The 576,716-nt window shown below is 39.6% G+C and overlaps 1 protein-coding gene across 1 annotated transcript; it reads left to right on the forward strand.

Moving 5' to 3' along the window:
* Positions 1-82,865: 82,865 nt before the first annotated feature.
* NXPH1 (neurexophilin 1) lies at positions 82,866-466,574 on the forward strand. The gene is made up of 6 exons (XM_069587574.1): positions 82,866-83,114; positions 97,809-97,890; positions 102,218-102,291; positions 108,711-110,481; positions 111,295-111,458; positions 464,613-466,574. Exons 5-6 carry the CDS (start codon positions 111,405-111,407, stop codon positions 465,372-465,374), a joined length of 816 nt encoding a protein of 271 aa, XP_069443675.1. The 5' UTR covers positions 82,866-83,114; positions 97,809-97,890; positions 102,218-102,291; positions 108,711-110,481; positions 111,295-111,404; the 3' UTR covers positions 465,375-466,574.
* The last annotated feature ends 110,142 nt before the right edge of the window (positions 466,575-576,716 follow it).

Genomic DNA, 576,716 nt, shown 5'->3' on the forward strand with positions numbered 1-576,716 from the left:
TTGCTAAGTACCTACTGTGTACCAGGAGTTGGAGGTTCAGCAGTGGACAAAATGGACCAAAAAGTTCCTTACCTTCAGAAGCTCTCTTTGTAATGGAAGGTCAATAAAACACTGAACATTAAATGTGTACTATGTCAGAGAGTGATAAGTGTTATATAAAGAAGAATCACACAAGAAAGGGGGACAATTTCACTTCTGATCTGACACCAAATTCTGATGGTTTTCCTTTCAAAATATATTCAGAATTCAATCACTTCTGCCATTTCCACTACTCAGCCCAACCACCAATAGATCCAGGGCAGAATAATGCAGTGGATTCCAGATTGGCCATCCTGCTTTACAATTTATGCTTTTTTATTTTCCAGTTTATTCTTAATACATGCCCCAGAGTCGTCCTGCTAAAAAGAAGTTAGATAATTTCAGTTGTCTGCTCTAAACTCTGCAGTGGTTACTCAGAGTAAAGCTCATGTCTTTATAGTAGCCTCAAGACCCTGTATTATCTGGCCTTTGTTTGCTCATTGTGTTCATCTCTTATTACTCTTCTCTCTGCTCCAGCCCTGCTGGCCTGCTTGTTCTTCCTTGAACACTGAGCATCTCCTGCCTCAGGGCCTTTGCTCTTGCCCTTCCTTTGCCTAGGAATCGTCTCTTTTATTCCTTTTTTCCTTTGGGTGTCACCTGCTCTCAAATTACCTCTGGCATCTGCCTAGGACTTTGCTGATGGTTATTCCACAAAGCAGAATAAGCAAGCAGGGAGTGTGACCCCAATTATCAACTTTCGCCTGTTTTGCTTCCCACACGAGACCTGTGCCACATTGAAAGGGTGATAGCAGAGGTTACATCTTGTCTTGTTTTGTTCATCACTCTCATCCAGTTACCCGACTGCCCATTTTCTCATTTCTCCCTTACCTTGTTCATTGGACCCATGCTCTTATCTTTCTGGATTATGCCCTTGTCCATCTGCACTAGGACCCTGCCTGTTTGTCCTGGTGATGTACATTTGAACTGTGCCTTGGAGATGCACCTTCCTTTTGACTCAGATCCAGGGAACATTTCTAGCTGAGGGCTGTCACCAAGCTTACCTGTGCCGCCTCATAGCAAGCAGAATTTGGACATCATGAGCTTAAGAAGGCAACTTCCACCTTACTGTTAGTAATAAATAGAAAAGTGGTGTCCAACAAAATTTTACCTTTGAGCTGATAATGGCCTTTAGGGTGGAGTGGATGTTATTTAGGCAACTCTATTGAAGAGGAGGGAATGTTATTTTTATTGGCTATTTAGATTATTAATCACACCATCAACTGGTTGGGTTATTAATAGGTGTGCTCTCTGCAGAGGTCTGTAATTTTCTTGTCTGTCTCTTGCTCCACGTTGCAGCACTGATAACTTCTTTTATCTTTCATTCTTTTTGGTCCTTTCATGCTGCTGCTTGTCTTTTGGTGGTAAGATTAAAGATTCAGATATGGGCCTGGAGGGGAGATGAGAACATGATCCAATTAGCTTTCCAGAGTTTTCTGCTAATAGCAGAATATATACATATATTTAAATATATATGTAAATATTTAAATGAGACTGTAGAGTCTATTATATATGTATGTAATTATATATATGTATTATATCAGTTCAGTCACTCAGTTGTGTCTGACTCTTTGCAACCCCATGAACCACAGCATGCCAGGCCTCCCTATCCATCACCAACTCCCAGAGTCCACCCAAAACCATGTCCATTCAGTCGGTGATGCCATCCAGCCATCTCATCCTCTGTCATCCCCTTCTCCTCCTGCCCTCAATCTTTCCCAGCATCAGGGTCTTTTCAAATGAGTCTGCTCTTCGCATCAGGTGGCCAAAGTATTGGAGTTTCTGCTTCAACACCAGTCCTTCCAATGAACACCCAGGATTGATCTCCTTTAGGACGGACTGGTTGGATCTCCTTGCAGTCCAAAGGACTCTCAAGAGTCTTCTCCAACACCGCAGTTCAAAAGCATAATTCTTCAGCACTCAGCTTTCTTTATAGTCCAACTCTCACATCCATACATGACCACTGGAAAAACCATAGCCTTGACTATATGTATGTAATTATATATATGTATTATATATATATGTGTATATAGAAAAGAAAGATTGAGGACAAAAGGAGAAGGGGGATGAAAAAGCATGAGATGGTTGGATGGCATCAAAGACTCAATGGACGTGAGTTTTAGCAAACTCCAGGAGATGGTGAATGACAGGGAAGACATGTGCTACAGTTCATGGGGTCGCAAAGAGTTGGATATGACTTAGTGACTGAATAACAACTATATATATATATATATATATATATGTGTGTGTGTGTGTATGTATATATATATATGTATGTATATATATATATATATAGACTCTGGTTGAGGCAATTTGATTATCCCTAGTTTACCATAATTTATAGCAAAACATCTCAATTCTTTTTTTCCCCCCCTAACAGTCAGTATTCCAGTTATCTAGTGCTGTGTAAAAAACCTTCTAAAATCTTAGTGGCATAAAACTAAAACCATTTTTTTACATACATGAAATTTGTTGTTAAGAGTTTGCATAGCACACAAGGGCAATGGCTTGTCTCTGAGACCCCAGCTGGGAAGAAGTGAGTGGCTCGGGATGACTGAATGGCTGAGGGCCAAGAATCTTCTGGAGGTTTCTACCTCCACGTTTGGTACCTGGACTAGAAGGGTCTGAAAGCTGGACTCAGCTGGGACACTGTGAACTGGTGTTTCTGTGTGTGTCCTTTCCACGTGGCTTGGTCTGCCAACAATGTGATATTCATTACACATTAAAATGAGCTGTCAAGTGATGATGAAAGTAGCTATCACAGATTTCATGTTCCAAAATCTCTTAGGTCCTTATTCAGGAAATTGTTTCTCTTATTTCACAATTCCAGTAGGGCTGCACCTCATGTAACTTGGCCTATAGAGGATTACGAGCAGTCAATTACACAGTCAAGGCTGATTTCCTGAGGCAGGTGAATGGATAGGGCCATGACTCTCAGGTTTGTATTGTATTGGGATGCAGATTAATTTTCAGTCCTATAGAGGAGGTATGCAAATCATCACTGCAATCCAGAAAAAGCAACCTTGGGGACCATTGAGTGTAAGAATCACTCTATCAATGTGAGTCACTAGCCCTTTAAGACAACATAGTGTGGGGAGGAACTAGTTTCATGTACTAGTTAAGGACAGGTTTTGCAACAAAGCATTCAGGCTCACATTTCTAGTTCTCTCACTTAACAGATGTGTAGCCTTGGTTCTATAAAATGTACTTATCAGATTATCTCATAGGTTTTTTTGGAGGAAAGGGGAGCTTGGGGGTAGTGTCTTTAAAGCAGAGTGTGGATGGAAAAAGCTAATAAACAATGGTACCATCTTTGTGAGTCCCACTGATGACCCTGAATTATTAAGAGAAGGGCACAGTATAATGGGTGCTCATTTACTTGAAACTAGGAATATGCCATAAAGATTAAAATAGAAAGATCATAAAGTAAGCCATCTGTACTAGACAATGTTCTGAAAGGAAAGAACCCATTCAATTTGGATAATTTGAAGAGAGTTTTGCAGATATGTGAGCAGGGTGTAGAACCACTGGGTACAGCGCAGGAGAGGACAGAGTAGAAAAATATCACCACTCTGAGGTCTCAGGGGGAGGGCCTGGGGTTACTTGGACCTAGACACAGTGAGGCTGTGAGAGGAGGGTTGTTAAAACCCTCAGTGGAAGGATGCTGCTCACCTCTGGGAACTCCTTCGGGACGGAGGTGGAAGAATAACATCCTGACCTCACTCTTCCTCTTAATCTGCCAGGAAGGCAGTCTGCTCACAAGGCCCCTGCAGGTTGGCCTTCTGGGGCTGGGAACAAAGTGAATCAACAATAAATAGCCTTTTTTAATCTCCTAGACAAGGGAAAGATGAAGAGATCAACCATGTGCATGTTATAGAACTTAGAACTTCAGCAAAGGAGATTAATGGAGCTTCCCTCTCTCCTTCCACCTGCTTTGATATTCTGCAGGTGAGGCACAGGGTGATTTAAGGTGCATTTAGCATTTAGCAGTGTTCCAGCAGGCAGTTTGATGCAGACAGTCTTGTTCCAACACTGCCATCCTCACTCAACAGGCCTATTAGGTGATGAGAAATATGTTAGAAGCTGTGGGGAAATTAAGGCCAAGGGTGAAGCTTAATCCTTATCTCGTAAGAGCCATAGTTAGGGAGAGAGGACAAACCCCTGATAACCAGCAATTCAAGATGATATATGACTATACGTGTCTGAGGAGTTTGAAGAGGGCTGTCATTGAGGACTTGGAAGGATGCTTGGCGGGGGGACATGAAGGGGCGCTGTACTTTGGAGGTGGGTGAGATAGAAAGGGGAGAAGGGCCTGGCAACCCACTCCAGTATTCTTGCCTGGAGAATCCCATGGACAGAGGAGCCTGGTGGGTTACAGTCCACATAGTTGCAAAGAGTTGGACATGACTGAAGCGACTTAGCACACATGCATGAGGTAGAAAGGATTCTATGTGATCAGAGTAAGCAAAGGAGTGATATTTGGGCTCCAGTAGAACCAGCGACTTTAGCAGCAGCAGCAGAACAAGTTTTACCCAGTAAGCAAGGTGAACTAGTCTGAGAGTTTGTTGTTTAGTCTCTCAGTCGTGTATGACTCTGTGACCCCATGGACTGTAGCCCTCCAGGCTCCTCTGTCTATGGAATTTTCCAGGCAAGAATACTGGAGTGAGTTGTCATTTCCTTCTCCAGGGGATCTTCCTGACCCAGGGATCGAACCCCTGTCTCCAGCTTTGGCAGGCAGATTCTTTACTGTTGAGCCTTGAGGGAAGCCCAAATTGGGGGTTAGAGGATCTCAAATCTGGTTTAGGGGAAAATGTAGAGTATTAAGTCACTGGGGAATGAGATAGGTTTACTTTTTTTGCCTGTAGCCCTGATAAATCTGGAAGGAACATCATGGAAGAAAAAAGAACAATTCCTAATGTTGAATTTGATTAGCATAGAGTCTTTAAATGTGACCAGGTGAATCCAGTAATTTTTGTCAATTTTTCTAACTGCTGAATTGCAAGAAAGTACTGATTTAGAATCCTGAAATAATGAGGTTGTTAAATTTACGTGAATTACTCTGGTTGTAGGAGTTTAACTGATTCATACAACTTCCTGAGACTGAATAGTTAATTAACTGACAACTAAAATAACTTTATAGATTTATGCATGAAGAACACATTCCTAAATACTATAATGCTTATTTATTTATCACACTTTCGAGCTTCATGTATATGAAATCATGTAGTACATACTCTTACGTGTCTGTTTTCTTTCAGCAGTATGTTTTTGAGATTCATCCATGTTGATGTGTACTGTGGTTCGTAAATTATCACTGCAGTACAATAGGCCATAATCTTTTCTGCTGTTGATGGGCATTTTAAAAAATTTTGTAACTGTTATAAATACTGATGTCATAAACATTCTCACACATGTACATTTTGTTGGGTTTACATCTAGGAGTTTAACACTAGGTCATAGGATATTTATATCCTGAACTTTACCAATAATGGTAAATTATTTTCCACTTATACTAATTTATACTATCATCAGCAGTGTTTGACAGTTTTTTGTTGGTCAGGATCCTCATAAACAATTGATATTATCAGATTTAAAAAACATTTAGACATTTCAGTGGCAGCTCACTCATATTGTAGATTTAATTTACATTTCCAAGGATACATAATGAGGTAGGTTTCTTTGCCTTTAGTTTTATTCATTTGGATTTTCTCTTCTGTAAAGTGCCTAAGTCTTTTGTGCATTTTTAAATTGGTTGTCTTTTTCTTCAATTCAGTTCAGTTCAGTCGCTCAGTTGTGTCCAACTCTTTGTGACCCCATGAATCGCAGCACGCCAGGCCTCCCTGTCCATCACCATCTCCCGGAGCTCACTCAGACTCATGTCCATTGAGTCCGTGATGCCATCCAGCCATCTCATCCTGGGTCGTCCCCTTCTCCTCCTGCCCCCAATCTCTCCCAGCATCAGAGTCTTTTCCAATGAGTCAACTCTTCGCATGAGGTGTCCAAAGTACTGGAGCTTCAGCTTTAGCATCATTCCTTCCAAAGAAATCCCAGGGTTGATCTCCTTCAGAATGGACCGGTTGGATCTCCTTGCAGTCTAAGGGACCCTCAAGAGTCTTCTCCAACACCACAGTTCAAACACATCAATTCTTCAGTGCTCAGCCTTCTTCACAGTCCAACTCTCACATCCATACATGACCACTGGAAAAACCATAGCCTTGACTAGACGGACCTTAGTTGGCAAAGTAATGTCTCTGCTTTTGAAAAACTATCTAGGTTGGTCATAACTTTTCTTCCAAGGAGTAAGCGTCTTTTAATTTCATGGCTGCAGTCACCACCTGCAGTGATTTTGGAGCCCCCAAAAATAAAGTCTGACACTGTTTCCACTGTTTCCCCATCTATTTCCCATGAAGTGATGGGACCAGATGCCATGATCTTTGTTTTCTGAATATTGAGCTTTAAGCCAACTTTTTTGCTCTCCTCTTTCCCTTTCTTTTTTTTTTATATAGTTTTTTATTTTTTAAATTTTAAAATCTTTAATTCTTACATGCGTTCCCAAACATGAACCCCCCTCCCACCTCCCTCCCCACAACATCTCTCTGGGTCATCCCCATGCACCAGCCCCAAGCATGCTGCACCCTGCGTCAGACATAGACTGGCGATTCAATTCTTACATGATAGTATACATGTTAGAATGTCGTTCTCCCAAATCATCCCACCCTCTCCCTCTCCCTCTGAGTCCAAAAGTCCGTTATACACATCTGTGTCTTTTTTCCTGTCTTGCACACAGGGTCGTCATTGCCATCTTCCTAAATTCCATATATATGTGTTAGTATACTGTATTGGTGTTTTTCTTTCTGGCTTACTTCACTCTGTATAATTGGCTCCAGTTTCATCCATCTCATCAGAACTGATTCAAATGAATTCTTTTTAATGGCTGAGTAATACTCCATTGTGTATATGTACCACAGCTTTCTTATCCATTCATCTGCTGATGGACATCTAGGTTGTTTCCATGTCCATAAACAGTGCTGCGATGAACATTGGGGTACATGTGTCTCTTTCAGTTCTGGTTTCCTCGGTGTGTATGCCCAGCAGTGGGATTGCTGGGTCATAAGGTAGTTCTATTTGCAGTTTTTTAAGGAATCTCCACACTGTTCTCCATAGTGGCTGTACTAGTTTGCATTCCCACCAACAGTATAGGAGGGTTCCCTTTTCTCCACACCCTCTCCAGCATTTATTGCTTGCAGATTAAGCTCCTCTTCACTTTCTGCCATAAGTGTGGTGTCATCTGCATATCTGAGGTTATTGACATTTCTCCCGGCAATCTTGATTCCAGCTTGTGTTTCTTCCAGTCCAGCGTTTCTCATGATGTACTCTGCATATAAGTTAAATAAGCAGGGTGACAATATACAGCCTTGACGTACTCCTTTTCCTATTTGGAACCAGTCTGTTGTTCCATGTCCAGTTCTAACTGTTGCTTCCTGACCTGCATACAGATTTCTCAAGAGGCAGGTCAGGTGGTCTGGTATTCCCATCTCTTTCAGAATTTTCCACAGTTTCTTGTGATCCACACAGTCAAAGGCTTTGGCATAGTCAATAAAGCAGAAATAGATGTTTTTCTGGAACTCTCTTGCTTTTTCCATGATCCAGCAGATGTTGGCAATTTGATCTCTGGTTCCTCTGCCTTTTCTAAAACCAGCTTGAACATCAGGAAGTTCACGGTTCACGTATTGCTGAAGCCTGGCTTGGAGAATTTTGAGCATTACTTTACCAGCATGTGAGATGAGTGCAATTGTGTGGTAGTTTGAGCATTCTTTTGCATTGCCTTTCTTTGGAACTGGAATGAAAACTGACCTTTTCCAGTCCTGTGGCCACTGCTGAGTTTTCCAAACTTGCTGGCATATTGAGTACAGCACTTTCACAGCATCATCTTTCAGGATTTGAAACAGCTCAACTGGAATTCCATCACCTCCACTAGCTTTGTTCGTAGTGATGCTTTCTAAGGCCCACTTGACTTCACATTCCAAGATGTCTGGCTCTAGATTAGTGATCACATCATCATGATTATCTGGGTCATGAAGATCTTTTTTGTACAGTTCTTCCGTGTATTCTTTTTCCTTATTGAATTGTAAAAGTTTTTGTTTTTCTTTTTTTAAAATAATATGAGTCCTACATTGATTGATCATAGGTATTACAGTTAGTGTTTTCTTCACTACGTGGATTGCCTGTCACTCGTTTAATGGTGTTTTTAGGTGAGCTGAAGTTCAGTTTTACTAACAACTGAAGTAAATTCAATTCAGACTAATTTCCTAAGATGTTTGGTGGCTTCTCTCTTCTTTCTTTCTTTTGTTTCCATTTGTTTAATAAATCATTTTCTAGCTCAAAATCATGAAGATATTCTATATTATCGTCCAAATGCTGTATTATTTTGCCTTTTGCAGTAAGGTCTATGATAGGTTTGAAACTGACTCTTTGTTTGGTGTGAAATGGTTTCCAGTTTTGTTTTTTCCCATATGTTTGCCCAGTTGTCCATGCGCCATTTATTAAAAAAAATGTGGCCATTCTCACTGCTCTGCAATGTCATTTTTGTCATGAAGTGTTTTTATGTGCACAAGTCTATTTCTGTTCTTTCTGATCTGTTTCCTCAGTTGTTTTGAATAATCTTTCACCAGAATCACAATCCTTTCATTATCTTAGTTTTATATTAAGTGTTGATACCCAGCGGAGGAAAATCCTCCCACCTTGTTCTTTGCTTTCAGAATGTCTAGAATAGAGACAATTCTTAGGCCTTGGCCTTTCCATATAAATCTCAGAATCAGTTTGTCAAATTACACACACACACACACACACACACACTCACACACAACACACACGACCTGTTGATTCTTTGATTAAGATTGTGCTGAGCCTATACATCATTTTGAGGAGAATTAAGTCCTTATAACATTGATTCTTTTAACGTCTGAATATGATGGATATCCCTATTTCTTTACGTCTTCTTTTATTTTGTTCAACAAAGTTTAAGGGATTTATATATCTTTTATTAGTTTTATTCCTTAGATATTTAATATTTTTGTTATTTTCAACCATATTTAAAGAATTGTTTAAAATAAATTTTTAGTGAAGTATGACACTCAAACAGAAAAATGCAGAGAACACAAATATTACAGCTGAATGAATTATCACTAAAACATACCCTGGCTATTACTACTTAAATAAAAAAGCAGAATATTGCCCATGACCCAGAAGTCATCCTCATGCCCTTCCCAGCTAGGATATCATCTCTCTTCACCAAACATGTCCTTTAATCTGATTTCTAACACTACAGATAAATTTGCATCTTTGAATTTGATTTAATTTTTTAACATGGCTTTGCCTCAGCAATATATATCGGAGAAGGCAATGGCAGCCCACTCCAGGACTCTTGCCTGGAAAATCCCATGGATGGAGGAGCCTGGTAGGCTGCAGTCCGTGGCGTCGCTATGAGTCAGACATGACTGAGCGACTTCCCTTTCACTTTTCACTTTTCATGCACTTTCATGAAGGAAATGGCAACCCACTCCAGTGTTCTTGCTTGGAGAATCCCAGGGAAGGGTGAGCCTGGTGGGCTGCTATCTATGGGGTCACACAGAGTCAGACACGACTGAAGTGACTTAGCAGCAGCAGCAGCAGCAATACATATAGATACATAATTTATTTTTATTGAAGGATAATTGCTTTACAATATTGTGTTGGCTTCTGCCATACATCAACAAGAATCAGCCATAGGTATACATATGTCCCCTCCCTCTTGCACCCCCCTCCCATCTTCTACCCCATCCCACCCCTCAACAATATATTTTTGATACTCATCCATGTTCTTGCATGTAGCAATAGTTTATTCATTTTCATTGTAGTTCTGATTTACCCTACCTAATACTCAGTTAACAACTCTTCATTATAATGGATTTTGAAAATTTATTCCACTTTTTTGAAATGACTTCTTTTTATTCAGTAAAATGACTTTTTCAACCCTAAAGCATACTAAATGAATATGCTATAGGAAGTGATATTTTAACATTTGATTTCAGGCAGACACATTCACTGAAATTCTTGAACAGTTGTTCCTAGTCAGAGAATGTCATATGGGATGGATTCTAAACTTCTGTCATATTTGCATGAAACCAAAATGTGTTTGTTTTGAATGGACATGAAGGGAAGGCAGAAGTGATATCTCCCATGACTCTTTAGATGGCTGTGTTTCTATTTGCTTCCAAGAAATCTCATTTTAGCCTTTATTTTATTCTCTATTTTGTTTTATTATGCTTAATTTATGTTACTTTGCTTAATTATAAACGCAGTCTGAGTGCAAAAACCATAACCACCAAAATGTTGAAAGGTTGCTATAAAAAATGATTCAGAATACCATGTTATAGGGCTTCCCTGGTGACTCAGATGGTCAAGAATCTGCCTGCAGTGCCGAAGACCTGGGTTCGATCCCTGGGTCAGGAAGATCTCCTGGAGAAGGGTATCGCTACCCACTCCAGTATTCTTGCCTGGAAAATTCCATGCACAGAGGAGGCTGGTGGGCTACAGTCCATGGAGCCGCGAAGAGTTGGATACGACTGATCAACTAGCACATACACACCATGACATCACTTATAAGTGGAATCCAAAATGTGTGTGCCAAGTTGCTCGGTTGTGTCCAACTCTTTGTGATCCCACGGACTGTAGCCAACCAGGCTCCTCTGTCCATGGGGTTTCTCCAGCAAGAATACTGGAGTGGGTTGCCGTGCCTCTTCCTCCAGGGGATCTTCCCAGCCCAGGGATCGAACCCAGGTCTCCCACACTATGGGCAGATTCTTTACTGTCTGAGCTACCAGGGAAGCCCAGAATCTAAAATATAATACAGATAAACTTATTTATACAACAGAAACAGAATCCAGACATAGAAAACCAACTTTGTGGTAACTGCTATATATAAAATTAACAACAAGGTTCTACTATATACCACAGGGAACTATATTCAATATCTATATTCAATAAGATATTCAATCTTATAATAAACCATAATGGAAAAGAATATGAAAAATAATATATATATATATACACACAAATATATTTCAAAATCACTTTGCTGTACACCAGAAGCTAACACAATATTGTAAATCAACTATACTTCAATAAGCAAATTGGTGTAGAAAAAGAAAAAAGAAAGAATACAATAAATCTTATATCACACTATATTTTATATGCAAACTACTTTTTAACTATGTTTTTTCACTTATATAAACTTGTTTTCATTGTTTGTTTGATACATCTTTTATCTGTGAATATTATTTGAGCCTATATAATTGGAATAAAATGCATTAGTTTTTTCTGTTAACACCAGTGGAAATATTTTTTATTGAATGTTCTTGCTTTAGTAGCTGTAGTATTGTGATTTATAACAAGAAATATACATTTGGTCTTCTTTCACTGCTCCTGGCACATAGCTCTTAAAATTGTGGGAACTTCCTAAATTGAGAGTTTTAAACGTGTTTTTTATAATGTTAATGATGTGACTTTTGGATCTCACCTAAGGATGAGGCCTGGTTGTCAGGAGAACCAACCATGTGATTGGAGAATTGGAATGTTCCAATCCATTGAGAAGGGGATAAGGGCCAGAGGTTGAATAGATTGCCAGGGGTCAATGATCTAATCACTCATGCCTGTGTAATGAAGTCTAGTCAGTCAGTTCAGTTCAGTTGCTCAGTGGTGTCTGACTCTTTGCGACTCCATGGACTGTACCATGTCAGGCCTCCCTGTCCTTCACCAACTCCTGGAGTTTACCCAAATTCATGTCCATTGAGTCAGTGATGCCATCCAACCATCTTATCCTCTGTTGTCCCCTTCTCTTCCTGCCTTCAATCTTTCCCAGCATCAGGGGCTTTTCAAATGAGTCAGCTCTTGGCATCAGGTGGCCAAAGTATTGGAGTTTCAGCTTCAACACCAGTCCTTCCAATGAACACCCAGGACTGATCTCCTTTAGGATGGACTGGTTGGATCTCCTTGCAGTCTAAGGGTCTTCCTCAAGGGTTGTGGTCAAGAGTCTTCTCCAACGCCACAGTTCAAAAGCATCAATTCTTTGGCGCTCAGCCTTCTTTATAGTCCAACTCTCAAGTCCATACATGACTACTGGAAAACCATAGCCTTGACTAGACAGACCTTTGTCGGCAAAGTAATGTCTCTGCTTCTTAATATGCTGTCTATGTTGTTCATAACTTTCCTTCCAAGGAGTAAGCGTCTTTTAATTTCACTCACTATCTACAGTAATTTTGGAGCCCCTCAAAATAAGGTCAGGCACTGTTTCCACTGTTTTCCCATCTGTTTGCCATGAAGTGATGGGACTGGATACCGTGATCTTAGTTTTCTGAATGTTGAGCTTTAAGCCAACTTTTTCACTCTCCTCTTTCACTTTCATCAAGAGGCTTTTTAGTTCATCTTCACTTTCTGCCATAAGGGTGGTATCATCTGCATATCTGGGGTTATTGACACTTCTTGCAGGAATCTTGATTCCAGCTTGTGCTTCATCCACCCAGTGTTTCTCATGATGTACTCTGCATATGAGTTAAATAAGCAGGGTGACAATATACAGCCTTGACGTACTCCTTTTCCTATTTGGAACCAGCCTATTGTTCCATGTCCAGTTCTAACTGTTGCTTCCGGACCTGCAGATTTCTCAAGAGGCAGGTCAAGTGGTCTGGTATTCCCATCTCTTTCAGAATTTTCCACAGTTTATGTTATCCACAGTCAAAGGCTTTGACATAGTCAATAAAGCAGAAATAGATGTTTTTCTGGCACTCTCTTGCTTTTTCCATGATCCAGCAGATGTTGGCAATTTGATCTCTGGTTCCTCTGCCTTTTCTAAAACCAGCTTGAACATCTGGAAGTTCACGGTTCATAGATTGCTGAAGCCTAGCTTGAATTTTGAGCATTACTTTACTAGTGTGTGAGATGAGTGCAATTGTGCAGTAGTTTGAGCATTCTTTGGCATTGCCTTTCTTTGGGATTGGAATGAAAACTGACTTTTTCCAGTCCTGTGGCCACTGCTGAGTTTTCCAAACTTGCTGGCATATTGAGTGCAACACTTTCACTGTACCGTCTTTTAGGATTTGAAATAGCTCAACTGGAATTCCATCACCTCCACTAGCTGTGTTCATAGTGATGCTTCCTAAAGCCCACTTGACTTTGCATTCCAGGACGTCTGGCTCTAGGTGAATGATCACACCATCGTGATTATCTGGGTCATGAAGATCTGTTTTGTATAGCTCTTCTGTGTATTCTTGCCACCTCTTCTTAATATCTTCTTCTTCTCTTAGGTCCATACCATTTCTGTTCTTTATTGAGCCCATCTTTGCATGAAATGTTCCCTTGGTATCTCTAATTTTCTTGAAGAGATCTCTAGTCTTTTCCATTCTATTGTTTTCCTCTATTTCTTTGCAGTGATCACTGAGGAAGGCTTTTTTTTGTTTGTTTTTATCCATCCTTGCTATTCTTTGTTTTTTTTTTTTTCTTTGTATTATTTTTTTTTAATTATTATTTTTTATTTTTTTTTCCTTTTATTTATTTATTTATTTATTTATTTAAATTTTAAAATCTTTAATTCTTACATGCATTCTCAAACATGAACCCCCCTCCCACCTCCCTCCCCATAACATCTTTCTGGGTCATCCCCATGCACCAGCCCCAAGCATGCTGCATCCTGCGTCAGACATAGACTGGCGATTCAATTCACATGATAGTATACATGTTAGAATGTCATTCTCCCAAATCATCCCACCCTCTCCCTCTCCCTCTGAGTCCAAAAGTCCGTTATACACATCTGTGTCTCTTTCCCTGTCTTGCATACAGGGTCGTCATTGCCATCTTCCTAAATTCCATATATATGTGTTAGTATACTGTATTGGTGTTTTTCTTTCTGGCTTACTTCACTCTGTATAATCGGCTCCAGTTTCATCCATCTCAACAGAACTGATTCAAATGAATTCTTTTTAACGGCTGAGTAATACTCCATTGTGTATATGTACCACAGCTTTCTTATCCATTCATCTGCTGATGGACATCTAGGTTGTTTCCATGTCCTGGCTATTATAAACAGTGCTGCGATGAACATTGGGGTACATGTGTCTCTTTCAATTCTGGTTTCCTCGGTGTGTATGCCCAGCAGTGGGATTGCTGGGTCATAAGGTAGTTCTATTTGCAATTTTTTAAGGAATCTCCACACTGTTCTCCATAGTGGCTGTACTAGTTTGCATTCCCACCAACAGTGTAGGAGGGTTCCCTTTTCTCCACACCCTCTCCAGCATTTATTGCTTGCAGATTTTTGGATCGCAGCCATTCTGACTGGTGTGAAGTGGTACCTCATTGTGGTTTTGATTTGCATTTCTCTAATAATGAGTGATGTTGAGCATCTTTTCATGTGTTTGTTAGCCATCCGTATGTCTTCTTTGGAGAAATGTCTATTTAGTTCTTTGGCCCATTTTTTGATTGGGTCGTTTATTTTTCTGGAGTTGAGCTTCATAAGTTGCTTGTATATTTTTGAGATTAGTTGTTTGTCAGTTGCTTCATTTGCTATTATTTTCTCCCATTCAGAGGGCTGTCTTTTCACCTTGCTTATAGTTTCCTTTGTTGTGCAGAAGCTTTTAATTTTAATTAGATCCCATTTGTTTATTTTTGCTTTTATTTCCAGCATTCTGGGAGGTGGATCATAGAGGATCCTGCTGTGATTTATGTCTGAGAGTGTTTTGCCTATGTTCTCCTCTAGGAGTTTTATAGTTTCTGATCTTACATTTAGATCTTTAATCCATTTTGAGTTTATTTTTGTGTGCGGTGTTAGAAAGTGATCTAGTTTCATTCTTTTACAAGTGGTTGACCAGTTTTCCCAGCACCACTTGTTAAAGAGATTGTCTTTACTCCATTGTATATTCTTGCCTCCTTTGTCAAAGATAAGGTGTCCATATGTATGTGGATTTATCTCTGGGCTTTCTATTTTGTTCCATTGATCTATATGTCTGTCTTTGTGCCAGTACCATACTGTCTTGATGACTGTGGCTTTGTAGTAGAGCCTGAAGTCAGGCAAGTTGATTCCTCCAGTTCCATTCTTCTTTCTCAAGATTGCTTTGGCTATTCGAGGTTTTTTGTATTTCCATACAAATCTTGAAATTATTTGTTCTAGTTCTGTGAAAAATGTGGCTGGTAACTTGATAGGGATTGCATTGAATTTGTAAATTGCTTTGGGTAGTATACTCATTTTCACTATATTGATTCTTCCAATCCATGAACATGGTATATTTCTCCATCTATTAGTGTCCTCTTTGATTTCTTTCATCAGTGTTTTATAGTTTTCCATATATAGGTCTTTAGTTTCTTTAGGAAGATATATTCCTAAGTATTTTATTCTTTTCGTTGCAATGGTGAATGGAATTGTTTCCTTAATTTCTTTTTCTACTTTCTCATTATTAGTGTATAGGAATGCAAGGGATTTCTGTGTGTTGATTTTATATCCTGCAACTTTACTATATTCATTGATGAGCTCTAGTAATTTTCTGGTGGAGTCTTTAGGGTTTTCCATGTAGAGGATCATGTCATCTGCAAACAGTGAGAGTTTTACTTCTTCTTTTCCAATTTGGATTCCTTTTATTTCTTTTTCTGCTCTGATTGCTGTGGCCAAAACTTCCAGAACTATGTTGAATAGTAGCGGTGAAAGTGGACACCCTTGTCTTGTTCCTGACTTTAGGGGAAATGCTTTCAATTTTTCACCATTGAGGATAATGTTTGCTGTGGGTTTGTCATAGATAGCTTTTATTATGTTGAGGTATGTTCCTTCTATTCCTGCTTTCTGGAGAGTTTTTATCATAAATGGATGTTGAATTTTGTCAAAGGCCTTCTCTGCATCTATTGAGATAATCATATGGTTTTTATTTTTCAATTTGTTAATGTGGTGAATTACATTGATTGATTTGCGGATATTGAAGAATCCTTGCATCCCTGGGATAAAGCCCACTTGGTCATGGTGTATGATCTTTTTAATGTGTTGTTGGATTCTGATTGCTAGAATTTTGTTGAGGATTTTTGCATCTATGTTCATCAGAGATATTGGCCTGTAGTTTTCTTTTTTTGTGACATCTTTGTCAGGTTTTGGTATTAGGGTGATGGTGGCCTCATAGAATGAGTTTGGAAGTTTACCTTCCTCTGCAATTTTCTGGAAGAGTTTGAGGAGGATAGGTGTTAGCTCTTCTCGAAATTTTTGGTAGAATTCAGCTGTGAAGCCGTCTGGACCTGGGCTTTTGTTTGCTGGAAGATTTCTGATTACAGTATCAATTTCCGTGCTTGTGATGGGTCTGTTAAGATGTTCTATTTCTTCCTGGTTCAGTTTTGGAAAATTGTACTTTTCTAAGAATTTGTCCATTTCTTCCACGTTGTCCATTTTATTGGCATACAACTGCTGATAGTAGTCTCTTATGATCCTTTGTATTTCTGTGTTGTCTGTTGTGATCTCTCCATTTTCATTTCTAATTTTATTGATTTGATTTTTCTCTCTTTGCTTCTTGATGAGTCTGGCTAATGGTTTGTCAATTTTATTTATCCTTTCAAAGAACCAGCTTTTGGCTTTGTTGATTTTTGCTATGGTCTCTTTTGTTTCTTTTGCATTTATTTCTGCCCTAATTTTTAAGATTTCTTTCCTTCTACTAACTCTGGGGTTCTCCAACTCTTCCTTTTCTAGTTGCTTTAGTTGTAGAGTTAGGTTATTTATTTGACTTTTTTCTTGTTTCTTGAGGTATGCCTGTATTGCTATGAACTTTCCTCTTAGCACTGCTTTTATAGTGTCCCACAGGTTTTGGGTTGTTGTGTTTTCATTTTCATTAGTTTCTATGCATATTTTGATTTCTTTTTTGATTTCTTCTGTGATTTGTTGGTTATTCAGAAGTGTGTTGTTCAACCTCCATATGTTGGAATTTTTAATAGTTTTTCTCCTGTAATTGAGATCTAATCTTAATGCATTGTGGTCAGAAAAGATGCTTGGAATGATTTCGATTTTTTTGAATTTATCAAGTTTAGATTTATGGCCCAGGATGTGATCTATCCTGGAGAAGGTTCCATGAGCACTTGAAAAAAAGGTGAAATTCGTTGTTTTGGGGTGAAATGTCCTATAGATATCAATTAGGTCTAACTGATCTAATGTATCATTTAAAGTTTGCGTTTCTTTGTTAATTTTCTGTTTAGTTGATCTGTCCATAGGTGTGAGTGGGGTATTAAAGTCTCCCACTATTATTGTGTTATTGTTGATTTCCCCTTTCATACTTGTTAGCATTTGTCTTACATATTGCGGTGCGCCTATATTGGGTGCATATATATTTATAATTGTTATATCTTCTTCTTGGATTGTTCCTTTGATCATTATGTAGTGGCCTTCTTTGTCTCTTTTCACAGCCTTTGTTTTAAAGTCTATTTTATCGGATATGAGTATTGCCACTCCTGCTTTCTTTTGGTCTCTATTCGCGTGGTATATCTTTTTCCATCCCTTCACTTTCAGTCTGTATGTGTCCCTTGTTTTGAGGTGGGTCTCTTGTAAGCAGCATATAGACGGGTCTTGTTTTTGTATCCATTCTGCCAGTCTTTGTCTTTTGGTTGGGGCGTTCAACCCATTTACGTTTAAGGTAATTATTGATAAGTATGATCCCGTTGCCATTTACTTTATTGTTTTGGGTTCGGGTTTATACACCCTTTTCGTGTTTCCTGTCTAGAGGATATCCTTTAGAATTTGTTGGAGAGCTGGTTTAGTGGTGCTGAATTCTCTCAGCTTTTGCTTGTCTGTAAAGCTTTTGATTTCTCCTTCGTATTTGAATGAGATCCTTGCTGGGTACAGTAATCTGGGCTGTAGGTTATTGTCTTTCATCACTTTTAGTATGTCTTGCCATTCCCTCCTGGCCTGAAGAGTTTCTATTGACAGATCAGCTGTTATCCTTATGGGAATCCCCTTGTGTGTTATTTGTTGTTTTTCCCTTGCTGCTTTTAATATTTGTTCTTTGTGTTTGATCTTTGTTAATTTGATTAATATGTGTCTTGGGGTGTTTCGCCTTGGGTTTATCCTATTTGGGACTCTCTGTGTTTCTTGGACTTGGGTGATTATTTCCTTTCCCATTTTAGGGAAGTTTTCAACTATTATCTCCTCAAGGATTTTCTCATGATCTTTCTTTCTGTCTTCTTCTTCTGGGACTCCTATAATTCGAATGTTGGAGCGTTTCATATTGTCCTGGAGGTCTCTGAGATTGTCCTCGTTTCTTTTAATTCGTTTTTCTTGTTTCCTCTCTGATTCATTTATTTCTACCATTCTATCTTCTATTTCACTAATCCTATCTTCTGCCTCCGTTATTCTACTATTTGTTGCCTCCAGAGTGTTTCTGATCTCATTTATTGTGTTATTCATTATATTTTGACTCTTTTTTATTTCTTCTAGGTCCTTGTTAAACCTTTCTTGCATCTTCTCCATCCTTGTCTCTAGGCTATTTATCTGTGTTTCCATTTTGATTTCAAGATTTTGGATCATTTTCACTATCAATATTCGGAATTCCTTCTCCGGTAGATTCCCTACTTCTTCCTCTTTTGTTTGGTTTGGTGGGCAACTCTCCTGTTCCTTTACCTGCTGAGTATTCCTCTGTCTCTTCATCTTGGTTATATTGCTGCGTTTGGGGTGGCCTTTTTATATTCTGATAATTTGTGGAGTTCTCTTTATTATGGAGCTTCCTCACTTTGGGTGGGGTTCTATCAGTGGCTTGTCAAGGTTTCCTGGTTAGGGAGGTTTGTGTTGGAGTTTTGGTGGGTGGAGCTGGGTTTCTTCTCTCTGGAGTGCAGTGGAGTGACCCGTAATGGGTTATGAGACATCAAAGGTTTTGGGATAATTTTGAGCTGCCTGTATATTGAGGCTCAGGGGAGTGTTCCTGTGTTGCTGGAGAATTTGGGTGGTATGTCTTGTTTTGGAACTTGTTGGCCCTTGGGTGGAGCTTGGTTTCGGTGTAGGTATGAAGGCATTTGATGAGCTCCTATTGCTTAATGTTCCCTGAATTCAAGAGTTCTCTAATGTTTTCAGGCTTTGGATTTAAGCTTCCTGCTTCTGGTTTTCAGTTTTATTTTTACAGTAGCCTCTAGACTTCTCCATCTATACAGCACTGATGATAAAACATCTAGGTTAAAGATGAAAAGTTTCTCCACATTGAGGGACACTCAGAGAGGTTCACTGAGTTACAAGGAGAAGAGAAGATGGAGGGGGTAGTTAGAGGTAACTGGAATGAGATGCGGTGAGATCAAGAGAGGAGAGAGCAAGCTAGCCAGTAGTCACTTCCTTATGTGCGCTCTATAGTCTGGACCGCTCAGAGGTATTTACAGAGTTATACGGGGAAGAGGAGAGGGAGGAAGTAGACAGAGGTGACCAGGAGGATAAGAGAGAGGAATGAGTAGGAGAGAGACAAATCCTGCCAGTAACCAGTTCCTTAGGTGTTCTCTACCGTCTGGAACACACAGAGATTCACAGAGTTGGATAGAGAAGAGATGGGGGAGAAAAGAGACAGAGGCCACCTTGTGGAGAAAAAGGAGAGGCCAGAGGAGGAGAGAGTGGTCAAGCCAGTAATCTCGCTCTCAGGTAAACTTGGGTAGTGAAGTTTGGGTTTTTAAATGTACAAAATTGACAGCAAAAACCTAAGAGCAAAGATTAAAAATCTGTTTTTGAAGACAATGGTCTGCTTTTCTGGTTGCCTGATGTCCTCTGCCAGCCTACAGAAGTTGTTTTGTGGAGTTTGCTCGGCGTTGAAATGTTCTTTTGAGGAATTTGTGAGGGAGAACGTGATCTTCCCGTCCTATTCCTCCGCCATCTTTCCCTCCCCTCCCATCCTTGCTATTCTTTGGAACTCTGCATTCAAATGGGTATATCTTTCCTTTTCTCCTTTGCTTTTTGCTTCACTTCTTTTCACAGCTATTTGTAAGACCTCCTCAGACAGCCATTTTTCTTTTTTGCATTTCTTTTTCTTGGGGATGATCTTGATCCCTGTCTCCTGTACAATGTCACAAACCTCCGTCCATAGTTCATCAGGGCCTCTGTCTGTCAGAGCTAGTCCCTTAAATCTATTTCTCACTTTCTGTGTATAATTGTAAAGGATTTGACTTTGGTCATATCTGAATGGTCTAGTGGTTTTCCCTACTTTCTTAAATTTAAGTCTGAATTTGGTAATAAGGAGTTCATGATCTGAGCCACAGTCAGCTCCTGGTCTTGTTTTTGCTGATTGTATAGAGCTTCTCCATCTTTGGTTGCAAAGAATATAATCAATCTGATTTTGGTATTGACCATCTGGTGATGTCCATGTGTAGAGTCTTCTCTTGTGTTGTTGGAAGAGGGTATTTGCTATGACCAGTGCATTCACTTGGCAAAACTATCTCAGCCTTTGCCCTGCTTCATTCTGTACTCCAGGGCCAAATTTGCCTGTTACTTGAGGTGTTTCTTGACTTCCTACTTTTGCATTCCAGTCCCCTATAATGAAAAGGATATCTTTTTTGGGTGTTAGTTCTAAAAGGTCTTGTAGGTCTTCATAGCAGTGTTCAACTTCAGCTTCTTCAGCATTACTGGTTGGGGAATAGACTTGGATTACTGTGATATTGAATGGTTTGCCTTGGAAACAAACCGAGATAATTCTGCTGTTTTTGAGATTGCATCCAAGTACTGCATTTCGGACTCTTTTGTTGACCATGATGGCTACTCCATTTCTTCTAAGGGATTCTTGCCCATCAGTTCAGTTCAGTTCAGTTGCTCAGTCATGTCTGACTCTTTGTGACCCCATGAACTGCAGCACACCAGGCCTCCCTGTCCATCACCAACTCCCGGAGTTCACCCTAACATTCTTGCCCAAGGTAGTAGATATAATGGTCATCTGAGTTAAGTTCACCCATTCCAGTCCATTTTAGTTTGCTGATTCCTAAAATGTCAACATGCACTTTTGGCATCTCCTGTTTGACCACTTCCGATTTGCCTTGATTCATGGACCTAACATTCCAGGTTCCTATGCAATATTGCTCTTTCTCCATAAAACCCCTAAAGAACAGGATTGGGAGAGTTGCTGGGTTGGTGAACATGTGGAGACTGGGCCAGAGCAGCACTCTGAGAGGGCATGGAAGCACTGTCCCATTTCCCCCCACTTTGTCGTATGCAGTTTTTCCATTTGACTATTCTTGAGTTATACACTCTGATAATAAACTATTAATCTGGTAAATAAAATGTTTCTCTCAGTTCTGTAAGCCACTCTAATAAGGTAACTGAACCTAACGAAGGCATTCCTGAAACCTTCCTTCAGTCTACAGCTAGTCGGAAGTGCAGGTGATAATGGAAACCAGGGAGTGGTGCAGTCTCACAGGACAGAGTCCTTGACCTGTGAGACATGGTGCTGTTCCTGGGTTAGCAGTGTCAGAACTGAGTCAAATTGCAAAACACCCAGGTGGTCTCAGAATTGCTCGGTGATGTGGGAAAACCCCCTCACACACTGGAATTAGTGATGAGTCATCAGTGGCAGTGTTTGCAGGAATGAATTAAAATGATTCAACAAAGGATAGATATAGTTCATTGTATAACTGTACCATTTGTCCATTCTATTGTTGATGGATTTTTTTAAAACTATTTTCCTATTTCTGATAATTAAGAATGTTTCCATAAATATCCTATACAAGTTTTTTTGGTATCCACGTGCTCAGATTTCTGTTGGGTATACACTTAGGAGTGGTTTTTCTGGGTCACATGTATATGTCCAACTTTATTAGATAATGTCAAAGAGTTTTCAAAACTACTTATGTCAGATAACATTTCTACAGCCAATGTATGAAAGTTATGGTTGCTCTCATTTTTGTAAGCACTTGGTATTGTCAGTTTTTTAGTCTTTTGAATATTGTCCATTCTGTCGGGTGTGTATTGATATGCCATTGTGGTTTTAACTTGTATTTCCCTGATTATTAAAAAGTTGAGCATATTTTCATAGGTCTACTGGCCATTTGGGTATTCTCCTAAGTGTCTTTTCAAGTCATCTGTCCATCTGATAGTGTATTGACTTACAGGCATTCCTTATGCTTCTGGGTACCAGCCCTTTGTCTGTAACTGGTGTTTCAAGTGTGTTCTCTTATGTGTCTTGTCTTTTGGTAAGCAGAAATAGTTAATTTTATTGAAGTCCAGTGTATCAATCTTCCCTTTATGGTTAGTGTTGTTAAATAAATCTTCACCTACCTCAAGGTCACAAAGTTGTTTTCCTATGTTATCTTTGAGATGCTTGATAGTTTCACCATTCACATTTAGATCTACAATCCACCTGAAATTGATTTTTTTTTTGGTATGCTGTGAAGTGAGGGTCAAGTTTCATTGTTTTTCATATGGATATCCAATTGACTCAGCACCGTCTTTTGAAAATATGACCGTTTCCTACTGCCTTACAGTGCCACATTTGTCATAAATGTAAGTTTTTTTTTTCCTGGACTCTCTACCCCTCCATTGATCTATGTGTCTATTATTGTATCCATAGCACACTGGCTTAACTCCTAGAGCTTTCTAATAAGCCCTGATAATTGGTGGAGTAAATCCCTCAGTTTTGTCTTCTTTATGCTTATCTTATTTGTTTTTGGTCTGTTGAATTTTATAAAAACTTGAGTGTCAGTCATCACACACAAGTGCACACACACTGCTATAATTTTGTTTGGAGTTGCATTGAAAATAGATATGGTACATCCTTTTATTAGATTCTTAATTTCTTTCAATAATATTTTTTTTTCTGTGTAGAAGTCTTATGTGTGTCTTTTGAAACAATTGTTTCTAAGTGTTTGACCTGTAGATCCTATTGTAGATTATGTTGTTTCAAAAACTTCATTTTGCAGTGTTTCACACCAGCACGAGTTTGGGTGAACTCTGGGAGTTGGTGATGGACAGGGAGGCCTGGCGTGCTGCAATTCATGGGGTCGCAAAGAGTCGGACACAACTGAGCAACTGAACTGAACTGAACACCAACACGGAGAAATACAACTGATTTTGGTCTGGTAACCAGTGACTTGATTAATTTCACTTATTAATTCTAATAACTTATTTGTAGATTCTTAATTCTCTACATTCTCAATTATATTGTCTGTGAATGATGACATTTTTATTTCTTTGGGATTCCCCTATTTCCTAAGGGTGGAGACATTTGAGGTCCCAGCCTAAAGTAGAGTGTGGTTTACCAAGTTTCCTAACCTTAATGGGTCTTGGACTCTTACTATTGCCTGCCTGGCCCTCTAACTGTGGGGACTGTTGCCAGTTGTGCAACTCAGCATCCCAGTTGTCCCTTCCAGGTAGAGATATGTTAACAGGAAAAAGCAGCCTACCAATTCTCCATCTCTCCCCTTTTGCCCGGGTATTTCTCACTCTCTTGTTAGCTCTTTGGCGCTTTTAAGAAGCTGTTTTTGCTCAACATCACTCATTATTAGAGAAATGCAAATCAAAACCACAATGAGGTACCACTTCACACCAGTCAGAATGTCTGCGATCCAAAAATCTGCAAGCAATAAATGCTGGAGAGGGTGTGGAGAAAAGGGAACCCTCCTACACTGTTGGTGGGAATGCAAACTAGTATAGCCACTTTGGAGAACAGTGTGGAGATTCCTTGAAAAATTGCAAATAGAACTACCTTATGACCCAGCAGTCCCACTGCTGGGCATACACACCGAGGAAACCAGAGTTGAAAGAGACACATGTACCCCAATGTTCATCGCAGCACTGTTTATAATAGCCAGGACATGGAAACAACCTAGATGTCCATCAGCAGATGAATGGATAAGAAAGCTGTGGTACATATACACAATGGAGTGTTACTCAGCCGTTAAAAAGAATACATTTGAATCAGTTCTGATGAGATGGATGAAACTGGAGCCAATTATACAGAGTGAAGTAAGCCAGAAAGAAAAACACCAATACAGTATACTAACACATATATATGGAATTTAGAAAGATGGCAATGATGACCCTGTATGCAAGACAACAAAAAAGACACAGATGTGTATAGCAGACTTTTGGACTCAGAGGGAGAGGGAGAGGGTGGGATGATTTGGGAGAATGGCATTGAAACATGTATACTATCATGTAAGAATCGAATCGCCAGTCTATGTCCGACGCAGGATACAGCATGCTTGGGGCTGGTGCACGGTGATGACCCAGAGAGATGTTATGGGGAGGGGAGTGGGAGGGGGGTTCATGTTTGGGAACGCATGTACACCCGTGATGGATTCAAGTCAATGTATGGCAAAACCAATACAGTATTGTAAAGTAAAATAAAGTAAAAAAAAAAAAAAAGAAGAAGCTGTTTTAAAATTATTTCATCCAGCATTTTCCAATTTGTCTTCAGTGAAAAGATTGGTATTGATTACCAAATCTGCTATTATCCAAAACAAAGGTTAATTAGATGTTTTTTTCCAAGTCAACCTTGGGAGAGAAAGGGTACTGAGCCTGAGGACTAAATTCTGGTGTCTGGCAGAAAAGTGATGAATCATGAGTGAAGAGAGCTGACAGAGCCAGGTCAGAATGACCTGCTGGCTTTGGCTGTACTCTGGGGTTGGAATGAGCATGCATAAAGCCAAAATTTTAGAACTCTGTGTAACGGGATGGGAGTGAAGAGTACGTCTGGGTGCACATGGAAACTTCTTTCTTATCTATGCTAAACACAGTGATTGAAGTTTACACAAAGCTATTTCTCTCTCAAGCATCCATTTTCGTTTTTAATTCCAAAGACTATAATGGCATACGGGAATCAGTTCACAGAAGTAAAACTGAGTTCTAAATTGTATAGTTCAGATAAGTAGGTATGTAGGTATGATAGAGAAGGCCTTTTATGTGTTCAGGGACCAAGGATACCATTTTTTGAGTATGTTTATTTTAGAACATTGGCCAAGTCAGATCCACAAATTGTTGGTATGCAGAAATAATTCTGTTTTATAGAAAACCTTATTGAAATGATATTCATTATAGCAGATCATAATTGTAGAAGTTCTCGGTTGGGATCTCAGATGTAACAGGCATTCCTATGAGATTCCACCTGAAACCTGATATAAAACTTTGTACTGAGTAGCTTGTCCTAGCCTTCATCAAAAGTCTACAAACAGTAAATGCTGGAGAGAGTATAGAGAAAAGGGAAAGCGCTATTTACAATAGCCAGGACACGTAAGCAACTTAAATGTCTGATGACAGATGAATAAATAAAGAAGACATGGTATATAATGAAATATTACTCAGCCATAAAGATGGATAAAATAATGCCAGATGCAACCACATGAATGGACTTAGAGATTATCATATTAAATGAAGTAAGCCAGACAAAGAAAGATAAATAGCATATGATATGACTTATATGTGGAATCTAAAATAAAAAGTGAAGTTTTATATATATAACTGAATTGCTGTGTTGAACACCTGAAACTAACATTGTAAATCACCTATGCTGCTGCTGCTGCTGCTAAGTCGCATCAGTTGTGTTCAACTTTGTGCAACCCCATAGACGGCAGCCCACCAAGCGCTTCTGTCCCTGGGAAAGAAAAAAAAAATAGCAGCCTGCCCTAGCAGAGGGCTGAACCAGGATGTATACCATGTCCGAGCCTTCTTGAAACATTCTTCTCCTTTCCTTTCACTTTGTCCCTGAAAATAGAGTATTCGAAAAATACTTTATTTCATTAGGAAGTATTATCTCTTTAAATTTTTTCCTACCAAAAAAAAAAAAGGGTAAAAAGAAAGATAAAATCCTTCACTGCTGATAGCGCTGAAGGATCAGCAATCAATTTAAATTTTCACATGAAAATGGCTGAAGGCCTCTGGGAATCTCCAGTTCCAACATTCATCCAGTTTCAGTTGATTCAGGGACACCTGAACACTGGAATCAGCTTTTCCCTTTCTTTGCTCTTTAAGAGTCTGGGGCTTTGTACATTCTTCATTAACTGTTATGAAAACTTCGTTTTTAACTATATAAGCATTTTCCACAAAGTAGTGTTTTACAGCCTTATTAGAGGCAACATTTTAAAGCTAAGGAATATTTTCAATAAAAGTTAACGTGCTATAAAGTTAGAAACAGTCTGGCTTAGGTTATTACTAATCCCACGTGACTAAAACATCTGGATGAACTGTCATAGCTAATATTTTTCAAGTGAGATCCAAGCTAAAGATTGTCCATCCTATTAGTACTCTTTTGATTAGAACCCACCCTTTGTAACCAAACATTGTAAATGAATCTTTAATCACCAGTTATCAATACAACATAAAGTAATATATCAGAATGCAGAAAAATCAGGGTAAAGAGAAAGTTTAATAAAATTATAATAAGAGGGATAAAAATATAATAGGGCTTCCCTGGTGGCTCAGTGGTAAACAACCCACCTCTCAATACAGGAGACTCCAGAAAAATCCCTGGGTTGGGAAGCTCCTCTGGAGAAGGAAAGGGCAACCCGTTCCAGTATTCTTAGCTGAAAAATTGCATGGACGGAGGAGCCTGGTGGGCTCAGTCCAGGGGATCACAAAGAGTTAGACCCAACTTAGCAACTAAACAACAACAACAACCAAAAATATAAGAAGAAGGACTACCTAACAACAACAGCAACAACCACAAATACCTCACACAATCACATCACTTATGCACATACTTGTGAAAGTATTCCCTTCCCTGTCCCACCCCCAGAAATTAATTTAATTAAACGGGCAAAATCTCAAATATAATTGATCTTATATACTGCACTCTACTGCCCAAGAAAGCCCCGTCTATTTTTTAAATTAATTAATTTATTTTAATTGGAGGCTAATTACTTTACAATATTGTAGTGGTTTTTGCCAAACACTGACATGGATCAGGCATGGGTGCACATGTGTTCCCCATCCTGAACCCGCCCCCCCACCTCCCTCCCCATCCCATTCCTCAGGGTATTCCCAGTGCACCAGCCCTGAGCACCCTGTCTCATGCATCAAACCTGGACTGGCAATTTGCTTCACATATGATAATATACATGTTTCAATGCTACCCTCTCAAATCATCCCACCCTTGCCTTCTCCCACAGAGTCCAAAAGACTGTTCTTTACATCTGTGTCTCTTTTGCTGTCTCACATACAGGGTCATCATTGCAATCTTTCTAAATTCCATATATATGCATTAGTATGCTGTATTGGTGTTTTTCTTTCTGACTTACTTCACTCTGTATAATAGGCTCCAGTTTCATCCACCTCATTAGAACTGATTCAAATGCATTCTATTTAATGGCTGAGTAATACTCCATTGTGTATATGTACCACAGCTTTCTTATCCATTCGTCTACCAATGGACATCTAGGTTGCTTCCATGTCCTGGCTTTTATAAACAGTGCTGCAGTGAAAATTGGGGTACATGTGTCTCTTTCAGTTCTGGTTTCCTTGGTGTGTATGCCCAGCAGTGGGATTGCTGGGTCATATGGCAGTTCTATTTCCAGTTTTTAAAGGACTCTCCACACTGTTCTCCATAGTGGCTGTACTAGTTTGCATTCCCACCAACAGTGTAAGAGGGTTCCCTTTTCTCCACACCCTCTCCAGCATTTATTGTTTGTAGACTTTTTGATAGCAGCCATTCTGACTGGTGTGAGATGGTACCTCATTGTGGTTTTGATTTACATTTCTCTGATAATGAGTGATGATGAGCATCTTTTCATGTGTTTGTTAGCCATCTGTATGTCTTTTTTGGAGAAATGTCTGTTTAGTTCTTTGGCCCATTTTTTGCTTGGGTCGTTTATTTTTCTGGAATTGAGCTGCAGGAGCTGCTTATATATTTTTGAGATTAATTCTCTGTCAGTTGCTTCATTTGCTATTATTTTCTCCCATTCTGAAGGCTGTCCTTTCACCTTGCTTATGGTTTCCTTCATTGTGCAAAAGCTTTTAAGTTTAATTAGGTCCATTTGCTTATTTTTGCTTTTGTTTCCATTACTCTGGGAGGTGGGTCATAGAGGATCCTACTGTGATTTATGTCAGAGGGTGTTTTGCCTATGTTTTCCTCTAGGAGTTTTACAGTTTCTGGTCTTATGTTTAGATTTTTAATCCATTTTGAGTTTATCTTTGTGTATGGTGTTAGAAAGTGTTCTAGTTTCATTCTTTTACAAGTGTTTGACCAGTTTTCCCAGCACCACTTGTTAAAGAGATTGTCTTTTGTCCATTGTATATTCTTGCCTCCTTTCTCAAAGATAAGGTGTCCACAGGTGCGTGGACTTCTCTCTGGAAGAAAGCCCCTTTGTTTTATGTGGTGGTGGTGAATGCAAATAATAAGGGAGGTCAAAGGAACACAGAGTCCATTTACTTTTCTAGTTGGTTTAAAAGGTTTACAAATTTTGTGGCTTTGAAAAATAGTGACTATTCTACAGCCACATTTTATGCTATTGACTTGATATTTTGATATAAATTGAATAAACCCTGGGTGTAGTTTTTGTGTCCCATTAATTCTTGTAGAATATTCCCCAGTAAAGTTTCTCAATGGGAAAGACTAAACTGATGTCATGAATGAATGATTCTCAGATGAAAGTGCCTTAATGGCAGTGAAAACAGTAAAAAGAATTGGCATAGCACCTTGGGAGCCAAACTTCGGAGAAATGTGAATAAGGCACAAAGAAGTGGTTAAAAAAATTCCAAATTATAGTTTCTTTAGAATAACACCTTGTGTGGTGTCAGCATATGACAGGTATTGCTGTTGTGCTATATTGAAATACCTTGAGGCAAAATATTGGGACTACATTCATTTTGATGGAAACAAGATTTCTAAGGCTGATAGCCCCTGTAACATATGGAGACATACTTCAGCTACACACGATTAAATAGGCTCCATTTGGAAGCAAGGAAAGGGAGGATGGCAAAGATTGGAAACTCAGGCATTCACTAAAGAAAATAGGAAAGTAACAATTCTAAGACTCATGTAAGTGACTAACACTTTTTTGAATTATAAACAACTACTTGAGACACTTGGACAACTAACTATAATTTCCATTACTTTACACTGTTTTCTAACTATTTCTTGACTAGCGCTGGGCAGAGTAAAATTTAGACAGCCCAGTGGGCTTTCTTCCATCACCATGAAATCCTCACAAACTTGCTTGAAGGCTGCCTTAATATGTGTTACCAGAAGAGATGACAGCTACGCAGCAGTTGCTGGGGACACTGAGGTGACCAAAGCGTAGGTGTTTCCTTCAAAATTACCATGGCTTGTTGGCAAATAATTGCAAAACACACTGGACACTCAGTGCAAAAGAGGTTTGTACAAAGCAGAGATTCAGGGAAGCAGGGAGGGGGTAAGGTGGAGGCAGCTGTAGGGAAGGCATAGGAGCAAGCCCAGAAAGAGGTGCCCTTGAGCTAAATACCTATAGAGGAGCAGGAGCTCACCCGAGAGGGAGGAAAGGAAAGGCATTTGAGAGGCAGGTGAGTTCACAGACCTGGAGGTGTTTAACCGATCAGCAATGCACAAAGAGCAGGGGAGGAGACTGGGAATTGCTGGTGAGAGGGTGCCGAAATGCTCACTGAGGATGACAGGTTGCAGATTCGGATGTTGTCCGGTGGGCCGGCAGGGCGCATGCGAACATTCTGCACAGAAGTGTACAATTATTCCATTCACTTTTTGGAAAGACCATTCTGTCTGTCCTGTTGAGAGCAATTGGAGGAAGCAAGTCCAGAGAAAGAAAGGTGAATTGGGAGGCCATTGCTAGAAAAGAGGATTTGAATCAGAACAGAGCTGTAGTACATAAGGATGTGACGATAACAACGAAATTTCAGACTAGGGTTATGGTGGTTTAACTTACTAGGACAGGGTATACAGGTTTAGGAAAGAAGGTAATTAGTTGAGCTTTGAGCTTCCTGTGTTTGTCATCCTAGGTGATATCTTGGTTGATTAATGATAGGATAGAAGACAGGTAGAGGGTGGAATGGCTTGGCATTGACCTCCAATGCAGATGAATGTGCAGCCAGGAAGGCTGGCAGAGTACCTCTCTGGAAGGCATTCATCACCTGTATCTGATGTTTAGGAGAAGCAGCAGCTTCCTCCTTCCACCCTGTGGCGTTGCCAATCCCATCTCCTAGCATTGCAGTGAATGTGGCTTTTAAAAGAAAAATGTCCCTTGGAAGTTTAATGGGCTGCCAGTCACTTTCAATTTCATGGAAAATAGAACTTCCATATGTATAAGCTGGATTTAGAAAGGGCAAAGGAACTAGAGATCTAATTACCAACATCAGTAGGATCATAGAAAAAGCAAGGAAATTTAAAAAAATCTGCTTCATTGACTACACTAAAGCTGAGTGGATCACAACAAACTGGAAAATTCGTAAAGAGAAGGGAATACCAGACCATCTTACTTGCCTCCTGAGAAATCTGTTTGCGGGACAAGAAGCAGCAGTTAGAATTGGACGCAGAACCATGGCCTAGTTCAAAACTGGGAAATGAGCACGTCAAGGCTGTGTATTGTCACCCTGCTTATTTAACTTATATGCAGAGTACATCATGGGAAATGTCAGGCTGGAAGACTCACAAGCTGGAATCAAGATTTCCAGGAGAAATATCAGCAACCTCAGATATGCTCTCCTGGTGGCTTCCTTTGGGCTTCCCTGGTGGCTCAGATGGTAAAAAATTCACCTGCAGTGTGGGAGACCCGAGTTCAGTCCTTGGGTTGGGAAGATCCCCTGGAGAAGAGCATGGCAACCCATTCCAGTATTCTTTCCTGAAGAATTCCCATGGACAGAAGAGCCTGGTGGGCTACAGTCCATGGGGTCTCAAAGAGTTGGACACAACTGAGTGACTAACACATACACAAAGTGGGAACAGTGATAGTTACTCTTTTCTTGGGCTCCAAAATCACTGTTGATGGTGACTGCAGCCGGGAAATTAAAAGACGCTTGCTCCTTGGAAGAAAAGCTATGACAAAGCTAGACGGTGCATTAAAAAGCAGAGATACCACTTTGCCCACAAAGATCCATATAGACAAAGCTATGTTTGGTTTTTCCAGTAGTCATGTACAGATGTGAGAGTTGGACCATAAAGAAAGCTGAGTGTTGAAGAATTGATGCTTTCGAATTGTGGCGGTTGCTAGAGAAGACTCTTGAGAGTCCCTTGGACTGCAAGGAGATCAAACCAGTCAATGCTAAAGGAAATCGACCCTGAATATTCACTGGAAGGACTGATGCTAAAGCTCCAGTACTTTGGTGACCTGATATGAAGAGGTGATTTATTGGAAAAGACCCTGATGCTGGGAAAGATTGAGGGCAAGAAGAGAAGTGGGTGACAGAGGATGCCATGGCTGGATGGCATCACTCAATGGACATGAGTTTGAACAAACTCTGGGAGATAGTTAAGGACAGAGAAGCCGCCTGCTGCTGCTGCTGCCGCTAACTCGCTTCAGTCGTGTCCGACTCTGTGCGACCCCATAGACGGCAGCCCACCAGGCTCCCCTATCCCTGGGATTCTCCAGGCAAGAACACTGGAGTGGGTTGCCATTTCTGTGCTGCAATTCATGGGGTCACAGAGTCAGACGTGACTGAGAGACTGAACAACAATAATTAGCTGAGCTGATCTTAGATTTGGAGGGAATGGAAGGAACTAGTTAGGGAATATGAGGGGAACTGGAATTACCGGATGGTGGCAACTAGGCAGCTGGGGGTGCATAATGTCACCCAAATTAGGGGATTAGGGTAAATAAAAGCTAAGTTTCAGAAGGAACAAGTCTAGATAAGGAGGTTGGAGAGCCCAATTACAGCACTTGGGAATTTTTTAAAAGATGTTCCTGTTTGCTTTAATGTTCCTAATCTTCAACAATTGGAGTACAGTTGAAAGAACCTGACATTTATGTCCTAAGTGCTTTTATAAACAAAGATTTAATTAAATTAATTTATTTACTTAACTGTGCTGGGCCTTTGTTGCTGCATGAGGGCTTTCTTTAATCTGTGGTGAGCATGGGCCGCTCCGCTCTAGTTGCAGTGTGCAGGCTTCTCATTGTGGTGGAGTCTCTGGTTGTGGCGCGTGCGCTTTACGTATGTGGGCTTGCGTAGCTGTGGCTCTCGGACGCCAGAGCACAAGCTCAGTGGTTGTGGCACATCGGCTTTGTTGCTGTGCAGCATGTGGGATCCTCCAGGACCAGGGACTGAACCGTGTTCCCCGCATTGGCAGGGAGACTCTCAACCCCTGGACCACCAGGGAAGCCCCATCCTACTTGCCTTTAATTTAAGGTAGATACGATCATATCTGTGAGTCCATATTACAGATGAAAAGCTGGAGAGGCTTGGAGAGTTGAATAACTGGCTAAGTGGCAGAGCTGGGTATCTTTGCCCAAAAATCCACAGTACTCTTGCTACTCTCTCATATTGGATTCTGAGATGAGAGAGGAAAAGAAAATTAATGGGATGAACATAGATATTAAAGGGAAAGAGTAGGCTATATTACTCAAACATATTTGATGGTTATAAGTCTTTGGAAAAGATGATCTCATAACTTCTGTTTCAGTCCCTATTCAAGCCTCTTCCTAGATCCTCAGATCTCAGACCAGTGTTCTCAGAGTTGAATTTAAAATAAGCCAAGTCTGAAAATCATTATTTTACTTTGTTAAGATGTCGATCAATCATTGATTATAAGCTATCCATCCAGTTGCTTTGCTTCCCAAATTATCTAACATAGTGGGAACATATTGACCGCACTATGTTTTAAGTGTATTTAGATTAGAGGGTTTATAATTTTAAATGTACTTAAATTTCATGATCTCATTCAGTCTTCAACATCACCCTACAAAGTGATAGTGGTTTTTGTTGTCGCTGTGGTTTGTAAATTTCAGAGTTGAAATGGAAGATCAGAGAGGTTAAGTGACTTCCTTAGCCCCACACAGCAAAGTAGAGTTGGTGCCGGTACTAGAAAAAGCAGTTTCCCAACTGGCTCAATGGTAATGAATCTGCCTGCCAGTGCAGGAGAAGCAAGAGACGTGGGTTCAGCCCCTGGGTCAGGAAGATCCCCTGGAGGAGGAAATGACAACCCACTTCAGTATTCTTGCCTGGAGAATCCCCATGGACAGAGGAGCCTGGTGGGACTGAGCACGTGTGTGTGGGCGCGCGTGCACACACACACACACACACACACACAAAAGTATGTCTTTGGCTTATTAGCAATATTCTTACTATCATACCACATAGATGTAGTGATGTGTGTTCATAGATTTAGAGAGAGAGATGGAAAGGGAAGGAGAATATTTATAACAGAGAAAAGGAAAGCAATGCAAGATCCAATAAAAACCCAGGGAACTGAGCTTCTTTTCTTTCAAATGCATCGCTTATGTCTTTCAGACATTCATTCTTTTCTTTTGTCCAACTTTTTTTCAAAGATCCTTAGGGTCTCAAGATTTCAGTGAAGTTCCATGGATGTAGCCACACAGGCTGTCTTTGAAGGGTTCTGGAGGCTGGGGAGTTAACGGAGCTCAGAAGTTCACTGCACTGCAGTCACCACAGTGGAGTTACAGTTTTCTCAGTGGTAATGAGCTGAGTTTGCTCCATTGTCTAAAAGAGACCCACTATATGTATGAGGCTGCTGCTTCTGCTAAGTCACTTTAGTCATGTCTGATTCTTTGTGACCCTATGGACTGGGTCACCCCACCAGGCTCCTCTGTCCATGGGATTCTCCAGGCAAGAATACTGGAGTGGGTTGCCATTTCCTTTTCCAGGGGATCTTCCCAACCCAGGGGTCGAACCTGAGTCTCCTGCTTTGCAGGCAGATAGTTTATCCTCTGAGCCACCAGGGAAGCCCCAATATATGGTGCTACTTAATGTAAATGACAGCAACTGTGAATGGCATACCAGTGAGGCTGACTCTAGGGGGCAAAACTCCTAATATCCCTTGGATTAAATACTATTAGCTTTAGTGGGTACCAGTCCAAGTGCCTGCGTTTTCAAAGTGCAGTGGCTTAGTCTTTACCAAGTAATTCAGCCATCAGACCCTTCCAGGGTTTTCCTTCAGCACTTCCACGCTTCTTAGGAAATACTGATTTCTGTTGATTGATCATTGTTGACCAAGGATTAAGTGGTTGCTATTCTATCTTTGGAGAGGAGAAAAGGTGGCATCCAGGCATACCTACACAGCTCAGTGACACCTTTCCCCTGGTTGTCTTGCTACCACTGCTGCTGTTGAAGGCAGGCTAATTAGTTAGTTCCTTCCAAAAATATCCATTTAAATATGCATGTGCCAAGTTAAAATATCTTCATAATACAGCTTTTAAAGTACAGAGAGAAAACTGATCCAAGTGTCTCTTTTCCATTGAATGCCATGGTTTTAAAAATAAAAAAAACCTGTTTCAGTCAAATTAAAAAAATCTGTCAAAGTATTACCTGCATAAATAATAGTGAAATGGTTAAAACTACACCTACAGCTGACTCAGGGTCATTACTTTTCCTTTTTAAGAGGCATAGCTAATATAAGTAAGTAGACCAAAGAGGATATTTAAAATATATCCATATATTGCCTTTTGTTAATATCTTTAACCCTGGAAAATCATGTCCATAATCATAGCTCATTATCTTAATTAGATCTGCCCTACATTATCTCACAATTTATTCTCATTACTTCCTAGATGATCAGCCTTCCAAAAAGAATGTGAGCAGAATTTTCTGGTTTTTATTGTGATAGTGTCTGTCTTCTCTTTCAAACTCTATTTAGATCTTTGGGGTGTTATAATAGTGATGCTATATTTAATTAAAAATTACATTAGAAAGATATTAATATTCATTCTGATGACTGAACACAGGATTAACTCAAGAATTAAAATCTCTATAATGGCTAATGAGGTGAACTCTGCTGGGATGCCCATAAAAACAGAGATGAATCATAAAAATGGCTAAAAATTGATGCATTCCTGTCTGCTGTTCTGCTCTGTATATAGGCAGCAGGCCTCTTCAGTAACAAATCATTTTCATGTGTGCTTGCCTAGGAGTGTGACAGCACCCGATGTACTTGACCCATAACCCTGCCCTCAGTCTCGCATCTCTTAAGGGATCTTGACTCCATTGCCAGAAAGCTATACTTTCTCTCTTCCACTGTCCCCCTCATTTATCCGGGATGAGTTGTGTTTCTAATTGCTTGTCCGTTAAAATGAATTTATAATTTTTTGAGGTAGGAAATATGTATTGCACTTTCAACATTGTGGCTTGTAATACAGATTCTGGAGAAAAACCACAGTTGAGGGAGGCAAAATTATAACTACTTATGCAAAATGGGAAGAAAAAAATTGCTAAGTTAAGGTTAGCAACTGTTTGTGAGGTTAGTTCTAAGAGCATTAAGGGCATAAAATATTGAGGCAAATATAGACACTGTTGGGCCAATTCTGGGTTCCTCTGTGGCAGGTTGGTTCTGTAGGAAGGGAAAGTCATGTGACAGGGCAGATAATTCAGATCCTGGAAGTTCACCGTGGGATGAGGCTTGGGCAGTGGATTCACAGGCAGAGCGCAAGTCCCAGCAGAGCAGGACACCGCCTCAGGGAGAGGACCTTGGCTGACGGATCCAAAGTCTTTGCTGGCTACTGTTGGTTCTCTTCCAGACAACTGTTTCATGGCAAATGTGGTGGGGAAACAAATGAAGAACAAAACCAAATTTTGTCATATCTTAAAGGTCTTCTTGGAAGAGAGGATAGTACAGTGTGGTACAGAGAGCCCTGAGCTGAATCAGAAGTAATTTCTATTCCTTCTTAGCTTATGAGAAATTAACCAAATTGCATAACCTCTTTGGACCTCGTATTTCTCCTCTCTGAAATTAGGAGGTTGCAGTGAACAATAATCACTAAAACCCTTCCAGCTGTAGAGTCCTGAGAAACTGATGGCGAGTCTAAGTTTCTCCCATACATACAGTATCATGATAAACGCCATACTGGATTGATTGTAAAAATGGTGTCAGTCATTTCCCTGTCAGCAGCTGCCACCTCGCAATTGACTTGGCAGATTTTCCCATCAAGAGGTGGCATCTGTACCCTCACCCCTTAATATGACCTGACCTTGTGATTTGCCTTGATTTACAATATTGGGTGACTTCCCAGGTGGCTCAGTGGTAAAGAATCTGCCTGCCTATGCAGGAAACACAGGATGCGCTGGTTCGATCCCTGTATCTGGAAGATCCCCTGGAGGAGGAAATAGCAACCTACTCCAGTATTCTTGCCTGGACAATCTCAAGGACAGAGGAGCCCAGCAGGCTACCTTCCATGGGATCACAAAGAGTTGGACGTGAATGAGCACGCATGCATGCACATGAGTGGAACTGATACTGCTCCAGGTCCAAGCCTAGGCCTCAAGAAGTTCTGTGCTCTTTTGCGTGCTCTCTCTCTCTCTCGCTCTCACATCCTACCTTCATTATGAGGACAAGCCCGGGTGAATTGGGTGAATTCACTGGAGTTGTGTGAGAAACATGTGGAGGAAAGCTGAATCATTTCAGCCACAGCCACTTGGTTCAGCACGTCCCCACGGACCTGTTTGTTGACCACAGACACATCAGTGAGCCCAGATGAGATAAACCAAGCTTAACCCAGGTCACCAGAGCTGTGACTCCTAGACTCGTGAGAAATAATAAATGGTTCTTGTATTATGCCAATAAATTTGGGATGTCTTTATACAATAAAAAACTACCTTGTGCATGAGATTTCTCTGGCTCTACCCCCGACTCATTCACCCAAGAATTCAGTTGCTGGTAAAGTCCTCTCTTCCTGACCCCAGCTATTTCTTAGGGCCTTTAGGCAGTGTTTCATAAGTGCTCTTGAAAAGTCTGGTGATAGTCCAGCCAAATAGTCAGCCAAATAGCCCCCACTGGGACCTACCATCAGCTCTGCTGGACACTGCTGTTCCAGCTGGAGTGTGGATACCGCACTGGTGGCAGGCATTGCTCCTTCCTGCTACTACTAGTTGGTACTGTGGCCCCAATCAACAAGTGCTTTGGGGTGCCAAAGCTCTGTTGAGGGAAGAGAGGCCAAGTTACAGAAATGCTTTGTTCTATTCTCTGTTACATGGTTATCAAGTCTGTAATGTCTTAAGCTTTGTCTTACCAAAGACCTAATGTGTTAAAAGAAGTTTAAATTAAATAAATTTTAGGTTTTATTTATTGTCCCTTGTCTTCCTAGGGCTTAGAGACTGGATCAGAGAAAGGCATGAGCGAAGGTGACATGTAACACCCAGAACACCTTTCCCTGGCAATGATTAAGGTTTTGGTGAACATTGTCATGCCCAACCGTTTCCTTCCTAAGGATGAGTGCTTTCCTGGGAGCCTCCTTTGTACTCCCAGTAAATACACTTCGGGAAGTTTGCCATGCCATCATATGAGGGTCACACAGATGGGCTCACATTCTGGCCCAGGACGAAGTTAGGATATCCTGATTGTGATTGTTTTGAAATCTGCTGCTTGTATCCAGAGAGAGTAACATTGGGAGCCAAGAGGTGGTTACTTAAGTGTCACTTAGGTATCAGCTGCTTCTCACTGCAATGTGCATTTTTGTTTGCACATAATGTCTTAATATTTCAATTCACTTTAACCCAAACACTGACAGAACCTTCAAACCCATTCTTCTCCATTCATTCACACCAAAAATCTTAGTCATCAGCATAGGTCCTGCTAAAAACTTTGTGAAGAGAATGAAGATAAGGTTTATATTATATAATATATTAATTGATTTAATCTAAGTTCTGCTGTGATAATATATAAACCCTTGAATCCTAGTGACTCTACACAAATAATACACTTTTCTCCCTCAGACAGAATCTGGTGTCCTCCTCCATTTTTTCCGGCTTCATGGAGATATAACTTGACATACGACATTGTGTAAGTTTAAAGTATATGCTTCAATTTGATATACTTATTTATTGGAAAATGATTACTACCACCATATTAGCTAACACCTTCATCATATATCACTACCATTTCCTTTTTGTAGTGAGAGCATTTGATATTTACTCTTCTAGCTAACTTTAAAGTATGTAAGATAATATTATTAACTATCATCACTATACCCCTTCTCCATCTTGTAGCTGCACCGTCTGGATCACATAGCCTCCAAAGTCATCAGAGCAGGAAAAAGGAAAGAACAGGAGAACGTTTAGGAAGGAAGCTACGTAATCCATTTGGTTTACTTTCCACTGGCGTGATCTGGTTGCATGATCCCACTTAGGTGTGTGGGGCTTGGAAATGTAGAGAAACACATTAATATTAGGTAGGCTCTTTTAGTCGCTCCACTGTCTGCCTTGCTAGTCATCAAATTTCCAACTACTCCTTTTTCACACATATACAACATCTCAACCCAGTCTTAGGAGAGACAACCCAAAGTCCAATCCAGTCACTACGTCAAGTTCTATGGAGTACATGGGTCTCTTCGTGAGGTCTGTGTGAAGGTCTTTGGGATCAGATGACCTGTGAACTAAAAGGAAAATTACAGCCTTCCCACCTCTGTTGGATATACATTGGTGGAAAGGGGCAGGATAGTCATGGCACACATGGAAAGGGGAAGACTTATTTGGAAAGAGGAAGATGGAGGACACGCAGCAACGATGAAGCCCCCCTTCTCTCTCCTGTGGTGGGTGTTCCTGGATGAGGCCTTAGTGCTGAGCCTTGAGAGCACTTGTACTCCAGCTGTACTCCATGGCTGCAAGCTCTTCCCTCTGAGATGTTCCTTCTTTGCCATCACCCTCTTTAGCACCTCTGAAGTGGGTAGAGGGAAACATGGGCTCCTTGCGAGCTGCACAGTTTTTTTCAGCAACCTTCTTTCTCATGGAGCACTGGGGACCCAATATTTGCAAAGCTCAAAATGCCAGTAGTTTTTTAAATGCAGACTCATGGTTTATTTGGCAACATCGTTCCCTCACAGGGAGTAGGCTTCTGATGTATTTGCTTCCAACAAGCTCCATGTGCCAGTAATCGCACCAGAAGTTCTTTTCTAGGCAGAGTTCTACAGTCTGCTTTTGGTTCATTGCTTCACACTCCCATGCGTTTGTCTGTCAACTTTATAGTGGCTACCTTGAAGATGTCTGAATAATAGGTGAGAAATTCACACACCTAATCCGATCCTTGTCCCGAATCATTTCATCCAACAGGAAAGACTCACTGTGATTTTCTTGCAAAGTCTTTGGAGATCCCTCCTTTTAACGATCGAGCTCTAGAAGTAGTCAGTTTTTTGACTTGCAAGTCCTTAAATTTCTGAACTGTTTCCATTCCTTTCATTTCTCTTTGAGCTTATTTTATCCTTGTAATGTTTGTCAAATATAGCCAAAATTTGCTTTCAATGTTCTTCCCCTAAACCATGTGCTCAGAAGCATATGGTCTGCTTCCCAAATTATCACAGGAAATAATTTTATCAAATGCTTTCCCCCACTACATAAAATGGATCTAACTTTGGATACCTCACTGCTTTCTGTCTAATTGCTAAGCCATTGCTGCACATTTTAGGTTTCTTTATTAGGGCCTCTTATCACTGGTACAATTTCTGATTTAGTTATGATAGGCTAGAATATACTGTGAAAACAGATATTTTCATCCCAACCTAGTTTTTAAACAGAATGAAGTCTTCTTTCTTCTTCACGCAAAATCTCTAGGGTCCTGTCTTATTTTACTGTGGTTATAAGCTGCCATCAGATCATAAGGGTATAAATTGTGGGGATAATAAAAAAGGAAGTTCAGAGTGACATCCTGTTTAGCAAAGTTCTATTATACGTCAGGATTATTGCTAGGTATATTTTTTGTGTGTTTACTTAATGTAATTAAGAAAGCTTATAGTGCTTGAATCATTGGTTTCTCTCCCTTGAGAGAGCAGTGGATAAGAATAGGGAGAGGGAAGTATTTTATTACACTTACCAGAATGAAAATTAGCAGGACATTTGTGCTAATGGACATATAAAATGAAATCTCTAAGTTATAATCATATTTAAATTTTTTGCATTGGTAACTAAATAACTGTTGCACTTTCTTTTGGTGGCTTACTGGTGAAAACAAACACAGATGCTTTTATTTGTTTTATAGTTTATAGCTTTCAGCAGCCTTGAGAGGTAGGCATGGCATATGTGTTTAATTGCTTCAGTCACGTCCTACTCTTTGCGACCCCATGGACCATAGCCCACCAAGCTCCTCTGTCCACGGGGTTTTCCTGGCAAGGATACTAGAGTGGGTTGCCATTTCCTTCCTCAGGGGATCTTCCCAAACCCAGGGTTGGAACCTGCATTTCCTGCATTGCAGGCAGATTTTTTACCTCTAAGTCACCAGGGCATGGCATAGCTGGTATATTTATTATGTCCATTAAATGATGTGGAAACAGAGTCACCTGCCACAGTTCTTGGCACATTAAGGGTCTTAAAAAGATATTCTTGAATGAATGAATAAGTGAACACAATGCTGAATGAGTAAATGAGGCAGGTTAAATGACTAGTTCTAGATTGGTTAGTACTTAACACAATCTAACCAAGTTTCCCAGCGTTCCATTAACGCTGCCTCAAAGCAGCTTCAGAGTCCAGGCTTACACTTTTGCTCTAAATATTTTCTTTGGAGTTTTGCTGATGAATTGAAGTTTCATAACAAAAAGAAAGCAGATGGCTTTTGGGAGGGACTTCTACTTGCTCTTTGAACTGTGTTTCTGTTTTGCTTGTTTATGCAGAGTGTGCACGAAGGTTTCCAGAACCTTAATTTCAAACTGCATCATTTAATAAAACACAATAAGGAGAATTAAGAAGAAAGGCTGCAGGGGAACATCCTGCTTATTATCTCTGAAATGAGAGAGCTATTTTTTCTTCCATCAGTTGCCGATGATGGGGTTTTTGTTTCCTTTCGTCCGGGCGCAGTTGTGATATTCAATGAGAAGAGTGTGGAGTGCCACTTTAAAGCCAAACATTCAATTCCTCCTAATTCACACGGGAAAGAAGGATCAAGTTGTGCAGCTGGGAGGTGATGTTTCTTCCCAGCAGCTGTCATTGAAGAGACACGTGCAGACCACAGAAGTCATTTGTCACAGAATCCATCCAGAATTTGCTGTGTGCGTCTCTCTTGCTAACGTGACATGAAATAGTGAAGCTTTCAAAATCAAGCACGGAGACTTCGTTGTATTGACGTGGGCAAAATGAAATGGAGAGCCAAGGCAATTATGCGGATAAATCAGGCCAAAAATATCCGACCATTGAGAGTAAAGTTCCTTTAGCTCAAATTATTCAGAGTGACTGTCCACGTTCATCAATTTATCAGGATAATGAATTTTATCCTATACTTTGTCACTACAGATATATCTTTGGTCTATGAATTTGAATGACTTGGTGATATTTTATTTCACTGGAAATTATAATAGGAGCTGAACGAGCAAGCACTATGTTAAAAGATTACTTCTGCAGCTATGATAATAGTCCAAGAAAATTTAAACTTCATTATTCAATAGCTAGCAGATATGGCTATTGGAAGGGGAGTAGGGAGGGTGGTGTGAAATCTATTGAGACTCAAATGCTTATAACTAATCTGTCTCTCCCATTTAGCAGTCCATTATCCTTAAATGTCTCGGTCTATAGCTCCTGGCTGCTTTTCTGGTCACTTGACAACTGGTTAAATGAGCCTGAAAATTTCATCAGGTTTCATATAAATAATAATATATTATTATGTTGTACACACAAGTGTATCCCTTTGTGTGTTTTTAATACCCCCCTTGTTTGTATACAAAGAGATAATATTTCAAATCCATGAAGGATAAGCAAGGTTAGTTCTCATATTTGCCCACGCATTAGCTTTGAGCATTCTGCCTGGGATCCTCAGTATGCTGAGCTCTTTAGCCATCTCTCTTGTTTCTTCATGCTTCCAGAGCCACCAGAATCATGCTTGAGGGGCTTGGAGTCTCCTAGGGGACAGTGAGAAACCTTTGAGCGCTTAGCTACTATTTTGGGTATTCTGGTCCTTGCCCGAGTCTCCTATATATCAGGAACAGCTTGCACTCAGAAGATACAAACAAATGCCTAATATTGACCAGCTTTAAAATTTGTACCATAAAATTATAGTGTGAGGAAAAAAATCTAGAAGGATGAGCTTATTGCTTCCAGTCACAATAGTATTATAAAATTTTGTTTTGAAAAATAGAAATATGTGTATGCTTTCTGGTTGAAAACAGGAAAGTAAAATTCACCTAGAATTTAATATCCAGCAATAACCACTTGTTATGAGTTGAGTATTTGTAACTCCCACCCCTCAATTTCATGGGTTGAAACCCTAACTCCAGTGTGATAGTATTTAGTATTGGGGTCTTTAGGGGCGCAACAGAGGTAATAAAGCTCTATGTGGGGACACAGTGAGAGGCCGTTAGCAAGACAGGAAGATAGCTCTTGTTAGAAAACAACCCTGCAGCTTGGACTTCTAGCCACTAGAACTGTAAGAATAAATAAATTTCAGTTGCTTAAACAACTAACCAGTCTATAGTATTTTGTTGTGGCAGCCCAAGCCTACTAATACAGACTAATGTTTTTAATCTTTTTATACTTTAATATTCTTCTAGGACCAAAGAAATATGTACATACACAGTCTCCCAAGGCAATAGAAGTAAAAGCAAAAATAAACAAATGGGACCTAGTCAAAGTTAGAAGCATTTGCACCACAAAGGAAACCGTAAACCAAAAGAAAAGACAACAAATGGACTGGGAAGAAATATTTGCAAATGATGTGACTGAAAAGGGCTTAATTTCCAAAATAAACGAACAGCTCATACAACTCAATAACAAGAGCCAAAAAAACCTGACATCCCAATCAAAAAGTGCAGAAGACATAAACAGATACTTCTTTAAGGAAGACATGCAGGTGGCTAACAGGCACACGAAAAGAAATCTCAGTTGGTAAAGAATCCGCCTGCAATGCAGGAGATCCCCGTTCATTTCCTGGGTGGGGAAGATCCCCTGGAGAAGGGATAGGCTACCCACTCCAGTATTCTTGGGCTTCCCTTGTGGCTCAGTTGGTAAAGAATCCGCTTGCAATGTGGGAGACCTGGGTTCGATCCATGGGTGGGGAAGATCCCCTGGAGAAGGGAGAGGCTACCCACTCCAGCATTCTGGCCTAGAGAATTCCATGGACTGTATGGTCCATTTGGTCACAAAAAATCAGACACGACTGAGTGACTTTCACTTTTACATCTCTAATTTTTAGAGAAATGCAAATCTTAAATATAGTGAGGTACCATCTCACCCTGGTCAAAATGGCCATCACTAAAATGTCTACAAATAACAAATATTGGAGGGGGTGTGGAGAAAAGGGAACCCTCCTACATTGTTGGTGTGAATGTAAACTGGTGCAGCCACTGTGGAAAACAGTATGGACATTCTTCATAAAACTAAAATATAAAGTTGCCATATGATCTAGCAATCCCATTTTTGGACATATATTCAGAAAAAAACAACTGTAATTCTAAGAGATACAGGCACCTCTCTGTTCACTGCAGCACCGTTTACCACCATAGCCAAGACATAGAAACAACCTAAAAATCAACAGATGAATGAATAAAGACAAGTGGAATATATATATATATATTATATATACTCACTCATACACATACAATGGGGTACTACTCAGCCATAAAAAGAACGGAATAGTGTCATTTGCATCAACATGGATGGACCTAGAGATTATCATATGAAGTGAAGCAAGTCAGAAAAAGAAAGGCATGTGCCATATGATATCACTTATATGTGGAATCTAATATATGACACAAATGAGCTTATTTATTCACAGATATAGAGAACAGATTTGTAGTTGCCAAGGGTGTGGGAGGGTCGGGGAGGGATGAACTGGGAGTCTGGGATTAGCAGATGCAAGCTATTATATGTTGAATGGAAAAACACCAAGGTCCTACTGTATAGGACAGACAACTATATTTAATATCCTATAATAAAGCATGATGGGAAAAATGAACAAGACTATATATATATATAAATCACTTTGCCATACAGCAGAAATTAAACCAACATTATAAATCACTGTACTTCAATAAAATAAAAACTCTGTACTACATATACATACAAATACATTCAGATATAGTGTTAAAAGGTTAAGATCAGTGATGTCCAACCGAAATATATTGTGAATCACATACATAATTAAACTATTTTAGTGACTACATTTAAGCCCAAAAAGAAGGTGAGTTTAGCAATAAACCTCACAAAATTTTGAAGTTAATCCACTGTATCTAGAATATTATTTCCAACCTATGATGGGTTTAAAAATTGCTCTTGAGATAATTTACATTCTTTTTGCATCCTGTCTTTCAGATCTGATGTATACTTTATTCACACATCTTGTTTCAGTTTCAGCTGGCCACATTTCAAGTGTCACGGCTACCACCTTGAACAGAGCAGGTTTAAATCCAGGGCTTTCAGTCCTGGGTTTGGGTTAGGTCTCTGTGCTTTACCAAAAGACCTTGAGTAATTTAATTAATCCTTTAAATCCTGAGTTCCCTATGTTTAAAATGGAAGTTATAGAAGTATGTAGATCACAGGGTTGTCATGGTGCCTAAATAATATTTTATGGAAGGCATGGACAATGCATGGTGAATAGCATTCAATAGATGTAGGCAAAAATTATTTTTGTAGTCATAGACTATGAATTCATATTTTGTAATAAATGCTGATTTTTGTATTTAAAACCATTTTCCTACCTAATATCTTTCCATAAATTCTAAATTTATAGACACATGATAGAAAGTGAAATGTTACAAAAAAGTATCATGTCATCTCATTGCAATACAATGTGAGTATGTGTGTGTGTGTGTGTGTTTCTTTCTATACTTTGGGAAAAATACACAGGTAAGAACATGCCACCTGAAAAATCTTCCAGGTCTGAGAGACAGTTTTACTGAATTCTAAAGTATAATGAGTTGCCTTATGTTGAGCACTCAGGAAAGTAGTTGTCGTGGTAGTGAATGATAAAGCATCTTTTAATTTCTTACTTGTCATGCATTACATTACTCCAGCCACTGCTGGATTAAATAGCCATTTCATTTATTGACAATCTCAGCAAAAAGGCCAGGAAAATCAATTCTGAACATGAATTATGACATTTCCTTGAATATCAACCACTTCTGTTGTTTCTAAAATTTGCACTATGGTATCCTCTGATTCTGAGTGGTAGGTTATTAATGAATTCTGGTTGCACCTTTTCCCATGCTTGTTATAATTTTTGTCAGAAAGATAATAGCAGTTCCCAGAACAGTAACCTTTCCAACAATCTGTAACTTGATTTGCTGACAGTTCCTGTCCTCAGTTCTTGTAACTAGAGGTAGAGAGGTGAAGTAGAAGTGTCGATCGAGGGACAGAGATTATTTTTTAAAAAGCTTAAATAAATCATTAAAATGCTGATATCTTCCCATATGGCAAAGATATTAACAAGAACAGAAAATAGTATTATATGAAAGCATTTTTCATGAAATGAATGTAATAAGATTGGAGAAAAGGGAATTATGTCGACAAACTGACATTCATTACAGTCTGAATCCTGGCCTTTGGCACTTCTCATGTGTCCTGGTTCCTATCTTCATTCTCTGTCAAGAACAGCAGATCAATATTGTGTTTTGGTGAGAACCTGAACTGGCCTTAAAACTATGTTCTTTTAAAAATTAAGCTGTTAAATTTATCATTTTAAGCATATGCAGTGGTAATTAACACCATAGTGATTCCTGCCACCACCCATTAAAAATGACTAGAACAGACTCTGTGAGTCAGCCATCTTAGGTTGCTCTTTTATCTCTCTTCCCCCACAGAGCTTCATCCTAATGAAATGCACATATTTTGACAATTTTTATTGATCACTCTATCATATTTCTTTGCTACCAAAATATGCTTATAAATTGGAATTAACTTTTTTCATAATTTTGTAGTTTTTTTTTCGCTGCTGGAAGAATCTTGGATTTTTTTCTTTTTTAAATTAGGGTATAGTTGCTTTATAGTGTTGTGTTATTTCTGCTGTATAATGAAGTGAATTGGCTCTATGCATAAATAGATTTCCCTCTCTCTTGAGCCTCCCTTCCACTACCCCATCCCACTCATCTGGCTCCCACAGAGCATCTAGCTCCCACAGAGTATCTAGTTCCCACAGAGCAAATTCCCTGTGCTCCACAACAGGTTCCCATGAACCATCTATTTTGCACATGGCAGGGTACGTATGTCAGTCCTGAGCTCCCGCTTTGTCCCACACTCCCCTTACCCTCCTGTGTCCACGTGTCTGCTCTCCCCATCTGTGCCTCTATTCCTTCCCTGGAAATAGGTTCACCTGTGCCGTTTTTCTAGATTCCACACACACACACACACACACACACACACACACACACACACATACACACATATAAATATCCAATATATGTTTTTCTCTTTCTGACTTGCTTCACTCTGTGTGACAGTCTCTAGGTCCATCCATGTCTCTTACAAATGACACAATGTAAAGTTTGAGTTAAACTGTTCTCTTCTATTGAGTTAAAACATTTTTATTAACTAATAATTTATAAAACCCAAATAAACATTACATTTTTGGTAATTAGTATTACAAAACATAAAAGATACTGAAAGCTTATTTCCTCAGGAGAAGAATTTTGTCCCTGTGTGTGTCTCATGGGAAGGGGAACTTGGGGCGTCTCAATGAGCAAATACTTCTTAGAGAGCAGCACTTCAGATTATCCTGTGAGACAGTACACCGTAAGGAGACGAGCCTCTGTAAAATGGGAAAAGCACAACTCTGAAAAGAACACTCAGGAGATGAACCTGCAGGTGTGTTCTCCTGCAGATCAATTTTAGAAACGAACATACTGCATGTGGAAACTGAGAATCTGATAGGGAAATTGGAGTCCTTAAGATTTCTGAGCCCTTTGGAATAACCTAGAACCCCCAGGGGTCAGCAGTCCCTCTTGGAAAGCTTGGGTTACAACTTTCTCATAATTTTTGGTAGAATATTGATGAATGGAAAGAGTTTGCAAAAAAAAAAAAGCACACACAAAAAACCAAACCACTCTCAAGCTCTCCATCATACTCTAGGTGCAGGAGCTGTGTTAGACAAAGAGCAAGCTCAGTCAGGGCAGGTGCTGGAAAGATCCTGGGTTTGAAGGGCTGGGTTTGATTTGTTGTTTTGTTACTCATTAAAAACTAAGCGACCAGTTTTGTCATTATTGACTGGAATATCTATAAATAGGTGTGATACAGCTACTGTAATGATTCAGTGAAATAGCATAGTTAAAACACGTGGTTCATAAATCATATAGTAAGTGTTTAAAAAAATAAAATATGTATATTTTATTATTTTAATATGCATATTAAATATGTATATTCATGCTTGGTATTTACATTCAGAAGAATTTATTAAATTCTTCGGAGGTAGGATGGGCTAAAAAATGTCCCAAGACTGGTCTCAGATATACTCACAGGAGTAACCAGGTGTTTGTCTGCCAGCTCAGGGGTAATGTCATTTGTCATTATTCAAGAAAATAAGAATGAAACAAATTACTACTCTCCCAAACTCAACTTGGAAAATGGTAGGAATTTTCTCAGCCATCTGTGAGCACACGATGATATATGCAAAAGCCACTCAGAGAGAAGGCCTCTTATTCCAGACACTTATCAGCTGAATACAATGCCCAACAAACAGCTAGAAATTTTCATTTCACCAGAGAAGGGCTCCTGCTTTGAAAGGGTTTTTCAAAGTTTCCATGACAAAATATTCTTTCACAGTCTCTGCATCAGTGAGCTGCTTTGTATTTTGAGCGCAGCTAAGCAATTAAAAGAAGATGAATAGATGTATTCCTGCATGTGTGATGACAAATGGCGTACTTGAGGTGACAAGGTTTTCTGTGTTAACTGGCTTTGCAGTTACTTGCAAGTTTTTGAAAAATACTCCCTTTTATCGGGAGTTTTTTTCCAGCTTAATCTTGGCTTAAAGGCTATTTTTTTCTCAAAGAAAATTGGAGGAGGACTTTTCAAGTCATCTTTGATGGGACAAAAATATATGTACATATTCCCTCTGTGCAGAGAAGCTGCTGCTTTTTTTATGATGCCGCAAGTTGACTAAAGTTTCAAGCATCAGGCTGTTCACCATTACAAAAGATGCTCTTGGCAACAAATGATGAGACTTCTGCAGGAAACTGAGGTGGTCCATCTAAATTACCTCTCTATAGTAACACTTTTTTGTAAGGTCAGTGCAAACTAGGGAGTCTCTCCATGGATCTTGGACTCAGGATATTTTTGGGTCTAGATTATTCCCAGGAGCAAGAAGTATGGGAATTTAGATATCATTTTGTTGCAAATTGATGAAAAGAGAAGCAGATGGCATTAAAGTCCATTCAATTTAATCTTTAGTCCTCATCTAGTCTCTTTTATTTTCTCTTGCTTTTGGAAAATTCACCTACACTGGACTTCAGTTAGGATCTCTCTTGTTATATGAAGTTATGTTGATTAAATCTGATAATTTTATTAAATCATAGGGCATACTAACCTCTTGCTCCTTTGCAGCTTCAGGAAATAGGCAATGTGGTGTAAGGTAATATACACCAACTTGGAGGAAGATGAAGCTGGATTCAGGTTCTGATTCTGATACTTCTTGTCTCTGTGACCTTGGGAAAGTTACTTGACCTTGTTTAGCTACAAGTTGCAAATGTGAAGGGCTTCCCAGGTGTCACTGGTGGCAAAGAACCTGCCTGCCAACTCAGGTAGGCATGAGACGTGTGTTCTATTCCTGGGTTGGGAAGATCCCTGGAGGAGGAAATGGCAACCCTCTCCAGTATTCTTGCCTGGAGAATCCCATAGAAGAGGAGCCTAATGGGCTACAGTCCATAGGGTCACAATGAGTCAGACACAGCTGAAGCAACTTAGCACACATGCAAATGTGAAATGAGACCCTGGGATTGATGATCACTTTCTCTAAGGGTAGTAATATGGCTTTGTAGTTAAGAAAATTTCATTTAATCTTCTAAAGCTTGCGTATTTCCTTACTTAAAAAATAATTTAAATGTTAAAATAATAGTAACAACCTTGTAGGGTTGCTATGGGGATTAAAAGTAATAATAATGTACATGCTTGATAAAGAGTAGTTCGTATTAGCTGAGAACTCTTTAAAAGAGCTATGTGTCATTGTAAGGTTCTTAATAAAGACTCAAATCAGGAAACATTGAAATGGGACTCAGAGTATAATCTAAATTTCTCCTTTTATAGATGGGAAAAAGCCCAAACAAAAGCCAAGTGGAGATTGCGATGTATTCCAGATCCCATGCCAATACCCCACACCTGACTCCAGTCCTCCCATGACACTAAATACAGATGAGATATTCAACAGATAAATAGGCTGTTCACTCCAAGAAATTCCCGATAGAATATTTTACCCCCAGATCAGTGAACTTACCAAGAACAACTTCTTCTTGGGGGAAAAAAGAAACATTTATAATCACTATATTCTCTTTCCTACCTAAAACAGCAAAATTTTTCATGCATAAATAAAGAGATGGACAAATAAGATGGAGGGTTCAAACTTTAGCAGAAGAGTTCGGACATTTATCAAGACAGAGTCCTTTGTTTAGTGAGAATCCATCTGGGTCTTTCAGTAAATGAAAAAAGGTATCTGCAGACCTCGCAGAAGAGTTGTTAGGAAATTTTTACATTGACTGTAAATCTTGTATTCCAGTTCTCATCCTCTCTATAGAAGACATTTCCAACCTTCTCCAACCGCAATTCCTTCAAGAATTATTTTTATTGTACTTTCACAGAAACACTTTGTTCCTTAGTTTCGTTTTAGACACTCCACTTCATTCAGCTGAAACTAACTAGGGTTCCCAATGGAGAAACGGGAAAATGTGAAAATTCAACCATAAAACAAATACGTATTTTATGACCTACACTTTGTGAAGTTACCTTGCTGTGCGTCCTGGCTAAATGGTGCCTGTAGACATAATGAATCTTACTGTCTGACAGACTGTTTGAAGAGGTTAGAGCACTTCCCAGCTATTTAAAATGTTCAAGTGGAAATGTTAAATGACAGAATGCCGTGCACTGTTGTTATGGCCTGCATGGCAAACACATCTTTTCACTATTTCACAGTTCTGTGCGTGGTGTCTTTTAAAGATATTCCTTTCACTGTTCCCCTCACTCCCTACTCTTTTCTTCTATAGTGGAAAAGAACCTTATGCAAAGGCATAAGAGAACAAAAACAGTACAGGATTTATCTACAAAACATGTTGAGACTGGAGCTGTAATGTTTACCCATAGTCTCCAATCTCCATCTGAATAAATAGAGTGGCATCATGGGATAGGCTGCTCTACAGATAACGAATTTCAGACTCATTCATCCTGAGAAATTTCAACTGATATAGTTTGCCTATCAAATGGATTTAAAGTTGTATTGTCACTGTGCTGCTTTCCACAATGACTGCTTCTGCTCTGTGGTTCCATGCCTCAGTAGGCGGTTTGATTGTGTATATATATGGCTTTGTTCATATTATTCAGTTTGTAATGGTCTGTAATGTACAACCCTGCTATCCAGTAATAAAGCAGAGCCTAACCACTTCCGTGATTTTAACTAAGGAGTTTATTTGCTTCTAGTGCTATTTTCTGAGAGTAAATAAGGAAATCTTTTTACCGATGACTCATTTCATTATTTTTTTTTTCTTCTTTCTCTCACTTCTTCCCTCCTTCCCCTGCCCCCACTCCTTTCTTCCTTTCTTCCTTTGATCCATGTATCCTTTCACAGTTAGGGTTTGATGAATATTTGTGCTGGATTTTTGTGAAGAGAAGATAAGTTATCAATGCATTTTCTTCTTGTTAATGGCTTCAGTGGCCTATCATTTATTATCTGAGTGCTGTATGCCTTGAATAGACAGTGGAGTAAATGAAGCAGGCTTTCACTGGGTGATCTGCCCCCAGCTGTCAGGGAATATCTTGGATCTTTGATCGAAATCAAGGACTGTCATTTGCCTCATACTTTGCTGGTTTCAGGAAGGAGGCCAGGATTATTTTCCCTTGGAAAGAGAATCAGCTATATTTCCTTCAGATGCCTAGATTTCACTCTCAGGCTCAATTATCTATAAAAAGAGCTTTTATAGCAAAGAGACTTCACCACAGAGAAATGATGTTAAGTCAAATGGAATATAAAGGAAACCATATTCCAAATTCTCTCTGATAAGTAATTTAATATTAACTGAAGTCTGAAGTTGCAGAATATAAAAAAGAAATAAAAAATAACTCTGCTGCTTTCTCAAGGGAAAGATTACTCAGCTGCCTCGCCAAAGTTGGCCCCTGTGTCCTTTCCACAAAATCACCCTCTTAAGCACTCTCTCTACTTAAACCCTTAAAACATCAATATAGGCATTACAGTTTTATTAAATTTGATGCTGACTCAAAATGACTAGGTGTAGAACACCACTGAATTTCAAACTGACCTTGGCACGTGGAATAACTGGGCAGCTATAAACAGGTTAACATGGTCTAGATACAAGGTGAAGAAGAAAAACTGTATGGATAGAAACCAGGGGGACAGATCTGTGGGTGCGAAAACAGAGCAGAAAACAGGCCAGGAGACACATATGAGTCACTTAATTCCAGACTCCTTAAATATTACCTCCTCAGAGCAAACTTCTCTGACCATCTAATAAAATATAGAACATTTTGTCACACTCCACCCCTAACTCAACTTTATTTTCCATCATGGAAATGTTATTGTATATATTAAATATATATTATGATATTTTAAAGATATATTGAATAGATACTAGATATATATATATATATATATATGTATATTTTAAAATGTGGTTATCTGAATTTCCCAGTAGAGCCCACTACTATAGACTCAGCACCTAGATTAGTATCTGGCACTAAATATATATTTATTGAAACAAAAAATTAATGTTAAAATGTAGCTGGAAGTTCTAATTAGAAGTGTTGATTGCTAGTAATATTCCCAGTCACTCAGCATTTTTTAGGCTTTGTATGAGAACCATCTTCTGTTTGGGACACAATGGTGATAATATCACCAACAATATTAATAAAAACTTGTCACCAGATCTTGAAAAGAGATGAAAAATGCATGTAGCTCAGCCTTTGCAAGAATTTCCTGTGGAGACAATTACGTTTGGAAATGTCAACTTCTATTATCTCTCTTTGGGAGGGAAAATGTTACAGGAGTATGAGATTTAATAGTACTTATTGAATATACATAAAAATATTTCATATTGAATGAAAAATAGTAGCTAGCATTTCTATAGTGCCAGGCAATGTTTTGAGTACTTTACCTTTATTAGCTCTTTTAATTCTTCAAAAAAAAAGACTCTGAGGTAGATTTTGTCATTGTTGTTCAGTCACTCAGTCATGTCCGACTCTTTGCGACTCCATGGAGTGCAGCACGCCGGGGTTTCCTGTCCTCTACCATCTCCCTGAGCTTGCTCAAACTCAGTGTCCATTGAGTCAGTGATGCCATCGCATCTTAAAACCATCTCATCCTCGGTCGCCCCCTTCTCCTCCTGCCTTCAATCTTTCCCAGCATCAGGGTCTTTTCTAATGATTTTTTCTTTGCATCAGGTGACCAAAGTATTGATGCTTCAGCTTCAGTCCTTCCAATGAATATTTAGGGATGATTTCCTTTAGCATTGGCTGGTTTGATCTCCTTGTAGTCCAAACTTCTCCAAGACATACAGTTCAAAAGCATCAATTCTTTGGCGCTCAGCCTTCCTTATGTTCCAACTCTCACATCCATACATGACTACTTAAAAAATCATAGCTTTGACTATTAATTTGGTAAATTAATGTTTCTGCTTTTTCATACACTGTCTAGGTTTGTCATAGCTTTTCTTTCAAGGAGCAGGTGTCTTTTAATTTCATGGTTTCAGTCACACTCTGCAGTGATTTTGGAGCCCTAGGAAATAAAGTCTCTTACTGCTTCCCAGTCTATTTGCCATGAAGTGATAGGACCAGATGCCATGATCTTCGTTTTTTGAATGTTGAATCTTAAGCCAGCTTTTTCACTCTCCTCTTTCACGTTCATCAGAGGCTCTTTAGTTCCTCTTCACTTTCTGCCATAAGAGTGCTGTCATCTGCATATGTGAGGTTATTGATATTTCTCCCCAAAATCTTGAATCCAGCTTGTGCTTCACCAGTCCGGCAATTTGCATGATGTTCCCTACATATAATTAGATAAGCAGAGTGACAATATACAGCCTTGATGTATTCCATTCCCAATTTTGAACCAGTTTGTTGTTCCATGTCCAGTTCTAACTATTGCTTCTTGATCTGCATACAGGTTTTGCAGGAGGCAGGTAAGGTGGTTTGGTAGTCCCATCTCTTAAAGAATTTTGCACAGCTTGTTGTGATATACACAGTCAATGGCTTTAGCGTAGTCAGTGAAGCTGAAGTAAATTTTTTTTCCTGGAATTCTCTTGCTTTTTCTATGATCCAATAGATGTTGGCAATTGAATATCTGATTCCTTTGCCTTTCTAAATCCAGATGGAACATCTGGAAGTTCTCGGTTCATGTATTGCTGAAGCCTTTAACTTGGAGAATTTTGAGCATTATTTTGCTATCATATGAAATGAATGCAGTTGGGCGGTAGTTTGATCATTCTTTGGTACTTCCCTTCTTTGGGATTGGAATGAAAACTGACCTTTTCCAGTCCTGTGGTCACTGCTGAGTTTTCCAAATTTGTTGGCATATTGAGTGCAGCACTTTCACAGCATCATCTCTTAGGATTTGAAATAGCTCAACTGGAATTCCATCACCTCCAGTAGCTTTGTTCATAGTGATACTTCCTAAGGCCCACTTGACTTCACACTCCAAGATGTCTGGCTGTAGGTGAGTGATCACACCATTGTGGTTATCTGGGTCATTAAGATATTTTTTGTACAGTTCTTCTGTGTATTCTTGCTACCTCTTAATATCTTCTTCTTCTGTTAAGTCCATACCATTTCTGTCCTTTATTGTGCCCATCTTTGCATGAAATGTTCCCTTGGTATTTCTAATTTTCTTGAAGAGATCTCTAGTCTTTCTGTGTGTTGTTTTACTGTATTTCTTTGCATTGATAGCTGAGGAAGACTTTCTTATCTCTCCTTGCTATTCTTTGGAACTCTGGATTCAGATGGGTATATCTTTCCTTTTCTCCTTTGTCTTTCACTTCTCTTCTTTTCTCAGCTATTTGTAAGGCCTCCCCAGACAGCCATTTTGCTTTTTTGCATTTCTTTTTCTTGGGGATGGTCTTGATCACTGCATCCTGTACAGTGTTGTGAACCTCTGTTCATACTTCTTCAGGCCCTCTCTCTATCAGATTTAACCCCTTGAATCCATTTGTCACTTCCCCTGTATAATCATAAAGGATTTGATTTAGGTCATGCCTGAGTGGTCTAGTGGTTTTCCCTACTTTCTTCAATTTAAGTCTGTATTTTGCAATAAGGAGTTCATGATCTGAGCCTCAGTCAGCTCCCAGTCTAGTTTTGCTGGCTGTATAGAGGTTTTCCATAGATAAGCTCAATGGGTCCTTAGATAGTTTCAGGATGGGGACTGACTATGCTGGAAAGACCAACCATGTGATTAGAGGGTTAGGTCTTTGAGCCAAGCAATATAAGCTCAAACTCCTGGGCAGGGCAGGGGGCCTTGGAGTTGAGTTCCATCATGTGGCCAGTGATTCAATCAATCAAGTCTATGTAATGAAACCCTAATGAAAACTCTGAACACTGAAGATTGAGTGAGTCCAGGGATGTGTCTTGATTCAAGAGGGAAACTTTGCATTTGGAACCCTCCCAGACCATGCCTTCTGTATTTCTGTTAGGGGAAACATACTGACTGAAACTGCACACCCTGGTCAGGCACTGTAGTAACCATTTGCCTGAGTTACTTTATGACAGGAGTTCTTGGTCAGGAACACGGAACTAACAAGCCACCGCCAACTAGAAGAGTTTGCGAAAGGTTAAAAGGAGATGCCACGTGTCCTACCTTCTCCCAGAATCCTTCTCACTGGTATCCACCTTGGCTGAGCAATGCATGCTCCATCAAGAAAGACTCTGAGTCAGAATGACTGGCCAAAGGCAACCCCAAAACTGATCTCATCACTGTAGAATCCAAGATTGTGAGGCACGCGACAGAGCAGTTCTCCTGGGTTCCCTTACCCTCCTGCTCTATGCCTGGGTGCCCTTTTCCAATAAAAGCTCTTGCGTTGTCAACTCATGTGTCTCCTCAGACAGTTCATTTCCAAGTGTTATGCAAGAGCCCACTCTTGGGCCCTGGAAGGGGTCCCCTTTCCTGCCACGTTTCTTCTTTTCACTGGTTATGAGTTGTATTCTTTTGCTACAATACAACTGGAAGAGTATATCACTTCCCTGAGTTATTAAACCTAATAATGGGAACTCCCAAATTTGTAGCCAATTGATCAAAAGTGTAGCTGGCTTGGGAAGCCTTGCACTTAATGTTTATTGTTTGAAGTGAGAGCTGTACTGTGGAGGCCTAAGCCATTAACCTGTGAAATTTCACCTAACTCCAAGTTGTTTTGGTTCACTCACTCAGTTGTGCCCGCCTCTTTGTGACCCCATGGACTGCAGCACGTTCCACTTTACAGATGGATAAAGGAGGGCATGCAGATTTGTCTAGTCTCATAGCTAGGAAGTGGCAGCATCAGGAATTAAACCTAGACTATCTGCAGAAAATGTCTGCTCTTAATCATTATGTTATTGTTTCTGTTAATCAAAGAGCTCTTTTCAGCTTTCAATCTAAGTAAGATTGGAATGAATCCTTTAGGATTTGTTACTGTGTCTACAGTTTGATTTCAAACTTCTGGCATTCGCAACTGTGAGAGAACATGTTTCTGTTGTGTTAAGCCCCTCAGTTTGTGGTTATTTGTTGTAACAGCGCTAGGAAACTAATACAGAACTTCATATGACCAAAACAGAGCTCTTGATCTGCCCCCGCCCAAAACCTACTTCCCTTCAGTCTTGCTTTTGCAGCAGATGGCATCCTTACCCATCTAGTTGTCAAAACCAAAACTTGAGGAGTCATCCTCAATTCTTCTTTTCCTTTCCTCCCACCTTTAATCCTTTAGCAAGAGTTAAATACCTACCTGTTGCCTTTTTCCTACCGTTTTCTGTCTCCATTTGTCTGCAGCTCTGTTGTTACTACGCTGGTCAGAACTGCCATCGTCTCTGGCCTGGATTATTGTGCCACTATCTTCACCTGGTTCCCTCCTCACATTTTTGCCATGTCACACCTGAAATCCAAAGTTCCTACTGTGTTTTACCAAACCCTGCCTGATGTGGCCCATGCCTACCCATCTGAATTCATCTTGCTTGACTTCTACTCACTATGCATAGCCATGTAGATGTCCTATGTTTCTCAAAGAGACCAACTCAGCTTATCTTAGGTTTTTGCATTAATTGTTTCCTCTGTTTGGAATGTACTTGCCCTTATTCTGGGCTTCCCTGGTGGCTCAGACAGTAAAGAGTCTGCCTGCAGTGTGGGAGACCTGGGTTTGATCCCTGGGTTAGGAAGGTCCCCTGTGGCCTGGAGAATTCCATGGACAGAGGAGCCTGGCAGGCTATATAGTCCATGGGCTTGCAAAGAGTTGAACATGACTGAGTAACTTTTATTTCTTTTCACTTTCCCCCTGTTCTTGATGCAAGAAGTTTCTTCTTATAAATTGAATCCCAACTTCAGTATCACCTGCTCTAAACGGTTTTAACTGACTTGGTTTAAATAGCTTTCCTGGTATTTATTCTTTGTCACATTAGTTTATTTTAAAATTCTTTGCAATGCACCTATCATTATCTAGCATTTTTCTTCTTTATCTATTTTCCTTCACTAGACTATAAGCTCTATGAGACTAGAGCTTGACTGGCTGATTGCTGCTTTGTGAAGGCCAGAGCAGTCTTTGGCAGGTAAAAAACACTCAGCAAATATTTGTTAAATGAGTAACTACCATTCTCCCAACCCTTTACTATAAAAAATACTGACACAAGTTCAAAGTATAGAACCTTGAAGATCTGGGCAAATCTATAAGACAGGGGTGAACAATCATTTCACACGTTTCTTTTTCCTTTGTAAGAGTTCTTCATACTCTGTAGTTCCATTACTGGGTTTGTATAGTTCTTCCTAAATTTTACATATATTGGGGGTAGTTACATGTCAAGGGAAAAAGTACATTTTTATTTTTCAAAATATAGTGCAGAAGCTCTAAAGTTGTTAATATAAGAGGGATCATTGTATAAAGTAAATGAATAAATGTGCTGTTAAGAGTTACCTATAAGCCATTAAGACCTATTGAGGCATGCCTAATTTAATCACTTTAAATCACATGCCATGAAAACAATTTTTACAGTTCATTGACAGTTTTAGAAATTTTTATTATTATTGGAAAACCATGAAAAACAAATCTTTAAATTTCTGAAAAAGGCTTGCCTTTTAAAATGCACTTATGATTATCTTTACTGGTTTTAAAATGTGAATTTTAATTCCATATCTGTTTAATTCTGTTTTCAGAAGTTGAATTTTAGGTTGATGTAAAAATGCTTGACAAATTCATGTAATATCTTAGCACAGGTAATACCTTAATAAGTAATATGCTGATACAAAATGCCCAATTTTATATGGTATCTTAGCACAGGTAATACCTTAATAAGTAATATGCTGATACAAAATGCCCAATTTTATATGGTCTTGGCCCAGAGAAAGTTTTAAATGTTTGAAACAAGAATCAAACATTTACATATTTTGAGACATGAAAATTATGCGAAATTCAGTGTCCATAAACATAGCCAGGCTCATTCATTTATGTATGGTCTCTGGCTGTTTCCCCATTATAGTGACAGCACTGAGGAGTTGACAGAGACCATATGGCTTGCAAAGCCTAGCTGTTTATTACCTAGCCTTTTACAGTAGAAGCTTGCTGATCCCTGATCTAACATATAGATATATGTGAAAAATAGTTTCACCTCTATGTTCATCCTAACCATCTAGTTAGACAACAATGCAACATGTTTTAAACTGAAATCAGTGTGTTCTTGTATCTAAGAACTGTTTCTTTACAGTATAGGGACAGCAACATAAACAGCTATAAGAATATAGACCTACCCATATCAACTATAATAGCATATATCTCTAGAACCTGTTAGTCAGAACATTCTTCTGTACACTATATAGGAGCAGGAGTCTGTCTTTGTTGAAGCATCTATTTACTTTCAGGTATACCTGAGTTTCCCAGGTGGTATAGTGGTAAAGAATCTGCCTGCCAACAGGAGACCCAAGAAACGTGGGTTCGACCCCTGGGTTGGGAAGATCCCCTGGAGCAGGAAATGGCCACCCACTCCAATATTCTTGCCTGGAATATTCCAGAGGAGCCTAGTTGGCTACAGTCCATGGGGTCACAAAGGGTCGGACCCAACTGAGCGAGCAGCACATCATTTCATCAAACTTGTATTTAAAGACCTTGGTGCTGTGACACCGAGATGAATGAGGAAGTCCCTGCTCTTTAGGAGTTCCTGACTTAGCTGGAAGTGCACACTTCATTCTCCAAGCAAGCAATTTAATGAGATTCTTATTGTTGCTATTTTAGAGGTGAGGTTGCAGAACTGCAGGCAGAGATCAGGCAATTTGTATTATTCACCCTGAAACAGGAAATTCCCGTGATTTTTTTTTTCTGGATTCAAGTTAACATAGTGATGAAAGATACACACACACACACACACACACACACACACACACATACACTTTTTAAATAGCACAAAGCTGAGCAGGTACATAGGGCAAAAGAAGATCCTAGAGACAATCTATGCTCAGCAGGGGAAATCTGTTGTCAGGGAAGTCCATGCCGGAATGAATTCCCTGCCCATGTTATTTCTTTCAGCATCCAACAGATTCCTGTATATGTTTCAAGTTTAACATGGTTGAGGGTCAAGCACAGGGAACGTTGGGAGTGGGAGGGCATAAGACTGGAGTTTGTCTTTTAGCGAATATATTTCAGTGGATCACAGACACCATACCAGTTCCACATTAAAAAGAAATCTCAAAATAGACTTGGTGGAGCCCTGTAAAGTGCAATGATATAGGAAAGAGCAGCTTGGCTGCTGAGAGATGCTCTGAAGTCTGACCTTTCTCAGATGTGGATGTGATGACCCACTTTCATTCCAGTTGGAGAATGAATTCAGGTAAAGATACATGCTGCTATCCCATGGAGCCCACATGTGGCCTCACAAATGAGAGTGCTGCCAGAGCTCAGAGCAACCAGGTTTCTACCTGCACTCAGTCATTTCCCTGGCTCCAGCTGGAGAGGCAGTTCAAAAGGATAAAGGTCTAGACTTTAGACTTTGCCATTGTTGGGGTCCTCCCTCTGGTCTCAACAATGTTATGTGAAATTATATGTGTACATGAAATACACACATATATATTACATACACACACACTTTTCTTTTCTTTTCCTGAACAATTTGAAAGTCGGTTGCAGTCTTCCAGGATTCATGTCACTTCTTTCAGTCTGTATCTTCTAAGAAATGTTCATAACCAAACATAATCCCATTCAAGACATCTAACATTAACATAACGCTGAGATCTGCTGACATACTGTCCATATTCAAAATTTCCAATTGTCCCAATAAGTCTTTCATAGGCTTAATTTTTTTTTCAAAATTTATAAATCCACAATCTAGTCGAGGATCTTGCATTTCATTTACTTGTCATACTTCTTTAGGGTCTTTCTAGGATAGTTCCAAGCCATTTGGGGGGCATATTGAAGATTTCAAGTTTAGTTATTTTGCAGACCATCTTTTATTTGGTATTTTTATGGCTGTCTTATTATGATGAAGGTTAAACATTTTTCCAGAAATATTACAAAGATTATGTGCTCTTCTCACTACATCTAATTGTGAGGCACATTAGGTCACTTTGTCCTATAATTGGTGACGTTAAATTTGATCGTTTAATTAAGGTGGAGTCCACCAGATTTTCCCACAATCAAACATACTTTTTCTCTTCGAAATTAATAACTAATCAGTAGAGTCTTATTTTCAGACTATGTGAATATCTTCTTCAACAGTCTTTCACCTATGTTTTGTCATCTACTATTGAGCCTTACCTAAATCAGTTACTACTACGGCGGTTTGCCATTGGTGATTTTCTAATTCTGTTACCCTTCTACATTTATTAGCAAGAACTGTTCTGTGAAGAAGAGTTTTTCCTTCTCTATTCCACTTAAAAACACTATTTATTTATGATTGGAAAGCATATACATGTACATAAGCACATTCATATGATACATTGTATATGTATAGGAACTGATGAATTAAAAAATCATATGTGTTATAATTGGTTTCTGCCATTCTTTATTATAATGCTCAAATTATAATCAGTTTAATTTAGATCCACATTACCTTAGTACTGCTGCTTGGAATCTGAGATCTATGTCCCTGTGACTCTAACCTGGACCAAAGCTCTCCTGGGAAGTGGAAGACTATGGCCCATAAGAGTTGGGAGAGACATTGAGCATTCCTTGCTCATGAGCAGTAGGAGTTTTCTGTATAATGTTTTGTGTTCATCTGTGGGAAGTGGCCATCCTCTTTGCCTTCTTCTCCCCACGCAAGATGCCCTCATATATCTGATTCATCACACATCTGCCATCTGGTGGTAGGTTACAGAGTCTATAAAAAGAGATCAAGCAGAGAAAACCCTTAGGTACACGGAGACCAAAGCAGGACCTGTGCTGTCCAATACTATCCATAGTTCAAATGAAAATGCCTAAGTAGCAGGTTATTTATTTGTAGAAAAGAGTCTTTCGTTTTAAATACTTGTGAGTTTTTTCAGGAAGAAAGAGGATATGAAATATGTACTGATTTCTGTTCTCCAACTTGTCACAAATAGTAAGTTAAACCTTAAGAAGCTGTGCAAGGTAGACTCTGTTTTCCTAATTTTATAAATCAGGAAAGGAAAGTTAAATATTCTGTCAAAATCTTGCAGCCTGTGAATGGTGGGGCAAAAATCTAAAGCAGAGTTAGCTAACTTTGAAACCTGTGTTCTTGCCACTCCTTACACTGACTTTAAAATGTGTTCATCTGTGTGTGTGTGTGTGTGTGTGTATATAAAAGCATGTGCTGTTTACATTGTAAATCACTGGAGGCCTCCCCAAATCTCAGACTGAAATTAATTGGGTTATATACTATTAAGATATGTTAAAACATAATATTATATACATTTTTAAAATGAGTGCTCTTCACTGTTATCAGATTTCCTTATTTTCACAATAATAAAGAAGACAGTAGGTTTGAGAATTTAACAGACCCTGGATTTAGTAATCAGATCTGATTTTGTTCAAATTTGTCACTGCTACTTAAATGTGTAAATATGGACAAGTTAGTAGATGTCCCTAAGCTTTAGTATCTCATACATATAGTGGTAGTATGTATGTAATATTTGGTTTATGGAATTGTAATCATTGAGTTAGATAATATACGTCAAGTACTTGATTCAGGGCCTAACAGAATTGTGCTCCATAACTAATGAAAATTGCTGTTTTTAATTATGAAGGAGTGAATGGCAGTCTTTTTAGGTCAGTAAATATCCCTGAGATCTGAAGACTGTCTTGATGCATCTTCTTAGAGCTAATGAATTACTCTTGCTTTTTCTCCAACTTAACATTTAAATAGTGTTTCTTAGCCAAACAGTTCCTGCTTAGCCAAACAGAGCCTGCTGTTGCTGCTGCTAAATCGCTTCAGCCGTGTCTGACTCTGTGTGACCCCAGAGATGGCAGCCCACCAGGCTCTCGGTCCCTGGGATTCTCCAGGCAAGAACACTGGAGTGGGTTGCCATTTCCTTCTCCAATGCATGAAAGTGAAAAGTGAAAGTGAAGTTGCTCAGTTGTGTCCAACTCTTCGCGACCCCATGGACTGCAGCCTACCAGGCTCCTCCATCCATGGGATTTTCCAGGCAAGAGCACTGGAGTGGGGTGCCATTGCCTTCTCCATCCAGAGCCTGAATACCTGTTAATTATACAGTCATATGTGAGTGATATGTGGAGACTCTAAACTTCTTCCTTTTTCTACTCGTTACTGACCAGAGTCCTTAGAGACCACCTGACTTGGGAAGAACAATTGTGTGAGGTCATCAGGGCTTAACTGGTGACAGTTTTAGATCATTGGAGGATAAATATAACTTAAATGACATTTGTAAGGCAGATTTTGATATTTATGCCAATGGTTCTGAGACAAAATGGAGCATTAACTTTTATTATTTCTAAATATTCTTAGTGTGACCATTTTTTGTTATGACCATGTGCATGTCTCCCTTTACTTACGGCTTATGAGTAGAAATATATGACATTTAATTGATAATTTATTTTCTTTTAAAATATATTGAAAAATATTTTCAAATAATAAAAAATATTTTGAAATATGTGTTAGCTACATTTCATCATTTTGTAAAATACTTTGACATGGATTCACTTAAAAATATTCACTGAGTATTTATTATATGCTAGGCAGTATGTCACTTTAAAACGTAGAGTATAGGAAAAAAATTAGGAAATATACGTGTCAAGCACTATGCCTGATACAGGTACTATAAAAATTAATGTAAAATTGTTAAGATATGTTTTTTCCTCAGTGAACTTAAAGCCTGTTTTATCATCACAATTTAATATTATTCAGTTCAGTCACTCAGTCATGTCCAACTCTTTGCAGCCCCATGGACTGCAGCATGCCAGGCTTCTTTGTCCATCACCAACTCCCAGACTTTACTCAAACTCATGTCCGTCGTATCAGTGATGCCATCCAACCACCTCATCCTCTGTCATCCTCTTCTCTTCCTTCCTTCAATCTTTCCCAGCATCAGGGTCTTTTCCAGTGAGTCAGTTCTTCGTATCAGGTGGCCAAAGTATTGGAGCTTCAGCTTCAGCATCAGTCCTTCCAATGAATATTCAGGAACTGATCTCCTTTAGGATGGACTATTGGATCTCCTTGCAGTCCAAGGGACTCTCAAGAGTCATCTCCAATACCACAGTTCAAAAGCATCTATTCTTTGGCACTCAGCTTTCTTTAATATTATTAAATACATTTAATAGGAGATGTGGACGCTAAAGTTAAAAAGAAGTTGGAATAACTTGCATAAGGTCACACAGAAAGTGAGTTTTAAGTTACAATTTGGGTTAATCAAATAGTTTTATAATATTATTTTATTTCCCACATATATCATTTTTTTTGAAATTTATCTCATTTTTCAAAGACATTGATCTGGGATAAAGATACACATTTATAACTTATAGTCTACTTAGAATCAACATTATACAGCTTCCTATATAATATAATCATCATACTTCCCTTTTCCCTCTTCTAGTCTTTGGACTATTTGTGTCACACATTTTATTCATACATATGTTATAAATCCCATGATAGATTGCTATTAGTTTTGTTTAAATAGCAAATTTTCTTTTAAATTGATCTAAATATAGGAATGAAATCTTATATATTTATCCATGTTGCCAACATTTTCTGGTATTCTATATTCCTTTGTATAGAACTATATTTCTATTTCATATTTTTTTTCATTCTGCCTGAAATACTTCCTTTAACATTTCTTGTAGTGCATGTCTTCTGGTGATAAATTCTTTCAGCCTTTGCATGACTCAAAAAGACTTTATTTTGCCTTTATCTTTGCAAAAGAGTTTTGCTAAGTATAGAATTCTAGGTTGACAGATATTTTTGTCTTTGAGTACTTTAAAGATGTTGCTCCAGTATTCTTGCTTGCTTTGTTTTGGATGATAACTTTGCTTTTTTTCTCTCTCTATATATAATGCATTATATATTATGTATATATGACATATATTTGTATAACATGTTCTCCCTTTCCCTCCCCTTGCCCCCTCTCCCCAGTATACTCTTAAGATTTTCCTTATCACTAATGTTACCAATTTGATTATGATGTATCTTCACAGTTTAGTTTATATTTCTTGTTCTTGGGGTTTGTTGAGCTTCTTGGATCTCTAAGTTTATGGTTTTCATCAATTTAGGAAAATTTTAGCCATCATTTCTCCAAGCATTTTCTGGGTCCCTCCCTTTCTTCTCTTTCAGCAACTTACATCGCATGAATATTAGGTCACTTAAGTTGGCCTACACCTTACTGATGATGCTCTGTTCATTTTTGTAAATACTTTCTCTGTGTTTCATTCTGGATAATTTCTGTTGTTACTTTTTCCAGGTTACTGTTCTTCTCTTTGAAATACTGAATCCCTTGTTATTCCTTCTTATTTATTTATTTTTCTAAATTTTGGTATCACCCACCAGAGCTGCCTTGGAGGGAATCTCTGTGTCTCAGTGGCCGCCTACTGCTGGTGGTAATCTCGTGATACTCTGCACTTTCAGCCATCGACGCCCTTATTATTCTTATCCAGTGTAGTTTTCATCCCAGTCATTATAGTTTTCAAATCTTAAAATTTGATTACTCCAAATTTCTGACTTTGGAGAATCACCCTTTTAAAAAATATTTTTTGTTTCAAGTTAATATTTGGAACATAATTATTTTGATGTTCTTATTTGTTAATTCTAACATTGGTCTCAGTTTGGATCGGTTTCAATTGATTGATTTTTCCTCCTCTTCATGGGTTGTATATTCTGGCCTTTTTGTATTCCTGGTTAATTTTAATTAGACACCAGAATTTTGAATTTTATCCTGTTGAGTGCTGAATATTTTTGCATTTCTATAAATATTCTTGTGCTTTTTCTAGGGTGCAGTTAAGTTACTTGGAAGCAGTTTGAAACTTCTGAGTCTTGCTAGGATAATTCAGTGAGTCTGACCAGAGCATCTTGTAGTCTAGGGATAATTGTTCTCCACATCTAATGCAATACTCTTCTGCATACTCTACCCAATGCTTCCTGAATAATGTGGCTTTCCAGTCTGACTGGTGGTAATAGACACCAGTCTTTGTCCTGTGTGATCATTCAGTGCTCTTCCCTCTGATTCCCTAGGCTTCAGGTAGTTTCCATTGAAGACTTAAAGAGGACTCTCTGGAGATTTCCAGTCTGCTTTCTTCCAGGCTTTTCTCTTCTCTCTTGCCTTCCAGGCAAGTCTCTCCTTTTTGGTTCTCTCCTGCAAACTCCATCTACTTTGTTTTCCTTGGACTCTAACTTCATCTCCTCAACTCAGAAATTCTGATGAGTTCTGCTTGATTTCTCCCTCCATGAGTGGTGGCCTGGAAACTCTTAAATCAGGAAGCTGGGATAATCACAGATAATCCTGTCTCTCAGGGATAACTGTCCTTTGTTGACTGATGTCCAGTGTTTTATATGTTTTATTTTTTTTCTGTTGTCTTATTTTAGGTTAAAATAGCCTAAATAAAATTTATCAATTTATTATTTATCATGAAATCTAATAAAAGGTAAATCTGTTACTCAATTGTATCTGACTCTTTGCAACCCTTTGGAACCTGTAGCCCACCAGTTTCCTTTGTCCATAAGATTTTTCAGGCAAGAGCACTGGAGTGGGTTGCTATTTCCTCCTTCAGGAGATGTTCCCAACCCAGGGATCGAACCTGCATCTCCTGTGTCTCCTGCATTGCAGGCAGATTTTTTTTTTTTTTTTTTTACCTGCTGAGCCATCAGGGAAGCCCTATTTATCACTAACATCTATTAATTAATTTAATTTATAAGTCAAAAGTTATTAATGTAGAGTAAGAGTTTATTCTATCTTTGTTGGAAGCAGAAATTCCCCCCTTTTAAAAATAAGCCCTTTAAAGATGCTGTCTCTTTGTTTCTAATGAGAAGTCTGAGTTGCTCTATATTGTTCCTCCATATATAATAATTTTTCTGCTTTGGCTGCTGTTAAAATATTTCTTTACTTTTGGTGTTTTATTTTTGACTATCATGTGCCCAAGTATGGTCTTTTTCTATATTTGTATTGTTTTTGTTTTACTCAGCTTTATGTATTTGTGGGTTGATGTTTTTCATCAAATTTGGGGGAATTTCAACTATTATTTCTTTGATTATTTTTATGCCTCAATATCTCTGAGGCATAAATTCTAATTATGTCTGTTAAACATGGGAAATGCTACCCACTCCAGTGTTCTGGCCTAGAGAATTCCGTGGACTGTATCCATGGGGTTGCAAACAGTCAGGAATGACTGAGTGACATGACTTTCACTTTCACTTTTAAACATCTTTTTACTGTCCCTTTTGCTGTTCATTTGAAAAAATGTTTAATTTCTATTCTTTAGTTTGGGTGGTTTCTACTGACCTATCTTCAATCTTACTAATCTTTTTTTCCGCCCATTGTCTAATTTTCTTTTAAGCTCACTTAGTGATTTTAATTTCATATACATTTTTTTAGCTGTTGAATTTCTATTTGATTCTTTTCATGGTTCTCATTACTCTACTGATATTCTCTATCTATCCAATCATTCTGCCCATCATTGCCTTTAAGTTCTTGAGCATATTTATAACAGCTTTTTAAGAGTACTTCTCTGTTAATTTCAAACTGTGATCATCCTGGGGGCTTGCTTCCATTGGCTATTTTTCTCTTTTGACTATAGGTCATATTTTCTGCTTATTTGCATGTATAGTTTTTAAAAAACACACGCTGGACATTGTGAACAAGATATGATTTGTGGATTATGATGTTTTCTTTAAAGAAAGTTGAGATTTTTCTCTGGCTGGCAGTTGATTTGTGGTGATCAGTTGGATCTTATAGAGTGGTGGTTCTTAAGCAGGGGTAATTTTACTCTCCCCACCCAAAGAGATATTTGACAGTGTATGGATATTTTTGGTTGTCACAACTTGGGGTGACAGTGACATACAGTGTGTACATATCAGGAACATCCCAATTGGTGAACATCCCACAATTCACTGGAAAAGCACCCCACAACAACTAATTATCTGATTCAGTGTTTCAGTGCTGAGGTTGAGAAACCCTACTGTATTATTGGAGAGGGTTTATTTCAGTACCCCATCACCTCCAGTCCTAGAGCATGTACCTGATTCTAGAGTATACCTTATTTCTAGCATTTTGCCTTTCTGGGGTCTTAACTAAGTGCCTGAAGTACTAAATGAAGCTTCTTTATTCCGCTGTGACTGGGCCAGACCTCCAGCACATTACAACCTGTGGTATCTGTATTCAGGACTTACCTCTCAGCAATCGGTTAGTCTTACTGAGTCTCGCCCTCTCTAAGTATAGTCCAGTGCTTGGCCAGAGTCCTGAAGGGCATCTCTGTGTAGAACTCTGGGCATCTCCACCATCTCAAGGAACTTTACCTATAAACTCTAGCCTCCTGAAAGTGAAAGTGAAAGTGAAAGTGAGGTCACTCAGTCGTGTCCGACTCTGTGACCCCGTGGACTGCAGCCCACCAGGCTCCTCTGTCCATTGGATTCTCCAGGCAAGAATACTGGAGTGGATTGCCATTTCCTTCTCCAGGGGATCTTCCAGACCCAGGAATCAAACCCAGGTCTCTCGCATTGCGGGCAGACACAGGCAGACGCTTTAACCTCTGAGCCACCAGGAAGCCCCTAAGCAACCCTAAGTTTCAGACTCTGGGTCCTGTTCCTAATAAGACTGTCACTTTCTGTAGGTCAGTCAGTCAGTCAGTTCAATTGCTCAGTCACGGCCAACTCTTTGTGACGCTATGGACTGCATCATGCCAGGCTTTCCTGTCCATCACCAACTCCCGGAGCTTGCTCAGTGCTCATGACCGTCAAGTTGGTGATGGCTTCCAGCCATCTCATCCTATGCCATTCCCTTCTCCTGCCTTCAATCTTTCCCAGCATCAGGGTCTTTTCCAATGAGTCAGTTCTTCACATCACGTGGCCAAAGTATTGGAGCTTCAGCTTCAGCATCAGTCCTCCCAATGAATATTCAGGACTGATTTCCTTTAGGACCGACTGGTTTGATCTTCCTGTAGTCCAAGGGACTCTCAAGTCTTCTCCAACACCACACCAACACCATCAATTTTTTGGCACTCAGCTATTTTTATGGTCCCACTCTTACATCCATACATGACTACTGGAAAAACCATAGCTTTGACTAGACAGACCTTTGTCAGCAAAGTAATGTCTCTGCTTTTTAATACTCTATCTAGGTTTGTCATAGCTTTTCTTCCAAGGAGCAAGCGTCTTTTAATTTCATGGCTGCAGTCACCATCTGCTGTGATTTTGGAGCCCAAGAAAATAAAGTCTGTCACTGTTCCATTGTTTCCCCATCTATTTGCCATGAAGTGATGGGACCAGATGCCATGATCTTAGTTTTTTGAACACTGAGTTTTAAGCCAGCTTTTTCACTCTATTCTTTCACTTTCATCAAGAGGTTCTTTAGTTCCTCTTTACTCTCTGCCATAAGGGTGCTGTCATCTGCATATCTGAGGTTACTGATATTTCTCCCGGCAATCTTGATTCCAGCTTGTGCTTCATCCAGTCTGGCATTTCACATTAATTACTCTGCATATAAGTTAAATAAGCACTATTTATACAGCTTTACACAATATATATCCTTGATGTTCTCCTTTCCCAATGTTGAACCAGTTTGTTGTCCATGTCCAGTTCTAACTGTTGCTTCTTGACCCGCATACAGATTTCTCAATAGGCCAGTAAGGTGGTCTGGTATTCCCATCTCTTTAAGAATTTTCCACAGTTTGTTGTGATCCACACGGTCAATGGCTTTAGGGTAGTCAATAAAGCAGAAATAGATGTTTCCTGGAATTTTCTTGCTTTTTCTATGATCCAGTGGATGTTGGCAATTTGATCTCTGATTCCTCTGCCTCTTCTCAATCTACCTTGAACATCTGGAAATTCTCGATTCACGTACTGTTGAAGCCTAGACCTTTTCAAGTCCAGTTACTTTCTGTACTTTGCTTCAAAAAGTACTCTTGATTGTAATGTGGGTCAACATGAAACTCACCTTCCACATTTTCCTTCTGTCAAAGTTCATAACCCTATGCATTTTGTTTTCTCATGCCTGACAACAACAATTGTTTCCTGTATTTTGTAGTTTCATAGTTTGCCTTAGGAGTGTAATTCCCCTAGCTGTTATTCCATCATGGCCAAATGTAGATATCCCAGAGATGGAACTTGAAATCTTGGGTTTCTCTACTATTCTTTGAGAGTAACAAAATATCCTTAATCATAAAGAAATATTTGCTAATAGTGAAGATAAAGTTGCAGTCTCCTTCTCTAGAAAATATTGAGAACATTTCTGCTGTGTCTGCCTTTTTATTCCATTCTCTAAGACCATTTCTATGCTGGCTAATAAGGCCATACAAATGATGCCTTCTCTCTAAAAAAGATAATAGTCGCTGTCTTCTGTTGTATGCTTTCTACTGCTAGGTAATGTGCCAATAGATTTACATTTATTGTATTTCACTTAATCCTCACAGCAGCCCTGTTTTCCCTGGTTTACTTTTAAGAACACTGAGGCTCCAAGGAGTCAAGTAACTTGTAAGTGTTCAGAGGTAGTGAAATGACAGAGCTGAAACAGACTTTGGTCTGTCTTAATGTGGGACTACCAACTAGCTAGTCCCTACTACACCACATTATGTCAAATTGTCCCCTAAGTTCCTCTTTGGGAAGCATTTATACACTTTGCTCTATATTCAGCTTTTCTAGGCTGGGGACCTGGTTTGCTGTCATAGATAAATCTCTATGCAAGTGGAAGTTAACAGAAATCATATCCTGAGAGGATATGAACTAAAGTCCATGTATCACGTTGTCCATCATAGGGCCAATAATTTTTACTATCAGCATCCCCCATTTTTAGCAATATGTTTTTGATCGTTTTGGCCTTTTAATCTACAGGCATTATCTGCATTATTTTAATTAAGACACTGCACTTCCTCTCCCATCACTCTCACCTATCTTGCCCTTGGACCTGGGCTACCATGGTATCAGTGCTTTGTTTTCTTGGCCTTTACCTTGCCTGGGTATCAGGCTTTCAGAATGGTGTCTTCCAGTGAAATCTCTGAGTCTATAAACACAAAATGAGTGTCAAGAACTTTCTAACTGCCCTGAACAATATCAGTGCTAAGTTAATAGTCAAAAAGTAATCACAAATATGGGGGAGGCACTTCCAAAAAGGGCCAGGGTAGAGTCCTTTGTGAAATGGTAATGACCTGGGAGAGCAACAGTTAACTGAAAAAGAGGCAAATCCGAAGAGCACTTAGTCAACTTGCTTTGCTCAGCTCACCTGGGTCTTTCTTTTGATCTGAGTACATCTCTCCCATCTGTTTGGTTGGAGTGTCTATACAAATTCTCTGGATTTCATTCCAACCACACCTGCCCTATTCCAGGACCCCCTTTTCCTTCCTTCTGGCAACACATCCAGATTTCCGCTGTCTTTAGTGTCTTCCTTCTTAATTCATTCTAAAAAGATGGTAATTATCTCTGAAAGTGCAGTACACATTATGTTATTCTTGCTTAGAAATTTTCAGTGGCATGCTGTGTCCAGTTTCTTCCCTCACCTACACTCTGATCCAGCCAGCCTGGTTCCCTTTGTGTTCCCAGAACTTATTCCATGCAATCTCATATCCATCCGCCCACCCCAACCATGTAACCCACGTACCTGGGTACCCTTGCATTCTCATCTCTGCTCCTCAAAATCCTACCCAGTTTTCAGGACACAAGTAAAATTTTATCTCTTCTGTGAAGTCTGCACCCACGTTTCTGATTAAATAAATCCCTCTTCTGCTTGTATTTGTGCAGCCCTGTGTACTAGTCACTGTGTGCTTTGTGTCCCATCTTCCCTGGCAGATCATAATCTTCTGGGGAATAGGTATCTTGTGAACCTTTTTGTCCATCTCCTACAGTGCTAAGCTGTGCTTCAGGGAAGATTAGAAATGCTTATTGGGCAGAATTAGAAACAGGATGTGACATCAGCTATACAAAGACCTTTTCGTTGAATTAACCTGATAACTAATAACAGGCTACCTCAGAGTGATTTGATAATATTCTTGAGATAAATTATTTATGTACAACATAATAGTACATTTAAACTCTTTCAAGTAAAGAGCAATCTGTCAAACAGTTTATGAAATTTATAGATGTTTAAATACATCTATAGAGCCTTTTAATAGTCTATATTTTCTATATAATATTATGTAGGAAGAAAAGTTGGAATTATTTCTATAAGATGTACTGTAATTTCCAAAAAGTAGTGATAGGTATTGAGTGTGCCCAGGATGGTACCACTGCAGGGGGCCTCTTTAGCATTGTCCTGGGCACAGTTTTGCATCTAGATTGAGTTTGCCCGAAGCAGCACAACTTTTGTTGGAAAGCACAAGCACTGGTGCAGTGGGGCAATTGGAAAGGGTTGCACTGGAGAGAGATCCTTCAGACTTCATCAAAATTCTAAATGCGTTGAAACTGTCATTCAAAGAGTTAACATCTGTGAAGAATAAAAAATGCAATGGAGAGGTTTCAGGCAAAGCATGGGGAGCCTGATAAAATTATCAGTGAATTAAATTCAGACAGATGGCTTTGGAAAGGAATGAAGTCCACAAACCTTCCGTGGAGTATAATGACTCTCATTCTGACAGGGGCTTTGTCAACAGGGTAAGCCTTTAAAAAAAAAATCTGGATTTTAAAGCAATTGGAAGTCAAATTCTTCTCCTTTTCTGAAGGTGTTGTTTAGAACTTAAAGCAACACAATGACAAAAGAGTCTGGACAGCGTCAGACTCTAAAATGCTAGGTGTGAGTGCCCAGCTGGGTGGGAGGCACATGGTAGGCTCCCTGGGTGCCGTCCCTGTCCTCAGACTCACTGCCCACATCAATGGGTCCTTGGCAGTTAAAGTATTTTTACAGAACAGAGGCCGATCATTAGCCCTGTTTACTCTAGTGGGTTGACAAGAGAAGCTTTCAGCCATTAAACACACGCGGGTGCACACAGAATAAAGAGAAATCAACCGATTTTTGTTCCTTGAAATTTCAATTTTTATCATTTGTTGATTGCATTTAAAAATAGAGCTCATAGAAAAAGTCTCTTAGTTGATACTATCCTTCTCTATTTAGAAAAGAATGATGAGAAAATAGTGTTGAGTCTCCCTCAGGGTTTCTTTTCCTTATGGTTTCCATTTTATCATCTCTTACTTGGCTCTAGGGACCCCCTCTTTCAGGTGATGGGCCCTGGCATATTCATGCTCAGACGAGGATGGCCAGGCAGCTTCTAAGCAAAGGACGGTGCCTTTGTTCCAGACCAGATGTTCTGTTTCTCCCTGGTTACAGTTTGCATTGTGGTACCTTATTATCCAGCATTCTCTGGAACTGGTGCCAGGGTAGCCTCACAATCCGCCAAGAGCAGTGCCGAATCAATGAGACAGCTGGCAGCCTCCCTGGGGAGGGAACATTTTTACCTTTTTGATTCATGCAGTCTCCGCTAGTTCGGATCCAGGATGCCATAAATGATTTTTCTTAGCGACAGGTGAGAACAAAAAAGCTTTGTAAGCCTAATTCAATAGAAGCTGCAAACTCAGTGTGCTATTGATTAAAAGGAGAAGACGATGAAGAGGAAGTGTACACACAGTCCAGTTGCATTTTCTCCGTAATTGACGTCTATGCTTCTGCCTGTATTGGAGTTGTCAGATTTGCCGGGAGGAGAAGCTTGAGAATCAAGAGTATTGTGTTTATTGAGCAAGGATTAGGATTTTAATCACGCCTCTGAGACTGCATGTTATCTACAAAAACAAGAAGATTACTCTTTTTTTTTCATTTTTTAGCTATAAAATTCACTGATCTATTGCTAACTTGGCTAAAAATTCAAGGTTACTTTAATGGATTTGTTCACTTCATTCAAGTTTTAATGTTTGGAATGCATTTATTTACCAGGGCTATGAATTTGGGTAAAAATCATCCATGTTTACACTCTAGCCAAGGATGACAGCTCAGTTTAGGGCCTCACCCGAGGTCATACACATGTGAGCACATTTTGGGGATCAACAGGAACACTAGTGCTGAATACCCCGTCCTCCCAGTGCTCCATGAGAGCAGGCCAGTTCTGAAGCCATTGTAGTCGGGAGGCGATTAGGAGATGAGATAGCACAGTACCTGGGAGCTCCAGTTCTGGTGTGGCCGAGAGGCAGAATGTGGCAGTAGAGGAATTCAGAGACCCTGCAGTGTCTCATCCCTATCAGTCATGGCAGAGGTATTGGCAGCATGATGGATGCCACCCAACCACTGACCTTGGTGGGCTAGCATTTGCCACATAAGTGTCAGAATAAGTCAAAGCAGTGGGTCTACCCACCATCAAATAAGAGCAATAAGCTGTGACAGCAGCAGAGGGAAAATGAACATGAGTGTCACATATTGTCCATATTTCCGAGGAGCAGTAATCTTGTTGTTCAACCATTGAATGGGATGGGATATTTCAGGAAGAGGGAAAATCAATCATCTATGCATGCTTGTGGCAATATGAGTTTTCTTCTCTCAACTAGGGTATAACTTAGAGAATAGTGGGTTTATAAACTAGCTGGCCTCACAGGGTGAAAACTATTGTAACACAGATTATTTTAAATCTGAGAAAATTTTAGTCAAACCAGTGAGCAAATCATGTACAAACCAAAGTTTCAATTCCATTTATAAGACATTGGCTCATCTACTTGCAGTTCAGCATTCAGTTGGTGACAAATGGCTCGGCTTGGGAATAGAAATAATTCAATCTGGGATTCCTGGTGATTTTCCCATGATGGTCTTAGAATGTGTCTCTCAAGCATTCTCCCAAAGCTTCACACATATGTATGACCTACCCCAAGTCTATTTCCTGAGTTTACATTTTATTTGATCAGTCATACAAAGTAAGGAGAAATTTGCAATAAGATATCTCAGTATGAAGCAGGACATGGTGAAAGGCTTAATGGATACAGAGGATAAAGGATGCAGAGAAAAGATTATGATCAACTTGCTTTTCATTGACAAGTGAGGTTAGAACAGACTAAAGCAAAACCTGACCATTTATTTTCCAGATGACTTTATGCCATGTGGTAAGGATTCTGCCAGCTTCATGGGTGGAGAGAGTTAGTTGCCATAACCATACCCCCGAGCCAAGAGAATCAGTGAAAATACTGTATCACGTATTTTGGAATCAATATTTAAAAAGCGAGAGACTCAGATATCATATGATTGTCTTTCCTTCCAAGCCAAAAATATTCAGGTTGGCATCCTGAGGCACCTGGTCAAGGGGAGTAGATCAGATGTTGCATAAACAGTTAAGGGCCAGACCCTGCATCATTCAAATCCAGCCAATTTGAGTTGCTATGCACTCCCCCAACCCTGCACCCCCCAGGTACCAGTTAAGTTCTGTGTGCTTCCCATTGTGCCAGCCATCAGTAATGAGGCTCTTTCAAGGCAAGCAAAGGAGACACTATTTATCATAGCAGGCTTTTATAACTTTTGCAACTTTAGGAGATGAATCCAAGCTGAAAATAAATATAGAGTCTCGGAAGATTTAGGAGGGAAAAAGGAGCAATATTATATGCATACCAGCTTCATTAAGGAAAGCAAATCCAGGAGCGTTTTGGAGTCAACCTTCCCTCTTTTAAGAACGATGTCAGGAAGATGAAGATATCCTCTCATGGATGACCTGATAAAAAACGTTTGTCTGATCCGCTAGACATTTCTTATATTCTCTAGTTCTTGATGTGGGTGTAGACACTGAGAAGTCAGAGCATCTGGTTGCACTGTGTTTGGCTGTGTGGACTACTGTATATAAAGAGAAGGTAAAGTGTAAGCCCTGATGGTATTCTGAGGGCATTTCTCTCCTTTCTGGATGAATGCCTGAGATGCTGGTAGACTGAAAACTGACTTAGGTCTCATGGTAATCTTTCCCATTCTTCTCAACTGCAAGATTTATAAAACATTGCTCTTTGGGTCTAGGTATCATTTTGGGATCACATCATGATAACTCTATGCGTGTGTGCTTGGAGGGCAGAGTTACAAAGCGATTTCTCAGCAGTGCTGGGAAAGAAGCAATTACTGGAACACATTTTAGCCCTGCTTGTCAGACTGAGTTTCACTTGGGTACAAGGGAAGCATTTAACTTGGGCAGCATCCCTTTTTGAAGGTTTAATTCAGTTTTTTCTTCCCTTTAATTGTGTGATTCCAGTATTTTAGCTATAATCCCTAGGCTGTAAGAACCTTTAAACAGCTCTTGATTATGAAGCAGGGCATGGGTTTTCAAGAATAAACAGGGAGCTGCATAATTTACAGGAAAACTGCATGATGGGCTTCTTCTTCACAAAGAACATTGGGGTTACACTGGCACAAGCCAAATACCTTTTAAATGAATAGTCAGTAATCAGCAGCCGCTACAGTAAGTGCTTGAATTTTTTTTTTCTTTTATGTGCTATGAGTCCATAAATTAAGCCTCTGATTCTGATTGCTGTCATGAATGCATACACCTATTGCTACCCACCCCCACTGCTTAGATCTCCTGCATCAGCTCATGCTCAGTTTAGAGAGTTATGGAAAGTAGAAGGTAAGTCTCTTTTAAAATATTCAATTTCCATTCATTTAAAAATACCATAGTGGGGAAAGGGTGTTGAGTCCAAGTGTTAGCTTTTGACTAGTTTTGGCTCCAGGCCAAGTCACAAAATCTATTTAATCCAAAGTATGAGTTAAGTGCAAATATTTAAAATTAAAAAGTTGCTTCAGAAAATATTGCAATATTGACAACAAAATAAATTATTAGTGCTTTACATATCACAGCACTGTTTTGAGTCATTTTCAAGTTATTAATTCACTTTTCTTAATATTCCTGTATGATGAGCACTATGATTTTGGTCATTTTACAGAGAAGGAAACTGAGGCACAAAAAGATTTAAGCAACTTCTCATGTTTGCATAGCTAATATGTGATAGAGCTGAAATTTGAGTTGAGTTTAACACAAACTCCTATGATTTGAACTGTAGTATTAATTGCATTTAATTTTTAAAAAATAATTGTGGTTGTGAGGTATGGAGAAAAGCAAACTTAGTAAAATATATTCAGAAGAAAACTTTGGGATACTCTTCTCTTAAAAGTTGGCAAAGATTATTCTATCGAAGTCTAGGCAGGTGCTGTTTTTTTATCAAGCTTTAAAGAAAGCAAAAGAAAGCAAGTTAAAAATATTTATGTGAACTTGGTAAGAACTCAAAACACAGAAATAAAAGGGAATTAAAGAGAAATTAAGAGAAATAGAAAAACTTTAAAAAAGTAAACAATAAGCATGAAAGAGAAAAACATGGAATTGTAACTTATAACCAAGTTCCCTTAAAAATGATCCAAGTGTGTTAGTTGCTCAGTCGTGTCTGGCTCTTTGTACCCCATGTATTGTAGTCTGCCAGGCTCCTGTGTCCTTGGAATTCTCCAGGCAAGAATACTGGAGTCGGTAGCTATTCCCTTCTCCAGAGGGTCTTTCTGACCCAGGGATTGAACGCAGGTCTCCTGCATTGCAGGCAGATTCTTTACCAACTGAGCCACCAGGGAAAGTAAAAGTGAAAGTCGCTCAGTTGTATCCGACTCTTTGCGACCCCATAGACTACACAGTCCATGGGATGTGAAAAAGCTAAACCTTGCCATGGGAGAATCACCTTCCTGATCAAGATGCTTACTTATTCAGCTAAGTTTCTTACTGCATCTCAAGTTGTGATCTGAACATCGTATTCACCTGATTAGTACTGCTGAATAAATGTTATACAGCCTTTGAAACCTTAACTTGTATAAAAATGCAGTGATTTTTTAGTTTAAGCCTGAAAAGCATCTGTTGTGTCATCCTATGAGCTGAGGACAGTGATCTTTGCTGCTTCCTTTTGTATTTCACTGCTGCTTGACTGAGGAGGAAGCAACACTGAATAGAGGAAACCCAAGAGAAGATTTACGAAGGGTGTAAACACTGTAGAGAATTGACGTGTTTGGCTTTGCATTAGGTAAGCAAAATTTCAGCAAGTCAAAATCAGCAAATTTGTGCGATGTTCTGGTAAGCCACTTCCCTCCTGCAGTCCACTCATTAATTTTCGGAAGCCTGACAGAACGGCTAAAAGGATGATCAATTTCAGGCGTCACTCCTGGTGTGTTTTTAGCCTATGTAAAAGGAGTTCCTGACAAGTAACCCTGTTAGTGCCCTCAAAATGTCTTCTATTATTAAATATCAGGAATAAGCTGAAATAATGAAACTAGCTTTTTTGCCACCTGAATGGTTGGTTTAGAAGATGATGAGACTGTTGTCTATTACTGACTTATATATAGGTGGGCTTAAGCACTCAAGTGAGCAAAACCTTGAGAGAAATGAACATATTTCAGGAGAACTACTTTTCCTTAATGGGTCTGTATGGAACAAATGGGATATCTCTACTCATTTTCCAAATAATTGCATGACCTTGTTATCTAGTAGATAAAAACCTAACTCCTCTTCTACCTCCTCCGTATCCATTTTTGTTCTAATGTGTTGCTTCAATTTTGGGCTGACTGGTGTCACTGGGACCCTTGAGCTGTCCTGAAGGAGCTGGCACTATAGGTGTTTCTCTACCAGAAGGACAGGATGGAGTGTCTTTCCCTCCTAGAGTTTGCTTGTCCTCTCTTTTTCCTTCTCACTCACTCATTTCTTTTCTTCTTTCCTACATGTCATCTTTTCCTCCTCTTCCTTTTGATAAAACCTTCTACCATCAAATCTTGAGCCCCAGTCATAGGCAATGTGTAGATATTTTGATGTCTATTGGCACCCAAGCATTGTTGCTATTGGTCTTTATTCTTTTTATATCCTAATATTTGGTGAATAAATATTTCCCCCAGCATGCCTGATGAGAAAAGGGAAAAGAGTTGTTGTACAATCCAGATATAAAATCTCTACTGCATATATGTGGACAATTCTAAGAAAGATATAGCCTTCAGATCAGACATACATTGCAAGGCCTTGTATGTGTATAAATAGCAGCAAATGTGAAAAGTACACACAAGGGCCTGACAGTTAAAGCAAGAAAATGGCACATGCCTAGTAAGGATGGAAAAGAAGGGGAGAGCAGCTGGTCTATTCAAAGGGGCAGCTGCTACTCAGCTCCAGTGCTGCTGCCATTCAGAATATGAGATCTGCATGAACTTACTTGGTTTGATGCCAAGGAATCCTATATAATATGATATAATATAACATAACATAACATAACATAACATAACATAACATAACATAACATAACATAACATAATATTAAGGGGCTTCCCTGGTGGCTCAGGTGGTGAATCTACCTGCAATGCAGGAAACCCAGGTTTGATCCCTGGATTGGGAAGATCTCCTGGAGGAGAGAATGGCAACCCACTCCAGTAGTCTTGCCTGGAGAATCCTATGGACAGAGGAGCCTGGCGGACTACAGCCATAGGGTCACCAAGAATCGGACATGACTGAGCTACTAACATTTTCACTTTTCATTATATGTTATCCTGGGAAGAAAAAAAGAAAGAAACTGAAGTGAAAAGAAAATAAAGGAACATAAATAATTAAAGAAAAGACAAAGTGCCTGCATGCCTGGAGTACTACAAGCACCTTGTTTGTAGCTCCTACCATAAATACTATAAATTCTGGAGATAGAATATTGTAATTTTGTTGCACCTGGGAATTTTAATATACCACAGTGTTCTTGACAGAAGCTTGAACACAAACAGTTTTCTAGATGAATGTTCATCCATTCAATTAAAACTCTGTAACTCATCAGAACGTGAAATTCCGAACTAAGACGGGAAACAATAAACTGACTAATTAAACAACATCACCTACTGTTAAGATACAAAGAGCTATTAATTTATAAAGCTAATTGGATTGGAAGGCAGCTAAACTCAAACCAGAGTTACATTCTAATTGCTCTTTTACTCTAGAAAATATCAAAGACCATGAGGTGATATTTTTATAGTGATAGTTCTTAACAAGCCCTGCAGGTCTTCAGTAGAAACCTTTGTTAGAGTGCTGATATTTGAAAGAATTAAAGTGTAACAGGCCAGCTTTATGGAATTGACTCAGGCCACATTAGAAGAGAAAGGATTTGTAAGGGGCTAAAAAATACAGCCTTCATTCCATATAACACTGATACCTAATGGCCTCATAATGTGGTTTTAAAAGATTTTGTTTTCTAGAATGCTGTCTGAAATATATTATTTAACAGACTGAGTTGCTCTCAGAACTTTGACCCAGTCAAAAATTGTTTCTTTTTTCTTGATAGAGCTGTCAGGCTGTTTCTAATCATGTTGGCTTTGATGTCTGTCAAGAACAGACACACAAAGGGAAGGGTGGAGACCTGTTGGCCCGTGGCACTACCCCAGAGATGCCGAGTAACCAAGTGAAAGAGCATGGAGGGATGGTGTGACATGGAGTGCAGGACACGGGGTCTTCTAGTCTGAATCCCCACTGAGGTTTCAAACTTGTACTGTGAACACTTCTGTTCAGATATGTATCTCAGACCTAAGGTGCTCTTCACTCAGTCATGTATGACTCTTTGTGACCCCATGGACTGTAGCCTGCCAGGCTCCTCTGTCCATGAGATTCTCCAGGCAAGAACACTGGAGTGGGTTGCCATGCCCTTCTCCAGGGGATCTTCCCAACCCAGGGATCGAACCTATGTCTCCTGCTTCACAGGCAGATACTTTTACCATCTGAGCCACCAGGGAAGCCCCTTCCTTTCTTAATTCGTTAAATAACCTCAAACAGACCTGGTAGTTACTTCAGTTTTTCTCATCAGCGAGCGTCCTCTAGCATTTACCCAGAGCCATGAACTTGGCGGGCCTTTGGGGCTTTCCTGGGAGTCCCAAGAGCACCTAAGTGCCTGGATTCCTTACAGCCCCCTTAGGAAGGGTCCTGCTCAGTCACTCAGTTGTGTCAGACGCTTGGCAAGCCTATGGACTCTAGCCCGAAAAGCTCTTCAATGCATGGGATTCTCCAGGTAAGAATACTGGACTGGGTTGCCATTTCCACCTCCAGGGAATCTTCATGACCCAGGGATCCAACCTGTGTCTCCTGCATTGCAGGGGAATTCTTTACTCCTGAGCCACACAGGAAGCCCTAGGAAGGTGTCAATCACACCTTAATCCTTGACACCCACGTTATCAGAACGCTGTTCCCCACACTGACGCTGCGGCTCTCAGTAACAGCGAGCAACACCCAGAAGCGGCGCTGGGTGGGCGGAGTCCTTAAACAGGACCCCGGTGGCCTGTAGGCATCGGGTTGGTCCTACCGGCAGCCGCCTGCCTGTATGTGCACATGGGAACCCTGAGTCTGGCCTGTGGCCGCCGCTCGTTGCGGGAGCAGGGCTGTGCCCGCATCTCCACGCTGCCAGCACCCTGCTGCTGCGGGCCGGCAGCACAGGCCTCTGGGCAGCAGCTTTTACCTCCTTGGGCTTGTCAATCCTGCATCCCCTCCACTGACCTTTCTTTCCTTCCTGTCTGTTTACTGGGCGCCCGTTTCCAGTGCAAACAGCCGCTCATCCTCAGTTCCCCCTGTGTCTTTTCCAGCCTCCAGTCAGGCTGCAGCCCATCAGCTACCTGCCATGCGCATTTTGGAACCAGTGCTCCTGCGCCTTGCTCCCCGCACGCATCTCCTCTCCCTCTCTGCCAGTTCAGGGCGCTCAGGGCACTCTCCTGGCGCCAAGGCAGGCAGGGTTAGAAGGATCCAACTTGGTCACCTATCCGAGATGGTGTCTCTATGAATTGAAGCAATTTCAACTAGGCTTCTAGATTTTCCCAACAACCCTCCCACCCTGTTTCTCACTTACCCACATAGGTGCAAGTGAGAACTGTGGTAAATACGAAGCGGGATTTTAATCTGACAACTTTAGAAGGGGAGGGTGTGTGTGTGGGTGCGTGGGTGGGGGAATGGATAGTTACGCAATGAATGTGAAGGAGAAAAGGATGGCATTGAAACTGCCGCTAATACACCTCCTGCAGGGGAAGCGATAAAGAAACAATGGACTTGGAAGAAACATTCAGAAGGTTCCTGTAAGACTTTGCACAAGAGAAGAAATCATCTAGCTTGTCTTAGAAAGAGGCACATTGCTTCTAGGGCCGAATGGTATTGCCATTTAACTACACTTTCTTCTCTTCAGATCTTTCCTCTTTCTCTCCCTCTCCTTCTGTCTGTCTCTCTCTCTCTTTCTCCCATACTGGCCGTAGTAAAACGGGTTTCCCTGGTGGCTCAGATGGTAAAGAATCTGCCTGTGAAGCAGGTGACATAGCTTCTATCCCTGGGTTGGGAAGATCTCCCGGAGAAGGGCATGGCAACCTACTCCAATATTCTTGCCTGGAGAGTCTCATGGACAGAGGAACCTGGTGAGCTACAGTCTGTGGGGTCACAAAGTGTCAGACACGACTGAAGCGACTAACACGCACACAGGTGTGTTAAAAAGTACTTTCTATCTTCATGGCGCTAAAATCACACTTCCTTGATAGTAAAAAAGCCATGCAACCCCAAAATGTGTGTGATGTGCGTGTATTTCATCCCTGGACTTGTCTTTCTGTGAGCAGAGTTTGAACACACACACAACCCCATTACAATCTTGTTGTTGTATCTGCCTATATAGATAATGTCGTATGTAAATAGTCTCTAATTAATTTTTATGACCTTGGCAGCCTTTTGCAATTCTTTTTCTTTAGCACCATTGTGTATAGAGTTACCATAAGATTAAAATTTTTCTAACAAATTGTATCTCTTAATCTGCTAAACCCTTTCCAATCTGTGGCACCTTAAAAATCTTTGTTTTCTTTTGAAATCTTTTCTTCCTTAAACAGGGAAATTTTATAAGTAGGTGGCATGATAACATCAATAAAATTTCTCAAGATTTAACCTGTTATAAGCTGTCTCTAGATAGCGATTTGCAAGGTGCCTGAAAATGCATAGTCTGAGAATTTATGTTTGGACTTCACCTTTTAAAATAATTAAAATAGTAGTTCATGGGTGGACAGAGAGTATAAAATTCTGCAATAATTCCAGTTTATTCATATTTTCATTCTTGCTGCCATCATCTCCTTTATATTCTGACTGCATTTCTTAAGTATTCCCTAAAAGCTGTAGGAGAACTTAACCTTCTCTCTTCCAGAGGACAAGAGAAGGCTGACACAGGATGCTCTAAAGGGGGCTTATCTGTATCTTTCCGTTTTCCAATTGAGCAATCCATTTTTTGGCTATTTCAGTTTTATGATTAACACAGAGCAGAAACACAATTTCATCCATATCACCTTAGTCAGATATGTAAGCCAACAGGTGTTGCTTTATACAATGAGAGGATTCCCACTACTGATCACAGAGAACTTCTTTTTATTATAATCTGGAAGCCCAGCATTTCTCTGGTTTTGTGTGTGGGTAGCCAGAAGAGGTCTCCTAAAGTCAGAAGTCATGTCTTCCCTTTGCTTCTTATGGGTAAATTGTAGAGGTTTCTTGCTACAGATTGTGCACTTGGCATCATCTTTACAAGCACAGCAGACCTTTCCACCTAGTTGCAGGATGTGTTTCCAAAGACAAATTAAATCTTTTCCACTGAGAGCAGAGAAATCTTTTTCTTCCTAGCCAGAAAAGATCTAGTTAGCTTATGTTATGCACAGACTCCCCCATATTATGGCATAACTTTCTTATCGTGCATCTTCTGAAATGCCACACACGTGATTGGGTATAGTCAGGAAATGGGTGGTACAGCCAAATAACCCTGTACTATGAGCATCTGAACTGAACTGAACTGATGTTGGAGGCAGCCTGGAACCAGGAACTTGAGAAATCAGGTGTAACAGTGCTTCACATTTCTCTTCTCCTTTGAAGACTAGGGCAAATTTCTCAGTAAATGCTGGTGTTGTTGCAATATCCTCCTCAAAAAAATCCCCCACTTCCCCTTCAGTCAAGGAGCTCTTCATCTGTGAGGGTGATTTCCAATACCTGTGCTCAGGTTAGGCTCTTATTTACCAGCCTGGAGACCTGCTGGTTATACACACCGGGAAGCGCTTTGGTGCTCTGTTGGTGTATTTTGGTGCTATGAACTTCACAGTCAGTGTTCTCTGCCAAAGAGCCCTGCAAGACACCACTCCAGTGTTTACCCTGGCTCTCCTTCCTGTTTCTGGCAGCAGTTCTCATCCTGTGTGTGGCAGGTTAGTGGCACCAGGGTATCGGTCATCGCCGGATCCGCCTATCCTCTTGGAAGTCAGGGAGCCCATTGTACTGCGGCATCTCTCACCAGTGTCCTGGTCTTAGGCAAAAGCACTTAAGTGCTTTTCAGACATGCTGGCCCTCTTCTCACACTGTATTTCTCAAGGGCGAATGAAGTGTCAGATCCCCTTGGGGACGGAGTTAGAGGGCAGGTGGCCGATGAATTACCTGTGATTAATCCATTCCAATATTATTTCATGAGCTCTTGTGTATCTTCCAATTTAAGAGTGCTTTTTTTTTTTTTTCTAAATGGCATCTCAACTTCATTTTGTGTTGTCTACTGCTATGTCTAGGTTTCAGGAAAATCATCCAAACACCAATTAAAGCCACTTGTAGCAGCTTGAATTTGTTTATCCTATCCAGGATCTCTGGTGAATATACTCATGCTGTGTACACTTGTTTGAGCATCTTTAGAATTCATTCCACACATATTTCTAACATTTTTGTAGATTCTAGCAATTCCATTGGTGTATAATCTCCAAAAGTGATTGATGTTGTCATTGTATGCCCAAGACATTCTGGGATCTGACTCTAGTTATAAGACTAGTGGTGTAGAGGAGTGAAGGATAAAGAGAATTGGTTTTTCCTTGCAAAGAAAGTTCTTCATATGTGGTTACTGAAGTATCTTCAGGTGGTAGGGGCAGCTTCATCAGACAAGGGTGGCAGCTGAAGGTTTAAAGTACATAAAAATTCTCCATTTCTTCCTGTATGTTTTACTCAGCTTGGGCTGACAAAACAAAATACTATTAAGTGAGTGGCTTACACAGGAATTTATTTCTCATAGTCCTGGAGGTTTGGGAGTCCAAATAAAAGTGGTGACAGTTAACGCAATTTTCAGGTGAGGGCTTTCTTTCTGGATTATAGACAGCTGCCTTCTCACTCTGTCCTTACATGGTGGGGCGAGAGAGAGCAGTTTCTCTCTGAGGACCCTAATACCAACATGAAGGTCCCATCTGCATGACCTCATCTAAACTTAATTACTGCAAAAAGGCCCCGTCTCCAAATACCATCACATTGGGGTTTGGAGCTTCAACACAGGACTTTCAGAGGGACACAGTTCAGTTCATAGCATCATAAATCCTCAGTATAATCCTCAAAGTCCATTGACTTCCCAGTGACTGTCCTAATTTTCACATATGACACATAGTGAACATGTGAGTTCAAATGATGTTGTGATTCAGTAATTTACAGGATAAACATCCTCAATTGTTGTTAGTTTCTGATTGCCCCTGGTTGTTTGCATCCCTCTCTCAATATTTGAAACTCCAAGTGTAAGTATTTGATTGGTTGAGCCTGTGTGGCCATCACGTGCCTTGGTTGTCTTCCATAATGGGAATCAGGGCACTAAATTCTTTACCTATTGGGATCTAACCTTACTAAATCAGGAAGATGTTCAGATGCTGGGTAGCGAAAAATCCCGATTGTTTCCTCTAATGATGTTCAGTTATTTTTCTTTGATTTTCTTGCCATTTTCAATGGCGTTGATAAATAGTAAGGCTTCCACTTATTTTGTAAGATAGAGTCTCAGAAGTAAAGTTTTGATGTCAAAGGTTTTATACAAAATTTTAGGATATGTGATATATCTGTCAAGTTGCTTTTCTAGAATTTCTGTACCAATTTATTCTCATTTCAGCAATGTTTGAATGATCCCATTTCACTGTGTCCTTACTCCCAATGACCTAAGATGTTTCCTTCTGTCAACAGTCTTTTATTCTTTCTTGAAAACATCAACGTTTTATCTTTTAAAGAAAACTTGGCATTTCCCTCATTCCTGTTTTTATTTCTCTGCTTTCTTCTTAAGAATATATATAGTGAAAAACGCACACACTCTCACTTCTGTTGTATTCCTGCCCCTTAGTCTGATTATGAGAGAATGTCAAACCCAGTCTAGATATTCTGCAAGAGAACTGGCCTTCAGAAGTGCCAACATTGTTCAAAAAACAAGGACTTGGACTGTTCCAGACTAGAGGAGACTAAGGAGACAGGGCAACTAAATGCAAAGTGTGGTCCTAAAGGGGGTCCTGGGTCAGAAAAAAAGGCTATTTTGGGAACACCAGTGAGATCTGAATAAGGTCTCTAGATTAGCTAATAATGTAATATCGATGTTCATGAGAATTGTACTGTGCTTATATAAGATGGCCACATTAGGGGAAGCTGGGTAAAGGGTGTATGGTACCTTTCTGTACTATTATTCTGGCTTTTATATAAGTCTAAACATTTAAAATAAAAGTTAAGTATTTCAATATATAAATTTTTTGTTTATAGAATATGCTGTATGTATAATGTCATGGAAGACACAGCAGTGGATGGAGATACTGTCTGGACTCAGTAGCAGGAAGGCTTTTCACTTCTAGATTTTCTCATAACTCTATTTTACTCAAAATCTTTGTTCATCACTGTGTGGTAGACGACTTGGCCGTTTCTCTTAAACCTACGTGGGAGGCTTAACTCTCAGAGGCTTTATAAAAATCCATCAGTGAGATTCCACAGGCTGAAATACTCGCTTCTGTCTGCAGCCTTGCTCTAGTCTGCTTCCGCTTATTCATTATCTTCTTCTCCAGAACATCTCTACCTGCCAGTCCCTCCCTCCTTAGGACGGCTCCTTAGTGTTTCCGAGAAAATGAATCCAAGTACTTTGTGAAGCATATTTGATTTGCGGTTGTTGTTGCTGTTGACTATTGACCTTTTCTTTGAAGAACACTCCCTTTGTGAGGGACTTTCAAGCAGTGTCCAACCTGTCCATTTGTTTCGGCAGTGCCTTGGGGACTGTGCCGGCTTCCTCGTCCCTGCCTTCTGGCGTGAATGCAGACAGCAGCCCGAGATCACAGTGCTAAGCGGCCCCTCCTGCCTCGGGAGAAAACCGCTCACTGAAGAACATTCTTAATGCTTCTTGTATGCCCTTGGACATCATTATCTCTGTAAGATGGTCAGGATAGGGGTTGCGGTCTGCAGTTCACACAGTAGCTTTTCCACAGTGTGGCCTGTGGATCACCTGAATCAAAAGTTCCAGGAGGGCTTAGAGAAGTGCCCATTCATTTCACTCCTGTCAGACCCGTTGTGTCAGAATCACTGACATCACCAAGAAATCTTTGTTGTGTCAGAACCATCTTCATTCTTCTCTTATTCCTTTTTTATGTTTTTAAAAAAATTATTCATTTTTGGCTCTGCTGGATCTGTGCTGCTGCTCAGGCTTTTCTCTGGTTACGTCAAGCAGAGGCTGCTCTCTAGCTGCAGTGCCAGGCTTCTCATTGTGGTGGCTTCCCCTATTGCAGAGCACAGACTCTAGGGCACAGGCTTCAGCAGTGGTGGTTTCCAGGCTCTAGGGCTCAGTAGTTGTGGCCCATGGGCTTAGTTGCTCTGCAGCATGTGGGGTCTTCCCTGATCAGGAACTGAACACGTTGGGAGGTGGGTTCAATACATTGACAGTGGCTTGTCTCCTGCATTAGCAGGTGGATTCTTTACCATTGAGCCAACAGGGCAGTCCTCTTCTCTTATTCTTGATTGACAGTTTTTTTTTTCCCTGAAAATGTAACTGAAAACTGAAAATAATGCTAATGTTTACTCAGAATTTGAAGAAAATATTTGATGACAAGAATTTTCCTGGAAGACTTGTTTCTTTCTAAATCTGGAACTGTAACTGGAGAGATAGCCAGAAAGTTTGAGTCAGAATCTCTTGGTATGAAAGCAAAGAATCTGTATTTTTAAATAAGGATTTCATACCTTTGTTATGTTTTGTTTTGACTTTAGCCACAGATACTTCATTCTGTATTTGACTTTTCTGGGCTTTATTTTCACACCTCTGCTTCATGGGAAGAATAGTTAATTTATTCTCTGAGAATACAAAGAAAAGCCAAGGTCCCTTCTTTCAAGCAATTGTCACAGACAAGTAAATAGTCAATTGCACACTACGTGGGGAGGGCTGCGGTGGAGGAGACACACAGGGAGGCGCCGGCTCAGCCCAGGGCCACTGGGCAGGGCTTCCTGCAGGAACTGACACCTGGGCAGGCAGGGCTTGAGGGCGGCAAGCGTGTCTGTGGTTTCTGCTCTGTGTCTGTGTGCACAGGCATGCCTCTTACTCTCTCTGTTAGATTTACGTCATCCGTTTCTTCGCTGCTATTTTTGGTTCTACTAGTTAAAATCTCATAAAATCCCATTTGTTTCTTACATCCCACCTCATTTCACCCTCCTTCTTTATTTCTTTAACTAAACCTTTCTGAGAAACCAAACGTTTCATCTCCATTGGCTTTGATCTAGCAGATTTCTCCACCACTTACTCCTTCTGTTCCAATTTCTTCCTCTGCTCCCTTGTTCCGTTGGACTTTGAATGAGTCTGTGGGTATTTTCCTTCAGATCTTTGCACTCCCACACCCTGGACAATGGGCCCCATCAGTGACTAAAAGGGTTTGTCTCTAACACTGAATGGCAATCAGTGAGGAGGTATTATTGCCCCAAAACATGCACAGTGACTTCTATCCACTTCCTATTGGGAATCAGGAGCAGATGATTTGCCACAACCCTCTTCTACCACAGCTCTGCCCAAAGTCAAGTTCTCACAGTCTGCCTGCTGCCTTGTTGAGATGAGTGAATGTTGCCATATTGCCAACCCTCCAAAAATATCTAAAGACTTGTTCATAAAGTATCTGTCATATTCAGAGATCTCTGGATTGAATCTCTTAAGGAATTTAAGGTGACGGTTATTTTGGGGTCAGTTGCTACCTTCTTTAGGGTATTCCCAGCCCATTGGCAAATTACCTTCTGCTTGGGCCTCTCCATGCCTTCTTTCTCCTTTTGGAACCATACACATCTCAATTTCCTTTTTATTCTCTCCCTTGAGGTTGGTTTTGAGGTAGGGCAAATGTCAGGTCATGAACCATTAAATATTGTGAAGGGGTTGAACTAAGGGGAGATTTAAAATGTGGTCAGGAAAGGGGCCTCAAGTTTTTGCCCATTTGTTAATTCAAAAGGCTTCCCTGGTGGTTCAGATGGTAAAGAATCTGCCTGCAATGTGGGAGATCCCTGGATTGGGAAGATCCCTGGAGAAGAAAATGGCAACCCATTACAGTATTCTTGCCTGGAGCATTCCATGGACAAAGGACCCTGGCAGGCTATAGTCCATGTGGTTGCAAAGAGGCTGACACTACTGAGCAACTAACACTAGTCAATTCAAATGGCCAACATGTAATTGAATTAACAGAGTCAGTCCTTGCAACTGAAACTTTCAACTAAACCAAAGTTATTTTCTGCCAAAAAAATTAGACATTCTTTTTTTAAAATTCAGATCATTGTGTGAACACATCCTTGTGATAGTCTTCTTAATTCTGAATTAAAAATTTTAGGTTGCAAGTTTATAGGAGTAATGAGGTAAGCAGCGGGGAGAGGAAGAGACGAGCCAGACAGAGATAGGAGAGAGAGATTGGCTAGGGGTTAAAAAGGTTTTGTTGTTGTTATTCAGTTGCTAAGTCATATCCTACTCTTTGTGACCCCATGGACTGCAGAATGCCAGGCTTCTCTGTCCTCTGCTATCTTCCGGAGTTTGCTCAAATTCATGTCCATTGAATGGTGATGCTATGTAACCATCTCATTCTCTGCCGCCCTCTTCTCTTTTTGTCTTCAATCTTTTTCAGCATCAGGGTCTTTCCTAAGGAGTTGGCTGTTTGCATCAGGTGCCAAAGTATTGGAGCTTTAGCCTCAGTCCTTTCAATGAATATTCAGGATTGATTTCCTTTAAGATTGGTTGGTTAGATTTCCTTGCAGTCCAAGGGACTCCCAAGAGCCTTCTCCAACATTGCAATTTGAAAGCATCAATTCTTTGGTGCTCAGCCTTCATTATGGTCTAACTCTCACATCCATAAATGACTATCGGAAATACCATAGCTTTGACCAGGTGAAACTTTGTTGGCAAAGTGATCTGTCTGTTTTTTAATACACTAAGTTTGTCATAGCTTTCTTTCTAAGAAGCAAGCATCTTTTAATTTCATGGCTGCAATCACCATCTGCAGTGATTTTTGGAGTCCAAGAAAATAAAATTTTTAAATAAATTTAAAAAAAAAGGAAAATAAAATTTGTTACTATTTCTAACTTTCCCCCTTCTATTTGCCATGAAGTGATGAGACCAGATGTGATGATCTTAGCTTTTTGAATGTTGAGTTTTAAGCCAACTTTTTCACACTCCTCTTTCACCCTCATCAGGAGGCTTTTTATTTCCTCTTTACTTTCTACCATTAGAGTCACATGTCTGCATATCTGAGGTTGTTGATATTTCTCCCAGAAATCTTGATTCCAGCTTGTGAGTCATCCAGCCTGGCATTTCACATGATGTACTCTGGATATACATAGATTAAGCAGGATTACAATATATAGCCTTGTCGTACTCCTTTTCCAGTTTGAACCAGTTGATTGTTTCATGATTCAGACTTAAAGTGAAGAAAGTAGGGAAAACCACTAGACCATTCAGGCATGACCTAAATCAGATTCCTTACGATTACACAATGGAAGTGAGAAATAGATTCAAGGGATAAGATCTGATAGACAGAGTGCCTAATGAAAAGTGGACGGAGGTTTGTGAGATTGTATAGAAGACAGGTTTCAAGACCATCCCCAAGAAAAGGAAATTCAAAAAAGCAAAATGGCTGTCTGAGGAGGCCTTAAAAATAGCTGTGAAAAGAAGGAGCAAAAAGCAAAGGAGAAAAAAAAAAGCTACACCCATTTGAATGCAGAGTTCCAAAGAATAGCAAGGAGAGATAAGAAAGCCTTCCTCAGTGATCAGTGCAAAGAAATAGAGGAAAACAATGGAAAGGGAAGGACTAGAGATCTCTTCAAGAAAATTAGAGATATCAAGGGAACATTTCATGTAGAGATGGGCTCAATAAAGGACAGAAATGCTTTGGACCTAACAGAAGCAGAAGATATTAAGAAGAGGTGGCGAGAATACATGGAAGAACTGTACAAAAAAGATCTTCACAACCCAAATAATCATGATGGTATGATCACTCACCTAGAGCCAGACATCCTGGAATGCAAAGTCAAGTGGGCCTTAGGAAGCATCACTATGAACAGAGCTAGTGGAGGTGATAGAATTCCAGGTGAGCTATTTCAAATCCTAAAAGACAATGCTGTGAAAGTGCTGCACTCAATATGCCAGCAAATTTGGAAAACTCATCAGTTTCCACAGGACTGGAAAAGGTCAGTTTTCATTCCAATCCCAAAGAAAGGCAATGCCAAAGAATGCTCAAACTACCACAAAATTGCACTCATCTCACACAAGCCAGCCTTCAACAATACGTGAACCATGAACTTCCAGGTGTTTAAGCAGGATTTAGAAAAGGCAGAGGAACCAGAGATCAAATTGCCAACATCCGCTGGATCATGGAAAAAGCAAGAGAGTTCCGGAAAAACATCTATTCCTGCTTTAATGACTATGCCAAAGCCTTTGACTGTGTGGATCACAACAAACTGTGGAAAATTCTTCAAGAGATGGGAATACCAGACCACCTGACCTGCCTTTTGAGAAATCTGTATGCAGGTCAGAAAGCAACAAATTAGAACTTGACATGGAACAACAAACTGGTTCCAAACAGGGAAAGGAATACATCAAGGATGTATATTGTCACCCTGCTTATCTAACTTATATGCAGAGTACATCATGAGACATGCTGGGCTGGATGAAGCACAAGTTGGAATCAGGATTGCTGGGAGAAATATTAATAACCTCAGATATCCAGATGACACCACCCTTATGGCAGATAGCAAAGAAGAATTAAAGAGCCTCTTAATGAAAGTGAAAGAGGAGAGTGAAAAATTTGGCTTAAAGCTCAACATTCAGAAGACTAAGATCATGGCATCTGGTCCCATCACTTCATGACAAATAGATGGGAAAACAGTGGAAAGAGTGATGGACTTTATTTTGGGGGGCTCCAAAATCACTGCAGATGGTGAGTGCAGCCATGAAATTAAAAGACCCTTACTCCTTGTAAGGTCTATGACCTTCTACTCTATGACCAACCTAGACAGCATATTAAAAAGCAGAGACATGACTTTGCCAACAAAGGTCCACAGTCAAAGCTATGGTTTTTCCAATAGTCATGCATGGATGTGAGAGTTGGACTATAAAGAAGGCTGAGCATCAAAGAATTGATGCTTTTGAATTGTGATGTTGGAGAAGACTGTCAAGAGTCCCTTGGACTGCAAGGAGACCAAACCAGTCCATCCTAAAGGAGATCAGTCCTGAATGTTCATTGGAGGGATTTATGCTGAAGCTGAAACTCCAATACTTTGGGCACCTGATGTGAAAACTGGCTCATTTGAAAAGACCCTGATGCTGGGAAATATTGAATGTGGGAGAAGGATATAACAGAGGATGAGATGGTTGGATGGCATCACTAACTCAGTGGACATGAGTTTGAGTGAACTCCGGGAGTTGGTGATGGATAGAGAAGCCTGGCATGCTGCATTCCATGGTGTCGCAAAGAGTCGGACATGACTGAGCGACTGAAGTGAACTGAACTGATTGTTCATGTCCAGTTCTAACTGTTGCTTACTGACCTGCATACAAGTTTCTCAGGAGACATGTCAGGTGATCTGGTATTCCCATCTCTTGAAGAATTTTCCACAGTTTGTTGTGATCTGCACAGTCAAAGGCTTTAGGATAGTCAATGAAGCAGAAGTGGATGTTTTCCTGGAATTCCCTTGCTTTCTCTGTGATTCAACGAATGTTGGCAATTTGATCTCTGGTTCCTCTGCCTTTTCTAAGCATTGTGTATCTGGAAGTTCTTGGTTCATGTACTGCTGAAGTCTGGCTTGAAGGATTTTGAGCATAACCTTACTAGCAAGTGAAATGAGCACAATTGTATGGTAATTTGAACATTCCTTGGTATTGCCCCTCTTTGGAATTAGAATGAAAACTGATCTTTTCCTGTCCTGCGGCCACTGATGAGTTTTCCAAATTTGCTGATGTATCGAGTACAGCACTTTAACAGCATCATCTTTTAGCATTTGAAATAGCTCAGCTGGAATTCCATCACCTCCACTAGCTTTTTTTGTAGTAATGCTTCCTAAGGTCCACTTGACTTCACCTTCTAGGATGTCTGGTTTTAGGTGTGTTACCACACCATCACGGTTATCTAAGTCATTAAGACCTTTTTTGTATAGTTTTCCTGTGTATTCTTGCCACCTCTTCTGCTTCCATTAGGTCCTTTATCATTTACCATTTCTGTCCTTTATCATGTGCATCCTTGCATGAGATATTCTCTTGATATTTCCAGTTTTCTTGGCGATATCTCTAGTCTTTCCCCATTCTGTTGTTTTCCTCTATTTCTTTGCATTGTTCACTTAAGAAGGCTCTCTTATCTCTCCTTGCTATTTTCTGGAACTCTGCATTCAGCCGGGTATACCTTTCCCTTTCTCCTTTGTCTTTCGCTTCTCTTCTTTCCTCAGCTGTTCATGAAGCCTCCCCAGACAGCCGCTTTGCTTTCTTGCATTTCTTTTTGTTTGCGGTGGTTTTGATCACCGCCTCCTGTACAATGTTATGAATCTCCGTCAGTAGTTCTTCAGGCACTCTGTCTACCAGATATAATCCCTTGAATCTATTCATCACCTCCTCTGTATAATCATAAGGGATTTGATTTAGGTCATACTTGAATGGCCTACTGGTTTTCCCTACTTTCTTCAATTTAAGCCTGAATTTTACAATAAGGAGCTCATGATCTGAACGCCAGGCTTGTTTTTGCTGACTGTATAGAGCTTTTCCATCTTTAGCTGCAAAGAATATAATAAATCTGATTTTGGTATTGACCATCTGGTGATGTTCATGTGTAGAGTCATCTGTTGTGTTGTCAAAAGAGGGTGTTTGCTATGACCAGTGCATTTTCTTGGCAAAACTCTGTTTGCTTTTGCCCTGCTTTTTTTTGTACTCCAGGGCTAAAGTTGCCTGTTACTCCAGGTATCTCTTGACTTCCTATTTTTGCATTCCAATCCCCTGTTGTGAAAGGACGTATTATCTTGGTGTTAGTTCTAGAAGGTGTTGTAGATCTTCATAGAACCATTCAATTTCAGCTTCTTGAGCATCAGTGGTTGGGGCATAGATTTGGATTGCTGTGATGTTGAATGGTTTGCCTTTGAAACAAATTCCAGAGATCTGACTTCTCCTGGATTCTCTGTGTCTGGTCAGGAGAACTGGGTGACTAATAGATGAATCCACAGTACTAAGATAATTGAAGGGTTAGATAAAAACTGTGGGCTTGTGAGATCTTTCGAATCAGAGCAAGGACACTCATGAGCATCTAGTTAAAGCTTTGAAGCACACGTTCTAGGGGGAAAAAAAAAGCGACATATATACACACCCACAATACTGTGCACACATTTTTAGGGTGTTTACTGGTCTGCCTCTAGCATTTAATATTAAGGACTGATTGCTTTCCTATCTAAATCAGAGCAGTGGCTATAAAGTGAGAATTTGAGGTTCAGCAAGAAGGGGTGATGTCACTTTACTGAGTGAGTGGGGAGATACGTAAGCACACATGACCCTTACCGCATCTTTTAAGTCACATGGAGCAAGTCACCTGCAGAAAAGGATTATGTTAGCCTGGATGTATCTCCTATTGTCCTGACATAAAACGAAATATTACTCATCATTTTTCAAAACATAAATGTATTAATTTTATAAAATATTATAAAATTTCCTGGATACAAAGCAAATGTGCCTTGTGAAATATTTTTTTTAAGTTGCATTCAAGGTGATGTTACATCTTTCCTTGAGCATCAAATGCCTTTGTTATATTTCTGTTCCCACTTATATTTTGTGAGTGAAGAAGCTGAAGTAGTTTTACAGGGAACCTAGATTCTTCTCAGTTCATTGACTTGACTGAAAATGGGGAAAAAAACGGTCATTCAGGCTGAAATGATGAGCTTTCTCCTTTGTTACCTGACCAGAGTTTCACAGAAATGTTGGCTTATCTATATGCTGACTAAGCTAGTTTATTAGCCTGGCATGTATCTGGATTTGAAAGATCCAGACTGCAATTCTGTTTCCTAAGACAATAGGAAATAGGTATTTTATCTGACTCAGTCCTAGCTCTTCTTATCTAGAAGCAAAGACATTTTTTCTGGTTGTTGGATTACTTCGATAAAGAGATTTGAGAAAGAGAAAACCAGAACAAGAATAATGGGATATTTTCTCAAGGCACATATAAACACCATCTGATTTTCATGTAATTTCAAGTAGAATAAGGTTTTCCACGCCCCCCTCCTTTAGTTGGAGTTATTCTGTGATATACTTAACATATTTGACACTTCGAATGGATCAATTTTTAAACATCACCTTTTTTAAACGTAAGACAAAAATATTTTAAGTAATAGTCATGACATAAAATTAGAGATCTGTAGCTTTAATACATAAGGGTAGTGCCTAAAACATTACATCCAAGTGGTCTTGTGTCCAGCTATTGGTTTAAGATGATTCCTGGGTGCTTGATGCTAATCATAATACAATACAATTCTGCTTCAAGGATGTTGCCACACCTGTGAATCTTTCACACAAGGTAGTTGTTTGAGCAATAAAAAGAATAGATCTGGGACTTTGTTACACGTATAGAATAGGTTGTATGAATAGTTTTGTATTTGCTTGCTGCCGACTATTTATTTAACAAATGTCTATTTGTGTGGCATAATTTGACCTCAGAAACGGCTATAGTATAATTTGGTAGCAAGATTGTGCGAGAGTAGTTATCACCCACCATAACCTGCTCCCGTGACCACGATTTCTAATAACAAGAACCTGAGAGTGTTCGCAACAAATTTTGTTATTTCATGAAAATTGTGTATTCAATGGTTATCGTTTTTTTCTCCCATATTTCCTTGGCTGTTTCTATAAACACAGCACTTATATGAGTAGATCTTCCACTTTGAAATGCTAAAATGAATCAGTTATTAAGTCACTCACCATCTGTCAAAAACAGGGTCAATCTTATAATTGCCTTGGTTTGCTAGGAAGCAATGCTGAGTAGGATAGAGGTTTATCTATTGAAATGAACCCCAAAGGAGAGAAAGACTTTGAATTCAACAAAAATGACAAGAGCCGTTCAGCAATTTAAAAGTCCTAACAGACAAGAATGACAATACCTAGATTATAAGATTGCAAAATCAAGCTATGAAGTCTTCCTGTTTCCTTTTATTTGGGATGTGTAATTCCTTTGTAAGAAACTGGTTTGGTAAGGATACAGCAATATGTGGGAAACACGAGGTGGCGCTAGAGCACCATGATAATTGACCGCAATTAGCGCCCTTTACAGCTCACACCATTGTCAGAACCAAGAGGAGTGCGAGATTTTACATGAAAGATGATGCAAATGGTCAGATTTCTTTCTCTCCTGACTATGGCTTAGCTCACTAAAAATCCAAGTGCAGTTTTGTCATGAGTGAAATAGAGTGTATGAAGTGCTTACTGGGCATTAACTTTTCAAAACCTGCATTGTAGAAACAATGTTCCTTTGTTTGCATGCTTCCATTTTCAAATTTTGTTGATCCTCAAAGTCATGGTCTTAGTTTGGCTACCAGTCACCAACTCATTGCAAACCATTCACATGAAAATTCCACTTGATTGTCACCTTTCTGATGACTGACAGCTTCCTTTCCTTATTTTGTGCAGTTTTTTTTTTTTTTTCTAATTTAAAGGGTCACTGTAAATCTTGGAGCACAGCAGAGCATATAATGAAAGGTGAAGGCTGTTCCTTCATCCTCCATTTGCCCATGTTATTAAAAAAAAAAAGAATGAAAAACGTCTGCTGCATAAGCTGATCTTCATGTTTCATCTTGACTCTTCAACAGGAAAATCTATTTCATAATCATTTCATTGAGAGTTATTATGTCTATTTTCATTGAAAGGTATCCACTTTCTGGAAGTCAATTAAGATTTGGCAAAAGAAAAAAATAGTACACAGAGTTAATCGTCATTACATTTCTCTTCTTCTTTTGAAAATGATAAAAGAAAACTTATACATAGTTTTCCAGTCAGTTTATTTGTCTTCTGCAGCATTTTGAAAAGTTGTGTCTTATTAATGAATTCTGAAACCTAAGATACAGGTAGAAATAGTAAACATGAGATTTAAAATACAAAAGTACATAGTCTAAAGATGAAATAATGTTAGTATCTTAGTCAAATAGAATACCAGTTTCACAAAATCAACATATATCTAATACACTTCATCTTATCTTGAATTGTAGAAGCTAAAATCCAATATCTCTACATTTCAGATTCACAGTTTACCACAATATAACATGAGAAAAATAATTACTAATATATAGTTAAATTTAAGTTAAATTGTTCCAATTTTATATTTCTTTATCAAAAATAATTTTAAAATTAAAAATTCAGTCTTGGATTTTATTAAAAGTTAGCACTTGTTAAGAAATACTATATGGTATTCTTTGTATGTGGAATGAGCTTATGTACAAAGCAGAAACAGACTCAAAGACTTTGAGAATGAGCTTATGGTTTCTGGTGGGGAGGAAACGGGAGAAAGGGACAGTTAGGGAGTTTGGGATGGACATGTACAGAGCACTATATTTAAAATGGATAACCAAGGACCTGTTGTATAGCACATGGAACTCTGCCCATTGTTATGTGGCAAGCTGGATGAGAGGGGAGTCTGGGGGAGAATGGATATGTGTATATTTATGGCTGAGTCCCTTCGCTATTCACCTGAAACTCACAACGTTGTCTGTTAATTGGCTATACCCCAATGCAAAATAAAAAAATTAAAAAAAAATTAGCATTCCTTAGAAGATCTCAATGTAACTTCAAGTTTTGGGACAGATGATGATTTTAGGATATAAACTACAGAGTGAGGGCCACCTGGGTAGACACTTGGGATGCTGAGTGAGCTCCTTAACTGCCTTAGCAAGCTGATCCATCTCATTAGAGAATATATTTCCATTACAGCATCATATGTTAACTTTCCCTTCTTATTTTTTTTTCCTTAGAGCCCATGACCAAAGGTAAAGTGAATAAGATTGCCAGACTTTTGTTGCTAACCTTGAAGGTTCAATAATATTGGGATAGTTGTTAGTAATTATTCACTCAGATCTCTAATGGAGCCTCAGTGACCTCAGAGGGTTAAGAAAGCTTTCAAAATTCCTAAGAGTTCCCATACTTGGGAAGTAAACAGAACATTTAAAAAATATATTTGAGGTACACAGTTCATATCAGGCTCAGAAAGCACTTGCCTAATAAACTAATCTTTGATTGTTCCCTTAAGATTAGAAATCTGAGAGGAAGGTCTTGTGGCAAAAAGAAGTCCACTCCAAAGAGGAAATGTATTCCCAGAGAACATTTTAATCCTGAGTTTCAGAAACTCAGACTTGTAAATCATTACTGTTTGAGTCAATGGTAGTTTGATAAGCTTTCAAGATGGAAAAGATCAAAAGCAGGAAGTTGTTAAAGAACTGTTTTGTGGATATTTTGTTAAGTTAAATGATCAAACCAATTGTAAGACTAGTGGTTCATATGTTATTAAAGAAGAAAAAATAGAATTAAAGAATTGTAATTTCCCTGAAAGACATTCAGCAAAACATCTTCGATTCTAAATGAAAAACCTTGGAAAACAACTTTGAATTGTTTCAGGAGGCTTTATATTTTTATTCAGGAATCTACATGGTGGAAAGAGGGAAGGACTGGATTCTAAAGTCAGAGCTTCAGTTTCCATGTCTTGGAATATCCTTGGGCAGGTCAGTCTCTTTAAGATTACTGAATCATAGTCTTATAAAATATTTATTACCCACATCCTATGGGTCTTGAAAGCTTAAAGAAGATAAGATATGATATATAAGATAGCTGCAGTGTAAAGTCTTTTTCATCCATCCTTCCATCCATTGGTTTTTTCTTTTCATCCATTGTTTACCTACTCATTCTACCATATATTAATCCTTCATAAAGTGTCTTCTTGTGTGACTCTATTTTGTTTCTCATTGATCCTGAAAGTGCCATTTAATCAATAGCATAAACAATGCTAAGTTTAGTCTTAAGATATTTTTTTAAGTGGCAGGTATATAAAAATAGAATTTTTGAATCCAGTAGTTCAAGATACATCATGATGTTGAGGTACAGATGATAAGCCTAAAATCTGGTATAACTATATATTAAAGCAAAGCATGCCAAAAGCTCAGATTAGGGTTCTTTCTTGTTTTTTTTCAGAGGAGAAAAGCCCTTGGGATGGAGCAGGAATTTCCAGACAAGGGTAATATTATAGCTAAACTGGTCTGTAAAAATAATTCCTTTTTTTAGGATATGGTCAATAAACTGAAATAGACTGAAACAGAGGATACTATAAGAAAATGCTAAAAGATACATGTGGGTAGAAACATTTCATGAAGGTCTGGAAAGGACAAAATGAGGAGTAGAAATTGGACCTACAGTCTTCTTAAAATTATTATCAGGCAGAAGAGCTGGAAAAGAAGGCAGAGAATGCCATTAGGGAGATACTTATTTAGTTCATCATGTATTTTCTAATACTGTAGGCACAGAATTGTGCAAAGTTCTGAGGGGGGCGGTGTTGTAGTTGTAAAAGGAGATATTGATTCTCTCCACTAAGAACTTCCAAATCAGAGAGAATGAAGACATAAACACAGGGAGGAGTTACGTATCTTTGAGGGTGAGACATGATAAATATGCCAAAATGAGCAGGCTGGTAGTAGCTGGTAGAGACTCAGGAAGAAGGAAACTCAGAGGGATGAAAGAGTATCTTGCAAGAGTGAGCCCTACTCCCTAGGTACACTCCTTCGCTTTACATTTCTTTGTTGAATCTACTCCATTCAGCCTTCCCCTCACCCACCCACTGAAACTGCTCTCATCAAGGTCACCAGAGATTTCCATATTTCTAAATTCAATGGCCATTTCTAATCTTCCTGATGTAACAAAGCACTTGATTGAGTCGCCTATTTCTCTTTCTGGACTCCCTCCTACATCACTGAGTGCTCCCTCTCAGCCTCCTTCCCTGGAGCCCTCCCTGCCCCCAGTCCTGACCCCTTAACAACAAATGCTCAAGGGCTCTTTTCCTCCTCATCTACACAGATTCTACATTCATCTACATGATGATCTCATGTCTTCAAGTATGTTTTATATGCTGGTAACATCTAAATAATATCTAAATTTATATTTCAGCCCAAGCCATTTCCCCTGAATTCTGGATTCCTAATACTCAATATATCCACATGGATGTCTAATATATAGCTTAAACACCACGTTAGTGTTAGTCACTCAGTTGTGCCCGACTTTTTGTGATCCCATGGACTGCAACCCATCAGGCTTCTCTGTCCATGAGATTTTCCAGGCAAGGATACTGGAGTGGGTTGCCATTTCCTTCTCCAATAACATGTTAACATGTCTCAAATGCAACGATCAATTTTTCTTCTCCTTCTCCCTTGCTTTGTTCTCTCACTGTCTCCTTCATATTAATCAGGATACTCAGGGTAAAAACCTTCCCTAACTGTTCTTCCCCATTCTGCTCTTTCTCCTATTAAAGGTGTTTTTGACATGGTCTAGAATAATCTTGTTAAAAGGTGAGTCAGACGTGTCACTCCTTTGCTCAGTGTAAGAGCCTCCTGTAAGGACTTATGAAGTCAGATTCCTCCAGTGCCCTTCAGACGCTGCGCAAGTCTGTCACCTCTGACCTCGTCTCTTTGCCATCTCTTCCTGGCTCACTCTTCCCCAGACACACTGGCATTCTTGCTGTTCCTTTAATATATGAGGTTGTACTTCTTTCTCAGCTTTTTCACTTGCCTTTCCTTATGCCCAGGAAGCTTTTACTTCAAATGTCTTCATGGCTTACTCCTTCACCGCCTTTAATCTTTACTCAATTGTCATTGTTTCATGAGGCTTTGACAGCCCTTAATTGCTCCCACAAGAGGTTCAGATGTCATCCTGTGTGATAGGATTTTTAAATTCCAATCTATTACCGTATAGAGTAAGGTTTCTCAAAGTGTATTCTTTTGACAGTGTTCATCAGGATTTCCTGGATGCTGTTAAAATGCATCGTTTTCAGGGTCAAAGCCCAGACCAATAAATTGTAATTGAAAATGAGGCCTGTGAAGCAGATTTTAATAACCTTTCCCAGGTGAACATTAAACAAACTAAGGTTTGGAAACTACTGTCTTAGGGTATCCTGGACAGTCTCTAGCTCTAGGATTGCTGAAGAGTCTTTAGGTACTTAGACACTTGCTATGTGTCTAAGTGAGGATTCTCTTGGAAAAAAAAAAAAAGTTTATTGGAAAAAAAGTAAATGGATACATCAAATAGCCCTCTATAGATACAGGAAAGTAAAAGAAGCTTTATTTATTTTTGGTGTGCAATGAAGTAACAGAGCAAATGTGTTATTTAAGAAATAACCGGGAGGTGGTATAATAAATTTAATCTATGCATCAGGCAAATATTTATTAAGTATCTATTAGGTGTTCAGCACCATATTAGGTGCTAGAAGTACAGAGGCGAATAAGACATAGTTCCTACCATTATGGTTCTCACAGCAGTGAGATTAATGGGAGTTGGGAAAGACTATATAGCCAGGGAAAGTATTTTATAAGGTAGCTGTCTGGATATGACATGATGAAGACCTGATCTAGAGTAGTCATAAGGAGGTGGATGAAAGAGATGTTCCAAAGGGAGATATGATGGGATAATGTGACTAATCTAGGAGATATACAGCAGAAACAGTGAGAGCTAATTCTGAGGTTTAAAGGCTGTGTGAAAGGCAAATTTTCGTGCTACTAAGGAAATTAGGGTAACTGTAAATAGGACTTTGTGTGTGTGTGCTGGGAGGGTGTTGGGAGTATTGGTCAGTTTACTCTTGTGTTAATACACTGAGTGCCAGATAACAGTAGGACATTTGAGTGACAATACCCTCTGGTAGCCAAAGATCTTAGGCTGTAGTTTAGGTTCAAAGGGGAAGAGGGCTTGAAACAGAAAATTGATAGTTTTTAGAGAGTTAGAGGAACCAGTGTAGGAGACAAAAGGAACAGTCCCAGAGGCTGGAAAGAAACCTGGAAAGGATGGTTTTGTCATTTAGATATTGTCATTCAAATGCGCTACTGTGGTCCGCCACTCTCTATGTAAGAGTAATCTTATCAATACTCCCAATGCCCTCCCAGCATATTCACAAAATCCTATTCACAGCTACTCTAATTTCATTAGTAGCACCCAAGTTTTCTTTGCACACAGCCTTCAAACCTCATACAATTTTGTAAAGAACTGATGATATAAAAATTGAGGAAGGCTATTGAATTCACTTAAATGTAGGCTACAGGTTACTTTAGAGTCCTATCAATGGAGGGATGACAATATGATTCAAGTACTTAATGAGACCTCAGAGATCATAAACCAGGAACCACAGATGTCTATGGTATTGGGAATGTAACTGTGATAAGAAAAGGTGTTAGTGTTTTGTTTTTTTTTCCTTGACCATGGGCCACACAGTTCTCCTTTCTACCGAAAATATTCATTCAGAAGCACAGAATCATAAAGGCTAGAGTCCTGTTATTGTTAATGGGTCTAAATCCCATTCACCAGATCCAGAGTTGGTGGTAGTTATGATCATGGTGTTCACGTTCCTTTCTTGAGCTCCCCTCTCTCTATCACCTTCCCTCTTTTACCTGGTGCTGAAGGTGGAAGGATAAGGCAGGGCCTGATGGCACTAGAATGTAATACAGGATTTGCAGTGCACTTATGCAGGATGAAACTAGAATTTAGGGACATCTGGGGGCTTTTTGGTACCATGTCCTTCTTGGCCCTGGAAATGAGAAGAGTTAATGAACATGAAGGGTCAGTCATAGAGTAATCCATTCAGGCTAAATTTCTCATTAGCCCCTAATTCTGAGAAGAATATTTGAGGGTGTTTGAGGGTAAGGGAGCTTCTTCTGACCGAAGCCTCCCACCCTGGTTCTGTTCTGTTTACTCATTTCACCAGGCTGAGATTTACCTGAAACCTTTTCTAATTATACACTATTTGAGCACTTCATAGATGAAGAGTTGCTACTGCAGAGCCTCTGATGTGCTTTCTTGCAGGAGGGACACTTGGCTGTTTTCTAGATACTGTGCTTTCCAAATGTGGCTGAAAGTTCAACTCAATCCAGTTCAAGGTAAGGCAAGGAGTACAAAAGTGAATGACAGGGTCCAGGAGAGAAGATTTAAACAGCATGGTATAAATGATTAGTAATCAGTTTTGTGCATGGATCTCTGAGAAGGGTGGAGCAGATGAAAGGTAATCTCTGAGCAGAGGTATGTAGGGCGATTAAGAGTTCACCTAGAGGTTGAATGGCTTGCTTAGTTGCTTCAGTTGTGTCCGACTCTTTATGACCCTATGGACCATAGCCCACCAGGCTCCTCTGTCCATGGGATTCTCCAGGCAAGAATACTGGATGGGGTTGCTGTTTCCTCCTTCAGGGGATATTCCCAACCCAAGGACTGAACCTGCGTCTCTTTATGTCTCCTGCACTGGCAGGCAGGTTCTTTACCACTAGCATCACCTGGGTTGAACTGAGAGAATTCAAAGCAAAGGGAAGAAGGTGCAGAGGCCCCAGGTTGAGACTTACGCTTGTGTATCTGGAAGCTCTAAGGATCCTGTAACTAATGAATGTAAAGTATATAGTCAAGCAGGGACCAGGCAGGAGCTGAAGACAGATGAGTGTACAGGGGCCAGCTTAAAAGCAGACTTTTGTGCTGAGCTGAGGAGTCTGACTTGGTTCTGTAAGCAGTGGGAAGCTGTGAGGTTTAAATGGATCTGTAATGTGAACACATTTTTGCTGTAGCTTTGTAGTTCAGGTGGCATGGAGGAGGGCATCTGTATAGAGGCAGAAGCTCAAAAGAATGAGATCAATTAGAAGGCCACTGCCATAGACCAGGTGACTGATGATAGGAAACGGAGTCAGTAGTAGAAGCAGAAACGGAGGAGGAGAGACACAAGAAATAATTAGGTGAAAAATTGAGAGGTGCTGGTCATTTTATTTTTGATGTGTAAGAAACAAAAAGATGGCAAAAGACATCTAGTTCTTAGGTTTTGCAGTAAAGCAGTGGTGTCACCAAATAGCTTTGGCCATGACAATTCTGTACAACAAATAATCCCCAAATACTGATGATTCAGCAGCAAACATTTATTTCTTACTTTTGGATCTTCAAGAGGCTGTTGCAATCAGCTTTGGTGGCTGTGATCCAGATCATAAATCAGGGTCTGGTCTGCTTCATGTGTTTATTCATTTCAGGACCCATCCTTCAGGACTGAAGGGTCCAGCTTTTACCTGGTATCCACTGTTCTGATAGCTAGAGGATGAGGTAGGAACATGCTATACCTCCTCAAGGGTCTGATTAGGATTAAAAGGAATCCTAAGGAAGGATTTCCCAGGAAGTAGGGGAAAAAGAAAGAAACGGAAGAGAGAGAGAGAAAAAAAAAACAAACTTGCACATATGGAGAAGTATATTCCTCCATTCCACTGTGAGGTCACTTGGCAAAGGGCATGTATCTTAACTGTATTTAATCATAGTATTAGTAGAGAACTCCAAAATCTATCCCACAACTAACAGGATACTCAGGTAACATAGTGATGTAATGCGTTCGGTTTAGGCATGTAATTCTAAGCATCTCTAGTACATCTAAATGGACATATAGACAATTGAATAGTTGGGTCAAGAAAACTATCAGAGCTGGATTTATGAACCTGTTGGTCATTGAGTGTCAAGTAATAAATGAAACTGTGGAAATAGGAAGAATTTTCTAATCAGAGTGAAAAGAGAAAAAGAGTTACGGATGGAGCCCTGAGATGAACTGCATGTAGATAATCTGAGAAGAAGCTTCCCTGATGGCTTAGTTGGTAGAGTGTGCCTGCAATGTGGGAGACCTAGGTTCACTCCCTGGGTGGGGAAGATCCCCTGGAGAAGGAAATGGCCACCCACTCCAGAATTCTTGCCTGGAGAATTCTGTGGACAGAGGAGCCTGGCGGGCTGCAGTCCGTGGGGTCACGGAGTCAGACACAACTGACTGACTAACACTTTCACTTTTAATCTGAGAAGGAATGGTTAGAGGATTAGTTGAACAATTTGGAGAGAGAGTGGTGGTATTGAGGAGAGAAGAGACTTACAGGATGGAGGGAATGGGAATAAATGGTCCAAGGATGCTGAGATTTAAGTTGGCCTCCACAGAGAACTGATGTGAACACTGAGATCTTATCTAATCTGAGAGGTTTCCTTTTAAAACTAAATTGCAGATTGATGCTCACAGAATCACTAGGGAAGCAATGGATAATGTAAATAAAAGCCAGGGTATGGTCCCTAGCACTCAGTAAATGGCAAGCATTATAATCCTATTGAAACTATGGAGCTTGTTGCTGCCAGTTTAATACAGAATTTGATATTAGACCATTTTGCTTTGAATTTTATCCAAAAGCATTTTATTATTAGACCCAAGAGAAGCAGAAAAATGTAACATGATGTGACTTTAATGGCATCACCTTGAAGTTAATTATGGTGAAATTCTGGTGTAGTTGTTTTCATTAATTTGATGTTATAAGGGAAACTGAGAGTTTTTGCATCCCTGAGACATCTCTTATTTAAAAGCTGTCTCATCCAAGGCATTCTTATCATTTTGATCTTAGGGCTGAAGGAACCATTTGTTCCCTGCCTGTATGAATCACCTTATTTTTAAGTTCTGTCCTTATATTGCCAAATCAGAAAGAAAGCTGAAAAAAACATATGTTTCAAAATATACATGTACTTTAGATTATGAGATGAAATAGGCACTTTTCAGAACGGCTTCTGATTTTCAGGTAACCACAGGGCTTGCAGTTTTTTTCCTCATAATTTCTTCCATCTCTATGTGGTTCAGAGTCCTACTGTTCTTCCTGGCTGAAAACATATGCTGTATTTCACTTTATTAACAGAACATTGGCTATCAAGTTCTTTATCTTTACTGATTCAGCTTTAGGGAACTGGCAATTAATAATCTCTGGAGGGCCCACCATGAAGAGTTTCTGTAATTATAACGCAAAGGTTTGCTTAGTCACAGTATTTTTAAAAATTTTAATTATGATTTTTGGGCGATGACCCCAATCTTCCCATCTTTTACAACCAACTGCCTTTTTAATGCTGATTTTCTTTAGTTTCTCTTATTGTGTTTATTCTCTTTTTAAAGTCTGTGAGTATAATTAAAACTGTCCTACCTTTGAGAACTTCGTGTCCTCACCTAGCAGAATAAATGAAATATGGATACAAAGACTGAGCATATAAATTACCTCTAAAAAAGAAAATGCCTTCTACTTAAAGCTTTTTGATTCCCTTTATTTTTTTTTTGAAATTCTAGAGCTTGATGGCTATTTTCTCTTTAGTTCAGTGATCTTGTTATTAAAGCATCCTTATAAAGGTAATTTAGCAACACATGCCTCATAGTTATTAGGCAAATTCTACTACATTCAAATATCAAATCACTTTGCAAATGATACTTCCTTCCATTAGCAAAATAGCTTGGGGTGTGGAGGGGCCTGAGGGTGTTTAATTGTTCTGAGTGACATTCAGGAATTTTGCAAATGTAGTGGAAATGACTTGGCGTCTTTTAAACAAATATTCATATGTATAATAAAGGTGCCATTCTCAGTATAGAGTCTCATAAATCAATGACATCAAAAACATGTGCAGAACAATTTATATGAAAAAATTGTGTAATTAATGCAATAGAGCTGACCTTTGACCTGGAAGAAAGGGTATGAGGATGAGGCAGAGAAGGAACACCCCAAAAGGGCTCACAAACACACTAGACTTAAAATCTTTGAAATGCACTGAACAGAGTATATTCTTTTAAATTATTAATATCTTTGAAAATCATAATACATTATAAAATTATTTGTGAAGTAAATTTTTTAAACCTGAGATGGTTTCACATTTTATGATACGGAAACAGAATAAAGTTATTTTAGAACCGGAAGGCACTTCAGACATCATCTAACCCTACTTACTCATTATGTAGGGGAGGGTTCTGAGGCCAGGCTTCCCGGGTGAGGGTGGTGCAGGGGTAAAGAATCTGCCTACAATGCAGGAGACGCTGGTTCAATCACTGGATTGGAAAGATCCCCGAAGAAGGGAATGGCAACCTACTCGAGTATTCTTGCCTGTAGAATTACATGGATAGAGGAGCCTGGTGGGCTACAGCCTATGGGGTCACAAAGAGCGGAGCATGACAAGCAACTAACACTTTCACTTTCACTACTTTGAGGCCAGGGGAATCTTCAAGTACTTTCCCCAGGTCGTGCCACAGGTGAATACCAGGTCAAGACAGATGGTCAATGTACGCTTTTTAAGTTTTTAGCACTATTAGGGGGAAAATAGGTACACTGGACTTACTATGTACAAGTGATATAATTTGGCCTGAAGCTTAAGCAGGACTATAGTTGGGTGATTCATGACAGCATATTTACTTGGATTTGGGTAAAAGATGATGGTATTCATGCATTTTTAAGACAGGTTCATTTTAGAGCAGAGTTTTTATTGAACTAAAAGTTAATCTCTTTCTCTCCTCTCCCCAGCCCCAAGATAATTCAAACTTTCAACTCCTGTCTTCCTTCTCTCCCTCAGAAAAAGAGAATCATACAAATGAACCAAAGCAAATCAACCAAAACAGCTAATTACAGTTAACAGGATTATCAGTTTATTTCAGATGAATTCTAATTTTAATTTGTTCTGGTTTTAATTATCAGGAAAATTGTTTAATATCACTGTTTCCTTTTTAAGGTCAGCCATTTGGGGGCTTCTAAAAGTTCTTCTAAAAATATATTTCTTGGACATAAATATATATTATTGCTTTATAATATTTATTTCAGATTGGATCAGATAGACTTGGGAAAAAGCCAAGGGCAGGGGACTGTGTTTTACTGTGGCTATATTTCAATCTGTTTGTATGTATATTAGGTTGCATCACACAAAATTTAGAGAATGATTTCTGAAAGGATTCTCAACATGACTAAAGTCTGAAAAAAAAAAAAGGGCATGAATACTATATTCCTTAAGGATAAGCATACTTTTGTTCCATCTTTGTAAGGCTGATTGTGGATGAATTCTAAGAGTGCATTTTAGTATAGGATATGACTTTCAACAGAAGAATGTACACGAATCATGTTTTTAGTTCTTCTTAAAGCAAGTGGTAGGAAAGCAGGGTGAACCAGCCACCATGTCTCCCCTACCCTCACCCCCACCAATGTTATCTTATTAAAACTGGAGAGGTTTAACAGAAACAATAATACGTTTTCCAGAGTTCCTTAGCTTAGGGTCCTTTCCTGGTTGAGTACTATAGGAAACGGACTCCTACAAAGACCCAAAAAATGACAAACCACTGTTGTTTCATATCCCAGGCCAGGAGTCTTATAGGATCCATGAGAGTTGAATGTCAGGGCAGAAGGTCTCAGATCATTACCATAAAAAGCTCTTTGGCACCCTGTGTCATAGCACAAAGTGTCAGGCCAGTTCCCATTACTAGGTGCCTGTGGTGCTTTTCTTAAATAATCAGTCCCATTCAGAAAGAGATTTTTAAGGTCCTTGATCGTCAGTCTTTCTATTTCACAAGCAGTAATTTTTTAAGGCTAAATGGCCTGGGAGGCAGAATGTTTTTGAAGTAATGTTTAGAAAAAGAACTTATATCCCAACGCTGACCTGATTCTTTCTCGTTTTTCCCAAAGGTCAGATGCAAGCTCAGTACTAAAGGCACTGAACTTGAGCTTGTGGACAGAAGCAGGGGGCATTCACTCCAGCTCCACTTTCCAGCAGGGGAGGGCCTAGGAGCTAATAAACAAGTGAGAGTCAATTTTAGGATGGCTGCCTAATCCCAAAGGGGAAATCAGGCAAAGCCTCCTTTGCCCTACTCTGACCCTACAGCCTCAAATATGGATGCTTATTTTTCTTCTTTAAACTTTTTAAGAGCATGAAAAACCTAGTAAGTGAAGATAGCCAAGATAACATTGCAACCATGCTATATATAAATGTGTATCTTTTTCAAAAGTGCATTTTCAGAGTCCCAATTAGAAAATGTGCTTCACCACTTTACTCTGCATATGCCCCAATGAATTCCAAGAGGTCACAGAGGCAGTGTGCAACTTCCCAGAGTAGAAGAGCTTGCTCTTTAAAGAGCTATTTTTAGCTTGGAAGGGGGGAGTGTAGGCCAGGAAGTGCCTGGCAGGTATGACCTAAAGCAGAGATCTAAACTAGAGGCCTGATCTAAGCCTGGTTTGCTCTAGGAAAGGGTAGTTCTGCTGATTGTCACTGCTATTTTGAGGGGTGAGGGGTTACCAGCTTTCCCCAGGGGAACTCAACCTGTAGTCCTCGGAGACCTCTTGTGTAGAGAGCACACTGTATCTGGGCCCTGACTGACCTGAGCGGGAACACTAGAGCCCGAGGCATGCAAGAGGCACGCTCCAGGAAATGACAATCCGAGACTCGTTAAAAATCACGATTCCATTTTGATGGTCAATAACTAGGGTTCCCAAGGTAAATCTCAAACCAACACTTATATCGAATTGTTATCCTTCAGAGTGCACCTTTCCAGGCCGGGCACCAGTGACGGGGAGGCTTGCAGAGGCAGCAGGCGAGGCAGGAGGAAGAAAAATGTCCCTGGCCGCGCTTGGACTAGCGGACGGAGTCTGGACCCCTTGAGGACTTGCTGGCGGCCCCGCTGGCAAGAGAGCGCCTGGTCCTAGGATGTCACCGGACGTGGTCGAAGCTGGCCTGAAGGAGTGTGATGGACAGGGTGAAGGGGAGAAGATGAGGACGAGGTTTGAGAGGGAATGGCGAGGGTGAGGTAGAGACACGTATACAGAAGAGGAGAGTGAGAAATCCTGAGAGAGACCCAGCAAGGGGTAGAAAGAGGCCGAGGGACAGGCACAGAGTACAAGAAAAGCAGAGACATCGTGAGAGTAGAGACAGCAAGGGAGGGAGATATGACGAAAAACAGTGCCAGTGGGAGTCAGAGCAGAGTCTGAGCCTGGGAAATACTGCTTGAGGAAGAGGTATTAGCAGCGAGGGAAGTGGCAAACGCTCCAAGCTTCCTCCATCACCCCACCTCCCCTCCCAGACCGCCCCCCACCCCTTCCTCTCGCTTGCCCAGCCCGCGGCGAGGAGTGGAGCGCAAGGTCGGGGAGTCCTCTCGGCGGCGGCGCGCTGAATGGCTGGCGGCCCGCAGCGCCCGGGTCCCGGGGCTCCCAGCTACAGGTCCGCGGCGCCCCGCTTAGCGCTCAGGGTGGGCCGGGCAGACCTGCACCCTCCTGCGCCCATCCCCGCCCTCCGCGCCGCCCCACGACGCTTCCCGCCACTCCTCCGGCGGTCGCAGTCCTCCTCAAGCCCCCCAGGGGGAAGGGGGCACTGCAGCCACCAGGGACACCGCAAGAGCCGCTTCTCCCAGCGGGCCCGGCCCGCCGAGAGCCTGGGAGCGGGATCTGTGTGCACGGGGTCCTAGTTGGTCTCTGAGCAGTCGTTCACCCACGTGCCGAAGTCATTGCCTGAGTCAGGAAGGCAGGCGAGCCGAGCGGCGAACCTGCGGAGAAAGCACCGCGGCAGCGGCGCCAAGAAGCCCCGCGCGCTCCAGAGCGTCCCCCAGTGGTCGGGCAGGACCGCGGCCAGAGCCCGCGACTCCGCTCCGGAGTGGCTTTTCGGGCTTCTCCGCGTCGCGGCGAGAGGTGCAGCCCCGGATGACCCGGGATCCTACAGGCTCTGACCGCCCCACCCCTTCCTCAGAAACTCCGACTGCTTGCGCCTGCTGTGTGGCTTTTTTTTTTTTTTTCTTCTGAAAGGCCAGCGTCTTATCTCTCAGGTTCAAGTCCTGAGGACTTGCCCAGCCTCTTCCCCTGAAGTCACTTCTACCATCCTTCTGCAGCCTCGGGAGCAGGGCGCCTTGGACTGCTCGTCCCAGAGCCAGCGCGGGCAGTCCCGTCCTTCCTCCGGTGCCTGCCGGAGCCCGGTGCATTCGCTTCGCACCCTCCCTCTCTTTCTCCCTCCCTTTCTCCTTTCCTCTCTTTCCTCCTCTACTTCCCCCTCCCTCTCTCGCCTCTTAAGTTTCCTGCACCGTGAATCCAACTGTGCCAAGCCTAGGCTCCCGCGGAACCAATCCTGAGGGCGACCCGGGCACTGGGACGCCGACTCCGCCGAGGGGACGAGGCAGCTGGACCGGTCCGCGCCCGAGCATGGAGATGAAGCGCCAGGGAGGGCATGTCCGGGGCGCCGGAGACGCCAGGCCCGAGTAGCTAGCTCCTCCATGGAGCCTTCCCAGAGCGGTCCCTGCTCGCTGTATTCGCCCCCAGTCCTGTGCGGTACGTACCCTTCGCTTTCACAGTCCAGATATGGGGGATATCTTGGGGTAAGGTGGTGGGGAGAGTGCGCCTGGCGGTGACCCTTACAGACCCGGGCAGCCTTCCGCTCTAGAAGTTAGCAACTGGCTGTGCCCCTTGCCTCGAAAAAAGTAGTACGTGTGTATGCGCGTGTTATCTCTGTGTGTACCCGGCTCTCGAATGGGTAAACTGAGCCTGGCTTTCCTGTATGCAAAATTGCATTCCCTTTTCCCACCCCCACCGCACCAAACGCGGGGAGATACCCAGCACCTAATCCTGGTCAGCTCTACCTACCCCGTCTTCTCCCCACGCCCCCCTCGCTCAGTCTCGCTCGCTCGCTCTCCCTCTCTTTCTCTCTCCGTCTCTCTCTGCTGGTGTGGATGTGTGTGAGCACTGCCAGGGCTGGCGAGGAACCAGCCGCCTCCTTTAGTCCGAGCCGCCTGGCCATCAAACGCGGGCAGGTCTCGCTGACAGAGAGGCTTGGGCTCTGAACCAGCCTGCACGCGGCTCTGTGTGCCCCGTCACCTCCCGGCTCCACCGCCCGGGAGCTCGCACCCGAGGAGCGTAGGGCGCAAGGAACCCCTCCACCTCCAACCTTCCTGCCCGCCTGCCTGCGGACGACGGCGCGCTCTCGTGTTTCAGGCGCTGGATTTACTTGCTTTTGCATTTTTCCTGCCTCCCCCACCTCCGGGTTTTTTGGTCCACCCCTCGCGCCACGACCCCCTTTCCCTGCTTGGTCGCCAAGCCTAACCTTGCCCGCGTGGTCATGGGATGTCTAATTTCATTTGTATCTAGGCTGCTGAGAGCGCTCCTGGCTCTGTAAAGTGGATGTCAGGTGGATCTATGTTTGTGAAGGAACAAAGACTCAGCGAAGGCACCGCCGAGGAAGTTTGAGACGCGGGAGGATGCAGGCGGCGTGCTGGTACGTGCTTCTCCTCCTGCAGCCCACCGTCTACTTGGTAAGTCGCTGCCAATCCCGCGCCCCCTCGATCCCACCCTGGTCGCGAGGCCAGGCAACTGGGGGCGCGCGGGAGGAGGGTGAGACCGTCAGTTCAGCGGGAGCGGCGTTCCTAGCGACGGTGTTGGGACAACTTTGTTAAGCTGGTCTCCGGATCCCCGTGGGATTTTCTGGGGTTTCCTGCTCCGGTACACCCTCTCCTGTGCCTGATTCTAAATCGCGTCCAGGGCGCCTTAGACACCCAGAAACCGAGGAGATAGCTGGACGGGATGCTTTATGGGGAGAGATGGCAAAGAGAAGGGGTGGAAGACAGGGAACTCTCAGTAGTTCATCCAGAGGCTTTGAAGGTAAATCCATCCGCCTAAGCCGCAGCTTGGAGATATGTGGCATGTAAAGAAGTGCGGGCAACTTTGTTGGGCTTGCGGGGTTCAGACGGGGCAAGTATAGCTGTCAGATAGGAAGACCACAAGCCTTCGGACAGAGTTAGGTCCGAGATGCTCCAGCAAACATATAAAGGCACCCCCTTCTTCTCCTCCCAGTCTGTCCTTTCCACTAGTACCCCAGTTCCAGTGCTGAGCCCCGTATTAGGGACTGGCAGACCTTGTCACCAGGGAGCAAATACTGCCTAGTCTTCCCGGAGCCGAGTTTTCTGGGCTCTGGACTTTGCACACTGTTGGAACTGGGGTTGTCATGGGGTGGGGGCTTAGAGGGAAGCACTCTGCCGTGGTGGTGGTGGATGGGTAGTTTGGTAGCTGTGGGCACCGCCTGGAGCCGAGACCCAGAGCGCAGTTTCTTGGGTCTGGCTTCAGGGAGGGCCAGGAGCAATCTTATCCTGCTGGTGAAGTTGTGTGCCCAGGGCACGGAACTCCATAACCCACCTCCGGGCCGCAGGAGCGCACGGAGGGCTCTGTGTGCTCTGACTGGGGGCAAGAAGCACTGGGGAGGCTCGATGGGTTGCGTAGTGGGGTGAATATTGCCATTCCTTAATTCCAAGGGCTTCAGAACCCACAATCCTGGGTGCAAAAGGGTTGCTATCCCTGCAATAGAGAGCGTTTCCCAGCTGTTGTCTTGGTGCCTGTGACTTCAGGGCTGCTAGTCGCGTGAACTCTCTGTATGCTAATGAGTGTGTAAGTATACGTGTGTGAATATGAATGTGAGGGTGTTTCAGCTTGAATCCAAGAACCCTGTGTATGTCTTTGCACCTTTATCGCCTGACCGTGGCAGCCGCGGACGCCAGAGGGCGCTGCGCGTCAGTGTCCTCGCCTACAGGACACCTTGGGGTAAACAGGTGAAAGCTGGGGCAGCCAATCCTAAAGAACGGCCTTTCTGACTCCGTCACCGAAGTCTGTGACTTCCCCGGCTGGAACGCAGACAGAATGCAAAAAGTGTCCTTCCCATTTCTCATCTTCAGTCCACCTTGCCCCCACCTGTGTCCAGTAAACCCTCTGACATTGAGGGCTTAGAGATGCAGGGCAGAAAGTTTGGCCTAAGGAAACCCAGAAATTGTTTATTGAAAGAAAGGGGAGGGACCGCCAAGTGAAAGCGACCGAGGGGGAATATGAAGGATTCCCTCGACCATGGAAACCCTCCTGACCCTCTCCTTTACGCAAGACCTGAACCTCCGGACTGTTCCTCCGTCCTTGAACTGTGCTCACGAACGCACGGCAAAAGCTCGCGGCTGTGGTGCAGTTTATTGCTTGGAGCAAGTATTTCGATAGTCTGGAAAATAATCTATCAAAAGCAGAAGTGAAATCAATACGTTGTGTTAAATTTTAAATGTGTTTGTTGGCAGTTAAACCGTTTTCCACTCATTACAACAACAGTGCTGGATTTATTCTAATGCTCTGCGTTCTCAACAACAAGCGCATTAATTCTCCTTTAATTGTAAACTGGGAGCATTTGAAAACCATTCAGTGTGCAAATTATGCTGATTCAATTACCGTTTAGTTACAGACTTCATTACCTGAATGCCTTTTGGCAACACAGAGAAAGGAGACAATTTTTCCAGTTTCACTCAAAACCATACAAAATGTGAGCAATAAAATAAAGAAGGCGATTTAGAAGTCCATTCTTTTTCTCTTGGATCTAAAGTTGTTTTGTGTGTCGGGGATTAGAAATCAGACACACCACGAAAAACAAAAGGCTGGTGGCTGTGACCCAAGGCAGTGTTTCCAGGGATTGTAGTCCCATGGCTATTTGTCGGCAAAATCCTGAGCTGTTTCCCTAGAGGAGCAAGAAGCTGATTTTTCCCATGAAAATGAATTTAGAAGGGTGAATTGGGCAGTTAGAACAGGATGGCTTTAGGCAAGTAAATAAGTGGAAACCCTTGATTAAACCTCTAGGGCAATGAGGTGGACCAAGAAGTGGTCAAAGCTTCTCTCTCCATCTATTTTATTAAATAGCAGGTACAGTAACTGAATTTATCATTTGTTGGTAGTCACACCCCACAACAGCCCAGACGTCTGTAAGAAACTGCAATAGATGCCTGCAGGTTGTTGGGAAATGCTTCAAGTTACTCTCCAAAAAGTCAGGGGTGGCATAAACATAATTTTATTTTTCCCCTTGAATTGACACAATCCAGGGAAGAGTTTAATGAATAATTTTTTATGTGTCTTTATGGACTCACACAAGTTAAGTGACAGGGGCACTGTTTGTACCTTGTCTCATAGCTGATATTACAGTGCACCTTTCTCTTTAAGACCCTCAAAACCCAGTTATATTTCCCAAGAAATAATCACACATTATGTTTGAGTAGTAGGATTTGTTTAGGTACCTCCTGTACAACAATATTTAGGCGTCTGCTTATATAGAGAGATATGCCTTAAATACTCCCAAATTTGGGGAGATTTATTGAAAATGAAAAACAGTTCTCTAACCAGCAGCTCAGTGTTCTGTATTTAAGCCATGGTTCCCTGCTTGTATTTAGGTGAATGTTCTCAGAATATGTTTCTTGGCCCAGGGTTCTTTGAATGCCTGTTTTAGGTTGAATATTTTGAGTCTTTTTGTGTTTTGAGAGATCAGTCTGTCCTGTTTCAAATGAGAAGCTTTTTTTTTTAGTACTATTTTAGTTAATTAGAAATGTATCTGCAAAGTTACCTTCTGAAGCATACTAGCTAAGATACTCAAAAGTCACCACAGGGTTAACTCCAGCCAAAAATACAGGGAAGTGGGATTTTTTTTTTTTTAATAGAGGCAAGGAAGTCTTCTGTTTACTGAATGTTATTGAATTGCAGATTTAAAAATCTGAAGTCAGCAGGAGAAGAACCTATCGTGTAACAATACTTGTTAAAAATTTAAAAAGTCCTGTAATCTTTATTCTCCTGTCAGTTCTGGACTGATTCCAGAATATTTTCAGTATGATATAATGGGGTAACAGACAATAGCATTTTAACAGAATTGAAGCACATTCTGAATAATCTAGGGAAATGTGGTTTCTGACTGTGAAGAATGGGGGTGGATCCTACATTGAGTTGTGAGCTGAAGGACAGGTGTGGGCACATAGAGAGGGCACCTCCTAGCAAAAGTCAGAGGGGTCCTGCTTGGGGGTCACCTGTGACAATTTTCAGAGTCAAGAATTAAGTCTAATGAGCAGTCCCAGGGCATGTTACCAAAAAATTTACTCGGAAACTGAATCCCTAGATTCTGACCAGAGGTTGAATGATGTTACTGTGATCAAGTCAAATATTCAGTCTATTCTAAGAAGAGTTCCCTTGTCCTTCCAATATACTTTCCACCATTTCTTCTAGGATATAACTTTGCTAATGATCTAGTTGTTTTTTTTAACCAAGAAGGGCAAAAAATGAAAAGTTCTTTCTAAAACTTGTGCTTAAAAAACCATTCTGATTCGTCTATTCCCTCGAATTTAGGATATCTTTAAAATATGAATTCCATGCCAGTTGTTTAACAGAGGTTAAAGTGTGGTTAATATGTTTCTGGAATGCTACCTCTACACTGTTAAAAGCCAGACTGTTTGGGTGAATTCCACTCTTTATGAAGATGGCTGTTGAGAAATGTGGAAACTAAGGGAAAATTAGCAGGAAAGAGACCACCAATGCTTATCCTTTGGACTAGATATATGTATCTCCCATCCTTTGAAAATTAAGCCAGCTGCCCCCTGAACATTTTAATTAATTTCAGTTTATTCCTGAAAAGAGAAGCCCATGAACCACTAGCAGCAGCTGTTCAGTGTTCTCTGTTAAGGTCAGTTCTTGGAGGTAGTACTGTAAGTTACCCAGTTCCACTGAATTTCCTGACTCTTCTGCCCTAGCTGAACCTTCCCTATACAGGATTAAACCTAGCTTTGTGAAGGAGCCTATGCCCCAGCAGCACAAAATGAGAATTCATCAGTCTCAAGACCTGTTCCGGGGCTCTGTAAGAGGAGAAGGTGTTACTATTCCAGGTATTTCCCTGAAATATTCAACTTTCCACTGATCAGCAAAACAGCTCCCTGGGTGTGTGGAAAGCGCTTGGCTGGTCGCACTTCTGCTCACTTCCAGGAGGATGAGAGTGGTCTGGGGCCTTCCAGTGACAGCTTTGGGAAAACTGCTTTCAGCATTAGAAGGAGAGAACTAGAATTGCTCCAACTTCCTCAGCAATATTTTCCCAGAAAGCCATTAAGTTCGTGGCTCCTCTTTGTGTGAAGTTGATTTCCATTTGACTTCAAATTGTTGGCGGCTATTTCCTCCTTAATGAAAGTGTTGTCTGGGTGAAAAATATATAGGGTGGCAGGGAAATTGGCTGATTTTCTTTTTCTTTTCTTTCTTTTTTTTTTTTTTTAGATAGGTGCCCACTGTCTTACTTTTCTATCCGAGGGAAGATTTCCTGTAGACTACAGAAATTGACAGTATTGTTCCGGTAATAACCACTGGGGACAATATTTTCAAGAGGGCATTTGAGTGATGAAAGCATTTGGATATTGCCTTTTCAAATAAGCAATTTTCTGGGCTTCTTTGATTTTTACAAGGGGTGGGGAGAAGGGGCCAGGCATTGGCAGAGGGATGCCTTCTTGGTTTCACCTAGTTCTGAAATACCCAGGTACTTGCCAGCCTTGTTTGGGATTCCAGGGTCTGAAAAGCTCTCAGTGAGTCTGACTGTCCTGGCGGTGATATTAAGGGAATCCTTAGTATCAAAAGGGAGTCCTCTTCCTTGCAGTCTTCTGGCCCTAAAGAAAGCTGATGGAAGCTGTGAAAGTTTGCCTGCTCTCAAGTGACTCATTAGAAAGTGCACCTTCTTTCAGATTTTGTGTTTTTTTAAAAGACAATGTCTAGGTCTGATTCGATTCAGGAAAGTTCCCTTAAAGCAACTCTGTGCTTTAGGAGCTTCAGATCTCATTCCAAGACTTTAACGAGTCCTCACCATTTAAATTAATAGGGAGAGGTAGGCGAGTCAGGCCGTCCGGTCAGCGATTTCCAGGAGCCGCTGGGTGGCCAGTCGGGTCTGTTCCCTCGCCATCCCCTACATTCTTCTAGCCAGTCCTGCCGACTGTTTGCAGGAAGTTGCGATCTTGATTTATCCGCTGCTTAAGCTTGCGACCAGCTTTTTCTCTAAGTCAGCACTAACCCCTCCCGGAGCTTGGTAAACACGGCGCGCGCGCATTTTTCTGCTGCCGATTGGCATGTTGACGACTCCGCTTGAAGGAATGTGACAATAAAGTGGGAACCAAAGCTTGGCAAGCACTTAATCAAGGATAAAAAGGTTCCGCTGTAAGGATGTCACTCAATTTATTGTGAAAGTCGAATGAATTACGTTTAATGAAAGTGCTCCCCAGATGAATATTACTGGCAATTTCCTGAGTTGGCTCTGTCAGCTCAAGATGAGAAAATGCCAACCCAGATCAGGAAAGAGCGCCCGTCTCAATTACTATGCAAGCTTTCCAAGAGTGGCTTTTTATTGAGATGATATATACCGGCGGCTTCTTCAAGCTCCTAGGCGAGGCCAGGAGCGCGTGTGCGCATTTTCCAAGTTTGCTGTCTTACCCTGGCGGGTTGCTGGCTGTTGTTTAAACTTCTAATGAGCTCGCCGCGATTCAGCTGCGGGCTGAAAACCTAATTACTTCCTCTGTAAACAGTTTTCCCTAGTATATTTTGTTTACTACCGAGGTGGGGGCTGGCAGGGGGTGGGTGGGGGTGGGGTGGAGAAACTTCCCTTTCTCGAGATCCCTTTGTCATAGAAAGATCCTTGGCGTCTGGTCGGGGGCTCGGGGTATTGGAAGGCAAGGCAGCACCCGGAGTGGGGGCGTTGGTGTGTGCCTGCTGTAGGGTCTCGGGAACAGCCAGGGTGCAGCAAGTGCCTCTCCCGCCGCGGCTAGCCAAACACCTTCTCTGGTTCCTACTTCCTTTAAATTAATGAGGGCTTTTTACTTGCGCAAGCCGGAAATACGATGGGGAGAGGGATAGGCAGGCCGCAGCCTCAGCTCACCGCTTCATCTGCATGAGAATAGGAAACCGTGAGGCTTTTCATGTACCATTTCTATCTCCTACAATAAGACAAATCGCTGCTTATAAAAACCTAGTGTTTCCTTAGAAACTGGCTCCTGGGGGCTCGGCTCGTCCCTGCGGAACCTGACTCTGGCCAGGTCTCCCCCATCATCCCCGCCACCGTAATGGATTCTGACGGGAAGGATCCGAATCAGCGGCTCGAGGGCCGCGAAGAGAGGCTGGGCGCCTTCGCCCCACCGGAGGGAGCGGGCGTCCTCCAGACACATTCCGCCCTACGTCTCAGACCCCCTTCCCACCCACTGATTTTCAAGGCGATTTCAAGTAGTCTTCTACAGTTAGAAGCGAGAAACTTTCTTCGACGTAGGCCTCATACCCTCTTCTCGGAAACTCAGTCTTCCGACCGAAGCCTTGGAGTGTTCACGCCGGGGAAGATGTCCAATTGGAATCCTCGCCTTCACAGCTGCGAGCTCTGTTGTTTGCTTCAGGTGACCTCCAGCAGTCCCAAACGGTTTATGAAAACGCAGGTGCAGCCCTCTCGTATCTGGACCCCAAGCCCTCACACCAAAGCGTGGCATCTGGGGAGCTCTTCGTCGACGCAGTCGAGCTTTGGTGCTCCTGGGGTAGCAGGCAGAACTGCAGCGATTCTCCGAAGGGAGGCCGCAGAGCGAAGAGTGAATGGAGCCGTGGCTGGCGGCCTGCGGCTGGGCAGGCGCGGCCCGCAGAGCGATTCTTCAGGACCGCGGACAGCGCCACAGGCTCCGCCCCGCCGGGGGCCAGTAGCCTGGCCTCACTCGCAGCCTCCTCGCAGGCTCGGCCCCAGCAAGCAGAGCGTCTCTTTCCGCGGACTCCTTGCTACCGCCCAGTCGCGACCTTAACGACCCGCCTCCCCCTCCCAGTCTTTGGGGAGCACTAAGCTGAACTGAACTGAAATGAACTGAAGCTCCGATCGCTAGGTCCCCGAGGTTTCTTGCGGTCCTCTCATTAGCACCCCTTCTCGCGCACCCTCCCTGGTTGCGGCGTCACGTGTTTGCCACAGAATTTGTCCCCAAGAAGACGAATCCTTCTTTTCCTCCACTTTCTCCTCCCCTGCCCCTCTTCCCTCAAACAGTTTGTTAAATCTACCCCTCCTCCCAAACAGAAAAGCGAATCCAGTGAGGTAAGAGCTGTAAGTGTCTTTAACAATGTAAAAGCCTCTTTTGACAGACAAGGAAACTGAGAAAGGAGGAGGGGAACCAACTGTCTCGAAAGAGTAAAACCAAGTGGGGAAAAGTGATTCCCGCCCTATCTCCCACCTGCGGGGAGCACTGCTGAGGCCCCCAAGTCTCCCTGCAGGATGTGCGCCTTTAAAAAGCAGCGCGGGTTGGGGTGGGGCTAGGGGTCCTAATTATTATGAATTTCCAAAGGAGCAGTAATTATTCACGGAGAGCAGGAGAAACCACGGGCCGAGCAAGGGAATCGATATATTTGCTATCGAAAGTGCCTGGCTCGCCTTTAATGCAGACGAATGGGGATGTAGCCTCATTATTTTCCGTGGTTAGGCTCCCCGGCGTGGGGCCTGAAGCAGCGTGGAATCTATCATCATTAGATCCAGGATGGGGAGAGGGGTAATTTCTTCTTATTTATTTAGCAAAACAAACATCCCACCAACCCTAGCTCCTCAAACACGGATATACAGCCGTCGTCCCTCTTCTTCTTCCCCTCCCCTCGCCCCCTTGCTGTTGCACACTCCCCCGGGGCCTTCCACAGCGCTCCAAAGCCGGACACCACGGTCACTTAAAGTGCGCGCAGTTCCTCCTCGGCGGCGGTCATACGTTGATTTGGTCCAGAAATAAGCCGGAGAGTACCGAGCGTTGGCGCTAGGGGTTCTCTGTGTCAAAGGCGAAGGTTGGCGGGGAAGTTCCGTCCTTTGCTCTCGCCCCTTGCGTCAGAGTCAATCCTTTCTGGACGCCCGATTCTGCAAATCCCCGCAGTATTAAAGGAGCAGCGGTCTGGCAGGTAGTGCTCCATCAACCCGTGTGAGAAGCCAGCTTGGAAAAAAATGGAAGCCCGTGAGAGGAGAACGATTCTGGAGGCGAAGAGAGAAAGGAAATTGAATAGAAAGGGAAGAGAAGGTTTAAGCATAACGCCTCCAGGGTATTCTCGAGGGCCCAGTGAGAACGGCCTCTTCTTGCTCCAGGTGAGATGCTGGCCTTTTGCCTGCAGGCCAGCGAGGTGCAGTTTTCCAGGAGTGGGAGTGGGCCTCACATGCGCTCACTAAAGTCGCTGAACTCTTGAGGGTCCTGCCTAGTAGACTGCGTAGCGCTTCCCCATTGCTCCTCCTTTGTGGAGCCCTCACTCCATGGCACAGTCTTTCTCACTCTCAGGAGTTACCTGACATTTCTGGCAGACCCTTGCTGGGATAGAACTTGTGTTTCTGTACAAGTGTCTTCACTCTTCTTTAAAGTGAGGGGTGTGTGTGTGTGTGTGTGTCTGTGTGTCTGTGTGTCTGTGTTTGAGTGCTTGGTCTTCATCTGACCGCCCTTCCCTTATTTTAGCACATCAGTGCTGCAGAGAAGATAGGGAGTGGCCCTTAAAAGAAACCTCTAACTCCACCTCCTTAATTGAAGTAAAACTATGATAATTATAATGACATTTATAATAACATTGACAAGAATAAAATTTAAAATTGTAGACTTCCTTCCAGTCACTGAATAATAATAATATCCTTCTCCTCTGGGATTTTCTTTTCTTCTGAGCCCAGCTTTTCATGGTATATTGTGACTACTCAGGGTCTTTGTTTCCTTGCAGGCAGAGACAGCCAGCCAACACAATACCAGGACTATATGATTTATTGGCATCTTTTCCCCCACCATCTTCATTTTCAGAGGCTTTATAATTAAACTCTGTGAGATGTATGTAACATAAATCCAGTGGAGGACCTTTTTATTTATATAGCCTGCTGAGAAAGGAAAATTAAGGAAGTGCTTATATTGAGGTAATAAGCCTGCTTTGATATTAACAGAAATATCCCTTTAATTTACTTTTCTCAAGTCTGGTAAAAGACTGTCTTTATGAAACCAGACCCTATCCCATAGTCATGCCTATTTAAGGAGAGATCCCAATCAAGTGAAAAATACCTTTATTAGCTTGTGCTAACTTAGTGGAAAGAAAAGGCCAGGCTAACCACTCGCTGGAAATACATACTAGGCTAAACATGGCAAAGTTGTAGCATGATGTGGGGAGCTGAACAGCTAGCTGGACACAGCTACAAGGCCCTGCATTTTTTGGCTTCTTGCTGCCTCTGACCCATAACACTGCACATTTACAAACAGAGTAATAGGGCCTTCCAGAGCCAGAATAGAGACATCATGCTGTACATCAACAGAACTATTAACAAAACCGTCAGTCTTAGGCTAAAAGGAAGGAGGCACAGATTTCATTCTCTAAGATAAGTTATTTCCAGAAAGATTATGATAGAAAGTCTTGTGAAAAGGTCCTGGCTTAGAAGAGCCTTTTCTATGCACAGGTTAAATATACTTACACATGTAGGAACAAGACTGGGTATACATCTATACATCTACTCTTTGAAGGAGTCCGTGGAAAATTATAATGGGGGAATTCTTTTCTTTTTGTAAGTTGTTGTACTTGAAATTCCAACTTGATTCTGACAGTACCATTTCCTTGATAGGGATCTAGTACCTGATACTCCACTGTTGTTCTGTTTATGTCAGTATTTTCAGCTGTAGAATGAACACAGCTCGGGTGAGGAAGAGCTATTGGCATGATAGCTGGAATTTTAGTGAAGTATATTTATGCCAACCTCTCCAACAGAACTTTGGAAAATGACACTTCTCCTTGTAACCTTGTAGCTGAATGCTATTAGAGGCCCACAGGTATATAAAACAGCTTATATAAAATTAATGGACTGCTTTACATTCACAAGCTCTAACTTGTGAAGCCCTTGTAAAAAATCACATCTATTTAAAACAGGAAGAATATAAAGTCAGGTTTGGTGTGCAATCAGTAGTTGTAAATGGTTCGGTGAAATATTTGTTTTGAGTGAGTTTGACGATGCGATGGAAATTTATTGTTCACCTTTGTTCACTGATGTGCTAGTCCTAAGGCTGCTTCTTCTTTTATGTACTTGGACAGTTTTGAAACTGATTATAAGGTTCGAAGGCAACATCAAAGTACATAATCGAAATTTTAGGAAAGATGCATTTATTGACTTAGTAGATTGCAAAGAGATCCATGAGTTACCATGAAGTTACACACACACACACACGATACCCTCCAACATTGCCTTTTTGTTTTGTTTAAAATGATCAACAATATACTTATTGGCGTTGGATAACTAGATATTCTATATGCATTTTTGAATAAGAAAATGGAATCTAGTGCTTGATACTGCACTGCTCTATGCAGTATGTTTTAAGTTAGCATCAAACTTCATAAAAATAGACTTTCTGAATACAATGAAATTATTAAAATAAATCTCTTCTTGTTTTTCATTCATGTGGGCAAAATTTAGAAAAACAAGAAATCCTCATTCTTTTTTCCCTCCAAACATATATTAAAGATGACATTTTTCTTTAATCTGTTATTTGGTTTATGATCTCAAAGACAAACCATAAGCCCCACTATGGATATTTTTTTCCTTACTGTGCATTTCATTTGGGAAATGAAACCATTTTTTTCCCTCCTACTTTATTGAACTGAGAATTTAATTATACACAGCGTGAAAGCATAGCGACATGTTCAAAATCTTCTTCCTCCTTCCCCCCACTTCACTTGGAGTTTACTGGGTAAACTTCTAGAATAGTCATACTTCGTTTTTTCTCCTTGTAAAAATGGCCACTAGACTACTGTGTTAACATCTCCTCTAAATGAGAAACAGTTCTCTAGTTTACCAGTCATCTACATGCATTACTAATGCTGCTCAATATTTGATGGAATACTCTTTAAAACATGTGTTGGATTACATGAGATTCATTATACTTTTGTTTGAGAAGTTTTCAATGAAAATGCCACAATTAATTCCAGGTTTGATTCTAAGACTGAATTGTTGAATGATGAGTTGTGATTTGTTGTTGGAGCAGCTAGGGTGTTGGTAATAGGACCGACTACATGGCCTCTGAAATTGGAAATATAAAATACCTTCACGCACATATTTTTTCCAATTAATTTGTGAATAGTTTTTTGTACCAGGGCACCATCATTTACTGTCTTACAGAATTAAATGCAGAGAAAGATGCAAACCACTGCATGTGAAAAGACGTTATTCATGTGTAGTTAGTGTAGTATTTCTCTGGTCTTGATGTGAAATTTAATTGCTATTGATGTTGAGATTTTGCAGAACATGGCAGAGTTTTTGCCTCTTTCACAAGAAATATGTAATTGAATGATGAGTGCCTTGTGTTATATTTTCAACCTTACTTCTTTGCATTTAACAAGGCAGAGTTATGAATAGCTGTACCAGAGGCAGCCACCATCTCTAGCCATTATCAAACTAAAGCAGATCTGGCAGCAGCACATGTGAGCTGAGCACCGTTTCCGGATCTGCAGCTCTGCCATCAGGCTGAAAGGCTCTGGAGTGTGGAAGCATGAAAAGTAACTGCTTTGGCCTGAGATGTTTAATCCTACCTTGCATTCTTGACTGAAATCCTTCACAATTAGAACGGCTCTAATTAATGTGTGACCAGATGGATTTGCATATTTCTCAGATTGATGGTTTCCCCCCCTTGGCCCCCCAGACAAACGCTGAAAAAAATGAGAAGTTTTAACAGAAAATCGATGTACCCAGAGATGGCTGATATGCTCCCAGAGACCACTACTGCAAGCTAGGTGGGTGATATCCTGGCACCTGTGTGGTGTCAACACTGAATTCATGGTAGGAATGGAAGAGTTACGATGAGAAAGTAGGGGGCTTCCTGGTCCAGTAAAGACTTGGCCACAGGAGAGAGAAAATAGGCCCTGTTCAGTCAATTCGAATCTCTCTTCTTCCTTTCTTTCCCCTCTCTTACCTCTCACTTCAATGCTTAAGGGAAAAGATATTGGTAAAACACTTATTAGGAGAAAGTGAAAAAGTTAGAGTGTTAGTCACTCTGTGGTGTCCAACTCTTTGTGACCCCATGGACTGTAGCCCACCAGGTTCCTTTGTCCATGGAGTTTCCTAGGCAAGAATACTGGAGTGGGTTGCCATTCTCTTCTCCAGGGAATCTTCCCAACCCAGGGAGTGAACCTGAGTCTCCTGCATTGCAGGCAGATTCTTTATCATCTGAGCCATCAGGAAAGCCTCATTAGAAGAAAAGAGAATGACAAGGTATTTTCTAAACTCTATGACCTTGGGCAAACTTTTTAACCTCTCAAATCTTAATTACCTAACCTGTAAAATGAGGCTAACACTACCTCCTACTCTACAGAGTTGTTATTGAGTATTAACCTCAATAATATGCTTCAGAGAGCTTAGAAAGGTGGCTGGCACATAGCAGTGGCAAATCAATAGTAAAGGATAAAGGAGGAGGGAAAGGTTTATGAACCAGGTTCCCATGCTCCCAGCACAGCTGTTCCAGGGATGACATACATCTCGACCCTAAGACCGAGCCCATCTTTTGTTGCCTTCTTGTAGCTGGTTGACTGCTATATAGTTTGTCCAGGGCTGCCCAGTAAGCCTTATGAATTTAATGGGAATAGTAACCATTGTGATTAAAACAAAAGAAAATGGCCTACATTTCCACAACAATCATCCAAGTGCTTACAGATATGAAGAGATGATTCAGTGGCAGGCCCAATGAACAGATTGCCCAATTGAAATGAGAATTCTTGTGATGTTTTAATTTTAGGTGGCAAGCACTATGGACAGTTATTAAGATCTAATTTTAAGTATTGATTAATTTTTGGACACTATTTGCTTTTATTTACTTTTAACACTTGACATTCTTTTAAAATTTGCATACAAGGTAATGCAAATGTACAGCCCACTGGGTTTTAAAGTCCAAGGACATCTGGACAGGGGATACAAGCTGCTTTTCTGCTCTGAAGTTCATTCTAGCTGCACGCTTGGATGTAGTAGCACATTAACCCCCCCAGAAGTACTAGATGAAATAGTTTAGCGGGATGAGAGACAGCACCCGTCCCATATGCTGCTCAAAATATCTCCTGTAGGCTGCCATATGCTTTCTTCCAAGGCATTGTTCTGGGTACTCAGGAAGGGTTCCTACAAAGAGACAGTATTTTGTGTCTTGGATTTGACTTGAGAGTGGGGAAGGTGTGGAGATGACTGCAAAAGATAAAATCTCCTTTCTTGTTTATAACCTGAGCCAAATACTGTGCCTGGTTTTTGCATTGCTTTTTAAAACATTTAGTTCTCTGGCTACCATTAATATCAATGAGTTACCGTTAATATCACTGGGCTTCCTCAGTGGCTCAGTGATAAAGAATCCACTTGCAGTGTAGGAGACAATGTCAGAGATGTGGGTTTGATCCCTGGGTCGGGAAGATCCTCTGGAGGAGGACATGGCAACCCACTCTAGTACTCTTGCCTGGAGAATCCCGTGGATAGAGCAGCTTGGAGGATTACAGTCCATAGAGTCCCAAAGAGTCAGACAAGACTGAAGCAACTTAGCACACACAAGCATGCAACCACATGTATTAATGAGGCATATACTCTAGTTTTTCTAATGGCATTTATCTTTGAGAGTCTTATTTTTCTGACAGCTGGTCAGGTACAACAGAGGATGCAAACCTATATTATTTCCCATATTATTTTATAAGCAAAATCTTTGCACATTAATGCAAACTAAGAAAGTTTTAAAAATCGGTCTAGCTTAATACTGTATAGTCAAGATAGCCCCAAACCTTTAACTAGCTTAGCATAGGCATTTTTACTGTGGGTTGGATATGTGATTTAAAAGTAAAATAGAAAAATGCTCACAAAATATTTTACAGAATTACTCAGTGTGTGTTGAATTTAAGATTTTTTCTATTTCTGAAGAATAAAAGTAGATCCAAGATATTCCTGCCCAAAGTGGAAGCCCTATGGCATGAGATGAGGGTAGAGAGTCTGGCTTCATTTCAGTCTTGTACTACATTTGACCTTGGGAGAGCTCAGTTATGCCTTGGGGCAAAAAAATTAAATGTTCCATTTTGCAGCAGTATCATCCTTCACCTTTATGTGGATTTAAAAATGTAAATAAAATTGCTTTCTGTAAATGGTATACATGAAGGTCATATTCATATTCTCTGCAAGGATTCAAAATGCCATTTGACCCATCATTGGCTCAATAGATAATAATGTATTCTATTAGTTTCTAGTAATCTACTTTTTAAGCATTTTATGACCCAATATTTTTACACTTAGTTCCTAGTTTGTGAAATAAGAAATCAGAAATAAACCTTTTAGCACTTCATTGTAGATTTATTTATAGAATGTGGGCTTTCAACTTTGAACTTTTAAAAATGCCAGATCTTCCCAGAATACAGTCAGGCTGAAAAATCTGCAATGAGAGAAGAATGTGCTTTTGAAAAATTTTGAGGGCTCAAGCTTATTCTAATTATTATCACTGTTCCTTTCCTTGTAGGTCAGTCAGGAAATGAGGTTTGAGAACCCTCATAACAGGGTGCAACCAATGAACTTAGAAAGTAAAGTAACTGCTCTTTTGAGAGAGATGGTGTTTGAATTCTTTTCATTGAAATGTGGATAATAAGACTCTGATAGATCCTTGTATTTAATTGTCATGGTTTTGATCGTTAATGACTTTTGATTGCTTCTTCTGGAGGCACCTGTCAGCCGTTTCCGAAGCACAGATGGCTTTATCAGCAGCAGTAGGAGTTCCTTTTTCTTACTAACCTTGAGCTGAACAAATTATTTTTGGTAAGATGAGCAGACCAATGTCATCACAAGTTTTCTTGTCTTTGGGAGATTATCTTGCTTTTTGAATAATGAATTGAGATCTCTCTGTTTCAAAAACTTCCAACTGTTTTTTAAATTGTAGAGTGTATTAGTCATGAGTATTCTCTGAGTAGATATATTATGAATATTCAATGATCAAGGCCATAAGACAAAGATGATAATATACCCATTTGCTTGAGGCAGTCTTGTTTTATGCCTATCATCTATATCAAAAATACCTTCTCACTACTTTCAAAAGTGTTGTGGTATAGATAATAAATTATATGGCCATCTTATATACAACTTGATCTTCAGTGGCTGAGAAAGGTTGATTACCAGTCTTTATGAAAGGCTTATGATTAGAAAATTGTTGAATAGACAAGAAAACCATTCCCATCTTTTATGCTCTGTTTCTTATGGGACATTCAGGGTCTTCATGAACTTGGGTAGACAGAGTTCACTACCATAATGTGCTCATAGAATGTATCCCATACTCTTTATTTAAAAATTTGGTGACATTTAAAATATTTGTACTACACAGTCATGGAAAAAGCAGATAGAAAAGGACTGGATTATTAGCCACTCACAGGTCCTGCAGGGTGGTACCTGCGTGGAGAATTGCTTTGGTCCAGGGCCCAGAGACTGAACATTACCAGTGTTAACTCTAAGAAATAGACTCGCTGTAACAAGAAGATCAAGTTGATAATGTGCTTTTTTTAAAATTTTTTTTAAATTAAAAAAAATTTTTTTTTTAAATTTTAAAATCTTTAATTCTTACATGTGTTCCCAAACATGAACCCCCCTCCCACCTCCCTCCCCATAACATCTCTCTGGGTCATCCCCGTGCACCAGCCCCAAGCATGCTGTATCCTGCATCAGACATAGACTGGCAATTCGATTCTTACATGATAGTATACATGTTAGAATGCCATTCTCCCAAATCATCCCACCCTCTCCCTCTCCCTCTGAGTCCAAAAGTCCGTTATACACATCTGTGTCTTTTTTGCTGTCTTGCATACAGGGTTGTCGATAATGTGCTTTTGCTGTGAGGAGAATATCTGAAACATTATTCAGACCATTTTCCTTTCATTATGGTAACTCTGGAGAACCCAACTGGTAACCAAAACTTTATACACACATATTCTGAAGCTGTATAATCAAAGCTATGACTTTTCCAGTAGTCATGTATGGATGTGAGAGTTGGACCATAAAGAAGGCTGAGTACTGAAGAATTGATATCTTCGAACTGTGGTGTTGGAGAAGACTCTTGAGAGTCCCTTGGATGGTAAAGAGATCAAACCAGTCAATCCCAGAGGAAATCAATCCTGAATATTCATTGGAAGGACTGATGCTAAAGCTGAAGCTCCAGTACTTTGGCCACCCGATGAGCTGACTCATTGCAAAAGACTGAAGGCCAGAGGAGAAGGCGACAACAGAGGAGAAGATGGTTGGATGCATCACTGACTCGATGGACATGAGTTTGAGCAAACTCTGGGAGATGGTGAAGGACAGGGAAGCCCAGTGTGCTGCAGTCCATCAGGTTGCAAAGAGTCAGACATGACTGAGCGACTGAACAACAACAAAACTTCATATACATATATACATATATGTGTATATACATATGTATATAAGCCATATATACATATGGTTTCCCTGGTAACTCAGCAATAAAGAATCCACCTGCTAATGTAGGAGATGTCGGTTAAATCCCTGGTCCAGGAAGATTCCCTGGAAAAGGAAATGGCAACCCACTCCAGTATTCTCTTTTGGGAAATCTTGTGGACAGAGGAGCCTGGCCAGCTACAGTCCCTGTGGTTGCAAAAGAGTTGGATGCAACTTAGTGACTAAACAACTATATACATATATGTATGTATGTATACATATATGTGTATGTATTTGACTTTGGAGTTACTTCATAAGAGGCATAGTAGAACCCAGAGTAGTCAAAGGTTCCCTTTTCCTGTCTTGAGTCTTCCTATCCGTGGGAGTGAGCATGCATCATCTTGTTTGCCTCTCCGAATCCTTGGTTTCTATGCTGACAAACCCATTCGGTCTTTTTGATACGTTTTTCTCTAGATGTTTTACTATCCCCGATGAAAGTTCAAACAGCTGCTCCTGTGGACCTATTAAATATTCTTCCGATTCGATTTTTTATTTTCTTACATCTTCCAAAGGCAGTAATTTCTTCCTTAATGTCTTGGTTCTTGATGGGCTAGAACCTAATTGACACCCTTGATCCTTCATCATGGTTTACATCTTTTTTTTTAGGGCTCTGCATGGCCTTGAGACTAGGAATGTGAATACATGATGTTGATTTAATAGGTTTTTTTTTTTCCGCACCTCTACTCAGGGGCTATTCATAATGGATAACTCAAGCAATTAGGCAAAGTCATATAGTGTGTAGTGGATGAGGGCAGAAGATAGTATTTTCCATGCCTCTGTGCAAATGCTTGGTCTGTTTTTATAGTACACATCCTGTAGGCATGTCTTGGTTTTTCCAGTTGTCATGGGGTGATAGAAGTTGGTGCCTGATAAAGCATTAAAAAAAAGTGGGGTATAGGGTGAGGTGGCTGTGGGGATTGATACCGGAAGCACTTCACACATTCTCTTGTGTTTTGCAAATGTACGGACGGAAGTTAAGTGGACCCTCCTAGGTAAGAGGCGTCAATGCAGATCGCTCCATCTGACGGTGCAGGACATGAGTGTGCTTCTTACTTTGTTTTTCTGGGAACATTTCATGAGGTATTGTTCCCTGGGAATTTAATTTGTGCCAGTTTCTGGCAGGGACAGTTAAAATTTTGTAAAAATTTCATTTTTATTTTTCATTGTGGTAAAATATATATAACATAAAACTTACTATATTAGTTTTGCGATACTTTTGAGTGTACAGTTCAGTGTTGTTAAGTATCTTCACATTGTTGAGCAACCAATTTCCAGAGCTCTTTTCATCTTGCAAAACTGAAGCTCTGTCTATATCCATTAAACAACTCTCTATTTCTCCCTCCCTCCAGGCCCTGGCAAATACCATTATGCTTTCTGTCTCTTTGAATTTGACTACTCTAAGTATCTCGTATAAGTAGAGTCTTATAATATTTGTCCTTTGGTGATGGCACTTATTTCTCTTAGCATAAAGCCCTCTAGATTCATCCATGTTCTAGTATGTATCAAAATTTCCTTCTTTCATAATAAATTTACTTAATCAGACCATATTTATCAACTTTTTAAATTATTTCTTGATTTTGAGTCATATAAAACTTCAGTCTACACCCAGATAATATAATAATTATCCATATTTTCTTCTTGCACATATTTGGTTTTACTTTTTTACATTTAGAACCCTGATCCATTTTACATTTATGTCTTACGTATGGTGTTGTATCAGTCCAATTTTATTTTTCAAATGGCTAACCAGACATTCTGGCAACATTTGTTTAAAATTCTACATTTGCTTTGGTGATTTCAGATGGTGGCTTTTTCATATACTGAATATCCTTGCATCTGTTTCTCACCCATTGGTCTGTTTGCCTCTGTATGCACCAGTACCACACTGTGTTAATTTAAAAGGCTGTCTTCTTCTTGTTGTTCAGTCACTCAGTCATGTCTGACTCTTTGTGACCCCATGGACTGCAACACTGCAACTTCCCTGTCCTTCACCATCTCCCAGAGTTTGCTCAAACTCATGTCTGTTGAGTTGGTGATGCCATCCAACCATCTTGTCCTCTATTGTCCCCTTCTCCTCTGGCCTTCAACTTTCCCCTGTATCAGAGTCTTTTCTAATAAGTCAGCTCTTTGCATCAGGTGGCCAAAGTATTAGAGCTTCAGCTTCAGCATCAGTCCTTCCAATGAATATTCAGGATTGATTTCCTTTAGGATTGACTGATGTGATCTCTTTACAGTCCTAGGGATTCTCAAAAGTCTTCTCTAACACCGCAGTTCAAAATAATCCCTTCTTTGGCACTCAGCCATCTTTATGGTCCAATTCTCACATCCATACATGACCACTGGAAAAACCATAGCTTTGACTAGATGGACCTTTGTTGCCAAAGTAATGTCTCTGCTTTTTAATATGCTGTCTAAATTGGTCATAACTGTTCTTCCAAGGAGCAAGCATCTTTTAATTTCATGGCTGCAATCACCATCTGCTTTTGGAGCCCCCCAAAATAAAGTCTGACACTGTTTCCACTGTTTCCCCATCTATTTGCCGTGAAGTGATGGGACCGGATGCCACGATCTTCGTTTTCTGAATGTTGAGTTTTAAACCAACTTTTTCACTCTCTTCTTTCACTTTCATCAAGAGGCTCTTTAGTTCCTCTTCATTTCTGCCATAAGTGTGGTGTCATCTGCATATCTGAGGTTATTGATATGTCTCCCGGCAATATTGATTCCAGCTTATGCTTCTTCCAGTCCAGCGTTTCTCATGATGTACTCTGCATATGAGTTAAACAAGCAGAGTGACAATATACAGCCTTGACATCCTCCTTTCCCAATTTGGAACTAGTCTGTTTTTCCTTGTCTAGTTCTAACTGTTTGTTGCTTCTTGACCTGCATACAGATTTTGCAGGAGGCAGGTAAGGTGGTCTGATATTCCCATCTCTTGCAGAATTTTCCACAGTTTGTTGTGATCCACATAGTCCAAGGCTTTAACATAGTCAATAAAGCTGAAGTAGATGTTTTTATGGAATTCTCTTTCTTTTCCTATGATCCAGCAGAGGTTGGCAAGTTGCTCTCTGGTTTCTTTAACTTTATCTTATGTCTATTGGAGCTGGTTCTCTCTCATAGTCTTTTTTTCCCTCAGCTTTATTGAGACATAATTGACATATAACATTGTATACATTTAAAGATAGAATGTAGAATATGATGATTTTGGTGGCGCTAGTGGTAAAGAACCCACCTGCCAATGCAGAAGACATAAGAGATGTAGGTTCGATCCCTGGGATGGGAAGGTCCCCTGGAGGAGGACATGGCAACCCCCTCCAGTATTCTTGCCTGAAGAATCCAATGGACAAAGGAGCCTGCCAGGCTAGAGTCCATAAGGTCGCAAAGAGTCAGACATGACTGAAGTGCTTAGTGCACGCGCGCGCGCGCGCACACACACACACACACACACATACATACATATATAGGGAAATATTTACCACCATATGGTTTGTTAATATATCCCTCACCTCATATAATTACCATTTCATTGTTGTTCTTGTTGTTTTAGTAAGAATATTATCGCTCTACTCTCACAGCAACTTTCTAGTTTATAATATAGTATTGTTAATTATGGTCACCTTCAGTTCAGTTCAGTTCAGTTGCTCAGTCGTGTCCGACTCTTTGCGACCCCATGAATCGCAGCATGCCAGGCCTCCCTGTCCATCACCAACTCCTGGAGTTCACTCAGACTCACGTCCATCGGGTCGGTGATGCCATCCAGCCATCTCATCCTCTGTCGTCCCCTTCTCCTCCTGCCCCCAATCCCTCCCAGCATCAGAGTCTTTTCCAATGAGTCAACTCTTTGCATGAGATGGCTGAAGTACTGGAGTTTCAGCTTTAGCATCATTCCTTCCAAAGAAATCCCAGGGCTGATCTCCTTCAGAATGGACTGGTTGGGTCTCCTTGCAGTCCAAGGGACTCTCAAGAGTCTTCAACACCACAGTTCAAAAGCATCAATTCTTCATCACTCAGCTTTCTTCACAGTCCAACTCTCACATCCGTACATGACCACTGGAAAAACCATAGCCTTGACTGGACGGACCTTAGTCAGCAAAGTAATGTCTCTGCTTTTGACATTAAAAACTTCCTTGGTAGCTCAGATGGTAAAGCATCTGCCTACAACGTGGGAGACCCAGGTTCAATCCCTGCATCGGGAAGATTCCCCTGGAGAAGGAAATGGCAACCCACTCCAGTACTCTTGCCTGGAAAATCCCATGGCGGGAGGAGCGTGGTAGGCTACAGTCCACGGGTTGCAAAGAGTCGGGCACGACTGAGCGACTTCACGTTAGTGTACATTGGACTTCCCAGGTGGTGCTAATGGTAAAGAACCCACCTGCCAATGCAGGAGACATGAGACACAGCTTCCATCCCTAGGTAAGGAAGATCCCCTGGAGGAGGGCATGGCAACCCACTCCAGTATTCTTGCCTGGGGAAGCCCATGAATAGAGGAGACTGGCAGGCTACAGCCTGTGTCTCCAAGAGTCAGATTCAACTGAAGTGACTGAGCACAGAGTGTACATTAGATCCATCCCTGCAACTTGTAACTGAGCGTTTGTACCCTTTGACCAACCTCTCCCCATTTTCCCACCCCTCAGCCCCAGCAACTACCATTCTACTCATTGTTTTGATGAGTTTGATGTTTTTAGATTCCACATATCAGTAAGATCATCTGTCTTTCTCTATATGACTTATTTCACTTAGCATAATGCCCTCGAAGTCCATGTTGTCACAAAGGCAGGATCTTCTTTTTTATTTGCTGAATAATTGTCCCATTGTGTATGTGTGTGTGTGTGTGTATCGATATCTCACCTGTTTGTGTCCATGCATCTGACAGCAGACACTGAGGTTGTTTCCATGTCTTGGCTCTTGTGACTAGTGCTTCAGGGGACATTGGAGTGTGCATATCTCTTTGAGATTGTGATATCATAGTTTTTCACTATATTCCCAGAAGTGGGATTGCTAGATCATGTGGTAATTCTATGTTTAATTTTTGAAAAGTCTCCATATTTTTTCCTGAGTGGTTGTACTGATTTGCATTCCCATTGATGGTATGCTGAGGTTCCCTTTTTTCCCCCAACATCCTCACTGGCATTTATATCTGTATTTTTTGATAATAGCCATTCTAACAGGTGTGAGTTTATATCTCATTCTGATTTTGGTTTACATTTCACTGATGACTAGTGATGTGGAACACTTTTTATGTATGTGTTGGTCTTTTGCATGTCTTTGGGAAAAATGTCCATTCAAGCCCTCTGCCCATTTTAAAGTCAGATTGTCATTTTGTTATTGAGTTGTATGAGTTCCTTGTAGAGTGTATTTTGAATAGTAATCCCTTTATCAGATATATAGTTTGCAAATTAGGTTGCCTCGTCATTTTGTTGATTGCTATTTTTGTTGTGCAGAAGCTTTTAAATCCAGTATAGTCCCACTTGTTGATTTTTGCTTCTGTTGCTTGTGCTTTTACTGGTTTAGTGTCATATCTGAAGAAATCATTGCCAAGTCCAATGTGAAAGAACGAGGAAAGAAATAGTGTGATGGGCCAAACATTTCACTCCAGTCTGGAAACTAAAAGGGACTGAAAGATAGAAATCATCATGTTTCTTTTCAAAGATGCTTTTTTCTTTCCATTGAATTGGAAGGAGAGAGGGTGAGGGAGAGGAAGGAGAGGGAGAGAAAATATTCAGTATTTGCATCTATTCTATATTTAGAAACTATCATCACAAAAATATTACCCTCTTCAATATGCTGAACAGTTGGCATGATCGTCTGCTTTCTTAGTTACTCAACATGTGAAAATGACTCTAAATATTTTAATCAGCAGAAAAGAGACCAAAAGGGAAAAAAACACAACCAACCAACCAACCAAACAGGAGTCATGAATAACCACTGAAAAAAAAAGTATGGAGATGTCTCAGTTTCTAAGATGTCTGTATATCCCTAACAGGGCATTTTGTGGTGGGAGTGTTTTCCTAAATATTGTAAATGTACAAATATGCTCTTAATCCAGAGCATGTAAAGAACCATTTGCATTAAGAAAATTCAATGTTTTATTTATTAAACTTCCTCAGCTTAGGGATTACTGAGTTGTGTGGGATCTAATCGATTTGAAGACTATCATGATATTGGTACTGATAAATTCCAAAAGTGAATGATGTTTCTAATGTATGCTCTGTACATTTTGAAAGAAAAATATAGAGGACTGCCTTTGTGGCTTGGCAGATTGCGAGTGAACAACGAAATAATGGACAATTTTCTGTGTCTTCGGTGTTTGGAGTTTAAAGGGGATGGTCAGTTTTAACCACTACAGGGTCGAGAACAAAGCCCATCTCCTCTTCATTGTGCACTTTGCTTCCCTGGCTATGCAATTCCTCATCTTTTCTAAGCCTTTAGTTCTTTTCCATGTTAAGCGGCTAATGACTGAAGAAGCGGTAGTATTAGGACAATTCATGGAGAAGGATGCAGAAGATTCTCTGATGATATGTTTTAGCCACCAAGTCTTCTTTCCATTTTCTACTGTGTCTCTCATCCCTCAGTCTATGATATACTCAAAATTAAGAATGACTACAAAAGGGCCCTTTAAAAAGGAGCACAGAAATTTGCTTGCTTATAGGAAAGGCAGGAAGGATGAGGCAGCTTTTCTAGCAATCAGTGTTCACTGGAGTCTCAGTGATGAAACCAGATTTAACATCCCCACTGGGCGATGTAACATTTTTTTTGTAAATCATGTATTTCTCTATTCATGGGGATTACCATGCTAGATATTCACCCTTAGGAGCCACTGCCTTGTATTTATGTGCTTGTGGTAAATTGTGTTTCAGAGATGGGAAATGGATATGGAAAAACATTGTGTAGAAATCTTTTTTCTTTGGTAAATGCAAAAGACAAGGATACTTTTTAAAAAATGGAGTCGAGAAGTCTAACTTTTACTACTGATTTCATCATTTGAGTCGCTATGTACTGTGGAGTGAATTGTGGACAGATGGGCTGAATATCTTTGTCTCAAATTATCAAGAGTAAACTTGTAATGGTATGCTGTGCCATGCTTTCTGTACAATCCCAAATGAGTACTGAATTATTCTATGAATTATGTTATTATTCTATGTATAAATTCATCAAAAGGGGTACTCTCCTTTTGCAAGCTGTGTTTGCAAAACTGTAGTATAGGGCTGAAGGGAAAATGAATTGGCTTAAACTAAAGATCAACTTGTGACCACTTTAAAAGACTTGATTCCAAGACTTTAATCAGCTGACGTAATATTCCATAAGGGGAGAAAATGGACATACTGAATATTGTGTCTTGATGAGTAACCTCTGGTCCTATTTTCCTTTGTGGTGCCATTGAAAAAGGAAAGGAGTGGATCTTTTAATGGAAATGAAGGCTGTTAACAGCTTTAGCGGAAGGGTGAAAGGTAAAGCTTTATTTCCAAACCAGGGCATTTCAGCTCACAATGAGAATAGACTTCCCTCTTTCTGTATACTGTCTGCAGAGTCTTGTGGCCCGAGTTACATTCATTGTCCAGATAGAATGACACTTCTCAGAGAGGGCCAGAATTTGAGTAGTGTTCAGCCCAGAATTTTAACATTCACGAGTCATTTGTGAGCACAAGTTGAGAGGAAATTGCCAGATATTTATCAGCGTCTACTTTTTGTCACTTCTTCCAAAAGTGTTTGGGCCAATATTAAATATCAGATGCTATTGGAAGCCACTAACCTATAAAATAAAAAGTGGCTTGATACAATACACATTGGTGTGCTTGTCATTCGTTCAAACCAAATATGAGATGTGGAGTTTTCTTTCCATGTGTCCTAAGGGCTGTTTCCTTGCCAATCATTTATTTGCTGATTCTTACAGAAAAGAACAGTTCTTTGGAAAGGTACCTACCATTCTTGTAAAGTCATCAGGTACTTTTCTAGATAGAGCCTCTGCTCTGAAATGGGAAGGAAGGAAAGCTAGGTGCTGGTAATTTATTTTGTAAGTGGTGATGCTGAGGCACAGGATAGTTAAATGTCTTACCTCAGTCACACATGTTGGAGACAGAACTCAAGTCTGCTAACTTTCACCTTGCCAGGAAGAGAAATTAAGAAACACAGGATTTCACTATTCTGCCACTCCCTGTCTGCATAAGGGTGGAAACCTAATATACTGACTTGGAGGGATCTTACCTAAAAGCATAACATTTGTAAAAGGAGATAAAGAATTCTGGTTCATCCTGGTGATAACTGATTAACTCATTAATTATTCCCCAGTCAGGAGTAATATAAATAATTTTGTGATTGTTCACCATTATTACTTGATTTCAAGGTTTCTGTAGTTTGAGCAATTTTATACAGTAATCTGCCCATCTCTTTAGAATTCAGAGGCAGTGGGACCTTGAGTCTGGTCCAAGTGGCTGTGTGTGCTCAGCATGTGACAAAAATGATGAATGAAGATGCAGGTTCAAGGAAACAGAGGTCTTATTGGAATGACATCTGCTTCTCTTCCAGGCCAGACATGACATAGCAGGGATCAGTGAATCATGGTGGAAAAGGAATTCGACAGGCTTGAAAACATCACTATTTTTCTGGCTTATTTGATTTTGAGCAGAAAAACGAACTAAAACAAAAATGTTTGATTTTCTATTTCTCATACTCGGTGTATTTGAATTCATAAAGCTATATTAAATTAACTATAAAAGGAAACAAAATTTTGGCTTTATGAGACTTATAATTTAAGCCATGGTTGCCCTCTTATATCTATTCATTTATTAAAGTCCAGCTTGCTGAAAACAAAGATTTGCTTTTGATTTATATTTTCAATTTACTTCCTTGCCAATGATTTCTAACTCTCTATTTGCACCACTGCCCCCCACCACTGTCTAAATAAACTCTTCAACTCAAACTATATTAAATTGTCAGAATAGTAGCAGATTACCATAGGTATACTTCCGAACAGTGTACCTCATGTGTCGAATAGAGGATCTCTTATATCCATAAAGCTCAATTGAATATTGATGCTCAGCAGATGGACCTCTAAAAACATTTTGTAGGAGCTATGGGTTCTGTGCATTCAAAAATGGCTTTTAAGAGGTATTTTTGAACTCTTTCATTATGGAAGAGTCATTACTTCTTGGCCTTTTCACTTAACTTCTTGTAGCTTTAAAGAAATATCCTTTGTGTTATAGCCATTTACAACCATTGGCAACAGATGCAAATGAAACAAATCTCTGCTTCTCTGGTCTGAGTAGTTTAATTTTCTCACGCAGTTCCAGAGCTTCTTCCTAAATGGGGGAAAGAAACAATCTGTAGATACTGCCTGTGACTAGTATATGCTGGGTCAGAATTGGTACTCTGACAGAGAAAACATTTATCAAGCTACGTAGTTAAGAATCATGGTGCCTGTGACAGCTCGGCCTGGAGGCCCAAATCCTTGACATAGTTGAGAAACTGAGGGTCTAGTCACACACCATATTTTTCATTGGTAGGATGCTTTTCATTGCCCTAATTCTTGGCGAATTTTTTTTTCTCCAAAAACATCTGAAAGAAGCCTCAGAAAGCAGGCAAACCAATTTCATTGGTCCATTAGGTCTCATAGCTACTGGCACTCTCCCTCATTGTTCATGCTTAGATTTTCTTGGCATTCTTTTTGGACCGAGTGCTCAGTGAGGATCCACGTAAAATACTTGCATATCTACCCTTGCTTCGCAGTCTTCTGGCAAAGACTGCGTGCATGCGTGCTGAGTTGCTTGTTTCAGTCGTGTCTGACTCTATGCTACCCTATGGATTGCAGCCTGTCAGGCTCCTCTGTCCATAGGATTCTCCAGGCAAGAATACTGGAGTGGGTTGCTGTGTCCTCCTCCAGGGGATCTTCCTGACCCAGGGGTCGAACCTGTGTCTCTTAAGTCTACCTGCATTGGCAGACAGGTTCTTTACCACTAATGCCACCTGGGAAGCCCTTGGCAAAGACTAGGTGCAGGCTATTTTTATCTGTGTGTGTGTATGTGTGTTTCTTTGAAGACTAAGGCAAGCATTTCTATAATCTTCGTTGCCATTGATTGAAACAATTAAAATTTTCAGAACTATAAACAAATTTAGGAATTATTCAGACCAGTTCCAGTTCACTTACTTGTTTAAGGTTGGGCCAGGTTCCTGGAGCAGCTCTTAATAATGTCATACTAAATGTTTTTATTTCCTTCTTTGAGCTTTGTTTTAACTGAATTGATACATTTTTTAAATGTTATGAAGGTAATTGCTGGCCCACAAAAATAATATCAGGGTCTGAATGAATTAATGTCTAATGAAATTTCACATATTTTGCCCTTTTTCCTTCATAGTCTGTTGGATTGTTTTGATGGGAGACGATGAACAAAGATGTTCCAAAGAGGCAGGGAGGATCTTTGACTTTCAGGTTTGTTGACTTAAGCAGTGGATAGAGGACTGGATGAGTAATTGAAGACCTGTATCCTAATTCTCCCCAGTGTTTCAGTGAGTCAAGAATCTGCCTGCAATGCAGGAGACACAGGAAACGTGGGTTCAATCCCTGGGTTGGGAAGATCCCCTGGAGAATGACCTGACAACCTGCTCCAGTCCAGTATCCTTGCCTGAAAAATCCCATGGACAGAGGAGCCTTGTGGGGTACAGTCCAAAGGCTCGCAAAGAGTCAGACATGACTGAGTGGCTAAGCGCATGCGCTCACATGCACACACGTGCATGCATCCTAATTCCTGGACTTCCTTGGTCGCACAGTGGTAAAGAATCCACCTGCTAATGTAGGAGACTAAGGAGAGGGGGTTTAATTCCTGGGTCAGAAAGATCCCGTGGAAGAGGAAATGGCAACCCACTCCAGTATTCTTCCCTGGAGAATCCCATGGGCAGAGGAGTCTGGCAGGCTACAGTCCATAGTGTTGCAGAGTCAGACATGACTGAGAGCACATATGCACACACACACACACGCATACACACACACACTTCCACACACACACACACATGCTTCCTAATATTCTCTCAGTGTTGGACAAGGCTTATAATTTAGAGCTGAAATGTACTTTACAGTTGATTTATACTAAGTTTCATCTTATTGCTAAAGAAAATGAGCTGAAAAATGAAGAGCTGTCAAATCCAGGAGCACCTAGCTCACTGCAGGGGGAGTAAGGAATAGAATCTGGGACCCCTGACTTCAAATTCTTCAGTATTTTTCCTACCCTAAACTCCTCTCAAAGTCATTCAGCAGTCCAAGTCTCAATTTTCTCATGTTAACTGACACGGACAGGGAGGCCTGGGGTGCTGCAATTCAAGGGGTCGCCAAGAGTCGGACACAACTGAGCGACTGAACTGAACTGAACTGACGACTGTGGTATTTGCTTAACTATTTAATAGGGGTGTTGAAAAGAGTAATCTGCAATCCGTTAGAGATGGGGGGGAGGAATGAGAGGGAGGGAGACAGAAGGAGGGGCAGAGTGGGGAAGGAAAGTAATGTTACAGTGATATAGCAGAGTGAGAATTTTGGGTAAAACAGTACATTTCCGGGTTGAAATTATCTTGATGGAAACCACCACATTACACAACTTTTTGAAGAGATGCTTTTTGGCATGGAAATGGGATTTTAGGGTAAGGTTAAGAAGGAGCAAATTACACCCTCTTTTTCTTAAACTAAATTTATAAACTGATTATTGTCCTGGGCATTCTTAGCCATCAACTTACAATTACATAAAACAACCCCCTTAGCCTCTTTACCGTATAGTAGTGTTTTGATGCTGATCTACTAATGATTTTTCTCTGATTTCTTTTTTTTTCCCAAGCAGGAGTCAACTTAACAAACATTTTGAATTGTCTCTGTGGTCTAATTTAATGTTTCTCTAAGAATGTTAGTATTTTGCAACAAAATGGTTAATGAGAACATAAAATTATTCATTTTTAACCTGAATTTTAGATGAAATGATATGAGAGAAGGATGATTAATTTTATCATGTAGAGACTTTACTGGGTTTTACAAATTAAAGCCAGATACCCTTCATGAAAATTCTTGGAGATGTGACAGACTGATTTATATTCCATTAATTTAATTCTATTTAGGCAGAATCATGAACTTTTGTAATAAAACACAAAATTAATTAAATTGCCCAATAGTATAATTATATCAACAGTGAAAACAACTTTGAGTGCCAGAGTTTTGAGATGTTCAACTGCATTTTCAGTTTAATTTGGGAAAATGTGTAATTGTGTGTGCTATGCTGCTCTCTCCATCTTGCTGGAAATATTTATGCACAAGCACACACTATTTTCCCCTACTAATGACTTCAACTTTGATTCCAGCCTATTAAACTTGTCCACTGTGAGTCCTCAAGGCTGGAAGAAACTGTGAGGTTGGGAAGACAAATATACTGAATGAAATGAAGTGGAAAAGATAAAGGAAATTTAAGGGGGAAAAATTATGGTTGAGTAATAGGAGTAAATCCCATTATGAAATCTGTGTATCTGTGAGGAAAATGATAGAAAACAAAAAGAGCTGAGTAGGCAATAAATATTTGTTACATGAATGAATTCATGAATGAATGATATAGGGTTGGAGACCCTTTGAAAATGAAAACAGCCACGAGGCATATAAAATATGAATGCTTAGCCAAACTGAGCTGTGCCATGCTGACCCACAAAGTTTAATGAAGTAAGTGGCTTTTCTTAGGATTACAGTTTGTTATGTGACATTTCTTGTTTTTCTAGGTCCCTTGTTAGTTTTGTTCAGATAAGTAAAAACTTCTCTGCATATAAAAGGAACTTAATAAATGTTTTATTTACAAATTTAGCACAGGGAACTACATTTAATGCCTTGTGTGTGCTCGGTCACTAGTTGTGTTTGACTCTTTGTGGCCCAATGGACTGTAGCCCTCCAGGCTCCTCTGTCCATGGGATTTTCCAGGTGAGAATACTGGAGTGGGTAGCCATTTCCTTCTCCGGGGGATCTTCCCGACTCAGGGATCAAACCTGTGTTTCCTGCTTGGCAGGTGGATTCTTTACCACTGTGCTACCTGGGAAGCCCCATTAATACCTTGTATTAACTGATAATGGAAACGTTTTTGTAAAGAACATCAGCCAGTCAGTTCAGTCACTCAGTCGTGTCCGACTCTTTGCGACCCCATGAACTGCAGCACGCCAGGCCTCCTTGTCCATCACCAACTCCCAGAGTTCACTCAGACTCACGTCCGTCGAGTCGGTGATGCCATCCAGCCATCTCATCCTCTGTCGTCCCCTTCTCCTTATAGATATATTAATAGATATTTTAACCTATATCTCTATGTATATCTGAGTCACTTTGCTGTACACCAGAAACTAACACAACACTGTAAATCAACTATGCTTCAATAAAAGAAGAGTGACAATCTATTATGTTTGTGTGTGTGTGTGTGTGTTAGTTGCTTAGTCGTGTCTGACTCTTTGTGACCCCATGGACTATATATAGCCCGCCAGGCTCCTCTGTCCATGGGATTCTCCAGGCAAGAATACTGGAGTGGATTGCCATAACCTTCTCCAGAGGATCTTTCCAACCCAGAGATTGAACCCTGGTCTCCTGCACTGCAGGCAAATTCTTTGCCATTTGAGCTACAGGGATGTCCTATTAATAGTTTACTAATTTTATCTTAAATTTGTCATATGCCAATTTTACACCTCTATTCTTTTTCATTCATTCTTCCTAAGGGCCCCAGACTTATTGTTCCAAAGGAAGATGAGGGTAAAAAGGGGCTTTCTTTATATCTTTTCTTGTCACTCTGGTGGTTTTGGATTAGATTCCACTAAGGATAAATTTTTAAAAAGTCAAACAGTGTGCATAACTAGGTGTTTAAGCCTTGATAGCAAAATTGATTCCCCTTTGCATGATACTTGGCTTAAGAGTTTCCTGAGGCAAGTCTGTTTCGAGTAAGTCTGTTTTGTTAGTAAGAGAATGGAATCAGTGGGAAGGTTTTCAGTGGGAAGGTTTTCAGTAAGAAGACCAGCTTTCAAATGTTGCTTGGACCATTGGATGTGCCTAGCTCTGATTTTTTCAGAAAAGGTGTAGGTTAAGTGCAATGAATCTGCAAGGTTTTTACTTCTTGTATTCAAGAGTTTTTGTTTCCTTGCATAATGAGAAGTAGAAAGTGAAACACCATGAGCTGTGGGCCAGACATACTTGAACTTGAATCTCAGCACTCCCAATCACTGGTTGCCTATTTTTGGCAAAATTACTTAACAATAGCCAAGACTCTGTTGCTGTATCTGTAAGTAGGGAGATTTTAGTTACCATCTCCCAAGACTGTGTGAGAAATAAATGAAATCATATAGGCGAAAGTTTCTGGACCTCATTACATTTCCCCATCTTTCATTTTCTTTCCTTTTGGCTCTTTATATTTGGAAATTTTTGATATTAGATATTAAACAGGACTAGCTTACACTGCTGACGGAGTACTGTATTTATTAAAAACGTGGTAGCCCTTACCTGTTCTGAGAGTTGGGAAAACACACAAGGATCTGAGGACTGTTTGGGGGTGATCTCGGCACTGAGGTGCAGAGGAAAACATTTGGAGAGTGGACCCTGTCCCTCAGCATTTGCTGTCTGAATGTTTTTAATTGTTTATTTTCCCTTTCTCATGTCACATGATTGGGAAAAGATTCTAATTGGCACAAATCCATTTCTAACTCTCCGGTTCTCTCTCTCTTTCTTTGTTTAAAACATCAGTTGAACAAAGAATAACTTCAGCTACTACCAGGTTCTAAGGAAGAAGAAAAGAGAAAGAGAGAAGGCAAATGAATAGAAGAGAAGAGCCTAGAAGGCAAAGGAAGTCCTTGTAGAGACTCTGGAAAAAGTGAAAGTGAAGTCACTCAGTTGTGTCCGAGTCTTTGAGACCCCATGCACTGTAGCCTACCAGGCTCCTCCATCTGTCCATGGGCTTTTCCAGGCAAGAATACTGGAGTGGGTTGCCATTTCCTACTCCAGCAGACACTCTAAAGGGCCTTAAAGTTCGCCTAATTAGTTTAGAGTTTGGACTTTGATTTCTTTTTGTTTTGCTTTTTTGAGTAAGGAAGAGTCTAAAGCAAAGTGTACTCTAGGAAATTAATCTAGCAATATCACACAGGTTAGATGTAAGAGAAAATTTGGAGACCAATTAAGAGATGGATGTAGATACTAGAACTGGGGAATAGGGGGACAGGGGAAAGAAGTGCTAAGTAGGAATGTTGGTGCTTATAATAAAAAGGACAACAGGATAAGCTATAGCATAGGAGGTCTTCCCAATCTCTAAAAATGCTTTCAGTTGCGCGAGGAGTTCTTGCTTTGATGGAAAAGCAAGAGTGAAATCCAGTTAAAACATCCAGGGGATTATCATGGCATTTCACAGAAACACTTCATTTCCCTTTAGAATCTCTGATATAGCCCCTTTTCAGTGTGATCTACATAAAGAATTTAGAGTAGTTGAATTTGCTACGTTTTCCTCTATGCTCAGGTGACATTGGGGATTGCACCTCCTGGAGAATTAATTACCATAAAATGCCTGTCACCCCTGAAAAGCTTCCTTTTAGGTCGTGGTCTGGCTCAACCCAGGTCGAGCTGCGAAGGCTTGTACGTGGAGTGCCTGCAGCGCCTCTGACAAGTAGATAGATGAGCTCTTGTTTCCCATATTGTGCTATTAGACTCCAGAGCCAGTGTAGCTCAGGATACTGGGAAAGTATTGCAAAGCAGGGGGCATTGTCACAGTCCCTTTCCAGCTGTTGGCTGTTAGCAACAACATCCATTCTGCGGCTGACACCCTGCTCTCCCCCGCGGCTCTTCTGCTTAGAAATTATTTAAGCCACTTAAAGACAGTAGAATATTTAAAAGTCAAAATGCCTGCTTTCTAATTATTCCCTAAACCTCACTTAGCGATAGCTGGCTTCATGTCATACAATGTGACTGTTGTGGGGATTTCAGCAGCCCCCTGAGCAGAAGTGACAGCGTTGACATGTGAGTAACAACACTGAAGTCTGCTGTGCCCACAGCCTTGACGAGGGAGGGGAGAGGCCCCTCCCCCTTCTCATCCACCCCAAAGTCTCTGACCTGGAGGACAGGGTGATTTCAATGGGTTGTTCTTAGGTGTTTCGGGGGAATTTTGAGGCTATTCCTTGACTTGCATCAGTTCATTCAGGTCATTCCTAATGAAATGATCTGTGAAAAATGGGAAGCAGTGAAAAAGGAATTTGGTACTATTGGCCTGTCTTGACCCTCTCTGACTTTCCTGAGCATTTTGAAAAGTGGTGACAAAATATAAAAGAAGTAATGAGTTAAAGGAAATCAAGACCAGGACCATCATATTGTCAGGAAGTTTGTTGAATAGGCTTTTGAATTTGCTTTGTTACATCTCGAAATGGCATTAAGCAGCTAATGGAGTTGATATATTAAACACCACCCTCATCCATACACAAAATGGACCCTAGCTAATCAGTGATTTGGTGCATCAATTGATATGAGAAATATGAGCTCTTTTTATTAGGTCAGCGAAACCAGTGATGTATGGAGGCACTAAAATGAGATTAGGCTGCTCTTTGCAATTTTAATTACAAATTTTTATGAACAAAAAAATAAAATGTAGACATCTTTGGGAGAATAAAGGTGTCTGCCACATTTGCTGGAGTTCTGAGCTATTGATGTTCCATTTTTCTTTAGCCTCACATCTAGATAAAGATTGGAAGGAACATTATGAATTTACATATTCTCAAGTTTCAATATGTTAGTAAGGGAGATGAATTGGAAAAAATTCCTTTTATCTGATTTCCTGTGATATTACTCATGAAAAAGTGAAAGTGTTGTGGCTCAGTCATGTCTGACTCTTTGTTACCCCACGGACTGTCGCCCACCAGGGTCCTCTGTCCGTGGAATTCTCCAGGGAAGAATACCAGTGTGTAGCCATCCCCTTCTCCAGGGGATCCTCCTGACTGAGGGACTGAACCTGGGTCTCCTGCATTGCATGCAGATTCTTTACCATCTGAGCCACCATTATTCATATTACCCATTAAAAGATGAAAAGAAACAGAAAGATGAAAAGACCCCCAAAACATAGGAAATGCCAATTCCTCCTCTTTTTCCCCTTAGTCCTGGAAATTTCCTTTTTTTTTCATTTGTTTCCCCCATTTGTGTGAGTGGGAGGTGATGTAGAGTAGTGGTAATGAGCCCAGGATCTGAAGTTATTAGGGTTGATGCAAATACAGACTTTGCATCTGCTAATTAGTTAACTCCCTTAATCTTCCTAGACCTTGGTAGTTCCTATGTCGGTACAGTGAAGATAATGCCTCCCCTAAGGCCATTTTGAGACTGAATAATACAAATGAGAGAAATATGAAACACTTAGAACACTGCCTGGCACTTAAAGTTGAGTGAATTTGTTTTATTATTTGAGTGTGAGTCCTGCAAAGTCCTCCTATTGTAGAGTACATTTTACTATATGGAATTTTGTGACCACTTTGGACTTCTCCTAATATGGCCAAGTTTAACTGGAATCGAGTTTGAAAAGTCAGTCATTTATAGGTCTGTGAAAGGATGTTAGTATCTAAATATAGCTAATGAGAAACCATAGAAGCATTGGGTGATAAGGCCACTTCTAGAATCTCCCTAAAGCCAGAGCATACATATTTGCATATAGTTAGCATATGATTTATAGATGCTTCCTGTCTGTTCTATGTTCAGCCTAGGCTTTTATTATGTCTCTTTTTAGAATACAAATTTCCTAAATTTCCTGAACCTTCTTGCAGACTTTCTTGTATCTTACACTGTTTGTTGTTAGTTTTCTAAAAGCAGAAGCCTGAAACAGCATATAACTAGCTAAGTGAGACGTAGGGTAGGGGGCTGGCAGAAACCTTTGTGAGGGCATTTTAGCCTATGGATGAAAGTGTTGAATTCTCAGTCTGGCATCTTTAGATCTTGCTAGAGCATCTAGGAGCCTGGTGGGCTGCAGTCCATGGGGTCGCTAGGAGTCGGACACAACTGAGCAAATTCACTTTCACTTTTCACTTTCATGCATTGGAGAAGGAAATGGCAACCCACTCCAGTGTTCTTGCCTGGAGAATCCCAGGGACGGGGGAGCCTGGTGGGCTGCTGTCTATGGGGTCACACAGAGTCGGACACGACTGAAGTGACTTAGCAGCAGCAGCAGCAGCAGCAGCAGCAGCAGCAGCAGCAGCAGCAGCAGCAGCAGCAAAGCATCTTGGTGGTTCACAGGCATCAAGTTGTAATTAGAACCAGTTGGTTAAATGGTGATCAGTAACAAGATAGCAATTGTTTTCAATTTAAAGCTTTTTGATTTAAAGTGAATAATCATGAATAGATATTTCTTTGGAAGAAAGGAGTTACTGGGTAGTTTGCCTATTTTCTGCTACAAATTTATTACTAAGCACTGCTATTTATTTTGAGGCCAATTCCAAGTTTTTCGGGCATCTTGTGCTATCACTGTTATTGATTGCACTCTGTAGGGATGCCTGTAATTTGTATGCAGTTAATTAATAAAGTTTATTGAGCATTTCATTGTGAAATAAATTGCACAAAAATAAAAAAGAGGAAAGAAATTGTGATCCATCCATACTCCATGTAAATGAAGTGGAAAAAATAAGTAAGGAAAGTGTTTTGTGCCATGTTTTAATATACTTCCACCAAAATTTCTAAAGCAAATATATCAGATCATAGAATAAATGATAAACATAAATCCTTCCAGAATATAACATATAGGATGCTTTATGAAATCAAATCTAGAAATTGGTTAGAGCATTAAAAGTAAAGTCAGATAAATGTTTTAGCAAATGGCCATGTAAGAGTAATCTTACCTTAGAATTTCTTCTAAAATGGGTAGGCAGATGAGTTTACAGAAACTGAAGAAGATTTAAAACCATTTCAAAAATTTAAAGCATATTTGCATTTTATCTTTGAAAGCCTCTTCTCTGAAATTGCTGACCATTAGATAAAAGGCATGCTTGCCGTAGTCGATATTTATTTTCACGTATCTCATTCTACCAGTGAGATTTAGTCCTTGAATAGAAAATCTTGGTTATTGGTTTTGAACTTGTGTTGTGTAACCTAACATGTGTCCCTGGCCTGCTACTCTATTTTTTCACCCTCACTAACCATAAATCAGGAACTATGGCCTAGAATGCTTCTCCATACCTGAGCTCTGAGATAATCTTGGCCTTAGGTAGAAGGTTCAAAGCTTTGACTTAACTTTTTATGTTGCTTGCAGTTGATCTGTTGAAGATACTTTTTCTTTCTTTATAAGTTTCTCCCTAGTAGCTATTATATCAAGATCATTTCAGTTCTTGGATTAGAATTATAATTCTAATTGTATTGTTTGTGTTTTAGTCGCTCAGTCATGTCCAACTGTTTGCAACCCCATGGGTGGTAGCCCTCCAGGCTCCTCTGTCCATGGAATTCTCCAGGCCAGAATACTGGAGTGGATTGCCACACCCCACTCCAGTGGATCTTTCCAACCCAAGGATCGAACCCAGGTATCCCTCATTGTGGGCAGATTCTTTACCAGCTGAACCACAAGGGAAGTCAAGAATACTGGAGTGGGTAGCCTATCCCTTCTCCAGCAGATCATCCTGATCCAGGAATCCAACTGGGGTCTCCTGCATTGCAGGCAGATTCTTTACCAACTCAGCTCTCATATGGTGCAGAGGGACAAATATATCTTTGTGCTCCCAACTATTTCTTTTCTGAGTCTTGTTTCTCCAGTAATGGTTCCTTCTCCCCTTATTCTTTCATGAGACTACTAATGTTTTATCTTTCTTTTTCAAAATATTGTCTCAGGAGACAATGAGGGTCAGATAATAAGATAACTTATTTCTTATCTTGAGTAACTTCATGATGAATCAGTAGAATAATTTCACTATGAAGCCTCCCAGAAATCTTTACACTTTTGGATGTGGATTGAAACATACTATATTGAGGATAAAATACATACTATTACTATTATTGCTAGCTATAGAAGTCTACCATATGTATCAGTTCAGTCGCTCAGTCATGTCCGAATCTTTGCAACTCCATGGACTGCAGCACTCCAGGCTTCTCTGTCCACTGCTAACTCCTGGAGCTTGCTCAAACTCATGTCCATTGAGTCAGTGATGCATCCAACCATCTCATCCTCTGTCATGCCCTTCTCCTCCTACCTTCACTCTTTCCCAGCATCAGGGTCTTTTCCAATGAGTCAGTTCTTTACATCAGGTGGCCCAAGTATTGGAGCTTTAGCTTCAGCATCAGTCCTTCCAGTTAATATTCCGGACTGATTTCCTTTAGGATTGACTGGTTTGATCTCCTTGCAGTCCAAGGTACTCTTAAGAGTCTACACCAACACCACAGTTCAAAAGCATCAATTCTTAGGTGCTCAGCTTTCTTTATGGTACAACTCTCACATCCATACATGACTACTAGAAAAACCACAGCTTTGACTAGATGGACCTTTGTTGGCAAATTAATGTCTTGCTTTTTAATATGCTGTCTAGATTGGTCGTAAATTTTCTTCCAAGGAGTAAGCGTCTTTTAATTTCATGGCTGTAGTCACCATCTGCAGTGATTTTGGAGTCCAAGAAAATAGTCTGTCACTGTTTCCAGTTTCCCCATCTACTTGCCATGAAGTGATGGGACTGGATGCCATGATCTTCGTTTTTTGAATGTTGAGTTTTAAGCCAGGTTTTTCACTCTCTGTTTTCACTTTCATCAGGAGGCTCTTCAGTTCCTCTTTGCTGTCTGCCATAAGAGTGGTGTCATCTGCATATCTGAGGTTATTGATATTTCTCCCTGCAATCTTGATCCCAGCTTGTGCTTCATCCAGCCTGGCATTTTGTGTGATGTACTCTGCATATAAGTTAGATAAGCAGGGTGACAATATACAACCTTGACATACTCCTTTCCCAATTAGAACCAGTCCATTGTTCCATGTCCAGTTCTAACTGTTGCTTCTCGACCTACTTACAGGTTTCTCAGGAGGCAGATCAGGTGGTCTGGTATTCCCATCTCTTGAAGAATTTTCTGCAGTTTGTCATGATCCACACAGTCAAAGGTTTTGGCATAGTTAATAAAGCAGAAGTAGATGTTTTTTTGGAACTCTCTTTCTTTTTCAATGATTCAACAGATGTTGACAATTTGATCTCTGGTTCCTCTGCCTTTTCTAAATCCAGCTTGAATGTCTGGATGTTCTTGGTTCACGTACTGTTGAAGCCTTGCTTGGAGAATTTTGAGTATTACTTTGCTAGCATGTGAGGTGAGTGCAATTGTGTGGTAGTTTCAACATTCTTTGGCATTGCCTTTCTTTGGGATTGGGATGAAAACTGGCCTTTTCCAGTCCTGTGGCCACTGATGAGTTTTCCAAATTTGCTGGCATATTCCTGATAGCTCAGTTTGTAAAGAATCTGCCTATAACGGAGGAGACCCTGGTATGATTCCTGGGTCGGGAGGATCTGCTGGAGAAGGGATAGACTACCCACTCCAGTATTCTTGGGCTTCCCTTGTTGCTCAGCTGATAAAAAAATCTGCCTGCAATGCGGGAGATCTTGGTTTAATCCCTGGCTTAGGAAGATCCCCTAGAAAGGGAAAGGCTACCCACTGCAATATTCTGGCCTGGAGAATTCTACGGACTGTTTAGTCCATGGGGTCACAGAGAGTTAGACACTACTGAATGGGTTTCACCATATGTGTAGCATCTATCATAGGCTAGACATTATGGTGAATATTTTATATATATTATCTCTAGTCCATGCACCTATTTTTGTAAGATGTCATTATCATTACTCCAGTTTTACACTAAGAAGCTGTACTTCAGTGATGTTGGGCTTGCTCATATCCATGTAGCCTGTAATTGGAAGAGCTGAGATTCTATGTGCTTTTTGATTGCTTCTGAAGTCAGTTCCCCTTTCACTCTATTTGGCCTCTGAATGTATCTTAATGTTGGAAATATCAGAGAATGTGGATTGTATGTCTTGTCTAAATAATTAATGTACATGTGCTATAGAAATCCACCTCAAGCACACTCAAAGTGATTGAAAGTACTTTTGGGCTGAGTTGACCATGGCTCCACCTTATAGAAAGACTCTAGTATTTGCCATTTATGATGTACTCGTAAATTGCTAGATGGATCATGCAGGGACCTACAATGACCACTAAAATGGTGGAAATATAGATTCCAATAGTTGCTGCATGTATAAATGCTGTTAGTATACCTCATCTAAGAATGAGATGGATTTAAGGAGCTAAAGCTTTTGATATGTGGTCAAGAGTAACAGACTAACATTCCTGATAAATCTTGAATCAGGAAATAGTTTTCCCACAAGGGTATCCAAAAATCTCAGAAAATTTACACTTTATTTAAAGCTGAACTGCTTTTGAATTTTAGACCATTCCAGCCAACTTGAGCTTTGTAGTGAAAAATACAGAGTATGAATAGAGATAGGTCTCAGGGAGGGAGACCTGGTGACTTGCTGGGCCTGTGGGGAAGGGGAAGACCTGTACTGAAGCTCGATGAGGTGTGTGTGCTCAGTTGCTAAGTTGTGTCTGACTTCCCAGGTGACACAGTGGTAAAGAATTCCCCTGCCAAGCAGGAGATGAGGATTTGATCCTTTGTCTGGAAAGATCCTCTGGAGAAGGAAATGGTAAGCCACTCCAGTATTCTTACCTGGGAAATCCCAGGGACAGAGGAGCCTGGCTACAGTCCACAGGTCACATTGGAAGCTTGATGAGGAAGTGAATATAAACAAAGCACCCACATTTAGAATTCTCCATTATGCATTTCACAGTTTTATTTTCATGTGGATTTTATAATGGCTCTTTATCAATTATTTCAAATGCCTTGTAATCTTAAAAACCTTATTTGTAAGATTTTCTTGTATAATGTTCTCAGTGCCAATGATTGTGAACTCTGCTCCTCCCTACCAGCTGTGCCTCTGGGATCATGAAAAATGACCCTTTTAGTACAAAGAAGTGGCAAGATAGCATGGACATGAGGATGAGATATCCAATTCTGTGTTTCAGAGAGATAACTGGAGGTTAGGGCAAGAGCAGGAAAAGGAGTAACTGCTGGAACTTCTTGGGTTTCCTTTCTGGGCAGTTAGGTAGTGTGCAGAAGTAAAATGATGGCATTTGGGTTTCCAGTGGATTTATATATGAAAAGCAGAGCTACTTCAGGAGGCTTGGATTTATCCAAATTGGGTCTGATTGGCTTATATGAAATTGGAAAGTTTAGAATCGCAGAGTTAAAGAGAACAAACAATAGGACATGCCATCTTTGAATTTCACTCTTTAAGATGAATTAGGCCAATGAGTGAGCACTCTACAAAAACGATTGCATTTAAGGGAAGTTATAAATAGGATGAGCCCTCAATTTGAGAGGAAGGATTTGTGAGGAGTGAAAACTCTGGGTCACAGACATATCATTAACATAAAAGATAAATTCTCATAAGACTGACCTTTTCTTCAGAAGATAGATGAAAGGGTGAATATTAAAAGTCACAGTATCTCAGTTTTGTAATCAGGGTAGGAATTGCTGAGTCAGTGATTGCTTTGGCAATAGATTGTAAATACAGTAGAAGTGACTTCTCTCGGGATTTCAATTTCTAACTTATCACAGAACAAATCTTGACTTAACATGGAAAATGGATTTGTCCATAGTCTTCAACTAACTGAAGAAACCACTTTTACAATTCTTAAGCTATCTGTATGTATTCTTTTATTTCCTGGAGAATAGATCAAGAACTTTATGGAGTTATCCTTTTCTCATGGAACCAACTACTCTTTCATAGTTTTCATCATTAACTCGTTTCATCCATGTCACTTTGCTGAAAGATATAGAATGGCATTTTTAATTCTTCTTGTTCAAAACAGCAGATTATAAAACAATATGTAGAGTATAATCTCATGGTAAATGGTGTTAACCTTAATGTTAACACTGATATTTTTCTGGAGAGAGAGATTATGGATACTTTTTCATTTATTTTTTTTACTCTCCTAGACTATGGCTATAACAACTGAAAATGTAAAAAGTATTATTTTATCATGTTTACAGTGTAATAACAGTAAACCATTCATCATTTATTCCAAACTTGGTGGCCTCCCTGATTATCTCATTTTATTTCTGTAGGCAGTGTGTCTCTTTTTGTGCTAAGAAAGAGAAATACATCATGAATATATTTGCAGTCACACTGGAATTGTATTAATTTGTAATAATTGTGTTCTGATTTGTGTAGAAGCTCTGCTTCTGCTCGACCTTGCTTAAGACATTTAAGCACTTGGGGACTGTTTCCTCATCTGTATAATAAGGGACAGCACTAAATTAAATGGTCTCTAAAGTCCTTCTAAAATTCTCCAATTTTATGAGTGAACATTTTTGGAAGTATTTTCATACTCGTGATTTTATTTGATTTCCTGAATGCCAAGCAAGGAAGTAAGATCACTGCTGTTTTACACATGAGGGGCTGGGCCACAGAGGGTAGGCTGGCGTGTCCACAGTCACCCTGAATCTGCGTCAGAGCCTGTGTGAGGCTGTGGCCGTCCTTCTCTGGGCCCCTGTCTCTGCTACTTGGCTGCTTGCTGCAGTGCCTCCAGTGCCCTAGAGGCTCTGGTGTCAGGGATGCTGTGAATGCCCTGCTCTTGGGTGGGCCCATTGGCCTGGAGGGAAAGAAACTCTGGCAGGAACCTCGCATCCCAAGACTGCCTCCCTGGTGGAGAGCAGGTGGAATAATTCACCAGGCCAAAGCAGGGGAGCTGCTGACTGCAAATCATCCTTCTCAGCCTAATATAGAGTAGAACTAGGATGTGGAGGGAGCCAGCCCTTCAGCCACAATGTGTGTGCGTGTGTGCGTGTGTGCGTGTGTGCGTGTGTGTGCGTGTGTGTGCGTGTGTGTGTGCGTGTGTGCATGTGTGTGTGTGCGCACGCATGCATACTCAGTTGTGTCTGACTCTTATGACCCAATCGACTGTAGTCCTGCAGACTCCTGTGTCCATGGAATTTTCCAGTCAAGAATACTGGAGTGGGTTTCCATTTTTTATTCCAGGGGATCTTCCCGACCCAGGGATTGAATCTGGGTCTCCGCTGTTGCAGGTGAACTCTACCGTCTGAGCCACAGGGGAAGCCCCTCAGCCACAATAGATTCCCATTTCCTAGTGGAGACAGAAGGCTTGCCTACAAGGATCTGGATTAAAAGACGGAAATGTGCTCGGTTTTACTTTGGCCTGGCCACAAGCTTCTAGAAGCCATTACAGTTCTGATACTCCAGTTTCTCCATAGTTTAACAACAGAGCCAGACTACTTCCTCAATGAAACCTCACCTTGTGGATCTCATGTTAAAAGGGTAGAAGACTACTCGTGTTATTTGCTACCCTCCAATCCTAGAAGTGGTGTTCACATATGGCATAACCGGTGGTCCTTTCCACTCTTTCTTAATTTTTTGATCTGGAGTTTTCAGGGAATGCACTTGGATTAGTTCTCTGATGTAGGGGAGTAGCTGCTGACAAGTGCCTAGAACAGTAAATGCTTTAGCAGTGCAGCTATTCCCAAACAAGGCTTGAGAATCATTGACCAAAGCAGCCTGCGTCATCTAAGTTAGTTGTTTCAGTGCATTACACCCAGGCTGTGTTATCCATCATAAATGTACAAGAAAGCCTTTTTCCCACTGCTATTGATTTTTGCATGGTGACTATTTGTCTGCACTCTTGACAGGATGACAGTTGGCTGACATTGCTAGCCTTGAGTGTCCTTTTATACCTCCTGCAGTCTAAAACTGGCATGTGGGTGGGAAGATTCAGATTAAAACTCACTTAAATAATTGCTCCCTTGTTGGATTTTTTTTCCATCTCACTTACTGTACTGTACTATCAGTTCTAACGTCTCTCTCCACCAAATTTTAGTCCTATTTTTTCAGTATTCCTTCTCCTTATGCTGTTTTCTAAACAAATAAACTTGTATTCTCATTTACTAGATCCTAAAGTCATTGTTAGTCAGTAGACAGTTACCTGGGGCAGATACTAATATTCTATGTCTTCTGGAAGAGGAGGCAAGTTGCCAAACCCCAGGAATGACAGTCTTTCCATTTAGTTAACTTCTCAGACCTATTTGACTAGTCTGTGTCTATCTACCCCCCAAAAGCAGAGGTTTTTAGCTTGGGCAGGATGTCATTTTCCCTTTATTGGCTACTCAGATTTCATTTTCACATGAACTGTTGCAGGTATCTTGAGCTTCCTTCAAATTACCCAGGGGCTTGATGAATAGCTGGACTCGCCTGTGAGTGGACAGCTCATTAGCCAATCTACAAGGGCCTGCTGTGACTATTTTTAATCAAAAAGCCAGGTTTTTTAATGGTGGATAGCCAATTAACAGCAAAATGTACCCTCATGAATTTTAACTGTTGCTTTGTCAGAAGTCTTGAATTTGATGTTCCCTTTTATGATGTTTATTTTCCTTACTGTAATTGGGAACGTGGGAGGACCTGGTTGGAATTAAGAGTCAGGTGTGAACACAATTTTTGGGACTGTGGTGATTTTTATGCATGCCTTGTGTTATTTTTTTCTTTCTCTTCAACAAATACAAGCAGTTCTGAGCACGAGTTTCCATCAGTTGGGTCCTGGGAAAAAGGATACAAAAAAAGTGGTAGCAAAGCTTTCTTTGTTTCTATTTATTATTATATGTTTTATAAAATTGAAAAATATAAAAAAGCATATATGGAAAAAATGTGGAAATATAAAGAAGAAAATCACCCATTATTCCATCACACAAAATAAACTTAGGCTAGAATTTTTGGGGGTACATTTTCCTGTCTGTGTGACCTTTGTCTCTACTCATCTCTTTCACACACACATCTAATAGAATAGATATACAACTATACTAACCTCTATGTGTTTAGTTGTTGTTTTAGTCATTAAGTTGTGTCCGACTCTTTTGCAACCCCATGGACTGTAGTCCGCCAGGCTCCTCTGTCCATGAGATTTCTCAGGCGAGAATACTGGAGTGGGTTGCCATTTTCTTCTCCACTATCTGTTTAGACATATTTACAAAATAAGTAGATTCTGCAAACTATTTTTAACCTGTTCTTATGGTTGATCATTACATTGTGAACATCTCCCTGCAATCATTCCATATGTTAGAAAACATGATTTCAACAGTTTCATAGTTGTTCACAGGTTCTAGTCAACCCAGCCATAAGCTTTTGCTTCTTTCTTCTAGATTGCTTCATCTATGCCCATGCTTTTTCACTTCTCCATTCTCACTGTCATGTACTTTCCTTTATCTTTGGTACATTATCCACCTTCCACTGGCTTTTCCTTCCCTCTCAGCAGGACTTCATGATGAAAACCTCATGAACTCAGGCCTACACTGTTTCTTCCATGAACCTTCTCCCAAGGTGATCAGAGTAAGTGTAACTGAGACCTGAGTGTAAGGATGGAGGCAGGTGTAAGCGCAGGCGTGCCGCTGGCAAAGTCTTGGTTCTGGGCATCACCTCTGCTGGTGTGAGGTTGTCCTTGTTGGGCAGAGGCACTCTGATCTGGAAGGTGACAAGTGTGGTTTTCCTGAACTGTGTTCTGCCCTTTGCTTTTTTCCAGTTTCTTAGACTCCTTCTTCAGAAGTCCCTAAACTTCAGTCATTTGAATCCCAGGTAGATAGCTGTAGGACGTGGAGCCTAATTCCTGTTCTGACCTGTCCCCCATTTAAGAGCTCCATGTAAGCTCTTCTGCTTGGGCTCCTCAGAGGGAATCTCAGGGACTTGATGCTTTCTTTAATGTCTCCCTTTAATATGAGCCTTCCTGTTCCATAACCAAGCTGTAAAGTTCTACCATGCAGTTTTGGTCAGAAAGCAATAGATTGTTTGGGAAGGTCTGGGGGTAGGTATATAAAGGCAAATTTGGATGTAATTTACAGTTATAGCATAAAGAAACCCATGGAATGGAGAGTCTTTCAAAGAAATGGCACTAGCCAAACTGAAAAGTCAACTGGACAAAAGAATAACCCTCTGTGAATTACATGAAGCTGGCTACCTTCAAATGCCCTCCTGCTCTGTTGCCCAGAGCATGATAATCAGTACAGAACAGAAGGAGAAATCTCGTGTGCAAAGTGTTTCTTCTTTGGTGGGAATATCTTTTGACTTCTTCCACCCCTTCTTTCCTTTCCTCTACCCCCTGCCCGTTAAAATGAGGAGAATCTGACATCACAAACCTAATTGTGGGTTAGGGACTGCTGATCAATTCAACTGAAGTAAAACTTAGTCACAGTGAAATGTTATCTCAAAGAGGTGTCTGGATTCTGTGACCTCTATCTCTAATTGTTTTTATTCCAGATAATAGCCATGTCCTCCATCCCTGCCCAACCTCTCCGAGTTCCGTTCGCTTTGTGAACAATGAATATTTTGTTTATGTGTTTTGGGGATAATGAAAGTAAGGGTGAGTCTGAAACAATACTAACGTTATTCTTTCCGTTCGGAAAGCAGTTCTTCTATGGCAGGATTTTTAACATTTTGGGGGGGATGTTCTTTTTGTGAAAATGAAAATATTCATGGTTTCTCTATTGTAAATATTTTGTATTTCTTGTCCCTTTATGGATGTTTTTAAGGGAAATTTCAATTTCCATTAATGTGAAAAAAGGAATCCTTGACTATGGCATGTATTCTTAGCAACACTCTGAGTGGTATCAGAAAGTGTGAGAAAACCCTGGTTCCTTCTCTATCAACTGATCACCTTCTCCCCTGAATATCTGACCTACTTTTTAAGTCTTTTTTCTATTATTTCAGACCTGGTCATGTGTCTCCATGTCCCTATCTCAGAGAGGCCCTTTGTCTCTCCCTACAGAACCTCTTACCCTAAGTCATTTCTTATCTTAGAAATGACTAAATTAATTTTTTCCTTTTCTAACATTGCTCTTACCTTCGCTTGTGTTTTTTCTTCTCAAGAATTTCTAGATTCATATTTGACATTGTTTGATACATATGGTGTTATTTTAGTTAGTTTTTAATGATATGTTTTTATATTAAACTTCCGATCTGACATCCTGAAAGGTAATTCTACACGTTGTGTTTTCAACCTTAGCTATGAAGTATGTCAACAAAAGGCAGGCTTTCTGTTAATACATTTATGAACGTGCTTTTTATTAATAAATATAGTAAATCTATCACTGCATTTAAAATCTAAAAACAGTGCAGAGCTATTCCCAGAGCTGATTTTTGGAACAGATTACAAATGTATTTCATTTTTTTTTTTTTAATTTTTAGTTTTTTATTTTTTAAATTTTAAAATCTTTAATTCTTACATGCATTCCCAAACATGAACCCCCCTCCCACCTCCCTCCCCAGAACATCTTTCTGGGTCATCCCCATGCACCAGCCCCAAGCATGCTGCATCCTGCGTCAGACATAGACTGGCGATTCAATTCACATGATAGTATACATGTTAGAATGTCATTCTCCCAAATCATCCCACCCTCTCCCTCTCCCTCTGAGTCCAAAAGTCCATTATACACATCTGTGTCTCTTTCCCTGTCTTGCATACAGGGTCATCATTGCCATCTTCCTAAATTCCATATATATGTGTTAGTATACTGTATTGGTGTTTTTCTTTCTGGCTTACTTCACTCTGTATAATCGGCTCCAGTTTCATCCATCTCATCAGAACTGATTCAAATGAATTCTTTTTAACGGCTGAGTAATACTCCATTGTGTATATGTACCACAGCTTTCTTATCCATTCATCTGCTGATGGACATCTAGGTTGTTTCCATGTCCTGGCTATTATAAACAGTGCTGCGATGAACATTGGGGTACATGTGTCTCTTTCAATTCTGGTTTCCTCGGTGTGTATGCCCAGAAGTGGGATTGCTGGGTCATAAGGTAGTTCTATTTGCAATTTTTTAAGGAATCTCCACACTGTTCTCCATAGTGGCTGTACTAGTTTGCATTCCCACCAACAGTGTAGGAGGGTTCCCTTTTGTCCACACCCTCTCCAGCATTTATTGCTTGCAGATTTTTGGATCGCAGCCATTCTGACTGGTGTGAAGTGGTACCTCATTGTGGTTTTGATTTGCATTTCTCTAATAATGAGTGATGTTGAGCATCTTTTCATGTGTTTGTTAGCCATCCGTATGTCTTCTTTGGAGAAATGTCTATTTAGTTCTTTGGCCCATTTTTTGATTGGGTCGTTTATTTTTCTGGAGTTGAGCTGCAGAAGTTGCTTGTATATTTTTGAGATTAGTTGTTTGTCAGTTGCTTCATTTGCTATTATTTTCTCCCATTCAGATGGCTGTCTTTTCACCTTGCTTATATTTTCCTTTGTTGTGCAGAAGCTTTTAATTTTAATTAGATCCCATTTGTTTATTTTTGCTTTTATTTCCAGAATTCTGGGAGGTGGATCATAGAGGATCCTGCTGTGATTTATGTCTGAGAGTGTTTTGCCTATGTTCTCCTCTAGGAGTTTTATAGTTTCTGATCTTACATTTAGATCTTTAATCCATTTTGAGTTTATTTTTGTGTGCGGTGTTAGAAAGTGATCTAGTTTCATTCTTTTACAAGTGGTTGACCAGTTTTCCCAGCACCACTTGTTAAAGAGATTGTCTTTACTCCATTGTATATTCTTGCCTCCTTTGTCAAAGATAAGGTGTCCATATGTGTGTGGATTTATCTCTGGGCTTTCTATTTTGTTCCATTGATCTATATGTCTGTCTTTGTGCCAGTACCATACTGTCTTGATGACTGTGGCTTTGTAGTAGAGCCTGAAGTCAGGCAAGTTGATTCCTCCAGCTCCATTCTTCTTTCTCAAGATTGCTTTGGCTATTCGAGGTTTTTTGTATTTCCATACAAAGCTTGAAATTATTTGTTCTAGTTCTGTGAAAAATGTGGCTGGTAGCTTGATAGGGATTGCATTGAATTTGTAAATTGCTTTGGGTAGTATACTCATTTTCACTATATTGATTCTTCCAATCCATGAACATGGTATATTTCTCCATCTATCACAAGCACGGAAATTGATACTGTAATCAGAAATCTTCCAGCAAACAAAAGCCCAGGTCCAGATGGCTTCACAGCTGAATTCTACCAAAAATTTCGAGAAGAGCTAACACCTATCCTACTCAAACTCTTCCAGAAAATTGCAGAGGAAGGTAAACTTCCAAACTCATTCTATGAGGCCACTATCACCCTAATACCAAAACCTGACAAAGATGTCACAAAAAAAGAAAACTACAGGCCAATATCTCTGATGAACATAGATGCAAAAATCCTCAACAAAATTCTAGCAATCAGAATCCAACAACACATTAAAAAGATCATACATCATGACCAAGTGGGCTTTATCCCAGGGATGCAAGGATTCTTCAATATCCGCAAATCAATCAATGTAATTCACCACATTAACAAATTGAAAAATAAAAACCATATGATTATCTCAATAGATGCAGAGAAGGCCTTTGACAAAATTCAACATCCATTTATGATAAAAACTCTCCAGAAAGCAGGAATAGAAGGAACATATCTCAACATAATAAAAGCTATCTATGACAAACCCACAGCAAACATTATCCTCAATGGTGAAAAATTGAAAGCATTTCCCCTAAAGTCAGGAACAAGACAAGGGTGTCCACTTTCACCGCTACTATTCAACATAGTTCTGGAAGTTTTGGCCACAGCAATCAGAGCAGAAAAAGAAATAAAAGGAATCCAAATTGGAAAAGAAGAAGTAAAACTCTCACTGTTTGCAGATGACATGATCCTCTACATGGAAAACCCTAAAGACTCCACCAGAAAATTACTAGAGCTCATCAATGAATATAGTAAAGTTGCAGGATATAAAATCAACACACAGAAATCCCTTGCATTCCTATACACGAATAATGAGAAAGTAGAAAAAGAAATTAAGGAAACAATTCCATTCACCATTGCAACGAAAAGAATAAAATACTTAGGAATATATCTACCTAAAGAAACAAATGTATTTCAAATTGAAGATCGCTGGGGATTTCAGCTAAAGCAAGGTGAGTCTTGGGGTTTGTCCATATCAAATAATATCCCCAGAACATTGCATCTGCAAAGTTGAGAGAGTGAGCAGGTGAAGAATTCCTCCTCTCCTTCTTGGTTCTAAAAGGGAGACAATAGTCTGAGGTACAGCTCTAAAAAGAAAAGGCACTTCCCTGGGAGATGAGCTGGGACAGCAAGCTTCCACACTTCCCATGAGTGATTAAAAAAAAAAAAGAGAGAGAGAGAGAGAGAAAGCCCTGGTTTGCCCAAAGACTGGTATATTACTCCACATTGTGCTTACTTACCCTTTTTTATTTCTTTATAATTATGTTGCTTTACTGTAGGTGACTGATGGCTATAGGCTATCACTAGCTGAATAAATAAATATCTCCTTGGGGTAAAGAAGATGATGGGGAAACAGTAGTATTTCTCTTTCCTTTCTAGATTTTCTGCTTAGAAGCATATATTAATGTAATATAGGACAGAATGAACTGCATAATTAAAAAAAGGAATATGCCAATGTACCTAATTTTAACACAAGTCTTTAGTGGGCATTTTAATATAATTCTGTGTTTAGTGCTTGAGTTAGTCTAATAGTTCTTGTCTTTTTTTTTTTAAGTTTAAGGTGTAGGGCATGATGGTTTGATTTACATATATTGTGAAATGATTACTACAATAGATTTCGTTAACATCCATTATCTCATATGGATACCATTAAAAGAAGAGAAAAAAATTCTCTTTATTATGAGAGATTTTAGGATCTACTATCTAACAACTTTCTTATATATCAGAGTGATGTTAACTATAGTAACTTTGTTGTACATTATGTCCCTAGTACTTACCTCTCTATGATATATAGAGATAATAACTGACAGTTTGTACCTCTTAATCACTTTCCTCCAGTTCCACCTACCCTTGCCTCCCACCTCTGGTAACCACAAATCTGATCTCTTTTTCTATGAGTTCAGTGCTTTTTGCTTTTTTTTTTTTTAAAAAAAAATTAGATTTCACATGTAAGTGAAATTATACAGTATTTGTCTTTCTTCATCTAACTTACTTCACTTAGCATTATATTCTTAAGGTCCAGCTCTGTTTTTGCAAGTGGTAGGGTTTCTTCCCTTTTTAGGGGCTGTATGATATTTCTGTGTATATTCACAACTTCTTCATCCGTTCATCTATTGAATGGATTTTTACATTGTTTCCATGTCTTGGCTAATGTTAATAATGCTGCTTTGAAGATGGAGATGCAGATATCTTTTTGAATTACTGTTTTTATTTCCTTTGGATATATTCTCAGGAATAGAATTACTGGATTGTGTGGTAGTTCTATTTGTAATTTTTTGAGGAACCCCCATACTGCTTTCTGTAGTGGCTACACCAATTTACAATCCCACCAACAGTAAAAAAGGGTTCCTTTTTCTCTACGTCAGCACACATCTTTTTGATGAAAGCCATTGTAACAGGCATGAAGTGATATCCCATTTGGTTTTAATTTGCATTTCCTTGATGACTTGTGATGCTGAGCAGCTTTTCATGAATTATTGGCTATTCATGTATCTTCCTTTGGAAGATGTCTATTCAGGTTCTTTGTCAATTTTTAAATTGGATTATTTGTTTTTGTTATTGACTTGTATGAGCCCTTAATATGTTTTGGATGTTAATTCGTTTTCAGATAGATGGACCATTGATTCTTATAGGAGTCACCTCTTGCTGCCGGAGTGGTGGTGGGGAGGATGGCTGTATCAGAATCATGTGGAGAACTATTTGATATGCTGCCTTAAGGAAACATGTTTTCTGAGCTGAAAATTCATCACTGTCTAGTTAGCCTATTGCCTATCGCTATTCTATGTCTCATCAATATTACGGTAGAAGAAGATTGAGGACTGAACCACAGAGGCAGATTGTCTTCAAGGACTTCACTATAATTGCTTGTTTGATTTTCTGACTCCTCCATTCGGTTGTACATCTGTAATGGCTTAGACCATGTCTGTCTCATTAGTCATTCATTGTATTAATCATCAATTATCTTATTAATACCTTGATCCTTATTACATCAGGAGCACCTGACGAGTTGGTGCTCGTCAGACACTTGTTGAATGAATAGAAGAATGAATGCATGTTGAATAGGGAGACAGTGCAGATGGAAATTTCTCTGCGGTTTAAGTTGAATCCTTTCCTTGGGCATTAGCTTGTGTGGGCACTTGAAGAAATTTACTGCTGCTTCTTCTGCTGCCGATGCTGCTGCTAAGTCACTTCAGTTGTGTCCGATTCTGTGCGACCCCATAGATGGCAGCCCACCAGGCTCTCTGTCCCTGGGATTCCTTATTCTCTCCAAAATGCCACCAGAAAAACATAGTTAAAAAATTGTATTATTTAAAAATTAGCTAAAACATTAGAGAATGGTTCAGTAAATGGATCAATCAAAGCAAAATTAAAAGAGTACTTAGAACTGAGGGAATGTAACTCAGGAAATAGTCAGAAATAAATGAAAAGTCAGCTCAGAAATAAAGACTAAACTAGAATAAGCAAAAATAAATCAGCACAACAGATATTGCCTTAAAAGAAATATGAGGTGAAACGGAGGAACATTTTAAAGTTCATGAAGAAATGAAAAAGGAAGGGAAAATGTTTTGAATGAAAGAAGATCCAGTGTCAATGTAATACGAATCCCTGAAGAAGTAAACAAAGAGAATAAGACAGAATAAACAATAAAAACACCATTATTCAAAAAAATTTTTTAAAGTTAAAAAAAGTTTGAAACTATTTATTCAAAAATGTAGTTGATAATATCAATCCTGAAAAAATAATACCAAGACATACTCCAGTCAGATTTGTTTAATAAAATCATTTGGGCCTCTTGACAAAACTGAAAGTGACTTATATGGGAAAGAACATTAGATTATCATCACACTGTTTTTTAGACAGCAATGCTTTATGGTAGAAGAAAATGGACTAACATATTTTAAGAACGTTATAGGAAAAAATGTGAACCAAAGAGTTTTATAGCAAGAAAAACTGATTTTCAAGAATAAAGAGCATGGTCTGTTGTTAAAATACAATATTAATTATGTAGTTAATAATAATTTATTTCCTATCAGGGTTTTCTGAGAAATCTACTAGAGAATGAACATACAATGAAAATCATTAGAGAGAAAGACATTGCCGCAAGGACTAGTGATGAACATTAAACATACAGTAATTAAATAGAACTAAGACTAAATGAAAGCTAAAAGGAAGGAAGAATTTATAAAATAGCTATAAAATAGTATGCTATAAAATGGAAATAAAGACTAGTCATGTATGGATGTGAGAGTTGGACCATAAAGAAGGCTGAGCACTGAAGAATCGATGCTTTTAAATTGTGGTGCTGGAGAAGACTCTTGAGAGTCCCTTGGCCAGTAAGGAGATCAAACTAGTCAATCTTAAAGGAAATCAACCGTGAATATTCATTGGAAGGACTGTTGCTGAAGCTTCAATACTTTGGCCACCTGATACGAAGATCCGACTCACTGGAAAAGACTCTGATGTTGAGAAAGATTGAAGACAAAAGGAGAAGAAGGTGGCAGAAGATGAGATGATTAAATAGCATCACTGACTCAATGGACATGAATTTGAGCAAACTCCAGAAGGGAGTGGAGGACCGAGAATCCTGCTGTCCATGGGGTTTTAAAGAGTTGGACATGACTTAGTGAATGAATAACAACAACAAATAAAAATATATGTGCAAAGGGCACACCCAGTGTTCAGATTGTGGTGGCTTTAAAATAATCAGTTCAGTTCAGTTCAGTCGCTGAGTTGTGTCCAACTCTTTGTGACCCTATGGACTGCAGCACGCCAGGCTTCCCTGTCCATCACCAACACCTGGAGTTTACTCAAACTCATGTCCATCGAGTTGGTAATGCCATCCAACCGTCTCATCCTCTCCTCGCCTTCTCCTCCCGCCCTCAATCTTTCCCAGCATCAGGCTCTTTTCAAATGAGTCAGCTCTTTGCATCAGGTTACCACAGTATTGGAGTTTCAGGTTCAGCATCAGTTCTTCCAATGAATATTTAGGACTGATTTCCTTTATGATGGACTGGTTGGATCTCCTTGCAGTCCAAGGGACTCTCAAGAGTCTTCTCCAACACCACAGTTCAAAAGCATCAGTTCTTCTGTGCTCAGCTTTCTTTATGGTCCAACTCTCACATCCATACATGACTACTGGAAAAATCATAGCTTTGACTAGATGGACCTTTGTTGGCAAAGTAATGTCTTGCTTTTTAATATGCTGTCTATGTGGTCATAACTTTTCTTCCAAGGGGCAAGCATCTTTTAATTTCATGGCTGCAGTCACCATCTGCTGTGATTTTGGAGCCCCCCAAATAAAGTCTGTCACTGTTTCCATTGCTTCCCCATCTATTTGCCATGAAGTGATGGGACCAGATGCCATGATCTTAGTTTTCTCAATGTGGAGTTTTAACCTAACTTTTTCACTCTCCTCTTTTACTTTCATCAGGAGGCTGTTTAGTTCATCTTCGCTTTCTGCCATAAGGGTGGTGTCATCGGCATATTTGAGGTTATTGATATTTCTCCTGGCAATCTTGATTCCATCTTGTGCTTCATCTAGTCCAGCATTTCTCATGAAGTACTCTACATGTAAGTTAAATAAGCAGGGTGACAATATACAGTCTTGATGTACTCCTTTTCCAATTTGGAACCAGTCTGTTTTTCCATGTCCAGTTCTAACTGTGGCTTCCTGACCTGCATAGAGATTTCTCAGGAGGCAGGTCAGGTGGTCTTGTATTCCCGTCTCTTGAAGAATTTAAAATAATATTCCCCATTAAAAGAAACTGAAAGTTGGAGAATCGGTTAATTTTAGGCCTAGGGCAGGAAATACACAACATTAATCTGGAACATCTTATTATATCATGAAGTTAGGAAGCCATCAAAAACTAATGGGGTTTGTCAAAAGAACTCAGGAACCAACTTTAAGATCTTCCCATTGGGACAATTTAAGCTTCAAAAGAGATAATTGTAATGGAATAAAACATATAAATTATGTTTAAATCTATTGATACATAATTTTGTTTAAAAAAACAGCCACTTTCAGAAGAGTCTAAGGAACCAATTCATTTTCTTGAAAATGGGTAAGTAGCAGGAAAGAATCAAACATTATTCTGCCTTTCCAATATGAGCCATGTGAAAACCAAATAGTAGATGATGAGAAGCATTTATATACAAATTTTTTTAAACTAGTAAATGAAAGAAAAGGATAAAATGTAACTGTCACTATTTTACAAACCCCAAATGAATTACTAGATTTAGGCATTAAGCCTCAAGAGCTACTAATGGAGAAAGAGAAATAACTAGACATTAAATGCTTTTTTGATGAAAGGCCACACTAATTAGAGTCTTTGCAAAGGGATGGAAGCCATACCTAGTCAAGGTTCCTACCAATTTGCAGGAAATACACTGGGCAGAGGAATGTGCTGAACTGTACCATATTCATCAACGATGTCTGGACTGTGAAAATCTCTACAGGTCAAATGCTCCAGATACTAGAACAAAAAATTGTAAGGCAAAGAAAGGGATGATTGAGAAACTTGTAGATTAAAAGAGACTTAAAATATGTATCAGATTTAATAAAATGGGCAACACTAAAATATGATGTCTAGGAATGTGTATTTATGTGGTAAAACTTACATGATAGAAAAAAATGATTATTATAGAAATTGGGATAGTGCCTGCTTTTAGGAGGAGGGTGGTGTTTGAGATACAGATGGTACACGTGGATGGGGTATCTTAGGTGGCTGGCAAAGGTCTATATCTTGACTTAGGTGTGGTTGCAGGATGTCTGCCTATAATAGCTCATTAAGCTACACATGTTTTGTGTGGTTTCTTTTCACAATTAAAAAGTTAAAAATCAACAAGAGAGAAATGAGGTTGGACAGGGCTTTTATTTCCTTTCCCAAGTAAATTCTATGATTCTTGCTCTGCCTATATATGTGGTCTGAGACCTTATTAATGCCTAAAGTTCAAAGACTTCTAAAGTAGGGGGCAAATTCATCTTTACATGACTGTATGTCCAATGTGCTAGAGACTTGACATGGTTCAAAACAGTCATAACTTTCTTTGAGAATTCAGCATTTTTCTGCGTTTTATTTGTCTCTAGGGAAAATAATGTGACTTTATAGGTTCGCTATAATCAGTGAGAATTTCTAACACCGGGGTGCCAGGGAGCTGGGCAGTAAATCTCAGTGGACTCACCCACTGTCCTAAGTGGCTTACTCATGCCATACCACTCCTTGAATAGCTGCTAACAATGACTGCAAGCTGTACTTTGCAGAAGCTAGAGTTGATCTTTATTTAATCTATCCATCCACTGTGTGAACTTGGCCACCTGGGAGTTTTATGAAGAAAAATGAGTCACCAAGACTTGTAGATAGTGGGAAACAAACTCTCCCTCCTCTGAAGCAGTCCTAGAAATTAAATCTTTTTTTTTCCCTTAGTGATTCACTAAGTGTTTGCAGTCTTGGTCCACACGTTTAGTCGTTGTCAAGACGGATGTTTCTCAAGGAATTATATTTTCATTTCATGGTGAGATTCTTTTTATCTTCCAGACACTTCAATTACTAACAGAAACTGGACGGGAGAGGCTCAAGTAGTAAGGCATCATGTGTACATCAGTGCTCAGGGATGAGGGTCCCACGTGGACTGTGTTGTGTCCACATCTGATGAGCCATAGCATACTCATCAGCCTTTTCTGATGAGCCTTTTCTGACTCCAGCCTTTTCTGTGGATGATGATAGAAATTTCTGAACTTCCATCCTGGGCCCACCTTTTCACTTAATATCTAAAAAAAAAAAAAAAAAAAGAAAAGAAAGAAATAACCAGTGATGATCACCACAGTCAACATTTTTTTCTTCTTTGCAGAACTCATATAGAATAAATCAATTTTGCTTCATAAATAAGGCTAAAGTGACTATAGAGGGCTTAAGGCAAATTCTTTGCATTAGACCATGGAACTTGCATCAGAGAGGCAGTAACAAAGGTGCAATTCATCCAACTGCAGAGGTGATCAGATGTGTATAGAAATATCTTAAGAGAGAGACAGAGGAAAAAAAACAACAAAACTTCCATAACATTTCTGAGTGCTTGGGGGGATTTTTTAATTTGAGGGTTTGGGAGTATTGGGGAATGGAATAAATATTATGAAATGAAATCCAGAAGTCAGAAGTGAAAGAGTGAATTCATTTGCTTTTAGATTTGATTACAATTTAGAGTCATTTCACTGTGAAGAAGGAATGTGATTTCTAAAGTTGAAATAATAAAACCATTTATAAAATGCTTTATCTTGTTCTAATAATTAGTCTTAAGAATGAATCCCAATGACTTTAGTTCCTCTGAAGTTGTTGCATAGACTAGACTCAGTGCTGCGGACTAGGCTGAGCAGAAGCTGATGTCCCCTTTGGACTACTTCCTGTTGCCTGCCCCTAACGCACATGGAGTCCTGTGGACTTGCTACTGAGTTCCCCATAAGACTGGCTCGGGAGGCCCTGAGCATCTGGCCAATGTAGCAGAATCCATGGGCTGGGACTCTGCAGAAGCTTTGGCCCAACAGAGTGAAACTGCTGAAGTTCAGCTTTTTCACTAGTTTGCTTCACATTAAAGAGCAGCCTCAGCTTGAACAGCTGGGGCTAAATTGCAGGGGAAAGTGTTTCCTGAGCTTCGTTGGCTTTCCCAAATGAGCTTGTGGAATCTGGCCACTGTCAGCAATGCCCAAACACGCCATCTGATTGTGCCTCAGTGAAATGAGGGCAGTTTCATTTTCCTTTTGAAAGTCCATTTCCCATACAATCAAATCTCCTCTAGTCAGGCCCACTTACTTCTGTTTTTAGCAGCGAGCTGCTTAGGTGAGGCAGAGAAGACAATGGCACCCCACTCCAGTGTTCTTGCCTGGAAAATCCCATGGATGGAGGAACCTGGTAGGCTGCAGTCTATGGGGTCCCTGAGAGTCGGACATGACTGAGCGACTTCACTTTCACTTTTCACTTTCATGCGTTGGAGAAGGAAATGGCAACCCACTCCAGTGTTCTTGCCTGGAGAATCCCAGGGACGGGGGAGCCTGGTGGGCTGCCGTCTATGGGGTCGCACAGAGTCGGACACGAGTGAAGTGACTTGGCAGCAGCTTAGGTGAGGGAAATATTTGGAGGCACTTCTTGTTTATATGACTTCAGGGGACTTTAGGGCTTCCCTAGCTCAGATGGTAAAGAATCCTCCTGCAGTGCAGGAGACCTCAGTTTGATCCTGAGGTTGGGAAGATCCTCTGGAGAAGGGAATGGCAATCCACTCCAGTATTCTTGCCTGGAGACTCCCATTGACTGAGGAGCCTGTTGGGTCTACGGTCCATGGGATCCCATAGAGTCGGACACTTAGGTCTCTTTCTGAGCTTCCCTAGCCTACACTGACAGATAATGTGCCTTAAGGTGAAAGTTAGCTCAGGATTGAGGTCTTCATATGTAGACTTTTGCTTTCTTCTGAACTTGTCATTTTGAATCAAGAATGGGATGCCTCAACACACATGCCTGCCTTTTTTCCTTTCTGTGCCAGTGGCATCCCTTATGAACACTGATGCCTTTCTCCTAAATTTGTGTTCAAATTCAGAATACTTATTAACATGGCTTATCAATGAAACAGTCTGTGTGTTGAATTCTATTTCCTATCCTTGATAAGAGATGCTTCAGTGACAGTGGAGTAGAGTGGCCCAAGAGACTGATAAGCCGGCTTCCCCTCCATATTGTAATGGATGAAGCCTTGGATAGAATGGTTAGAAGGACTGTGTTCTTGTCTCACCTCTGTCCCTTGTCAGTTAACTAAAACTGCATTTGATCTCTTTGAGACCTAGGTTTCCTCATCAGAATAAATGATATACCCATTCTGAATATCTTACAGTTTGTTGTAAATGTATAGAAATAAATAAGCTTGTGTGGATGCCTTTGCAAACTGCCTGGTATGACACAGATAAAAGATGTTCACAACAGAATGTATTGCAGATTTCTGCTCCCTTCTTTCCTAGACTTAGAGGAACTATTAGGTGCTGGGTACTTTAAGTAAGTACCAAAAACTCCCAGAACTAATAGTGCTATACTAGAAAAAGTACTAGCTTGGGATTCAGCATATCTGGGGTTTTGTTTATATCCTATAACAAATTACTTACAACATCTTGGGTGTCTGGGCTCTACATCTATATTTGTAAAACTGGAAGGTTGAATTAGAGGAGTGAATGTTAAGCATTGTTTTTAGCACTCGAAACCATATTGCTAATAATAAAATCTTATAAAATCCTGGTTTATAAATAAAATATATATGCAAGGAGCTATGCTAAATCATGTGAAAGTGGGATGTCCAGAGACCTGCCTGATTGACCTCTTCTGCAAGTGTCCCAGAGGCACCTTTGTGGCATTTTAGGGTCCCCTGGAACACAATTTTAAAAGATCAGACATTCTGCAAGATCCATTCAGACTAACATTCTGTGATCCCAACTCAGCAAAGATTAATTTCTCAATACTTTGATAATTTTTTTTCTAATAGAAACAACTAGAAATTTATAGTCTTGGGTGTGCAAGCTAGACCAAATGACACACCTACTTTTTTTGTTTTCTTTTGATAAGTGACCTGTAAAAGACCTCAGAAATGTCTATTGCACTCCACAGAGCCGTCTTATCTATGTAGATATTCATGAAACCACGAATCCTTCATCCTCTTTCCTTGTAACAAACTCAGGTCCGCAGAAATGTGTTTCCTGTTGTCCACATTGCCAGACATGATGCTGCCTTCATGCTAAGCTTACAACGGGCACAATCACACACACTGCTTTAAAGACGTCACACAGTCACAGTAGTTTTCAAACTGTGCCCAGCAAATTACAACTTTATGTATTAGGCATTGCATATCAGGACTGTGTTAGTTTTTAAGTGATGGCGCAATGCAGTAGTTTGATTTTGTGCCTGAAATATTTGGTCTGCTTTTTCTGCTGTAGCTTGTCTAGGTTTCCACCATCAAGCAGGATGATGGCAATGCTTGCAGCTCAGGATTCAGTGATGGCAGCTCTCAAGAAATAGATTCTGGCCTCTTTTGTGAGTTCCACAAAGCATTTGGACTGTCTTTTATTAAAAAAAAAAAAAGAAAAAAAAAGATTTAATAAATACATGTGAAGGATATTTTAGAAATTAAAGCAATAATGAATGTACAGAATGTATTAACCCTCTCCTTTTTGGATTATAAATTGCTTTTGGATTATTTATTCTGAACTTGGTTAAGTGTCACAGAACTGAACTTCTCCAAAAATGATGAAAACATCTTCAACAAGCTGTCACTTTTGGGAGTAAGAAAAGGAAAATGGACATACATATGTGAGTTTAATTTTTTCTTCCCCTTCAATAAAAATAATGGTCTTTTCTCATCCAGGAAAAATATTGTATCATTCAGAAATGGATTTTTTCACCATTCAGACTGCATTCCAAACGTAGTCAAATTTGAAGAATGACATTTAACCTTTGTCATAGTCCATGCTGTACTTAGATAGGGTGAGCATCACCTCAGCAACTTGCACAATTTATGTAGCTTCTGACCAAAGTACACTTATTAAGACAGTAGACCCACAGCTAGTCTATCTGCTCATCCTGTAGCGTGTCCTCTTCTTAGAGATCTTAGAAGTTTCTGTGAGGGAAATTTTGATTTCTCATCACTTCCTCTTGCTCTGCAGAAGGATGACACAGAGAACTATCTTATTCTCCAGAAAGGCGATTCCTTTATGCCTGAGAATGTAATGAGATGGAGGTGGGCTAGGAGAGAGAGGTTAACTGGGGAAGGGGGCTCAAATGGCAACTTCCCACTTGGTAGTTTTTTTGTATGTTTTAAGTACAGTATTAAAAAAAAAAGGAGACCTATTCTTCCAATTTCAGGCTAGTACATTTTAAGAAATACATTGGAGCTAGAAGACAAGAGGCAATAACTATAAATTATTTTCCTGAAGGGAACATTTTGGATTCAGGTATTGATTAGGATTCTCTGTGAAAATGAGAGGAGCAAAGGTTGATAAGCTCAAATCAATGTCATAAAAACAAAAATAGTAGCTGCTAGGACCATTTGTGGATTAAACATTATTGGTGTTTATCTTGTATTGATGCTGGCTATAAAGATCAGTTTCAGCATACCTAGTTTTTCCTTTCCAAACTGAATAGCTAGGATAAAATACTTAGAAAAAGAGTGTCTCCCTAGATTTTAAAATTGCAGATATATTATGGGTATATTACGGGATCTAAGATACGTCCATAAGTATCATTTCCCCTCTGAGTTTGAACAAGTCAAGAGATGTCAGGAGTTTAAAATATCATCTTTGTTTCAGGTAAAACGGATTTTGGAGAGTGTGTTTTTTATCTGCTTGTGAGTAAACTCCCTTTCTGAAGGCAAAACTGGCAGAATTCACATCAGCCACAGATAGCAAAATGGCATCCTGAGACTCCTCATATAAGATAGGGAGGGGCAGAGCAGAGTGTGTGCTTCTTTAAGGAGGAGAAAGAGAAGAAGCAGAGCCTAGCCTCTGAGCACCCCATTCACCTTCCAAACTCCTTTACTTGCTCCTTCTCCTCATCTGTAAGATGGCCATTGGAAAAGACCCCGATGCTGGGAAAGACTGAGGGCAGGAGGAGAAGGGGGCAGCAGAGGATGGGATGGTTGGATGGCATCATCAACTCAACGGACATGAGTCTGAGCAAACTCTGGGAGACAGTGAAGGAAAGGAAAGCCTGGCGTGCGGCAGTTCATGAGGTCTCAAAGGGTCGGCACAACTGAGCAACTAACAGCAGCAGCAAGCTGGACATAATAAAGACCTGCGTCCATCACTTAATTGATTGAGATAATACATTCTTGACAAGCTGGATCTGACCCCTGCCTACCTCTCCAAGCTTGTTCTGCCTTTATTCTCAACATTCTGGCTGTGCAGTCTTTCAGTTCCTGCACACATCATGTCCTTGTCTCAGAATTTTTGGTTTGCAGTTATCGCTACCTGGACAGCCCTTACTATTTTTCTGGATATGGTTAATCCATATGTATTCTTCAGTTCTTTGCTTAAGTGTAATTTCCTTAGTTTTTTTTTTCCTGACCCTACTCATTGTCTAAACTACCTGCCCTTTTATATTTCTCACTCATAGCCTTTATATGTCAGACTTCATATTTACTCAAATAATTGTTTGTTCAGTGTCTATTTTCTCTGACCACAGATTATGCATATAAGAACAGGGACTGTGTTTATTTTGTTTACCATTATACACTAGAGCCTTGCAGAGAACCTGACCTATAACAGTTACTTAATAAATATTTGTTTAATGAATATGTTAAATGCCTAGCACACAGTGTGCGTTTCATTGATATTAGTTTCCTTCTCTTTCCATCAGCTCACTGGTTTATATGATGGTAAATGCATCTTAGGTTAGCCTCTCTCTTGTTCTTCCATTCTATAACTCTAGTCCATAAGTGGGGCACTACTTGTGAATTAGTACCATGTCTCTTTAATCACTGGGGAAAAATTTTAAGCTTCTTCAAATACAGTTTTTTAAAAAATTTAACTTTACTTATCAGCTTGCCCTGAAATAAATAGAGCTACCCTCAAATGGAAAATCATAGAGAACATAGCTAATCTTCTCATAGAAATCAAAATGACTGAACCCAGGTCTTACATCTTTTATGTTCTTTCTTCCAACTGTGTTCACTTAAGAGAAACTACACGACAACTCCATTTTGTGTATTTGTTCTAATTTGGATCACTTTGTTCTTCAGAAAGGTAATAGAGGACTTATGTCTTTCACATATCTTTCTGTGTCAGGATCTCTGAGTAGGTTTGCCACCTACTGGGTGTGTGACCTGGTGTAAATTACTTAACCGCTTCTAGACTGAGCTTCCTCCTCTGTTAAATGGGCATGATGGTAGGCCTCATCTCAAAGGTTTGTTGTTATTGTTCATTCACTCAGCCATGTCTGACTCTTTGCGACCCCATGGACTGCAGCATACCAGGCTATAGTCCTTTACTCTCTCCCAGAGTTTGCTCAAACTCATGTCCATTGAGTCGGAGATGCCATCCAACCATCTCATCCTCTGTAGTCCTCTTCTCCTCCTACCCTCACCCTTTCCCAGAAGCAGGGTCTTTTCCCATGAGTATGCTCTTTGCATCAGATGGCCAAAGTGTTGGACCTTCAACTTCAGCATCAGACCTTCCAATGAATATTCAGGGTTGATTTCCTTTGGAACTGACTGGTTTGATCTCCTTGCCATCCAAGGGACTCTTAAGAGTTTTCTCCAGCACCAGAGTTCAGAAGCATCAATTCTTCATTATGAAGGTGAAATGAGATAATTTGTGCTTTGCATGGTATATAGTTTCTGGCAGGTGGTAAGAGTTCAGTAAATGATAGCTAATGCTCTTGTTTCTGTTGCTCAGTTGTCTATCAGCTCTATCTTTTAGCAGTGTACTGAACATCAATAACTGTTTTGAATTCTGTAGTAAGTCTTCCTCAACTCTCAGTATTGATTCTGATGTAGGGTATTTGGACTCAAGCCTTTCAGAGGCATTTCCTGGAGTTCCTTGAATTTGTGAATCATAACACATGGAGTTCTGAAGGAGGGAACATGGATATAGAATATCTGCATAAGAACTTCATGTAATTGGCAGCTTCATTATGCAGGGCTGAGATTTGAAGGTAAAATCATAGTTACTTCTGCCTCCCCGTATGTTAGTGCAGATTTGGCCTGTTTGCAGGATGTCCCTTTCTTTCCTCAGTGCTCCATATGGGACCTTCTGGAAAGTGGGTGATGTTTTCAGATAGAAGAAACTCTATTATTCAAAGATATCTGAGTTTTTCTGATGTCGGTCTGTTCCAGTTCCAGAAAATTCTGGTGCCATAGTCCAGGGCATTAAACCACTAACCGACATAATGAGAGAGGAAAAAGGAACTAAAATTTATTGACTGTGAATGATGTTCCAGGTACTGCACTTGGGTACTTTCAGAGCCATTTGCACAATTAGTGGCTATAACACCCCTGGAGGTCTAAGTGGGGCTAATGGTTGAGTGGGTGGTGCTGTTACTATATGTGAATGATTGATTCATTCATGAGCCTGTGGGCTGTATAGAGAGAACTTCCTGTTACCTACTAGTGGTCCCTCCCAAAATAGATGTCTGTCAAGTATCCCAAGGTAATCCCAATTTAGGAAGAAAAGCTCAAGATTTTTGCTTTCCGATTCTGGTCTGTAAAACTACTTAGGATTAGTGTTTTGAGTGGTTGTCAAAAGGACTGGCCACAGCATTCCCCCAGTTCCCTAGGTGGATACTCAATCTCTGTCTGCTCTAGGTTCAGAGACCAGTTTAATGGCTGAAATCAGAAAAACTTCTCTGCATCTCAGTAACTCAGAACAGTTATTGAGGTTCAATATGCTGTTAAAAGAGCTGATGGACAATGGGTCCTATTTTGACTTGATTTCTGGTTTAAAGTGATTGGGTTCTTGATTTAATTTAGCCACATTCCACCTTATTCTCTGAGCCTGTACCTTGATTCCTCTGGCTCTCAAATCCTACTGCATCCTCACTGGTAAAATCAGAAACTTATGACCCTGAGACCCAGTCTTGAGAGGGATTTCTTCTCAGTTACCTACTAATCTTGCTCTCTGGAACATCTCTCTCAAGGTAAACTCTTGATTTGGGCATTCAGATTCCATAACTCTCCAAACTATATACTCAACCTCTTTTCTGTTAATAAAAAATACTTCATAATGCCTAGAGAGAAGTTAACACCAAATAATTCTTCAGATTAAGACTAAATGAAAAAAAAAAAGTCACGACAAACTGAGTCCAGTTAGCACAGAAATCGCTGATCTAGTTTCAATTCACCTTTTTCCAGTATTTTAGCAGGAGGTGGGGGAGGGGAAGAAACGATTTGTCCTGGGATATATGCAGGCTGTTTTTTCCAACATATTTAACTCACCAATTGCAATTTTGTAACCAAACTTTCTACTTGGTACTTCATAAAAAGAGCCCTATTTTTCATTTATGTTCAACCTTGGGAGTGGAGCAACACGGAAGTGATGACTCATTTTATGTGACTCCACTTACACTTGGGAGAGCTTGGCTTTCTGTGAAGTACGTCAGCTCCAGCATTTGTGGAAGCATTTGGACAACCACTGTTTACTAGCAAAAAACCTGTGTTAAAACATGTGAGAATCACTGCTTTCTATGTAAGATGTCAATAGTTTCACAATGGCAATAAATATTTGAGAGAAAGGAGGCACAGGGTTTAACTTATTCTAAAGCTTGACATCCCAAGCGATATAATTTAATCACAACAGCCCCACCCTCCAGTTCTTTAATATTTTACCAAATACATTTCATGAATAAATATTAGTCAAGTACTTCTGGTACTTTGTGATTAAATATTAACAGGGTTATTTTTACAAAATGCACAGGAACATTTCACAGGATTGTGTCTATGAATGTAAATAGGTCTACAGATGTTTTAATAGGAACTTGTGGTTTCTTTTAGTGACATGTGCTTTTGAGTATGATTTATTATTAGAAAAACAATTATTCTGCTTCTTCCTCATCTGTGTGACTTATGGTTTATCATCATCTGAAAGTGTGATTTTTTTTTTTTACCAGGGCAACAAAGGATAAAAAATTTTGTAATTTATCCTAATAAGCTTGAATGGGAATCCACTTGTTTTGGACATTTCCAGCCAGGCATAATTTATCCCCATCCTTGGCGGTGAAACAGTGTGGATCTTCTTAACTGAGTCCCTGACAGATGGTTTCAGTGTTTTCAGGACTTCATTTCCAATCATTTTGCCCATATTGCAAAATTGGCCTCGAAAAAGGGTAAAGAGTTGTTATGCTGCATTAACATCCCTTCAGAATTGCTTGCTGTGAAGGGCATGAAGAAATGAAGGCAATCAAGAGAGAAATGCTCGAAAAAATCTGCTTCTGGAAATTAGAAATTTAGCAACATACTGATGGTCCCAGGTTACATCACAATCTCCATTTAATTTTGATAGTAAATCCCAAAGACACGTTAAATGCAATAATAAAAACACAAATATCCAGTTAATGTGGCTCATAAGCCATTCTGATGGCATCCATAATGTGGAAAGTTAGAAAGGGCTGTAGTGTAGGCCGGCTTCCTGTCGTCTTAAATCCTGCTGCTAGGTACCACCACTGACTATTAGGGGAACAGAGATGCTCACAGTACCGTTCAAGTCTTGCTACTGGCTCATAATGAAAGCACTCAAATATCTACATTCATTTTCCAAGAAACATGAATTGATCACATTCAGCATGCCAAATTTCCATTTTCTCTTGCAGCTTCAGCTGACTGACTTCTTCATCTAAAGTGCTGTTCTTTTCTTTTTGTCGCCTTTTAGTTTATGATCAAAATCAATGAGGACTGAAGCTTTCCACAGCCATCTATAAAATGCAATTACTGTATACAACACACAGTAAAACTCCCGTGGTGTATATGTTGAGACATAATTTATGCCACTTACCTCCAGAGAGGTATCGATCTTTTTCTGTGAATGTTTTACAAAAAGGTCTCTTGAGTACAAGTGCAAGAAAATATGTGGCTATTGGGGCTGATCTATAATTTGATTAATAATGACCAATCTCTTGAACGTGACTCCTCACTGCACTTTTATTGTGATCTGAACTTAGAATTTTAGCTTTGCTTTTTTCTTTTGTCACTCTTTTCAGAGGCACAGTTATTGCTGCATTTTGATGTGCTAATCTTGTTACTTGCCTTATACATGCTACAGCTCTCATCAAGTTTGGCAGCACTGTAGGGGATGAACACTAAATCTGGAATCAGAATACTTCAGAGCATCTTCTGGCTCAGGCACTAAATAGTGTATACTTCGAGTACTCTGCTTGCTTCCCTGAATCTTAGTTATAGTCTCTGTTAAATGGAACCAGGAATCCATGTCCAGCGACATTATTTTTGGATGATTAAATGAGGTGTTTAGTTTATTTATTCGAGGAAAATTTATCTCCAAGCAGTTTGACAGGCACCAGGCATTTGACAAGCTTTGGAGGACAGGATGCTAACTAAGACAGACATGATTCCTGCCTTCATGGAGCTTACATACTCCACAGGTATATGCATAAACTCCATATACTTGAAAAATTGTACATATGGAAGGTGGCTTCATCATCATTATTGTTATATTGTCGTTGTTGTTGTCATGCCTGAGAGTGGAAAGCAGAATCGTGCTGATGCTGTTTCTGATAGTCCCATTGGTGGAGGGAGTAGTTAGAGCTAATAACATGGAAATCGTTCTGACACTGCACAATGAAGCTTCTTAATACTCCAAAGCTTAGCATTTACTCGTTTATCCCTTTAAGTTTGGCTGGAAGCTCTATTTATTGATTATTTCCCTTGTAGCCAGAGTGTTCTAAGTGAGAGAGACAGAAAAAGAAGGAAAGGGCTTTCCTTTATTCTCTTCTAAAATGTAATCTATCAAGAGTCAATGAGCATGGGAAGTTCATTTTCAAAGAATAAACCTTCCTGTTTCATCCATGAGCCTTCAGGATGATATCCTGGGTCATCATGTGATGGATAATCCACCATCTCAACTGTCTCTGTGAGGCAGGACAAATCTGTGATTAAGGGGTGTGCCCTTTGAACTAGAAGATTTGAGCTGTCACCAGGGTTATGTTGTGGGATTTGATATCTTCTAAATAATGTGGGGATGATGGTAAGCTTACTTGGAAGAATATCTCCTTGTGAGCCTTCTGTAACAGCCATGGAAGGAAGTGTGTTTTAAGTTGCTTGCAGTTTTAACCCAATAGCCATAGCTCTTTCAGTGCTGCTGAATGAAAGGTAGAGTTCAAACAGTACTTCACTGATGTAAAAATGGCACCAGGTCAGTAAGTGATAAATGATCATAGTGTCTTGTGCTTTGACTTTGCTTACTGCTTTTCCCAATACCTTATATTCTCCTGGAATATTTGTCTGTACAGTGTGATGAAAGAACATTTTTGTCCTGATGGAATGAAGGATCAACTCAGGCTAAATTTACCTTGAGCAGGAATCTGAAGAGTAGTATAGACTTCGTGGTTATATGACTACAATATATTTTCCCACCTTGACCTGGGGTTAGTGTCCTATTTTGTGCTCAGAGGAAAATTAATTGCCTATTTTCAGCTCACTGAGGTCAGCAACATAATCAAATGCTCATATATATGCAATCAGAAAGATGATATAGTCCAGGAAACTTCCCAGTAAGTTCAAGGTCCACTTTTTGGCTTGAGAAGATTCTGGAAGAAGCCACTTTATTCAGACAAGATATTCATATGTACAAGAAAGTGGACTCTTTCTCTCTTGTATGCTGAGAGAATTTTCTGCTTGTTTGTGGCCACAGGAATAACATGTGGGATAACATCAATAAGATAGGGCGTTTAATGCTGATTTTATTGGTTTAAATAAGAGTGAGTATCCAAAAGTTAAGTGAGGAAACCATAGGGAATAGTTGGCTGATCTTAAAAGCATTTTTCTGTTAGGAAGGGCCATACCTATGCACCCTAGATTTTTTACTGTCTCTAGTATCGGAGGCCCTAGTATCCAAAGGCCTAGAATCAAGTGGTCAGCAAGCTCACAGGAGGTATGTATTGGCTCAACTTTGTTTTCTGTTTCCTTCCTACATTTTTTTAGCAGAATAAAATGTTTAGGCAGATAAGTATAATTATTTTTGCAAAGAGGGGGAAAAACTAATATTTCTTGAATATGTAGACTGTGCTAAACTCTGTGATAAACACTTTCACAGGTATTGTTCAGTTTTCCTCTCTTTGTATCAAATTGTGAGTAGGAATTAGTTTTTGTTTTACTGCCCAGGGAGCTAAGACTTAAACTTATTTGCTCTGCAACTTTATTTAATGTCTGTGAACCTCAGTTTTTTATTTATTAAATGAGTTAATAATATGTTCTTCATAGATGTTTGGCAATACAGGGTGTATGAAGATCACACATAGTAAAGATTCCAGAAAATGACTGCATTGAATTTTTTTTTTTTTTACTATTGTTACAAGTATATTTCCTCTCCAAATACCTTGACAAGGCAAATCAAATGCAATCAGTCATCTGAATGGTTGATCTTTGTGAAGTGCCAACCAGTTGATTCAGTCAAGTTGACAGAATTATCTTGAGCTTAAATAACAGAATTCACTGTTTTTGTTCTAGGCATACATAATTTCATGGGTGAATCCACATATGAGAGGCAACTGATTTAGTGGTTCAGCTTTTACGGGCATGTGGTAATACTTTGTAGTAGTGAGACAATATGATATTTAGAGTCAGAGAGACCTATTCAAATCCCAGGGCTGCATGCTGACAATACCTTCACTGAAAGCTGTCTCCTTTATTGAGTTTGCACTTTTATTTCCTCTTGTGTAAAATGGGGATAGTATAGATTCTTGTGAGGTTTTAAAAAGGGATGTTAAAATAGAAGTCTCAAGGAGACATCATGCATTTTTTAATGTTCAGAGAAACACAACCAGCAAAATATCTATCTATCTATCTATCTATCTTGAGATTGACTTGCAGACATTTTTAAGGAATTGGCCCATGTGGTTGCAGGGGCTGGCAAGTCTGAAGCTTGCCTGGTAGGCCATCAGGCTAGAAATTCATGCAAGGATGACGTTGCAGTCTTGAATCAGAGGCAGTCTGGAGGCAGAATTCCTTCCTTCTCTGGAAACCTTAGTTTTCCTCTTAAGACTTTTGACTGATTATTAATAGATGAGGCCCACCCACATTGTGAGGGTGGTCTTCTTTATTCCAAGTCTACTGAAAGAAATGTCAGTCATATCCAGAAAGTATCTCCACTGATGTTTGACTAAACAATTGGACCTTATAGTCTAGCTAAATGGACACATAACATAAACCATTACACACCATGATATAATGGATAAAAAACGCTGAAGGTGGTTTTTCCTAGGTTGAATTCATAGAAGCAATAACCAAAAGCCAATTCCACATTTTTCTAGCCTTTTTCATATTTTGAAAATGTGAAAGAGCCCAGGGAGAAGGAACAGGAGTCAAGGTTTGTGAAGAGATGCAATCGCAGAGGGGTATAGTGTATCAGTCCTTCACTGGAAGTCCTTCACTGATGCTGAAGCTGAAGCTCCAATACTTTGGCCACCTGATATGAAGAGCTGACTCATTGGAAAAGACCCTGATGCCGGGAAAGATTGAGGGCAGGAGGAGAAGGGGACAACAGAGGATGAGATGGTTGGATGGTATCACTGACTTGATGGACATGAGTTTGAGCAAGCTCCGGGAGATGGTGAAGGACAGGGAAGCCTAGCGTGCTGCAGTCCATGGGGTCGCAAAGAGTTGGACAGACTGAGCAACTGAACAATAGTGAATTGTGAATCTGTATCCTCCCTTGCCCCAGGGGTGTAAGGTGGGCATTATCTCCTTTGCCTCAAGCTTTGTGAGAGAGACGTCCATAGGTCTACTTGGAAAACCTGAAGTACAATCCTTGCAGTTGGGATAAGTCTTGGAGGACCAAGGCTTACACATGCATGAGTATGGTAGCGTGGCCGTGGCTGCCATGGGATTGGTGTGTATTGCTGGACTTTGTTGGGCAAGGTATGTGGTGTTGTTACTGGCGAACCACGTGAGAGAGAGCTAATGTGGGTGAACACGGGGCTCTCCAGTAAGGCCTCCTGAAGGGACCAAGGGTTCTTGAGAATCTAGAGGGTCAACACTAGATTTCTAGAGGCTGAGCAAGGAGTAAGTGGAAGTTGGTTAGAATAGAAATAGATCAGATAACCTGCAGCCCTGAGATTCTCCAAATAGTCTCTCCCACTAAAGCCCCCTCTATAGAGCCCCCACTATAGAGTTAGCTTCAAACTCTGACCAAGAGCATGGGAGGTTGTCACAGCAGCACCAGTTCACGTAAGGTCTTTTTCTTCACCCTCTATCTCTTTTTTTTTCTGCCTCCACGAAATGCCCTCCACTAACCACAGAGGGACTTCCCTGGTGGCTCAGACGGTAAAACGTCTGTCTACAATGAGGGAGACCTGGGTTCGATCCCTGAGTCAGCAAGATCCCCTGGAGAAGGAAATAGCAATCCACTCTAGTACCATTGCCTGGAAAATCTCATGGACAGAGGAGCCTGGTAGGCTACAGTCCATGGGGTAGCAAAGAGTCGGACACGACTGAGCGACTTCACTTTCACTTTCAACCACAGAGGAGCTGGTACATAGGGGTGGGGGGAGCTCAGGGCAGGGAAATCCTCAAGCCAGCCACACCCCTCTTTCCTACTTTGCAGTCTGTCTTCCAGCCTGAGAGTGCCTGAAGAGGGAGATGTTTTAATATTAAGTTCAGTGTTTTGATTAATATCATAAACAGCACATTCTACTTTCTGAATTAAAGTTGTTTGTAATTTAGAGCAATTGTATTTGCAGTTCAAAAGAACCCAACAGGGAGCAGAAAAGCCTTTTGACTTGTTCATGTTTCCATCTGGGGTCAGTGGGAGACAAAGGAGAATGGTCTTGAATGCCTGACAGGTGGTTCTCAAAGTGTGGTTCCCTAGACCCTCCACACCAGTGTTGCCTGAGAACATGTTAGAAATGTGACCCTCCCGAACCCCAGCCTACTGACTCAGAAACTCCGGGCAGTGGGGTTCAGCAACCTCAAGCCCTTCAGGTGATTACGACGCAGGCTAAGTCTTGAGAACACGTCGTAGAACAATGTCTGACAGTAGCATATGGAAAACATAGTGCTCTCCTACCATGCTCAGCTAAATCTATTTAATGACCAACGCCTCTCTCAATATATGGAACGGAGACATGTAAATAACAGAAGATTTAACCTGTTTCCTTACAGCAGTCATATTACAACTGAGGTTTCCTCTTCTACAGGAGATAATCAGTCCTGCTCTTCTTATTTTGTGAAAATATTGCATCAAATGAGCTAATGTATTTGAAAATGCTTTTTAAGCCATGAAGCACTGTACCGATGCAAGTTATTATTACAAGTGCCTTATTTACATGGACATCAGTTTCATTTTGAAAGGGATATCCTTGGGGCTTGCTGATCATTTAGCTTTCATTATCACACCTGTCAAGCAGCTCCTGCCACTAACCAATAAGGTATCAAGAAAAAGAACCAAATCAGGGGGGGGGGAAATTGGGCAAATTATGGCCACATGCTTTAATTTGGGTAAGAGAAAAATAGAATTGATGGATTTTGTCAAGGCTGAGATTGGGTATTTTGAATAGTTAATGACCACTGGCTAATCAGTATCCCTGCTTCCCCTAACTCCCACTTTCAAAAATGTTTCTCCCTATCATTTAGACCCAACCTTGGGTGAAGTTAATAACACTTGCAAACCAGAAGCAATTTAAAGATGATATTGACTGTTTTTGAAATTTCCATTTGTGGAAAATCCCTTCCAAGTTGAAAATAATCTCTTTTTACTTGTTCGTATTGGAACACATTCTTTTTCAGTTCTTTTTGGGAATTAGAGTGCAATGAAATTTTTGCCTTTTTAGACACTGATAATTTTGTGTCATGAATTTCGGTGTTGGTAACCGTCAATAATCATACTATTCTGAGGAGCTGTTATGTGCAAAGTCCTTTTTTTGTTTGTTTTCTGCTTGTTTAGTCGATAAGACATGTTCAGCTCTTTTGCAGCCCCATAGACTGTAGCCCACCAGACTCCTCGGTTCCTGGGATTTCCCGGGCAAGAGTACTGGAATGGGTTTCCATTTCCTTCTCCAGGGGAACTTCCTGACCTAGGGATCAAACCCACGTCTTCTGCATTGGCAGGCGAATTCTTTACCACTGAGCCACCTGGGAAGCCCACAAAGCCCTGGGACGGATATCAAATGTGATACTTGTTCCAGGTCTTTCTCAGAACTCAGTTAGATAGAATAATAAGATGTAGACCCAGGAAAGGGAAACATGTTATTCTGTCAAAAGAGTTGTAGTAGTTGTTGTTGTTGTTGTTATTCAATCACCAAGTCATGTCCGTCTCATTGTGACCCCTTGGACTGCAGCACGTACCCCAGGCTTCCCTGTCTCTCACTAGCTCCTGGAGTTTGCCCAAGTCCATGTCCATTGAGCTGGGGATGCCATCCAACCGTCTCACCCTCTGTTGTCCTCCTCTCCTCCAGCCTTCAATCTTTCCCAGCATCAGGGTCTTTTCCAGTGAGTCAGTCCTTTGTATCGGGTGGCCAAAGTATTGGAGCTTCAGCTTCAACATCAGTATGAACTCTATTTAGAGTCCAGGTTAGGGTCAGGTAGATAATGCATGTGTGTGGGTGACTTCCTGGAGAATTTGGAATTTTTTTCTCTAATCAGATGGTATCTGTTTTTATTTAACATGAAAGTATAAAGTTTGGCAGTTGGCATTTCAGAGTTTGGATTTAGGAATATTTAGCCTGAAGTAAATAGATTTTATATAGTGTAAACCTCATATCAAACAAGATGAGATGAGGCAGTAATGCTAATAGAAACCCCCACTCCAGGGGCGGGGGTGATGATTAATGGTGTGAGACAGGAAGTATCTCTGACTGTGCCAGTGGAAGATTCTTTTTCAGTTCCTATATCATTTAGGAAAAGGCCATTTGTATGAAAGGGACTTAAAAACCAAGTTGTTTTAGCATAAGAATTTTCCTTCTTTCTGAGACCACTCAGACAGAAGGCCCAGGGAACCCCCAGGCTCGACAATCTTCTGCAGTCACACCTGAGGTTCACAGTGACCAGTCAGTGCTCCAAAACTGTGTACTTTCAGCAGGTGCTCAGGCAACGACCAAGACTTAGTAATAAGGGTCTGATGCAAACACTAGAGATCTCCGCTGAATTTTACCAGCCTGCAAAGGCCACTCCATTGTTGAAGATTAATAAGAATGAGACTTAGATTTGGGTTAAGTTACTTACCCTTTGGTTTACTGTTGAGCTATGAAAGAAGCAGTGTAAAAATATGGGTGTGAATGAGTAAGTGGGTATAGCACTTTCCCGGTGCCTCTTAGGTCTGCACCGAGTTAGAGGCCCCCAAGTTCTGTAAATGACACTAAGACCTCATGGGAAGCTAGGCCAGAATAGCCAAAGCTGGATGCCTTATGCTGCTGGGCTGGGGCAAGGCCCAACTAGCCCTCAGAGGTTTGTCTGTTTTGGGAATCTTTCCTCTTCAAGCCATAGTTGCACACTTGTGAGTGTGGGCCCGTGCAGCTGGCCTAGGCCTAGCTTCCTCACCACCCTGGGCTTCACAGTAGAGGGAAGGGCTGGAGCAGCAAAGAGACTCCCGCGGCAGCTTCCTTAGCTACAGGTGGCCTCTGCTTCCCTCATGAGGAAGAACCACAGACAGGCAGAGAACTCTGTTCACATCCTTTACCATTTGTTTTGTATGAAGTCACTGAACTGTCAAGTAAAAGGAATATTTTTTTTTGCTCAATATAATAGAATGTGGGTTCCAATATTCTGAACAAACCTTTTTGTTATTTTTGTATATTTGTGAGTTAAAATACTATATCCAGGCATTGTTACGTGCAGACTTACACTGGCAGAATTTTCCTGACCATAAGGGTCAAGATTCTGCAACTCAGATGGGGCAAGACAGGGCGAGGCTTTTTGTGGTGTCTGGGGCTGCATGGGCTTAACTTAAAAACATGGCAGAAGGCTCAGATGACAGAAAGCTCTGTGTTCTGGAAGTGTAAAGTTAAGTAGTGGTCATTTTGGCATCTTAAAACTCAGTTGCCCTTCAACAGCCTAAAATCCCATCTGTCAAATAGCCCCTAATGGTAGACAGCATTGAATCAGGCATTTGAATTTCTTTATTTATGGTTTCTCTTGAAAATTGATGACTCATTGATTCATAGAAACAGTTCCTGATTGGAAAGTTTTGAAGTTTGTTGAACTGGGAAGACGCAGGATGTTACACACAGACTTTAGGATCTGACTGCTTGTGTTTGAATCCCAGCCTGGCATTTCCTAATTGGTGATTGTAAGGATTAAATGAATTGCTGGGTTTTGAAGTTTATAATGGTGCCTGACATGTAAGTGTTTGAAAGTGAAAGTGAAAGTCATTCAGTCGTGTCTGACTCTTATATAGTCCATGGAATTCTCCAGGCCAGAATACTGGAGTGGGTGGCCTTTCTCTTCTCCAGGGTATCTTCCCAACCCAGGGATCGAACCCAGGTCTCCCACATTGCAGGCAGATTCTTTACCAGTTGAGCCACAAGGGAAGCCCAAGAAGACCGGAGTGGGTAGCCAGATCTTCCCAACCCAGGAATTGAACCAGGGTCTCCTCCATTGCAGGTGGATTTTTTTTACCAACTGAGCTCTCAGGGAAGCCCTCATGTAAGTGTTCGCTATTACTCTATTTCCAAACACAAGCCTCCCCTTTTGTGAAGGGCACAGTATTGTCTAGACTGCTCAGTTGTCTGCTGCTATAACATAGAATTTTTGAAAGTAACTTGTTTCTTAACTAGAATGGTGGTAACTCTGCCCATAACCATTGAAACCAGCTGGTGCATTATATGTAATCTTTAAAAAAATTTTTTAATCTATTTATTTTTGGCTGTGCTGGGTCTTTGTTGCTGCATGAGCTTTTTTCTAGATGTGGAGAGCAGGGGCTTCTCGTTGCAGTGGCTTCATCTGTTGTGGAGTACGGCTTCTTGGCATGCGGGCTTTAGTACTTGCGGCTCCTGGGCTCAGCAGTTGCGGCTCCTGGGCTCAGCAGTTGCGGCGCCTGGGCTCTAGAACACAGCCTCAATAAGTGTGTTGCATGGGCTTAGCTGCCCCGAGGCATGTGAGATCTTCCTGGGTCAGGGATCGAACCTAAATTGGCAGGAGGATTCTTTACCACTGAGCCTCCAGGGAAGCCACCTGTAATCTTAATAGCAAAATACAAACCTTTCACAGAATCATCACATTTTAATGCAGGCTTTCTCCGCTTTGACCTCTTCACTTTTCAAGGGTTAAACAAGTAGGTGATTGTCCCCTAGCCTGTAGTTACAGAGTCTGACTTTGATTACTAGTCTTTATACTCTCAGCTCTAAGAAGTCTCCAACAAAACATAATGTTCAAAGATAAATGCCACAGATGAGGACTCTGTAACCCTAATCTTGAAAGATCTGGTCTGTGATCTTGGAAGCTGTATTATTAAATCCTTTAATGATACTTGTTTTTGAGTTGTGATCTTCAGCATGATTTTGGTTTTGGCTTTTAGAACTTTGAAAAAATTCTGTCAGCTGTCACAAATATGATTTCTGTCTTCTGGCTCTTTCAAGCACTAAGGATCTGTCATTTCTAAATTTCATAATATAATGTGGCCATCAGTTCTCACCATTAAACTGAAGTTGGACTTTTCATGTGCACAATGCCAAAATGAGAAACTGTGATTTGTTATCAAGTAGTGAAATGGCAAATGACCAGTTCCTGGAAGCTTTTAGGAGTTGTGCTGTATAACATATGACTGTGAAACGAGGAGCCCAGGTGCCTAGGAGCAGTGGCGCTGACACCTAGCCACGCAGTCCCTCGCACCCAGGACCTTCTAGAACCTAGATTTCTGGGCCTATTTAGACCTTTGGAAATAGGATGTCTAGCAGATGCAATTATTGTTAAAAAGAATTATACAGTGATTCCCAAATGACACATTAAAACAGTCTTGAAAGTCTGGATTTATATTTCAAATATTAGAATCAAAGCAGTTAGGCACTGGTAAGAAATTTAATGTAACATCCAGTTCAATTGTAAATTTTATGGATGAAGAAAATAAGATTGTGAGTGGCTTAGTAGTTTTAGGATCATCGAGGTTTAGAGGAGTAAGAAAACTCATAGATGATCAGATACACCATTAACATTTTAAAGATGAAGAAACTGAGAACCAGAAGGGCTGTGTGGCTGGCCTAGGTCACAGTCAGAGCAGCAAGTTGAGATCTTTCAAAGCTCCAATCACAGAGATAATGGAGCTCTAAAGGGATGTATACAAGGTCTTTTCAAGGTTGTGGACACCAGTAGTGGAGACAGGAATGATAGGAATTGGAAGGTAAGGCCCAAGGCCTATTATACCCATCAAGTTGGCCTCCAACTTGTCTTGCAATGTTTCACATTTACAGAAACGATTGATTCAAGATGTCATTTGAGAGTGTATCTGTCTTGATCTTTGTTGTTGGGGGTTAATATGTTGGAGGGAAAAAAAAAAAAAGTTTGGTTGAGAACTGGTGGATCTATATCCGTCACTAATTGTACCACAGGATCATAGGCAAGTCATTTGACCTCTTCCAGTTCAGTTTTCCTATCTCAGAAATTGTAGGCTAATATCTTCCCTAAATGCTCTATGGAATCATTCTGAATGTAAATTTTTAAAAATATGCAGGAAAACACATTCAAAACATACAGCATATTGGACATTTTGATCTTGTTATATGGGAAACCATTTAAATAGAAATGAATTTTATGATATACAGGGATGTTCATAAACTTAACTTATCATCCAGTGTTAACATTGCCTACTAGTTAAAAACACTATAATATATATGCTTTCACTGTATATTTGTTTTTAATATCACTTAATTAATATAAATGCCTGGTCTTTACCTAGTATGACAGGCAATGGGTTTTATTGTATAAACATATTTAGTGGCAAAAGCTGTAGGTGAAAAAGAAGGAAAACAAATAGTTTTTCTTTTCCCAAGGTTACCAGGTCATAGGGTACATTTATGCGATGCTAGAGCTAAAACGTATTCCTTTCTTTTCTGGCCCTCATATTAGAAGATTAATGTAACAAACATTTAAAAAGTGCTTATTATGTAAAAGGCACTGTTTTACACTTAACAAATAGGGTTTTATTAATCCTACTATATCAGTCAGGGTTCAACCAGAAGACAGAAGTCACACAGTGATTTGAGTAGTGAAAGTAAAATATAAAACATTAATGAGCATAACACGGGATTGAAGTAATGAGCGATGGGCTAGTATGAAGTAAGTGAAGTGAAAGCTGCTCAGTTGTGTCGGACTCTTTGCGACCCCATGACTGTACAGTCCATGGAATTCTCCAGGCCAAAATACTGGAGTGGGTAGCTTTTCCTTTCTCCAGGGTATCTTCCCAACCCAGGGATCGAACCTAGGTCTCTCACATTGCAGGCGGACTCTTTACCAGCTGAGCCACAAGGGAAGCCCAGTATGAAGTAAAGAGAACTCTAAAAAAAGTATAGGCTTAGCAAATGCAGGAGGTGCCACTATCCCCAGGCTAAGAGAGCTCCCAAGATAGAAATAAACCGGAAAGTGGGTCTCCCCACCCAAGATCTAGACCTCTGGTGTGGGCATGGCATGCTGAGTGGCAGACAAGATACCAGCATGCTCCACTGGCGGGACCTGCTCAGAATTCATCTTCTGGGGCTACTGGTGTTGCTGGCTGCTACACACTGCAGAAGCTGGGTGTTGGAAAACAGAATTCATTCTCTACAAAAGCCGGCTACTGGAAAGACCACAAGCAGGGAGCCTGATGAATGAGACAAGCTGGAAGTGGGAGGAAAACCCCTTCCTTTTCCAGCAACTCTCTTTTTCCCTCTAATGATGGTGCTTAGCATCAGGCTCACTGGCAAAGGAGAAATATTTAAAGGGCCATCTCCATTTGTGCAGAGCAGGCAACAAAGGTTGAATTTGAAGCTTTGAGGGAATAGATTGATAATTGGAACACCTTTCAATAGTTCTGTGAGACAGGAACTACTGTTATTTTAGTACCCATTTTACAGATGTAGAAACTGAGACGCAGAAAGGTAAAACAGCTTGTCACATGGACATTGAGTAAAGCCAAGATCTGAATCCTTGTATTTTTGGCTCTGGCATTTTACTCTAAATTACTCCCCTATGAAGCCTCTGTGTTACTTTCCCTCCTGTAATGCATATTCAGCATTATCTCATGGCGTCACTATACTCCAATTTGATGACATAATGTCATTATATAAAATCCTTAAACTTTAACACAGAGTTGTGGCTCTTCTCCTGCTGGTTTTCCATGTTTCTTCAGTTTTTTCCTAATTCTATATATCCAAACCAAACCTCAAGTCTCTTCCCTTTTAACATTTCCTGTTGTGTATGAGGGCTTCCCTGGTGGCTCAGACGGTAAAGAATCTGACTGCATGTTCGATCCCTAGGTCAGGAAGATCCCCTGGAGATGGAAATGGCAACCCCCTCCAGGATCTTTGCCTGGAGAATTCCATGGATAAGAGGAGCGTGGTGGGCTACATGGGGTTGCAAAGAGTTAGGCATGACTGAGCAATTAAAACTTCACTTTAGTTGTGTTTGAGGGAGAAAAGGTGAAGGAGCAGTCTGTGGTCTCTATACCTATACATTTCTATTGTCTGTTTTCTGCTTTCTGTCTCACTACCCCGGTGCAGGCCCATCCAACCTATTACTTGACTGTGAACATGGCCAGCCTGCCAGTACGTCTATCACCAATCAGGGCCAGTTCACTTTGAACACCATCACCATGTTAGCTTTCATGAAGAGCAGCTTTGGTCGTATCACCACCCTCCTCTGTCATCTCCAGTGGTTCCTCAGGCTCTACCCTATTAAAGCACATTCCCTCAGTTCAGCCTGCAAGGCCCTCTGTGCTCTAATCCCGACCAAACAACTCGTCAGGCCTAAACCTCCTGTCTTCTTGTAGCACTGGTTCTCATAGCTGAAGGGGCTATTACGTGTTCCTCTGACTTTGAGTCCTGCCTTCATCCTTTGTCTCTGCTATACATTTTGCTGGAAGCTTTTTTGCCCAGTGGCATGAGTCCAATCCCACCGCATCTCAGAATCATCTCAGAAGCTACTCCTCCAAAAAAGCCTTTCCTATTTTCAAATAATCTTTTTCTCCTTTTAAGCTCAAGAGTACTATATTCTTCTCATATCATACCTTTTTAGGATAGCAATATTGTTCTTGATCTCTACCCTACTATTAGGTAACAAGGTCCTTGAAGGCAGGGGCAAATTTCACTAATTTTCTTTCTTGTATCTGTGTATCTATGTATTTATCTATCTACCCATCATTTACCTATCATTCATCCAGCTATCTATGTATCTCTGTATGTATCTATCTAACTGATTGTATTTCTTTTGTTAAAAAAAGTATTGATTTCTTTATTTTTTGTTGTGTTCGGTTTTTGTTGTTGCACGGTTTTCGTCTGGTTGTAGCGAGCAGGGGCTACTGTTCATTGTGATGCTTTCTCTTCTCATTGCAGTGGCTTCTCTTGTTGTGGAGCACAGGTTCTAGGCATGAGGGCTTCAGTAGTTGTGGCCCCCAGACTTTAGAGCATAGGCTCAATAGTTGTGGCTCACGGGCTGAAGTTGCCCTGTGGCATGTGGAATCTTCTAGGACCAGGGATTGAACTCATGTTTCCTGCATTGGCAAGTGTATTCTTTACCACTGAGCCACTGCTGCTGCTGCGGCTAAGTCGCTTCAGTTGTGTCCAACTCTGTGCGACCCCATAGACTGCAGCCCATCAGGCTCCCCTGTCTGTGGGATTCTCCAGGCAAGAACCCTGGAGTGGGTTGCCATTTCCTTCTCCAATGCATGAAAGTGAAAAGTGAAAGTGAAGTCACTCAGTCCTGTCCAACTCTAGGGAAGCCTTGATTGTATTTCTTGAAACCAAGAAATACAGTCTGGTTATGGGGTCGCAAAGAGTCGGACACAACTGAGCGACTGAACTGAACTGAACTAGCTTCATGAGACTCAGTTAGACTTGGCATCAGATTTACTTTAGGAGGATGTAGAAAGGAGACACAAGTATGTCCAGCAGCAGCATCACAGAAGCTGCAGCCATTCAGATGCAATTTCTGTTTCCTAGTCATTGATGAGCCATTTCTATCTCAAGATTAATAGTAAATGAATGGAGAGCAAGGTGTATCAGGGAAATCACTTGTTCTGGGGTTCACCTGCTTAGCCCCTATTTAGCTCCAGAAGGATCAAAGACATTCTGTAGTATGGTATCCTGAACATAGTAAGAAATTAAAAACTTTAACTTTTAATTTTATGTCATTTTGGATTAGATTTTTGGTTTTGCTCTGCATTTGTAAATAAATTTTCCTGCTTAGCAGCAGAATGCTGGTCCTCTGAGCCTCTGCTGCCTGTGTTTCTGTCTATATATTCCCTTACTTACCTGTTTTTAATTCCTAACCTCATTTAGGAACCTTCAAATAGATCTTCAAAACTTTCCTACTGACCTGGGATCATTTTCATTGCTAACAATCTGCTTGATCCTTGAAGGCTTGTCTTAGCCTCCTCTTCAGCTCTAGGTCCTTATTGTTTGTTGTAATTAGCCCCAGAGTCACCTGAGTGGCCAAAACAGTCATTTATGAGCAATACAGCACTGGAATACCTGCATCTAGGAAGAAATAACAGAGCTCAACATTGCAAATTGGATTCCTAACCACTCAGCAGAAGTTTCTGGTGGAAGTCAGATACATAAGAAAAAGTAGTTTTAAAATCACATTTTTCATAGTAACAAACTCTAGAGATATATTATTCTGCAGAATAATATATTGTTAGATAATTTTCATAAAACTTTGTAAAACGTGCACTTTTAGTGTCCACTGGGTTTCCCATGGGACTCTTCAATGATTTCAGTTTACACTGAAGTTTTGCATACACTAAACATTCAACAGCTGTTAGGTGAATATTGTGTAAGATACATAGTATCTTTGTTCTCAATTATTAGAAATCTCATTGTTTGCTAGAAAACTAAGTTTGAAGAGCAGGCAAATATCTCTGTATGATAGCTTATGGTTAACGGAGTCGGATTCGTGATCTCCAAAGAAGAGAATTTAGCTTCAGGACAAGAGACAAGGCTTGATCACTCAGAGCTTTTGTGTAGCAAGAGTTTTATTAAAGTATAGCAAGGGACAGAGAAAGCTTCTGACATCGACATCAGAAGGGGACAGAGAGAGCCCCAGTCTTAATCAGTCTCTCAGTTGGTTGCTTGCAATAGAAAGGTCTTACCAGACCCACTCCTACAACATAACAAGATAACAAGATTAGTCAGGTTTCTGTTAAGAAGGAGAAACATGTCCTCGGGCAAGATACATTGTTGTTATATACTCATTAGTATATATTAGTATGTTTAGCTTAAGCAAAAACATACCCTTGAGCAAGATGAGTTGTTTTGTTGTGTAATTATTAGTTCAGTTCAGTCGCTCAGTCGTGTCCCACTCTTTGCCACCCCATGAATCGCAGCATGCCAGGCCTCCCTGTCCATCACCATCTCCCAGAATTCACTCAAACTCACGTCTATCGAGTCAGTGATGCCATCCAGCCATCTCATCCTCTCTCGTCCCCTTTTCCACTTGCCCTCAATCCCTCCCAGCATCAGAGTCTTTTCCAATGAGTCTTTTCCTTTTCGCATGAGGTGGCCAAAGTACTGGAGTACTGGAGCTTTAGCATCATTCCCTCCAAAGAACACCCGGGGCTGATCTCCTTCAGAATGGACTGGTTGGATCTCCTTGCAGTCCAAGGGACTCTCAAGAGTCTTCTCCAACACCACAGTTCAAAAGCATCAATTCTTCAGCGCTCAGCTTTCTTCACAGTCCAACTCTCACATCCACACGTGACCACTGGAAAAACCATAGCCTTTACTAGACAGACCGTTGTTGGCAAAGTAATGTCTCTGCTTTTCAATATGCTATCTAGGTTGGTCATAACTTTTCTTCCAAGGAGTAAGTGTAATCATTAGCTCTGTGCTTAAAGAAGGTTGGACTTCTCTGGTGGCTCAGATGGTAAAGCATCTGCCCGCAATGCGGGAGACCCTGGTTCAATCTCTAGGTCAGGAAGATCTCCTAGAGAAGGAAATGGCAACCCACTCAGAAAGAAATGGCAACTCATCCAGTATTCTTGCCTGTAAAATCCCATGGACAGAGGAGCCTGGTAGGCTACAGTCCATGGGATTTTACAGGCAAGAATACTGGATGGGTTGCCATTTCCTTCTCCAGGGGATCTTAAAGAAAGTTAGTCTTATAATAAATAGATTCTTATGGTAACAACTCAGAGCTTGAGGAAAAAACATCTTATGTGACTAAGATGAAGGAAAGTAGAAAAAAAAAATGTGCCTTTCTCCTCCTTGAGGGCCCTGGACTGCTTATCAACCTACCTAAGAAGGAGAAGGGGACAGCAGAGGATGAGATGGCTGGATGGCATCACTGACTCAATGGACGTGAGTTTGAGTGAACTCCAGGAGTTGGTGATGGACAGGGAGGCCTGGCGTGCTGCAATTCATGGGGTGGCAAAGAGTGGGACACGACTGAGCCACTGAACTGAACTGAACTGAAGAATTACCTCTCATATGTATAAGGTCTTAACAAGGTGATTAGCCTTCTCCTTGAGGACACGTGCCTTTTTCAAGCAGTCCTGGTGCACAGAGAGCACTGTTTCTCAGCCTCAATGTGTGTACAGACGACTTCCCACACACATTAAAAATGTAGCTTTCTGGGATCTCATCCCCAACTGTTTTGGATTCAGTTCTGGAAATGGACCCAGGTAGCTGCACTTTTATAGCATCCAATGCAATTCCACGCATGTAGTGTGAGGCACTTTAAGAATACTAAAGTCGCCTCTAGAGTTGATGATCAAGTATTTTAACAGTTTTTGAGGTGCTTTCTGGGTTGACTTCCAAAACATCACTTAGGAGTTGTGATTTTCAGAAACAGTCTTCTCAAAGTGCAATTTACACGGCATCAGCTTCATCTAATCGTAGTGGACAAGCCTATATTTTAGCACATTTGCTGAGTTGTGCAACTATTATGATGATTGTTATCTCTTTGCCTTTGCTTGGGTTGATCTAACACTCAGTGTATCATGCCAGTTGATGACAATGTATACAATACAGTTTCTTGTTTGGAAGTCAGCTAAGTGCTTTGGGATGATCATAAAGTCAAAAGATCCAAGTCTGAGCTGTGTTTCCATCACCCAGTTGCCCTAAGCTCTAGGGCAAGGGACATGGCCTTTCTGGGTCTTAATCACCTCATTTATAAAAATGGAGATAATGTTACTTAATCTCTCTTCCTTACGGCTCTTGTGAAAATTAAATGTGAGAAGGTATTTGGAGTGTAATTTGTAAGTAAAATATTTAATCAATGAGTGCCTGCCTTTGGTTGCTTAATTACTGATCCAGGAAGTGAAGAGACATTAATGAGTAAGACAAACAATCTCCCTGAACAGATAGTAAGGAAAATGAGTATAGTTCTATGAGGGAATATAATAAAAAACATTTTGACTTGAGTGGGCGGTGAGGAGTCTGTGCAAGGAAGGCAGGAAAGTTTTACCCAGGAAGGTAATGTGTGAGATGAAAGCTGACAGATGAATTAGCACTCACTCAGCAAGGGAATGATGGTACTCGCATTCTGGGTGGAAGAAATGGGGCACATTGTGGCAGAAGGTACACTGTACATTTGAAGGATGTGAACAAATGCTGTGGCAGCTGGAGGGAGAAGGTGGTGCCCGGGAGCAGGCCGCAGACCCCGCTGTGCTCTGCAGGGCATGTAAAGGTGCAGGACCTGGTCCTTGAAGGATGTTAAGTGCAATAGCAGTTGTGTTTGTGATGTAACCAGATTCGCATTTCTAGCACCTGCTCTGGTAGGATTAATGGGGAGTGGAGGGAGGGCAGAGGATGCCAGAAGGCCAATTTGGAAGCTATTGCAACAGTTTAGATGAGAGACATGGGCTAAAGTCTAGGTCTGTGGCAGACCTAGAGAGATGCTGGTATATTAGAAATACATTTAGGGTATGAGATAGATTGGATATGGCTACAGATTATATTTGGAAGGGGCTTCCCTGTGGCTCAGATGGTAGAGAGTCTGTCTGCATTGCAGGAGGCCTGGGTTTGATCCCTCGGTTGGGAAGATCCCCTGGAGAAGGAAATGGCAGCCCACTCCAGTATTCTTGCCTGGAGCCTGAATAGAGGAGCCTGGAGGGCTATAGTCCATGGGGTTGCGATGAGTTGGACATGACTGAGTGACTAATACTAAATAACTAACTATATTTGGGAGATATGTAGAGGGTAGTGTGCCTGGATGACACTTAGATTTCTGACTTGCATAATCAAATAGTGGTGGTTCATCAGTAGGATATGAAACATTACAAAGACAAAGTGTTTGAAGGTGAACGGGAATCTCTTGAGTGTACGTAAAGCACTCAGTACTGTGTCTGATGGTCAGTGAATGGTAGCCGCAGTGAGGATCGTGATGATGTTAAGATGCCTTCAAGGCATCTTAGTGAATATCTTGAGCAGTAATGAGCTATACAAATGTTGGTTATTACTATTATTTTGGTCATAAAACATGGCAAGCACTATATTAATTCATGTTTTAATTTCTTTAACTTATACTTCAAAATTACTTATAATTTTGATTATAAGTTGATCAAAGCCCCAAAGATATAAAGGTTGGATTTTACTGTATTAAATAGGAGCCATGTTTCATAATCTTCCAAGTTTATTGATTGAAACTGAAAGCTTCAACTAGATCATTCCTCAGAGCTCCTCTAGGGAGTGTTACATTAGAAAGATAACAGCAGGCTTGTAAATTAGTACAGTTTACCAACCCACAAGCATTTGTCACTTCTCCCCTCCTCATGAGAGAACAGAAGGGAAATAAGCAGTCTTTCCTCAGAGTGCCTCCTGCCTCATGATTTGTTTGGCATAAATTGCTACCTGCCTTGTGGCTGGGAAGTTAGCTAATTTAAAGGCTGAATGAGAAAGCTCTGAAAACAGCCAGAGTGTTCTATTGAAGTCGATGGCCAGTCAATAGGGAAAAAGGAGAATAAGCTGATTAATGATGAAATCAGGAACACCCTTTAAAAAGAATCCTTAGGCTTTGCCAAGCTGATTTAAGTGGATCTCGTATCACTAGTAACCTGGTGCCCATCCAAAGTTTCTGATTTCAACTTTAGACAGTTCTCAGTATCTCATTATTATTAAATCAGGACTAACATTTTTTCAGTGGAACAATACTCAGATAATTGTGATGCATTTTTTTGATTGCAAATTTAGTTGTCTCTCTACCTGTGAAGCAAAATTATAATTAGATGAATACTTGCTTATTTACAGGTGTATTTCGACTCAGGAGAAAATTTAGATGTGTTCAGCTAACAAACCCAGATTGCAGAGGGCACCTGGAGTTAGTGGTTCCTTGGTGTCTGATCTAGGTTAGCATTTTGATTGCTTCATTCATTGTGTGGCATTGCCATGTTGAGTTCCATAAGCTTTGCTATTCTCATCAGTGAAATGGAAACGATGATAATATTTCCTCTCTCAAAGGAAAATTTCCAGAATTAAATGAAGCAAATATCTACATAATGCTCTGAATGGTGCCTGACACTTGAAAGAGTCCTAACTCCATTTGGGCTGCTGTAACAAAATGCCACAGACTGTCATATAAACAACAGGAATTTGTGTCTGTAGTTCTGGAGGCTGGGGAAGTCCAAGATCAGAGCTCTGGCATGTTTAGTGTGTGATCAGGACCCACTTTCTGACTCATAGATGGCCGTCTTCTGCGTCCTCACATGGTGGATGGTGCGAGGGAGCTCTGGGGTCTCTTAAATAAGGACACCAATCCCATTCATGGGGGCTTTACCTTTAAGACCTAATCAGCTCCCAAAGGCCCCACCTCCAAATCCTCTCACATTGTGGACTAGGTTTCAACATATGAATTTTGAAGGAACACAAACATTCAGTCTGTTTCAGTAAGCCTTCATTCACAGAGGGCTATGCTTACGAGTCTCTATCTAGATTAATATGGTGAGAGAGAATGTCAGTATATTTCTCCACCAGTGGGTGAGCACAGTGACTGGTCTGAGCTGCACAAAAAGAAGTTGTTCTTCACTTGTGAGACCTCATATTGGCTCAACATTTGTCTTCTAAACATCTAATGTCTAGTGTGAATCCTGCAGGCAGAGGCTCCCTATCTCTCTCTAACCCCAGTGTCTGACCCCATGTGCCATGTAGGGTCAATCAATGTACATTGTGTAAATAAATAATAGTACAGTGATTTGTAGGCTTTTCATTGGTTCTCAAGTCTCTGTGGAAGGGAGAAGGCAGGGTCTTCTAAAAGGAAAGGAATCAATCTGAGGTTGTTAGTAACATTCCCATTGTCATTTGAGGAGGTGGGGGATATACAGAAGCAATGGCACTGGATCTGTGGCAAAAGAGAAAACTAATTCTATAAAACAATGTCTTATAACACAAACACAATCCCAACAAGTGAGGTCTGAAAAAAACAGTTCCATTTTGGGGGATATTTCCTTGTTTTAGAACCAGAATCACCTGAAATAGCATAAAGCACCATGAAACAGTCCAAAGGGTTGCAAAGCATCAGACACAACTGAGCAATTAAGCTCACATGCACGCACCATGAGACAAAAATTCCAACACTGCATAATTTTGATATCTTCGTTAAATTGTATTATCCATTAGTGCGTGGCTGCTGAGTCCACTGTTGACCAGCCTGATATGAACTACAAAACTTACATATACTATTTAAAAATTAAAATGTAGATTCCACAGGGTTATTGAAAAATCTGTCATGGTGATTTAATATTGCAAGATGAAGTTAATTTTAGAAGGCATTCTGTATAATTTGAGTAGCTTAATTCCCCATTAATAAAAATGCTTTTGTGTCTAGGATAAACCCTTTGCTTTGGAGAAACATGTTTATTTTCCAAAGATGGTGTCAACTTGTGCCCTTTTGTAGACAGTGCATCATACATGGAGTGTCTTTTTCTCTCTTCTTTTCTCTTTTCTGTCTCTGAGGGCAAACATCTTTGTTTGCTGAGGGTCTGCAGTAATTAGAGTTACACTTAGGAAACTGGTGGAGGACCTGATTCTCCCCATTATATTCTCTCTCCATTTCCTGCCTGTGGGGTTTGTAAGGGAACTTGTAAGGGTCTGCTGTGGGTAGAAGCTTGTGTTTTATTTAAGGAGAAGAGATTTAGTGAAACAGAACCAGGAAAGCTGGGCATGAAATGTCTCCTTGGTGTGACCTGAGTTTCTTTCATTGTTTGTAACCATGAGCTTCACTGATACCAGTGGAGTAGTTAACACATGTTCCAACAAAAGCGAAACCAATCTCATCAATGCCTTTGTGTGTTGACGAACAGGAAGAATGGGGGACGGCGTTTTATCATGTAGCAGAGAATTAGCAATGATTATTTCTTCTGAAAGCATCTGCTTAATGATAGCTCTTCCAAACTCCATCAGAAAGGAGTTAGAGAAAAATCTGTAGTTATAAATCTTGCACTGAAGGGTTCCATATAGATGCTTACTATTTCTGAATCACCAGCTCTGAGCTGTGTTCAAACTTTAGGGTGCTTATCACAGACTCTGACAGTTGGACCATGTGTCAAGCACTGCTCTTTGCAGTGTTCCTGCATAGGCTGGGCTGGGAAAGCATTTATAAACAAAAAGCCCAGTGGAGGGCGGGGTGGGGCCGAAATCCAGGTGTGACCCAAGGGTAGTCTAGTGAGGCCAGAACCATAAACTTGACATTTTGCCTCCTGCCCTTGAAACAACTATTTATAAGTCAGTGATGAATAGAATCATAATCTTTTTAGTAATTCCTAGTGTTTTTTAATATAGAAAAATAATAAGGAGGATATTTTCATAAGCATTATTTCATATAATTATTACAATTACTCTATTGAGGTAATCATCATTCTCATCTCACAGGTGACAAAACCAAGGTTCAGAGAGGTTGAGACATTTGTCTATAGTAGAATCTGGACTTAAATCCAGGTGTTATTTTTTCCTCATATTTTGCACGTACAATTCCAGCATTAGCCCCACTAAAATATAGGATTAGAGGGAAATGCATAGTACTTTGAAAGTTTTTGAAGTTTGACGATTGAAGAAATATTAAAATTTGGTTGTAGGTAGGGTGAGAAGTACGGGAACAAAAGCATGGAAAACCTGCTCCTTTTCTGGTAATTATTCCTGGGTCAGGAATATCCACTGGGATTTATGTGGGGCCCACGTGATTTCCCCGTGGGGCCCACGTGATTTCCCCTGGGGGCCCACGTGAGTTCCCCGTGCGGCCCACGTGATTTCCCCGTGGGGCCCACGTGATTTCCCCTGGGGGCCCACGTGATTTCCCCTGGGGGCCCACGTGATTTCACGTGGGGACAGGCTACCCACTCCAGTATTCTTGGGCTTCCCTGGTGGCTCAGCTGGTAAAGAATCCGCCTGCAATGGGAGACCTGAGTTTGATCCCTGGGTTGGGAAGATCCCCTGGAGAAGGGAAAGGCTGCCCAGCCCAGGATTCTGGCCTGGAGAATTCCACGGACTATTCCATGGGGTTGCAAAGAGCAGGACATGACTGAGCGACTTTCACATACTCATAAAATATAGGGGTATGTAACTTTAAAAGATGCCTGTATATGCATATATTCATATATGTAGGTATTTATATTATACCCACTATTAATATTTATTTTAAATATTCTGTTACAAGGTCAAGCTGAGAGACTAGCATAAATGTAAGATACTTGCTACTTTTAGCTGGAGCTATGCTGCTGCTGCCTCGCTTCAGTCGTGTCCGACTCTGTGCGACCCCATAGACGGCAGCCCACCAGGCACCCCGTCCCTGGGATTCTCCAGGCAAGAGCACTGGTGTGGGTTGCCATTTCCTTCTCCAATGCATGAAAGTGAAAAGTGAAAGTGAAGTCGCTCAGTCGTGTCCGACTCTTAGTGACCCCGTGGACTGCAGCCTGCCAGGTTCCTACGTCCATGGGATTTTCCAGGCAAGAGTACTGGAGTGGGGTGCCATCGCCTATAGTCTCTCAATAAACACTTGCCTTCTGGCTTCAATTCATTTCAGTTTGAACTTCTGAACCCTTTCATTGGAAGGTTCCATTTATTTTGTCATGGGATCTTAGGAATGAATACCTGTAGTTTGCTGGTACTGGTTTGATCTTTGACTCCTTGACCTTGGATCAATAAAGGAGAGGGTGCAATAGATGTTCTTAACTGTGCAAACAAACCTTATTTTAAGTAGAGCAACTTTGGTTGTAACTGGGATCTAAAAAAGAAATCAGACTCGATTTATAATTACAGATAAATCCTCTGAAGAATACATTGTGTACAGCATTAAACAATCGTTCCAAACCTTAGATAACAGATGAAAATGGGGCATTATGAATACCTCATTTATGGGTCTTTGCTATTTTATCAGGCTTTGTGTTGGTGACTTGCTGAGTTAATTCCTATAGAGTTTATCTCCTTTTCTGTAGAGCCTATTACTCTTATGTCAGAGTCTGCCAACCACAGTTTTGTATTTCCTTCTTAAGTGTAGAAACTGCCCTGCCTGTGCATATTGTTCTGGCCTTTGATTTCAGGTTTTTGCTGTGAGTGGCCTTGGGTCTAATGGCCTCTGGCACCCTGCCCCTTCTCTCAGATGTGAAGCTATTGTGTGCAGAGTAGGCTGATCACTCATTCAATCAGAGACCTTGAAATGTCTCCTTCATTTTATAAGGATTGGAGAGGAACAGACTAATGGGCACAGGGGTTGCGGGGGAAGGAACAACTCTGAACACTGTACCCACAGGGTTTGAGGAAGACCCTTCCATCTCTACCTGACTCTCTTGGCCCCAGAGAACTGGTGGGCTATATGCCACTTTCACCAACATAACACAACTAATAACATTTATTTCTGTTTTGGTGCTGAATTAGATGCTTAGCTTCAAAGCCTCACGCAGCAGGTTTGGAGACCCTGCTGAAGATTCTGGCACCATTTCAGTCTAGCGCAGGCAGCTTCAATAAGACATGGGCCAGGGGACTGATTTAAAGGCACATTTCCTTGTATCAAGGTTGACTGAAAGAAAGTAGCCACCAGGAGGTTCTGACAGCCCAGGAATTGGTGACCCTGCCTTGGCAGCTCTGGCCTTTGGAGCCCAGCCAGGGCAGGCGTTGGAGATGAGTCTCACCAACAGCTGCAGATGCCACGGCTCAGGATGCATAATCCAAAGCTTGACAGCTGCCAAACTAGCCCCCCGAGTGCCTGAATGTGTTGGCTCTTCTGAAGGAGATGACAGGAAGGAACCAGAGGGACTGCCGTGGCTCCTTTCCAAATACAGCATTAAAGGGAAGCCAGGGGAACATTACAATTTCCTCTGTATTTTAAGAAGCACAGGAATCATATAATAATCTTAACCCAATGTATTGCTATCATACCTAGAGGAGGATGTGAGCTAAATCCTGTATGTTTTTGTGACCTTTTTCAGTTTTTAGAGCATTCATTGATTCCATCAGTTGACAATCCTTTATTAAATGCTTACTCCATGGTCAGCAGCAAGAATACAGAGGTTGAATAAAAGTATAGTAACTTACTTTCAGGTGGTGTTTCTCAGACTTTATAACTCAGCCTACTTAGGAGGGGCTGGAGATTCTGTGGCTCGCCAATTCCAGCCTCTTCCTCCTTTCAGAGGTAGAAAATTTCAGAGGGTGATTATGATGAATTGACTTTAGGATTCCTAAAATACACAGGCTAATATTTGAATCATAACATCTAGTCTAGTAATGTAGAAATTACCTTATTTTGTGTGTCAGTTTCTCAAGGCTGCCATAGCAAAGTACTACATCCTGAGTGGCTTAAACAGCAGAAGTAATTGTCTCATCGTTCTGGAGGCTAGAAGTCTAAAATCAAGATGTCAGTAGAGTTGGTCCCATCTTAGAGTTGGGAGGAAGGAGCTATTCACGGACTCTCTCTTTGGTTTAAATGACCATCTTTGCTCTGTGTCTCTTCACATTGTCTTCCTTCTGTGTGTTTTCTGTGTCCAAATTTCCCCCTAAGGATACCAGTCATATTAGATCAGGACCCAGCCTAGTGATTTCATCTTAAAATTACATCTGTAAAGACCCTGTCTCCAAATAAAGTCACATTCAGCTCTATGGGGGAGAGGAATTTCCCAGGCAAGAATACTGGAGTGGGTTGCCATGCCAGCCTCCAGGGGATCTTCCCGGCCCAGGTCTGTTGTGTCTCCTGCGTTGACAGGTGGGATCTTTACCACTACCCCACATGGGAAGCCCATGGATTTGGAGTGTACACAATTAAACCTAAAACCCTTCACATCTTGCCTGTTCTCAGTTCCTTCTGTTTCTTATATTACTTATTGTTGTTCAGTCACTCAGTTGTGTCTGACTCTTAGCGACTCCATGGATGGCAGCACACCAGGTTTCTCTGTCCATCACCATCTCCCAGAGTTTGCTCAAACTCATGTCCATTGAGTCAGTGATGCCATCTTATATTACTAGACTGAAGATATGTGTTGCTTCTCCCCCTTAGGTCCTCTTCCTCTCCAGATAATTACTGACTTTAGTATTGACAAAACTTGTGTATTAATTATTATCATTCTCATTTCTGAGGATGACTCACAGAGGTCCAGTAGCATCTCAAAGGCTACACAATAAATATCAGGCTTGGAGTTCAGTCTTAAGCTTTGGAATCTTATCTGCTCTGCTGGAAAATGGTTAAAGGAAATAGAGGAATCCATCCCTAGATACCACCTCAAGATGGTAAATAAAACCTCACTTTCCCTTTTTGCTGCTCACGTGATTGTGGATTTTCAAAGGTTATAGGGTATATGGGTCAGCTGGGTAGGACCGGCCATCTCTTTGGTGTTTTACCCTGTCAGCTGTGATCCAGACAAACATGCTGCAAGGCAGCACGTCAAGAACTCCAGTTCCATGCTGCTCTGTTTCCCCTCAGGGGAACGTCCACCTTGGTCCACCTCCTCCCCATCTGCTCCTCTCCCCTGGCTACAAGTCACTGGTTCAGTTGAGATGACATAAAACAGATTACACACTCTAAGGGAAATTTACATTACTGTCTTATTTTCCCAATGTTTTACAGTCAGTTTAATTCATATGGCCCATATGTCCTCTGTCCCACACAGAAGCAGCTGCATACATAGCACCTCCTGTCTCTTTCCAGGAACATCAGGATACACAGAACGCTGCAGAAAGTGATGTGTATACACACATACCACAATAGATAGTGAGAGCAAGAGGGAGACAGAAAGAGAGAGAGATGCTTTACAGTTTTCAAAATGCTTCCCAGACAAAATGACCTTTTCCTAGTTTCTGATCTAGCTCTCGGCTGCAAATGTTTCCCATAAGGGACCAATTTTGAGTGAGGCAAAAAAGTCTGCATTTCTGGGCAGATGTTTGTCTAGGTGGGAGGTGGGGTAAATAAGAGAACAGTTCTGCAGAACTCCCACTAGTCTGTGTGATTCTGCTTCATCATCATCAATTAATATTTATTGAGTCATAGATCATGGGGCACATGGCACTGTATGCTGTTCCGAAGGGTAATATTTTATTTCCTGCCATGGGATCCTGGAGAGTTGCTACATTTCACAGCTAAATGGTAGATATTTTTGAACAGTTGGTTAAAGGGACTCATTTATATATTCATTTATAAAATTACCTTGCAGTCTTGGGAATCAAGAGAAACCTTTTATGAATATGTATCATTTTTAGCTGATTATCACAGAGAGGAAATAAAATGTATATATTACAGTAAAAGCTAGCTTTTCTTTTTTTTCTGCTAAAAGTATAGAAAAAAAAAAACAAAACAGCTTATTAGCTCCATATTACTCTTTGCCCAGGTGTTCTAAAGTGGTTTAGGTAAGACCTGATACATGTTTGGAATCATTGCTGAAGTGTGTTTATTGCAGGTGAATAGCATCTCTTCCCTTTCAACAGTAGGGAAAACTGAGACATGAAGCACTTTAATGATGTCCATAAACTCACATATGGAACATGGATCTCATCACATAGACCCTCCAAGTCAGGGCAAGTTGAATAAAATATAAAATTTCCTTTGTTGTGGCCCAGGAGTTGCTTGTTAACTCTATAGTTTTATCTCCCTGTAAATCCTCCCCTCTTCCATTCTTACTCCAGCCTTTCTGCCCCCTCACCCACTCAGCCACTCACACGCTCGTACACATGGGCCCTTGCCAAGCTGGACTATTCACTACCTTCTGGTGTAGTCATATATTGTCCTGCCACCAAAGCTTTGCTTTTATTGTTTTCTCATCTGTAACTCCAAGCTCTTGGTTAAATCTTGGGCATCTCTCAGTTCAGTTCAGTTGCTCCGATGTGTCCAACTCTTTGTGACCCCATGGTCTGCAGCACACCTGGCTTCCCTGTCCATCACCAACTTCTGTAACTTGCTCAAACTCATGTCTATTGAGTCGATGATGTCATCCAACCATCTCATTCTCTGTCATCTCCTTCTCCTTCTGCCTTCAATCTTTCCCAGCGTCAGGGTCTTTTCTAAGGAGTCAGTTCTTTGCATCAGGTAGCCAAAGTATTGGAGTTTCAGCTTCAGCATTAGTCCTTCCAATGAATATTCAGGACTGATTTCCTTTAGGACTGACTGGTTTGATCACCTTGCAGTCCAAGGGACTGTCAAGAGTTTTCTCCAACACCACAGTTCAAAAGCATCAATTCTTCAGCACTCAGCTTTCTTTATGGTCCAACTCTCACATCCATACATGACTACTGGAAAAACCATAGCCTTGACTAGACAGACCGTTGTCGGCAAAGTAATATCTCTGCTTGTTCAAAATTCTCCAAGCCAGACTTCAGCAATACATGAACCGTGACCTTCCAGATGCTCAAGCTAGTTTTAGAAAATGCAGAGGAACCAGAGATCAAATTGCCAACATCTGCTGGATCATGGAAAAAGCAAGAAAGTTCCAGAAAAACATCTATTTCTGCTTTATTGACTATGCCAAAGCCTATGACTGTGTGGATCACAGTAAACTGTGGAAAATTCTGAAAAAGATGGGAATACCAGACAACCTGACCTGCTCTTGAGAAACCTAGATGCAGGTCAGGAAGCAACCATTAGAACTGGACCTGGAACAACAGACTGGTTCCAAATAGGAAAAGGAGTACGTCAAGGCTGTATATTGTCACCCTGCTTATTTAGCTTATATGCAGAGTACGTCATGAGAAACACTGGGCTGGAGGAAGCACAAGCTGGAATCAAGATTACCAGGAGAAATATCTATAACCTCAGATATCCAGATGACACCACCATTATGGCAGAAAGTGAAGAGGAACTAAAAAGCCTCTTGATGAAAGTGAAAGAGGAGAGTGAAAAAGTTGGCTTAAAACTCAACATTCAGAAAACTAAAATTATCACATCTGGTCCCATCACTTCATGGGAAATAGATGGGGAAACAGTGGGAACAGTGTCAGTCATTATTTTTGGGGGCTCCAATATCACTGCAGATGGTGATTGCAGCCATGAAATCAAAAGATGCTTACTCCTTGGAAGGAAAGTTATGACCAGCATAGACAGCATATTAAAAAGCAGAAACATTGCTTTGCCAACAAAGCTCTGTCTAGTCAAGTCTATGGTGTTTCCTGTGGTCATGTATGAATGTGAGACTTGGACTGTGAAGAAGGCTGAGCACCGAAGAATTGATGCTTTTGAATGTGGTGTTGGAGAAGACTCTTGAGAGTCCCTTGGACTGCAAGGAGATCCAACCAGTCCATTCTGAAGGAGATCAGTCCTGGGTGTTCATTGAAAGGACTGATGCTAAAGCTGAAACTCCAGTACTTTGGCCACCTCATGCGAAGAGTTGACTCATTGGAAAAGACCCTGATGCTGGGAGGGATTGGGGCCAGGAGGAGAAGGGAACCACAGAGGATGAGATGGCTGGATGGTATCACTGACTGGATTGACATGAGTTAGAGTGAACTTCGGGAGTTGGTGATGGACAGGGAGGCCTGGTGTGCTGCGATTCATGGGGGGTTGCATAGAGCTGGAGACGACTGAGTGACTGAACTGATCTGAACTGAGGTTTGTCATAGCTTTTCTTCCAAGAAGCAAGTGTCTTTTAATTTCATGGCTGCAGTCACCATCTGCAGTGATTTTGGAGCCTCCCAAATTAAAGTTTCCATGTTTTCCATGGTTCCACTCTTTCCATGGTTTCCCCATCTATTTGCCATGAAGTGATGGGGCCAGGTGTCATGATCTCAGTTTTTTGAATGTTGTGTTTTAAGCCAACTTTTTCACTCTTCTCTTTCACTTTGGGCATCTTCAGAGCACCACTCAAATCCCACGGGTTCTCAAGGCCTGTTTCATACCCCTTTCTTCCATTGTTAGTAAGCTCTCTTTTTTTTCCCTCTTCCACCATTACAGGGCTTTTAGATAATCTATTATAATTCTTTCCCCTCCCTCCATTTCTCATGTTGTAGCTACTTGGGATTTGCTTATCAGTTGCTGAGTATCTCATGCCATTGGCTAAGTGCTCTCTGGGACTTCAAGGCATTGGTGTGATCAATCAATAAACCAATCAATCAATCAATCAATGAATTAAGACAATTTGCTCAGTTGTCCACTCTGAAGTAACAAAACAAAGATCAAAGAGCATTATAGTGAGCCTTAAAGAATTGTCTGATACTGTTTTTGCTGAGTAGAAAATCAATTATTTTGTATGAAGTATTTTTTGAAACTCTTCAGATATTATCTGATGCTCAGAAGTCTTGATCCTGTTGAGATTTTCAGTATGTTGATCAATAAAAATAATATTTTTTTTTCTTAAGGAAGGTTTTTCAACACCTTTACTTTATCCAAGTTATTCTTGCCCTTCATGGCTAGTTGCCAAGAGGAAGTAGAACTCTAGAATTTTTGAGTTTAGAACTTTTGTGAGAAGTAAGAGAGAAAGCGAGTGAATCTCTTGTCATTGGTCTTCATTCAAATTGGTTTATAAAGCTCTTTATCAAACAAAACCAGAAATAACTGCAAAGGGGTCCAGTACCAGGTTATAGAAGCACAGATGGAAAAGAAAGATGGCAGTTATTTTCCTATGATGATCCTCTGTTTGGTCACCTTAGGGGTTTTGTTTGTCTGTTTTGTCCTTTAGGGTTAAATCTGATTGGATTTATCATTTAATATTTAATAAACCATGCATAAATTAATAAATTATAAATAGACATTAATGATGGATTAATTCAGTCCACAAATATCACTGACTGCCTACTTTGTGCAGGTGTAAAAGAGGCACCAGGAATACACAGAGAAGGTGGTGGAGGCAGGGTTTGCCCTCACTGAGCTTGTAGACTAGTGTGCATGAGAGCAATTCAACAGGGGGCAGCAGTGGCATATGATCAGGGCATTACTGGGGAAGAGCAGGGTACTGCAGGGGCACCCAGATATGGGCACTCAGAAGAAGGCTTATCTATACACGTGGAACTGAAGGTTATGTAGGAATTCATTGGTCAGAATGAGAAGAGATAAAAGCAAAGCGAAGGGCATGAACGAAGTTCTGGGATGAAAGAGACCATGGAGAGTATGAAGGTCCACGTGGCTGCAGGACAGAAGCCAGGGGACACAGTTCAGTGCTGCCCAGATGTGAGACTTGTTTCTGTGGGATCCCACCTCCTGACTGTATCGATGTGAGAGTTGCACCATGAAGAACGCTGAGCACCAAAGAACTGAGGCTTTCAAACTGTGTGGTGCTGGAGAAGACTCTTGAGAGTCCCGTGCACAGCAAGGAGATCAAACCAGTCAATCCTAAAGGAAATCACCCCGAATACTCATTGGAAGGACTGATGCTGAAGCTCTAGTACTTTGGCCACCTGATGCAAAGAGCCAACTCGTTGGAAAAGACTCTGATGCTGGGGAAGATTGAAGGCAGAAGGAGAAGAGGGTGGCAGAGGATGAGATGGTTGGATGGCATCACTGATTCAATGGACATGAACTTTGGTGAACACTGGGAGATGGTGAGGTACAGGGAGGCCTGGTGTGCTGCGGTCCATGGGGTGGCAAACAGTTGGATACAACTTGGCAACTGAACAACAACAACCTCTTGGCTGGGAAAGAGAGAAGTGGAATCTGGAGTGGTCCTAGAGTAAGGACCACTTCCTTTCATATGTCTTACATATGTGTCTTGTGATCTGACTCTGAGCTTCAAGCAGACAGATACTCACACAGGCTAAAGAGGTGCTCTGATTGCTTCTCTTTAAAAGGAACATATGGTGCTGGAATACGGTATCTTCCCAGGAGAGATCTCCACCCACATTTGTGCCTGGGCTTCTGTTTATAGGAAGAATGAAACAGGGCTTGGGGAGCAGGGAAAGAAATAACATTTATTTTCTTATGCTCTACAAGGGACATTTACGCAGAGGCAGTTCCTGGCAAGTCTTTGAGATAATGTAAAACACGTGCTGTGGAGAGAGCTGCAGAGATGATCTTTGACATCTCTGAAGAACGGCTAAGCAGGGACTGAGCTGCCTGGAACTGTGTTTTAGAAAACAGAATTGTATTCGAAATGGAAAGTTTCACATGTTTGGTGCCCTGAAGCAGCTTCTTTCCACCATTACAGTATTTGTCAAACATGCAGATAAAAGGTGGGCAGAAATAGCAGTGCTTAGGTGCTGAAGTTTACCAGTTGTGTTTGTCGTACTTTCTAAGCCTGAGCTGTGCTGAGTGTGATGTGGCACTTTGTGTGTCACGCGTGTGCCAAAATACTATTGGATTGAAGTTGAATTTTGAATATATCACTGAAGACTGCAGGTCAAAATACAGTTCAAGGAAAACCCCGGATTTATTTCTTCCACATGAAGGACAATTTATTTAGCTCTTTGGATTTATCCCTGGTACTGAGCCGGGAAGGAGTGTAGCCCTACTTAAGAGGAGCGTAAAGAAATACAGTGTCAGTAACACAGTTGTTGTGATGTCTCACTTCTTCCAAGGTATTTTTGTATGCACCTGTCCTAAGTCATACTTTTAAAAAAGAGGAAATATTGATAGTATGAACAGAGAAGAATTTGTAAAGTAGACATTTATTTTCTAGCTCCCCATAGCTCTTTCTAATCAGCGGATTGTGGAGACATATAAGTTTGTGTTTAAACCTAGTTCCCCTGGGAAGAATGTAAAACAAGCTCTTAAATTCTTTGTCTTTCCTTCCCCAGGGCCTCTTGCCTCACGACTGCTTTTTCTTTCAAAATGGAGATAGTAGCAATGTTATAGGATGTCTGTGATGACACAATGAATATGTATTTTTATGTAAACCATGTGGCAGAGGGCCTGCTCAGAGAAGTTAATTGATACCTATGTGTCTTCTTCCCATCATCCTCTCCTTTGCTCCAAAGATCTAAAGAAATAAAGACCTATATATAGAAAACTATAAAACACTGATGAAAGAAATCAAAGAGGACACTAATAGATGGAGAAATATACCATGTTCATGGATCGGAAGAATCAATATAGTGAAAATGAGTATACTACCCAAAGCAATTTACAAATTCAATGCAATCCCTATCAAGCTACCAGCCATATTTTTCACAGAACTTGAACAAATAATTTCAAGATTTGTATGGAAATACAAAAAGCCTCGAATAGCCAAAGCAATCTTGAAAAAGAAGAATGGAACTGGAAGAATCAACTTGCCTGACTTCAGGCTCTACTACAAAGCCACAGTCATCAAGACAGTATGGTACTGGCACCAAGACAGACATATAGATCAATGGAACAAAATAGAAAGCCCAGAGATAAATCCACACACATATGGACACCTTATCTTTGACAAAGGAGGCAAGAATATACAATGGAGTAAAGACAATCTCTTTAACAAGTGGTGCTGGGAAAACTGGTCAACCTAGATCACTTTCTAACACCGCACACAAAAATAAACTCAAAATGGATTAAAGATCTAAATGTAAGACCAGAAACTATAAAACTCCTAGAGGAGAACGTAGGCAAAACACTCTCCGACATAAATCACAGCAGGATCCTCTATGATCTACCTCCCAGAATTCTGGAAATAAAAGCAAAAATAAACAAATGGGATCTAATTAAAATTAAAAGCTTCTGCACAACAAAGGAAAATATAAGCAAGGTTAAAAGACAGCCTTCTGAATGGGAGAAAATAATAGTAAATGAAGCAACTGACAAACAACTAATCTCAAAAATACACAAACAACTTATGCAGCTCAATTCCAGAAAAATAAACGACCCAATCAAAAGATGGGCCAAAGAACTAAATAGACGTTTCTCCAAAGAAGACATATGGATGGCTAACAAACACATGAAAAGATGCTCTATATCACTCATTATTAGAGAAATGCAAATCAAAACCACAATGAGGTACCACTTCACACCATTCAGAATGTCTGCGATCCAAAAATCTGCAAGCAATAAATGCTGGAGAGGGTGTGGAGAAAAGGGAACCCTCCTACACTGTTGGTGGGAATGCAAACTAGTACAGCCACTATGGAGAACAGTGTGGAGATTCCTTTAAAAATTGCAAATAGAACTCCCTTATGACCCAGCAATCCCACTTCTGGGCATACACACCAAGGAAACCAGAATTGAAGGAGACACATGTACCCCAAAGTTCATCGCAGCACTGTTTATAATAGCCAGGACATGGAAACAACCTAGATGTCCATCAGCAGATGAATGAATAAGAAAGCTGTGGTACATATACACAATGGAGTATTACTCAGCCGTTAAAAAGAATTCATTTGAATCAGTTCTGATGAGATGGATGAAACTGGAGCCGATTATACAGAGTGAAGTAAGCCAGAAAGAAAAACACCAATACAGTATACTAACACATATATATGGAATTTAGAAAGATGGCAATGATGACCCTGTATGCAAGACAGCAAAAAAGACACAGATGTGTATAACGGACTTTTGGACTCAGAGGGAGAGGGAGAGGGTGGGATGATTTGGGAGAATGGCATTGTAACAGGTATACTATCATGTAAGAATCGAATTGCCAGTCTATGTCTGACGCAGGATACAGCATGCTTGGGGCTGGTGCACGGTGATGATCCAGAGAGATGTTATGGGGAGGGAGATGGGAGGGGGGTACATGTTTGAGAATGCATGTATACCCGTGGTGGATTCATGTCAATGTATGGCAAAACCAATACAGTATTGTAAAGTAAAATAAAGTAAAAATAAAAATTAAAAAAAAAGATAAAAAAAAAGATCCAAGCTTTAGTGCAAAAAAGCTCAGCCTCATCAGTATTATCTACTTACTCTGTATTTATTAGTTTGTTAGGAATAGATAGAGCCTTGCTTTGTATACTCATTAAGAAAGAAAGTGTTAGTCACTCAGTCATGTCCAACTCTGTGACCTCATGGACTGTAGTCTGCCAGGCTTCTCCATCTATGGGATTCTTCAGGCAGGAATACTGGAGCGTGTTGCCATTTATTTCTCCAGGAGATCTTCCCAACCCAGGGATCAAACCTGCGTCTCCCACATTGCAGGCAGAGTCTTTACTATCTGAGCCACCAGGGAAGGGAAGTTTCTTTAAAAAAAAAAAAAAGAAAGAAAAAAAAAAACTGTGTCAAGAAAATTATAGGAAATGAGTTGAAAACACTTAGAAAGCATACTTTTTTAAAATGTGAAGTGGCACTGACATTAGTCAGAGTTGCCCTGTTGTGCAGAGATAGTTCCAAAGTGAGTTGATTAAGGATCACATATTCTCTCATTTATGGTTCAAATTCCGAATGACTTGGCCATGGTGTTTGCTTTAATGGTTACCTTTCCCAGAATTACAGATATTGTTGTTTTGTTTGTTTGTTTTACCAACAAACACATTTAAACTGAAAACACAGTTGAACTAGGGAATTTCAAGGGGAGAAAACAAACAGGCTACACAAAGAAAGAGAATATGGAACAAGAACATTTGCTGCTTTTTTTTTGGCATGAAATTGAATGTAAATACTCCTATCTTGATAAATTGCAAAACAGCATTCCTTTTCCTCTGATTTCTTCTCTTTTTTATCCCTCTGTCTTTTTACTGTTCCATATTTGTGTGCATTAGTTGAAAGCCAGGTATGGGCTGAAGGAGGCTGTAGTAGAAAAATAAGAAAAAGGCAAACAAAAGCTTATCAATTTTCACTGTTTGTTAACATGAAAGAGTATATATCAGCAGGCCTGTACTTGCATGTGAATTAAGATGTAAGTTGACATGGAAAAGTACATGGGAAAATATCTAAAACTCAGTGCCACATTATCAAGTAGTTTTAGATAAATGTGCTAGTGTTATTCCCCAACTCTCTTTGTGATAATACTCCTTAAGTATTAGTTATAAAGGTATGTAGATAACACATTCTTTATTGTGTAAAAAAGAATGGGTATATAGACCCCAAATTTAAAGTTGAGAAGTTGAGACTGAAAAGCAGCTTGACCATGATGTCATGAGGCTCTGGAATAGTCTTTCTATCTCTCATGCTGACCTGGGTGAGGAACTCAGCAAATCCACCACCGTGATCCATCCTCTCTTGCCAGTAGGGAGACAACCTAAAGAAAGGTTTTTTTTGCAAGTCATCGTCTGACTTTTCCAGACAATTCAACAATTTCTTTTTAAGGAAAGAAAAAAGAAAAGCAGCAGCATTTGTTTTCCTTCAAAGCATTTTTGTCCTATGATTGAGATGACATGGCTTTTGGACTGCTCCCTGCAGGAGGAGAAGCCAGACGGAAGACAGCTTTCTCTCAGCTCTGGCAATTATAACAAAGTCATAAAACCCCAGGTAAACGGGAGCTCTTTAAACATTTGCAGATATAAATCCGACACAGTAGGAAAGTGACCCAAAGGGAAGTGCTTACTGATCCATTTTCCCCCAAAGCTGTCAGTGACGAATGAACATCATCTAATTTAATAGGAACAGCTCCAAGCCTGCAACCTTGTAGGTATTCTCCCTGGCTTTGCTTGGGTGGCTGTTTGACTATGACCAAGAAACTTAACCTTTTCAGGTATCACTTTCCCCATCTGTTAATGGGGATAACAGCATCTCAGCTCTGAGTCTTGCCCTGGAAGGCAGTTCAGGGGCAAAATGCTATTTTGCTGTATTGTATCATAAACATATTTCTTGCCAGGTTTTGTCAGTTCATTTTCTCCTCAATAGGGTCTTGTCCATCACTGTTGATTTCCTTTCATCCTAGAGTTCAGAGCAGTGAAGGGAGAGATGCAGAGCTGTAGCATTCGCGTGTAGTCAATTGAGATAGCCACAAGAAATTCTGACATCCCAGTCACATTCATTTGTCTTGTAAGCTGCACTTTTTCATCAGCGAGAAAATGGGGCAAAGAGCTATGGGAAGAGACATAACTTGATCAGATATGATGTTTTCCCTGTCAGTCTTCAGATTAAATCCATCAATAAACACTTTTGAGGCAATTCTATTATATAAGAGGCTCAATTCCATGAACTTTGGCAGAATTCCAGTGATGTGTATGATGAGTGCCTAGAGAGCTCAAACAAGCCGGCTCACTACCAAATGACCAAAGCCCAGTTTAACTTCAGTTAGCATTACCGATGTCCTAGTTTATTTGGGAGACATGATGTGTTTCACTGTGCTGGAGAATACTAAGGCTCACCCATATCCAGGTCTGTATTCATTTGGAACATATGGAAATACTACACTTTTCAGCTTCCTTGTTGGTATGTAGGCTGTATAACCAGCCGGTCCTGTTGGAGAGCATGGTGTGTGTCTCTTTGGGGCTGGGGCGTTGAAGAGCTGAGAAAGCTACCTCCTTGCCCTCTCTTCCCTCGCCATGGTATCTTTGATGGTCAGATGTTGAGATGGCAGTCCCCAAGATGGAGAGAGCTTGGATCTCTGAGTCCTTGAATGGTGAAGAGACCCTAACATTCCTCATTTATGTGAATGAAAATAAACTTTAAAAGGTTACACCGTTAAGATATAGGGTTTCTTTTTTATACACCACAGCAGAGTCTGGCCTCTTCTGCCTAATGGAATGTTGAATGAAATAATGAGAATTAAATGACAACATAAGACAACGACAAAGTAATTGTCACCAGGAAGTATAAGTATATTTACCAAGTGAGAAGTAAAGCCACTGAGTTTCCTTAGCACAAGGAGGATGAGATCAGTAGGCATGGAAGTGATCTGCAGATGTGGAAGCTTTGAATGGGAAGAGGAAGGGGACAGGAGGAAGATGTTCCAAGAAGGCATTAGTGCAGTGTTGTGAGCCATGATTTGTGTGGCTTTGTGGGAGAGCCTCCATGGAGGACATGGCCCTGCTGCCTTGGATAGGGGGAAGTGAATGGAAGCAGGAGGCCTTATAATTCAATATTAAAGTTAGAAACCTAGACACACAAAGTAATTATTGTTTTTAATTAAGAGACAGTGTTGTAGAATTTTGGGTCACAGTGTATTACTAACACATTCAGGGGAGAGAAGACAAGTCATAAGTGCTGACAAGTCAGCAGACAAGTCATAACTGAACAAAGATAATAAGGACCTGTGGGCGATAGGCCATTCTTGTGACATCCCTGATGTCAGCTCTGTCCCTTGGTCCCACTCTCTGCTGGACTAGCTTTTTGGAGGTGTGTAGTTTCCATAGCACCAATGTACTTTCATTGCACCATGTTTGGGCCTGTAAATAAGTTTGTTCATACAATTGAATGTGATGACTAATTATTCCACAACATTGCTAGAAAATAGATCTAATTTGTTTTTATGTGGTTAATATTTTTATTGAGTATGCATTATTGATTTTATAGAGCACACAGTTTTTCGAGAGATATGTTCATGAATTTGTATCAACTTCAGCACCATTCTTTTAAAGCCCAGGTGATGCTGGTTAGGGACTTCAAAATTCAAGTCTGAACTTTGTGACTGTTAATTTTATTCTGTTGTCATTTAGATTAATTTCCTCTTCAGGTTATGGGAAACTAATTTTCCTGTTTCAAGGCTGAATTGCAGCTCCAGCTTGGCTTCCTCAGCCTGTATCTTCCAGTGAACTGGATTCGCTGCTGCTTCCCACCTTCATGTTCAGGCTCTGTGCGTACCAGGCTCAGAGCCCATTACAGAGGCTCTGAAGTGTCTGCTGTGGCCCTGCGGGACTTCCCCTTGGAGACGGTCACAGTGTGACACAGTGTGACAATGGCTTTGGAGGCAGATGGACCTGGATTTCGATCTCAACTCAGACAGAGCTTCAATCTCAGTCCCATATTCACTGTGTGACTTTAGGCAAATCAGGTTACCTCTACTTGCTTGAGTGTCCTCATCTGTAAAATGGGAATAATGCAGGAATTGTAAGAGATGATGTGTTTCATGTTTGAAGACCACAGACATTCAACAGGATCACTGCATGAATGAACCCAACCTACAGTGCTGGCAGAGTGCTAGGATGTTCTGTGGTTGCTGGGCCCTATCCATCTTGAGCCTACATCTTCTAGAGTTAAGGCAGGGAGCCAAATGCTGCCTCTCACACATGGTGCCTTATTGCAGGCACACTCAGAATTCCCTAATATTGGAAGATGTTGTTTATTTGATCTCTGTGCTATCTGCATCTTGAGGCCAGGGTCCTCCCAACTCCCGTATATGAAAATTCTTGTGTGCTTTTTTTAAAAAAAATCTTACGGTTGTATAAAATGACTGAAAGAGTTGATATATTTAACTGTACGCTTGCTCTTTTATGAGAATTAAGTGCAATTTTCTTTATAACAGTATTTCTAAAACCTTGTCTCAGGGAATACTAATTCTCTGAGATGGTCAAAATGTTCTTAGGAGGAAAACAGTAGTCTTCTAAGGATTAATTACATTTGGGGAACACTGAGTTAAATAATCATTTTTCTTAGTTCAGTATTAATCAGAGATTTTGTATTCTAATTTGTACTATGGATCTGTAAGAAACCTAATACAGAGTAGGCATGCAGCAAATATTTGTTCCATGAATGAATAAATAAAGGAACAGCAGAGTTAAACTTCGATTGCTCTTTCTGGACTCAGTTTTGGAGCTCATCAGTTTCCCTTTGCTCTCTTTTCACCTTCACCCCTTCCTTACATGGGTCTGAACACAATTTGTTCTCTTTTTCTACTAATCATATATATTTATAGACCTGCATGCCACTGTCCAAATTTTCAGGTTGTGAGAACACCAGTGTTTTTGGTATGTCAGTGATTCCGGAATGTTATGTCCATGTTTCGTGAGTCCTTATGGCACAGATAGAATGACCCAGATAATTCTCCATCAGTGTCTTCTTGAGGCCCTGCTCTCTCCCCCAGGGATCAGTTCAGTTCAGTCGCTCAGTCGTCCCGTGGGCTGCAGCACTCCAGGCTTCCCTGTCCATCACCAACTCTCCTGGGGATACTAAGCTCTCAAAAAGAGCGCCCAGGGAGACCTGCTGGTTAGTCTTCAAGGTCTGCTGCAGAAGCTCGCCTGCCCTCTCCTTCTCCTCCATACTTACGTAGACTTGGCAACTGCCCCTTGGAAGCCACATAGTGGCTTGTTGGTTTATTCCCTTTCTTTGCCCAAATAAGAAACTGGGCACTGTTTTTTCTTTAGAGAGACAATGGAGAGGTGTCTCAGCTGAGCTAAATGTATGATTCTGCTTGGATGACATGGGCTATCACAGCTTTTCATTCCTGTTCTTCTAATGCCAGCCAGGACCACAATGATGATAATACCTTATCAGGAATTCCCCTCTAGTCATTTCCCAATAGCACTTTTAAAAGAAAGTGCATAGAATTTTTCTGCTTCCTGAAATTCACCTAAACCAGACCTAACAACCTAACATTCTTTCAAGAATAGCTGCAGAAATAACGGCCATTGGGTTGTGAAAGTGAAAGTCACTCAGTCATGTCCGACTCTTTGAGACCCCATGGACTATACAGTCCATGGAATTCTCCAGGCCAGAATACTGGAGTGGGTAGCCTATTCCTTGGGTTGTAGAAGGTGAGCCATTTTGAGTGGCAGAGATTCTGGTTGGGGTCCTTGTTGCCAGGCCCCTATGTTGACTTATCGCCTCACCTCACATGCAGAGCACATGGAATCAAAATCCTGATTCTTGTACGTTGACTAGGCAGTAAACAAGGAAGGAGCAGGCAACAGACTCAGAGACAATCTAAATCAGGGCAGCTCAGACGGCCTCCGAGTTGCCTTCAGGAGTTGCCTTCTTATCTTCAGTGCACACAGCTGGTATTCCTCAGTTAGTTAGTCAGGTAGGTTGCTCAGTCATATCTGACTCTTTGTGACCCCATGAATTGCAGCATGTCAGGCCTCCCTGTCCATCACCAACCCTTGGACTTCACCCAAACCCATGTCCATAGAGTCGGTGATGCCATCCATCCATCTCATCCTCTGTCGTCCCCTTCTCCTCCTGCCCCCAATCCCTTCCAGCATCAAAGTCTTTTCCAATGAGTCAGCTCTTCACATGAGGTGGCCAAAGTACTGCAGTTTAAGCTTTAGCATCAGTCCTTTCAATGAACACCCAGCACTGATCTCCTTCAGAATGGACTGGTTGGATCTCCTTGCAGTCCAAGGGACTCTCAAGAGTCTTCTCCAACACCACAGTTCAAAAGTATCAATTCTTTGGTGCTCAGCCTTCTTCACAGTCCAACTCTCACATCCATACATGACCACTGGAAAAACCATAGCCTTGACTAGATGGACCTTTGTTGGCAAAGTAATGTCTCTGCTTTTTAATATGCTGTCTAGGTTGGTCATAACTTTTCTTCCAAGGAGTAAGCATCTTTTAATTTCATGGCTGCAGTCACCATTTGCAGTGGTTTTGGAGCCCCCCAAAATAAAGTCTGACACTGTTTCCCCATCTAATTCCCATGAAGTGATGGGACCAGATGCCATGATCTTCGTTTTCTGAATGTTGAGCTTTAGGCCAACTTTTTCACTCTCCTCTTTCACTTTCATCAAGAGGCTCTTTAATTCTTCTTCACTTTCTCTCATAAGGGTGGTGTCATCTGCATATCTGAGGTTCTTGATATTTCTCCTGGCAATCTTGATTCCAGCTTGTGCTTCTTCCAGCCCAGTGTTTCTCAAGATGTACTCTGCATAGAAGTTAAATAAGCAGGGTGACAATATACAGCCTTGACGTACTCCTTTTCCTATTTGGAACCAGTCTGTTGTTCCATGTCCAGTTCTAATGGTTGCTTCCTGACCTGCAAATAGGTTTCTCAAGAGGCAGGTCAGGTGGTCTGGTATTCCCATCTCTTTCAGAATTTTCCACAGTTTATTGTGAATTCCTACTTTTTTTCACTGGTATTCCTACTTCAGTCTTATTTATGATGAAGTAGAAGTCTGCTCATTAAAAATGATAAAAAGTGTGGTTTTGGCAACTCAGTAGAGAAGACGAGCCAGATCCACAAAAGCAGAAGGGGTTGACCTGGGTCATTAGCTGAAACAAAGACTTAATTAGTTTTCAGTTTGGCAGGGATCAGCACAGGTGGGCCACACTTTTGAATGAGACTTCGTTATGAGTCCCCAATGGATATATTTTCATGGATCCAAACTCTAGGAAGGGAGAGAAATGAACTTGTTGGATTAGCCCAATCTTTTTTTTTTTTTTTTTAGCCCAATCTTTGACAGTGTCCTCCAAATAGCTTATTCATCCAGGATCCAGTCTGAAATTGTTGTACACACGTTTGTCCCTCCTTAAGAGGCCTCACCATAATGTTTTAACATGGCAAAGAGATAAATGTAACTCGATGTGCTATTTTAGTGGGAGAGTTCAGGAGAAAAAGGAACATGGGAAATGGGAAATGACTGGATGTGTTTTGATCCACTATTCATGGCCTAGGCCATGCTAGCTAGTTGGCAAAAAGATTCCTGGGTTAAAAGCTTCCCTCTGTAGACTATTCTTTGTTTGTTTGTTTCAGTCTTCACTTTGTATCGGACAGAACTGGAAAGGGTGGCCCTTTGACCCAGCTCCCAAAGCGCAATAACTGATGTACTGAGAGAGAAGCTGTGGTGTGAAGGAACCGTTTCATTTATGGAAAACAGAGCATAGAGGAGGGGAGAAACAAAGCTGCTCTTGCAAAGGCCCTTCCTCCCCTGAAGAGCGAGTTTGGAGGCCTGTGGCGGCGCCCACCGCCAGCGACACAGAGGGTGCCCTTCCCCACCATGCCTGGGATGCCTGCTGGTTGACAGCTCTGTGGGGAGCTGGGGTGGGTGGGAGTGCCCACGCAGCCTGGGGCTACAGGCTGGACATGTTTCAGGACGATGTGGTGCAATTTAGACACGACTTTGGATGGTAGAGAAGCTTTTGTTTTTTCAACAGATTGCATCCCATGCATAAACAACAAGCACAGACACACGATCCATTTTGACACGAAATCTGCACAGATGAAGTCCAAGGCATGAGCCATATTGAATTGTCTTTGTTTTAAGACTCTTTGTCTGGAATGATGCCTCATTTCCATATGAAAAATATGTTCCTTTTTGCAGTGGTCTCTTCCCCCTCGTTTTCCTTTCAAGGAACAGCTTGAAGAGTAAAGGGAGTGGCTTAGTGCTGTAAGGAGAGATGTCAGAGAAATTGCACGTGCTTGTTTAATATTTGAAGTTCTAGTTTAAAGTTGAGATGCCTGCTTGTCCTATCCCAGGTGGACCTTGAAAGAGGAGTTGAAGCTTATTAGACCAAAGGCAGTGTATTAGTTTCCATTTGTTGCTGTAACAAATCACCACAAAATTAGCAGTTTCAACCACACCCATTTATTATCTTACAGTTTCTGTAGGTCAGAAGTTCAGCAGGGTGTGGCTGGATTCTTTGGTTGGGGTCTCACCATGCTAAAATCAAGGTATCAGCTAGGGCTGTAGTTCTTCCCCGGAATTCAAGGTTCTCTTCTGTGTTCACCGGTTATTGGCAGAATTCAGCTCCTTGCAGTGGTAGGACCGGTCCTTCTTTCTTTGACAGGTGGCTCCTTCATCATCAGATGTTGAATGGTGTATTGAAACGTCTCGTGTTTCAAATCTCTGATTTCCGCCCTTAGTCGAGAAAAAGTTCTGCTTCGAAGAGTTGATGTAATCACACTAGACTCACCCAAATAATTTGTATCTCCTCCCTATTTTAAGGTCACTTATTAGTAGCATTAATTATATATGCAACATCCCTTTGGCAACATAAAGAAACATATTCATAAGTGTGGCGCTGGAGAGCCAAGATTCTGCCTGCCAGAGGGAAGGAGGAGGAGATTCAAAGCAGAGAAGTTAGCACAAGAAAGGTGTGGGCATGGAATATGAGGGAAGGTAAAGGGAGATATGATTGGCATTTTTAGTATTTTTACAATCATTAGCATGAGTTTAAGCAAACTCCAGGAGATAGTGAAGGACAGGGAAGCCTGGGGTGCTGCAATCCATGCAGTTGCAAAGAGCTGGACACGACGAGGCTACTGAACAACAGAAGAATGATTGTATTTTAGAAACAGTACTGGAGAGAAGGCGGCTAGTTTGGAGTTATGATGGGGGTCTACACTTGCTGTGACTCATTTTTCACGCTGGCAAGAAGAGGCTTCACTACTAGTCCTAGTAAAGTGGAGAAGGCTTAGACAGACTATGCTGTTCAAGTCTTGGCCTTGCCATTTATTAATTTACTCCTTTGGTCAAAATTTTTTCCCCATTCCCTTTTTGGTCAAATTTTACTTTATTCTGCTAAGCCTGAAAGTTTTTCAGGTGTATAATGAAGATAATAGTAATATCTACCCTATAATAGGTTGTGAATATAAATGAGCTAGGGAATATGTTGTCAGTGGTAAATAAATGTTTGCAAATTTTAGTTTTGCTTCCTCCTTTTCCTGGTTCAGAGTAATTCATATTCAGCTGAAAATATTTTGAATTTACTTTCTCTTCTGTCTTGTCTACTCACTAGCTGTGTGACCATCCCTTCTTTGTGTCACAGTTTTGTCCCTTTTAAAATGAAGATAATGTAAAAAGTAAGTTGTTGATATTAGATCCCTGGTTATTTATGAGAAGGATATGATTATGTAGAGGAAAACAGTCTTGATTTCTTTTAGCTCATTCTTTATCAGAGTCACCCTGCAAATGATGGGAGAAGTCCAGGAAATTTCCTGTGGGCCCATCGTTCAATAAGACATAGAGAAATCTAGTCATCATGAAGAACTTGTTAGAAATTAACTTACCCCATGGATGGGTGGAGTAAGCTGGCTGGCCAAGAGATGTTAGTTGAGAAATGTCAAAAAGTCAAACTCCCCTTCAGATATCTTCTATCAATGTGTAGTGAGTACCCCCAAATACAAATATTAGAAAATTTGTACTTTTACAATATTAAGTCCTACAAAGCAAAGTGGTAGAGTACAAAGAATAAATGACTCTGCCCCCAAGTGGGCTTTAGGACTAACTAGCCATAAAGTCCTGAAGTCTTCTGGGTCACATTTGTGAACGATGCAGGTTGGTGTAGGATGATCTCTGTGGTTCTTTCTTCCTTTAAGATCTTGTGAATTAGGCTGCTGAGAGAGAATGGATTCCTAAAACCTTTGATGTTCATCTGTAAGAGTTGGCCAACCATTCTGATGAGCAACACATGCTCCAGGAGGATTACTCTGAAGGGTATGGACAGAAGAGAGGGTTGTTTTAGAGATTCTGCTGGCAACAGTGGAGACTGGCTGGCTGGGGCTGGAGCTGCAGAAGAATGAGAAATGAAGTGTGTCAGTGAGGGAGACGGGCTTGCTGCGTGTGGTGAGAGGGAAGGCTGCTGTGCTGACTTACCCACTTTCTTCACCCTGCTGACCAGCTCTGATTAGAAACCAATCATTCAGACATCTGGTTTGTACTGTAAAGTTCCTAGCCTGTTTCTTGGACTGATTGAATTCTTTTGGTGAAGTCTTCATCTACAAATGAGGTTTAATGCTAATTTACTTGTCTGAAGGAGGGGATAAAAACTCTATAGCTTTTTGAAGTTCATTTAGCAATGAGGTGTATTTATTCTGGGAGGCACGTTATCTCATTTGCCTTAAAAGCAGGCAAAAAATTTAACCTAAAGTTTTGTGTATTTTAGTTGTAAGAAAACTAGAATGGGGATCAGCAAACTTGGTTTTATTCTGAGCTCTGGCACTTAGAGATATGATCCTGGGCCTCAGTAACCCTTCAGGGTCTCACCCCTTGCTGGAGATGTGGTGATAGCATCTGACTTTGCCAGTCAGTAAAGCCGTGTGAAGTGCTCTGCACAGTGCTGTGCGTCTAGTAAGTGCTCCATGACAAAGGGCTATTACTTTTTCAATCCTGGTACAGTACCTGGAAATTCGAAATAGTAAAGAAAACATAGTTATTGAATGAATGAACAGCAGCAGCAAAAGGGTGTGGTGAAGTTCAAAATAAGTCAATGTGCGAAGTGCCACATCAGAGTTAAGTATACTCTGTTCATTGAATGAAGCAACAGTTCCACACATTGAGCAGTGTTGTGGAAAAGTTCCCGCACCTGAAACAGCTCTTCCTATCTAAGTGAGGCGGGTGGTATGATTTCTAGTGTGTTACCTACATTAGAGATATCTCCCCTTGCAACCCTATCTAAACTAGTGTGTGTGTGTGTGTGTGTGTGTGTGTGCACTCTCAGTCATGTTGAATTCTTTGCGACCCCACTCGCCAGGCTTCTCTGGTCATGGGATTTCCCCAGCAAGAGTACTGGAGTGGGTTGCCATCTCTTCCTTTAGGGGGTCTTCCTGACCCAAGGATCAAACCTGCGTCTCCTGCATTGTATGTTTTTTTACTGCTGAGCCACTGGGGATGCCCATCTAAACTAGAATTCCCTCTAATTGCTCTTTACCCTTTATCTGGCCTTCCTCTCCATCTTACCACCTGGCAAGTTTATTTGTATTAATTAATATTATCTAACTCTTCTCCCTCCCCCCTTTTTAATGTAAGACCTATGAAAGTGGGCCCTTTTGCCTGTTTTTGACTTTTCTCACTACTACAAATGGCATTTATAGAATGATACATGCACATTATAAGCACATGCACACACGAAGATATGAATTAATATCTCCTGTGCATGCTTCATCTGTGATAACAACTTTTCTTAAATGATCAAGCCCTTTTTACCCTATCCACCATTACTTAAAGCCTACAATGGGACTTCCCTAGGGATGCAATGTTTAAGACTCAGCTTCTACTGCAAAGGGCACAGCTTCCATGCCTGGTCAGGGAACTAAGATCCTGCCTGCCGTATGGCACAGCCCCTATGAAAAGTCAAAACTATATCACATCTAGTTTTAAAGCAATAGCAATAAAATTTCTTGGTAACTCACTGGAGGTATCACTGTGTATAGATGGATCTTATGAGCAGGACCTGGAAGCTGTTAGTCTGTGATCATGTGTGCCTTTAAGGATGGTCAAGAGCACTGCTTCCTAGATGGAGGTGCCCTCAGTCCTGATAGCTCCAGAGGTGTCTAAATCAGAAGCAACACCAGTAATTCTGCTCTGTGCTCCATAAAAAATTAATAGCCATAAAAGTCAAATTGGCTTCCTCACTAGCAAATGAACTTTACTACCTTCCTTAGCTTACAGACTCATAGTAACCAGTATGTAAAAAATACCAACCAGGGAAAGATATTTTCCAGCTTTATAAGCTTTAAAAAAAACCCATTTAATTCAATCTGGCACCCAGGCTGAATGTAAAATAGCTGCAAAGCAGTATTGATGGGACAACACATGATATAATTAAATATTTGTATCAGTTCATCAAGTGTAAGATAAAAATCATATAAAAAATCATGTAAGATAAAAATTATGCTCAGTAGCATCTGACTCTTTGTAACCCCATGGAGTGTAGCCTGCTAGGCTCCTCTGTTTATGGAATTGTCCAGGCAAGAATATTGGAGTGGATTGTCATTTCCTACTCCAGGGGATCTTCCTGACCCAGGAATCGAACCCAGGTCTCTTGTTTGGAAGGTGGATTATTTACCACTGAGGTCACCTGCGAAGCCCAAGATAAAAATCAGTCAGACACCTTTAAGCGGGAATAAAGGCAGATGTTTGTTGTAGCCCTGCTCCTACATTGTACGTGGTTGCTCTCTTTTCGGAGCATTATCTCATCTGCTGCAAGATTATCCTTTGATATTTTCTGAGGGCCTGCTCTCTGCAGGGCTCTGAATAATATTTAACAATTTTTGAGCCAGAATCTGGGGCCTAAAACTCACCTGGGGAACTTGTTAAACCTGTAGGTTCTTGGGCCTCATTACAGGTATTCTCATTATACTGATGGTGGTCCCGATGCCATACTCAGAAAAGTAGTGTGTCATTTACAACCACAAGCCCTGGGTAAAAATCCAGGCTTCATCACTTACAAACTCTATGGCCTTGGGCAAGATAATGAATCTTTTCCTAAACCTCAATTTTCTCATTTGTAATTCAAGCTTTTAGATGATAAAGTGCTCTGGATACATTATCATTTAATCCTACTTTCTAGGATAGTGTAGGAGTAAATGAGGCAATGTATGTAAAACATTTAGCTCAGAGTCTGATAAATATTGTACTATTACTGCTGCCAGAAGCTAAGATGTACTGACTGCTTACTCTCTGAGGCACACTGTTCTAAGTGCTTTACGTGTATTCACTGTTTTAAATCTCAGATAGATACTGTTTTATGCCTGTTTTATACAGCTGAGCAAACTGAGGTGCAGAGAAATCAAGTCACACAGCCATGAGCAAAGACAAGAATCCAGGTTTGGGTGATGTCAGACTCCACATACTTTGTCTGCTCTTGTTACTTCTTTTCTCCTTGAGCCCATCTATCTTCCTTCTAGCTTTACATTTGGTCCTTCTCAGCCCCACACTGGCTAAGCTGCTGTTTTCCTCTGTGTCCTGGCACCTGTACATTTGTTGCTGAAGGGGAACTCTGGACATTGTTGCGCTTGTTGAGCTTAGTCTCTCAGTCATGTCCGACTCTCTGCTGCCTTATGGGCTGGAGCCCGCTAGGCTCCTCTGTCCATGGGACTTTTCAGGCAAGAATGCCGGAGCAGCTTGCCGTTTCCTACTCCAGGGGCTCTTCCTGACCCAGGGATTGAACTGAGGTCTCTTGTGTCTCCTGCATTGGCAGGAGGATTCTTTACCACCTCGTGGGAAACCCACATTTATTGGTGAAGGGGAACTCAACATACATTCTAAAATAAGAACCTACCTCAGAATTTAAGAACTGCAAATATTCTGCTATTCCCCACCCTTCCCCTCAAATATAGATATAAAAGCAACATTAGTTGACAAATCTGAAAAATCAACATAACTTTTCATTTTCGCTCAGAGCAGTATATGTACATCAAAACAAATCAGAAAGGAAACATTCAAAAACTAAACTGAAAATTTCATGTTCTTTATGGCTAGCTAAGGCTAGTGGCATTGTAGGTAATTACATTTTTTAGACTTTCTACCTCTTCTGAATTTTGTACCACATTGAACTTATATTACTTTGTAATCAGAAAAAAATCCCTTTCTTCAAAAGAAAGCAAATTAATTGCAAATACATCGTCACAACATTTTTCTTGTATTTCTTCAGGCTGCTGCTCACTCTTAGGCACGCCTCCTGGTCACCTCCGTAGGACGCAGAGAGAAGCTGATCAATATTTTAGTGCCAAGGGGAGGAAGGAGGGACTGGTGAGAGAGAGAATATTTTAAAACTGTGTGAGCTCTGATAGAGTTATGCCTCAGTTCACTGACCTTGAAAATTAACCTAGGGTAACCAGAGGACTAAGCCCCAGAATAAACAAATAAGCAAGAAAATTCATTTCCAATTTTGTGCAAATGTTAACAACATGTTGTGTTTCCGCAATGCCAAAACTTATTAATTTAAATGAAAAACAACATCAGTCAAGTCATTGGAAACACACAAAAATCAATATGGATGTTACTTTATAGATCAAGCTATCACTTTATAGATGGAATTTCTTTACTGTTCCTGTGTTTATTTAGTTACCACTTGAAATAGTTAGAGGTCATACTGGATTCCACACAGACACTGGTGCTTCAGAGAGAAAAATTATGAAAATACCACTCTGCAAAAGGAAGTGTGATGAAAAAGGCTCTAGTACCTTTCAGGGCCATAAAAGAACCATCAGAAACATCCCGTTTTCTAATAAAGTGGTTGCTAATTTTTTTTTTTTTCCTCTTTGATAGCACAGTGCGATCCATTTACTACTAGGTTGGAAACCTTTGGGTATAAAGAAATTGTAGACTATATGGAACAATGCTCCCCACCAATAATAATCTTCCAACCACATTGATGCGTTAAGCTACTTATAATAGGAGTTGCTTGGTAGCTAATGGGAAAGAAGGTTCTGGAACTAAGGTCTTTCATAATCTTTTGTATAAAAGCAGAGTTTCTGAAATGAGGGAAGATGCTATTGTGAGCACTTGAGAATGTGGAGAGAAAAAGCCTATTATAATGTGTAAGCCAAAGAAGAGATATCATACAATGATGGTACTTTACATTTATAAATTATAATACTCTCAAATATTTGATGTGTTTTCAGATCTATTCTACCACTCTGTTTCTGTCACAGCTGTGTATCTGCTGGGCATTTCCACCCCAGGTTGATGAAAATACTAAGGCATGGTTAAATCATTTGCCAAATATACTGGTAGCGTAAAAATTACAGTTGTGGGCCAGCATACTTTACTAAGTTGGAGCTTACTTATACTCTGGTTTTTTGTCTTTCTTCTCAGGGCATAAGAATATCTGCATGAAAAGTAAAAGCAAACAAACAAAGAGATAAAAGAAAAAACAGTGCAACACCCAGTTTGCTTTGTCCGCATCAACTTTAATATCCAGAAATGCTCAAGTCAATAACTGTGATGTGCAGTATTCCAAAAATTTTGGGTTATTGACTGCTGTTTTTCTTTGTATACAGATTCTTTGACATTGTTTATGCCCAGCTGAAGTTAAGATGTAGGTAGACAGATGCACAGCACAGATTATCTGGCTCAAATTATGCATTTTTATAGGAGTTGTGATGCGGTTTTCAATACAGTTTAGATGTTTGTTACTTTCAGGTTTGTGCCAAAGAGGCAGGCCATGTAAAGGTAAGGACAAATTTAGAGATGCAGAGTAGACTCTCATGCTTCACTTGGGATTTTTGGAAAAATTCATTGGAAGGATTTTTCAGTTTAAGCCTATGATGATGGGCCTTTCCCTGCTTTCTCTGCCCCCCTCCCTTTCTCCCCTCCCTCTCTACTTTTTAACAGAAAAAAGAGATTGAAATCAGTGAAGTTCCTATCATTACGGGCCTGATGAGAATATGCACTGACTCTGTTGGTGACTGAGACTGACTAAGGCACAGCACAGAGAAAACTCAGATGATCCCTTTTTCAGACAAGCATTGTCTTTTCAGTTCTCCCTAAATACTTCATCCTTCCACTTTTGTAATTACACTTGTAATTATGTTTCATAGCAGCCTATCCCACTTGATTGAATTACCAGAGTGCTAAGACCAGGCCTCTCTGCTCACATTTGCATTTTCTCCCTTCTGTTCCTATACATGTGGAGACTTAAGGTAAGAAAATAAGAGCCTGTCTTCTATTTGGAGGACTGGACTCCCATGTTTAAACGCATACAGTGTTTGAAGTTCACCTATAATTGTCTAGTAAAGATGAGTGACAGCAGCAAAGATAGGTGATAGTAAGTGGATTCTAGGGTGATAAGAAAATGATATTAGAATATTTCTGTTTTTGTACTATGAAGATTTAATGCACAATGTGCTTTTCTGCTACTTTTGTCTGCTCTTCTAAAAAGCCGTGTTGTAGAACATATTCTGTTACTGAAGTCACGAATGGCTCCTTTTTGTTGTAGGTTGCACTTTAGGGATGCTAGTTTAGGGATGTTGTGCCTCCTTGGGTTTACCTGTGAAAGTACATAACAAGCTCAGCTATGGAAAGGAGGCTATTATAACCACTGGTAGGCTTAAGAAAGGGAGTGACATCACCTGGTTCACCTGCTTTTGAAGACATCCTGCTTGCTACATAGGAAATGTATTGTGCTGGACCAGACTGAAAGAAGAAAAGCTGTATTAATAGCCTGGGCAAGGCAATAGGGTGGCTTAGACTACAGTTGTGGACATGGACAAGAAGAGAAGTGGGTATGTCTGAGATGTATCTTGGAAATAGGATTAAGAGGATTTATATTGTGGATTGGATACAGGATGTAAAGGAGCTGAAAGTGCCTGATGATTTTTGCCATGAGTTCTGACTGAATCACCTTCCCTGGTGGCTCACATGGTAAAGACTTGGCCTGTAATGTAGGAGATCTGCGTTTGACCCCTGGTTCGGGAAGATCCCCCAGAGAACGGAATGGCAACTCACTCCAGTGTTCTTGCCTGGAGAATCCCATGAACAGAGGAGCCTGGCGGGCTACAGTCTGTGGGGTCACAAAGAGTTGGACACGACTGAGCGACTCCCACTTTCCCTATACAACTGACTGTACAGTGCTGTCATTTACTGAGATGGCGACTCTTGGAGGGTGGATGGGGTAAACTGAGAGTTCCATTATGAATTTTAAAAATTCTAGATGCCAAATTATATATCCAACTCTTGTTTTTGGATTAGATTTGCAAATTATTATTTTAAATTTATAATAAATTATAAATTTATTATTATGTTTAAAATAATATATTAATCTACTGTTGTTTTTAATTGTAAACTCCTTCTAAGGATGGAATGCTTTGGTGCTCACTTTCATACTGCTTGTATTTCTGGGCCTCTTAATTAGTTGAAAGATGAACAGATGGTGGTAGGGACTTCCACACTGTTTTCCCATCCCTTCCTTTCTCTTCCCTTCCCTTCTGTCCTCTTCCTTCCCTTCTCTTTGCTTCCCTTCTTCCCTCCCTCTCTTCTTTCCTTTTTCTCAGTGCCATCTCCCTGCTTTCTTCAATGTAAGAAAAAGTACTAACCTGGGAATCATCACATTTGGGTACTAGTCTTCACTAGCTGTGTGACTTTCAAAGTTCTAATGAATTTTCATTTTATTTTATTTTTTTCAAGTTTTTATTTAATTATCTGACTGCACTGGGTCTTAGCTGTGGCATGTGGGATCAAGTTCCCTGACCAGGGATCAATCCCAGGGCCCCTGCATTGGGAGCACGGAGTCTTAGCCACTGGACCACCAGGGAAGTCCCATCTAATGAATATTTTTTGAACCTCAGTTTCTTCAATTGAAAAGTGAGGCAGGTAGAGGTGATCTGTAAAATTTCTCCTAGTTCTAAAATTCTGTAATTAGTATTTTTTCTCCCCAAAGTGTGCAAATCCAATGTGTACTTGTAGGTTTACCTTCTAACTGTTTCAAGGGAAGGTATTTTTAGCAAGAGACAATTTAGAGGTAATCAATTAATCTCACTCATGTGAAGGGTGAGGGAAGTAGAATCTTGAGGTATGCTTCCTCACTTATAAAATGAGACTTAAAATGATAATAATGGCAATAATAATAACAGTAATAATACTGACATCAAAAAACTCTCATGAGACTAAAATGAGATAAAACATGCGAGAGTGCCTAGCTAGAAATAAATGTTCAATACATGTTGGCTCTCACAGTGATTATTGTTGTTGGATGTCATCTTGTTTGCCTGAGGATATCCGATCAGCTGGTGGCAGACCTGGGGCTAAATTGTTTCCTTATGAGGCAGAAGCCTTCAATTTCTCTTCTAGGTCCTTCCTGTCTTCTCCAACAACCAGAGCTGAAAACGCTGGTACACTGTGGAGACAGTACTCAAAAATGGCTATGACATACCTTAGGGGTGAAGTAAAACCTGGATTTGAAACCAGGTTTTTCCCTGTGTGACACTGGATAAGTATCAAATGTTCCTGAATCTCAGTCTCCTCATTTGTAAAATGGCTTAATAATAATAGGTACCAATCTCAAAGAGATGTAGTGAGGATAGATGATGTAATGTAATCTGGTACTTGACCGTGTCCATGGCATGAATAAAGTCAATAAACCGTACTTGACTAATTATCTTCCTTCGACCACACTTGCTAAATGCAGAAAATTCTCCTTATTGCCTACCTAGAGTTATTAGTGAAAGTCGCTCAGTCATGTCTGACTCTTTGCAACCCCATGAGCTGTATAATCCATGGAATTCTCCAGCCTAGAATACTGGAGTGGGTTGCCATTGCCTTCTCCAGGGGATCTTCCTGACCCAGGGTTCAAACCTGGGTCTCCCACTCTACAAGCAGACTCTTTACTGTCTGAGCCACCAGAGAAGCCCTAGAAGTTATTATATATAGTTTAAAAAAATTGTTTCCATCCATTTACAGATTCTTTTACTAAAGTTGATTACTTTTAATTTAATTTAACTATTTATTTTTGACTGCTTTGGGTCTTCATTGCTACGTGCCCCCTGCTGAGCAGGGAGGAGCTAACCTTCGTTGTGGTGGCTTCTCTTGTTGTGGAGCACGGGCTTTAGGCATGGGCTCAGTAGCTGTGGTACATGGGCTTAGCTGTCCCATGCTATGTGCAAATCTTCCCAGACCAGGGGTAGAACCTGTGTCCCCTGCGTTGGTAGGCAGATTCTCAACCACTGGACCCCCAGGGAAGTCCTGCATGTACTTTTTGAAGGAAGGTCTGGCTTTGCAATCTGGCAGACAAAGATATCAGAATCAGACTGATTCCTTACCAGCTGAGCCACCATGGACACCCAAAGGGAGAGTGAAGTCACTCAGTTGTGTCCGACTCTTTGCAACCCCATGAACTGTAGCCTGCCAGACTTCTATCCATGGGATTTCCCCAGGCAAGAATACTGAAGTGGGTAGCCATTTCCTTCTCCAGGGGATCTTCCCGACCCAGGGATCAAACCCAGGTCTCCTGCACTGCAGGTGCATTCTCTACCATCTGAGCTACCAGGGAAGCCCACCAGGTTTGAAAGAAGATGACAATAGTGCTTTAAGTCTGGGCAGCAATCAGTATGACCTAAACAGGAGGGTGGAGGGCACAGAAGGGAGGTCTCTAGGAAAGAAAGAAAATCGTTTGGTTAACCAACATGTTTGAACATGAAAAATATTATTGGTGTTTGAAAGGTCCTTAACAACATTTAGAAAATCTTAGCTATTGTTCATGTAAATCTAAATAAATGAGACAAGAATCTTTAAGAAAATGTAGATAGTAAGGGAAATATCATCATTGTACATCATTTGGCTTGATCATCAGTATTACACAGTCAGAGTTATTTGAACTCTGATTTTCCATGTAGCCCCCAATAGTAATTTAGTTCTACTAAAAAGATGGGTGAATGGAAAAAAGGGATGAAGGTAGTGTGGAAAAAGAGCTAAATTCTCATCTAAAAAGCCAAGAAATCAAATAATAGTGTCTAAGCTTAATACTGGCACCCCACTCCAGTACTCTGGCCTGGAAAATCCCATCGATGGAGGAGCCTGGAAGGCTGCAGTCCATGGGGTCGCTAAGAGTTGGACACGACTGAGCGACTTCAGTTTCACTTTTCACTTTCATGCATTGCAGAAGGAAATGGCAACCCACTCCAATGTTCTTGCCTGGAGAATCCCAGGGATGGGGGAGCCTGGTGGGCTGCCATCTATGAGGTCGCATAGAATCGGACACTACTGAAGTGACTTAGCAGCAGCAAGCTTAACAAATAAAAAAAAGCAATATTTATAGTTAGAAACATTAGGGCAATTATAAGGAAAAAAAAAAAGCAAAAGTGTTGAAAGTGCTTCCTGCTGGGGAATAGAACTGGGGATTGGGAAGCGGTGGGAAGGAGGCTACTGTGTTTCCTTGTGTGCCTTATATACTGTTTGAATTAAAATGATGATTGATAGAAAAGTAGAAAAAAGATGATCTACACCTGTCTTTACTTTCTGTATCTTTCCTAAATGAGATAAATATGAGCTATCTGTGAAATATGTATAAAGCTTTTTTTATTGGAGCATAGCTGCTTTACACTGCCGTGTCAGTTTCTGCTACAGCAAAGTGAGTCAGCCATAGGTATGCATATATCCCCTCTTTTTTGAATTTCCTTTCCATTTAGGTCACTGCAGAGTAGAGTTCCCTGTGTTATACAGTAGGGGCTCATTAACTAATTTTATATATTTTAGCGTATACCAGTTCACCCCACCTACCCCTCTTCACCCCTTTGGTATCCAAATGTTTGTTCTTTGCATCTGTGTCTCTATCTCTGCTTTGAAGACAAGATCATCTCTACCATTTTTCTAGATTCCACATGTATGTGTTAATATATGATATTTGTTTTTCTCTTTCTGACTTACTTCACTCTGTATGATAGTCTCTAGGTCTAGCCACCTCTCTGCAAAGGACACAGTTTAGTTCCTCTTGGTGACTGAGTCATAGTGTACAGTACATATGTACCACGTCGTCTTTATCCATGCCTCTGTCGATGGACATTTAGGTTGCTTTCATGTCCTGGCTATTGTGAATGTGCTGCAAAGAAAAAAAAATGCACTCTAGGCTCTCACTGTGTTTTCAGGACTACAGTTCCCCCAGATGATGTATAAGCATGCCTATAAAATGCAGTATTGGGCAATAGAATTTTCGTGAAATTTAGATATACTTAAGGTGTTATTTGGGAGAAGGCAATGGCACCCCACTCCAGTACTGTTGCCTGGAGAATCCCATGGACAGAGGAGCCTGGTGGGCTGCAGTCCATGGGGTTGCGAAGAGTTGGACATGACTGAGCGACTTCCCTTTCACTTTTCACTTTCATGCGTTGGAGGAGGAAATGGCAACCCACTCCAGTGTTCTTGCCTGGAGAATCCCAGGGACGGGGGAGCCTGGTGGGCTGCCGTCTATGGGGTCACACAGAGTTGGACACGACTGAAGTGATTTAGCAGCAGCAAGGTGTTATTTAGGCTACCCACTCCCGTATTCTGGCCTGGAGAATTCCATGGAAAGTCCATGGGGTCGCAAAGAATCGGACACAACTGAGCGACTTTCACTTCACTTCACAAGGTGTTATTAGTGTTGGAAGTAAAGTTTGTATTGATTATATCATCAGTAGGCTTGTGTTAATAATATTATAAAATATATGCCTTGAAACAATGCAGATCATAAGCATTTTGTATAAGTACATGTGATAGTAGCACTTGTTATTTTTTCATTGTACTTTTACCTCATGAAGTATAGGAACTCAGTCTTTCCTTCTTTGATGACTCTTAGAATGCAGTATGGAATATATACAATTTTTTTTTGGAACTGAACTCAGAGCAAAGAGCATCTACTCCCACTCCTTCATTCTATTTATTTTTTAACTTAATTTTATTTTAAAAAATTTATTGGAGTTGATAGTTGACTTACAATGTTGTGTCAGTTTCAGGTTTACAGCAAAGTAAATCAGTTGTGTGTGTATATAGGTATATATATATGTGTGTGTGTGTGTGTGTATATATACATATATCCATTCTTTTTTAGATTCTTTTTCCATACAGTTCATTACAGAGTGTTGTATAGAGTTTCCTGTGCTATTCCGCAAGTCTTTATTAGTTATTTATTATATACACAGTAGTGTGTACATGGCAATCCCAGTCTCCCAGTGTTTGGCGCCCCCTTTCCCCATTGGTAACCATAAGTTTGTTTTCTACATCTGTGACTCTATTTCTACTTTGTAAATAAGTTTCTTTGTTCGATTTTTGTTTTAGATTCCACATATAAATGATATCATATGATATTTGTCTTTTGCTGTTTGATTTACTTCATTCAGTATGACAGTATCTAGGTTACTGGTAATTCTTATTTGGGAACAAAGGTGAATGATGTCACAGACTCATAGAATCACATGGGAGGTAATTTAAAAATATAACTTATTTCCCACCTTGGATGGTCAAGCTATACCTCCAATGCCATGGGGAACTCAGATAGTGGTTCTTATAAAAATGTGAGGAAAATGGTATTTTAAAATATTCCATTAAGACCTTACTGAAAACTACATTATAAACTTAATTTACTATTTCCATGGGCTTCCCTGATGGCTCAGTGGTAAAGATTCTGCCTGCCATCACAGCAGACTCAGGTTCCATCCTTGGATTGGGAAGACTCCCTGGAGGATAAAATGGCAACCTACTCCAGTATTCTTGCCTGGAAATCCTATGGACAGAGGAGCCTGGAAGGCTATAGTCCATGGGTTTGCAAAAGAGTCAAACATGACTTGGGGACTAAACAACAACAATTATTTCCATAATTACAGTAAGAGCTGATATTCCCATATAAGGTTTAAAAATAATATTAATGGCATTGAGTCAATATGCTTAATTTTTAAGCATGGTAATATATTGAAATAATCTGCTTGAACTGGCCTTCTGTTTCCAGTGAAAATGAAGTAATGGGGGTTGAATTTGTACTTCTACTGAGAACTACCAAAGATGGACAAAATCTGTGAAACAAGTTTGAAGACATTGGACATTGTATTCTAAGCCATAAAACTGTTTCAGTAAATTAAAAGGATTCGTCACGAAAATAATCATAATGGAATTAAATTAAAAATCAATAAAGTAGTCCATTTAACAAATTAGCAAATGAAATTATTTATATTATACAACTATTTAAGTGAAATATCCTTGGATTTTTTCTTTGCGGGGGCTGGGGAATCTCTTAGTTCCCACCTCCCAAGAGAAAAAAAATATGTTAAAGTGTATGTAAATGGCCAGTGTAGAAATGTCATTTTATATTGGAGTTTACACTGGCAAAATAATAGGGGTACTAGAGGGAAATAAGACTTATTTGGCAAATAAGCACAATGCTTTCAAGAAATAAAATGAATTAGGAGACTTTGAGATCTAGAAGTTTTAATGTATGGAGTAATTTTGTTTTCTTCTTGAATTGCATATGTGGCCTAAAAATCAGTGAAACACATTTTAATCAGACAACACGTAAACAGGATTTAAACATCTTTGAATTAATTTTTTTTTTCCAGGATGGTTTTCCTTTGGGGAGATAGACATTTTCAAGTTGATTCTCCCATACATATATACAACTAACTCACTTTATCTATTATTTCTGTTTAATACGAGTATTGCTGTCATGAGACTCTTCATTGACCCCCAAGTACATCTCATCCACTCCCACAGCTGGGCCTTTGCTCATGTTGAATCTCCACATGAATATCTTTCTTGGCTCTTTCCAAACCCCATCTATTTATACTTCCATCTTATGAGCTAGGGACTTCACTTCAAATATTCTGACCTGCTGTTAATGCTACTTTCTCTGGTACACTTAATAGGAACATTTAATGTTCCTACAGATGTTCATATATAACCAAGACTAAAGAAGTATAATATAATGCAGATTCTCTTATTCATTGTTCTGTGGGTTTTAAACCATAGTGAGTGGTTTTAACCAAGTGAGGATACATACCCACTTGAAAGTGGTTGTAATAATGCAAGTTTTTCCCCAGTCCTTGGAAACCCCAACCCATGAGGACTAAAGAATCAGGAATTTGTATTTTACCAAAGATTCTGGAATATCCTGATGTGATGGTCTGCATATTCACTGTAAGCAAAAACCCCATATCTTTAATGGATTTCAATAATTCAGTGTAATTTACTCATAGTTTCTAGTCCTTCTTTTATAGCTTTATATCAACAAATTGAGTGCTAAGCCTATAATGGATTCCCAATAAATGCTCACAAATTAATTGAAGCAGTGCAGTTACACGTATGTTTAATGTATGTACTTTTTAGATATTTTTGTTTTTAATGATTGTATAGTCAGATATCTAATTAAATTTTTTCCAAACTTGTGATTTGGCTTCTCGTTTGAATAATAGAATTTTAGTGCTGGAAGGGATTTCTGGAATTAACTTGATTGTCTTAGTTTTCAATGGAACAGTTGAGGGCATGAGAGGTTAAGTGACTTGCCCAAGTTCACGCAGCTAATTAGTGAGAGTTGCGTCTACAGAATTCAAGTCTCCAACCTCCCAAACCTTGTGTTCTTGCTGTTGCCCGTGTTGCCTCTTACTAAGAAATCTGCCCCGTAACCCTAGGTAGTGACACAAGTGATAAGATTTAAGCACACATTTCTCAGTGAGTTAGAAAGTGGAAGTGAAGTCCCTCAGTTGTGTCTGACTCTTTGTGACCCCATGGACTGTAACCTATCAGGCTCCTCTGTCCATGGGATTTTCCAGGCAATAGCACTGGAGTGGATTGCCATTTCCTTCTCCAGCGGATCTTCCTGACCCAGGGATCGAACCCAGGTCTCGCGCGTTGTAGACAGACACTTTACCGTCTGAGCCATAGTGACTAAAAACTTCATGTCATTTGAAAGAACTCACAGCAGCTATTACTTTAGCTTATTTGGTCAGGATTATTTTGGGTCAGATAATTCATTTTTTGTGCTTCTGTCCCGTGTGGTAGAAATTGTAGCAGAATCCCTGGCCTCTAATAATTGGTTGCCAATAGCGCCCTTTACCCCAGTGCCAATAAAAAAATGTCTCTAGACAGTGCCAAATGTCCCCTAGGAAACAAAACCACTCCCAGTTGAAAACCTTTGCTTTAAACAGACAAGCACATAAATGCTTGGATTATTGGATTCTTAAATTCTTGGAAAGACTCATAAAGGGTCTTTCAAGATCCTTACTAGACAGAGGTTTTCACTGGAGGATGCTCAGCATTTGAAGTAATCTCTATGTGGAGGTACCATACACATATGCTGTAAACTGAAGGCTAGAGAAGTTGAGTGCAGTGCAATATTATAAAGTAGAATTACTAAGCCGTATGATCTTGCGATTTAGATGGATTTCTATGGCTTTTTTTATTTACATGAATTTTTGTTATGTTTCTTTTTGTTTTATTCTTAAGTCTACTATGCCTATTATTTCTTTAAGTGGAACATCATGTTATGATAATGGTTTTCATCATCTGTAATCCAATGTATATAGATTCTAGACGTGAAACATTTATCTTGTGGATTTTTCAAAAGTCAAGAAAAACTATGTATATATACCCTTTGGAAAATGTAAATATATATAACGTTTTATCATATGCAATGAGTCTTTTTCTCCACCCCCTCCCTCCGCCCCCCGCAATCCCTTTCCTTGAATGTAGAAGCTTAGGAAAGCCTATTTGACCACTTTAGTCAAGCTTGACATTAACAGTAGCATGTCTTAATGGATATATGCTTATCTTTGCTACTGTGCTGAAGGAAACAGCACTTTCTGCTTTCACAGGATAGGAATTACTAACTGAAGTTTAATGGATGAGCAACATATTATCAGAGAGAATACATCTCTTTAGTGTAAGTCTGAAATAAAGGGAGAGAAGTATTATTTAAGGAGAACTTTATCCCATAGAGCAGCTTGTGAAATAGAAACATTAAGCGGGGAGTGGAAGGTTGAGTTCTAGTGCTGCTTATGTCCCAAGGACACTCTCTGATTTGGGCATATTTTTTACTTATCCATTAATAATGATGTTAGGCTAGATGAATTTGTACATGCGTATATTGCATATCTGCAGTAAAAACTCAATTATTTATATTGCTCAGAATAAATTTTTTTAGTAGAAAGAAGAAAAAAATAGCACTAGAGAAATGCCCCAAGTAATAAGGTGAACTTCATCAAGAAAAACTGTCCTCTTCTAGATTTGAACATGGAATTTTACTTAGAGGACATATAAACATAGAAACCTTGTATACAATGGTTCTAATGAAATTAAAACAAAATACTAGCTTCCAAATGATTTTCTTCTCCTCTAGCTAGAACAAAATACTGTATTTTCTCCTAGTAATATTCTGCTCAATTAGGTCAATTAGTGGTTTAATATTCAAAGGAAATAATATTCAGTGATTATAATATTGATGATTTTCATAATTAAAATATGGAAATGATAAATATCAACTGCTTAGACTCCAATTAGCTTATTAACATGCAGCAGAGAATACACACCTACACTACTGATAGCATTTTTCTTATTTAGTTCTTGGCAACTAAGCACTGTCAGCCCTTAATATGATTATGTCAAGCTCTCCTACAAGTTAGCTCCTGGCCAAAGTCTGACACACACAGTCTGTATCTGGGTTTAATTATGTTGATGAACAAAAAAGTCACCTTTTTTGTGTGTAGGCTAACTGCTCACTATGTGTAGGGAGACAAGCTCTTGTTCTTTTGATTTACCCTAAAGATTGGAACGAAAGGTCAGGGATCTTTTGATACAAGCTAATTAAAATATCAATGATTATACACACCTTGTAAGCTTGTTTTTGGATCATTGTATAATGCAGAAATTTCGTTTTCATATATATTATGACTATAAGTGCCAAGAAGATCAACATATTAACTTTGGAAAGAATACTTGAACATACCTGGGGTTGCTTTTTATTTCTTTACAAAATTAAGTACATTAATGTGTATTTCTCCCACTCATGCCAGAGGGCAATTGAGTTTGGGAAGAAAATTGCAAACGTGGAGAAAACTAGGTCCAGTCAGATCATTAATGAAAACAGATGGGCATATTCGTCACTGGTGGTTATTAGGCCTCTGGTCATGTAACTGTGGATATTCCAGCTCAATTAATTGGATTAGCTTTCTTAGAAAATTTGTCTCTTTAGATCAAAGTGTGATCTATGGACTACCTCCTTTAGAATCACCTGAATTTCTTAAAATGTGTACTCCCTGACCTCACAACTAAACATTTTATTTCCTTAGGACTGGAATAGAGCTTTGGAATAAACACTGCCAAACAAAAAATTCCAGGTGATTCTGATACTCTTTAAAAATTCTCAACCCACTAACTTAGATAGCAGCAGCCAGAATTTTGTCAGAACAAATACTTTATCATTTGCTTGCTTACTTTTCCTGGTGATCCTCTCATCCCTCTTCTATCTCCAGGCCAGAATAATAGAGTGGGTAGCTGTTCCCTTCTCCAGGGGATCTTCCCAATCCAGGGTTTGAACCCAGGTCTCCTGAATTGCAGGCAGATTTTTTTACCAGCTGAGCCACCAGGGAAGCCCAAGAATACTGGAGTGGATAGCCTATCCCTTCTCCAGTGGATCTTCCTGACCCAGCAATTGAAACCAGGTCTCTTGCATTGTAGGTGGACTCTTTACCAGCAGAGCTACCAGGAAAGCCCCTTCCATCCCCTACCGTTAGTTTATCTAGATTTCAGTGAACTGCCAACGAATGCCTGCTAATGAGAGCTTAAAGCATTAGACCTTTTGGGGGGCATTTTTACTTTAATAACAGTAGTAGTAGTGTTGGTGTTAGTAGTAATAATATCTGGTTCTATACATTTCACACCTTGTGTCTCTTTACCCACACAATTCTGGTGTCAGAGGCTGCAGGGCATTTTCATATTGTGAAATGACCTTGGCCCTGGACTTTTGTGCAATTACGCTAGATGAGTAGGTGCATTGGGAGGGAGGAGAATTCTTGGAAATACTCCTAAACTGAGATGGTTCACAAGAATTTAGGTCTATGTGGAGGTGATGGTAAGTCACATAAATGTATTCTATTAAAATGCAGCTAAATATAATTATTCACAACTCAGTTTCCTGTAGGTGGATGCCAGTAATCTATGCAATCATTCTGAAGTCACAGTGCATAGGAGAGGAAGGAAAAGAGAGGGGAAATTCAAGGAGAGAGAGACAGTGGTCTTAACTGTTTGTAGTTAAAGTATCTTCTTTTGCAAATTTTCGAAAGATGTATGATGGTGAAAACACATTGTGGTCCCTCACTGAAGGGGCAAGAGAGGGGCCCTCAAACTCAAGCTTCACTAGCTTTTCAATAAATTTACCTAGGTCAGTGACAGACACCTGGCCGCTGTACACAATAGATACATAGGAGATGGATGAGTGAATAGAAGAGGGATAACTCTTATTCTCCCAACATTTTAGATGAGGAATTTAGCAACATTTCTAAAGTCACATAACAATAAAATGAGATTCATATTAAAAAGCAAATTTGCTCTTTGTGGACTTTGCTAGAAGCCTCAAACATCCATACTTCTAGTATAATCCATTCTTGCTGGAGTACATTGCTTAGCATCATGGCCTTGGGTTCAGGGAGCAATTAATTGTGCAGTGATAATCTCTCTTCAAGAAAATTTCCATCTGCAGTAAGGTCCATTCTTTGTTAAAAAGAATCCAGAAGAAGATAATGGCTAAAAATCAGGTTATTTTTTCTGGATATCAAAATGCTCTGACCTAGTTAACTTGCAAACTCATAAGAATGCTATTAGGTGGTTGTATAAATGCTGTTGGGGAGAGAGGGATACAGTTGGCCCTCACTGCCTGCAGGTTCCACATCCCTGTATTCAACCAACTGCAGAGCAGATGGGAGGCCAACTGTACCATGGCATTTATAAGGGACTTGGGTATCCTACAATTTTGCTGTTCACTGGAGGTCCTGGAACCAATCTCCTACAGATACTGAGGGATGACTGTATTCATATTTTCTGATGGTTCTGCAATCAGACTGCATAGTATCTGTGTGATGTGGCCTTTGACATGAGAACTTTCAGGTCAGTTCATAGTCAGTACTGTATAAGATTGAGAGTGTGATTTCTGGAATTGGAGTTCCTTAGTACAGTCTGCTGAGTGTGACCTTTAGCCAGTCACTGAGTCCTGTTGTGCCTTTATATTTTATCACCTGTTAAATGTGACTGTTTCGAGGGTTGAATGAGTTAACATTTTGATTCATTAAGTGCTCAGTAAATACTAATAATTACTGTCATTATTCTTGGTCTTGTCTTTTGACACTAACCAGCTCTTGACACTGGCAAGCACATTATATTTGTGGGTCTCAGTTTCCTCATCAGTAAATATAATAGTTAAATGATAGTTAAGATTCATAAACTTTTATGATAGGAATAGTCCCAGATAACCATATGTCATACTCAGAAAAAAATTATTTTAAGTCAAAGCTGTTGTAGAACTCCTTTGTTTAGTAAATTGAAAGACAAAAGCCCACTCATTATCTAGTATCTTGAAAAATAAATGAAAAAAAAATCCCACAAATTGGTCTTTTATTTTCTCTTCGAAACAAGTATATTGAAGAGCCAGCCTTGTTGCCTAATGAACCAAGAATCCAAACCTTGGATTTCATTACTGTTATGATTCCAGATCCCACCAGAGTCTCTTATCAAATGTGGCCTCATTAAGTGCAAAGGCAATGTACTTCTCCATTAAATTGTGCTGAGCTAACTTGTGGGTGATGTGAGCCCAAATGAAATATACTTATTTTAAATCTGTTCCTATTGATTGTAGTTGTATATCACAGACAGATATAAACACATGTAAAAACACTTGGGAATCCTCATTTATCTAGACTCTATTCTGAGGAAGTATACTGGATACAGACCTATTTAATGAGGCTCTGTCAATATAAAAACTAAATATAAAACCACTCCAGTGTGTTATTCTGTGTTGAGTAAGTTACCTCTAGGACTAGCCCAATAGATTGGATTCTTTTTTTCCTTCACAGAAGATGGAACAGTTTATGAACAGACCCTCCAATATGTAATCTTTACTTTTTAGTAGCCAGGAATTTTGTTAACATATTTATAACCTTGAAAGAAAGAAGACACGTTAAAAATTGTTTATTTATTTATATTAATTGGAGGATAATTACTTTACAATATTGTGATGGCTTCTGCCATACATCAACATGAATCAGCCATAGGCATACATTTTTATTTGGGGCCAGTCTCAGCCAATATTGTGTCTGGCCTGGCTCTTCTGGTTCTTACTATGATGCAAGTTGCTCTCAGCAATAACTGTCAGAGAAACTTTAAAAAAGTTTATTGTTTGCAAGTACTGAAAATTATTAATATATGGCATACCTGGGGCCACACTGTGAGGTTGGAGAGAGACAGAGACAGAGATCCTGGGGACCCAGGGTTCTGCTTTTACTGGGGATCAAGGGGTAGGGACCTAGAATTTCAAGGACGTACTCTTTCTCAGCAGATTTGAAACATAAAAGCAGGAATTTTAAATTGCAGAATAAGGGGAGACAAAGCTGTCCAATGGTTACTTATCAGAAATTAACCAAGATCTCTAAAACAAGGGAGCCTTCAGGGGAGGATGAGGCAGGAGGCATTTGGCTGTTTACCTATTAATAGTCCTATGGCTAGAAATGTGTTCATTTGAGATAGCCATCTTTGAAGTGGATACTGCTTTGGAGGGGATGCCTCAGCAATCAAAACTTAAATCAAGCACCTGCATTCGTAAAAGAAAAGCCACTGTCAGGACTTGGACTGCAGCTTTATAATAATACTTGCTAACATTTGTTTTATACCAGAAATGGTTTAAGTGCTATATATGTGTTCACTCATTTAATCTGTTTCTACAGAGAAGGAAATAGAAGCAGTTTACCAAGACCGTATAGCTAGTGAATGACAGCTGGATTCACGTCTAGGAGGTCCAGTTGGAATATATGGTTATAGCCACTAAACTACTACTGTCTCTTGAATTCCTTCGAAATTATGTCAGTTACCTTAAGGCAGAGAGACGTACTGGAAGCTGAACAGTGAGAACTGAAACCACAGAATGCAAGTTTGTATCTGGTTATCTTTATGTCTTATTTTGTCTCTCAAGGAGGAAGAATATTATATAATATGCAGCCCAATTTTGAAATAGGTGGTAACAAAACTTGCCTGAGGTGACCTGGAGATGTTAGTGAAAGCAGGAATAGGTATAAGCTTCTGACTGACACTGTTTTTCGGCTGAAGCCACTAGAGAATGCCTTCCCAGTGACAGCCATCAGTGGCTGTAGGGGACAGAAACAAGTAGGAGACAATTAGTGACTCCAGAGGGAAGAGACAGAACACGGAATGCTTGGGGGTGAAAGGAGGCTGTAGGGATCTGGCTGATGGTAATAACTTCACTGGCAACCTCAAGTTAAAGCAAAATTAATGAAATATTTTTAAATGCCATTCTAAAAGTATCTTGCTATTCAACAACTTGTGCACCAAACATCCACATTATAGTTAGCTCACATTTTTCATCCCTGAAGTCTTTTTTCAGAGATAAAGACACATGGGCAAAGTCTACCCAAGATTTTTTGGGGAACTATAATACTTATGTATTTTGTAGATTTTGAAAGTATAGTAATAATTATTAGTTAGTAATAACTATAGTTATTACTATTACTAATAGTTATACTATTAGTTATTATACTATTATAGTAATTAGTATAATTATACTAATTATAATTACTATACTAATTATACTATACTAATTACAAATTATACTAATTATATAATTATACTAATTATACTAGTATACTGATAGTTATACTATTAGTTATTATACTATTAGTTATACTAATAGTCATTACTAACTAATAGTTAGAAAGTATAGTAAGATCTGAAACAATGGCTATTCAATGAACATATTGGGGCTTCCCTGGTGGCTCAGACAGTAAAGAATCTGCCTGCAGTGAAGGAGACCTGGGTTTGATTCCTGGGCTGGGAAGATCTTCTGGAGACGCGAATGGCAACCGTTTCAGTATTCTTTTCTGGAGAATCCCCATGGACAGAGAAGCCTGGCGAGCTACAGGCCACGGGGTTGCAAAGAGTTGGACTCAACTGAGTGACTAAATTGATTTACCAAGCGAACATATTACATGCAAAATAGGAGCTCCCCTGGTGGCTCAGCTGGTAATGCAGGAGGCTGGGGTTTGGTCCCTGGGTCAGGAAGATCCCCTAGAGAAGGGCTTAGAAGCCCACTCCAGTATTCTTGTTTGGAGAATCCCATGGATAGAGGAGACTGGTGGGCTATAATCCACGGGGTCATAAGAGCTGGACATGACTTAGTGACTGAACCACCACCACCATGCAAAAAATGATGAAATACCAACACATTGGAAAATAAAAATTATTTATAATCCCATTATTCAGAAATTTGCAACAACTTTAGAATCACATACATGTATAATTTTAAATCTTGTATTTTTGTGAATATTTCTCCAGATCATTACATGTTTTTAAATTTTGGAGCTGAAAACACCATTGAATAAGTGGAAGATAACTCAGTGCACATTGTACCATAGCCTGATATGTATTTGATATTGAACAATTATATTGTTTAAAGGTATTTGTTGTTTTGAATAGTAAGTATTTTTATATGTAAGTATTTGTTAGAATGTTAAAATTATTTTTAGGATAGTCATTTGTAAGATAGGCATTCATTTTCAAAGACTGTATAGTCTTAAATCTTCACTAGGGATTATAAAATTATTTTATAGAAACATTGTGCTGATTTCTGTTTTATCAGCTGTATAAAAGGTTATGGTGCACCAGATCCTCACAAACATTTAGGATTATTATGAAAAAATGTCTTCAGTTCAGTTCAGTCGTGTCTGACTCTTTGCGACCCCGTGAATCACAGCATGCCAGGCCTCCCTGTCCATCACCAACTCCCGGAGTTCACTCAGACTCACGTCCATTGAGTCTGTGATGCCATCCAGCCATCTCATCCTCGGTCGTCCCCTTCTCCTCCTGTCCCCAATCCCTCCCCGCATCAGAGTCTTTTCCAATGAGTCAACTCTTCGCATGAGGTGGCCAAAGTACTGGAGTTTCAGCTTTAGCATCATTCCTTCCAAAGAAATCCCAGGGCTTATCTCCTTCAGAATGGACTGGTTGGATCTCCTTGCAGTCCAAGGGACTCTCAAGAGTCTTCTCCAACACCACAGTTCAAAAGCATCAATTCTTCGGTGCTCAGCCTTCTTCACAGTCCAACTCTCCCATCCATACATGACCACAGGAAAAACCAGAGCCTTGACTAGATGGACCTTAGTTGGCAAAGTAATGTCTCTGCTTTTGAATATGCTATCTAGGTTGGTCATAACTTTTCTTCCAAGGAGTAAGTGTCTTTTAATTTCATGGCTGCAGTCACCATCTGCAGTGGTTTTGGAGCCCCCCAAAATAAAGTCTGACACTGTTTCCACTGTTTCCCCATCTATTTCCCATGAAGTGATGAGACCAGATGCCATGATCTTTGTTTTCTGAGTGTTGAGCTTTAGGCCAACTTTTTCACTCTCCTCTTTCACTTTCATCCAGAGGCTTTTTAGTTCCTCTTCACTTTCTGCCATAAGGGTGGTGTCATCTGCATATCTGAGGTTATTGACATTTCTCCTGGCAGCCTTGATTCCAGCTTGTGCTTCTTCCAGCCCAGCGTTTCTCATGATGTCTTAGTTAATTTAATAGGCCAACCATCACATCCTATTCAATTCCCATTTCCTAAATGTTAAATGCCAAACAACTTCATAGGAATTAAAAGATTTTCCTTTACCAGTGTTCATTAAGACTGTTTTTATAAGAATGTGGAAAGACTGAGTCAGAACAAATCATATGTTTATAATATCTTATAAAAAGTCAGTAAATTATTAGTAAAGCAGAACTACAATTTTGGAAGAAGGGAAATGCATTCTGTATATCTTTATCTATGTTATGCATAGATATATTCCTGAACCTTATTTACTACTCAGAGTATATAACTGATTGCTTCTGCATTCCTTTAACACATAATAACAACTTGAAAGAGAAAAAACAAGTGAGCAAGAAAACAAGAGTTGTACAAATACTGTCAAATGTCTTTCCCCATGTCCAGCCCCTTTGGGTTAAACTGTCTAATGGCTTCTTTGACCCTGTTCACCAAATTAGATTTCAATTTGTTCAAGTAGATCCCAAGCTTTGAAGATGTGCCTTTTCTTCTCCCCTCTACCCTCTGGGTCTCTTTTGCTTAAACAAAGGACACAAATTGCTTAGCTGCAAAATTTGTCTGTACTTTTCATAAATTAAAGTGAATCTTCCCAAGTCTGAGAACAATAATTCCATTTGGCTTATCTCCAGTAATCTTCAGGAAAAAAACAAAAACAAAAATCCCAAAACCCACAAACTGTAAGGAGAGTAATGATTTGTAGAAATCTGCAGGAGGCCTTGGTCCTTGGTCCAGGAGTATTACTGCTGACGATTACACAAATAGTGTTCCTATGCAATTATCCCAGCAATAACCAATAGCAAGCAAAAATTATAGAGGCCTGATGCGATTTATGCTCAGAGGTTTCTGTGTAGTACTTTGTTTGAATCAAAATGGCTATCTTTATATATTTCTCTTCTTTAAAGAAAATAATGGGTCAACTCCTTAGGAGAATATAATTTTCTTCCATCTAGTTTTAGATGGCATTAGCACAGCAATCAGATGTAACAGTGAAAGATAAACATGTCTGCTCCTGGGTGCATAAATGGTAAAAATACCAGGTAATGTGGTACCATCTTCTTGGATTTTGCATGTTAAATAGCATTAACCTTGTGCAGTGTGGAGTTATGATTTTTTAAACTGTTTTCTCTCTACAATGGACAATCAGTTACATGATTTAAAAATATAGTGGGTGTTGTCAAGTTTTTCTATTGAATGAGAGTGCATAGAACAAATTTCAATTTGTTTTGTTGTTCATTTCTGCATGATGAGTGCCTTGTATTTATTTCTGCGATTTCTTCAATGTCACCATTCAGCTGCCCTTAATTGAAAACTGCTTGTGTTTACTCTTTGCCCAGGAGATTACATTTCAGGATATTTGCAGTAAATTTTATGCAAATCAGATTGGAAGAAAACATTTTTTTTTTCCTTTTTGAAGATATAGGTATTGATGGTCATGTGAGAAGTCCATTTATGAATTCTGGTAGCCGTTTAATAAAAAGCAAATGCAACTGCAAAATGAAAGGGTTAAGGGGAAGCTCTTGGGCACCAAATTCTTCTCAAATGACCCCTTCTATCAAAGAAGGCTAGAAACTGAGAGGCGACTTTGGTGAGACTGCCTTTGGAGATTGTGCAGACACTGATCGGCTGAAAGGGGAAAAGGCAGAACTGGAAAAACAAATCTATTTCTCTAACTTTAATGCAGTAAATAGAAAATGGATTTCAGTGGGCAAACAAGTTATTGCCTCACTGGGTCTTAAAAAGGTGACATCTCCAAATATTGGAAATTTGGTAGCTTTTTATACAATTTTCAGTTTCTTTTTTTTCTGAGGGAGATGGTGCACATTTTTTTTGATTATTGCAACTATTATAATAGAAAAACAGAAATAATCTAATGTTTTAATGTGTTTAAATGCTGGAGCAGAAATTGCCTGGCTCATGGTTATTGTTAAATAAATGCTTCTTAAATTAAATGTTACTTGGCATGGTCTTGGCTTGAAGCCTGAGCCAGTTTCATGACTATTTGGCTTATTGGGACTGTACACAGGTTTGAGTCCTAACCCAGGATTGGTTTTATAAGGAGAGAGGGACTACTCAGCAGACTTTGTCAGGGTGTTAATTATGTAGCGGTTCAGCTCCAGCTTCATCTATCGAGCCAAAATCTCTTTGTCCTTCAGTCTTCCAACCATCTTATCTCTACGGTTTTAATGAATCACCGAAAACCATCAGGCTAACATGCCAAAGAAGGGAGTCAATCATTCTGTGTCATGATCATCTGAATTATTTGTTCTGTTTAATAGACTCCATCCAGAGTCTATGGGCTTCCCTTGTGGCTCAGCTGGTAAAGAATTCGCCTGCAAATGCGGGAGACCTGGGTTCAATCCCTGGGTTGGGAAGATCCCCTGGAGAAGGGAAAAGCTACCCATGCCAGTATTCTGGCCTGGAGAATTCCATGGGGTTGCAAAGAGTCAGACACGACCGAGCGACTTTCACTTTCACTTTCCAGAGTTTGTAGGTCCTCACTAGGAGAAGGGGGTGAGAGAGGATGAGATGGTTGGATGGCATCACTGATTCAGTGAACATGAGTTTGAGCAAAACATGGGAGCTAGTAAAGGACAGGGAAGCCTGGTGTGCTGCAGTCCATGGGGTCACAAAGAGTTGGACATGACATCAACTGAACAACAACAGTTGAGACATATCACTGATTCCATATCAGAACATAGTTCTCTGACTAGTTTGGTGATTTCTTGTGGCACTGGGAAAATCTTTCAACTACATTTCTGAACACATTTGTTAGAAGAAATTCTTTGATGTAACTCTGGAATTTAGTATTGAATCTCTAGAGAGCTGAAAAGATCATATTAGGAGCGAGGGTGTGACTTTGACCCACAAAGCCTTAAGAGATTGACAAGGTATTTAGGGTGGGGAGCTAAGCTTGTGAAGAGTTAAAATCTTGGTCCCCAGAGCATATGGGACCCAGGGAGCTTGTAAATCAACAAGGAAATCAAGAAAAAGAAAAAAAGGATATGAAAATTTTCATGTATTGTCACTGTTTAGGTCTTAGTCTGCTGGCATTTAGAATGATGCGGAAGTTGTCTAAAAATATGTGATAGCCAGGGGGCAGTCAGTCCTTCAGTCTAAAGCGACAGATGTGATCTAAACCCAAACGTGGAGATGATGCACTCATCAGTGGAAGAGAGAGGTGGACCATCTGGTGTGAGATCAGCTCCCATCCATCAAGATGAGCCTGTTGGTGTTGTCTGGGTTTGAAGGTGAGGGTGTTGTGCTGATGGGGTGTGCACATTTGGGCATATGTGGGTAGGTTAGGAAGCAACAGTCCCCAGCACACTGAATTGTGACATATAAATATACTTCAGTTCAGTTCAGTCACTCAGTCATGTCCGACTCTTTGTGACCCCATGAACTGCAGCACACCAGGCCTCCCTGTCCATCACCAACTCCTGGAGTCCACCCAAACCCATAAATACACTTAGAAGAGTTCTTATTCTATTAGTGTATGTTATTTATATTTTCCTCAGACTTTCCATATCCCTTCTCATTTTCAAAATTCAGGAAAAGCAGAATAGTATTTGTGAAGAAAAGAGTTTATAGAGATATCTGCTTTGACATTTATAAATGAACGGAACATTATTGATCTATTTCCTGGGTTCTTTAATTTTTTCAGTTTTAAGTCCTCCTATTACCTAGGAAGGGTTTCCAGGTGGCACAGTGGTAAAGAATTCACCTGCCAACAAAGGAGATGTGGGTTCAACTCCTGGGTTGGGAAGATCCCCTGGAGAAGGAAATGGCAACCCAGTCTAGTATTCTTGCCTGGAGAATCCCATGGGCAGAGGACCCAGAGGATGGGTCTTTGCTTGAAATGGTATAATCTGGCCCAGAACAACAGAGTTTGTAACAGTATATGCAGGAAGTTTTTTGTAAAGGAGAAGCAGTAAGATCTCAGCTTTTTAAATTGCAGTTTAAAATGTTATTGGATTCTATTAGAATTCCTGAGGGAGATCTCAAATTGCTCAGCAATTGTCATGATTTCCTGGTTCACACAGGCTGGAAGTCTCATGTAGATCAGGACATATCTAGATGCCATTTTCTCCCGAAGGTTGACAGTGGGAAGGACAGCCCGCAGATGGCAGTGTGGTGGGGCCCTGCAGTTCAGCTTCAGTTCTAATAAAGGGTAGGTCTTCAATAGAAGGACTGAATGAAAAGATAGCATGCAATGCAGGGATGCTGGTGTCAAGAACCTGTGGTTTGAATGGTCAGAAGTGAACACAGTCCACTGGTTGGGAAAAACTGACAACTGATAGACTGCAGTCCAGTGGGAGTTATTTTCTGCTCAGCACTCCATTGGCGGCTATGTTTGTGAACCAACTAAGGGCAGTTTTTATTGATATGGTCACTTTGCTTTCAGTTCCCATTTTGAAGTGTGTCTCTTTGATGGATGTATAAGGAATCCTCTCAGACACCTCTGACAGAAGACACCAGGCAGAAGATACGGCGAGATTTTGAGCAATCCTGGTTCCACAAAAGAGATGACACAGACTGCTGAGTAAAACACAGCAAGCCAGCTTGTGGAGAGACCAAGCATTATGTAACAGAAGCACCTAAGTCACTGTTCAGACTGCTCGTCTTTGAGGGCTGGAGAGAAGGCTTCTGTCTGAAAGGAGAAAAGAAAAACTCTCCCAAGGCTAAAGCACACCAGGTTGTAAAAGCTTCGAGTAGAGATTTGTTGACCCTTTGTCCCGATCTTCCCAGCCTCGTCTCTTTGTTCTCTTGGCAAGGACCCTTTGCTGGGATTTGAGCAGAATCCCTCACAGGTCTTATCTATGACTTGCTCATTACTGGTTTTGTTCATTACTTGTTCATTCACATACGCCATTTCTAACATACAGAATATATTCTCTGGAGTATCTACTCTTGTGTTTTTGCTTTCCTTCAAAATTCTGGCTTAAATCTAACTTTTGGAAAGCATTTCATGTCTAAGCCAGACCTGGCCATGTACTCTTTGCTTAGCCTTTTATCTATATATGCAACAGATGGACCTGGCTTCTGCTTCTATAATTTGTAACCCCTGCACTGGGGTTAAGTACTTGGTAATTCTATGTTTTGGTTTCATACAGGTAGTCATTCTCCCCAACCATAGGTTTCTATCTGAGGACTGGAATGAATTTATTTGTGCAATGCTTTCTTCCCTCCTCTTTCCATCCAGAACAGTCTAGTGACTGGCAAACTACAGGCATAGTTATAGATTCTAAAACAGGAAGTATCTTTATGATGGACCTTTAGAGGAGGTGAGCACCAGGAAAGTGGGGGCAGGGAGAGTGATATATAAAGTGCTATGTTCTGAGGATTTACTGCTGTGTAACAGACTATCCCAAATTGTAGTGACTTGGCACAACAATAATCTTCCATGTAAGCAGATTGCAAAGGAACTGCTTACCTCTGCTCCATTTGGAGTTAGCTGGGGTCTGGAATCTGGAGAATCTCCTTCCTAGGTCACAAGTCAGCTCTGGTTGTTGACTGGGGGTTCAGTTGCAAGTCTTGGCTAGGGGCCTTGGTTTCCCTCCACATGGGTACCTCCATGAGGTTATTTGGTCTTCCTCTGAACATGGTGGTTGAGTTCTGAGAATCTTCCAAAAGACAGGAGATAACAGCTAACTGGCCAATTCAGGGCTACATCTTGAGGTGGTATAGACTGACTTCATCAGACACGTATTCTATCTCTTTATGGGTGAATGGCATGGTCATGTTGTAGAAGATAGCATGCTGTAGGAGAAAGTAGTTTGGTCATATTTGGAAAATATAGTCTGTCACAGGCTGCTTTACTAATGAAATTACACAAGGTCACAGTGCATAAAGACAGGAAGTGCTTTGACAGTGAACTCTTCTCACAGTTAACGGTTAGAGTTAATATTTATTTATTTATTTTTAACTCTGTGTCAGGCACTGGCCTAAAAGATTTATACATGTTCACTCATTTGAGTCTCACAACTCATTGGGAGACTTATTATTGTCCCTATTTTGTAGATGAAGGAACTGAGATGCAAGGAGGTAATAGTTTGTTCAGGATCACAATATTAAATGGCAAAGGCAGGATGTTAATCCAAATGGTAACTCTAGAACTTTCACTCTTCTATCTCTTGTTCGGTGACTGTCTAGAGTGAGACGTCATAATGTAGCACAAAGACACAATAAATAGCAGCATGATTAATCCAGGGGTTAAGAAATGGCTTGGACTCATGTGCTCGTGGGATATTTGAAGCCTCGGTGGTTATTATACAGCATGGGTCGTGTGTGTGTGTGTTTGTGTGTATCTTTTTCTTTTATCACATCCTTAAAAGGGTGTACTCCATAAACTCATAAATGTTAAAAAAAAATAAGTCACCCTCTTTTTCCAGAGACAGGCTCACTCTTAAATATCTTAAAACAAGATTAGTTAAATTCTTCCTCAAAGTCCTCTGACTGCGTGGTACACTGGGGCATACCTACTTTGGGTCTGTGACAGACTTGGTCAAATCCCTGAGACTCTTTTGCAATCCTTATAATTTAGGATACATTACTGACCGCTCCCCTCAGGACTCATTTTCCTGGTTTGTAGAATAGGACTGATACCTTAAAGGTTGGAAGGTCAAAATAATATGTTGTGTTTAATGTATTTGGCAGTAATAGAGTTTCATCTGGTGTTATTTTCTTTAAAGTTATTTTGAATTTTGCACAGAACTGGTGCAGTAAAAACATTTCCTTCTCAAGTAGCTGCTACCCTCTAAAGGCAGGACAGATCCCCAGAGAAATCCATATGCCAAATGGCTTGCATGTGGCTATACAAATGGCCCAGCTCACATCTCAGTATTCAGTAGCATGCCAGGCACCATATTTTCCTCCTTGTGTGAAAGCACCCTGCAGATTTAGTGCTAAGTGAAGGGAAACAGGAAATCAGTCCAGGCAAGAGTGTCTTCATGTCCTGGTCAGTTCTTCCCCGTTTTTCCTCAGCTTTGAATACACTTTATCTGTTTTGTGTAGACCAGTATCTGCTCCTTTCTGCCCCCAGGTCTTGCTGTAAAAAGAAAGTCTCAAAGTACTTCACACCAAGACTTGTTTTGAAGTCTCTCTCCTGCCTTCTCTAATTTGCTGTTTTCTTAATTAAACTGGGGGAAGATTTTTATTTGACATTTACATCTGAAAAACACTGTGATTTTAAATTCTTATAATTACTTTGGTTTTGGATGGGTTCCTTTATTATCAGTTTTCGTGAGGCAGGATGTTATCTGTTTTTTTTTTAAGAACAAACATAGAACTTGTCTTTGTGGGAGGCGGGAGCACCTGTGTGTAATGGAGGTGGAATGAATGATTCTTCCAGGGTGTTTTTCTCAAGTGACTACCGGGACATCCTTCTAGATGTGAACACTTAGAATAGCTGAGGTCTGAGAGAAGGTTAATAAGGGGTTGAGGGTGAAATAGGCTTTTGATTTGATCTTTTTATCTTTTTAGTGTCTGAGAGACAGGGAAACCAATAAAATTTGCTTATTATTCAGAATATTTACTAACAGTGCTTCTGATTTGATCTCTTTCTTTGTTCCTGGGGCCTTTTCTTGTAAGTAGCTTCACTTTTTCAAAATTTTAAAGAAAGTTCCAAACTGAGCTAGATTCTTACTTCTGCTAGACCCAAGTCACCTATAAACCCACCTTTTCCTTGTAGGTGAGTGTTACTGATATTTAGTAACTTTCTAATCTCTCTTTGTTATTTTTAAATTATGTTTCATCAGCCTACAGCAGAATTCAAATTGTTTTATGGTTAGAATCAGTTGATTGAACTATGTAGATTTCTTGCTTGCTTCCCCTTTTAATTGTTTCAGTGATGACTGCTGTCTTTTTTGCTGATATCCTATTTTTCTATAGCTTTTGTTTTGTTTTGTTTTTTGGTGTTTACTTGGTTTTTGGAGGCATAGTGAATCACAGGAAAAAGAAAAAAATGGAATATTGATCACATCCTAATAATTTTAGAACATCAATGTGAACACAAAAATATCTTCATTTGATTAAAAAAATATGCCTTTTCTTTCATCTGTAACTTCCTTTGTGGTTTAGGAGATCTTCATTTACAATTTCCCAAGCCATGCTTTTGTTTTATGCATTTTTGTTAGAAATCACAACCAAACTGGGACTTTCCTGCTGGTTCAGTGGTTAAGACTCCATGCTTCCACTGCAGGGGGCACAGGTTGGATCCCTGGTCGGGGAACTAAGATCCACATGCTGCATAGTGCGGCCAAAACTGCGTCCGCCTCCCCCCGACTGCCCCAAACAAAACAAGCAAACAGAAACAAAAAAAATCACAAACTCATTTGAATACCAAAATTTAATAAAAATATAAATGTGTTGGTTCTCATTTTCTTCTTAATTCCTTAAGACATAGTGACTGACATGCTGAAAATACTTTTTGCCTTAGCTGAGTCCCCCAAACTTCCAGCTGTTAAGTCCATTGATGTGTGAGCTTTCAGATGCAGTTAATCCATTTGGTTTTAACAGCTTGGGCTAGATCTAGTGCCTCCAAGTGTAACTCCTATCAATTTGAAGTGATGTGAAAGTAGCTTAGTTGTGTCCGACTGTAGCCTGCCAAGCTACTCTGCCCATGGAATGCTCCAGGCAAGAATACTGGAGTGGGCAGCCGTTTCCTTCTCCAGCAAACCTTCTGGACCCAGGGATCAAACCTGGGTCTCCTGCACTGCAGGCAGATTCTTTACCGTCTGAGCTACCAGGGAATTTAGGGCTGTATATTTTGTGTTGTACTCTTCCTTCAGGATAACTCTAAGGAGACGTAGAGTTCAGTCATAGAAATTAAAGTACGTCAATGACTATAGGATGCACGATATCATCAGTTTAAAGTGGGTGTGACATTCCGAGCCAATTCTCAACTTGCTTGCCAACTCTGATCCATTTGTGTTGGTTGCTGGAGGAGTTGGTTTTCTGTAAACAGAACCAGGATGGCGTGAAAGATTGACAGGATTGATGATACCCTCTATGTCTTTCATAGAGGGAAAGTGGTAATGGAAGAGCCATATCTAGGTATTAATTATTTATTAAGAAAACAAAGAAAGGCTTCTTTTCATTTTATTTAGATGCCTTGGCTACACAACAGGATTCTATGTGAAAGGTTAACATTACTCATTTCTGAACATCTTAACACCCACTTAACTTCCATATATATAGTTATAGTTAGGTCATATGAAAAAAATAATAACATATGTAGAAGTTTATTATTATAGGATTGCAGGTTGTAAAGTTTAATTTCTCAGACTCAGCCTATTTTATGAAACTAAAGACAGTTACAGACTCGCTTTACTCCTTGGCAGTAGGTACCTTGAAGACTGCTGACATTTGAAAACCAGAGAAGCTGAACACTGACTCTCTAAAGAACTCACTCTACATTCTAGAAAAAAAGGGCGGTCTGATTTGTATGACTGTATTTGACGTGATCTACTGTAAGGGAGTATATTTTGTGGTCACAGAAATGTTCTCATTTTGGAAGCAGCTGCTTTTTTTGAACCCATATTATTGATATTTCTGTTGTGCCCTCCTTTGGTAGGCTGTTGGCAAGTATTTATTATCCTTTCTGCAATGTGTTGGTTAAATTCCTTTTCTAAGGTGATGGGGCCCTGAGGGAATGTCAACGAAAGGAGAAGAGAGAGAGGATTCTGGGATGAGCCGTCTGGTTCTATAACTTCCTTTTAGACCATTAGTTGATCTATTAGATCAGCTTTTCTCAACCTTTTGTGTGTAACTTTCCTGGCAGAGTTTGCTGAATTATGTGCAGCCACTTTCAGCAAGCTGCTTAGGTCAGGGGGCTTTCCTTTGGCATTTAGCTCCCACATATTTAAACAAAACCTCAATTTGCTAAGATTTTTAACACTAGAAGCTTGTTCTCCTTATCCATTTTTATTATTTCTTCCACTCATTGTTATTCATAACACATCTGGCTGCAGGTTATGGCATTTTGACTGTGTTTTGCCACGCTAACCTCTGTTACCTCTCCTAGGGTTTAGAAAACAGTTCCCTCTGGATTGAAATATTAATGATCATAAGTACAACAGCAACCCCTTTGCTTTTCAAGTAATGCAATTCTAAGCCGAAGGGCAGCAGCGCCAATTATAACTACGGGAATCCTATATACTCTCCCAGTAGGATACACAGATGCACACACAGGGACTCAGCTGAGCTCTGATACTTGTAACGTGGTGCTTCCTTGTGCTTTGGTGTTTTAAAACTCTAAGAGAGAAAAATGATTCCAGCAAGGAGATTTGGTTGGTGAGGGAGAACCATTCACAACTCTTGACCTGGCTGGGTAGGAAATGGCCCTTGGGTGCGCAACAAGATCTCTTCACCTCTTCTTATAATACTCAGTACTCAGTTGCCGAAACAAGGGAAGCCTCTGTGACTCTCTCTCTCTCTCAATTTCTTCTCACCCTGGGCTGTTTTCAGTAATTAGAATAGTGTAACAGGGAATGTAGTAGTAGGGTTTATTTTCGACTCAACTGCCACCTGATAGACAGGCCCTCTACGCCCAGGGACATTCAGCCCAAGGGTGAAAACAAATGAGCAAAGATTATAAAATGGGTCGAGTCACATGGTGTAGGAAGCCTGTGGCAGAAACAGCTCCACAGACTGAATCTTTTGAGGATGGCTTTTCTGCTAGATTATTCCCTAACTCCAGGCTGACAGTTAAAAGCCTTGACTTTAGAAGGCATAATCAGATTTAGTAAAGACCCACGAGTTCTCAACAGGAAGGAAGGAAGGAGACAAGAGAATGTAGAACAAGCAGGAGGAAAGGAAGAACTGAGGTAGTTACATAAGAGCAGAGCTATGCCCAAACAGGAAAATTACAGAAAATGGGAAAACAAAAATAATTGCCGAAAGACAAGCCCAAAACAATTCCAAACAGTATGTGATTAAGTGACCAAATGAGAGTTATGGATAATGGCACTAAGCATTTACGGATGACCTATAGTGTTCCAGGTAGTATTCTAAGTGCTTGATATATATTGATTTATGATGCTCATAACAATTTTGTAAGTAAGGGAATATTTTTATCCTCATTTTATAGATGAGGAGTGGGAAGCATACAAGGTTTAAATAACTTGCCTAAAATCAACTTTATATTCTTAATGGTTATACTTCAGCTTCCAATGAGTTTTTCTTTTCTTTACCTTAAACCATCAGTTTCTTGAATGTGATTTTATAAGTATTCTTTAATGATTAACATTTTGGGCTTTTGAAGAATGTTAACTGGAAACTTTAAAGACTAATTTTAAAATAACTACACTTGATGGAATAGTGTTAAGATGTATTTAACATAACTAGGAATACTCATGATATACAAATAGTACATCTAATAGGAGCCCAATTTTATTAAAAAATGTATATATATGTATGTGCCCATATTCTAAAAGAGTAGGAAGATATACCTCGCATTATCTCTGAGAGTTTCAAGGATTTACATGTGTTTCTTTTTACTCCTCTGAAATTCACAGTTTTTAAAAATGGCATGTATTACCTGAATAAGCAAAAAAGATGCTATTAAAAGTGAAATAAATACAGTTCAAGCATCATGTTTTAGAGCTGGCTCCAGCAGGTACTTAATCAAGTTATGAATCCTAATCAACCAGCATACACCTATCTCTGATTTTTTAAAAAATTAAATCTTCTGACTTTATAAGCAAGACGGAACATTGACTTCCGAATCTAAAATAGGATTAGTCAAGCTTCAGAAGGTCAAAATGAAACCAATTCTCAACCACATAATGCAAAGAAAACTGTCAGAACCTGTTCTAAACTTCAGGTCCTTGGAGTCTTTTGCTGTTTTCTTGGTGTATAGCACTATTTCGTTAGGGGAAGAAAAACTACCTTGTGTGTTAAAAAGAGAAGAAAGTGTATCTCAACTCAGAAGTCAGCCTTATTTTATGTGGGTTATATTCAGGATTGGCTTAGAATTTTTGGAGCTCTTTGAGAATGTCTACTCAATTAAGATGGGCTCAATAAAGGACAGAAACGGTATGGATCTAACAGAAGCAGAAGATATTAAGAAGAGGTGGCAAGAATACACAGAAGAACTGTACAAAAAAGATCTTTATGACCCAGATAATCACAATGGTGTGATCACTCACCTAGAGCCAGACATCCTGGAATGTGAAGTCTAGTGGGCCTTAGGAAGCATCACTATGAACAAAGCTAGTGGAGGTGATGGAATTCCAGTTGAGCTCTTTCAAATCCTGAAAGATGATGCTGTGATAGTGCTGCACTCAATATGCCAGAAATTTGGAAAAGTCAGCAGTGGCCACAGGACTGGAAAAGGTCAATTTTCATTCCAATTCCAAAGAGAGGCAATGCCAAAGAATGCTCAAACTGATGCACAATTGCACTCATCTCAGTACACTTGCCTGGAAAATCCCATGGATGGAGGAGCCTGGTGGGCTGCAGTCCATGGGATCACTAAGAGTTGGACACGACTGAGAGACTTCACTTTCACTTTTCACTTTCATGCATTGCAGGAGGAAATGGCAACCCACTCCAGTATTCTTGCCTGGAGAATCCCAGAGATGGGGAGCCTGGTGGGCTGCCATCTATGGGGTCACACAGAGTTGGACACGACTGAAGCGACTTAGCAGCAGCAGCAGCAGCGGCACATGCTAGTAAAGTAATGCTTAAAATTCTCCAGGCCAGGCTTCAGCAATATGTGAACTGTGATCTTCCAGATGTTCAAGCTGGTTTTAGAAAACTCAGAGGAACCAGAGATCAAATTGCCAACATCCACTAGATCATCAAAAAAGCAAGGGAGTTCCAGAAAAACATCTATTTCTGCTTTATTGACTATACCAAAGCCTTTGACTGTGTGGATCACAATAAACTGTGGAAAATTCTGAAAAAGATGGGAATATCAGACCACCTGACCTGCCTCTTGAGACATCTGTATGTAGATCAGGAAGCAAACAGTTAGAACTGGACATGGAACAACAGACTGGTTCCAAATAGGAAAAGGAGTATGTCAAGGCTGTATAATGTCACCATGCTTATTTAACTTATATGCAGAGAATACCATGAGAAATGCTGGGCTGGATGAAGCACAAGCTGGAATCAGGATTGTTGGGAGAAATATCAACAACCTCACATATGCAAATGATACCACCCTTATGGCAAAAAGTGAAGAAGAACTAAAAAGCCTCTTGATGAAAGTGAAAGAGGAGAGTGAAAAAGTTGGCTTAAAACTCAACATTCAGAAAACTAAGATCATGGCATCTGGTCCCATCACTTCATGGCAAATAGTTGGGGAAACAGTGGACACAGTGGCTGACTATTTTTCTGGGCTGCAAAATCACTGCAGATGGTGGACTGCAGCCATGAAATTAAAAGATGCTTACTCCTTGGAAGGAAAGTTATGACCAACCTAGACAGCATATTCAAAAGCAGAGACATTACTTTGCCAACAAAGGTCTGTCTAGTCAAGGCTATGGTTTTTCCAGTGGTCATGTATGGATGTGAGAGTTGGACTGTAAAGAAAGCTGAGCGCCAAAGAATTGATGCTTTTGAACTGTGGTGTTGGAGAAGACTCTTGAGAGTCCCTTGGACTTCAAGGAGATCCAACCAGTTCATTCTAAAGGAAATCAGTCCTGGGTGTTCATTGGAAGGACTGATGTTGAAGCTGAAACTCCAGTACTTTGGCCACCTCATGTGAAGAGCAGACTCATTTGAAAAGACCCTGATGCTGGGAAAGATTGAGAGCAGGAGGAGAAGGTGATAACAGAGGATGAGATGGCTGGATGGCATCACTGACTCAATGGACATGAGTTTGGGTCAACTCTGGGAGTTGGTGGTGATGGACAGGGAGGCCTGGTGTGCTGCAGTTCATTGGGTCGCAAAAGGTTGGACACTACTGAACGACTCAACTGAATTGAACTCAATTAAGAATTTGAATACATATGCTTCTAGTTGCTCCTAGAAAGGCAATGAAATTTAGTATAGCATAGTACAGTTTAGTATGATATGGTATGATGTGGTATGGTATAGTGTAATATAGTATCTGGAGGCCAGAAAGTTAAACTTATAAAAGTATTATATACCAAGGTTATCATTTTCATTGATGGCCTAAGAAGCAAGAAAGCAAGAGTTGAGAAGAGACTTTCGGAAGCTCTTTCTGTCAAGCACCATTAAGACATGGGAAACACTGAGATGTAGTATGAGGGCTGGTAAAGAGAAAGGATTTCAGGAGAGAGGGCCCAGATGGTAAAGAATCTGTCTGCAATGCAGGAGACCCTGGTTCCATCCCTGGGTCGGGAAGATCCCCTGGAGAAGGGAGTGGCTACCCATGCCAGTATTCTTGCCTGGAGAATTCCACGGACAGAGAAGCCTGGCGGGCTACAGTCCATGGGGTTGCAAAGAGTCGGACATGATTGAGCAACTAATACTTTCACTTAAGGCTACCTTGGGGTGATTCTGGTTGCGGGGAGGAGTCACACTCTTGAAAATTCCTCCTTCTCACAGGTTGAGACATACTTCACCAGCAAATGTTATATCTTTTTCCTGGAATACACAGCCACTGTACTATCCTAGTAAAGCACACAGAAATTCCTTAAAAATTGCTGCTTACCCTGGTTAACTCTCCTGCCCAAGCTATAAGCCCTGGAGGCAGCTTAGTTAAAAAACTGATGGCCCAGTAAAATTAAAGGAGCAAAACAAACAGCCAAAACAAATGACTAAGTGATGCTTCTTCAGTTTGTTAATGCCAGGACTGTTCACTGCCAGTCAGAACTTAGGCAGAGGACGGGGAAAATGTCCATCTCAGTTCTATTTCATACAGCTAAGACAATCTCCCTCTCCCCCATTTCTCTTATTGCATCCAGAGCCTAAAAGATATAGATTTAGCCCATGCTTTATGTTTATCTGCTTGCTTCTTGGGCAAGAATACTAATAATCTTGCCAAACACTTGCTCTGATGGGGCTGTGTGGTTTTTCTTTGTTCATCGTCTGCTCCCTGTCCTAATCTCTTCTAGCAAAACAGACTCATGCCAACTGCAAAAACAATAAAAACGTAAATATTTTAAACCAGTGTAGCAATAAATTAATTTCATGCCTATTCTAAATGATCCTGCTAATAAAAATAGAACTCCTCTGGTTCTTGAGAACAACAGAAGACGTGATTTGCCGGCTTTCTTCTCGGGACGTGACATTGCTCACAGCTCTTCCCAACTGCTGCCAGCGGCTGTGTCGGTCATTGCTTGTGGGTGCCTGACAACCATCTGGAAGGAAAGTTGGCATCACCTCGTCGAAGGCATATCTCAGATCGAGGGAGTGTGGCTGCCAAATCAGTTAGTAAACACTGTAGCGTCCCTGCTGGATTGAACTCCCAACTCCTGACGGGGATTGAAAATCAAGAAGGAAGGAAGAGGATAAGCGTCACCTGAATGCTTTGCTGACTGGCAATTCATTAAGGCAGGATGTTTTTCTTTTATCCCAGAACTCGATCCAGGTGAAGGGTGGCCCGGTTTTGTTCTTAATCTCATTAGACAGAGCTGATCAATAGCTGCCGGCGCCTAGTAACTGTGCACAGACGACTGTGATCTTTAGAAACCAGAGTTTGAAACAGTCTTTGCTGGAAATAAATGAAGGCGTAGGAGGCATAGGACTGTTTTGTTCTTTGTTTACTTGACACTTCAGTTGCTCATTCCAGAAGGCACAGGCAGTCATTCTAAGGAATTTTCTTCTATTATTTTCTGGACTGTGTCCTTTCAGAAAGTGGATATCAAGAGTCCCCTTAAACTTTGGATCAGAGGTAGCAAACAGTGGAGATAAAATACGTCCCTTGTGTTGAGAATTCTTTCTGGTATGATCACCTCTGGCTTATAAAATGATACCTCAAAGCAGATGTGACCTGGTGTGTTTTTTCTTATGATGATTCTCACAAAATTCTTATGGCCTTGTGCAGAAACCTGGAGAGTGAGGATGGATAGATTCCAACCCACTGTCACTGTGGGTGGTTCCTTTCAAAACAAGTAAAACGTGCTTTTATTGTCAATAGATTGTCCATTTTTTCTCACTCAAGAGTATTTCCTAAGAAAATGGCTAGAAAATGTCTTATACTCATATGTTAAGCATGCATGCAATATAGGACCTTGGCATTTTTAAAGCCAGAACACCAAAGAGAGCATGAGGCCACAGAAAAATTGAACTGTAAAATCTCTTTGCTGCTTAAATCTGGTTAAAGAGCTCTGGGTTTCACTGGTGTGTTTACGTGCTCCCATCACATATTTTGGGGAATAAGCCGACACCGTCTGTTGACCCACTGCTGCATTTTATCAGAATTCTGGGAAAAACTTTTATCATGGGTGTACATGTTTAAGGCAATAACCTGGTGTTCATAAAAATAAATAACAGAATGGTTCTTTTAATTCACTCTTCTCCCGCAAATCTTGCTGTAGTATAACACCTTTCACTGGTTTAGAGATGGAGGATTCCTTTTATGTCTTGATGTACTAACATTTCTCTTGAAAATTCCATTGGGTTTGACCACTACTAACTAGGTGGGATGATGCCAGGTAAGGAGGCCTTGTCAAGAGAATCCAGTCCTTATTGTTGCTTCTTTGTTTGGTTTTGTTTCCAGGAGAGCACAGCATCATGGTTTCTGAGTCTCCCAGAGAGACCAGCAAGGGAGCTTTATTCTCCCCACCTCGTTCACATCACCTCTTCTGATGACTCTGACATTTGAACATTTGGAGTCATTGGAAACTTCTCTATGCGACTCTTTTGTATGACTATGAATCTGTTCCCAAACTAAACCTGTTCCTTAACCTCAAATGGGTGGATGGAGACATATCATTTACTCAGATTATTTGAAGGAAGAGAATATTAAGAGTAAGGATTCACGATGCCCAGAATTTCAGTGAGAATGCTGTGAGAAATCCAAGCCTCTCTGTTAACTTTCTGTCTTTCTTCTCTCTCACACAGGCAGCTCTGATAGAAGCTTTGCTTTCCTCTTACTTTCATTATGCCTTTTAAACTAACTAGGTTTCTTTACTGATTGTCTCTGGCCCTTCATTCTTTCAGCTTACTCTGAATCTTATGGTTTTCAGTTCAGTTCAGTCGCTTAGTCGTGCTCAACTCTTTGCGACCCATTGAATTGCAGCATACCAGGCCTCCCTGTCCATCACCAACTCCCGGAGTTCACTCAGACTCACGTCCATTGAGTCCGTGATGCCATCCAGCCATCTCATCCTCTGTTGTCCCCTTTTCCTCCTGCCCCCAATCTCTCCCAGCATCAGAGTCTTTTCCAATGAGTCAACTCCTCGCATGAGGTGGCCAAAGTACTGGAGTTTCAGCTTTAGATCATTCCTTCCAAAGAAATCCCAGGGCTGATCTCCTTCAGAATGGACTGGTTGGATCTCCTTGCAATCCAAGGGACTCTCAAGAGTCTTCTCCAACACCACAGTTCAAAAGCATCAATTCTTTGGCGCTCAGCCTTCTTCACAGTCCAACTCTCACATCCATACATGACTACTGGAAAAACCATAGCCTTGACTAGACGGACCTTAGTTGGCAAAGTAATGTCTCTGCTTTTGAATGTGCTATCTAGGTTGATTATAACTTTCCTTCCAAGGAGTAAGTGTCTTTTAATTTCATGGCTGCAGTCACCATCCGCAATGATTTTGGAGCCCCCAAAAATAAAGTCTGACACTATTTCTACTGTTTCCCCATCTATTTCCCATGAAGTGATGGGACTGGATGCCATGATCTTCATTTTCTGAATGTTGAGCTTTAAGCCAACTTTTTCACTCTCTTTCACTTTCATCAAGAGGCTTTTTAGTTCCTCTTCACTTTCTGCCATAAGGGTGGTGTCATCTGCATATCTTAGGTTATTGATATTTCTCCCGGCAATCTTGATTCCAGCTTGTGTTTCTTTCAGTCCAGGGTTTCTCATGATGTACTCTACATAGAAGTTAAATAAGTAGGGTGACAATATACAGCCTTGACGTACTCCTTTTCCTATTTGGAACCAGTTTGTTGTTCCATGTCCAGTTTTAACTGTTGCTTCCTGACCTGCATATAGATTTCTCAAAAGGCAGGTCAGGTGATCTGGTGTTCCCATCTCTCTGGTTTTAGCTCTCCCAAATAACTATTAATGGTCTTTTAGATTTTCCAAAAGTTATTTCTTGAGAATATCTGTTCCATTTTTATTTTAAGTAACAGGTCCTTTCACAGGTCAGTTCCTAAGTGTGTATTGCTTGTGAATGGTTCATGTTTCTATCTCTGATCAACTCATCTCCAGACAGAAGACTTAGCAAATACCATGCCTGGGAATTGTAAGCAGCACATTCCCTCCTGGAAGAGGCTGTGAGCAGGGCCTCTATACATGATAAGCCATCTTTAAAATGAGTTTATCTCCTACTATAAAGCAGACATATATTTAAAGATGAAGGAGAGAAAACTTTATTTTATTCTAAACATGGACATTTTTATTGATGTTATGTTTTGAATGACTCAAAGGAGAAATGTGAAATTATGGAACAAAATATTGAAGTATTATGATTTGCACCAAATCTTTTCAAATTCTACTGTTCTCTTTGTCTTGGGTATTTAGTACCAGGAGATTGGAGCCTGTACATTTTTCTGTATTTGTTGCTCTCTGAGGTTAATTTTCTGCTAGTGAGGCTACATTGAATATGATGTTCATAATACCCAATAAACTTGTTCACATGTTTCTCAGGGAATGATTTCATCAAAGTGTACATTTTTCTGGGTAGCACTTAACAAAATCAACTGGTAAAGAGTCTGCCTGCAATGTGGGAGACCTGGATTCAATCCCTGGGTCAGGAAGATTCCCCTGGAGGAGGGCATGGCAACTCACTCCAGTATTCTTGCCTGGAGAATTTCATGAATAGAGGAGCCTGGCGGACTACAGTCCATGGGGTCTCAAAGAGTCAGACATGACTGAGTGACTAACATTTTCCCTTCCCTGACAAAATCATAGACAATATGAAGTAGGAGTGGTTTTATACTGTCTCATCCAATCTGTTCATACATATATATTTGTCTGAAGCCAGTAGCTAATGTGGGTGTGGGAATTAGGAGCTCAGTCTGCTGAACTGAAGGGTGAGGCTTTTGCCAATGTCCCATGCTATTTCCAAGAATGGGGAAACATAATGGCTTTAAAACTTATACTTATCATGAGCCCATTAAATATAGGTAAATAGAATGGAAAAGATTATGTTGACACTATTGTATCCTAAGGATGGTAGAGGTCTCTGTTGCTTATAGATGGTAGAGACCTCTGTCACAGATGGTAGAGACCTCTGTTACTTATCCTGAACCAAGATGCTTGACTTTAATTTCCTCAGATACTTTCAGTTTAAAATTTCCCTTGTATTTCTCTTTGGGACCCAATTTCCTTTGTCAATGAATAGGTAAACAAGAACTGATAATGTACTTTCATTAGCTACATTCTCCTCCCAGATACTCTGAATTTTTTTATCTGATGCTCTGTGAAAATGATATGGATGATGTTTTTTACACAATGCCCAGCATAGCAGCTTATTATGTGGATTCATAAAGAAAAGGCCATATTTTTGTTGGGTTGGCTGTATTAATGTGATGAAGACAGTATTTTTATTTAAATTTATCTTCACAGTATTATGACCTCTTAACTATGGTTTTACTTTTTTTGTATGTGTAGATCTCCAAAGTTGATGAATTGGTCAAACAACGGGTAATCAAATATCTCTTTCTTAATGTGGAAAAGAAAGCTTACTTACTTAGCAAAATCCTACTTTGAACAGGATAAATGTTTATTGAATCAGTACCAAAATGTTCTTTGAATAACCAAGTACCCTTTGAAGTCTATGTCAATTATAATTTGATGGAGGACTTTTTAATTTGTCCTAGTATGAATAATATAGAATGCCAGGAGCATAGACTTGTCTGGGATTGAACCCTGCTTCACTGCTTACTTGTGTGACTTTGGGCAAGTGTTTTCATGGCTATAAACATCAGTTTCACTATCTTTATTTATTTATTTTTGGCCATAGCAAGCAGCTTGAGGAATCTCAGTTCCCCTACCAGGTATTGAACCCATGCCCCCTGCAATGGAAGCATGGAGTCCTAAGCACTGGACCACCAGCGAAGTCCCAGCATCCTTTTTCTTTTTAAATTATAGTTTATCTACAACACTATGTTAGTTCCATGTGCACATAGTGATTTGATGTTATTAGGTTGGTGCAAACATAATTTTTTGTTTGGACTGTGGTTTTGGACTGTGAATTTTAAATCATTATAACTAGGCTCAAACACATCTTTATTAGTCAAAATAGGAACCAACACATTTTTTGGTTGTACAATCAACACATTTTTGCCAACAAGAAATAAGCATGTTCATTCCTATAGCATAAAAATCTGTGATTTGGGATTTGACAAACTCTTGGAAAGCATTTTCTGCCTGCCGCTGGTTGTGGAAGCATTTTCCCTGAAAAAAGTTGTCAAGATGCTTGAAGAAGTGGTAGTCAGTTGAATGAGGTCAGGTGAATGTGGCAGATGAGGCAAAACTTTGTTGCCCAATTCGTTCAACTTTTGAAGCACTGGTTTTGCAACATGTGGTCAGGCGTTGTCTTGGAGCAGAATTGGGCCCTTTTCTGTTGACCATTGTTGGCTGCAGGCATTGCAGTTTTCAGTGCATCTCATTGATTTGCTGAGCATACTTCTCAGATATAATGGTTTTGCCAAGATTCAGAAAGCTGTAGTGGATCAGACAGGCAGCAGACCACCACACAGTAACTATGACTTTCTTTGGTGCAATTTGGCTTTGGGAAGTGCTTTGGAACTTCTTGGTCCAACCACTGAGCTGGCTGTTACCGGTTGTGATATAAAATCCACTTTTCATCACATATCACAATCTGATTGAGAAATGGTTCGTTGTTGTTGCATAGAGTAAGAGAAGATGACACTTCAAAATGATTATTTTCTTGATTTTCAGTCAGCTCATGAGGTACCCACTTATTGAACTTTTTCACCTTTCCAGTTTGCTTCAAATGCTGAACCATAGAATGGTTGACATTGAGTTCTTTGGCAGCTTCTCGTGTAGTTATAAAAGGATGAGCTTTGATGATCCTCTTAATTGGTCATTGTTGCATGCTTGTCAACTTCCAATGGCTGGCCACTGCGCTCCTTGTCTTCAAGGCTCTTGTCTCCTTTGCGAACTTCTTGAACCACCACTTCACTGCACATTTATTAGCAGTTCCTGGGTCAAATGCATTGTTGATGTTGCGAGTTATCTCTGCTGCTTTATGACCCATTTTGAACTTGAATAAGAAAGTCGCTTGAATTTGCTTTTTGTGTAACATCATTTCCCTAGTCTAAAATAAATGTAAGGGACTTCCCCGGTGGCCCAGTGGTTAGTATTCTGAGCTCTCAATGCAAAGGGCCCAGGAATCCGGTCAGGGAACTAGATTCCATATGCTGCAACCAAGAGCTCACATGTTATAACTAAGACCCGGCACAGCTAAATTAATAAATATTTTTAAAAATAATAAAATAAAATAAACAGCAAGTAGTGTCATTAGCAAAAAATCATAAAGTGAGAAATGTGCATTAAAATGATGTATAACATAACCACATTTATTTAAGAACGTATTCCAGTATCAAATAGCAGAGTTCAACATGTAAAACCACAATTATGTGTGTACCAACCTAACATGATACATGGAGAAGGCAATGGAAACCCACTCCAGTACTCTTGCCTGGAAAATTCCATGGGTGGAGGAGCCTTGGTAGGCTGCAGTCCATGGGGTCGCTAAGAGTTGGACATGACTGAATGACTTCACTTTCACTTTTCACTTTCATGCATTGGAGAAGGAAATGGCAACCCACTCCAGTGTTCTTGCCTGGAGAATCCCAGGGACGGGGCAGCCTGGTGGGCTGCCGTCTATGGGGTCGCGCAGAATCAGACGTGTCTGAAGTGACTTAGCAGCAGCAGTAGCAGTAGCAGCAGCAGTATGAATAATAATTTTTAACACTAGAGACTTTTATCAGTTTCCAAGCCAATACTGAATCCTGCATTTGATATCTCTGCATTGTACCCTGACCCATTTGCTGAGCAACATAATGGGTGGTTGGTTGATAATCAATAAGAATTCCAGCTTATAAAGGCAAAAGAAATGATATAATCAGAAAAAATGATCATTTTAAAACTCTTAAAAGTTAGTCCTTGAAAACAAAAGTTAATGACTAAAACTATTTTGATAAAATTTGTTGGAGCACAGAGTAATTAGTAGATCAGGCTGACACTTCTTGAACCTACTGATCAATCTTAACCTCACTAAATTTAGGACAACCAGACATTCAGTAAGTTCAGTTCAGTCACTCAGTCATGTCCAACTCTTTGCCACCCCATGAATCACAGCACGCCAGGCCTCCCTGTCCATCACCAACTCCTGGAGTTTACTCAAACTCATGTTCATCGAGTCGGTGATGCCATCCAGCCATCTCATCCTCTGTCGTCCCCTTCTCCTCCTGCCCTCAATCCCTCCCAGCATCAGGGTCTTTTCCAATGAGTCAACTCTTCGCATGAGGTGGCCAAAGTATTGAAGTTTCAGCTTCAGCATCGGTCCTTCCAATGAACACCCAGGACTGATCTCCTTTAAAATGGACTGGCTGGATCTCCTTGCAGGCCAAGGTACTGTCAAGAGTCTTCTCCAACACTACAGTTCAAAAGCATCAATTCTTTGGCACTCAGCCTTCTTCACAGTCCAACTCTCACATCCATACATGACCACTGGAAAAACCATAGCCTTGATAGATGGACCTTTGTTGGCAAAGTAATGTCTCTGCTTTCTAATATGCTGTCTAGGTTGGTCATAACTTTCCTTCCAAGGAGTAAGAAGTGTCTTTTAATTTAATGGCTGCAATCACCATCTGCAGTGATTTTGAAGGCCCCCAAAATAAAGACTGACACTGCTTCCACTGTTTCCCTATCTATTTGCCATGAAGTGACGGGACCGGATGCCATGATCTTAGTTTTCTGAATGTTGAACTTTAAGCCAACTTTTTCACTCTTGCTGCTGCTGCTGCTGCTGCTAAGTCGCTTCAGTCATGTCCAACTCTGTGCGACCCCATAGACGGCAGCCCACCAGGCTCCCCTTTTCACTCTTAGTGCATCCTTATTAGCATCATAAGATATATATAGCACCACCTGTGAAGACTTTTGTCAAAAATGATTGAACCTGAATGTAATTAAGCCCCTTGGGCTTCCCTGGTGGCTTAGATGGTAAAGAATCTACCTGCAATGCAAGAGACCTGAGTTTGATCTCTAGGTCGGGAAGATCCCCTGGAGAATATTTTTGCCTGGAGAATTCCATGGATAGAGAAGCCTGGCAGGATATATTCCATGGGGTTGCAAAAAGTTGGACATGACTGAGAGACTAACACTTTCAGACTTAGCTATCAATTCTTCAACAAATAAAGGACTTGTGAATAGAAAAGGGAGGTGGGGGGCCATTACAGATGAAAAGAAACTTAACATACATAACAGTCAAGTGTAATGGGTAGTCATTGCTCATATTCTAATTCAAACACATCACTGTAAGAAGACATTTTTTGACATGGACTGGGTATTAGATCATATTAAGGAATATTAATTTTGTTAAGTGTGATAACTGTCTTGTGGCTATTTTAACACATCTGTTAGAGATATATACTGATGAATTTACATGTGAAATGATATGATATTTGGGGCTTGCTTTGAAATTGTTCAGTGATAACACAAAGTGTGGGAAGGTAAATTAAATCAAGAATCTTGATAATTCTGAAGCTTGGTGATGGGTCCATGGGAGATTATTTGTTCTGGTCTCTATTTTTGTGTATATTTCAAATTAAAAAAATACAAAGCCAGCTGACAAAGAAGCTTTGTTTTTATCCTCATCCTAAACTATGTAAGTTTTTTAAAAGCCAGAACTCATGTTTGACTTAGTGAGAAAGATAGATATTCTTCAAGGTCCTATTCAACCTAACACTGAAGGCTGACAACTTGTCCCTTAGGGCAGGTCGGATTGGGTACTTCTTTGCTGTGTCACTGGCTGTGTGTCCATAGGCATTTACCCTAGGAACTAAAGAGTTAGCTTATATTATGCAAATAATAGTATCCATAGTCCATGTTGTAATGAGATTTAAATATGAGAGTGTGTATGAAGCACCTGGTATAGTGCCCAGCATGCATTCACTTCCCAGTAAATGGAGCTATCTTTGCTTCATTTAACAAAGGCTAATTAAGTATCAGGTATGTTCTAGACCTGTGCTTAATCAAGGGAATTTTTTATGGAGAAAAAGACGTGGCATCTGTCCGTGTGTTATTCTTAATTTATTGAAAATGTTGAATCATAGGAGATTGCTGTTTTATAGCTGTATGAGAATGAAATACTAGGAATTCATATGAGTCACCCTGATACTTGAAGTGAGATATAAGTATACAGGTAGTGTGGTGCGATGGTTAAGATGCTGGATTCTGATAACAGACTGCCTGGGCTTGAAAACTGGCTCTGATATGAAAAAACTATGTGATCTGAGCAAACGTGCCATTGCTACCCTGTTCATGGTCTGTAGAGGCTTCCCAGGTGGTGCTAGCGGTAAAGAACCTGTCTGCCAATGCAGGAGACGTGGGTTTGATCCCTGGATCAGGAAGATCCCCTGAAGGAGGAAATGGCAACCCACTCCAGTATTCTTGCCTGGGAAATCCCACAGACAGAGGAAGCGTGGCAGGCTACAGTCCATAGGGTCATATAGAGTTGGATATGACTGAAGTGACTTAACATGCACATATACATAGTCTATAAAGTGGGGCTATAATAGTACTTACCTTACAGGATTGTTATGAGGATTACACATAAAACAGACACAATCATGTATATTACACATAATTTGCATAGTGAGCCTTGTATATTATTGTTATCAGTGCATGCACAACGTGGCTTGTGAAGACACCCTGTTGTGGGAAATGTAGCTAACTGTATTAGGTGCTGCTGAATGGTGATAGAAAGTTTCACAGACTATGTGACATTTGAACTTCAGCAGGAGGAAGGAGCCATTAGAGGCAAAGATTACTGTAAGGACAAAAGTGGGAAAGGAGAGTTTCAGAAGCAGAAGGAAGTCAAGTGGGATCAGTTTAGAATCTGAATCTGGGAGCTGGACAGGAGTGGGTCGTGAAACTGTCACGATAGCCTAGGTGTCTTCATAATTCAGTAGGCAAAAGGAGTCATAGGAAAATTTTACCCAGAACAGTGACCTCAGTGAGGCAATTAGTTGGAATGGAAGAAAGATTTGCTGATAGCCTATAAAAATAACCTACAGCCTTGCTGTATTCAAACTGTGGTTCCTGGACCAGCAGCATCAGTATCAGCAGGGATCTGTTAGAAATAAAAATTCCAGGACCTCACCCTACCCATGCTCTCAGAACTTAACATTTTAACAAGATCTGGAGGTGATTCATGTGCACAGTGAAATTTGAGAAACACTGGTCTGGAGATAGCTGAGGAGAGCCTAGGCTAAGGCAGGGACAGTGAGGATGGAAAAAAGAAACAAGGACCACTAACATATATTTAAGAGGTGAAACTGAAAAGATCTGACTGATAAGGATTGAGGAAGGGATAGTTGGAAAGGATGAATTGAGAATATATCTGTGATTCCTTATTGCAATTTCTGAATGAGTAATTGAGAATACAGGAAAGAGAGAAGTTTCGGGGAACAAAGTTGGGAAAAAGAATTCATCTTATGGCATGTTGATTTTAAGCAGCCTCTGGGACGTTAGAAAATGGACTGAGGAAAATGAAGTCACAGTAGTCAGAAAATCTGAAGAAAAGTAGCTTAATGTTGAGGAAGAATCCAGCAACGACAAATTCTAGACCTATCCTCTCTAGAAAGAAGTCAGTTGCTCAGTCGTGTCCGACTCTGTGCGACCCCATGGACTATATAGTGCATGGAATTCTCCAGGCAAGAATACTGGAGTGGGTAGCCATTCCCTTCTCCAAGGGATCTTCCCAACCCAGAGATGGAACCCACGTCTCCTGTATTGCAGGCAGATTCATATCCCCTCTAACTGTTCTATTAAAAAAAAAAAAGGCATATTAGAGTTGGTTCTCTGCTGTGCATTAAATACTCTGAAAAAAATTTTGAGTATCTAAAGGCAAACATTTTGGGCTCCTCTGTTAAGTACAAATGCATAAAAATAAAGTGTAAGGCACAGCAGAACCTGATCATTTGTGTGTAATTCTCCGTATAGACTTGACAAGAGGGAGTTCAGGCTCTGGAATGTGGAGAAGTTAGGGAGTCCTGGTGAGTCCTTGGAATCAATATTAGTGGATTTTCTTTATAAAACTTAGTTTGGATGGTTGCGGAGAATTCAGATATCTGAGTACACTGTCTGCTGAGTTCAAATGAGATACTACCCAGGAGTAGGTTTAAGAGGTTATTTAGCCAGACTACGAAATCTCTAAATATGCAATCACTCTCCCACCCAGAGTTGCCAGAGTTAGCAAATAAAAACCCAGGACCTCCAGTTAAATTTGAATCTCAGATAAACATGAATAATATTTTAGTATAAAAAGATTATAGCAAATATCAAATAAGATATACATATACTAGTAAAGGAATCACTATTTATCTGAAATTCAAATTTAACTAGGTTTCATATATTTTATCTGACAACTCCCTCCAATCTTCTAATCATAACAAAGATACATATATGTGTATATATGTATATATTGCAAATTTAGAGAACTATAGCAAATATTAATGTTTAAAAAGCAAAGCTGGTAATTTTGCAAGATATTATGTAAAATTTATAACATTAATTCATACAAACATCTGTATATCCAATTTGGAGGAATAAAGCAGAATAGTCTTGCTGGGAGAATTATGCCATGATTTGTCTTTCTGTGCTTATGATAAAATTACTGGTTTATTTTTTTAACCCCTGCATATATTTTCACACCTTGTTCCATAATGTTAGTATAGCATTTAGTAGGAAGAAAGTCTGTAATTAAGGCGTGAATTTTCAGAAACAAGCTGCAGATGTTTCTTCATTTATAAGGGAGACTCTGATGTTAGACAGATGTGCTTCTACTGAACAAGATGGTACTGTATTACAGGTACCATTTAAGAGATATAGAAAATGCCTCTTCAATTGAGCCTATTTTTAGAAATTCCAAGACATGGATTTATGTTATTCTTTTCTTTTTCAATGAAATTCAACAAACATAGCAGGCAGAAAATGTGATTAAGAAATATCCTATACTGCAAAATTAGTATGGGACCCAGAGAAATAAGAAATTAATTCCATCAAGGGGTAATTTGAGAAGATTTCACAGAGGGTGGCATGTGAGCATCTGCTTAAAACATATACTTTTTTGAAAAAACCTTTCTGGTGTGTTATTTTGTTTTCTGATTTAAAGGTAATATATGCAGAAATTTTTTTTAAGCAGAGGAGAGTTTATAAAAGCAGCAGCAAAAAAAAAAAAAAAAATTACACCAAATCTCAAGATCTAGAATTACCTTGATATTATCAATTTGGTATATTCCGTTTGAGTCTTTTTCTCATGTTTTTGCACAATTAAGATCATACTATGCAATTTCTGCCATGTGTTAAGGCTTAAACATTTCTTCTTGTCCTTAAAAACCTTTTAAGATCTTTTGACAGCCAACCAATAGTTCATTATATGGACGAATAATGATTTTTAATATAATCCTTCAATATTGGGTTCTTAGGTACCTTCCAGGGATGTTTTTCTCCTTTTGTAATTGTAAAATACATTGTCGTACATTAAAAAAAAAAAAACTATAGCTCTTGTTATTTCTAAGACTTAGAAGTAGAATGACTGAGTTAAGTGTATAAAATAACGTTAATGATCTTGATACACATTCTGTCAGACTGCCTTCTGAATAGGGTGTCCGAATTTAGACTTGAAGAGTCAACAGAGGAGTGAAAGGGGAGCCCTTAAGAACAGAGGTGGGAAAATGTGGTGCGTGGTCAGAACCAGAAACAGTCAGATTTGTTTGGAGAATAAGGTATGGATGATAGAAGGGTGAAATCAAGCTAAAAAGGTAGTGTGGAACCAGATTATGCAAGATCTTAAGTGCCTTCTATTCCAGTAAATCTTCCTTCTGCAGGAAGTTGTGAGCCACAGAAGGCTTCTGAGCAGAGAATGTCATGACTTTAGAACTTTCTTCCAGTTAATTATAGCTTACTAAATGTCTCTGAACTTTTGGATCATGCCCAAATAATATTTAAGGTCATCAGCTATCAAAATTTGAATGTCTGGAAATAAACTATGCCATTGGTTCATCATGTTTAAAGATATCATTGACATTTACCTTATTGAACATAAATTGATTTTTACACACTTCTGTCAGTGACTGCGTAAAGCACCTGGAAGGTAGAGGGTGCTAGGTCAACTCTATGTCTCGGAAACCTTTTAATATGTACTCTGGTGGTATATAGAACTATGAATGTTATAAAGATTTAGTGAGGATTTAAGGTGTTTCTAAGACCTTCTTGTTTAATGATGTGCCCTGTAACCATTCCTGGTTCAGAGCAGGACTAGAAGAACAAAAATGCTATAAAAAAGTCGATTTGAGTACATACTGTCTATTTAAAATCAGGACACTGTGTGCCGTTTTCCCCCAGTTACTCTCTTTCTCTGTGACACTAAATATTTGTACTAAAAGTTAAAGAAATAAATTACTCAAATATTTATATTTATTTTTCATCTTATAGGCAAAACTGGGTGATTTTATTTTCTCCCATCACATAGATGCTTTCATGGAGCAAGTATAAGTTCAGATTACCGTCGCTCAGTCTCGTCAGTGGAAATTGTCTCCTTCTGAAGGGAAGAGATGGAATCTGGTAACTTCTTTTATGTGAGGCATGCCCACAAAACGGAAGTGAGACACTGTCTGACTCTACAGTCACATGGTTCTTGCCGTGGGTTGCTTTCCTGGTGTCGCTGTGTCACGCACACTGGGGCTGAGAGACTACAAAACCTTCCATATTTGACACCTATTTAAACACTGAAGTCTCTGAGTTTCAAATTCAGCTTGATCTTCTTTGTCTTTGGATTCTGTCTTTGGCTGTCATAACATCACTTCTCCATTGAAAGGGGGAGAAAAGAGATTCATAGCATCCCAGATAGAGCTTCTCTGGCATGACTGTGCATCAAGCGTAAATGAATCACAAAACTGAGCATTAATTTTTACTTGAAACAGATAATACTATTGAAAAATAGGGATAAAATTGCATTGATGGTTTGAAATAGCTATTGAAGTATTTTATGGTACCTACCACCAGACATGCTTGGCTAAGAGCATGAGGTCCTCCTTCCAAGTTATCACAGCTATTGGGGACATTTTGTTAAATCTAAAATGTAAATAGCCTTTCCATTTCATACTATGCTTGACTCTGACAATAATGCTATATCATTTAAGTGACTAAAGGAGTATTTCTGACCAGGCTTTCTAATTTTGTCATCAGAATGAATTTCTGCTTAAAAGGCCAACCATTTAATACATTTTCCTTTTGGCCAATTTAAAGCAAATAAATCAGGTCAGTTCTTTTTATGACACAAAAGGGAAAAATGATAAGTTTTCTTACTTCAGGTTCTTTTATTTTTAAATTTCTACAACTGAAATGTCTCTTCTCTCCTTTAAGTACAAGCTGACAGGTCATTAATCCTTAATGTGGATTTGTACCTCTAGGTATTTTGGGGAGAAAACTCATTAAAATGCTTTTGTTTTATATGTGATGGTCCTAATAGAAATATGTAATTCATGTTTAGAATTTGTTAAAATGAATACAAAGCATATAAGCCTTTTTTTAAAGAGTTGAAGTACACGGAATTACTTCTGACGATAGTCAATGCTGTCACTTTATTCTTGAATATCTGCTGCTAACTTTTCTACAGAAAGAACATAAGTTCTGTAAGCTCCATATTTTCAATATGAATATTTTTATTCCATTTGCATTATCTGAGTAGGTCTCATGTCTTTAATGTAATTTTCTATATAATACTTTCCTATATTTCTGAGGAGCATTGGCTACTTTTTCTTTAATTCTACTGAAAGGTAAGGCATTGAACAACCATCCTGCTTTCCTTAAGGAAATGGGTCTTAACGAAAGTTAGCTAGCAGTGGTTTGTATGTAGGCAATGAGAATGCTCTATAAATCCTGGTGAATCTGTTATGTATTGCTTTGCCACATTGTATTATCCCCTTACTTCCTTTTATCCCCTTCCCCTCTTCTATTGACTGTTTGAAAGTCTTCTTAATGGAAAAGAACCAACATCAACAAACTTACATTTCAAGTCTGTCTAGAAAGATTTTTACTATCTGTAAAACCTCCCAACTATTGATAAGTTGGGGATTGAGATTCCCTTTTCTCTGACTGTCCAAAATAGCTTCTATCTCTTTCTGTCCTAACCATTGATAGTAATACAAGAATCCATCAACACATTCTTGATTCTTTTATTCTTTTGGTTTTTAATTTTTCTTAAATAAGTACATCAAATTCTTCCACAGTCTAAACTGCATTTTGGGCATGCATGTGAAATCTTTATTTACTCAGTTCATCTACTCAGTGAGCACGGGCTCTGCGTTGAGCCTGATAGAGGGAACTGGAAGCCCAGTAAGAAGCACAAGAGTCACTGTCTGTGCCCTTGGGGAGGGAATGGTGAGGGCGAGGGTGGGGATGGAGGAAACAGAATATCAACACTACTCCGTTTGTCCCATGAGGAGTAAAAGTTACAGTTGTGGTAAAAGCTACCCAGGTGATCTATAGGGCTGTAAAGTGTATAATAGGAAGAACTAACTTCCACTGAGGCCTTTCCACTGAGAGAAGGTGTCCTTGAAGAAATGATTTTTAAGAAAGCGTGTAATGATGGACATTCTAGCTCAGAGAATAACATGGCAAGAGAGTATTCCAGGATTAAAGAAAGGCTGGTGGAGGACAGCGTGTGAGGAGGGGTCTGGTCAGGTTTAATGGGAGAGTTACATCTGGACCAGCTCACACATGAGTCTGCAGGTCATGTTAACAATATTCATCTTTATTCTGTATTTAAGATGTAAGAAGCCACTGATGACTTTTGAAAAGAGGAGAGACATGACAAATCATTTTTTAAAAGGTCAGTGTGGTTGTTAAGGGGAGTAGGGATTAGAGTCTTTAGAGCATGTGTGTTGAAACCTGTGTGGACTGTTGTGATGGTCCAGGCTGTAAGGAGTGGATCCAGGGGCTGTTAATGACATCATGAGGGAGGTAAAGGAGAAGAAGGTGTCCGGGATAACCACCCGGCTTCTGGCTCATTCACACTGAAACACCGCCCTGCTCCTGGGTTCATTAGATCATAAACCCCCATAGGGTCAGAGCTATGTTTCTAGCGTGAACTAATAAGCTTGAATATTAAAGTAGTCAATTCTGGTCTGCAATATTGCCTTCTTATGCTGAATGGCCTTTACTGTTTCATGGTCATAATTTACAAATATTTACTCAAGTATTTAGAAATTCTTTCCAAAAACAGTGTCAAGAAAAATGCAAATAATGTTATTATTAGAACTTTGAAGTGATTATTATAACAATGCTTGTATTAGACAAGAATTCTAAAGGCTCACATCCCCCCCTGTATTGTCTAATGTATTTGCATAACATGCTTCAGGGTAGCTAAATTATAAATTTCCATAATAAGGATAATGCAGGAAAAAAAGAATTTGGCAGTTTCGAAGCCTCTCACCATTTTTTTTTCTTTTGCAATCAGTTCAGTTCAGTTCAGTCGCTCAGTTGAGTCCTACTCTTTGTGACCCCATGAATTGCAGCACGCTAGGCCTCCCTGTCCATCACCAACTCTTGGAGTTCACCCAGACTCACATCCATCAAGTCGGTGATGCCATCCAGCCATCTCATCCTCGGTCGTCCCCTTCTCCTCCTGCCCCCAATCCCTCCCAGCATCAGAGTCTTTTCCGATGAGTCAACTCTTCGCATGAGGTGGCCAAAGTACTGGAGTTTCAGCTTCAGCATCATTCTTTCCAAAGACCAACACCACAGTTCAAAAGCATCAATTCTTCGGCACTCAGCTTTCTTCACAGTCCAACTCTCACATCCATACATGACCACAGGAAAAACCATAGCCTTGACTAGATGGACCTTTGTTGGCAAAGTAATGTCTCTGCTTTTGAATATGCTATCTAGGTGGGTCATAACTTTTCTTCCAAGGACTAAGAGTCTTTTAATTTCATGGCTGCAGTCACCATCTGCAGTGGTTTTAGAGCCCCCAAAAATAAAGTCTGACACTAGACAAGTCTATTTATCTATACATTTTGTTCTCAGACAAATTATTAAGAGAAGACTGGGTTCAGATACTAGAGAATTACTCCAGGACACATATCCTCTCCAACTATCACTAACACCTGTTTTGCATCTCTTCCCAAACCAGTCCCTGCAACCTTGGCTGTGGTGATTGGGGAGTATGTATGTGCAGTCTTATTAACTGCTTTAGCATTCTTTCTGATTTTTCCATTGCTAGGCTCAGAAAGTAGGTAGCATCCACTCCTTGGCCCACCCTTTCATCTATTTATCCATGATTTCAGCTCTTGATCCCATCAAACATTTAAGTACATATTGTCCATGAAGAAAGCACTACGCCAGTGACTTTGGACTGAGGAAAAGGTCTGTGGAAGCCAGATTTGATGGGCTTCCAATGTTCCTGGCCTCCTGGGGCTCATGCCCTTCTTATGTGAGGACAATTAAGCTGGTTTGTGGCAAGACCCATGTGGAGAGGGACTGAGGCATCTGCTTTCTTTCCCCACAAAAATTGGGAAAGGTAATAAATGTTTCTCATTGTTTTAAGCCACCAAATTTTGGGGTAATTCGTTCCCTACAAAAAGATTTGAATAGTGGCCCCTGTCATCATCTTTTACTTCCTACTGTAGGAGAGGGGGAGGGTGCACACATCTCAGCTATGTTTCAGTCAGTAATAAAGGAAGCTCAAACATAGCTTCAGCCCCGAGAAATTCAGTTACAATTTGAGATTTTTGAAATTCAAAACATACAGAGATAAGAAGTAGTGACTTTGATTTTTGTAGCAATCTGCTGTTTACTTTTGCAGTTTGTGAAGTGCTCTCACACAATGTATTATAATCACACCCCTCTGAAAATGGTGAGGATTTCAGAACAGAAGTGAGTTACTAAATTTGTATTGAGGATGCACCATATACCAGTCAGTGAGCTAGGTACTGGGGTCAGAGCAGGGATCAAGGCAGACAAAAAGCTGTTTTCACTGAAGAGGCAGAAACACTTACATGATTACCACAGTCACGCTTGCTACCAAGGTTCAAGTACTGTTTGCTATGAAAGCATAAAATAGAGGGGGGTCAAAGTAATATGAGTATAAAGGCTTCTCAGAAAATGCTACAGTTCAGGTGAGACATAAAATTGAAGGAGTTATCTAAGGAAAAAACTATGGTAGGTGACAGAGAAGCTGCATATTAGTAAGTAATGCCTCAAGTCAGGGTAGAGCCATCTCTGTTTGCAAAACTGAAAGAAGTCAGGTGTGGCTGGAGTAGGATGAGGAAAAGGACAGATGGTGCTCGGCTATGCTGGAGAAGCATGCAGGAACCGATTTTTCATTACTTTAGACCAGTCATCCCCAACCTTTTTGGCACCAGGGACCGATGTCATGGAAGACAATTTTTCCATGGGCTAGGGAGTGGGAAGGATGGTTTCGGGATGAACCAAGGTACATTACATTTATTATGCATGTTATTCCTAATCTAATGCCACCCCGATCTGACAGGAGGTACTGGGCTATGGCCCGGAAGTTGGGGACCCCTACTTTAGACTATGCTTAGACAATGTCTCACACACTTGTGAGAGCTAAACCTCTGAAAAACTTATGGTGCAAGGTTGTATGTAGCTGAACTGAAACTTGAACTTGAGTTTTATTTTTACCTCTTTTCATTTTACAGATTTGCTATATCTTTATAATAGTATCCTGGTCAGATAGAGAGCAAGCAACCAAATATCTACTTTAAAAGGGAGGAAGGCAACTAATATTTAGTGACGGCAAGGAAAGATTTACCTTAAATTAAAACTTATCAAGGTAGAGCCAGAAACTTGGATGTTGGTCTAGGGCTCATAGAATTCAGGTTTTATGACTCAAAATTCAGAACGTAACTCACTTTATTTACATAATTTCATTCGATCCATATAATTTTTCCCCTTGATCACTTGAAGAATCTTTAGTGCGTGTTGCAGAAGAGAGATCACGAGCTGACTTTAAGAAAACCTGAAGGCTTGTCCAGTGACAGCCAGCCCTGTCAACCCCTGTGTGGGGGCTGCTGGGAGGGAGTCAGGCATTTGTCAGCATTGAATCCCCCTGGCTTCAGTACCTATGGAGAGTGGGAGCAATGTTTTTACCTTAAAAAATGACTTAGGGATTTGTCATCAAGAGCAGTGAGCAGAGACAAATGGGAAGAATCTATGCTATTCCAGTTCTTTGGTCAAGAACAGAAAAGTGTAACATGGGTGGTGACTGCTAGTTAGGGAGTACAACTCAGGTTGAGTGCCTGTAGTCAGGAAAGGGGACATAAGGATATGGATTGGACTTATGACCTCTCACAGAAGAGAACAAAAAGAAGGTGCGTCAGGGTTCTCAGACACTCCAGAGAATGGATAATTTCCCACAGTTTGATGTGATCCACAGTCAAAGGCTTTGGCGTAGTGAGTAAAGCAGCAGCTGCTGCTGCTAAGCCGCTTCAGTCGTGTCCGACTCTGTGCAACCCCATCGACAGCCTCACACCAGGCTCCCCTGTCCCTGGGATTCTCCAGGCAAGAACACTGGAGTGGGTTGCCATTTCCTTCTCCACTGCATGAAAGTGAAAGTGAAGTTGTTCAGTCTTCTGACTCTTCGCGACCCCATGGACTGCAGCCTACCAGGCTCCTCCATCCATGGGATTTTCCAGGCAAGAGTACTGGAGTGGGGTGCAATTGCCTTCTCCGAGTAAAGCAGACATAGATGTTTTTCTGGAATTCTCTTGCTTTTTTGATGATCCAGCGGATGTCGGCAATTTGATCTCTGGTTCCTCTGGCTTTTCTAAATCCAACCTGAACATCTGGAAGTTCACGGTTCATGTACTGTTGAAGCCTGACTTGGAGAATTTTGAGCATTACTTTAGTGTGTGAGATGAGTGTAATTGTGCAGTAGTTTGAGTATTCTTTGGCATTGCCTTTCTTTGGAATTGGAATGAAAACTGACTGACCTTTTCCAGTCCTGTGGCCACTGCTGAGTTTTCCAAATTTGCTGGCATATTGAGTGCAGCACTTTCACAGCATCATCTTTTAGAATTTGAAATAGCTCAACTGGAATTCCATCATCTCCACTAGCTTTGTTCGTAGTGATGCTTCCTAAGGCCCACTTGACTTCACATTCCAGGATGTCTGGCTCTAGGTGAGTGATCACACCATCGTGATTATCTGGGTCATTAAGATCTTTTTTGTATAGTTCTGTGTATTCTTGTCACCTCTTCTTAAAATCTTCTGCTTCTCTTAGGTCCATACCATTTCTGTCCCTTATTCAGCCCATCTTTGCATGAAATATTCCCTTGGTATCTCTAATTTTCTTCAAGAGGTCTCTAGTCTTTCCCATTCTATTGTTTTCTTCTATTTCTTTGTATTGATCATGGAGGAAGACTTTCTTATCTCCCCTTGCTATTCTTTGGAATTCTGCATTCAAATGGGTGTATCTTTCTTTTTCTCCTTGCCTTTAGCTGATAAATGGGTATATCTTTCCTTTTCTCCATTGCCTTAGGCTTCTCTTCTTCTCTTCTGAGAAGCTATTTGTAAGGCCTCCTCAGACAACCATTTTGCCTTTCTGCATTTCTTTTTCTTGGGGATGATCTTGATCACTGCCTCATGTACAATGTCACAAACCTCCGTCCGTAGTTCTCCAGGCACTCTCTCTATCAGATCCAATCCCTTGAATCTGCTTGTCACTTCCACTGAGTAATCATAAGGGACCTGCTGTAGGTCATGCCTGAATGGTCTAGTGGTTTCCCTACCTTCCTCAGTGTGAGCGTGTGTGCACACACAACCACGCACATGCAGATGTGCTCAGTTTCTCAGTCGTGTCTGACTCTTTGTGACTCTATGGATTGTAGCCTGCCAGGCTCCTCTGTCCGTGAATGAAAGATAGTGCTCATTAAACATGGGGTTTAGAGGAGACAGTCTATGACTGGGAATTTATGGCTTCCACTGTCTTTGACACCTTGAAAGATCGAAGGGACCAAGAAAGAGAGAAAGTGGGTTATACATGGGGTCCTGCATTTAACTAACATCCACTGATTTATTCCTGGCAGGAAAACACTAGGAAACCAAGGATTCTTGATATACTAACAAGAGATTACTCCCCTAGTCAAGGAGAAGCTGTTACTTTGCCTGGAGATTAGGGGAGTGAGAATAGGAGCGGGGCTGATCCTTGGAAAACTGCAAAGCTGCTGAAGTGACAGCAGAGGAACATATTTTCCTTTTATTTTTGAATGTTGCGACGTCTGAAGAAAAAGATATCAGTCATAGTACTGACTGGCAGTGGTCCAGCCAAACCTCTGGATAGCTTAGAATTCCAGTGATTGGCATTTGAGTGAAGTTTCCTGACATTCAAGCTGAATCAACTCTATTCAGGCAGGCTGATTTGTGTTGGTCATTTTTTCCCCCTTCTTGTGGGGAGGGAGACAAGTAGCTGTGCTTGATACTGCGCCCTGTGAAGCTTCTCAACGAATTAAATTCCTTTTGGACCATTTAGGGAAACTCTCTTCTTCAAGCTTTTGTCTTTCTAGCAGTGAAATATTTTATGTTCTGGCACCTGGCAGATGAAGCTATATTCTTATAGTCTTGGCATTTTCCTTTTCATTTGGAGGTGTTTGTTTGCTTAACCTAACCATCCATCCATCCAGTCCTCTAGGGTTTCTGATATCTTCACTTCTGAGGACTCCCAAATCCTTGAGCAGGAAAAGGACCAAATGGGATTCACCTTCTACCTCTGCACTTATAGACATTTTGGGCTGAACATCCTGGAATGCTCCAGGTTTATTGAAATTTTCTCTATAGAGGAGTTAGGATGGAAGTTCAGTTCAGTTCCGTTCAGTCACTCAGTCGTGTCCGACTCTTTGCGACCCTATAGACCACAGCATGCCAGGCCTCCCTGTCCATCACCATCTCCTGGAGTTTACCCAAAATCGTGTCCTTTGAGTTGGTGATGGCATCCAACCATCTCATCCTCTGTCAGCCCCTTCTTCTCCTGCCCTCAATCTTTTGCAGCATCAGGGTCTTTTCAAATGAATCAGCTCTTTGCATGAGGTGGCCAAAGTACTGGAGTTTCAGCTTTGACATCAGTCCTTCCAATGAACTCAGGACTGATCTCCTTTAGGATGGACTGGTTGGATCTCCTTGCAGTCCAAGGGACTCTCAAGAGTCTTCTCCAACACCACAGTTCAAAAGCATCAATTCTTCGGTGCTCAGCTTTCTTTATAGTCCAACTCTCACACCCACACATGACTATTGGAAAAGGAGCAAGCAGATAGTTTATATTCTTCTTTTCTCATTCCCTTTCTTCCTGCCTTTTAATAAATATTCATTAAAGACATATTGTATAAGACCCTGATTCTGGGAAAGATTGAAGGCAAAAGGAGAAGAGGGTGGCAGAAGATGAGATGGTTGGATAGCATCACCAATTCAGTGCACACGAACTTGGGCAAACTCCAGGAGATAATGAGGGACAGTGAAACCTGGCATGTTACAATTCATGGGGCCACAAACAGTTGAACATGACTGAGTGACTGAAAAACAACAACAAAAAGACATATGTGTATCAAGCCTTGGGGGAAGCAATGATAATTGCTAGCATGACATGCTAGACTCCTCACAGAGCTCAGAGTCTAAAAGGAAACACAGGTGTGAAATATACCATTGCCTTCTAGTGTATTACGAACCATAATAGGAAACCGTAGGGAGCTGGAGGACACAGAAGTAACACTCACTTTCTTTGGGGGGAAGGTTGAGAAGAGATCAAAAGAGACTCCACAGAGAAATGCCTTTTAAACTAAATATTTAATAGAGAGCCAGGTGAAATGGAGCTAAGCAGAAGACTCAAAGCAGAGAGTGGTAAACTGAAGAGATCTGCAACAGGGATGATTGGGTCATCATACATTTACAAAGGTTTTGAGAGAAGTTCATGCAGATGGGGTGAAGTTTGGTGGTCATGGCATTGGGAGACGGTGTCACTAAGGGTGGGGATGGAGGAGAAATGGCACTAGAAGGATAAGTAGGGAAAATCTATGAACAGCATGGAAGTCATGCTTAAAATTTGTTCAAGTTGAGACTAGAGGCTAACTTAGCCACAGGGATATAAGGAGGACTCCTGCACTGACATCTATATTATCTTCCAGTACCCAGGTTTATTGTGACTTCCCAGACTGGATGCAGAGACCTGGCATTCACAGAGTACCTACTGCATTGCCAGGCATTGTGTAGTGCTTTATAGGCTCTGGTATGAGAGTGTCTGAATTTGAATCCTGACACTGCAATTTATCAGCCATGTAGCCTTGGACAAGTTACATGACTTATCCATAAACAGCTTCCTTATATATAGGTAAAGCTCAGCACTACGAACAAAGCTAGTGGAGGTGATGGAATTTCAGTTGAGCTATTTTAAATCCTGAAAGATGATGCGATGAAAGTGCAGCACTCAATATGCCAGCATATTTGGAAAACTCAGCAGTGGCCACAGGACTGGAAAAGGTCAGTTTTCATTCCAATCCCAAAGAAAGGCAATGCCAAAGAATGCTCAAACTACCGCACAATTACACTCATCTCACATGCTAGTAAAGTAATGCTCAAAATTCTCCAAGCCAGGCGTCAGCAATACGTGAACCGTGAACTTCCTGATGTTCAAGCTGGTTTTAGAAAAGGCAGAGGAACCAGAGATCAAATTGCCAACATCCGCTGGATCATGGAAAAAGCAAGAGAGTTCCAGAAAAACATCTACTTCTGCTTTATTTACTATGCCAAAGCCTTTGACTGTGCGGCTCACAATAAACTGTGAAAAATTCTGAAAGAGATGGGAATACCAGACCACCTGACCTGCCTCTTGAGAAATCTGTGTGCAACCCAGGAAGCAACAGTCAGAACTGAACCTGGAACAACAGACTGGTTCCAAATAGGAAAAGGAGTCCGTCAAGGCTGTATATTGTCACCCTGCTTATTTAGCTTCTATGCAGAGTACATCATGAGAAACACTGGGCTGGAAGAAGCACAAGCTGGAATCAAGATTGCCAGGAGAAATATCAAGAACCTCAGATATGCAGATGACACCACCCTTATGGCAGAAAGTGAAGAGGAACTAAAAAGCCTCTTGATGAAAGTGAAAGAGGAGAGTGAAAAAGTTGGCTTAAAGCTCAACATTCAGAAAACGAAGATCATGGCATCCAGTCCCATCACTTCATGGGAAATAGATGGGGAAGCAGTAGAAACAGTGGCTGACTTTATTTTTGGGGGCTCCGAAATCACTGCAGATGGTGACTGTAGCCATGAAATTAAAGATGCTTAGTCCTTGGAATAAAATTTATAACCAACCTAGATAGCATATTCAAAAGCAGAGCCATTACTTTGCCAACACAGGTCTGTCTAGTCAAGGCTATGGTTTTTCCAGTGGTTGTGTATGGATGTGAGAGTTGGACTGTGAAGAAGGCTGAGCGCTGAAGAATTGATGCTTTTGAATTTGGTGTTGGAGAAGACTCTTGAGAGTCCCTTGGATTGTAAGGAGATCCAACCAGTCCATTCTGAAGGAGATCAGCCTTGGGATTTCTTTGGAAGGAAGGATGCTGAAGCTGAAAGTTCAGTACTTCGGCCACCTCATGCAAAAAGTTGACTCATTGGAAAAGACTCTGATGCTGGGAGGGATTGGGGGCAGGAGGAGAAGGGGACGACAGAGGATGAGATGGCTGGATGGCATCACTGACTTGATGGACGTGAGTCTGAATGAACTCTGGGAGTTGGTGATGGACAGGGAGGCCTGGCGTGCTGCAATTCATGGGGTCACAAAGAGTCGGACACGACTGAGCGACTGAACTGAACTGAACTGGATACTAACAGTACCTATAACTGTACGATTGTGTGAATTTTAAACGATGTAAAGTCAGTGCTCAATAGACTCTAAGCATTCAGTACATGTTTGCAGTTATTATTATCCCCATTTTGCAGATGGAGAGATTGCATTGCTGAGTGTTTCAGTTTGTGTGTTGCACCAAACTTGGTGATGGAATCGGGGTTTTCATTATCCTGGTGAAGGATGCAACACTCCCCTTTCCTGAGGAGGTATTGAGCCAAGGGGTAGAAGAGCAGGTCTGGGAGGAGCCAGAGCAACAAGTGCAGTGACAATGGTTCCCAGACATTTGCCAGATGGCCAGGACTTGACAAAGGACAAGGAGGAAGGTAGCCCCATCCAGTTCCTCCTTTATCTCCTGTTGAGACTCCTTTAAGAGGCAGCGGAGAGGAAGTTATTTCACGCTACATGGCCTGGTCGTGGATCTCTCCTGCAGAGGTGGGACGAAGTGTTCAAGCTTCCAGTTGCTAATGGCAGGCAGTCAGAATGCAGTTATGGGCATTGTCTTGGACAGTCCCCTAAAACTGTTAACAAGTAAATAAGTTAACTTTTCTTCGGCTATTTCTCTGCATCTGGTGCTGTTTCATGTGCTTTACATGTATGAACTCAATGAATATTCATAGCAAGTCTGTGAGGTAGTTATTATTATCCTCATTTTACGTATTATTAAACTGAGGCACTGAGAGGTTGCAAAAACCTGCTGAAGTTCATACAGCTAGAAAGTGGAACAGGTTGTGGTCTTAGGCAGACTCCAGAGTCTGTACTCTTAACCTCCATGCTTAGAATCTTTTAGGTTGTGAAAACGAAAATATTACATTGCAGCATCAGTAACTTTGTGCCCCCATGAATTTTGGAGCTCAGAATAGGTTAGATTTCCTTCTTTCCTTACAAGCATTATTCAACAGAACAGGTTAGTTTTTCCTGATATAACAATTATGCATTCATATTTTTATTATATGCAAGTTGTTACTTTAGGTTTCCTGAGGGGATCAAGGGTAAATGAGATGTCTTAGAAGAGGTCAGGATCCAGTTAGCCAAACATTCACACACAGACACACACCCAGAAGTCTAACTCAAGACAAAGTATTGAATTCTATCATAGAGGGATAAAGTGACATGAAAATGCGATCCATATTATGGGTTCTGAGGACTTGTTCAAACGCATTTGTGACTTATTACATCTTTAGCCACTGATTCCAAGTGGAATCTTTGGGATCAGAATGGACACTGTCCTTAGGGTCCAAAGCTGTTTGTGTGGATCTTTTTATCATCCAGTTCATTTTATAATTCTGTTGTGGTCAAGGTAGCTCACTTTAAATTATTGTTTATCTCAGTGGCCATTTCCCATTACTTATGATCTTGCATTGCTTTCTTTGTGTTTTGGATCTCTCAATATTTCTCTAGCTCATTTTGGTCTCTTTAGACTGGCTGTATAGGAATTGCTTAGGTAAGCAGTACAATGTATGTCTCTTTATACATTAAAAAAAATAAAAACAAAACCTTAAAACGGACTTAAGGCTACTCTATGCATAAGAAATTTTGTCATTTTGCATTTTGATTGCTTTTCCATATCAGATGTGTCAGTAGTGTCCAAAGTCTAGAGAATAGATCTACACAGTATTTTTATAGATCCCCTTTTATTGCTAAATATCAATGATGTGTTTCTGTAAAATCATTCCATTTCCAGTAACATGAGATACTTCAGCTGGACTACTTATACTTCAATCTCTCTCTTTCTTCTGTGTTTTTAGAATACCTAAGTATGTGTGCCTCTTCAATATATTGGTGCCCATTTCTCCCTCTGGTGTCCAAATGAGGCATGCTTACTCCGCCCTAGGGGTGGGGAGATCACTTAGCTTTGTGTTTCTGCTGCAAACAATGCTTCATTAGGGATCTTGAACTGGGGTTTTCATAAAACACAGAACTTCTTATGGAGTAACTCGGTTGTCTCAGTAAAATTTGATATGCTCATCCCTGGGTAGGTCATAACCAGGGTAGAGAGAGAGTCTTTGGAACCAGGTGAGTGTGCTCCAATCCTGCCCCTCTCTCATCTGATCCAAGCGTCTCTGAAGCTTTAAATCTTACATCAGTTTTGTGAATCTATTTTCATTCTCGCCCTCATTCTGGCACTGTAACATGCTTTGGCTGGACTGGTTTATTTCAAGAAGCTGCTTTTGTGTTTTAAAAATAAAAGGATGAGTGTGCCTCGCATATGTTGGAGCACTTACAATTAGTTGGTGTTACTCTCTTAAGTGATTGGGCAGGGAAGGCAGATTGCCAGCCTTGGCAATCTTTTCAGATTCTTTTTTTGTGCCAATTTGCAATTTGTGACAGTGCCACAGTTTTATCAGAAGCATTTTATTGAGCTTCAGAAATGACTACTTTTTGACCTGTGTAGGTAGATGCTTGCCTGAAGTCATAAAACTGATTCTTCTTCAAATATTTTTCCATATTCCATGGGAGTATTTGGGGTAATAATTCAGGAAGCTGAGTATGGAATAGCCATTGTCACATTGCCATTTATCATGGAAGGATTTGGCATAGAGCTTGGTGGCTCCGAGGTTAAAGCGTCTGCCTCCAATTCAGGAGACCCGGGTTCGATCCCTGGGTTGGGAAGATCCCCTGCAGAAGGAAATGGTAACCCACTCCAGTACTCTTGCCTGGAGTATCCCATGGATGGAGAAGCCTGGTAGGCTACAGTCCACGGGGTTGCAAAGAGTCGGACACGACTGAGCGACCTCACCTTCACCTTGTTACAGAGATGGAGAAATATAGTGACATAGAAAGTCTGAGTGGACATACCCTATTTTAGTTGATTAGGTAATAATGGAATTAGTTGAGTAAAATAAAATTTCAATCCCCTAACAATGAGGAACCTGAAGCACTGAAAATTCCAATCCCCAAAAACTGTGTTTGAGAAACTACTATAGCCCCAGCAGGTGAGACTGGAGGGGACAAAGTTGTGGAGAAAGGCTGTGGTACAACTCTGTTTAAGAATTGAATTCTGACTTCAGAGAAGTAAATAGTTTAGTTTGAAATGCAGGATTGATTCATAGAAACTTAATGAATGAAATTCTATGTCATGTCTCAGAGTCTCATTGCTGGAATGCAGATAAGAACTAAAGGACTATGGTGTCCGAGAGGAAATGAGGTTCCTGAGTATTGAGATGGTCAGAGAAGATTCCAAGGATGATATAAGTTTTGTTTATTCTTGAAGGGTAGATACAAGTTAAACAGATGGAAAATGAATCAAAGAAGAACATGATCACAAATTCCAGGAGTATGAATACATGTTAAGAGAATAATGAATAGAAATATATTGTGCAAAAGCTTTACATATTATAAAATAAGTTGAAAATTTGTCTTAGAATAAAAGTAGTGACTTTCCAATCTTTTTTCTTTTTTTTTTTAACCTGTTGCATTCTTGATGGAGCAGTCCCTGGTTCTTTCCTTGGGTTAGTTTTTCTGTCTTGCTTTTATGTATTCATACACATATAGTTATGTTTGACATGTCTGGGATAAGATATGTCAGCTGATTTGACTTGTGAATTCATAAGACTTTGAAGGAAAAAATAAAATACCAGGTAGTAATATAGCCCTTAGAAAAAATATCATTTTTTTCATTATGTAAATACCAAGCAATTCTCTATGAATATATAAATCAATGGATGAATAGATATTTGATAGATAATATGAAATAATTTTATAAAACTGAGGTCATACTGTACATACTTTAAAAATTCTATTCTTTATTATCTTTAGTGATATATAGTTTCAAAATACAGAGAATTCAAAATAACATTCTTTTCACTGCCTAGTTATATCTCAAGGGCTGTATTTCTCATAACTTTAATATATTTATAAAACATATTATATATATACACACACACACATTTATGCAGTTGCTTGGGGATCCTTCATGTTTAATTTTCTGAGTTTGCATATATAATTCTAATTCTTATCCACAATGTTGCATTTATTCAGGGGTGACTTTAAAATTTGTTAAAAATATTGTATTGATTGATATCATTGGAATCAAATAGCAGAAAGATTACTTGAACTAAATCAGAAAAGAGGGAATCTACTGGACCTGTACTAAGATGTCTAATGTAAAGCAAGGAGAGGAAAACTAGGCCTTGGGACAGGAGGAGAAAGGATTGTATTTCTGCTTCTCTTAGCATGTTGGCCTCTACATGGTGGAGAATGTGGCTGCTGAAGGCTGCCAGGCCTGATAACCTGCAGCCCTCCATAGAAGGACCAGCTCTCTTCCTTTAGTTCTAGCTTGAAACCATGTCTGATTGGTTTGAGTTGGGTTATATGCCCAATTAATTTTGGATGGCATCACCTGGGACATGCATGGTGATTGGCGTCTGTTCCTATATATCTGGACTAATATAATATGAAAACAATATACACTGTCCCCTAAGTGAGGTAAGTGAAGTCACTCAGTCGTGTCCGACTCTTTGCGACCCCGTGGACTGTAGCCCACCAGGCTCTTCCATCCATGGGATTCTCCAGGCAAGAATACTGGAGTGGGTTGCCATTTCCTTCTCCAGGGGATCTTCCCGACCCAGGGATTGAACCCAGGTCTCCTGCATTGCAGGCAGACGCTTTAACCTCTGAGCCACTAGACACTCTCCCCTAATTGGTTTCAAATACATTTATAAAATTACACTTGGCTTAAAGTATAGAGAAACAAGGGAGGGGTAGTTAAAATGCTGTTGTAAGATCATAAAAGTTCAGAGCATTCTGGCCTTTCATTGTTTATAGAAATAACACTTGATAGATATACAGTTTATTTACATGCATGCTTCATCTTTCTTTGTATCCCTTTACATACTAGCATTAAATAGAAATTCATAGGGAAAATATCTCGGCTGTTTGTGTTTGTAATTTAGAATAAAGCAGTGTGTTGTTATCAGTGCAGAAAAAAATGATTCAAAAAATTTGCTGGTGGAATAAAGTTTGCCTGCTTTCACACCTGGATAACTGACCTTTAGAAAAAGAAAATTTAATTTCTGAAATATTTTTCCTCTGCTCTGGGCTGTAGAAAGCAGACTATAGATGAAGAGTAGAAAAGAGGGGGCTAATCTTACAGTTTAAGATGAGAATAGATGCCTAAAATAGAATCTGGGAACCAGAGAATTAGAGGTGGAGCTGAAATATCTTTGTTTGGCAGGGTTGACCATTTCTGTTATATTAAGCCACGGGGTGTAAGGTTTAAGAGCACAACTTCTGGAAATTATAATTTTGTATGAGTGCAATATTGGTTCCTAAAGTGTAACTCTGTCCACAGGGGGAAAGTAGCTGTGTTTGCCAGTAGCCAAGAGAAGATAGCTGAGGGCTGTGTGGGTGAAATCTTGCTTAAACAGGAGATGGAGGAAGATTGTTTCTGAGGGAGTATACACCAGACAGAGTACCAAGACCAGCCCACTCTCAGCAAAGGCGTGGCTGGGCGCTGGACTCCGGGGGCAGGACATGGCAGCATGGGGCACACAAACAGGACAGGTCAATGAGTCAGAAAAGGAAAAAAGTCATAATCTGAAAAGAAGTTGGTGAATAAGTATTCAGTCTTCAACACAATGTGAAACTGAAGCTGACTGGGAACTGTTAAAGAATATGTTGGTAGAAAGGACAATGGTATTGGATGGCAAGGTTAGCAGCATTCCAGCTGTTCTGTCCAATAAGTAGCTACCAGCCATGTGTCTATTTTACTTGAGTAAAATTAAGCAAAATGAAAAGTCAGTTCCTGTTGCCCTAGTCACATTTCAAGTGCCCAAAAGCAGGGATGGAGGCTATTATATTGGATGGTACAGGTATAGAATGTTTCCATTATAGCAGAAAGTGCTGTTGGGGGTTACTGAGAGGGCCTGACAGGTGGCAGTAAACCTGAAGGCTTGACCCAACCTTAAGTCTGCACTTTTCGTGGTTGAAGACTGACTGTGTTGGAAAAAAGCTTGGCTCATAACACTAAAATGACATTTCGGGGCAGCTGAGGTTTTGTATCTAGCATCACTAGAGACATAAATATTGCAGTGGGTTTAGATATGTAACTTTGCATCCAGGATGCTTCAGTTCTTCCTTCCAAAAAAGTCAACACCCCTCTGTAGGCCACCAGGCAAGGACTTGTATTAGTATCATTAGCCAAATGCTAGTTTGAATCCCTCTGCTTCCAGTTAAGGCTGCACCTAAACTTTATAAGACAGAAGACCAGCCAAACTATTTTTAGATGCTGCCTCACTTCCCAGTGGAAACTCTTCCTAAAGCTGGTACTTAGTGGCAAGATCAGAACCTTCAGCAATGCCAAGTAGACATCTCTTTTCATACACATTCAATTCCTGCCCTGTTCCAAGAAAACAGTAGTTTAACATCCTGAGACTAAGGTCATATATTTTCTTGCAAAAACTTAATGTGTTCTTGGTGGTGGTGGTGGGGGGGGGGTCGGAGGGGTGGGGGGGGTTGGGGGGTGAGGGGGTGGGGTGGGGGGAGAGGGGGTGGTGGGCGGATTAAAGATATTAAAAACATTTTACCTTTTGGAAATGTTAATTCTTTGACTTGGTGTATTTATTTTAGCTTAGATCTTCCTTGCCCTCATCAATGATTTTCCAAGGGATATAAACCTCTGTTCATAGTAATTGACTCTGATTTTATTGAATTGGTGAGCACTGTGGATTTATATATTTATTTTACTTTTTGCTAGATCTTTTTGGTCTTTTTAAAAAAGTGTTAAGGAAGAATGTCAAGGCTACTCATAAAGCTCATACTCTCACTGCCTGAATTGTTCCTATTTTTAAATCAGCTTTTCTTTCTTTCTTTTTTTTTTTAAATTGCAACAGCTTTCTGAGGCTATTAGGCTACTATTCAATTAGGTATTGCTTCTGTACACAATGGCACCCCCAGAGCTTTAAAGTGCTCACGCTGTTTCAGAAATGTTTAATTTGCTGCCAGGGAATCGCTTAGTTCAGAATAGCATGAGGGAAGCAAAAAGGAAAAAAAAAGAAACAGGACAGTATTGCTCATAGTAAGGTACTAAAGAAAGATAATAAGGACAATGAAAGATAAAGGCAGGCACAGACTGTCACCATGAGATAAAAGCTGTGTTTCATCTTAAACAACCTTCTCAAGAATGGCTGGAGGTTAGTATCATTATTCCCATTTCTCTGTTGAGAAAACTGAGCCTTGAAGAGATAATTTACTCAGTTACACAGACAATAAATGGTGAATTTAGGATTTGTACTCAAACTGTTTGATTCTAGAAACCATGTTTTTAACCATCACTTTTCCTTAGTAGACGAAAATGGCGAAGAAGGTACTAAACACATTCTGTAGTTTTCCCAAATGTGTCTTTTCTCAAGTTGGGCTGAAAGCATGCTGTTCCTCCTAATTGCCTTTTGAAGTTTTAATAATGCTTTAAGATCCAGATTAAATCTCACATTCTCCAAGAACACTTTCTGTATCTCTCCAGCCAAAATTAGCATTTTTCTCCTCCCTTAACCCTGTAACATTTTGTGCTTCCATTATTGTAATTTTCAAAGTCTGCCTTGTATCAGAATTTTATGTATGTCCTGTGAGCTTCTGGAGTCAGCATTTTAGCTTGTAAAAGTTATCTTTCTCTGGTGTCTAGAATTGTGTCTTGAATATCGCAGGTACTCAAAATAGTTTTGTCAATTTCAAAAGCTGGCTAACAACTAGCAAACATTGTATTTTTCTGATTCTGGATTGAAAGAAAGAACAAAAGGGCAGCCTTTTTTCTTTTTTTCTCGTAGTACTTTCTGTTGCATTTCATTATGTCTGAGGACAAGCTATCTTTTAAAGGTGACTTCCAGGGTTACACACATTTATTTACCAGGTAGTAATTGTCACCCTTCAGTCTTCTAGGAGCCAGGCATATAATGACCACAGAGACAGATAGTATAGCTTTTTTCTTGGAGTTCAGAATCTAGTGGATGAGACAGATAATCATAAGCAATTTGCTCCCTAAATATGTAACTATAAATTAGCTATGAAGGAAATAAAGGTGATGTTAGGATAGAGTGATGGAGGGAGTGATATTTAAGGGAAGACTTGACGGTGGGAAAAGAGAGCCTGGGATGAGTGGAGGGAAGAGTGTCCTTAGCAGATGGAATATCATGTGTGAGTCCTGAGCTTGAAGAATGGAGTCTCCGTTTGCTCAGATGTCATGGAGTAAAAAATAAAGCAGTGATTCCTCTGGCAGTTAGTTCTCTGCCGTGCATGCATGACAGGCTCTATCTGTGTCCGCTTGGTTATAGGTTAGACCATGTCAAAATTTCCATTTTCTGAAAGAATCTTAATGGCCAGTTACTTAATGAGTTAGTCTTGTCTTTTGTAGCCTTGTTTACCTTTGCTTATCAACTAATGAGTTAGTGATCAAACTATGCAGTACTTTGTGCCTTCTGGCTTTTAAAAGTATTTTATTATGTATTATATCAAATCAGTCACTGTATGAGTGGGAATTAAGCCTTTATGTAGTTTTTGTACATGTAGTATTTCTTCAAATAAGTCTCTTATAAACAGAAAAAGAGTTGTTTTTTGAAATGGTACATTTGGTTCAAATTATAGCTTCTTACAAATGAACCATAATATTTACTATTTGTTGTTGCTAGGTTTTGTGTTAATCATTTCATTCATGTTGTTTCTCTTAATTCTCTACAACAAGTGTCTTGGCAAATTTTTGTATAAAGGGCCTGGTAGAAAATACCATAGACTTTGTAGGACATATGAACTCTGTTGCATATTAAACTTTGCTATTTTAACACAAAAGCCTCTCTGCACAATATGTAAATAAATAAGTCTGGCTGTGTTCTGATAAAACTTTATTTCTGGACACTGAAATTTGAATTTTATATATTTAAAAATATTATCAAATATTCTTAAAAAAAAAAAACTTATTTAACCATTTAAAACTGTGGAAACTATTCTTAGCTCATTGCTCATGCAAAAACAGGCTCTGGGCAGGCTTTGGTCCATGGGCTGTAACTTGCCTATCCATGTCCTCCTGATTGTTCCCATTTAATTGACAAGGAAGCTGAGATCAGTGAGAAGTAATTTATAACCAGAATTGAGTCTCAGGTCTGATAGATTACAAGTTCCATATTTTTAATCCAAATGCCTCATAGCATTAACAGTTCTGTTGGGTTCATGGGATGATTTCCTAATTGTTTCTGGTGTGTAAATCCTGTTCCCCAACCAGATTGCATGTTTCTCAGAGGAAGACATTCTTCTCTTCGTCTTATTTCTCTCTACAGCAATGATGGGCTTGTTGTAGCAGGTATTCGAAAATGGCTTAACAGTCCTTCAAACAGTTTATTTGAAAGCAATTCAGAACTGTAGGATTTGGGGGAATACATAGCAATTGTATTTCTATTGCCCACATAATTCAGTCCTCTAAATTGCTGCCCTGAAGACTGATTAGAAAAATGATTAAAATTCTAGGTGCAACTCTCATGTCACATTTGTAGAATTAGTGTCATTTTATTCGTTTTCACATGCAAATCTTGTAAAACACAAAAAAGTTGATTTCTCTTCCTTTGTGGAATAAATTGCCCTTTAGTCCCCTAAACCATGGGGGATTTCTTTAATTTCTTGTTTTGAAATTGTGCCTGTGGAGTCAATTAAAGGTGAATGTAGAAGCTTTTAGAACCTAAAAAATGAGTGAATAAATGGAAAATGCTTGAAATGATTTGTAATCATTAAATAATATGTAGGTAGACAGTCTGCCTTGCTGTCTGTCTCTCCATCTCTCTCTCCCTGCTGCTGCTGCTGCTAAGTCACTTCAGTTGTGTCCGACTCTGTGCGACCACATAGACGGCAGCCCACCAGGCTCCCCCATCCCTGGGATTCTCCAGGCAAGAACACTGGAGTGGGTTGCCATTTCCTTCTCCAATGCATGAAAGTGAAAAGTGAAAGTGAAGTTGCTCAGTCATGCCCGACTCTTAGCGACCCCATGGACTGCAGCCCACCAGCCTCCTCCGTCCATGGGATTTTCCAGGCAAGAGTACTAGAGTGGGGTTTCCATTGCCTTCTCTGTAGTTACCTTAAAATTAAAATTCAGATGTGACAAAATTGTCACAAAGATGTATTAACATTTAGGATATAACTAATTGTTCTGTCAATGAGAACTGACTTCTTTTTTCATTGTACTCGTTATTGAGTTACAAGTTGAGATATTAGCTTTGTTATGTAAGGTACGGGTTATGCAGACATTGTCTGTAAATCAAAAGACCTAAAATACATAGTACTGAGTATTTGGTAGAAAATATATTTGAAGCAGATATACAATATATCACATGCCAGAATACATTTTGTTGTTGTTCAGTCTCTCAGTCTTGCCCAACTCTTTGTGACTCCATGGACTGCAGCACGCTGGGCTTTCCCTGTTTTTCACTATCTCCAGGAGCTTGCTCAAACTCATGTCCGCTGAGTTGATGATGCCATCCAGCCATCTCATTCTCTGTCACCTCCTTCTCCTCTTGTTCTCAATCTTTCCCAATCAGGGTTCTTTCCAATGAGTTGGCTCTTATTGGAGCTTCAGCTTCAGCATCAGTCCTTCCAATGAATATTCAGGGTTGATTTCCTTTAGGATTGACTGGTTTGATCTCCTTTGTCCAAGGGACTCTCAAGAGTATTTTCCACTACCACAGTTTGAGAGCATCAGTTCTTTGGTGCTCAGCCTTCTTTATAGTCCAACTCTCACACCCGTACATGACTACTGGAAAAACCATAGCTTTGACTATACAGACCTTTGTTGGCAAAATGATGTCTCTGCTTTTTAATACACTGTCTAGGTTTGTCATAGCTATCTTTTAGAAACATTTCAGCTTATGATAAAACTGTATGCTATCAACTTAAAAAATGTGTGAGTAGATAACAGTGTTTCAAAATTCTTTTGGAGGGTATGATGGCGACAAATTTGGAAATCCACTAGTTCACGGAATTTCTTTTAAAAGGGTTCCTCTGAGACTGGACTTCTTCAAGATTTCTAATGACTGTCTCCCGCTAGAGGCATATGTTTTACCAGACTACCCTCTCCACCTCCACATTTGCTTGAACGGTAAATGTAAGTGTGTGTGCTCAATCGTGTCTGACTCTTTGCGACCCCATGGACTGTAGCAGGCCACACACCTCTGTCCATGGAATTCCCCAGGCAAGGATAATGGAGCAGGTTGTCATTTCCTTCTCCAGAGGATCTTCTCAACCCAGGGATCGAAACCGTGTCTCCTGCGCTGACAGCAGATTCTTGACCGCTGAGCCACCAGGGAAGCCCAAATGTAAGCATAAAAGGATAAAAATGAAATGAGGCACACGCAGGCTACAGTGCTTTTGAAATAAGTCTCTTGAACTTTCTGGTATTTGCAGAAAGAGGAAGTATTTTTTTATGTTTGTTCTGGATAGAAATATGAAAGGTCTGTTTTGAAGTTTCCTATATTTCAGATATGCAGACGTATGTTATTGTTGAAAATGGTAAACAGCTTGGGAAGATTACTGCCTTGAACAGCTGGATAAGGGAGTTACAGCACCCTGCTTAGAAATCTGGATACAAAGAAAGTATATTTTCTTAACTACAGTTACTTTAGCACTATAGATGCACAGTCTATATGCCTATAAAACAGCCATTCAGGTTTTAAAAATGTGTTCCTTTTTGCTTGTTTGTGGGACAAGGCCTTGAAAAAAATAAAGTGAGTAGATTCTGACCTCAGCAGCCAATTTCCACAAAATGATAGCAAGGACTGAAGGGAAGAGAGATGAAGTTGGTTTGGCCTCAGTGAGTCTTTTCAAGCGAGAGTTGGTGGCGAGTTATACTTCTTTGGAAGTTGACTTAGCTTTCCTGTGGTTTGGTGAAGGAATAGTGTACTTAATAGAGTGCTGGAGTCCCCAAAGAATCAAAGCTGCTTCCAACTGGCAGTTCAGATTTAAACAAATTATTGTCTTGTGGAGGAACAACCTTTTCACAAGGATTTCATGGGGAATAAAATTTCTGAATTTGTGCAGGCTGAGTGTGTATTTCCACTAATTATCAAGACAGGAAGCAAAGAGGCCAAAAGATGAGCTAGCCTAGGTAAGACTTGAGGGTTCAAGAACCTGAAAGGTACCTAGGTTAACAAAAACACTTTTAACTTAGACATCATTAAGTAGAATTTCAAGATCACTCTGTTGGATTATTTGGCCTCAATTTTTTAATTGCAACATCATCACAATCTTCTTCAGTTCAGTTCAGTTGCTCAGTCGTGTCTGACTCTCTGCAATCCCATGGAATGCAGCACACCAGGCCTCCCTGTCTATCACCAACTCCTGGAGATTACTCAAACTCATGTCCATTGAGTTGGTGATGCCATCCAACCATCTCATCCTCTGTCATCCCCTTCTCTTCCCACCTTCAATCTTTCACAGCATCTGGGTCTTTTCAAATGAGTCAGCTCATCACATCAGGTGGCCAAAGTACTGGAGTTTCAGCTCCAGCATCAGTCCTTCCAATGAATATCCAGGACTGACTTCTTTTAGGATGGACTGATTGGGTCTCCTTGCAGTCCAAGGAACTCTCAAGAGTCTTCTCCAACACCACAGTTCAAAAGCATCAATTCTTCAGTGCTCAGCTTTCTTTATAGTCCAACTCTCACATTTATATGTGACTACTGGAAAAACCATAGCCTTGACTAGACAGACCTTTGTTGGCAAAGTAATGTCTCTGCTTTTTAATATGCGCTCTAGGTTGGTCATAACTTTCCTTCCAAGGAGTGTCTTTTAATTTCATGGCTACAGTCACCATTTGCAGTGATTCTGGAGCCCCCCCCCCCACAAATAAAATCTGTCACCGTTTCCACTGTTTCCCCATCTATTTCCCAGGAAGTGATGGGACCAGATGCCATGATCTTCGTTTTCTGAGTATTGAACTTTAAGCCAGCTTTTTCACTCTCCTCATTAACTTTCATCAAGAGGCTCTTTAGTTCTTCCTTGCTTTCTGCCATAAAGGTGCCACAATCTTCTTGGAAGTACACATATCTGTAAAGGTAGTAAGTTTTCTTGTGGTATAAAAAGGAACCTTCGATTTTAAGAATTTAGGGTTATCTAATTTTGGGAAACCCCAGTATAAGAAAATATGAAATAAAGGCAAATATGAATTTAAAGATGCATGAACTATCTTTTAGTACTTTTAAAATGTGATTGGATTTACAAATAAAACAATTTATTTTTGACTTGAGAAAAAAGTGGATGTTAAAGTCATGTTTACCACAAGTTAAAATGCTGAAAAATGATAGCCATTTGGAAATAATTTGGTGGCTCAGACGGTAAAAGCATCTGCCTACAATACGGGAGCCATGGGTTCGATCCCTGGGTTGGGAAGATACCCTGGAGAAGGAAATGGCAACCCACTCCAGTACTCTTGCCTGGAGAATCCTATTGACGGAGGAGCCTGGTAGGCTACAGTCCATGGGATGGCAAAGTCGGACATGACTGAGTGACTTCACTTTCCTTTCTGGTGTATATAGAGACTTCTTAATTTAATCTATATTGAGGAAAGCTATAAACACTGTGATTATAACTTGGTAATTGGTTATAAAATATTGACTTAATCTGCTGGTATTTGTTTGGAAAGTGTTTTAGCAAAATTTAGTTTCTAATGCTGGAACTTGCCACAATTTGAAACGGTGGAAACAGTGACAGATTTTATTTTCTTCGGCTCCAAAATCACTGCAGATGTTGACTGCAGCTATGAAATTAAAAGACACTTGCTGCTTGGAAGAAAAGCTATGACCAACCTAGACAGTGTATTAAAAAGCAGAGACATTACTTTGCCAACAAAGATCCATGTAGTCAAAGCTATGGTTTTTCCAGTAGTCATGTATGGATATGACAGCTGGACCATAAAGAGAGCTGAGTGCCGAAGAATTGATAATTTTGAACTGTGGTGTTAAAGACTCTTGAGAGTCCCTTAGACTGCAAGGAGATCAACCCACTACATCCTAAAGAAAGTTAACCCTGAATATTCATTGGAAGCACTGATGCTGAAGCTGAAGCTCCGATACTTTGGCCACCTGATACGAAGAGCTGACTCATTAGAAAAGCCCCTGATGCTGGGAAAGATTGAGGGCAGGAGAAGAAGGGGATGACAGAGGGTGAGATGGTTGGATGGCATTATTGTTGACTCAGTGGATATGAGTTTGAGCAAGCTCTGGGAGATGGTGAAGGATGGGAAGCCTGGCGTGCTGCAGTCCATGGGATCGCAAAGATTTGGACATGACTGAGTGACTGAACACCAAATAACTCACTTCTATAGATTCCAGAGTATATTTAGTTGAGCTTAATTTTTTTGTTGTTTATGGGTTTTTTTTTGGGGGGGGGGTGCCTGTTTTTCTTTTGAATTTTAAACTTTATGTTCTAATGAAAAGAGCATTGAACAAAGACTACCCTGCTCCACCATTTTTAATGGGTCATGTACCCACTTGTGACTCAAATTTACAATGCGTTGTTTATTTTTAAAAGGTTGTTATGAGGCCAGATAAGTAATAGATTCAATTATTTTGTTATCAGATAAATTGATTTATAAATAAATATTATACTAAGACTCAAATAACAATAAACTGTGGGAAGTTCTGAAAGAGATGGAAATACCAACCACCTGACCAGTCTCTTGAGAAATCTGTATGCAGGTCAGGAAGCAACAGTTAGAACTGGACATGGAACAACAGACTGGTTCCAAATCAGGAAAGGAATATGTCAGGGCTGTACATTGTCACCCTGCTTATTTAACTTATATGCAGAGTACATCATGAGAAACGCTGGACTGGAAGAAGCACAAGCTGGAATCAAGATTCCTGGGAGAAATATCAATCACTTCAGATATGCAGATGACACCACCCTTATGAGAGAAAGTGAAGAAGAATTAAAGAGCCTCTTGATGAAAGTGAAAGTGGAGAGTGAAAAAGTTGGCTTAAAGCTCAACATTCAGAAAACTAAGATCAAGGCACCAGTCCCATCACTTCATGGGAAATAGATGGTGAAACAGTGGAAACAGTGGCAGACTTTATTATTTTTGGCTCCAAAATCACTGCAGATGGTGACTGCAGCCATGAAATTAAAAGACACTTACTCCTTGGAAGGAAAGTTATAACCAACCTAGATAGCATATTGAAAAGCAGAGACATTACTTCACCAACAAAGGTCCATCTAGTCAAGGCTATGGTTTTTCCAGTAGTCATGTATGGATGTGAGAGTTGGACTGTGAAGAAAGCTGAGCACCGAAGAATTGATGCTTTTGAACTGTGGTGTTGGAGAAGACTCTTGAGAGTCCTTTGTACTGCAAGGAGACCCAATCAGTCCATCCTAAAGGAAGTCAGTCCTGGATATTCATTGGAAGGACTGATGCTGAAGCTGAAACTCCAATACTTTGGCCACCTGATGCGAAGAGCTGCTGCTGCTGCTAAGTCGCTTCAGTCATGTCTGACTCTGTGTGACCGCATAGACGGCAGCCCACCAGGCTCCCCTGTCCCTGGGATTCTCCAGGCAAGAATACTGGAATGGGTTGCCATTTCCTTCTCCAATGCATGAAAATTAAAAGTGAAAGTGAAGTCACTCAGTCGTGTCTGACTCCTAGCAACCCCATGGACTGCAGCCTACCAGGCTCCTCAGTCCATGGGATTTTCCAGGCAAGAGTACTGGAGTGGGTTGCCATTGCCTTCTCCAGATGCAAAGAGCTGACTCATTGGAAAAGACCCTGATGCTGGAAAAGATTGAAGGCGGGAAGAGAAGGGGATGACAGAGGATGAAATGGTTGGATGGTATCACTGACTCAATGAATATGAGTTTCAGTGGACTCCAGGAGTTGGTGATGGACAGGGAAGCCTGGCGTGCTGCAGTCCACGGGGTTGCAAAGAGTCGGACACAACTGAGCAACTGAACTGAACTGAACTGAAGCCTCACAACTTAAAAATCTTAGTTTATAAGTTTGACATGTCTATAGTGTGCATATCACAGGAAAGACATATGGTATGTATGTGTATTCACTTGCACATTACATAGACTTTCTGGGCATCTTGTATTATTCCTTTGATATAATGATATAAAGTTAAGGTTCAGTTCAGTTCAGTTCAGTCACTCAGTTGTGCCCGACTCTTTGCGACCCCATGAATCACAGCACGCCAGGCCTCCGTGTCCATCACTAACTCACGGAGTTCACTCAGACTCATGTCCATTGAGTCAGTGATGCCATCCAGCCATCTCATCCTCTGTCGTCCCCTGCTCCTCCTGCCCCAAATCCCTCCCAGCATCAAAGTCTTTTCCAATGAGTCAACTCTTCGCATGAGGCGGCCGAAGTACTGGAGGTTCAGCTTCAGCATCATTCCTTCCAAAGAAATCCCAAGGCTGATCTCCTTCAGAATGGACTGGTTGGATCTCCTTGCAGTCCAAGGGACTCTCAAGAGTCTTCTCCAACACCACAGTTCAAAAGCATCAATTCTTCGGCACTCGGCCTTCTTCACAGTCCAACTCTCACATCCATACATGACCACTGGAAAAACCATAGCCTTGATTAGATGGACTTTTGTTGGCCAAGTAATGTCTCTGCTTTTGAATATGGTATCTAGATTGGTCATAACTTTTCTTCCAAGGAGTAAGCGTCTTTTAATTTCATGGCTGCAATCACCATCTGCAGTAATTTTGGAGCCCCCCAAAATAAAGTCTGACACTGTTTCCACTGTTTCCCCATCTATTTCCCATGAAGTGATGTGACTGGATGCCGTGATCTTCGTTTTCTGAATGTTGAGCTTTAAGCCAACTTTTTCACCCTTCTCTTTCACTTTCATTAAGAGGCTTTTTAGCTCCTCTTCACTTTCTGCCATAAGGGTGGTGTCATCTGCATATCTGAGGTTCTTGATATTTCTCCGGCAATCTTGATTCCAGCTTGTGGTTCTTCTAGTCCAGCGTTTCTCATGATGTACTCTGCATAGAAGTTAAATAAGCAGGGTGAGAATATACAGCCTTGACATACCCCTTAAAGTTAAGGTTAAGAACTAGTAAAATTGTGTTTTTTTCAATGTGAGTAGTAAAGTTTAGATTGGGAAGTCATTTCCTGAAGAATAAGCAAGAAAGCTCATTAGCTCTTTCTAACTTACCTGGTGAAGTTCTATTCAGGCCAAGAAAGACCATGTTGGGACTAACATAAGACCCTAGAAAGGATGTATGTGTTTGAGAATTAGAATTTTAAAAGAATAGCAATACTGGAAGGAGTTTAACATGCAGATGTTAGGGCTCTTGCAAGAATGTTTCCTGCTTAAATGGCTCACAAAATCTAGTATCTACCACTGTCAGAGTGTTTCTGTTAGAATGAACTTTACAATCTCTCCTCAAGTCAGTTTACACAGTTCAGCTAACATGTCTGGATCTTTACCATGTGTCCACTAGAACTGCAATATGAACACCACTGACTTTTCATTCTAATAAATAACATTCATTAAGCATTGACTATGCTGTACAGAAATCAGACTTTCTAATCTTCACAACAACTCTCTAAGGTATACATTGTCCTGATCCTCGTTTTACAGTTGAAGACACTGAGTCACAAGAAAGGTCAGGTTAAGAGTGGTGCCAGGACTTGAAATCAGAGAGCTCCAGAGCTCGTGTTTCTCATCACTGCTTCACTTCAGGAGAAGCACTTGAAGAGCTCACCAGTTTGTAGAGGAGAACAGGAAGCACGTGCTCATAGTATGGTAGGATAAATGCAATCAAAGAACTGTGCCCAAGATGCAGGAATACTACTAACACAGAACTGCTAATATTGCTTATGGGGGTGTTTCTGTGGAAGGAATTTACAGAGCCAGTGACCCCAAAGCAAAGTACTGAGGCTAAAGAGAAGCTTTCCAGGTGGGTCAAGTGGAGTTGATCATTCATAGCTGAGGAAAGAGTGTATGCAAGTGCAGGAGGCCTGGCATGATAAGATGAACTCAACTACAAGTAGTTCAGCGGTGGAGATGTTTAATGTTAAATGGGGTTAGAGAACGTGGAGAGGCCAGGAGGTAACAATAAAGAAATTGGCATCAAACAGCAGAGGTAGGTGTTTTCAGATGGAGGAAGGGGCTTCAGGCCTTCCCTCGTAGCTCAGCTGGCAAAGAGTCCACTTGCAATGCAGGAGACCCTAGTTTGATTGCTGAATCGGAAGATCCCCTGCAGAAGTGATAAGTTACCCACTCCAGTATTCTTGGGCTTCCCTTGTGGCTCAAATAGTAAAGAATCCACCTGCAATGCAGGAGACCTGGGGTTTGATCCCTGGGTTGGGAAGATCCCCCGGAGGAGGGCATGGCAACCCACTCCAGTATTCTTGCCTGGAGAATCCCCATGGACGGAGGAGCCTGGTGGGCTACAGTCCATGGGGTCATAGAGAGTTGGACAGGGCTAAGCAACTAAGCACACCACAAGGCGCTTCAGCCGTTAAAGGGTCAGATTTGTTAGTTAGCTAAATTGCTTAGGTGGGCACATTTGTGGTGGGCAGATGGGGTGGGTGAGAGACCAGTTAGGGGGGCAAGGTAGGAATTTAACCAAGGGAAATACCAGCTCTGAGGTGAGCAAGCAGTGGATGGTGGAGCATCTGTGTTAGAGAATATAAGAACAAGAGCAGTTTGGGGAAGATGGTGAATTTGGTTATATGATTACTAGCTGAGTCACTTTGGTAGTATTTTATATTTCCTTTTTGTCTAGAATTTCCTTTAATACAACATTTTAATGTACAAGTATTCTAAATACAATTGTCCCCCCTTATCTTTAATTTTGCTTTCTGTGGTTTTAGTTGCCCATGGCCAACTGCAGTTTGAAAATATTAAATGAAAAATTCAAGAAACAAATAATTCGTAAGTTTTAAATTGTGAACCATTTTGAATAGCATGGTGAAATCCCCAGCCTTCCTGCTTCATCCTGCCTGGGATTTGAATCATACCTTTGCCCAGTCTATCCTACCTGTTAGTCACTTATCAGCCCCCTAGGTTATCAGATCAACTGTCTCAGTATGGCAGTGCTTGAGTTCAAGCACTTCCCAGGTGCTGCTAGTGGTAAAGAACCCACCTGCCAATGCAGGAGACCAAAAAGATGGGTTTTTGATCCCTGGGTTGGGACCAGATCCCCTAGAAGAGGCACAGCAACCCAGTCCAGTATCCTTGTCCATGGCCAGGGGAGCCTGGAGGGCTACAGTCCATGAGGCCACACAGAGTCGGAGCTGACTGAAGCAACTTAGCAGCACAGGCTAGTGTTAAGCACCCCTCATTTCACTTAGTAATGGCCCCAAAGCACAAAAGTAGTGATGCTAGTGGCTGGAAAGCGCCAAAGAGAAGCTGTACAGTGCTTCCTATAAGTGAAAAGTTAAAAGTTCTTGACTTAATAAGGAAAGAAAAGCTTGTGTGCTGAGGTTGTTAAGATCTGCAGTAAAGAATCTTCTGAACTTGTTAAGAAGGAAAAAGAAATTCTTGCTAGTTTTGCTGTCGCACCTCAAATTGCCAGTATTATGGCCGCAATGCATGGGAAGTGCTTGGTTAAGATGGAAAAGGCATTGAGTCAGCGTGATAAGATATTTTGAGAACGAAAGAGAGAAATAGCATCTACATAGCTTTTATTACAGTGCATTGTTCTATTATTCCTTTAATTATTCTATTTGATTATTGTTGCTGTTCATCTTTTACTGTGCTGATTTATAAATTAAACTTTATCATGTGCTATGCGTAGTCACTCAGTCATAGGTATGTGTGTATAGGAAGAACAGTATAGTGTTCAGCACTATCTACAGTTTCAGTCATCCACTGGGGATCTAAGAATGTATTCCCTGAGGATAAGAGGGCTACTAAATTGACTCTGAATGATCTACTTTGTGGGGACAGATACTCAGGGGAGCCTGTGTTAAAAACTAAACAGCTTCTCTCTATTTGCACTTCCAGACTTCAGCGCTGTCTACAGAAGAACCGAACAGTCTGAGTAAATGCCTATAGCTTTGCTCACGCAGTCAGATCCAAGATATAAAAGCAGAGGCCAGGCAGTATCTGCTAGAACCTCTGTATCTGTTCACATGCTTTCTGAGTTGAAAACCAGTCCTTCTTTAGCTTCTGTTAATGCTGATTATATAGAAAATTGCACAACGCTTCACTTTGGCTTGTCCAGTTGAAATGCCCTTTTAGGAAACAAGTGGCATTACCATATTGGTCAATTCCCAGATCAATGCGGATCTGAGATTTCTTTTGAGGCAGACAGTACTCCTGTCATTTCAGTGCAGTCAATTAGCAGAGGTGATATGAAAATAGCCAGCTCGGCCACAGAAAGCAAATAGCCTTCAGATGATTATTAAGCAGTTTTCCTTCCTTGCTGGAGTTAAAAGCATTAAGATTTGAATCCTGCCCACGCTCACTGTATAGAGCATATGTCATTCTCTCCATCTTTATTGCTATTCATATTGAGGTCAATTATGAGCTGCAGTTTAATGTCACCATGAAATTGTTCAATTATTTTCTCTCAGCGTCTAAGCAGCTATCCTCAAAGGGATTTAGAAGAAGTGGTATTAATACTGAGGAATTCTCAGGAAGCCAGTAGCCCTAGATGGCTCTCCTTTTGTGTCTCACCCCTTCTCAATTATGAGATCCAAAATGCCTGATAAGTTGTTAATGAATAGCTTAGTAGTCAATCTCCTCTTCGGTTAATATTGGGGAAAATAAACAGAGTTCCTTTCCTTGGTGGTGAAGTCATAACTAAATGAGAGAAACTGCTGTGTTTTCCACTTCCCCCTGCCTCCGTTCATAACTAGACTCTTCTAGAGCCTCAGGGACTTGTGTTTATTCCTAGCTAAAGAACTTTCTTTTTCCATTTGAATGTTGAAGTGAAAGGAGGGAAGAGGTAAAAACTTTTCATTTTTCTCAGTGAATCACAAGTATCTTTGTACAATGCCAGTTGTTTTTTTCCGTTTACAAGTAAAATGGCCTTGGATCTCTGTTCCTATTGTCGTGATTTGCAGGGAGACTCACAAAGAAACGTTTCGACAAAGAAACGAATGTCAGTGCTTACCAAGAAATATGTTCCAGTTACTCCTTTTTCTCTCTATAGCTTGGTTTGGGTCTTCTGAAGTTAGCCCAGTTGCTCCTCATCATTTTTTGTTTACTCTTAGCTCTGTGATTTGGTCATCTCTATAGCAATGCAAAACCAACAGTGTTTCTTTGAGGCATTTCAGTTTATTTAATCATCCAAACTATTACGTGCAAGGTCCTGTGCTTGATGCTCTCTGGTGAAGGGAAATAGCTGGAAGGATCAGCCAAGGACCCACTTTCAAGGGGGTTGTGGTACAACAGAGGCAGTGCCCATGGAAGGGCTGACCTTGATCCTGGCAGAATGAACTAAATGTCCGAAGAGGATGTTGGATTGGATCCCGCAGGCCTTTAAAGGCCTGTACTTGCCCAGCTTCAAGATAAAAGAAAGAGCCTGGAGTCCGCAACAGCAAACAATGGTTTAAAAGGGGCGCTTCTATTTCTGAAGCAAGGGCCTGGGGCTACACCCCACCATCAGCTACAGACAGTGGGTAGGACTTGGTGGGCAGTCTTTGTTCCATGTAGTGGTGGGAGAGAGGCCACTGGGTATGGGGGAAGTGGATGCCAGGTTGGCTCAAGGGTTATCAGTGAAACCAGCAGTGGGCACCACTGCTTGGATAAGTTAACAGGGAGACATTCTGATCTATCCTCCTAAGCTGAGGCAAGGATAAGTATGTAGGAAGATAAGTCTTGTGTGTAGGTGTAGGTGAAGCAGATGCTAGTTGAGCAGGGGATGTACAGAGAGCAAGAGAACCGCCATCCTGAGAGACCTGAACATACAGAGGAGCAAACAGAACCCATGGGAGAGCAAAGCAAGAGCTCTCCGATACACGGCTTCGTGGGGGAAGAAACCTTTGTGCTGCACCTTGAGAGTAAGAAGACATCTTACAGGCGCGTGGGGTTGAGCATTCAGGCTGAGGGAACGCCTTAACGGTCACGGAGGTTGTTACACTCTACGATCTCACCTTCTTAACCAGTCCCTGCCACCGCTTTTGTGCTGGCCTTCAGGATTCTCCTCTTTCCTATTGTACCCGCCTCTTCCAGTCTCATTCATATTGATCTCATTCTCAATATTGCTATCACAGTAAGCTTTATAACTCACTAGTTTCATCTGGTCTCCTGTGCCTGATAAGCACAGTAGTTTCCCCTATTGCCCCCCAAAATAAAACCTGAGGTTCCCGTCTTAGTATATGATCCTACAATGGCGTCATAGTACCTCTGTCTGCCTTTTCTTGTCTTTCTGCACTCTAACTCAGGATCACCTATTTGGCAAGCATCTGTCGACTTAAAAAAATATTCACAACCTAAAAGTTGAGAGTTATGCTTTATTCGGTGGGAATTTTTAGGACTTCAAGCTCGGGAGGCAGCATCTTTAGTAACCCCTGCTCCAAGGAGGGTGGGGGAGGAGCCAGGTTATATACAAGTTTTGTAATAAAGGGCAGGTAGTCTGAACATACAAAAATTATTATTAACTAAAGAAATCCTGATAACCCAAGTTAAGGAATTTAGTGTCTTTTTTTAATCTATGGAAAGATGCAAGAGTCTGGGCTCACTGAAATCATTCCTTTGATATGTACCTCAGCTTTATATGATCTTCCCTGGTGGCTCAGGCAGTAAAGAATCTGCCTACAGTCCAGGAGTCCCAGGGTCGATCCCTGGGTCGGGAAGATCCCCTGGAGAAGGCAATGGCAACCCACTCCAATATTCTTGCCTGGAGAATTCCGTGGACAGAGGAGCCTGGCGGGCTGCAGTCCATGGGAATGCAGAGTCAGACATGACTGCGCGACTAACACTTCCCGTTTCAGCTATGTGGGATCAGTATCCTGTGTCTTTCACGTCCTGAGCTTCCTTGGGGCTGTTTGTAGGGAGAGGCTGTAGCCTGATGGCTGTGAGGCTATTCGTTTCCTTCCTGTGTTCCCTCAGGGTTCATCGGCTCACACTGGAGGGCTGCAATTGCTGATGACTGTGACATCTTTGTTTACTGATATGGCAGGAAATATTCCATTTCTCACATCTGTTTGCACTTATTTGTCTTTCTGTCTTTAAATGCTTTCTTCTCTCATCTGCCTGTCAAATTCTAAGTTCAGTCACTTCCATCTCTGATAATTGGCAGTCTGCCAGGTTCCTCTGTCGACGGAATTCTCCAGGCAAGAACACCGGAGTCGATTGCCATTTCCTTCTCCAGGGGATCTTCCCGACCCAGGGACTAAACCTGGGTCTCCTGCATTGTAGGCAGATTCTTTACTGTCTGAGCGACCAGGGAAGCCCTCATATGGCTAAGGTACATATCAAAGGAATGGTTTCAGTGAGCCCAAATAGAGATCGAGACCTGGTTTACTCCACTCGTTCTGCAGGCTAGTGTGAATAAAGCAGGAAAAGAACAACCTGAGACAGTGCTGAAGCAACCATATTCATATCCAGTTGTGCCCATTTCACGCTCGTGTGGTAGGGATATTTTTTGGGGGGGAGAAATGTTGTTGATGTATATGCTTAGTCACTCAGCCGAGTCCGACTCTTTGCCACCCTTTGGACTACAGCCCAGCAGGATCCTCTGCCCATGGGATTTTTCAGGCAGGAATACTGGAGTGGCTTGCCAATTCCTTCTCCAGGGGGGTCTTTCTGACCCAGGGATTGAATCTGTGTCTCCTGCGGCTCCTGCATTGCAGGCAGATTCTTTACCCACTGGGCAATGTTAATTTATTAGTAAATAGAATTTCCATCTTTAATGCTTATTTATGTATCTTTTAGTCATAAGAATGAAGCAAATACTAGAATAGATTCATTCTGAAGAAAGAGCTTATGAAAGAAAAGAACAAAGGATTGGGGAACCAGCACTATTTGAGAGGAATATTGGTTGAAAGGAAGAAAGTGGCATGGTAGAGGGTATATCTAACATGCACATTTCCCTTGCTAAGAAAAACATGTATTTATTTGGTCCTCAAAAGTTGGATTCATTCAATAATTACTAAGAAAAAGACCAATTGCGCTATACTGGTACATGTTTGATTAGGGGCCTCTGCCTGGAATTTTTTTCCTGGGTCACCTCTTTTAATGGATACTGGTAAACCCATGCCAATGATGGAGAGAAACCATGTAAAAAGCTCGTTTAGAAACCAGCTCAGAGGATTTTGCAAGGCTCATTTTATTTCCTCTTTATGCGTCAGTTCACTCGGTGCTTGATCTAGTTGGTTTCCTGTGGTATTGGTTTTCTTTTCTGATCTATTTAGGCCTGGTTCCTGGGCTTCAGATTGTATTTCTTTGCCATTCGTTTGACAGGTGGGAGGTCCATTGTTCTGACCCAGCCTGGCTTGTCGACCTGCAGCAGCTTATAGACTCTGTCCCCAGGGTGGGTGGGTTGATCAGACAGATGTTCAGGGCAGATGTGCAGGTTATGTGGCCTGGCCAATCAGATAAGTTAACTTTAAGCTGGTTGCCTTCATTGATTCTTCTCTCCACTTATGATTTATGAGTTATATTTGACCTTTGGTTAGAGAAGAATATTTAAATGTTATCACATAATATAAATAGACTGCTTTATTCTCTTCAGGAGACTCTATACAAATGCAAATATTCCACTTGTTAATGGAAAGGGTATATATATATATATATATATATATATATATATATGTATATATAGTAAAGAATCTGCCTGCAATGCAGGAGACTTGGGTTGGATCCCCGGGTTGGGAAGACCCCCTGGAGAAAGGAATGGCTACCCATTCCAGTATTCTTGCCTGGAGAATTCCATGGACAGAGAAGCATGGTGGGCGACAGTCCACGTGTTTTTTTTCCCATATGGTGATCATTCTTTTCTTTCCTGAAGGTTATGTATTGTTACCATCATTCCTCTTCTTTGGGTGTTTCTTTTTTTTTTTTTTTTAATCTAACTTTAAAAAATAATCAAACTTCTTCTCTAGTATATAAATTTTATTCTACCATGGTGTTAGGTCGGGCTTCCCTAGTGGCTCAGATGATAAAGCTATAGAGGAACCAGACTAAGAAGATGTAACAAGAAGAATTTTTTTTTTTCAAAATCACTTAATACATTAATGGAAAGGAACTAAAATAATGCCACCAAGGTGGTATATCCAGTGACCCTGAAGTTACCAAAATTCTCAGTGTGTGATACCCATCCTTCAGGATGATGTCTCTCAGAATTCCCATTACTGTTTCCCCCCGCCCCCGTCAGAGAGCAAGTAATGTACCAGGAGAGGCAAGTGATGCTGATCCTTGTCCTCACCAATGTTGTATCCAGATCCCCTGGGAAGGAACATCTAGTCACCCTGGAATATATTATGTCAGGACTTGATTCCCTAGAACCATGATGAAGACAGAGTGCCCTTGTGCTTATCCGATACCTTCCTGTTTTGTGATGAGAAACTCCTTCCCTTCCTAGATTTGTAATCCAACTGGTTCTTCTTCCTGTAACTCAAGGAGTCATAGTGCTATTCTAGGACCAGACTGCAGGATATTCAGGGAAATGCCATCATTTGCTGGCTGCTGGAAATATTTGGCTTTAAATCAATTTCAATAAAAGTCCTGACCATAGACCAATGGCTGCATTCTGGCTTAATCAATACTGAAAGTTAAATATGGCTTTCGGTGTTTTTTTTTTGCCTTCAACCTCTTACATTTAGGTAACAGCAATAATGAAGGTGTATTTATATTGATGGATATAGTATATCAGAAAGTTTGCTGCTTGCTTTAAAAGATACTGGCAACATTCATGTTGATTATCAATAAGTAAATGGGTATAATTGCCTGTAGTCATTCAAAAATATCACTTTTATGACTATTTTAGTATGTGTTCTTTTAGTCATTTCTCTCTGCATTTAAAATGGTTCACAAAAGCTTTCCAAAAGTTTCTTTCTGAAGCAGAGGTCTGATCACATTATCGCTTAACTCAAAAAGCATTACCTGCTTTCCTCTGCCTATAGAATAGACTCAGGTTTCTTGGCTTGGCTTTTAAGACTCCTCATGGCTTTCTGACCGTCTCCCCTAAATCTCCTGATCCTTCCTCTGGTCTGTGTCATTTTAAAAGGTGCGCGCTTCTGTGCTTGGTCCCATTGTTTCAAATGTCCTTCCCCCATCATTATCCTTCTTGCTAAGCCTTTTCAAATCCTCCTTCCCTCAGAATGTCCTCAGTTAGAATTAATGCCTTGCTTCACTCTGTTTCACAACTCATTTCTCTCTATTAAGCATCTCTCTCAGTCACCCTTACCTTAGCTCTAAGTTTGCATGCCTGCTTTCTTTACTAGATTTTGAGTCTGGAGGAAAGGAATTATCATCCTCACACTTTGTTGTGATGGCTTGTTTAATGCCAGTTTTTTCCACTCTCCTATAATCCAAATAAAGATAGGGCCACCTTTATAACTCCAACACCATGTCCCTGTTGGTTGGGCATGTAGATAGTTCAGACTCAACAATATTTGAGTACCATTATTCTGTGTTGATTTGCAGCTTCTAGCATAGTGCCTAAAACTTGGTAATGCCTAAGAGATATTGGTTGTATTTCCTTATTTCTTATTGACCACAAATAAGGAGAAGGCATGGGTCAAACACCCAAGGTCTATGACTTGTTCAAATTTTTGGGGAACATTTTCAAAGGAAATAAGCTCATTACTTTGAAACTTACTCAGGAGTATAAAGCATCTTGAACAGATAAGACAGTAAATATTATTCCAGGCAGTAGTGGGTAATACAGTTCTACAGGGTCTCAATAGCTATCATAAACTTTTGACTCATTATTGCTGCTACTATTTTTGTTTTTTTGTTCAGCTGGCCACATCATCATTAAAACTGGATCAATAGTTGTGTCATCAGCTATATTCCAGGCAAAGTACTACCCATTTATATAAGAAGACCACTCAAGTCTACCTTCGTTATTTTGAGTTTTATTGGTCATTTCTGTTATTTGCTTAGCTCTTCCACAATTCATGGTAATTTTTCAAACTTTACTTATTATGGCTAGAATTATCTTTCCAAGTTTACTTTTGGGTAGAAAATGATTTTGCCTTTTTTGGTTATTCTCTAAGTGACCTTGAAAGGTACATAATCTTCTTACTCTTTCTAAGATCCTAGTAAGAAATAGTACATTTTCCTTTATTTCACACTGTGTGGTCTCTTCATTCTCTCTTCCTTTATTTGTTGGGTATTTCTTTTAATTAAAAAAAAATCACATATGGTTATATAATTTTTTCCTTAGTTATCCTTTTTTTTTTTTAAATTTTCTGGCAAACTAATAAAAGTCTTCAGACCTATCTGAAAAATAAAAGTTTTTATTGAAATCTATTCTTTTGCATTCTTTAAAATGAATGCCCTGAATTATTGTTTTCTCATGGGACAAATGCAATGATGATAGAGTGTTAGCTATATTGTATTAGCAAAAGCGGGTTTCCCAGGTAGCTCAGTGGTAAAGAATCCACCTGCCAATGAATGAGGCACAGGAGATGCAGGTTTGATTCCTCAGTCAGGAAGATCCCTTGGAGAAGGAAATGGCAGCCCACTCCTCTATTCTTGCCTGGGAAATCCCATGGACAGAGGGGCCTGGAGGGCTACAGTCTATGAGGTTGCAAAAGAGTCGGACATAACTTACCAACAAAACAACAGTTAACAAAAGTGCATGTAACTGAGACAAAAATTCTGTGAGTGGATGTATCCCTTCTCCTAAAGACTGAACTAGCAAACCTGCCTTTAGTGTTGGTGGCATTTTCTGGGTCAGGATCATGTGCTATTTAATAAATTCTGAATTTCATGTAAGAAGGAGTGGTTTGTATTCAGTTCTGATATAACACCATGTTCCTTTAACAAAACGTTTATTGATTGAACATTCTCTACAACCATTTCTGATGTAGCCTGGTCCTTTAATTTCTAGTTGTCTTCTACAAGCATTTCTTGAGTAGTTACAATATTCTCAAACTGAAGTGAGCTCTCAAAGGGGTACACATGGAGTATAAGAAATTGCAATTAGAAAAATTTTCATCTGCATTTTTTCTTTGGTTTTCTTTAGTTGCACTGTTCTTGCTTTCTTACTGTGTGATTGCCTTTTTCTTTCCATGTTGTTATTGCTGTTTAATCACTCAGTTATGTCTGACTCTTTTCGACTCTGGACTGTAGCCCTCCAGGCTTCTCTGTCCATGGGATTTCCCAGGCAAGAATCCTGGCGTAGGTTGTCATTCCTTTCTCCAGGGGATCTTCTTGACCCAGGCACAGAACTTGGCAGGGGGATTCTTTACCTGGGAAGCAGTCTGCTTTTCTCATTCTTGTCTGACTAAAATTATGCAAAAGGGACTTTGAAACCAACAATATTGCAAAATACAACTTGCAGACAAAGTTTGAGCTTTAAGCTTTTATTTTTCCTTTGCATTTGGAAATTTATAATATTTTATCATCATATTTTTGATTGGAATTTTTGTTGACTTTTTTTTGAAGAAGGTATTATACTCAGGTTCTAGTGTGGTGGCAGATTACTGCTGACAATAGCATAATCAAATATAAGTTTTTGGTATATTATATATAATATACTATATATAATATACTATATAAGTTATAGTATAATTTGTGAATACAGATCACATTCTTAACAAATTTGTGGCTGGTCAAAACACTGATATTCTGACAAATTATAAGTCTGTAGCCTAACATAAGCCTAACCCTACTTACTTATTACATAAAAAAGACATATAGGTTTCTTCCAAATAGTAAAAATTATATGGAGATAATAACACACCTGTCCTTTCTTTGGTGTCATTTTAGATTGATGCTTAAATATCACAATATTAAACACCACTGCTAATTCTTGAAACTGTGCGGCATATGCCGCGTTTAATTTTAGGGCTTTATAACTTGTACTCTAAGGTTTGAAACCACATCAAGTGAGCTTATTCACGTTCATTTTTAATTACTAGATTCTATTAAAACTGTTTAAGGAATGCATCATCTTTGGTATGTGCAAAATGAAAGGTGATGTAAAAACACAGTATTGTGGGGTAGCTTCTGTGTAATTTTGGCTTACTGGAATGCCAGTTGGGGAATGGCAAAGGCTAATACTCAACAGATGGCAAAGTCCTAAAACCTATAATAATGGTTGCAGTTATTTTCATTACTGTCATTTGATGACACATACAATAGTGTGAAAAGGCTTGAACTGGGTAATCACAGTAAATATACTCAAAGGGACCAGATGCATTTCAAACAATCAAAATGGTGATGGATATTCAGGCTGAGTGCCACTTCGGCACATATTCTAGGTACATTTATTGCTAGGAATTAGAAGCAACATTACTTGTCACAGAGAGGAACTCCATTTCCCCTTTTAGTAATAACAAGCAACAAAAATTGACATCTGTTGTAACACAGACAGATTATTTCACATCCTTTATGATTGTGTGTCATTACCATGCATATAAATTTAGTTTGCAGATGTTCAGCGTCAGAGATCAAAATACCAATTTTACCCACAAAAGAGCTGCAATGGATACCGGAAACCTAAGCACTTTTGTGAATAGAATAAGTTAAATCTTTTAGAGAGAGGACAATAACAAGCAAATGAGATTAGGAAGAAAGCACATCAAAGGCTCAGAAAGGAATGTGTGGAAGTTCCAGAAGATCTTAATAGTTTTATTTCCAGCTCTGTTAAGGTATCTATTCTTGATTTTCATTTCCAGAGACTGTAGTTGGAGATACCTTTGTCATTTTCTTCAGTATAATGTGTAAAATGAGGCCATGTTTTTTCCTTGAAAGATAGATTCTGCCATTAATTAGATCATCTTTGAATATTTATAATTTTTCCTGTGTTAAATATGTAAAACTAGTTCTTGGTGATTGCTTGTGGGGCCAGGGTGGCAATGACCTACAATGACCTACAATGCTAGAGACAAGCTTACTGTTTGAGGTGCTCAGTACTCAGTTTAAAATCACTGTTCGTTCCATGTATATTTCACTTTATTAATTTTAGGAAGCATGGATAGAATGTGAGAAGAAAGGTTTTTGTATTTTGAGATACGTTATAAAATATCTAATAATACAAAAATAATTATACTTTATGGACACTTTTCCTTTTCCCCACCCCCAAGCAACCTCAAAGCCTAAACAACTTCAAGGAAAGGAAAGAAACCCGAGTCACTTATTTTAACAATCTTGTCCCTGATCCAAAGGCACTGTTAACAATGTGGATATATTTTGCATTTGCCTCTGGGGATTTACCACTCAATATTAAAACACTTCCCACTGTGACATTTTTTAAACTGTCTCTTTCCTCTGCTGAGCTAACAACATAATGGGGATCAAGAAAACAGTCTGGGACAAGTACAAAATAAAATCACTGCTGGGCATTGGAAGCTAAGGCATAGTTTTTGACCCTCTTTTTGTTAATAGGCAAAGATACAGGACTGCTGCCCTCTCACACTTTGCTGTTTTCAAAGCTTGTTAAATGAATTGGCTCTTTTCTATCATAAATTTGAAATATTTACACAGAATCCTTAGATCAAATCTAAGTATATATCCTGTTTGATTAGTGAAAATATATATAGAATTTGTTGTTCAGTCACTGTGTCACGTCTGATTCTTTGTGACCTCATGGACTGCAGCACACCAGGCTCCTCTGTCCTCCATTATCTCCCAAAATCTGCTCAAATTTATGTCCATTGAGTCAGTGATGCTATTTAACCATCCCATCCTCTGCTGCCCCCTTCTTTTGCCTTCAATATTTCCCAGCATCAGGGTCTTTTCCAACGAGTTGGCTCTTCACATCAGGTGGCCAAAGTATTGGAACTTTAACTTCAGCTTCAGTCTTTCCAATTTATGTTCAGGGTTGATTTCCTTTAGGATTGATTGGTTTGATGTCCTTGCAGTCCAAGGGACTCTCAAGAGTCTTCTCCAGCACTGCAGTTCAAAAGCATCAATTCTTCCACACTCAGGAAGAATGGAACTTCCACTTTCATGCTTCTTTATGGTCCAACTCTCACATTTGTATATGACTACTGGAAAAATCATAGCTTTGACTATATGGATATTTGTTGCAAAGTGATATCTCTGCTTTTAAATATGCTGTCTAGGTTTTTCATAGCTTTTCTTCTGAGAAACAAGTGTCTTTTATTTTGTGGCTATAATCAACATCCACAGTGATTTTGGAGCCCAAGAAAATAAAATCTGTTTCTATATTTATCCCCATCTATTTGCCGTGAAGTGATGGGAATGGATGCCACGATCTTGCCTTTTTTTTTTTTTTTTTTTTTAATGTTGGGTTTCAAGCCAGCTTTCTCACTCTCCTGTTTCACCTCATCAAGGGATTCTTTAGTTTCTCTTCATTTTCTGCCGTTAGAGTGGTATCATCTGTATATCTGACATTGTTGATGTTTCTTCTGGCAATGCTGATTCCAGCTTATGATTCATCCAGCCTGGCATTTTGCATGATGTACACTGCATATAAGTTAAATAAGCAGAGTGACAATATCCAGCCTTGACATACTCCTTTCCCAATTATGAACCAGCCTACTGTTCCATGTCCGATTCTAACTGTTGCTTCTTGACCTATATTCTGGTTTCTTAGGAGACAGGTTTACCATCTTTTTAAGATTTTCCAGTTTTTTGTGATCCACACAGTCAAAAGCTTTAGCATTATCAAGGAAGCAGATGTAGATATTTTTCTGGAACTCCTTTGCTTTCTTCACGAAAGGTTGGCAATTTGACCTCTGATTCCTCTGCCTTTCTAAATCCAGCTCATACATCTGGAAGTTCTCAGTTCATGTACTGCTGAAGCCTAGCTTGAAGGATTTTGAGCATAACCTTGCCAGCATGTGAAATGATTACAACTTTATGGTCATTTGAACATTCTTTGACATTGCCCTTCTTTGGAATTGGAATGAAAACTGACCTTTTGCTGTCCTGTGGCCACTGCTGAGTTTTCCAAATTTGCTGACATACTGAGTGCAGCACTTTAATAGCATCACTTTTAAGGATTTGAAATAGCTCAACTGGAATTCAGTCACCTCCACTAGCTTTGTTCATAGTGATGCTTCCTAAAACACACTTGACTTCACACTCTAGGATGTCCAGCGTAGGCAAGTGACCACACCATAGCAGTTATCTGGGTCATTAAGACCTTTTTTTTTTTTTTTTTTTGGTATAATTCTTCTGTGTACTCTTGCCATCTCTTCTTAATCTCCTTTGCTTTTGTTAGGTCTCTGATGTTTCTGTTCCTTATCATGCCCATCCTTACATGAAATATTCCCTTGGTATCTCCAATTCTCTTGAAGAGATCTCTAGTCTTCGCCATTCTATTGTTTCCCTCTATTTCTTTGCATTTTTCACTTAAGGTTTTCTTATCTCTCTTTGCTAGTCTCTGAAACTCTGTCTTCAGTTAGGTATACCTTTCCCTTTCTCCATTGCCTTTCACTTCTCTGCTTTTCTCAGGTATTTGTAAAGCCTCCTCAGACAATCATTTTGCCTTCTTTTTCCTTCATTTCTTTTTCTTTGGGATGGTTCTGATCACTGCCTCCTGTACGGTGTTATGAACCTCTGTCCATAGGTCTTCAGGCTCTCTAACAGAGCTAACCCCTTGAATCTATTCATCACCTCCCCTGTGTAATCATAACGGATTTGATTTATGTCATACCCGAATGGACAGGGAGGCCTGGCGTGCTGCGATTCATGGGGTCACAAAGAATAGGACACGACTGAGCGACTGAACTGAACTGAACTGAACTGAATGGTCTATTGGTTTTACCTACTTTCTCCAATTTAAGTCTGGATTTTGCAATAAGGAGTCCATGATCTGAGCCATAGTCTGATCCTGATCTTGTTTTTGCTGACTGTATAGAGCTTCTGTCTTCAGCTGCAAAGAATATAATCAATCTGATTTCAATATTGATCATAGATTTCAGTATTGATCATAGATCATTGATCACTCATAGAGTTATCTCCTGGGTTGTGGCAAAGGGGCCTGCATAACTCAGTGAAAGCATGAACCATGCCATGCAGGGCTGCCAAAGATGGTGGGGCATAGTGAAGAGTTCTGAGAAAACCTGGTCCTCTGAAGGGGGAAATGGCAGCCCACAATATTGTTCTTGCCATGAGAACTCCATGAACACTATGAAAAGGCAAAATTACATGATACTGGAAGATGAGCCCCCCAGGTTTGAAAGTGTCCAACATGCTTCTGGGAAAGAGTAAAGGGCAATTACTAATAGCTCCAGAAAGAATGAAGTGGCTGGCCCAAAGCAGAAATGATGATCAGTTGTGGATGGGTCTGAGGGTGAAAATATAGTCTGATATTGAAAAGAACAATATTGCATAGAAACCTGGAAGGTTAGGTCCATGAATCAAGGTAACTTGGACATGCTCAAGCAGGAGACAGCAAGAGGGAACATGGACATTTTAGAAATCCATGAACTAAAATGGATGGGAATGGGCGAATTTAATTCAGAGGACAACTCTACAAATGGACACCACCAGATGGTCAATACTGAAATCAAATATATGGAACAGTGTGTGTAAATCAAGAAAATACTAGTGACCATAGGTGAAAACCTGATACGGTCATAGAATTGGTAGGAAGCTGTGATTACGTGAGAACAACATGCAGGCCCTTGGAATAGTGAAGAAGACCTGCTTTATTTTCCTTCAATATTTTTCTGTTTTGAGTAGAATGCTCATTTATTTTAATAATTATTTTCTTGTCTTCTTTGGATATAATCTATTTTAAGTTATTTTGACAATCCAAAGAAAAATTTTATTGAACAATTTTCCTTGGAATTTTAATTCTGATTTGTTCTGGGACCAAGAAATTTAAGGTTATAGTAAATATTTGTAAAATTACTTCAAAGAAATTTGAACCCAAGTAGTATGAAATCATATTGGGTCATTTTAAATTTAGTAAAAATTATCAGCCTGTCTGTAATACATACAATACTTGTATGTATTATTGCTTAAATAGGTGTTTAAATTTTACATGCTCTGAATAATTTTAGCTTAAATGAATTAAAGGCACAATTTAATTAAGACTAATGAGATGCTGAAAGAATGCATTTTGCTTCATACTTTGCTTGGATGGTATCTCTCTTTACAGTACTCATTTACCAGTGACAAATAAGAGAGTCAATAAAGTCCTGTTTTCATCAACTAGACTAATGAACTTCATTAGCTGATCATGTTATCAGTGTAATTACTACATACTACGTTTTGCCCTTGGTTATTAAGGTAATAGATTTCTGAACTTAGGAGAACTGACTAGGAAGACAAGAACTCAGTTTAGCTCTGGAAATAACCTTGGTTCTTCTCTTTAAAAGCTCACCATTAAATCCTCCAGGAAATACTTTGGATATTCCATATATCTATTTGCAGTGGTTTTGACACTCTACTTAGGAAATATTTTGCTAGAGAACTTTGTTTTGTTATGATTGACTGTGCCTTTTTAAGATACTCTGGTGGATGGAATCATGTTCCCCAAAGGATATGTTGAAGTCTTAACCCCTGGTACTTGTGATGTGACCTTATTTAGATCCTTATTTAGGATCTTTGCAGATATAAGTTGAGATGGAGTCATACCAGAGTAGGGTGAACCCTTAATCCAATATGACTAGCGTGCTTATCAGAGAAGAAACAGGGAGAATGCCATGTGGTGAGAGGAGCAGAGGCTGGAGTGATACAGAGGCAAACCAGAGCCAAGGGCTGGCACTGAGCACTGCATGCCAGGAGGAGGTCAGGAGCACTCTACCGTGAGTCTCCAAGGGAGTGTGGCCCTGCCAACACACTGATGTGGATTTCTACCTTCCATAATGGTGAAGGAGTAAATTCTTGTTTTTAAAGCCACCCAGTTTACGGTACTTTGTTATAGCAGCGTGAGGAAACAAGCACAGATGTCTTACTTAAATTGTTAACCAGGATAGATTAACTGCTTAGCTAGTAGGAGGAGGTGATCAGTTCTTCTCAGGGATAAATGGGAGGCTCAGAAGTCAATGTGTTGGTCATCAGGACAAACTCTCAAAAATGTGCTGAGATTTACATCAGAGGAATAGAAATGAGGGTAGTGGTTTGGAAGGGGCAAGAGATGGTGAGAGAGAGGTGGAATTAAACTACAGAACTTGGAGTATGTTATTCAAGTGAAAAAACCTTTTCTGTGCCTTTAAAATGTTTGGGGGGGTTGGTATGTCACTTTGAAAACATGGGAGTTTTTCATGCATTATACATTGCTGTTGACAAAACTTCAAAAAACTACCACAAACTTCAGATAAAATGAATCCCAAATAAAAACCTGATTTTGATGTGATGTGAGTGACAAATGATTGCAAATAAGTTTAGTAATTTATATATAAATCAAATGAATTGTATTTTACGATTGACAGTTACCCTACAGGAATTTTGGATCACATTTAAAAAATCACTTGTCTAGGAGATACAGTATTAAAATGAGAGCCGGGGGGGGGGGGAAATATATATCCTTTTTATTAATTTTATATCCAATTATTTATATTCACAAATAATTACATATATAATATAATCAGTCCAAAGATATATCTCAGGCTTTGTAATTTTTCTAGATACAGTTGATGTCCATGCTAGCTAAGCTAGGAAAAGTTTAGAAATTCAATATATAAGCAACTCAAAAAACCAAAACATGCATTTATTTGGATGATTCTTTGTTTACTCTAAAACTGGGGCAGGAATCATAAATAAGAGTTTTCAACTCTTGTCTTTGTAGATGGAGAGTGTAACAATTAGGAAACAGTCTGAAAGTTTGTCAGTGGGAGGAAAAAGGAAGAAAACGCAAGCCTTTGCTAATTCACGAAACTGACTCAACAAGAAACTGGTGTCATGAAAATAGATCTTCTGGGGGAAAAATTGGGATTGTGATGGTGCAGTACTTTGAGATACTCTCAGAAGGGCTTAAGGGCAAAGATGTTTCATGGTTCAGAGAGCATTCTTATTGATGACTATTTCTGGACAGTTATCTTTGAACTAATATTACAAAGGAAAATCCTTATCACCTGTGCAATCCTCCATGTGTACCTGGGTTCTAGTGATCTCATCATTTTATGTGAACCAAGAACGAGCTAAACATGATACAATTTCTGCCAAGCTCTCAGATCTAGTTTTTTCTACTAATGCATCATAACAGAGAATGTCATTTTCTGATTCTGCAGTTCTAAGGGAGAACTATCTTTATCTTTTACTTTATGCTAGGCAAAGGAAAAACATTTTTGCAGTTCAAGTAAATGAGGATGATTATTTTGCCATTAAGACTTTGAAATCCCTTGGTGAAGGTGTTACAGTATTAAAATGTACTTGTTTGATTTAGAAGTGCTGCTATTGGACATGCTAAGAGTTTTAAAGTTAAATTTTGATTTATTTCCTTGCTAGAGTGATCATTTTGATGAAATCCTAACATTTTGTTTTAATGTTGCTTACCAAAATAACAATACTTTATAGCCTTTTTTGAGACAGTTTGATTGTAAATTCACATTTGTCTATCAGTATTAAGAGAGGTGATTCCAATCAAAGAGGTGGCAAACATTTCTCTTCGAACTTTCCAAAAAGAACTGAGTGCTTATCTGTGAACCAGAGCATAGTTTGACATATACAGCTGTGTGTAACTCAAGCACTCTCCATGGTACAAAGTGGAGGTTGAATTAGATAGGAATTTACATTTCAATGCCATTTTAGACACCTATAATCATTCTCCCCATTTTGCTGTTGTTTGTTTGTTTGTTTTGGCCATGCCAAGCAGCTTGTGGGATCTTAGTTCCCTGTCCCAGGATTGAACTCATGCCCTTGGCACCCTTGGCAGTGAAAGCAGGGAGTACTAACAACTTAACTGCCAAGGAATTCCCTCCCTTTTTGTTTTTAATTCGCTAGTGTCTATTTCCAAATCTTCATTCCCATGGTTATATCACCCTTTGACCGGTTAGGGTTACAGGTGTGGTAGCTGATAGCTTTTTAACTGAAGGCTAGTCAGCTATCTCTATGATCTGATCTGATGGGTTACATGAGGTCCACATGGGCTTTCCTTGTAGCTCAGCTGGTAATGAAGGAGACCCTGGTTCAATTCCTGGGTCAGGAAGATCCCCTGGAGAAGGGATAGGCTACCCATTCCAGTATTCTTGGGCTTCCTTGGTGGCTCAGATGGTAAAGAATCCACCAGCAATGTGGGAGACCTGGGTTCGATCCTTGGTTGGGAAGATCCTCTGGAGGAGGTCATGGCAGCCCACTCCAGTATTCTTGCCTGGAGAATCCCCATGGACAGAGGAGCCTGGCGGGCTACGGTCCATAGGGTCATGAAGAGTCAGACACGTGAGCAACCAAGCACAGCACAGCATGAGGTACACACGCACATGTCATTGTCCCCTGAATCTGTCTTTACCAGCCAACCTAAGGGCTCATGGTTCCCCACGTATTTCTTTGGGTTAATCACTGTGTCTTCAGAAAGCATGTTCAAATATAAATGTGTTAGATGGGAGGAACAATCTTTCTACACAGATTACCTGCCAGAGATCAAACCTCCAAAGAAATAGACACAAAACAAGAATCTTTACAGAGGAAAGATGACAGCGTGATGTGCGTGGTAAAACACTATAAGCAGGAATTAGTTCAAGGAACTGCAGTAGAGGGTTCTGAGTCACCAGGATTCAGTGTGAGAATCATACATGCTTGGAGGGAATTTGTGAAGGAAGATCCCATAAAGGAGAAAGTAAAATTAAGAATATGTTCTGTGCTATGAATCCTTGTGGCACATTGTACAAATATGTTTTCAGTATTCCAAGTGGTCACTTAGTATGTTGAAATTTATACTTTTGTTGAATTTAAATCAAATTCACATAGGACATCCCTTATAGACCAGTGGTTATGACTTCACTTTCCAATGCAGAAGGTGCCAATTAGATACCTGGTCGAGGAGCTAAGATTCCCCATGCCTCAAAGCCAAAAAACCAAAACATGAAACAAAAACAATATTGTAACAAATTCAATAACGATTTTAAAAATGGTTCACATGAAAAAAAAAAAACTTTTAATAAAAGTCAAATTCATGGCAAAATGATGATGGGAGCTAGTAGGTGCAGTTAACCAACCCCTCTGCGTCTGCTTCTCAGCAGAGCTTTGTTGTTTGACCTAGTACTACAAAGTCTACGGTAGTGCGGAAAGTTATCTTGTGGTGTCAGGAAGTTCCCAGCACACATGTAACTCTGCAAGAAAATAGCAGAATAAGTCAGACGTACTGACAAACATTTCAAAATTGAAAATTTCTTGAAGTTTTCAAGATAATAAAGAATATCAAGAATGACTTCCTGGGAATCCAGGGTGTGATAAAGGTAAGCAAGTATGTGGAGTTTATTTTACTGTTTGAGTTTCTAGTCTTTATTTTCTTTCATTCCCTTTCCTTCTGTTTCTTACCTCCCTTTTCCTTTTCTCCAGTTTGTTCTCTCTTCTTTCTCTTTTTACCTTTCGAATATTTATAGTTATATAATCAACCAGTTCAGGGCATTTGGCTGTAATAAAGGATTTTTTTTTTTTTTTGGGTGAATCCTGACTTCTCAGTTATTCTCTCAAAAATAGTTGTAAGGAGATAGATTAAGGAGTTACAGGAGCACTAAAGAGAAACTTTCCTTGCCTTGTAATTTCATAAGCTTTCCAGTGCTATCACATTAAATCCATAAAGTATTGACTTGGGCAATTTTGCCAAGAGTAAATTAATAGGCATTTGTGTTTCTTAGATTATAAAACAACCTAATCAGCTTCCCAGCCTCACAGTAGCTCTTCCTTCCACTTCTGTTACAGTTCAAAGGGAATATTTAAAATATTATATGTTTATATGTTTTTTTAATATGTATTAGATTACTACTTACTTTGTTAAGGCTTCCCAGGTAGTGCTCGTGGTAAAGAGCCTGCCTGCCAATGCAGGAGATTTAAGAGATGCAGGTATGATCCCAGGGTTGAGAAGATATCCTGGAGAAGGGGATGGCAGCCCACCCCAGCGTTTTTGCCTGGAGAACCCTTTGGACAGAGGAGCCTGGCAGGCCATAGTCCATGGGGTCTCAAAGAGTCAGACACGACTGAAGTGACTTAGCACACACTTACTTTGTTAGTATTTTTTCTTCACAGTATGTCTCATTCATTCATCAAACCCCTTTCCCAGTCGGGCATCATTAACCTTGCTTTGTAGATAAAGAGACATGGAGGTCAATAGTCTTGGCAAGTGTTTTGTCCACTCACTGCTATTGCTGATAATAGATAAAAGTATTGGGAAAACTGCAGCTTTATTACCTTGTTTACCTTGCCCGAAGTTAGGTCTTCATTATGCACCAGGGGACTCTATGCTGCAATGAAACTGCCAAAACGGAGTAAAGCATATTACAGATGATCTGTGTGTTGCCAAATTACAGATATATGAGTGTTTTTACCTGTAGCTGTATAGGTAAGGGTCTGCTTTTATTTACTTGTATGTTTGTGTTTTCATACCAGTACCACCTTCTGTTTATTTGAAGTGGTTAAGAGCAGATCCTGGGTTTTCCTTAGAGTATAGGTTTCAGAGGATTTTTCATCATTAGCTCATTCTTTTTACGTAGCCAATTTTAATAATTATAGTCATGTTTTAAAGTACATGCACACTTGTTTCTTCAGCCAGATAAGCTCCATTTTAACTGCTAGCAAACTGAATAACTCGAAAGCTTTCAAACATAGTCTATTGTCCAGGGCTTTCATGGTGCATGTCAACAAAGAGAGTGTCTATGCTCACTCAATTTGCAAACATCTGGAGGAAAATAATGTGATAATTAGGAGGCAACATGGGTTCATCAAAAACAAATCATGCCAAACTAACTTAATTTCTTTCTTTGATTTCTTAACAAGCTGAGTGGGAACACAGTGGTATTTTTATTATAGAAAGGCACTCGGTGTAGCTTCTGAACATTCTCAAAAGGCCTAGGGAAAATGCAGATGAGGTGAAATAACCGACTGAGGTAGGATATCTTTGTAAAAAGGTGTAGGTAACCATTATTTATGTAAGGTTTAATATACAGTTAGGCAAAGCTGTTAGGTAAATTTTGTTTTATTAGCTGCACCTTTATTAAATATCTTAACCTTTTGACTTTGATGTATATTTTATTTCTCATCATTTTTAACTGGCTATAAGGATTCAATTTCTAAAAACTGGTAGTTGTTTTTTGAGAGAGAAATGTCAACCATGGCCAATTTTTTCCATTGGAAAATTGTGAAAATCATATATATGTATCTTTGTATCTATACACACAGAGTCATACATCACATACATGCATTATGGTAACTCATAATCTCAGTTTCCATATACAGCTAATATTATCTTGATAATTGTTCTTTCAGACTTATTTCTCTGTGTAATATATATGTTTTAAAAAAGTAGAAACATGCTTACTATTTTTTTTTAATTATGTATTTTTTTGGTCATACCACATGGCTTGTGGGATTAGTCTGACCAGGGATTGAACCTATGCCCTTGGCAGTGAAAGCAAGGGGTCCTAACCACTGGACTGCCAGGGAATGCCTATGCTTGTTATTTTTAACTAACTTTTTCACTTAATGATGTACTGTTAACATAGTCCCAGGTCAGCAAATGTACTTTTGTGGACTCATTTCTAACGGCTGCATAGTATTCCAGTATTTGGATATGCCATATTTATGACTGATTGTCTCTAGTTTAGATTATATCTGTGTGGTTGCTATTGCTATAAATTATACAAAGATAACTATACTTTATCTTTCTATACAGTCATAAGATAAATGACTAAATGTAGTATTATTGCTATTTTTATTGAAGTATAGTTGCTGTACAATACTATATAAGTTACAGGTGTACAATGTAGTGATTAACAATTTTTAAAAGTTGCACTCCATTTATAATTATAAAATATTGGCTGTATTCCTTGTGCTATACAATATATCCTTGTCGCTTATTTTATACCAAATTGTTTGTACCCCTAACTGTCCCTTCCTATTTCCTTCTTCTCATTGGTAACAGCTAGTTAGCTCTCTGTATCTCTGAGATGGCTTCTTTTTGTTGTATTCACTGGTTTGTTGTGTTTTGTAGATTCCACATTTAAGGGATATTGTACAGTACTTGTGTTTCTCTGTCTGACCTATTTCACTAAGTATAATGCCCTAAGGTCCATCCATTTTGCTGCAAATGGCAAAATTTCATGGTTTTTTTTGGTATCACTGAGTAGTATCCCACTGTATATATATGGTTTGGTGGTTTAGTTGCTAAGTTATGTCCGACTTTTGTGACCCCATGGACGCAAGGAGCCTGTCAGGCTCCTCTATCTATGGGATTCTCCAGGCAAGAATACTGGAGTGGGTGGCCATTTCCTTCTCCAGGGGATCTTCCGATTCCAGGAATCGAACCTGAGTCTCCCGCACTGCAGGCAGATTCTTTACTGACTGGGCTATAAGGGAAGCTATATATATATATGTGTGTGTGTGTGTGTGTGTGTGTGTGTGTGTTTGTATATATGTCTATCTCACATCTTTCTCCATTCATCTGTTGATGGACACTTAAGTTGCTTCCATATCCGGGCTATTGTAAATAAAGCTGCTATGAACTTTGGGGTGCACATATCCTTTCAGATTACTGGATTTTGGGGGGAGATATATACACCAGGAGTGAAATTGCTGGTCATATGGGAGTTCTGTTTTTAGTTTTCTGAGAAACTTCCATACTGTGTTCAACAGCGGCTGCACCAATTACATTCCTACCAACAGTGCACAGGGTTCCCTTTTCTCGACAGCCTTGCTGACATTTGTTGTTTGTGTTCTTTTTGATGGTAGCCATTCTGACAGTTGTGAAGTGTTTTGGCATTTCCAACTAGTGAAGCTGAGCACCTTTTCATGTGCCTGTTTGCCATCTGCATTTCCTCTTAGGAGAAATGTCTGTTCAGTTATTCTGGCCATTTTTTCAATGGGGTTGTTTGATTTTTTGATGTTGAGTTGTACTATATATGTTGGATATTAATCCCTTATCAGTCATATCATTTGCAAATATTTTCTCCCATTAAGTAGGTTGTCTTTTCATTTACTGATGATTTTTTCCTGTGCAAAGCTTTTTAAGCTTAATTACATCCCATTTGTTTATTTTTGCTTTTATTTTCTTTACTATAGGAGATGGATTAAAAAAAAATATTGCTGTGATTTATGTTGAAGAGTTTTCTGCCTATGTTTTCCTCTAATAGTTTTTTAGTGTCTGATCGTGTTTTTAGGTCTTTATTTTGATTTTATTTTTCTGCATGATGCTAGAGAATGTTTTAATTTTATTCTTTCACATGCAGCTGTCTAGTTTCCCCAGAACCTCTTATTGAAGAGACTGTCTTTTCTCTATTGTATATTCTGATGTTCTGTTTTGTAGAGTAATTGACCATAAGTGCATGGATTTATTTCTAGGCAATCTGTTTCATTGATCTATGTGTCTGCTTTTGTGCCAGGACCATTCTCTTTTGATTACTGTAGCTTTGTAGTATAGTATGAAGTTAGGGAGCATGATTCCTCCAGCTCTGTTCTATCTCAAGATTGTTTTGGTTATTTGGGGTCTTTTATGTTTCCATACAGATTTTAAATTTATTTCCTCTAGTTCTGTGAAAAATGTCATTGGTATTTTGATAGAGATTGCATTGAATCTGTAGATTGCCTTAAGTAGCATAGTCATTTTAACAACGTTGATTCTTCAAACCCAAGAACACTGAGTGACTTTCCAGTTTGCGTTGTCTTCCATCAGTGTTACAGTTTTCTGCATAAACGTCTTTTGCCTCCTTAGGTAAGTTTATTCGTAGGTATTTTCTTATTTTTGATGCAATGTAAATGAAATTGTTTCCTTAATTTCTCTTTCTGCTAGTTTGTTGCTATGTATAGAAACACAACAATTTCTGTTTATTAATTTTTGTATCTTGTAACTTTACCAAATTCATTGATGAGGTCTAGTAGTTATCTCGGAGAAGGCAATGGCACCCCACTCCAGTACTCTTGCCTGGAAAATCCCATGGATGGAGGAGCCTGGTGGGCTGCAGTCCATGGGGTTGCCAAGAGTTGGACACGACTGAGTGACTTCACTTTCACTTTCATGCATTGGAGAAGGAAATGGCAACCCACTCCAGTGTTCTTGCCTGGAGATCCCAGGGACAGGGGAGCCTGGTGGGCTGCCGTCTATGGGGCCGCACAGAGTCGGACACGACTGAAGCGACGCAGCAGCAGTAGCAGCAGTAGTTATCTGGTGGCTTCTCTAGGATTTTCTATGTGTAGTGTTGTAGACAATGTATCATTGAATCAAGAATATGCAAATTATATAATAATGATTTGATGTGTGTTTAATTGCCTTCTAAAAGGTTAAACTAGTTTACATTCCTGCCTGCTGTTTATGAGAGAAAGATATATATATATATTCATATTCATATTCATATAGACATATACATACCTATATACTTATATACTTATATATCTCTGTCTCTAACCATATATATGTTTATATATGTATACATATGCATGCATTCTTTTAAGAAAAATAGTAGATTTCTCTTTGAGAAAAGTAAAATTCACTGTAAATACTTGAAAAATGAAAGTTTTCATAAATATTTTAGAAACTTCATGTTTCATTATGCAGCTGTGATGAAAGAATTTCAAAGAATAGCCTAAAATTGACTTTTCTCCTGTTTCTCTCTAAAGATTTATCAAAAGGAGAGATTCATTTTTGTGGCAATTATCATTCTTATTGAGCATTTTGAAATAAGAATTATTCTATGTCTCACGGTGACATTAAATTATATTCTTTGTTAATATGTTAAACAAACCAAGGCCTTTTAAATGGTATTTGAGATGAAAGATTCTGTTTTGTACTTTAATACTGCAGCCAACACTTTCTCAGATCTACGGTTAGGTAGCTCTGATTTCCCATTCTCTTCTCTTCCTCCTTTTTATTTGTTGTGCCTCATTAAAATTTCAAATGAAACCATATGACACTGATTGGAATTGTTTCTGTTGGGGGGAAATGTACACACTAGATGAGAGGCAGAAATTCATCTGCATTTGAACCCTGCTATTTGTTTGACACAATGGATTTTCAGAAATGTGATTGCAGGAGCTAAATCTTTAATAAAATAGCTATTGACTGTCCCTGCAGGAGGCAATGTGCATGGCAGCTAAACAGGAAGGTTTGAGCTCTCAGCTCTGTAGATTATTGGCTGTGTAACTAACCTCTCTTAAGTACATTTGTTCATCTGAAAACTGTAGTAATATAAACTCCTTAAAGCTGTTAAGAGGATTCAACAAGATAATTTAAATAAGCACTTGGAATCTAGTAAGCTCTCAATAAATGTTAGCTTTTACTGATATTTCTTGATAAACCAAACTTTCCTTGGATGGTGGGGCATAACCCTTCCTGCATCTTTGGCAAAAACTCCTCTCTGTTTGCCCCAAAATTATTGCATCATTTTGGAGCAATTATATCAAAATCTGCAAAATAACTCGTGTGAATATTTTCCCTCTCCCTTCTCCTCTTCTTTCTTGCTTTCGTATCTTCCTTCCTTCCCTCCCTCCCTCCTTTTTCCTTCCTTCCTTCCTTTCTTTATTTGCATTTATTGTGCACCGCTTGTTTTATATACTCTGCTAGACACTGGAGAAGGAAAAGCTGATTGGCTTTCCTGAAGAAACTCATAGACCAGTGGAGGAGACAAATATTAATCAGGTAATCACATAAATAAATATAAAATTGCAAAGATGCCAAGTACTATGTTGATGATCAATACATGGATTGTAAGAGAATATAGAAGATTGGAAAGACTTCCCCAAGGAATTGAAACAGGGATATAAATTAATATAAGAGTTAAATGGACATGAGTTTAAGCAAACTCCAGGAGATAGTGAAGGACAGGGAAGCCTGGTGTGCTGCAGTCCATGGGGTCGCAGAGTCGGACACGACTTAGTGACTAAAAGACAAGAGTTAAATAGCGAAACAGTAGACCTTTAAGTAGTCTGCCTGTATCTGCTATTGCTACTTACACTGTCCTCCACAAAGAAGGCAGAGTCAATCTCATTACAATGAAAGCCAGATTACATTAGAGCTCTACTCAAATCTCCCATCATTGTTACTGAAAGCTCAGCCTCTCTAAATACCAGTGCTGAATAAAATCCTAGAGACCAGAGTTTGGGGTGAAGCAGAACGGGATAGCTTTATTACTTTGCCTGGCAAAGGGAGACACATCAGGCTTCTGCTTAAAAAAACTGTGTCTCAACCTCAGTGAATGTGGTGAGGGTTTTTATAATGGGGGGCAAAGGTGGGGTCTCTGATAAGATTAGGGTATGAGCAGGGCCTGCAGTCTCTTAATCTTGTTTTAGGTGGTGGTGGAGGTGTTCATTCACTAATAGGGTGAATGAACTAGTAGGGTGTGCCCTACTTTTTGCAACCCTATGGTCTGCAGCACACCAGAGTTCTCTGTCCTTCATTATCTCCCAGAGTTTGCTCAAACTCATGTCTACTGAGTTGGTGATTTTATCTAACCATCTTATCTGCTGCTGCCCTCTTCTCCTTTTGCCTTCAATCTTGTCCAGCATCAGAGTCTTTTCCAGTGAGTCAGCTCTTCACATCAGGTGGCCAAAGTAATGGAGCTTCAGCTTCAGCATCAGTTCTTCAAATGACTATTCAGAGTTGGTTTCCTTTACATTTCACTGGTTTGATCTCCTTGCAGTCCAAGGGACTCTCAAGAGTCTTCTCCAGCAATTTTGATGCACAATTCAAAGCATCAGTTCTTTGGCACTCAGCTTTCTTTTGGTCCAGCTCTCACATCCGTACATGACTACCGGAAAAACCATAGCTATGACTATGTAGACCTTTGTTGGCAAAGTGATGTGTCTGCTTTTTAATATGCTGTCTAAGTATGTCATAGCTTTCCTTCCAAGGAGCAAGCTTCTTTTAATTTCATGGCAGCAATTACTGATTTTGGAGCCCAAGAAAATAAAGTTTGTCACTGCTTCCACTTTTTTCCCTTCTATTTGCCATGAAGTGATGGGACAAGATGCCACGATCTAAGTTTTTTGAATGTTGAGTTTTAAGCCAGCTTTTTCACTCTCCTGTTTTACCCTTAAGAGGCTCTTCAATTCCTGCCATTAGAGTGGTGTAATCTGCATATCTGAGGTTGGGGATATTTCTCCCATCTCACTTGGTCAGTCTCCTTATCTTGAGGAGTTTCTCTGGTCCCTTTAACTTTGCATCAGGAAATTTCTTGGCTGTTCCTCCCTTGATTAGCAACTGTTAGAATCCACCCTTTGGAACTCCAGGAAGGTCATAGTGGCTAGAGTCTTGCCTACAAGAAACAGGGGACAAAAAGGCTCTGTGCCTGGGAGTCCCACATGGCCCCACTAAGTTTCATCTTAACTTTGCATCTCACAGTGAATCTCATGGTCCTTAGCTCATTTTTATAGAGCCCTATCAGAGAAGGCAGTGGCACCCCACTCCAATACTCTTGCCTGGAAAATCCCATGGGCAGAGGAGCCTGGTAGGCTGCAGTCCACGGGGTCGCGAAGACTTGGACATGACTGAGCGACTTCATTTTCACTTTTCACTTTCATGCATTGGAGAAGGAAATGGCAACCCACTCCAGTGTTCTTGCCTGGAGAATCCCAGGGACTGGGGAGCCTGGTGGGCTGCTGTCTATGGGGTCACACAGAGTTGGACACGACTGAAGCGACTTAGCAGCAGCAGCATAGAGCCCTATGTGACTGTCCTCTTGCTAGCTATCTGACCTCATCTTCTACCACTCTCTTTCTATACATTCCTCTCTACCACACTAGCCTCCTTGATGTCCCCTGAACACACAGGTAAATTCCACTTCAGAATCATCTTGCTTCTCTGTGCCCCATACTCTCTTCTCCAGGTGTTCCCTGACTCCTTGTTTGCAGCCCCTCTCCTGGTTTGCAAGCAAAATTCAAGTGTCACACACAAATATCTCAGTGCCTCAAAGTTTGCTCCATTAAAAAAATACACACACACACACACACACACACACACAAATGCCACTCTTCCTATCAAAAATGTATGTGAAAGTACCACACTGTAGCCACACTATAGTTTTTCATTTGTCTTTTAATGATGATGGATGCTAACTGGATTTATAGTGATGATCAGTTTGTAATATATAAAATATGGAATCATTATGTTGTATACTTGAAACTAATATAATATGAAATAAAAGTTGTTCAGTCATGTCCAGGCCAGAATACTGGAGTGGGTAACCTTCATTCCCTTCTCCAGGGGATCTTCCCAACCCAGGGTTTGAACCCAGGTCTCCCGCATTGCAGGCAGATTTTTTACCAGCTGAGCCACCAGGGAAGCCCAAGAATACTGGCGTGGGTAGCCTGTCACTTCCCCAGCAGATCTTTCTGACCCAGGAATCAAACTGGGGTCTCCTGCATTGCAGGCAGATTCTTTACCAGCTGAGCTACCAGGGGAACTAATATAATATTGTATGTCAATAATATCTTAATATAAAAGAAGAATAATAATTTGCCTAAAAGCATATAGAAGTTACTAAAATATTTTAAGCAGGAAGTGGGTTAACATGATTAAATTTCTGTTAAAAAAAAATGACAAAAACCTTACTCTGGCTACAGTGTGATACTTTCACATACATTTCCCTTTCCTACTCTTCATGTCCTTGTATAGACAAGAAGAGGCCAATTTAACTGTATTTTTTAATGGAGCAAACTTTGAGGCACTGAGATATTTGTGACACTTAAATTTTGCTTACAAACTAGGAGGGGGCTGCAAAGGAGGAATCAGGATTTGGCCTTTTACTAATGTATTATTGTTCTTAGAAGTGTAATCACTGTGTTTTTCTTTCATCTTGAGGGCCTCCTGAGATTATTCAAGATATTTAATTCTATATTTTTATATGTTGAATCTGCATATAAAGAATTCATTATATTCTACATATTATTTTTTTCTATTTTGCTTGTTTGAATTTCTGCTAAACACACTACCCAGAATTCAAGAAGTGTCTAATTCTGTGTATGTCAATTGACATTATCTGGACCCTGTTCCTTTTCTTCTCCCAAAGTACATTTTACAGCAGGAATCTGGTAGAAGAGGAAAATCATAAAATTCATGGTTTTTTCATTTTATATCATCATTTTTAGGCAGATAGACTTTAGGAGGGACAAGTGAGGTGGGAATCAACTGATTCTTGTGGCATCAGTTCGTTATTTTCTCTTTTTACAAAGGAATTTGAGAACTTGCTGGTCAAGCTTGATTTTAAGATCGTGTCTACTGTGATGAGCATTTCTACATGTGCTGTGTGTTCATGGCACAGTTTTGCATTTTGGAGGAGCACTAATTTCTATTCAGAAGAAGTCAGGCCTGCTTAGTCAGCACTCCTTGTCTTTGGAATCTTCTACTTCCCCCACTTACCTTCTGTAATTTGCTTCTGTGTTTCTGTTAACAGATGTTCTTGCTTAGGGGATTAAGCTTACAACTATATGTCCATTGCGACCCTTTACTATGGTTTTGGTTAATCCTGGTCCTACCTTATGTTTGCTTAGGCAAATGAGGCTCAGTGTTCTTTCAGATATCTTTAAAGTAATGATATCAATCATTTAAGATTTAATAAGTTTACATATCCTGGTTGACCCTGTTTGACCAACATGTGTTCAAAGTGTTAGCTGTCTCTACATTGAGCAACCTCACGGACCTCTATGGATCCATTTAGCTATGAAGTAAAATCATATAGTAGTATAAACTCAGTGTAAGACATTTTTGGAGAGATCTCCTATATCCCAACTTATTTTTCAATCGGTTAACTCAGTTCCCCCAAATAGGAATAATGCCTCACATTTGTATAACACTTTGTAGTTAACAAAATACACTGAGAGGCGTTCTTTTATGTGGCTTTCCCCCCAACAATTCTGTGAGGTAGGCTGGACATGTATTTTTTATCCTGATTTTACCAGTGAGGAAACAGGAATTGAGACTTGCCTTACCTACTTACAGCAAGTAAGTGGCAAATCTGAATCTCAAAGCCAGGACTTGAGATTTCATTTGACTAGGTGGTCTCTCCACAAAATCATGCCACCTTCTAGGCACAGCTTTCCCACCCATGAGTTGCTGTTCTAGGCAGTGTTGAGGCCCTGGCTTTCTCAGCACTCAGTGTAATGCAGGATTATTATTATTTTCTGTATACCATGACATTAAAAAAGCCTGGAAGCACAGTCTTAGTGCTTAATGGAGGAAGAGAAACCGGCTTAAGTCACTGAATGAAAGATTTAGTATGTGCCTAGTAGTCTGTGAGTTCAAATGTTTCTCCGGTATACCCTCACCCACTCTCTAATAATTGTATCCATTTGCCTCCAAGGAACCTCCCCTCCTGACTCTCCGTCTCTGTGGCTCCAGGAAGCCTACTAACAACAGTGACCCAGAGGTGTGGGTGTGGAGGTGTGGGCCTCAGTAGGTCTGTGCGCTGTCTCTTCTTGTCCTGGTGATTGGCTCAAAGGTGCTCATAGGATTCAACCAGAGAGACTTCCTTGGTGACTTTTGGGAAAGAGAATATGACCACCCTCCTGGAACTGAACCAGGAAGCATGCAGACTGGAGCTGCTGCCATCCTGGCTTCTCCTGAAGCTTAGATTGCAATGAAGGGTAGCGAAGAGATAAACAGCCCTGCTAATATCATTTGATGTCAAAATAGCACACACTAGCTCCATACTTTATAGAGTTATATGAACCAGGAAATTCCCCCTTTCCTTAAGATAATTGGATTAGGTTGTTGTCACTTGAAGCCTGATGAATCCTAATATATTTTTGCTTGAACAACACAAAAAGTCATCTGGACTCTTTCACAAATGATGAAAAGTTTTGACTTGTCACTTTAAAGGCCTTGGGAGACAGGAATGATTTAGAAATGAAGGTTCCAATTTAATATTATCTCTTCCAGCCTAAGTGTGTTTTTCTTCTGTCTCTGGAAAGATGATTCATAACCTTATGAATAAAAACTATCACTGTATAAGGTTTCACAGAATCTATGTTTACAGAAGGTGCTTTGGTCACAGTCAGTTACCTGTGTTAATTCAACAAATAATTACTGTTATGACACTGAACTAGGCTAGGGAACAAGACATCATCCTTGCCCTCAAAATGTTTAATTTAGTTGGTCGAAAAGGCACATTATTGTGGAAAGGAAAGAAGTTACAAGTCGGTATAGAACTAAATGTCATTTGAGTGTCACTGGGGAAGGCAAAGGAGGACAAGGCCATCAAAGATTGAAAAATGCTAATCTCCATGAAAGAGGCAGGGCTAGAGTCACATCTTTAAGATTTGGGGAGGTGACGTGCAAGAAGTCCTTCTAGGAGCTGAAGCATAGCATGGGCAAGGACTCAGAGACAGGAGAGAAGGGTGATGGAAGACGGTAGTGACTCAACAGGATGGGGTGCAGCAGAGGAGTTGGGGGAGGAAAAGATAGCTTGGAAAATTCCATCTGTTACTTCTGAGAACAACTTTGGGATAAAGCTCTTTGCTTCGGATTTGCATTGAGAAACCACAGCAAGATAGTAACCTTTGAGCATTTACTGTACACATTTGTTGTTCAGTTGCTCAGTTATGTCTGAATCTTCGTGACCCCACGGACTGCAGCCCGCCAGGCTTCCCTGTTCTTTACTCTCTCGCAGAGTTTGCTGAAACTCATGTCCATTGAGTCAGTGATGACATCCAACCACCTCATCCTCTGTCACCCCCTTCTCCTCCTGGCCTTAGGTGAAACACTTCACAAGGATTATCTCACTTAATAATGTTACCTTTGAAGTGGTCATTGTGTCTACATCTTATTCAGAGTTACAGTTGTTTACCAAGCCTATGAGTGGTTGAGGCAGAACCAGCAAAGGTCAGTTTACTTTTGAAACATATGCAGTTGTGTTGGTCATGAAATTCCCTCTCCCCTCTAAGATGAACAGAGCAGTAGCTTTGCACAACCTACTTGATAATCATGTTCTCACAGTTCAATGAGTATTCATATTTTTGGCACATTTAATATTCAGAGTTACTATCTACACATTCTTAGAACGACTGGGTTCCAAGCATTTGAAGAGCCTCTTTTTTAACAGGAAATGCATTTCATTTCTTCTAGACTTTAAGCAAGAGAATGAAATCTCATGAATTAGATTCAATTAATATTGAGAACATCACAATAGCAAGGGATGCACTTGTATCATTATTATTTTGCTTTTCTCCAACAAACAGGGAATGTAACTGTCTTTATTTCCATTGTAGGGACTACAAAACTGAGATTAAAAGTATTTAAGGAGCTTGCCTAAAGGCATACCATTAGTGTGGGCAGAACTGTGCCTTTTAAAGTCTTGGTCTTTCCCACTCCCTTAGGCTATTGGTGGCTGAAGGGTATGGTTCTAAAGGTTGGCATTTGTTAGTATAAAAATTCCAAGTAAGTACTGAGTATTAGTGATGGCTTGACAGAGATTAATCTTCTTTCAAACTGTACTTCTCATTTGGAATTCTCATTTGTCTGTCTCATTTTTTAATAATCTGTCAACAGGTCAGATAACAAACATTTTTAAGTATATATTTTTATGTAATATTATGCATCAACTTAAAAAGAACTTTGCATGAACTCCACACTAACGGAACTTAAAATACGGTTGAGGGACCAGGTAGAAAGTTACACAACAGTACATGAACAATTGTGTGGTACAAGAGATGCGTGATCGGTGACAAAATATTAAACAACTCTTTTAACTAACAGCTAATTGCCCAAAGAATGATGTCACATAAATATTAAGGTCAGTGAGTTCACAGGAAGAAAACAATTATAGGCCTTGGAGTGGTTTGGAAAAGCTTCATGAAAGAAGTATGTGACGTCTGGAAGGTAGGACTTGAAGAGATGAGAGTGTCCTGAAAAGCTGAGAGGTAGGGAAGTATGTGGTGTGCTCCAGGGAGCAGTTTGCGTGAAACCAAGGTTGGAGTAGGGAACCACAAAAGTGGGTCAGGACCAGCCTGAGAAGGTCTTAAAAGGAAAACAGACTTGATAATGACGGAGGAATTTTTGGGAGTGGTTTGGGAGGGGTTGCTTAAGAGGGGTGGGAACAAGGCAGAATTTTGCAGAGGCATTAAAACATGGGGGGAGAGGAAATAAAGATTCACTTGGTATATAAGAAATTGGGGAAATTAAGTGAAATAAAGAGGATCAATTAAAAGTGACTGAAACAGATCTAGCCTCTGCAGGCTATAGGGGAAGAGGTAAAAGACAAATACATATCAAGGAAGCATTCAGATAAATTCAAGCTATCTGGCATCCTCTTAGACAAAGTAAATGATCATGAATAATAAATAGGAGGGAGGAAAATAAAAAGGAAATCAAAGAGATAAGATATTTAAATAAAACCACAACTTGTAAACTGTGATTGAATTATAGTTTAAAAACCCCACAGTAGCGATAAAAGCCATTTGGTATGGAATTAATGGGAATATTTGAATGTGGCCTGGACTTTGGATATTAGTGGATCATTATTAATTTATAGTTTTGATAATGATATAATGGTAATATATGAGAAAGTTCTTATTCTTAAGAAAGGAGTGATATATGCTGACAAGTCTCTTAATATCTGCTCTTTACTTTCAAATTACTTGACAAAATATGTTGTTGTTCAGTTGCTAAGTCATGTCCGACTCTCTGCGACCCCACAGACTGTAGCACCCCAAGCTCCTCTATCCTACACCGTCTCCCAGAATTAGCTCAGATTCATGTCCATGGAAAAATATATGCATGTGTATGTGTATATCTCTACTCTATCTGTATCTATGTCTTATCTGTGTCTATAGGTATATGCGCACCTATGCCCATACTCATCCACCCTCATTCCTGTCTCTATCCCTATACTTACAGCTAGATCCAGGCATGGTGGTGGTGGTGGTGTAGTTGCTAAGTCATGTCCGACTCTTGTGATCCCTGGACTCTAGCCTGCCAGACTTCTCTGACCATGGGATTCTCCAGGCAATAATACTGGAGTGGGTTGCCATTTCCTTCTCCAAGATCCAGACATAGATCCAGACAAAGCAAATAAATATATTTATGTGATATAATGTTATAAATCATGAAACCTAGTTTGTCTACAGATGAGCACTGTGTCATTCTTTTAATTTTTCTGTATGTCGAAGATTTTTATGATAATTGAGCCAGAGGGAAGAGGGAGAAATAGGTCAGGCCTTGGAACCTAAAGCAGAAGCAGTGTGAGTGGGAAAGAAGGAACAGATGTGCAGGGATAATTGGCAACTCTGGGCGATTTGTTTTACCCAGAGCATCAGAGGACTCTGTTACACATGAGTCTTGACATAAGGCCTTGCTGATTGGATGTGGTCACATTTATATCAAGACTGGAAAGTCTTCAGGGGAGGTAAGTTGGGGAGAGAGTATATTCCATTTCATAAGGTTTAGTTTTGAGTGAACCTGGGCTTTCCAGGTGAACACTTGCTGGAGGAAGGAGGGCCAAACTCTGAGGAAATAGAGCCAGCCCAGAGATGCCCCTTTGTTATTCAGTCTTGGAAGGTAATGGTTGAAATCATGAAATTGGAGACAAATTAGGAGCAAGGAAGTACTCAAAAGGGAAAATGAGATAAGCCTTGAGAAATGCCTGTAGTTAGGTGGGGAGAAGAATAAGTGGTGGCCACAGAGCAGATAGAACAGGCCAAGTCAGGAGGAAATAGGTTAGTGTCTTGGAAAAAATCAAGGGAGAATAAGACACCCAGAAAACAATCTATAAATCTTTTTGAACAAATGAATGAATAGAGTTTTACAAAAGTTTGTCAAAGTAAAAAGTTCATCAAAGTAAAAAGATAGGAAGCAGTCAAAAAATTGGTAAGTTAACAAAAAGGCATTTAAGATTGGGAGTTAAGAAATTTAAGAGATTATTTTAAACTCAGACTAGAGGTTTATGGGAGAATTTTGCAGTGCTCCTTGAGGAAGCACAAGTCAGCATCGAGAAGAAAAGATGAGTTGAGGATGGCTCTTAAGGGCAGCTTGGAGACAGAAAAACCTGGGTTCAACTCATTGCTCTTAACTCATGAAAGGCTTCCCTGGGCTTCAATTTTTATTTCCCTAAAAAGTGGTTGGACTAACTGATGTACAGTGTTTCTCTCAATGTTTATAGTCTGTTGGCACTTATATTTAAAAAAAAAGGTATGTAGACAAGAGTGTTCTAAGTTCCATTTTATGGTGTCATTTTAAGAATCCTATGCATCCACAAAAGTGTTGACTACTGAGACTGTATGTAGGATTATTAACACTTTACTCTCTCTCTTTTGTGCAAGCTAATTAATTTATAATCAATTACTGGAATAGTTAATAGAATATGACTTGGTTGAGTTGCAAATGTATATTTTAATTTTTTATTTCCACTATCAAAGTTTTTTTTTAAACAATAATTGGTTGCTATGCAATAGTAGCTATTTCCATAGGAAGTTAGGGTAAGACCTGCTCAAAACTCTGTACCTTTTCCCTACTCCTTTATAAAATTTGTATATCCTATTACATCCAAATATACAGAAAAGATTATGCAGATGGTACTATTCTGCTTAAATGACAAACCTGGAATGATAAATGCCTCCTTTGGTCAATTAACCTCTGACAGAGCTTTCAGTGACTAAAAGAAATGCTGTGGAATACAGTCTCAAGTAGACTATAAAACATGTGAATTAAAGATCTTCTGAAGAGGAGAGTGTTGCATTAGAAATCTACCAGCTCCTTTCAATTCTACAATTTCCCATTTCTCAGAACATTTACCAGAGCTTGAGCAGAAACTGGCTCATAACCAGTGTTCTTAACAAAGCTTTCCAACCTTTGTTATCACAAAAAGAGATGGAAAAAAAAAAGTCTGAAATGCTTCTTATGATTCAGGCATCATCTGTTATCCTAGATCAATGTCAAGCTAAGGATTTTTGGAAAGGATTTTGGCAAAGTGCAATTGTAGATTAACCCACAACAATCCGTTAGATAAGTAACATAATGGGAGATTTAAACACTGAGTCAGAGGCCTAGACTCTAATCTTGAGATGACTGATTTTCTCTGTGACCTTCAATTAGTTACATAATCTTTTAGTTTGTGAATCTGTTATCTGTGATGTATGGGCACCATTTTTCTTTTTGTTGGTGTAAATATAGGAAATGCAAGGTGCTGTCCTTTCTCATGTTCTAGGGAGATCCAATCTTCTTAACATTTCTGCTCAGAGAACTCTTTCTCTTTAAGCACATCAGACTTCACTGCAAACAAAGGATGCATTAAACCTGATAAGGAAAACCAGACCTGAAAAGGGCAAGAAACTTTCAGTAAAGAAAGTGCTGGCAAGCACATCATAGTGGGTGGGATGTACCATGGTTGGACATTCGTAATGAATTAACATATCTTTGGGTCTTAGTCTCCATTGCAGCCTATAATTTATTGAATTTTGTAGAGCATAAATCTGACATTTCAGAATATAATCATGTCATGCAGTTTCTTTTTGGCAGATTCTAATACTTTCTCTACTCTAGGTACTTCTTTCTGCAGAGGGTGTGTTGGCACCCAGCTTAGAATCCCTGACTTTTTCACTGCCCTGAAGGACCCTTGACCAAGTACTAGAATTTCCATCTTTTTCTTTTATTTTTAAAAATTATTTATTTATTTATTTATTTATTTATTTATTTATGTTTGGCTGTGCTGGGTTAGTTGTGGTAAGTAGAGGCTGCTCTTCCTTGCGGCTCTCAGGCTTCTCATTTTAGCGGTTTCTCTTGTTGTGGAACACGGGCTCTAGGTGTGTGGGCTTCAGAGTTGCAGCTCTCTGGCTCAGGAGTTGTGGCTAGTGGGCCCGAAGGTGCATGGGCTTCAGTAGTTACAGCGTGTGGCCTCAGTAGTTGAGGCTCCCGGGCTCTAGAGCGCAGGCGCAATAGTTGTGGCGCATGGGCTTAGTCGCTTCTTGGCACATGGAATATTCCTGGACCAGGGATCAAATTTGTGTCTCCTGCATTGACAGGTGGATTCTTTACCACTGAGCCACCGGGGAAGCCCCATCCTTTTCTTCTAAATGTCTCTTTACAATGGTTAGTAAGGATGGGGTTCATTAGCATACTTTGCCAGTGTTTTGTGCTATATTACACTCAAGTCTGAGACTTCTGGTCATACACAGCTAACATGTTCTTTAATTATGCATTTTGTGGATTCAGAATGCTGCATAGGGCTCTTCATGATTTGCTTCATGACAATGGCACTCTTTGTGCCGGCATGTTGCACTCTCAAATTTCATGCTTTCATAGCAGCAAGCTAGTGATTCCCCACATGCGATGTGGTGCTTTTCATCGTTGCTTATTCATGGTTCCCTTTTTCTTGGGATGCTTGTTCCCACACTCTGCCTACTTAGCTCCTTCTCATTCTGTACAGCTCTGCACAGACTTCCTCTTTTGTAGTTGATCTTTCCTGATCTCCTTACTTTCATCTTCAACTAAGCCAAGATCCTTTCTGCACATTCTCTTAATATCCTGTAATATTTCTGACTGTACACCTCTCATCTTGTTTATATTTGTGTTTATATATATTAGCTCTGTTAGACAATGTTATCCTTGAAAACAAGACTAGAATTTTCTTAATCTTTGTATTCCAGTACCTAGCACAGTGCTTGGCACACAGTAACTGATTAAATAACCATTAAGTGATATGTGAATTGGCCTACTTGGAAGGAAGAGGAAAATCACAGACTCAGGCAAATTTTCATGTACACTTGGTGTCCCAGTAACTATTTTTTGGGTAGCTGGGCACCTGTGTGTGTGACTTTGGGCAAGGGAACAAAGGGAATGTTCACTGCATAAATGAAGCAGGATAGGGAACTGCTTGTTAGGCTAGAAATGAAGTCCATTTGTAGATCGGCAAGCCTACCTGGGAGGGGAAAATGGACTCAGGGATGTTGTCAACACAATAAGCTTCTTAATCATGCATTATGCATTCTTTAACTAGTATCTCATGTAAAGCAAAACAAAAAGACTTCCAGGTCTTCAGTGCTCCAAATTGCCATGGTAGCAGCACCACCGTTCTTGGCTCTTTGTAGGATTGCAGGGGGAATGGCCTGACACTAGTAGGCAGATTGCCAAGGGGCTGGGAGAGGTTACTGAAGCATTTTATTACTGACACTGAAGAAATGATTATAGATCTTGAAGCTGGAGAACCCACCATACCGTGGCAATGAGATTCATTGGTTTCTAGAGAGTTTCGTTGTAACTTTTAAAAGGAGATTTTTAAAAAATGATAGTCAAATGCACTTCAATGCATTAAAAAGAATAACCATTTTAAAAGTGAAAAGGTAGAAGCTGCTAGAGAGTGAATTCAAATCCATGCTTCTTAGCAACCAGACCAGATTTCACCCATAAAAGAAGACTAGAGCTACAATAATAATAATAATAAAAGCCTCTTTGGTCTCTAGAGAATATAAAAGCATATTAGAGAAAAAGAACCACTTTGAGTTCTTTAGATGAAAGGCACGGCATGGGTGTAAAGTATTTTTATAAAAAGAGAAGGACAAGGAAGAAGTGATGTCTAGACTGGATAGGTTATCTTGGGTATATATGAGAATAAATGCCTAAGTCAAAATGAGAGAAGATCATGGACAACTAGGATCATTAAAATATGCAGAAGTTGTTATTATTGTTATTATTATCAAGACGAATATGATCTTTTCCCCTCTAAATCAAAGTAAGGGAAATGAAAAGGGAGAATGTGTGGATGACTTGGCAACTTTGAGAATATTTCCCTGAAAGGTTTTCACAGTGAAGCGAGATGAAAAGGTGCAAATATAAACGTCACTAATATATTACAGAGTTAGATGTCATCTATCTTCAGACTACATTTCAATGACATTCTACACAAAGACTTGGTTCTTAGTGACTCAACCAGGCAGGGAACACTGAGGCACTTACGCATTGTTCCTTGATAATTTAAGGCCAGAAGAGTCATTATAAGCACAATAGAACACTTTAAAAAAAAAGGAAATAAAAAAGAACTCGAGACCAACCAAACTAACTTCTTTTTTTTTAAAAAAAGAGGAATGTCAGTGGCAAGAATATCCCTTCTGGTGATATGATAGAAACAAATTTACTACTTAAACTAGAATGTTCTTTTCCTTTGAATTAAATGAAACCTTTTTGTATTAGTGTAAAGAACGATGGGGTGTGAAAGAAATAATTCTATTCATATGCCAAAAACAATGCATAGATTATCTTCAGGGAGATTCAAGTATGCTCCAGTGGTATACAAAAAGAGTGATGGATTAGGATAAAAAAGAAACGCACATCATTGTTTCCTGGATAAACAAAGAACCTAAATTTGGAACTGGCATGTATAAATTTAGCAGAGATTTGATGTTTTGGTTTGAACAGACTGTGGTGCAGTTGTTATCTGCCCAGGTTATTTTATAATGGCTGCATTTTCCCTTGAAGCCAGACCCCATATGGTATGGGAGGACAAAACCTCATATATCTCACTATCATTAGGCTAATGAGCTTGGTCAAGCCCATGTGCATTTAAATTCTGGGCAAAATTTAAGGCAAATCTAGTACTCTGTTCTAATTGCTTTGTACTGTTTTGGAGAGAAGGAATAAAAAGAACTAAGGAGTGAATAAAAGTGAATCAAGTACATGAGGATCTATTTCAGAAATACTGTTGCATTATCAAAGCAAGTCTAAGAAAGATTGTTTATACACATTATTTTAGAATTTTGTGGTCACAGAAAAAATTTAGTCGGATGTTTATGCAAGTCCAGTTGTTTTTGTTGTTTAGTTGCTAAGTCATGTCTGACTCTTTGAGACTCCATGGACTGTAGTCTTCCAGGCTCCTCTGGCTAAGGGATTTCCCAAGCAAGAATGTTGGAATGGGTTGCCATTTCCTTCTCCAGATTATTTTCCCAACCCAGGGATCAAACCCATGTCTCCTGCCTTGGCAGATGTATTCTTTACCACTGAGCCCCCTGGGAAGCCACAAAAATCCAATATGGAAATGCAAGACATTATACAATTGCTCCTTAAGTTTTCCTTTTATACACAAGTTTTCAGTTATTAAGTTAAGAGTTTAGAAAATTAAAGTGCATGGATGTTGAAAATAGGTTAGTTAGCTTAGTTCTGGAAAGTTTATTGATCTTAAAACAACTCTGAGACATTATGCCCAATTTATAATCACTAAAAGTGTTAAATTGGTAGGAACCATAATGAATGCTTTTGGACCATAAGGTTTATAATGATTTACATGCAGTTGAGGAAGATATCATTTCATTCAAGATCTTTGGATAGATTTTCAAAGCTAGTTAAAAATAGTAAAAACTCATTTTAACCTTGCTCTGTTAAATAATATTACAAGCTGTAATTTATTGAAATTACTGGAGTTGCTCTTTATATAGATAGTTAATAACTACCAAGTACTGTCTATAAAGTAGGGGGCACTGGTGAAAAATGTTCAAATTACTGTCCAAAAGCTAAAGTTACGATACAGTGCAGAGCAACACTCAGTAATAAGTGGAAGGATCATCTGTAGCATATTACATGTGAGTCATTCAAAGGTGTGTGCAGAACGCCCTACACATAGTTGGAGCTACACAGAGAAAGTAGAGAGTTTAGAAATTATCAGTATGTTTATCAGCTTAGGTAGTCATTGTGGATGATTTAAGTGCTACTACACTTCTTCTCTCTGAGAATTAGATATGCTTGCCCTAAATACCCTATAGAATAATTTTAAGGTTATATGTCTCTTTGCCTGATTTGGCTGTACTTTGCTGAAAAAAAACTGAGATGGTGGGTTGGTGAATGGTTTCCTCCCTCCACATTTCACCCCTACGTTTTAGAAGAAAATATGCTATTAACTTTGCCAGAACAACTTACATTGTCAGGCTTACTGATAGTAGTTCAGTAGCATCACATTGATATAATATTACTATAACAGATAAGAGACTTCACATATGAAATCATTCCTACTAATAAATTTTCTAAAATTATAAGGGTTCAGTTAAATTCAATCCAATACTGAATGGAAAGCCAATTGAAGCATTAAAATTGTACAATGTTTTTATAATTACTATTCTTAAGACATTTATTGCTGCATTTTGTGCCTGCTACTGAATGTTGTGGGCTTCCCAGGGGGCTCGGTGGTAAAGAATCCCATGGACAAGTGAGCCTGGCGGGCTACAGTTCGTGGGGTGGCAAATGAGTCAAACGCAACTTAGCTCCTAAACAACAACAGTAGCCACTCAATATTGTTCCAAATGCAGTGTATTCCCATGAATACTCTAAGATTTGACCAAAGTAAAAAACAGCAAGCAAATATTTTGAGAACTAGATATTAATAGTTTGATAGGATGTTTAGAAAAATATATTTATAAGCATAGGTAATAAAATTCATTAATGTTCTCATTAAGTTGTCAGTTTATCAGCAAAAGAAACATGCCCTTTCTTTAAAAATGTTGGACTGGCTTTTATGAGTACTGAATTTTTCAGTTCTCTTTTTGCCTATGATGTTGAGCTGAAGTCAAACTATTGACGATTATACATGATTTGACTTTATTTTGCTTGAAAGTACAAATGCAGGGATTTTTTTTCCCAGCATGCCACTATTAGTAGAATTAGTACTATTTCAACTTTTCACTTTCAATACTTTGCTTCGAGTTGCTGTTTTGTTGGTAGTGTGTACATGAAATTGCCACTCACAAGCGCTTTACCAATCTTCTGTCACCCCAGTATTAAGGTACTCTCGTGTACTGTGGTCAACATCCACAGGGCCATGGATTATTGGATATTCTGATATTAACTCATTATAATTCTATTCCATTCCTTCCCAATGTTCTCTTGTCAGAAGCAAGTTATACTTTATAACTCTAGTCAGGACATGAAAATCAGAATTCTAATTTTATGTCTTTGCATTATTTCAAATGTATTGGATCAAGATGGGCATTGTGTGTTTCATAGCACTGATGGCCTCGGTCCCCTGGTCTGATAGAGGACATGTAGTTTACGCATATTCTGTAGCGCACCCTGCGATATCTAGGCACTCCTGTAAGCCCCAGGACCTCGTATCTGCTGTTCAGGGAGCTGCCATTAGATGGCCGTGGCAAACTTGAAAATTGCCATGTACTTCCTTTTGTCTCCAGGAACTGGTAGCTGGGGAGTAGAGATTTACTTATAATTGAAATTTTCTGTCTTCTAATTAATCTTTTTTGTTTAAAATAAATATACTAAATTACAAAAATTACGTTTTGATGACTGAGCCAAGAATTTTAGCCTGAGGAAGATTTAAAATATAAAACATGTCATGGCTCATCTATCTCACAACTCTCAGTATTTTTTCAAAAATTGCTATTTACTTCTATATTGGTGTTTTTGTTCACCTGTTTATATGTAAGTCTATCTGTAATTCTGTCTTTATGTCTTTTTTTCTGAAAACCTCATTTCTGGCTACTATGAGGCTTACCTGAGGTGAGTAGGATATCGCTCACTTTAGGGGCTAGACTTTGATTTTTATTACTTACACACTTAGTGGAAAGCCTCCTCTTTCCCAATGTAGCAGCTAAAACAGTGACTGGAACATGAAATCTCTTTGTTTTTGATTGCTCATGGTTCCTCTGAACTAGAAAACACTCTCCTCAAAGATGTCAGCTGTGTGGCTAGATTTCTTCTTATAAGTCAACATTGTGTCATTTAAACTTACTTGAAAACCTTCCTTCCCAGCATGAGAAAAGTTTCCATGGTGTACAGTTGGAAATATAAAATAGTGCTCTGCAGCCTCCAGAAATCTCCCAGTTTGCTAGAAAGTTTTCTTAATATAGATTTTTTTTTGAGACATACTTTATTTGAATGAACATTCTAGTAGATCAGTTGTTATTGTTCTTCATTCCTCAGTCGTGTCCAACTCTTTGTGACCCCATGGACTGCAGCACACCAGGCTTCCCACCCTTCACAATCTCCTGGAGTTTGTTCAAACCCATGTCCCTTGAGTTGGTGAAGCCATCCAACCATCTCATCCTCTGTCATCCACTTCTCCTCCTGCCCTCAATCTTTCCCAGCATCAGGGTCTTTTCCAATGAGTCAGCTCTTTGTATCAGGTAGCCAAAGTATTGGAGCTTCACCTTCAGCATCAGTCCTTCCAATGAACACTCAGGACTGATCTCCTTTAGGATGGACTGGTTGGATCTCCATGCAGTCCAAGGGACTCTCAAGAGTCTTCTCCAGCATCACAGTTCTAAAGCATCAATTCTTTGGGATTCAGCCTTCTTTAGGGTTCAATTCTCACATCCAGTACATGACTACTGGAAAATAGTACATAAATTACATAGGAATGAATAGAAAAGGAGGCACATATAGTTTGGGAAAGATTCTTTACTGTTCAGGGCAATATCCATAGATATCTGCATGATTCTTTTTCACAATGTCATGGATCCATGTGTCTAGTATGCAGAAGAGTAATTAATAAAAATTTTACACACATTACCAGTGATGAATCTAGGTACTTGCACATGCAACTAAACTCACATGGACTCAGTTAATAATGATGAAGTTAATAAAACAGTTATAACTGGACATGGAACAACAGACTGGTTTCAAATAGGAAAAGGAGTACATCAAGGCTGTATACTGTCACCCTGCTTATTTAACTTATATGCCAAGTACATCATGAGAAATGCTGGGCTAGAAGAAGCACAAGCTGGAATCAAGATTGCCAGGAGAAATATCAATAACCTCAGATATGCAGATGACACCACCATCATGGCAGAAAGCAAAGAAGAACTAAAGAGCCTCTGGATGAAAGTGAAAGAGGAGAGTGAAAAAGAGGAGAGTGAAAAAGTTGGCTTAAAGCTCAACATTCAGAAAACTAAGATCATGGCATTTGGTCCCATCACTTCATGGCAAATAGATGGGGAAACAGTGGCTGACTTTATTTTTCTGGGCTCTAAAATTACTGCAAATGATAATTGCAGCCTGAAATTAAAAGACGCTTACTGCTTGGAAGGAAAGTTATGACCAACCTAGCTGCTGCTAAGTCATTTCAGTCGTGTCCGACTCTGTGTGACCCCATAGATGGCAGCCCACCAGGCTCCCCCGTCCCTGGGATTCCCCAGGCAAGAGCACCGGAATGGGTTGCCATTTCCTTCTCCAATGAATGAAAGTGAAAAGTGAAAGTGAAGTCGCTCAGTTGTGTCCAACTCTTAGCGACCCCATGGACTGCAGCCTACCAGGCTCCTCCGTCCATGGGATTTTCCAGGCAAGAGTACTGGAGTGGGGTGCCATTGCCTTCTCTGGACTAACCTAGACAGCATATTAAAAAGCAGAGACATTACTTTGTCAACAAAAGTCCATCTAGTCAAGGCTGTGGTTTTTCCAGTAGTCATGTATGGATGTGAGAGTTGGAGTATAAAGAAAGCTGAGCACGGAAGAATTGATGCTTTTGAACTATGATGTTGGAGAAGACTCTTGAGAGTCTCTTGGACTGCAAGAAGATCCAACCAGTCCATCCTAAAGGAGATCAGTCCTGGGTGTTAATTGGAAGGACTGATGTTGAAGCTGAAACTCCAATACTTTGGCTACCTGATGCAAAGAACTGAGTCAATGGAGAAGACCCTGATGCTGGGAAAGACTGAGGGCAGGAGGAGAAGGGGATGACAGAGGATGAGGTGGTTGGATGGCATCACCGACTGAATGGACATGGGTTTGGGTGAACTCCAGGAGTTGGTGATGGACAGCGAGGCCTGCTGTGCTGCGGTTCATGGGGTTGCAAAGAGTCGGAGATGACTGAACAACTGAACTGAACTGAAGTAAATAAAACCATAGCATGTTATGAAGTGAAATCACTCAGCATGTCCGACTCTTTGAGACCCCATGGACAGTAGCCTGCACCAGGCTCCTCCGTCCATGGGATTTTCTAGGCAAGAGTACTGGAGTGGGTTATCATTTCCTTCTCCAGGGAATCTTCCCGACCCAAGGATCGGACCCAGGGATCGAACCCATGTCTCCCGCATTGATAGACAGACGCTTTACCATCTGAGCCACCAGGGAAGTCCAAGCATGTCATTAAAATAACAGCAAATAAAAGCTATAGCTAACTCAAGACATTCCCATTGAACTGACAACAAAGCTTCCTTCCCTAAAATTGTGGGAATGTGAAAGGACAATCACAGTATACCCTAGTGTTGTGTGACAACCAAATTTCTTAACAGAAGAGTTAATTTCAGCTTCAGTGTGCTCTAGTAATGAGCCAACACATTTGTTTATGAACTGGGAACTTTAGAGACATTTATAAACCATTCCAAAGGATACTTCAGTTTAGTACAGTTGCTCAGTTGTGTCCAACTCTCTTCACATTAGGTGGCCAAAGTATTGGACAACAGAGGATGAGATGATTGGATGGCATCACCAGTGTGATGGACATGAGTTTGAGTAGACTCTGGGAGTTGGTGATGGACAGGGAAGCCTGGCGTGCTACGTTCCACGACATCGCAAACAGTCGGACACGGCTGAACGACTGAACTGAACTGAGGTGGAAGTAACATGTCAGGTTGTACTAAAGATAAACATTTTTTGTGTGTGAGGTAGTATTTGCTTAAGAATCTCAACTCCTAGGCTACATAGCAGGCCTAGTTTTCTTATGTAATACAAAGTCTTAAGATCATCTGTAAATAGGGATTTATTCCCAAAATGGAGATATTTATTCTATAATAGGGCAACACTGATTGTTTGAAAGTTGGATTTGATGGTGGCTGGAATCTGTCTCATGATAACTTCTATTTATTTATGTTTTCCCTGGTAACAAGAAAGTTTGTATTGTTTTGCTGTGACACTTGTCTGAGTGTTTCAGGCCCAAGACATGGCCACATATGCATTAATTAATTAACAAGGTTATAGAAATTAAATTCTTTGGAGTGAAATCTTTCTCCTGCAGTCATTTGCATTAGAGAGATTGTACAGAAGATTTCCATCCAGAGAGAGCTGCCTCTCCTTTACCTGGGTATTTTCTTTGAAATGGAAGTGGTCCAGGAAATGGCAGGGTTTGTATTTATTTGCTTACCTAATAGGGAAGTAAGCAGACACATAGTGTAGTGTTCATCTCTGTTCTCAATCTCTGATAATTTCCTCAAGAATAAGTATTGAGCATTCCAGAATGCAGAAGTTCCAACTCCTTCACCAGGCACTTTTGGAGTGCTTGAATACCTGATAATTTCTATATAACTTCCTACCATATGTAGGAATGACTCTTTTGCCTCCTATCAGCATATTACTGGAGCACAAACAATATTCTGAGGATGTAGTTATAACACTGGGAATTTGTCAAAATAGTGATTTGTGATTATTTGTGTCAAAAGCAGTCTAGAAGTCTTATCTGTCTGAAGCAGTCAACCAGTAGGCAGTTTTTTAAGAGACAACCTAAAATGCTGAATAAGACTCGAAAATAGGAAAAATGCTTTGTCACTGAGGTGAAGGGAAACTTGGAGCCTGAGTGCTATACTCATTTCTTCAAAGGTTATGGGAATGACAGCCATTAGCAGGCTGAAGGTACAATTCTTTAAGAAGTAATACACAGCAGTCTTTGTTGCCTTTGCCCTAAAATCTCACATCACATTCCATTTAGTTAGACAGCTATTGAACTCAAAAGAACTTTAGAGTTTCTTTCAAGTTCTTTCTCTACCTTTCTCCTTTTGGTGTTATAAATATACTGAGTCTCTTGGGCACCATTTGAATTATTCTATTAAATTCTACAAGATCTTAGTAATTGGTTTCCGGGACTTACCTCATTATCAAGATGACTGTTAAGTCTTAAGAGCAGTGCCGTGGTCCTAGAACAGAGAAAATACAGACACATCAAGCTAGATAATTTGGAAGAAGAACCATTGCTCAATTATCTTCTGGAATGTTGGAGAGTGTGTGAAAACATTAAAAATAAAGAAAATAGGTAAAGAAAATATTAAAATAAATCAATATCCTATTGATGTATTCATTCTACTGAATTGTGTTTTGGAGCCATTTAAGTCTTTAATCAATGAAAAGACAAAACAGTTCTTTTTTAACAATTAAGAATATTGGTCCTGATGTATGGCAGAAACCAACATAATATTGTAAAACAGTTATACTTTAATTAAAAAATAAATAAATTAAAACATATTGGTCCAACCAAATTTAGAATATACAGTTGCATTTGAACAGGTTGCCCAACTTTTTGAATTAACTGTTTTAAAATGTGTGTTAATTTTATCTTTCCTTTGTTAAAGAGTGTTATTCTTAAAGGGTGAGAGAGGTAGAGACACAGAGAGAGATAATCCAAGGAACATGATGCTTAAAAGTAATGCTTCTTACTTACACCTACTGAAGGTCACTTTATTTATCCAAGGGTAAGGCTTTTCTTTCTCCCATTTATTTTTTATTGAAGTTGGACTGCAGCCTGCATAGACTTTCTTTTTCCTTTAAAGATATCGTTTTCTGCCTAATTGTGCCCAGCTTCATTTATGCCCTGAAAAGGATTGTGTTTGAGCTTATAGACTCAGGAGACTGTTTCACTCAATAGCCAAACTGCAGCCACAGCCCTTTGGGATATTTGGGTAAATGTAAGTGAAAGCTCCCTGTGTTTGTCTCTGTTCCTTTTAAACAAAAGTTTAACTCAGGACACAATGGGAATATTTAAAGAAATTTATCTGTAGAACTGTCTTCCAGATAAGATCTGAAAAATAGTTTGTGGACTGCAGAAGTGTTCATCAGCCAGCAGAATTTCCAATAGCTCCTCTGATGTTTCTGAGACACCTTCTCCCCATGTTAATAGGTAAAGGCACCACATCTGCCTACAGGAGATAATGATACTCCTTTAAAATTTTCCATAAAAACTGAACAGCAGAGGATTAAAAGGGAAAGGACAAATCAAGGACAGCAAATTGATTTCACTTCCAGTGGAATGCCAATTACAATCAATTAGGATGTGGCATCAGTTCCAGGCTAAGGGAGATGATAAGAATGTGTCTACAGTCAGTGGGAAAATGTGCTGTGATTGATTTTTGATATCTGCCAGGGGCGTGGGGGGCAAGTCTCGTATTTGAACATATTGTAATGTTGGCATGTTCCAACTCTTGCTTAAATCCTCAACATCAGGTTTGTAAAGGCTTACAACCACAGTGACCTGTTTGGTTTTCTGTTCTATCATTCATCTTCTCTTAATTTGGGCTACCTAGGCCCAACTCAGTTTCTCAGACTCTAAGGCCACTGGATCCCTACAATCAGTGACATGTTAGAATCTGAGTAATAACAGAAGGGTCAAGAACAGCCCAGCTTTGCTAACTTGGTCCTCAAGTTCCAAAATGAGGGATGTGGCTTTGATATTGTGACCATAACCTTATTTCATGTTATAGTTCTAGTTGAATAGTCTGGCTTCCTCTCCCTGGGGCCCCTGCTTATTGTATTCCTGTGCTTCCTTGGGCTACCACAGAACATTGCACAGGCCACATACATGTGGTCATATGGTACGCACACTAAGGAACCTCTGGATCTCTGCCTTTTGTAGGCTACAATCCCTTAAAAATGATGTCCCTCCTACCTTATGTCCCTTGTCTTGCCTGTTGCTGAGGCTGACTCATTTCCTATTGTGGCCAGTGAGGCTGGACTGTCCCTGGTTAACTTGTTTTCATCACAGATAGGTCTGTTCCTCTGACAGCCCCTTTGCATCTAGATATTGTGCCTGCCATCTTTTAGGCTTTGAGCTACTCTATCCTTTATTAATTTGTAGAATAATTCACAGTGCTTCATGTTCTCTTCAACTTCATTGAATTTATTGCTAAAATTTATTTAGAGATTGGTATTTCTGTTAGGTATGCAGTTTAAGACAGAAAAGAAATAAGATGTCTGTATATTAACAGGTTCGCCTTTAGTGACATGATATAAAGCAAATCAAAGGAATTTATTTTAAATGTGGTATTGGGTTATAGTGATGCACTGAACAAGCTTAGCCCATATCTGGCGTAGGAGTCCCATTCTAGTCTATCGAAGTAAATAACACAAATTTCTCCAAAAAAATGAAAAAAGTCTGCTGAAGAAAATTAGAAAATTGAATACAAAAGTGGATAAAGTGCAGGAGGCCGTTACTTTGAAAAGAAAATACCCTGACTTGTAGCAACGGAGATGGAGAACCTGGAGAGGAGAATGCTGATCTAGTGAAGCAGATGGTCCAAACAAACACGAGCTGGGAAAACAAAGCAGAAAATCTGGGAGGAGAGCCAGCATCTGCAATGGACTAATAAAAGCAAACAAACACCTCGGCAACCGTGTCAGACAGCTAGGAACACGAATTGGCGCTGTTCAGCTCATTGTCTTGAACTTATCAGAAGAGCAGACGGACCGCTCGTCTGTAGATGCTCACGTTCACTGTGGACCAGCAATCCCCGGACAAAATTAGAGTCCTCCTGGTGCCAGGAGGTCTCCTGAAGTTTTCATATTAGCCACTGCTGGTTCTGTTCTTATTTAGATATATCAGCACACCAAGGAATTATGTAAGATATATTAAGAAGTTGTAATCTACATTGGAAACCTTTAAAGGAGAATCAGTAGAATGAATGACTCATTTGGGGATTGATTGCGATATCATACTTTTCACAAATAGTTGTGTTTTTAGATAGATAAATACTTTGAGGGGTTCTTAAAAGGGAGACAAAAGAGCACATTAAAGACTACCTTGCTCTGTCTCTATGGCATTGTGAATATTAATTCAGTAAAGGTTTTTTTTTTTTTTTAATGTTTCAGTAGTATGACTTTAACAATGGATCCAATAGTTAATTCTATGTGATTAAACATTTATACTCTAACCAGTCTCAACTGCATTATTCTTTACTCTTTGCAATTTATTTATTGTTCGTATTTTATAATCATTATACAGGGATTGAGACCTTTGGAGATGTGGGCTTGAATTACCCTCTAGTTTGCTGTCTGACCTTGGATAAATTACTTAAGCTCTCTGAACCTCATTTCAAAGTGATGATCATAATACTTACTTCACAAACATTAAAACTATGAAATGCAGTTTATATAAAAGTGTCTAGTATAGTTTTTGCATGGAGCAAGCTGTCAATAAGTAATAGATACATTTCTTTTTCTGTGAGTGCTGCATATACATAAAAATAACTGCATAATTATTTTAAAAATTTTATATAAACTAAAAATGAAACCTTTAGTACTAATCATGGATGGAATTCATATTTTGAGAGTTATGAATTTCCTAATATCACATTATCAAACTTCAGACCTGTCTAGAACTGGTTTAATTTTGGAAAAAGTGTTGTCTGATAGCTGCATCTATATGGGCAAATGGATGTGTGAGGAATTATTTAGTAAAGTAGACTCTGTGTATGCAAATAGACTTTCACATCTCAACCCCAGACACTATGACAAAAGGCCTGAGCATTTACTTTAGGTAGATATTGCTAAATTTTCCTCCAAAACATTGTGCTAATTTACATTATTACTAGCAATACAAAGGAAAAGAAAAAGAAAAGACTGTTTCTATATATCCCTTTTAATTTTTTCCAACTTGGTAGCTAAAAATTGTATCTCATCACTGTTTTCATTGATATCATTAGTGAGGTCAAACATTCTTTTTAGGTTACTGGCTGTTTACATAGCTTCTGTGAATTGTTTGATCCTATGCTTTGATTGGGCTTCCCTTGTGGCTCAGCTGGTAAAGAATCCGCTTGCAATGCGGGAGACTTGGGTTTGATCCCTGGGTTGGGAAGATCCCCTGGAGAAGGGAAAGGCTACCACTCCATTATCCTGGTCTGGAGAATTCCATGAAATGTATAGTCCATGGGGTTGCAAAGAGTCGGACACGACTGAGCGACTTTCATTTCACTTTCACGCTTTGATTACTTTTCTATTGGATTATTTGTATTTTTCTTCTTGAGTTATAGGAACTTTTTAATAAGATTGATTCAAAACGTATGTTGCAAATCCTTATTTCCAATGTTACTTGCCTTTTAATTTTTGATTCTGTTTTATTTTGGTGGTGGCTTAGTAGCTAAGTTGTCTCCGACTCTTGTGATCCCATGGACTGTAGCCCTCCAGGCTCCTCTGTCCATGGGATTTTCCAGGCAAGAATACTGGAGTGGTTTGCCATTTCCTTCTCCAGGGGGTCTTCCTGACTCAGGGATCAAACCCAGGTCTCCTGCACTGTAGGCAGATTCTTTACCGACTGAGCTGCCAGGGAAGCCCCTGTTTTATTTTAGTCCATAGAAATTATTTCTATTTATGTCAGTGTAAAACTGTTCCTGTAAGGCCTCTGGACTTTATATCTAATTTAGGAAGCTCTTCTCAACTCCAAATTTAAGGAAATATCTGTGTTTTAAACACTTTTACTGTTTCAAAAAATGTTTCAATTTTGATTTGAAATTGAGTTTTTAACCTAAAGGGAATGTCTAGTGGTCCTCATTTAGTTTTTGAGTAGTCCATTTCTCCTAACTGATTTGAATATTACTTTCATTAGTATATTTGTATATATAGGCACACTATGGCTTTATGGTATGTCTTGACATAGTATGGCAAATGCTAAATGATAGTCTAATATATTTCTTTTTTTATATTAAATGTAGAAGTGGCATATAAAATTCTATCAAAAACCTATTTAGATTAGGTTGAGCTTTCAATTAATTAAAAAATTAAATAGTGAAGCTTTTGCATTTTATTTTTTTATTTTATTTTATTTTATTTTTTTTTTTACTTTTATTTGCATTTATTTTTTGCGGCATTTATTCCCGGGCCATAAGTTTTTGTTTCTTCAGTTTCTTCTGGGATATCTTTTTCTTCTGTGCAACCTCCTCTTCTGGTTTAGGAACAATCTGTTCTTTTTCAGTAAGGATCATCTCAATGTGGCAGGGAGAGCTCATGTAGGGGTTGATCCGACCGTGAGCTCTGTAAGTCCTGCGTCGCATCTTGGGGGCTTTGTTCACTTGGATGTGCTCAATGACCAGAGAATCTACATCTAAGCCCTTAAGTTCAGCATTACTCTCTGCATTTTTGAGCATGTGTAGTAAAAATTCAGCACTCTTTTTGGGCCATCGACCCTGAGTCCAGCCCCACTGTTTGGCCTGTGCACACCTGCCAACTCCACCGTTGTAGCGGCGGAACGGCACACACTGCTTCTTTAACGTGACGTCCTTCAGATACTTGGTGGCTTTTCGGATATGCATACCCTTTATGGCCTGGGCAGTTTCACGAGTGTTCTTAAAGTGTACACGAAGATTTGAACCTCTTGATTTGCATGATTTTGTGGGGTTTTCTGGGTCAAGTGAATAGCGCACCATTTTTAGGAGTCACCTCAGGCCGCTTACCGGAAAAGCAGCTTTTGCATTTTAATCATTTGAGTCTTCCATGAAAGAACAAGGTCTCTTTTTGGCCTTTAAATATCTTCAGTTAAGTTTTCTAATTTTCTTGGTGTATCTTTAACATTTCCTATAACATGTATTCCTAGGTATTGTATAATTTTTATTATTTATAGTAATGAGATCATTTTTAGAATGTTTCTTTTCTATTTTAAGCTATTTTACCAACTAGTCTATTTAAGTACATTATTAAAGTAGTACAGGTACAGGGTTTTAACATCCAATAAATGTGGATATCCTTATATCTAGAACACTGAAGCCAGTGTGGGCTTTTCCCTTATTTTATCTTCAGGGAAAACACATGGGTAGCTTTAAATCAGCCACAGTGGGAGTATTTCCAACATAAAAATTGTCACATGATACAAATTAGGGCTTTGCTTTTTCTCTCTTTTTTCTGAGAGAGGGCAAAGTTTAAGCATTTGCCAGCCTGCTGCTGGAGTTACACTGCGGCTGCTGCTAAGTCACTTCGGTCGTGTACTACTCCACTCCAATTCCCATTCCCAGGAACAACAGTTTTCAACATTTTTAGCAATTTATCCAGTTCTGTTTATCTGTTTCTAAATATCATCCTTTGCTGGTAATGTATTATTTATTTATCTTTTTAATTTTTTAGACATTGTTTATGATGTTTACTTCCTACCCTGGGTGCTGAGAACTTCATATGCTTATATGTACATCCCTCTCTTCTCATCACATTATATAAATTACATCACTTTTTAAGTTAATTCATTACTAAGGTACATTATTATGACTAATTTTTCACAAGCTGTATTATATGTTATAATTTTTCCTGTTCTTATACAATCCCTTCATTCTTATTCAAGTTAATAATTGCCTTATTTTTCTCTGCCTAGTTTTCTGTGAATCAACTATATTCATCATAACCAAACAGGTGAAACCCTTTTCAATAAAGTCAAACACACTGGGTAGTTAGAATCAATTAATTTCTTCCTCCTTGAAGGCTTTCCTTCTGGAACCCTCCATCTTCCTATTCTGTTCTTCTCTTTAGGTCTACAGTTAAGTGTTATCCTTGGGCTTTGCTTTACACTATAGGAATTCTTTTTACTTTTACTCATTGGGATTTCTTTTTCTTCGTTTGAGGCATTCTAATTAGCTCCCTAAAAGAGTGTGTAGCAGGTACATTTTTTATTTTCTGAGACTTTACAGGACTGAAAGTTATCTTTGATCTTGTCTCATGAAGATAAAATTCAACTGAGGATAACACTTGAGGATAGCATTCAATTTGGGAGTCATTTTCCTCTTGAACCTCTAAAGGCATTGATTTATCATCCTATAACTTCCAGTGAGTGAGTCTCTGACAGGCAGGAGTGGGAAGTTACCTTCTGCTCCCTCAGGGCCTCTGGCAGCATTCCTCTGGAACCATTCTCAGCAGCATGGAGTCTGTTCCTCCAGCCAAGAACCTTCTGGAGGGTGGATTCTTTTTAATTCACTTTTTCACTGCTTGTGTAGCCCTTTAGAGAGGGATTTTTTTTCCCCCAGCTCTATATGCCCAGGTTCCAAGTAAGTGAGTCAAGGCCTTGTTTCTTGTTCTCATGGGCTATTATTAGAAATGGGTTTCTTGGCCAGCAGACACCCTTATTGCAGCCAAAGGATTCAGTTATTGTTTACTTTGCTCCCACTTCACTATTCTCTTATGAGTATTTTCCTTACTTGTTTGCAGAATCAGTTATTAATATATATTTAAACATTTTTGGTGTTTGATAGTGGGGATATTTCAGCAACATCTAATCCACCATCTTATCAGAAACAGACTCCAACTGTTCTTTTATTCTCTGTCCCCTTTCCATGTTGTTCTTTGTACAGGTAAACAGGGCTTCAACTAAGGAAGGACTGAGCAGTTGTGATGTATAATCCCTAAACTGGATAGTAAACAGTAATACTTAGTGAAACCGGTTCACCTGGGCCCTGTGTTCATGACTCGGGAGTTGTGTTGCTGGTATTTGTGGGTAACTATATAATTAGAAGAGAGTGAACAACTGTTATTTCAATTTTCTTTTTATTTAAGAGAGAAAAGGATACACAGTCTTTGAGTGATATAGAAAAATTGTATCCAGTAACTTTTGCTTTTTAATGCTTCATTTGTAAGATTTGAGATTAAAATGAATTAAAAACATCCAAGTCTTCCTTTTATTCTTTCCTTCCTATTGAAACTATTAGCTGAAAATATGACAAATTAAAAGATTTCTAATGAAATATTAAGTTTACTAAGTGATTTTCACTTAGAAAGAACAGATTCAATGAAAAAAGCCTCTACCACATGAGAGTTCTATTAAATTTAAATGAATGTCTTATGATCTAAAGATTTAGTCTCTTTGAATGAGCAGTAATCAGGAAGATAGGCAGTCTGAGTTTTAATATCACCTTGTCATTGTTGCAGCTGGTCAGTTTCTATGTTGCAGCTCTGTCTTCTACAATACTTGGCTAACCATGCTCCCAGAGGTATGAGAAAGTAGTGAAGTCCTTGCAGCCCTCTTCCTTTTATGCTTGACTTTAAAAATACTTGCCTGTCTGTGCATTATAATACAATATGCTCTCTTTGCCATTTTGCTAAACATTTTTAGTTACCATATGACAATATTCTCCTCCATTCATCAGTTCAGTTTTGACAACATGCCTGTCATTATTCAGTAGTGTATAGGCAATGATTAGGAGAAGGCAATGGCACCCCACTCCAGTACTCTTGCCTGGAAAATCCCATGGACGGAGGAGCCTGGTAGGCTGCAGTCCATGGGGTCGCTAACAGTCGGGCACGACTGAGTGAATTCACTTTCACTTTTCACTTTCATGCATTGGAGAAGGCAATGGCACCCCACTCCAGTACTCTTGCCTGGAAAATCCCATGGATGGAGGAGCCTGGTAGGCTGCAGTCCATGGGACGGCAAAGACTTGGACATGACTGAGCGACTTCACTTTCACTTTTCACTTTCATGAATTGGAGAAGGAAATGGCAACCGACTCCAGCATTCTTGCGTGGAGAATCCCAGGGACAGAGGAGCCTAGTGGGCTGCCGTCTATGGGGTCCCACAGGGTCGGACACGACTGAAGCGACTTAGCAGCAGCATAGGCAATGATTAGAAAAATAGAAATGACAGTGCTGTTGCAACAAAGGTGGATGCCATAAAGATGAGCCAAAGCCACAAATGCTGCTGTTGCTGCTAAGTCGCTTCAGTCGTGTCCGACTCTGTGCGCCCCCATAGAGGGCAGCCCACCAGGCTCTGCTGTCCCTGGGATTCTCCAGGCAAGAACACTGGAGTGGGTTGCCATTTCCTTCTCCAGTGCAGGAAAGCGAAAAGTGAAAGTGAAGTCGCTCAGTCGTATTTAGCTGCAATTAGACATTCATTGTCTGATTATGAGTTCAAATGTGAAGAAGATAAACACAATTAAAACTGCATGGATAAAATGTTGGAAACAAATCACTGAAGATTTATCCTGAAGATGAGATTTATTTTAGTATGCTGTAATTTTAAGGTGTCAAATAGAGTTCCTCTCTATCTGCAAGTCTTTTAGATGATTGACTTTAGAACATTTAGCATATTCTCATCATTTCAGTTTGGTATTTTGTCTTTATCATACGCTATGATACTTGAAAAAATGTTTCAAAACTTTTCCAAATTGGAGTTTTATCAAGTCTCTGATCATTATCAGAACACTAGAAGCATTTTTCAACACATTTTTGAAAGTGATTGTAATGGATAACTCAGGGTTAAAGTAGTTATCCTCTTTTCTGTATAGTCTATAAGTTATTGAAAATAAGTATAATTTTTTTGGAGATTTTTTTCTACTGTGACTTTTTTTGAATATTGTTTTTCTGGCTCACAGAACAACATAGGGTCATTTATCCTCACACCCCTAATCTATTCCCTGCTCTCTTTTATTAATCTCAGAGGATTTTTACTTCTTTTAATCAGTTTTTAAGTTTTCAACTTGCTATGAAGGACTTTCAATTTCTTCAGCTCCTAGCTTTTAGTCTCAGCCTTTATCTGACCGTATCAGCCTTCCATGTAAACATTCACTGGGCTGTGCTTTCTTTTGAAAATGATTTGGAAATTCCAACAAGCAACAAATTATTATTATATACATACAATTAAGAAAAAATCTATAGAAAATCACTTATGTCTCATACCCAGAATTAACCAAAACTACACTTTGATATGGGGCTTCCCTGGTGACTCAATGGTAAAGAATCCTCCTGCCAATTCAGGAGACGTGGCTTCAGTCTCTGGGTCTGGAAGATCCTGTGGAGAAGGAAATGGCAACCTACTCCAGTATTCGTGCTTAGAGAATCCCATGGACAGAGGAGCCTGGTGGGCTACAGTCTATGGGATTGCAAAGGGTTGGACATGACTTAGCAACTAAACAACAGCAACATGCTTTGATATATACTCCTCAAAGTGTTTATATGTTAATAGAGCCATTACATATTTTATTTATCTCATATACATAAATAAAATGGAATTGTACTTCCTGTGATTTTATAATCTTTTTAATCATTCAATCTATATCCTAGAGAGAAACTTCCATCACAAGCATCTTCCTATATCAATAAATAAACCTCTAAAACTTGCATTTTATATCTCCTCAAATTCAGTTACAGGGATGTGCCAGAATTTGCTATACTAATTCCTGATTTTTAGAAATTGAGGAAGTTTCTAAGGTTATTAATTTATTGAACACATGTTTTGAGTATCCACTATATGTCAGTCTCTATTCTATTCCCAGATCTTAGAAATAAAAGGACAGGTAAATTTTTTTTCATATTATTTTTGAAGTGTGCCTGTGTGCTCAGTTGCTCAGTCATGTCCAGCTCTTTGTAACCCCATGGACTGTAGCCCGCTAGACTTCTCTGTCCATGGGATGATATTCTCCAGACAAGAATACTAGAATGGGTTCCCATTTACTTCTGCAGAGGATCTTCCCTACCCATGGATTGAACCCGTGTCTCCTACATTGGCAGAAGGATTCTTTACCACAGCACCACCTGGGAAGCCCTGTATTTGGAAAGTAGCATTCAAATCCGAGAAGGCAGTGGCACCCCCCTCCAGTACTCTTGCCTGGAAAATCCCATGGACGGAGGAGCCTGGTAGGCTGCAGCCCATGGGGTTGCGAAGAGTCGGACATGGCTGAACGACTTCACTTTCATTTTTCACTTTCATGCATTGGAGAAGGAAATGGCAACCCACTCCATTGTTCTTGCCTGGAGAATCCCAGGGACGGGGGAGCCTGGTGGGCTGCCGTTTATGGGGTCGCACAGAGTCGGACATGACTGAAGCGACGCAGCAGCAGCAGCAGCAGCAGCAGCAGCATTCAAATAATTTCTCTTCTTTGGGTGACCTACTCTCCCATGACCACAGAGGTACTTAGTTTGTTGCCTACAGATGATCCTTTCTATACAACTTAAGGGAAAACATACTTCTGTGTACTTCATCCCTCTATTCCTTAATGATATAAGTCACTGTTAGGTTTCTATGCTTTTGTTTGGAGACATTGATCACTCAGAGAAATTAGTGTTCTTGTAGAAATCTAAAAGAATAGCTGGGATTTTTAGTGGATATTTACTTCAGAGTCATCTTTTCATGTCACTTTCATTCAAAATAAATGCTCCTAATTGAACACAGTTTAGTACATATAAATTACAGTTTCATCTCTTAGAGGTTATATGTTTTAGTAGTTGTTTTGGTGGTAGAACTTTAAAAATCTGCCTTGTACTCCAGTATTACTCTGTGTGATTTTGCTTTATATCTTCAACCATAACATAGAGTTTGGCTAGATGATTTCTATACTGCTTGCCAGCTCTGGACAGGGAGGCATTTCACTATCATAAAATAGTTCTTAAGGCATTGATTGGCTCAAATGATTTTAAACCTTGTTGGTATACACACATCTATGCAATCTCTCAGTTTCTCGTTCTGATTTCCCTTAAATATGTTATTTGTTTTCTCAATCATAGGAATAGCAGGATTTTCAATAGTCTATACTAATAATCTATACTTTGATTTCTCTCTTCTAGATTCTGGGGAATGTTTGCCCTCTCAAATGCAGAAGGGCATTTCTGCATATCTACCTCCTTAGGCAATTTTCTTAACAGTCAAGTTGGTCTATAAACTGATAGAAGAACTTTTCAGAGGATTTTTCATTTTATCAGAAAGATGATGTACCATTGGACATTTTCTTGCTTTTGTTTCTTATAATACACAGATGGCTATTTCCCCTCTATGTACTTTTGCATGGCCAGGGTCAACTATTATCATTAGGAAATATAGGCTAAAAGTGGTAATAACAATAGTTAACCTTGTTGGGTTCAATTGGGCTTTCACTGCAGCTTTCCTTTTTTCATCTCTCTTGATATATGAATCTATTTTCAGAAGATGGAATGCCAGGAGGATAGGAAGAATCAAAGACCTTTAACTCTTGGAAAACTCTTCAAGTTGCTTTCGGATATGCTCAATTTCTTTCATCATTTCTCCTGGGAGAATTCAGAATTAGTGTTCAATAATTTTTTTCTTTTTGGCAAAAACAAACTCTATTAGATTTTTTTTCAAGTGAGTCATTTACTACAGTTTTCATAAGGTCAGATTCCAACTAGTATTTGCATTTTTAACTGACATTCAGGGAGGATTTTTAGCTGGAGTTAAAGACCAAGAGAGAAGGGACAAGCACTTATTATAGCTTGACTGTTCTGAAAATCATCTGATTCTAAAAAAGGTTAAAAAATGAATATGATTATCTTATTATTCCTAATTTGAAATTACACCATTAAAGCCACATTCTACTAAAGGAATATATAATGCAAACTTATTACTATATAGTGTCACACTGAGGGATTCAAACCCACTCCTTTGGAAATCAGCCCATCCCCAGCTGTTGATAGGATTTGTGTAGCCCATAAAACATTCCATGAGGCATGAGGCAATGGAAACAGTGATTGATGGTGGTCTCATTTCTGTTAATCCTTTCATTTCCACTTAAGTCACCTATTGGCTTAGCCACAGACTTTGAGTCGGGAGAGGTACTATAGATATCATATCTTGGTCGGCTTCAAATCATTCCCAGTGACTTCTATGATAGTTTAGTCTGTCTCACTGAGCTGGAGATTCAGATATTCAGGGTGGAAAAAGCAAAGAAGAGGTTTGGGGCAATGTTGGCTGAATGATTTTGAAACAGTCTCCCTGGTGGTGGGTGGAAAGGTAGGTGGATGATTGGGTCAAATAATATAAGGAAAATGAAATGCAACCAAAACTGTTTGGAATGTCCAAAGGCAAGAAACCATAAATATTCAGAATGTTAATTGCATAGTCAGAAAAATTCAGCTACCCATGAAGGCAAGACTCTTCACTGTGGTTTTTCTTCTGGAAATTGACCGATTTCTGAGTACATGAAGAAGTCTAGTAGATGGTAGCATCTGATCTTTAGTATTTCTGGTGCATGGCAATTGACTGGCATGAATCAAACGTGAGATAAAAGTTTATTGAATGAACGCTCTTAATTTAAATGACCTACATCACTGGCTTCAGTTTAGGTTTGTGTCTTGGTTGCTTGTACAGGCCGTTATATATGTAGGAAATGTACTAAGGAAGACTATTCTGGTTTATTCCTGATAATATGAATAGTAAGGTTGATTGATAGTGAATAACTAAATATTACTTGCTTTTGTATTATAAAACACACAGTAGGACCTTCAGTTCAGTTCAGTCACTCAGTCATGTCCGACTCATTGTGACCCCATGAATCACAGCACGCCAGGCCTCCCTGTCCATCACCAGCTCCTGGAGTTTACCCAAACTTGTGTCCATGGAGTTGGTGATGCCATCCAACCATCTCATCCTCTGCCATCCCCTTCTCCTGCCCCCAATCCCTCCCAGCATCAGGGTCTTTTCAAATGAATCAACTCTTCTCATGAGGTGGCCAAAGTATTGGAGTTTCAGCTTCAGCACCGGTCCTTCCAATGAATACCCAGGACTGATCTCCTTTAGGATGGACTGGTTGGATCTCCTTGCAGTCCAAGGGATTCTCAAGAATCTTTTCCATCACCACAGTTTAAAAGCATCAATTCTTCTGCGTTCAGCTTTGTTTATAGTCCAACTCTCACATCCATACATGACTACTGGAAAAACCACAGCCTTGACTAGACGGACCTTTGTTAACAAAGTGATGTCTCTGCTTTTTAATATGCTATCTAGGTTGGTCGTATTTTCCCTTCCAAGAAGTAAGCGTCTTTTCATTTCATGGCTGCAGTCACCATATGCAGTGATTTTGGAGCCCAGAAAAATAAACTCAGCTACTGTTTTCCGATCTATTTACCTTAGTAAATGAATAATCAATACAACTTGTTTTTAAAATACTTAATATATGCTAGACACTGGGTGTATTGCTTTATTTACATTATCTCATTTCTTTTCTGTTACTCCCATTTGGCTGAAGTCTGTCTTATTCACTTTCTCACTACGCTCTTAACCCTTCACCATGTTGCCGTGAATTTATAGTTCTTCATCAATGAATTTAAAATTCTTCTTTATAAATCCATTAATGGATATTTTATTTTGGTCCTTATTCTAGTTATGTATGGCAGAATAGCATTGAGTTTCCCATAGTTGGTGTCTTTTTGATTCAAAATTTATCGAACTTCTATGTACATGATGTTGTCCTAGCTGCTATAAGACATAGTTTTAGCTATTTAAGGGCAGAAATTATGTTTCACTTGTTTCTTAGCCTCAGAATATCTACCTAATAGAGAATTTTACCTATAAAAGCTGACAAACATTTTGCTGTGCAATTGTGAAATAAAATAGCAGAAAACAGTACCATAAATTCTATAAGGTAATATAAATGCCAAAGAAATGTTTTAAGCAAAATGAGCTATGAATTCTAAAGTGAGAAAAATCATTGTGGGTGGGGATAGCTGGGGCAGTTGGCTCTGGTAGTTTTGTAAGAGGCTTTGAAATTCCCCCAGTTAGGTTGTTTCTGGTAACCCTTAACTGCTTTTCAGCAGTGATTTGCAGGACATTTCCTTACATAAGAAGAGTCTGAGCACTTGTTTTGGGAACAAGAAATGTGAGGATGGAAGAGCCCTGTTTTACTCAGGCAGGGGGCAGAGTCAGGGTTGGAGATGGCAGAGTGGGACCACGTCAAATCAGAGATAGGGTCATGGTAGCTGAAAGGAAAGTGGACAATAGGCTGGAGAATCAATCGGATTCAGGTATCATTTATAATCAACAGTCCAATGGCAAGAAACATCAAAGAGAAATCCAGTATCATAAGCTTCAGAGATTAAATATTCTTGACCTCAATAATAATGGGAATGTTGAGAAGGAGAAAAAAAATCAGTAAAATGTAACAATTCAAAATCAATTTCACTTTACATACCAATTTTCAGAAAAGTATCTGATGACTTTGAAAATACAGTATATCTAATAGGTACACCTCATGTTTACTTTATGTGTAAATTTTGAATCAAATTAGTCATAATACTTATATGTTTCTATATTATTTTCTAAGTGCCACAGTTATAATTTCCTAAAGTCATATTTTGTTCATCTTTTTATCCTTGGCACTTATAGTGTCTAATTTATAGTAAGTGCTCAATGGGTGTTTGAAATATGAATACGTTTTCATTAGAATATTAGTAGTATTCAGAAGTTTAGGAGTTTATTCTTGAGCTTCAATTTGTTTATCATATCAGAATGTATTGTAACCACAGTTACAGTAAATCTACTATGATATGAAACACACCACACCAAGGAAATTTTGTTTTATTCTGATTGCTGGTTTTGAACTGATTTTGAGATAAGAAGCATGTAGATTGAATGTGGCCACATTCAAACATGAAAAAAAATATAAGCCCGTTATCTATCCTTGTCATTGATGTGTACAATATGCAATCAAGTAAGATTAGAACAGTCATTTGAAATCCATCCTGGTTTCTATAACACCAGTTATTTGTAACAGTTTATTTACTTTCACCTTTCACTAAGAAGTCTGTTATTTTATATAGACCTGCTCTCCAGGTGCTTTCACATTAGTATGAAAAAAAAAAAAAAGAGGTCAATAAATTTAGGATACATATGAGAAAATAAGATAATGCAGAATAACTTATCTATAAAACAGTGTGAGGCAGAATTGTTTGATTTGTATAAGAGTATTTTAGGAGAGAGTAGATTAGTTTTTTAATAATCAAAAAGAAATGATAAATTATACAGGTGAGCTATGTATGAGATCTTTAACGTTTGAGTGCTATGACTCAGGGAAACATGATATCTGGGAAGCTGGCAGGAGAACAGTTTTTTTGGTTGTTTTTTAGCTGGAATCAGAGAGTTTGAACTGGATCAACTGGCAACTGAGTCTGTTTCATGGCTTTGGAGTCAAATAGCAGGTGGCTTTATGAGACTATGTTTTTGAGCCCTACCTGATGGGTTGGTGGGAAAACCCTGAAGATTTTATAGGCTATTAACATAGTTAAAAAGGAAGATTACCACAGTGCTACTGCCAAGAACTAAATAGACATAAAAAGGAATCTAAACAGGTTTATTAGTCCAGGAAACATTCCTATTTAGAAAACCTTTGACTATCCCCAGAACTAAAAATTGTTATTTCTTAGACTCTTTATTAAAAATCAGAAAATAATGGTCTTTAAGAGGAATGGATTAATAAGATCTAGTATAAATGCATTAATTTATTTATTTAACCAGTTCAAAATGATTGCTTATTGTGACGTTTCCTGGGGACAGTAAACCAACGGTCTCAGCCCTGATGACACTCATCATCCAATGCTAGGCAACGTGAGTGTCATACCAACGAGAGACTGGGCAGCTCCACAAAACAGACAGAAGTGCTACGATGGGATTGGTGTTGAGTCTTTGGGGAACACATAAGGATGGCATAATTGTGCTTAGAAAAATACCCAGTGTTACTTTCTGCATCTGGCAATATTACTTTAAATTAATAAAATTGCTCTTAATATGGTAATGGTAAAAGCATAGCATATATCTAGCCTTTTGTTATGTGTCAGCCCTGGGAAAATGTTTCATATGCATTAGCTCATTTTAATCTGTAAAACTACCCTGCTGGATAGGCTCTAGTTTGCTTTCTTGTTGTAATTATTATACAGATTAAGTGAAGTGAGACTTAAAAATTTGACTGCCTGTCTAATGGTTACAGAACTGGTCAGAAATAGAGATGGGCACGGACTAAAGCTTTGCTTTAACTGTCATAAAAACATATGTGAGAGTTCTGAAAGAAAATACTGAGCAGAAACACAGAGTGTGCGTAGCTAACACAACCACTGCTCAAAGTGTAAAACAACTCTCCTACATTCAAGTAGCTATGTGCGTGCGTGCATGCAGTCACTTCAGTCATGTCCGACTCTTTGTGACCCCATGGACTGTAGCCCACCAGACTCCTCTGTCCACGGGATTCTCTAGGCAAGATTACTGGAGTGGGTTGCCATGCCCTCTTCCAGGGGGATCTTCCTGACCCAGGAATCGAACCCACATCTCTTATGTTTCCTGCATTGGCAGGTAGGTTCTTTACCACTAGTGCTACCTGGGAAGCCCCTCAAGTAGCTATAATTTTTGAAGAAAAATTACAACGGCATACTTGTTGAACAGTTTTAGATCAATGAGGCTCAAATGTAAAAGTTACCTTTGGCATCTGAGGACAGGAAATGTAAATTTAAAATGAACTGAACAGCAGCAAAGTCACTCATTAGAACAGATATCCTTTTCAATAATAGTGATTCAAGTGTTCTTCGGCACAGAAGAATTATGAAATATTTATGTATGGTTGAAGAAGCAGTACCAGACAAAGAGAAGATTCACAACCCTCCCAATAATAGGTTTGGAAGTAGGCAAACATCTTTTTAATGCAGTGTAGGAACCAGTTTAAGGTTAGTTTTTAAGCTGAAATATTTGATTTTTAGTTTTCTTGTTTCTCTGCTGTGTGTCAAAATTTTCCAGCTTAAAATGGTTACTGTAACAAATGAGGAAAGATACCAATTTCATGAAAATCAGAGGACATAATTTATGTATCAGTCCCTTATTTTTAAAAAAGTGGCTAATGCCATTTTACATAACATAACCTTCTATGGAGTGATCATTTCCTCAGGTAATCTCTTTTGATTAAGAAGCCATGCAGTGGCACAAAGAAGGACAGTGGCATGATTGCTTCCTCTCCAAATCGTGTCTGAATAATAAGTAGTCAAGGTAAGAATAACTTGGGATATTGAGGTGTCTTCCTTATGTAACCTTAGAACCTTTCATCCATTATTTTAGCCTTACAGGGTAGATTTGAACATTTTAGTTCTTTTAAAGTCACGCAACATACAAAATACTATTGAGGAAGAACAGCTGGGACCAAGGATCGGTTATAAAAATTAATTTTTGCCCATCCTAACACCAATATCAGAGTGATTATATCCTTCACCTATTGATTCTTAAATAACAATTTGGCTCATCAAATCCAGACATATCAAAAGAACTCAATCTAGTTGAATCTAACAACTGCCTTGAGCAATAATTAATAGATAAAAGAGGAGGGTATTAAAAATGCACTACAAAACAGAGGCAAAACAAAATGTAAGTGGAATTAATGACTTTTGTCCAATTATATCCAAAATACATAGTAACCAAAAGAAATAACCAAACTGATACGAAAATTCCTCAAGTAGAGTGATATTGTGTTGAAAGTGAAAGTGTTAGTCGCTCAGTCATGTCCAACTCTTTGTGATTTCATGGACTTTAGCCCACTAGGTTTCTCTGTCCATGGAATTCTCCAGGCAGGATTACTGGAGTGAGTAGCCATTTCCTTCTCCAGAAATCTTCCCAACCCAGGAATAGAACCCAGGTCTCATGCACTACAGGCAGATTCTTTACCATCTGAACCACCGGAGAAGCCGATTGCTACATTCTTAAATTTCCTAAATGATAAGGAACCCTAGTTCCTTTATAATGTTAAAACAATTTGATGTATATGTGTCTAAATAATGAACTGTGAAGTATAACTGACATAAAATTATGCATCTTAAAGCTAAGGAAAATTTAGAAATATTTGGTACACACCAGGTACAAAAGACTCAAGTACAAATAAAAAGACTTTTCAGGTAGCTGAAAACCAAAAACTTGCTCAAGACCTTGGGAATGACAGTGTATTAAAACACAGAGACATTACTTTACTTTGCTGACAAGGTCCATATAGTCGAAGCTATGGTTTTACCAGTAGTCACATATGGATGTGAGAGCTGGACCATAAAGAAGGCTGAGCGCCTTTGAACTGCAGTGCTGGAGAAGACTCTTTAGAGTCCCTTGGACTGCAAGGAGATCAAACCACTCAATCCTAGAGGATATCAACCCTGAATATTCATTGGAAGGACTGATGTTGAAGCTGAAGCTCTAATGCTTTGGCCACCTGATGCGAAGAGCTGACTCACTGGAAAAGACCCTGATGGTGGGAAAGACTGAAGGCAGAGGAGAAGGGGATGACAGAGGATGAGATGGCTGGATGGCATCACTGACTCAATGGACATGAGTTTGAGCAAAAACCAGGAAATAGTGAAAGACAGGGAAGCCTGGAGTGCTGCAGTCCATGGGGTCTCCAAGAGTCGAACAGGACTGAGTGAGGGAACAACAAAAAGTACAAAAGAAGAAGCAATTAATTTAAAGCTGTGAATTAAATAACATGTTAAGTAAATAAAAGGACTTTTCAGGTAGTTTCCAACAAAGAACTTGCTCAAGAACTTAGAAGTGACTTCAGAAGTGCTTTAAGCCTCAGCTCATATTCCCAGTTGAAATGATTATTGTATATTTTTTGAGATATTACATATTTTTGAGGTATCAAAAGGAGCTGCCTAGTTTATTTTTGTTTTCATATTTGCTTCAACATTGCTTATAAACTTGTAACTGGCAGTAAATGATGTCAATTCCTTGTGACCCCCATAAATAAGAAAGGCAGGTACTTGCTTGTCATTTAATTCAGCTTATAACTGTCAGAACAGGTTTTGTCCTTGGAGATGAGTCTGGCTCAATTTACTAGACCTTATACATGAGCATATTTAACCAGAATGAGAAAAGTATATAGCGACCATTTCAAACATAATTATCATTTTAGTTTTAAAGGAAATTTGTCAAAAATTAAAAATTTCACCTATATGGAGAGATGTTTGTAAGGGAAATACTTCTTTATCAATTCTGGGTTATAAGTTGGTGTTATTGAGCTGCTTTTTTGCAAATTAAAAAACCTGGAAGTGAAGTTACTTGGCCTAATGTCAGCTAGAAAGGAAGTATAAGAGTCAGGGCTTAAACCATGGGTATCTGACTTTTGGTTTAATACTTTTTCTACTAACCCATAATTACTATTTTTAATCTATTTAATATTGCAGTGTTACCCAGAGCCATGATTTACACTATTTGTAGTGTTGCCAATACTGTTACCTAAATATTCATCAGTTCAGTTCAGTCACTCAGTCGTGTCCAACTCTTTAAGACCCCATGAACTGCAGCACACCAGGCCTCCCTGTCCATCACCAACTCCCGGAGTTCACTCAGATTCATGTCCATAGAGTCAGTGATGCCATCCAGCCATCTCATCCTCTGTTGTTCTCTTCTCCTCCTGCCCCCAATCCCTCCTAGCATAAGGGTCTTTTCCAGTGAGTCAACTCTTCACATCAGGTGGCCAAAGTATTGGAGTTTCAGCTTCAGCATCAGTCCTTCCAATGAACACCCAGGACTGATCTCCTTTAAAATGGACTGGTTGGATCCCTTTGCAGTCCAAGGGACTCTCAAGAGTCTTCTCCAACACCACATTCAAAAGCATCAATTCTTCGGCACTCAGCTTTCTTCACAGTCCAACTCTCACATCCATACATGACCACTGGAAAAACCATAGCCTTGACTAGACGGACCTGTGTTGGCAAAGTAATGGCTCTGCTTTTTAATATGGTGTCTAGATTGCTCATAACTTTTCTTCCAAGGAGTAAGCATCTTTTAATTTCATGGCTGCAATCACCATCTGCAGTGATTTTGGAGCCCCCAAAAATAAAGTCTGACACTGTTTCCACTGTTTCCCCATCTATTTCCCATGAAGTGATGAGACCAGATGCCATGATCTTCATTTTCTGAATGTTGAGCTTTAAGCCAACTTTTTCGCTCTCCTCTTTCACTTTCATCAAGAGGCTTTTTAGTTCCTCTTCACTTTCTGCCATAAGGGTGGTGTCATCTGCATATTTGAGGTTATTGATATTTCTCCCGGCCATCTTGATCCAGCTTGTGCTTCTTCCAGCCCAGCGTTTCTCATAATGTACTCTGCATATAAGTTAAATAAGCAGGGTGACAATATACAGCCTTGACAGACTCCTTGTCCTATTTGGCACCAGTCTGTTGTTCCATGTCCAGTTCTAACTGTTGCTTCCTGACCTGCATTACAGGTTTCTTAAGAGGCAGGTCAGGTGGTCTGGTATTCCCATCTCCTTCAGAATTTTCCCCAGTTTGTGGTAATCCACACAGAGGCTTTGGAATAGTCAATAAAGCAGAAAAAGATGTTTTTCTGGAACTCTCTTGCTTTTTCAGTGATCCAGTGGATGTTGGCAATTTGATCTCTGGTTCCTCTGCCTTTTCTAAAACCAGCTTGAACATCAGGAAGTTCACGGTTCACATATTGCCTAAGCCTGGCTTGGAGAATTTTGAGCATTACTTTACTAGCATGTGAGATGAGTGCAATGGTGTGGTAGTTTGAGCATTCTTTGGCATTGCCTTTCTTTGGGATTGGGATGAAAACAAATATTCATAAATGTGTGTAATTATTAATCATTTGGAAAATACAACAAAAGTTTGTGCATTATCTTCCAGCTTTATTAGGGTATAACTGAGAAGTAAAAATTGTATATATTTCAGGTTCAGTGTTATGGTTTGTTATACTTACCCATTTTGAATGTTTACCATTTCAAGCTAATTAACATATTCATCACCTCTCATAGTTGTTTTTGTGTGTGTGTGTGGAGGGAGGTGAGAACTCTGAAGATCTACATTCTTAACAAATTTCAATATGAAGCATAGTCTCATTAGTTATAATCACCAACCTGTCTATTACCTCCCCAGAGCATTTTTATCCTATAACTGAAAGTTTCCATCCTTTGCTCAACATCCCCTTATTGCTCCCATCTCCAGTCCCTAGTAAACACCAATATAACCTCTGGTTCTATGTGTTCTTAGATTCCACAAAGAAGTGAGATCGTATAAGATTTGTCTTTATTTCACTTAGCATAATGCCCTCAAGGTTCATCCATGTTATCACTAACAGCAGGATTCTTTCCTTTTTATGGCTGAATTATACTACATTGTTTATTTACATAACATGTCTTTTTCCATTGATCAGTTGATGAACACAGGTTGTCTGTGTCTTGGCTATTGTGAACAAATTCTTTAAGATACTGATTTCATTTCCTTTGCATATGTGCCCAGTGGTGGGATTGCTTGATCATGTAGTAGTTTTATTTTCAATAGTTGGAAGACCTCCAATGCATTTTTGAAGTGAAAGCACATTTAAATAAGACCATCAATGTTATCTGTTTTTATCTTTCTCAAAATGTTCCGTGGTTGAATGGTCAGAATGGGTGTAATACTCTGATCTGATATGTGTGTGATATTTCAGATGTTAGAGAATGAGAGAAAGAATACCTGCCTACAAAGGCTTGACAACATGGAGTGGTTAACAGGGAGCTAGAAAGCTGGACTCTGGGAGTCACTTTGTATATGAGTGTCAAATATTATTAATCGTGAAAATGAGGTAGAGGATTCCCCGTGGTGTGTATTGGCTGATTCTTTCTTCTCTCTCCTTTGGCAGGTACAATGGACACAGTTTTTCTTTTCAAATCCTCTAGGATAAACATGAACTTCACATTCCCCCCTGTGTCCATCACACTCTCTATTTCTAACAGTCTGTCTGATTCACATAATTATTACTTGTCTGGTCCCAAAATACATGAATTTCAAGGTCTTTTCTTCCTCAAGAATTCTGTAGCTTTTTCATCTACAATGGGCTTACTGTATATGTCATTGCGTGAGTGCTAAGTCACTTCAATCCTGTCCTTGTCCGACTCCTGGGTTTTCACGCGCTCCTCTAGGGGATCTTCCCCACCCAGGGATCAAACATCTCTAATATCTCTTGAATTAGCAGGCAGGTTTTTTACCACTAGCGTCATTTGGGAAGCCCATATATGTCATTACAAATAATAGCTAAGGTCTGCTTCTGTTAAAAGACTATACAGTTTGGGGGCTAAAATATCTGTTTTCAATTTATTTCAGGTTCTTCAAATACCAAAACAAAATGTATCCCTCACAAAATTAATGAAGTTAATCTAATATGTAATTTTTGGAAATTCATAAGAAGTGCATTAATTTTTGGACTCATCAGCCAGGGGAGGCAAAGTTAGTTTTCTTAAACCTAACTGAGCTGAAAGGAATCGAAACCTGAGATATAAAGAAATAAAAAGGTTTCCAGTGTCTGATGGTCTTGATTCATGGAGGTGGCTTCCCTCTCTTGAAGCTTCTCATCCCTAATCCTGATTTCTTTTTAAAAGAGGATTATACATGTACACTATGATCTATCTATCTATATATATATATATATATATACACACACACACATACACATATATACACATACAAACACAAATATAATATATACACTATGCTATATATTATCATGTATGTACATATACTGTTGTAAAGTATATATTAATAGTTATTATACCCTTTTTGTATATTGCTATAGCATGAAAACTTTCTTAAGTCATCAAAAACTGCAAAGAACACATTGATTTCAAGTGAATATGGAATGTTCTCCAGAATAGATCACATACTGGGCCAAAAAAGAAGTTTTACTTATTATCTGAAAATATGACTTTAATCGTTGTTGATATTTTGTTACATATCATAGCTTCAAAACTTAATCTTCAGTATTTAAACATTTAGGATGTTTTGCTAATTGGAATTGCTCTTTTCAAAGTTAGAAAGGATTGTTATTTATCCAACCCATGATATTTTCTGGCATTTGAAATGGCTGCTGCCTCTTCTGATAGAAATGTCCCCTGCCTTTGATCTTCTTTCCTTTTCTTTACTTTGCATTCCTCTCTCTTTCTCCTAAATGTAAACAGTCCTTAGGGTAGTATCCTTGGCTTTCTTACCTCAATAGACTCTCCTCTGGAAAATTCACTTTTCCCAAATCTACATATTTCACTCTGGAAATCTCTCAGAAAGTTCTATCACCATTTTTTTCTTTCTTTTACAATTTTTTTTTCTAATTTATTTTTTATTGAAGGAAAATTTCTTTACAGAATTTTGTTGTTTGCTGTCAAACCTCAACATGAGTCAGCCACAGGTATATACATATCCCTTCCCTTTTGAACCTCCCTCCCATCTCCGTCCCTATCCCACCCCTCTAGGTTGATATAGAGCCCCTGTTTGAATTTCCTGAGCCATACAGCAAATTCCCGATGGCTATCTATTTTACATATGGTAATGTAAGTTTCCATGTTACTCTTTCCATACATCTCACTCTCTCTTCCTCTCTCCCCATGTCCATAAGTCTTTTCTTTATGTCTGTTTCTTCATTGCTAACCTGTAAATAAGATTTTCAGTACCATTCTTCTAGATTCTCTATATATGTATTAGAATACAATATTTATCTTTCTCTATCTGACTTGCTTCACTCTGTACAACAGGTTCTGTGTTCACCCACCACATTAGAACTGACTCAAATGCATTCCTTTTTATGACTTAGTAATATTCTGTTATGTATACGTACCACAGCTTCTTTATCCATTCATCGGTTGATGTACATCTAGGTTGCTTCCATGTTCTAGCTATTGTAAATAGTGCTGCAATCAACATTGGGATGCATGTCTTTTTCAGTTTTGGTTTCCTGAGGGTATATGTGTAGGAGTAGGATTGCTGGGTCATATGGTGGTTTTATTCCTAGTTTTTAAAGGAATCTCCATACCGTCTTCCATGTGGCGATATCAATTTACATTCCCATCAACAGTGCAAGAACATTCCCTTTTCTCCACACCTTCTCTGGCATTTATTGTTTGCAGACGTTTTGATGAGGGCCATTCTGGCCAGTGTGAGGTGATAGCTCATTGCGGTTTTGATTTGCATTTCTCTAATAATGAATGATGTTAAGGATCTTTTCATGTGTTTGTTAGCCATCTGTATGTCTTCTTTGGGGAAATGTCTGTTTAGGTCTTTTTCCCACTTTTTGATTGGGTTGTTTGTTTTTCTGGCATTGAGTTGTATGAGCTACGTGTATATTTTGGAAATTAATTCTTTGTCAGTTGTTTCGTTTGCTATTATTTTCTCCCATTCAGAGGGTTGTCTTTTCACTTGCTTATAGTTTCCTTTGCTGTGCAAAAACATTTACGTTTAATCAGGTCCCACTTGTTTAATTTTATTTTTATTTCCATTACTCTAGGAGGTGGGTCATAGAGGATCTTGCTTTGATATATGTCATCGAGTGTTCTGCCTATGTTTTCCTCTAAGAGTTTTATAGTTTCTGGTCTTACATTTAGGTCTTTAATCTATTTTGAGTTTATCTTTGTGTATGGTGTTTCAGTTCAGTTCAGTTCAGTTCAGTCACTCAGTCGTGTCCAACTCTTTGTGACCGCATGAATTGCAGCACGCCAGGCCTCCCTGTCCATCACCAACTCCTGGAGTTCACTCAAACTCACAGCCATCAAGTCAGTGATGCCATCCAGCCATCTCATCCTCTGTCGTCCCCTTCTCCTCCTGCCCCCAATCCCTCCCAGCATCAGAGTCTTCCAATGAGTCAACTCTTCGCATGAGGTGGCCAAAGTACTGGAGTCTCAGCTTTAGTATCAGTCCTTCCAGAGAACACCCAGGGCTGATCTCCTTTAGAACAGACTGGTTGGACCTCCTTGCACTCCAAGGGACTCTTGAAGTGATCTAATTTCATTCTTTTACATGTAGCTGTCCAGTTTTCCAAGCACCATTTATTGAAGAGGCTGTCTTTGCCACATTGTATATTCTTGCCTCCTTTGTCAAAGGTAAGGTAACCATAGGTGCATGGGTTTATTTCTGGACTTTCTATCTTGTTTCATAGGTCTATATTTCTGTTTTTGTACCAGTACCATACTATATTGATGAATGTAGCTTTGTAGTATAATCTGAAGTCAGGAAGGTTGATTCATCCAGCTCCATTCTTCATTCTCAAGACTGCTTTGACTATTTGGGGTCTTTTGTGTTTCCATAGGAATTGTGAAATTTAGTGTCTTATAATTTTCTGTGTGAAGTTTTTTGTCTCCTTAGGTACATTTATTCCTAGATATTTAATTCTTTTTGTTGTAATGGTGAATGGGATTGATTCCTTAATTTCTCTTTCTGATTTTTCATTGTTAGTATATAGAAATGCGGTGACTTCTATGTATTGATTTTGTCAGTCAAGTCCAAGAGGCACAAAGAGTCTCATACAGGGTAAAACACACCAAGGAGAAACACGTCAAGACACAAACTAATCAAACTAACAAAGGCTAAACACAAAGAATAATAAAAACAGCAAGGGAGAAGCAACAGATAACATACAAAGGAAGCTCCATATGCTTAACAGCTGACCTTTCAGCAGAAACTACAGTCCAGAAGGGGATGGCAGGATATACTTAAAGTACTGAAAGGGAAAAATCTACAACCAAGATTATTGTATCTGGCAAGGATCTCATTCAAAATTGATGGAGAAATAAAAAGATTTTCAGGCAAGCAAAGGTTAAGAGAATTCAGTACCACCAAACTAGCTTTACAACTAATGTTAAAGGGACTTGTATAGTCAAGAAATACAAGAGAAGCAAAAAGATCTACAAAATCAACCCCAAACAGTTAAGAAAATGGCAATAGGAACATATATATCAATAGTTTCTTTAAATGTAAATTAATTAAATGCTCCAACCAATAGACAGAGACTGGCTGAATGGATACAAAAATAAGACTCATATATATGCTGTCTACAAGAAACCCACTTCAGACCTAAAGACACATATAGACTGAAAGTGAGAGAATGGAAAAACATATTCCATGCAAATGGGAAGCAAAAGAAAGCTGGAGTAGCAATCCTCATATCAGATAAAACAGGCCTCAAAACAAGGAGTATTACAAGAGATAAGGAAGGGCACTACATAATGATCAAGGGATCAATCTAAGCGGAAGACATAGCAATTTTAAATATCTATGCACCCAACATAGGAGCACATCAATACATAAGACAATCACTAACAGACATAAAAGGAGAAATTGACAGGAACACAATCAAAGTAGGAGATTTTAACACCCCACCTGCAGAGAGTGCTACTGGTGGTTGGGTGATGCCAGGTCTTATATTCAAGTGGTTTCCTTTGTGTGAGTTCTCACTATTTATTACTCCCAGGTTTAGTTCTCTGGTAGTCTAGGGTCTTGGAGTCAGTGCTCCACTTCAAAGGCTCAAGGCTTGATCTCTGGTCAGGAACAAAGATTCCACACGTGGTTTGTTATGGCATTAAGATGAAAACAAATATCCAAAAACGAGAAACCCAAAGATGAACACTAGACAAAGGGCAGTTACAAAATCAGGCAAATAATAATTAATGGAATATACACATATACATATACACGCATGAGCAAAGTCAAAACAGTCCAAGAAAATAAAGTACAGTAGATTGACTCAGCGAGTAAAGGAAAGAAAAAATTATATTTACCAGTTAAGCACAAATCTAACTAAAGCACAAACTGGAAAACAAAAGTAAAGCAAGGTGTCAAGTGTGGAATAAAGCATGAAAACAAAACTAACAAATATGTTGAGAGGAAAAGAAAGAAAGAATAGATATGCAAATTTAAGTAGAGGTAGATGAAGAAGGTTTACATACATTAAAGATTAGCTTCAAGGGGAAAAGAACAGTAGGAAAGGCAAACAAAGGAATAAATGTAGAAAAAATATAATAGGCTTAAAAGCATTAAAAATTAAAATTATAAAAAAGAGGAAAAAAAGGAAGAAGAAAGAAAAAAGGAAAAAAACAAAACAAAACAAAAGGAAAACTCCACAGAACTGCAAAAGCCCTACATAGTGGCAAAGGTTTATAACAACAATAGAAAGTGTGACTGAATATACAAGATACATATATATGCATAAACAAAATCAAAACAGTCCAACAAAAATAAAGTACAGTAAATTGACCTGGCAAAGGAACAAAGGAAACCAGAAATTATATCTACCAGAACAAAACTGATTAGAACACAAACTGGAAAGCAAAACTAAAGCAAGGTGCCAGTTGGGGAATAAAGCAGTGAAAATAAATGTAACAAATATTTTAAAAGAGGAGAGGAAAGAAAGAAAGAATAGATATGCCAAGTTAGACAGAGATGGATAAAGAAGATTTATATACATTAAAGATTAACTGTAAGGGGAAAAGAACAGTAGGAAAAGCAAACTAAGGAATAAATGTAGAAATAATAATAGGTTTAAAAATTAAAATTAAAAAAAAAAGGGAAACACCACAGAACTGCAAAAGCCAAACACAGAGGCCAAGGTTTCTAATAACAATAAAAAATATGACTGAGGAGAAAAAAAGCTCAAAAACCTAATTAGATTTCATTGTGCCAATAAAATTGACAGCTATGACAGAAATGGGCAAAAAAAGGAAGAAAAAGAAAAAAAATCCAAAGAATCTACAGAATGAGTCAAAACATAAGAATAATAAATGTTTTTCTTGAGTCACTGCTGTCGGAGTCCTCTCCCTCGCTGGGAGTCACAGTCCACCTCATCTCCCTAGGATGCCCTCCAGCACAGTGCTGATCTCTGGACCTGCTGTGGGAGTAGCTCAGATTCTGATCTGGTCCTGCTTCCGTGTGTTCTTGCCTCCAATGTCCTTGCTATCAGAACTAGTGTGTTTTCTTTTGTGAGAACTCTCAATGAGCTTTTATATATTCTATAGACTGTCTCGTTGATTGTGTGGATTTAATCTGCAGCTTGTACACCTGGTACAAGCTGGTGGGAAGGTTTTGGGTCTTCTTCCTTAGCCACACTTCCCCTGGATTTCAGTTGTGGTTTTATCTCCACCTCTGGATATGGGTTGTCCACTGGGGATTGCTCCTGAGGCTGCCCTGGAGGACTTGGGTCTGCCCCTGTGAGGGCCAGGTGTGAAGGTGGGGCAGCTGCTGGGGTTGCAGGAATTCTGGCAGCATCGGGTACTCAGGGGGGTTGGCGGCTAGGGCAGCGGGAAATATAGTGCTCGAGAAGGGCATGGCAACCAGTATTGGCCAATACATTCCAGTATTCTTGCCTGAAGAGCCCCATTCCCTGACAGAGAAGCCTGGCAGGCCACAGTCTACAGGGTTTTAAAGAGTTGGACACTACTGAAGTGACCCTGAGTGCATAGATGCAAGACATCTTTTTGCCTGTGGCAGCTCTGCCCCTGTGAGAGTTGAGCATGAAGGTGGTGTAGCTGCTTGGCTTGCGGGGACCCTGGAGGCACCAAGTGTGCAGGGACATGGACTGTCTCCGTTGCAGGAGTTATAGCCCCATCAGAGTCTATTTTCCCATCTCTTGTAGCTGGTGATCAGAAGGCCTCTTTGGCCAGTCTTTTTCTGTAACTCTGCCCATTCAGGCACTTAGAGGGCTCCCTTGCCTGGGGTCCTTCTCTGTTGTTTGGTGTGTCAGGCACACAGAGGGGCCCCCCTGGGTGGGGCCCTACTCTGTAGTTCAGTGCCTCAGGCATTTGATGGGCCAGTCTCTCTACTATGCAACCGCTGATGCTGGCGTGTGGGGAGAGACAGGCTATGGTGATGGCTCCACCCCCTACGCGTGGCTCAGCACTATCGCCTTACTTCTATGGGTGCCTGGCCTCCCTCCTCAGGCATCTCCCACCACCATCTCCTTCCTCACATCTCCTTGATCCATCTCTCCACAGTCAACAGCAGCCCTTGCCCTGGGATTGCTCCACAATCCCTAGACTCCAGCTCCCAGGCGCTGCGCCTTCCAGGGGACCCACATCCCTGTCCAGGGTCTGTACAGCTGTGGCAAGGACTGTCTGATTCCAGGCTATGTATGGCAGCAGCAAGGACTGTCTGACTCTCATTCCATTTAGACTGCCACAGACCAGCTGTTTCCCTCTCAGCCTTACATGTTTCTCCTCTGGCTCAGACAATTGCCCCAGTGTGAGGATCGGGGCCCTGCTTCAGCCTCCCATCCACCGAGGGCAGGTCCAGTCCTACTGACACTCCTGTTTCCCCCCAGTTCCTTCATCCTACAGAGTTTTGCGTGGGTCTATATGTTCTTTTCTGCTGGACAGGTCCTCCTGTCCGTTCTCAGCTGGGGTTCTGCATGCACTTCTGTGTCTGAAGGTGTATTCCTGATGTGTCCACGAAGAGAGATGGACTCCATGTCCACCTACTCCTCTGCCATCTTGTTCTCCCCCACTTTTTTCTTATTAAACATTTTTACCTCACACCTATGTTCAAAACCAAGTTGAACTTACACAAGTTTATATAAGAGTGCAGTTAACTAACCCAGTTGGATACTTTTTGTAACCTCTGCTGCTGCTGCTACTGCTAAGTCACTTCAGTCGTGTCCAACTCTGTGCAACCCCATAGACGGCAGCCCGCCAGGCTCCCCTGTCCCTGGGATTCTCCAGGCAAGAACACTGGAGTGGGTTGCCATTTCCTTCTCCAATGCATGAACATGAAAAGTGAAGTCGTGGCCCCAACCATTGTCTGAATTTTCTAACAGAAAGATTCCTGTGTAAACTCCTTCTCATTCATCTTTTCTGCCAACATATCCAAGTACTTTCTTTTTCCTCCTTTTTTTCCCCTTTAATCTTATTTAAATTCATCTTTCCCCATTTCAATTGACCATTAAATCAATTTACTTCACTTTTTAGGCTGCCCAATATCCTCGTTAAAAAAAGCAAATGTTCTTTTTGAAATGGAAGTCAGTGGTAAAACAGGGTCTTTCACATAACATAAACCTATAGAAAAGCAATTTGAACAGCATTGTGATTCTTGAAGTACCTAGACCCTGCATCACAGAAGAATTCTCTTCTTTAATACAAGGGGATGGGAACAGGAGTGTATTATTTCCTGTTTGCCATGGGCTTCTGGCCAGTAACATCTTTCAGTATGTGCACCCCTCTGGCATCGCTTTGTAATCTTGAGATCAATATTCAGTGTGTTACGTACACCCAAGATGATGGCACTTTTGATGCAGTGTGATCTGTCTATTATGTCCCCATCTTCCTGAATTTTCATCATGCTCTTTACCAAGAGATCCCTCAAAAATCACAGATCCCTGGTCTGTGGACAAAATCAAGCCAGGCACGTCACTGATATGTGCCATTCAGCTCTAATGATATGCATATTTTAAATCCCTATTATAATGGCAAAAATTTTTCTGTACAACTATGTTAAATACATAACACATACTATTTTTTGTGTACCGTGTTGCTTAAATAAACAGTTTGATTTCTATGTGAAATATTTTAAAAATTGGGAAAGTTATTATAGTACTGTCATGTGGAGAAGACCATAAGAGTTGTATCATATTAAGTAGCCAGCTGTCTTTGGCCATTGAAGCTTTCTTGGACAGGTATGTGCCCGAGCTTTCTAAAAGCACTTTTCTGATTGCCAATAGAGTTTGGCTTCAGGGGCTCTCCTATATTTGCCAGAGAGAATGAAAATACTGATGCTTTCCATCAATTTTAGAGAAATGTTTCTGAGCACTGGAATGAGAGACTTTGGAAGGTCGTATAATTACCTCCCATTAAGCCCTTTAAAAACAGAATGGCTATTTATATTCCTGGAGTTCTTAATGAAGCTCTTTTCTGCAGTGAAGGAGCGATTTTGTGTGATGATTTCTGAGGTCATTCTAGGACTTATTTTGAATAGCTCTAATGTCTTAGATAAGTTTGGTTCAGGAAAATAAACGTATTGAGAAAACAATTGGTCTGGTATGGCTCTATCATAAAGTTATTGGGTAAATCTTAATTCTTTCACCATTTTTGAAGAGAGGGTTTAAGAAATAAAAAATGTAAACACCCCATTGCCTCGAGAAAAGAACTTGAAAGAGAAATTCTAAATCATCTTGTCCAATTGCTTTCTAATCTCTATACAGCTTAAATGCTAGGATGGTTGAGACAATTAATACAAGAGGTTTTGTATTTTGGAGAACTAAACAGTGAGAACCAAAGCCAAGCATCAGCTGTTTCACAGAGGTGACCTAGTAGTTTCAACATGATGTGCTCACTCTGTGGGTTACATGAGGAGTCTTTTCTCATTTTCCAGCTATGAGGATTTTGTACCTTTCCTGTCCCACAGTCCCCTCTTCCATCTCTTTCTGCATTACTTTTCCCGGCCCCAGCATCTTTTCTTTCCCATGTGCTATTCAGAGAAGAGACAAGGTGGTAGAGTGAAAACTATGAATTTTGCATCAGACAGACCTGGGTTTGCATCTTCATTACTTGGCATCAGGATTTTCTTTGTCAAGTTATATATCCTCATGTGAAGACACTGAAATAAACTCTACCTCTCAAAGTTTCTACAAAAGGAGATGGTATCTGGAAAACTTCCCAACACAGTTGCTGACACAAAATGAATTCTCAATAATGATTATGCATTACTGTTCTATTTTCACATGTCGTGTTGAAATACCACTGCCAATTTGAATATAATTATTTTAAGCCTGATAAAAGGGAAACAAATTGACTCTAAAAAAGGAATGCATGATAAATAAAAGCAAAAGATATTTAAAAGAGACAGCCCAGAATAAAAAGAAGCAAGTATTAGTAACATAAACCATTACAGTGGAGATATAGGTTTTTAAACTAAATAAATGCTAACAATAGCATTATGTTTTCAAATATAATTTGATGATACATCCGCTAGTAATCTTCCTAAATTGGAGGCCACTATGGAGACAATATTTCAGATATATTCTTAAAAATGCAAGTGTATATAGAGGATATATATTTATCTAGGAAAGATAGGTACAGTTTTGCATGTGGTGTTTTTCAAGTTAGAGAAGCTGTATCAGTACAGCTCAGTTGCTCAGTCATGTCCGACTCTTTGCAACACCATGAACTGCAGCACACCAGGCCTCCCTGTCCATCACCAACTCCTGGAGCTTACCCAAACTCATGTCCATTGAGTCGGTGATGCCATCAACTATCTCATCCTCTGTCATCCCCTTCTCCTCCCACCTTCAATCTTGCCCAGCATCAGGGTCTTTTCAAATGAGTCAGTTCTTCACTGTATAGCATGAAGAAGCTATATAGCATGAGAAGCTGTATAGCATGGAAGTTAAGAGTGTGGGTTCTGTTTTTAATAACTTTAAATGGAGTATAATCTATAAAAGCATTGAATCACTATGTTTACACCTGAAACTAATATAATATTGTAAATAAAATATACGTCAATAAAAAAATAAAATGAAAGTTTAAAAATGTGTCATCAGGCAAACATCTGTAACACAAGAGCCTAGGTTCGAGAGCTGAATACCAGGGTTTCTAATCCAGGTTCTTTAGTTAGCAGCTCTAACACCTTGGCTAAGCTACCTAACTGGGCTTCCCTGGTGGCTTGATGAGTAAAGAATCCACATGCAATGCAGAAGATGCAAGACAGGTGGGTTCAATCTATGAGTTGGGAAGATCCCCTGGATGAGGGCGTGGCAACCCACTCCAGTATTCTTGCCTGAAGAATCCCATGGGCAGAGGAGCCTGGCGGGCTACAGTTAATAGGGTTGCAAAGAATCAGACATGACTGAAGCAACTGAGCGCACGCACACACACAAGCTACCTAACTACTTTAAGCTTCATGCTTTCATGTATAAATTTGGGATAATAAGAATTCTGTGCAATATAGTTTTTCGGTATGTGCATGCATGTGTAATAATTAGCTGAGTAAATACAAAGGGATTACAGCACTGTTTGGCAAAGAACAAATGATCTAGATTTATTTAAAGTGCTATTATTATTATTATCATTATTAATATTATTATTATCATTAATAGTAGTAGTAGATGCAGGGAGATAGTGGTACTTGGAAATGGTTAGGTTTGGTAAATTTCCCAGAGTTAGTTTATGGCTAATGCTGATTAAACATTGAATATCTCCAAAAGACTAGAAAAGTCCACTATTGGAGGATAAAATAAGACGGTCAATATTATTAATACTTTATTAACTGATAAAGAAATTAAAGTGAGTTATAGTTCAGAAAGCTGGATTCATGTGACAGAATAAGGATGTGTTTGCAAACAAAATACAGTATTGGGCTTGTAATATCTGTTTGAGTTTGCAAACAAAATATGGTATTGGGGTTGTAAGTAAATTTAAAAGATAATTTTTTCAAGGAGGTATAAATCTATGGTGAAAACATGAATCATGCTGTTATTTTATTGTAAGATGCAACTCTAACCTGAGTTCTTGGTATACACACACACACATATACACACACACTAAGACTCAATTCAGTCCTTGCTACAGTTCTGCTAGGCAGTTCTTAATATTTCTTATATTTCAGGTGGGAAACCTGAAGATTGGTGAGATTTTGTGGCTTGCTTAAGACACACGAGTGTGTGGGAGATTTATTGACTCTTTACTGGGTCACTCTGTGTCTCTAAAAGTGACTTCGTTTCCTGAAAGCATTGCTGTTATGCTACTCTATGGACCATAGCTATATATTATGTTCAGAAAATGTATCATATTTAAAAAGAAAGTTTATTTTTATAAATTAATCTTTATTAAGAAACAAGGGTGCATTCAGATGGGGAGCAACTGAAGGTCTGGGGCTTGGAGTTAGAAAAGGACATCACCTCACCCTATAGAAATCCAGGGCTCTGGGTGCCACAAAAGCAAAAGCCCAGGAGAAGCTGGTCAGCAGATAAATGCATTAATGAAGCAGGCTCATGTCAATTTTGGGTGAATCATGCTGACAGCCAGCAGCATGCACCAGAGAGTAAATCATGCTCTCTGGAGGCCTATCACAGAAGGGATGCAACTAATGAGATTCCATGCATCATTCTGATGAGGTATGAACGCATACTCATCAGGAACAGTTGACCTAGAAATGAAGACCAGTATTTCAAGGGATATCTTAGAGCCAAGCCCTCTTGGTGCAGGCAGCTCCAGATGAAATGTGATTTTTCTAAGCCAACTTAGTGACAGAGCAGCCCCGACTTTTCCCTACCACTGCTGCCTGGGTTTTATGGACCTGGTGTCCATGGATAAATCCTAAAATAGAACAAAGCTAGAGCAGGCTAAATCTTCCCAGTCTTGGGAAGAGAATAGGAACTCTGGTGTCAGAGAGACCTAGATTCAAATTCCAACTCTTCCATTTCTTTGCTGTAAAAATTGGGTATGTTTCATCTCTGAAACGGGACTAAGAATAATTACTTCTAAATGTCTGAGATGTTATATGTATTTCCCTGGCATGTAATACCTGTTTAATAGATAATGGTTCTATCAGCTGCCTTCTATTTAGAGACAAAAATTGATATACAGTGTACTATGTGTCTTTTCCAATTATACATTCCTTGCATCTCTTGCTCTTTTTCTAAGGTTTAAAATTCATTCATTCAGCAATCAGATATTGAACATTTATAGTGAGGCACGAATGGGACCAGGTCCTGGGATGTTAGAGAGAGAACACAGCCTCTGCTTCCACGTTGCTTACTGAACACTGCAGGATTAATGGAGAACTTCCATTCAATGTGATGAGTACAGGATGTTAAAGAAGCAGCTAAGACAGGTGGGGAATTGGGTCATCTGTACAGCTTCCTACAGTATAAGTATGGGTTATTCAAGTAAAGAAGGGTTAGGGCAATTGTGTAGTCCCCCAAAAGGATAACATATATAAAGATATGAAGGTCTTGTGTAGACAACCATGGATCTTTTAGAGGCATTTTGAAGGCCAGTTGTAAGTTTTAAATAACTTCCAATAAATTAATTAATTGAACCCTAGTCAAGAACACATATTTTCATTTAATCTCTCCTTTGCCACTCATTGCCTCCCACTCTTATTTCCATTCACTTCTTAGACTCAAAAATTGTCTATGCTGTTTGACTGTGTAAACTAACCAAGCTCTAGGGCTAAGATCTAGAGTTGCAGGCACAGTCTTAGATGTTTTTCTAAACAATTTAACAATTTAGCCACAGTGATCATTGTCACAGATATCTTAGTTTGAAAATATGTAAAGTTTTATTAGGTATTAACACTTCAAAGGAGTTGCTGTTATACTTTACATACAACCTTTAAAAAAGACTATTATAGATTGAATAACCAAAAAGAATTATTCCTTTCTGTTCTGAAGATGTGTGTTACCCTATTGTGTGCTATGATGGAACTATCTTAAAAAACACTGTTTACGTTTTGTTCATGATATTCTTTCAGAGCAAAAAATAGAGTTCTGGAGCTCTCTCTGTACCTTACTTGGGTTGTGTGACCTAAAGTGAGTAGCAAAAAACCGAAGTCATTTGCATAATGATCCACCCAAATCAGTCCTCACCTATAAAATTGTGATTTTAATTTTAGTTAAGAAAAAAAATGTTATAAAAGACCTTTTAGATAAAAAGTTCCTTGTGTTTGTATAATACTGGAATACACTTCCTTAAAATATTGCTTTGCCTAAATATAAGGAAATACATGGATATATAAAGAAAATTCTGAATGTATCCATTTATATTACTGGAAAAGAAAGGAAGTGATAGCTCAGGACTCAATATTTCAAGGGGTACTTATTGATTTATGTAGAGCTTGGCTGTATTGACTAATATGACATATTGTCATAGTCAATGCTATGACATACTGACTAAATGCTTAAATGGGTAAAATAGTTCTTTAAATAAATCTGATACTTCATGATACTGAATTTTAAGGCCAGAAAAAAACCTAGAGGTGAGACCTCTAGTTTTATATTCTGTTGTTTCAAATCTCATTATTTATCAATAACTAGAAAAAGCCAGCTAAAGTGATTAATGAGAAAAAATGATTCTGAACAAAATATAAGTTTACTTGTCATTCTGAAGTATATGGGCCAATGCAGAAAAACTAACCCTGTTATAAATTTAATATATTAATGAGCAAATATTGGATGCCTGTATTTTATTTCAAGAATCTAATTTAAGTATTCTCTGAGTGAGTGCTACAGGCTACAAGAGAACCAGCCGCCTGTGGCCTCCTGTCTGACAAATCAGAGATCTCTTGACAACAAAGAACTATAGGTTTATAGATGGACTTTATTCTTCCTAACTTGGTGTTAAGACCTAAGAAACTAAGAGGATGATTACGAAGGGCAATTTTGCAGAAATCCTTCATGCTGCATTTAACTGGATTGATAACGGTAGAATTTCCTAAAGTTATTACGTTAGAATTCTTGATTCTTTAAAGAGTAAGTATATCAGTTGGATTCCATTTAAGTAGAAAGTTATGGGATTATGAATATAGAAACTGTATAGATTTTTAAAAAATTACTTATTTATGGCTGTGCTGGGTCTTCATTGCTGTGCCCAGGCTTTCTCGAGTTGCAGTGAGTGGGAGTTATGCTTCATTGCAGTGCAGAGGCATCTCATTGTGATGGCTTCTCTTGTTGTGGAGCACAGGCTCAAGGCAAATAGGCTTTAGTTACTCTGCGGCATGTGGAATCTTCCCAGACCAGGGATGCAACCCATGTCCCCTCCATTGGCAGGCAGATTTCTATCCACTGTACCACCAGGGAAGTCTGAAACAGTATAGATTTTTAATGGAAAGATATTTGGAAGTTCATTTGAGAAATGGCAGACCAAAGAGAGTGCTAATTGGTTGATAGGGAAAGCAGGTATTAGATAAATTATTCGTTAAGACATTTACAGGGAAAATGAGGGGACACATGTCAGCAACAGACATGAAGTTCCCCAGAGAGGAAAAGAACTTTGATAGCACAAAACCAGATGATCAAGGTATTAGAATGTGAAGTCTGACAAAAGCTTCAGGCCATATGGAGCCCATCTCGTAACTGTGAGATAGAGAAGAGAAGAGAAGAGATAAACCTTTCTCCCCATCCTCGGTTTCCAAAGAAACAAGACCTCATATTTAAAGTGAACTTCACTTCAGTTCAGTTCAGTTGCTCAGTCATGTCCGGCCCTTTGCGACCCCATGAATCGCAGCACGCCAGGCCTCCCTGTCCATCACCAACTCCCGGAGTTCACTCAGACTCACATCCATCGAGTCCGTGATGCCATCCAGCCATCTCATCCTCGGTCATCCCCTTCTCCTCCTGCCCCCAATCCCTCCCAGCATCAGAGTCTTTTCCAGTGACTCAACTCTTCGCATGAGGTGGCCAAAGTACTGGAGTTTCAGCTTTAGCATCATTCCTTCCAAAGAAATCCCAGGGCTGATCTCCTTCAGAATGGACTGGTTGTCCAAGGGACTCTCAAGACTCTTCTCCAACACCACAGTTCAAAAGCATCAATTCTTTAGCGCTCAGCCTTCTTCACAGTCCAACTCTCACATCCATACATGACTACTGGAAAAACCATAGCCTTGACTAGATGGACTTAAATATGTTTAATTTAGAACAAGCAAAGCAAAGAGATTTAGCTATGAAAATGATATTTTTTATCGATAACAAAACCATGCATGTCTAGGCTATAAATTAATCAAGGCTTACCAAGGCTTATTTGAAACTTTGGAGAAGGCAATGGCACCCCACTCCAGCATTCTTACCTGGAAAATCCCATGGATGGAGGAGCCTGGTAGGCTGCAGTCCATGGGGTTGCTAACAGTCGGACACGACTGAATGACTTCACTTTCAGTTTTCACTTTCATGCATTGGAGAAGGAAATGGCAACCCACTCCAGTGTTCTTGTCTGGAGAATCTCAGGGACAGGGGAGCCTGGTGGGCTGCCGTCTATGGGGTTGCACAGAGTCGGATACGACTGAAGCGACTTAGCAGCAGCAGCAGCAGCAGCATTTGAAACTTATTCATATAAAAAGAATTGGTAAAATGTCCTCTCAATTCAACATATTATGTAATAATGTGGTTAGATTATAGTGCCAAACAGTTGGCCCAAGAACGAGTTCATAATAGATACAGATTATGGAATGAGTTGAAGTGTGATGGAGCTGGAGAAAACTGTGAAAATCTGTTGAGGAAGAAACTCATCGTTATGTCAAAGCACATTCTAAAGAAGGGGATTTCCTGTTTCTTAAATTTCTAGTGTTGTTGTTTAACAGCTCAAAGGTCAATAGGACTCATCAGGACTCACCTGATGAGTAATGCTGGCAGTTAGTCCAAAGGTTCAACATACCCCACTACTGGCTGCTTGGTCTAATTGCCAATCTGTAAATTTGTGTTTCTCCCCAGAGTAGGGATATTTTTCCTTTTCTTGTTTTCTGCTTAAGATCTTGCACTTTGCCCTTTTGCCTCTATGGTGTATTCTCCTCAATTCTGGAGTATATCTGGAAGTCTGTAGGAATTTCCCATATATAGTCTCTGTGTCTACAGTATAGTTTTTCTCCGGTTACATTTTAACTTCCTCTAGCTGTTGTTTACTGAAACTTGCATTGGCGCCGCTTGCACCAATGGGCAGCACTGCTGTGTTCAGGAACAACCACTTCAGAGGAAGTTATCACCACCTCTTACTGCTCTCACTCTTCTGTTCTCTGCCAAATCATAGACCCCCATAGGTCCCATAGGGCCTCCTGCTGGGTGATTGGTCACTTTGTACTAACTGTTAATTCTGCCATTTGCAACTTCAGATTGTCAACTACTGCCTCCAGCTTTGTGGTGTGCACACGAGCTACTTATGATACATACATTTTTTTTTCTTATTATTGTCATTTTGCTTATTTAAAGTGGTCCCATAGGATAATTGCTTGGGACTCTGGTATCACATCTGTCTTATTCTCACAGATCTTTCCTCCCCTCATTTTTATTCACCTTCCTAGATTTATCTTTGCTTTACTTAACTTACCATGATATTTGGGGCTTCTGTGGTGGCTCAGACAGTAAAGAATCTGCCTGCAATGCGGGAGGCCCAGGTTCAATCCCTGAGTCAGGAAGATCCCCTGGAGAAGTAAACGGCTACCTACTCCAATATTCTTGCCTGAAGAATTCCATGGACAGAGGAGCCTGGTGGGCTACAGTCCATGGGGTTGAAAAGAGTCAGCAAAAATATATCCTCAAGGTGCTGAGGTACTAGAAATCTTTATGAAATAGGATCTGCATTTTATTTATGTATATTTTATCTTATTTCAATTTAATATGTTTAATTGATAAATTATCAGGTGAAGAAGAGGCACACTAGTCATAGAAGTACTATTATTGGTTAAAATCTTATTTTCAATTTTTTCTCTTGTTTTTGTCATAATTATTATTTTTATTTTTGGTATGAAAGTCCTTTGTTGAGATTAACATATATTTGATCAGATGTGTCTGAATTGGTGAAGGATTGTTTCTTGGTGGCCATATCATCCAGGTCTAATTGTTTCATTCTTTCATCAATATTTAATCTAAATCAGATTTTGAAAATTTATTATTTCTGCAGACAGGGGGTTGTATTCATTCATGGTGCGGTTACTATCACTAATATGGGATACCTTTCATTTAGTGCTATTTCTGGGCTTGCTTATATTGGTAACTGTACAAAAGAAGTTAAATTCATTTCAAACATTTTGTGCATAAGGTATTACATTGGGTCCCAGGGATATGGAGATGCATCAAGTGTGGTAAGGGTGAGCTGGTGGTGGAGAGAAAAGAAGAGAGCATTTTGGATGGAAGAAATAGCCAGTCCAGAAAGCAGAGTGGGGAAAATGCATGGACTGTGTGACATCAGATGAATAGTCAATCATAGCTAAAGTTACTAAGATAGAAAGTCTGTTCCTCCAAGCCATATAATCTAAGATTATAAATTTCAATGAGCGAAACAAATCTTATGTTTTACAGATTATTTCCCCAAGTGATTCAAGAAAAAATGCTAGGTAGCATACACACATGTTTAGGTAAAATGCATCTGATGATAGGAAAGCATTTGCAAACCAAACCAAACCAAAATATATTCCTGGTAGAATTAGGAAGGTGGTGTAGATATGTTTCAGAGAATTAAGTACTTTGTCAAGAGGCTTGGTAGTGACTGAGGAGAATTGTAAAATGATTATGCAATAATCAAAGAAGTGAATTCTCAGAATACAAGAGATCATTGTAAGAGTTATTGATATGAAGTTAACACCTGGAGCTGCCACTGCTAATGAGATAGCTTCAGTTGAAAATATCTGCTATCAACATCTTTTGTAAGAAAAGAAGTGCTAAAACAGCTCCCTCATAATCCATGAAGGAAATTTTCTATTAACAGAACATTAGTGCTAGAAAAGGATTGTTGTGACCTGAAGCTATCAGAAACCTTCTGAATACTTCAACTAAGACAGTCTTAAGAGACTAATTCAATCCCTAATTGTATAGATGAGCAAACTGAGGTTCAGAGAGGTAAATCGAACTACTCAGAAAGATGGTTAGTAACAGAGCTGGTACTAGTGTCTGGTACTCTTTCTACAGACTTTGCTGTACATCCCCTTTATATCAGCAAAAGAAAAGCTTTTTCTGTACTCAACACTTCTGACACCAAATGTGTAGGTTTTTGATACAGTGCAATTCTGACACTAACTGCCTGGACTTAGTGAAAACCCTGCATTGTTAAGGAGTCAGTCCTTCAAGACTAAGGTTGCTACCTAGCCGCCCCCCTCCAAGACTGTCACCTGTACTTTATTGTTTTTAAATTTTTGGCTGTGTGGCCTGTGGGATCTTAGTTTCCGGACCAAGGGCCGAACCTGTGGCCCCTTCATTGGCAGTGTGGAGCCTTAACTGCTGGACCACCAGGGAAGTCCCATGTTACCTGCACTGCTGATCAGCAGACTATGAATGGGGAGTTCCCACAACACCCTCCTTAGGTTCAGTTATTTACTAGAATGGTTCACAGAGCTGAGGAAAGTGCTTTACTTACTCTTACTTACTTAAAGTGCCTTACTTACTCTTGTTTTTTTATTTTTGTTTAGCAGCTGGTCATGTTCAACTCTCTGCAACCCCTTGGACTGTAGCCCACCAGGCTCCTCTGTCTATGAGATTCTTCAGGCAAGAATACTGGAGTGGTTGCCATTTTCTTCTCCAGGGGATCTTCCCAACTCAGGGATTGAACCGGAGGATTGGCAGGTGGATTCTTTACCGAGTCACAGGGAAACCCATACTTACCATTACCAATTTACTAAAAAGGCATAGACAAGGGAGACTAGTGGGCTACTGTCCATGGGCTCCCAAAAAGGCTGGACACGACTGAGTGACTAAGCAACAACAAGAAAAAGGATATAACTCAGGACCTGCCCAACAGAAGACAAGCATAGGACAAGGACACGGTGAGAAGGGGTGCAGAGCTCCCATCCTGTCCCCCAGAACCTCCATGTGTTCACCAACCTCATAGCTCCCTGAAACCCATAATTTAGAGTTCTTATGGCATTTCCACTGCACAGGAAAAATTGATCAATGGTGATCAAACTCTGTCTCTTGCTTCTCTTCCCTCCTGGGAGGACTCAGAGCAAGAGGTGAACGTTCTAACCCGGGAAGCACATGCACATGGTTGGCTTTTCTGTTTACCATCTCCAGTCAACCTGGAGTCACTTCCTTAACTTAAACTCTGGTACGATCAATAAGGATTGGTGCAAATAATAATAGACAACACCAGCTCTCTTATCACTCAGGAAATTCTAAAGGTCCTCAGTTCAGTTCAGTTCAGTCGCTCAGTCGTGTCCGACTCTTTGCGACCCCATGGACAGCAGCACGCCAGGCCTCCCTGTCCATCACCAACTCCCGCAGTCCACACAAACTCATGTCCATTGAGTCGGTGATGCCATCCAACCATCTCATCCTCTGTCGCCCCTTCGCCACCTGCCTTCAATCTTTCCCAGCATCAGGGTCTTTTCAAATGAGTTAACTCTTTGCATCATGTGGCCAAAGTATTGGAGTTTCAGCTTCAACATCAGTCCTTCCAGTGAACACTCAGGACTGATCTCCTTTAGGATGGACTGGTTGGATCCCCTTGCAGTCCAGGGGACTCTCAACAGTCTTCTCCAACATCACAGTTCAAACACATCAATTCTTTGGTGCTCAGCTTTCTATGTAGTCCAGTTCTCAAATCCATACATGACTACTGGAAAAACCAGTTTGACTAGACAGACCTTTGTAGGCAAAGTAATGCCTCTGCTTTTTAATATGCTATCTAGGTTGGTCATAACTTTCCTTCCAAGCAGTAAGTGTCTTCCAATTTCATGGCTGCAATCACCATCTGCAGTGATTTTGGAGCCCAGAAAAATAAACTCTGACACTGTTTCCACTGTTTCCCCATCTATTTCTCATGAAGTGATGGGACCAGATACCATGATCTTGGTTTTCTGAATGTTGAGCTTTAAGCCAATTTTTTCACTCTCTTCTTTCACTTTCATCAAGAGGCTCTTTAGTTCTTCTTCACTTTCTGCCATAAGAGTGGTGTTATCTGCATATCTGAGGTTATTGATATTTCTCTCAGCATTTATGATTCCACCTTGTGCTTCATCCAGTCCAGAATTTCTCATGATGTACTCTGCATATAAGTTAAATAAGCATGGTGACAATATACAGCCTTGAGGTACTCCTTTTCCTATTTGGAACCAGTCTTTTGTTCCATGTCCAGTTCTAACTGTTGCTTCCTGACCTGCACACAGATGTCTCAAGAGGCAGGTCAGGTGGTCTGATATTCCCATCTCTTTCAGAATTTTCCATAGTTTATTGTGATCCACACAGTCAAAGGCTTTGGCATAGTCAATAAAGCAGAAATAGATGTTTTTCTGGAATTCTCTTGGTTTTTTTGATGATCCAGCAGATGTTGGCAATTTGATCTCTGGTTGGTTCCTCTGCCTTTTCTAAAACCAGCTTGAGCATTTGGAGGTTCATGGTTCATGTATTGTTGAAGCCTGGCTTGGAGAATTTTGAGCATTCCTTTACTAGTGTGTGAGATGAGTGCAATTGTGCGGTAGTTTGAGCATTATTTGGCATTGCCTTTCTTTGGGATTGGAAGGAAAACTGACCTTTTTCAGTCTTGTGGCCACTGCTGAGTTTTCCAAATTTGTTGGCATATTGAGTGCAGCACTTTCACAGCATCATCTTTTAGGATTTGAAACAGCTCAACTGGAATTCCATCACCTCCACTAGCTTTGTTCGTAGTGATGCTTCCTAAGGCCTACTTGACTTCACATTCCAGGATGTCTGGCTCTATGTGTGTGATCACAGCATCATGGTTATCTGGGTCATGAAGATCTTTTTTGTACAGTTCTTCCATGTATTCTTGCCACCTCTTCTTAATATCTTCTGCTTCTGTTAGGTCCATACCATTTGTGTCCTTTATTGAGCCTATCTTTGCATGAAATAGTCCCTCAGTATCTCTAATTTTCTTAAAGAGATCTCTAGTCATTCCCATTCTAATGTTTTCCTCTATTTCTTTGCACTGATCACTGAGGAAGGCTTTCTTATCTCTCCTTGCTATTCTTTGGAACTCTGCATTCAAATGGGTATATCTTGTTTTTTTTTCTCCTTTATCTTATGCTTCTCTTCTTTTCTCAGCTATTTGTAAGGCCTCCTCAGACAGCTATTTTTCTTTTCTGTATTTCTTTTTCTTGAGGGTGGTCTTGATCCCCATCTCCTGTATAGTGTCATGAACCTCTGTCCATAGTTCATCAGGCACTCCGTCTATCAGATCTAGGCCCTTAAATCTATTTCTCACTTCCACTGTATAATCGTAAGGGATTTGATTTAGGTCATACTTGAATGGTCTGGTGGTTTTTCCTTACTTTCTTCAATTTCAGTGTGAATTTGGCAATAAGGAGTTCATGATCTGAGCCACAGTCAGCTCCCGGTCTGGTTTTTGCTGACTGTATAGAGCTTCTCCATGTTTGGCTGCAAAGAATATAATCAACCTGATTTCTATGTTGATCATTTAGTGATGTCCCTGTGTAGAGTCTTGTGTTGTTGGAAGAGGGTGTTTGCTATGACCAGTGCCTTCTCTTGGCAAACTCTATTAACCTTTGTCCTGCTTCATTCTGTGCTCCAAGGCCAAATTTGTCTCTTACTCCAGGTGTTTCTTGTCTTCCTACTTTTGCATTCCAGTCCCCTATAATGAAAAGGACATCTTTTTTGCGTGTTAGTTCTAAAAGATCTTGTAGGTCTTCATAGAACTGTTCAAATTCAGCTTCTTCAGCATTACTGGTCGGGGCATAGACTTAGATTACCATGATATTGAATGGTTTGCCTTGATAATGAACAGAGATCATTCTGTCATTTTGAGATTGCATCCAAGTACTGCATTTCAGACTCTTTTGTTGACTATGATGGCTATTCCATTTCTTCTAAGGGATTCTTTCCCACAGTTGTAGATATAAGGGTTATCTGAGTTAAATTCACCCATTCTAGTCCATTTTAGTTCACTGGTTCCTAAAATGTCGACGTTCACTCTTGCCATCTCCTGTTTGACTACTTCCAATTTGCCTTAATTCATGGACATAACATTCCAGGTTCCTATGCAATATTGCTCTTTACAGTTCTAGAGGCTCTGTGTCAAAGTAATCTAGACAAAAGCCAAATATTAATGTATTGTATTAATTAGGAGCTCTGTGCTAGGTACCAGGGACGAAGGACAAATATAGTCACCCTTCTGTATCTGCAGATTCCACATTCTTGAACTGTGTACTGTGATTAAGGTTGGCAGTGTTGAAACTTCAGAAGAGGAACCTAAGGAAGGCAGACTGACTGTGGGCTTGAGCATCCTCTGATTTTGCTATCTTCAGTGGGTTCTGGAACCAAGCCCCTTTGAATACTGAGGGGCATTGTATATATATATATTTGTATTATATCATATCACATATTAGGTAGCTAAATGATTAGATATCTGTGAAAGAATTATGTGGCCTTTCCAAGTCACTTAGTTTCAGAGCTTATAATAATAAGAAAAAACAGCCCTTTTAGATATGAGATCTTTCTATCATATGATATGATATAATATCATATGATATATTTAGGTACGTGAATAAATTTAGGCATGCATCTGAAAGATATTGCAGGGTTGGTTCCAGATCACTGCATTAAAGTGCATATCTCAATAAAGCAAGTCACAAGAAATGTTTGGTTTTCCACTGCATATAAAAGTTAAGTAGTCTATTAAGGAGGCTTCTCTGTTAGCTCAGTTGGTAAAGAATCCTCCTGCAATGCAGGAGACCCCAGGCCAATTCTTGGGTCAGAAAGTTCCTCTGGAGGAAGGGTTAGGCTACCCACTCGAGTATTCTTGTGCTTCACTGGTGTCTCAGCTGGTAAAGAATCCACCTGTAATGTGGGAGACCTGGGTTTGATCCATGGGTTGGGAAGATCCCCTGGAGGAGGGCATGGCAATCCACTCCAGTATTCTTGCCTGGAGATTCCCCTTGGACAGGGGAGCCTGGCAGGCTACAGCCCGCGGGGTTAAAAAGAGTCAGACACGACTAAGTGACTAAGCACAGCACAGTCTATTAAGGGCTTCCCAGGTGGCACAGTGGTAAAGAATCTGTCTTCCAGAGCAGGAGACACAGGAGACATGGGTTTGATCCCTGGGTCAGGATCCCCTGGAGAAAGAAATGGCAACCACTCCAGTATTATTGCCTGGAAAATTCTATGGATAGAGGAGTCTAGTGGGCTACAGTCCATGAGGTCACAAAGAGTCAATCAAGACTTAGCAATTAGAACACAGGCATAGTCTATTAAGTATGCAATAGCATTATGGCTGTGCTCCCCTGGTTGCTCAGCTGTAAAGAATCTGCCTGCAGTGCAGGAGACCTGGGTTTGATCCCTGGGTCAGGAGGATTCCCTGGAGGAGAGCATGACAGCCCACTCCAGTATTCTTGCCTGGAGAATCTCTATGAACCAAGGAGCCTGGTGGGCTGCAGTCCATAGCATCACAGAGTCAGACACGACTGAGTGATTGAGCAGCAGCAGCATTATGGCTAGGAGAAACACACACACACACACACACACACAATGTACATATATTAACTAAAAAATACTTAATTGCTAAAATATTTTAACCATTATCTGAGTCTTCAGTGAGTGATAATCTTTTTTTTCTTGTAGACAGTCTTACTTTGTTGTTGATAGCTGTTGACTGATCAAGGTGCTTGTTGCTAAAATTTGGGGTGGCTTGACAATTTCTTAAAGTAAGATGATAATGAAGTTTGATGCATTGACTGACTCTTCCTTTCACAGTCAATTTCTCTGTAGCATGCACTGCTATTTGATAGCATTTTACCTTCAATAGAACTTCTTTCAAAACTTAAGTCAATCCTCTTATATCCTGCCTCTACTTTGATTCATGTAATATTTTAAATCCTTAGTTGCCATTTCAATAATCTTCACAGCACCTTCACTAGAACTAGATTCTATCTCAAGATTCCATCTCTTATGCTCATCCATAAGAATCAACTACTTATCACTTCAGTTATATCGTGAGATTGCAGCAATTCAGTCACCTTTTTCAGGCTCCACTTCTAGTTCTGCTGCTCTTTCCACCATATCTGCAGTTACTTCCTCCACTAAAGTCCTGAACCCCCCAAAGTCATCCATGGAATCCATGGAATCAACTTCTTCTAAACTCCTGTTAGTGGTAATATTTTGACCTCTTTTCATGAATCACAGATGTTCTTAAAGGCATCTAAAGTAGTGATTCCTTTCCAGAAGGTTTTTAATTCACTTTGCCCACATCCATCAGAGGAATCACTACCTATGACATCTACAGTCTTATCAAATATATTTCTTAAATAATAAGACTTGAAAGTCAAAATCAATCTTTGATCCATGAGCTACAGAATGTTTGTTGTGTTAGCAGGCGTGAAAGCAGTATTCATCTTGTTGTGTATCTCTATCAGAGCTCTTGAGTGACCAGGTACATTGTCAATGAGCAGTAATAATTTGAAAGAAATATATTTTTCTGAGTAGTAGATCTCAACAGTGGGCTTAATATATCAAGTAAACAATGTAGTGAATGATATGTTGTCATCTAGGCTTTGTTTTTCCATTTATAGAGGATGAAGAAATTGGATCATATTTAGAAAACAGTGAATAATTTAGCTTAGTATGCAGGACATGCAAAGGAGATCCTTGGGGAAAGAGCTGAGAAGATGGGTTGGATTTGTAATTCGTAGCACCTGTAGTGAGGCTCACAGGTAGCGATTTTCTACAGATCAGGCCATTTCTGGTCTTGTTACTTTCTTATTTCTGCCTTTTAGGCCCCTTTGCCTTTAGTTCTAATCAATACAATAGTGTGTATATGTTTCCTCACACCAGGTCTTATTTTCAGGAGAACACTTGACTGGTATCATGGCTTTGAAATTTGGCCTTTGATACATGGTACTGGAATGCTAGAGGTTATGCTCAATCTTTTTATTTTCTTGACTGTTTTTCTCTCAGGCCATACTCTGATTTTATTAATTCTTAATCATGTCCCTTTCAGTCTGTTTCATGATGGTGTATAGATTGAAAGAAAAGACTGTTGCTTGGAATAAAAGAGAAAATCTAGGCATCCTGGTACTAAGTATTAGAGATTCAGGATGTTTAGAGCTTCGTTATTTTCTTCTGAACAATCCTGCACACTTACAAGTCTGTAACTGCAAGAAGAGACTGTATATATTTGGAGAAGCTTTACTTTAAAGAACAAGCCAGACTTAATCATTAATTATCTTCCAAAACCAGGTTTTGTCACTGTGTAAAGAAAATTCAAAATCATTTTCTCCACTATCCAATGTTTCCTATGCTACTTATCCTATTCCCCGGCAACCATTTTGCCTACCTCCTTTAAATCTATTAATTTTGTTTCTTTGGTGACATTTAGAATCTTCCACAGGATGTGTTTGCTTTGTTAATTATTTAAATATCTTCCAACAAAAATTACATGTGGATTTGGAGAGTGAGTAATCTGAAATGTGAGTTTTAAACAACAACAATTCACTGTGCTGCTTTGTCTGCCTGCATTAGGTATATTTTGGACAGGTTCTGGGCAGAACTGGAAATAAAAGAAATATTTTCTCATTTCTTAGCCTTGTCTCCTCTCTTCCCTTTCTTGATAAAGTGGACTTGACTGTTCTTCAGTAAAAGTTTCTGCCTTTCCCTTCAAAACTTGTTCTTAGATAGCATTATCTTAAACCTTTTCACGCAAAGGTTTAATAAACTGATAACTCTCAGTCGGCTTCCTTTAAGATACTTATTTGCTTTAAACAGTTTATGTTACCCAAAGGAGTTATTTTCTAATTGGTTATGTTTGAGATAGAGGGACATTCCTGGCTTCTTAAAAGAAAAAATGTACTCTTCACCCTCTTCCAGCCTACTCAAAGAGAATCATTTTTTTTTTGGTATTTCTAAAGCCCCTTGTTAGGTATGACCTTAAATTTAACAAATGTGCCTGATATTTTATACCTAAAAGCCTCCTGCTTCTAGTTTGCATTTAGAATATATTCCATTCCTTAAGTGTTTGGTGTATTCTACTTACATCTAATGAAAATTCTGTACTGCTGTCAAAATTCAAAAAGCACAGTTATTATTTCACTGTGGTAGTTCAGGAAAATTTAAATTAGATTTGTACTCTTCAGAATCATAGTCTGTTTAGGCATAAGCAAATTACATGCAAATAATGTAGAAAATGTCAGGTGTATTTGTTACACTTGAGTATGACCTTTGGGAAAATACTATTGGAAAGTGCCTGACCGTATTGTAGGATCGCTGGAGTGGTCTGAAAGAATAGAAGGTCATCTGCACACAGAAAAACTATAGTTTCTGTATACAACTGTGCATATGAGATTTGTTTTCCTGATCTATAAGTGAAAACCTAAAGATGCTTTGCACTATGAATATGCTAAAGACAAAGGGACAAGTGGCATTTTTCCACCAGCTTTTAATGCTAATCTTTGTTAAATTAGGAAAGAGAATAATGTTAAGAATGCCACGTGTTAGAAGGCAACTTGAATTTAGGTTCCTTCGAATCAGCTTAATTTTATGATAAACTTGAACTGATGTCTTTCATGTCATTATTAGGTATTTATAACAGAATGCTGCAGTTTATTCTGACTTACATGTTCTGGTGAACAAAGTATGCTAATTTTCTGCCTATAAGAAGTTGTTTTAAACAAAAAAAAAGTGGGTAAGAAGTTGGTTTAGATAGGTTTTCCATAAAGACAAATAAACCACTGCGAATAAGGTATAGTTTGGCAAATAAAAGACTCTCATTCTCAAAAGAGCTCCCTTCTTTAACTTAAAATTATGCTACAGTGTTATATTGACCATGATTTTAGCCTCATTTTTCTAACCATAGAAACATAGTTCTTTCTGTCAAATTGATATCTCTGAGTGTTTCTTTCCCTCAAAATGCAAGGACACAGAATCAGAAGAATACGGATTTAAACACTGGTATTGCTACTTAGGAGTAAAGTGATCTTGGGCAAGTGAAATAATTGCACTGACCATCAGTTTTTTTTCCTGGAAAAGAGAATGGCTACCCACTCCAGTATTCTTACTTAGAGAATTTCATGGACAGAGGAACCTGGTGGGCTATAGTCCATGGGATCTCAAAGAGTTGAATACCCCTCAGTGACTAACCCTTACTTAATCCACTTCTTTTTATTTGTGAAATTGCTATAATAACCTTGCTGAAAATTTTGAGGAGAAATATGATCATATCTTGGGCTCAATAAAGGGCACAAATGGTATGGACCTAACAGAAGCAAAAGATATTTAAGAAGAAGTGGCAAGAATACACAGAAGAACTGTACAAAAAATATCTTCACCACCCAGATATTCATGATGGTGTGATCACTCACCTAGAGCCAGACATCCTGGAATGTGAAGTCAAGTAGACCTTAGGAAGCATCACTACGAACAAAGCTAGTGGAGGTGATGGAATTCCAGTTGAGCTATTTCAAATCCTGAAAGATGATGCTGTGAAAGTGCTGCACTCAATATGCCAGCAAATTTGGAAAACATAGCAGTGGCCACAGGACTGGAAAAGGTCAGTTTTCCTTCCAATCCCAAAGAAAGGCAATGCCAAAGAATGCGCAAACTACTGTACAGTTGCACTCATCTCACATGCTAGTAAAGTAATGCTCAAAATTCTCCAAGCCAGGCTTCAGCAATGTGTGAATCGTGAATTTTCAGATATTCCAGCTGGTTTTAGAAAAGGCAGAGGAATCAGAGATCAAATTGCCAACATCCGCTGGATCATTGAAAAAGCAAGAGAGTTCCAGAAAAACTGAAATAAATCTATTTCTGCTTTATTGACTATGCCAAAGCCTTTGACTGTGTGAATCACAATAAACTGTAGAAAATTCTGAAAGAGATGGAAATACCAGACCACCTGACCTGCCTCTTGGGAAATCTGTATGCAGGTCAGGAAGCAACAGTTAGGAATGGACATGGAACAACAGACTGGTTCCAAATAGGAAAAGGAGTACCTCAAGGCTGTATATTGTCACCATGCTTATTTAACTTATATGCAGAGTACATCATGAGAAACGCTGGGCTGGATGAAGCACAAACTGGAATCAAGATTGCTGAGAGAAATATCAATAACCTCAGGGATGCAGATGATACCACCCTTATAGCAGAAAGCAAAGAGCTAAAGAGCCTCTTGATGAAAGTGAAACAGGAGAGTGAAAAAGTTGGCTTAAAGCTCAACATTCAGAAAACTAAAATCGTGGCATCTGGTCCCATCACTTCATGGGAAATAGATGGGGAAATAGTGGAAACAGTGGCTGACTTTATTTTTCTGGGCTCCAAAATCACTGCAGATTGCAGCCATGAAATTGAAAGACGCTTACTGCTTGGAAGGAAAGTTATGACCAACCTAGACAGCATATTAAAAAGCAGAGACATTACTTTGTCAGCAAAGGTCTGTCAAGGCTATGGTTTTTCCAGGGGTCATGTATGGATGTGACAGTTGGACTATAAAGAAAGCTGAGAGCTGAAGATTTAATGCTTTTGAACTGTGGTGTTGGAGAAGACTCTTGAGAGACCCTTGGACTGCAAGGAGATTGATCCAACCAGTCCATCCCTAAGGAGATCAGCCCTGGGTGTTCACTGGAAGGACTGATGTTGAAGCTGAAGCTCCAATAGTTTGGCCACCTGATGGGAAGAGCTGACTCATTGGAAAAGGCCCTGATGCTGGGAAAGATTGAGGGCTGGAGGAGAAGGGGACAACAGAGGATGAGATGGCTGGATGGCATCACTGACTCAATGGGCTTGAGTTTGGGTAAACTCCAGGAGTTGGTGATGGACAGGGAGGCCTGATGTACTGAGATTCATGGGGTCGCAAACAGTTGGACACGACTGAGCGACTGAACTGAACTGAACTGACGATGCTAACTGCACATGATCCGCTTGAGTGCTGGTACATGGCAAATGTTCAATATCCTCTAAAATCAGTATTATCAATGTAGTTACTTCTCTTCAGACATATTTTGGAAAACATTTCTTTCTGGGACTAAGTATCCTGGTCAGACTTCCCAGAAATAGATGTAGTTTCATTTTTTTTTTCATATTTGATATCAGAACCATTGGGCTGTGTCATTCTATTTTCCTCAAATGGAACAAGTGTGTGCATAGTTAACCTGATGTCAAAAAAGTAAGTAAAGAGAATCTTTTTGTTTGTTTGTTTTTAATTTTTTTTATTTTAATTGGAAGCTAATTACTTTGCAGTATTGTATTGGTTCTGCATACATCAACATGAATCCCCCATGGGTGTACATGTGTTCCCCATCTTGAACTCCACTCCCACCTCCCTCCCCATTAACCTTTTAATGTCAGGACATTTAAAGATTCCATGTGTGAAAATGAGTGTGGCTTTTTGAACGAATGTACTCTTTATGAAGTGTGCGTTATGACCTGCTTCTTCCTGGCATATTGGACAGGGAGCCCTGCTTACTCTGCGGAGCTCTGTGGGTAAAAGGATGTTTTCAAAATGAGCTGATGGATGCCCTGCGATCTGATGTTCTCAATGTGGGTAAAACTCATTATTCAGAAACGTGATAAATAGAAATGCAAACTTTAAAAATAACCCTAAGGTAAGTCATGGAACTGATTCGTCATATGCCATAAATTCCTTTACGTATCTTATGGTTAACTTGACATTTTCAATAAGTTTGTTTTCTCCTATTACTTAATATACTATTGAATGTGTCTTGGTAAGTATGGTCAGTTTTTCCAACTACCATATTATCTTAGATTGTTGCTTCTGCTTTTACTTTGTATATCTTCCTCTATTTAGTCCAGATCAATCTGCAAATTTCTCACACCCTTAATTTTGCAACAGAGCTGAGAGGGAAATATAGCTAAGGAAAGAAAGGTTCACAAGTCCTTGAACTGATCTGGGCTCAGCAGGTAAGAGACGTTTGAACTTAGTGTGTTGTATTCAAGTTAGATAGATGAATTTATCTTCTTTTAACTTTAAGGCTTTGGTGCTCATCAAGACTTGTGTATTTGCGTGTGTGCTATGTCGCTTCAGTAGTGCCCAACTGTGTGACCCTATGGACTGTAGCACCACCTCCCAGCTCCTCTGTCCATAGGATTTCCCAGGCAAAAATACTAGAGTGGATTGCTATACTCTTCTCAAGGGGCTCTCCCCAACCCAGGGATCAAACCCAGGACTCTTGTATCTCCTGCATTGGCAGGCAGGTTCTTTACCACTAGTGCTACTTGGGAAGTCAGGTTAAGTCTTCAAATTGAGGAGGAGCCCATGCTAGAGAAGGGGAAACATGGGTCCTGTTTTTACCTAGCTTATCATCTGAGAGTCTCATTGAGAAACTGACTTTGAGATTGCAGATAAATTTTCTTTGTTAGGACATAGTTAAGAATCAGAATTTCCATTAATCTAGAAGGTAGTCAGTGTTACAGAGCTGGATTAGTGCTCTCAAGCACATCCTAAAGATGCTCCTGTCCAGTGTATTGTCCCATTTACACCTGACATCATTTAATGTTCCAAGGTACCTCTGTTTTCCATGGCTTTTGTCTTGAAGTCCTCTGGTGCTTTTCCTAATAACCACATTACCTACTTTATACTGGTCACTTGCTCAACAGTATTTGGCAAATGCGTGTCTGTTCATATATCACTGGAACATTAGAGCTTATTGTGTCCTTCATTATCTAGTATAGGAAGGAAGTCTGTAGGTTGACTAACTTGATATAGTAGGCTAACCCATAGGTTTCAGCTTTGGGGGCACCCAGGTTTGATTCTCTTATTGTTTCTGTTAAGTCGTTCAGTTGTGTCCAACTTTGCGATCCCACGGACTATAGCCCACCAGGCTCCTCTGTCCATGAGATTTCCCAGGCAAGAATGCTGGAGTGGATTGCCATTCCCTTCTTCAGCTCTTCTACCTAACTGGAAAAATAAAGTAGCTTTTCTGCACCTTAATTTTTTTCACAAGTAAAATGGGCATATTTTCTAAGATATAGGATTTCTGGGCAGAGGAGGTAAAAAACAAACAAAAAAAACAAACACACTCTCAGTCAGCTTCCAGGGAGGAAACATAGTTCAGTTAGTTCAGTTTCTCAGTTGTGTCTGACTCTTTGCGACGCCATGGACTGCAGCACACCAGGCTTCCCTGTCCATCACCAACTCCCGGAGCGTACTCAAACTCATGTCCATTGAGTCAGTGATGCCATTCAACCATCTCATCCTCTGTTATCCCCTTCTCCTCCCACCTTCAATCTTTCCCAGCATCAGGGTCTTTTCCAATGAGTTAGGTTTTTGCATTAGGTGGCCAAAGTATTGAAGTTTCAGCTTCAGCATAAATCCCTCCAATGAATATTCAGGACTGATTTCCTTTAGGATGGACTGGTTGGATCTCCTTGCAATTCAGGGGACTCTCAAGAGTCTTCTCCAACACCACAGTTCAAAAGCATCAATTCTTTGGCTCTCAGCTTTCTTTATAGTCCAACTCTCACGTCCATAATTGACTACTGGAAAAACCATAGCTTTGACTAGCTTTACTTTGGCAAAGTAATGTCTCTGCTTTTGAATATGCTGTCTAGGTTGCTCATAACTTTTCTTCCAAGGAGTAAGTGAAGTGAAGTCACTCAGTCATGTCCTACTCTTTGCGACCCCATGGACTGTAGCCCACCAGGCTCCTTAATCCATGGGATTTTCCAGGCATGAATACTGGAATGGGTTGGCATTTCCTTCTCCAGGGGATCTTCCTGACCCAGGGATTGAACCTGGGTCTCCCACATTGTAGGCAGACGCTTTACTGTCCAAGCTACCAAGGAAGCCCGTAGGAGTAAGCATCTTTTAATTTCATGGCTGCAGTCACCATCTGTAGTGATTTTGGAGCCCAAGACAATAAAGTCTCTCACTGTTTCCACTGTTTCCCCATTTGTTTGCCATGAAGTGATGGGACCGGATGACATGATCTTAGTTTTCTGAATGTTGAATTTTAAGTCAACTTTTTCACTCCCCTCTTTTACTTTCATCAAGAAGCTCTTTAGTTCCTCTTTGCTTTCTGCCATAAGTGTGGTGCTATCTGCATATCTGAGGTTATTGGTACTTCTCCAAACTATCTTGTTTTTTTGTTTTGCATACAAGTTTAGAATGCTTTAGTTTCTGAAAGACCTGGGGTATTTTATATCCATGGTATTCTCAGTTCTGCTCTTCTCAGTTTTTTTTTTTTTTTAAATTTATTTATTTTTGACTGCACTGGGTCTTTGTTGTTGCACATAGGTTTTCTCTAGTTGCAGTGAGTGGGGGCTAATTTCTAGCTGTGGCACGAGGGATTCTCACTGTGGTGGTTTCTCTTCTTGCAGAAAATGGGTTTTAGGGTATGCAGGCTTCAGTAGTTGTGGCACTATGGCTCAGTCTAGAGGGCAGGCTCAGTAGTCATGGCCTTCGGGCTTACTTGTCCTGCAGTATGTGGAATCTGCCCAGACTGGGGATCAAACCTTTGTCCTCTGTGTTGGCAGGTGATTCTTTTTTTAAATTATTTTTTATTGACGGACAATTGCTTTACACAATTTTGCTGTTTTCTGTTAAACATCAACATGAATCAGCCATAGGCACACTTATATCCCCCCACTTTTGAAATTCCTTCTGTCTCCCTCTCCATCCCACCCCTCTAGATTGATACAGAGCCCCTGTTTGAGTTTCCTGAGCCACACAGCAAATTCCCGATGGCTATCTATTTTACATATGGTAATGTAAGTTTCCATGTTACTCTTTCCATACGTCTCACCCTCTCCTCCCCTCTCCCCATGTCCATAAGTCTATTCTCTATGTCTGTTTCTCCATTGCTGCCCTGTAAATAAATTCTTCAGTACCATTTTTCTAGATTCCATATATATGCATTAGAATATGGTATTTAGCTTTCTCTTGCTGATTCATTCACTCTGTATAATAGGTTCTAGGTTCATCCACCTCATTAGAACTGACGCAAGTGGGTTCCTTTTTATGGCTGAGTAATATTCCATTGTGTATATATACCACAACTTCTTCATCCATTCATCTGTTGATGGACATCTAGGTTGCTTCCGTGTTCTATTTTAAATAGTGCTGCAATGAACATTGGGATACATGTGTCTTTTTCAATTTTGGTTTCCTCAGGGTATATGCCTGCTGCTGCTGCTAAGTCGCTTCAGTTGTGTCCAACTCTGTGCGACCCCATAGACAGCAGCCCACCAGGCTCCACCGTCCCTGGGATTCTCCAGGCAAGAACACTGGAGTGGGTTGCCATTTCCTTCTCCAATGCATGAAAAGTGAATTCACTCAGTCGTGCCCGACTCTTAGCGACCCCATGGACTGCAGCCTACCAGGCTCCTTCGTCCATGGGATTTTCCAGGCAAGAGTGCTGGAGTGGGGTGCCATTGCCTTCTCCACAGGGTATATGCCTAGCATGGAGATTTCTGGGTCATATGCTGGTTTTATTCCTAGTTTTAAAGGAATCGCCATACCGTCTTCCATAGTGGCTGTATCAATTTACACTCCCACCAGCAGTGCAAGAGTGTTCCCTTTTCTCCACACCTTCTCCAGCATTTATTGTTTGTAGGCTTTTTGATGATGGCCATTCTGACTGGTGTGAGGTGATATCTCATTGTAGTTTTGATTGCATTTCTCTAATAATGAATGATGTTGAGCATCTTTCCATGTGTTTGTGATCCGTCTGTATGTCTTCTTTGGAGAAATGTCAGTGTAGGTGTTTTTCCCACTTTTTGATTGGGTTGTTTGTTTTTCTGGTATTGAGTTGTGTGAGCTGCTTGTATATTTTGGAAATTAATCCTTTGTCAGTTGTTTAATTTGCTATTATTTTCTCTAATTCTGAAGGTTGTCTTTTCACCTTGCTTATAGTTTCCTTTTCTGTGCAAAAGCTTTTAAGTTTAATCAGGTCCCACTTGCTTACTTTTGTTTTTTAATTTCTGTTACTCTAGGAGGTGGGTCGTAGAGGATTTATGTCATCGAATGTTCTGCCTATGTTTTCCTCTAAGAGTTTTATGTTTTCTGGTCTTACATTTAGATCTTTAATCCATTTTTGAGTTTATCTTTGTGTATGGTGTTAGGAAGAGTTCTTATTTCATTCTTTTACATGTAGTTGTCCAGTTTTCCTAGCACTGTTTATTGAAGAGACTGTTTTTGCCCCATTGTATATATCTTTACCTCCTTTGTCAAAGATGAGGTAACCATAGGTGCATGGGTTTATTTCTGGGCTCTCTATCTTGTTTCCTTGGTCTGTATTTCTGTTTTTGTGCCAGTACTGTACTATCTTGATGACTGTAGCTTTGTAGTATAATCTGAAGTCAGAAAGGTTGATTCTTCTAGCTCCATCCTTCATTCTCAAGATTGCTTTGACTATTTGGAGTCTTTTGTGTTTCCATATGAATTGCAAAATTTTTTTGTTCTAGTTCAGTGAGAAATGCCATTGGTAATTTGATAGGGATCAAATTCAATTTGTAGACTACGTTTGGTAGTACAGTCATTTTCACAATACTGATCCTTCCTACCCAGGAACATGCAATATCTCTCCTTCTATTTATGCCATCTTTTATTTCTTTCATTAGTGTCTTATAATTTTCTGTGTAAAGCTTTTTATCTCCTTAGGTATGTTTATTCCTAGATATGTAATTTTTTTTGTTGCAATGGTGAATAGGATTGATTCCTTAATTTCTTTTTCTGATTTTTCATTGTTAGTGTATAGAAATGCCAATGATTTCTGTGTATTGATTTCATATCCTGCAACTTTGCTTAATTCACTGATTAGCTCTAGTAATTTTCTGATATTATCCTTAGGGTTAGATATGTACAGTATCATGTCATCCAAAAACAGTGAGAGATATACTTCTTTTCTGATCTGGATTCCTTTTCTTTCTTTTTCTTCTCTGATTGCTGCAGCTAGGACTTCCAGACCTATGTTGAATAATAGTGGTGAAAGTGGACACCCTTATCTTATTCCTGATCTTAGGGTGAATGCTTTCAGTTTTTCACCATTGAGAATAATATTTTCTGTAGGCTTATCATATATGGCCTTTACTATGTTGAGGTAGGTTCCTTCTATGCCCATTTTTTGAAAAGTTTTAATTCTGAAAGATGGGAATACCAGACCACTTGACCTGCCTCTTGAGAAACCTTTATGGGTCAGGAAGCAACAGTTAGAACTGGACATAAAACAACAGACTAGTTCCAAATAGGAAAAGGAGTATGTCAAGGCTGTATATTGTCACCCTACTTATTGAACTTATATGCAGAGTACATCATGAGAAACGCTGTGCTGGAAGAAGCATAAGCTGGAATCAAGATTGCCGGGAGAAATGTCAGTAACCTTGGATATGCAGATGATACCACCCTTATGGCAGAAAGTGAAGAAGAACTAAAGAGCTTCTTTTGAAAGTGAAAAAGGAGAGTGAAAAAGTTGGCTTAAAGCTTAACATTCAGAAAACTAAGATCATGGCATCTGGTCCCATCACTACATGGACAATAGATGGGGAAACAGTGGAAACAGTGGCTGACTTTATTTTGGGGGGCTCCAAAATCACTGCAGATGGTGATTACAGCCATGAAATTAAAAGATGCTTACTCCTTGGAAGGAAAGTTATGAGCAATCTAGACAGCATATTCAAAAGCAGAGACATTACTTTGCCAACAAAGGTCCATCTTGTCAAGGCTATGGTTTTTCCAGTGGTCATGTATGGATGTGAGAGTTGGACTATAAAGAAAGCTGAGAGCTGAAGAATTGATGCTTTTGAACTGTGGTGTTGGAGAAGACTCTTGAGAGTCCCTAGAACTGCAAGGAGATCCAACCAGTCCATCCTAAAGAGATCAGTCCTGGATGTTCATTGGAAGGACTGATGCTGAAGCTGAAACTCCAATATTTTGGCCAACTGATGCGAAATGCTGACTCATTGGAAAAGACCCTGATTCTGGGCAAGATTGAGGGCGGCAGGAGAAGGGGATGACAGAGGATGAGATGTTTGGATGGCATCACCAACTCAATGGACATGGGTTTGGGTGGACTCTGGGAGTTGGTGATGGACAGGGAGGCCTAGCATGTTACGGTTCATGGGGTTGCAAAGAGTCGGACACAACTGAGCGACTGAACTGACTGACTCACTAGTCTTGACAATATCAATGAGATCCATCTCATCTAATGTATCATTTAAGGCTTATGCTTCCTTATTAATTTTATGTTTTGATGATCTGTCCATTGGTGTGAGTGGGGTGTTAAAGAGTCCTGTAATACTGTGCTCCTGTCAGTTTCTCCTTTTATGTATGTTAGTGTTTGTCTTATGTATTGAAGTGCTGCTATGTTGGGTGCATAGATATTTAAAATGTTATGTCTTTCTCTTGGATTTATCCCTTGATCATTAGGTAGTGCCCTTCCTTATCTCTTGTAATCATATTTATTTTAACGTCTATTTTGTCTGATATGAGGATTGCTACTCCAGCTTTCTTTTGCTTCCGATTTGAATGGAATATGTTTTTCCATTCTCACTTTCAGTCTATATGTATCTTGAGGTGTGAAGTGGGTTTCCTGTAGACAGCATATATCTGGGTCTTGTTTTTGTATCCATTCAGCCAGTCTTTGTCTTTTGGTAGGAGCATGTAATTCATTTACATTTAAAGAAACTATTGAGATATATGTTCCTATTGCCATTTTCTTAACTGTTTGGGGTTGATTTTGTAGGTCTTTTTGCTTCTCTTGTATTTCTTGACTAAATAAGCTCCTTTAACATTTGTCGTAAAGCTAGTTTGTTGGTACAGAATTCTTTTAACCTTTGCTTGTCCGAAAGCCTTTTTATTTCTCCATCAATTTTGAATGAGACCCTTGCCAGGTACAGTAATCTTGGTTGTAGATTTTTCCCTTTCAGTACTTTAAATATAAGCTGCCATTCCCTTCTGGCCTGCAGCGTTTCTGCTGAAAGATCAGCTGTTAAGCGTATAGGTTTTCCCTGGTATGTTACTTGTTGCTTCTCCCTTGCTGCTTTTAATATACTTTTTTTGTGTTTAGTCTTTGTTAGTTTGATTAGTATGTGTCTTGGTGTGTTTTTTCTTGGGTTTATCCTGTAGGGGACTCTTTGTGCCTCTTTGGATCTGCAAAGTTAAATAGAGTCGGTAAGGTAGATTTATAAACATTAAAGATTAACTGCAAGGTGAAAAGAACAGTAGGAAAAGCAAACTAAGGAATAAATGTAGAAAAAATAATAATAAATTTAAAATTTAAAAATTAAAACAAAAAAAAAGAAAAGAAAAAAAAAGAGGAAAACTTTGCAGAATGGCAAAAGCCCAACGTGGAGGCAGAGGTTTATGACAATTAAAAATGTGACTGATGAATAAAAATGCTCAAAAGCTTAACTGGATTTCTTAGTGCCAATAAAATCAACACCTACAACAGAGGGGGAAAAAGGCGGGGGTGGGGAAGCAAAAAATATCCAAAAAAATCTACAGAACAAGTCAAAACATAAGAATAATAAATATTTTTCTTGAGTCACTGCTGTCAGAGTCCTTTCCCTCGCTGGGAGTTACAGTCTACCTTGTGAAGTCGCTCAGTTGTGTCCGACTCTTTGGACCCCATGGACCTATCAGGCTCCTCTGTCCATGGGATTTTCCAGGCAAGAGTGCTGGAGTGGATTGCCATTTGCTTCTCCAGTGGATCTTCCCGACCCAGGAATAGAACCTGGGTCTCCCGCATTGCAGGCAGATGCTTTTGCCATCTGAGCCACCTTACTTCCCTAGAAAGGCCTCCAGCACTGTGCTGATCTCTTGTCCTGCTGTGGGTGCAGCTCAGATTCTAATCTGGTCCCACTTCTGTGTGTTCTTGCCTCCAGTGTCCAAGGCTATCAGAGCTAGAGTATTTTCTTTTATGGGTGCTCTCACTGGCCTTTTATATATTCCATCAATACAGAGTCTGCTTAATTGATCATGTGGATTTAATCTGTAGCTTGTACAGCTGGTAGGAAGGTTTTAGGTCTTCTTCCTTAGCCACACTGCCCCTGGGTTTCAATTGTGGTGTTATTCCACCTTTGCATGTGAGTCGTCCCAGTGGGGTTTGCTCCTGAGGCTGCCCTGGAGGACTTGGGTTTGCCCCTGTGAGGGCCAGGTGTGGAGCTGGGGCAGCTGCCTAGGTCACAGGGGTTCTGGCTGCACCAGGTATTCAGGGGAGTTGGCAGCTAGGGCAGCAGGAAATATAGTGCTCTAGAAGGGCATGGCAACCAGTATTGGCCAATACGCTCCAGTGTTTTGCTGAAGAACCCACTCCCTGACAGAGAAGCCTGGTAGGCCACGGTCTACAGGGTTGCAAAGAGCTAGACACACCTGAAGTGACCCTGGGAACATAGATGCAAGTCTTCTTTTTTGCCTGTGGCAGCTCTGCCCCAGTGAGAGTTGATTGTGAAGATGGCACAGCTGCTTGGCTTGCGGGGACCCTGGCAGTGCCAATTGTGCAGGGACACAGACTGCCTCTGCTGCAGGAGTTATGGTCCTATCAGAGTCTTTTTTTGAGCCTTGTGTAGCTGTCGATAAGAAGGCCTCTTTGGCCAGTCTTTCTCCATAGCTCAGCCTGTTCAGGCACTTAAAGGCTCCCTTACCTGGGGTCCTTCTCTGTTTTTCAGTGCATCAGGCACATAGAGGGGCCCCCCTGGATGGGGTCCTACTCTGTAGATGGTCCTACTCTGTAGTGTCAGGCACTTAAAGAGGCATCCTGGGTGGGGTCCTACCCTGTAGTTCAGTGCATCAGGCCTTTGATGGGCCAGTCTCTATTGTTCAACTGCTGTTGCTGGCGTGTGGGGAGAGAGAGGCTATGGTGATGGCTCCACCCCCTGTTCATGACTCAGCAGTATTGCCTTGCTTCCATGGCAGTCTGGCTTTCCTCCACTGGCATTTCCCACCATGATCTACTTCCTCACATCCCCTCAATCCATCTCTCCACATCAACAACAGCCCTGGCTCTGAGATTGCTCCACAATCCCTAAACTCCAGCTCCTAGCCACCATGCCTTCCAGGAGACCAGGGGTCTGTATGGCTGCAGCAAGGACTGTTTGATTCTCATTCCATTTAGATCAGCTGTTTCACTCTCAACCTTAAATGTTTCTCCTCTGACTCAGACAGTTTCCCTAATGTGGGGACTGGACCCCTGCTTCATTTCTCCCCCCCGCTGAGGACAGGTCCAGTCCTACTAACACTCCTGTGTTTTCCCCTAGTTCCCTCATCCTACCAAGTTTTGTGTGGTTCTATATATTCTTTTCCACTGGTCAGGTACACCTGTCTGCTCTCTGCTGGTGTTCTGCATGCATTTCTGTATCTTAGGGTGTATTCCTGATGTATTCATGGATAGAGTAGTACTCCACATCCCCCTAATCCTCTGCCATCTTGTTCTCTATCCCAGCAAACTTGATTCCAGCTTGTGCTTTATCTAGCCTGGCATTTTGCATGATGTACTCTGCATATAAGTTAAATACACAGGGTGATAATATGCAGCCTTGATGTACTCCTTTCTCAATTTGGAACCATTCTGTTGTTCCATGTCCAGTTCCAGCTGTTGCTTCTTGACCTGCATACAGATTTCTCATAAGGCAGGTAAGGGGGTCTGGCATTCCCATATCTTTAAAAATTTTCCACAGTTTATTGTAATCTACATAGTCAAAGGCTTTGGCATAGTCAGTAAAGCAGAAATAGATGTTTTTCTGAAACTTTCTTGCTTTTTCAGTGATCCAATGGATGTGGGCAATTTGATCTCTGGTTCCTCTGGCTTTTCTAAATCTAGCTTGGCCATCTGGAAGTTCACAGTTCATGTACTGTTGAAGCTTGGCTTGGAGAATTTGAGCATTCTTTTGCTAGCATGTAAGATGAGTGCAATTGTGTGGTAGTTTGAAAACTGTTTGGCATTGCCTTTCTTTGAGATTGGAATGAAAACTGACATTTTGGAGTCCCTTGGCCACTGCTGAGTTTTCCAAATTTGCTGGCATACTGAGTGCAGCACTTTTACAGCATCATCTTTTAGGATTTGAAATAGCTCAACTGGAATTCTTTTACCTCCACTAGCTTTGTTTGTAGTGATGCTGCCTAAGGCCCACTTGACTTTGTATTCCAGGATGTCTGGTTCTAGGTGAGTGATCACACCATTGTGATTATCTGGGTCGTGAAGCTCTTTTTTTTATAGTTCTTTGTTTTCTTGCCACCTCTTCTTAATATCTTCTGCTTCTGTTAGGTCCATACCATTTCTGTCCTTTATTGAGCCCGTCTTTGCACGAAATGTTCCCTTGGTATCTCTAATTTTCTGGAAGAGATCACTAGTCTTTCCCATTTTATTATTTTCCTCTATTTCTCTGCACTGATCACTGAGGAAGGCTTTTTTATCTCTCCTTGCTATTCTTTGGAACTCTGCATTCAGATGAATATATCTTTCCTTTTCTCCTTTGCCTTTAGCTTCTCTTCTTTTCTCAGCTATTTGTAAGGCCTCCTCAGACAATCATTTTGCCTTTTTGAATTTCTTTTTCTTGGGAACGATCTTGATCACTGCCTCTTGCACAATGTCACAAACCTCCGTCCATAGTTCTTTAGGCACTCTATCAGATCTAATCCCCTGAATCTATTTGTCACTTCCAGTGTATAATCTTAAGCAATTTGATTTAGGTCATGCCTGAATGGTGTAGTGGTTTTCTCTACTTTCTTCAATTTCAGTCTGAATTTGGCAATAGGGAGTTCATGATCTGAGCCACAGTCAGCTCCCAGTCTTGTTTTTGCTGACTGTATAGAGCTTCTCCATCTTTGGCTGTAAAGAATATCTGTCCATCTTTGGCTCCATCTTTGCAGCCAAAGATAGGCAGAGGGCAATGTAGGGAATGCTCAAATGGGAAATTGAAGGGAGAAGGTAGCCTGCAAAGGTACGGCCAAAGTTGAAGGCCATCTACAAGGGATTATGAAGCACTGTAGGGCGAGGAACAGAAATACCGCTTGGGCTAGATCTGAAGAAGCAATTGGAGTGAATGATTTACAGATGCTAAAAATAGTGCTGTGCTTAAAAGCTTCTGGAGCTGTGGCCTTTGGTGGAGAGACCATACCAGTTAGACCACAGCCAGGCAGGTAGTGAGATCAGGGAATAAATATCCTGACTACTTCTCTTTATTCCCACCCTCCCATTTTCTGCTAGTTCCTGAGTGGCCAAATTCACTCAGAAGGAACACAATAGTACAGCTGATACAGATTAGCAACTGTGGAATGGAGAAGGAGGGATGGGGAGAAAAATCTCTCTTTCTGTCAATCTGTGGATCCAAGATGAGCATACTGCTCACTACTGAACACACAGGATAACCATATAACTTGTTATCTAAATTACAACATTTTTGAGAATGAAAGGGAATGCTATGATTAGTAATTGCACAGGGACAGAAGGCAGAAAATAGAACTGTGCTGGATGAATCAGGACTTACTGTCACCTTACTAACAGAGCATGATAAGGGCGGATAAATGTGAATTTCCTTCCCTTTCTTCACCACGTTTTTCAGATTTCCTCCTCTTGTAATAGAGTAGTGGGGATATTTTGAGAAAGAAGATTGGGTTATTTTAATAAAGCAATTTAGACTCATCTCCCCATGGCAGACTTTTCAAAGTTGGTAATTATTACTGAGTCCTTTGCTAACATCTGCTGGAAGAATGTGAAGATACAGGTTGTGCTTTAAACCTGAGACCTGATTATCTTGTTTAGTAGGCTCTTTCTGCTTAGAAACCTTGCTTGAAGTCAGTGGAGGCAAGAGAGAGTCTGTTATTCAATAAATGGAAAATACATACTATGCACAGGGGAATTTGGTGAGCTATTTATTCTTCTCTGGCCATAGTGTTCTTATTTATATCTTAAAACCAACTGCGACACACATTGGATCCTTTGATTTGGAGGACACCTGTGATTAATATATTCACTCTTGGTAAATGTGATTGACCAGGTGTGGTGTTCAATGTCATTATATATAACAAAGACTAAGACAAGGGATACTAACAAATGCAGGCAATTATAGAGATCAACAAGCATTTCATCACATGTTGATAGGTACATTGAAGTTTCAAAGATAAAAATAATTTCAGTTAAGCCAAGAAACATCAATATGATCAAATGTTATGGAGGGTATTTGAACAAAGCAAGCTCTAATTGTGAAAATTGTGTGTGGTTTACCTTCTACACAAGCTTTTGCTGGAATTTTGAACTACTTACTTGGGAAATAAATAACCTTGGTTATTTCTGCTTTTCAGTATTTCAGCTTGTGTATTTATGTTTTGACCACCCTGTCTGTGACAGTTCTGTCAACATTGGTAACCTGACGCTTTCCTTTGAGGATCCCTGAGATCAAGGACAGTGTGGGCTTGAACTCACCTGTGGTGCCCTTGCTCTTGGCTTACTGACTTCCTCGAAACCATTACCTTTGCTCAGCTTACATGAGTCTCTGCTCATAGGCTCTTGCACTGCACCTTTGCCATCCATCCAGATTTGAATAAGGTGTCCTCAAGGAGTGACTTACTCTTTTCCTTCAGAGACTTCTTTTTAGTTAACAATTAGGAGAGTCACTTAACTGTGACTCTAATTGGTTGGCGTGACATATGGCTCACTTAGCCCTCATGTTTTGACAACCCTATTGGAAGATAGATATATTCTTCAAGGAAAATGCGTACTAACTTTCCAGTGAAATTTTTGACATTAAACGTCTTATTAGTAAGAAAGCATTTAACCAGGTCATTCCACCTGTTCTGTGCCTCAATGAAATCTTAACTCTCCAGAGTTCAGACTAACTGTGCATTGTATGATGTTGTTTATCTGGAGAAGCTGCAGACTTCTAGATTTAGGGTTTTGTGTCCTTTGATAGCATGCTATTGATAAGAATGCAAGGAGATCAAAGCAGTCAATACTAAAGGGAGTCAGTCTTGAATATTCGCTGGAAGGACTGATGCTGAAGCTGAAGCTCCAATATTTGGCCATCTGATAGGAAGAACTGACTCACTGGAAAAGACCCTGATGCTGGGAAAGGCTGAAGGCAGGAGGAAAAGGGGGTGACAGAGGATGAGATGGTTGGATGGTATCACTGACTCGATAGACATGAATTAGAGAAAACTCCGGGAGTTGGTGATGCACAGTGAAGCCTGGCGTGCTGCCGTCCATGTGGTCACAAAGAGTCGGATACAACTGAGTAACTAAACTGACTGATCGATAAGAAAGCCTCTTAAACCAAGGTTGGTCACAGTTCCAATTAAGGGTTAAGCCTTCTTAAAAGTAGAGTCAAGCCCCACTAGATTTTTGTAATGTATCCATGCAAGAGCTTGTACTTTTGTTGAATTCTTTCCTGGAGCTATTTGGATTCACCTTCATGGTGGCTCAGCAGTAGAGAAGCCAGCTGTAGTGCCAGAGCTGCAGGAGGCCTGGGTTCAATCCATGGGGAAGGAAGACCCCCTCCGCCCCCCGCCGGAGGCAACCCCCTGGAGAAAACCCACTTCAGTATTCTTGCCTGGAGAATCCCATGGACAGAGAAGCCCGGTGGGCTATAGTCCTTAGGGTTGCAAAGAGTTGGACATGACTGAAATGACTTATGCACTCACCACAAAAAAAAGAATCAAGGTATTTATACAGTTAATATTGGCAAACAGTTTTAAGGACTCATGTATAATTATAAGACACTATTTTTGTTACCAAATATGTTTTTAAGTTCATAGCTTTTCCATGATCCAGTTCAGTTCAGTTCAGTTCAGTCGCTCAGTCGTGTCCGACTCTTTGTGAACCCATGAATCGCAGCACGCCAGGCCTCCCTGTGCATCACCATATCCCGAAGTTCACTCAGACTCACGTCCATTGAGTTGGTGATGCCATCCAGCCATCTCATCCTCTGTCGTCCCCTTCTCCTCCTGCTCCCAATCCCTCCCAGCATCAGAGTCTTTTCCAATGAGTCAACTCTTCACGTGAGGTGGCCAAAGTACTGGAGCTTCAGCTTTAGCATCATTCCCTCCAAAGAAATCCCAGGGCTAATCTCCTTCAGAATGAACTGGTTGGATCTTCTTGCAGTCCAAGGGACTCTCAAGAGTCTTCTCCAACACCACAGTTCAAAAGCATCAATTCTTCAGCGCTCAGCCTTCTTCACAGTCCAACTCTCACATCCATACATGACCACAGGAAAAACCATAGCCTTGACTAGACAGACCTTAGTCGGCAAAGTAATGTCTCTGCTTTTGAATATGCTGTCTAGGTTGGTCATAACTTGTCTTCCAAGGAGTAAGCATCTTTTAATTTCATGGCTACAGTCACCATCTGCAGTGGTTTTGGAGCCCCCAAAAATAAAGTCTAACACTGTTTCCACTGTTTCCCCATCTATTTCCCATGAAGTGATAAGACCGAATGCCATGATCTTCGTTTTCTGAATGTTGAGTTTTAAGCCAACTTTTTCACTCTCTTCTTTCACTTTCATTGAGAGGCTCTTTAGTTCTTCACTTTCTGCCATGAGTGTGGTGTCAACTGCATGTCTGAAGTTATTAATATTTCTCCTGGCAATCTTGATTCCAGCTTGTACTTCATCGAGCCCAGCATTTCTCATGATGTACTCTGCATATAAGTTAAATAAGTAGGGTGACAATATACAGCCTTGATGTACTCCTTTTCCTATTTGGAACCAGTTTGTTGTTCCATGTCTAGTTCTAACTGTTGCTTCTTGACCTGCATACAGATTTCTTGCAAGAGGTAGGTCAGGTGGTCTGGTATTTCATCTCTTTCAGAATTTTCCACAGTTTATTGTGATCCACACAGTCAAAGGCTTTGGCATAATCAATAAATCAGAAATGTTCTTCTGGAACTCTCTTGCTTTTTTGATGATCCAGCGGATGTTGGCAATTTGATTTCTGGTTCCTCTGCCTTTTCTAAAACCAGCTTGAAAATCAGGAAGTTCACGGTTCATGTATTGCTGAAGCCTGGCTTGGAGAATTTTAAGCATCACTCTATTAGCGTGTGAGATAAGTGCAGTTGTGTGGTACTTTGAGCATTCTTTGGCATTGCCTTTTTTGGGGATTGGAAGGAAAACTGACCTTTTCCAGTCCTGTGGCCACTGCTGAGTTTTCCAAATTTGCTAGCATATTGAGTACAGCACCTTCACAGCATCATGTTTCAGGATTTGAAATAGCTCAACTGGAATTTCATCACCTCCACTAGCTTTGTTTACAGTGATGCTTTCTAAGGGCAATTTGACTTCATATCCCAGGATGTCTGGCTCTAGGTGAGTGATCACACCATTGTGGTTATCTTGGTCATGAAGATCTTTTTTGTACAGTTCTTCTGTGTATTCTTGCCACCTGTTCTTAATATCTTCTGCTTCTGTTAGGTCCAGACCATTTCTGTCCTTTATTGAGAGAATCTTTGCATGAAATGTTCCCTTGGTATCTCTAATGTTCAATCCAGCTTGAACATCTGTAAGTTCACTGTTCATGAACTAGTGAAGCCTGGCTTAGAGAATTTTGAGCATTTCTTTGCTAACGTTTGAGATGAGTCCAATTGTGCAGTAGTTTGAGCATTCTTTGGCATTGTCTTTCTTTGGGATTGGAATGAAAACTGACCTTTTTCAGTCCTGTGGCCGCTGCTGAGTTTTCCAAATTTGTTGGCATAGACAGTTATCCAAGTCTATGTCCTGACCAGTAACGCTGATGAAGCTGAAGTTGAACGGTTTTATGAAGGCCTACAAGACCTTCTAGAACTCACACCCAAAAAAGATATCCTTTTCATTACAGGGGACTGGAATGCAAAAGTAGAAAGTTAAGAAATACTGGTAGTAACAAGCAAATTTGGCTTTGGAGTATAGAATGAAGCAGGGCAACGGCTAATAGAGAATGCACTGGTCATAGTAAACAGCCTCTTCCTACAACACAAGAGAAGACTCTACATATGGACATCACCAGAAGGTCAATAGTGAAATCAGATTGATTATATTCTTTGTAGACAAAAATGGAGAAGCTCTATACAGTCAGCAAAAATAAGACCAGGCCCTGACTGTGGCTCAGATCATGAACTCCTTATTGCCAAATTCAGTCTTAAATTGAAGAAAGTAGGGAAACCACTAGACCATTCAGGTATGACCTAAATCATATGCCTTTTGAGTATACAGCGAAAGTGACAAATTGATTCAAGAAATTAGATCTGATAGAGTGCCTGAAGAATTATGGACAGAAGTTCGTGACATTGTACAGGAGGCAGTGATCAAGACCATCCCCAAGAAAAAGATACGCAATAAGCAGCCACAAAACAAGTAAATCAATAAAGTTTCAGAGTCTTAGGGTGCTGTGTGATGATCACTATGTTAGGGAATAGTGGAGTGACTCCCCTTTAGGTTAAGGAAGGTCTTTTGGAGGAGGTGACTTTCAAAGCCAAGGTCTGAGGGACACGAGGCACCAGCCAGGCCACCGTCTGGGTACATAACTTGTCTGTCAGTGGAAGTAGTGTGTACAAAGGCTCTGGTGCTGGAACCAGCCAGGCCTCTTCTAGGTCTCGGAAGAAGGTCAGGGAGGCTGAAGTGGGCCTGGAGAAAAATACTGTAAGATGGTAGGAAGGGCCTGCAAGGTCCTATTGGGGTTTGTAAGTGGGATAAGGAGTTCAGATTTTGTACTAAGTGCTGGAGGATATAACTGGGGGGAATTACATAAGAGAGTGACATGATCTGATAAATAGATTTAAAAGATACTCTGGCTGCTGGGTGAAGAATTAACCATACAAGAGCAAGAGTGAAAGCCTGGAGACCACTGACAAGCCATTACACCACCAGAGAGCAATGGTAGTGGTTTTTACTGGGGGATATATGAGATGACAAGGGTGGAGAAAAGTAGGCAGAATGGGGAAAAGTCTTGCTTTGTGAATATCTGAGTTTCAGATACAGTCTATATGAATGTAATCATCAATGACTAGCATCAGAGTGTAGTTTGTTTCTTGTTAACAGAACAAGATTGCCTAAGCAAGAACCCAAGAGGAGTTTATAAGTGTCCTTGCTGAACTCTTCTTCCATTAGTTTTCTTGTCCTTTTGTCTAGAATGCGTCCATGTGCTAAGTCACTTCAGTCATGTCTGTCTCTTTGAGACCCTATGGGCCACAGTCTGCCAGGCTCCTCTGTCCATGGCATTCTCCTGGCATGAATATTGGAGTTGGTTGCCATGCACTCCTCTGGGGGATCTTCCCAACCCAGGGATCAAACCCAAGTCTCTTACATCGCCTGCATTAGCAGGCAGATTCTTTACTACTAGCGCCACCTGGGAAGTCCTTCTCATATGACACTGGGGAAATTCCTTTCAATATACTCATAGTGAGAGAGTGTTTTGTGTTAGCCTGCCTCCCTCCAACTTTCTGTACACAATATAGTTTATAGATTTTCATGTTATTTAGAAAAGGGTGCTGGTAACCTCAAGTCAATTTGCAAGTAGTACGAGTATGGCAGAAAGAGACACTGTGAATAAGTTGATGTGGAGGATGAAATGACCCAGACTGAATGAATTTCATAAGAAAGAAGGGGATGTAAACAAACACATATTAGATGATACACGGACTGGAAGTGATGTGAGGGGTACATTACAGAAGATCCTAATTAGTAAGCTAAGGTTTCGGACAAGCCCGGTCCTGATATCTTGATTAAATATTTAGAAGGAAGTCTAAGGAAGAGAGTAAAAAAGAGGCAAGAGAGGTATAAGGAGAAGCAAGTTTAAAGTGGAAATGGAGCTTAAGCAAAGCCCACACAAGAAGAGGGGAAGAGATAACACCCCATTCCCCTCAGAAAAACCCAAGACAAACCCCAAACAAATGAACAAATAAAACCCCAGTCTCTGAACAAAGTCCAATCAATATTTTGGTAGTAAGAATGTTGACTTAAGAGTCAGGCAGGTCTGAATTTGAATCCAGATTCTATGTTACACAGGAATCCTTGAATGGGTCTGTCTCTGAGCCTTAGTTTCCTATTTATAATATGGAAATATAATGCCATTTATATAATTGTAGTAACTTTGGAGCAGATTTAATGAGCTGGCATCATGTTTGAATACAGGTTCCATCTTTTTCTCTGTGTGTCTTTGGCAAGAGGTTTAGCCCTTTTAAAGTTTTGGTTTCCTGATCTGTAAAATGTTGTCTAAAATATCATCACTACTATACATATTACAGTTGTTTAAAAACTTGGTCTAAACTGGGCAATCAATAAATGCCATTTTCTTCTGCTATTTAATTTCCTTCAACTCTTGTATCATTTTACCACTCCTCCTCCATTCTATAAAATCTTTCTCCCCCGCAGTGTTCAAGTTGTATTCTACAGGTTTCCATACACAAGTATATGCTTGCCTTAAGCTTTTTTCCTCCTATGTGATCTCTCCCTCTGTTTGACATAATTATTAATAGTTTTTTATTGTACTCTCAGGTTTCCTGGCTTGAATAACAAATTCTGTGCCCATTCCACTCAGGGTCCTTATTACTCATTCAATGTGTTATTGGAAACACATATCTTTGGAAAACAGTGTTCTGTGATGGCAGGTTCAAGTCAGGACTACTTTTGCAAAAGTGATTTTCTGAAAAAAAAAAAAAAAAAAAAAAAAAAAGTAGTGTCTTGTTAACCAAGCAGACAATGAGTCTGCCCTGATTGATTGGGGGGGGGGGGCGGGGGCGGGGTGGGCGCTGATGATAACCTGTCACTCTTGGAACATTCTGAGGCAAACCAAATGCACTCCTGTGGGTATTACCTCAAGCTGCATGTTACAAAAGTGCTTGTGATGTTGGAAAACTTCCAAGGCTCCTTTCTCTCACAAGCACAGACACAGGTTGTCTCTGCATTTCAGGTACCATGATGTGTGTGTGGGGAGAGGTTGAATTGTCCCTTGCCACCCATGGCAAAGAACCACAGCTTTCTTTGGGAAAATTTGCTTTCTATGTCCCAACAGAAAAGACAGCAGGGTTGTCCTGGGGGACCTACTGGAATGACATTTTTCTGGCATGACGGTTACATTTCTCAACCTGTCCATTTGGTGGAGGAAAAACTCTTTTAAACTTTTAATCTGTACCTTGCCCTAGCATCATATTAGATGGGAGAAACCATACAACTTTGAATCTTGAACATTTCATTTCTGCGTATACAGATTATCATAACACTTACCTGTTGTCTTCATAGAGTGATATTTGATTCATAATTCAATTGATTAGTATATAGTCTTGCAGGAAGTGAGTGGAAGAATTAATAATGCTATAATTAACAAATGCCAGGCAATTTTAAACATTCATCTCACTCCTCTTCCTTCTCCACTATATGACTAAAAACTCATGTAAAGCGGTCATGCAAAATACCTCTGCCTTCAGGTAGCTTGCTAACTTCTTAGAGATGTCCACATGAAAAAAAGTTGAAGAAAATGAGAATTTGATTTTTAAAAAGTGCTAAATTGATTTGAAAGCAAATGCTTCAGAATAGGATTTGAAATTATTTTGATTATTCAGTATATCTAGCCAAGAGAATCTCTGAATTACATTATTACTTTAAACCCAAATATTAGATAATATAGACTTATAAAAGCACTGGCTATAATTTTAGATGTCTGGCAGAACTAGGGTATCAACTTTTATTAAAACATTTCCTTTAGAAAAAAAGCATGAAATATTCATTGCTAATATAAACCAAACTTCCTTTCATATTAAATCTGGAATTAAAATAGGGTACTTTTAATTTTTATAATGATAGGTACATTATTCCATAACAAAAATAGCTATAATTTAAGGGCTTGGTGGATGCTAGGTCTGCGATATACACAGTAATCTTCCCAAGCTTCTTAAGAGTTAGGTATTATTATGTTTAAATCACAGATGAGACTAGTAATTTGGTCAAAGTCACACAGTTAGTTATTGACAGTTTTCAATGCCAGGCAGGTCTTGCTGTTACATCCACTGTTATACAGAATGTAATTTGTTTACCGGGATGATCATTATTATATTTTCCTCCCAGATTTCATCAGTACTTTAGTATAAGTCACAATTTACTGCTGACCTATGCTTGTCAAACATCTTTTTATCCCTTTCTTAGCAGATTGTCATCATCGGACTTTGCTGCTTGGCTATTTCTATCACCCCTACTTCTTAGTTTCCTGAAGGTTAGGTAGATATGAGACTATTTTGCCTTTCCTTGTTGAGGAATTTTGGATGTCTCTTGGTCCTGGTCTTCCACCTTGACCTCTAATACACTAAGTATTTGGTGCCATAGTTAAAGTTTACTGCCGCTAACAGGAACTAGCAGCACTCCAAGCTTTTCTATTAAAAAAAAAATTTACAAATGTTTTGATTCAGAATATTCAAAATTACACAACCAATAGGAAACTTTGCTTATTTCTATGGTATTATTTTTAAATATAACATGAAACATGGGCTTCCCAATGGTTGACCTTACTTAATGTTCGTAAAGTAATTGCTCGGCTTCCTTGATGGCTCAGTGGTAAAGAATCTGCCTGTAATGAAGGAGGAGCAGGTTCCATCCTTGGATTAGGCAGATCCCCTGGAGGGGAAATGGCTACTCCAGCATTCTTGCCTGGAAAATCCCAAGGACAGAGAGCCTGGGGGGGCTACAGCCCATGGGGTCGCAAAAGAGTCAGACGTGATTTAGTGACTCAATAACAACAACTTCTTAGAACAGAAGAATGCCACTTTATACTGGGAGATTTGGAGGCAGAGTCTAAAGCAACTGCTAAAATTATGAAGTTTCACAGAACTTTATTTTGCATGAAAAGTCCATGTAAATATTATATTCTAATTCATTATATATTTTATCTTTTTATATACATACACTGTTTTAAGTACTTTCATGTAAATCTAATGTTTTAGGAAGATACGCCATATTTTTTCCTGGAGTTTGAGCCAAACTATCTCATGTTTCCTGGTGATGCACATACTCTAGATTGAAAACAGTAAAGTTAAAGAATTTTCTCCAGGAAGAACTTGTTAGAACACTGTGCCCCTCATTCATTTATTTTTTCAGTGTTCATTCTGAGTAATGAGTACTTAGATGTTGAGACCAGACTTAGAGTGAATTTAATCAAAGTTCTGCTTCCATGGATCTTACATTCAAGGGATAGGCATTAATAAATGACAAAGTAAACAAAAAAATACGAATCAATTTTATGATGCAAAGAAAAGAAGGTATTGTCAAGGGGACTAAATGGGGATTTCTTTAGACATGGTAGATGAGGAAAGACTTTTCTGAGTATGTGATATTTTAAACTTACACCTGAATGATACGAAGAAGTTGTTGCTTAGTCGCTAAGCTGTGTCCAGTTCTTTTGCGACCCCATGGACTGTGGCACACCAGGCTCCTCTGTCCATGGGATTTCCCAGGCAAGAATCCTGGAGTGGGTTGCCATTTCCTTCTCCAGGGAATTTTCCCAACTCAGGGATCGAATCCCTATCTCCTGCACTGCAGGTGGATTCTTTACCACTGAGCCGCAGAGAAGCCCCAGGGGAAGAAGGAAGCCATGTAGTATATGTCACAGGAATTTCCAGCATATAGATGCAGGATACAGCAAAAGTCTTAGGGTGAGAATGAGTATGGCTTGTTCTTTTATCAGGAAGAAGACTGGTTATATAGAAAGTGAGTGGAAGAAAGGTGAACAATGAGCAAAGGGACCAAATTGTCAGAGCCTTCATAGGTTATGGTGGCCAGAGTTTGGTTTCTATTCTAGATATGAAAGATGTGATTGGATCTCTGACAAATGGCGGAATGACATGATCTGATTTATCCTATTTAAAGATGACTCTGATAGCTGGGGGGAGAAAGGATTATAGAGGGTAAGAATGGAAGCAATGTACCAACTAGATGGCCTGTAAAATAGCTTCCCTCATAGCTCAGTTAGTAAAGAATCCTCCTGCCATGCAGGACACCCCGGTTCAATCCCTGGGTCTGAAACATCCACTGGAGAAGGGACAGACTACCCACTCCAGTATTCTTGTCTTCCCTTGAAGCTCAGCTGGTAAAGAATCCACCTGCAATGCAGGAGACCTGGGTTTGATCCCTGGGTTGGGAAGATCCCCTGGACAAGGGAAAGGCTATCCACTCCAGTATTCTGGCCTGGAGAATTCCATGGACTATACAGTCCATGGAGTCACAAAAAGTCAGACATGACTGAGTGACTTTCACTTTCACTTTTTACTTTCAAACAGAAATAGTAGCAGTTGTTATGACAAATATGAGATATGTGTTACAGTTACAGAGGCAAGGACTGGCTCATTGATTAGGTGGACAAACACATTTGGATGAGGGGAAAATTATCAAAGGTTTTAGCCTGAGTAACTGGATGTGCCATTTGGTAAGACAGAGAGGATGATGATTTGAGGAGCAACTGAGCCCATCTTCATTTTGGGGAATCCACCATCCAGGTGAAGCAGTCAAACAGGGTACAGGAGCCAGAGAGACTCAGGTGAGCGTACTTCCCAGGGAGAGAACAGCAAATACAAAATCCCAAGTATGGGATAATGTTGATGAGTTTTAGGACCCTCAAGAGAGCCAGTGTGTCTGGAGCATGAAACCAGAGGATACTGGTAAATGAGATCACAGAAGTGGGCTACAGGAAGGATCATTCTCAACCTGAAGATTGTGCAAAAGAGTTTGGATTGCATTCTAAGTATGACAAGAAATCACTGATGGGTTTAGGCCAAGTGACAAAGTCTGATAAACCATTTTTAAAGAATGACTCTCACTGTTATGTGATGAACTGATGGGGAGAGAGTGGTGCAAGAAGCAAAAGTAGAAGTTCCTTTCAGTTCAGTTCAGTCGCTCAGTTGTGTCCGACTCCTTGCGACCCCATGAATCGCAGCACGCCAGGCCTCCCTGTGCATCACCAACTCCTGGAGTTCACTCAGACTCACGTCCATCAAGTTGGTGATGCCATCCAGCCATCTCATCCTCAGTCGTCCCCTTCTCCTCCTGCCCCCAATCCCTCCCAGCATCGGAGTCTTTTCTAATGAGTCAACTCTTTGCATGAGTTGACTATTATTTGCAAAGTACTGGAGTTTCCGCTTTAGCATCATTCCTTCCAAAGAAATCCCAGGGTTGATCTCCTTCAGAATGGACTGGTTAGATCTCCCTGCAGTCCAAGGGACTCTCAAGAGCCTTCTCCAACACCACAGTTCAAAAGCATCAATTCTTAAAAGAACTCATTAAAAGGTGAGTGGAACCAGGGATGTGAGGTATCTTGCTGTGTGTGAATGAGTTCTGCACAATCACACATTTTCCCCACCCACATTTTACATGAACCATGAACATCCTCCTAGAGAGTCACAGAGGTGAAAAACCTGTTTATAATGATATGTATAAACACACATCATTTGTGCATAGTTTTATCCACAATAAATTTTCTAGGAACGCAAGTGTTGTGTATACTGAAGGAAACACAGTACTTGTGTGCTGAGCTGTGCTAATAGATGCTCACATTTGGAAAATCAAGTTGTGATGGCAGTGTCACCTATGGTATTTAAGTAGCCAGTACCTCACATCTGTATCTGTCCTCATTTAAATTATCTTATTGATGGCTTTATGCAAGTTTAAGTGTCTGATATCGTGTCTTGTGGAGTAGCAGTACCCATATACTTGCATATTGAAATGTATCTTATGGGACACTATACTGATTTTTTGAAAAATAGGTTACAATATTAAAGTCCTTCATTGGAATGACTGATGCAGAAGCTGAAGCTCCAATTCTTTGGCCACATGATGCAAAGAAGTGACTCATTGGAAAAGACCCTGATGCTGGGAAAGATTAAAGGCAGGAGGAGAAGGGGATGACAGAGGATGAGATGGTTGGATGGCATCACCAACTCAATGGGCATGAGTTTGAGCAGGCTCCAGGAGATGGTGAAGGACAGGGAAGCCTGGTGTGCTTCAGTCCATAGAGTTGCAAAGAGTCAGACGTGACTGAGCAACTGAGCTCACTGATACTGATCTTTTGAAAAATAGGTTACAATATTGATGAGTTTTACTACAAAGTGATTAAACTATTATTATATAAAGGGAGCCATATATCTGATATATTGAGACCCATAGATCTAGGTAATAATGAATGACCTAGGAAGCTTAGGTTTCCACTGATGACTGATGTTAGACTAGGTGGAATTAGACCTGATAGTCTCTTGGATTAATGTAATTTTCCCAAGAACACATAGTTAACTAACTACAGTTGCTGATTTTGAATCCAGCATAGAATGTTTCCAAAGCTCATGTTGACTATATCATACATACCAGAAAGATTTATTTTCAGAAGTTTATTCATTGTACTAACAGTGTCCTGCTTAAATTCTTGGCCCGATGAAAATATTTTAAAGCTGTGTTTCTGCTGGTAATAAGATAAAGGTGTTAATTCAGTCAATTTAATGATTAAAATAATTAAATTTGGAGAGTAAGAACAGATACAGTAATTGTTTGTTCCATTATGTGAAGAACAAATCCTGATTGTAGCTTCTTTTTTCACTTTTAGTTGTTGAGATGTTTGTAGAAAAGACTGGGTTTTATCATGATTTTTATTTAAACTTAAAAATATGTTGCTATGTGGTTTTAGTTATTTCCTCTTAGCACAAATTTCTCCCATATTGGTTAGGTAAATGCTTAATGATTGCTACAGATAGAAAACACACATAAATTTTTACTCTAAGATTTTGAAAACTAATACTTGTTTACTAGAATAGCTGCTTAGTTTTTTTAATCCCTGATTTTCCCTTTGTAGAAATTCACCTAATAAAACATTATTTTTAGTGCCAGTGTTTTATCTTATAAAGTACCAACAATACTATTATTCTGTAGAAGAATAATTGAGAAGGATTTAACTAGACAGAAATTTACATGCAAAAAAGTAATTTTTAACAGTTATGACAGTTTTGTGAACCATAATTCTAGGGACTATCACTAAAACATCTTAGTTTTAATGTTGTAAGAATGTGTAATATTTAAGAAAGATAGTTGCAACAGAATATATCAACAATATTTTGTTACTACATCAAAGGATTTTTTGATAGGGTGTTGACAATGGGGAAAATACAAGTTAAAAAACTCAAACTAAATGTCTTCTATTTGCATTGGAAATTGACATGGTATTAAAAATTGATTTTTAACATTTCACTTTTATTGTGAGGCAATGCATAGCTCAGATTCATCGCATCATAGGAGATTTCTTAATCTTCACATTGCACCTTGCTCTTCGTGGTGATTTGTGTCTGGCTTTGTCTTATGGATAGAAAGAGAAGATCTACTTACTTACTGTGCTGAAGATATAAAAGAAATTAATTACACTGCCTGTGGTTACTATCTGCACAGAATCAAATTACTTGGTTTAGGAAATATTTCATCTGTTAAAAATCCAATGTGGACCAGAGATAATGCACCTCAACCAAATAAATGGTAAAACCTCAAGATAAATTTACTTTTCATTACTCTGCCTGTGAGAGGCAGGGCACACATGTCCAGAACCTCTCCAGTGAGGCACCTGAGGAACTGTCATCCTTTCTTTACCAAATTGAATTGTAAACTATTCCCGTTTAGGATCGTTTTTCAACGGTTTGAATGTTACTTAACAAGCAAAATGCTGTGGAGTGGTGCTCCATACTGTCTAAGAAGACTTCTATGACTTCTATTTATCTTTTGCATCAGGATTTGACAGGTAACAAATGAAATTCCTTTTCTAAAATTAAATCTAGCTTCATTTCTGTCTTTCACTCATAAAGGATGAAACATTATTTGTTTCTTGGACAGTTCCTGTACTCTATCATCTTTCATTACTTTTATAAGTTCTGTCATAAAAGCTTTAGTCCTTTGGCCTGGGTTTCTAACTGCCTATTATAGAGATAAGTGTCTGCATTTGATAATATAAAATCCTCAAATATTGCCTTATCTGCAATTAAAAAGTACTTTAAAAGCAGCATTAGGATATGATATTGTCTTTCATTTCTGTATTGTATTTGCCTTCTCATATAGTTTTAGTTCTTTATGACCATGAAGAACAGTGTTTCTAGAGCACTTTGGACATCATACTTCTCTGAGGTCCAGCCCCGAACACGTGCCTTCAACACACATCCTCACCTGGATGTCCCACAGTGCCTTAAACTTAACTCAGATGCTGTTCCTCCTCCTGCTTTCTCTATTACAGAGGTTGGCAGATTATGGTCCTTGGGCCAAATCTTTCTTACTGCCTATTGTTGTATGGCCTTTCTGAAAAGTGAGAAGAGTTTTTACATTTTTAAAAGAAAATGAAAATACTATTTCATGACCTGTGAAAATGAGATGAAATTCAAGTATCAATGTCCATAAAATGTTTTTTCTGGAGTCCAGCCACACTTATTTATGTATTGCCTATGGCTGCTTTTGCACTACAATAGCGGAATGAGTGGTTGTAAAGAAGACTGTCTGGTTCTCGAAGGCTTAAAATAGCTTAAGCTACCTGGCTCTTCACAAAAAAGTTTGCTGACTTTTGATCTGTTTGAATAGAATATTTCACCACTCTCTCAACTCTTAATCTCCCAATATCAAAACCTCTGAATTATCTTCCAGCCTTTCTTCTTATTCAGATGCATATCCTATTGCTGTATGTAAGGAATATCTCCAGACCAGACTCCTTTATTGTGTTTCTACAACTTTAGCACATAAATCCTTACTGTCTGTTTCCTAGACAACTGCAATATTTCTTCTTAACCCCAGTTTCTCTCTAATAAAATTCAAATTCTGTATTAGTACCAAAGCTATCATGTGAAAATCAATAGATTTTAGATCATTTCACTCCCCTGTTAAAGATGGCATTGGGACCCTGCTTCCCATAGAATGAAGTCCAAGTCCTCAGCATTGCAACAAATCCCTTTATTCACTGGCCCTGACTTTTTCTCCAGCTTCATCTCCCTTGGCCGCCTGTACCCTCCACTCTCACCCTTGCATTTTAAATTCCCACAGCACAGTACTTCTTATTGTCCCCCTGATATGTTGCTGCCTTTCATGACTCTCTGCCTTTGCCATGCAGCTGCCTTTTTCTTTACTCGCCTTTTACTGCTTTCTAAACAGCAAGCTTGAATTAAATTTTGGAGATTCAGCTTAAATGTCACATTTAAGAATCCTTTCTTAGATCCTTCAGGTAAAGTTAATTTTTCACCCACTACATCTCATCACATTTTTGTGTTGTCATCATCTTTGTAGATATCAGAGTTCTTTCTCATTTTTGTACGCTAGAACTGAGCATTTCTCATAAAGAGGATAGTAAATATTTACTGAGTAAATAAGTGCTCATGTGCTTTTAGAGAGATTCTTTAATTTAGCAGAGCTAAAATTATAAAATGATTACAGTCAAGTGTGTTAATTCTATCATGTCTGGAATAAATGTCTGAATCTTGTAGATGATTACCCAAAGTCTCAGACATCTCTAACCACTATAGTTCTCATTATTTAGTTTTATGGTTTCTTAACATGCAAAGTTATTGAATCAAATGCATCAATTTACCTATTAACAATTTCCTCCCCCCCAAAATTATGACCTCAGCGTAAAAGAGAGCCATTTCTATTCTGAATTTGATATTTAAGCTGGCTTGTGTGTGTGCTAAGTCACTTCAGTTGTGTCCAACACTTTGTGACCTGGTAGACTGTAGCCCACCAGGCTCCTCTGTCCATAGGATTTTCCAGGCAAGAATACTGGAGTGGGTTGCCATGCCCACCTCCAGGGGATCTTCCCAACCCAGGGACTATACACTTGTCTCCTACGGCTCTTTTACTGCAGGAAGATTCTTTGCCTCTGAGTCACTGGGGATGCCTTTAAGTTGGGTTACTAGTTACTTATTTGTTTTTACTATTATTTCTGTAGGCAGTTAAATTTTCAGATTCAGCTTTCAAGACGATCAGGTTGTACAGAAATAGTTTATGTCTCTGTTTTAGTTATTCGAACAGGCCATTCATTTGAAGAATCAGTTAAGCTCCTCATATCCTATCATTCTCCCCTGGTACTGTCTTTGAATTCACATTACTGTTTGTTAGCATCTCCATAGAAAGCTAGACATGGAGCTTACTGAGCTATTTTACATGTGTGCCGTAAAGACTGGTTAGGTAGGAGAGAATATAAAACCGTCTAAAAGAAGATTTTAAGATTATCTATGAGTTTCATTCATCTATTATTTTCCTGGCTCCATTTAGTATGGATAATAATAGTGAGACAGGCTTATGATTATATAGCACTCTATACTTATTCAAAGTGCTTTCACCTACATTATCCCTCCTGGGAGGAAAGTATTGGTGGTATTGTTACAGTGATTTTTTTTTCAGGTGAAACTGATGCTCAGAAAGTTGAAATTACCTGGTGAAATTCTTTTAGTTTGTAAGCGATGAGGCTGAAACTGAAACCTAGTTCCTAACTCCATGTAAGTTTTCTGTGATTTTGTTTTCTTCATATAAAATACATACTTGTTATTCACCTGTCACCTCGGCTCTAAAGCTGTACTTCCGTACTCTGATTTGTACTCGGGCTTTGCAGAGTTCCCTTATTTACTAGTTGGGTTCTTGGTGGGTTTTGTCAACAAGGAGTATATGCGGGAGACTGGATATTAGGAGGAGAACATTCTGCTTGCTGTGCTTGTCAGCATATACTTAGCAATAGAAGTTGAATAGAAGCTTCTTTTGACCATTACAGAACCAGTCTCATTTTATGTCTCAAAACTACCAGCACCAACTAGGCTTGTTCCGTCAGTAAGTCATATCTGACTCTTTGCAACCCCATGAATTACAGCATGCCAGGCTTCCCAATCCTTCACCATCTCCCAGAGTGGCTCAAACTCATGTCCACTGAGTCAGTTATGACATCCAACCATCTCATCCTCTGTCGTCCCCTTATCCTTCTGCCCTCAGTCTTTCCCAGCATCAAGGTCTTTTCCAACGAGTTGGGTTTTCACATCAGGTGGCCAAACTATTGGAGCTTCAGCTTCAGCAGCAGCCCTTCCAATGAATATTCAAGGTTGGTTAGCTTTAGAATTGAATGCTTTGATTTCCTTGCTGTCCAAGGGACTCTCAAGAGTGTTCTCCAGCACCACAGTTTGAAAGCATCAATTCTTGGGTGCTCATCCTTCCTTATGGTCGTGTCTCTATTCACCTCTCTGAGTGCCCAGTCCCTCCTCTCAGCTGCTAAGTTCTGATAACCACCGTCCCTGCCTTCTATTTCTCTAGTCTTAGAGGTGGTAGTTGCTTTTTATAATTCTTTGTCCATGTTACCTCACTGTTTTCTTTGTGCTTTTTCAGTCCTTCAATACCTATGAACCAATCTGCCATGCTGTTGACTCTTGTTGGAAACACTTGGTTTGGTTTCCCTGAAAAAAATGCTGCATGACAGCCATTCCTGTCTCTGCTGGGATGGCAAATCTAAAGTACAATTACAGCCCTAGAAAAACTGCAGAATAGTGGCACTATCCAAAACTTGAAATATGCAAGGATAGTGATTTCCATTATATCCTCATTGAATTCACTTGGTTGAACTTTGAAGACGATAGATGTCTCTTAGAGAATTGCTGTGGATTATCTTAAATATAATCAGGCAGTGATTCCAATTGCAGCTGCAGTTCCAGATGTGTGGATTTTTTTTTTTTTAACTGAAACAAATCAACTCAGCCCCTTGGACCTGGTACAAAGCTATCAATCTGGAAAAAGTTTTTGTCTCTATAATAATTTGGAGAGTCCACCAGCAGTGTGCTTGCTTTTACTTAACAGAATCAACAGTTCATCTTCATAGTCTTGCCTTAGGGTTGTGTCAGCCACTCCTCTCTGCCTTAATTTAGTCCTCAAAGATTATGGTGGCTCAAAGCTTTGTTGGGCTTCCCAGGTGCTGCTAGTGTTAAAGAAATTGCCTGCCAATATAGGAGACATAAGAGTCTCAGGTTTGATCCCTATATTGGGAAGATCCCCTGGAGAAGGGCATGGCAACCCATTCCAGTATTCTTGCTTGGAGAATCCCACAGACCTCTAGAAAAGCCTGGCAGGCTATGGTCCATAGGGTTACAAAGAGTCAGACACAACTAAAGTGACTTAGAACTCATGCACACAAAGCTTGGTTGGTTAATTTGGATTTTGGAGACAGCATATACCACATTTGAACATGCTGTTCCACCACATTTATTGAGTAACTCAAAGCATAACAAGAAAATACTCTTCAACCAGTAACACAGCTGTTCAAGTTGTTCTTCTGCTTCAGCCTAATGACCCGTCAGATCCAATAATATTTGTTGTATCTGGAAATAGAGGCACTTGTAAAACTGACAAACCCTTGGAGGAGAATCATAGTTATGATCTCTGGGATTTAGAGCAAAGCTATGACTATTGCTCCAGATACCTTTTTGAAAAACAGTTCCTGGAAAGCCTGGGTAGAATCGGAATGCCTGGTCACAGACAATCACGTGATCATGGAGATTTGGCTGCCATCATGAACTTAGCTTTCATTAGCATGTGCAGCAGCAATTTATCATTAGTGGAATAATATGTTTGAGATCAGGTGTTCAGTTCAGTTGCTCAGTCGTGTCTGACTCTTTGAGACCCCATGGACTGCAGCATGCCGGGCTTCCCTGTCCATAATCAACTCCCGGAGCTTACTCAAACTCATATCTATTGAGTCAGTGATGCCATCCAACCGTCTCAGCCTCTGTCATGCTCTTCTCCTCCAACTTTCCATCTTGCCCAGCATCAGGGTCTTCTCCAATGAGTCAGTTCTTTGCATCAGAGTTTCAGTTTCAGCATCAGTCCTTCCAAAGAACATTCAGGACTGATTTCCTTTAGGTTGGGCTAGTTGGATCTCCTTTCAGTCCAAGAGACTCTCAGGAGTCTTCTCTAACACCACAGTTCAAAAACATCAATTGTTTGGCTTTCTTTATAGTCCAACTCTCACATCCATACACGACTATTGGAAAAACCATAGCTTTGACTAAACGGACCTCTGTTGGCAAAGTAATGTCTCTGCTTTTTAAGATGCTATCTAGGTTGGTCATAACTTTTCTTCCAAGGATCAAGCGTCTTTTAATTTCATGGCTGCAGGCACCATCTGCAGTGATTTTGGAGCCCCCCCAAAATAAAGCCTGTCACTGTTTCCATTGTGTCCCCATCTATTTGCCATGAAGTGATGGGACCAGATGCAATGATCTTACTTTTCTGAATATTGAGTTTTAAGTCAACACTTTCACTCTCCTCTTTCACTTTCATCAAGAAACTCTTTAGTTCTTTGCTTTCTGCCATAAGGTTGGTATCATCTGCATATCTGAGGTTATTGATATTTCTCTCAGCAATCTTGATTCCAGCTTGTGCTTCATCCAGTCCAGTATTTCTCATGATGTACTCTGCATATAAGTTAAATAAGCAAGGTGACATTATACAGCCTTGACATACCCCTTTCCCAATTTGGAACCAGTCTGTTGTTCCATGTCCAGTTCTAACTGTTGCTTCCTGACCTGCATACAGATTCCTGAGGAGGCAGATCAGGTGGTCTGATATCCCCATCTCTTTAAAAATTTTCCACCGTTTGTTGTGATTCACACTGTCAAAGGCTTTGGCATGATTAATAAAGCAGAAGTAGATGTTTCTCTGGAACTCTCTTGCTTTTTCAGTGATCCAGCAGATGTTGGTAATTTGATTTCTGATTCCTCTGATTTTTCTAAATCCAGCTTGAACATCTGGAAGTTCACGGTTCACATATTACTGAAGCCTGGCTTGGAGAATTTTGAACATTCCTTTGCTAGCGTGTGAAATGAGTGCCAATTGTCCAGTAGTTTGAGCATTCTTGGCATTGCCTTTCTTTGGGATTGGAATGAAAATAACCTTTTCCAGTCCTGTGGCCACTGCTGAGTTTTCCAAATGTGCTGGCATATTGAGTGCAGCACTTTCACAGCATCATCTTTTAGGATTTGAAATAGCTCAACTGGAATTCCATTACCTCCACTTTGTTCATAGCAATGCTTCCTAAGGCCCACTTGACTTCGCTTTCCAGGATGTCTGGTTCTAGGTCAAGGATCACACCATCATGGTTATTTGGGTGGTGAAGATCTTTTTTGTATAGTTCTTCTGTGTATTCTTGCCACCTCTACTTAATATCTTTTGCTTCTTAGCAGATCCAAAAGGCATCAGCTGGTATTTCAGACTTTTACCACACGTGTTCCTACTGTGATATCTCTCCTCCTCCAATGCATGATCAAGGCTTCATGGGGAGAATAAGTTCATGATCTCATTGGAAGGACTGATGTTGAAGCTGAAACTCCAGTACTTTGGACCCCTGATGCAAAGAGCTGATTCATTTGAAAAGACTCTGTTGCTGGGAGGGTTTGGGGGCAGGAGGAGAAGGGGACGACAGAGGATGAGATGGTTGGATGGCATCACCGACTCAACGCACATGAGTTTGGGTAAACTCCGGGAGTTGGTGATGGACAGGGAGGCCTGGTGTGCTGCAGTCCATGGGGTCACAAAGAGTCGGACATGACTGAGCGACTGAATTGAACTGAACTGAACTGAACTTCTTGGGATGGTCAGAGTGTGAAGATATTTGTGTTCCATGTGAATGATCAGCAAAGGGCACCTACCAGAGAACCAGCTCTGTATAATTATATGGATGAGATGACCCCTGTTTGACCATCAATTTGCTTCTTTCCTCAGCCACTCTTATTCTTGCTCAGTGGGCCCATGGACAGAGTGGCCATGGCCAAAGAAATAGAGGCTATTCCTGGGTTCAGTAACATGGCCATCCCCTTTCCAAGAGTGGTCCAATTATTGCCAGTCCCGAATGACTGACATGACAACTGCGAAGGCCAGCACTATTCCTCTATATGGTCCTTTACCCATTTGATAGGGAGAAACCTCACCTGGGGGGCAGGTTGATTACATTAGACAGACTGCTTTTAACTGTCTAAAAATTAGTGTTAAGAAGTTTTAATGACTTATTGACTTTGTTAGATTGACTATTACTATTTAAACTAGAAACTTGTGCTTATCTTTGATTTCATTTCTTTCTCTCTAGCTCTAAACTCCCCCACCCTGTACTTCTTACAGTTAAAATTATTTGGCGTTAATGCGTTATGCTTTTCCACACCCTTGTGCTTTGGGCCAGCTCAGTTTCTCTCTTCGACTTATCCAAAATATTTCCAACTTTCAAAACCCATCTCAAGTATAGTATCACCTCCTTTAATTCCTGGCAGCACTTTTTGTTTGTAGGATTGTATTATAAGTACGTATGCATGTTTTCCTACTAAACTGTGTATTCCATGAGGAGTTGGCAATGCTATCCATTACTGCACAGTGTCCTTTGGCCCCAAGTCAATGACTGTTGTGTCAATGGTTCTCAAGACATATTCAGTGATTGAATAAAATATGCCCCTCTTTCCATTTTTTCTATTTTTCTACTATAATGAATCATAATGATGTTGAGGTTCACAGGTCAATTTGCATTATGATAGTAAAGCAGTGTGACATGTGAGAGATTTAGTCAAAAGTCTCTCTGGGATTTGTTAGCTATGTGACCATGAGAAAGTCATTTGATCTGTCTCAATTTCTTCCTTTCTAAGAGGAGGCTTCTTTAACATTGTAATTCTACTGTTTCATAATTCACTTCAAACAAGAAATAAATTTTTTTATAGAAACAATTAACTTAAAAAATTTGCTTCATTTTTTATTTTCACATAGTTTAGAGTAATTGCTTCAATATTGCAGATAAAAGCTTTTTTTTTCTTTTGAAGATGATCAATGGGTGAAACTTTGCTTGAATAGAAAACATAAATCTTAAAATAATTTAATATGCATTCATATATATGAATATGCAAATTGTACATAGAATTAATTTGAAACTGAAAATATTTATAACACTATTACAAAGGATTGAAGTAGGAAATGGAAATCCACTTAGTATTCTTGCTGGGACAATTCCATGGACAGAGGAGCCTGGTGGATTACAGTCGTGAAGAGTTAGATACGACTGAGTGACTGAGCATGCATGCATTACAGAGAATTGATCCTACCTTTTGAATCACTATAGTAACAAAGAACCAAATCAGTCTATCAAGAATTCTTAATTTGTTTCTTCAGAAAAATTGCCGCAGATGAGGTACTTATTGCCTTAATATCATCGATAGTCCCTGTATCCTGGTGGTCCATGATGTCCTTGGCCTTACCTAAAAGTTTACTAGAAATTCAAAATTACAGGCTCAAACTATAGACATTCTGAGTCAGAATCTGCTTTTTAATCAGATCCCTTGATGGGCCATATGGACGTTAAAGTGTGAGAAGCAGGATGTCACCCAGTGATATCTTATGAGATTCCTTGTAAAGTTACTTTCTCATAAAATAACAATAAAATTATTATTATCAGTATATATAATCAAGGGAAAATACTGCTTCTCCAAAATAAGAGATTTCTGTTAGTTGTTTTTTAATCTATTGAACACTGTGAATTTTGTAGTTGACCCTAGTTTCCTCTCTGTCTTGGCCACATCTTATAGCCCATGTTACATCTGTTGACTACCATATGGTGGTCTCTTTGCAAGTACCTTTTTGCCTTTTTTCTTGTTCACTTGCCTATTATCCACAGTTTTTCTTTGCCTAGACACCTTCAGTTAAAAGACAAGTCATGTGACGTATTGGGTGCTTCAGATACTTTGTGGAATGAAGTGAAGTATAAAGAAATAAAACCAACACAAACAGCCTAAATATTTCCAGGGTTTGCTATATGATTTAAGCATTGCAAACCTAGACACTTCCCTCTTCGACACCTACCCTTCTGAACATCATAATTAATGTTCAGTATGAAGATCCCAAGATACTCTGGGGGGTACAGTTATCAGAGAAGTATTAATTATACTCAGCATACTATACTGTACTTACTGAGCCAGAAACATGAACTAATGTATTTTATAAAGATTTTAAACAACAGTGGAAAGCCCCAAAGATTTCTGACTGAATCAGAACATTCACTTCAATTAAAATATCACATTTTGTAAGCACACTGATGAATTTCAGTCTTTATGTCTTTTATACACAAATTATTTTTCTATTCGTTTTGTTTACTGGGTTCAATCACTTTCTGGGAATTTAGAAATCATTTATATCAAACATGTGCTAATAAAACACATAGCAGGTAAATACTGAGCTAATGTCATGCTATATATCTTTACCAGCAGGCTGCCAAACAGTTGAACTTACTGTGTCCAGAAGCCATTCAACTGACTATGTTGGCTGAATAATTTTATGACCAGTAATAAGGCTCACACATTATCCATGCTAAGAGAGGGGTAATCAAATCTTATGCTTCAGGGCATAAATTAATCACCACAGGGGTCAGAAAAGAATCTCTTTTACCCTATAAACAGAATTGAATAATTAGGCAGTGACTGTATTGATGTTTTTAAAGCCTTCTTCTTAAGGATCAGCATTGGTTTTAAGAACAATTCCGAGACTTCGTGGGGGTGTTGGAGATCTTGATTAGAAGAGGAGGGTGCTGCCAGTTGAGCAGTTCATTCTGGCAGGCAGGCAGGTTGGGCAGCTTCCTGATACCACACTGTTCAACTTGATTTTCATTAAAAGCTCAAAGTGCCTGCTGTTAAAATATCTCCAGGCAGCTGGGGCAAATGGGCCTCCTTGCCTATCTTGAGGTGAAGTTTTATCTGTTAATCAAGTTTCCTTGTAAGGTGGTGGTGGGAGGGTGGAGTTTTACTAATGTGGGAGGTTCATTCTCTTTCTTCTATGATTCGTATTTTACATTTAAAAAACACATATTTCTCTAGGATTGGGGAATTAAACCTTGAGTTTTTAATTTTTATTTTTTTAGTAAAATAGGGTCAAGGGGAAACTTGTTAACTTAGTGACATCGAAGGTCAAGTGTGATCAACTGCCAAACACTTAAATCTTTGCGCATTTGCCCACATGGTTATTGAATGGAGCATGTCAAACATGATTTTGTGAAAATGCAAGGATACTATATTTCATGGAAAATAAATTTTACTTCCTATATCCTGCTGCTGCCCACCCCATATATTCAGCAGTTTTAAATTTAGATAAAGCAAAATAACTTTCAAGTCATATCCCAGGAGTGTTTCTAGTCAAAGAAAAACTGAAGAATGAATCATTTCCAAATAATGACTGTGCACAAGTGACCTCAATATTCAATACTCCTGGAGTTGAAAACAAAATCTTTATTGACATACCTATTTATTGACTCCACTAGCCTTCTAGATGTTTGTATATTTGGTTTTCTTTGCCTTTTCTCTGTTTTCACTTGAAGCCAGTCAAATATTGTTGTATGGCCAGTCCAGCAGTGGGTCAAACATATTTACTTATAATCAAAATAGTATGATTTTCCATCAAAGGATTTACTGTATTCTTCTTATAAACCTGACACTGAGACAGGCAATTGACATGAAGGCAGTAACTTTTCCCTTTAGACATTCCAAATCTGGTTGGGGACATAGGGCAGACCCACTTCATATGGTTCAGTCATGTTACTAAGTGTCAAGTTGAGTGTCAGTGAGGCCTTGGTATGTTCAGAAAGAGCGATAATCATGGTCTGGCATGATTCACGACAGGGAGCTAGATGACCTCTGGACCTGAAGAGTATGCGCGCTGTGCTCTTCATGTAGGAAAAGGGGTATTATGTAAGGGCATGAGAGTGTGCATGGATGTGTGTACATGTGTGTATGTGTGTACATGCATGTGTGGGATGCACGTGAAGGGGGATGCAGCTGCTGCAGAATGAACAAAGACTTGAACTCTAGAAGGAGCTGAGAATGATCTGGGAAGGACCATGAATTTTTTTTTTTTTTTTTTTGCTCAATTATCAGATAACATTTCTTTTTTTTAAAATTGGTTAAATGAGTAATTAAGTTTATTTGTGGCTGTGCTGGCTCTTCATTGCTGTGCACAGGCTTTCTCTAGCTGGGGTGAGCTACTCTCGAGTTGCAGTGCTCGGGCTTCTCCTTGCAGTGGCTTCTTGTCTCGTGATGGAGCGTGGGCTCCAGGGTGTGGGCTCAGTAGTTGTGGTGCACGGGCTTAGTTGCTCCTCAGCCTGTGGGATCTTCCTGGACCAGGGATGAGACTCGTGTCCCCTGCAATCGTAGGTGGATTACTATCCACTGTGCCACCAGGGAAGTCCTGGAATATGTTTTAATGATAATCGGGCACACATTTAGGTAGGTGGAGAGAAGGCGGATCCTTGAAGAACTTGAATGCCAGGCTAAGTAATATCTTACAGAGACTGATCTTACAGAGTCAAACCACTGACTTTCTTGAGTATGTAATTGGCATGTGGAAAGCATGTTTTGGGAAGAGTGGAGATCCAACCAGTCCATCCTAAAGGAGATCAGTCCTGGGTGTTCACTGAAAGGACTGATGTTGAAGCTGAAACTCCAATACTTTGGCCACCTGATGCAAAGAACTGAGTCAATGGAGAAAACCCTGATGCTGAGAAAGATTGAGGGCAGGAGGAGAAGGGGACGACAGAGGATGAGGTGGTGGGATGGCATCACCAACTCAATGGACACGAGTTTGGGTAAACTCCGGGAGTTGGTGATGGACAGGGAGGCCTGGCGTGCTGCCGTCCATGGGGTCGCAAAGAGTCAGACATGACTGAGTGACTGAGCTGAACTAAACTGAACTGAATAGGTTTGCAGTATAGAAAGTGAATTCCAGCAGAGAGGGGTTGGATCAGGTATACTCATCTGAGGGCCATCAAGTCCTGAGACAGTTATGTTTATATTATCTGCCATTCATTTTCTCGTTTCACAACCGGAAAGTCTACTTGATCATATTGTCTGTTTGGGTTTTTTTGTTTGTTTATTTTATTTTTCTGGAAGCTCAAGGTTGTCCTTTGTCAGAAGGGAGATGAGAGGTCCGGTTTGATTTACTGAATGTGTGCTAATGTATCCACAACACTGGTGTTGCCTAAGCGCTAGATTCAAGGATCTTTATGATTAGATTGACAGTGAACACAATTAAGTATGTGTCCCTAAATCAATTTTGTATCCAGTATGCTTAATTTCAGGATCAGTTCTCTCTCTTCTTTTCATTTTTCAGCAAAATATCCAACATTTTACAAGGCTGTTTTCCTGAATCAAGCATACATTAAATATCTCATCTAGATAATAAATCTTTATGTCAGCAGCTATCGTAATCTTGCCAGATTTCATATTGCTACATTTTCATGACACTAAGATAGCAAAGTAAATCAACTGCTCAGACAAATGAGCAGTTCAAACTTCTCTGAAAAGTCTGCCAATATTGGTAGAGTGTCCACTGAATAAAGAATTCTTCCCTCTGTCTGTTGGGAAGATACAAAGAATTAAATGAGTAGTCCACCCTTAGTAAGACTGCAGCAGAAAGAGGGGAAAAGGAAAAGCAGAAATTAGAAATTAAACTAAAACCTAAAAGACCCCTAAAATAGTAATAGCTCTGGGTCGAATAATTACTCTGTACCAGACACTTCATAGACATCTCACTAACTTCTCATATCGGCCCTATGGGTCATAGTATCAGCATTTCTAACCTTGCAGACCGGCAATCTGAGGCCCAGAGAGGTTAGCTATCTTGTTCATAGTGACACAATGGCAGAAGCAGGAGTTAAACTTGTGGCTCTCTAACTTTTGAACCAGGTTTCTTTTCAGGCTGCTATGATTATTTATGAGAAGGCAAAAAATGCCAAAATTATTGTTTTTTAATTCCAAATAAAATGATGGGGAGGCTATTTAGAGTTATGATTTGAAGTCATGAAAAAAAAAAAAAAGTAACACAGATTAGGAAAGAGTCTTTAGGAGAACAGTCCATAATGGGAAAAAGGCAGACTTGTAATCAGAATATAACAGACTACCAGTGTGGGGCAGTATATGGGAATAGTTAATTGAAGTGAATGATGAAGGGATATATGTCCCCAAATTAAAACATTACTAGGACTTAAAATCCTGATTAGACTATTCAGTGCTGGGCACATATGATGTGATTGACATAATCATATTGAGGTGATGCTGACCACATGCATATTGTGGTGCTGAGCACTGATGGGGGCTCTTGTGGTGAAGACAACAAAGGGGAAAAGTAGATAGGGAGACAGAGCTGGTTGCTTTCGGGATTAACCTCAAATCATTCTCTAAAACTTTCCTTACAGTAGCAAACGTAAAGCATCCGCCTATCAATGCAGGAGACGCGAGTTCAACCCTGGGTTGGGAAGATCCCCTGGAAAAGGAAATGGCAACCCACTCCAACGTTCTTGCCTGGGGAATCCCATGAACAGAGGAGCCTGGAGGGCTGCAGTCCATGGGGTCGCAAAGAGTCAGAGGCAACTGAACATACACACACTGCACTGAGGCATACAGTTGACCCTTGAACAACATGGGTTTGAACTTTTCATATCTGTATATACACAGAATTTTTTCAGTAGTAAATACTACAGTACCATTCCATCTATGGTTGAATCCATGGATGTCGAGGAACTGCAAATTCGGAGGGCCTACTACAAGTTTTATGGGGATTAAAAAAAAAATTATTGGAGTATAGTTGATTTACAATGTTGTATTAGTTTCAGTTGTACAGAAGATATACAAATATTCACTATTTTTTAGATTCTTTTCTCATATAAGCCATTACAGAGTACTGAGTAGAGTTGCATGCACTGTATATTGTGTGTACAGTGTGCTATACAGGTCCTTATTAGTTATCTATTTTATATATAGTAGTGTGTATATGTTGATATCTATGGGGATTTTGACTATACTGAGGATCTGCCTCTAACCCTCATAGTGTTCAAGGATAACTTGTATTTGTGTTGTAGGCTGATGAATGGTGAAGTGTAACTGATGAAGAAAAGAGGATGGATATTCAGCTAGTATGCTCTAGTATTAAACTATTTAAATACTGTTGTACTGGTAAATCGGAGAAGGCAATGGAAACCCACTCCAGTACTCTTGCCTGGAAAATCCCATGGACGGAGGAGCCTGGTGGGCTGCAGTCTATGGGGTTGTGAAGAGTCAGACACGACTGAGCGAATTCCCTTTCACTTTTCACTTTCATGCATTGGAGAAGGAAATGGCAACCCACTCCAGTGTTCTTGCCTGGAGAATCCCAGGGACGGGGGAGCCTGGTGGGCTGCCGTCTGTGGGGTCACACAGAGTCAGACACGACTGAAGTGATTTAGCAGCAGCAGCGGCAGCAGTACTGGTAAATGAGCACTGTCTTGAGCCATTGGAGTGTCTCCCCATAGCCCTGCCTGCTATGCTGGGCACTGTGGCCCTTCCCCCCAGGACAATTTCTTTCCCTCCCTAAAGTCCAGCACCTAAAGAGTTGACTAGCACAGCAGGAAGGCTCTGGGACACTGCCAGTTGCCCCAACACTGATCCTAGTGTTTTACAGTTATTACGCATTTAACATGCCAGAGTAATTAGTTGAATACGATAGGAAAAGTAGCCTTTTCTACTCCTACTCATGTGTTCCTATTCCTACAACTCTCCCCCTCTACTTATCTTCCATACATAGGCTCCCAAAGGAGAATAAAATATGACTTTGGAGATGATAGATACTTTCTCTTAAATTAAGGATGCCTCCAGGTATAATCGGGGCTTCCCGGGTGATGTTAGTGGTAAAGAACCTGCCTGCCAGTGGAAGAGACATAAGTGACGTGGGTTTGATCCCTGGGTCAGGAAGATCCCCTGCAGAAGGGAATGGCAACCCGCTTCAGTATTCTTGCCTGGAGAATCCCATGGGCAGAGGAGGCTGGAGGGCTACAGTCCCTAGGGGCACAAAGAGGTGGACACAACTGAGTGACTGAGAATGCATGCATGCACCAAGGATAGTCATTTCCCATCTCTTGCCCTATTTATGCTAACACTTGTGAATATAATAGAATAAGGACAAACATTTTGGTTTTTACAATATTTGTTTCTAATTATAAATGGCTTTTAGAGTAATGGAGTCTAGGTTTCCCTAATAAATGTTAAACTATAAAAAAACTGGATCATGTGTCTGTGTATGTATATGTATAGATATAAAGAAAACCCCGTATTGATGTGTGTGTACTTATATACACATTCATATATACATATTCATTTTGGCTTGATGACTAGGGTTTATTTGAAAAGTCATAACTCCTAACAATATATTAATGTATTCTTGGCACAATGTTTCTTTAGTGCGTATAACATTTCTTATAATGTGACACCATTATTCCTTTGCATTTCTCCTTGAAGTGCATTTGCCTTCTCTCAAAAGAGTATTTATGTAGTCAGATTCACTGTGAAAAGGGGATCTTTCTTTGCACATATTGTATGTAAAGCAGGCATGAACTCAGCTTTTGATTAAAACGTAGTTGTGTGGCCCTCTAGCTCAGGTTTAATTGCATTTAAAATTCCTTTCTGCACCTGTTCTGAAGATCGCAAACCAATATTAATAAAGTTGGCTTAGAGCAGTGCAGCACCTGAGTGGTAGGTTCTTGACAAAGTTATTTACCTAGCTAGAGTTTCATTTCAAAGTTAACATGATTCTGTGCTACTTGACTAAAGCACTCATCTGAAAACTGTTAGACACTTTAACCCAATTTAATTTATTCCCTGAAAGTTTAATCCCCTGCTGAAAAGAGTAGTTGCAAATTTTCCAGAGTCACAATCCACTGAAGTGAAAAATGTTTAATGACATCATAGGTACTGAACTTCAAGAGTTTAGTTAAAAATCTTCAAAATGTAAAACAGGGGGCAAGAGTTAATAGGATATTTTATATAGTTATATTTCAATCCTATTCCAAATCCTTCTAAAGCCCCTTGCATCTCTACCATTAAAGCTGTACAAAATGAGTTACTTAGACATCTCCAGTGAATAGAGGAGAAAAGAAAAAACAAAAAACAAAACACTTAAATTTTAAACCCTACAAACAAATCTCTTCTGAGCTTTGACATTTAAGTGGCTCATTCAGTCATTTTACATTTTATAAAACCCTCTTTGTAGTCACATCAACCAAACAAAGCAAATATTAAGCGCCAACCATCCACAGTGTCCTGTGTAACTGTACAAGAAAGCAGCCCACAGGGCACAGCACAGAATGCTTTGGCACCCACGAAACAAACCCAGACTCGGTTTTATACAGTTAAATTGTGCAACAGAAGTCTATTTATTGGTTATTAAAATATTTTTGGTCTGATTGCCAGAGAATGAGGATAAAAACAGGGGAGGAGAGAAAATAAAATCAATTGACTTTGTTTTTGGCACAGTAGAAAGCATTTTGGTACTCTTTATAGTCTCCTAAAAATCTAATTATTCATTTGGCAGTTGTACCTCTACAGCATAACTGGATAGTTGTTTTAAAATATGCAAAGCACAGATTTCAGATTTAATAGGTGATAATGATCGCGTTATAGCCTGTCAGGTCATGGCCTATTTGGCCTAGTTACAGAGATATTGCTTCATGGTTCAGTGCTTGAGAGCTGATGATGGCTCCAAGCCAACAAAGGTGTCATTGACATAATAGAAAGTAAGGGTTTCTCTGGAACTCTAATGGGATGCTCTGTAAAGAATACATCAAAAATGTCATGGCTTAAAGAGTACCACTCTGATTGGGTCAATGGATGGTATTTTCCTATACTGTATCATTAAAAAAGAATGGAAAGAGGAGAAAGAAAAGGAAAGTTTAAGTCTGTAGCTTCAATCAAGTTTCTTTGTAAAGTCATAATTTCACATTCTAAAACCAAGATTATGTGTGAAAATCGTATTGTGTTTGGAGTATTACCACTTCAAAAGGATACCAGTGCGCTGTTGCCAGAGTGACTTGGAATGTCACCATTTAGGCAGTTCCCCTAGACGAGGGCATTTGCCTTAAGAGCTGGGATGTGAGCCTGTGGCCTGGCTCCAGAGTCCCTGCTTTTACCACTATGCCAAGATACCTCAAATGTGCATTTTTTCCTACATGAGTTGAAATTTTGAAAATTAAATTGTTTTGTACAAAATAACCACATGGATCCATATAACCATCTTGATGAGTTTTAAAAAAATAGAGCAAGTATTATTAACATCTACCATTTACTGAAAAGAAATATTCACATATATTTTCTCTAATTCTCAAAATAATGCTGGGGCAAGGTATCCATATCAGTTAAGAGATTGTGGCTTTGAAATTAATTGCTATTTGGCCACGAAGCACCTTTTGTATTCATAGTTGAGTGTGCGGGTACCTAAGCACCTGGTGTGTAATGAACACTGATATGCTATCCTTTGGGGGAATGATAATTCAAGTTACACCTGAAGTTCTGTATGTAGGGTTGAAGTATGAGGATAACTCTACTTGTTGCTGTTGTTTAGTTACTAAGTTGTGTCTGACTCTTTGCGACCCCATGGGTTGCAGCACACCAGGCTCCTCTGTCCTCTGTCTCCTGGAGTTCGTTCAGATTCATGTCCATTGAGTCAGGGATGCTATCTTACTATACCTGGTCAGGGTTAGTTAGCTCATGCCCACTCAAGGAGCTGAATCACCATGCATTCTCTTAAATTAGCAAAAGAGAGTATGGTGGTGGTAACAACAGAATAGTCTGGGAATTTTGACATGGAACCTGAATGTGGCTTCTTGGATGTGTGATTCAACAGAAGTTTCCTTGCCAGCGGGTCTTAGTTTCCTCCAGTCTGTCATTGGGTTATTCGTGTCTACATCCCAGGAAGGTTGTCAGAGTTCAGTCTACTCACATAACATACTAATTTTTGATGGGAAAATAAATACTATGCAAGTGTTACTTTAAAAATCCTTCAGATTTAAACAAAGAATGTCAGCCTCAGATTGATAGTTAATCCACCAGGCTTTTTTTAAAAAAAAACATTAGCTTCACTTAAACAAAATGTGAAATGAAAGAGCCATAAAATGACAAAATTAAATGAATTTATTATAAAAATAGTAAGACAATTATATAAAATGCAAATTAATTATCTATAAAATTATATTAAATAGTCTAAATGACTTACAAGGCTATGATTTAGCATCATACAATAATATTATTCCCTCCACTGCTACTCAAGGCATTGCTTCCTTCACTCTGAAATTCAGGAACACGATTTCCCATTATCATCTTTGTCAGTTGAAAACTCTAGAACTTTATTATACAGTTATTTTCAGCACACAAATCCAAACCAAGGAACATTTTACAAATTAAGTAGCCTATAATCTTTACATTTTACAAAAATATAAAGGACGAGAAAGAGAACAAAAGACTACTGAAGGGTCATAACAACTAAATGCAATGCATGGCATTGGAATGCGCCAGAAAACTTAGTAAGTGTCAAAGTGTTGTTGGGACAATTTGATATTGTCTGTTACTAAAGTATTGGCTCCATGGTAAAGAACCTGCCTGCCAATGCAGGAGATGGGAGTTTGATCTCTGGGTTGGGAAGAATCCTGGAGAAGAAAATAACAACCTGCTCCAGTATTCTTACCTGGGAAATCCCATGGACAGAGGAGCCTGGCAGGCTGCTGCCGGTGGGGTCACAAAAGAGTCAGATGCAATTTAGTGACTAAATAACAATAATAGATTAAATTAGAAAGTATCAAGGTTAAATTCCTCGATTTTGATAGCTGCTCATATGTAAAATGTAATATCTCTTAGGAATTTGGAACTTCTTTAAGAATAAATGGGCATGATATCTCCAAATAGCACCAACACACAGACCCCCCCCCCACATGTATATGCACAGGCATGCATACAAACACATGCATTTACATAAATACATACATGTGCATATGTATACATATGAATGAAAGAGAGAGCAATAAAACAACATGTAATCAAATGGAACTGATTGGTGAATTTAGGTAAAGAGTTTATGTAAGTTTCTTGCAACTTTCTGCAAATTGGAAATTATAGCTAAATTTTAAAATTGCAAAAATATATAAACACAAATACTATTTCCTGTGCAAATTCCAATTAAGATGGATCATGCTCGCAGCCCATCTAAAGAACCAAGATTACTTAGCAAAAGATGATTTCACTTATAAAGGCATTTCTTGACTATTTAAAATCAGCCTCTGCTTTGAAAAATATATATATATCACACCTTCCTTTAATATGATGTCAAACTATGAAATAGCTATTTTAACTGGAAGCAAATCACTGATACACTCGGAATAAGCTTTTTAATACAGTACATCTTGCAATACCCACACTGTCAATTCTGTTATGATTCTCAGTGTAACTTATAGTTCACATTTCCCTGGCTCTACTTGAGTAATCTGTATTGAGAATCACCGACTTTCAAGGCTCCATAGCAGGAGGGTGGCTCCAAAATAGTAGTACCTTTATCTATGAGAGAGTATAAAGTACTGACGCTGGTTATCTAGAATGAGCAGACACAGACAGATTTGGAGTGAGTACAATGACTTCCCTGAGGTTAATTTTTGAAAGTTAAAAAAATCATAGTCACTTTTTGATGGATTTATAGAACAGGAAATCTGACAAACTTTTGCTTTAACTTACCTTTAAAAAAAAAATCTTCTGAAAATAGGAACTAACAAAATTTTCCTGGAAAACAAATATAACACACTGTTTCTTTTAGAGACTAAAGAATAATTCCCTTTGTGTTATCATTTGCTTAACTGAAAACCTATGACAACAGTCTCCTCGTTTTGATTCCCTCTCTCCTCAGAATAGTCACTGTTCAGACTCAAGTGTTAGAAGGTCTGAGCCTAGGTTCATGCACTTAGTCAATCCAGGAGATCCCAAGCTGTAGCTGAGATGCACTGGGTTACTGCCTCTTTTTTTTAGGATTAGCAAATGATGGCAGGTCTCCTTCCACAAAATTAAGAGCAGAGATAAGCCAGTTCCATACTTTGCAGTTGACACCCTGGTTCCAGTTTTGGTAAACTCTGAGAAGACATAAGGTATCAGCTCTCAATAAAAGGAAGCTTTGGAACTCAAGAAGAGTGGGCTGAATACTAGGAAACCTTACCTATAGTTTTAACTCTGCCCCTAACCACCTTGGGAACTTTAGGTGAGTTACATCTGCTCTGTAAGACTCAGCTACCAAAGTCGTGAAATGATTTTCAAGGTCCCTTTCAACTTCAGATATTTTGTGATTCTCTCAACAGTCATGGATTTTAGTGACACAGACAAAAAGCAAAAGCGTCATAAGTCATACTGTATTTATACTCTGGCAACTCGAAAGCCAAAAATGTCTTTAAGTTTCCTATTTTTAATAACAGTTTACTTTGCACTGTTAATGAATATTTTTATGGCTCAATTTGAACCTTTGCAAACACATCCATGAAACTGGTTATATTGTTTCACATTTATAAAACCCCACTGCATTTTCCAAGCAAGTGGACATTTCCCTAAAGAAATAGACTAACACATGCCTAACTGCCTGTTTCAAAGCAATTATTGTTTGTCAATACAAGTGGCCACTCAAATACTGCAGAGAAAATGCCCCCAGAAAGTTTGGCTGACTCTTGGTGAAGGAACTTCTGCATTTAGCATCCCATCAGCATTTCCTTTCATTTCTGTCTTAACATCAAATTTCTGGAAATTCAAGAGAAAAAATCCAGAAGATGGCACTCGCTGTCCTGCCATTCAAGAGACCACACTCATTGTTTCATTAAGCTTTTCTGATATTTGTAAAACTTCTAAAACACAGTTATGTTCATATAGGCATTTTACTCTTATTCACTTTTCACTTTGACTTAAATAAAACTCACATTTATTTGGAGATTTTTGGTGTGACAGTCCTGACTGATTATGATAACCTGTGGCATCCATTCACTTGTATTTTCCTAGAAAAATATCACCTTTTTCCTTGCATCACTGTAGATGTTTACAGAATTACACAAAGCCTCCATGAAGGCTTACAATACAAACACATTTATCTATGTCAGAAAATGAGCTGTTTATCTGCTTATGAGGTAAGCTCATCTGTGAAGGAGTAGCATCCTGTGTAGGTAGGCACTCCATTCAAACAGGCATTTATTCATGCAGCTGATAATTGTAGAGCACCTACCGGGAACCTGGGATTTTATGAACTGCAGTAACAATGACTAAGGTATTGAATAACCAATCCCAACCTCATGGAGATGACAGTTGAGAGAAAGAAGATAGATGTATGGATATAGGTATGGTTATATGGATAGATATATGGCTATAGGTATGGATATAGATAATAGTATTACTTTTATGAACAAATAGTACAAGGGTGCTATGAGAGGATCAACCATTCCTGTAGAAACGGAGTTTAGATTGGACTGGAGGAGGTCAAGGGCTTCCCAGGTGGCACTGGTGGTAAAGAATCCACCTGCTGATGCAGGGAACATAAGACACTCGGGTTTGATTCCTGGGTTGGGAAGATCCCCTGGAGTAGGAAATGGCAACTCACTCCAGTATTCTTGCCTAGAGAATCTCATGGACAGAGGAGCCTGATGGGCTACAGTCTGTGGTGTTGCAAAGAGTTGGACATGACAAACAACTTGCACAGCACAAAGGATAACTAAGAGTTAGCTACGCAAATGGGAGGGGATGGAAAGGATTCCAGGATGGAGAAGCAGCCTTTGCAAGGGTCCTAACGTTGGAAGAGATGTCTATATGGTTGCTCAGTTGTGTGCAACTCTTTGTGACCCCATGGACTATAGCCTGCCAGGCTCTTCTGTCCATGGGGATTCTCCAGGCAAGAATACTGGAGTAGGCTGCTATTTTCTTCTCCAGGATATCTTCCCAATGCAGGCATTGAACCTGAATCTCCTGCATCTCAGGCAGATTCTTTACCATCTGAGTCCTGAAGTTGGAAGAAAGAGAACACATAAACAGAAAATGTCTGATGTGATCTGAACTCTGAGGACAAAGAGAAGAGAAGCCAAAAATGGAGCTAGAGATGTAGAAATATGTGGCATTGACCTAGACTCTTATCCAATCAGTTCAGTTCAGTTGCTCAGTCGTGTTCAACTCTTTGCAACTCCATGGACTGAAGCACTCCAGGCCTCCCTGTCCATCACCAACACCTGGAGTTTACTCAAACTCATGTCCATTGAGTTGGTGATGCCATCCAACCATCTCATCCTCTATTGTCCCCTTCTCCTCCCACCTTCAATCTTTCCTAGCATCAGGGTCTTTTCCAACGCGTCAGTTCTTCACATCCAGTGGCCAAAGTATTCGAGCTTCAGCTTCAACATCAGTCCTTCCAATGAATATTCAAGACTGATTTCCTTTAGGATGGACTGATTGGATCTCCTTGCAGTCCAAGGGACTCTCAAGAGTCTTCTTTTCCAATAAATAAATATAAATACCTTAACACCGAACATACCCTCTACGGGGAATCAAAGGCTCACAACAGCTTCTTTAGTTGGGTGATGACTTCGAAAGTAGTTCTTTGAGCAAAGAACTTCTAGCAAAGACTAGGAGGGTGTTATTCCCTCCTAGTCTCTGCAGCTCGCAGAAGAGGTAGATCCCAGGATCTGTGTCAGTCAGCAGGTACCATGAAGTTTCCTGGTTCATCTTCTTTCTTCAAAGAGGTCTGCGACCCTTAGTGACACAATTCTGCCCAACTTCAGCACCAGGAAGAGAGACAGCTGTCAGATGTCCTAGCTGCGCCCTCTAGTGGCACCTGGAGTATTACCCAGCTCTTTTGAAAAGGATAATTAAACTCCCTCTTGGAATCTGGACGTTTTCGTGTGACAAAATCGGGGAAAGGGGAGAGAGGAAATTCTACTCTAACAGTCTGTCTTTCTTTCAATTCTCCTGTGATTCCCTCTGTCCACAGTGTTCACAGCAGTTCACACTAATGCTGTGACAAGTCATTTTAAAGTACATTACAGGTCAAGGGGATCTCAGAGCTCTCCTTGCATACACACTTGCATCCAGCCTTCCTATTGTGACTTCTCTTACAGCATCCTCAGCCTCTTGGGACTCTGTTTGCTCTGTTCTCTCCATGACCCATCTCGTCTCCTCCTGTAACACAATCTGGGTGAGCATCCTTCTTTGATTTAGTGAAACTGTCCACTTAATTCCCTTGGTAACAAAAAGAGCCAAGTCCTTTTCCTTTGGGAATCTAAGCATATCATTCAGTTTTACATCTGATCAACTTTAAAGGCACAGCACCTAAACGCAGAGGCCATCTTTTCCCTTGTGTGTGAGATCTCTTTGCCTAAGCATCCCTTTCCCTCAGCACTTGGCTCTTGGAGGTGAAATTCCACATGCTGGACTTTGAGAAGCTGGGAATAGACCAAAGTAAAATATAGCCCAGGCTCTTCATGCATCTGCTTCCCACACTGGCTGTAATTGAATAAGAGATCTGCTTTTCCCAAGTGCTAAGAGTCTTACCTGGTAGAAACAATGATCAAAGACGAGATGCTAATCTTCTCACCAGAGGGACTTTAGAAAAGAACAGATTGGTTTAAGACCTTTCAAGGGAATTGTTTTGTCATAGACATAGTGAGAAAGCTTGAAGTTCCCTCAGTCCGTGAGTTGGGTCCTCCCTGAGCTACACCCAAGTGCCATTGCGGGGCCTGTGGCTGTGGGCTGGATACTCTTTCCCACATCTTGCTGTGCCCAAGGCATGATCTAAAGATACATATTTACTCAGTGTAGAAAGCTTTTACCTAACTCAAACTCCAGCATCATCATCCTGTGATAAAAGAGTGAGGGGTCAATTCTCTTTGTTCTCAGTGGATTCCACTTCAGGAAGTTGGGGATTTCCAGCTTACAGGGCTTTTACAGGAGTGTGGAGGGATTTTATTTCTAGGATATCTGCATGCCCTTTTGTATTTCTCAGTTGTCTTTCTGCCTTGTCCACTCGGTACTTGGGAAGCTCTGAGCAGTGTTCATGTGCTGGAGTCTGATAAAAAAGAGGCCCTAGAATAATTCTGGAGTAAATTTGGATCTAAATGGTACCAGGATGATATTCCACTGTAACTAGTCTCTATTGCTTTCTTTATATATTGACTTCTTCCTCTATTAGAAGATTTTCAGATCAACCTCTGGATAATCAAAGGGTGTCGAGTAGAATATTGTCTCAAAACATCAAAGTGATTATTTCCTCAGGATTTTGAGCTTCAGTTGGATAAAGTGAACTATGATTACTACTCGGTGTGTTCTCAAATACCAGTGCTGAATTTGGGAACATATGTATGTATAGGTCACTGGAAATGGCATTGAAATGTGAGTCAGTCTTCCCTCATTTGGTCCATTTTAGAGAGGTCTGTACCTTGTTTGACTTTAAGAAGCTAGAAACATCCTAAAACCTGCATGTTACATGCCTTATTATGGACAATCACTCACATTAGCCTCCAGTTCAGATCGAAAGACCCTGGATTTAACACAATTATTCCTACATATGCAATATTTGTCTTTTCTTTAAAGACAGCTAGATTTACTGATAAATTAAAACCTCTTTATAGATAATGAGAAAATAACACTGAAGTGGCTTTGTTTCAGCCAAGAAATAGCTTTTCAACATGTTATTTTAAATGTTTTGTTTATTATTATGACCAGGTACCCAGGGCTCCTCACATGGGATATTCCTTATACATTTTAAATGGACATATTATAAAATACTAAACAAAGAAGTAACTTTTGCAATGCAAAGCTGGGTAAGGTAATCTGCAATTAAGTTTTGAGAGAATGGGTTAAGTAGGGTTATAGAGAATATAATTTTTAATTTCTCATCAATGTTAATGTGTCTATATGTCAAAACTTATATGTGTATCTATATAAAGTGTGCAGAAGGGAAGAGACAATATTTTTGTCAGATGAAAAATTCTGTTTCTCAGCAGCAGAAACAATAGTTCATGGCTCTTCTCAAGGCATGCTTTTCCCCTTGCAAGTAAAGAAACAAAAACATTTCCAAGATAATTTTTATGAGAGGACCTAAAGGGGGAAAAATCAAAAGGAAAACTAATTTTCATAGTTACACAAACTTGCAAGGTGCTCAATGACCCATGACTTAGACCCAGTCTCCGACACAATAATTTGAAGGGACTTGTTGGTGTCCTATGTTAAAAGTGAACCAGCCTGCATGGAATCATGAAAATCATGGAATAACATGCCTAAAATTCTTAGCCACTTTTTCAAACTCATAGAAACGTGCCATGTTTCTAGTTTTTAAGGGTGATGTGGAATGTCCAGGCTGATCAATATATCTTCTCTTAATGTTATGCTAAAGATAAATTATTGCTTACATTTGCCAGCACTAAATTGTAACATACAGAATCAGTGTGATCTCCTCCCACCACCTACTGCTAAAGATGACCACAGGGATGTTGCAATGATACTCATTTCCATCACAGTTTGTTTGGCCCACTTGAGCAAATGTAATGTCTCCAGTGAGAAGACGGAGTTATAATAGCAGGGTGCATTCTGAAAGCCTTGTTTTCCTTTTTTTTGGAGTTTCATAACCTACCTCAGCGTGTTAGCTCTCAAGTGTTGAACTCATACTGTTTCCCCTATTTTTATTTCTGCTGCATATAAAATCATCTATCTTCACAAAAACCCAGTGAGTGAGTTGTCATCTCTATTTTCTAGTTGAAAAAGATCTGACGGTTCAGGTTATTGGTAACAGATTTTGGGTTTAGCCCTGCAATCTCTGACTGCAAAGCCTGTTTTCTTAGTTTCTGTGCAATACAGCCTCCAGCAACGACTACGCTAGGGAAGAGGCTTGGGGTTCTTCTCCTGCTTTTCCACTGTTAATGCAGCGTGGCTGCTGCTGGATCACTGCTTTGTAGCAGAAGGAAATGATGTATTTTTGATGTATTAAAATACTAACCCATTTCCTCTGGCTTATCACATATAATACAGGCACTCTGAGAATTGTCAGTGAAGTGTAGGCTCTAAACTTGTAAGAGAGAAACCTCTGTGGGCCGCGTGTTCTACCAAAATCGTGGTTGTGGCTAAAGAATCAATGAACCCTCCCTATTGAAACTAATGTAAGTAAGAATATAAACCATGTATATAATTTATTGAGTGCTTACCCTATGCGAGGTAGTCCTTTCCTCAAGTTACAAAATGGAATAATACAGAAAAAAACTTTCCCCAAAGGGGTTACAGTCCTTTTTGGGAACACTATGAAAAAGAGCCTAGCATGGCTGTGAATATCTGCATGCTTTTCCCTAAACTAGTTAAGAAAAGGTCTGAAGAAAACACGAGCTCATGTAGCTCACCTTGTGAGATATCACAATACCTGAAGTGGAAAAATATCCTCGCTTTTTTGGAGAAAGAGAAAAAAAAATCACAGAACAAAAGGAATTGAAAGATGAATGCCTATTCTGCCCAATGTAAGCCTATGGCCAGTAAAGACATTTTTAGGCATAGACTACTCAGATAGCTTATCTCATGTGAACTCTTTTTAAAAGGATCACACAAATCTATACAACCATAGAAATGAAAATCAGAAGAGGGATGAAGTTATCTGAAGCAATAATGAACAGAAAAACCAATGGAAGGAAGGCTAAAAAAAAGTCTGTGAAAGAATGTAATGATTAAGGATCCATCACAAAAGGTAACCCCAAAATAGAAATATGATACATTTACATTCTAGAATTCTATTTCCTATTTAATAAAGATGATATACCTTTATGAACTAAGAGCTATGCCTCTCAAAGACATTGTTGATTGGAAAAAATACAAAATGCCAATCATAAAATACAACACTAGTGATGTAAATATTTATACATGACAAATAGTGAAAATGTTTAGGAACAATATACATCAAAAATTTGAGGTGTTATCTTTACAGAGAGAGGATTGGGATTATAAGGGAGCAAGGGTTGATTATGAAGATAGGCTTTTAAATTTTGCTTCATAAATCCTCTAATGTTTAAATGCTTTGATAAACATATATTCATGTATAATTGTATATGATTAAAATAATTTTAAAAATAAAGGAAATACCCAGTGGAGTAATAAGCAGTAGCTCTTTCACTTACCGGCAGTAATCTTGAACAAGTTCTTCTCAAGCTTCCGTATCTCTGCCTGTAAGTTGAAAATAACAACATTGTGTATGAGTCAGTGAATGAGTGTGTGTGTGTTTGTGGTTTAAATGAAGTGCAATGCCATATGTAAAATGCTAATTGCAGTGTCTGAAGATAGTATGCCCTTAACCAATAGCAGTTGATAGTATGTGACATGTATTCAATGTAGCAAATCATAAACTGCCAAAACGAAGTTGTAATCACCGAGCAAGGTCGTTTTGTTGATTAGTTATTCACTGATGAGAGATATTGCTTAAGCATCAGGTTATCCAGAATTTTTGTTTGGCTTAAATATTCATACAGTTGACGAAATAAATACATGATTTTCAAAGTAATCTTGAGATAATTTATATTGAACAGTAGTAGACCAACAGTAAGTGTGAGGGCTGGTAGAAATGAAAAGGCACCGTATTGCTCTTTTATAAAAAGAGATACACAGACCACCTGGAGGTGCCTCTAGTTGGAGATGTATGTGTGAAAGAGGGACCTGTTTATATAAAATCTCGTAAGGCCAGGAGCATAGTTGAAGTGTTAGTGAAGTATCTCTTCCAAAAGTGATGTCTTTCAACAATATTTTAAAAGATAATCTATATTGACATTAGGATTATAAGCCTGTAATGAAAAGATGTTAGAGAAAGCAATGTGAGAGCATAGCCCTGAGAGATATAAAGGAGAAGCTAGACCAAGGTGTCTCAACTCTGTATATGCTTACACCCCACCAGGCAAGAGCAGTCTCTTTTTTTCTAGCCCCCCACACAGGTCTTGCCCCAGACAAGCTCCCTTAATTTTAGATTCAAGCTCGGTCTTTGTTGGGTTGAAGAAAATGACCCTTGTCTTTGCACCTATTTTTGAATGTTGTCACAAGAAACATGTGCTTTAATATGCATATTCCTGATCGTGGTAAGAGTCTTTATGATTCTCAGTGTTTCTAAAGCAATTAGACAACTCACATAATTTGTGGAAATAGTATGATCGGACTAGTGAGCGGGTCAATTCCTTTGGAGTGGGTGTTGGCCATGTCTTAAAATTTTTATTTTTGGGGCATTGGCCACTTTAAAAAGTTAATTAATTTATTTTAATTGGAGGCTAATTACTTTACAATACTGTGGTGGTTTTCACCATACATTGACATGAATCAGCCATGGGTGTACATGTGTCCCCCATCCCGAACCCCCCTTCCACCTCCCTCCCCATCCCATCCCTCTGGGTTCTCCCAGTGCACCGGCTTTGAGTGCCCTGTTTCGAGCATCAAACTTGGACTGGTGATCTGTTTCACTTATGGTAATATACATGTTTCAATGCTATTCTCTCAAGTCATCCCACCCTCGCCCTCTTCCACAGAGTCCAAAAGTCTCTTCTTTATATCTGTGTCTCGTTTGCTGTCTCGTATATAGGGTCACCATTACCATCTTTCTAAATTCCATATATATGCATTAATATACTGTATTTGTGTTTTTCTTTCTGACTTACCTCACTCTGTATAATAGGCTCCAGTTTCATCCACTTCATTAGAACTGATTTAAATGTGGTCATTTTGACTTGGAAAATTATGTTCAGTTAGGAAGTATCTTTAGTGCTTTCACTGTTATAGAAAAAATGACTCTTTGTGGAAAAAAGTTCACAGTGCATTGCCTTTTTGGAATTGAGTTAGTTAGCAATTGTCAGATTTTTCTTTTGGGCTCATTTTATGCCATAGTCTTCACCACCTCTGTCAACATTCTGATATACTGATGTGAAAGGATCTTTAGGTGACTTTTCAAAAGGAACTCTTCTCTTATGTTTGTAAAATCAATGATAGAAGGTGTTCTGAGTCTAATATTTTTTTAATATATTGTTTATTCAGTAAGGCTCAAAATCTATTTCAATTTTATGTGTACACTTATGTGTTTCAAAAATGAAAATTCTTCATATGTAAAGCAATATAATAGAGTGAGAAAGCCAAGAATTCTTGATTGCATCTGGGAGCAGATGTATTAAGATAGCTGTACTTCTTTTTCATCTTACATCATTTCTTTACCATCACTAACACTTGCTTCAAGAAGTGAATTAGTAGTTAATTTAAAAGTCTGGAGACTTCAAGTGTTTATATACATTTTTAACTTGTTACTTTTGTATTTCTTACAGATGCAAGAAAATTCATTAATTCTCAACTTTTTCACATTCCTGCTTAGCCAATATATATCATCAAATTAAGTTAATCCTGCCCCTGAAATATCTTTTATATCCATTTTTTTCTTTCTCTTTTCCTCTGCCATTGCCTTGGTTCAGGCTCATTTACTTTCTCAAAAGGAGTATTACAATTTGTTATTTAACTAATTATTCCCTCAAGCTTTCTCCCTACCAAACTACCTTTCAATGTCCAGTCAGTGATTCTTTTAGAGCCAGGATGACCTAATTAAAAACAAAATAAGACAAAATTTAAGGACTCCTCATTATCTATAAGATTAATTTTAAATATCTTCATAAATTGACCCTAGAAACTTCACAATTTGACCCTAGCCTACCTTCTTTGAAGCAAAAAGCAAAGGAGAAAAGGAAAGATAAACCCACTTGAATCCAGAGTTCCAAAGAACAGCAATAAGAGATAAGAAAGAGAGATAAGAAAGCCTTCCTCAGCTATCAATGCAAAGAAATAGAGGAAAACAATAGAATGGGAAAGACTAGAGATCTCTTCAAGAAAATTAGAGATACCAAGGAAACTTTTCATGTAAAGATGGACTCAATAAAGGACAGAAATGGTATGGACCTAACAGAAACAGAAGGTATTAAGAAGAGGTGGCAAGGATAATGGAAGAATTGTACAAAAAAGATCTTCACGACCCAGATAATCACAATGGTGTGATCACTCACCTAGAGCCAGACATCCTGGAATGTGAAGTCAAGTGGGCCTTAGGAAGCATCACTATGAACAAAGCTAGTGGAGGTGATGGAATTCCAGTAGAGCTGTTTCAAATCCTGAAAGATGATGCTGTGAAAGTGCTGCACTCAATATGCCAGCAAATTTGGAAAAGAGCAGTAGCCAGAGGGCTGGAAAAGGTCAGTTTTCATTCTGATTCCAAAGAAAGGCAATGCCAAAGAATGCGCAAACTACTGCACAATTGCACTCATCTCACACGCTAGTAAAGTAATGCTCAAAATTCTCCAAGCCAGGCTTCAACAATACATGAACAGTGATGTTCCTGATGTTCAAGCTGGTTTTAGAAAAGGCAGAGGAACCAGAGATCAAATTACCAACATCCGATGGATCATCAAAAAAGCAAGAGAGTTCCAGAAAAACATCTATTTCTGATTTATTGATTATGCAAAAGCCTTTGACTGTGTGGATCACAATAAATTGTGGAAAATTCTGAAAGAGACGGGAATACCAGACCACCTGACCTGCCTCTTGAGAAATCTGTATGCAGGTCAGGAAGCAACAGTTAGAACTGGACATGGAACAACAGACTGGTTTCAAATAGGAAAAGGAGTACATCAAGGCTGTATATTGTCACCCTGCTTATTTAACTTATATGCAGAATATATCATGAGAAACGCTGGGCTGGCTGAAGCACAAGCTGGAATCAAGATTGCCAAGAGAAATATCAATAACCTCAGATATGCAGATGACACCACCCTTATGGCAGAAAGTGAAGAAGAATTAAAGAGCCTCTTGATGAAAGTGAAAGAGGAGAGTGAAAAAGTTGGCTTAAAGCTCAACATTTGGAAAACTAAGATCATGGCATCTGGTCCCATCACTTCATTGCAAAAAGATGGGGAAACAGTGGAAATAGTGTCCGACTTCATTTGTTTGGGCTCAAAAATCACTGCAGATGGTGATTGCAGCCATGAAATTAAGACGCTTACTCTTTGGAAGGAAAGTTATGACCAACCTAGACAGCATATTAAAAAGCAGAGACATTACTTTGTAAACAAAGGTCCATCTGGTCAAGGCTATGGTTTTTCCAGTGGTCATGTATGGATGTGAGTGTTGGACTGTGAAGAAAGCTGAGCACCAAAGAATTGATGCTTTTGAACTGTGGTGTTGGAGAAGACTCTTGAGAGTTCCTTGGACTGCAAGGAGATCCAGCCAGTCCATCCTAAAGGAGATCAGTCCTGGGTGTTCATTGGAAGGACTGATGCTGAAGCTGAAACTCCAATACTTTGGTTACCTGATGTGAAGAACTGACTCATTGGTAAAGACCCTGATGCTGGGCAAGATTGAGGGCAGGAGGAGAAGGGGATGACAGAGGATGAGATGGTTGGATGGCATCACCAACTCAGTGGACATGAGTTTGGGTAAACTCCAGGAGTTGGTGATGGACAGGGAGGACTGACGTGCTGCAGTTCATGGGGTCACAAAGAGTTGGACACAACTGAGCGACTCAACTGAACTGAACTGACCTTCTTTGTGTTCTGCCAACATCTTGCAACTTCTGTTTATCCTTCCTGTCAATTCTTCCTGAAGTTCAGAGATAAGGAACTCTTTTCCATTCTTACATCTGACATGTTCTTTTTCAACTTTTTACTTTTGCGTAGTATGTTCCTTATACTTAGAAGAACTTCTTTAGCCTGTTCATTATCTGTTGAAGTCTTAAACCTTTTTTTTTTTAATCTCCCAGATCTGAGTATAATCTCTTCTGTTGTATATTCTCTACCTTTTAACTTTGACCCTAAGAATATTGTACATTGTGTTGGTCACATCACTATACTCCTTGCTTAACTGATCTCACTATTAGATTGTAAACATCTTGTAAGAAAGAACCACATCTCATTTGCCTTTATATTCCTGTTATTTTACTCAATATTACCAGAATCACTTAGTTATTGAATTAATAAAGCAAGATGAATTATGGACCCTTCCTGATTTTTCACGACTGAAACTCTCCTAGACATTGCCTTGCTTCTCTCCTAGCCTAAATGAAAGGGAGAGGAAAGGAGAATAATATCAAGGCAGCGCTGGTGATTATAGCCTACTTTGATTCTGTACCCAAACTCAGACGTTGCAGAGGCCTCTTGACTGCACCATTAGAAGCCTTTCACATCGCACCATTGAGGGCTAATAAATTCATTGCATTTGGTCCTTGAACAGTTTAATTCCTGAAGTTCTGCTCATGTTTTATTCATCTGAATTTTGCTAACTACTCAATTTGTCTGTTTTTAGGTTGTGGTAGCAGCCTAAATACTTTGGAAAGTATATATGTGTGTGCTAAGCCACTTTGGGGTTCCCTGGTGGCTCAGATGTTAAAGAATCTGCCTGCAGTACAGGCAACCTGGGTTCCATTGTTGGGTCAGGAAAATCCCCTGGAGAAGGAAATGGCAACCTACTCTAGTATTCTTGCCTGGGAAATACCGTGGACAGAAGAGCCCGGTGGGTGCGCTATGGTCCATGGGGTGGCAAAGAGTCGAAAACTACTGAGAGACTAATACTTCACTTTCTTAGTTGCTTCAGTCATATCCAACTCTTTGTGACCCTATGGACTGTAGCCTGCCCCCCGCCCATCCAGGTTCCTCAGCCCACGGGCTTCTCCAGGCAAGAATAATGGAGTGGGTTGCCATGCCCTCCTCCAGGGGATCTTCCCAACCCAGGGATCAAATCTGCCTCTTACAGCTCCTGCACTGGCAGGCAGGTTCTTTACCACTATACCTGGGCATTATATATATATGTATACATATATATGTGTTTAAATGGTTTCCTTTAGGTTTTTGGGTACGTATTAATAAAAGGGAGATTTTCTTATAAAGATATCCTTGCTCTCAGATCCTATTGTCTGTTATTCATTTACATAAAATATTACCCTTGGAATTCAGAGGTAAATTGTTTGAGGATGATAATAGTTAGAAACACTGATGCTGAACACTCATCGTGTCCAGGTACTGTCCTTCCATGCTTTTAATGGACTGTCCGTCCAGGTTAATTCTTCAAACAGCCATGTGAGGAAAAAGGATATCATTTTTCTACTCTGTGGAAGAGAAATACAGAAATGTACACAAGTCAAGCAACTGGCCCAGATCATACAGCTGTGAAGGATCATAGCCTGCATTGGGATTCAGAGTGTCTGACTCCAGAGATTGCACTCATAATTACTACAGCTGTGGAGAGTATAATTTAGATGTAAATTTCTATTCTGCCTGAAAATCAGAGGTTGTTCTGCTGTCAGAATCTTAGCATCCTGTTAAATAGATTCATTTTTTTTTTCCCCTTGAAACCTGCCCCTTCCTTTTTTTTTTCCCTTCTTTCTCTTTTACTCCCTATATTCTGCTGGTAAATGCACTCTAAGTCCTTTTCACTTCTTCTTTAGGACAGTTTCATTACTGCCTCATGAGCCAGTGCACCATGGATTCATCTCATTATATTCTCTCTCCTTGATGGACTATGTTGTTGCTGAGATACAAGTGCCAAGCCATTATCAAATACATTTATTCTTTTCACCATCCAAAGGATGGGAGATTATCTGTGTAATTTGAGAGACTGGGATATGTATTTCTTTCTTTTATACAAGAATATAGAGGCTACAGTAAGAACAAAGACAACAGAATTAGGCAAATACAGATTTGGATGTTTGACCAATCAATTAGATTCCATCGAAACAAAACAAACACACAGGCCAAAATAAACTCTAAAATCAAAAGGTCTGTACTACTCTTATCAATTAGCATTTGTTTTACTAGATCACATTTAAATCTGTTAATGGAAAAATAATCTTATACAGTATGTTTCTTGCCAATAATAGGTGATCATAAACAAGTTATTTTGTTTTGACCAGAAAAAAATATTCTAGATTCTCCCTGCAAAACTAACTTTTCTTATGTGACTGTGGCATGGACTACCAAAAGTCTGTAGAGTGTCAGTTGATATATTTCTGAGAATCCTACCATTTTAAAGCTTATGGTGATTTCAAAGTAAAAAAGCAACATAATCCTTTGTAAAATTTTATTTTAAAAGTGGTTGGATTTTGGCATTGAGAAGTAATTCAAACATAAATCACACTAAGGTGCTTTGCTGTATTCATGTTATGTGGCTCTTTTCAAAGTCAATGTTTTTATATAGTCTTTCTGTCATGTTTAATGGTTTTTCTCCACCTCCTCTCTCCCATCGTTGTATAAAAATAGCAGTGATATTCAATCACAGCTTAGTAAGCATTGGCCACGTGCTGAAGGTACTTGAATCCCCAGCCACTGAAAGCGGGCATGAATCTGTGTTACGTGTTCTCAGATACAGGGTTGTAAACACCATTTTTCTGTTCCATTTTCAGGTCACATGTGCCAATTTAACAAACGGTGGGAAGTCAGATCTTCTAAAATCAGGAGGCAGCAAATCCACACTAAAGCACATATGGACAGAAAGCAGCAAAGACTTGTCTATCAGCCGACTCCTGTCACAGACTTTTCGTGGCAAAGAGAATGATACAGATTTAGACCTGCGATATGACACCCCAGAACCTTATTCTGAGCAAGACCTCTGGGACTGGTTGAGGAACTCCACAGACCTTCAAGAGCCCCGGCCCAGGGCCAAGCGAAGGCCCATTGTTAAGACGGGCAAGTTTAAGAAAATGTTTGGATGGGGTGATTTTCATTCCAACATCAAAACAGTGAAGCTAAACCTATTGATAACTGGGAAAATTGTTGATCATGGCAATGGGACGTTTAGCGTTTATTTCAGGCACAATTCCACTGGTCAAGGGAATGTATCTGTCAGCTTGGTACCCCCTACGAAAATAGTGGAATTCGACTTGGCACAACAAACCGTGATTGATGCCAAAGATTCCAAGTCCTTTAACTGCCGCATTGAGTACGAAAAGGTTGACAAGGCGACCAAGAACACACTCTGCAACTATGACCCTTCAAAAACCTGTTACCAGGAGCAGACGCAAAGTCACGTGTCCTGGCTCTGCTCCAAGCCCTTTAAGGTGATCTGTATTTACATTTCCTTTTATAGTACAGATTATAAACTAGTACAGAAAGTGTGCCCCGACTACAACTACCACAGTGACACACCTTACTTCCCCTCCGGATGAGGACGAACGCGGGGGTGAGACTGAGGCCTGAGGAATTCCAGGTCACATGACAGGGCTGTCGCCTCAAGAAGAAGGTCCCATCTGTTGCCTGGAATGTGTCTACACTCTGCTGCTCTTGTCAACTGACTGCAAATAAACGCTCGTGGAAAACAACCTGATGTGATTTCTGCCCAGTCAGCTTCATCTCTTGGTATAGTCGCAAAATCAGATTCTAAAGCCACACCTGAAGACACGCTCTCACACATAGACGTACACCAACACACTCGCATACACATTTCAGCCGGCGTCTGTCATGATTCCTGTTGAGAGGGCTTTCATTGTCTGCCTCGTAATGGTTCAGGATAAACGATCATCAAGCAAAAGGATTAACTAGACAGTGAATGGTTTTTAGCACTTGCTGTTATGGAAATCTCTCTTAATGTCTTGAGTACATGCTAATCAATAGTCCCCACTCATGCATTTCTACTGCTTGGAGTAGCTGTACTGGTAAATACTACTGTAGGAGTATAATGCTTGTTAAAATGGAAAAAAAATGTGTTTTTAAAACTCAGTATTCTTTATTTTATGAACACAACAAGTGTAGTAATTTTTTCCAGCATTCAGTAGGCACATTCAAGGTGATCCAAGATAGCTCTTTTTTCTATGGAGGGAGCCTGTTCTCAGTAAAGATGAGCAAACATTTGGAATTTACATGTGGGCAGACACTGGACTACAGCTTTCATCACCAGTCATTGGACTTTTGCAAAGTCGAGACCAGCTAAGGCTGCTTAAAACAAGTTCTGATCATTATATAAGAAGGGAAATGCCTGACAGACACCATGTAAGTTATAAGTGTCTGTCTTATCTTTACTAAACATATTGTAACAAATTCAATATCCTAGTCTTCATTTGTATGAATGGTTTGTATTGTACATAGTTTAACCAAGTGTAATTTGAGCTGCTTATTAATATTAACTTGTACTTGTCTCTCTGCTTGTTATTGGTTTAAAAAGAAAAAAAAAAGGATATGAGGAATCCATTCTATCGATGTAGCTGTGAACTCCATTAAAAAGACAAACTTAATGTACAAAGCATTTATTCAGCTCAAGTATTGTTGAAGCCTATACATATACAACATTACAGTCTGTCTGTATTTAGATATTTTATTTATGGACAAAATGAAATGTACATAAAAATAAAATGCTTAAAGTTGAGTTTCAATATGTACTTGTGTAAGATGGTGATTTAAATGGTTCTGACAAGAAGAATGTGCTGAAAGACACTCATGGTTTTGCATCTCATGTCTCTAAATTTGTATAGGACTATCTAAATTGTTATTAGTTACCTAGTCAAAACAACTTAGGAGTCTCAGTCTCAAGCCTGGGAAACAGTTGTGGCATTCAGTATTACACACATTTTTGGTTGTTGTCATGTTAGTTGTTCAAGAATACCAAAAAAATCAATGAGCATAAAGAGATAATTGAGGTCTCCTGAATTAATTATAGCTAGTTGTGTTTTAATTTTCCTGTAAAGCATCTTTATTTAGTAGGATGTTTAGAAGGTATTTTTTTTTTTCTTAAAAGAAAGCCAAGAGGTCTGAAGATTGTGGCTGATTTCCCCTGATTCTACCATATTGACTCAACTGAGGAAATGACAATAGTAGTGGAGGGCTTTGATGCTCAATTTACATATAGCAAAAGGGATCAATTTATGTATAAAGGATTATTTTTGGACATTAAATTTTATTTAAAAAAATAATTATGGTATACAATCCCAGCATAATAAACAGAAGAAGAAATACGTTAAGGTAATATCCCATATTTAAGGTCACGAACTGGGGATTGGGATATGAAAAGTCTCAAAGGTTAACCAAAGAAGTCAAATTAAGAACATTCATTCATTCTCATCTTCCCTTCATGCTACAGAGGAATAAGTATGTTTCATATAGAAAATGATACAAGTACTACAGGAAACCCCATACTATAGAGTTCTAAAGCAAGAACTCCGTAACTGGTTTGACTAAAGAGAGCCTTCAATTGCCAATTAAAGGCAAATCATTCTGTTCAATGTCCATCACCCAAATCCCTCCAATATAGCTAGACAACCATTTATATCAATGTATCAATTAATTTGCCATGGGATTTAGAAGCTAATGTTAGAACAGACTTCCCTGATGTGATGGGCAAGAAGAGCTTCTTGAGTCCCAGGTGCATAACATATCTTCCACAGATAAATCTTACTATTCAGGGGTTTATTTATCAAAAGGATCATTTAAGAGTTAACTCTCTCTTAACAAAAAGGAGAGTAAGTCAGAAAGCAAAAATCTTTTATTTTTTTTATCATTTGATTAGTGGCCTGTGACTTTCATTATGTGGTCTAATCTGCCCTGTGATCTAACATTCAAGATGAGAAGAAAATATGCTTCAGCCTTCACCCATCTGCCCTACTTTCAAAGTCCCTTTGAAATATTGCTTTTGTTTTTATGAATATATAGAGTGCAACAAATAAAGCATTGAATTATTTTTTCTGTAGTTTTTCTTTAGAAGAAAAAAAGAGAAAACTCCTAATGAAGGTTTCAATTTTTAAAAGTCCAAACTTTTAGGATTCTTTTCGGGACCTGTACTCACATATCACTAACACCTCCATCTGTGGTATACCTAAGTCATGATGACATAGAAGTAGGATTCAAAAGATAATTTACTCGTATGTATCTAATATACTGTTTCTGTTTTAGATAAGGAACTGGATGATGGACTGTGATGAATATGAAGGTTCAAAGGTTCAAACTTATACTAGGCCAACTTGTTGCTCAACAAAATTGTTATTTAAGTTTTAATTATGCTAAAAAATCATTTGTTATTTGGAAAAAGTAAATTTTAAGCTATACTAAAGAAATTGCTTTTTCCTACCTTTGCAAAGGTATAGGAAAAAAAAACACGTCAAGGTGGAAGTAGATAACATCTGATGCAAACATGGGTTTGTCGTCACCTATTGTTATTTTCAGAAGCATTTTAGTATAATTGAAATTATTATAAATAAATGATTATTGCAGTGATATTGCCTCATGAAGGGAAAATGATACAAGTTACCAGTTTATACAGTTATGATGAAAACAATGAATTGTCATGGTATGGTTTCAATTGGGCATTTTGGGTTCACTGACTCTTGTGAGAATTTCTCTGCATGAGTAGAAAAGGCATAACTGTTAATAGTACAGTACTAAATTCTGGAAGTCATTACTCTGAAAGTAATAGAAATACTTGTTAAACTTAAAACTGTGGACAGGAATCTTCAGGTTCCTACATTGCAGCAATAACCTGTAAGCCATATTTTTGCACAGAATAGATTAAAACAATCATAAGAAGCCTGAGAAAGTGTTTGTCTTTTCCCTTTTCCCCACTGCTTTACATGTAAGAAGCAGCTTAACCAATATGAACAGTTGTTTGGAAAAACAATTTACATCTCCACCATCGACTCTGAATGCCAAGTTTTAGCCTGAAGCAAAATCCAATGTCTGTTTATTAACTTCTGAGAGATTAGGTTGATGTACTAGTTTCAGACATTTATTGATATTTATTCAATTGGTCTATTTTATCTTTACACTTTTATTCAAATGAAAATCAGTAGATGCATTCAAGAATTAAAAATTTGAAAACATTAATTTGCATAGAAATGTTTACCATTTACTTAGTTTCTAGGCGACAAGAATTGAGGATTTTAACAGTCAGAATTGAATCCTAAACAGCTGATTGCTAGGTCAGGTTTGTCCCATGCATTTCAAAGAAGGATTTCAGGTCTGGGGAGCAAAGGAAATAATCCTTCTCAGTTTAAAATTATGATGTAGCATTAATTTTTATATCCTATACCATCAAATATTTTTAGGTAAAAAATTTGCAGTTGCTTTTATTTTTACTAGAATGGCAAACAGCAGACATCCCATGACAGTTTTAGTTTCAATGTTTGTGTTAACAAAGTCTAGAGGAATCACCTACAGTTAGACTACTACTGCCAAGTAACTGGCCAAGTGTCCTGAGTTTGATGAAAAGCAGTTTAATGTTTATAATTCTGCATTTACAGGATCATGCTTTTTATTACTGCTGGATTGCAGGATGACTCTAAAGGCCCTAAAAGTGATGGATGAGAAGGCTTAGAGACTTCCTTTCTTTGGCTGTAGTGGTTGCCACTGTTAGAGGTGCCAAGAGTACATTCTCCTAAAATTAGACATATAGCCAAAGCTCTGTTCACATCCTCCTCACCTAGCAGGTGCTGGGTTTCTGTTTGCTAATTCTACTAAGGGCCCTAAATAGATCACTGGAGTTACTTATTTCTGATACACAAACTCCTTGATTCAAACATAGGAATAAATTTGGCCATGGGGATAGTGACTGTTTAAAGAAATACTGCTAGAAAGTTGTAGAAAGCCTCTATGTCAAATAAGTATTAAATCAATCTATATACCTGTCTATCTATATCTGAATCTACTATTGTTTTTTACTGCCAAATTTCACTTTGCCAATTTTCTGCAATACGGTTTTATTATTATAATGAATCTCTTTTCTGCATTTTATAAAAGCTTTCAGTAGAAGGTGAAAAAGAAGCTAATTGTGTTTAGTGTAAGATAGTAGTCCAGTTTTTATTCTTTCATATGTGGCTGCCCAGGTTTCCCAACACCATTTATTGAAGTTTTTTAGTAAAACTAAATGCTGCTGCTGCTGCTAAGTCACGTCAGTCGTGTCCGACTCTGTGCGACCCCATAGACAGCAGCCCCCCAGGCTCCTCTGTCCCTGGGATTCTCCACGCAAGAACACTTCAGTGGGTTGCCATTTCCTTCTCCAAAGCTAAATGTGGACTTATATAAATTCAAGTTTCCCCCAAGTGGTGGCTACAATTCCAAATTATCCAAAAGTTCATCCGTTTTCCAAAAAGTCACACGATTCTGATCCACAGTGGATATATGTACAGAACTCAGGGGTTTTCTGAGGGAGGTGGAACCCATCTTTGCATTTAGATTCCCTGCGAGGTCATTACATCAAGGGGACCTGTGTTTCTTAAGAGCTGTCCCAAAACACAGGGACTCATGTTTTTCTCACTTTTGAACAGAATAGGGCACTTACCAAGAAGACTTAACAAACAGAATAGAGGTATGCACAATAAAGCGGGAGAGCTCAAAGTACAAAGGTCGCGGAGCCTGGACCCAGGACAGAATCACCCTCAAATCCCAGAGTGGGCAAGAAAGCGAGGAACTCAGTGGACACTGTAGGTACCAGCATGAGTTGGCTCAGCAGCCTCCTCGGAGTCATAATGCCATCTTCTCTCAATCCCACTCTTGATGGTACAAGCTGCCAAAAGTTCAGAAACAACAGAAGTAACACCGATAAATCCTTAAAGTAGTGATTAATAAAAGTTTATTGGGTACACACCAAAAGGACAGTTTGCAAACTGGAAGTAGTCATACCAAAACACAGACCGAGGCTCAGGAGTAGTGCATTGTTATAAAGCAGCTTATGTAGCGAGACAGCAGTGACTTTATTCTTCCTAGTGACTGGCTATAGATTTGTGTTTTCTTCAATGATGGGAAATCAGTTAGAGGTTGTTACCTCATATCAATATTGGGAAACAGTTTTTAAGTTTTGCCTACAATTTCTAGAGCCATAAGCATGAAATGATCCAGGACGAGTTAGTGTTGCAAAATAAGCTAACATAAGCTTTGTTTGGATGACTTAAATGGTTTTATCCTCTCACAGAATTTTCAAGTCTGGTTTCTACTGGGGTTTGATTTTAACAAGAAAAAAAAAAAAAGATGGCTCCTACCTGCCTTAATGAAGACAGTGCCTACCACCTCGATTGTGAGAGAGGATCCCAGCAGGCCCTTGCCCCTCAGTCTACCAGCTTTAAAATTAGCAAATGAGCTCGTTTCACACAATGTCTGGCACTTTTCAAAGGGCTGCTTCTGAGCTGGGTGCGGTGGCAGGTGAGCCCTTTAAGAGTGGTTTCTCAGTCCCCACTGTCTGTAGGTCTTGTGCTCATGGGTTTGAACTCCCTCCAGATTTTTCCAAGCGAGGCCTTCTGCAGGCTTATCTCTCAGGTGCAGGTTCTCATAGTTAGCTCACCCAAACTGGAGTAGAAGCCCCTCCTTCCTCAGAGAGACCTTTTAGGTTTTGAGCTCACTCAGATTGTGGGCTCCCATGACAAGAACACATCTCAGCCTTTCCCACCACTGCTGGATGGTTTCCATCTATCTGTTCATATTGCCTGCAGGAGGGGCTCCACTAGCTTTGTTTTTTTTTCTCCAGAGAAAACTGTTCCCTATGCAGACTCAGTTTGTGCAAGGGAGGGGTAGCGTTCAGGGATTTTCTGTGTTGCTGTCTGAGCTGCAGTGCCTTAAACGTTTTGTGGAAGGAGGGTCATTGTTATTCTGTCTTACTTTCTTCACCCACAAGAGAAAGGAGTGTAAGTTTCTGGTAATGGCGAGTATTTGTTGAACACTTAAGGCTGAGCCACTGACTTGTCCGTGTGTCCCCTCAACCTCACAGCTTGTTGAAGATATAGACACTCTTTTTTGGCCTCATTGCAGTTAAAAAGTCTGCGCTTGGAGACCAAGTAACTTCACCCAATGTAGTACAGACCCTAAGCTATATATCTAGGAGTCAAACCCTGCCTTCATGACTCCAGAGTCTGGCTTGTAAACTGGTACTTCTCTCTGTTACTCTGAGTTCTTATTTTTCAAATTGTGGTGAAAAAAAGCCTTGATATTTGCAAAATCACCATGCCTATTATGAACATACAGCATGCTTATATAAAAAAGATGAAGAATTCATTGAATCTGTTTTTCTTTAGCTGCTTGCTGTTTCTGTTACTGCTTCAGGACCCTGAGACTGGTTCAGCTGGCTCCAAGGGCCAACCAACGCATGGTGGGGGCCAGTGTGGTCCCCCAAAGCAGAGAGAGAGAGGAAAGAGAGAGACAGAGAGAGAGAGAGAGAGAGAGAGAGAGAGAGAGAGCGAGAGAGAGCGCATGTGTGTGTGTGTGTGTGAAGTCATTTTGATTTGAAGCCAGGAGTCTTTGAGCTTGCTGAGTAGGGAAGTGGTAGGTCAGGGATGAATAGAGCTGAAATGTAATTTTGAGTTACCCAGTCCCTGCATCAGAATCTCATTTCAGGGAACTCCTACGATATGTTTAGGAAATTCCAGATCATGGCTTCCATCTTTCCTCAGAAATGAATCAAGTAACTTCATTTTCTTTTTTTAATATAAGCTACCTTGGTAAAGTTTACTTTAATTTTTTGGCCAGTTGCGTGGCATAGAGGATGTTGATTTCCCAACTGAGGATTGAACCCAGGCTGTGGATCATGGAATCTTAACCAGCCACTGGAGAAGTTCCTAATACGGGGTTTCAGTCACCTTTCTGTGTCATTTCTCAATATGGCTTTTTGCCTTTCTGCTCTGGGCTTTAATTCTTCCCCCTGCATCCCTCACATACACCCACAAAGGGAAAACAACACATTTCATTTTCTCTCTAAAGCTTAGTGGATGGAGAGATTGGGAAAAACTGCTTAATCTGCTTTTCTGACATACTTTTTCCTTTGCCACATCTTATTCTTGAAACAAACACATGAAAACATTGCAACCATTTTCCAGTTTGAATTCCTGGATCCAGCTGTAAACACACAAACAGGGACTAGAATACTCTTTTTACCCTGGCCCTCTGCCTATTGCAGAAAGGTGTGTTCCATTTTTTCCCCCTCTTACTCATGTTTTGCTCATGTTCAAAATTAATATTCTTCAAGAGAACCTGTAAGTGTGAAGGCAAGTTGTACTCTGTGGGTGTGACTGGGCTCCAGCTGAAATTCTATCATGTTACAAATTTATGAGCCCTCCCTCCATTGCTAACTGAACCTTAGCTCTTACCTTTTCATTTTCCCACAGATTTTAGAGAAAAAAATCAAATATATCATTAACACTTGCTTAAGTCTATAATATTTATAATATTTTACTCTGCATAAGTCATGAAAACTAAAGGATAAGTTGAGCTTGCAAATGTGGTTCTTCATTTTCTTTAGTTCACAGGTTTTTCCTCTCCTTTCCTCCCTTCCTCCCGTCCTTGGTATTTGTCAGGTATTACTCATTCAGGGCCTTTTGAAGTATGTGCTCCAAACCCCTTCATACACTCATTTGCTCCTTAGGAGCACGTGGGCTTTTCTTGACTTAGTCAACTACAGCTTTCCACATTTAGTACTCTGCTGCTCCTACAAATTTATTTTTGAAAATTTAGCAGAACTAGTGGGTTTGACCAAAGAGAAGAAAACTTGTTTGTTGCTTTGATTAAGCTGGAGTTATGCATATAAAAAGGGAGGCCTTGGAGCATTAGACCACAAATTTTTGTATAATAGAAAAAGTTAAGATTACAAAGAAACTGTCCCTTCACACTCATTACTCACACTCGGAATAGGTGTTCCTTGTACGTACTATGAAGAAAAGGAATTTAGTAGTGGAAGGCCAGATTATATATAAATGGCAGTATGATTCTGGGAAGAGCTGTGTGCTCTCGGGGTTTGTTCTGATAACAGAGCTACTTTGGGATAGAATCTAGGGGAAAGAGTTGCAGCAGAGTTGAGATAGCTGTGCACAGTATCTAAGCCCGTGGTAATGGGGTATGAAAACAGCAGACAAGTTTCCTTTTGTTATGTGAATCTGCTATAAACTTGGCAGAGGTCAGTGTACCCATGAGGACTTGAGTTTGGGGCAGGATTTGCAGGAGAAATCGACCAGACCTGAGTCCAGATGGATGCGTGTCTTTGGGAGGCCAGTGTGGGCAGATAATGAATGATAGTCAGGTAACATCTCCTGCCAGCACGATATGAAAGTTGTTTGTAACCTTTGGAAGGGGTTGGAGAACCCTTCATTGTTGTTGTTGTTCAGTCGCTAAGCTGTGTCCGACTCTTTGTGACCCCCTGGATTGCAGTCCACTGAGCTTCCCTGTCCTTCGCTATCTCCAGGAGTTTGCTCAAACGCATGTCCATTGAGTTGGCGATGCCATCCAACCATCAGTGTTTCTCAGCATCAGGGTCTTTTCCAGTGAGCTGGCTCTTCACATCAGGAGGTCAAAGTATTGGAGCTTCACCTTCTGCTTCTAGAACCTTAGATAGACTGAAATTGGCTTTATTCAGCTGAGATTTAGTTTTCTCTACATGGTAGAATTTGGGCTTAAGATAAGCATGAAGCTGCAGAAAGGTAAAATTACATCTATTCCACAATTGATTATGCAACTTGAAATTAACATCTGCTGGTATTTATTTCATTCATTTGCTAGAAGGTGTTGATATCTGTTTTGTGGAGAGTGGAGTCCTAGCCACTGATTCTGAATCAAACACATTTTAATATAGAGATTAAAACCTATATTGAAGGACAAAGTAATTTATTAAAATGCAAGAAGGATTTTGTGACCTTTATGATGATTTCCAGCCAATATAAATTTTTAATTTTAAATTGGCTTAAATAACCTTTATAAATAATGGTTTTGGATGAAAGGGATAATTAGACATATGGAGGAGATGGAGAGAAGGTAAATAATCTTTTCAACTGACATCTTTAATCATTTTTTTAATCCTCCTTTTTTCAGTCATGTTTTTACAGGTTGTGAATAAATATAGAATTTATTTCTAGGCACTGGCACACTGAAAGAAATAGAATGTTTAGGATATATTACAGAACCCTGTCAAGGGAAATGCCTGGGAGTGGGAATAGAACTTAACCTAACTCAGAATTCAAGCTTAAAACTCTTTTCCTTACACTCCAGTTATGCTTTTCCCATTCCATGGGATAGCAAAGAGTTATACATGACTGAGTGACTAATATTGACTCAGACTTACTGGGAACTCTTGCTTGTGTATTTGTTTGAAAAATAAAAAAAAAGGTATTTCTAGACTGGAGTCATAGTTTGCTATCCGAGAATCCCTACATTTCCAAAGAGGTGCCTCCTGAACCTTAAGATTGGGACACAGTGGCCAAGGGTAGGTGGTACTGGGCCATCTGCTGAACTTTTCACTCAGGTATTCACTCATTCATTTGACAGATTTACGGAATGTCTACGATATGTCATGCACTGGTGTAAGAGCTGAGGATACATCAGTGAACAACACAGACAAGGCCTTTGTCCTCATGCAGCTTAGAATCTAGTGGAAGAGGAAAGCATTCACCAAATAAATGCATGTCTAGTAGTAATAGATACTACAAAGGCAAATGAAGCCGAGAGAAGGTATAGAGTTTATCTACTTTTGTGTAAAATAATGAAACTAGATCACTTTCTAACACCGCACACAAAAATAAACTCAAAATGGATTAAAGATCTAAATGTAAGACCAGACACTATAAAACTCCTAGAGGAGAACATAGGCAAAACACTCTCAGACATAAATCACAGCAGAATCCTCTATGATCCACCTCCCAGAATTCTGGAAATAAAAGCAAAAATAAACAAATGGGATCTAATTAAAATTAAAAGCTTCTGCACAACAAAGGAAAATATAAGCAAGGTGAAAAGACAGCCTTCTGAATGGGAGAAAATAATAGCAAATGAAGCAACTGACAAACAACTAATCTCAAAAATATACAAGCAACTTATGCAGCTCAATTCCAGAAAAATAAACGACCCAATCAAAAAATGGGCCAAAGAACTAAATAGACATTTCTCCAAAGAAGACATACGGATGGCTAACAAACACATGAAAAGATGCTCAACATCACTCATTATTAGAGAAATGCAAATCAAAACCACAATGAGGTACCACTTCACACCAGTCAGAATGGCTGTGATCCAAAAATCTGCAAGCAATAAATGCTGGAGAGGGTGTGGAGAAAAGGGAATCCTCCTACACTGTTGGTGGGAATGCAAACTAGTACAGCCACTATGGAGAACAGTGTGGAGATTCCTTAAAAAATTGCAAATAGAACTACCTTATGACCCAGCAATCCCACTTCTGGGCATACATACCGAGGAAACCAGAATTGAAAGAGACACACGTACCCCAATGTTCATCGCAGCACTGTTTATAATAGCCAGGACATGGAAACAACCTAGATGTCCATCCGCAGATGAATGGATAAGAAAGCTGTGGTACATATACACAATGGAGTATTACTCAGCCGTTAAAAAGAATTCATTTGAATCAGTTCTGATGAGATGGATGAAACTGGAGCCGATTATACAGAGTGAAGTAAGCCAGAAAGAAAAACACCAATACAGTATACTAACACATATATATGGAATTTAGGAAGATGGCAATGACGACCCTGTATGCAAGACAGGGAAAGAGACACAGATGTGTATAACGGACTTTTGGACTCAGAGGGAGAGGGAGAGGGTGGGATGATTTGGGAGAATGACATTCTAACATGTATACTATCATGTGAATTGAATCGCCAGTCTGTGTCTGACGCAGGATGCAGCATGCTTGGGGCTGGTGCATGGGGATGACCCAGAAAGATGTTATGGGGAGGGAGGTGGGAGGGGGGTTCATGTTTGGGAATGCATGTAAGAATTAAAGATTTTAAAATTTAAAAAATAAAAAACTAAAATTAAAAAAAAATAAAAATAAAGTTACTTTGGAAAACTGGCTCCTTTATGATGACATTTGAAGAAAGTGATGGAGATAGTAATATGGATTTCTAGGGCAATATAATTTCATAGTCAAGGGAAAGCTATTGTTCAATGCCTGAGTCAAGACTGGCTTGGTGTGATTTTAACGAAAGGCAAAAATGGCTAGAGTGATTGCAAGAGAGTTAGCACTGTAGTGAACCTTAGAAGATGAGCCAAGAAAGGAAGCATGAGTTTGACCTTACCTAAGAATGTGAAAGGAAACTTGAGAGGGCTTAGAGCAGATGAGTGATTTGATGTGATTTATGTTTTAAAAGGACTGTGGAGAATGGAATATAGGGGTGATGGTTGAAGCAGGGAGGCCAGGTGTGCAGCTGTTGTAACAGGTAAGACAGCCTCACATTTAGGCCATGGGGTAGCAATATTGGCAGTGAGAACCATCAAATCCTGGATATAGAAAGTAGGATTGTCTGGACTGGTTCTGATGTGTGAGAGAAACCAGTGATGCCTTCCCTATTTGGTATCTTCAGGTTACACATAAAGATAGATGCTTTGTAAAGACATACTTTAAAACCTGCTTTGAAATTAGCTGAAGTTACAGATAAGCATGAATCATCTCCTCTGTATTAACTAATAAGGTTGTTCTAGGTCTCTAGAACCTATGGAATGGAGAGGAATTCATTTTATCTTTTGAAAAGTCCGTGTATCTTCTTTATCCATTCTGGCAGTCATGTTATTACTTTTAAAAGCATTGTGAGTATTGAAATTTTTCTTTAGATGTTGCATTTAAAAAATACATAAGTCGTATTATATGAAAGAATTCTTTATTTGTACTGATCCATTGTGAAAATCTGAGACAAAAAAAAGCTTTTATGTAAATTGGAGAGAACGGGTAAATAGAAAGATGTAATATGTAAATCTCTTCATGTTTATTTTGAAGCTCAATTCATGTCTAAGCAGACCTACATATAATCTGTAGGAAGGGCATGGGTGATTTTTATGAGAGCCAAGAAATTTCCCAAATTGTGTGTATATTCTTTCTTCTTATAAGAGGGATCCAATTTTCCTCCATATTTACAAAACAGTTTTAAAAAGTATAAAGTCAAGAACAACAAAATTGGGTGATAAGAAATTTATGAACAGATAGGTTGGACCAATGTTATCAACAAAAGGAAATTCTGAAAGATGTTATGAATACTTTATGATTCTATTTTATATTTAACTACCTTCAATTTGACTTATTTGAATTTAAATGACTCATTTGAAAAGACTCTGATGCTGGGAAAAATTGAAGGTGGGAGGAAAATGGGATGACAGAGGATAAGATGGTTAGATGGCATCACTGAATCAATGGACATGAGTTTGAATAAACTCTGGGAGTTGGTGATGGACAGGGAGGCCTGGCGTGCTGCAGTCCATGGGGTCAAAAAGAGTCAGACATGACTGAGAGACTGAACTGAACTGAAAAATTGAAAAAACAAAATAATAAAGTTTTAAGCTATTACTTTATCCTAAAATGTCTGGAAACATATTTGAGGCATACTTTAAAATCAAGTGTTGCCACCAGAATTATGTTAATCTACAAACCTTTTCATAATCTTAGTACTAACATTAGACATGAATTCAGTTTTTCTAGAAATGTTCAATCAAACCTTTGAAAAGTGAGAATCTACAAGTCACAAAATGGAGAGGCTGTAATAGTTCATATGTCTAGAAACAATAGCTTGTGTGATTATTCATGTCATTAAGTCCTGGCTAATGTATTAAATCCATATAGATGTACTATCATGGGACAATTGATTAAAAAGTATTGTGCCTGGAGATTGAATATTTAGAATTTATATTCATTTGAAATTTAAATATACGTGGTATTGAATAGCTAGTTATAGCCATTGGTAGATGCTGACTCTTGTCATTAAAAAAAACAAAATAATAAATACTCTAAGTGTTTCACTTTGTATGTTGGAATTTATATTCTCTTAGACCTCTGGGATAACGTTTAGTGCTCTCTTGTTGTAGAATAAAAATTGTTAGATATAACACTCAAGTGTCTCAAATACTATATTTAGAAATACATTATTGCTAATGATTGATCCTGTCAAAGAATGGATGCTTTTGAACTGTGGTGTTGGAGAAGACTCTTGAGAGTCCCTTGGACTGCAAGGAGATCCAACCAGTCCATTCTGAAGGAGATCAGCCCTGGGATTTCTTTGGAAGGAATCATGCTAAAACTGAAACTCCAGTACTTTGGCTACCTCGTGTGAAGAGTTGACTCATTGGAAAAGACTCTGATGCTGGGAGGGATTGGGGGCAGGAGAAGAAGGGGACGACGGAGGATGAGATGGTTGGATGGCATCACCGACTTGATGGACATGAGTCTGAGTGAACTCCCCGAGTTGGTGATGGACAGGGAGGCCTGGCGTGCTGCGATTCATGGGGTCGCAAAGAGTCGGACACGACTGAGCAACTGAACTGAACTGAATGATTGATCCAGGGAGGTAGTAGGTTTATGCCAAATAAAGACCATTGCAGGGAAAAAGAATAGTATATTCTCTTCATAGTGATGCGTATTTAATTTGATGGTGACTAAATTCAATGGGTTTTATTTTCCAGCATAGTTGAAGAGCATAAACCTCACTTTGTTCAGTTCCTGTGGCTTATGTCTCCATAGTTGTAAAAGATGTGTTAGTCTTGAAAACAAAGTGGAGATAAACAAATAAAGGATCCAAAGTTGTCTTTAACTCATACCTGTAGGGCTAAAATTTCTGAATCACTAAGACCCTGATGCTGGGAGGGATTGGGGGCAGGAGGAGAAGGGGACGACAGAGGATGAGTTGGCTGGATGGCATCACCGACTGGACAGACATGAGTTTGAGTGGACTCTGGGAGTTGGTGATGAACAGGGAGGCCTGGTGTGCTGCGATTCATGGGGTCGCAAAGAGTCAGACATGACTGAGCAACTCAACTGAACTGAACTGAACGTATTTTGAACGGTTGAGTGTTCTTTTCTGGTAACATTTGATGGCAGGCACTGCCAGTGCCCTGCCCAGATCCCTATTCCCCTTCCCACTTCAGTCCACATCAGCTCAACTTCCAGCTGTCAGTACCTGCATTTTTTTTTCCTCCCAAAGGCATTCTGTCTGCTGCAGCCTGCTTTGCTACTTGTGCAGCAGGCCAGATGTGCTCGGGAACTAACGCTCTGCAGGAGCACAGGGAACAGGCTTCCAGCAATGACCAGAGCAGCCCTCAACCATTGATCCTCAGGTGGGATAATTTTTTAGGGGTGTGCTGTACACTGGTTCACCAAATCCCATAGAGGTAACTTACCTCATGGAGCACACCTTACTGAATTCCCTTTTCTGTCTCACTTCATTACTGATGCCTTCTACAATCATCTCCAATATTATTTGCTTTCATTCAAATCTTTATCTCAGGAAATGTTCTGGGGAATCTGCATGAGGAAAAAGTAGATTTTACAACTTCAGTTGCAATATTTTATCCTGGTCATAAGTGTACAGTAATACTTTTTTATGAATATAGATTTTAAAATCACATTAATTGAAGCATAAATTGCAATCATTTTAGGTGTACAGTTCAGTAAGTTTGTGTAGAACTGTAACAACCACTATCACAATCAAGATACAGAACATCTCCCTAAATTACTCAAAAATCTCCTTCATAACTCCGTGTGTAGTCAGTTCTTCACCGTGTTCAATCTACTCTCTCACTACAAATTAGTTTTTCTTCTAGAGTTTCACCTAGAAAAAAAATCTTCATTTGGCTTCCTTTGTTTTGAATTATTAATATGTTTTTGAGATTTACTTGTGTGTTCTATGAATCAATAATTTTATTTTCATTGCTAAGTAATATCCCATTGCATAAAAAACCTACAATTTATCTATTCACACTTGGGTTGCTTCCAGTTCCTGACTATAATTGAAAAAGTTGCTTTCTGTGGGCCCGTTTTCATTTCTATCAGGTAAATGCCTAAATGTGGAATTGTTGGATTGGAATTGCTGGATTTGATGACAAAATTATGTTTACTTTTAAGAAAAAAGTCTAACTGGTTTACAAAGTGGCTTTATGCGTTTTACATATCTACCAACGGTCTCTGAATTACAGTTGCTGTATGTCTTCCCCAATAGTAGATATTATCAGTCTTTAATCTTAGCAGTTCTAGTGGATATGTATTAGTATTGCAGGATGAGTATGCTTTTAATCTGCATTTTTATGATTCCTCATGATGTTTGAGTGTCTTTTCAGATGCTTATTTACTGTTTAGATAACTTGTTTTTGTGAAGTGTCTATGAAATATTCGCCCAGTTTTAAATGACTGAGTTCAAGTTTTTAATATATATTGGATACTAGGTTTTTGTTATATGTAACAGAAAATAATTTCACTCAGTTTGACTTTTCATTTTCTTATTAGTGTCTTTAGAAGAGCAGAGTTCAATTTATTGTGTTTTTTTAATGGTTACTGTTTTGCCTAAAAAGTCTTTGTTTACTTTCAAAAGCTTTAGAGTTTTCTTCTGAAATACCTTTACTAGCTGTGATGGTTTAGTGGTTTTAATAGTCTGCACTGTGAATCTCCTTTACTATTCCACCTGTGTTTAGATGCTTTCATTAAATTCTATAGGAAATCAAACAATTTTCTGCAAATGTTTAAGAATTTTGAGAGGCATTTGTACTATTAAGTTTCCTATTTTACATTAATCAATGGACTCTGGCCTTCATGTGAGTGTCATGTTGTTTGGGAGCCAATTCTAAGTATTAATCTAGGAAGGGTCTTATTTTCTGTAAAATAGACCAATACTCTTAAGGAATTGACTTATATGAAACAGAATCAAAATGTCAAGACCTTCTGGCAAAATCTTGTGGTTGAATCTCAACAGCAGCCTCAAAACAGATGCCCATTTAGATTATTCCTTTATTCTCTGTAGTGTCACACCAGAATACTTACATAGTATATAGGAACTGTTAATTTTCAAAGGTGATCAATTTCAAATTTGATAGCTAAGTTGAAAAGGTAGGAAACATGGGTAATATGCTATGTCTCAGTCACTGTCACAGGTGTTTTATGTCAGTTATCTCTTTTAAACCTAAAGGTAATGCTTTGAGATGGCTATTTACTATGAGTAGAAATGTGTACATGAATAGTTTGGCATTGATTGCTGGGGGAAATATCAATAACCTCAGATATGCAGATAACACCACCCTTATGGCAGAAAGTGAAGAGGAACTAAAAAGCCTCTGGATGAAAGTGAAAGAGGAGAGTGAAAAAGTTGGCTTAAAGCTCAACATTCAGAAAACGAAGATCATGGCATCCAGTCCCATCACTTCATGGGCAATAGATGGGAAACAGTGGAAACAGTGTCAGGCTTTATTTCTTTGGTCTCCAAAATCACTGCAGATGCTGACTGCAGCCATGAAATTAAAAGACGCTTACTCCTTGGAAGGAAAGTTATGACCAACCTAGATAGCATATTCAAAAGCAGAGACATTACTTTGCCGACTAAGGTCCTTCTAGTCAAGGCTATGGTCTTTCCTGTGGTCATGTATGGATGCGAGAGTTGGACTGTGAAGAAAGCTGAGTGCCAAAGAATTGATGCTTTTGAACTGTGGTGTTGGAGAAGACTCTTGAGAGTCCCTTGTACTGCAAGGACATCCAACCAGTCCATTCTGAAGGAGATCAGCCCTGGGATTTCTTTGGAGGGAATGATGCTAAAGCTGAAACTCCAGTACTTTGGCCACCTCATGTGAAGAGTTGATTCATTGAAAAAGAGTCTGATGCTGGGAGGGATTGGGGGCAGGAGGAGAAGGGGGCGACCGAGGATGAGATGGCTGAATGGTATCATGGACTCGATGGACATGAGTCTGAGTAAACTCTGGTAGATGGTGATGGACAGGGAGGCCTGGCGTGCTGCGATTCATGGGGTCGCAAAGAGTCAGACATGACTGAGCGACTAAACTGAACTGAACTGAACCAATGGTTGAGGCAATCCCCTTCTCCCCATGGTTGGCCTGTGGTGGGAAGACTGAGGAAGGTGAGAATAATTCTTACTCTTGGACAGTAAGCTTGTTCTCTAGTTATTTGTCAGATATACTACTCTGCTCTTCAGGGATGAATATAGCAAAGGAGTAGAGAGAGATCAGGAGTTATCTTCACACTAGATTTTTCTTATATAAATCAGGATTTGTGTTGGAGTAGTGGCAGGGGAGAGATGTTTCCTCTTTTACAGGGATTATATAAAAATTATTAGAGGTTAAAAAGATGAGAAAATTTGATCTAATATTTTTCCCATTAGAAAAAAACTTTTTGGGGGTTATTGTTTATGACAAAATGAAAAAGTATTTTATAGCCACTCATGATGACAGGAAGGAAATAGCAGTGTCAAAAAGTATTCCTTAAACTGAGAGTTTTATATTTGTTTAAAAATTCTTCATTGTATTTTTAGGCACAGTCTTATTTTCTAATTAATAAATTAGAAACTGAAATTTAACTTTATTCCAAATTAAGCCTAATTGTGTAATATCACTATACTTTAATATAATTTAATGCATTCTATACCTTCCAAATTATACTGTATATCAGATCTAAGCAGCAAGATGCTCACAGTCAGAAAGTAGCATGGTCAAATTAGGTGGGGGAATAATGAGCAAAAGATCAAGTTTTGCATGTCTCCTCACTGTGACTATGGGACTTGTTAAAATATTTTGACATTTTGATTATCAACTGCAAATTTTCTAGCATTTCCCAAACTTACTTGACTGTTGTCCTTTCTTTCACAGACCACTTCACAGGACCGATTTTCTTTGCATCATGCTTTGGGAAGTAATGTTTTTCATTTTTAATTTTTTTTCTATATGTAATTTTATTTTGTTATCGCGGTCATCTTATCAACTGATACTGGGTTGTTTCTAATAGCAGAACAGGGGAGATGAGGAACTTAAGGTGTTATGTTACTAGATCAAAGCATAAGTCTAGAGAAAACTGGGAGTCAAACTTGAGTTATCTGACTCTCCACTCCTTTAACCTTTACACTGTTATTTCTTATTAAGGAAAATGCAAAGTCCATGCACATATGTCGATAATTAATTGAAAAGTGAAAAGAAAAGAAACTAATTTAAAGCATGTTAATAAAAATAATATGACAAAATTGACATTATTCAAAATAAGTGTTATAGACATATTTTCTCTTACTGGATTGACTTAGCTTGGAGTCGTCAGAAAGAACTGATTTACAATGTTTTGCGCCAAACAGTGTCCTTGAAGCTGAATCCAGTTCATTTCTTTGATTTTGAGATAGGGTTCTGAGGTGGAATCAATTTTCTAGAAAATCTCTTGCATGATATGAGTAGAAGAATGCCACTTTCTTATTAAAAAATGTTCTTTCAATTTCTATTTGAAGATGAAGTGTTCATTGATATATTTTCTCACTAACCAGTGGATTAAAAGTGTAACAAATCCTTATTGAAGATTGTGAAGGAAGTAAACATGAATCCACTCCTGATTTATGAAAAGCGATATCATGTGAAACAGGAAAGGTATAACTTGATATTGCAACCTCTCTAACATGATTTTATAACTTCAGTGATATGGACTTCATTGTCTTCTCATTTGCATGACATTTAACAGGTCAAACATCCCTTTTAGCTGAAGCTAGGCCAATGAAACATTTAACCTGGAAGAAAGAATTTTTACCATGTTACCTGGAGGGTAATAATAAAGACGGCAGAATAGAAGGATGTGCATTCATCTTCTCCTGTGAGAACTCCAAAATTCCAACTCGCTGCTGAACAACCATCAACAAAAGAATGTTGGATCCCACCAAAAAAAGATACCCCATGTTCAAGGGCAAAGGAGAAGCCCCAGCAAGACAGTAGGAGGGGTGAAATCGCATTTAGAATCAAACCCCATACCTGCCAGAGATGCTTGCAGGGGTCAAACAAAACCTTGTGCACACCAGAAGAACCCACAGAGATTGAAGCAGACCTGCCTTTGAATGTTTGAGTGTCTCCTGTGGAGCTACAGGTCAGCAGTGGCCTGCTGCAGAGTTGGGGGCTCTGGGTGCAGCAGACACGAAAATTTGCGCACACCAGGACCCAGGATAAAGGAGAAATTATCCCACAAGTGACTGACCCAGACTTGCCCCTGAGTGTCCAGGAGTCTCTGGCAGAGGCATGGGCCGGAGGTGGCCTGCTGCAGGGTTGGCAGCACTGAGTGTGGCAGTGCCTGCATGGAACTTTTTGAAGGAGGTCAAAATTATCTTCATTACCTCAACCATAGTTTGGCCTCAAGTCAAACAACAGGGAGGGAACCCAGCCACACCAATCAACAGAAAATTGGATTAAAGATTTACTGAGCATGGTCCCACCCATTAGAACAAGACTCAGTTTCCCCCAGTCAGTCTCCGCATCAGGAAGTTTCCATAAGCCTTTTATCCTTATCCATCAGAAGGCAGACAGAATGAAAACCACTCACAGAAAATTAATCAAGCTGATCACATGGACCGCAGCCTTGTCTAACATAATGAAACTATGAGCTGTTCCCTGTAGGGCCACCCAAGACAGATGGGTCATGGTGGAGAGTTCTGACAAAACGTGGTCCACTGGAGAAGGGAGTGACAAACCACTTCAGTATTCCTGCCTTGAGAACCCCATGAATGGTATGAAAAGACAAAAAGACAAGACACTGAAAGATGAACTTCCCGGGTAAGTAAGTGCCCAATATGCCACTGGAGAAGAGTGGAGAAATAACTCCAGAAAGAATGAAGAGACAGAGCCAAACCAAAAACAACACCCAGTTGTGAGTGTGACTGGTGATGGAAGGAAAGTCTCATGCTGGAAAGAGCAATGTTGCACAGCCACCTGGAATGTTAGGTCCATGAATCAAGGTAAACTTGAAGTGGTCAAACAGGAGATGGCAGAGTGAACATTGACATTTTAGGAATCAATGAACTAAAATGGACTGGAAAGAGCGAATTTAACTCAGATGACCATTATATCTACTACTGTGGGCAGGAATCCCTTAGAAGAAATGGAGTAGCTATCATGGTCAACAAGAGAATCCGAAATGCAGTACTTGGATGCAATCTCAAAAATGACAGAATGATCTGTGTTCATTTCCAAGGCAAACCATTCAATATCACAGTAATCCAAGTCTATGCCCCAACCAGTAACACTGAAGAAGCTGAAGCTGAATGGTTCTATGAAGACCTACAAGACTTTCTAGAACTAACATGCAAAAAAGATGTTCTTTTCATTATAGGGGACTGGGATACAGAAGTAGGAAGTCAAGAGATACCTGGAGTAACAGGCAAACTTGGCCTTGGAGTACAAAATGAAGCAGGGCAAAAGCTAAAAGAGTTTTGCAAGATAGTCTTGGCAAAAACCCTCTTCCAACAACACAAGAGAAGACTCTACACATGGACATCACCAGATGGTCAACACCAAAATCAGATTGATTATATTCTTTGCAGCCAAAGATGTAAAATCTCTATACAGTCAGCAAAAACAAGACTGGGACCTGACTGTGGCTCAGATCATGAACTCCCTATTGCCAAAATAAGACTTAAATTGAAGAAAATAGGGAAAACCTCTACCCCATTCAGGTATGATCTAAATGAAATCCCTTACGATTACACAGTGGAACTGACAAATAGATTCAAGGGATTAGATCTGACAGACAGAGTGCCTAAAGAATTATGGACAGAGCTTTGTGAAACTGTACATAAGACAGTTATCAAAACCATCCCCAAGAAAGAGAAATGCAAAAAGGCAAAATGGTTGTCTGAGGGGGCCTTAAACATAGCAGAGAAAAGAGAAGTGAAAAGCAAAGGAGAAAAGGAAAGATACATCCATTTGAATGCAGAGTTCCAAAGAATAGCAAGGAGAGATAAGACAGCCTTCCTCAGTGACCAGTGCAAAGAAATAGAGAAAAACAACAGAATGGGAAAGACTAGAGATCTCTTGAAGAAAATAAGAGATAACAAGGGAAATTATTGTGCAAGAATGGGCACAATAAAGGACAGATATGGTAGGGACCTAGAAGAAGATATTAAGAAGAGGTGGCAAGAATACACAGAAGAACTGTACGAAGAGATGTTCATTACTCAGATAACCACAATGATGTGATCACTCACCTAGAGCCAGACATCCTGGAATGTGAAGTCAAGTGGGCCTTAGGAAGCATCACTGTGAACAAAGCTAGAGGAGGTGATGGAATTCCAGTTGAGCTATTTCAAATCCTGAAAGATGATGCTGTGGAATTGCTGCACTAAATATACCAACAAATTTGGAAAACACAGCAGTGGCCACAGGATTGGAAAAGGTCAGTTTTCATTCCAATCCCAAAGAAAGACAATGCCAAAGAATGCTCAAACTACTGCACAGTTGCACTCATCTCATACACTAGTAAAGGAATGCTCAAAATTTTCCATGCCAGGCTTCAACAGTACGTGAACCATGAACTTCCTGATGTTCAAGCTGGTTTTAGAAAAGGCAGAGGAACCAACTGGAGATAAAATCGCCAACATCCATTGGATCATCGAAAAAGCAAGAGAGTTTCAGAAAAAAAAAAAAAACAACAACCCCATCTATTTCTGATTTACTGAGTATGCCAAAGCCGTTGACTGTGTGGATCGCAACAAACTGCAAAATTCTTAAACAGATGGGAATAGCAGACCACCTTACCTGCCTCCTGCGATCTGTATGCAGGTCAAGAAGCAGTAGCTAGAACTAGACATGGAACAGACTGGTTCTAAATTGAGAAAGGAGTATGTCAAGGCTGTATATTGTCACCCTGCTTATTTAACTTATATGCAGAGTACAACATGAGAACCGCTGGGCTGGAAGCACAAGGTGGAATCAACATTGCTGGGACAAATATCAATAACATCAGATTCTGAGATGATGTCACCATTATGGCAAAAAGCAATGAGGAACTGAAGAGCCTCTTGATGAAAGTGAAAGAAGAGATTGAAAAAGCTGGCTTAAAACTCAACATTCAAAAAAAAAAAAAATCATGGCATTTGTCCCATCACTTCATGGCATATAGGTGGGAAAACAATTATAGATTTTACTTTCTTCTGCTTAAAAATCACTGTATGTGGTGACTGCAGCCATGAAATTAAAAGACACTTGCTCCTTGGAAGAAAAGTTATGACCAACGTAGACAAGAGGGTAAAGTGTCTGCCTACAATGCAGGAGATCTGGGTTTGATCCCTGGGTCTGGAGGATCCTCTGGAGAAGGAAAAGGCAACCCACTCTGGTACTCCTGCCTGGAAAATCCCATGGACAGAGAAACCTGGTAAGCTACAGTCCATAGCATCGCAAAGAGTCAGACTGAGTGAGCGACTTCACTTTCGCTTTTACTTTGTTAACAAATGTCCATCTAGTCACAGCTATGGTTTTTCCAGTAGTTATATATGGATGTGAGAGTTGGACCATAAAGAAAGCTGAGCACCAAAAAATTGACGCTTTTGAACTGTGGTGTTGGAGAAGACTCTTGAGAGTCCCTTGACTGCAAGGAGATCAAACCAGTCAATCCTAAAGGAAATCAGTCCCGAATATTTTTTGGAATATTGATGCTGAAGCTGAAACTCCAGTACATTGGCCATGTGATGCCATTGACTCATTGGAAAAGACCCTGATGCTGGGAAAGACTGATGGTGGGATGAGAAGGGAATTACAGGATGAGATGGTTGGATGGCATTACCGCATCAACGGACACAAGATTGAGCAAGCCTCAGGGGTTGGTGATGGACAGGGAAGCCCGGCATGCTGCAGTCCATGTGTCACAAGAGTCAGACATGACTGAGCAACTGAACTGAAATGAATTGAAACAATTTTATTTTTTAGCAAATTTTATGTATCACTTGATAGTAAATGGTTCTACTGCTTTGGGTCCCTTAAGTCCTGTAAACCATTATTCTGAAGCGTATTTACGGCTTTGAATAGCTCTCTGTTCCCACTGCTCTTCAGAAACATTTCATTTTGGATTCAAGCCTTCCAAGAAGGGGAGAAAATAATTATTAATACAATTTTTTGAATGTTCTCTTAAATGTTTTCCCATTATTGATATCTTTTTGAAGCCAAAATACAGACACATTTTTATATTAATTAGTTGAGGACAGTTCCCACATTCTGAAGTGTGTAGACTTGATTTCATAACCAGTAGATATAAAGCTTGATCTTTTTTTGAAGAAATTAAAGTAAAATTGAAAAGTAGGGGGAGATTGGAAGTGATGTTCCCTATGGATTTGCTTTATAAACTGTTTTGGTATCATTTAGTATAAATCATTTTACCTCTCTTGAATCATGAGTTCCTAATATGTGAAATAGATGTGATAGCTTACATCTGAGTGAATGTTGAGATTTTAGCAATCAGTGAACTAAAATGGACTTGAATGTGTGAATTTAACTCAGATGACTGTTATATTTACTACTGTGGGCAAAAATCCCTTAGAAGAAATGGAGTAGCCATCATAGTCAACAAAAGAGTCCAAAATGCAGTACTTGGATGCAATCTCAAAATGACAGAATGACCTCTGTTCATTTCCAAGGCAAACCATTCAATGTCACGGTAATCCAAGTCTATGTCCTGACCAGTAATGCTGAAGAAGCTGAAGTTGAATGGTTCTATGAAGACCTACAAGACCTTCTAGAACTAACATGCAAAAAAGATGTCCTTTTCATTACAGGGGACTGGAATGGAAAAGTAGGAAGTCAAGAAACACCTGGAGTAACAGGCAAACTTGGCCTTGGAGTACAAAATGAAGCAGGGCAAGGCTAACAGAGATTTGCCAAGAAAATGCACTGGTCATAGCAAACACCCTCTTCCAACAACACAAGAGAAGACTCTACACATGAACATCACCAGATGGTCAATACTGAAATCAGATTGATTGTATTCTTTTCAGCCAAAGGTGGAGAAACTATTCAGTCAGCAAAAACAAGACTGGGACCTGACTATGGCTCAGATCATGAACTCTTTATTGCCAAATTCGGACTTAAACTGAAGAAAGTAGGGAAAACCACTAGGCCGTTCAGGTATGACCTAAATCAAATCCCTTACGATTATACAGTGGAAGTGAGAATTAGATTTAAGGGACTATAGATCTTATAGAGTGCCTGATGAACTATGGATGTAGGTTCATGACAATGTACAGTAGACAGGAATCAAGATCATCCTCAATAAAAAGAAATGCAAAAAAGCAAAATGGTTGTCTGAGGAGGCCTTACAAATGGCTTTGAAAAGAAGAAACGCAAAAAGCAAGGGGGAAAAGGAAAGATATACCCATTTGAATGCAGAGTTCCAAAGAATAGCAAGGAAAGATAAGAAAGCCTTCCTCAGTGATCAGTGCAAAGAAATAGAGGAAAAAAATATCATGGGAGACTAGAGATCTCTTCAAGAAAATTAGAGATACCAAGGGAACATTTCATGCAAAGATGGGCTCGATAAAGCACAGAAATGGTCTGGACCTAACAGAAGCAGAAGATATTAAGAAGAGGTGGCAAGAATACAAAGAACTATACAAAAAAAATCTTCATGACCAAGCTAATCACAATGGTTGATCACTCACCTAGAACCAGACATCCTGGGATCTGAAGTCAAGTTGCCCTTAGAAAGTACCACTATAAACAAAGCTAGTGGAGGTAGTGGAATTCCAGCTGACCTATTTCAAAACCTAAAAGTTGATGCTTTGAAAGTGCTGTACTCAATATGCCAACAATATCAGTGGCCACAGAACTGGAAAAGGTTAGTTTTCCTTTCAATCCCAAAGAAAGGCAATGAGAAAGAATGCTCAAACTACCCCACAAGTGAATTCATCTCACACGCTAGTAAAGGAAGGCTCAAAATTCTCCAAGGCAAGCTTCAGCAATATGTGAACTGCAAACTTCTAAATGTTCAAGATGATTTTAGAAAAGACAGAGGAACCAGAGATCAAATTGCCAACATCCACTGGATCATCAAAAAAGCAAGAGAATTCCAGGAAAACATCTATTTCTGATTTATTGACTATGCCAAAGCCTTTGACTGTGTGGATCACAATAAACTGTGGAAAATTCTTCAAGAAATGTGAATATCAGACCACCTCAACTGCTTATTGAGAAATCTGCATGCAGGTCAGGAAACAACAGTTAGAACTGGACATGGAACAAAAGACTGGTTCCAAATAGGAAAAGGCATACGTCAATGCTGCACATTGTCAACCTGCTTATTTAACTTATACTTAGAGTACATCATGAGAAAACTGGGCTGGATGAAGCACCAGCAGAAATCAAGAATTCCAGGAGAAATATCAATAACGTCAGATATACAGATGACACCACCCTTTGGCAGAAAGTGAAGAACTAAAGAGCTTCTTGATTAAAGTGAAAGAGCAGAGTGAAAAAGTTGGCTTAAAGCTCAACATTCAGAAAACAAAGATCATGGCATCCGGTCCCATCAGTTCATGGGAAATAGATGGGGAAACAGTGTCAGACTTTTATTTTTGGGGGCTCCAAAATCACTGCAGATAATGACTGCAGCCATGAAATTAAAAGATAGTTATTACTTAGAAAAAAAGTTATGACCAACCTAGACAGCATATTAAAAAGCAGAGACACGTCTTTGCTAACAAAGGTTCATCTAGTTAAGGCTATGGTTTTTCCAGTGGTCAAGTACGGATGTGAGCATTGGACTATAGAGAAAGCTGAGTGCTGAAGAATTGATGCTTTTGAACTGTGGTGTTGGAGAAGACTCTTGAGAGTCCCTTGGACTGCAAGGAGATCCAGCCAGTCCATCCTAAAGGAAATCAGTCCTGAATATTCACTGGAAGGACTCATGTTGAAGCTGACACTTCAATACTTTGGCCACCTGATGTAAAGGGCTGACTCATTTGAAGAGACTGTGATGCTGGGAAAGATTGAGGGCAGGAGGAGAAGGGAATGACAGAGGATGAGATTGTTGGACGACATCACTGACTTGATGGATATGGGTTTGGGTGGACTCCGGGAGTTGGTAATGGACAGGGAGGCCTGGTGTGCTGCTGTCCATGGGGTTGCAAAGAGCTGGACACAGCTGATCAACTGAACTGTACTGAGCTGAGGGTAATAAGGATTAGGTACAGTTTATAAAGTAACCCAGTATGGTACTTTACACATTAGTAGACAGTCCATGAATGCCTGCTGTTATTACTGATATTAATATTGGGTATGTCTTAACTTGTGAATCCAAATATAATGTTAATGACAACACAATATTATTTCAAATTTATCCTCAAAGCAAGCAAATAGGCTTTTCAGTTCAGTTCAGTTCAGTTCAGTTCAGTTGCTCAGTCGTGTCCGACTCTTTGTGACCCCATGAATCGCAGCACGCTAGGCTTCCCTGTCCATCACCAACTCCTGGAGTTCATTCAGACTCACGTCCATTGAGTTGGTGATGCCATCCAGCCATCTCATCCTCTGTCGTCCCCTTCTCCTCCTGCCCCCAATCCCTCCCAGCATCAGAGTCTTTTCCAATGAGTCAACTCTTCGCATGAGGTGGCTAAGGTACTGGAGTTTCAGCTTTAGCATCATTCCTTCCAAGAAATCCCAGGGTTGATCTCCTTTAGAATGGATTGGTTGGCTCTCCTTGCAGTGCAAGGGACTCTCAAGAGTCTTCTCCAACACCACAGTTCAAAAGCTTCAATTCTTCGGCACTCACCCTTCTTCACAGTCCAACTCTCACATCCATACATGACCACAGGAAAAACCATAGCCTTGACTAGACGGACCTTAGTCGGCAAAGTAATGTCTCTGCTTTTGAATATATTATCTAGGTTGATCATAACTTTTCTTCCAAGGAGTAAAGCGTCTTTTAATTTCATGGCTGCAGTCACCATCTGCAGTGATTTTGGAGCCCACAAAAATAAAGTCTGACACTGTTTCCATTGTTTCCCCATCTATTTTCCATGAACTGTTGGGACCGGATGCCATGATCTTTGTTTTCTGAATGTTGAGATTTAAGCCAACTTTTTCACTCTCCTCTTTCACTTTCATTAAGAGGCTTTTTAGTTCCTCTTCACTTTCTGCCAAAAAGGTGGTGTCATCTGCATATCTGAGGTTATTGATATTTCTCCTGGCACTCTTGATTCCAGCTTGTGCTTCTTCCAGCCCAGCGTTTCTCATGATGTACTCTGCATATAAGTTAAATAAGCAGGGTGACAATATACAGCCTTGACGTACTCCTTTTCCTATTTGGAACAAGTCTGTTCCATGTCCAGTCCTAACTGTTGCTTCCTGACCTGCATACAGATTTCTCAAGAGGCAGGTTAGGTGGTCTGGTATTCCCATCTCTTTCGGAATTTTCCACAGTTTCTTGTGATCCACACAGTCAAAGGCTTTGGCATAGTCAAAAAGCAGAAGTAGATGTTTTTCTAGAACTCTCTTGCTTTCTTCATGATCCCGTGGATGCTGGTAATTTGATCTCTTGTTCCTCTGCCTTTTCTAAAACCAGCATGAACATCAGGGAGTTCATGGTTCATGTATTACTGAAGCCTTGCTTGGAGAATTTTGAGCATTACTTCACTAGCATGTGAGATGAGTTCAATTGTGCGGTAGTTTGAGCATTCTTTGGCATTGCCTTTCTTTGAGATTGGAATGAAAACTGATCTTTTCCAGTCCTGTGGCCACTTCTGAGTTTTCCAAATGTGCTGGCATATTGAGCGCAGCCCTTTCACAGCATCATCTTTCAGGATTTGAAATAGCTCAACTGGAATGCCATCACCTCCACTAGCTTTGTTTGTAGTGATGCTTTCTAAGGTCCACTTGACTTCACATTCCAAGATGTCTGGCTCTAGATTAGTGATCACATCATCATGATTATCTGGGTTGTGAAGATATTTTTTGTACAGTTCTTCTGTGTATTCTTGCCACCTCTTCTTAATATCCTCTGGTTCTGTTAGGTCCAGACAATCACTGTCCTTTATTGAGCCCATCTTTGCATGAAATGTTCCCTTGGTATCTCTAATTTTCTTGAAGAGATCTCTAGTCTTTCCCATTCTGTTATTTTCCTCTATTTCTTTGCATGATTGCTGAAGAAGGCTTTCTTATCTCCTCTTGCTATTCTTTGGAACTCTGCATTCAGATGCTTATATCTTTCCTTTTCTCCTTTGCTTTTCACCTCTCTTCTTTTCACAGCTATTTGTAAGGCCTCCCCAGACAGCCATTTTGCTTTTTTGCATTTCTTTTCCATGGGGATGGTCTTGATCCCTGTCTCCTGTACAATGTCACGAACCTCATTCCAGGCACTCTATCTATCAGATCTAGGCCCTTAAATCTATTTCTCACTTCCACTGTATAATCATAAGGGATTTGATTTAGGTCATACCTGAATGGTCTAGAGGTTTTCCCTATTTTCTTCAATTTGAGTCTGAATTTGGTAATAAGGAGTTCATGATCTGAGCCACAGTCAGGTCCCAGTCTTGTTTTTGCTGACTGTATAGAGCTTCTTCAATTTTGGCTGCATAAAATATAATCAATCTGATTTCGGTGTTGACCATCTGGCTATGTCCATGTGTAGAGTCTTCTCTTGTGTTGTTGGAAGAGGGTGTTTGCTGTGACCAGTGCATTTTCTTGGCAAAACTTTATTAGTCTTTGCCCTGTTTCATTCTGCATTCCAAGGCCAAATTTGCCTGTTACTCCAGGTGTTTCTTGACTTCCTTCTTTTGCATTCCAGTCCCCTAAAACGAAAAGGACATCTTTTTTGGGTGTTAGTTCTAAAAGGTCTTGAAGGTCTTCATAAAACTGTTCAATTTCAGCTTCTTCAGTGTTACTGGTTGGGGCATAGACTTGGATTACCGTGATATTGAATGGTTTGCCTTGGAGACGAACAGAGATCATTCTGTCATTTTTGAGATTGCATACAAGTACTGCATTTTGGACTCTCTTGTTGACCATGATGGCTACTCCATTTCTTCTGAGGGATTCCTGCCCGCAGTAGTAGATATAATGGTCATCTGAGTTAAATTCACCCATTCCAGTCCATTTTAGTTCGCTGATTCCTAGAATGTCGACATTCACCCTTGCCATCTCTTGTTTGACCACTTCCAATTTGCCTTGATTCATGGACCTGACATTCCAGGTTCCTATGCAATATTGCTCTTTACAGCATTGGACCTTGCTTCTATCACCAGTCACATGCACAGCTGGGTATTGTTTTTGCTTTGGCTTCATCCCTTCATTCTTTCTAAAGTTTTTTCTCCACTGATCTCCAGTAGCATATTGGGCACCTAATGACCTGGGGAGTTTCTCTTTTGGTATCCTATCATTTTGCCTTTTCATACTGTTCATGGGGTTCTCAAGTAGGCTTTTAAAGATCCTTAATCCAAATTTATTCATAAATAACTGTCCTTTTTACCTATATTTGTGTGTGTATAAGTGCACTTTTAGTCTAAACTGGTAGTTCTTAGTTGCTTGCATATTAGATTTGACAAGTGAGCTAGGGAACTTAAAAAAAAAAAGCATACAGATTCATATACCCACCTCACACCACCTAAATGTCTAGAGTGGAGTCCATGTATTGATAGTCTTTAAAGGCTCATCAAGTGAGTTGCAGTCATTGATGAAAACTTTTGGCCTATTATCCATCTGGCTTCAAGACTGATATCTGCAATAAGACAATTTAGGTGAAGAATATAAGTGACAGTGTAGAATGTAATGCCTAACCACTCTAAACCTTAACCACCTAGGCTATGAGCAAGGTTGTGTTATTCACTCACTCAGTCATATCTGACTCGTTGCGACCCCATGAATGGCAGCACACCAGGCCTCCCTGTCCCTCACCATTTCCCAGTGTCCGCCCAAGTTCATGTCCATTGAATCAGTGATGCCATCCAACCATCTCATCCTCTGTTGCCCTCTTCTCTTTCTGCCTTCAATCTTTCCCAGCATCAGGGTCTTCCAATCAGTCAGCTCTTCAAATCAGGTGACCAAAGTCTTGGAGCTTCAGCTTCAGCATTAGTCGTTCCAATGAATATTCCAGGTTGATTTCCTTTAGGATTGACTGGTTTGATTTCCTTGAAGTCCAAGGAACTCTCAAGAGTCTTTTCCAGCACCACAGTTTGAAAGCACTAATTCTTTGGTATTCTGCCTTCTTTATGGTCCAACTCTCACATCCATACATGAACTATTGGGAAGAGCATAGCCTCAAATGTATGGACCTCTGTCAGCAATTACATTAATCTGTAATATTTTGTTCAGTGAGAAATGAAGGTGTTAATGTCTAAATGAAGGACATGGCATCCTCAGAGATAGTAGATAGAATGGTACATGGACTACTCTGATGAGAACGATAGACATAAAAATGAATGTTTGCTAGCATTATAAAACATGGCATGAAAAACACAGCATTCTTGGACAATTTGGATTGACTAGCTACCTTGAACTAAAAATTATGTGAACTACCCAATTTCTTCTTTACTTGGTCTTTATTCCTGACTCATTTCTTTTGACTTATGGGTTTATATTGTTGGGCCTTTTGTTTGTGCAGTCTTGTCACACCAGACTGCATATTTCTCTGACTTATTGTAACCCAGTAGAATCAACTACATTATTGAGCCTATGACTTACATGCCTAATGAATTTGGATTGAATCAAGTATGCCATTCAGTGTTGCTCTGTATAAATCATAGTTTCCTTGCTGTCAATTTCTTTAAAAGTGTTTTTCTTGTTAAAATACATGTTTTTTACACATAATTGTATCCTGCTAAGTTTCTTCAGTCATGTCTGACTCTGTGTGACCCCATAGATGGCAGCCCACCAGACTTCGCTGTCCCTGGGATTCTCCAGGCAAGAACACTGGAGTGGGTTGCCATTTCCTTCTCCAATGCATGAAAGTGAAAAGTGAAAGTGAAGTTACTGAGTCATGTCCAACTCTCAGCGACCCCATGGACTGCAGCCAACAAGGCTCCTCCGTCCATGGGATTTTCCATGCAAGAGTACTGGAGTGGGGTGCTATTGGCTTCTCCTAGAGGTATTAAAAGTATTTCACACATTTTGAAGATATGAGTGTGTACACACACTCATGGGTGTTCAGTTGCTTCATTCATGTCCAACATTTTGTGACCCTATGTAGTAATCTGCCAGGTTACTGTCCATGGAATTCTTTAGGCAAGAATACCATGAGTTGCCATGCCCACCTCCAGGGGATTTTCCCAACTCTGGGATTGAACCTACATCTCTTAGGTTTCCTACATTGGAGGTGGTTCTTTACCACTAGTGCTACCTGGGAAGTATTGTTCCAACATGCCAGAGGCTGTTCACCTTGGAGACCTGCTGCTGAAATAGGTATGGCCTGATGCGAGATTTATACCCTCTCCACCGGATTTTCAAGGGCTAGTGAGAGCCCACCAGATGCCGCTGGAACCATGATGCTTTTGGGAGGTATACTTTTTACAATGGATTGTATTAACTATCATGATTTAGTCCACGAAGATCAAGATAGCTTTATTGCAGGAGCATTCTGTGAATAATTTTATGAAATAATGTTAGATACCACTTGGAAAAAAGTAATATATACTGTAGGTTCCCTCTGTCCTTAATGGATCTCAAAATGAAAGAAAACATTTATAAGGAAGTATCTTTTGATCTAGTTTTATTTTAAAAATAAAGACATTGTTATTGCTTTTTAAAAATATGTTTCAAATTACCTCATGTGGAGTCAGTTAACATTATTGATTCATTGCGAATATTTTGTATATCTGCTTGTTTTTTGGTATAAAGTACTTCCTGAATGGTCATCAGTTCAGTTCAGTTCAGTCGCTCAGACGTGTCCGTCTTTTTGTGACCACATGAATCACGCAAGGCCTCCCTGTCCATCACAATCTCCCAGAGTTCACTCAGACTCATGTCCATTGAGTCAGATGTGCCATCCAGCCATCTCATCCTCAGTCGTCCCCTTCTCCTCCTGCCCTCAAACCCTCCCAGCATCAGAATCTTTTCCAATGAGTCAACTCTTCGCATGAGGTGGCCAGAGTACTGGAGTTTCAGCTTCAGCATCATTCCTTCCAAAGAACATCTAGGACTGATCTCCTTCAGAATGGACTGGTTGGATCTCTTTGCAGTCCAAGGGACTCTTAAGAGTCTTCTCCAACACCACAGTTCAAAGCATTAATTCTTCGGCACTCAGCCTTCTTCACAGTCCAACTCTCACATCCATACATGACCACAGGAAAAACCACAGCCTTGACTAGATGGACCTTTGTTGGCAAAGTAATGTCTCTGCTTTTGAATATGCTGTCTAGGTTGGTCATAACTTTCCTTCCAAGGAGTGAGCGTCTTTTAATTTTATGGCTGCAGTCACCATCTGCAGTGATTTTGGAGCCCCCCAAAATAAAGTCTGTCACTGTTTCCACTGTTTCCCCATCTATTTGCCATGAAGTGATGGGACCAGATGCCATGATCTTCGTTTTCTGAATGTTGAGCTTTAAGCCAACTTTTTCGCTCTCCTCTTTCACTTTCATCAAGAGGCTTTTTAGCTCCTCTTCACTTTCTGCCATAAGCGTGGTGTCATCTGCATATCTGAGGTTATTGATATGTCTCCCAGCAATCTTGATTCCAGCTTGTGTTTCTTCCAGCCCAGCGTTTCTCATGATGTACTCTGCATAGAAGTTAAATAAGCAGGGTGACAATATACAGCCTTGATGTACTCCTTTTCCTCTTTGGAACCATTCTGTATTTCCATGTCCAGTTCTAACTGTTGTTTCTTGACCTGCATATAGGTTTCTCAAGAGGCAAGTTGGGTGGTCTGGTATGCCCATGTCTTTCAAAATTTTCCACAGTTTATTGTGATCCACACAGTCAAAGGCTTTGGCATAGTCCATAAAGCAGAAATAGATGTTTTTCTGGGACTCTCTTGCTTTTTCCATGATCCAGCAGATGTTGGCAATTTGATCTCTGGTTCCTCTGCCTTTTCTAAAGCCAGCTAGAACATCTGGAAGTTTACGGTTCATGTATTACTGAAGCCTGGCTTGGAGAATTTTGAGCATTTCTTTACCAGTGTGTGAGACCAATGCAATTGTGCAGTAGTTTGAGCATTCTTTGGCATTCCCTTTCTTTGGGATTGGAATAAAAACTGACCTTTTCCAGTCCTGTGGCCACTGCTGAGTTTTCCAAATTTGCTGGCATATTGAGTGCAGCACTTTCACAGCATCATCTTCCAGGATTTGAAATAGCTCAACTGGAATTCCATCACCTCCACTAGCTTTGTTTGTAGTGATGCTTTCTAAGGCCCACTAGACTTCACATTCCAGGATGTCTGGCTCTAGATGAGTGATCACATCATCATGAGTATCTTGGTCATGTAAATCTTTTTTGTACAGTTCTTCTGTGTATTCTTGCCACTTCTTCTTAATATATTCTGCTTCTGTTAAGTCCACACCATTTCTGTCCTTTATCGAGCCCATCTTTGCATGAAATGTTCCCTTGGTATCTCTAATTTCCTTGAAGAGATCTCTAGTCTCTCCCAGTGTGTTGTTTTCCTCTATTTCTTTGCACTGATCGCTGAGGAAGGCTTTCTTATCTCTTCTTGCTATTCTTTGGAACTCTGAATTCAGATGCTTATATCTTTCCTTTTCTCCTTTGCTTTTCGCCTCTCTTCTTTTCACAGATATTTGTAAGGCCTCCCCAGACAGTCATTTTGCTTTTTTGCATTTCTTTTCCATGGGGATGGTCTTGATCCCTTTCTCTTGTACAATGTCACAAACCTACATCCATAGTTCATCAAGCACTCTATCTATCAGATCTAGCCCCTTAAATCTATTTCTCACTTCCACTGTATAATCATAAGGGATTTTATTTAGATCATACCTGAATGGTCTAGTGGTTTTCCCTACTTTCTTCAATTTAAGTCTGAATTTGGCAATAAGGAGTTTATGATCTGAGCCACAGTCAGCTCTTCGGTGTTGACCATCTGGTGATGTCCATGTGTAGAGTCTTCTCTTGTGTTGTTGGAAGAGGGTGTTTGCTATGACCGGTGCATTCTCTTGGCAAAACTCTTTTAGTCTTTGCCCTGCTTCATTCCATTTTCCAAGGCTAAATTTGCCTGTTACTCCAGGTGTTTCTTGACTTCCTACTTTAGCATTCCAGTCCCCTAAAATGAAAAAGACATCTTTTTTGGGTGTTAGTTAAAAGGTCTTGTGGGTCTTCATAGAACTGTTCAACTTCAGCTTCTTTAGCATTACTGGCTGGGGTATAGACTTGGATTACTGTAAAATTGAATAGTTTGCATTGGAAATGAACAGAGATCATTCTGTAATTTTTGAGATTGCATCCAAGTACTGCATTTTGGACTTTTTGTTGACCATGATGGCTACTCCACTTCTTCTGAGGGATTCCTGCCCCCTGTAGTATATATAATGGTCATCTGAGTTAAATTCACCCATTCCAGTCCATCTTAGTTTGCTGTTTCATAAAATGTCAATGTTCACTCTTGCCATCTCCTGTTTGACCACTTCCAATTTGCCTTGATTTGTGGACCTGACATTCCAGGTTCCTATGCAATATTGCTCTTTACAGCATCGAACTTTCCTTCTATCACCAGTCACATCCACAGCTGGATATTGTTTTTGCTTTGGCTCCACCCCTTCATTCTTTCTGGAGTTATTTCTCCACTGATCCCCCGTAGCATATTTGGCACCTACTGACCTGGGGAGTTCCTCTTTCAGTATCCTATCATTTTTCCTTTTCATACTGCTCTAATGGTCATAGTAGGAAATTAATAAATATTAAATTACTTGTAATCTTTTACCTGCTCTTTCCATCATTGCCATCAATTGTCCATCTTAGAAAAAGGAGAGTAAATTGGTATAATTCTTTTGAAGGGCAGTTTGGATGTCTGTACTGAAAGCCTTTAAAAATGCTCATACACTTTGGCTCAGGAATTCATCAAAGAATTTAACCTTAGGTGATAATCAAAATTCTGTACAAAAAATTAATGTCCAAGGACCTTCATTACATCTTTTAATATACAAGAAGACCAGGCAAAATGATGAAAGAAAAAAGAAGTCAAACTGTTAACTAAATTATTGTATATCCATACCATCAAGCTTTTCAAATTTGTACTTTCAAAAGAGATTTAGTAGCACGAGGAAGTCCCATAGTATGATAAAATCTGAAAAACTCAGGATTGTAGGCTGTTTGTAGATTTGGTTCTCGTTGTTACGTGGTGGAGGCCACATTGTGTGACATTGTATGTCTTAACACATTCAGAGGGAAATATAGTGAATATTAAGAGATCATTACTAGCTGTTTACAAGTAATTAAGTGTTTCGTCCTTATTTTCTACATCTTTCCATCTTTTTACAGTAAACCTGTATAATTTTGCTGTTAGAAAAATGTTATAAAGACCATCATTTAAAAGCATAGTTTTGTTATTCCCTGGGGAAACAAGGCCTGGAAGGTGACTGGTCAACAACCAAGAAAGCAGATAATCCCAGTCAAAGAAAGCAAGATGAAAGATATTCAGAAGCCCCCACTGACCTCATAAGAAACTCAAAGACTTCATGTCAACTCTGTTTTTCTCAAGTTGAATAACCTTGGTAGCAGCAAATATTTGGTTCAGATCAAACCATAAGAAAGGTGATGCAGTTAAGTTTTAAACATCCTAATGTGAAAAATATAACTGTTTCAGAAGCAGCTGCCAATAAATCATGTAAGCCATAGAAAGGTTCATATTTTGGGGTTTATTAATTTCCATTCTGAAGATGAATCCTAAAGAAAAAACTTAAACATTGAACTAATTTAACATAAACATATGTTTAGTGGAGCATTGTTTTCAATGGAAAATGTTGGAGCTTTCCTGGTGGCTCAGATGGTAAAGCATCTGTCTACAAGGTGGGAGACCAGGGTTCGATCCCAGGGTTGGGAAGATCCCCTGGAGAAGGAAATGGCAACCCACTCCAGGACTATTGCCTGGAAAATCCCTTGGATGGAGGAGTCCATGGGGTCGCAAAGAACATATGTTTAGTGGAGCATTGTTTTCAATGGAAAATGTTAGATTGAGCTAAATATCAATCATTAAATTGATTATAATCTGTTTACCACTGTATATTGTACAGATATTAAAAATATAGCATTTTCAAAAAACGCTTAAGATGTTTCAAGTGTGCTGCTGCTGCTTAGTCACTTCAGACTTGTCTGGTCCTCTGAGACCACATTGACCATGGCCCGCCAGACTCCTCTGTCCATGGGATTCTCCAGAATACTGGAGTGGGTTGCCATTTCCTTTTCCAGTGATAAAGTAAGAAACGAGTGAAGTGAATGAAGTGAAGTCTCTCAGTCGTGTCTGACTCCGCAACCCCATGGTCTGTAGTCTACCAGGCTCCTCCATCCGTGGGATTTTCCAGGCAAGAGGACTGGAGTGGGTGGCCATTTCCTTCTCCAGCTTTAAATGTAAAAGCATCTACAATGAATCTACATAGAGTTTTAAGAAGTTTGCATGAGGAGCCCTGTTTAGAAAAAAATGGTGTGCAAGAAAGGTACCTTTTTCTTTTAATTTTCTCTGTATTTTAATTTCTTTTCTGAGTATCTTTTTATAAGACAACACAGGAGTCCATAAAGAGAATGTCCAATTGGATGTGCTTTGTAGTGGGATAGCCAAAGGAATTTTAAGAGTAGAGATAATGTTCAATTCTTGTTTGCTTATTCTGCTGTGATGTCAACCTCATCCATTGACTCTAATCTCCAATAAAAGTCCGTTGCAGACATAGCCTTACATCAGTGGCTGTTTTGAGAAACAAAACAACCAGGATGCTTTCCAGGATGGAGCAATTCAATAAAGGAAAGGGACAATATTTATGGGACAGCAAGAGAACCTGAACTAACCAAGAGAAAAGGACTTGAAAACAGTGACGAGTAGGAGGAATGTAAGCTCCCAAGATTTCCAGGAGACATTCAGGTAGTCCTTCACATTTGACTGACAAAAGCTAAATTCTTTTTATTTCAAAGGGCAATATAATACCACTTGGCTTATCATTTATAGTTGTAAAGGGAAGAATTTATTATATAAAGCCTGGAATATCATTAGTGATCCAACTGATGTAGAGTAACATCAGAATGGCCCATCTTGTTGTTTCTGCCAACTTTCCTTTTATGTCTAATAGTTAGAAGAGAGTTCTAACATCAGCAATAGGCAGTTTGTTTTCTAAAATTAATTCATTCTTCCAACAGTATTTTATAGTGTCTAATAAATGACAGAGCCTACTACAGGCACTTGAAATACATCAATTAACACAAAATATAAAAAGTCACACCCTCTTAGGAGGTCATTGTTGTTTTTGTTCAGTCTCTAAGTTGTGTCCAACTCTTGGTGACCCCATGAACTGCAGCTCACCAGGCTTCTCTGTCTATCACTATCTCCCTAAGTTTGTTCAAACTCATGTCCATCAAGTTGGTGATGCCATCCAACCATCTCAATCTGTTGTCCCCTTCTCCTGACACTTAAGCAGGGTGACAATATACAGCTTTGATGCACTAATTTCCCAATTTGGAATAGTCCATTGTTCCCTTTCTAACTGTTGCTTCTTGTCCCCTTCTCCAGGGGATCCTCCTGACCTAGAAATTGAACTGGGTTCTCTTGCATTGCAGGTGAATTCTTTACCAGCCTAGCTACCATGGAAGTCCTCTTAGGACATAAATCTGTTCTAAGGTTAAAAATCTCAAAAGAAAAAAAAAATCAGTAACAAAATACAGACCTACAATAACAGAAATACAGACAAGTTACTGCATCTAAGTGTTGATCTAGTCACAGTTTAGAAGAAAAGAGTGGTTATTTTGTAGCGACATTACAGGGACTTTATCAAGACTGGGAAGATGAGAATGTTATCTTTGTGTGGTGTTGAGCTGTGTTGAACTCCTGCTACCAACTGAGTGATTTTAGTTTGAAAATTCTGGAGTTTTAGTGTTAAAATAGAGCCCTCTCAATTCTTCAAGTTCAAATGATCTACAGAGTCCCTGGACTGAGAATAATTATCCAGAAAGAATTTACTCCACTCTCTGGTTGGAGAAACATGGAGGTAGATGTGGGTTAGAGATGAGCTATGGAGATGAACAGGGAAAACACTGGTCATATATAACCTCATAAGTTGTTATTCCTCTCTAATATTATGGGTTTTACTGATTTCCAAGCCAAATGTCAGATCTTATGGTTAGAAGTCTCTTGACATCATGTTGAGAATTGGCTCTTTCTGAATCACTGCAAGAGATGGCAAGAGTAAACGTCAACATTCTAGGAATTAGCGAACTAAAATGGACTGGAATGGGTGAATTTAACTCAGATGACCATCATATCTACTACTGTGGGCAGGAATCCCTCAGAAGAAATGGAGTAGCCATCATGGTCAACAAGATTCCGAAATGCAGTACTTGGATGCAATCTCAAAAACGACAGAATGATCTCTGTTCGTCTCCAAGGCAAACCATTCAATTTCACAGTAATCCAAGTCAATTCCCCAACCAGTAACGCTGAAGAAACTGAAGTTGAATGGTTCTATGAAGACCTACAAGACCTTTTAGAACTAACACCCCAAAAAGATGTCCTTTTCATTATAGGGGTCTGGAATGCAAAAGAAGGAAGTCAAGAAACATCTGGAGTAACAGGCAAATTTGGTCTTGGAATATGGAATGAAGCAGGGCAAAGACTAATAGAGTTTTGCCAAGAAAATGCACTGGTCATAGCAAACACCCTCTTCCAACAACACAAGACATGACTATACACATGGACATCACCAGATGGTCAACACCGAAGTCAGATTGATTATATTTTATGCAGCAAAAATTGAAGAAGCTCTATACAGTCAACAAAAACAAGACCAGGAGCTGACTGTGGCTCAGATCATGAACTCCTTATTGCCAAATTCAGACTTAAATTGAAGAAAGTAGGGAAAACCACTAGACCATTCAGGTATGACCTAAATCAAATCCCTTATGATTATACAGTGGAAGTGAGAAATAGATTTAAGGGCCTAGATCTGATAGACAGAGTGCCTAATGAAGTGTGGACAGAGGCTTCGTGACATGGTATAGGAGACAGGGATCAAGACCATCCCCATGGAAAAGAAATGCAAAAAAGCAAAATGGCTGTCTGGGGAGGCCTTACAAATAGCTGTGAAAAGAAGAGAAGCAAAAAGCAAAGGAGAAAAGGAAAGATATACCCATTTGAATGCAGAGTTCCAAAGAATAGCAAGAAGAGATAAGAAAGCCTTCCTCAGCGATCAATGAAAAGAAATAAAGGAAAACAACAGAATGGGAAAGACTAGAGATCTCTTCAAGAAAATTAGAGATACCAAGGGAATATTTCATGCAAAGATGGGCTCGATAAAGGACAGAAATGGTATGGACCTAACAGAAGCAGAAAATATTAAGAAGAAGTGGCCAGAATACACAGAAGAACTGTACAAAAAAGATCTCCATGACCAAGATACTCACGATTATATATATATATATATATATATATATATATATATATATATATATATATATATATATATGAGATATATAATGAAAAAGATCACTCACCTAGAGCCAGACATCCTGGAATGTGAAGTCAAGTGGATCTTAGAAAGCATCACTATGAACAAAGCTAGTGGAGGTGATGTAATTCCAGTTAAACTATTTCAAATCCTGAAAGATGTTGCTGTGAAAGTGTTGCACTCAATATACCAGTAAATTTGGAAAACTCAGCAGTGGCCACAGGACTGGAAAAGGTCAGATTTCATTCCAGTTCCAAAGAAAGGCAATGCCAAAGAATGCTCAAACTACTGCACAATTGCACTCATCTCACACACTAGTAAAGAAATGCTCAAAATTCTATACGCCAGGCTTCAGCAATATGTGAACTGTGAACTTCCAGAGGTTCAAGCTGGTTTTAGAAAAGGCAGAGGAACCAGAGATCAAATTGCTAACATCTGCTGGATCATGGAAAAAGCAAGAGAGTGCCAGAAAAACATCTATTTCTGCTTTATTGACTATGCCAAAGCCTTTGACTGTGTGGATCACAAGAAACTGTGGAAAATTCTGAAAGAGATGGGAATACCAGACCACCTAACCTGCCTCTTGAGAAACCTATATGCAGGTCAGGAAGCAACACTTAGAACTGGACATGGAACAACAGATTGGTTCCAAAGAGGAAAAGGAGTACGTCAAGGCTGTATATTGTCACTCTGCTTATTTAACTTCTATGCAGAGTACATCATGAGAAACGCTGGGCTGGAAGAAGCACAAGCTGGAATCAAGATTGCTGGGAGACATATCAATAACCTCAGATATGCAGATGACACCACCCTGATGGCAGAAAGTGAAGAGGAACTAAAAAGCCTCTTGATGAAAGTGAAAGAGGAGAGTGAAAAAGTTGACTTAAAGCTCAACATTCAGAAAATGAAGATCATGGCATCTGGTCCCATCACTTCATGGGAAATAGATGTGGAAACAGTGGAAACAGTGTCAGACTTTATTTTTTTGAGCTCCAAAATCACTGCAGATGGTGAATGCAGCCATGAAATTAAAAGATGCTTACTCCTTGGAAGGAAAGTTATGACCAACCGAGATAGCATATTCAAAAGCAGAGACATTACTTTGCCGATTAAGGTTCGTCCAGTTAAGGCTATGGTTTTTCCAGTAGTCATGTGTGGATGTGAGAGTTGGACTGTGAAGGCTGAGTGCCAAAGAATTAAAGCTTTTGAACTGTGGTGTTGGAGAAGACTCTTGAGAGTCCCTTGGACTGCAAGGAGAGCCAACCAATCCATTCTGAAGGAGATCAGCCCTGGGTGTTCTTTGGAAGGAATGATGCTAAAGCTGAAACTTCAGTACTTTGGCCACCTCATGCGAAGAGTTGACTCATTAGAAAAGTCTTTGATGCTGGGAGGGATTGGGGGCAGGAGGAGAAGGGGATGACAGAGGATGAGATGGCTCAATGGCATCACTGACTCGATGGACATGAATCTGAGTGAACTCCGGGAGATGGTGATGGACAGGGAGGCCTGGTGTGCTGGATTCATGGTGTCGCAGAGTCGGACATGACTGTGCTACTGAACTGAACTGAACTGAACTGAACTGAATCATTGCAGAATACTCTAGCAGCAACTGAAGTGAAACAAAAATGCAGAAACAGATAAAAAATCCAATGAAGTAACACAGAGATTGTGTTTTTTATTACTCTTTGTTTACAAATCCTTAGTATGGCTTTTCCTGTGGAAATTTAGAATCATAGTCTCTTGTGATACTCCTGGAAACAAGATTTAATGGTCAGATGAGTTTAGAAAGCCTTTTGTTTCACAAACTGGTTCACAAACATATTGGTTCAATTAAGTCTCTAAGATATCCAACAGTAAAGAAACCTCTTGACATTAGCTTACTCAGAGTTTTCTGAAATTTTTGGACCATGAAATATAGTTGCTTTATTTCTTTTCATGTTTTCTTGTTTTAAGAAACATTATCATCCCATTAATATACTTCAAAAATGTTACTTTAAAATGGTTTATTTTATACTAAAAGAGTAACTATGTTAAGAGGATGTACTTGAAGTTCATAAATGGTACATAAAACTATATTGAGTAGGCATTGACAATTCTGAAAAAATATTTTTGAAGTCTTTGTGATTGTGTTTTTCTATTGAAAGTCAAAATGATTTGAAAGTAGCAAATAGGTTCCTAGGCCAGTACAAGGCTGATGGCAATTTGCTGCACAAATTTGCACTGGTAGATAATCAAATTTTTATCACTCATTTCAAACTGATTACACTCTTTGAAGATGTTCCACTTTTTCCCGACTTTGCATCTGAGGCACACATTAGCTGGGCAATTGCTCGCAGCTTTTGTTTTCCGTTCTCTAGCTTTTAATGCCACTTGAAGATCCAAAAACTTTCAAGAAGCAGCAAAGCACGAAAGTACTATTCTGCTTGCTAAAGAAAATAAAACCGTTTTCAAGGTATGCTTATTCCTCCAATTTCATGGATGCTAAAATCCATGAATGGGTTCCCATCTCAAGGCTATCTTGAGCAGAATCACACTGCTTGGGCTCTAACTGTGGATTTCTCCACCTGGGAGTGTTTTTCCTAGGGGAGCATTTCCCAAGATGAGGAAAACTCTGTAATGACCTGGGTTTTAGACACCGGACAGGATATGCTAATACAATCAGAAAAGCCTCTCTGAAAGAACAGCATCCTATGGGAAAAATAAAACTAGACTATGCCTTCTTACTTTTGCTTCTAATTAAGATGTTATAATTATAAAGCTAATGAGTACATTTCTTGTCCTATATAAAGTTGTTATCTTTTCTGATGAAAATATTGTTAACATTTTAAAACTATATTTCATTTGTGCAGAGAGACTATTTTTCTAGACTGAAGTTCACAAGAATGGCTGGATTATGATAGAAATTAATATCAATAATATACTTTGTTATTTTTAAAAATAATCCAATAAAAGTGAACTTTGAAGACCCAAAGAGATTTTAAGTTTTAATCTTATTAAATAGAAGACCCAAGTGAACTTGGCAGACATACCAGGTATAAAAACCAAACAAATTAATATCTATCAAACTGACATGTATTAATCTTGCATTATGGTAGAGGCATTATGACAGAAATTAGTAAGATAGAAAGCAATAATATAGTCCCTTGACTAAAGAGGTTATAGTGAAGTAGAGGGGAAAGCACCTTCAATAATTATGTCTTGCCCCATCTTGGAGAGCAGGGAGGGAATGGCAATTCATAACATTTCCAGAGGAAATGAATCTGAGTTGAGTGTTTATAGGTGACTGACAGGCCTGGTGAACTGAAGAGCCAGGACATTTCACATAGAAGTTTCAGTATGCGCAGTGGGGTGGGGTGAGAGGGGGGACATGTTGTATTCTGACAATTGAGATTAATTAGAATGAGAGTAGAAGAAAATGGCATGGAGTAAGGCTGGAGAAGTGTGCAGGAGCATGGAAATTTGTATGCCAGGCTAAGGAGTTGAGATTTTATCCTGCAAGCAGTGAGGGTCATTGATAAATCTTATTATGGGTTCTCATGGCTGGGCTTTATCAGGCACACGGTTACACTTAGGGTGGGTGGCATTCAACACAAGAGGTGGGAGAGGTGTGGGGGAGGAGGGAGCAGGTAAGGGAAATATGGAATTCAGGGTTGGAGGGATTTGTGGGGCTTAGCAATTGAGCATCATGATAGAGAGGGACTGGAGTGTGAGAGGCATACTGCAATGCTAGTAGATGACACTCATTTTTGTTATTTTGTTATTTGGCTCCATTTGGAGCCAGAGGTCAGAACAAGGAGAAATTGTTTAAGGGAATAGTGGTGATTCTGCCTGTGGTGAGGCAAGGAAGTGAATACTTTTGGGATCTGGGTCTTGGTCAGGGTGGTAAAAATGACTCCTTTTCTGCTTTTGACCCTGTTTTCTCCTTCATAGACTACTTTTACTTCTTCAGTCATGTATCTCTTTTATATCTTTTTTTCTTGCCATGATGTGATTAACATCATTTTTTTCCAAATGAAATGTACAGCTGATTATGAAATGAAAACTAAACTTGCCTTCTACTGGAAGTATATCAGCTTTATTAATCAAATGTTCAAACTCTCCCCCTTCCATTTATCTTAAAAAGCTGTCAGAGTCCTTTCTCTTAAAGCACTATTTTTCAACCTTCCATATATATATTTCTCAACCTTTTATATATGTATAGAGAAGTGAATGGCAACCCACTCCAGTTTTTCTTGCCTGGAGAATTCCACGGACAGAGGAGCCTGGAAGACTACAGTCCATGGGGTCACAAAGAGTTAGACATGACTGAGTGACTAACACTTTCACTATATATATATATATATATATATATATATATATATATATAAAATCTTCAGTGGCCCTTTAACTCAAATAGAATGCAGTATCATTTCCTGGCACAGAGCACTAGTTCATCTTTAAAAATCATTAATATTAATACTAGTTGGATCCCAAGTTTCCTTAATGCCCCAGTCGTGACATTTTTGGATACAAAGGATTCTTTTAGATATGAGGAGGAGAATTCAACTTACTGAAAAAGACAAGACAGAAACTGAGGGTAGTTTTGGGAAAGGTTCAGGAGTCAGACTTTTAAACTTAGGGTCAGGAATTCTTGGCAGGCATATGAGCAACCAGAACCAGAAATCAGTGATGTGCCAGTTTTGTGCTTCATGTTCTTCCAGACTTATGGAGTCTTTTAGCTCTGCTCTTCCCCAAGTACGTTTCAGTTCTTTCTCTAAAGACTGGCTCTGTGTATGTCACACCTCTATGCAATGTCTCCAGTTAAGACCCCAATGAAAATAGCCATGTGTTGGTAATACAATTGCAAATTTCAGGAAGGAAATACTAATTAATTTATTTTTGGTCAACTACTAGCCCACTCCCATCGTTTAAAGCCAGGATACTAGGTCACACGGGCCAGCATCCACTTAGTGGGGATGTAGAGCTGAGGGTCTAAGAGAAAGTGAAAAGATTCTTGAAAGTACCAGGTATGGGTATCTGAATCACCAGCTGAGCCTTACTCCTAAACCTGCTGTTACTCTCCCACCCTTTTTTCCTCAGAGCATCTAACACATCTCAACTTAACCTAAGTTCCAACTCTTTAATTTAGATGCTAATGAGCAGCGAAATGACCAAACCATGAACATGAATAAGGGAAAGACAGAGAACAAAGGTCTAAGGGGAAACTCGTGAAGAAGATAATGAACCCTTAAATAATCCAGAGTTAGCTGGCATGTCTGTGACCTACCGTCTGCAGGGCAAGAGGACTCACTCTTCTTCCCAAACTGTTGGTATGGTTACAGGGACCTGAATTTTCCCTGCCAGAGTAGAACACGCTGAATTAGTTCTATGAATCTTTCCTGGAAACTGCTTGGTACTTAACCTCTCCTCACCCTCTGCTAGCAATTCAGAAGTGGTTATTTGTCTTGTTTCTATTTGTGCTGTTTTATTCTTCCCTTTTCACAAACTGCACCCTTAGTATCAATATATTGCTTTGCTTCTGTAGTAATGAGAATACAAATGTCCTTAGTGGCAAGTCATATAAAGTTTAACCCTTTGTGCCTTTTCATGTGGACAAAAACCTTCTGGAATTTTCTTTCTTCCTTTTAGCATGTGTGGAGCAATGAGGTTGTATAGGTACAGGAACATTTTCTTGCCCCCGTGGGTAATCCAAGATTATAAATAATTAGGGGTAAAGGACACTGGTCTTCTGTTCACACCACTTTTAGCTGTGGGTCAAATAGCAGTGGCGCTGCTACCATTTTGATGCTGAAGTAGTGGCTCAACAATGAAAAGATACATCCTAGTCTTTAATGGATTTATGTAATTGTGGTTTGACATGTGTCATTTCAGGAGCTACTTCCCTAAAGGAGACCTTTTCTGCTGAACCACTGTCTACTCTGACATTGGCAGAAAAATAGGGAAATAGTTTATTTTATTTTTTTAAATAAGACCACTAGTTTGAACCAATGTTTTCTTCAAGTCATTGATGCTAGGGGTTCCACAGAGGTATGTGTAAAGCATTATTGAACACATGAGTGAGGCTAAGTGGCCAGTTGCCCTTGAACTGAAAGAGATCCAGCCATGAGTGTTTTATAATCTATGTGGAAAATAAAGCACTAGCTTTCACTTGCTAATTTGTTGACCTTTTCTCTTCCAGTTACAGCTTTTCTTTCACCTTGACAAACTGCAGTCAGATTTTGTCCCATAAATGCTGCATCATATAATTGTTAACTCAAGAATAAAAGTTTCTAACCCAAATCTCCTCTAACTTACTTGTTAGTCACTCATGATGGTTGTTCTTGTATCCCTACAGATCCTTCCATCCCCTGACTCATTTCCCAGTTCGCCAGCTTCCTCCTTTCTTCACCACCCTCATACTCAGTTTAAATGACAGGGTTTATCACATCACACAACTCTCACTAATATTATAACTTTCTTGTTCCTTTCCCTTTGTCACAGAATCCCATTTCTGGATGAATCCAAATATCTGTTTTATTTTTACTTATGTGCAAGTAGCCCAAAGGAGAAAATGTAATCAAACAGATTGCTGCTTCTGTATATTCATGACTTTCAATTTCAGATTGACTCTTAGCATTTAGCAATCCTGGTCCACTTCTCTGGTCAATCCTCTCACCCTTCCTATTGACAGTTCAGCATTTTCCTACTCTTCCAGCGGCTTCTCTGGTGGCTCAGATGGTAAAGAATCTGCCTGCAATGCAGGAGACCTGGGTTTGATCCCTGAGTCTGGAAGATCCCAGGAGAAGGAAATGACTACCCACTTCAGTAATCTTTCCTAGAGAAATAACATGGACAGAGGAGCCTGGAAGGCTACAGTCTGTGGGGTCACAAAGAGTTGGACATGACTGAGTGATTAACATATACACAAAACAAACACAGGAATAAGTAAACAACCTTTTGTACCACATCTTCTTAAAGGAATTGTCCATACTCACTGCCCAATGCTCAATGAGTACTTTTGCATAAATAAGCAATTTGAAAATATTTGACAATTTAGCAATATAATCTTTTTGAAAGTAAAGTATCTTTGCATGAAATTTTAAAATCACTGAATAAATGTTTGCAGAGGTCATACTATACTAAGTGTTGGAGATATAAAATGTGTGGCAAAGCACTCTCTATTCTGATGGACTTAAACAAGCATGAGCAACACAGTTAGATATATGCTGCATGGAGGTATATGTCTAAGACTATAGAAGCAATTTTAAAATGAAGGCACAGTACAGTTTTCATGAAGACAAAATAAAATAAGACAAATGTTTTCAAATTAAGATTTTAAAAAGCTAAAAAAACTCTAGTATATTATATATTCTGTCCATGAATTTTGTATAAATTCCATTTTGTGAAATCTTTTAATTGAGGTCAGCAATTGCACAGGAATTTTAATCACATGTAAAACCCTGAAATCTTGTTTGAGACTATGAAATCTTTCCAATATTTCTGTTCAGTTGCTCAGTAGTGTCTGACTCTTTGGGATCCCATGGACTGCAGCATGCCAGGCTTTCTTGTCCATCATCAACTCCTGGAGCTTACTCAAACTCATGGGCATTGAGTCAGTGATGCCATCCAACCATCTCATCCTATATCATCCTCTTCTCTTTCTGCCTTCAATCTTTCCCAGCATCGAGGTCTTTTCCATTGGGTCAGTTCTTCACATCATGTGGCCAAAGTATTGGAGTTTCAGCTTCAGCATCAGTCCCTCCAATGAATATTCAGGACTGATTTCCTTTAGGATTGACTGGTTTGATCTCCTTGAAGTCAAGTGACTCTCAAGAGTCTTCTCCAACAACACAGTTCAAAAGCATCAATTCTTTGGCGCTCAGCTTTCTTTTTAGTTCAGCTCTCCTATCCGCACATGACTACTAGAAAAATGATAGCTTTGACTAAATGGACCTTAGTTGGCAAAATAAAGTCTCTGCTTTTTAATATGCTGTCTAGGTTGGTCATAGCTTTTCTTCTAAGGAGCAAGTGTCTTTTAATTTCATGGCTGCAGTCTCCATTTGCAGTGATTTTGGAGCCCCGCAGAATAAAGTCTCTCACTGTTTCTATTGTTTCCCACTCTATTTGCCATGGAGTGATGGGCCTGGATGCCATGATCTTAGTTTTTTGAATGCTGAGTTTTAAGCCAGGTTTTCACTCTCCTCTTTCACTTTCATCAAGAGGCTCTTTAGTTCCTCTTTACTTTCTGCCATAATGGTGGTGTCATCTGCGTGTTTGAGGTTATTGCTATTTTTCCCGGCAATGTTGATTTCAGTTTGCGCTTTACACAGCCCAGCATTTCACATGATGTACTCTGCATATAAGTTAAACAAGCAGGGTGACAATATACAGCCTTGACATACTCCTTTCCCAATTTGGAACCAGACTGTTGTTCCATGTCTTGTTGTAACTGTTGCTTCTTGATCTATATTTGTATCTAATAATATATTTTCAAAGCATAGGAAGCAATAATATAGGTTGAACTAATCAATTCCATAATCATAGCCTGAGATTTGAATGTGTTTCTTTCAATAAATAATAGAATAAGCACATAAGAGATAAGTATGTGGAAAATTTAAAGACATTAATAAACAAGTATGTAATGGACATGTTTTTATAATATATATAAGCTTTTGTTGTTGTCTTTTAGTCATTATGTCATGTCTGACCCTTTGACCCCATGGACTATAGCCTATCATCCTTCTCTATCCTTGGGATTTCCCAGGCAAGAATACTGGAGTGGGTTGCCATTTCCTCCTCCAGGATTGAACCCTTGTCTCCTGCATTGGCAGGTGGATTCTTACCACTCTGTCACCAGGGAAGCCCATATAGAAGCTTACTTGTATATATTATATAAACATATGATTATATATTATATAAAAGTGAAAGTTGCTCAGTCATGTCCAACTCTTTGTGATCCCATGGACTATACAGTCCGTGGAATTCTCTAGGCCAGAATATTGGAGTGGGTAGCCTTTCCCTTCTCCAGGGGATCTTCCCAAACCAGGGATTGAACCCAAGTCTCCCACATTGAAGGTCGATTCTTTACTATCTGAGCCACAAGGGAAGCTGAAGAATACTGGAGTGGGTAGCCTATCCCTTCTCCAGCAGATCTTTCTGACCCAGGAATCGAACCAAGATCTCCTGCTTTGCAGGAGGATTCTTTATCAACTGAGCTATGTAGATATACACACGTGTGGTGTGGTGGTTTAGTCACTAAGTCGTGTCCAACTCTTTGTGACCCCGTGCACTGTAGCCTTCTGGCTCCCCTGTCCAAAATATACACATAAACACACAAAAAAATGTATGTAAGTTACTTAACCAACAGCAAAACATGTCATCTTTTCAGGGGCACTTGGAAAATTTATCAGATTTTGCCAAATTCCAAATTTCAGAATTTGTAAAATCCCCAAATTTCCAGTCTCAAAATTGACCACATGATGCTGCATATGGCAGGCTTTAACAAATCTTTTGAAATTCAAATATTATATACTGATTTCTGGTATTGAAATCAAAAAAGAGGTTAAACAAAAACATATATTGAAATTTAAAATTAAGCAATACTCTTCTTAAAAATCTATTGGTTAAAGAAATAAATCATAATAATTTTATAAAATACTTTAGTTGAAGGATAATGAAAAGATACCATTTCAAAACTTGTGAGATGCAGCAACTCAGGGCTAGGAGAAAATTATAGCCTTAAATGTATAAAAAGCAAGATTAAAAGTAAGTATTGATCCATGAATTTCATACATTAGGAAAAGAAGAGTGAATCCAATTTAAAGAAATTAGAAGGAAGAATTGATACTTTTGAACTGTCATGTTGGAAAAGACTCTTGAGAGTCCCTTGGACTACAAGAAGATCAAACCAGTCAATCCTAAAGGAAATCAGTCCCAAATATTCATTAGAAGGACTCATGCTGAAGCTGAAACTCCAATACTTAGGCCACCTAATGTGAAGAACTGACTCATTGGGAAAGACCTTGATGCTGGGAAAGATTGAAGGCAGGAGAGAAGGGCACAACAGAGGATGAGATGGTTGAATGGCATCACTGGCTTGATGGACATGAATTTGAGCAAGCTTTGGGAGTTGATGATGGCCAGTGAAGCCTGGTGTGCTGCAGTCCATGTGGTTGCAAAGAGTAGGACATGACTGAGTGACTGAACTGAACTGAGAAGGAACAATAATAAAGGTAATGGCAAAAGCTCAATAAAATAATAATAATAACAACGATAATGGCAAAAGATCAATAAAATAATAAGACCTAACAATAGAGAAGATCAACAAAACTGATAATTAATTCTTTATAAATGTGATAAACTTAGAGTTCCAGCAAGCTAGGTGGAGGGAGGTAAAGAAAGAGAGAGGGAGAGAGGAGAGGTATACAATTTCAACATCAATATTAGCAATGAAAAATATCAATTAGAAATTCCACAAACTTTCTAATGATTATTAGAGAATATTTTGAACAACTTTGTGGTATTAAAATTGAAAATTTATTAATGAGATAACTCTTAGAAAAATAATCAAAACAAAATAATAAATAGCAAACCTATTAAAGAAACTATACATAATTTTAATACTTGCCACAAAGAAAACTTTTAGGTTCAAGTGACTTTCCTGGTGAAGTATTTCTGCCAGTAAATTTCAGGAAGAAATATCAGTTCTATACAATATTTGCCAAAAAAAGAAAAAAGGGGAAACACCAAGATTTCCATATAACCTTGATAATAAAAGCTGAAAAAGACTTTCAAAAAAGGGAAAATTATATATACTATACTTTTCATGAACATATATGTAACATTTTTAACACAATATTAGAAAACTGAACATGTGGCATATGAAAGGATATTATATCCAGGAATGTAAGCTTTTGAAAATTAATTTGATAGACTCAGGACATCAAGAGAGTAATAGGTCCAGAACAGTCATTTGATAATTTCTTAATCTAATCATGATAATAACTTTTGGAAAATAAGGAGTAGAAAAGAATTAATATGATATAGAATGTACAGAAAATAAAGGCTAAAGTAAAAATCTTATTTAAGTGTGGAATACTGACATTAAATCAAACAATAAATGGAGGAATATTGTATATTCTTGGATTGAAAATCTCCATATTATACAAATGCCAATTCTTCTTAAAGTGGTTCATAGATTTAGTGCAATCCTAACCAACACTTCACGAGAAACGCTGGGCTGGAAGAAGCACAAGTTGGAATCAAGATTGCCAGGAGAAATACCAATAACCCTCAGATATGCAGATGACACCACCCTTTGGCAGAAAGTGAAGGAGAACTAAAAAGCCTCTTGATGAAAGTGAAAGAGGAGAGTGAAAAAGTTGGCTTAAAGCTCAACAGTCAGAAAACGAAGAGCATGGCATCCAGTCCCATCACTTCGTGGGAAATAGATGGGGAAACAGTGGAAACAGTGTCAGACTTTATTTTTCTGGGCTCCAAAATCACTGCAGATGGTGATTGCAGCCATGAAATTAAAAGATGCTTACTCCTTTGAAGGAAAGTTATGACCAACCTAGATAGCATATTCAAAAGCAGAGATATTACTTTGCCGACAAAGGTCCATCTAGTCAAGGCTATGGTTTTCCCAGCGATCATGTATGGATGTGAGAGTTGGACTGTGAAGAAATCTGAGCTCCAAACAGTTGATGCTCTTGAACTGTGGTGTTGGAGAAGACTCTTGAGAGTCCCTAGGACTGCAAGGAGATCCAACCAGTCCATTCTGAAGGAGATCAGCCCTGGGTGTTCATTGGAGGGAGTGATGCTAAAGCTGAAGCTCCAGTACTTTGGCCACCTCATGCGAAGAGTTGACTCATTGGAAAAGACCCTGATGCTGGGAGGGATTGAGGGCAGGAGGAGAAGGGGACAACAGAGGATGAGATGGCTGGATGGCATCATGGACTCCATGGACATGAGTTTGGGTAAACTCCGGGAGTTGGTGATGGACAGGGAGGCCTGGTGTGTTGCGATTCATGGGGTCGCAGAGTCGGACACAGCTGAGCGACTGAACTGAACTGACTGAACCAACACTTCAACATTTTTTACTTTGGTAAAATGACGAGATGAGATTACTCTACAATTTATATGGTGACACGTGCAAATAACCAATGCAAACTGGACAGATATGAAAGCTATAAGGCCTAATACAAGTTATCAAGAGTTAGAAGTTATGTTAATCAAAAAATATTTATTCATTCAAGGAGAGAAAAAGAGACCAATTCACCAGAAAAGCTACCCAGAATAAAGAACCACACAAACATTAGATTTATGACAAGGGCAGAATTTCAGGGCAGCAGGCAAAGGACAGTCTTTTTCCATATTGATGCTGAGACAGGTGAAAAAGTATGTGAAAAGTCTTCTAAAAATAATTAAAAGAGAACATATTCATGGCCTTTGGATATATATGTTATTTCTTAAATAGGACAAAAATATCCCAGTGAATACTAAGAATAGAAAAGCCATATTACACTTAATAAAGATAAAATGTTTTTCACCAAAGTCAACATTATGTAATAAAAAAATCCAGATATTCAGAAATATTATACAGTTTTGCAACTTAAAATTTGGGTTCTTGTCTAGACTATATAATAGTCTCTTACAAGCCAAGAAGAAATAGAAAACATTGGGCAACATACTTGGATGAGATACAAAAAGGAGTCTAGCCAAATGGTCAAAACAACATGAAAAGAATCTCAACCTAAACAGTCTTCAAATGAATGTAAATTAAATCCTTAGCCCCAGTTGCACATCTGCTATCATGGCTAAAACTGAGTGATATCACTCAGGATTGGAAAGGTTGATGGGCAATAGAAACTCCCATGCCTTGCTGGTGGGAGTACATATTAGTACAACCACTTTGGAGAACTGTTTGATATTATCTGATAAAGCTGAACCTAGCCAAACCCCATGACTTAATACTAACATATCCAGGTGAGTAGCCATCAGAAGGCATACATGTGTTCATTAAAATGAAAAAAGGGTGTTACTCGCATAAATAGTGATAGAAACTGTGATCTACCCTAACATTCACTAAAGGTAAGATGCATAAATACACTGAGGCATATTAATACAAGGGAATACTGTATAACAATGGATGTCAATGAACTATTTCTCCACCAATAGAAAGGTCACACCTCACAAAAGAAACATGTAGTGAAAGAAGATTGAGACAAACACAAAAGTTTGAACACACAAAATTGTTCAGACTGTATTATTCTATTTAAATAACATTCGGACTTTGGCAGGATAAATCTCTTGTATTGCATACTCACTCACTTCAGACATGTCTGTCTCTTGTGATCCCGTGGATGGTGGCCTGCCAAGCTCTTCTGTTCATGGCATTTTCCAGGCGAGAATACTGGACTGGGTTGCCGTTTCCTCCTCCAAGGGATCTTCCTGACCCAAGGATCGAACCAGAGTCTCCTTTGCCTCCTGCATTGCAGGCAGATTCTTTTCTGCTGAGCCACCAGGAATCAGGAAATAAATTACTGCACTGGGGAGGGGTCATGTCTTAGAGGGGTACTAGGAGTTTCTGACTTGATAGTGCACTGTTTCTTGGCTGGTGAATTAGGTGGATGTGTTCACCCTATGTTCATTCATTGAACAGTACATTTACAACGTGTGTGTTTTTCTATGTAATTGTACTTGAACATAGACATTTATTAATAATTTTGGAAATGCCTGTGCTTTGGAATCTTTAGAGTTATGGAGAATTGTGGTAGGGGTGGAATCTCTGTTATTGTTTTAAGCAAAAAAAAAAAAAAAAAAAAGCAAGCTGGTACAATAAAAGCATGGATTTTGGCAATAGGCAGTTTTGAGTTTGAATCCTATGTTTACTGCTCATTAGCCTTATGTCCTTGAATATATTATTTAATATATCTAATCCTAAGCTTCTAAAAAATAACTTTAAGAAATATATATATATATATATATATATATATATATATATATATATATATAAATTGACTTGAGTCTTTTTTCCCCTAAAACTTTCTGTTTAGCACTGCTTAAAGAATAAAGTCACTGTCATTCCAGGATGGCCTACAGCCAATGGATGTGGCTTGGGTGGTTTCTGTATCTCTGCTTTACTCATTTGGCTAAAGCCAACTTTGAAAAAATATAAAGTACTTCTTATACCCAAGCCATAACTACTTTCCTTTGCAACACTTGCTCTCTCATGGCTAGCCTCCTAGACACGCAAAAACATAGCAGCAGTACAAAGACTAATCATTTTCCTCTACAGAAGCCTCACTCAGGGAACTCACTTCTCTCATTTGTGCCAAAGTCGAATATCTCCACAATCCTCCCAGCTTTGCCTTTTCGGTGACTCAGAACACCTGGTTGCCAATTGCTAGCTGACGATAATTAGCTCTCAATTATCACGAGTTACATTTTCACCTGTTCAATTTGCAAATTTCTTAATTTTTGGCTTGTCCTATTAACAAGTTCTGATCTCTTTTGTCTTCGGTACACCTGCTCTGTGTTTGTGTGTGCGTGTGTGTGGAAGAGGGGAGGGCTCCCACTGTGGAATTCCCCCTTCAGCTACCATCCTGTCCATTCTCATCCATCTGCTGTCAGACAGGTACATGCTCCGCAAAGGGATATTTGGAGAGACCCAGGTTCTTAGTCTCAGTATCTTATGGACTGTCCTGCTTTCCCGGAATTGTTTCTACGGATTTTCTCACTAAAAGTGTTCAACAATCACTAGACAATCCTTTTATTTCTGTAAATGAGCTTTCTTAAAATATAACCAAAATAAGAGCTAAACAATATAACAAGAAGTGAATTTTTCATCATGTAGGAGTCTCCCAGATTAGGTAATGGATTAAGAGTAAACCAGGATATAAAATGAAGTTAAAGGAGATGTGGAGTAAGATTTTAAAGGGGAACAGAAAAATTTATTCTAGTGAAATTTGTTTGTGGTTATAGTTGAAGAAGGGTTTCTCTGGAGGCTCAGATGGTAAAGAATCTGAGACATGTCTGCAGTGTAGAAGACCCTGGTTCGAGCACAGGGTCAGGAAGATCCCCTGGAGAAGAGAATGACTACCCACTCCAGCATTCTTCCCTGGAGAATTCCATGGACAGAGGAGCCTGGTGGGTTACAGACATGGGGTCACAAAGAATCTGACAAGACTGAGCAACTAACACTTTCACTTTCATATTTGAACACATGTCAATTAAACTGAATATATCAATTAAATGTATGATTGGTAGTGTTGGAATTAACATGAATTAAAGTGGAATTCTCTAAATAATATAACATCATGAACAAGGCAATATCACAAGATATTAAACCTAGAATTAAGTGGACATGCAACATTGATTTATGTATTAAATAACATGAACATAGCTCATATATACAGAGAAGGCAATGGCACTCCACTCCAGTACTCTTGCCTGGAAAATCCAATGGATGGAGAACCTGGTAGGCTGCAGTCCATGGGGTCGCTAGGGGTAGGACACAACTGAGCGACTTCACTTTCACTTTTCACTTTCATGCATTGGAGAAAGAAATGGCAACCCACTCCAGTGTTCTTGCCTGGAGAATCCCAGGCACGGGGGAGCCGGGTGGGGGCTGCCATCTATGGGGTCGCACAGAGTCGGACATGACTGAAGTGACTTAGCAGCAGCAGCTCATATATAGTTTTAAAATGATATAAAAGGCACAGCACATAGAAAGAAATTTACTTGAATCGTGTTCTTTCCTTCACTTTCTATTTAAAGATGGTTATTTAAATTTTTTAAATTTATTTAACTGGAGGATGATGTTAAAAGAAAAGTTTTAATAAAAAAGAACATATAGCTTTTTTCTGTGCCATGATAATTTATTTATTTTTTATTTTTAGCAACATTTGTTTTACATCAATGTAGTTATAGATTATAATAAATATTATGCTTTTAATTTAACAGTATGTTTAAAGTTTTTCTATGTTTCCACAGTTTTCATGACTGTAAAAAATGCAGATTAGTTTTCAAAATGATATTTTACGATTGCTAAATCATCTGCTTCGGGGGGAGATTTGTTGTGCATCTATTTTTAAAATTATTGTGAGTAAGACTATAATGGACATTTTTGTCTCTTTATTACTTTCAATATATTTGAAGGGAATTATATGTTAAAGAGTATGATTCAATTATTGTATGCCTTGGTATATTGCCAAATTGCCTTTATTTGGCAATTTTCTTTTCAATTTGTGCTTCCCGCTTCCAAATCGGCAGTACTATTATTCTATGCTTAGTCGCTCAGTCATGTGTGACTCTTTGCAACACCATGGGCTCTAGCCTGATAGGCTCCTCTGTTCATAGGGATTCTAGAGGCAAGAATATTGAAGTGGGTTGCCATGTCCAGGGATTAAACCCAGGTCTCCCACATGGCAGGCAGATTCTTTACCGTCTGAGCCACCAGGGAAGAGGTACTATAATTCTGATATTTTTAATCCCTTTTATATTTTTCTCAGAAAGAATATATTTTTACGTTTTTAATATTGGAAAAAATTCACACATTATGAAAAAAACTATAAAAACAGGAAATTGCAGAGAAAAACAAAACCAAAATTACCATAATTCTATGATCCAGAAAATTCTTTAATATTTTGAAATCTGTTTCAGTCTTTTATAGGAAAATATTTTAAAAACCCATTATAAAGCTTATTTTTGGAACAGTGAACAGTAACAACTTGATAGTCTAGTTCCCTTAATACATTTTAATTTTTTTAGGTATAAGCATTATATCTTATATTTATTTATTTATTAAATATAAATTTATTTATTTTAATTGGAGGTTAATTACTTTACAATATTGTATTGGTTTTGGCTAACATCAACATGAATCTGCCACAGGTATAATCTACACAGTACAGATCATAGTTTTATCATACAAAATATACCAAAATTTATGAAAAATTGTTGTCCACTTTTTTTCTGAGAGCAGGAATTTACATTTATTTTAATTCATTGTAGACTTTAATGTTCTGTTTGTGCTTTCTCTCAAATATTAATTATTTATGTTTTTATTCATTCACTCAAGGGACATTTATTAAGTGGTTAGTAAAACACAAAGACAGGCCTGGTCATTTTGTGAAGAGGGATCGTAGACTAGTCAGAAAAGTCTTTACTGCAAAATAAAAACTTTACCTGAATCTTGACTGGCAAGTAGGTCTTGAAGAGGCTTCAGCAAGCAAGAGAAAGAACAGTATTTCAAGAAGGCATGATACGATGAAGACTCAAGTGTACGGGATGATATGGTGCTGACAGTTGCCTGGTAGGAGACGGTAGTCTTAAGAAAGGAGCTGGAGAAATCAAGAGGGGCCATAGCCAGGTGGGCATGATGTGTCCTGAGAAAGATAGTTACCTGAGACCCTGTAAAGCAGATTTTGATGTAGTAATAGAAAAATAACTATAAGCAATTAAATAAGCTAGACATTCATTACATCAAATCTCAGACTTCCTATATTCCCCAAAATGTTTCATCTAAACTAGTCTAAACAAGTACATATGAGAATCACTTCTTAAACATCAATACTACATAGTCATTGTTTCAAATACATGCTCAGACTCTAAGCAATGGAAACAGTGTGTTTCATGGACATCTCTCTCATGGTAAATATGTGAAAAAGTAGTTTTTTGCTTCATCTCAACTAAAGTGTAGGCTCCAGGTCTCTTTTGTTGTTCAGTCACTAAGTCATGTCCAACTCTTTGCGATCCCGTGGGCAGCAGCATACCAGGCTTCCCTGTCCTTCATCATCTCCCAGAGTTTGTTCAAACTCATGTCCATTGAGTCGATGATGCCATCCAACCATCTCATCCTCTGTCACCCTCTTCTCCTCCTGCTCTTATTCTTTCCCAGCATCAGAGTCTTTTCCAGTGAATCAGCTCTTCACATCAGGTGACCAAAGTGTTGGAGCTTCAGCTTCAGCATCAGTCTTTCCAATGAATATTCAGGGTTGATTTCCTTTAGGATTGACAGGTTTGATCTCCTTGCTGTCTAAGGGACTCTCAAGAGTCTTCTCCAGCACCACAGTTCAAAACCACCAGGTCTCTGAACAATAATAAATACTATCACATCTCTTAAACAGCGGGCTCTAATTGTGAACATAAAATGATAGAAGACAACCTAGTCCCATACAGATGATTTAACCTTGAAACTAATACTCTGATTATTTTTAGAATGACAATAAAGTTTAGAAAAATGAAGACTATATTACTTAGGGATGATAGCTAACTTGAGCATCCATGGGTGGTCAGGGACTGCAAATATACTCAGTATGTGGACAGCAGATGCAGATGCTGCTGCTGCTGCTGCTAAGTCACGTTAGTCGTGTCAGACTCTGTGCGACCCCAGAGATGGCAGCCCACTAGGCTCCCCCATCCCTGGGATTCTCCAGGCAAGAACACTGGAGTGGGTTGCCATTTCCTTCTCCAATGCATGAAAGTGAAAAGTGAAAGTGAAGTCCCTCAGTCATGTCCGACTCTTAGCGACCCCATGGACTGTAGCCTACCAGGCTCCTCTGCCCATGGGATTTTCTAGGCAAGAGTACTGGAGTGGGTTGCCATTGCCTTCTCCAAGATGCAGATGACACCACCCATATGACAGAAAATGAAGGGGAACTAAAAAACCTCTTGATGAAAGTGAAAGAGGAGAGTGAAAATTTTGGCTTAAAGCTAAACATTCAGAAAACGAAGATCATGTGCTGGGGTCCTGCCCTGGTGGATCCAGGGTAATTCGATGGGGAGACAGAGTAGGCAAGGAAAAGACATTTATTTAGAAATATAAAAGAAATTAAGAAATAGTATAGTAGGAAAATTTAGTGGAGAACAGATGCTGAATAACTTGGTTTACGTGGAAAGCCAATAAAGTTCCAGACAAGGAGCTTGCACCACCTACATTTGGCCACCGGCGTCCTCTTGAATAGCAGGGGGTGCCCCGCCTAGGGCCCCCTCTGGCATGGATCTTAGAAGCCGGGCAAGTAAGTAGACATGGCGAGCCTCCACGCCCCAGATGGGAATTCAGCCAGAAAATAGAGTAAGGAAGAGACACGGGGGAAACCAGTCCTTCCAATGACTGGCCTGGCCTCTATTTTCTAGAAAGGCCTTTTATACCTTTTTGATTGTACATAGAGATCAATGGGTAATACAAAATTATGCAGTGTTAGCAGCCCAGACCCTTATCAAAACCAGGCTTTTCTCTCTGCATACCTAGTTGTATACACAAGTCTTAGGTGATTTACATCATCTTCCAGCCAAAAGGGCCAATTAACATTTTACAGCTCTTTTCTTATAAGGGTTTGTCAACCAGAAGACTTATTTGTGTCATTCTTCTCAAAGTCTGGTGCCACTCTCAGAAAGCATGAAATAAAGTTACATTCTTACATAGCAAAGATACAGCAATTTATAACAAGTAAAAGGAGTACAGTGATTTATAACAAAAGAAAAGTAATTAACTCAAAAGTCTAGTGTTGCTAACATCAAAATTACTATATACCTTTCCCCATATCCCGATTACATTGATTAATATCCTCACAGGTGCCTAAAAGATAAAGAATATGGAGGCCTGGCAGCAATCATTAAGTCAACAGTGAAATCCGTCACCAATATGATTTTTAGCTCTTTAGAAAAGGCTCTGTATCTTTAAGGTGCTTTAAGCTTTGTGCCTCTCTTGGTTGGGGGGCTGTAAGCAATTCACAAGCTGTAAAAAGTCCAGGGGAACCTGTTAGGCAAGCTAGAGAGTTATCAGAGGGGGTTTGAACTGAAACATCCCTTTCAAATGCAGAAGACTAAAGCCCTGAGTTAACTTTTTCCAGAGTGTGTCAGAAGAGTGGAAAAGCACAGTACAATAAGGCACGCAGATTCTCATTTTGGAGGTACATGCTCAGGAAATTCCAGGGGGAAACCCTGAGACCTGACTTGCCTTGTCCATCAGGCCTCTCCGCATGACCTTGTCATGGGTGGGATTCCTTACGCTGGCTCCCGGCAATCATGGCATCTGGTCCAATCACTTCATGGCCAATAGATGGGGACACAGTGGAAACAGTGTCAGACTTTTTATTTTTCTGGGCTCCAAAATCACTGCTGATGGTGATTGCAGCCATGAAATCAAAAGATGCTTATTCCTTGGAAGAAAAGTTATGACCAACCTAGATAACATATTGAAAAGCAGAGACATTGCTTTGCCAACAAAGGTCCGTCTAGTCAAGGCTATGGTTTTTCCAGTGGTCATGTATGGATGTGAGAATTGAACTGTGAAGAAAGCTGAGCGCTGAAGAATTGATGCTTTTGAATTGTGGTGTTGAAGGCTCTTGAGAGTCCCTTGGACTGCAAGGAGATCAAACCAGTCCATCCTAAAGAAGATCAGCCCTGGGTATTCTTGGAAGGATTGATGCTGAAGCTGAAACTCCAGTACATTGGCTACCTCATGCGAAGAGTTGACTCACTGGAAAAGACTCTGATGATGGGAGGGGTTGGGGGCAGGAGGAGAAGGGGATGACAGAGGATGAGATGGCTGGATGGCATCACTGACTCAATGGATGTGAGTCTGAGTGAACTCTGGGAGTTGGTGATGGACAGGGAGGCCTGGAGTGCTACGATTCATGGGGTCGCAAAGAGTTGGACATGACTGAGTGACTGAACTGAATTGATGTGGACAGCAACTTTAAGTGAAATAGGTTTTTTGAACCAAAGGATGTGACTCCAAACATATACAGATAATGTCATTTGACCCAAAACAAGCTTTAACACTGAGTCTGTATGTGTGAGACTCATATATAGTATAATGAGTTATATATATAACATATAACTCAATATAATGAAACAGAGTTTATTCCATTTGTATGTAAACATTTTGTGAGTATTACAAATGGCGTGTCTAAGGCTCAGTGGTAAAACCCACCTGCCAATGCAGGAGATGCAGGTTCCATCGCTGGGTTGAGAAGATCTCCTGCAGAAGGAAATGGCAACCCACTCCAGTATGTGGCCTGGGAAATCCCATGGAAAGAGGAGCCTGGTGGGCTACAATCCATGGGGTCTCAAAGAGTCAGTTATGACTTAGCAATTGAGCAAGAGCGTGGGTTCTGTAGGGGTGCTCCATCAATATTTGACTCATTTTATTTTAGCTGCCAGGGCACTATAATGCTACTACTTTCTCATCCTTCAGACTTTTTAGGAAATCTGTGCAGGAAGGAGAAGAATTTAGAATAATTACTAATTTCCTGATTTTCACTTCCAAGCCTAAGATCTGAAAATCTGCATTTGTAATTGATTTAACTTCTTAATTCCCATTCTATTTTTTTTTCCTGATTTCAAGATGCTTATTCTCATTGCAGAATTGTAGTCTCTGGATTTGTATATGCACTTGTGCCCCACTGAAGGTTTTTGTTATATATACTAAGATATAGTATAGCATAGTGAAGTCGCTCAGTCGTGTCAACTCTTTGCGACCCCATGGACTGTACCCTACCAGGCTCCTCCGTCCATGGGACTTTCCAGGCAAGAGTACTGGAGTGGGTTGCCATTTCCTTCTCCAGGGGATCTTTCTGACCCAGGGATCAAACCCTGGTCTCCTGCATTGCAGGCAAATGCTATACCATCTGAGCCACCAGGGAAGACGAGTACTAAGATATATATATATATATGGAACCTTTAAAGATCTGGCATATACCAGTGCATTTGCTGTCTCTATTTATTTGAGTAATCATCAACCACATTCTAGTAGTCCGCCAGAATAAGGACTGCTGACTTCAGTGGGTCACCAATTCTATGATTTATATTTGTGCGATTTGGCACATATTGTGTAGAAAATGTACTCTAGTGTACTCTTAAATTGTCTTGGACTTTTAAAGTGATATGATTTTTTAAAATCTTTATTTACTTGATGAGAATTAAGTATACTGATTATTTTTATTCTTATGGTTATAATATTCCTTTTGAAATAAAATTATGACAGACATATCTCATTGACATGAGGAAGCAGAGTGAGGAATGCTCCCCAACCCTGCATAACTGAGTTTATATGAATCATCTGCGCTTGTTGCTCTCAAAAACAAAGGCCTTTGAACTGAAGTGTTATCTGAATGTTGAGTAACAAGGAACCAATGATTAAAATGATAGTATTTCCATACTATGGAATACAGCCCATATATTGTAAATGTTGGGAAATATTTGATAAAATGTGGTTGCCAGATGTTTCCTTTTAAATGAATGCAAAGAGGATGCACATACATTAAAATCAAATAGATTAAAACCAATAATCAAGACAAAATGTAAAAAAGCAGAGGAGAAAAAGATACATCACAAAGGAATAAGTATAAGAGAAATTAAATATTTTTTGATCAGAAACTATGTAAGACCTAAGGAAATCTAATAGCATCTTTACAATCTTCAAAGGAAATAATAACTGTCAATTTAGAAAATTTTCATCAAAAAATATTTCAAAAATAAATAATAAATAATGACTTTAAAAAATCTTTTAAAAATTAAGACCTTATTTTTTAAAGAAGTTTTAGATTCACAGCAAGATTAATGGGGAGATAGAGATTTCTCATATATTCTCACCCTTTCTCCCCAGCCTCCCGATTCCCAACACCCCCCACCAGAGTGGTACATTTGTTACAATTGATGAACCTACATTTCCCCTACTATGGCCTATTTCCAATGTTGTATAGTCTATGAGTTTGGACAAACACGTAATAACATGTATCTATCATTATGGTATCATACAGGGTATTTTCAACGTTCTACAATTCCACTTTGTTTTCCTGTTCATCCCTCCCTCCACCCCAGCCTCTAGCAGACACTATCTTTTCACGTTTCCGTAGTTTTCTTTTCCCCCTTTCCAGAATGTTATATAGTTGGTAGCATACTATATGTAACCTTTTTAGATTTGTTTCTTTCACTTAATAATATGCATTTAAGATTCATCCATGTCTTTTCATGGCTTGGTCACTCATTTATGTTTAGTGTTGAATAATATTCCATTGTCAGTTAAAGTCTTTGACCTATTTTTAAATTTGGTTGTTTTAATAGGGTTGAGTTAGTGTTCTTTGTATATTTTGGTTAACAGTCTTTTATCACTTAAACTTTTTGCAGATAGTTTCTTTTTAACAATAATTATCATATTTTATTCTCAATATTATATACTTTTATAAATTATTTTGTCTTGATAAATAGAAAAAAATTAAAATAGAAAATAAACATTTTCTATTTGGGCTTTTCAGGGTTGAAATATGCACATTAGATTTTGACCTATTAGGTTTATCAACATGAGTCCAAACTATTTCCTCTGGCATTTTATACAGACAGCATGCTTCCCTGGTGACTCAGATCATAAAGAATACCTGCAGTGCAAGAGACCCAGGTTCAATCCCTGGGTTGGGAAGATCCTGTATAGGAAGGAATGGCTCTCCACTCCAGTATTCTTGCCAGAAAAATTTCATGGACAGAGGAGTCTGGTGGGTTACAGTCCATGGAGTCACAAAAAGTTGGACCCAACTGAGGAACTAACACTTTATAAAGACATCATGATCATTTATAAAAATCAAATTTCATTCCCTTTAGCCCTAACCAATCTGTTAAAACATCAATGTTTGTAATGTCTAAATGACAGCCTGAGTTTTCAATGGAAATATAAATAGGCTTTGATTTGATTTAACAAAATGATAGTGTTTAGCAAAATCTTACATTTTTGTATCCTAAATCTAGTATCTAGTGTTTGCAGAAAACCCTCTATAGAGAACATTTCACACTGTGTTAATTGTGTAATACACTGTAACCATTACCTTTTACCAACTACAATTACTCTTCTAATGAAAACTGATGAATTTAACAAGAAATTATTAGATCTGTTTGATCTAAGCATGAACAAGTGGTTGATGGGAAATGATTCTTAATGAATATTTCATTCCCTTTACCACTCCCTCCTTCAATTTTGTAATTGAATTACATGCCTCAATTTAGTTAAATAAAGAAATAATCACATAAGACGCTTAGTGTACAGAATACCATAATACATAACATCAACTATAAGGAATTTTTTGTTTCAGACCAGGAAATGTATTGCCTGCCATTTGCTTTTTTTTTTTTTTTTTTTTTTTTTTTTTACATTTAGTATATGAAAGCAAATCTAGTTTTTCTCATAAAATTTTTCCTAAGTTTTCTGCCTCCTAAATATCTTCAAAATAATATATTCATGTGTTCTCTCTTTGTTGCTGTCAGCAAAAACCACCATTATTTCTGGCATCCCAATTTGCTGCTTCTCTTTTTTTCTCTCTCCCATTTTTTTCCTTCCAATTTCCTATCAGGAACTTCTTCTAAAGATGCTTAAATCTTGACTTAAATCTTTCACAGGTCTCCTGTTGCCTTTAGAATAAGGTGCTAATGCCTGAATAGTATAAGAATTCCTGTGGGGTTTGTTTCCTATATATTTCTCAGTGCCATCTTGCACGTGGCACCTAGTGCTCCAGTAATATGGACAGTTTGCTGTTCTTCAAACATTTCATGATATGCTTGTAGGCTCACCTCTAAATATTTATTTTTTTTCTGCTTGAATTGTTGTCCTCAGACTTTCTCTGCCCACCCATCTCAATACTGTTTAGTAAATTTCCATTCATTGTTCAAGAAGCAACTTTAAACTTTTTCTTTCAGTAGAAGGGCAAGATGCTAAAGTGTGTCATAAGCATAAACTTTATCCTAAGAATACTGTAAAATAATCTATTCTTTGAATCCATCCTCCATATCAATTTCTCATTTTATTTCTACCATGTTTACAAACAGAGCCTTCAAAATACTTGTAATGAAGAGTACTACAGATCAGTACTCCAACCATATCCTCTCTGCCTGGTTTCCTTACTGGATACCAGAAATTCAGAGAATTAATAAAACTCTAGGAGCAGCTCTCTCAGCCTGTTATGGAGGAAATCTGATGTAAATGTTACAGTTCCTTTGCCCCTAGGTTGGGAGTACGTCAAGGCTGTATATTGTCACCATGCTTATTTAACTTATATGCAGAGTACATCATGAGAAACACTGGACTGGAAGAAACACAAGCTGGAATCGATTGCTGGGAGAAATATAATCTCAGATATGCAGATGACACCACCCTTATGGCAGAAAGTGAAGAGGAACTAAAAAGCCTCCTGATGAAAGTGAAAGAGGAGAGTGAAAAAGTCTGCTTAAAGCTCAACATTCAGAAAATGAAGATCATGGCATCTGGTCCCATCACTTCATGGGAAACAGATGGAGAAACAGTGGAAACAGTTTCCGACTTTATTTTTTTGGGCTCCAAAATCACTGCAGATGGTGATTGCAGCCATGAAATTAAAAGACGCTTACTCCTTGGAAGAAAAGTTATGACCAACCTACATAGCATATTCAAAAGCAGAGACATTACTTTGCCCACTAAGGTCCATCTAGTCAAGGTTATAGTTTTTCCAGTAGTCATGTATGGATGTGAGAGTTGGACTGTGAAGAAGGCTGAGCGCCGAAGAATTGATGCTTTGGAACTGTGGTGTTGGAGAAGACTCTTGAGAGTCCCTTGCACTGCAAGGACATCCAACCAGTCCATTCTGTAGGAGATCAGCCCTGAGATTTCTTTGGAAGGAATGGTGCTAAAGCTGAAACTCCAGTACCTTAGCCACCTCATGCGAAGAGTTGACTCATTGGAAAAGACTCTGATGCTGGGAGGGATTGGGGGCAGGAGAAGAAGGGGACGACCGAGGATGAGCTGGCTGGATGGCATCACTGACTCGATGGACTCGAGTCTGAGTGAACTCCGGGAGTTGGTGATGGGCAGGGAGGCCTGGCGTGCCGCAGTTCATGGTGTCGCAGAGTTGGACACGACTGAGTGACTGAACTGAACTGAATTGAACTGGGGTCTGGATGAGGTATTCCTCAAAGGAGTTAAGATCCTATAACTCACAGCGGTAACTTACCAGATAATTCATCCTTTATGGGTTCTTTCCTTCCCTCTTAAATTTGCCTTGATTAATTTCTTTGGGAACATATCCAAAATAAGCTACTTGTACTAAAATCTTTGTTCAACAGTCAACTTCTGGGAGAACACATACTGAGAAAGACATTGGTAAATACCATTTACTCATTGAATTGTTTTTACATGTTGTAATTTATTAATGTTAGGCTTAGATAATCAGAATGTTTTAGGAGTTTCAAAGTAAATAATTATAGCTTCTGTGCAAGTATATCAACTTATGTATAGTTCATAAATAAGGATACAAATTTAGAGCATGTTTTGCATTGGCCAAAATGTTTGTTGTGGTTTTTCCGTAAGATCTTAAACAAGAATGAACTCTTCATTCAGCCCAGTAATTCCATTCAAGCTCAACTGAGGGCAGTTTGAAAACTAAACGATAGAACAAAATAAACCAAGGATGATGATATAAAATCCATCACAATCTATGGGAGTCTGGCATTATCTGATGTACGGGATTCTTTTTTTAGCATTGGAAAAAAATTCCTGAGTCAATTTTAGCATCAAAATATTGCTTAGATTTCCACGTATTCTTTCAATCTTACAACATAATCTTAGGCTTTGGCAAAATTTTAGATCTGATTTTCTTATTTCTGTCATTATATTTGAAGACAAAATTATTATAAATTAATACAGCAAATCAAAATATAAAAGAAAATAAAAATTATACTGCTCATCACTTCTCCCCCAAAGATATCACTATTTAAAATATGGCATAGTTTCTGTACAAATGTCCAAATGTATAGCATTATATAAATATAGGCTAACACTGTTTATATCATTTTGTGAACTTCCTTTCTCAGTAAATAGCCTGAATTTTTCAGTGCTATTAAATATTTTTCTACAAAATTATTTTTGCTGGCTATAGGAGATTTAACTTAAGGTGCTTAATTTTTGGTTTGATTGCATATTTAAGTGACACATTTACAAATCCTTAAAGTCAAATTTTGTAAACTAATAGCTGTTCTAGGGCTTACACATAGTAGTCACATTCTGGCTCACAGAATCTTGGGAAATTTTATCATCTGGCATCAGAGGATCAAGTAATTCAATTTTTAAAACTACTTCAACTCTCTCTACATAAGCTTGGTTGTTATGTTAGAACTAACCCATACCTCTTATTCTGCTTCTTCTTCTTTCCCCATAACACATATTACTACCTAACTTATTATATAATTCATAATTTGTAATGTTTGTTGTATATCTCTTCAATAGATTTTAAGAACCATGAATGTGAGGGCAGTGTCTAGCACATGGTGGGTTTTTAATAAACTTTTGAGAAATAAGTGCAACTTGAAAAAGGCCTTTTCTACACGGTGTAATCTCTACTTCTAGTAATTGCAGGTCATTATGATAAGAACCAACATCCCCAAATAATCTTTAGATTATATCATTTCTTCACTTTGCCCACAGGTTGCTCAGTTGTTAATTTTCTTGTGAGTTCTTGAGCTATTTGATGTATGTTACTTGTTCATCTGGACTAGAAAAAATTTCAGAATTAAACTGGATGCTTTGAACACAAAGGAGGAAAGGACTGACCTCCAAATGTGTGTATAAAATCTGAGAGCTACATGTTATAACAAAATGCAGCATCAAAGTTAGATTAGTATCATGTATTAGTAACATGTAGCTATTACAACTGTCACAACAGTAAATGTGAATTATCACTTGATAGGTATCTAAAAATCTATTATATGTTGAAAGTCTGTATGAAAGTCATATTTTCCCATGGGCTATCTTTCTAGTAGAAATAAGTGCATGGACATTTTAAGGCTGCTACATGTTTCTTTTCAGTTATTTTGGTATGTTAAAGATGTTCATATGACTTAAATCAGGTGAGTAAAAGAGAATTTCATTTACTTATATTTTGTCTCCTCTTTTAAAGTTTTATTTTCCCTTGCCTGCTTCTTCTTGAAGCAATGCCAAGTGTTTGGTGAGGAGGAATATTCCATCCTCCCTGCTGAGCTCAGGCAGCAGAAGAGGCACCACAAGGCAGGGAATTCCATAGTGATGCTGCTGCTTATCAGCTCAGGTTGTGTCATATGAGCTTTGATTACTATCTTAACTCAACAACTGAAACTTTTTTATTTACCAAGAAATTATTCATCTCTCTTTAAAACCAGATTTGGTAGTTGACTCCAAAATCTCTAGAGTTGAGTCAGTGTACCAGGTAGATTTATTAGATTCTACAGAAAAAGGAAGAAGTCCCTTGATTATAATTAGTTTGTTATAATGCAACCAAATCCCTTACTTGTCCCAGAAAATATAATTTTCAAAAGTTATATAATGTTCACAAAGAAAAATAAAACACATATGCATTTAGGTTACAAAAACTGAGAGAAATACTTTGTTACACTGTGAAAATGATTTTTTAGCACCTTTGTGATGCCAGCACAACTCAAACTCTACACCCATACTTCTCTACACTGGTACTTGGAGGATTGATGATTCAGATTATTCAACCTCAATAAACACAAAACAACAAACAAAAAGCAAAGAATACTGATACTTTGTTTTATTACAAATTGAGTAATTTACATTCAAGAAAAAATGAAAAAGCACATACATAAACTTCAAAGATACACTAGAGAGTAGAAATTTGCAATGCATGGAACAACCAAAATACCAGTGCCTAGGATATACAATGATTCTTACATCCAGCAGAAGACAATCCCTAAGAAAACTGGGCAAAAGATATAAAGACATAATCTGAAGAAAGAGAAACCTGAATGTCCAATGAACATATGGAAAAGCATGTATTTTTAATAGTGCACAGAAAAGTGAAAATAAGACATCAATGAGATACGGTTTCAACTCCAATAAAAGTATGAGAGCTTCATAGCTTTCATATATGATGTCAATACAAATTGGTATAACCTCCTAAGAAGCAATTTGGCAATATCTAATAAAATTGAGGGTGCAGATACATGCAGTCCAGTAATCTAGCCCTAACCATATATTCAGAAAACTAAGATCATGGCATCTGGTCTCATCACTTCATGGCAAATAGATGAGGAAACAATGGAAATATCGACAGACTTTATTTTTTGGGGCTCCAAAAATCAGTGCAGATGATGACTGCAGCCACAAAATTAAAAGATGCTTGCTCCTTGGAAGAGAAGCTATGATCAAACTAGACAGCATATTAAAAAACAGAGACATTACTTTGCCGACAAAGGTCTGTCTAGTCAAGGCTATGGTTTTACCAGTGGTCATGTATAGATGTGAGAGTTGGACTATAAAGAAAGCTGTGCACCGAAGAATTGATGCCTTTGAACTGTGGTGTTGGAGAAGACTCTTGAGAGTCCCTTGGACTGCAAGGAGATCCAACCAGTCCATCCTAAAGGAGATCAGCCCTGGGTGTTCATTAGAGGGACTGATGCTGAAGCTGAAACTCCAATACTTTGGCCACCTCATGCAAAGAGTTGACTCATTGGAACAGACCCTGCTGCTGGGAAAGATTGAAGGTAGGAGGAGAAGGGGACAACAGAGGATGAGATGGTTGGATGACATCACTGACTCAATGGACATGAGTTTGAGTAAACTCCAGGAGTTGGTTATGGACAGGGAAGCCTGGCGTGCTGCAGTCCATGGGGTAGTAAAGAGTCAGACACAACTGAGCAACTGAGCTGAACTGTACTGAATCATATATTCTAGAGAAAATCTTTCAAAAACAGCCTGCAACCACCAACACAAGGGTAGGTCTGAACTGTGAGTCCACTTGTATCTGTCTGATATCTGAGTACAGCTATCACACAAATCAACCCAGACCAGAAGAACTGTGGGAATAAATAAGTATAATTGCAAGTCACTAAATTATGGAGAAATTTGTCTCATGTGAAAAAGTGATCATATCTACTCATGTCTATGCTGTATATAAATATAAATACAAATACAGTGAAAATAAAAATGGGATTATATTATCATTTGGAATTAACAGCATCATAGATTAATATTTTTCCTATATGGAGCAAGGTTGTTATTGCTGTTTTTTCTATAGCTCTAGAAAATAAAAATAATAAGTAGAGAGTGGTGTAATTCCCTTATCATTCCAAAATAGCAGCCAGAGTTTCTGTATGCTGAATGTGGGCTCCCTTGCATCACATGATCTTTGTGGACCTAGGTACTTTGCAATCTTTGTCTTCATTTGCTTTGTCTTCACGCACTGGGAGAGGCTATTGCTTTGAGTTGCAGTGGCTGCATCCCAAATGTAGAAGGAAAAGGAAACTGTGTTCATTTAGTTTGTCCCAGAAGCAGACACTGAGAAAGGAATTTGAGTGCAAGAGGTACATTTGGGAAGTACAGAAAATAATAACAAGGGAGAGGAAAGGTGATACAGGGAAGGGAAGGAGAAAAAAGATATTATTCAGCCTACTCTCCCACAAAGCCAACTGGAGCTCAGTCCTGTAAGAAAATGTAAACTGGTGTAAACACCTGACTCAACTTTGCCTCTGCAACACTGCTCATTTAGCACATAAGGATGAGAGAGCTGGAGTATTAACACATAACCTTCAGTGAGTTCCTTTGTCAGAGGAGCCTGGCGGGCTACAGTGCATGGGATCATGAAAAGTCAGACACAATTGAGCGACTAATACATCACCTTCATGAGTTGAGGCCTGATCCACTGGAAGAATGGTGATAATTCCTTTGAATTTCCAGACTTCTATGTGGAAGGAAGGCTTTTCTTGGCTCTGGGGGAAAAAAAATTCTCAGACACAGGGAAGTTCATCAGAGAACAATGAAAGGTCTGAGACACAGCAGCAGAGCCTGATGGTGTCTGTTCCAGGGATGTATTCCATAACTGGACAAAGAAGAGACTTGGTTTGAAAACTTCAGAGACTGGCCTATTTGCCCAGAGGTGGGAAAGTGGGGACTTGAATGATTCCAGTTGCCATGGTTACTATGAATGGAGACCTTGAAGATGAAGTGGAGGTTGACTCCAGATTTGCTCTGCTGGTGCCTCAGACCACCAGGCTTTCAAGGGTCCACGTGCTGCTGGGAGCAGATTCTAAGGTAGCCAGGTATTGCAGAAGGAGAGCTGAAATTTCAACCTCAAAGCCCTTGGAGATGCATGTATTGTAGAGAGTGGGCATGCCCTACATAAGGTTGTTATGTATCATTGGTACGTGTGGCATTAGCCTGGGTGATTCAGGAAGAAAATCCATCTAAGGTTTCCTGCACTTAGAGCGTTATGGAACAAATTATAACCAGTCTTCTCTAGTTAGACATCAATATATTCTGAAAAAATCAAGATGATTAACGTTTTTTTTTTTTTTTTTAAATTTTACCTATGTGAAGCTGTCTGAGAATTTTCTCAGGAGAAATCCCTAACTGTGGAAATCTGGATGAAAAGTTTAGGTTTTAAAATATATTGCAAAATTGTCTTTGAAAATGGATATATTGATTTGTATATAGTTCTATCAATGTATTTGGAGTTTTGATGATTAAGTGGCATTTAAAAACATTTCTTATAACTGCATTCAGCTATTCCTAGCTTCCATGTCTTAATTTTCCCTTGTTTCATAAAAGAAGCAGAAAGTCATGAGTTATCAACACAAGGATGTCAAAAGGTGCCAAGATGTTCTTAATTAGGCCAGTTGATTTTGTTTCCATTTTTATGTTATTTCTGAAAACTTTGAAAGAGATTTTTTCAAGTTATCCAAACTCATTTGCTAAATTTACTGATCCAAACTTATCTGCTAAGTTTGCTTGCTTTTCATTGTGAAGTTGGAAAGTGAAAGTCATTCAGTGGTGCCCAACTGTTTGTAACCCCATGGACTGTAGCCTGCCAGGTTCCTCTATCTATGAATTCTCCAGTCAAAAATATTCGAGTGGGTTGCCATTCCCTTTTGCAGGGGATCTTCCTAACCCAAGGATCAAACCCAGGTCTCCTGCATTGCAGGCAAATCCTTTCCTGTCTGAGTTGTCAGGGAAGCCCTTACTTGTTTTTGTATAATATTAAACTTGTATTTCATTTAATGTCAGAGAGTTACTAGAATTCTAGTTCTGTGACTCATTTTCTGTTTTGTTCTTCATTATTTTATTATTTAGCATGTATACTAGAGAATTGATGGGCTTCCCTGGTGGCTCAGAGGTTAAAGCGTCTGCCTGCAAATCGGGAGACCTGGGTTCAATCCCTGGGTCGGGAAGATCCCCTGGAGAAGGAAATGACAACCCACTCCAGTATTGTTGACTGGAGAATCCCATGGACGGAGGAGCCTGGTGGGCTACAGTCCATGGGGTCACAAAGAGTCGGACACAACTGAGTGACTTCACTATCAGAGAATTGATAAACAGAATTCCATGTATATCATAAGTATCACTTGGTTGATTTACAATACTTAAAATTCTCATCAATCACATGGGCCACAGCCTTGTCTAACTCAATGAAACTGAGCCATCCAGTGTGGGGCCACCCAAGATGGACGGGTCGTAATAGAGAGTTCCACTGGAGAAGGGAATGGCAAACTACTTCAGTATTCTTGCCTTGAGAACCTCATGAACAGTATAAAAAGGCAAAAAGATAGGGCACTGAAAGATGAATTCCCCAGGTCAGTAGGAGCCCAATATGCTACTGGAGATCAGTAGAGAAATAACTCCAGAAAGAATGAAGGGATGGAGCCGAAGCAAAAACAACACCCAGTTGTGGATGGGACTGGAGATGGAAGTCAAGACCCATGCTTAAAGAGCAAAATTGCATAGGCACCTGGAATATTAGGTCCATAAATTAAGGCAAATTGGAAGTGGTCAAACAGGAGATGGCAAGAGTGAACGTCAACATTCTAAGAATCAGTGAACTAAGATGGACTGGAATGGGTGATTTAACTCAGATGACCATTATATCTACTAGCGTGGGCAGGAATCCCTTAGAAGAAATGGAGTAGCCATCATAGTCAACAGAAGAGTCCAAAATTCAGTACTTGGATGCAATCTCAAAATGACAGAATGATCTCTGTTAGTTTCCAAGGCAAACCATTCAATATCACAGTAATCCAAGTCTACGCCCCAACCAGTAACACTGAAGAAGCTGAAGTTGAATGGTTCTATGAAGACCTACAAGACGTTTTAGAACTAACACCCAAAATAGATGTCATTTTCATCATAGGGGACAGGAATGCAAAATAGGAAGTCAAGAAACACCTGGAGTAACAGGCAAATTTCGCATTGGAGTACAGAATGAAGCAGGGCAAAGGCTAATAGAGTTCTGCCAAGAGAATGCACTGGTCATAGCAAACACCCACTTCCAACAACACAAGAGAAGACTCTACACCTGGACATCACCAGATGGTCAACACTGAAATCAGATTGATTGTATTCTTTGCAGCCAAAGATGGAAAATCTCTATACAGTCAGCAAAAACAAGACTGGGAGCTGACTGTGGCTCAGATCATGAACTCCTTATTGCCAAATTCAGACTTAAATTGAAGAAAGTAGGGAAAACCACTAGACCATTCAGGTATGACCTACATCAAATCCCTTATGATTATACAGTGGAAGTGAGAAATAGATTTAAGGGTCTAGATCTGATAGACAGAGTGCCTGATGAACTATGGATGGAGGTTTGTGGCATTGTATAGGAGACAGGAATCAAGACCATCCTCAAGAAAAAGAAATGCAAAATAGCAAAATGGCTGTCTGAGGAGGCCTTACAAATAGCTGTGAAAAGAAGAGAAGCAAAAAGCAAAGGAGAAAAGGAAAGATATACCCGTTTGAATTCAGAGTTCCAAAGAATAGAGAGGAGAGATAAGAAAGCCTTCCTCAGCGATCAGTGCAAAGAAATAGAGGAAAACAATAGAATGGGTAAGACTAGAGATCTCTTCAAGAAAATTATGGATACCAAGGGAATATTTCATGCAAAGATGGGCTCGATAAAGGACACATATGGTATGTACCTAACAGAAGCTAAAGATATTAAGAAGAGTTGGCAAGAATACACAAAAGAACTGTACAAAAAAGATCTTAATGACCCAGATAAGCATGATGGTGTGATCACTCACACTCACCTAGAGCCAGACATCCTGGAATGTGAAGTCAAGTGGGCTTTAGGAAGCATCCCTAGGAATAAAGCTAGTGGATGCGATGGAATTCCAGTGGAGCTATTTCAAATCCTGGAAGATGATGTTGTGAAAGTGCTGCACTCAGTATGTCAGCAAATTTGGAAAACTCAGCAGTGGCCACAGGACTGGAAAAGGTCAGTTTTCATTTCAATCCCAAAGAAAGGCAATGCCAAAAATGCTCAAACTACTGCACAATTGCACTCATCTCACAGGCTAGCAAAGTAATGCTCAAAATTCTCCAAGCCAGGCTTTAGCAATACATGAACGGTGACCTTCCAGATGTTCAAGCTGGTTTTAGAAAAGGCAGAGGAACCAGAGATCAAATTGCCAACATCCACTGGATCATTGAAAAAGCAAGAGAGTTCCAGAAAAACATTTATTACTGCTTTCTTGACTATGCCAAAGCCTTTGACTGTGTGGATCACAATAAACTGTGGAAAATTCTGAAGAAGATGGAAATACCAGACCACCTGACCTGCCTCTTGAGAAACCTGTATGCAGGTCAGGAAGCAAAAGTTAGAACTGGACATGGAACAACAGACTGGTTCCAAATAGGAAAAGGAGTACATCAAGGTTGTATATTGTCACCCTGCTTATTTAACTTCTATGCAGAGTACATCATGAGAAATGCTGGGCTGGAGGAAGCACAAGCTGGAATCAAGATTGCTGGGAGAAATATCAATAACCTCAGATATGCAGATGACACCACCCTTATGGCAGAAAGTGAAGAAGAATTAAAGAGCCTCTTGATGAAAGTGAAAGAAGAGAGTGAAAAAGTTGGCTTAAAGCTCAACATTCAGAAAACTAAGATCATGGCATCTGGTCCCATCACTTCATTGCAAAAAGATGGGGAAACAGTGGAAACAGTGTCTGACTTTATTTGTTTGGGCTCAAAAATCACTGCAGATGGTGATTGCAGCCATGAAATTAAGACGCTTACTCTTTGGAAGGAAAGTTATGACCAACCTAGACAGCATATTAAAAAAGCAGAGACATTATTTTGCCAACAAAGGTCTGTCTAGTCAAGGCTATGGTTTTTCCTGTGGTCATGTATGGATGTGAGATTTGGACTATACAGAAGGCTGAGTGCTGAAGAATTGATGCTTTGGAACTGTGGTGTTGGAGAAGACTCTTGAGATCCCTTGGACTGCAAGGAGATCCAACCAGTCCATCCTAAAGGAAATCAGTCCTGGGTGTTCATTGGAAGGACAGATGTTGAATCTGAAACTCCAATACTTTGGCCACCTGATGAGAAGTGCTGACTTATTTGAAAAGACCCTGATGCTGGGAAAGATTGAGTGCAGGAGTAGGACGGGATAACAGAGGATGAGACGGTTGGATGGCATCACTGACTCAATGGACATGGGTTTGTGTAGACTGTGGCAGTTGGTGATGGACAGGGAGGCCTGGCGTGTTGCGGATCATGAGGTCACAAAGAGTCGGACACGACTGAATGACTGAACTGAACTGAACTGAACTGAAAATTCCCAATAAGTAAAAGAAAAATGAAATTTCATCTTTGATAAGATTAGATGCTTATCAAGAGTTAATTTAAAATTTTCTTTCTGAATAGAATCAAGCATTTGCCCAATTATCTTTAATTAATCTGCTATAGTAATGAGACTGCAAATTGTAGACGGAATTGCAATGCTTTACAAATCAAAGAAGAGTTGAAAGTAAAGCAATAAAACAGGATGGAGGTTGTTTTCATTTGGGCACTCATGGGCTACTTAGTGTTTTTTCAATATTGCTAGTGAAGGGAAAAATTTCAATGGCTTAAAATCAACCTGGTCTTTGAAATAAAAAAGTTTCCATAATTTTGGCTACTTTTCATTCTAAAAGGGAGTTCTATGACAGGTTGCTTATTACTGCCTTGTCTGACAGCCTGGAGAAATTACTCAAGCAGGCAGCATGAGTGAAGGGCTAATTATGGCAAGGAGGGAAGAAAGGGGATAGAAATTCATGAGCTTTCATTTATCCAGTGCCATTACTCCCTTTCTCCAGCTTAAGATGAAGGCTTGTAAAGACACCCAATTCTTTTTTGACCAGAAGTGCTCAGAGAAATGGATAAAACCATGGACTTGGGCATTGCAGTGATTGAAACTCATCTGTCTCTTATTAGCTAATTTTTTTTTTTACCTCACTTGCTTCAATTGTGTCCAACTATTTGTGATCCCTGGACTGTAGCCCACCAGGCTCCTCTGTCCTTGGAATTCTACAGTAAGAATACTGGAGTGGGTTGTCATTTTCTTCTCCAGGGGATCTTTTTGACCCAAGGATCAAACCGGTGTCTTTTATATCTCTTGCATTGGCAGACAGGTTCTGTACCATTAGTGCCACTTGGGAAGACCATTTCTTTCTTTCTTTCTTTCTTTTTTTTTAATTGATGTGTAATTTATCTACAGTGTTAGTTTAGACGTGCAGCACAGTGATTCAGCAATTTTATCCGTGTTACTCCATTTAAAGTTATTACAATATAATGGCTATAATCTTGTGTTGTGTCCTCATTGCTTATCAACTTTATACATAGTAGTTTGTATCTCTCAATCCCTCTCTTGCTTCCTCTTACCATCCCTCTCTTGTTATCTGCTGACTCGTTTTCTCTGTGAGTCTTTCTGTTTTATTATATACATTAACTTGCTTTATATTTTAGATTCCAAGTTGATAATAGCATATCATATTTGTCTTTCTCTGAATTATTTCACTAAGCATAATACTCTCTGCTGCTGCGGCTAAGTCGCTTCAGTTGTGTCCAACTCTGTGCGACCCCATAGACGGCAGCCCACCAGGCTCCCCCATCCCTGGGATTCTCCAGGCAAGAACACTGGAGTGGGTTGCCATTTCCTTCTCCAATGCATGAAAGTGAAAAGTGAAAGTGAAGTCACTGAGTCATGTCCAACTCTCAGCGACCCCATGGAATGCAGCACACCAGGCTCCTCCATCCTACCATCCATATTGCTGTGGATGGCAGAATTTTATTCTTTTATTTCTGAGTAATACTCTTGTGTGTGTGTGTGTGTGTGTATGTGTGTGTGTGTGTGTGACATCTTTATCCACTCATCTCTTGATAGACACTTGGGTTGTTTCCATATCCTGGATATTGTAAATAGCGCTATTGTGAACATTGGAGTGCATGCATCTTTTCAGATCAGTGTTTTTGTTTTTTGGGGGATATATACTCCAAAAATGTAGAAGGTGAATCACTAGATCACAGGCTAGTTCTATTTTCAGAGTTTTAAGGAAACTCATACTGTATTCCATACAGACTACATCAATTTTTTTCCACCAACAGTGTAAAAAGGTTCCCTTTTCTCCACATATTCATCAATACTTGTTATTTGTAGACTTTTGATGATGGCGATTCTAACAGTTATGAGGTGATTTTTCTTTATTTTGATTTTTACTTGTCTAATAAGTAGTGGGTGAGCATCTTTCCATTAACCTGTTATTGGTCATATCACTTGTAAAAAAAAAAAAATCTCCCATTCCATATGTTGTCTTTTGGTTTTGTTGATGGTTTCCTTTATTGTGCAAAAGCTTTTAAATGTGTTAGGTCTCATTTGCTTATTTTTGCTATTTCCTCACTGATTCATTCTTCTGCTTCAGATATTCTGAAATTGATTCCTTCTAGAGTATTTTTAATTTCAGTAATTGTGTTGTTTGTCTCTGTATGATTATTGTTTAATTCTTCTCAATCTTTGTTAATTGATTCTTGGATTTTCTCCATTTTGTTTTCAAGGTTTTTGATCATCTTTACTCTCATTATTCCAAATTCTTTTTCAGGTAGTTTGCCTATTTCCTCTTTATTTATTTCAACCTCTGTGTTTCTAGTTTGTTCCTTCATTTGTATAGTATTTCTTTACCTTTTCATTATTATTTTTTAACTTATTGTGTTTGAGTTCTCCTTTGCTCAGGCTTCAAGGCTGAATTCTTTCTTCCTTTTGGTTTCTGCCTTCCTAAGGTTTGTCCAGTGGTGTGTGTAAGCTTCATATAGGGTGAGATTTGGGCTGAGTTTTTTGTTTGTTTGTTTGTTTTTCCTCTGTGGGCAATGCTGAGTGAGGTGGTAATCCTGTCTGCTGATGATTGGGTTTGTACTTTTGTTTAACCCACTCCAATATTCTTGCCTGGGAAATCCCATGTACAGAGGAATCTGGTGGGCTACAGTCCATGGGGTCGCCAAGAGTCAGACACGACTGAGTGACTTCACTTTCACTTTGTTTGTTGTTTAGATGAGGCATCCTGCACAGGGTGCTTCCGGTGATTGGGTGATTCCAGGTTTTGTATTCAAGTGGCTTCCTTTGTGTGAGTTCCCACTCTGATACTCCCTAGGGTTAGTTCTCTGGTAATCTAGGGTGTTGGAGCCAGTGTTCCCACTCCAAAGGCTCAAGGCTTGATCTCTGATCAGGAGTGAAGATTCCACAAGTGGTTTGTTATGGCACCTAGTGAGATTAAAACAAATACTAAAAAACAAGAAACCAAAGAGGAACCGCAGGCAGGTGGCAGTTACAAAATCAAGCAAATAATAATTAAAATTATGGAATATATACATATACACCCATAAGCAAAGTCAGAACAGTCCAACAAAACTAAAGTACAGTAGATTGACCTGGCAAACAAAGGCAATCAAAAATTACATTTGCCAGTTAAGAACAAAACTAACTAAAGCACAAACTGGAAAATAAAAGTAAAGGAAGATGCCAAGTGGGGGATAAAGCAGTGAAAACAAAACTAATAAATATGTTGATAGGAAAGGAAAGAAAGAAAAGATATGCAAAGTTAAGTAGAGGTAGGTAAAGATTTATATACATTAAAGATTACTGCAAGGGGAAAAAAACAGTGGGAAAAGCAAATGAAGGAATAAATGTAAAAAAAATTATGTTAAAAAATAAAATTATAAAAAAGAGAAAAGAAAAAAGGAAGAAGAAAGAAAGAAAGAAAAAAGAAAACTCCACAGAATTGCAAAAGCCCAACGTAGAGGCAGAGGTTTGTAACAACCATAAATAGTGTGACTGAATATACACATATACGTGTACACCCATAAACAAAATCAAATCAGTCCACCAAAAGTAAAGTACAATAGATTGACACGGCAAACAATGGAAACCAAAAATTACATCTACCAGGTAAGAACAAAATTAACTAAAGCACAAACTGGAAAACAAAACTTAAACAAGGTGCCAATTGGGGAATAAAGCAATGAAAAGAAAACTAACAAATATTTTGGGAGGAAAAGAAAGAAAGAATAGATAATGCAGATTTAAGTAGTGGTAGATAAAGATTTGTATACATTAAAGAATAACTGCAAGGGGAAAAGAACAGTGGGAAAAGCAAACTAAGGAATAAATGTATAAATAAGAATAATAGGTTTAAAAATTTAAATTAAAAAAAGAGAAAACAAAAAATAGAAGGAAAACTCCACAGAACTGCAAAATTTCAATGTAGAGGCAGAGGTTTATAACAATAAAAATATGTGACTGAGGAAAAAAAAAAAAGCTCAAAAGCTTAATTAGATTTCAAAGTGCCAATAAAATCAACAACTACAACAGAGAGGGGAACAAAAGGACAAAAATAGAAAAAAAAAAATCCAAAAGAATCTACAGAACAAGTCAAAACATCAGCATAATAAATATTTTTCTTGAGTCACTGCTGTCAGAGTCCTATCCCCAGCTGGAAGTCACAGTCCACCTCTCTTCCCTAGGATGCCCTCCAACACTGCTGATCTCTGGACCTGCTGTGAGGGCAGCTCAGATTCTAAGCTGGTCCTACTCCTGCATGTTCTCGCCTCCAATGTCCACAGCTATCAGAACTAGTGCTTTTTTTTTTTTTTTTGGTGGGAGCTCTCAGTGTCCTTTTATATATTCCACAGACACAGAGTCTGCCTAGTGATCATGTGGAGCTAATCTGCAGCTGTACAGCTGGTGGGAAGGTTTTGGGTCTTCTTTCTTAGCCACACTGCCCTTGGGTTTCAATTGTGATTTTATTTCCACCTCTGGATATGGGTCCTCCACTGGGGTTTGCTCCTGAGGCTGCCCTGGAGGACTTGGGTTTGCCCCTGTGAGGGCCAGGTGTGGAGGTGGCGCGGCTGCTTGGGTCACAGGGGTTCTGGCAGCACCAGGTACTCAGGAGGGTTGGCGCCTAGGGCAGCGGGAAATATAGTGCTCTAGAAGGGTATGGAACCAGTATTGGCCAATATGTGCCAGTGTTCTTGCCTGGAGAGCCCCCTTCCCTAACAGAGAAGTCTGGCAGGCCAGTCTACAGGGTCACAAAGAGTTGGACACGACCAAAATGACCCTGCATTAATGGATGCAAAACTTCTTTTGCCTGTGGCAGCTCTGCACCAGTGAGTGCTGAGCGTGAAGGTGGCTCAGCTGCTTGGCTTGCTGGGACCCTGGTGGTGCCAATTGTGCAGGGATACGACTGCCTCTGCCCCAGGAGTTATGGTCCCATCAGAGTCTTTTTTTGAGCCTCTTGTAGCTGGCTATCAGAAGGCCTCTTTGGCCAGTCTTTCTCCATAGCTCTGCCCATTCGGGCACTTAGAGGGCTCCCTCACCTGGGGTCCTTCTCTGTTGTTCGGTGGATCAGGCACATAGAGGGGTCCCCCTGGCTGGGGTCCTACTCCATAGATAGATGCATCAGGCACTTAAAGGGGCACCCTGGGTGGGGTCCTACTCTGTAGTTCAGTGTGTCAGGTATTTGATGGGCCAGCCTCTCTATTGTTCAGCTGCCTGAGGCTGGCTGGGGGAGAGAGAGGCTATGGTGATGGCTCCGCACCCTGTGCATGACTCAGCAGTATCGCTTTGCTTCCATGCCTGCCCGGCTTTCCTCCACAAGCATTTCCCACCACAGTCTCCTCCCTCACATTCCTCGATCTGTCACTCTGCAGTCAGCAGCAGCCCTCAACCTGGGATTGCTCCACAATCCCTAAACTCCGGCTACCAACCACTTCCCCTTCCAGGGGACCCGTCTCCCTGTCTGGGGTTTGTATGGCTGCAGCAAGGACAGTCTGATTCTCATTCCATTTAGGCTGCCACAGATCAGCTATTTCCCTCTCAGCCTTTAATGTTTCTCCTCTGACTCAGACAATTGCCTGGATGTGGGATCAGACCCCTGCTTCAGTTTCCCCACCCACAGAGGGCAGGTCCAGTCCTACTAATACGCCTACGTTTCCTCCTAGTTCCTTCACTCTACAGAGTTTTGCTTGGTTCTTTATATTCTTTCAGGGAGAAGGCAATGGCACCCCACTCCAGTACTCCTGCCTGGGAAATCCCATGGATGGAGGAGACCTGTAGGCTACAGTCCATGGGGTCGCAAAGAGTCAGACATGACTGAGTGACTTCACTTTCACGCTTTGGAGAAGGAAATGGCAACCCATTCCAGTGTTCTTGCCTGGTGAATCCCAGGGACAGGGGAGTCTGGTGGGCTGCTGTCTATGGGGTCGCACAGAGTCGGACACGACTGATGGGACTTAGCAGCAGCAGCATATATTCTTTTCTGCTGGTCGGGTACTCCTGTCTGCTCTCAGCTGGTGTTCTGCATGCACTTCTATGTCTGATGGTATATTCCTGTTGTATCTGTGGAGACAGATGTACTCCATGTCCACCTACTCCTCCGCCATCTCGTTCTCTCCCAATAGGAGAGATTGGATTTTCTTAATCCAAGCTATCATAGCTTTTCTTCAGGCCAGGATTGCAAAATTAAATGCCTGCTAGCATATTTGAGCAAAGTACCTAGGTATCCTTGCAAAATGGTATTCATAACTGAGTTTTTTTTTTTTTTTCCTGTCCCATTTTATTTGCAGGTTATACATGTAGTGCTAGTCTTTACTCCTGAGAAGTGTATATGTATTTTTCCAGTATTCTTGAATGCTACGGTCCTCTTGGTAATATTATATTTTATTTTAAAATTTTGATAGAGAATGGGGAGGGAGGTGGGCGGGGGGTTCATGTTTGGGAATGCAGGTACACCCGTGGTGGATTCATGTCAATGTATGGCAAAACCAATACAGTATTGTAAAGTAAAATAAAGTTTAAAAAAAAAAAAACAAATAAAATAAAATTTTGATAGAAAGGTGAGTCTAAGAAATATTTAATTTTAAACTCTGTTTTAAGAAAACTGTGCTGATGTGATAAGTGGCAGCTTATAATTACAGTGTAGAGGAACAAAGACTCAGTGTTCCGGGTCTAACATATTTTTTTCCAAGAGGGCTCCATATTCTTAAAAGATGGAAATACATTTATATGAGAAACTAAAAACATTTTTAAGAGGTGGAAGTTACTTTTACAAATTGAAATTTGTCTACACAGTTTGGGCCAATCAGTGGCTCGTTTTGTACCTTCCAATATTCTCCATTCAAGACCTTTACTACAAACTTACTGAATAACCATGGATACTGGCATTAGCTCATAGCAGTGATATGCTCCTTTCATTACTCTTAATTTTTCCGTTGGGATTCCAAAAGAATGAGCTTGCCTTGAGTCTTGTTTTGGTATCTTTACTTTGCTTTTCCCAGCAGGTTTATAATAACTAGCACATTCTAGATTATTTTTCAATAGAATTTGATCTTCTCACTCAACCACACTTGGGAAATAGCTGATGATAATGCAGCTACCTAATTTCTCTTCAGAATCTGCTATTTCTTGGTGCTGAAAGATGCAGCCCAAATCCCATTTCCAGCATTTATTACTTCTCAGAATCTGTGAGCAAGCATCTCTCCTGGTCTTTTACTTGTCTGTCTTGTCTATTGGCTATTCATTTTCCATTGTTGTCCCAGCTTGGCTGCCAGTGGTACATTTCTCAGCCACTTAATAACTTCACTTAGACAGATTTATAAGAATCCAAGTGCTGTCAAGTCCCTGAGATGTATAGATTGAGGCTTTCTCCCTCTCTTCCACCCCTTCCAACTTTACAGTATACGTCTGTCTCCTTAATAGCACTTTGGTCTTAATAGAGTGTGTCTCTCAGGGTCCAGCATCAGCTCTATTGTTGCAGCATGGCTTATGCTCATCTCTTTCTTGGTGGACTGCAGTTAAATAGGAGCAATTTATTTCTGCTGTTGTCAATATCACATTTCATGAACCTGAAACTCATTACATTTTTTTTTTTCAAATTACCTTCCTTGGCTTTGTAAGGACATTTTGTATTTGCCACAGATCATTCCTTTAGATTTGGAAAGAAGTGAAACTTTGTTACACTTCTGATTGGTATAATAGGGTGCCATTTAGGTTAAGGTTGGTCAGGAGAAGAAAAGCATACCTTTTAACTACAGAAATGCACTTGCTATACTAAATCACAAGGACAGTGGTTTTGGAGCTTCTAGCTCACTATGCAAAGGAAGGAAAAGAAAAAGATCTCACATAATGATATATTACTATAAACTTAAAGACTGGAAATACTTTTTCTAAAGGAATTTAAGAACTCTATCTGAGGGGCAGTTATGAGTACTGTTAAGGACAATGTCTTAGTGGACTTTGCAATACAAGACCCAGTTAAAGTAATTTGCTTTTTCTTCTATGCACATTTTGTATTGCAATTAGATCCTCTGCCAATCTCTGTTCGAAAGCATGGTGCTAGGTAACCAGGCGTATTTTTTCTTTTCTTCTCCATCCTGCTACTTGGAGGAAACACCGATACAAGAGCTGCAAAGTCAGGGCTGGCTCTCTGCCGAGATGGAGTTGTGTAAATGAATTTAAGAATGCAGCAAAGTTTCCTCTGCTCACCAATATCTCAATCAGTTTCCCTTCAAGATTCAACTCTTCTATTGACTGATTGGAGTCATTCCTTGAGTTCAAGGATCCCAAGGTGATGGGGAGGGTCATTATTCATAGAAGACTATAGAAAAAGTTGTACTATGGAAAAAGTCCTAATCTGAGGCTCAAGAAACCTGGGATCTAGTTAGCATTTACCAAAGACTTCAGCTACATGCAGTTGAGTGAGGTGTTTGAGCTTTTTGCAGTTTTCTCATCTGCATGGATGATGAACATCTGTTTTAACTTGCTAGTCCCCATTCTTGTATTTTCCAATAATGAGAGGGAGGTCTAACGCATTATTTGGACACCCCCCATTACTGTGATTGGATTTCCTACAGAAATGAATTGTTATTATGAGAAAAGTAGTTCTTTTGTCCATTAGTGTTAGTCACTCAGTCATATCTGACTCTTTGTGATCCCATGGACTATATAGCCCACCAGGCTCCTTTGTCCATGGGATTCTCCAGCCAAGAATACTGGAGTAGGTTGCCATTCCCTCCTCCAGGGGATCTTCCTGACCCAGGGATAGATTCCCATATTGCAGGCAGATTCTTTACCATCTGAGCCATCAAGAAAGTCCTCTTTTGTCCCTTCAGTTCAGTTCAGTTCAGTCACTCAGTCGTGTCCGACTCTTTGCGACCACATGAATTGCAGCACGCCAGGCCTCCCTGTCCATCACCAACTCCTAGAGTACATTATTCACTATCCTATCCCCAACACCTAGCACGAAGGGGATGCTTAGTCATCAGTTTTGAATTAATGGATAAATGAATGCATGAATGAAATAATCTAAGCATAATATGCTTAGTCTATCTTTTTAAAAATGGATTCTATCTTTGCGATTTGTCTTCTTACTTATTTATACCTTCATCCTACACTTACAAACTGGGAATCAGCACACCCTTTTGGCAGCCTTCTTACAACCATGTCATGGCTTTATATAGGCTTTTCTTACCCAGAACAAACAAATCAGTCAGTTCATCTGGTACACTAGATCCTTGGCAGACTGAATTTAGACCCAGACAAGCTGATTTCTATGAGTGGAAGCTACAACACTTAGGGGACTGAGAAGTAGCCATAGAATGCCAGTTTGGGGAATTAACCCAACAATTAGACAACTGTCAATAATGAACTTTTTTATACATCTCAAAATTTCCTGCAACCAGTGTTTCATGAGATGTCAAAATACTGATGAGTGTATGTTGGTTTTGTAGGTTTCTGTGTTTGGAAGCCCCTGTAGCTGTAGCTTTTTCTACTTTCAAAGAGCTCCTTATTTTTAAACAGTAGATAATCATACTTAAGGGAGCAAAATACATAGTCTTTGTCATAAGTCAGTAATTTTGTTTTAAAACTTAAAAAATTGGAAGTACTTAGAAATGAACTTTGCAGACTATCCCATGTTTGCCTTGGGAAAGAGCTAGTGTAAAGGAGGCTTTTTTTTATTAAACTTTTTTTTTTGGTCACTTCTGTAGAGTATTATCTTTAAATATCAGTTTTCTATAATCTAAAGGGATAGAAAAAGTTATTAATATATGTTGATCTAAGAATCATTGAATCATGAGAATTTAGTAAAGGTGCTTCTTGGCCAAGCAACTGTAGCATCTCATAAATACAGTGAAGTAAATAAATATTTGCAAGGATATGCCTATTTACCCTCACTACCCTATGGTTTGGCTTCCCCAACGGTTCAGTGGGTAAAGAATTCACCTGCAATGGAGGAGACACAGGAGATGCGTCTGTGAGCCCTGGGTTGAGCAGATCCCCTGGAGGAGGACATGGCAACCCACTCCAGCACTCTTGCCTGTGAGTCCCATGGACAGAGGGGCCTGGCGGGCCACAGTGCACGGAGTCACAGTTGGACACGACTGTGTACATGACTCCTCTACCAAACACTACCACCCTGTGGTTTAAAAGGCAATGCTTATGAGAAGGTGGCAGTTATTACAAGAGTAGAATGGGAAAAAATATGAAACAAAAACAACATTAAAAAACTTGTAGTTATTGTCTTTTCAGCTATCAACATGATCTATATGTTTATCATACTACAAAATGTCCAAAGTGAAGTGAAGGCGCTCAGTTGTGTCCGACTCTTTGCGACCCCGTGGACTGTAGTCTACTAGGCTCCTCTGTCCATGGGATTTTCCAGGCAATAGTCCTGGAGTGGGTTGCCATTTCCTTCTCCAGGGGATCTTCCCAACCCAGGGATCTAACCCGGATCTCCTACATTGTAGACAGACGCTTTACTGTCTGAGCTGCCAGGGAAGCTCCACAAAATGTCCGAAGTTATTATCAATTACTGATCAGAATAAATAGCCAATTATTATTTTCTTATCATTGTGTACCTACAGTGTGAAATTCAATCACTGTAAAGCTGAAGGACAGCTTTGGGTCTCCTTGTGACTAGCAATCCAGTTTCTAGGATGCATTTGGAAGGGTTGAAGTGTGGATAAAAAGAGAAAAAGAGTATCTCATCCAGGTGGCTATTTCTTTATCTACCCTGGCTTTCTATACCCAAATTGAAATAGGTCAATATGTACCTTCCTATCTTGTAAAAGCCAAGATAGGAAGACCTAGTTGCCTTTCTAAGTCAACTTTTGTTAGGTATCATTTTAAAGACTTCTATTGGAGAAATTTCTTAACTTTTTCCATAACATTTCTGTGTCAGCAGTCTTTAAGTAACTTTTTCTCTTTCCACATTTAAAGGTTCTGATTCCTTACCTAATTCAAGTTTATAGCAAATGTGGAGTGAAATAGTACAATGTCATCCTTGGATTTGATATTGTGTTGATATTAACATAATTATGTTTCTTATGGGCACATTGATACCATAGTGAATGGTAACTAAAAGGCCTTGCCAAAGAACAGCAGATTATAAAAATGACTAGTATTTATTGAGAACTTCAATATACTAGCAATAGTTCTAAATAATTTATTATGTATAATATTTATTTTCAAACTAATCCTATGGAATAGTTACTCATAATGTCTTACACTTGCAGCTGCCAACAGTGAGCATTTAGGCAACTTGCCAAAAGCAACAGAATTTGAAGCCAGGTAATCTGATATCAATGCCTATGTACCACCTACTTTGTTTCTTTTTAGATTATGTTTCTGAGCTTGCTGCATTTGTCACAAAAGTAATATTGTTTATTAAATTCAACTTCCATAGTCACATCTTCCAAACTCTGCTCCCTGGAATAAAATTTCCATGTGGTACTAATTCATGGAGTGGTGGTGGGGGCACTGAGGGGCTGGGGAGGGAGGTCCTTGCCTGAATATGTTTGGAAAGTGGTGGGTTAATTAATCAAATGGGTTTCTTTCCCTAGGCCCTCTCAGGGCTTTTATCATGTTAATATACATTGTAGTGCCCCTAAAACTAGGAGAGTATGCAGTGTTTTCCTTTCTTGGTCACACTTTGGGAAAGAATTATTTTCCTACTGATTAGAATCTGTAAACTTGTGTTGTGTAATATGATAGCCACTAGCCAAACATGGCTATTAAAATGAAAGTTAGTTCAATTAAGAATTCAATTAGTTGCATTACTTAACATGTTAAGCGTTTAATAATCACATGTGGCTAATGGCTACTACCTTACATAGTGCAGATTGGAAACATTTCCACCTTCACAGATATTTCTGTTAGCATTGCTATTGACTTCCATGCCTGCATTTGGGCCTAGAGAGAAATAATTCTTTGTAGCGTACTGAACTATATGAATAGACAACTGACACTGAAGGTGAATCTTGAGATAGAAACAATGCCTTTTCACTGATTCCATTTAGTTTTTCCTGCTAAAATGAATCTTTTGATTAAAATAAAATTGTATTTATAAATCACTAATTCCTTATATCTATGGCAAAACTCAAAGGATTTATAGGACTTGGAGTTCAGTATTTAAATAGATGTAAACCACAAAATAGAGGAAAGCAAGCATGAAGAAAGGATAGATTAGTAATTGATCTTGAGAGCAAGAAGCCGGATGCAGGGATTCCCCTTTCTGTGTGCTGGATATATAAATAAAATATAACTGTACGATGCAACTGGCATAGTTAATGCTCTATACTCCAGAGAAACAACAGTTGTGATATCTAGCTTGAAAAAGCTAATCATTTAAAAACAGACTCTTCCCTTCAAATGGCATTAATGGGGGAAAGGTATTAAAAGACTAGACCGAGGGCTACTTTTTGATACTTAGCCAGGAATTCTAAGAGCAACGATCTTAGGAATCAGGAAGGTTGAGGCAAATACATAAATAAAGAGGGAAATGGTGGTTGAGTAGGGCAGGGACTGACAGGGTGGGTATGACATAAGTGAAACTGATGCTGTTTGCTAGTATGGGACACCTGAATCGTAATTGCTTTAGAATAAATGGAAATCAAAGTCCCACATTCATTAAAGTAAACAGGGAAATGATTTCAAATCATTTTTAAATGATTTAAACAAAGGGAGCAAAGAATATATTAATATTGCCATGCCTTGAAGAACTAAAAGCAAGACATCAACACCATCGAGAGGTGTCTGCTCTGAATTGCCGGTACACCATCTCAGAGGTAGACTCACTTTGGGAACTTCGTTAATTGAATATCTGGAATCATCTATCTTGTTTCATGTTAAACATTATCCACATTAATGAGACTCTAAATTGTTGTGAAGACTGAGATTTCAGAGGTATTTATAAAATTGTAGTCAACTTGAAAGTAGAGACAATGCCTTATTTTAAAATTATCATTTGTATCAAAATAATACATGTATAATTTGTAATGTATATATCTATAAATACACACATATAGATACATATGTCTATTTTCCTTTATAGGACAATATATTATTTGATTCAGTCATCAATATTTCCTAGACCCCCTTCCCAAATTTGCAACTTCCTGTGGCTAAGTAATATGCTTCTACTGATACTACTTATGCATCAATTGTATTTGCAAAATTGACTTCCTGTTAAAGAAGGTAAGATAACCCTCTTGCATCCAGTTATTTAAATCAATATTCAGCATTCACCTCATATAGCTATATAAGTATGATTGCTGCCAAAATATTAATACATATCAAGTGCATTTCTGCTTTTCGGTTCTTTTCCTGTAATGATTGCTTTTTTCTTTGCTTAGGTTTGTACGTCATCATCACTTATTTTTACCACATTTTCAATCCATATTGTAAATATTTTATGTAAATCCAAATGCATTAAAATCCTACCCCTTTCCTTCCCCCACGCCCACTTCCTTGGAGACATTTCCCTGGAATCCCTCCATTTATCTACTCCAGTCTGGACTGGATGTTCTCTAGTTGTCATTCCGGGATTTCCTTATTCTGTTTCCCTAGTCAGAGCATGTGTGTTCTGTGTCTGGTATTCAGTTTTCCTCCTTACTGCTATATGCCCTCATCCTGCACAGGCTGCTCATCTTTCTACAGTTCCTAGAGAAAGAGGTATGGAATTTTGTGTGTGTGTGTATATGTGCTCAGTTGCTTCAGTCTTGGCTGACTCTTTGTGGCCCCAGGGACCATAGCCCACCAGGCTCTATCCATGGGATTTCCCAGTCAAGAATACTGGAGTGTGTTGGCATGCTCTTCTCCAGGGGATCTTCCTGACTAGGGATCAAACCTGTGTCTCCTGCATCTCCTGCATTGTAGGCAGATTCTTTACTACTGAGTCACAGGGGAAGCCCTTAAAAATCTATATTACCCCATTTATTGAGAAATTTGGTTTTCATTAATGTTTCACAGTTTTACTCAAATCTTGTACATTGTTTATCACATGTATTGCTTTGTTTTTAACAATATATTTTAAGTGGTATGTTAATAAAAACTTATTTTTCTAAATATTGCTTGACAGTATTTAGAAATATTATTGACTTTTTAAAAACTCAATCTGAATTCAGTGGCTTTTAAAATTTTATTATTAATACTAATAATTCAACTAGAGCTTTTGAGGGGATTTAAAATATAGTTTATATTGTCTGCAGTAACAGTAATTTTATTTCTTTCTTTCCAATTCTGTAAACTTTTTCTTTTCACTTGATATACTATATATTTCAGTTATAAATCAATCCTCTCATGTTTAATTCTACACCTAACCCATCTACTGATCTTTTAGTGTTTCCAACATGAATTAATTGCCTTTAACAGTGGAAGTATGGAAATATAGACAATATTGAATAAAACTGATGATAGTGGAATGGAATGGAATGTATAAAACAAATAATATGTTTAATAGAACAAATTTCACTGGAATTCAACTGTGTCTTTGTTATTTTTGTGTTTTCACTGCCTAACCCAGTGCTTGCTATTGATCAGATAATTATTTTGTTGACTAAATAGTTCTTAAAAATAACTCTTTGAAAGAGGTATTTTTAAAATGTTTTGAATATTTTTAAAAAGAATAAAATTAATTAAAATTATGTATTAAATAAGTGCTTGTAATTATCCTACATAACAGACATTATAAGGTTAACTTCAGGGGCTTTTAAAATTATAACTATTTCACTGGGTACAGTATATTTTCACTATCATGAACCGAATTTCATTGAGAAAGAATTCTGGACTCTGAAAAAATGAATGTAGGCAAATCCTGGAAAGTACTGATGTAGGCAGATATTTGGCAGTTTAATGAAGCAAAAATACATTCTACCAACAGTCATGTGAGTCCTACATAGTTGAGTTGCAGACGGACTATATACGGAGAAAGTGGAGCCAGAAATATAAAAAAATCAGAACTATTAACAGTGAGCAGGATAACCTCAATATAACCTCACAGTCCAAGAACAAAGTTCATCAAGATTTCATGTTTTAGTTTATCTGCTATAAAATTTGTAACTGAGGCTATTTACATCACTCTATTAATGGAATTGTTTCCTTAGATGTCATTGAAATAAGGATATTAAGATACCCTCAGTCTTGGAATTGGGTAACATTCTGTCTACTTTGTGACCCTATGGACTATACAGTCCATGGAATTCTCCAGGCCAGAGTAATGGAGTGGGTTGTCTTTCCCTTCTCCAGCGTATCTTCCCAACTCAGGGATTGAACCCAGGTCTTCTGCCTTTCAGGCAGATTCTTTACATGCTGAGCCATTGGAGAATTACATAGTAAAAGATAGCAGCCATGATGTTAACTGGCTGCCTGCTTTGCACTTGAGCTTTCTTTCTTACCTTCAGTTTACCTCTAACATACTCTTCTGCCATACAGAGTTCTAAAATTCCATCAATATTCCAGGTAGTTTTTCAACTATGGGTAGCTTTTGCCTTCCTGTGCATATAACCATAACTGGTTATTTCCTGCTATTTCTCTTTTTTGTTTTCTTGATGGAGAGACAACATGTTCTTGGATTGGAAGAATCAATATTGTAATTCTTTCTTTTTTTTTAAATTTTTACAGTTTATCAATTGGAAGTTTGTAAACAGCATAAAGTCGTCTTGCTTTCTCAACATGATTAGAAAATCTCTGCTTTTTAATTGATGGATTTAGAACATTAAATATAATGTAATTGTTTATGTGATTTGGCTTAAATCTATTATCTATTTACATTTAAAAATTGTTTTTCCATTTAATTTTTATTTTAGTTTTATTTTCTTTAATTTTTTATTTTGTGCTAGGATATAATTGATTAACAAAAATGTTGTGTGGTAATTTCAGATCAACAGTGAAAGGATTCAGCTATAGATACACATATATTCATTCAATGGATCAGTTCAGTTCAGCTCAGTCACTCAGTTGTGTCCGACTCTTTGCAACCCCATGAATCGCAGCACACCAGGCCTCCCTGCCCATCACCAACTCTTGGAGTTCACTCAGATTCACGTCCATCGAGTCAGTGATGCCATCCAGCCATCTCATCCTCTGTCATCTCCTTCTTCTCCTGCCCCCAATCCCTCCCAACATCAGAGTCTTTTCCAGTGAGTCAACTCTTCGCATGAAGTGGCCAAAGTACTGGAGTTTCAGCTTTAGCATCATTCCTTCCAAAGAAATCCCAGGGCTGATCTCCTTCAGAATGGACTGGTTGGATCTCCTTGCAGTCCAAGGGACTCTCAAGAGTCTTCTCCAACACCACAGTTCAAAAGCATCAATTCTTCTGTGCTCAGCTTTCTTCACAGTCCAACTCTCACATCCATACATGAACACGGGAAAAACCATAGCTTGACTAGATGGGCCTTAGTTGGCAAAGTAATGTCTCTGCTTTTGAATATGCTATCTAGGTTGGTCATAACTTTCCTTCCAAGGAGTAAGAGTCTTTATTTTCATGGCTGCAATCACCATCTGCAGTGATTTTGGAGCTTAAAAAAAAAAAAAAAAAAAAAGTCTGACACTGTTCCCACTGTTTCCCCATCTATTTCCCATGAAGTGATGGGACCGGATGCCATGATCTTCGTTTTCTGAATGTTGAGCTTTAAACCAACTTTTTCACTCTCCTCTTTCACTTTCATCAAGAGGCTTTTTAGTTCCTCTTCACTTTCTGCCATCAGGGTGGTATCATCTGCATATCTGAGGTGATTGATCTTTCTCCCAGCAATCTTGATTCCAGCTTGTGTTTCTTCCAGTCCAGCGTTTCTCATGATGTACTCTGCATATAAGTTAAATAAGCATGGTGACAATATACAGCCTTGACGCACTCCTTTTCCTATTTGGAACCAGTCTGTTGTTCCATGTCCAGTTCTAACTTTTGCTTCCTGTCCTGTGTACAGATTTCTCAAGAGGCAGGTCAGGTGGTCTGGTATTCCCATTTCTTTCAGAATTTTCCACAGTTTATTGTGATCCACACAGTCAAAGGCTTTGGCATAGTCAATAAAGCAGAAATACTATTATTTCTTGATATCGCCATTTAGATGCTACTTTTTCTGAGTTTTCCCTAAACCTCCAGGTTTGATTTGATGTTTCTTCTCTGTAAGTTCTCACAGAACTAAATTGATGTTTGTTTATCATGCTACATTAAAACAGTACTGTCCTTCTTGCCACCCTGTAAAAGGGTGGTGATTACATTTCTTTTAGTAAGTCCTCAGTGCCTATTACTAAGAGGAGACTAAAACTTATGAGTAGATGACTGCTCACTGAGTGTTCACCCATAAACGTGATACTGTTGTAGCCACACGTTCCAGGAAACAAACTCACTCAGAAGGACAACGCAGATAGTGGAATGCAGTTTATTATACCAGCAGGCCCAAGGCAGAGTCTCCTCTTAGCCAAGGACCCTGACCAGTTTTTGTGAAAACCTTGTATACCCTAAGCGTAGTTGCTCAAACCCACCTCTCCAAATTCCTTGAAACTAGTCTGGACAAGGTAAAAGATAGATATGATCAAAGTTAACCCATGATTCATGTGTTATAAGCCTTGATAGTAAACAGTAGACATTTATCAATAGGCCTGTGGTCATATCTTGATAAACATAATGAAATGTACTACTTTGTTGGCAATCCACTCCAGTACTATTGTCTGGAAAATCCCATGGACAGAGGAGCCTGGTTGGCTACAGTCCATGGGGTCGCAAATAGTCCAACATGACTGAGCAACTTCACTGTCTGTTACAGAGATAATTAGCATATTCTTTTAGGCAAAGGAGAGGAGAGTCCAAGTACAAGTCCTGAGGTGCTTTTATCCAGAGCGGAGGTGGGGGGAAGGGGGGCCAGTTTGACTTTCCATGGTTGTGCCATTTCTATAGACACCAGACACAAAGTTCAGAGTCCATTGGGAGGGTGACCATGCGTGTAGCCTAATATTCACAGCCTGGCCTAAGAGGGAGTCCAGTTCTGTCTGTTTTCCTCCTTCAATACAATTTAGGAGTTCAATTTTGGTTTCCTGGATATAGTTTTTCAGAATTGGAAAGCTACATTATACAAGTAATTACATAAGGGGTCATTGAATTATAATTTTTATTGGTGCTACAAGGAAAAATGACAGGAGTAGACACTTGAAGTGCCTTAGAGTTTTCACTTTCATGCATTGGAGAAGGAAATGGCAACCCACTCCAGTGTTCTTGCCTGGAGAATCCCAGGGATGGGGGAGCCTGGTGGGCTGCCGTCTATGGGGTTGCACAGAGTCGGACCTGACTGAAGTAACTTAGCAGTAGCAGACACTTGAAACAGGGAATCTTGGCCAAAGTATGATTGGTGAATTGTCAATCTGTGATGGCTAATCTTATCTATTCACTTGGCTGGGCCACAGTACCCAGTTATTTGATCAAACACTAGTCTAGATGTTGCTTTGAAGGTATTGTTTGGATAAGATTAACATTTATGTCAAAAGATTTGAGTAAAGGAGATTACCTCTTCCACATATGAGTGGGGCCTATCTGGTCAGTTTAAAGTGTCAACTAAAAAAGATGTACAACTTGAGAGTTGTGAGTTAAGTTTTATTTGGGGCAAAATGAGGATGGCAGCCTGGGAGGCAGCATCTTAGATAGCTCTGAGAGACTGCTCCAAAGCAGCAGTGGGGGAAAGTCAATATATAAGGTTTTGGTGAAGGGGGAGTTCAATATCATGAAGCACTCATTTTACAAAAGAGTTCTTGTTAGTTATGAGGTTCTGATGTCACCATGAAGGGATTTAGTGCTTCTCTAGATATGAGGAGATGCAAGGATTGAAATAATAAAATCTGTTCCTAAAAACATCCAACTATCTAAAGACCTGTCCCATCAGATTCCCTGGAGCACAGAGTGCCTCACTCCACCCTGAACTCCCTCGGGGGTTAGCAGCATGGGGTTCAATGTCCATGAGGCAGATGGCAAATGTCTCTGTTGTCCAGTCATTGGCAATAGTCTTGATAAGTGCCAATTTGTTGTTGACAAAAGCTTTCAAAGGAAAAGCCTGCAGACCCCAAGTGAAAGTCACTCAGTTGTGTCTGACTCTTTGTGACCCCATGGACTATACAGTCCATGGAATTTTCCAAGATAGAATACTGGAGTGTGTAGCTGCTCCCTTCTCCAGGGGATCTTCCCAACCCAGGGATTGAACCCATGTCGCCTGAATTGCAGGCAGATTCCTTACCATCCGGGCCACTAGAGAAGCCCTGGGGACCTCAAGGAAGAGAGAATTCTGCTTCCAGGTTGCCTTTGAACTCAATACCACAACATCAACTCTTCTTTGGGTCTCTAGCCTGCTGGCCTGTCTTGCAAATTTTGGTGTAGGCATCCCCCACTATTGTGTGAGCCAATTCTTTAAAATAAATCTTTCTTTATTCACATTGGTTCTGCTTCTCTGCACAACCTGATATACAGCTGGAAAAAGACAACATTGAGAAAGTGATCTTTTGGTTGGAGTTTTGAAAGAGGAGTAGGGATTAACATGTGAAAAGAGAGGAAGTAGAAAGCATTCTGGCAGAAGTAAAAACATGCCCCAGGGCCTTTGGGTGGAAAGACACCCAGTAGAATGCAGAGGGAAGTGAGGGGAGTGCCTTGAAATGGGTTGGGTAAGACAAGTAAGGTCAGATCATGCAGAACCTGGTCATTTCACTGGAAGAAAAGTCATGGAAAACCATCTTTGTTTATGTTTGACTATAATTATTATTTTCTGCTTCTGTTAGGTCCATACCATTTCTGTCTTTATCAAGCCCATCTTTGCATGAAATGTTCCCTTGGTACCTCTAATTTCTTGAAGAGATCTCTAGTCTTTCCCATTGTGTTGTTTTCCTCTATTTCTTTGCATTGATCGTTGAGGAAGACTTTTATCTCTTCTTGCTATTCTTTGGAACTCTGCATTCAGATGCTTACATTTTTCCTTTTCTCCTTTGCTTTTCAGTTCTCTTCTTTTCACAGCTATTTATAAGGCCTCCCTAGACAGCCATTTTGTTTTTTTGCATTTCTTTTCCTTGGGGATGGTCTTGATCCCTGTCTCCTGTACAATGTCACGAACCTCATTCCATAGTTTATCAGGCACTCTATCTATCAGATCTAGGCCCTTAAATCTATTTCTCATGTCCACTGTATAGTCATAAAGGATTTGATTTATGTCTTATATGAATATTATAAATATTAGTCGCTCAGTCGTGTCCGACTTTTTGCGACCCCATGGACTCTAGGCCATCAGGCTCTTCTGTCCATGGGATTCTCTAGGCAAAAATACCGGAGTGAGTTGCCATTTCCTCCTCCAGGGATGGTCTAGTGGTTTTCCTTACTTTCTTCAATTTAAGTCTGAATTTGGCAATAAGGAGCTCATGATCTGAGCCACAGTCAGCTCCTGGTCTTGTTTTTGCTGACTGTATAGAGCTTCTCCATCTTTGGCTGCAAAGAATATAATCAATCTGATTTTGGTGTTGACCATCTGGTGAGGTCCATGTGTAGAGTCTTCTCCTGTGTTGTTGGAAGAGGGTATTTGCTATGACCAGTGTGTTCTCTTGGCAAAACTCTATTAGCCTTTGCCCTGCTTCATTCCGTGTTCCAATGCCAAATTTGCCTGTTACTCCAGGTGTTTCTTGACTTCCTACTTTTGCATTTCAGTCCCCTATAATGAAGAGGACATATTTTTGGGGGGTTAAAAGATGCTTACTTCTTGGAAGACACTCCTTGGAAAACAGTTACTCCTTGGAAGGAAAGTTATGACCAACCTAGATAGATAGCATATTGAAAAGCAGAGACATTACTTTGCCAACAAAGGTCCGTCTAGTCAAGGCTATGGTTTTTCCAGTGGTCATGTATGGATATGAGAGTTGGACTGTGAAGAAAGCTGAGCACAGAAGAATTGATGCTTTTGAACTGTGGTGTTGGAGAAGACTCTTGAGAGTCCCTTGGACTGCAAGGAGATTCAACCAGTCCATTCTAAAGGAGATCAGCCCTGGGTGTTCTTTAGAAAGAATGATGCTAAAGCTGAAACTCCAGTATTTTGGCCACCTTGTGTGAAGAGTTGACTCATTGGAAAAGACTTTGATGCTGGGAGGGATTGGAGGCAGGAGGAGAAGGGGATGACAGAGGATGAGATGGCTGGATGGCATCACTGACTCGATGGACGTGAGTCTGGGTGAACTCCGGGAGTTGGTGATGGACAGGGAGGCCTGGTGTGCTGTGATTCATGGGGTCGCAAAGAGTCGGACATGACTGAGTGACTGAACTGAAGTGAACTGATAATTATTAAACTACTTTATAAAATTAGATCTACACAGCACTGGGATTAGCCATAATTTAAATCATCTGTGCCCTTCTCTTCTCTCCTTTAATGAAATGATCAAGAGGGAATACCTGCTTTTTCACTACTCAAACAAAAGAATATTCTGGAAAAAGTAATGAATACAAGTCCCATGTGGCTGAAATAGATGTATGAAACTGTAAGAAAAGATCAAATACCTGCTACATTGAACCAAAACATCAGTAAAACATTAGCAGAGCTTGAGTGAACCTGAGAAGAGTTCACAAAACAATTCACTTCAGATAATGAGAAAGAAGTTCAAGTGTGAGGGAAACAGAACAAGATTCAGATTATTTAATATTCCTTAGTTATTGTATTTAAAAAATACAATCTGGCCTTCTCCTAAAATGTCAGTGCACATTTTTTGAAATTTCACTGCACATCTAGTCATTACATAGCTTCTTTAAACCATTTAATGCTATTGTACCTGTTCTCAGGATTTTCAGCTATTTCTGAAGCTACAAATGTAGTGGTGTTAAAGAATAAGGAAAAAGGAAAAAAGTGTAAAAAGAAAAAAAAGAAATAGTTTTTTATAGTTACTTTGGGCTTCCCTGGTGGCTCAGTCAATAAAGAATCTGCTTGCAATGCAGGAGAACTGAGTTTGATCCCTAGGTTGGGAAGATCCCCAGGAAAAGGAAATGACAACCCACTCCAGTATTCTTGCTGGGGAAATTTCATGCACAGAGGAGCCTGGCAGACTATGGTTCATGGGGTCACATGAGTCGAACACGACTTAGCAACTAAACCACCACCATAGATATTTTTACAATAATCAAAGATTTAAAAATGATAATATGTTTTGAAGGAAGGAATATGATAGCAAATAAGAACACATGAGATGAGATGAGGTGTTTCCTACTCTTAAGTCAGTGTTTCATATTAAGAAGCTGGATGTGGTGGTGGGAGGATGAATTTTTATGACATAAGGAGAACATAAGCTGCTTGTAAAGTAAGAACTTAGTGAATAACCTTACAGGGAGTGCATTAACTTATGTGCATTGTAGAGAGGCCTGAGCAAGCTGGGGTGACAGCAATGCAGACAAGATGACAATGGCAAGGACCCACCTTTGATCAAGTAGCCAATGCCTAAGGAGCAGGTTATTGCTCTTGTTTGGTCACTAAGTCAGGTTCTACTCTGTGTGATCCCATGGACTGTAGCCTGCAAGGCTCCTCTGTCTATGGGATTTCCCAGGAAAGAATACTGAAGTAGGTTGCCATTTCCTTCTCCAGGGAATCTTAGTTCAGAGACTAAATCCATGTCTCCTGTTTTGGCAGATAAATTCATTACCAGTGAGCCAGATGTAGCTGACCAAATCTGGGTGATAAATGAATTGAGTCTGTTACAAATTGGTATCAGTTTTCACTCAGTTGTATATTAAGCCATGGAGTTAATTTAATTAGAAGATATTATCCATTTTTTCCTCCAGATTTATCGAGGTATAATTGACAGACAACATTCTATAAGTTTAAAATGTAAAACTCAAAGAGTATATATGAATGATTACCTTAGTGAAGTTAGTTACCACATCCATCACCCCATAGTTACTTTGTTTTTGCTATAAGGATACTTAAATTTTATTCTCTTAGCAAATTTCAAGTATACAATAAAGTGTTCATATTTATAATCACCATACTGTACATTACATATCCAGACTTTATTAAACTTGTAATTGAAAGTTTGCAAGTTTTGTCTCACATCTCCCCATTTTCCTTACCCTACAGCCCCTTAAAATGACCAGTCTATTCTTTGCTCTTATGAGTTCAACTTTTAAAATTTCCACATATAAGTGAAATTATATAATATTTTTCTTTCTATATCTGATTTATTTTGGTTACAATAATGTTCTCAATAATGAAATCTGTCCTGAATATTCATTGGAAGGACTGATGCTGAAGCTGAAACTCCAATACTTTGGCCACCTGATGTGACAAACTGACTCATTTGAAAAGACCCTGATGCTGGATAAGATTGAAGGCATGAGGAGAAGGGGACAACAGAGGACGGGATGGTTGGATGGCATCACCGACTCAATGGACAGGAGTCTAAGTAAATGCCAGGAATTGGCAATGGACAGGGAGGCCTGGCATGCTGCAGTCTATGGGGTCACAAAGAGTTGGACATGACAGAGCAACTGAAATGAACCGAACTGAGGGAATATTGGCATGCAAATACAAATACTGCTATTCTTGGCACTATAACTTTAATATTCATTTTAAATTGTGGAAGCAGAATATAGATTATCAAGCAAGTGCTCAATACTTAATATAAGTTATCTCATTTAATCCTTACAAACAACTTTGTGAAGTGTATATTAAATACATCATTTCATAAAGCTAAATAAAACAGGAGGGAAAATTTGTTTGAGAGGATGGATACAAACGAGAAGGACTTGAATTCAAACTCAGTCTGTTCACCCCTCCAAATTGCTTACCTTCCAGTACAATCATTTGAGGTAAAATAAAAGGAGGATGATACCTAGTCCAAGAGTATCCCATTGCTAGTGTTCTACTCCAGAAGAAATCCAAATTAATATATAAATGTTACATATTCTGACAAAGTGAAAATAAAGCTTATGCTTCTGACACGAAATTTCCTTTGGAAATTCAGCTTTACCTTGATGATCTACCTCACGTCCTTCTCTGGGTCACTGACCAGTTTGGTCTTGCATGTGTGTGTGCTCAGTTGCTTCAGTCATGTTCGACCCTTTGTGACCCCATGGACTGTAGTCCATCAGGCTCCTCTGTCCATGGGATTCTCCAGGCAAGAATACTGGAATGGGTTGCCATGCCCCCCTCCAGGGGATCTTCCCAACCTGGGGACTGAACTGACATTTGCCTGCATCTCCTGCATTGCAGGCAGATTTTTAACCCATTCAGCCACTGCTCAATTCTCACGTTTTCATTTTCTCAAATGACTGTGTGCCTTTTAAAGTCAGTTAATATTGTGATAATCAATTGTCTTTTTATCGTCTTTTTTTGTTTTTTAGTTTGTTGTTGCTCTAGATGATTAAGAAGAAGATAGATAAAATGAATTAGGAGATGCTGAATGTCCTTGCTACTGCAGTTAATTGTCACATCTTTAAATTCCTGTTTGGAACCACTGCAACATGGTTCACTGGAATGAACAAGGTCCTCTGAAGCCTTGGCTTTCAACATCTGACTTCTTTCTGGCAGGAGAATATAAGAACAACTCAATGGCTTCTTGTTCTCATAGTACTTCTGTGCTGTTAATCAGATACTAACTTTAAGCTCAGTTATCAGATGGTTCATAAGTTACAGTACACAAGTTTTATCAGAAGCACTGACAATGACCAAAATATCACTTATAGAAATAAAAGTAATGTAACTTCTAGGCTGGTGATTTGCAATATTTTTCAAAGTCAAGGAACTGGATTGCTTCAGTAAGGAATGGTTGTTCTGGAGTCCCTTATATTTAATATTGTTCATTGATCCTTTATTTCCATATCTACTTCCGGGTTGCATTGCAGAAGAAGTTCATTTATTAGAATGCATACTCACAGGTATTAAGGAAATGTGAAATTAGATCACCAATGATATGACTAAGTTAAATGTTAGGACAAGTTCCCAGAGTTAAAGACTTATCTCCTTAGGAAATAAATCTTTGTTTCTTCAATCCTGAAACCACTTCTGGGTTTTGGTCTATTTTAGTCAAACACTGTATATCCCCTCATCACCAATTATGTGTTAACTGTATAGTAACCACATATATAATTTCAATTAAAGCCAAGATTCTTAGCTTTCAACCTGGTTTTCTTGTTAGTTTTTAGTATTGTTTCTCCTCAAGAGGCAAGAGCAAAGGTATAAGTAGCAATTTGAGTAAAACTCACCAATATAAACTGTCATCATTTTTCATCCTCTTGTGCTGTATACCCAAGGGCTTGGGAAGTGAGCAACATGAGCTTTAGGGGTGGATTTTCTTGCCAGAGGTATTTGCCGTGCAACTACCTATCAATAGATACAAATACTGAACTCTTGTTTTCTTACTTAAATTTCCTTTCTTCATTGAGAAATGGATAAGCCTCATCTATTGATTAAGTGTTTTATAAATCAAACAGTTACTGAGATGCAATTTGATTTTTTTTTTTTGTGGGGTTGGAGAAGACTCTTTATTTATTTATTATTTTTTTTTACAAGCATTTACATTTATAGTTTAATTTGGAATAGAAAGTCATGCAGGTCTTTATTCTAAACAGTGACCAACTTGATCTAACACAAAATACATACCTCAAACAAAACAATCCTTTTTATAATTTATAAGCTATTACGTTGTTTTCAGTGGCAATTTGATTTTTTAAATTAAGCTATAGGGTGAGAGTGGGGCTTTGATTAAACCTCATGAGGCAATGAATGAGCTACAATGTTGAAAGGGAACAGGGATGATTTTTGCTTTTCTTGGACCACCAGCCTTTGGTGTTGAATATAAGATATCATACCCACAGAAGATTAGTGAATGAATGGAAATTTTAAAATTATAGTAGTGTTTTGCTACATGATCAGCTTTTAAAAATATGTTTTGTTCAAACAGCTTTGCTTCCTGAAAATGACAAAAATGAAAAAAAATAGCTCTCCCTTGATTTCAAGTGTTATCTCAAGCAACAATAGTTCAACGATTTTGTTCTTTCTAATAACCTAAGCCCAGAGTAAATGATTGATAATGTTTGCTTCAAAGTCACACCAGTAAAGTCTTATTGTGAAATGATCTCTTCATTTTTCATGATAGATTACTTTGAATAAAATCATAGTTAGGCAATAGCCAATATTTACTAGCATTTTCCAGATATATCTAAATTACAACAAACAAGAGGCATCTCTAGCTGCAAGTTGGTATATTTCCATGACAGAGATTTGTTTTCCTTCTTTCTTATAGCCCTTACTCAAATTAGGAATAATGATGTTATTGTAAAATTATGTGGATTAATTGTGCAAGTGTGTGTGCTAAGTCTCTTCAGTTGTGTCTGACTTTTTGCAATGCCATGGGATGTAGCCGGCCAGTCTCTGTCCATGGGATTCTTCAGGCAAGAATACTGGAATGGGTTGCCAAGCACCCTCCAGGGGATCTTCCCTACCCAGGGATCGAACCCATGTCTCCTTTGTCTCCTGCAATGGCAGGCAGTTTCTGTACCACGAGTGAAATTTGGGAAGCCCAGATTTTGCACAAATGCAACCAGTCTTTAGGGACTTCCCTGGTGGTTCAGAGGGTAAAGAATCTGCCTGCAATGCAGGAGACCTGGGTTTGATCCCTGTGTTTGGAAGATTCCCCTAAAGAAGGGAACATCTACCCTCTACAATATCCTTGCCTGGAGAATTCCATGAACAGAAACTATAGTCTACAGGGTTGCAAAGAGACATGACTGAGTGACTAACACACTTTCAACCAATCTTTGGAAAGCAGATATGAAACAGACTTTTGCTATAAGAATTCATAATAACTTTATTATAGCTAGCCAGATATATACATTTACATGTGCATGTTTATTGTACAGAAGTGTATACAGCTGAAAGTGATTTTGAAGCCCTAAAACAAACCAAACTGATCACTTGGATCACAGCCTGGTCTAACTCAATGAAACTATGAGCCGTGTCATGAAGGCTCAGAGATTTCTGATAAAATGTGGTCCACTGGAGAAGGGAATGGCAAACCACTTCAGTATTCTTGCCTTGAGAACCCCATGAAGAGTATGAGAAGGCAAAAAGACATGACACTGAAAGATAAACTCACCATATTGGCAGGTGCCCAATATGCTACTGGAGAAGGGTGGAGAAATAACTCCAGAAAGAATAAAGAGACTGAGTCAAAACTAAAACAATGCCGGGTTGTAGGTGTGACAGGTGATGGAAGTAAAATCTGATGCTGTAAAGAACAATATTGCATAGGAACTTGGAATGTTAGGTTCATGAATCAAGATAAATTGGAAGTGGTCAAACAGGGTATGGCAAGGATGAACATTGACATTTTAGGAATCAGTGAACTAAAATGGACGGGAATGGGTGAATTTAATTTAGACAACCATGATATCTACTACTGTGGGCAAGAATCCCTTAGAGGAAATGGAGTAGCCCTCATAGTCAATAAAAGAATCCAAAATGCAGTACTTAGGTGCAGTCTCAAAAACAACAGATTGATCTCTGTTTGTTTAGAAGGAAAACCATTCAATATCACAGTAATCCAAGTCTATGCTCCAACCACTAATGCTGAAGTAGTTGAACAGTTGTATGGAAGACATACAAGACCTTATAGAACTAACACCAAAAAAGAAAATCCTTTTCATCATAGTGTACTATAATGCAAAAGTAGGAAGTCAAGAGATACCTGGAGTAACAGGCAAGTTTGGCCTTGAAGTACAAAATGAAGCAGAGCAAAGGCTAAGAGAGTTTTGGCAAGCGAATTCACTAGTCATAGCAACAACACCAGAAATGACTCTACACATGGACATCACCAGATGGTCCCCTAAAGAAGGGAACAGATTGATTATTGATTTTATTCTTTGCAGCCAAAGATGGAGAAACTCTATACAGTCAGCAAAAACAAGACCAAGAGCTGATGTGGCTCCGATCATGAACTCACTGCAAAATTCAGACTTAAATGAGGAAAGTAGGGAAAACCACTAGCCCATTCAGGTGTGACCTAAATCAAATCACTTATGATTATACACTTGAAGTGGCAAACAGATTCAAGAGATTAGATATGATAGAAAGAATGCCTGAAGAATTATGGGCAGAGTTTTGTAACATTTTACAGGAAGTAGTGATCAAAATCATTTCCAAGAAGAAGAAATGCAAAAAGGCAAAATGGTTGTCTGAGGAGGCCTTACAAATAGCTGAGAAAAGGAGAGACATGAAAGGCAAAGGAGCAAAGAAAGCTAAATACACCTGAATGCAGAGTTCCAAATAATAGTAAGGAGAGATAAAGTCTTCCTAAGTGACCAAGGCAAAGAAATAGAGGAAAACAAATAGAATTGAAAAGACCAGAGATCTCCTCAAGAAACTGAGATACCAAGTGAATATTTCATGCAAATATGGGCACAGTAAAGGACAGAAATGGTATGGACCTAACAGAAGCAGATTTTAAGCAGAGGTGGCAAGAATACATAGAAGAACTGTACAAAAAAGATCTTCATGACTCAGATAACTACAATGGTGTAATCACTCTCCTAGAGCCAGACATCCTGGGATATGAAGTGAAGTGGGCCTTAGGAAGCTTCACTATGAACTAAGCTAGTGGAAGTGATGGAATTCCAGCTGAGCTATTACAAATCCTAAATGATGATGCTATGAAAGTGCTGTACTCAAAAAAACAAAAACAAACAAACAAAAAAAAAACAACAACCTTTCCACAGCAAATGTGCAAAACTCAGCAGTGGCCACAGGACTGGGAAAATCAGTTTTCATTTCAATCCCAAAGAAAGGCAATACCAAAGAATGTTCAAACTACCACGTAATTGTACTCATCCCACACACTAGCAAATTACTGCTCAAAATTCTCCAAGTTAGGTTTCAACGGTATATGAACTGAGAATTTCCAGATGTACAAGCTGGATTTAGAAAAGGCAGAGGAAGCAGTGATCAAATTGCCAACATCTGATGGATCATAGAAAAAGCAAGAGAATTCCAGAAAAATGTCTATTTCTGCTTCACTGACTACACTAAAGCCTTTGACTGTGTGGATTACAACAAAATGTGGAAAATTCTTCCACCTTAACTGCCTCCTGAGAAATCTGTTTGTAGGTCAGGAAGCAGCAGTTAGAACCAGACATGGAACAATGGACTGATTCCAAATTGAGAAAGGAGTACATCAAGGCTGTATATTGTCACCTTGCTTAACATCATGTGAAATGCTGGACTGGATGAAGCACAAGCTAGAATTAAGATTGCAGAGAGAATTATCAATAACCTCAGATATGCAGATAACACCACGCTTATGGCAGAAAGCAACGAGGAACTAAAGAGCCTCTCAATGAAAGTGAAAGACGAGAGTGAGAAAGCTGGCTTGAAACTCAACTTCCAAAAAACTAAGATCATGACATCCAGTCTCACTACTTCATGGCAAATAGATGGCAAAACAATGGAAACAATGAGTTAAACTATTTTCTTGGGCTCCAAAATCACTGTAGATGGTAACTGCAGCCATGAAATTAAAAGCCACTTGTACCTTGGAAGAAAAGCTATGACAAAGCTAGACAGTGTATTAAAAAGAAGGGATATTACTTTGCAGACAAAGGTCTGTGTTGTCAAAACTATGGTTTTTCTAGTAGTCAATTATAGATGTGAGAGTTGGACCATAAAGAAAGTTAAGCGCCAAAGAATTGATGCTTTTGCACTGTGGTGTTGGAGAGACTCTTGAGAATCCTTTGGACAGCAAGGAGATCATATAGTCAATCCTAAAGGAAACCAGTCCTGAATATTCATTGGAAAGACTGATGCTGAAGCTGAAACTCCAATACTTTGGCCACATGATGCAAAGAACTACCTCATTGGAAAAGACCCTGATGCTGGGAAAGATTGAAGGCAGAAAGAGAAGAGGATGACAGAGGATGAGCACCAGAGGATGAGATAGTTGGATGACATCACTGACTCAATGGACATGAGTTTGAGAAAGCTCTGGGTGTTTGTTATCGACAGGGAGGCCTGGATTGCTGCAGTCCATGTGGTTGTAAAGAGTTGGACATGACTGAGCAACTGAATGGAACTGATTTATTTTATAGGCCTTGAGTGTTGTAGTTTCTCTCTATATTTAACCTTTAGGTATAACTTTATTAATCAAAACAAAATAACTTTATTTGGAGGCTTCCTATCTGAAATCTGGAATTCATTTACTCTATTGTATAGCTTGAAAACTTCAAACTCTAACATGTTAACATAAATTACTATCACCTTAACATTAAATATTTTCTGTTCTATTATTTGTAAGTCACTATCAAAGATTTATAATGTATAAAATAAGATTTTTGAAGATTGGGCATCTGTTAAATTTCCTTGAAGTGTTTTTAAAGAAACTTTGTTAAAGTTGCAGTTCATATATTATAAAATAATAGGTTCATTGTTTTCAGGAATTTTATTTTTGGTATTCATATTCTATAAATAAGTTTCATGGAAACAGGACTTTGTTTTGTTTTGGAAGACATATCACTTTGGGCTCTTTACCAAAGCTAGCAGTATTGACTCATTGATTGCTTGGTATAATACATTTAGCTACAGATCCTATGTATATCAGATACAGATTTGTAATTACATATAACATCACTTTGAAATACTTTTTAAGTGGGACATAAAATTGTTTTCTATTTAAAAAATTGTAGAAAACTAAAGAGAGCCTAATAAATAAGTTCTGAGAGGACATTAGAAACAATTGAGATCATAAGGTCAAGATCCTCAGTCAGTCTTGGTTCCACTCTGATATGTGATAGGACAGCATTATTATTACTCTGCAATTATACTTTGCACCTGAGAACCTCTAAACCCCACAAAACTGTGAGGTGTTTCGTATGACGTACATACTAGCCAATGATATGGGATGAGGAGGGCAGGGTCATCTACACATAAATGTCAGGGCACTTATTTTGACATAAACATGCTTATTTTTCATTTCTTTGAGCTAATTTCTTTTTAGAGAAGTATCATCAAGCATGGAATGAAAAGAAGGGGAAATGAAAAAAGTGTAGCTAGAGCAAATATGAATAAGCAAATTGAATTAATTAGCAAAAATCCAAACTTTATCCCTTGCTGTAGGATTTAATATGACTGTGAGAGTACATAATCTCTGTAAGAACAATTTGGAAAATAAAAGAATGGTATTCTGGTATGAATGTATAAAAAAGATTAAGCGTTCTGAACATAATAATAAACTCAGAAAAATAATGAAATTCACTCTAATGTTAGTATGCAAGCACCAGGGGGGCTCTAGGAAAAATATAACAATAAAATCAAGTTTCACGTTAATTATGCCATTTGACAAACTGAACATTGAGTCACTTATGTCCAACAGCCTTATATAGACGTGATCACAGACATAGTCTGAGATGTTAAAATGCTGGAAATCCATCTTCCTGGGAGGATTTTTGCCAATTAGTTTGAGACTAAAGAATCCTGCCAGGCTTGAGCCTGCCCAGCAAGGTAGAGGATCAGAAATGGGAAAAAAGAAACATTTTATAAGAGACAGCTAAAAAATCAGTGACTCAGCTGGCAGTACAAAACTATGCTTGAAAGCAACTTTAGGTTTTGGAAACTTTCACAGTGAAATGCATTATAATTTTAGAGGTCCTTCTGGGGGAGATTTGTTATATTTCTGGCATTAGAAAATTGTGTAAATATTGTATGATGTGCTTACTTGTTGTGGTAGCCTACACTTAGCGCAGAATCTTACCTTATGCATTTACTACAGACCAATTGATGGGACTCTGATAAACTAGTTTCATGTAACTTTAAATCTGAAAAATATTCCTGGGTATTTAGACATCTGTAATAACTGATTACCATACCGGGAGCTGACTGTGGCTCAGATCATGGACTTCTTATTGCCAAATTCAGACTTAAATTGAAGAAAGTAGGGAAAACCACTAGACCATTCAGGTATGACCTAAATCAAATCCCTTATGAATATACACTGGAAGTGAGAAATAGATATAAGGGACTAGATCTGATAGAGTGCCTGATGAACTATGGACAGAGGCTCGTGACATTGTACAGGAGACAGGGATCAAGACCATCCCCATGGAAAAGAAATGCAAAAAAGCAAAATGGCTGTCTGGGGAGGCCTTACAAATAGCTGTGAAAAGAAGAGAAGCCAAAAGCAAAGGAGAAAAGGAAAGATATAAGCATCTGAATGCGGAGTTCCAAAGAATAGCAAGAAGAGATAAGAAAGCCTTCTTCAGCGATCAGTGCAAAGAAATAGAGGAAAACAACAGAATGGGAGAGACTAGAGATCTCTTCAAGAAAATTAGAGATACCAAGGGAATATTTCATGCAAAGATGGGCTCGATAAAGGACAGAAATGGGATGGATATAACAGAAGCCGAAGATATTAAGAAGAGGTGGCAAGTATACACAAAAGAACTGCACAAAAAAAACCTTCACAACCCAGATAATGACCATAGTGTGATCACTCACCTAGAGCCAGACATCCTGGGATGTGAAGTCAAGTGGGCTTTAGGAAGCATCACTACGAACAAAGCTAGTGGAGGTGATGGAATTCCAGCTGAGCTATTTCAAATCCTGAAAGATGATGCTGTGAAAGTGCTGCACTCAATACGCCAGCAAAATAGGAAAACTCAGTAGTGGCCACAGGACCAGAAAATATCAGTTTTCATTCCAATCCCAAAGAAAGGCAATGCCAAAGAATGCTCAAACTACCACACAATTGCACTCATCTCACATGCTAGTAAAGGAATGCTCAAAATTCTCCAAGCCAGGCTTCAGCAATACATGAACGGTGACCTTCCAGATGTTCAAGTTGGTTTTAGAAAAGGCAGAGGAACCAGAGATCAAATTGCCATCATCGACGGGATCATCAAAAAAAGCAAGAGAGTTCCAGAAAAACATCTATTTCTGCTTTATTGGCTATGCCAAAGCCTTTGACTGTGTGGACCACAATAAACTGGAAAATTCTGAAGGAGTTGGGAATACCAGACCACCTGACCTGCCTCTTGAGAAACCTATATGCAGGTCAGGAAGCAACAGTTAGACCTGCACATGGAACAACAGACTGGTTCCAAATAGGAAAAGGAGTACGTCAAGGCTGTATATTGTCACCTTGCTTATTTAACTTATATGCCAAGTACATCATGAGAAATGCTTGGCTGGAAGAAGCACAAGCTGGAATCAAGATTTCTGGGAGAAATATCAATAACCTCAGATATACAGATGACACCACCCTTATGGCAGAAAGCGAAGAGGCACTAAAAAGCCTCTTGATGAACGTTAAAGACGAGAGTGAAAAATTTGACTTAAATCTCAACATTCAGAAAACAAAGATCATGGCATCCGGTCCCATCACTTCATGGGGAATAGATGGGGAAACAGTGGAAACAGTGTCAGACTTTATTTTTGGGGGCTCCAAAATCACTGCAGATGGTGATTGCAGCCATGAAATTAAAAGATACTGCTTGGAAGGAAAGTTATGACCAACCTAGATAGCATATTCAAAAGCAGAGACATTACTTTGCCAACAAAGGTCCATCTAGTCAAGGCTGTGGTTTTACCAGCGATCATGTATGGATGTGAGAGTTGGACTGTGAAGAAAGCTGAGCACTGGAGTTGATGCTTTTGAACTGTGGTGTTGGAGAAGACTCTTGAGAGTCCCTTGGACTGCAAGGAGATCCAACCAGTCCATTCTAAAGGAGACCAGGCCTAGGTGTTCAGTAGAAGGACTGATGCTGAAGCTGAAACTCCAATAGTTTGGCCACCTCATGAGAAGAGTTGACTCATTGGGAAAGATCCTGATGTTGGGAGGGATTGGGGGCATGAGGAAAAGGGGATGACAGAGGATGAGATGGCTGGATGCCATCACCAACTCGATGGACATGAGTTTGTGTGAACTCTGGGAGTTGGCGATGGACAGGGAGGCCTGGCGTGCTGCGATTCTTGGGGTCACAAAGAGTTGGACACGACTGAGCAACTGAACTGAGCTGAACTGTATTGAATAGCTGATTAGCTGAATTTTTATTTTCTTTCTTTATTTGGAGGTGAAGCGTCAAGATAGGTGGGGGAAAAAACCTCTACCCAGTAAAGACAAAGCCCAAAAAGTAAACTTATAAATCACTGAGTAGCTCTCACACATGAACTAGGGTACACACTTTATTCATAAAATCTGAGTTAGCTGTACAACTCCTAAGAAAAAAAATGGAGTACATTTTCTGTTCACCTTTTTCATCTTATTTCTAAACTCTTTAGACATAATTTTCTTCCCTGGGATATCTGAAGCTCATGCTTGTTGAGTAGAGATGACAGTCTAGCAACTTTTTAAAAACCTGCAAGAGTTTACTTACCTTCATTGGATCTTCTGTCAATTTCCAACTTGTATCTCATGCAATTAAAATTATTAATGGCAGGAGGAGTAATTGAATGACAAAACCAGGAGAATTTAGGAATCATGAATTCACTCTGTAATCATAAATGAACTGAATTTGTACTGATACTTTTCACTATTTTTTTTCTAAAACACTTTATTCCCTTGGCTTAAGTGATACTACACTCTTCTAGTTTTCTATTTTTTTTTTTTTTTGATAAAAAACAGATAACATCTTCAGTGTATTCCACAAACATTCAGGATACTGCTGAAGATCCTGTAAAGACACAAGAAACACCTTTTGGGTGATTAGCATACTGTAGAGAGAGAAAAGAAGTAAAAGTTGTTCAGTCTTGTCTGACTCTTCGCAGACCCCATGGACTATATAGACCATGAAACTCTCCAGGCAAGAATACTGGCATGGGTAGCTTTTCCCTTCTCCAGGAGATCTCATCAACCCAGGGATCCAACCTAGGTCTCTGCATTGCAAGCGGATTCTTTAGCAGCCACCAAGGAAGCCCAAGAATACTGGAGTGGGACATTGGATAGCCCAAGAAACCTGTCCATTCTCCCAGGGATATTCCCATCCCAGGAATTGAACTGGGGTCTCCTGATTGCAGGTGGATTCTTTACCAGCTGATCTACCAGCGAAGCCCCTATAATGTAGAGAGATGGCCAGTAACTGAGACTAGAAAACTGTTGCCCAAGCAAGGAACACCTTTTTTCCTTAAAAAAAAAAAAAAAAGGAGGATAATTGCTTTACAAAGTTGTGCTGGTTTCTGCCATACATATATATGAATCGGCCATAGGTATACATATGTCCTCTCCCTCTTAAACCTCCCTCCCTTCTCCCACCTAGGCTGGCACTGAGCCCAACCCCTCTGGTTGTCAGAGCACTGGGTTGAGCTCCCTGTGTCATATAACTTCTCATTGGCTATCTATTTTACATATGGTAGAATTTTTTCCTAGTACAAAAATTAGCTTTATGAAACAAAAGCCCAGAACATTTAAATGTTTGGGTATATATCAGTTGGAATCCAAGCAGAGAAACAGAATCAGTAGGAAATACACATTAATTTATTTCAAAGATCTGCCTTACAGAATTGTGAATGCTAACTATGCCAGTCCAAAATCCATCGGGTGGGTTGTTAGGAAGGGAAAGCTGGAGCACTAAAGCATGGGCTAAAGCTGCTGTCCACAGTTAGAATTCCTACTTCTTCAGGAAAACCTCAGCTCTGCTTTTATTGTATTTCGCCTTTTTGAATCAGGCTGACAAAAATGATCTGGGATAATCTCCCTTACTTAAAGTCAACTAGTTATAGGTCTGAATAGTATC

Source organism: Ovis canadensis, chromosome 4, assembly GCF_042477335.2.
Source record: "Ovis canadensis isolate MfBH-ARS-UI-01 breed Bighorn chromosome 4, ARS-UI_OviCan_v2, whole genome shotgun sequence".
NCBI lineage: Eukaryota > Metazoa > Chordata > Mammalia > Artiodactyla > Bovidae > Ovis > Ovis canadensis.

What these genes read in the sequence shown, in the direction of transcription:
- NXPH1 (XM_069587574.1), top strand. Translation starts at nt 111,405, where the DNA reads ATGCAGGCGGCGTGCTGGTACGTGCTTCTCCTCCTGCAGCCCACCGTC. An exon ending in TGCAGCCCACCGTCTACTTG is followed by an intron (nt 111,459 to 464,612) that starts GTAAGTCGCTGC and finishes TTCCATTTTCAG; the next exon opens with GTCACATGTGCCAATTTAAC.